This window comes from Sinohyriopsis cumingii, chromosome 13 (assembly GCF_028554795.1).
Source record: "Sinohyriopsis cumingii isolate HCF-2022 chromosome 13, ASM2855479v2, whole genome shotgun sequence".
NCBI classification, from domain to species: Eukaryota; Metazoa; Mollusca; class Bivalvia; order Unionida; family Unionidae; genus Sinohyriopsis; species Sinohyriopsis cumingii.
Genome location: NC_142973.1, coordinates 34,580,315 through 35,138,954, shown reverse-complemented (window position 1 = coordinate 35,138,954; position 558,640 = coordinate 34,580,315). Strand labels below are relative to the sequence as shown.

The window sequence follows — 558,640 nt, the reverse complement described above, 5'->3', positions numbered from 1 at the left end:
TCGTTGTATTGGTATATGGTTTTCTGGTAATCGCAATAACGGGTATCATGGCAGTTGTTCGAGTAATTTTATTATTTAACGCAGCTATCACACTTGGTAATTTTGCAACCCATTCGCGAGATCTCGTATATTTCAGAAATATTTCCTTCGCATATTGATATCCAAATAACCGCTCAGCAATTGTCCGATTAAATCGCTCAACAATTGCCTGCTCACAATGAATTGCAGTATGTCCTCGTCTGATTTTGATGTTGTTTTTTTCATCAACGACGATACTGCACCTAGAAATTCCTTGCCAGGATTAACCTATAGTAAATGTGGCCATCGTAGACCACATTGTGGTGCAGATTCTCGTTGATAAATTCGTTCAAAAGCAGAAGAAACTTCAGTTGCTGTTTTAGTTGATAACGGTTCTGCTTCATTATATTTACTTGCAACGTCAACGACAGTTATTGCGTTTTGTATGTTAATTGAAGTCTTCCAATTTTAATAGTATCATGTGGTAAAAATAAAATATCTGCTTGATGAACTTCATTAGGAGTGCTGACATCAAAGTGTGCATGTGGAATTTGTTTAGGTGGTGATAGATAAAATTTGCCATATTGCCTGTCGTGCTAAACATTTTGCAGCAACAGAATGTGTAACATTTGCTGCATCAGCGAGTTTACTAATCGCTGCTCTACTTTCCAATATCCTCTTGGGCTAGAATAAATTGATTCCATTACTAGTTTACCTTTCATCGCAGATCTCATCAACCACTTAGATAATGATGCTTTGAAAGATTTAATTTTTTATGGAATTTAATGCATGAATCAGCTTCACATCTGCAATATGTCTTTGTTGCAGATCTGGATATTTATAAGCTACATCATGAACATGACACACTTTATCAATCACGTTTATTGGATATTCACCAGATCTTGGTTGTTCTCGCTCGTCAAGTCGAATATCAAGTCGAGTTCATGGACCGCAGTACTTATATCCTGAAAGATGTTTTTCTCCTGTGTATTTAGCCCATGGAGCTCCTGGTAATTTTCCTAATGAAACAGCAATATCACCACCAGACACTTTGTGTCCTGATTGTGTTAGGGAGTTACATTTATATTTTTTGTACCACATTTTACACATTTGCATGTAAGTGCACGCTTTTTATTTTTTGTTATTAATGTTGTTAATCAACTTGTGAAATTGGGTGCTCTACATCGAAAACAATATATATCTATATTATTTATTATATTTGTACAACATGGATGTCATTGATTTCTCAGCGACACGAAAACAAGAACCAGTCAAACATCGTCCAGCGCTACCAAATTCTATCAGAATGATAATAACAGGTCCTCCTGGGTCTGGTAAAATGCAATTATTACTTAATTTGATGATGAGATGGCTCAGATGGCATAAGTTGTAGTTAGTATCTCCATCCGTAAATGATCAGAGATGCTACGAGTTACTTAAAGATTTTAATGAAAATGCAAAATTGTTGGACGAAGATGATAATGATATTATTAATTTTATCACCGATATTGATGAAGCCCCATCTATAGACCTTAACGCTCCGGTGGCCTAGTGGTTATAGCGTCCGCCTCAGATGCGGGAGGTCGTGGGTTCGATCCCCGGCTGAGTCATATCAAAGACTTACAAAAATGGTACTAACAGCTGCCTCGCTTGGCGCTCAGCATTAAGAGGTTAGTGTTAGGACTGGTCGGCCTGGTGTCAGGATAATGTGACTGGGTGGGACATTATGCTACATGTCTACGGCATGATGCCCCAGTGCTAGACATCACTATAAACTGCAGTAAATATGCTGAATAACATGATGAAAGTAATTTCACAAGATAAAATTTTTATCTTGCTTTGTATTTCAGATTGTATCATTTTATAATTTTATTTAAATTTCCAGAACAGAAATATGTAGTCAAAGTTTTGATAGTAGAAATAACGGTTGATGACGTCATCAACCGTCATAAATTTCCCTAATATTCAAAGATAACACAGATTCTGTGCCGTGTTCGGTACAATTATTAGACCCTAACGTACATTTACTGCAGGGTAGAAACTGGTAGAATGTGCTACTTTCGTCTTGCCGATTTTGCTAGAAAGGGATTTTGACCGTAGTGGTGAAAATAAAGGTTAATTCGCCGGATTGGATTCAGGACATGGTCATTTAAGAGATATGCGTTGGTACGTTACTGTCTTTTGAATGTATATGTGTAGTTTTTCAGTCTTCTTGCGATTCTGAAGCGATAAAAGACGCGTGAGAAAAAGTCGTATCGAGCGAAGGGTTGTGGTCACGCTTGCACTCCTTGTGTTTATTTATATTACCGATAAGGGGATTTCATATTGTCAGAGATTTCGCCGTACTTTATTGATAAAACGTCAGACTCCTGTGTTTTATTCTTGCGCACGTTTATTAGATAGTATGCACACTTTGAGTAAATAGACACAGACTCCTCGCTTTAGTGCACTTTCGAACAAAGACAAGGTCCTTTAAAAATTGTGGACCCCCTGCCCCCCCCCCCCACAATTGATCTGATCCGGCCCTGATGTAAGCCTAAGATAAACTATTGATTCAAGAAACAGGGATTTTCAACATTGTTATATAAATAGCACAGCAAAATTTCCGACCAGGGATCCCAATAAGAGTTGTTTTATTTAGAGACGACGTCACAAAGGCGGTTATTAATTGGCCAGAGATGAAAATTTCCCACCTTAGTGAATTTAAAACAGGCCTTGTTTCATAACGTCCTTGCAGACAAGAAATGAACTGTCACGACGGTAAAACTGCTCGATTCTTGACCAGATTTCCAAACGACGAGAGTTTGGAATCTTTTTTTAAACCACTTCCAGGACAGGTGGAGAAAAAGACGATATCGGAATATCGTGAATTTTTGAAGAGGTTTAGAAACTCTTTAGAAGCTACTAATATCCCTATTGAAAATCAAATTCGTGAGTATACATGTAGAATTTTTTCACATTTCCTTAATGTTATTTATAACAGAAATGAAGAGTGTGATGTTAACGAGGAAAGTATAGATGATGGTGATACTGATATAAGAAATATTAATGAAAATGATGGAATTAGCTTGATGCCTGATTTTGATCTCAGGGTAGAGGACGTTGATATGTGTTATTTTTACGAAAATAATGGCAATAACATGATGCCTAAGTTTGGTATCGGGGTGGGTGAAAATAATGGAATTAGGATATCCGCTTTCGGTATCAGGGCAGATTACGTTGATTTAAGTAATTTTGTTGAAAATAACAGTTTTAGCAGGAGACCTGATTTAGGTGTCATAGTGGAGGAGGCTGGTATATGTAAGCTTGATGAAAGTAACGTTATTAGCAGAAGACCTGTTTTTGATGTCAGTGTAGATGACACTTTTACGTATAGTTTTAATGAAAATAATAGAACAAGCAGTATGCTTCATTTTGTAGATGATTTTGGCGTATCTAATTGTGATACAAATAATGGAATTATCAGGACATCTGACTTTGATGTCAAGGTAGATGATAATGATAAATGTGATTTTAATGAAAATAATGAGGTTCGCGTGGTACGTGATTTTGATTCCGGGAAGGATGACGCTGATATGTGTAATTTTAATGAAAATATTGCAAATAACATGATACCTAATTGTGATAGCATGGTAGATTATAATGATATGTGTAATTTTGATGAACATTGTGGAATTCGCAAGGTTCATAATTTTGGTGTCACGCTAAAAACTCAGTTTAGTAATAAGGTTGGAGGAAACAAGTCTAATTTATTGAAATGTGATAAATTAACATTCTGCTATGAGAATGACTACGAGGCAATATTTGATTATAGATTAGATGTTGAGAAACAAACGTGCACTCTCATCATGAGGCAATCTAGGAATAAGTTTGATTCAAATTCGTGTATGTCCAATAAGGACTTTGTGAAACATGATGATAAGGATTCTAATAAGATTAAAACATTACGAAGGGCACTTGTTGATAGATTTGGATATCTGTCGCGGGCGATTTTCTTTCAGTTACGTCAGGCAAACGAAAAGATATTTACTGTAGATAGTTGCTATCCAAATTGTGCGTTTCAGTTTGAACGTGTGAAAAATCGTAATGAAAAATATACGTATGATTTCGTGATAAGATCAGAGCAGCCAAACTTTATTTTAGGAGGCAATTATGTAAAATGCAACGTTTTGACTATCCATCATCAGCAGTTCCAAATAGCGGAGGAGTGTATTATTTCGTTTGACAGTTTTGATTCCTATCTAAAGGAAGTTTACTGTAGAGGTTTAATTGGAAGTAAGAAAGGTCATGATCTATTACGTTTTGGTAAATTGGTTTATAAGGTGTCCTGGGAAGATTTCTATGTAAAATTTCATGGTATTATTGGAACGGAGAGTAAAGATTGGTTGTGGTTTTCAGAGAACAATCACCCTATAGTTCCAAAAGCGGCTGAAACTCTAAAATACAGAAGACATAAAACTGATCATGATCATACAGAGTTCTTGATCGACCCTGAAAAAAATAAATTTTTCTTTAAATTATCGAAATCCTTCATTTTTGGAGATCATGATAAGATTGAAAAACTCACGCCTTCGGTAAATGAAGCAACGTGCGTCATTGCAATTAATTTTTCAGAATGCATTCGAAACTATTACACTGTTTTAATAAATGTCATAGGTATAGTTCTAAATAAGCGCATCGGTCTTTCGCACAAGGTATTTCTGGAATACCATCCCATGGCTTGTGGTGGTTCATGGGAAAATAAACCTAAAACAGGTTATGAAGGAATAAGATCGTTTGCAGGCGACAAACTTGGTATGGTCGATAAAAAGCAACTAAAGTTTATACAACTTTGGAATGAGTACAAAGGAGATACAATTAATGGGAATGGAAACCAAAATGATAAATACTATGATTCGCAATTGTACGAGTTTCTGGAAATGATATAATGAGTCTTGGATTAACGAGAAGTTGTTATAAAGTTCAATGTTTAAGTTTGAATGGCAAACATATAAACATAAACCGTCCGAATAGCAATAATAATAAACTACTTCATAATAACTTTTATTCATCGATGGTACATAATTAAAGGAGAGCTAGTTTATAGTATTGCCCTACAATTACAAGTTATGCATATAATTGCTAAAAGTTTGCAATGTTAGCATGTACTGCATACATGAATATAAAAATAACGAAGTTAATATAAATTATACATGATTAGCATTATTGTAAATAAATGTGGATATGATGTGCTACATTATAGGAGATAAAAGGAAAATATCATAATGTTTGTTAAAATGTATACAAAAAGATGAAGTGAAAAATTAAAAAAGTTCTTAAAGTATATAAGAGATATATAAATTGTATAAGATGCATTTTCTGCAAGATTTTCGGGGTTTGTAGAACATTATAATATTTCTTGATTATAATGTTGCAATAGAGGGTCCATTTACTAGAACTTACAATAACAAAAAGAAACCCTAAATTGGGTTTGCCAACCCTGCTTCATAAATGGGAGATTAAAGTCATTAATTCTAATGCCAATGTAGATTTTCCGAACTCGAGCATGTACTATTTGATCCAATAAAATTGCACTTTAAACAATATTCTGTTTTCAAAATAAGGTACCTAGAGGTATTTGTCCTGTCCTGCTTCTAAAAGTTTCCCTACCATGAATATCAACTTCGTAATTTATCTACGAATCCTTTCTCGAGAAAGGAACGACTAACAGTATATTTTCTTCAGATAAGCAAATGCAACTAGAGTCGCTACAGATAGGTTCGATTCAGTTAGTCAGTCTAATTATGTCTTATTTAAGCATTATTCTTGAATGACATAACCAATAAAAATTGAGCGAAATTGTAACGTGTCAGTTGTGTTAATAGTTCCGTTTAGTTACTTTATAACGAGGGGTCTCATAGAGAGACAGCATCCTATTTATCATGCCAGCGGAATTTATGTATTATATATATATATATATATATATATATATATATATATATATATATATATATATATATATATATATATACAATTCTTTGAAACTAAAGTACGTTGATCAGTCTAATGAGAGAGAATGACTTACATCTCGCTTCAACTACGGCTGTTGGGGAACTGTCCATTTCATCTCATGACAATATAAAATCGTTAGACCTTTATATAAAATCTCCTTGTAATTTCTTCTTAGGGAGAATGCTTTGTGCATCACTTCAGCAGTTGTTGTATAGGGAACTTGTTATTCCAACTAGGGGATCATATAGCAACATGTGGGATCAATATAAAACCATTTTGTAGCTGATCATTATTTTAAAGGTCCACAGAGTTAGAATGACCTATGTCTCACTTCAGCGGTAGTCGTCGGAAAACCGGCTATTTAAACGTCTGAAAAATATATTGATATAATAAAATGTGGCAGGCATATCGAGCCACTTTGCAGCCGTTGCTCACAGAAAGGGCCTGTAGAGAAAGAATGGCCTATGTCTCACTTCAGCGGTGGTTGTCGGAGAACTGGCCATTCAAAATTCTTGAAAATAAAGCAACGTGTGACATGCATATAAAATCGCTTCGATACCTGCTTTTCACTGATAAGGACCACACAGTGAGAGTGGCCTATGTCTCACTTCAGCGGTGGTTGTCGGAGAACTGGCCTTTCATACGTCTGAAAAATATATTGATATAATAAATTATGGCATGCATATCAAATCGCTTTGCAGCTGCTGTCGATATAAAGGTCCCGAAGAGGGAGAATGGCCTATGTCTCACTTCAGCGGTGGTTGTCGGAGAACTGGCTATTCGAACTCAGTGGAATAAAGCAACACTGGCGTACATACAAAGTCGCTTTTATACCTGCTCTTCACTGAGAAGGGCCACATGGAGAGAGTGGCCTATGTCTCACTTCAGCGGTGGTTGTCGGAGAACTGGCCATTCAAAATCCTTACAAATATAGTAACGTATATAATGTATATAAAAGCCACTTTTCAGCTGCTCATCATTTAAAGAGCTCCTAGAGGAAGAGTGGCCCATGTCTCACTTCAGCGTTGGCTGTCGGAGAACTGGCCATTCTAACTCAATAGGAATATAGCATGCATATAAAGTAAGGTTTTAGTTGCTCTTCATTTAGAAGGCCACACGGTGAGAGTGGCCTATGTCTCACTTCAGCGGTGGTTGTTGGAGAACTGGCCATTCAAATTATTTGAAAATATAGGAACATGTGGTAATCATATAAAATCGCTTAGTACTTCCTCTTCAGTGTAAAAAGCCATGGGAAGAGTGGCCTATGTCCCACTTCACTCGTGGTTGTCGGAGAACTGGTCATTCAAACTCAGTGAAAATTTAGCATTCAAACTTTGAGAAAATACTTCATTATCCCACATGTTTATAACCCCTTTTTTTATACATTTCACTGGAAAATATATAGATAGATAATAGTCTTAAGCGATTGTTGATAAGGATCTTGGAATTTAAGCTGCTGTAAAAATATTTCATATATGTTGCATGATTGGCAAAATGTACATACAGATACTACAGAATTAAAATATAATGTAGGTAGAGTTACCTATGTCTTATGATAACATGCTTTAATTCCCCTGTAAATTATCAGTTAAGGCCGCATGAGTCCCTCCCTAGCTTTTGCTGAGAAATATGACGTGGTACAAAGACTTTACAAGTTTCACAATAGCAATAGTGTGGCGAGATATAAGTACTCATCTGCATGGATAAAAGCAATCATTGACGTGTAATATTCATTAAATTTGCTTGTATCCTACTGGGTATTTGATACAGTAAGGTGTACGTTTCGAGACTCTTCAGGACTTTTATGTTACTTGGTACATGAAACAAGCATAGAGCAATGTACTTACAATGTTTTATAACACTAATTTATATGCTTAATTAGTCCGAAGTAAACATACCTGTCCTCATTTTGTTAAACTTAAGTGACCTAAACATTAATCATTTTGTTCGTTTCTACTTTGATTACACTTATAAAGCAAAATCTTTATTATGACATGTGATTACAAGCAGTATAAACTTTCTTTCAGATAGCCAACTTCTTTATTAGTATGGAACAATGTTTATATTGTACGGAGTTATGTTCTCGACTAGTATTTTATTTCATTTATTTTGACGCTTATATGCGAAATGTATTTGCAGTCAGATTACAGAACATGTAATATTTAGCAAAGCAATGAAATCCTATATGATTCAGCTTGATCTAGATTAAAGTTTTGATCTGAAATATTAAACACGAAATTAAACTGAAAGTTAGTATTATTTGAATGATGACAACAATCTCCCATTGATGAATAGCAACCAAACAGGGGGCAGTAACATTGTGCAAATCAACTTAGGGAAGGGTCTTTGGCTTTCTTTTAGGGGTGGGTGGCTCTTGTGTGAGGAGGCCTCCACGTGGCAAGAGCTGGGTAACAGTATTAACTGCCAAGTAGCAAATGCAGCAAACACAGAGATTAGTGAATTTTTAACTAATCTGTAAGCATTAACGAATTTATTGACAAAAAGTTAAACATTCCTAAAGTATTTTTGAAATCTCTGTAACGATATCTGCTATATTGCAGTTCGAATACTGGCTAACATCCTCACAAACAGAAATATATCATAATATAATACGTTTACAGTGTACACACACACATTGTGTGTATGGTTTTATATTTCAATATCTCAGACGTTATCATGAAAAATACCTTGAAAGCATAGTCCTAAGCTGAAACATTGAGAGGTTAGAAAAATCGAAAAGCTAGAACGAGTTGCACCCACTGACAGTCGTATATTTATTCCTACTCTCTGACTCCCCTAATAAGTGGAGTCAAGGACTATTAAATAATTCTTTATTTATTTAATTTCCTAAACCTGATTTTTAATTCATCCTTGCGTTTTCTTTGTGTTATATGATAATGGCAAAGCAAGATAGTTCGGAAAGTTTAAGAAGTTTTTAGCCCAAGCTTCACGTTGTATACCCTCCAGTCGTGTTCTGTTTGTCCCAAAGCAATATGGCACTGTAAGGTAAACGACATACATTCCATTTATAGCAACAAGGTGAATTCCTAAGTTGCTCTATTATTGGACTCGCACCTGCAACCTACAAACTTTCCGATGACTCAATATTTAATCACTATTTGTCGCTATGCAATTTCCCTCCTGTGCTCTTTTGCCTGTTAAAATAGTGTTACGTAATCTTCAGGTCAACTATTAACTAGCTATAGATTAAAGAGACCGGGTTTTGTTCACTATTGTTATAAAAATAGCACTGAAAATTTTCCAATCTGGGATCCTACTGAAAATATAGCTTGCTTTATTTAGAGATTATGCCACAGAGGTGGGTATTTATTGACTAGAAAATGAATTCTAACCTTAGTGAAACTGAAGCAGGCCTTGCTTCTATAATGTCCTTAAAGAAAAAATGAACTGTCACGACTGTACGACTGCTACATTCTAGACCAGCATTCCACACTAAAAACGTTTAAATCCTTTTCTAAGCCAAAAAGACAAAATCAGAATATTGTGAAGTTTTCAAGAGAGTTAATGACACGTGTAACTGTAAGCAGTGCAAATACTATATTTAGCAGGATACCTGACTTTGGTGTCAATGTAGATGATGATGATGATAATGATGATGATGATGATGATGTTGATGATGATGATACATGTAATTGTAATCAAAATAATGTAGTTCGCAGGACATGTAATTTTTTTTTATTTCAGGCTAGGTGATACTGATATATGTGATTATGATGAACATTTTCAAATTTGAAAGGTACCTGAATTTTGTTCCTCGATAAAAACGCAGTTTAGTAACTAGGAAGAAGGAAACAAGTCTAATGTATTCCAGTGTGAATACTGCACTATGAGGGGTGACTACGAGGGCGATATTTTATTATAGTTTAGATGTTCAGAAACAAAAGTGCACTCTCAACTTGAGGCATTCAAGCAATAAGTTTTATTCAAATTCGTCTATGTTCAATAAATATTTTGTTAGACATGAGGAGAATGATTTTAATAAGATTAAAACATTCAGAAGGACACTTGTTGATAGATTTTGGATATCTGTCACGGGGGAATTTTCTTTCCGTTGCGTCAGGCAAACGAAAATATAGTTACTTTCACTTTTGGCTAGACATAAGTACTCAACTGCATGGATAAAAGCAAACAATAACGTACAATATTGTCCGTACTATACTGGGTATTTGATACAGTAAGGTGTGCGTTTCGAGACTCTTCAGGACTTTTATGTGACTTGGTACATGAAACAAACATAGAGTAATGTACTTACAATGTTTTATAACACTAATTTATATGCTTAATTAGTCCGAATTAAACATACCTGTCCTCACTTTGTTAGCCTTAAGTGACCTAAACATTAATCATTTTGTTCGTTTCTACTTTGATTACACTTATAAAGCAAAATCTTTATTATCACAAGTAGTGATGGGGGCTGTTTAGCGACATTGGAAAAATACATTACAAACCCCTTGGTCACGTTTAGCGACAACAATTTTTAGCACACCCTGGGGAATTTGACATGGGGAATATTGGGCCTGTATAGCGACAAGGGAATGTTGGGATGTTGTAGAGGGACAATAGGAATGGAACAGGTGGACATTGGTAACAATGTGGCAAGGGTTTGACCTGAATACGCGCTACTCTTGGGGACACAAATACAGTAGGTGTATAGATATATACATAGAAATATACAACTCATAGACATAAATTGATGAACATCAGTCTATCAGACCTAAACTATAAAATCGACTAAAAATATTTAGGCAAGAGAATATGTATATATCTTTTCGAGGCAATGGAGTAACCCTTAGAATGGCCTTTGGGTTACTTCTTCTTCTTCTTGTTTTTCTTGTTTCTTATTTTCCTCCACCATCGTCTTAGTTATGTTGTCTTCGTCTTTTCTCATTTTTTCCTCCTCCTGGTTTTCCTTCTCCTCTTCCTAATTCTTCCTCTTCTCATTATCCTCTTTCTTTTTCATTTTTCATTCCATTCCCTCATTCTTATTCTATCATCTTCATCCTCCATCTCCTCCTTTTCTTCTTTAATCGACCCACTTAAGATATCCTTAAAAAGGGGTCGCGGGCCACTATAGAATCAAGGGGTATTTAACATGGGGAAATAGAATGGGCCACTATAGCGTCAAAGGGAATCGAACATGGGAATATTGGGGTTGTAGAGTCATTATGTGTTAGCTTAAAATGTTAGAGAAGGAGATACAATATCACAAAACAGACTAACTCTTACACTGCCAAAGTTCTATGTGGAAAAACGCTAGAATCTATTCATAGTCACCAAAAAACTTAGTATTTATTTTTAGCTAAAAATTTTGGGAAATTCCTTAAAAAATCTCACTATCTATTTATAGCCTCAACTTGTGTGACGTTCCTGTTAAAAAACCATAGTATCTACTTATAGCTACAACCTGTGGAAAAACCCAAGTTTATATTTATAGTCTCAAAATTTCCAGCTTAAATGACGTCCCTGTACTGGACACTAGGGGAATAATGGCAACAGTGTTACAAGTGGCTGACCTGAATACGCGCTACTGTAGGTCGGTAGGCAGGTGAAATGAATTTGATAAAGGGTTTTTTATAGAAACAAATAAAGACCAATACATACACACACACAAAAAAAACGTACGCGTGCACACATGCACACAAACACACAAACCAAACGAACGCATGCAAGCATACACATACACACACAAACGTATAAGTGCGCAAAATATGCTATCCACAAACTGGAAAAGGAAAAAACAAACTTACACGAATGCTTACCAAAACAATATCTATTATCAACACAAACGTACGCGAACAAATACAAACCCCAAATATACTATCCACACACGGGAAGGAGAAAAGCAAACCCAGTATCTACTATCCACATAAACGTACGCGAGCGCATACAGACACAATATCTGCTTTCCACACAAACGAACGCGAACGCATACAAACCCCAAATATACTATCCACACACGGGAAGGAGAAAAAATAACCCAAAAAATACTATCCACACACGGGAAAAGAAAAAAACAAACCCCAAATATACTATCCACACACGGAAGGAGAAAAAACAAACCCAATATCTACTTATCCACACAAACGCGCGCGAATGCATACAAACACAATATCTAGTACGGACACAAACGTTCGCGAACACATACAAACACAATATCTACTATCCACATAAGCTTATGCGAACACATACACACACTCTACTATCAACACACGGGAAGAAGAAAAAAACCCTAATATACTAATCACACAGAGGGAAGAAGAAAACCATTATATACTGTCAACACAGAGGGAAGAAATAGCCCATTACATATGCTATTAACACAGAGTGAAGAAAATAACCCATTATATACTATCAACATAGAGTGAAGAAGAAAAAGGTTTTTCGAAAGCACCAATGCCCTCAGCTACAATGACCAACTCTACCAAACACCCACACCTACACAAACGCTCCAAAAACCAATTTAACCCGTTATTCTTTGGCGTCTGTGTGTGATTTTAGAAATAATCAAGACAAAAAATGATGGATGACCATACTGACTATTTTAGATGGTTACCAAAATCTTTTACACAAATGTAAACTTAATTCAAGAGGAAACTTTTGAACGGAGTGTGATGTGCAAGTTAGTGACTAAACCATTTAGATTTGCCACTGAAGTACGACCATCTCTGTGCAGAAAGTACGCTTATTGCATCCGACAAAAAGAGTTATAAAACGGGCTACTATGTCACGGCTTTTATCAGTGGTGATAAAACAAATTCCGTGGAAGGAAATCAATGACAGTATTCAGATGGTGGAGGATTACCAATACTTATTACATGAACTGTGTCCATTGAATTGGGGTCGTCGTGTGGTGTGTGTCTTAGTGACATTCTTTCTAGGATTTCGTTTACCAGCCAATTCTTTGTGGGCTCTTTACGAACAGTACGGGCCACCAAATAAAACGTGAAAGCAGTATCTTTAAATGTCTATGAGAGACTCATTCTGTTAAAATCATTGCGCTTTCATGTCGATACGTATCGACTTCTACTGGAAAAATCGTCAAATTTTAGGTGTGTGTAGCTTGTGACCTACACCCTCACTGGACAGAAGTACGTGACTGGAAAAGTTGGGGTTTCGAGGCTTGGACCAAAGAAGTTATCACTTATGCCAAGAGTTGTGATCCTAAATTCCAACATTCAGTGAAAATAGTAGCTTTCAAAACTGTTTTGTGACAGGCCTGAGAAGTACCCGACACCGAGGAAAACCACTCCCTTCAGGACAGGAGTGCCATGGACATTCTCGAAAGACCATTCCGGGAGGACACCTGTGTGACTGTACCCCACGTAGAGACTGTTAGAACATTACACACTGTCCCTGGGACAACTTAGTTATCAAAACTATGTTGTACAGTGACTTCTTTATATTCCACTTTGATCGTTGTCATGTGTATTTTATTGCTGTACTTAACCATTTGGCTTTTATGTATTTTGTCTTTCATGTTGTTCCATTTTCAACATGTGTTGAAATGAACGTGTCCTGAAAAAGTATAAAAACTCTTGTCTTCTCTGTCTTCGTGTCAGGAGTGACATTCAATGCACTATGGCTACCTCTGCTGTTTCTTCTACCTCTTCCTCTACTTTCAAAGTCATCGACGAACACTTAGATCGTGCTAGTTGGGAGACCATGTATCTTCGCCATCCCTTTAACATGTTAATTGCTGAACCCAGCGGTTCAGGCAAAACCGAATTTATCAAACGTTTGGTTGAACATAAACATCATTTGGTCGATCGTCCACCTGAACGAATCGTGTAGTGTTACAAAAGAATGGCAGTCGGCGTACAGTTCCATGCGAGAAAATCAAGGCGATTCCTCAATTAAACCCATTTGGTCATCTTCGACGACATGTTAGGAGAAGACGAAGAAGAAATTAAACTTTGGTTTACGCGCAAAGAACATCATCGTAATGCCAGTATCATTTACATCACTCAAAATGTGTTTTAATAAAGTAAAGCCCATCGCAACATCAATCTCAATGCTCATTACGTGGTCTTGTTTAAAAGATTTAGAGATTAATCGCAAGTGCATGTCTTAGCCAACAGTTAGGAACGCCTTGGCTGACTCATGCGAACAACGATGCCACTCAAACCCCACACGCCTATCTAATCGTGGATTTAAAACCGTCCACCACAGATTATTTCCGATTTCGTATCCATCTGTTTCACCACTGGTGCCAAGATGGAGGGCTTGTCATGTACACGTCTCCGTCGTCGAGTTAACAACAACAACAAATCTATTAAAACCTCGGTCACTTAGGGTCTGTTTCACACATCGTCAACATGACGTCCCTTCAGTCTCATCTTCGTACCTTGTCCGGTATGAGTCGCAAAAAAAAATCCACAAATACGTGCTCGTGTCTTAGATGTAAATTACTGCAAGACATCATTCACATTCCACATCAAACCAAAGGCTGTTTTTGAGGAAATAAAGTAGCTTTGACGCAACTCACCGATCCTCGCATCGACGCTCAAACCAGAAAGCAAATCATTTATTTTGAAATCTGGAGGTAGCGGTTCTCTTGGAGGTGTTATCATTCGCTCCCTCTTAAATGGGGTCCCAATGCCCCAAAGTTATCCCCACAAAATAGCCACTCCCAAAAAAACAAAACGGACCCAAAAGAAAAATGGCAGTGGTGTGAAGACCAGGTCACAGCAACAGAAAAAGAAAAGCCCACAGAAAAAGAAAAAGAAAAGCCCACAGAAAAGACCCTAGAAAACAGCTTCTTGCAGCAAGAGGCCACGACCTACAGCGTCGGTGACAGCGTCTCCAGTAGCCTCGTGTTCTTCCACTTCTCCGTTGCTAAGTATGCCAACCAAACTAACGTCTTCCTCATTTGATGAAACAATAGAAACCAGCGTCTCCAAGAACTTATCCTCCTCTTTATAGCTGAAGTAGCAGCTGTTCACAAAGTACCTTCCTCCAAAATCAAAGTCCAAGAGAGATCGGGCATGTTACGGAGTTTACTGGATTTGTCCAAGCAGGAACCTTCCCGATTAAGTACGTTGCGAACCCCTCCACGCCTATCATCAAGTTGATACGACGTAACGACAATCAGTGGCTACGCATTCCAGGATAAAAAAGATATGCGGTAAAGGATGGGGATCAGTGCTTTTTTTAGCTCCTGGTCCAAAAAGATGTCCCCTAAAAGAAGTGTACACCACTCTCTGGCTAAAAAAGAAGAAAAAAGTAAAGGACTGTCTCCTCGTTAAGTCAAACATTGGGACATAGTCCCTGTCCTGTCCAAAGCTCTTTCACCCATGCGAAAACAACTCATTCAAACAGCCTCCAAAGATGTCATTGATACCGTGAGTGAATGTTTTTCTGAATGTCTTGAAAGGAACGATATCTTTGTCTAAGCACCAGAAAGAATGCTTAGCGAAACATCAACACTTTCTTCGTCAAATGTTCCAAAAGAAAATCCCCATCCGCCAAAAGAAAAAGATGATGGTGCAAAGCGGATGATTTTTTTTTGTATACTTCTTGTCAAAAGAATAGCGGGAACCATGATGGGAGGACTGTTGGGAAGTGTTTTACACATGGGTTCAAGATAAAAGGACCAAGAAAATAAAAGGGACCTCTTGAATCAAAAGATCTCAGACGTTACCTTTGGAACAGAATGGAAGGACGAAAGCTGGCTTTAGTGCCTTACAAACGATGGATGGAATACCATAGTTGGCAAGAACGACGGATCCCGCTTTTGTCTCCCAATCCTCATTTGACTGAGATGTTCCAGTTACAACACGAATTACAATCGTCGATGGATCGCAACGATTTGTCCAAGACATAAAAGTCGCAAAGATACGGTCAACTATTGCAACGACTGCAACTCTTTCACCAGAAGGCTGTAGACGAACAGCACAGCCAACTCTGAAAGATTTTAAAACCCTGATGAAAAGTCCATCACCACAACTACCCACAGTGACCAAGACGGAAAAAGGAGAAGAAGAAGAGTTTCAAACTTCAGCAGAAAAAGTACGCAAGTTAACAACACCACCAGAGAAAGTACGCAAGTAGGAAAACGACGTGTCAAAGAAGTCAAAGTACGATGGAAAGGAGTTCCTCCCAGTTTCGATTCTTGGATAGACGCTTTGCAAGTGATCGACTATAAAAAAAAGAAGTGAACAGCATGCCCTTCAACACAGCCTCAGCTGCCACTACAACCATGACCACTCCTTCACACTGTTCTTCTCTGCAAAATATACAAAAGCAACCCTTGTGGGGGTGGTGTGGAGACCGTGTGCCCAAAACGCAAAATGCGTTCGCGTACGTTTGTGTGGATAGTAGAGTGTGTATTTGTATGCGTTCGCGTACGTTTGTGTGGATAGTATTTTTGGAGTTTGTATACGCTCGCTTACGTTTGTGTGAATAGTAGAGTGTGTGTTTGTATGCGTTCGCATACGTTTGTGTGGATAGTATATTTGGAGTTTGCATGCTTACGCGTACGTTTGTGTGGATAGTACATATTGTGTGAAGAAGAACAACAACAAAAACATGGTTTGGAACTAAATTCCAAAAAGAATTTACTCAGAAAATATCACTATGCCAAAAATATTCACGACAACAAGAAAAGAAACGAATATGACAAATTTTACCCATCTTCATTAAAGTTAATACAGTACAGACAGTCATTTACAACCTTCAATGCCATATATCGTTTGCATAAAGCGAGCACGCTATTCATTTAGCAGTACCTTTGCATCATATTTGTACACGCTTAATTGTGACGTCATAGATATCCCCGATGATCTATATTGATATACCGCCAAGGCTCGCAAAAGCTGGAGAATATTCAACGAGTTTCGTAAATTTAATATCAGATCATTACCCATTTGAGATTATTCTTATCACATGGATTTTTATTTCAGTGGAAATTATTTAGATAGCAAGAAGAACGAATGATTTCGTTCATTCTGACAAACGTTGAACTTTTCATTTGTTGTGCGTAAAAAATAGACCCAAACAAAGCTGAACTAGTATTAACGTTTAAAAGTGGATTATACTTTTCTTACAAACTTTTAAGTCGAAGAACAAGCGTCCCTCCTTGCACACTCAAAATCATTTTTCAAAACAGAATGTCCAATGCGCGTGATGTCGCTTTATTTGATACCGTATCCCGTTAGAGTGCAGTACACGATTCATATTTTTGTAATGTATTTGTGACATAAAATTTGCAGTACTTGTCTTGGAACAGCAGACTACAAAACATGTAAACAAATTTCATTTTGACTCGAATTACATCACATATTTACCGCGTAAATATGCAGTGGTTGGATAAACTTCGGTCAGTTTGGAGACCGGTTTATGTCCACATTCTTCTGTGAACAGAGGTGAGTTTTTTAATTATGTAAGTTAATATATAAACCGCGCTTGGATTCCGTGCTACAGGTTTACCCCCTCCCCCCTTCAACCCCACTCTACATACTCTCTATGAACTGAGCAATACCCTTAGTATTACTTCTTGTTGTTGTTCTTGTCTTGGAGTTTTTCTTATGATGATATTATTATACATGACATAACAAACCCCTGTAGGAGTAAATTGTCCATATTCAGACAGCCGAAATAATTTTTCTTCAATATCTTTCGCGAGTCGAGTTGAAAAATCGCCGCTAAAGTGTTAATTGAAAACAAAACATTCCAGAAGACAGGGTTAAAAAAGTTTTCCCACGATCGAATCCAATCAGTAAAGAGAATACTGCACAATAATTCATGGGCATATTTGGATCAATAAGAATCACAAAAAGTGATATGTTCACACGGTATAATATAGTACTAATATTAGTACCCTTACTCGTACCTCGTGGACAGGGTACTAACATGAGCATATACGTGTTAATGGAGCAAGCCGGGTGTGAATCACACCCTGCGCTCTTTTAACCTAATAATAACATTTTAAACATATTCCTTGCATATAATCCAATAAATTGAGTAGCCCTCTTATTTAATACCGGAAGTATCGAAAATCATTGTAGAAATAGTTGTAAAATCTCGTTTACTTTTTTCAGCCGATATTTTCGTTTAGATCGTCCGCCATGTTATTTCAAATAATGATTACTTCCGTTCTCAGCCTCGTTTGTTTGTGTGCCATATTAGGACATTGACGCCTTATTTGGAAATGTAAACAAATCGTAGTAAAAATTTGGCGCCGTTTGGGTTAGATAATCTGCGCGTTAAAAGTAAATACGGTTTATCGGCAACTTTGAAATTCAACCAAGAAGCGATTATTCGCACTTGATTGATAATAATATAGCGTAGAATATCCAAAATATGTTCTGGCAAGCCTTACGTAGAAAAGGGGTCACGGCGAGAGTCTCGAGTTATCTGTCATGGTGGACAGGATAAGGTTAGAGTAACCATGCCAATTTATTTTATCGTGTAAGGGCTTAATAAAGTCAAAATAAGCCAAACTTCTTTCACAACATGATTATACTTATGTAGTTGATTTCTACACTATTTATTTTTCTGACTTTAGTGATGTTTTTTTTTTTGCTCCATTAAATGATATGGGATCAGTTCGTAGCCTCAACCACAACAAATCAAGTTGAGGCTACGACATCGTAGCTAGGTATAATATAAAAAATATGAAACTGCACACACTATAGGCAATGAAACTGCACACACTATAGGCAATGTGTACCGACCATGTGATAATACTGCACAATAATTTCATGGGTTTATTTGGACCAATTAGAATCACATATAGTGATACGTTCACATGGCATAATACCAAAAATATGAGACTGCACACACTAAGGGCAAAGTGTTCCAGCTATGTGATAAAATATGTTATTTTTAATTCTGTACATCAGAGCAAGAACATTTTTATTCAAAGTATTTGAGACCTAGGTTTCATTTTTATTTTGATGACTTCTAATTCTTTAAGAGGCCTTAATGAAGTTGATGAAATAATGGTGGGACGGGGAATGGGTGGGGTTCACACTGGAACAAAACATTTGGAATAATCTATCTTATGTCTGATTTTTATTTTCCTTCCCTTCGTTCTGGAGGCACATATCATATGCACACATAAAAACGGGTGCCTGTCCACTCATCGTTTTCACAATGAATATTTCAAAATTGATACGCTCGGTCAGTGACAAAACCGTTCAATACTGAAAACACAAGTGCGCCGCGTGCCGTATGCTTTAAAGCTATACTCTGTCTCTCATTAAAAAATATTCTTTAAAAAGTTTCTAACTTTGTGATCGTTGATTGGTATAGGGAACAATTTTATAGAATTGGTAATAAAATAAAGTATAAAGAAAACTTTCCCCCGCCCATGATAAATTAAATGCTGTTTTTGATCACTGATGCTCTGAACCAGGGATCGGCAACTGTGGTTTTCGCATAACTGTGCGGAACAAAACTCTTTTTGTTTCAAAATAGTACACTATCAGTTACCAAATTTATTTGTTTTGTGGGAAACTAAAATTCTCAACGTATAGTCTCCTCTAGTCGATTTGGATTTTTTTAATAGATTCAAGACTATTCTTGATCCAAGAAATTATTTTATTTGAAGAATTGTACGATTTTCTATAGAGTTAAAAGTCCGGACTGGATGTGAACTGTTGCTTTTTTGTTATTTCGTGTTTATATCCCAAAAAAGTTGATTTTAGGTTGATTTAGAGGCTTTAGTCGTTCGATGATCAGTTTAGACATATGATAAGTAGGGAATTGAAAGTAAATTTGTTTTTATGTAATAAAATTGATAATTATTTACAACTTGATATGCATTCTCTCTTGTATGCTGAGACAAAAGTATACGTCCTTTACAAGGCATTCCTAGCCACTTTCGTGTTGGATCTCAAAATAAATATGCCAAAAAATGGCTGAGAAGAAACTTTAGGTTTAGCAGGGTCTAATCTACCGAAATATATTAATTTACTTTCTTAATTATCAGATACGGCTTGAGAATAATAGACAAAACATGTTAGATCGGAATGCTGACAGGAAACTTGATTGTTATATCAGTGACATGGGAATAAGGGAAGGAAATTTAATTTTTTTAAAATTTGTACTTACCATTCCTAAACTTTAGGACCGTAATCTATAAAATGTAAGTTGAAAATGGTCAATGTAATAAAAACTACATATAAAGGAATAAAATGTACCGAATGTCAGAACGACTAACATGATAAAAAGTATTAGCTGAAAATTTCACAACCTGACCAATTGTAATCTTAAGATACTTTATTAACGGCCAATACTTTTGGTTGGATCTGCTTCTCTTAAGACATCTTTATGTTCTCTGTCTGTTTGTTACACATTTCAACTTCCATTTTCGCCGATTCTATTTTTAATTTGAAAACCTATACATGATGTCTTAATTCTCACTCTTTTTGCATAGTAAATAATCTATGCGCTGTGTGGGGAAAGTTCCCCACTTTGAATACTTTTTACACAAATCATCTATAAATGTTACTGCTTACATTACATAGCATGCGAATGGCATTGGGTGAATATCATTGAATTACATAGCATGCAAATGGCAGTAGGCAAATGGCAGTAGGTGAATATCATTGAATTACATAGCATGCAAATGGCACAGGTGAATATCATTGAATTACATAGCATGCAAATGGTAGTAGGTGAATATCATTGAATTACATAGCATGCAAATGGTAGTAGGTGAATATCATTGAATTACATAGCATGCAAATGGCACAGGTGAATATCATTGAATTACATAGCATGCAAATGGCAGTAGGTGAATATCATTGAATTACATAGCATGCAAATGGCAGTAGGTGAATATCATTGAATTACATAGCATGCAAATGGTAGTAGGTGAATATCATTGAATTACATAGCGTACAAATGGCAGTAGGTGAATATCACTGAATTACATAGCATGGGAATGGTAGTAGGTGAATATCATTGAATTACATAGCATGCAAATGGCAGTAGGTGAATATCATTGAATTACATAGCATGCAAATGGTAGTAGGTGAATATCATTGAATTACATAGCGTACAAATGGTAGTAGGTGAATATCATTGAATTACATAGCATGCAAATGGTAGTAGGTGAATATTATTGAATTACATAGCATGCAAATGGCAGTAGGTGAATATCATTGAATTACATAGCATGCAAATGGTAGTAGGTGAATATCATTGAATTACATAGCATGCAAATGGCAGTAGGTGAATATCATTGAATTACATAGCATGCAAATGGCAGTAGGTGAATATCATTGAATTACATAGCATGCAAATGGTAGTAGGTGAATATCATTGAATTACATAGCATGCAAATGGCAGTAGGTGAATATCATTGAATTACATAGCATGCAAATGGCAGTAGGTGAATATCATTGAATTACATAGCATGCAAATGGCAGTAGGTGAATATCACTGAATTACATAGCATGGGAATGGTAGTAGGTGAATATCATTGAATTACATAGCATGTAAATGGCAGTTGGTGAATATCATTGAATTACATAGCATGCAAATGGTAGTAGGTGAATATCATTGAATTACATAGCGTACAAATGGTAGTAGGTGAATATCATTGAATTACATAGCATGCAAATGGCAGTAGGTGAATATCATTGAATTACATAGCATGCAAATGGTAGTAGGTGAATATCATTGAATTACATAGCGTACAAATGGTAGTAGGTGAATATCATTGAATTACATAGCATGCAAATGGTAGTAGGTGAATATTATTGAATTACATAGCATGCAAATGGCAGTAGGTGAATATCATTGAATTACATAGCATGCAAATAGTAGTAGGTGAATATCATTGAATTACATAGCATGCAAATGGCAGTAGGTGAATATCATTGAATTACATAGCATGCAAATGGCAGTAGGTGAATATCATTGAATTACATAGCATGCAAATGGTAGTAGGTGAATATCATTGAATTACATAGCATGCAAATGGCAGTAGGTGAATATCATTGAATTACATAGCATGCAAATGGCAGTAGGTGAATATCATTGAATTACATAGCATGCAAATGGCAGTAGGTGAATATCACTGAATTACATAGCATGGGAATGGTAGTAGGTGAATATCATTGAATTACATAGCGTACAAATGGTAGTAGGTGAATATCATTGAATTACATAGCATGCAAATGGCAGTAGGTGAATATCATTGAATTACATAGCATGCAAATGGTAGTAGGTGAATATCATTGAATTACATAGCGTACAAATGGTAGTAGGTGAATATCATTGAATTACATAGCATGCAAATGGTAGTAGGTGAATATTATTGAATTACATAGCATGCAAATGGCAGTAGGTGAATATCATTGAATTACATAGCATGCAAATGGTAGTAGGTGAATATCATTGAATTACATAGCATGCAAATGGCAGTAGGTGAATATCATTGAATTACATAGCATGCAAATGGCAGTAGGTGAATATCATTGAATTACATAGCATGCAAATGGTAGTAGGTGAATATCATTGAATTACATAGCATGCAAATGGCAGTAGGTGAATATCATTGAATTACATAGCATGCAAATGGCAGTAGGTGAATATCATTGAATTACATAGCATGCAAATGGCAGTAGGTGAATATCACTGAATTACATAGCATGGGAATGGTAGTAGGTGAATATCATTGAATTACATGGCAAATGGTAGTAGGTGAATATTACATAGCGTGTTAATGGAAGTAGGTGAATATTATCGAATTACATAGGGTGTAAATGGCAAACGATATTTCTACCTTATGGTAGGCCAGGGAATTACTATGGCCCATGCTGCATTACTATCATCATATGCAGGGTTCTCACGTGGTCTTTTGTTCATACATTCATAATACCTTCTTCACTCCATTCTTGTACGAAACTAGAACTTCAACTTTGTTATGCATTAAGCTGATTTCTTAATACTCCTTTCTGCCTATCTGTGGAATAGGTACAAATTTGGGTCTAGAGCTTCCGTTGTATTACAGGACACTATTAAGTATATCTATATATTTTATCACTCTTGCAATATGACTGCATCTATATTGTGTGTAATTTTTTTTATGATTGTAAATTGTAGTGATCATTTATAATCAACATATTTGTGTTATTCTTTACACGTGTATAAAATTCTATATTAGAATATTAAGAGTGTAGACTTCGTACGATCTATAAATAGTTGTTGACGTAGATGTTTACGACCATTAATAACAATATTAAGAATAAAGCATGTTGACAACTTTGGGGTAATTTCTCATTGGCTGGAAGGATCGGGTGGGTTACTAGAAGAATTACGTTTTTTTCCTATTGGTTGGGTTAGGTCAAGTGGCTTCTTTCACGATGTGGGATATTTTCAAAAAGTCACGTACTTAGCAGTAGCAACATGCGCTTTCAAACCCGTATTCTTGCATGTAAATACGTGGAACTGGACAGTTTTGTTCGGTCTTATTTGTTATGTTTTTGTTGTAACATCAGTCTTCAGACGTATTTAATGCTGTGTTCAGATATTTTTTAGAGGAAACGTTTGTTTAGAATATACATTGGAACTACGAAGTTCTAACTAGACTAAAATAGTATTCTAGGACTATTCTGAACTATTCAAAGGAGTTTTCGACAATGCCATTTTGACACATCAGGACTGCTAACAGACTAGTGCATTCGAGGATCTGAAATTAATTCGAAATGTTCCATTCTTTTGGACTTGAAAAGAATTTTATGATTTTGGATTCATTTGATAATAATGTAAGTCCCTCTTACATTTTCATTTATAATTATATTTAAATTATTTGTACTGTTTTTCAAAACTTGTTGGTTTTACTTCAATCTGTTACTTAGTTTATTTAGATAGAGTAGTAACAATCCGATTTTCACCGTCTCTATAGCTGAATGTACTTGTATCGTATTTGCTGATATATTCATCACTGGCATTGTATGTGTTAATATTGCTAAGCATCTCCTAATATTTCTACGAACACTTTAATATGTATGTCTAGACTGCTGAGGAATCGTAAATCCCATCTATTGAAAGGGCACGTTCATTGAAATATAGCTCAATGGTTTGAAGCAATTAAATGTGTCACTATATTTAATACCTTCCTCATATATTTCTCCATAGAGTGTACACCTACTGCAATTTCAGTGATATTCACCTAGTGCCTTTTACACGCTATGAAAATGAAACAAGATATGGATCACAATAGAAAAATAAACTTACACAGGAATTGCTGTTAAAACTTTTATTGACAATGAGTCGGAGACAATGTATCCAATCTTTGTCAGTGCATGACCAGCTAAAATCTCCCAGTTGTTTTAAAGTTCATCTTACCAGCAATATCTTTGATGAATACAGTTATACCCATTGATAAGCTGAATGAATTATCCAATATATTGACGCTTACAAGGGTCAATTGTATAGTATAGAATGAGCGGCATAGCTAGAGTAAATATATTTGTCATAACCACGGATATGACATTTACTGTTGTGAATATGACTCGTCTCATTCAAGTGTATAAAAAAGTGATAAATTAAACACTGAATTTGACTCAATTACAATAAAGAATAAACGCATCGAATGTTGAATGACATAGCGAATCGATGAGAAAATAGGTATGTTACCGAGCGAATACAATTAGTTGTAGGCTGATATGACTGCCTCGGCATGATGTCTATGTACGACAAAGATTATAGCATGATATGTACCATAAGCTATTTAGTTATAAAATATTGAAATATAATATCATATCGATAATGGTGTATTTGTGCTGTACTCAAATATCCGGGCACTGCAGCGAAGTATGAGTCATATCCACGGATATGACATTACTTTTACAAATACGACAAGTCTAATTTAAATTTATAATAAATTGCAAATTCTAAATTAAACACTGAATTTGACTAAATAAAAAAGGAACGCATCGAATGATGAGTGACAATTAACAATAGGCCAAAATTAGTCGTATACAGATAATGCCGGTAATATTAGCAAATTCATAGAGGATAACAGGGCGTGATTTAAATAATAATGCTAGAATCATTTTCCAAAATAAATGAAGATACATATTTTTGTAATCATTGTTTATCCCGTTCTTAAATTAAAAAGAAGCAAATTATGTATGCAATTTTGCTATATAACAAAAAGCAATGCCATATCCGCAAACATATCATATCAAAGAATATGAGTCAAATACGTACTTTAACTATACCCTAGAAAGAGTCCTCTCCAGCTGAGGGTTAGGTGTCTACCATAGAAAGAGTTTTCTCCATTTAATGGTTAGGTGTCTAACACAGAATGAGTTCGCTCCAGTTTCGGGTTAGGTATCTACCATGGAAAGAGTTCTCTCTGATTTCGGGTTAGGTGTCTACCGTATAAAGACTTCTCTCCAGTTAAGGGTTTGGTGTCCACCATAAATAGAGTTCTCACCAGTTTAGGGTTCGGTCTTTACCATAGAAAGAGTTATATCTGGTTTCGGGTTAGGTGTCTACCGTATACAGAGTTCTCTCCAGTTGAGGGTTTGGTGTCGACCATAAAATGAGTTCTCGCCAGTTTAGGGTTCGGTGTTTACCATAGAAAGAGTTCTCTCCAGCTAAGACTTAGGTGTCTACCGTAGAAAGATTTCTTTCCAGTTTCGGGTTAGGTGTCTATCGTAGAAAGTATTCTCTCCATTTGAGGGTTAGGGGCCAACCATAAAAGGAGTTCTCACAAGTTTAGGGTTCGGTGTTTACAATATAAAGAGCTCTCTCCAGCTAAAGGTTAGTTGTCTGCCGTAGAAAGAGTTCTCTCCAGTTCTGGGTTAGGTGTCTACCTTTATAAGAGTTCTCTCCAACTGAGGGTTAGGTGTCTAGCGTATAATTTAATCACTTTAACACTCCTGACAATTCAAGTATTCACAAGTTCGTCATCAATGAATTTCTTGAATCAGATCATATTACCGAAAATAAAATGCCCACAACTCTTTGCAAATGACTGAATATAAAATACTAGTTCTTTATAGTGTACATGTAACACATTGGCAAATTTGATTCTATTATTTATCTGCCTGAATTCATAAGTAGATTAATTCTACCCTATTCCAGGCAATGGTATTAATATACCAACTCTTCACGACCAAACCATCTCCTTTAAATAATAATATAATAATTACACGTAACTGTTATGGCGGTCAGGTGGTTTCCCTTGTCTTGTCGATCTCATTAAGTTGCTAAGGGTTTTCTCGTCCTACGTGTCTCTTTGGCTAGTAGGAGTTACATCAACATCCGTATTCTCTCGATCTGGCATGGTTTCTTTTCAATCTTCTGTAAAACGTTGAATGCCAGATAACTAATTGATCTTCATATGTTGCTGTGTTCCCTTTGTGCTGACCATATTGATTGGTTTGGATAATAAGATTTATCTATAAAAAATTCTATCTTGCCTGTATCTATACTGTCCCCAGGTATGATTTTAATATAATTGGTTAATTCCATCTCCCACCCTACATCGGTCTTTATTTCTCTTATATATCACTATAGGAATTAATATATTGAGAAATCAACATCATCGATACCACACGTAAGGGGGCTCCGAGTGGCCATGTGGTCTACAGCGCTCACCGTTACGGATCACTGCCATCTCACCTCTGTCTGCGTGGGTTCGAGTCTCGGGTTTGGCCAATGTGGGTATGTGAGAAAGCTAGCCAGTAGCTTCCCGTGGGTCAGTGGTTCTTTCCGGGGTTTTCCCGAGTTCTTCCTCCACCATTTATACTGGCAGCCAAGTATAGCCTATCTTGCACTGAAAAAAAAAGGAGTTACACCTTACAACGACAACCACACCTAAGCAGTTATAACGCGTCACGTGCCGTAACAAAGCAAACATAATTATCGTGATCTTTATCACTTATAATGACATCTGTCTGCTCCAAAAACCCTGCCTTAAACGTCACACCATACACGTACTGATTGCGGACAATAACTTTATTTCACTTTAAATTCTTTTGTCAAGGCTTGCGAGGTATCATCAGTGCACGTCGGTACTTTGACTTTAAACTAAAGATGACTACTTGGAACAGGAGAAAGATTTACTTCAAGATACAGTCCAGATACACTCATTTATTCAACATACAGGTATAGAACACTAGGTAAAAGAATATTTCTAAAACAATTTGTCAAAAAGTACAAAACAAAGCATGTGTTGTCATGCTTGACTTGCATTGAATAAAACCTACGATTCTAAATTGCCATTTATAAATGAGATGCGATATCACGCCTTTCTTACCTGGCACCTTGGTAATTTTCACAACCATCGTTGCCTACCTAGCTTTTAGCGCGTTTGGTGATAAACACCTTATAAACAAGCTAATATTCTCTGAAAAACAGCAATCTTACTTTAATTTACTCTTTATATATTAGAGGTGCGCGGTATGGCCAGTTAAACGCAGTATCTTTTTCCCCGGTGGTACGTAGGAAAGTATTTTTTCACTGTGCCGCTAGTTTGGTAGTTTTCTTATGTAAGGAATCTACGGATATTCCTATGTAATCTTGTCACGAATTAAATGGTATTAACATCACGTTTTCATTTCACTGGACACAATAAATAACAAAAATATTAACTTATTGTTTAAGAAAACTAGTTTATTGATCACAAATTATTACAGTTATAATTACCTATATTCTCCTTTAATCACATGTTTTGCACGTGTCACGTATGCCTACGTCGTGACCAAATGGGATGATGTGCAACATATTCGGACCAAATCTAAATTTTTGGAAAACTTTCTGATTTAAACAAAAATGGCAACGTTAATTTTAGTTCTTATTTTGCGTATGCTAATGTGTCAAATACATGTTTTCCATTGTAAGACTCAGAATCATCCTTAGATTGTCAGGACAGCCATTCTTTTCTGTTGGAAGTTTACTTAATTTCTCTAGTTCACTAATATTTTCTCGTTTGTTGAGTCATTGTGCTTTATATTTACTTGTCCTCAATGATAAATATTTTTTCCGGATGTTGACTTCCCACTCAAAGTTTCCCTGCCTATTATATAAATGGTGTAGAAAGTAAAATGCATGCTTCAGTGTGAACACTTCCTATTTGCTCTCGTCAATACAATGTCTTTCTCAGATTTTCAGCTAAGTTGTAAGCCTAAACATCCAAATTAAGTTAGTTTTAGACTACAACTTATGCGATAATTGACATGTACATAAAAAATTCATCTACTTTAATGTACTTGTCTTTATCTTCCTAGACCATCAAGCAGGTGCATGTAAATGCATTATGCTTTTCTTTTCAAATTTTTCAGTGATATAAAGCAAATTATTTGTAAATTATTCACAACATGACGTAAACACTCACACAACGTAGTACCCGACTCTAACTTATCAAATGAAAATTTAACAGAAACTTACAGTATTGTGAATTAAATCACAAATAATCCTGAAAATGTTTTTAAACACTGTTAAAATATTTGTGACGTCAGCAAGACAAGTGCAGTATAGGGTATGTGAACAATAACCACCTCCCACTGACAACAAGCAATTCTGTAAAAATTTATGCTTTGTGTCTTTTAGCACGGGGAAGAACATAAAGATCAAGTTTGGATAAAGTACCACACATGCGATATAGTGTTCGACACTATGCAGCAAACGTGGTCTAACTCTTACCTACAATAATATTAAACATCAATAAACAGTGTTCGCACAGTGGAAAACTAACTTGCTACAACAAAAACCAACAAGATAACATGCAAAGCATTAAATAGCCCAGAACAAAGTGACTAAATATATGTTACAATTACACTGAGTGGGAAAAAATCAGTCGTGAAATTAAATTTCTGACTAATTATTATTACGACTATTTTTTAAACATGGCAATTTAATTTTACAGATCTGTCACTAATATTTTTTTATTACAGTTGAAGGCGTCTTGTAAAGCTCCCATGCGTGGCAGTCTTATTAAAATAACACACCCTTCCAAAATCCACCCGAGTAGGAAGAAATTATTTCGTTCAAACGTCATATCAAATCGTGCAATTTAAATTGTGTATTTATATCATTAATAGTATTTATCAACTATGACAAATGTTTTCTTAATTGATACATAACTAAAAAGATTATGACAGTAAAAGCCGTGTTTTAATGCTTATATATTTGACAGTTGTATTAAATAATTGCTTATCTTTCCCAATTCATTATAAGCAACTTTCAAAATTATCACAAAAAGAAACAAACGAACACAAAAATCTTCATAATGACGCTCAGGGCCCATTATGATTTCTAATTCATATGAATGAGCAGTCGGTCTTAAAATGGAACTAACTTCAAGACTATATTTCCAGGAAACCGAGAATGAATGTAGACTGTTTTTGTATAATGCACAGTGTTTCTCTTGTAGATATCTTTACAATTATTCAGCATTCATACGTGAATTAAAAAATAAAATAAAATAAAATAAAAATTACAATTAAAAAGGAAGTCAGAGGGCACTGATTAGAAAAGAAAAATATAACATCTTTAAATGTATATCGACCAATTGTATCATATCATTTGGGTCATAACATTTTCGGAAATCAGTCTGAGTTTATCAAGTAGGTCTACAAGATAAAATACGAAGCAAAACAACGCCATGTTTCGTGGGAGGCGAGGTCGACGGGGCGGAAGAAGAGGCTCAACACAAGGTAGACGAAGATACGGTTTCTTCCAATGTAACAAGTGCAACGCCCATTGGGAGAGTTCTCATGTGTACAGAAAAGGCGGATATGTAAGTTCGTGTAGCTGTGTTCGTGTGTCGGTCGTATGAAAAATTCTTGCTTCCTTCTTTTTCTCTCTCAACTTTTTCTTTGGAGGGACCTTCCGTCTACTTGTCTTCCGTTGCAACTAGAGAAGCTGACACTCTTTAAAAGTCCATCTGATAACACATATATATTTAACATTAATCTTGCCCAGACAATATCCAAAACATTTTACATATTGCATACCCACAACCTTTCCTCTAACTAATGCGTTTAAGAGAAAGATACAGAGTATGCCCATTCATAAAAGAAACCTAAGAATTTCATGCCGATGACAGTGGTTTCTGGTTCCCCAGAAAGCTTGTCATTTCTTTGGCATGGCATGCAGCCCTGCAGTTTAATGTGATAATCAGGTGGCCTATACAAAGAGCTCTTGTATGGCGAGAGCGGTTAAGCGTAAAGGTTCATTTGATTGAATTCCCGAGCCCATTTGGCATAGTGGACTATTTCAAACATACAATGATATGAATATACAGAATGGCCTAGCATGGGTTTGCTTAGTTTTGAAGGGGCTAAATAAGATTGACATCAAGATAGTTTCTTATTCCTCATTCCAGACTGAATAAAGAATAAGTAACTACTTACCCATCGAATTAGGAATAAGTAACCAGTTGCTACAATAAATCTCAAATTTCACACATGTATGTTTTATGTGGTTTCCCTTTTACTCAAGTCATTTGCAAGCTTTTCGAACCCAAATATTAATACTGCACGCCATGCATCACAAGACACGACCCAAATGCCTAACACAACTAAGTAATCCTATGTCAAATTACTACATAGGTATACATATCAATATCTTAAACCATTCCTACATATAGTTCGCGATATGTCTGTATTTAGCTGTATATAGCTGGTATTTCACTAATTGGATTAGAATTACACCAATGCATGTCCTAAAGAGCTTTCATCTGCATTTACTGAGTGGTAACTGTTGCGAGTCTATGCTCTTAAAATAAGTAAGTGGAAAGAGTGAAGACAACATGCTCTGTAAAATGTAAAAAATATTGTATTTCTCTAGAATACAAAGTGAAAAATGGGAAGAAACATAAAAATTATACGGCTTTGCCAATTAAATCCAAAAATAATCCAAGAAATAAAGACACAAGTCCTAGTAATAAAAAGTCCTGAATGAAACTCAGTTCAAGTCCCGAAGAGATCCAAAATTAAAGGTGATGACGTGCGTGTTATAGCCTAAAATGTACTGATATGCCGTCAGTCTCTTCTTGAATCACAGAAATAATAATCCAGGTTTGAATTCAGTATAAATTCCAATGAATGTCTTTATCCAAAAATTTTATCACAGCACTTTTGTATTTCCAGAGAAAATAATCATTTGAATTTAATAATTTGAAAAAAATAAAATTCAGCCCAACTGGTCACAACTTAATACAACTTGTTTGATGTTAAAGCACGACTAGTAAAATTTTCACAGTCACATAATTCATATAGTTCTCTGTTTCACCGCAGGTCACAATTAGCATTTTTTTTAAACAACCATTACTTAATGAAAAATAACATTCCAGAATAATCTAAAGAACCTGGTTTATTTACAACACAATAGCCTTTACAATTCTCTTAGGAATCTCCAAAAACCCTGACACTAATCAACATATTTACTCCTTCTTTGTTTACCTGAATAATAATCCTGATAATAAGCTCATACACATAGAGAATAATAAAGCTATTATTAGTTGTTTACATAAATAAAATAAAATTTTTAAAAAAGTCAATCAGGTCAAACAGACATGAACTCAGTTTTGGACAAGGTCAAGTCCAGTAAACAATGTAATGAAATAATAAAATAAAAACTAACAAACAGACAAAATTAAATTAAATATACATAACGGTAACCAATTACATACTGAATTGGGAATAATAAATAAATAGAAAACGCGGTATGAATAAGGAATTAGTATTCAATGTATGTGAAAATAGTTGAATCGGGAATAAGTAACATGTTGCTTGGCACTCGGCATTAAAATGTTAGTGTTACGACTGGTGGACCTGGTGGCACGATAATGTGACTGGGTGGGACATGATGCTACATGTATGCATAATGATGCCTCAGTGCTAGACATCATTATAAACTGTCACACTGCAGACATCGGAGCGATACGACTGGAAAATTGTTAAAGCTACGTTTAAAACAATCCAAATCTGACACACACACACACACACGCTTACACACACACTGAGATTCCCACCCTACACACACCCAAAATAGTGTACACCCACCAGTCAGAATTAAAGCCATTGATTTTAACCTGGAAACTATTGAGATTCACACCTAACCCAGTGGAATTAGCCCATGATTCAGATCTTCGACACCCTGTAATCTCACCCTGTAATCATACATGATTGTCGGATTTAAAACGCTGAATATGATCGAAAAAGAGAAATCGCAAAAGTAACAGTAAAATTTTAAATCTCCCTAACTGTGATGTTCATTTGCATTACATTAACTTAAACAAATGGATCCAACCAAAAAAATCTGGAGGTGACATCCGCTCCTGTATCCTTTCTTACCTGCAGAAACATAGACTTACTGTTATCGTTTTATTATTATTATTATTATTATTATTATAAACGTCGTCGTCGTTGTTTTTCTTATCTAAGGTTTGTGTTTAATGTTATAATACTTAGGATTACTACCAACAAGAATGTAAAAGTTGCCGGATAGCAGTCAGTCCCTACAAGGTAGAACCCATCAAATGCAAGATGTGTGGAGAAGAAAATTGCATATGCTCGGATGAGGACAGAGAGGAACGCCATAATGATTCGAGCAGACCTCACCGTAGCGACCTGTGTGAGAGGTGCAAGAAGGGGCTCCAATGCGGCAGATAATGAACAACAAAATTTAATCTTCATCCCCTGTCCCACCACTGTGAACGACAAAATACCCACGAAGATTAGAAGGAAGAAAAATGTTTCAGATCACCGGTGTATAAGTCGTCAAACAGGGTATTGAGGAAGTTAATTTGTCTGTTGATCATAAGTGAATAGATACTGATTCAGTTTTATTTTAAATATATCTATATACAAATGATTGCAGTTTTACAATTTAAATGTATGTGTCTGTGATCAAATTGTTGTATGTCTCATTGGCTGCTTCAATTATATAAGGTATTATTTCTTGAAACGGATTTTATATTTATTTCCCAAACACAATTTTTATCGTTGTAGATCATTTTTCCAGACTAGATTTTTTGATGGGATGGTTAATTTACGTTATTTTCGATTACCCTTTGATATATTGTTAATTCTTTACATTTTATTAAACAGAATTAAATGAATAGTTGTTGTATTTACTTGTCATTTGTATATTTCACAAAAAATACGTTTCACTTTTGTGGAATGCAACGAGAGTTCATCTACGTTCACTTCAATAAACAAATTGAATTGACAGTTTATCTTTAAGATTTACGGTTTATCAGATTTACTACGAATACTACAAACCTGGATACAGTTTTGCAAACCATAGCAAAAGATAAATTTGCCAGATAACCTCCTTGGTTACTTGACTGCTTTTATTTTGATGTCAAAAGAATATTTTGTATTAAATCAGTAGTGTCATGGATTAGAAATATCCTCCATCGTACTACTTACCATCCTAGTATGATAAATTAACGAAAACTGTCATGACGGAACACAATTTACAGCAACTGTGAGTTTAGTTTCATTTAAACATTAAAAAATAATGCTATGATGTGGAAAGGTTTGTTGCAAACACGGATTACATATACGATACCGCAAAGCATCGTACAACTATCAGACACAAGTATATAATAAAGAAAGATGTAAAAGTCTGATGAGATTAGTTGCTTTTTCGAGGTTGCATGATTACATACGAAAATTAAATTTTCCCTACGAATTGTTATCATTTTGTCACTTTACGTTGGTAACAACAAAAACTTGATAAAGTTGTCCGATAATTTTAGACTAGAACTGATGTGGTAAAAATATAATTTCAGCAGTTGATGAACTAGAACAATTCGTCAAAAATAGATAACAAGCTAAAACAAAAGAAGGTGAATAAGAACTTTGTAGACAAGGACCAAAATGCTGACAGTCTTTTAACTGGGTCTTCACATAATTTAGAAAATAGTGATATGATTGACGTTAATTTGTATTGATGCTAAAGGTTGGAGGAACTGGCTTATTTTACTTTTTAAAATATGTTGTATATTTGTAATCCTTTTTTGTGATGTATGTACACATTTTGTTAAAACGGCAAATAGCTAGCAAACTAATTCTAGTGGTACGAATCTATAGTCTTAAACTAAATTTTAAAAAAAGAGCGGACAGCAACAAATTTCGTAAAATTAAAATTTAATTTATTTCTCTAAATTACAAAAGTGAAAAATGAAAAACAGCTTACAGCAGAGTGAATGAAATGCTAAATAGACCTAAGTTCTATCGAGTCCAAAAGTATCGGGTAATCTCAATATGTTATATTGGTATTCCAAATGATTTTATTATCGTACTGGTGTGATAAATGAATAATACTGATATAATCCCAAATACCTTGAAATGAATTCGCAGTAATCCAGAATATAATTCCAAATATGTTGAGTACTTTGTAATTCCAATTAATGACTGAAATAAATGAATTCTCTCAAGTAAATGCAACCAAATGACCCCTCTGAGACCTATGGTTATTACTAGTAAATCCCAATTCTCCGTATTCTGTTATATAGGTAACTAAAATGTAATAAAGAGATTCGTATTTAGATTCTAGAATAATCTCAACTCGTAATCGAAATCAGCTGCTTTAAAACTGGCCAATCAGGAATCATGTCAGCTTGACTTTTCAAAAACTCTTTCAATCAGATCACGTGATGTTTACATGGACAAAAGTCCAAATTAACCTTGGAACTTATGTAAGAATTCGAGAATGGCCCATCTTTAATGTGCAAACTTACGGTCAAAGAGGAAATTAGTTTTGAAAATATTATTAACTAAATGATCCTTAGAAATTATGATAATGAAAATAATAAACATAATATAGATATACATAACAGAAGAAAAAACAAAAAGATTTAATAAAAATACACGATGACCTGAAAATTTCCCAACTTGACAAATTGTACTCATGAAGTATTAGTAAACTGCCAATAACTTTTGGTTGAATCTGTTTCTCTGAAAACATTTTTTCATTTGGTTTTCTGTTTCTTTTGTCACATATTTCAAGGTCCAATTTAATTGGTGCTATATTTTTATTTGAGAACTTATTCAACAATTACATGACCTCCTAGTTCTCTATATTCTTGCACAGTACGTGAAGGTTCTCCACTTTTTAATTGTTTTGTCGTAAATCCCCTATTACAGTTTCAGATTATCTTACCTGTTGATAAAAAGGTTCGTGTATGTTTATTGCTAGTATATTTATATCAATGTAAACTTGTCTTGTCTGTCTTTCTGAAATGCTGACATGTAAATATTCTGTAGTTTTTTCTGGGTCCTGAACCGCTTCTACCAATTTTTTAAAGGTAGGAAACACATCGCCTTTATTAACATCTCAGCACCGGAGATATCCACATACTACCTATATGCCCCCATGCTTGACAGAATATCCATTTTACTTATGACGACCTAAGCATTCAGTCGTGTAATATAGTGGGCTTAGTAAAATCACAAACACCATAACTCCTTTCTTCATTATTCATGAAATTTGACATTATTGGTTATATGAAACTTCATAAAAATCATCAGAGGACTTTGATACTTTTTACGAAGATTATGACCCGTATAGTTGTGTTCGTAAAAATGTGGGTAAAATAGAAGTACTAACCTTCCTGTGCTTAAATCTGTAGTAATGAAAGATTTTGTGAAAAGAATATTCGACAGGTTTCGTAATAAATTATTGTAGTCATCAATGCGTAACGTTATTAGTGGTAAAACAGTAAATATTTAAATAGATATATATAGGAAGGTGAAAAGCTCTTTCCGAATACGAAAGGCAATAGCACGTATTTCGAAAGAACACTAGGTACAAGGTACGGTTGTGTTTTGAACCCTATCCCATTTAATTAACGATTTGATTATACAGCAGTATGTGCATATTTATCTCAGAAAGGAGAAGGGAGATATCAGGTAAAGGGATGTTTGGTTTTTCAAAGATCGACTTACTGAATGTGTCCCTTACTATAAGTATATGGGTTTATTTTTCACCTAAAGTGTTGGTTTGGACAAATGCTTAGTGAAGAAGATGTTCTTAAAACGTTTGATTCTGTGATTAAAAAAAACATGGCTTGCTATGGATCAGAAATTTGGAGATATGATTTTAGTAGAGATATTGAAATTGTGCAATACAACTTTTGCAAAGAGTACCTTAAAACTACCAATAATGTAGTTGTGTTAGTGGATTGCGAGAAATACTAACTTTGTAATTCTTATTTTTCACGATCTATTAAATAATGGCTAAAGTTTCTAAGAATGCTTTCCACATGCAACCCTAACTGACGTTATTTAATTTTGAAAAGATTGGATGAAGCCAACCGTGTCAAGTGGGATACCAAAGTTAAAAACATGTTATTTCGCTACGGTTTGGTTATCTCTGGCTAAATCAAGATAATGGAAACAAAAACGATTTTCTCTCCATGTTCGCAAAGAATTCCAAAACTGACAAAGCGATAATAAAGTTCATGTAAATGTTTCTAGTTTAGTATCTATAATACATTTAGAACCTGGAAAAATATCTATCATGTGGATTATCATACTTATTTAGGAAGTTACATTCTAAATTCAGGTGCTCGGCGAAGATGCTGAAAATAGAGATAGTAAGCAGGACTGAGAATAATAATAGGTACTGTACATTATAAAAACCCAGATTTTATTTTATAGAAGATGAATACTATCTCGTTTGTATTTGTCCATCTTACTGTAATTTAAGAAAGAAACACTTTAATGAAGTTTATTATCTCTATCCGTCTGTAGAAAAATTGGTATCCCTCATGAGACACAATAATGCATTAATTATAAGAAATCTTGCGTACTATATAAATTGTGGTTTTTGTCTGAGACAATATTTGGTAACACATACGAATGGTGAATGATATATTTTATTTGTAGTAACACATTTATAACATCATACAGTGATTATTTGTACGAAATTTGTCTACTCATGTTGCACGCCACATTTTATCACACGACGACACACACTATATTTACTTGAATTTTAAAATACTGCCTGGTGTCCTAAATTACTGAATTTATTATTATTAATATTAATAGCAGTAGTAGTAGTAGTAGTAGTAGTAGCAGCTTCACTGTTGTACTGAACTGACTTCTCTAATTGTGCCAATTTCAAGGGATTTCTCTGACTGTGTCAATTTCAAGGGATTTCTTTAATTGTGCTAATATTCACTGTTATCACTATCATTTCTGTCTATGTAATCATCACTATCAGTGCCGTCTTCGTTGTCATCATCACTACCTTCGCTGTCATCACTATCTGTGTTATCTTCGTTTGGTATACTATGTGTACTGGGTACGTCATTCAACATCAACAATGTCATACAATGACTTTTCATGCGTTTTATTACATGCCTCTCCGACTTTTCGACGTTTAAATTCTAACGCCATTCCTAATTTGGTTATTTTTCTAGAAGTTGCGGACACGTATTTGAAAAATCACACAATCATTTAATACATTACCAAAGTCATCTCCAACAGTACGACCGGAGATGGCTTGGCCGAAATAAATTTCAAACTGTCGTGGTGTAAAAAAGAGAACAAAGCAATAAAAGAAATATATTCAGTGAAAGACAAACCAAGCTGGAACATGCCAAGTTGATTAACTTTATTGCATATTTATGTCGCACGTTTATTTGAAGGAAATTTTATACCTAAGTACATACGCTTGTAGCACGTAACATTACAAACAGCGAAGATGCACAACGAATGAATAAAATCCAGATAACAAAAACTGAGCGAACTGATATATATATATATATATATATATATATATATATATATATATATATATATATATATATATATATATATATATATATATATATATAAAGAATAAACTAAGTATGTCCATTTTTGGTGGGATAGTGGAATCCAGTACTGTTTCATACACGGAATAGCGCTTTATTAATTGTATGACAAATTACCTTTAACACGAACACAGGCTGGATAGCAAAGTGCTATAACATATTTGCTTCCTTCCTCTGCGATCCCGGTTTCTTTCACAGGATCCAGCATGCACAAGGGTAAAGTTGTAGTCCAGCCAATGGATGTGGTCTCCTCCAGATTTTCCGGTTTACTTAGCACAAAAGACCATATGTTGCCAACATCTGTGTCGTCGAAAGTACTTAGTATGCTTCGTGAGAATAAACCGTCAGAAAGATAAATATAATTTAAACTTTAAACGTGGCCATATTTTTGTGATTTGGCCACTATATCCATGTCTTGACTTATTTCTTATATATACATGTGGTGCAAATTTACAAACAAAGTACCAGTTTGCTTATGTGTTACCTCAAGACTTGTTTGGAATGTATGTACCGTGGTGTACGTTTGATACACGAAAACGTCAATATCTGTTCGCCACTAGTCAGCCATGAATCTATTATATACATAGATCCTTTTGTAGATGATTATTTACTCACTTCCATTTATAACATGCATATACACTGTTCGGTTAACCATTTTTTTAAAATCAGCATATTTTATTTTATTTTGTTCCATTTAATTCGCTTCCACAAATGATTGATGGTAAGTTATACTTTCAGAGCCCAAGTAATGGTGTCATATATATATATATATATATATATATATATATATATATATATATATATATATATATATATATATACAAAGAATACTGGACACGTATTTATTTGATCTAGCAAGAAGCCAACAAAACATCCTTCTACAACTGGTACTTTATTTCAATAAATTTGCAAGATGATCTGTGTTCATATTTGCAAAAGTATCAACTAGAAGTTAGGCTTTGCCATGCCAATGGTTGATTCAAAACATCAAAACAACTACTTCATTCGAATGTTGAATGACATAGCGAATCGATGGAAAAATAGGTATGTTGCCGAGCCAATACAAGTCGTTGTAGACTGATATGACTGCCTCGGCATGATGTCTATGTACGACAAAGATTATAGCATTATACGTACCGTAAGCTATTTAGTTATAAAATATTGAAACATAATATCATATCGATAATGGTGTATTTGTGCTGTGCGCAAATATCCGGGCACTGCAGCAAAGTATATGAGTCATATCCACTGATATGACATTACTTTTACAAATATGACAAGTCTAATTTAAATTTATAATAAATTACAAATTCTAAATTAAACACTGAATTTGACTAAATAAAAAGGAATGCATAGAATGATGAGTGACAATTAACAATTGGCCAAAATTAGTCGTATACAAATAATGCCGGTAATATTCGCAAATTCATACAGGATAACATGGCGTGATTTAAATAATAATGATATAATCATCTTCAAAAATAAATAAAGACATATTTTTGTAATCATTGCCTATCCCGTTCTTAAATTAAAAAAGGAGCAAATTATGAATGCAATTTTGATATATAACAAACAGCATTGTCATATCCGCAAACATATCATATCAAAGAATATGAGTCAAATACGCACTTTAACTATACCCTAGAAAGAGTCCTCTCCAGCTGAGGGTTAGGTGTCTACCATAGAAAGAGTTCTCTCCATTTAATGGTTAGGTGTCTAACTCAGAATGAGTTCTCTCCAGCTTCGGGACAGGTATCTACCACAGAAAGAGTTCTCTCTGGTGTCGGGTTAGGTGGCTACCGTAAAAAGAGTTCTCTCCAGTTTCGGGTTAGGTGTCTACCATAGAAAGAGTTCTCTACACCTAAGGGTTAGGTGTCTACCGTATACAGAGTTCTCTCCAGTTTTGGGTTTTTTGTCGACCGTAAAACGAGTTCTCACCAGTTTAGGGTTCGGTGTTTACGACAGAAAGAGTTCTCTCCAGCTAAGAGGTGTCTACCGTACAAAGATTTCTCTCCAGTTTCTTTTTTTTTGGGGGGGGGGGGAGTGGGTGGCACCAGACAGATGCCCCCCCCCCCCCCACTTAACCAAAGAGAAAGTTTGTTTATGTGTTTGTGTTTCCTCCAATGATCTGTTGTGTCTGTTGTTTTTATTAAAAAGAATTTTACAAAACAAGTTTTATTTAGAATTTTGTCGGGGTATTCCAAAGACCCTAGTGTATCTGAAAGGGTTGTTCTTCCGAAACAGATTTCTATCACCTAATTTCGGGTTTCCTTCCCTTTGTTCTTTTTTAGTGACCTTGCTAGTGGTCTCCTATGTCCCGTGTGTGTTATCTGTTGGTGCTATTTGTTTTGTTTGCTATATACTGTTTCTATGTTGGGACTTCAGCTGTGTTCAAATTTCAACCCAGTTGTCCTATCACCTCTCTACTGGGAGGCTATATAATTTTGAATTTAGACGAGATAGCGTTGCGCTGTTGTGAAATTGAAACCCTAGTGGTTTATATGTTTGTTATATGGTGTCGCTCTCGTATTTTCCAATTAAGACAACTGTGCTCGAGGTGGGGTCTGTACTTTTTTTATTTGATTGTACTTCTCTCCTCTTGAGCAGATTGTCTTTTAGTTATTTATTTCCAAATTTCCGAAAGGTTTTAAATTTTTTAAGAAATTAGAAGGGTTAGAAGAAAGCAGGAAGGAGAAGTTGGACCTAGGTGTTAAGAGTTTCTGTTTTTTGTGTTATGTTGTATTTATTTTCCCTTTATGAATTTTTTCCATTCTCTTCCACAGGCCTGCTGACTTCGCGTGGCGCCTTGTGATATAGCCCTGTGGTTCATTGATAGTACTTGCTCCATAAAGGGCCCTGTCCCTCCCCCTACTCCCCCCTAAATGGGAGGTTTGCGTTGTGCATAGGGTCGTCCGTTAGTCTCTTCCAATTTTTATAATTTGTCTACATTTTAACATGGTGTCTACTATGTAGTTTGTAACTGCGTATAAGGTTTTTTTGTCAAAATTTCCGTCAAGATATAACAGGTTCTGTGTCTTGTATGTAGTATTCTCTTTAATTTCGTTAATTATCTTCTGTCTTAGAGTCTGTCTTTTTTTCACACTGTATTGTAGTATGTATTTTAGTAAAATTATATTTTTTGCACAGTGGGCATTTTGGCGATACTCTGATCATATGCCGCCTCACTGCGACTTCTCTGGTCAACCATGCATTATGCATGTATTTGAAACAGAGGCTTTGCTTTTTTAAGGAACCTAGTTTAACCCAGTTTCCCCATGCTTTATCCCAGTTCACATGTATATTTTCTATCTCTACTTTACTCTTAGTTTTCCTTGTTATGTCTTCCCTGATCCAATTATATGTCTTGTCTTTTTCTAATTTCCACTGTTCTGTCCTGTCTCTATATTTCATCAGTATTTCTCTAATTTCCCTGAAATTTTTGGGTGTTTCCAGTAGTCTGCTTAGTTTGTTATTATTATATATGTCTTTCCTCTGCCTCAGTAATAGACCAAACCATTAGATGTAAAGTCCTTCCCATGCCATTTCTGGCATGGGTTTTAAATCTTTAAACCTATTTATTATATTTGTCTGTTTTAGTATGGTTGGACTAGTAAGTGCTAAGCCCCCCTTTTCCCTTGCTTTGTAAAGTGTCTCTTTTTTATGTAGTGAGTTTTGAAATCCCAGATATAGTCGATAATTTGGTCATCTAATAGTTTTAGCCTATCATTTTGAGATCAATTGACTTGGTTATATAGTTGATATTTGAATACATATATGTCTTTGTTACTTGTGCCCGTTCCATAAAACATAATGGCGTAAGAGCCCAGATGTTCACGCTTTTGGTTACTTTGTTCTATAGAAGGTTATAATTTTCTTTATCTTCATTATGGCCAAAGTATATTCCTAATGCTTTGACCTTCCCTTTATTAGCTCGGGGTAATCCAGAGTGATCTCCCCTCAGTTGCCTATTTTTAGAATTTCAGTCTTTCCGTGGTTAATTTGGGATCCTGAGGCTTTACCGAATTTACCATATTCATTCATAAGGTACTTGAATGAATTGGCATCCCTTATAAAGTTAGTGCAATCATCTGCGTGTTGGAGCATTTTAATTTCTTCTTTTATGTTCGGGACTTGAATTCCTTTAATCTGGTTGTTCTCTCGTATTTTTATACTTAGTATTTCTATTGCTATCACGTATAATAGCATCGACAGGGGGCATCCTTGCCTCACCGATCTTTATATGTCAAATTTATCTGTGCTTGCTCCGTTAACCTGTACTGTTGAGGTGATTCCATTGTACAGGATTTCAGTCCAATTTCGGAAATTTTTTCCAAAGCCGAATTTCTTTAAAACTTTCTGTAAATAGTTTTGCTCTAATCTGTCGAAGGCTTTCTCCTGGTCGAGTAGTACCATAGCACCCCTCTGACCCGAAGTATTTATATAGTCAATGATAGTTCTGATATTTAAAATGTTATTTTGTATGTCTCGTCCTTTGGCTCCGCATGTTTGATTTTTATTTAGTATCTTCCCCATGTCTTTTTTAACCCGCTCGGCTAATATTCTACTTAGAATTTTATAGTCTGTGTTAAGGAGGGAGATGGGCCTCCAGTTTGTAATATCTTCCCTTTCACCCTTTCCCTTATAAATAAGTGTAATCGTGCCCTCCCTCATACTTTCAGTCATTTTATCATTTCTTAAGAGTACATTGTTACACAACCAGTCTAAGATGGGCGACAACTCACTACTGAATTTCTTACAGAATTCTGCAGTGAGTCCATCTCTCCCTGGTGCTTTCCCTAGTGATAGATTTTGTATTGCTGTCTTAATTTCATTTAGCGAAACGAAATCGTCACATAAGTTTTAATGTTCTGACGTTATCGTTTCGCATTTTACTCCTTCCAAATATTCGTCAATGATTTTCCCTTCTATTACTTGGGAGTTGTACAGATCGCTATAGTAATTATGTATGTGGGTTAGTATTTCATTTTTATCTGAAGTTATTTTATTTCCTATTTTAATTCTGTCTAAAATTTTCTCACCCCCTCTCCTTATTTCCTCTCTCTTGAATAGTCCCACCGCTTTTTTATACATATGTGTGTATTTGCCCGCCCGTATTTCTCTCCCTTTAATTTTTTCTTCCTTTATTTTATTGAGTTTATTGGTTAGAATTTCTTGTTTCTTTCGTGACATTATTTTTTAGTTTATCTAAAATGGATTCCTTTTCATTTTTGTTCCTATATGATCTTATTTGTGAATGTTTTATTGCAATTTTTTTAAAGGGTTTTTTTTTTGTTCTTCCCATTCCTTGATAATATCATTGTTCCCCTTGTTTTTTAAATTTAGTATTTCCTCTTGAATTTCTTTTATTAGGTCTTGCGAATCCAAAATTCGACAATTCAGTTTCCATGTTCCTGTGCCCCATCTGGATGTATTTTTTATTTTTATTTCTAAATATATTAGTTTGTGGTCCGAAATTTTAAAGTTTTCAATCCCTGCTTCTTTGTATATGTTTTTATTAAAGGGTTCCATAAAATTTATCTATCCTACTACCTTCACTTGTTTTGTATTCGTATGTATATTCAGTTTTTAAAATATTTAAGTGTCTATATACATGTATATCTATAAGTTTGTGGTTATTTAAAGGGGTTTCTATTTCCGGTTTGAATCTTATATCTTTAGTTGTTAGAATTCCACTCTCTCTATCTATTACGTCTCCCACCCAGTTAAAATCACCTCCTATTATAAGTTTTTCCATGTTATATTTTTTAATGTATTTATTTAAATTTTCCAAAAATTCTTGTTTTTTATATTCATTTGCTGGTACATATATATTGACTACATGTAGTTGTAATTCTCCAATAGTTATGTCTTCCTTTAAAAAAATTTCCTTCCTCCTTCCTTTCCCATTGTATCCCCTTTTTATTTTTTATTATTACTGCCACTCCTCCTCTAGTATCATTTCCTACATAGTTGTTTAAAATTAAAATCCCATCCATTTGTTCTTCACATAATTTGATTAATTCTTTAGTGAAACCATTGTGCGTCTCTTGTATAAACAATATATCATAATTTGTTATTGTACTCAATTTAGTAATTTTTTTCCTTGTTAATCCCATTTGTATTAATAGACAAAATCCGGAAGTTCTTTTCCTCCATTTTTGTCCATATTCCAGGTTGCCGCCGGTTGTAATTACCTATTGATATTTAATTTATGTGCGAGTTGTAATACTAATAATAATGATAATAGTTGTGTTAATAATAATATTAATAGTACTAATAATAATTCACAATAAGATATTTAAAATAAATTACTGTTATGTGGGGGAAACTGAGCCCCCCCCCCCCAGCTATTCTCAATTATTGTTTGTGACTTTTCCGTATAGTCTGACCCATTTGTCGTGCTTTCAGTTTCCATGCTTTCCGTCGTGTTCTGGTCTATCCGTGTTTCCGTATTTGTCTCTGTATCAGTGTCTTTTGTCGAGTCTCCGTCATTCTCGTCTTCACTGTCCCTTCCGCTCACGCTCTCCTCTTCCTTCCCTCGTTTCATTTGGTCCCTCTTTTTTTTTATTGTTTTCACCGGTGTTGTATATAAATATGTTCTCTCTTCTTGTGAAGGCGGTGTGGGCGTCCTTGCCTTCCTTTTATGTATTCTTCTATGTGCCAGGGATGTCGAACAGTCGAAGGGGGCCATTCCGGATACATTGGTATCTTCTTCCTCCCTACTTGTTATTTCTTCTCCTTCCTCCTCTTCTATTTCTTGCAGAACGCCATATTTATTGGTAAGAGTTATCCCCTCCTTTACTGGTGTTTTAGATGTCCCAGTTTTATATGGGCTTAGAAATTTGTCCCACAGGCGATTTGTCTCTTCTGCTTGCGCTACTTCAGGGTTCGGGACAGTCTCTTTTTATATTTGCATTCCTTCCGTATTCCCCCTTTCCCTTTCTATCATTTGTTCTATTTCTTTATCTGTCGGTATTGGTGTCGTAACTTTATTCGAGGCCACTTTACTTGCATATGTGCCAGTGTTTTCAGATCTCATGTTTCCATTTTTGTAGTCTTTTGGTACATGTCCCACTTGATTGCACATGGGGCACTTCCTGTCCATCTCGCTCCCTCTATACCATGTTTTGATTCTGAACCCCATAACGTACAAGAATGGTGGTACCTTCTTTGCCTCTTCTTTATCCATAGTCAAAATTCTAGTACCCGATTTTATGGGTCCAAATCCCCAGATAGTAGCCATTTTGTGTGCTTTTACTTTCACCTGGAATTTCCTGGCTATCTTGTTTATTATCTCCTTTGTTTCTATCTCCATGGGGAGTCCCATTGCATGCATTTCTACTACGCGTTGCTCTATTTGTCTTGTAAAGGGTGGGGCGTCTTCTATCATTGCCACTATCCCCCTTACTTCTAGGGTTCCAACTTCTAATAATTTCGTTCCACTTTGTTTTGGATACAGACAGAATTTATTGAATCCCGCATTCTGCAGGGCATCAATTTTCCCAGTATCGATGGTGTTGTTCAAGGCTGCAAGTATCTCTCCTTGTCTTGGGATTTCCGTCGCCATTCCAAATTTAATTATTTGGCACCCTTCCGCATGTAAAGCGTACAATTGTCCCTCTTGTGTATATGTGTTAAAGTAAACACTAAGTTTGGTGCCCTGAGGCTCACTAACAATTCTTTCTCCGATTGCGGCCATTCTAATCCTTTGGTTTGAATTGTGTTCACTTTGCAGGTCTCACACCACTAAATATCCAATGTACATGTAATGTGTCACTGTATAGTCTAACTATACCGGTCAAGTTATTTTATACACAGTCACAAACAATAGCAATAATCATTATCTCACACATATAAGTAAGAACAGTATATAGCTATTGCGTCACCGTATTTAAGCAGGGAAGTCCATTTGTGATGCAGTGTTACTAATAATTGTTCTCCCCTTTGAAACAAGGAAGGTACAAAAATGGTAAAGAGAGAAGTTGGAGTTCGAAAGAAAGGAAAGATAGAAATGTAGAAAGATAAGGAAAAAGGAAGAAAGGTGAAAAAGGGTGAGGAAAAGACAGAGAAAGTATACAATACAATACGAGTTATGAAAGTTGTGGCTTACGAAACAATGACTAGTGAAATCCACATGTTGATTGCGAGTGCGAAGCGATACCTTCTACAGTTCAATGCAAAATCTTCCTCTCCACGGTAATCTTTAGTAAAAGGCGAAAGATTAATACGATGTGAAGAGAAACCAGAGTCTCTCTTCAGTTTCGGGTTATGTGTCTATCTAAGAAAGAGTTCTCTCCATTTGAGGGTTAGGGGCCTACCATAAAAGGAGTTCTCACAAGTTTAGGATTCGGTGTTTACAATACAAAGAGCTCTGTCCAGCTAAAGGTTAGTTGTCTGCCGTAGAAAGAGTTCTCTCCAGTTCATGGTTAGGTGTCAACCATAATAAGAGTTCTCTCCAAATGAGGGTTACGTGTCTAGCGTATAATTTAATCACTTTATCACTCCTGACAATTCAAGTATTCACAAGTTCGTCATCAATGAATTTCTTGAATCAGATCATATTACCGAAAATAGAATGCCCACAACTCTTTGCAAATGACTGAAAATAAAATAATAGTTCTTTATCATGTACTCTTAACACATTGGCAAATTTGATTCTATTATTTATCTGCCTGAATTCATAAGTAGATTAATTCTACGCTATTATAGGCAATGGTATTAGTATGCCAACTCTTCACGACCAAACCATCTCCTTTAAATAATAATATAATAATTACACGTAACTGTTATGGTAGGCAGGTGGTTTCCCCTGTTTTGTCGATCTCATTAAATTACTAAGGGTTTTCTCGTCCTACGTGTCTCTTTTGCTCGTAGGGGTTATATCAACATTAGTATTCTTTCGATCTGGCATGGTTACTTTTCAATCTTCCTGTAAAACGTTGAATTCCATACAACTAATTGATCTTCATATGTTGCTGTGTTCGCTTTGTGCTGACCATATTGATTGGTTTGGATCATAAGATTTATCTATTAAAAAAAATTCTATCTTGCCTATATCTATACTGTTCCCATGTATGATTTTAATATACTTGGTCCGTCCTTTCTCCCACTCTACCTAGGTCTTTATTTCTCTTATATATCACTATAGGAATTAACATATTGAGAAATCAACATCATCGATACCACACGTAAGGGGGCCCCGAGTGGCCGAGTGGTCTAAAGCGCTCACCGTTATGGATCACTGCCATCTTACCTCTGTCTGCGTGGGTTCGAGTCTCGGGTTTGGCCAATGTGGGTATGTGAGAAAGCTAGCCAGTAGCTTCCCGTGGGTCAGTGGTTCTTTCTGGGGTTTTCCCGGGTTCTTCCTCCACCATTTATACTGGCCGCCAAGTATAGCCTATCTTGCGCTGAAAAAAGGAGTTAAACCTTACAACAACAACAACCACACCTAAGCAGATATAACGCGTCACGTGCCGTAACAAAGCAAACATAATTATCGTGATCTTTATCACTTATAATGACATCTGTCTGCTCCAAAAACCCTGCATTAAACGTCACACCATACACGGTAAATGATACTGATTGCGGACAATAACTTTATTTCACTCTAAATTCTTTTGCGGGGTATAATCAGTGCACGTCGGTACTTTGACTTCAAATTAAAGATCACTACTTGGAACACGAGAAAGAGTTGCTTCAAGATGCACTCATTTATTCAACATACAGGCATAGAACACTAGGTAAAAGATATTTCTAAAACAAGTTGTAAAAAAGTACAAAACAAACCATATGTTGTCATGCTTGACTTGCATGGAATAAAACCTACGATTCTAAATTGCCAATTATAAATGATATGCGATATCATGCCTTTCTTACCTGGCACCTTGGTAATTTTCACAACCATTGTTGCTTACCTGGCTTTAGACGCGTTTGGTGATAAACACCTTATGAACAAGCTAATATTCTCTGAAAAACAGCAATTTTACTTTAATTTACTCTTTATATATTAGAGGTACGCAGTATTGCCAGTTAAACGTGATATTTTTTCCGGTGGTACGTAGGAAGGTATTTTTTAACTGTGCCTCTAGTTTGGTAGTTTCCTTATGTAAGGAATCTACGGATATTCCTATGTAATCTTGTCACGAATTGAATGGTATTAACATCACGTTTTCATTTCACTGGACACAATAAATAACAAAAATATTAACTTATTGTTTAAGAAAACTAGTTTATTGATCACAAATTATTACAGTTATAATTACCTATATTCTCCTTTAATCACATGTTTTGCACGTGTCACGTATGCCTACGTCGTGACCAAATGGGATGATGTGCAATATATTCGGACCAAATCTAAACTGTTTGAAAAGTTTCTGATTTAAATGAAAATAGCAACGTTAATTTTAGTTATTTTTTTCCGTATGCTAATGTGTCAAATACATGTTTTCCATTGTAAGACTCAGAATCATCCTTAGATTGTCAGGACTGCCCTTGTTTTCTGTTGGAATTTTACTTAATTTCTCTAGTTCACTAATATTTTCTCGTTTGTTGAGTCATTGTGCTTTATATTTACTTGTCCTCAATGATAAATATATTTTCCGAATGTTGACTTCCTACTCAAAGTTCCCTACCTATTATATAAATGGTGTAGAAAGTAAATTGTATGCTTCAGTGTGAACACTTCCTATTTGCTCTCTTCAATACAATGTCTTTCTCAGAGTGCCAGCTAAGTTGTAAGCCTAAACATCCAAATTAAGTTAGTTTTAGACTGCAACTTATGCGATAATTGATATGTACATGCAAAATTATTCATCTACTTTAATGTACTTGTCTTTATCTTCCTAGACCATCAAGCAGGTGTATGTAAAAGCATTGTGCTTTTCTTTTCAAATTTGTCAGTGAAATAAAACATATTATTTGTAAATTATTCACAGCACGACGTAAACACTCACACAACGTAGTACCCGGCTCTAAGTTATGAAATGAAAATTTAAGAGGAACTTACAGGATTGTGAATTAAATCACAAATAATCCTAAAAATTCTCTCACAAGTCAAAAACAGTAGTGTTCCGAATGAATTCCAGGTCTGGAATGCGATGATAGCCTTGAACATATCGATATGCCAACAGTCTTGCTGTGTCACAATGATGTTATCTAGAATGTCTTTGAATGAATTCACAATAATCTCAAACTCGTGTTTTAGTTTAAACCGTGAATGAGCACTTTGTATTTCAATTCCAGCAAACTATTTAAATAAATGATTTCTCTTAAACTATTTCTAAACACAACATCAAATGCTTCTGCAGACTGAAAATATTGGAATAGGAATGAATTATTGTTACTTCTTCCTCATTATATGCATCCCCACGACTCTATGTCTTAATAAATCACTATTTGATATATGCATCCCCTTGACTCTATGTCTTAATAAATCACTATTTGATTTATGTCGCAATGCATCCCCACCTGACATAATGTCCCAATACTCAGTCATACCAACGAAAATTTACCCCAAAGTGTAAACAGGTTCGTTATCTAGAATTTTGTAAGTTCATAAATCAAGGCTGGGTTTAGAATTCTTATCCCAGTAAACAACCTATTTATAGCTTATGAAAAACAAATTTGTACTCTCCACGGCATCCATGGTCTATTTCGCAGTAATGAGATCCTGTGCCTTTCTTTCACTACCCTAATCTCTCCAGCATCATTCCACGCCTGTTTCCCACTTCCCCTATCACTGAAGCGTTATCAACATGAGGACTCCCGGTACTAATTCAATTTTCATAGTAAACCAGTGGAAACACCAAGATATTAAAAACTCAGTAACTTTAAATTTTCTGAATGATCATGATTAAACCGGTATTTCTCGGTATGGACTCATTCCTGGTGAAATCCCATCCATAATGCATTGCCTATCTTTTTCAGATTCAGAAATGATAAGCTCTTAAAACAATGCTTTTACTAAATTGTACTTTTACATTATCAGATAATATCCCTCGAAACCCACGCATATTATTTAAACCCGTTTCTAGAGTGGTTCGCATTTTTTCATATATTAGGTATCTCTAATCCTATAAAGGTTTTTAAACACTGATAAAATAGTTGTGACGTCACCAAGACAAGTGAAGTATATGGTATCATAACAACACCCACCCACCCACTGACAACAAGTAATTCTGTACAAATTTACGCTTTGTGTCTTTTAGCACTGGAAGAAGCTAAAGATCAAGTTTGGATAAAGTACCTCACATGCGATATATTTTTCGACACTATGCAGCAAACGTGGTCTAACTCTTACCTAGAATAATATTAAACATCAACAAACAGTATTCGCACAGTGGAAAACTAACTTGCTACAACAATAACCAACAAGATAACATGCAAAGCATTAAATAGCCCAGAACAAAGTGACTAAATATATGTTGCAATAAAACTGAGTGGCAAAAAAATCAGTAGTGAAATTAAATTTCTGACTAATTATTATTACGTGTATTTTTCAACCATGGCAATTTAATTTTACCGATCTGTCACAAATATTTTTTATTATAGCTGAAGCCGTCTTGTAAAGCTCTCATGCGTGGCAATCTTATTAAAATAACACACCCTTCCAAAATCCACCCGAGTAGGAAGAAATTATTTCGTTAAAACGTCAGATCAAAAGTAGTGAAGGGGGCCACCATAGGGACACTGGGAATTAGCATTACAGACCTCCCCTGGGCCACTATAGGGACTATGTAAATTTAACATGGTAAAAATTGCTGGGCCACTATAGGGACAATGGAATTTAACATGGGAATAGATTTTGGGCTTGTTTAGGGACAAGGGGAATGTAACATGGGAGAAAAAAACTACTTTAGGGACAAGGGGAATTTAACATGGGATTTTTTTATTTTTTTAAAAAAAAAAAAATTAAAAAGGGGTAGGCAATGGAAAGTCATTCTCTTTTCGAGACCTATGAGTGGCCCTGAAAAGGGCCTTTGGGTTTCTTCTGCTTCTAATTTCTTCTATTTCTCCACCAACTTCTTATTTTCTGTCCTACACTCTTTCTCTTCTTTTCTTTCTTTTCTTCCTTTTTTCTCTTCTTTCTTCTTCTCCTCCTCTTCTTTCTTCCTCTTCTCATTTTCTTCTTCTTTTTCAATTTTTTTCATTCCATGCTCTTATCCTTATCCTTTCCTCTTCATCCTCCTTCTCCTCCTTTATTTCTTTCATCACAGCACTTATCATTTCCGTTACTTTTCTTAAGTTGTTAATCTCCATCTTCACTCGATGGAGGCTATAAGAATAGTGATCCTCGTTTAACCTCACTAACATTTGCTCCATCATACCCAAATTGTCCAGGACGTCTTGCAATGTTTTCATTTTATCAAGCTGGTTCGAAGCCATCTTCTTTTTTATTCTTTGTAGAATGGTCTGAACGACGAATACTGTGGGTTCTTATAGTGAAAGCGCGGACGTGATGGAAAACATCCCCCTAAAACATAAAATTGATATTACCTAGATCATAACCGAACAACGCACGGACGTGAAGGAAAACATCCCCTACTTTTCTCATTTCATATGATCTACTATCCACATACGTGAAGCATCAATAAACAAACCCCTAATCTACTATTTACACACGCAAAGCATTAAAATGAAACCCAAATCTACCATCCACACAAACCTACGTCAGCGCTTACAAACACAAACACAAACACTATAAAAAAAGAGTCAGTGTTTATATTCACACTACTCTACCTACACACATTGGCAAATCGATTGTTATTTCTTTTCTAAAGGTTTTGGTAGCCCTGGAAAGGGCTGTTTGTTTGTTTTTTAACTCCATGACACCTGGTTAATGATGGCACCTTCCAGGCCTGGCACCACACACACATCTTCTTCCCCAGTCTCTTTTCACTTTTTTGGGGGGAAGAGCAGAGGCGGGATAAGTGGCTTCAGAATCCCAATTTTCTGTCTCTGGGATTCTGAAATTTCCTCTCTGCTCTTCTTTATTTCATCTCTCCTCCTCTTCTTTGTTTCTTCTCTCCTCCTCTTCTTTGTTTCTTCTCTCCTCCTCTTTCATCCTTCCCTCTTCTACTAGGGCCTCTGCAGCCAGCTCATTCACTATACGCCTGGCATATTCCAGGTGTACATGAAGTTCAAGCAGTTTTGCTAGTCTGGTGTTCATTCTCTTGATCAATCAACAAGGGTAGCTAGACTGCCGAACGAGTTTCAATTTATACTAAAAGCGCGGACGTGATGGAAAACATCCCCTTAAAACATAAAATTGATATTACCGCGATCATAACCTAACAAACGCGCGGACCTAAAAGAAACACTCACTCACTTTTTTATACTGCCCATCACTATTCTAAAAATTTTCATTAATCACTTCAATATACTATTCACATACGCAAAGCAATCCAATCAAACCCCAAATCTGCTCTCCCCACACCTCAAACAGCCAAAAACATGATCTTAATCTACTATCCACACAAACGTACGTGAGCACTTACAAACACACAATCATATACACAAACACATACACTCACACTATAAAAAAGAGTCAGTGTTTATATTCACACTACTCTACATACACACATTGGCAAATCGATTGTTATTTCTTTTCTAGAGCATTGGGTAGCCCTGAAAAGGGCTGTTTTTTTGTTTGCTATGGCAATCTTTTAGTTTCTAAGAATGCGACGTCCTCTGAGGATAGACTTTCTGACGATAGGTCTGCTTCTTCGGAAAGAGAAGAAGAACTCTTTGGTTTCGATACGACAATCGACAAAGCCTCTGTCAGGTTCAGGTTGCTGCTGCTGCTGCTGTTGTTGTTGCTGTTGCTGCTGTCTCTGAAGTCTGTACTTCTCTGTCCATTCTTCTTTCTCCCTGTTCACTTCTTCTCTGAAGAGCTCTTCTATCAGGTCTTCAGTGACTTTTAACATTCTCACATTCTCTATCTCTTTTGGCTTCGGTATCAGACTGTGTCTGACCCTATGCAAATTCACTTAGGCTTCGTTTAGCTTAGCTAGTTTGGAGCACATCTTCGTAGGAGGATGAGTCGACAATGGATGGTTAGACTGTAAACTACCCCGGCTTTAAAGTCAAAGCACGGACGTGAAGGAAAACATCCCTCTACGGTCTTTGCGCCGGAACATTCAATGAGTGTCATGAGAGAGATAGAGAGAAGCCAAAGAGCATGAATCAAAATTCTTATAGCCAAACAAACCACAAAGGCATTTTTTTTTTCAAAACACAACATTTTTTATTCAAAATCACTTAACACTAACCAACAACAACTCTAACATTTTTTAACAATAATCCAACAATATAACATCAAACATTTTTTTCAAATGACAAATATTTTTTTCAATTAACACTCTACTTTAAACAGGGCTGACAACGTTGTGAATGAAATTGTGATTTCCATTGTTGGAAGTCATTAGGCCATTGGTGGACACTACGTTTCCTAGCTTGAGACAAAAGATAAGCATAATGGTCACAAAACCATTGATCTACTTTCACATCGTTTCTAGAAGAAAAACGAGGATCAAAATGAGTCACTAAATGTTCTAAGGAATAGCCCAGGCTGCGATGATGCAGAAAATACACAAAATATTGTCCACACACCAAGGAATCTGTGCCTTGTAATTTCACATTATTGAATCGGGTGGTCTGGGCATTTCTTCTCATAAAGTCGATGATATCGTTTTCTAAAGGAGGCAATCCGTACGAATCGAAATATTCCACACATCCTTCTTAAGGAAAGTAAACGGCTACCCAGTGGGTTCCTGGGAGATGACTGTCGTCCGTGTTGATGACATAAGCTAGATGGTCTTGAGGTTTGCGATGAGGGAGTTCATCTTTAGCACAGACGACAGGATTCCAAGAAGCCGTATACGAACTGTGGTTCAAAAGGTAATAAAGTTCCCAGGTATCCATTTTTTGTGTGGTTTTTTTCTTCTTCACAGGTAATAATAAGTCATCAATTCGATCCTGACTTTTTGCTTGAAAATGTCTGACAAATAACCGTTTCTTCGTTTCGTCTCCTCACTCTGATTCAGGACAGCTTCGATACGATGGATCTCTTGAGTGGTTAATGGTGGACAAGAATGTTCACGCAAGTCTTTATACCACTGGTGCAACACGACTTCGTCCGAGATGAGACTCCAAGCTTCGTCCAGACACTCGTCCAATTTTTCTTCTTGACTCAGCATCAGATATTTATCGTGTTGAATTTGACTGGGATGATCGTTTTGACATCCATAGCAATTTTTCTTGATCAATTCCGTCATTTTTTCGACCAAGTGTTTGGCAAAACAGGAGACTAAATGGGCTTCTTGTTCTGGCCATCTCGACTTCATCATGACAACTTCTTCGTCTTTGTCTTGGGATTCTCCTTCCACGGTCTCCTCACATTCCATGTCCAAAGTTTCTCCACTAGGTAAAGAGGGATAACAGTCTTCCATAGCTTCTAATAGTCTAGAATGACTTCTCTCAAACTGTTGATTTCTATCGTATTATCGAATTCTGCATACAGGATGACGTTCACTGTCTCTTTCACTTCTTCAGCAAACTGAAGTTCCACACGAATCTGGCCGGATTCTATAGGGTGGAAATGTCCCTCATCACTGCCTTGGTCTGGAGTGAAATCGAAAGCCCACAAAGAATAGCCTCCTGCGTAATCGTCGTACGTAATGCCGTGACTGGTGTTGGTCCCTAACTGACCGGTGGCTTCGTACAGGGACAAGTACGATCTCAAGTAATTCATCTTCGTGTCACTAAAGACAGGTTCGAAAGGTCTGGTACACAAGGTCTTGCCATCGCGACTGACTTCGATTTTCTTCACCTTAAAGTGTTTAAACTTAAAAGGATTTTTAGTGAAGTCTCCGTTGAAGGCTGAATTCTTGACCATACCAAGGATTAAACGTTTGGGTAACTGTCCTTGAAACAGATGATCTTCGATCATGGAATGATGTCCAGTGGGAATGGTGAAGGTTTTCACTTCCACGCGTCGTATGGGATATTTGGCGGTCGTTCTGCTCAATGTCTGACTAATGTCGTTTCCCACTTTGGGTAACACTTCCACGCGTCGTACGTAGAGTTTGACCTCCTCGATTTTGCTTTTAGGATTGCTACCAGTAGTAGCATCAGCATCAGCCAACAAATGGAAAGCAGCACTGCTACGATTCAGTCTCAAGCGAACATTTACACCGTTCAGCAAATGTTTCTCTTGCAACCACATGTCCAAATGCAAACGATCCATCAGTTCTAAACCCTTTCCATTTAATATTTTGTTTCTTCGTTCTACAAATCCCTCATTGGTGTCTGCTTTTTTTTTGGTCATCACTAATACCTGTTTTATCAAAATCGCCCGCTTCGTCAGGTTCCCATAGCACGCAAGCATTGAGATGGGTGTTCTTGGCATCTATTCCATACGTCAAGAGATTTTCCAGGTAGGCACGGTAAGGGTAAGTATCCATGCTACTACTGACCAGTTTGTTATTCAAGTACAAGTCCACTGAGCTGAACAAGGAATGCATGAAATTGTTGACGGGAGCTACTGTCTCTTCGCCGCTTATAGAATCTCCTCCTTTATCTAGAACTTTGACTTTCAAGTACAAGTAACTACTATTCAGATCGATGTAATCTTCGGGCTGTCCCTTGATTTCAAACTCGATGGGAGCGGAATCCGTCAGTGAGGAGACGGGATGAAATTCCACCCACTGGGATTCTTTCATCGTCATCATGGTGGGGGGCATGGCAAACAGATCCAGTTCCGACTTGGAACAGGCGCAAGACTCTCGGTGCATCATTTTTTTTCTTGCTGTTTCTCAATAATCGAAAACGTCTAAGTCTCGAACGGTTCTTCTTATCTTTGCCTTTCTAGCTTTAGACGTGTGAAGTCTGGTGAAAGGGTGTTTTCTTCGTCGTCTCTTTCTGCCTTGTCCTTGCTGAATGCCTGACTCGGTAGCGTGCAGGGCATTTATAGGTGTGTCTCGTCGGCCCAAAAGGTCTTTACCCGTTTGTAGCAAGATATTTTTGCCTGCCTTCATGAAGGCTTCTTTTGGGGTTTTGTTTTGTCGATGATGACATTTTGGAGAAATTCTGTGCCTTGCGTCAGTGCCGCATCTTTCAAGGCGTGCAATCCGCGTGTCACCATCGGTTTCAACACCGGGGCCACCGAACGAAAGGCCGATTTTAACATATCTCCTAAACCGTGTCCTCGCTGTCGAGCAACCCCTCGGTACACTGGATACATGACTTACGAATCGTGAGAGAACCGTTTTCGAAAATGGAGTTTCACCGTGACTTTTCCTTTGGTGAATGGAATAGTTTGTCCCAAATCTCCTTTTATAGCAATGTTGACCGTGTCCAAATACGACTTGCTGACAGGCAAATAGTGAGGATGTACAAATTCGCGGTGGACGTGATAAGTGTTTCCACCTTCCTCGTCAGTGACCGTGGCAGAATCCACTTTGAAAGGAATGACACGCAGTAACGGCACGGAGGTGTGTCCCACCACGTTGTACTCCACCACATCGGAGTACACAAACATCAAATTCAGTCCCTGGTTCAGTTCTACCGGGAAACGAAAATACCTTGCAAAATGCCCGTTGTTGTCAATGTCTGCTTTCTCAATTTTTTTGGAGTGCTTATCCGTGAAGAAATTGAGGTCTCCACCCAAAATGTCATACAATTCAGGGCAAAATTTAATACGTATACTTTTTTCCTCACTTTCAAATTTGATGAGTAGACGGTGAGACAGTTTGTGGTACTCAATGGTGACACGTTTTTTTAGTCCGGTCAGAACTTTGTCAAATGTTGCATAGAATTTGTCAGCGAAGGCCTCCACCAGATGTTGACCACTAAAATAATGGCCTGAGTTAATTTTAAAGTGATAAACGTAAAAAGGAGGAGAAGTGTCACTGCTGCTGCGGGGTACTGGGGTCTTGGGAAGTGATTTATGTTGAGAAGTGGTCGTCATGGTTTGCTGCACTGTTGGGTCCAGAATTTCGACGTCAAAAGTGTTTTGAGTTTCAGTGATGTTTTTGATTTGTGTTGGGTAAATCATTTCTACCAAAGCCACTTCCCAATGGGCTTCGTGATCTAATGGGATGGCCTGAGGTAATTTGGCCGTGTAACAGCACAACGTGTTGTGGGGAAACACCTCCATGGAACTGTCACTGGGTAAGGTTAAGTAAAATTGGTTTTGGTGACTCATAATTCCAGAGTTCTGTGGCTGTCCGAGGGGTTACTAGACGTCAGAGGCGTGTCTCCGCCCAAAATGGGGTTCTGGTTGTGGTTGTTGTTGGAGTGGTGACTGGCACTGGCACTGGACACAAGGTTTCCGTGGTTCCCGTTCGAAGAGAATTTCAGGGATGGATTGGGAAGCAGGTAACCGATGCAACTGCTCAATAAAATGGTCCACAATTGTTTGTCTCCTTGTTGCAAACTCAAATTGGCAATGGCTGCCCCGATGACACAATACACCACAAAGATTTGGCAGAAAAAGACGATTTGCGTTTTAGGCACACGTTCTCCACACCACACCCACAAGGGTTGTTTTTGTAAATCTTGCAGAGAAGAACTGGGTGAAGGAGTGGTCGACGTAGCTGCGTCTGTGTGAAAGGGCATGATGGTCACTTCTTTTTATATTCGATGACTTGCGAAGCGTCGATCCAAGAATCAAAACTGGGTGGATATCCTTTCCAACGTACTTTGACTTCTTTGACACGTCGTTTGCCCACTTTACGGGTTCTGAGTTCGAGAATGCTTTCGATGTCGTACACGTCGTCTTCTTTTTTGGTGACACGTTGTAACTCGGGCAAATAAAACGTTCCTTTGAGCACTTCTCCGTTCATGTCTTCCAATTTATAGACGGCAGGATGACGGCCATGCACTCGTCCAGTGACACGAAACAATTCGGTCGTCCAGTTAGGTAAGTAACCTTTGTCGAAAGTGCGTTTGGTTTTGCCAATGCGCACCCAATCTCCTACGGTCAACTCTCCACTTTTCTTGGGGACAGCCCTCGTCGGGGATGTACCAAACAGGCGCTCAAACATCAACACTTCGTTGTCGGGAGTCACTTCTTACGGGACACGTCCAATGCTTCGATGGTAAGATTGGTTGTACGCTTGCACCAGGTGCGGTAAGATGTCGATGTACTTCAGAGTGTGGTGATGCGTAAAATATTCCACATGCGTTCTTTCAAAGTGCGTTGAAAACGTTCCACGATGCTGGCTTTGGTTTCGGGATTCTCGGTGGTAAAAAAAATGAATGTCACGTTTCTTTAATTCTTTTTGGAAAGCTTGGTTCAGAAATTCGGTACCTTTGTCCGTTTGCCATCGAAAAGGGTGACGACCGCTTTGTTTCAACACCCGTTGCAGTGCTCGCACTAACTCGCTGCTCGATTTGGAAGTCAAGGGCTCGACCCAGGTAAATTTGGAAAAGACGTCGATGACACAAAACAAATATTTGTAGCCACGATTGTAGCTGGCCAAATGAGAGACATCGGCTAAGTCGGCTTGCCATTGATGATCGATGCCTTCCACTCGGGTGCGACTTCTGGAAAACTTGCGTCGAATGGGTTTGTGTAAAGTGTAGGTATCTTGTTCTTGTAATCATCGTTGCACTTGAGGTAAACGGAGACTTTTCAGTCGCGTTTTGGCAGCACGATAATTTTTGAACTCCTGCGTAACCTGCAGGATGGGAGGGATCGTAGTAAATGCTGGCTAAGACTTTTTCCATTTTTTTGTGTTTGTTTGTGTGTTAATAGGTCACCCACTCTTCGGTGATGCTACTTTGGGTGGGTCGAAAGGGTGGTTTAGAAACGGATTTACGTGTCCGATGGGCTACGGGAGTAGAAGTCGAAGGTAGTGGTGGTGGAGGTGGCAATGGAATGGCTTTGGTCTTCTTTTCTTTTTTCACTTCTGGTTTCCCTTCTTTCTTTTTCACTTCTGTCCAAGGAGGAGTGGACATCATCTTTTTAACCCAAGCTTTCATTTCTTCTCGTTGGGGTGTGGGGGACGGGGTCAACAAGGATGCTGCAATCTTACTCGAAATGGGAGCTGCTGACGGTGTTTGAAACACTTCTCGCATCTCTTCTTCCTCAGGTCCTCGTGGGGTAGCATCTCTGGTGACCCGTGGGGATGGCAATAGTGGTGGTGGTAGTGATGATGGTGCTGGACTTTTCATCAAGGTCTTAAAATCTTTCAGAGTGGGTAGAGCTGTTTCTTATAAAGCTTTCTGGTGAAAGAGTTGCAGTCGTTGCAAGAGTTGACCGTACTTTTGCGATTTTTCTGTTTCGGACAAATCTTCGCGATCCATCAAGGACTGCAATTCGTGTTGTAACTGGGACATATCGCTCAAATTGGGATTGGGAGGTAAATGCAGGGTGCGTTGTTCTTGCCAACGATGGTATTCCATCCATCGTTTGTAAGGCACTAAAGCCAGTTTTCGTCCTTCCATGGGGTTGTCAGGATTCGATTCTGAGATCTTGGGACTTCCGAGGGCCTTTTTATCTTGCTCCCACCAGTCCTCCCAACATGGTTCCCAAGACTCCTTTCAGTAAGGGGCCTAACAAGAGGGGTAAAATGCCTCCACGTTGGACCAACATCTTCTTCTTTTGACGAATGGGAATTTTCTTTTGAACCATTTGGCGAAGAACGTGACGATGTTTGCTTAAGCATTGTTTCTGGTGTTTGGACAAAGGGATCGTGCCTTTCAAGACGTTCAAACAACATTCGCACACGGTATCGATGACCTCTTTGGAGGCTGATTGAATGAGTTTTTTCGCAGAAGTGGAGAAGCTTTGGACAGGACAGATAACATGTCCCCATGTTTGACTAAACGAGGAGGCAGTCCTTTTCTTTTCTTTCCTTGGGGTTTTTTAGAAAAGGGATGTTTTCTGGAGGGTGACATCTTCAGGAGCACCAAAACACTGATACCCCCGACTTGGTCACAGGCCTTTTTTATACTGGAACGCGTCGCTACTGATTGTCTTTACGTCGTATCAACTTCAGGACAGGCATGACACGTCGTGCAGAGGTATGCAACAGACTAAATTGAGCCATTTCTTGCTTGGACAAATCCAGTAAACTTTGTAACATGCCCGATCTTTCTTGGACTTTGATTTTGGGAGAAGGTACTTTGTGAGCAGCAGCCACTGCCACTAAATTGGAGGGTCCTGCCACTGGGGAAGTTCTTGGGGTCATCAACGGAGAAGTTCTTGGTGTGATCAACGTCTCCAAGTACTCTTCAGTTCTTGGTGTCATCAACGGAGAAGTGGATGAACGTGAGGCTGCCGGAGACGAAGTCACTGCCGTGGCAGGTCGTGGTTTGCGAGTGTAAGGTTGCGTCCTGGCCGAAGTGCCTCTCTTGCGACTAGTTTTCTTCTGTGGGCTTTTCTTTTTCTGGGGACTTTTTCTCTGTTTCTTTTTCTGGGGGCTTCTTTTCTTTTTCCGGGGTGGTGTCTGGTAAGAGGAGGGTCCCGCCACTGGAGAAGTTCTCCTTGGGGACCTGGTCTTTTTCCTCTTCTTGGGGCTTCGTTTGACTTTTTTCTTGGGGAGAAGTTTGGGGGCATTAGGATCCCATCTTAAGAGAGAGCGAATGATGACCCCTCCTAGAGTACCGCTCCTTACAGGTTTCAAAATGATTTGTTTTTTGGTCTGAGTGTCGATGCGGGGATCGGCCAGTTGGGTCAAAGCGACTTTGTTTCGATCAAAAAAGCGTTTGGTTTGATGAGGAATCTGAATGATTCCTTGGAGTAATTGACGTGCCGTCACCGTGAACCATCGTAAGACTTCTTTGAGACTAGCTTCTAAGACACGAGCTCGTATTTGTGGATTTTTTTCTCGACTGATGCCATACAAGGCACGAATCAATTTGACGGGAAGATGCGACTGAAGGAACGTCATGTTCAAAATGTGTGTGAGACAGACGAAAAAAGTCTGAGGTTTTTATAGATTTTTTTGTGGAGTGAAATTAAGTCGAGGACGGAGACGTGTACAGGACAGGCCCTCTGTCTTGGCACCAGTGGTGAAACAAGTGGGTACGAAATCGCAAATCATCGGGGGTCGTAGGTTTCAAATCGACGAGTAAATAGGCGTGTGGAGTTTGAGTGGCATCGTCGTACACCTGTGTCAGCCAAGGCGTTCCTAACTGTTTGGCTAAGACTTGCACTTGCGATTTATCTCGAGGGCTTTTAAACAAGACCACGTAATGCGCATTGAGGCTGATGGTGCGATGGGCTTTACTTTGTTGAGACAAATTTTGGGTGATGTAAACGACACTGGCATTACGGTGATGCCCTTTGCGCGTGAACCACAGTTTAATTTCTTCTTCGTCTTCTCCTAACATGTCGTCAAAAATGACCAAATGGGTTTGACGGGAGTCAGAGACGATGCCGTCGTCTTCTTTAGGAATGCCTTCCACAAACACGATGGAATCGCCTTGATTTTCTCGCAAGAGGTTGTACGCCGATTGCCACTCTTTGTAACACCACACGATGCGTTGAGGTGGACGATCGATCAAATGATGTTTATGTTCGATCAAACGTTTGACGAATTCGGTTTTGCCTGAACCGCTAGGTCCTGCAATGAGCATGTTAAAGGGATGGTGAAGATACAAAGCCTCCCAAATGGCACGATCTAAGTGTTCGTCGATGACTTTGACAGTGGAGGAAGAGGGACCAGAGACAGCAGAAGTAGTCATAGTGTCAGGAATGTCACTTGTGACACGAAAACAAACAAGACGAGATTTTATATACTTTTTTTCAGAACACGTTTATTGAATGTTTTAAACATGAATACGAAAGACAAAGATACATAAAAGCCAAAGGCTTAAGTACAACGATAAAAGGCACATGAAAATCATTAACGTGGAATAAAAACAAGTGTCTGTACAACATATTTTGGGTAAAGTTCTGACCAGTTCTATAGGGGGTAAAGTCACACAAGTGTCCTCCCGAAAGGGTCTTTCAGGCCTGTCCACGACAGTCCTGTCCTGGGTGACGGGTTCTTCTGGCACCGTCACTAACACTGGTTGAAAAGTAACTTTTTTCCTTGAACAACTCTCGTGCATACTGGGCCACTTCTTGGGTCCAAGCCTCAAAATCCCATTTTCTCCAGGCACGGACATCTGTCCAATGGGGGTGTAAGTCACGAGCTACACACACATCGTCATACACGTCTTGGGTAGCTAAAAGTTGACGAATCTTTTTTTCCCGTAGAGGTCGAGAAGTATCCAGATGAAAACGTAAGGCTTTGAGCAAAAGGAGTCTCTCGTGAACATTTAAAGGCACCACTTTCATGTTGAATGGGTGGTAAGTACTGTTCGTAAAGAGTCCACAAGGAATCGGCTGGTAAACGAAATCCCAGAAAACAAGTCACTAAGACACACACCACTTGTCGACCCAAATTGAATGGATACAGTTCTTGTAATAATCGATGGTAATGATCCACGATTTGAATATGGTCATTGAGTTCCTTCCACGGAATCTGTTCAATTACATGCGATAAAAGTCCTGGCATGGCAGCCTGTTTTTATAGTCTCTTTGTTTCGGAAACAATACACGTACTTTCTAGCCAGAGATCTTCGTTCTCCAGTGGGGAATTTAAATGTTGCATACTGTAACCGAAACGTCAGAGTTCGTTTAGAAGTTTCCTCTTCCGCTAAGTAGATTCCACGTAAAATATGTCGGTAATCCTTTACCTTGTCTTCCTCAATGCGTTGCACTAAGTGAATCTCGAAGTAACCAAAATGATCAACACGTGGATCATCGGGGGCCTGGAAGTATTGAACAAGGTCTGGCCACTGAAACAATTTCTGACGAATCAGTTCTCTTATACCATTCAGGTACCAGTGGTTAAAAATCTGGTGACGTAACGGATGCAACAGTTCCTTACGTTTCACTTGTATTTTGACCAGCTCTCGGTAAATGCGTTCTCTCAACTCCACAGGCAAAGCACGAATGTTCTCTTGTAAAGTATCCATGAATAGGTCAGTCCGTACAATTCACAATCTTCTCCTAGAGCAAAAGTAATCCACATAGTGAGTAATTTCTGACCACTGCCATTCAGGGTAACGTCCAAGAATGTCACTGAACTCTTTTGATGTAAACGGTCTAGAGTAATACAATAGGACGAATGCACACTTGACCCAAAGAAATCTAACACACTGGTTGACTTTTTTCACTTTCCTCTTGTGAATTTCTCGGCACAAAAGTTCTACAGTGACCCATTGAGATTTCACTCTGGCAAACCCCTGCCAAACTTCCTTGTAAATCTTCTCTTGTAGTTCTTTAGGTAATGATTCAATATCGTTTTTGAAATGAAGTTTAAATACTGGTCTCGGTGATGTCCAACATTTGACTCCTAGCCAAACTGGTTTCTTCTTCGTCAACGACATGGTAAGTTACTTTAATGTCTCGGTCCCACTAAGGGTAAGTAATGACAATTCGGTGACCATCGAGCATGTTCTACGTAGGCCGAATCTTGCGGTTCCCAGTGGTGAAGTGACACACCGCAACTGAAGCACTTGACTTTATCTCCTTCGCCCAAGTAGAACAATCCGGCTCTGGCTAATTCTTCGGGGGTCGGTCCTCCCAGATACTTAGGCCATTTTCCTTTGAACGATTGAAGACGATTTTCAAAGTCGCAGTATTCCGAAAAACGCACAGGAAACGAATATTCGTCTTTCACAGGTTCGTTTCGATGAGGGTTGGGTGACATGGACAGGAGTTTTCTCAGAGCTGGATGACATCCGTAGGGGGGTAGACGTGAAGGTGAACATCTACCTTTAAAACGAAACCCAGTAAAATGTCCAAGAGGACGAGCGGCATCGCTTTCGCATCCCTCAGGTTTGGCACACACAGCATCACTTTCCATGATAGGGGTAGTGAGAACAAAGTTCCCATGATGCTTTACGGCATCGCTAAAGTCACAACGTACAGCATCGTACCCATCGCAAGGCTCACAATCGCATTCCACTTCAGAAGCCCCACACTTGAATTGTGCCTTTCTAAACTTTTATTTTTTTTACACAGTAAATGTAATGATATTTAATTGTGATAGAACATAAAATACATAATGTAACACAGTTATGTCATGCTTTGGTGACAACTTAACTGAAGTATTATTCATATTTGACAGTGTTGAACAATTTCAATCACATACACAAACAGTATAGAGAAAGCTAACCTGAAGCTTTTGTCCTCACTCTAAGGATTTCATCGGCAGACTGATTTAATCTCTACTGAATGTTAACATCACTAGTTGGAATGGTGAGTGATGTTAACAAATATCATTATTCTTCCTGCTGATAAGGGTTGGTGTACGGTTGTAATGGACAAATCCATTTACAAAGAAACATATGTGAACATGCTTCAGGACTCCAACACATACAAGATGTGACCCCACTACCAAGTACAAGAAAGAACTTTTGGATTACATCAGAGATTTACGTGAGAAAGAGAAGGTAATTGATTGGTCACTTAGTAGACTATTATATCCTATTAACGAAACACCTCTAAAATTCTATGGGTTACCAAACATCCCTAAGCAGAATATATAGGCCGTTGTGACCAATAGTCAGTAGAGTGGGTTCTATTACCTACAGTTGTGACCAATAGTCAGTAGAGTGGGTTCTATTACCTACAGTTGTGACCAATAGTCAGTGGAGTGGGTTCTGTTACCTACAGTTGTGCAAAATATTTGGCCAAGATTTTGGCACCATTAGTTGGAAATACTGAACATCAAGAATTCAAAACAATTTGCCAGCCTGATTAAGGATAAGAGTGTGTTGGAGGATGAAGTGTTGGTTTCATATTGACTATGTGCCTTATTTACTAGTGCACTGGTTGGTAAAGTGCACTGGTTGGTAAAGTACACCGGTTGGTAATGCTTTGTCAGTTATTCATGACATATTATCATCTGACAGTATCCTTACATATCGGACACAACTGTCACCACAACAAGTAACAAAACTGTTGGAGTTGAGATTGAAGTGCACATACTTTGTGAATGATGGAACTGTCTACTTTCAGATACATGGAGCTGCTATGGGGTCACCTGTTTCCCCTTTTGAGTCACTAGCAGTCACCTGTTTCCCCTTCTGAGTCACTAGCAGTCACCTGTTTCCCCTTTTGAGTCACTAGCAGTCATCACTGCTCCTGACATCCCCATGTTGGTGGTACAGACATTTTTTTTTTTTTTTTTTTTTTTTTTTTTTAACTTGTTTTGTGTTTCTCTGAAAGTATTCATCTTGTTCGCTTGGTCTTGGTAGTCACAATGAACTATCGATCTTGACCATAGTCCCTTTTTATACTAGTCGCAATGCAGTCTCAAGCTTGTACATCGTTCCTTTTTTATGTTTTTTATGTCTAGTTTTGTAAGGTACCGTCTCTAAGGTGCCGTCGTCATTGTACCGTAGTGTCATGGGTGGAAAGGCCATAGAAAGGTAAGGACAGTGCGGAGACCATCGAGTATGTTCCAGAATAGCTGAATCTTTGTAGATACATAGATCCATTCGTAACTTCAGTCCGCACGCGAAACACTGTACTTCGTATCCCAATCCTGACTCAGGTCCCAAGTAGACAAATCCTGTTCTAGCTAAAATATGCGAAGAAGGTAATCCTTTCCTATCCGTAGGCCATGCTTGAAACGTGTCCAATCGACGGGCACAATCACAATAGTCAGGCAAGAAAACCGGAAAATGGTAGGCTTTGAACTTGGAGTTCTCATCGGGTTTCTCACTCGATTCTTGCTGTGGCGCAGTCATCCTTCTGGTGAGTGGCTATCCGCTTACAACCAATGTTTTATACCAACATGTCCATAAGCCAAAGTAAAGTGGTTGGGCAGTCGCACTCGCTTCTGGTACATGATTTGATAGACTTTTTCCAAGGGTCGACTGACAATGTGGTGAGTGGGTAAACGTACAATCTTGTTCGGTTGATAGGTGGTCACTTTAAAGTGTTCATCCTTTCCAGATTGCAAGGCTTCTTTCAATACCCCAAAGTTGACCACACGACTGGTACGATAATTCAGAGTCAGTCCTTTCACTTTGCACTTCGTGTGCACTTCTCCTTGTTTGTCCCGGTATTCGTAGCCGTAATTTTTTGGACCGCCACTGACGAAACTTAGAATCTTGTCGTCAGGATGCTCGTCTGTCCAGGCTCCTAAACGGTCTCCTTCGATGTCAGGGTGCTGTTGACTCGGGTGATGGATGTAAATGCAACTGTCCGTGTCAAAGTACAGGACGCGTTCCCCTAACAGTTCTAAAGCTTCCTACAATTTTAAGCGAGCATGGGCTGTCACGTAAGCCGCAATAATGACATTTCCGAAAGGGTCGTCTTGTACAAAGTCCAGATCTTCTTCGTAATTGACCAAGATCAAATCCTCACGTACGACGTCCACGTGTTTCATGTATTTGGATTTGTCATGAATCATCTGGAAGTAGCGGGAAGGTTCTGTCAAATATTCCGTCTTGGGTAAACACGGGCGTTGTGCCATTTTACCCCACAAGCAATTTAACATCACTTTGGCAAACGATCGCCTGCCTTCGTTTTTCTCGATGTGGTCTAAAGAGATGCCTTCTTGTTCATAGTATTTCTCTTTGAATGTCTTTTGGTCTTCGGGAGTGTGACACCAGGACGGATAGCCGCTGGCTTCTTGCTTCAGTTTCAAAAAGGCATCCACGTAGTCGGCGAAAGGGCCTTTCTGACTGGGGTCACCCTTGTGGTATTGTTGTGTCTTGGGAAAGTGACAAATTTCGTACACTTCTAACACTTGGTATCCCATGTCCAGAGCTTTGAACAATTCCACGCTGAACCAGGTTCCCGTCAAAGCCCGTTCTTCCTGGGTGTGCTGACAAGGCTGATCTTGGTTGCACGTTTCGGCACAAGTACGGCACAAAGGAAACATCAGTTTGCCTTGGCAATGGTGAGGTAACACGGGATGGTACAACTTAGTGGGAGGCAAGACTTTGCACTTGATCAGACCTTCGTATTGTCGAATGTTTTTCAGGTCGATGTGTTCCGTGAACAATTGTGGGTGTCCTGCAGGAAAGCGACAATATTTGCACACGTAGGGATACAGCAAACACACGTCCAAGTATTTCATTTCTTCTCCTTTCCCTTCGTCGGCTTGGTACAGCAAACAGGTGGCATTGGTCCTTCCTCCGTACAAACTATCCCTCGGGTTCAGCGGGTCCATGAACTGGTAACTTTCCACGAGGCGTTTAAACTCGGGATCGGTTTTTAAACGGTGATCGTACTCGTGTTCCCACATTTCCACCACTTGGTATCCTTCCTGTTCTAACTTTAGGCGTCACTGACAAGTGGCCTGGTAGAAGTCTTCCATGGTTCGTTGTAAAAACTGATTTTTAGTGCCACGGTCAGGGTAAAAGACGGGACATCCGTGAAATAAGCAACCGTTAAACTCGTACACGATCATGGGGTTTTCTAAGTCCCAGCCATCGACCGAATGCGTTCCGATGGTCTTTTCGCCTCCTCCGTTGCGGGCATGCTGAATCCATTTGTCTTCCTTGTCGCACAAGTAATGTAACCAGCGTAGGGCTTTGACCGAGTATTGACGTTTCACATAGTTGGTCGTTTGAGGACTGATGACAGCCACGGTGTTTTCAGGCATGAATCGTTGCCGGTACACTAAGGAACACGCTTTGGCAATGGTGCAACGTCGTAAAATGTCCACGTCGGAACGACAATACTTTAACATTTCTTCCTGAAAGTCGAAAGGGTACGAGGCGCCTGGTACCAAGCGTAGAAAGCTTCTCGTTGTTCGGTACGCATGTTGTCGGGGTCGTAATAGTGAGCCTCAGGCAAATGAGGTAGAACGACGTGTTGATTGGCTTCCGTATTGAAAAAGTGTGGAAAGTACCCTTTAGCCATTTCTGTCATTCCAAATGTTTTAGGCATTCGACTCAAAGGCATGGCCAAATAGCTCATCGAATCTTTAAACTGTACTTGTCCCACTTGCAAGAAAATGATTTTGGCTCCGTTCAAAGTCACTTTAGGACGCTCAGTGCCTTGTTCCGTATAGTATCTCAAAAGAAACTGTCCATCGTATCCGGAGAAATTGTGAGCCATCACCGTGGCATGACGATGACAATCTCCGTAACGTTCGATGTCCTCTTGGCTCCATGTCTTGTCGATGGGGTCTAAGACCCATTGGGCGAAATCAGCTAGCGTGTTCGGTCCCCGAAAGATTTTTTCACGTCCTCCAGGAATCTTGCTGCAGTGAGGGCAATGACTGAAGATAGGTTCTTGAATGCACTTCTCGCACGCTCGATGAGCCACGCAGAAATTAGGAATGTGAATGCCGGTCTCTTGCATGCATTCGAAATCGAAAAAGATGAAATTGCCTTTCTTCTTGTGTCCATCCTCTTTCTCTGGTGGGGGTTGGTATTTTTGCACGTAGCATTCGTGTTCCAAGTCCACGATGTGGTGACAAATGTGACATTTTTTCTTTCCTGAACATATGTGTGCCTTGGCATTATTGGTACGTAGGCCTTGTCCACACGTGGGGCACAATCTCAGCAGTTGACAAGCACATTTCTGCTGTGAACCTTGCGTCTTCAAATGTTGTTGGTAACAGGTAGGACTGACAGACGTGCGCAGACAAGTTGAACAATGCACTGGCCCTTCGCTCAGACAGGGTGGAGAGGCCAAACATCCTGAGCATTTCAATCCGCAATGCTTGTGTTGCTCTCGATTATTATAACCATGGTCACATTTCTCACAGTAATATCTGTATCCCAGGAATCCGGTGATACTGGTAATGGTACCGAAATGGTCATCGTGATAATAGACATGAATGTATTTTCCATCCTTAAAGTCTTTCCCTCGAAACAACAGAGGCCCACGCACTTATTGAGGGTACACTTTCAAGGTGTAGCGTGGAGCTAGGACATCTTGCAATTTTTGCATCTCAGGAATGCCACAGGGTTTGTCTTTGGACAGTCCGGCTTGTTGTAACAGGAGTTCTGCTTCATTTCGTTGTTTGGCTCGGTCCGATTTTCGAATATTCTCCCAGGCTCTTTTCCATTCTACCATGTCGTTTTTGTTGGCATAGGTTCGTCCCACCACGATAGCCCTGACTAAACATATCTGGTCTTGAGGGTTGTAAATTTGGACGAGGCTACGCTTAATGCTGCGAAGCTCGTTCACCAATAACATCTTTTTGCGTCCAGTCCCTTGAGGAGGAGAGACGTGGGTCATGTCCAGTGTGGCTTTTCCATCGGTGATGTCAAACTGGTCATTGGACTGTTGTACGTGTTGAATTTTGTCCATGACTTTGGAAGCGGTCAGTTCTGCAGGGGTGCTAAACTCAATCCAAACAGGGGATTTCAAACCGTCGTGTTGTATGAAGAGTCTCAAGCGATCGTCTTCTTTGGGTTGACATTGTCGCTTGAGTGTGGTGAGCAAAGAATCCCACACTCCGGTGATGAACCCTTCTGCTTTCTCTAACGGTACTTCAGCCTTGAAATCTTTAAACTTCACTGTGTATTTGTAAGCCGTGGTTCTAAATTTTCTAGAGGAGCGCTTTTCCGTCTCTCGAATGGAATAGTACTTTTCAGGGTTGACTAAGTGTGGCGAACTTTGTTTAGAGGGTTCGGATTCTGGTTCACTCATGTCCTCTTCAAAATCACTGGCATGAATTTGTGCCAAGACTTCAGCTCTGGTACGAGGCGATAGATCACGTTTCTGCCTCTTACTTTCTTCTTCTTCTTTCTTCTCAAATGAATGCGATCGTTTCATCTTGAGTGCAAAACGTCAAATGACTAAAGTTTAAACACCATAGACTAATTTATAGTCATGGCAGACCAGCGTATATAAAAGGGTGTGTGTCTTGTCCTTTCACTATTCATTTCACTCTCAAACCCAGCACAACGATGGAAGAGACTAGCCAAATTGAACGTTTCATCAGAGCTTTGCGAGGGGTCATTAGAAAATTCTCTTCAAACCAGCCGACGGACTACTCTCCTTCCTTTCGAGATAAAAGTCAAGATACTTGCTATATCTGTCAAAAGAAAGGGCATTGGTCTTCAGAGTGTCCAGACCGTCAAAAAAGAAAAACAGGGGCTAGAAAAGACAAAAGTCAAGATACCTGTTATTATTGTCAAGAAAAAGGACATTGGTCTCCAGATTGCCCAAAAAAGAAACAAGAGGAGTCAGAAGAAAAGAGGGATTATTCAGAAGAAGAGAGGGATTCTTCAGAGGAAGAGAGGGATTCTTCAGAGGAAGAAAGCAGCCAGGTAAAGAAAAAGAAACAGGAGAAGAAAAGAAGAAGGAAAGAAAGTGAAGAGGAAGAGGAGGAAAAGACTGTGACGGTGAAGAAATTTAAAAAACAGAGAGACTAAAAAATGAGACAGAAGGAGTGTAAGAACTTTTTTAAAGTGCCCTGTTGTGAATTGTGAATTGGATTGTAACTATTGATAAAAGAATAAATTAATTATATAAGGTAAGTGTCTTTGTGTTTTGATTTAAATAAGAAGCTACACTTACGCACTCATATATACGTACTATAGAGGTAAAATGGGGTTTTTTGTTGATTTTTGAGTTATTGGCAATTGAAAGTCTATCTTTTTTCGAGAGACGTGGGTGGCCCTGAAAAGGGCATTTGGTTTTTGGTGTAGGGGTGAGTGTAAGCAATCAACTTTAACTGCCTTAAGCCTTTGCCACGGCCAAGGCCTACTTCTGGACTGCGTACTGTTGATGATGATGATTGGGTTGAAATCACTAAGGGTGGTACGGTAGGCTTAGTCACAGGGTTGGAGTGTTTAGCTCGGGAAGGTCGTATTCTCTTCGGTCGTAAAAAAGAAGTCTGATACATTTGTTTCAGACTTCTTAAGTCCGCTAAAATGTCCAACAGTACCGTGACCGTTTGATTTTCACCCTCTTGTTTCTTTGCTGCTACTTCTTCTTCTTGTTGTTTTTTTTTTCTTACCTCTTCTTCTTGGTACTGTTGCTGTAGGAAAAAAGCTTGTTCCGCTTCCTTTTGTCGTTGTATAAATTTCTCCAATTCTTCTTTCAGTCTCTGTCTAAAATTCTCCAATTGCGGTAATGAAGGTGACGAAGGTTCCGGAACAAATTCTTGCGAGGTAAGAAATCCACAAAATCCCAATTTACCTCTTCTGAAAGTAAGTCCGGGTTCCCTTGGGCGGTCTCCACTGCTGGTGCACCCCAATGGATCGTTTTCTGAGTTTCCGTCATGCTGAATCACTGTCGCATAGATTGACTGCACACAGGCGCTAGCGAATCTATATCGACCACGTGACGTCACAGACTGCTCTCTTCGGATTGGATGCGGGCTGACTGAATTTTGTAACGCGTGTTTGGATTGGTCAACAAACTCAATCCGTTTCAATCCTACCTCTACCTATAAATAAGTGCAGTTCACTGCATTGATTCACCTGTTCTCGGTGCCTCAAGATGTGGACCGATGTGCAATCTTCTACGCTTGTGTCTTCCATGATGTTCCGGACGGACATACCCATGTATGTCCGATCCAAGTGGACAGTTGTCCACAGGACAGACACCAGTCTGTGGATACGTAGGATCTAAGTAGAAAGACAAGGATGCCTCAAAAGAGTCCTGATTTACGGTCCTACAGTGAGACGCAGCCTAAGGACAAGAAGAAGACCAATGCGGTGCCCTTTATGTTAATGGATACATTAACATAAACCCAAAGGCCCTTTTCAGGGCCACTCATAGGTCCCGAAAAGAGATTGACTTTCCATTGCCTACCCCTTTTTTAAAAAATTTTTTTAAAAAAATCCCATGTTAAATTCCCCTTGTCCCTAAAGTAGTTTTTTTCTCCCATGTTAAATTCCCCTTGTCCCTAAACAAGCCCAAAATCTATTCCCATGTTAAATTCCATTATCCCTACAGTGGCCCAGCAATTTTTACCATGTTAAATTTACATAGTCCCTATAGTGGCCCGGGGGTGTGTGTCTGTAATGCTAATTCCCATTGTCCCTATAGTGGCCCCCTTCACTACTATCAAATCGTGCAATTAAAATTGTGTATTTATATCATTAATATTATTTATCAACTATGACAAATGTTTTCTTAATTGATACATAACTAAAAAGATTATGATAGTAAAAGCCGTGTTTTAAAGCTTATATATTTGACAGTTTTATTAAAATAATTGCTTATCTTTCCCAATTCATTATAAGTAGCTTTCAAAATTATCACAAAAAGAAGCGAACGAACAGAAAAATCTTCATAATGACGCTCAGGGCCCATTATGATTTCTAATTCATATTAATGAGCAGTCGTTCTTAAAATGGAACTAATTTCAAGATCATATTTCCAGGAAACCGAGAATGAAAGTAGACTGTTTTTGTATAATGCACACTGTTTCTCTTGTAGATATCTTTACAATTATTCAGCATTCTTACGTTAATTAAAAGATAAAATAAAATTTAATAAAAATTACAATTAAAAAGAAAGCCAGAGGGCACTGATTAGAAAAGAAAAATATAATATCTTTAAATTTATATCGACCAATTATATCATATCATTTGGGTCATAGCATTTTCGGAAATCGCTCTGAGTTTATCAAGTAGGTCTACAAGATAAAATACGAAGCAAAACAACGCCATGTTTCGTGGGAGGCGAGGTCGACGGGGCGGAAGAAGAGGCTCAACACAAGGTAGACGAAGATACGGTTTCTTCCAATGTAACAAGTGCAACGCCCATTGGGAGAGTTCTCACGTGTACAGAAAAGGCGGCTATGTAAGTTGATGTAGCTGTGTTCGTGTGTCGGTCGTATGAAAAATTCTTGCTTCTTTCTTTTTCTCTCTCAACTTTTTCTTTGGAGGGACCTTCCGTCTACTGTACTTGTCTTCCGTTGGAACTAGAGAAGCTGACACTCTTTAAAAGTCAATCTGATAACACATATGTATTAGCATTAATCGTGCCCAGACAATATCCAAAACATTTTACATATTGCATACCCACAACCTTTCCTCTAACCAATCCGTTTAAGAGAAAGATACAGAGTATGCCCATTCATAAAAGAAACCTACGAATTTCATGCCGATGACAGTGATTTCTGGTTCCCCAGAAAGCTTGTCATTTCTTTGGCATGGCATGCAGCCCTGCAGTTTAATGTGATAATCAAGTGGTCTATACAAAGAGCTCTTGTATGGCGAGAGCCGTTAAGCTTAAAGGTTCATTTGATTGAATTCCCGAGCCCATTTGGCATAGTAGACTATTTCAACCATACAATGTTATGAATATAGAGAATGGCCTAGCATGGGTTTGCTTAGTTTTGAAGGGGCTAAATAAGACTGACATCAAGTTAGTTCCTTATTCCTTATTCCAGACTGAATAAAGAATAAGTAACCAATTACCGATTGAACATGGAATAAGTAACCAGTTGCTACGTTAAATCTCCAATTTCACACATGTATGTTTTTACTCAAGTCATTTGCAAGCTTTTCGAACACAAATACTAATACTGCACGCCATGCATCACAAAACACGACCCAAATGCCTAACACAACTAAATAATCCTATATCAAATTACTACATAGGTATACATATCAATATCTTAAACCATTCCTACATATAGTACGCGATATGTCTGTATTTAGCTGTATATAGCTGGTACCAAAATGAACACTCGTATTTCACCAATTGGATTAGAATTACGCCAATGCATGCCCTAAAGAGCTTTCATCTGCATTTACTAAGTGGTAACTGTTGCGAGTCTATGCTCTTAAAATAAGTAAGAGGAAAGAGTGAAGACAACATGCTGTGTAAAATGTAAAAAATATTGTATTTCCCTAGAATACAAAGTGAAAAATGGGAAGAAAAAGAAGTAAAAAAATCATACGGTATTGCCAATTAAATCCAAAAATAATCCAAAAAAAAGACACAAGTCCTAATAATAAAAAGTCCTGAATGAAACTCAGTTCAAGTCCTGAAGAGATCCAGAATTAAAAGGGGATGACGTGCCTGTTATAGCCTAAAATGTACTGATGTGTCGTCAGTCTCTTGTTGAATCACAGAAATATTAGTCCAGGTTTGAATTCAGTATAAATTCCAATGAATGTCTTTATCCAAGAATTTTATCAGAGCACCTTTGTATTTCCAGAGACAATAATCACTTGAATTCAATAATTTGAAAAAAATAAAATTCAGCCGAACTGGTCACAACTTAATACAACTTGCTAGATGTTAAAGCACGACTAGTAACATCTTCACAGTCACAAGATAATATTGTTTTCCGTTTCACCGCAGGTCACAATTAGTATTTTTTTTTTTAAATCCATTACCTAATGGAAAATAACCTTCTAGAATGATTTAAAGAGCCTGGTTTATTTACAACACGATATCCTATAAAATTCACTTAGGAATCTCCAAAACCCTGACACTGATCAACATTTTTACTCCTTTGTTTACCTGAATAATAATCCTGATAATAAGCTCATACACATAGAGAATAATGAAGCTATTATAGCTGTTTATATAAATGAAATAAAAAAATTAAAAACTCAATCAGGTCAAGCAGACATGAACTCAGTTTTGGACAAGGTCAAGTCCAGTAAACAATGTAATGAAATAATAAAATAAAAACTAACAAATAGACAATTAAATTAAATATACATAACGGTAACCAATTACATACTGAATTGGGAATAATAAATAATAGAAAAATAAGGAATTAGTATTCAATGTATGTGAAAATAGTTGAATCGGTAATAAGTAACCTGTCGCTTGGCACTCGGCATTAAGACGTTAGTGTTACGTCTGGTGGATCTGGTGTCACGATAATGTGACTAGGTGGGGCTTGATGTTACATGTCTGCGGCATGATGAGTCAGTGCTAGATATCATTACAAATTGCCACACTGCAGACATCGGAGCGATACGACTGGAAAATTGTTAAAGCTACGTTAAAAAAAATCGAAATCTGACACACACACTTACACACACACACTGAGATTCCCACCCTATACACATCTAAATATTGTACACCCACCAGTCAGAAGTAAGGCCCTTGATTTTAACCTGGAAACTATTGAGATTCACACCTAACCCAGTGGAATTAGCCCATGATTCAGATCTTCGACACCCTGTAATCTCACCCTGTAATCATACATAATTGTCCGATTTAAAACGTTGAATAAGATCGAAAAAGAGCAATCGCAAAAATTAACAGTAGAATTTTAAATGTCCCTAATTGTGATGTTAATTTGCATTACATTAACATAAACAAATGGATCCGACAAAAAAAATCTGGAGGTGACATCCGCTCCTGTATCCTTTCTTACCTGCAGAAACATAGACTTACTGTTATCGTTATTTTTATTATTATTATTATTATTATTTTTATTATTATAAACGTCGTCGCCGTTGTTTTTCTTATCTAAGGTTTGTGTTTAATGTTATAATACTTAGGATTACTACCAACAAGAATGTAAAAGTTGCCGGATTGCAGTCAGTCCCTACAAGGTAGAACCCATCAAATGCTCGATGTGCGGAGAAGAAAATTGCATATGCTCGGATGAGGACAGAGAGGAACGCCATAATGATTCGAACAGACCTCACCGTAGCGACCTGTGTGAGAGGTGCAAGAAGGGGCTCAAATGCGGCAGATAATGAACAACAAAATTTAATCTTCATCCCCTGTCCCACCACTGTGAACAAAAAAAAACCCACGAAGATTGAAGGATAAGGCTATAGATGGCAGGTGTATAGGTTGTCAAACAGGGTCTTGAGGAAATTAATTTGTCAGTTGATCATAAGTGAATAGATAATGATTCAGTTTTATTTTATATATAATATATCTATATACAAATGATTGCAGTTTTACAATTTAAATGTATGTGTCTGTGATCAAATTGTTGTATGTCTCATTGGCTGCTTCAATTATATAAAGTATTTTTTCTTGAAACGAATTTTATATTTATTTCCCAAACACAATTTTTGTCGTTGTACATCATTTTTCCAGACTAGATTTTTTATGGGATGGATAATTTACGTTATTTTCGATTACCCTTTGATATATTGTTAATCCTTTACATTTTATTAAACAGAATTAAATGAATATTTGTATTTACTTGTCATTTATGTATTTCACAAAAAATACGTTTCACTTTTGTGGAATGCAACGAGAGTTCATCTACGTTCACTTCAATAAACAAATTGAACTGACAGTTTATCTTGAAGATTTACGGTTTATCAGATTTCCTACGAATGCTACAATCCTGGATACAGTTTTGCAAAACATAGTAAAAGATAAATTTGTCTGAAACCTAGCTGGACATTATCTACCACTAACATTATTAAGATCCATTATATTTCCCAGCTAACCTCTTTGGTTACTTGACTGCTATTTATTTTGATGTCAAAAGAATCTTTAGTATTAAATCAGTAATGTCATAGATTGGAAATATCTTCCATCATACTACTTACCATCCTAGTCTGATAAATGAACGAAAACTGTCATGACGGAACACAATTTTCAGCTACTGTAAATTTAGTTTCATTTAAACATAATAAAAAATAATGATATGATGTGGAAAAGTTTGTTGCAAACATATATACGATATCGCAAAGCATCATAGAAATATCAGACACAAGTATATGATAAAGAAAGATGCAAAAGTCTGATGAGATTAGTTGCTTTTCGAGTTTGTTTGACTACATACGAAAATTAAACTTCTCCTACGGATTGTTATTATTTTGTTACTTTACGTTGGTAACAACAAAAACTTGATAAAGTTGTCCGATAATTTTAAACTAGAACTGACGTGGTAAAAATATTATTCCAGCAGCTGATAAACTAGAACAATTCGTCAAAAATAGACAACAAGCTAAAACAAAAGAAAGTGGATAAGAACTTTGTAGACAAGGACCAAAATGGTGACAGTCTTTTAGCTGGATCTTCACATAATTTAGAAAATAGTGATATGATTGACGGTAATTTATATTGATGCTAATGGTTCGAGGAACTGGCTTATTTTACTTTTTAAAATATGTTGTATATTTGTAATCCTTTTTTGTGGTGTATGTACACATTTTGTTAAAACGGCAAATAGCAAGCCAACTAATTTTAGTGGTACGACTCTATAGTCTTAAACTAAATTTTTTTAAAAAGACCGAAAAGCAACAAATTTTGTAAAATTAAAATTTAATTTATTTCTCTAAATTACAAAGTGAAAAATGAGAAATAACTTACAGTAGGGTGAACGAAATCCTAAATAGACCTAAGTTATATCGAGTTCAAAAGTATCGGGTAATCCAAATATGTTATATTGGTATTCGGAATGATTTTATTATTGTACTGGTGTGATAAATGAATCACACTGATATAATCCCAAAATGCCTTGAAATGAATTCGCAGTAATCCAGAATATAATTCCAAGTATGTTGAGCACTTTGTAATTCCAATTAATGACTGAATTAAATAAATGAATTTTCTCAAGTAAATGCAACTAAATGACACCTCTGAGACCTATGATTATTACTAGGAAATCCCAATTCTCTATATTCTGTTATATAGGTAACTAAGATGTAATACAGAGAGTCGCGTTTAGATTCTAGAATAATCTCAACTCGTAAGCAAAATCAGCTGCTTTAAAACTAGCCAGTCAGGAATTATGTCAGCTTGACCTTTCAAAAACGCTCTGAGTCAAATCACGTGATGTTTACTTGGACAAAAGTCCAAATTAACCTTGGAACTTATGTAAGAATTCGGGAATGACCCATCTTTAATGTGCGAACTTACGATCAAAGAGAAAATTAGTGTTGAAAATATTTTTAAATACATGATCCTTAGAAACTATGATAATGAAAATAATAAACATAATATAGATATACATAACAGTAAAATAAACAAAATGATTTAATAATCAGAAATTTAGAGATATGATTTGAGTAGAGATATTGAAATTGTGCAATACAACTTTCGCAAAGAGTATCCTATAACTACCAATAATGCAGTTGTGTTAGTGGATTGCGGAAGATACTAACTTTGTAATTCGTATTTTTCACGATCTATTAAATAATGGCTGAGTTTGTAAGAATGCCTTCCGCGTGCAACCCAAATCGATGTTATTTAATTTTAAAAACATTGGATGAAGCCAACCGTGTCAAGTGGGCTACCAAAGTTAAAAACATGTTATTTAATTTTGAAAAGATTGGATGAAGCCAACCGTGTCAAGTGGGCTAACAAAGTTAAAAACATTTTATTTAATTTTGAAAAGATTGAATAAAGCCAAGCGTTTCAAGTGGGCTACCAAAGTTAAAAACATGTTACACTGTATTTCATTTTGAAAAGATTGAATGAAACCAACCGTGTCAAGTGGGCTACCAAAGTTAAAAACATGTTATTTAATTTTGAACATATTGGATGAATCCAACCATTTCCATTGGGATACCAAAGTTCAAAACGTTATTTCTCTACGGTTTGGTTATCTCTGGCTAAATCAAGATAATGGAAACGAAAAACGATTTTTCTCTCCATGTTATCAAAGAATTCCAAAAACTGGCAAAGCGATAATAAAGTTCACGTAAATGTGTATAGTTTACTATGTATAAATCATTTAGAACCGGAAAAATATCTATCATGTGGATTATCATACTTATTTAGGAAGTTACATTCTAAATTCAGGTGCTCGGCGAAGATGCTGAAAATAGAGATAGTAAGCAGGACTGAGAATAATAATAGGTACTGTACATTATAAAAACCCAGATTTTATTTTATAGAAGATGAATACTATCTCGTTTGTATTTGTCCATCTTACTGTAATTTAAGAAAGAAACACTTTAATGAAGTTTATTATCTCTATCCGTCTGTAGAAAAATTGTTATCCCTCATGAGACACAATAATACATTAATTATAAGAAATCTTGCATATTATATAAATTCTGGTTTTTTTTGTCTGAAACAATATTTGGAAACGCATACGAATGGTGAATGATATATTTTAGTGGTAGTAACACATTTATAAGATCATACACTGATTATTTATAGGAAATTGTGTCTACTCATGTTACACGCAACATTTTATCACACCACGACATACACTATATTTACTTGAATTTTAAAATACTGGCCGGTGTACTAAATTACTGCATTTATTATTCTTAGTATTAATAGTAGTAGTAGTAGTAGCAGCTTCACTGTTGTACTGAACTGACTTCTCTAATTGTTTCAATTTCAAGGAATTTCTCTAACTGTGTCAGTTTCAAAGGGTTTCTCTAATTGTGCTAATATTCACTGTTATCACTATCATTTCTGTCTGTGTAATCATCACTACCCGTGCCGTCTTAGTTGTCATCATCACTATCTTCGCTGTCATAACTATATGTGTCATCTTCGTTTGATATACTATGTGTACTGAGTACGTCATTTAACATCAACAATGTCATACAATGATCTTTCATGCGTTTTATTACATGCCTCTCCGACTTTTCGCCGTTTAAAATTCTAACGCCATTCCTAATTTGGTTATTTTTCTAGAAGTTGCGGACGCGTATTTGACAAATCACACAATCATTTAATCCATTACCAAAGTCATCCCCAACAGTACGACAGGAGATGGCTTAGCCGTCATAAATTTCAAACTGTCGTAGTGTAAAAAAGGGAATAAAGCAACAAAAGAAATATATTCAATTGAAAGATAAACCAAGTTTTAACATACCTCCCGCCGAGTTGATTAACTTTATTACATATTTACGTCGTACGTTTATTTGAAGGAAATTTTATACCCAAGTACATCCGTTTGTAGCACTTAACATTACAACCAGCGAAGATGCACAACGAATGAATAAAATCAAGATATCAATAACTGAACGAACTTATATATATATATATATATATATATATATATATATATATATATATATATATATATATATATATATATATATATATACATATACATATAGATATATATATACATATATATATATATATATATATATATATATATATATATATATATATATATATATAGACATATACATATATATATACATAGACATATATATATATATATATATATATATATATATATATATATATATATATATATATATATATATATATATATATATATATATATATATATATATACATATATATATATATATAGATATATACATATATATATACATATATATATATATAGATACATACATACATACATACATACATACATATTGGATGTGGTCTCTTCTAGATTTTCCGGTTTCCTTAGCACAGAAGACCATATTTTGCCAACATCTGTGCCGTCAAAAGTTTGCTTTATGAGAATAAATCGTCAGAAATATAAATATAATTTAAACTTTAAACGTGGCCATATTTTTGTGATTTGGCCACTACATCCATGTCTTGAATTATTTCTTATATCTACACGTGGTGCAAATTTACAAACAAAGTACCAGTTTGCTTGTGTGTTACCTCAAGACTTGTTTGGAATGTATGTACCGTGGTGTATGTTTAATACTCGCGAATGTCAATAATGTCTTCCATTTGTAACATGTATATAGATTGTTCGGGTAACCATTTTTTTTTAAATCAGCATATTTTAGTTTTATTTTGTTCCATTTAATTCGCTCCCACAAATGATTGATGGTAAGTTATAATTTCAGAGCCTAAGTAATGGTGTCATATATATATATATATATATATATATATATATATATATATATATATATATATATATATATATATATATATATATATAAAGAATACTTGACACGTATTTATTTGATCTATCAAGAAGCCAGCAAAACATCCATCTACAACTGGTACTTTATTTCAACAAATTTGCAAGATGATCTGTGTAATATTTGCAAAAGTGTCAGCTAGAAGTTAAGCTTTGCCATCCCAGTGGTTGATTGAAAGCATCAAAACAGCTACTTCATTTGTTAAAATTCTTCCGTATCAAATACGTGATTTAATCCAGATTCATAATGCATAGTTTTGGATCGCCGTGCTATATGGATTGATGATGGCTGCTATGTTTTCGTTTCTGAATACCGTCTGCAAATCGTTGTCTTTCTTAAAGCATTAGAATGCATCATTTTGAAATTTTAAAAGAGGCAAGTCAATATTAGTATTATCTTGAATGTTGTTTGTATGCATTGCAGCTAAATATGATTACACTTTAATACCACGCAGAAAAGAAAAGCACATTATTTTTATACTGATATTGTTGCTTTTATGTTAAACTCATTGAATCACCTCTCTAAAGACTGCTGAATTTATCATAATGTCGCTTTGCTCCATCATTGATATTGTGCAATCAGTTTCCAATTATTTTGTCTTGGATTTTTCAGCACCACAATTATAACATTTTATCATCTGCATTTATTATGTTCTTAATGTTTGAATAACAAGATAGCAGGTGGTTTAGTGCCCTTATAGGTCATATTTGAGAAATTAATTAATTGTTTTCACCGATTTTGCGACGGTATCTTCCCCATCTAATATTTCCAACATAACTTATGACATCAGATAATTGATTTTAATTGAACTGATACCTAGCTACAACAATAAAGGCATAATTAATCAATCAATCCTGTTTGTTCCTTTTTGGCGTTGACGCAAAAAGAAAATCGTACTATTAATTAACTTACAAGTGTCATACTCATAAGGAGAGTGGGCGTATAGAGTAAACAGACAATGACACGCTTGGTATTTGAGTTTTTCTTATTTTATTTGTCGTGCTATAATGACAAGACCAAAACGTTGCTAGTTGAAATATCACAACTTTGCCGGCTCTCAAAACATAGTGTGTACTTAGATTGTTGATAACTATTGACTTATTATTCAACCGTATGAAATGAGTAAATACCAGAATCGGTCAGCATGCAGATCATAGATTTCTGTACATTTCTGAAAGTTGTTCAAAAATCATAAAAGATAAGATGTAATTTTTTTTTTACCGTGAACGACATAAAAATTACTATAAAGTCATTGTTTAAGATTTTATATTTGCAAGTGTACATAAGGCAGGAACTAATTCTTCAAACGGATCTACTAAACATTTGAAATATATTCCTTGAAAATACTTGCATTATTCATCACATCATACCGTAACAAATTATAGGTAACAAACTTTAATGACACATAACAATACACTTAAAAAAAAACTAGTATAAATTTAGACAAAAAGTGTTTGTCACGCAGAAACCGGAAAAGGAAGTGATTACCTGTATGTACCTTTCAATATATTAGCTCCATTTACATAATATCTGCGTTCTCTCCTACAATATATATTTAACGCATCATGATTCAGCTAAATGTTAACCTAGAAGGTTTTTACTGTCTCGTGTATCGTTTACTGGTTTATTTTCCCACTTCCAATCATTGGCATGGGTACTCTTCTTTCATCTATTTATTTATCCCTTTGCTTGTGATTTCAGTTTTCTTTCGATTTTTTTTTTATAGTTTTCTTCCATATACTTTTGACATACATTAGTTTTCAATGCAAATACATGGTTCTAAATGTCATGTCATTTTGCGTTTAAATTTAAATCTACGGTTGTCGACAATTTTCGCTTCTTAATAGGATGCCATAGAGAATCCATTTTCAGATCTTAATTTGTATAATCAATCTTTAAATCATTTGTATTTGTGCCACGTCTATATCGTCTATTTCTCTGTAGTGCAGCCATTATCTATTTATATTGTATTTTACGGTTTTATTCAGTAGATACAAACACTACCATAGTAGTAGTGAATGGGGTCACCCTACGTACAATGGGAATTAGCATTACAGGGACCCCTGGGTCACTCTACGTACAATGGAAATTTAACATGGCGAAAAATCGTGGGTCACTCTACGTACAAGGGGAATTTAACATGGGAATAAATCGTGGGTCACTCTACGTACAAGGGGAATTTAACATGGGATTTTTTTTAAATTTTAAAAAAATTTTTTTTAAAAAAGGGGTAGGCAATGGAAAGGCTATCTCTTTTCGAGAAATATGGCTGGCCCTGAAAAGGGCCTTTGGGTTTTATGTTAATGTATTCATTAACATAAATGGCACCGCATTGGTCTTCTTCTTGTCCTTAGGCTGCGTCTTACTGTTGGTCCGTACATCAGCACTCTTTTCAGGCATCCTTGTCTTTCGACGTAGATCCTACGTATCCACAGGCTGGTGTTTGTCCTGTGGACAACGGTCCACTTCGATCGGACATACATGAGCAAGTCTGTCCGAAACATCATGGAAGACACAAGGGTGGATGACTCAACTGTAGTCCACATCTTGAAGCGACGAGAACAGGTGAATCAATGCATTGAACGGCGCTTATTTATAGGCGGAGGAAGGATTGAAACGGATTGAGTTCATTTACCAATCCGAACACGCGTTACAGAATTCAGTCAGCTCGCATCCAATCCGAAGAGAGCAGTCTGTGACGTCACGTAGTCAATATAGATTCGCTAGCGCTTGTGTGCAGTCAATCTATGCGACAGTGATTCAACATGACGGAAACTCAGAAAACGATCCAGTGGGGTGCACCAGCAGGGGAGACTGCCCAAGGGAACCCGGACTTACTTTCAGAAGAGGTGAATTGGGATTTTGTGGATTTTCTCTCCTCGCAAGAATTTGTTCCGGAACCTTCGTTACTTTCTTCATTACCGCAAGTGGAGAATTTTAGACAGAGACAGAAAGAAGAATTGGAGAAATTTATACAACGACAAAAGGAAGCGGAACAGACTTTTCTCCTACAGCAACAGCAACAAGAAGAAGAGGTAAGAAAAAAACAACAGCAACAACAGCAAGAAGAAGTAGCAGCAAAGAAACAAGAGGGTGAAAATCAAACGGTCACGGTACTGTTGGACATTTTAGCGGAGTTAAGAAGTCTGAAACAAATGTATCAGACTTCTTTATCACGACCGAAGAGAATACGGCCTTCCCGAGCCAAACATGTCAACCCTGTGACTAAGCCTACCGTACCACCCTTAGTGATTTCAACCCAATCATTATCATCATCAACATTACGCAGTCCAGAAGTAGGCCTTGGCCGTGGCAAAGGCTTAAGGCAGTTAAAATTGATTGCTTAAACTCACCCCTACACCATGAAGAAAAAAAGGCCCTTTTCAGGGCCACCCACATTTCTCGAAAAGAAATACAATTTCAATTTGCCAATAACTCAAAAAAAAACTCACCCATGTTACCCTTTTAATACGTGTCTGTGTATGAGTGCGTGAGTGTAGCTTCTTATTTTAAAATCACAACTCAAAGACACTTACCTTATATCATTCATTTATTCTTTTCTCCATTTTTTTACAATCCAATTCACAATTTATAACACAACACTTTAATAAAAAGTTCATTAATTTCTTCTTTTCTCCTTGTTTAGTCTCTCTGTTTTTTGAATTTCTTCACCGTCACACTCTTTTCCTCTTCTTCCTCCTCGCTTTCTTCCCTTCTTCTTTTTTTCTCCTGTTTCTTTTTCTTCACCTGTCTTCTTTCTTCCTCAGAAGAATCCCTCTCTTCCTCTGAAGAATCCCTCTCTTCTTCTGAAGAATTCCTCTCTTCTTCTGACTCCTCTTGTTTCTTTTTTGGGCAATCTGGAGACCAATGTCCTTTTGCTTTACAATAATAACAGGTATCTTGACTTTTGTCTCTTTTATCCCCTGTTTTTTTTCTTTTTTGACGGTCTGGACACTCTGAAGACCAATGCCCTTTCTTCTGACAGATATAGCAAGTATCTTGACTTTTATCTCTAAAGGAAGGAGAGTAGTCCGTAGGCTGGTCTGAAGAGAATTTTCTAATGACCCCTCGCAAAGCTCTGACGAAACGTTCCATCTGGTCAGTCTCTTCCATCGTTGTGCTCGGCTCGAGAGTGAAATGAATAGTGAAAGGACAAGACACACACCCTTTTATATACGCTGGTCTGCTATGACTATAAAGTAGTTTATGGTGTTTGAACTTGAGTCATTTGACTTTTTGCTTTCAAGATGAAACGATCCCATTCATTCGAGAAGAAAGAAGAAGAAAGTAAGAGGCAGAAACGTGATCTATCGCCTCGTACCAGGGCTGAGATCTTGGCACAAATTCATGCCAGTGATTTTGAAGAGGACATGAGTGAACCAGAATCCGAACCCTCTAAACCAAGTTCATCACCCTTAGTTAACCCTGAAAATTACTATTCCATTCGAGAGACGGAAAAGCGCTCCTCTAGAAAATTTAGAACCACGGCTTACAAATACACGGTGAAGTTTAAAGATTTCAAGGCTGAAGTGCCGTTAGAGAAAGCAGAAGGGTTCATCACTGAGGTGTGGGATTCTTTGCTCACTGCACTCAAGCGACAATGTCAACCCAAAGAAGACGATCGCTTGAGACTTTCCATACAACACGACGGTTTGAAATCCCCTGTTTGGATCGAGTTTAGCACCCCTGCAGAATTAACTGCTTCCAAAGTCATGGACAAGATTCAACACGTACAACAATCTAATGATCAGTTTGACATCACCGATGGTAAAGCCACACTGGACATGACCCACGTCTCTCCTCCTCAAGGGACTGGACGCAAAAAGATGTTATTGGTGGACGACCTTCGCAACACCAAAACAAGTCTCGTCCGAATTAACAACCCTCATGACCAGATGTGTTTAGCCCGTGCCATCGTGGTGGGACGAACCTATGCCAACAAGAACGACACGGTAGAATGGAAAAGAACCTGGAACACTATTCAACGTTCCGACCGAGCCAAACAACGAAACGAAGCAGAACTCCTGTTACAACAAGCCGGACTGCCCAAAGACACACCCTGTGGCATTCCTGAGATGCAAAAATTGCAAGATGTCCTAGCTCCACGATACACCTTGAAAGTGCACCCTCAAGAAATGCGCGGGCCTCTGTTGTTTCGAGGCCAAGATTTTAAGGACGGAAAATACATTCACCTTTATCATCACGATGACCATTTCGATACGATTACCAGTATCACTGGATTCCTGAGATATGTTTATTATTGTGAGAAATGTGACTATGGTTATAATAATCGAGAGCAACACAAACATTGTGGATGGAAATGCTCAGGATGTTTGGCCTCTCCACCCTGTCTGAGCGAAGAACCAGTGCCTTGTTCCACTTGTCTGCGCACGTTTGTCAGCCCTACCTGTTACCAACAACATCTGAAGACGCAAGGTTCACAGAAGAAATGCGCTTGTCAACTGCTGAGATTGTGCCCTACGTGTGGACAAGGCATACGTACCAATAGTACCAAGGCACACGTATGTCGAGGAAAGAAAAAATGTCACATTTGTCACCACATCGTGGACTTGGAACACGAATGCTACGTGCAAAAATACCAACCCCCACCAGAGAAAGAGGACGGTCACAAGAAGAAAGGCAATTTCATCTTTTTCGATTTCGAATGCATGCAAGAGACTGGCATTCACATTCCTAATTTCTGCGTGGCTCATCGAGCGTGCGAGAAGTGCATTCAAGAACCTATCTTCAGTCATTGCCCTCACTGCAGCAAGATTCCTGGAGGACGTGAAAAAATCTTTCGGGGACCAAACACGTTAGCCGATTTTGCACAATGGGTCTTAGACCCCATCGACAAGACGTGGAGCCAAGAGGACATCGAACGTTACGGAGATTGTCATCGTCATGCCACGGTGATGGCTCACAATTTCTCCGGATACGATGGACAGTTTCTTTTGAGGTACTATACGGAACAAGGCACCGAGCGTCCTAAAGTGACTTTGAACGGAGCCAAAATCATTTTCATGCAAGTGGGACAAGTACAGTTTAAAGATTCGATGAGTTACTTGGCCATGCCTTTGAGTCGAATGCCTAAAACGTTTGGAATGACAGAAATGGCTAAAGGGTACTTTCCACACTTTTTCAATACGGAAGCCAATCAACATGCCGTTCTACCCCATTTACCTGAGGCTCACTATTACGACCCCGACAACATGCGTACCGAACAACGAGAAGCTTTCTACGCTTGGTACCAGGCTCATGCCTCTGACCCCTTCGACTTTCAGGAAGAAATGTTAAAGTATTGTCGTTCCGACGTGGACATTTTACGACGTTGCTGTGGAAAATTTCGAGAACTGTTCATGGAACACGGAGGGGTCGATCCTTTGAAAGAAGCTTGCACCATTGCCAAAGCGTGTTCCTTAGTGTACCGCCAACGATTCATGCCTGAAAAGACCGTGGCTGTCATCAGTCCTCAAACGACCCACTATGTCAAGCGTCAATACTCGGTCAAAGCCCTACGTTGGTTACATTACTTGTGCGACAAGGAAGACAAGTGGATTCAGCATGCCCGCAACGGAGGGGGCGAAAAGACCATCGGAACGTATTCGGTAGATGGCTGGGACTTAGAAAACCCCAAGATCGTGTACGAGTTTAACGGTTGCTTATTTCACGGATGTCCCGTCTGTTACCCTGACCGTGGTACTAAAAATCAGTTTTTGCAACGAACCATGGAAGACTTGTACCAGGACACTTGTCAGCGACGCCTAAAGTTAGAACAGGAAGGATACCAAGTGGTGGAAATGTGGGAACACGAGTACGATCACCGTATGAAAACCGATCCCGAGTTTAAACGTCTCGTGGAAAGTTACCAGTTCATGGACCCGCTGAACCCGAGGGATAGTTTGTACGGAGGAAGGACCAATGCCACCTGTTTGCTGTACCAAGCCGACGAAGAGAAAGGAGAAGAAATCAAATACTTGGACGTGTGTTCGCTGTATCCCTACGTGTGCAAATATTGTCGCTTTCCTGTAGGGCACCCGCAATTGCTGACGGAACACATCGACCTGAAAAACATTCGACAATACGAAGGCTTGATCAAGTGCAAAGTTTTGCCTCCCACGAACCTCTACCATCCCGTCTTACCTCACCATTGTCAAGGCAAACTGATGTTTCCCTTGTGCCGTACTTGTGCCGAAACGTGCAACCAAGACCAACCTTGTCAGCACACCCAGGAAGAACGGGCCTTGACGGGAACCTGGGTCAGCGTAGAATTGTTCAAAGCTCTGGACATGGGATACCAACTGTTAGAAGTGTACGAAATTTGCCACTTTCCCAAGACACAACAATACCGCAAGGGTGACCCTACTCAGAAAGGCATTTTCGCCGACTACGTGGATGCCTTTTTGAAACTGAAGCAAGAAGCCAGCGGCTATCCTTCCTGGTGTCACACTCCCGAAGACCAAATACAATTCAAAGAGAAATACCGGGAACAAGAAGGCATCACTTTAGACCACATCGAGAAAAACGAAGGCAGGCGATCGTTTGCCAAAGTGATGTTAAATTGCTTGTGGGGTAAAATGGCACAACGACCGTGTTTACCCAAGACGGAATATTTGACAGAACCTTCCCGCTACTTCCAGATGATTCACGATAAAACCAAATACATGAAACACGTGGACGTCGTTCGAGAGAATTTGATCTTGGTCAATTACGAAGAAGATCTGGACTTTGTACAAGACGACCCTTTTGGAAATGTCATCATTGCGGCTTACGTGACAGCCCATGCTCGCTTAAAATTGTACGAAGCTTTAGAACTGTTAGAAGAACGCGTCCTGTACTTTGACACGGACAGTTGCATTTACATCCATCACCCGATTCAACATCACCCTAGCATCGAAGGAGACCGTTTAGGAGCCTGGACAGACGAGCATCCCGACGACAAGATTCTAAGTTTTGTCAGTGGCGGTCCCAAAAATTACGGCTACCAATACCGTGACAAACAAGGAGAAGTGCACACGACGTGCAAAGTGAAAGGACTGACTCTGAATTATCGTACCAGTCGAGTGGTCAACTTTGGGGTATTGAAAGAAGCCTTGCAATCGGGAGAGGATGGAAACTTTAAAGTGACCACCTTTCAACCGAACAAGATTGTACGTTTACCCACTCACCACATCGTCAGTCGACCCTTGGAAAAAGTCTATCAAATCGTGTACCAGAAGCGAGTTCGACTTCCCAATCATTTCACCTTACCGTATGGACACGTTGGTATAAAACATTGGTTGTAAGATAGTTACCCACCAGAAAGATGACTTCGCCACAGCAAGAATCGAGTGAGAAACCCGATGAGAACTCCAAGTTCAAACCCTACCATTTTCCAGTCTTCTTACCTGACTATTGTGATTGTGCCCGTCGATTGGACACGTTTCAGAAATGGCCTACGGATAGGGAAGGATTACCTTCTTCGCATGTTTTAGCTAGAACAGGATTTGTCTACTTGGGACCTGAGTCAGGATTGGGATACGAGGTACAGTGTTTTGCTTGCGGACTGAAGTTACGAATGGATCTATGTATCTATAAAGATTCAGCTATTCTGGAACATACTCGATGGTCTCCGCACTGCCCTTACCTTTCTATGGCCTTTCCACCCATCACACTACGGTACAATGTTGACGGTACCTTAGAGACGGTACCTTCCGAAACAAGACATAAAAAACGTAAAAAAGGAAAGATGTACAAGCTGGAGACTGCATTGCGACTAGTATAAAAAGGGGGCTATGGTCAAGATCGATAGTTCATTGTGACTACCAAGACCGAGCGAACAAGATGAATACTTTGAAAAAGACATCGTTTCAGTTTGGGGATTGTAAAAAAGTTGTATCTTCCTCTAGTGTGACTAATATTGGATGGATAAGACCCATGCATTGCGACGGAAAATGTCCGGAAGGAAACTGCGATTGTCCATGTGGTTACCATTGTAATTGCGTAACGGAGTTTGCAGACGAGTGCGATTGTGAGCCTTGCGATGGGACCGATGCTGTACCTTGTGACCTGAGCGATGCCGTAAAGCATCATGGGAACTTTAGTGCCCCTACCCCTGTCATGGAAAGTGATGCTGTGCGTGTCAAACCTGTGGGATGCGAAAGCGATGCTGCTCGTCCTCTTGGACATTTTACTGGGTTTCGTTTTAAAGGGGAATGTCCACCTTCACGTTTACCTCCCTACGGATGTCATCCAGCCCTGAGCAAACTCCTGCCCATGTCACTCAACCCTCATCGAAACGAACCTGTGAAAAACGAATATTCGTTTCCTGTGCGTTTGTCGGAATACTGCGACTTTGAAAATCGTCTTCAATCGTTCAAAGGAAAATGGCCAAAGTATCTGGGAGGACCGACCCCCGAAGAATTAGCCAGAGCCGGATTTTTCTACTTGGGCGAAGGAGATAAAGTCAAGTGCTTCAGTTGCGGTGTGTCACTTCACCACTGGGAACCGCAAGATTCGGCCTACGTAGAACATGCTCGATGGTCACCGAATTGTCATTACTTACCTTTAGTGGGACCGAGACATTGAAGTAACTTCTTACCATAATCATCTGTTCATGGATACTTTACAAGAGAACATTTGTGCTTTGCCTGTGGAGTTGAGAGAACGCATTTACCGAGAACTGGTCAAAATACAAGTGAAACGTAAAGAACAATTGCATCCGATACGTCACCGGTGTTTGAACCACTGGTACCTGAAGGCTATACAAGGACTGATTCAATTGAAAGTGTTCCATTGGACAGACATTGATCAACGACCTCCTGGTTATAAAAAGGAATGGTTTGGTATTGACGATTCTATCTACTACATTGTAAACGTATTGCATCGAATTCCAGAGGAAGAGTTAACGAATTACCAACATCTTTCACACAATGTCAACTTGGTGAAAGAGGAAACTTCTGAACGAATTGTAATGTGTAGATTAGTGACTCAACGATTTAAATTCGACACTGAAGTGAAACCATGTTTGTGCAAGAGTACATTTCTTGTGTCAGACCAAAGAGGATTTAGTATGACCTATTCATGGATACTTTACAAGAGAACATTCGTGCTTTGCCTGTGGAGTTGAGAGAACGCATTTACCGAGAGCTGGTGAAAATACAAGTGAAACGTAAAGAACAATTGCATCCGATACGTCACCAGATCTTTAACCACTGGTACTTGAATGGTATAAGAGAACTGATTCGTCAGAAATTCTTTCAATGGTCAGACATTGTTCAACACTTTGAGGTCGCTAATGATCGACATGTTCATAATTATGGTTACTTCGAGATTCACCTACAGCAATACATTGAGGAAGACAAGTTAAAGGATTACCAACATATTTTACGTGGAATCTACTTAGAGGAAGAGGAAACACCTAAACGAACTCTGACGTTTCGGTTACAGTATGCAAGATTTAGATTCCCTACTGGAGAACGAAGATCTCTGGCTAGAAAGTACGTCTATTGCATCCGAAAAAAAGAGAATATAAAAAGAGGCTGCCATGCCACGGTTTATGTCACATGTCATCCAACAGATTCCGTGGAAGGAACTCAATGACCATATTCAAACCGTGGATCATTACCATCAATTATTACAAGAACTGTATCCATTCAATTTTGGACGACAAGTGGTGTGTGTCTTAGTGACTTGTTTTCTGGGATTTCGTTTACCAGCCGATTCTTTGTGGACTCTTTACGATCAGTACTTACCACCTCCATGGCCTTAAATGGTCACGAAAAACTCCTTTTGCTCAAAGCCTTGCGTTTTCATCTGGATACTTCTCGACCTCAACAGGAAAAAAAGATTCGTCAACTTTTAGCGACCCAAGACGTGTATGACGATGTGTGTGTAGCTTGTGACTTACACCCTCATTGGACAGATGTTCGTGATTGGAAAAAGGGGGGTTTTGAGGCTTGGACCCAAGAAGTGGCCCAGTATGCACAAGAGTTGTTCAAGGAAAAAAGTTACTTTTCAACCTGTGTTAGTGACGGTGCCAGAAGAACCCGTCACCGAGAACAACCACTCGCTTCAGGACAGGACTGTCATGGACATGCCTGAAAGGTCATTCCGGGAGGACACTTGTGTGACAATACCTCATGTAGAGACTGTAAGAACATTACACACTGTCCCTAGGACATCTTGGTTAACCAAAACATGTTGTACAGACACTTGTTTATATTTCACTTTGATCGCTTTGCTGTGTTTTATATTCCTGTACATCACTATTTGGGTTGTATGTATTTTTGTCTTTCGTGTTCATATTTGAAAAAAACATTCAATAAACGTGTTCTGAAAAAGTATATAAACTCTTGTCTTGTTTGTTTTTTGTGTCACAAGTGACATTTCTCATACCATGGCTACCTCTGCTGTCTCTGCTCCCTCTTCCTCTACTGTCAAAGTCATCGACGAACACTTAGATCGTGCCAGTTGGGAGGCTTTGTATCTTCACCATCCCTTTAACATGCTCATTGCTGGACCTAGCGGTTCAGGCAAAACCGAATTCGTCAAACGTTTGATCGAACATAAACATCATTTGATCGATCGGCCCCCTCAACGGATCGTGTGGTGTTACAAAGAGTGGCAATCGGCGTACAGCCTCTTGCGAGAAAGTCAAGGCGATTCCATCGTGTTTGTGGAAGGCATTCCTAAAGAAGACGACGGCATCGTCTCTGACTCCCGTCTAACCCATTTGGTCATTTTCGACGACATGTTAGGAGAAGACGAAGAAGAAATTAAATTGTGGTTTACGCGCAAAGGGCATCACCGTAATGCCAGTGTCGTTTACATCACCCAAAATTTGTTTCAACAAAGTAAAGCCCATCGCACCATCAGTCTCAATGCGCATTACGTGGTCTTGTTTAAAAGCCCTCGAGATAAATCGCAAGTGCAAGTCTTAGCCAAACAGTTAGGAACGCCTTGGCTGACTCAGGCGTACGACGATGCCACTCAAACGCCACACGCCTATTTACTCGTCGATTTGAAACCTACGACCCCCGAGGATTTGCGATTTCGTACCCACTTGTTTCACCACTGGTGCCAAGACGGAGGGCCTGTCCTGTACACGTCTCCGTCCTCGACTTCATTTCACTCCCCATGAAAAAAATCTATAAAAACCTCAGACCCTTTTTCGTCTGTCTCACACAGTGTGAACATGACATCCCTTCAGTCGCATCTTCCCGTCAAATTGATTCGTGCCTTGTATGGCATCAGCCGAGAAAAAGATCCACAAACACGAGCCCGTGTCTTAGAAGCTAGTCTCAAAGAAGTCTTACGATGGTTCACGGTGACGGCACGTCAATTACTCCAAGGAATCATTCAGATTCCTCATCAAACCAAACGCTTTTTCGATCGAAACAAAGTCGCTTTGGTCCAACTGGCCGATCCCCGCATCGACACTCAAACCAAAAAACAAATCATTTTGAAACCTGGAGGGAGCGGTACTCTAGGAGGGGTCATCATTCGCTCACTCTTAAGATGGGATCCTAATGCCCCCAAAGTTATCCCCAAGACAAAAGTCCAACGAAGCCCCAAGAAGAAAAAGAAAAAGACCAGGTCCCCAAGAAGAATAACTTCTCCAGTGGCAGGACCCTCCTCTTACCAGACACCACCACCATCACCCCGGAAAAAGAAAAGAAGCCCCCAGAAAAAGAAACAGAGAAAAAGTCCCCAGAAAAAGAAAAGTCCACAGAAGAAGAAGAAAACTAGTCGCAAGAGAGGCACTTCGGCCAGGACGCAACCTTACACTCGCAAGCCACGACCTGCCACAGCGTCTCCGGCAGCCTCACGTTTGTCCACTTCTCCGTTGATGTCACCAGGAACTGAAGAGTACTTGGAGACGTTGATCACACCAAGAACTTCTCCGTTGATGACCCCCAAAAGAACTTCCCCAGTGGCAGGACCTTCCAATTTAGCGGCAGTGGCTGCTGCTCACAAAGTACCTTCTCCCAAAATCAAAGTCCATGAAAGATCGGGCATGTTACAAAGTTTACTGGATTTGTCCAAGCAAGAACTGGCTCGATTTAGTCCGTTACGTACCCCTGCACGACGTGTCATGCCTGTCCTCAAACTGATAAAACGTAAAGACAATCAGTGGCGACGAGTTCCAGTATAAAAAGACCTGTGACCAAGTCGGGGGTATCAGTGAACTTGTAAAAGATGTCACCTCCAAGAAGCCACAAAAGAAAGAGACAAAGGCAGACGCGTCATCCGACAAAGCGCTTAGCCAAGCATCGACGTTACCCTAAAAAAAGACACAGTCGTTCCAAGAAAAAGAGGCGTCAACAAAGGGGAGGATTCCTTGGCGATTTTCGGAAAAACATTGTCACCTTTATGACAAAGCGATAGTCCCAGAAAAAAAAGATAAAAGGGTGTGCGTTAAGTCATCGACGTTAGTGTCTGTTCGGTGAATGTCCCGGAACCCACAAGCAAAAATGTCACCCTCCAGAAAACCCCAAGGAAAAAAAAGGAAAGGACTGCCACCACGTTTAGCCAAACATGGGGACCTGTTATCTGTCCTGTCCAAAGCTTCTCCACCCCTACGAAAAAAACTCATTCAAACGGCCTCCAAAGAGGTCATCGATACCGTGTGCGAATGTTGTTTGAACGTTTTGAAAGGCACGATCCCTTTGTCCAAACACCAGAAACAATGCTTAGGCAAACATCGTCACGTTCTTCGGAAAATGGTTCAAAAGAAAATTCCCATTCGTCAAAAAAAGAAGATGTTGGTCCAACGTGGAGGCATTTTACCTCTCTTGTTAGGCCCCATACTAAAAGGAGTCTTGGGAACCATGTTGGGAGGACTGATGGGAGCAAGATAAAAAGGCCTTCGGAAGTCCCAAGATCTCAGAATTCATCCCTGACAACCCCATGGAAGGACGAAAACTGGCTTTAGTGCCTTACAAACGATGGATGGAATACCATCGGTGGCAAGAACAACGCACCCCGCATTTACCTCCCAATCCCAATTTGAGCGAAATGTCCCAGTTACAACACGAATTGCAGTCCTTGATGGATCGCCAAGATTTGTCCGAAACAGAAAAATCGCAAAAGTATGGTCAACTCTTGCAACGATTGCAACTCTTTCACCAGAAAGCTTTAGACGAAACAGCTCTACCCACTCTGAAAGATTTTAAGACCTTGATGAAAAGTCCAGCACCATCACCAGTACCAGTACCAGTACCAGTACCAGTGGTCAAGACAGAAAAAGGAGAAGAAGAAGAGGAAGGGTTTCTAACTCCACCAGAAAAAGTACGCAAGTTAACAACACCACCTACCTCCAGAATTGGATGGATTAAAAAGATGATGGCCACCCCTTCTTCCTCACAAGAGAAAAAGAAAGTGAAGACAGAAGTGAAACAAGAACAGATATCCCCTGCACAGACATCCTCCTCCTCTTCGACACCTATTGCTGGTCGCACACGCAAAGCCTTGCAATCCAAGAAAATACCCCAAGAGAAAAAGAGTAGCCTCTTCCAAGAGTGGGTGCCTTATTAACACATCAACCAACACAAAAAATGGAAAAAGTCTTAGCCAGCATTTACTACGATCCCTCCCATCCTGCAGGTTACGCAGGAGTTCAAAAATTGTATCGTGCTGCCAAAACTCGACTGAAAAGTCTCCGTTTACCTCAAGTGCAACGATGGTTACAAGAACAAGCTACCTACACTTTACACAAACCCATTCGACGCAAGTTTGCCAGAAGTCGCACCCGAGTGGAAGGCATCGATCATCAATGGCAAGCCGATTTAGCCGATGTCTCTCATTTGGCCAGCTACAATCGCGGCTACAAATATTTGTTTTGTGTCATCGACGTCTTTTCCAAATTTGCCTGGGTCGTGCCCTTGACTTCCAAATCGAGCAGCGAGTTAGTGCGAGCCCTGCAACGGGTGTTGAAACAAAGCGGTCGTCGCCCTCTTCGATGGCAAACGGACAAAGGCACCGAATTTCTGAACCAAGCTTTCCAAAAAGAATTAAAGAAACGTGACATTCATTTTTTTACCACCGAGAATCCCGAAACCAAAGCCAGTATCGTGGAACGTTTTCAACGTACTTTGAAAGAACGCATGTGGAAATATTTTACGCATCACCACACTCTGAAGTACATCGACATCTTACCGCACCTGGTGCAAGCGTACAACCAATCTTACCATCGAAGCATCGGACGTGCCCCGCAAGACGTGACTCCCGACAACGAAGTGCTGGTGTTCGAGCGCCTGTTCGGTACGTCCCCGACGAGGGCTGTCCCCAAGAAAAGTGGAGAGTTGACCGTGGGAGATTGGGTGCGCATTGGCAAAACCAAACGCACTTTCGACAAAGGTTACTTACCTAACTGGACGACCGAACTGTTTCGCGTCACTGGACGAGTACATGGCCGTCATCCTGCCGTCTATAAATTGGAAGACATGAACGGAGAAGTACTCAAAGGAACGTTTTATTTGCCCGAGTTACAACGTGTCACCAAAAAAGAAGACGACGTGTACGACATCGAAAGCATTCTCGAACGCAGAACCCGTAAAGTGGGCAAACGACGTGTCAAAGAAGTCAAAGTACGTTGGAAAGGATATCCACCCAGTTTCGATTCTTGGATCGACGCTTCGCAAGTCATCGACTATAAAAAGAAGAAGTGACCATCATGCCCTTTCACACAGCAGCAGACGCAGCTACGTCGACCAGTCCTTCTTCCCCTAGTTCTTCTGTGCAAGATTTACAAAAACAACCCTTGTGGGTGTGGTGTGGAGAACGTGTGCCTAAAACGCAAATCGTCTTTTTCTGCCAAATCTTCGTGGTGTATTGTGTCATCGGGGCAGCCATCGCCAATTTGAGTTTGCAACAAGGAGACAAACAATTGTGGACCATTTTATTGAGCAGTTGCATCGGTTACCTGCTTCCCAATCCCTCCCTGAAATTCTCCTCGAACGGGAACGTTGTGTCCAGTGCCAGTGCCAGTCACCACTCCAACAACCACAACCAGAACCCCATTTTGGGCGGAGACACACCTCTGACATCCACTAATATTCCCTCGGACAGCCACAGAACTCTGGAATTATGAGTCACCAAAACCAATTTTACTTAACCTTACCCAGTGACAGTTCCATGGAGGTGTTTCCCCACAACACGTTGTGCTGTTACACGGCCAAATTACCTCAGGCCATCCCCTTAGATCACGAAGCCCATTGGGAAGTGGCTTTAGTGGAAATCATTCACCCGACCCAAGTCCTCAATGTCATTCCCAATCAAAATTTTTTTAATGTGGAAGTTCATGACGAGTCATTGCAACAGGAGTTGAATAAGAAAGTCACGTATGACAATAAAATCTATAATGAGAAAACTCAAAAATGGACCTACCACTTTTTAATTCCCCCAGGTTATTATTTCAGTGGTCAACATTTGGTCAACGTCATAGCTGCCAAGTTTAATGGCGTGTTTGGGAAAGCTTTGGAGCATGCCAAAATAAGTGTCACCATGGAGTACCACAAAGTAGCTCGTCGCTTCTCGATGAGATTTGAGCGGAGTAAAATCATGTCCATTTTATTTTGTCCTGAATTGTTTGACATGTTGGGCGGAGACATGAACCTGAGAATGAGCATACTCAAGAACAACGAATTACCCATCGTTTACGACAACGAGTCTTTTAGCAAGTTATTTCGTACCCCAGTAGAACTGAACCAAGGACTGAATTTGATGTTCGTGTACTCCGATGTGGTGGAATACAACGTGGTGGGACACACCTCCGTGCCGTTACTGCGTGTCATTCCTTTCAAAGTGGATTCTGCCGCAAACGCTGACGAGGAAGGTGGAAACACTTACCACGTTCACCGCGAATTTGTCCATCCTCATTATTTGCCGGTCAGCAAGTCGTATTTGGACACGGTCAACATTACTATAAAAGGAGATTTGGGACAAAATATTCCATTCACCAAAGGAAAAGTCACGGTGAAACTCCATTTTCGAAAACGGTTCTCTCACGATTCGTAAGCAAGTCATGTATCCAGTGTACCAAGGGGTTGCACGACAGCGAGGACACGGTTTAGGAGATATGTTAAAATCGGCCTTTCGTTCGGTGGCCCCGGTGTTGAAACCGATGGTGACACGCGGATTGCACGCCTTGAAAGATGCGGCACTGACGCAAGGCAAAGAATTTCTCCAAAATGTCATCATCGACAAACAAAACCCTAAAGAAGCCTTCATGAGGGCAGGCAAAAATGTCCTGCTGCAAACGGGTAAAGACATTTTAGGCCGACGAGACACACCTATAAATGCCCTGCATGCTACCGAGTCAGGCATTCAGCAAGGACAAGGCAGAAAGAGACGACGAAGAAAACACCCTTTCACCAGACTTCAAGCTAGAAAAGCCAAGAAAAGAAGAACCGTTCGAGACTTAGACGTTTTCGATTATTGAGACACAGAAAAAATGATGCACCGAGAGTCATGTGCTTGTTCCAAGACGGAACTGGATATGTTTGCCATGCCCCCCACCATGATGACGATGCAAGAATCCCAGTGGGTGGAATTTCATCCCGTCTCCTCTTTGACGGATTCCGCTCCCATCGAGTTCGAAATCAAAGGACAACCCGAAGATTACATCGATCTGAATAGCAGTTACCTGTATTTGAAAGTCAAAGTGATCAAAACTGACAACACCAATCCTGGAGCCAATGATAGGGTAGCGCCCGTCAACAATTTCATGCATTCCTTGTTCAGCGAAGTGGACTTGTACTTGAATAACAAACTGGTCAGCAGCAGCATGGATACTTACCCATATCGTGCCTACTTGGAAAATCTCTTGACGTACGGAAAAGAAGCCAAGAATACTCATCTGGATGCTTGCGTGGTATGGAAACCTGACACGATAGGCATGTTTAGCGACACAGCCCTGACAGAAGATGACAATCCTCACAATGTGGGGTTTAACACACGTAGAACTAAAATTTTGCAAGGACGTAGTTTAGAACTGATGGATCGTTTGCATTTGGACATGTGGTTACAAGAAAAGTATTTACTGAACGGAGTGGATATTCGCCTGAGACTGAATCGTAGCACTGCCGCTTTCCATTTGATGGCCCATGCCAACGAATACAAAACTGTTATCCAAGAAGCCAGACTTTACGTACGCCGTGTGGAAGTGTTACCTAAAGTGGGAAACGACATCAGTCAGACGTTGAGCAGAACGACCGCCAAGTATCCCATAAGACGTGTGGAAGTGAAAACGTTCACCATTCCTGTTGGACAGCGATCCATGATCGAAGATCATCTGTTCCAAGGACAGTTACCCAAGCGTTTGATCGTTGGTATCGTCAGGAATTCAGCTTTCAATGGACTTCATAACGAAAATCCTTTTGAGTTTCGACACTCTAGCGTGTCCAAAATCGAAGTCAGTCGTGACGGCAAGACCTTGTGTACACGACCCTTTGAGCCTAACTTTGCCCAGAACAATTACTTGAGATCGTACTTGTCCCTGTACGAAGCCACCGGACAGTTAGGAACCAATACCAGTCACGGTATTACGTACGAAGATTATGCAGGAGGCTATGCTTTGTGGGCCTTTGATTTCACTCCAGACCAAGGCAGCGACGAGGGACATTTCCACCCTATAAAATCTGGCCAGATTCGTGTGGAAATTCAGTTTGCAAATCGAGACCCTGCTGATCCAACGTTGAACGTGATCCTGTATGCAGAATTTGACAATACGATAGAAATCAACAGTTTGAGAGAAGTCATTCTAGATTACTAGAAGCCATGGAAGACTGTTATCCCTCTTTACCTAGTGAAGAAACTTTGGACATGAAATGTGAGGAGACCGTGGAAGGAGAATCCCAAGACAAAGACGAAGAAATTGTCATGATGAAGTCGAGATGGCCAGAACAAGAAGCCCATTTAGTCTCCTGTTTTGCCAAACACTTGGTCGACAAAATGACGGAATTGATCAAGAAAAATTGTTATGGATGTCAAAACGATCATCCCAGTCAAATTCAACACGATAAATGCCTGATGTTGAGTCAAGAAGAAAAATTGGACGAGTATCTGGACGAAGCTTGGAGTCTCATCTCAAACGAAGACGTGTTGCACCAGTGGTATAAAGACTTGCGTGAACATTCTTGTCCACCATTAACCACTCAAGAGATCCATCGTATCGAAGCTCTCCTGAATCAGAGTGAGGAAACAGAACGAATAACCGTTTATTCGTCAGACATTTTCAAGCAAAAAGTCAGGATCGAATTGACGACTTATTATTACCTGTGAAGAAGAAAAAAACACAAATCAATGGATACCTGGGAACTTTATTACCTTTTGAACCATAGTTCGTATACGGCTTCTTGGAATCCTGTCGTCTGTGCTAAAGATGAACTCCCTCATCGCAAACCTAAAGACCATCAAGCTTACGTGATCAACACGGACGAAAGTCATCTCCCAGGAACCCACTGGGTAGCCGTCTACTTTCCTCAAGAAGGATGTGTGGAATATTTCGATTCGTACGGATTGCCCCCTTTGGAAGACGATATCATCGACTTTATGAGAAGAAATGCTCAAACCACCCGATTCAATAACGTGAAATTACAAGGCACAGATTCCTTGGTGTGTGGACAGTACTGTGTGTATTTTCTGCATCATCGCAGCCTGGGCTATTCCTTAGAACATTTAGTGACTCATTTCGATCCTCGTTCTTCTGCTAGAAATGATGTGAAAGTAGATCGATGGTTTTGTGACCATTATGCTTATCTTTTGTCTCAAGCTAGGAAACGTAGTGTCCATCAATGGCCTAATGATTTCCAACAGTGGAAATCACAATTTCATTCACAACGTTGTCAGCCCTGTTTAAAGTAGATCGTTCATTGAGAAAAAAAGTTTGTGATTTGAAAAAATTATTTGATGTTATAGTGTTGGATTATTGTTAAAAATGTTAGAGTTGTTGTTTAGTGTTAAGTGATTTTTGAATAAAAAATGTTGTGTTTTGAAAAAATGCTTTTGTCTTTTGTTTAGCTATAAGAATGTTGAATTGATGCTCTTTCATTTCTTACTATCCCTCTCATGACAATCACTGAACGTTGCGACTCGAAAACCGTGTGGGGGATGTTTTCCTTCACGTCCGCGCTTTCACTTTAAGAACCGGGGTTGTTTCCAGTCTAACCATCCATTGTCGACTCATCCTCCTACGAAGATGTGCTCCAAACTAGCTAAGCTCAACGAAGCCTACGTGAATTTGCATAGGGTCAGACACAGTCTGATACCGAAGCCAGAAGAAATAGAGAATGTGAGAATGTTAAAAATCACTGAAGACCTGATAGAAGAGCTCTTCAGAGAAGAAGTGAACAGGGAGAAAGAAGAATGGACGGAGAAGTACAGACTTCAAAAACAGCAACAACAACAACAACAACAACAACAGCAGCAGCAACCTGAACCTGACAGAGGCTTTGTCGATTGTCGTATCGACACCAAAGAGTTCTTCTTCTCTTTCCGAAGAAGCAGACCTATCGCCAGAAAGTCTATCCTCAGAGGACATCGCATTCTTAGAAACTAAAAAAGAATGCCATAGCAAACAAAAACAACAAAAAAACAGCCCTTTTCAGGGCTACCCCAATACTCTAGAAAAGAAGTAACGATCGATTTGCCAATGTGTGTGTAGGTAGAGTAGTGTGAAAATAAACACTAACTCTTTCTTAAAAATTTTGAGGGTATGTGTTGGTGTGTTTGTGTTTGTAAGTGATAAAGTAGGTTGGTGTGGATAGTAGATTAAAATGATGTTAGTTTGTTTTTTTGGGCTGCTTGAGGTGTATATTTGGGGTTAGATTGGATTGCTTTGAGTATGTGGATAGTCTATTGAAGTGATGGGTAGCATAAAAAAGTGAGCGAGTGTTTCTTTTAGGTCCGCGCGTTGTTGTTGTTTTTTTTGGTCATGATCTAGGTAAGATGAATTTTATGTTTTTAGGGGGATGTTTTCCTTCACGTACGCGCTTTCAGTATAAATTGAAACTCGTTCGGCAGTCCAGCTACCCTTGTTGATTGATCAACACAGCCAGAAGAATGACTAGCAGAATAGTGAAACTGTTAGAACTCCAGATGCACCTGGAATATGCCAGGCGGATAGTAAACGAACTATCAGCGGAGGCTATAGTAGAAGAAGCAAGAATAAAGAAGGAAGAAGAGGAGAGAAGACAGAGGGAAGAGGAGGAAAAGAAAAGAGAAGAGATGATGTCGTTTAATATTCCTGAAACAGAGGATTGGGGTGCTGAAGCGAATCATCCTCCCTCTGCGCTCCCCAGAAGAAAGGTGAAAGAAGACTGGGGAAGAAGATGCGTGTGCGGCGCCAGGCCAGGAAGGTGCAACCATTAGATAGGTGCATCTGGAGTTTAAAAAAACAGCCCTTTTCAGGGCTACCCAATACTCTAGAAAAGAAATAACGATATATTTGCCAATGTGTGTAGGTAGAGTAGTGTGTATATAAACACTAACTCTTTTTTAAGATAGTGTGAGGGTATGAGTTTGTGTGTTTGTGTGTTTGTGTTTGTAAGAGCTCAGGTATGACTGTGTGAATAGTAGATTATGGGTTTCTTTATTGTTTCTTAGAGTATGTGGAGAGTATAGTTTGGGCTTGATTATATGAAATGAGAAAAGTGGGGATGTTTTCCTTCACGTACGCACGTTGTTGGTCATGATCTAGGTAAGATCAATTTTATGTTTTTAGGGGATGTTTTCCATCACGTCCGCGCTTTTTGTATAAGAACCCACAGTATTCGTGGTTCAAACCATTCTGCAAAGAATAAAAAAAGAAGATGGCTTCAAACCACCTTAACAAAATGGAAAAATTGCAAAACGTCATGGACAATTTAGGAATGTTTGAGCAAATGTTGGTTAACCTAAACGAGGATCACTACTCATATAGTCCCCATAGAGTGAAAATGGAGATAAACAATTTACGAAAAATGAAGGTAATCATTAGTGATCTGTTGAAAGAAATAAAGGAGGAAAAGGAGGATGAAGAGGAAAGGATAAGGATGAGAGAATGGAATGAAAAAATTGAAAAAGAAGAAGAAAATGAAAAGAGGAAGAAAGAAGAGGAGGAAGAGAAGAAGAAAGAAGAGGAGAAGAAAAAAAAGAAAGAGAAGAAGAGTGTAGGAGATAAAATAAGAACTTGGTGGAGGAAAAGAAGAAATTAGAAGAAGAAGAAAACCCAAAGGCCCTTTTCAGGGCCAGCCATATTTCTCGAAAAGAGATAGCCTTTCCATTGCCTACCCCTTTTTTAAAAAAAATTTTTTTAAAATTTAAAAAAAATCCCATGTTAAATTCCCCTTGTACGTAGAGTGACCCACGATTTATTCCCATGTTAAATTCCCCTTGTACGTAGAGTGACCCACGATTTTTCGCCATGTTAAATTTCCATTGTACGTAGAGTGACCCAGGGGTCCCTGTAATGCTAATTCCCATTGTACGTAGGGTGACCCCATTCACTACTCATAGTTCAATTTGAAACTGATGGTCTCTCGTGCTTCTATTTGTCTGCACCCATTTCTGTATTCAAGTAGTTTCTAAAATGAACTGTTGTCAAGTTTCAAACAATTTTCAAACTAATGATATTAACTGCTTACGTTTGATTTATTTGACAATATTTAATTTTCCCCCGTAGCTATCAAACTGGTTGCGTATCATTCTACCAAAGCTACCGGTCTGCCTCATACTTCATTTACAGATAATGTATATTTCTCACACACTTTTAGTTTGGGTTTTGAAACTTGATGAAGGAATCTATTTAAGTGAGAAGCAACACACTTGTTTATTGGGTACTATGACCCATATTTCAGATTTCATAACTTTATTCCAGTTTTGAATATGAATTTGTATAATTCATTTATCCTGACAGTTTTGAATATGAATTTGTATAATTCATTATTCTGACTTATTTTCTGCTGCTGGTTATATCTGATAAGCCTGAAAATCTGTAAAAGCGCCAAATCTTGTAGAAACTGACCGGATTTTGGTGCAACTTTGAAGAGATAATGGTACGGTCTTAACACACTAAAGGTCTCCTTTGACAGTTCCTATAATCGGAGGACTTTACTCATGTTCGTTGTTTTTCATATCCGGCACACAGGTTGGGACCGAACGTGATCGCAACATACATTCATAGACGGAGAATTAGTAGAAAAAAATGAGCGTTACAGACCATCCCCTGGCACTGGGTTTGTGTAATCAAGGCACTTTTGAAGTGCACCTTTAAAGAGTAACAGCAACTTGCCCTTTTGCCAGGTTCACTGGCGTTCTATTATTTGACCTTACCATTATTTGATGATAGGTCGCGATGTTTTTGGAGGGGGGAAGTTCATTACAACACTCGATAATACATAAAAAACCGTAACATGTTACTCCTGCAAGTTTTAGACTTTTCATGGCACATGATACACCTATCTACTGATCTTTTCCATACAAATGAACCTGACATTTGCATATTGAAATGGGTTATTGGACAATTCGGCTCATAGTCCTACATGTAATACATTGACGCTGATATTTATGTAGTCCTACATGTAAGACCTTGACGCTGTTATTTATGTTGTGGGCGTCAAGGTCTTACAGCCTAACTAACGGCGCTGTGTAGCGTGTTTTTATGTCGACTAACATCGTTACGAAAGTCAAATTTTCAGGAATATTTCACACAACTGACAAATAACGACGCTTTTCTACAAAGTAATGTCATAATGTTTTAGTCAAACTTTAATTACTCTGATGTCTTTTCGCTAATAAATTCAAATTCTCGCAAAAGAAATGGACCTGTTTTCAAGTTTCGTTGGTCTACATTTCACTTGGCTGGAAAGCGATGAAAGCTGGAAGTGCTGAAATCGGGTTAAGTTGAAATATTATTCTTTAACAAAATGAATAAAAATATATTATGCCTATTGGAACTGTAAGCAACAGTTCATTTCGTTCAAGAAACATATCCCCAACATGAACCTACTTGAACTTACTTCGGCATACATTGATTACCGTCACATTGCAACAAATTCAAATGTATGTCAACAGAATGTGAAAATGCATCCATTTGCTAGTATCATATTTTCATTCTGCCAGGATAAAAACAGCACAGTAAGTATAGTAATTACACATAAATTAGTGGATGAATGTTGATGTAGGCTGCCAAGTGTGTGCGATGTTCCTGAAACTTTGAATACTCATTCCGATGTCAACGACATCGGAACACGCTATACAAGGCCTTTGTTTGGATAGTAAGACATAACACTAAAACAAAACCAACATGTGCTATGTTTTACATTGTAGGAATATTCAGCTCAAAGATAATTTGGCCCAACTTTGACTGAAAATAAGACAATTTGTCCCAACTTGAACGACAATTCGGCCCAACTTAACAAATTAAACAATACAACTGAAAATAGTTTTAACAAGTATTTACTTTGCTGTCGGATGATGACAAGACAGGCAGTGACTTGTTGCAGATGCTTCAATGCCATTCTGTAGTTTCTTTGTTCTGTCTCATTTCCGTATATGTATAACCATCACTAGCAACGAGTTTTCTCTTGCCTTTATCTTTTCCCATGTTGACAGCGAGTCGTCACCTCTGTAGTACACTGAATAAATGAATAGTGTATTGTTGAAATATACAAGATACAGACGCACAGAATAACACTATAAATTGACAACATTGTAATTCATAAATAATAAATGTGCATTTGGTTGGTTCTAGATGTATATTATATAGGCCTATGCTAAACACACATTACTAAAAGAAACCGAATATATATATATGTATGTTGTTGTTGTTGTTTTAGGGTTTAATGCCATTTTTCAGCACATGATAGGCTATACATGGCGGCCAGTATTAATGGTGGAGGAAGAACCAAGGAAAACCCCGGAAAGAACCACCGACCAATGAGAAGCTACTGGCAAGCTTTCTCACATACCCACACTGGCTGAATCTGAGACTTGAACCCATGCAGACAGAGGTGAGATGGCAGTGATCCGTAATGGAGAGTACTTTAGACCACTTGGCTATATATAAATGTAACAAAGTATGATTATTTTCTTTTGAAGAATATTAAGGTAGATTAGTTTGTTAAAATTTGTTAATATTTTTTTTCCTAAAACCTATTCTATTTTACAAGCTGTAAAAATTGTCAAAAACATTTTATCCTACTTAAATTATATATATCTTACACAGTATCTACTTGTTGTTTGAAGAAAAAAGCTTGTTAAAACTATCACAATGTTTGGTAGAATTGTATTTCAAGTGTGGATGAATTATCTTAATTTTGCCCTACGTTGGGTCAAATTGTCTATAAGCAGTTGAAATGATTTACTTGATCATGTTAGAACAGTCACTCAAATAGAGCCATACAATAAAATGCAGCCTAACTAAGGTACAAGTCATTCAGGTCATGTTGACACTTGGTACTGGTTGTTTCTGCTATAATTGTCATTTTTAAGAATTTTGTTACACATACCATGGGGGCCCCGAGTGGCCGAGTGGTCTAAAGCGCTCTTCGTTACGGATCACTGCCATCTCACCTCTGTCTGCGGCGGTTCGAGTCAAAGATTCAGCCAATGTGGGCATGTGAGAAAGCTTGCCAGTAGCTTCTCGTGGGTCGGTGGTTCTTTCCGGGGTTTTCCGGGTTCTTCCTCCACCATTAATACTGGCCGCCATGTATAGTCTATCGTGCTGAAAAATGGCGTTAAACCCCACAACAACAACAACAACACATACCATGAAATAGCAATTATTTATTTAACTTCTGAATGATCAGTATTAGTTGGAATTTCGCTGTGTAAACCATTTAAGCAGAGATGCTCCAAGATATGTGATTGCTTGATTTGCACAAAATAATTATGAATTCACACACTTGGAAAGTAGTGATGTTTGAGAACTCCAACAAATTAGTCGCATATATGAAAATGTACTCGGCACAGTATAATTTTTTTCAGCCATTTACCCTTAAAGTGCTTACAATGGAATAGGTTGCTTCCTTGCTCTGGATAATTTATTATCATTAGTAATTTCCCACACTTAGAGCATAAATATCTTAAGAGTTTGAAATTTTTGGCAATATCACACTGCCTTTACCAGCATCTAATGTTGTTCACATGATCTGTAATGGTCTAAAAAGATCAAGGACCTAGTAGTACCACCATGTAGAAAACTGGTCTCTTATGATGTATCAGCATGTTTCACCAGCATTCCAGTAGATAAAGCTATGAGTATGATATGAGAAATTAGAGGCAGACAGTACTCTGAAAAAAGGGGTGTAAAATTGAGGGTAAAAAAAAAACAACCTTGGTGTCAGAAGTGGGGGTCAAATAAAAATAGTGGGGGTCAAAAATGTACTGACAAATTTTCATCTGACCTGTACTTTTCCAGCTTGAAACATGATATTGAAACTTGCACAACAGTCTTTTTCTCTCTCTCTCTAAACAGACAAATAAACCAACATGCACAATTAACAAACAAATCCATCGTCCATTCAAAGATTAATTATATTAGTTCATTTTTCTTTCATAGTCATACTTTTAACAGTTCCCTTATAATCTTGTTGAAGCAATATTATAGACCAACACATTACATATAAGCTAATACAAAAAGCCAAGTAAATCTTTTTAATGAAATTAATTTACTGCCTGTCATAAAATGTGTACTATCATCGGTTTCATTGTACTTCATCCTAGAGCACATTTATCCAAAAATCAAGGAGGCTAATGATTATCTTCTTTCTAATAAGTTACACTTGAACTTTAAGATCTTTCTTTTATTGCAGCAAAGTTAAAAACCAATAAAATCTGTAATGACCCCCTGACTTTGTTATCCAAATAATGCATTTGACTCGGCTGATTTCTTTGTTGGGAAAGAATGTCTTGGGTTATAATGTGTTCTCCAGATATATTGTGGTAAATGAGGGCAGGTTTTGTTTTAAAATTCTCAAACCCTGTCACGAATTGAGACCTGGCATCTTGCAGAAATCGATGGAAATCGCGTGAGAGCTCACGAGAATAGGGGAAGCTCCTCAGTCATAACATTGCCTAATACTAGTCTGGTTCCCTGTTTCCTATGCTCCCTCGCTGCACTCCACTATACGAATAGAGGAGTGTAACGCAGGGAGCAAGAAAAGCAGGGAACCAGTCAATGCCTATGCGCGAAGTATAAACGATGCCATCCCTCGTCCAAAGCATTGGATATTAAATAAATCCTGATTGCATTATGCGAATCCTTTGCATCAAAAAATCCCACAGCAATAAAATGTGTCAATTTTCTCCAGCTTGCATCCCTGATGCACAAATGTGCATAAAGGGAAACACTGCTCTGAAATCTCGATGTGACCTCCCTACTGAACATATCTGTGCCTTATTGAAACTGTTTGGACAGCACATTCTTCATCTATATTGGGCAATATTACCAACAGAAATAGGAAGCAGCAATGGGGTCAGTGTCACCAATAGTTGCCAATCTATACATGGAATCTTTTGAGAAAAAGGCCCTGGAATTGGCCCAGAATCCACCATCATTGTGGTTCAGATATGTTGATGATCCCTTGACCGAACTACATGAGTACCATGTGCTGAAGTTCTCTGATCATCTTGACTCCATTGATCCACATATCCATTTCATTTCAGAACAAAAAGAAAATGGCAAGCTACCATTCTTGGACATGTGTATACATGTAAATGATGTTGGATTAATCAAAGCCACTGTGTATAGAAAACCAACCCACACTGACCAGTACTTGAACTTTTTTCCAATCACCTTCCGGAACACAAGTGGTCAGTAGCAAGATCTTTAATGCATCGAGCTAACTCCCTAGTCACTGATGCGACAGATCGACTTGAGGAAGTGGAGCATGTGAAATCAGCACTAAAGGTAAATGGCTATCCAGAGTGGATTTTCAAACTTCCAGAAAAGCAGGAAAAAAACCACACAAAACCAGGAGTAGCCTAAATAGTACCAACATTGGCATGCCATATATCTGCAATACATCAAAAATCCTAGTCAGAGTATTCTGACAACATGGTATCAATGTATATCACAAACCATACAATATTTTAAGACAACAACATACACATGTGAAAGACAAAACTGAAAATTTTGAAAAAATGTGTGGTTTATTATATTAAATGTTATGATTGTGAGAAAGATTACATCGGGGAAACAGACAGAGTGTTAGAAACGAGGATTAAGGAGCACATAAATAGAGAGTCATCGGTGATATATGAACATTGTAGCAGTATGGGACATCACAGAGAAAGGGAAGGTGAAGGAGGCGGTTGAAATACGACAGCTGAGGCCAACACTAAATAGGGACAAGGGCTTGAATTACCATCCATCTACACCAAACTCCTCATATCACATGACCATTTTAGGTCACATGATCAGCATTAGTCGCTGATGATGGCAATGTGATTTTGCTGAAATTTTTTAACTCTTAAGATATTTATCCTCTGAGTATGGGAAATTACTAATGACCTTAAAGTGCATATTGTGACAAGAGTCAAGTTGGTAGAATTACTGTAGGTCTTATCGTCACATGTATTTTTTCGTAACTGTTTGTACATTTAGTTTCTTAAGCTTGACATGAATGGTTGTTAAACAAAATTTGATTGGCACATTACATTCTGTCATAGTTTGAACCTTGCATCAAGGAAGTTTTACAAATATGCATTTATAATACAATCGATCTAGAAGATCCAAAAATGGCTGATTTGCAGTGTGGTTCAACTTAAGCTGATAATTTCATTTGGCAAATACTGGCTGATCATAGTGATGAAAGCAAATTATTTTTAAAGTTAGGAAGTACGGGTATATCAGATTATTTGAGCTGGGAAAGTGTCAGTGGAGATACCAGTGAATGATTTTGAACCTGAAAGTGGTGTTAAATACAAGTCCACTGTACATGTTTGATGGACAAAAACAGATGGCATGTCAGTTAAACCCTTATTTCAGCCGTATTTTGAAATTAAGTGTAGAAAAGGCAGACAAACAAGCCAGATTAAAATATAGACAATTTAAAAGTAGAGTGTACTTTTCGTTTCTTTTCTTGTCACAATTTAGCCCTCCAGGATCATGTGCTACAAAACTGTATAGCCCAGCATAAATCTATTAAATAAGAATCCTAATATGAAATTAAGAAATAAAGGTATTTATTTGATCAAAATTCCTGTATGAAAAGTACACTATGGCATAAATTGACTTAAAGTCCTGATACAGTGTCATGGAAACATAAATCTGGCATAGTAGTCAACAGAATGCTAGTTTAAGAAAGTTAAACTATGGCAAAGCTCGTGTTAGTGAAAAATCCTATCTGGATCAGAAGTATCCAAAAGACAATACCTGTGAGCTCTGGAAAATTGTACACACCAACCACAAAGAGTAGTTTTCAGACTTGTTCCAGCTAATAAAAGTAGCTATGAATATGCCCCATCAGGCAGCAGATCGTAAGGGGGTTCTCAATACAGAATATTCATACACAGATAAGGAGCAGATTAAGTTCAGAAACAATTAACAGATTAATGATTATACAACTAGAGGCAACATTTTTAAGATTTTAATTTCAGTAGGGATCTTCCAATGTGGAGCAGAAAGGAAGAGAGATGGATTTTGAAGTGCTATGTAAATATTGAACTATGGCCATTTCCTCCTCCCCCTTGATTTGTTCTAAACCCCAACCCCATGCTTTTGTGACAAGGGGGAAAATCACCCCTTATTATAAAATCCTGGGAGCATCTCTGCTTAAGAAATCGCATTAAAAGTGACACACATTGGAAATCTTTTTATCACATTTTCTCCCAAACAGATGGTCATACCAACATTGGTTTTTCACTAAATAACTTCCTGTGAGTTCTAATTGTCCTAAACGAAAATAGTGCCAATCTGACCTCCACTGTGGTTGGCACAGCAGCCAGCTTGAAAATCTTTCTATAATTAGTCCTTATCATAGGAAAGTGTATATGCATGGCATTTTTCACTAGAAGAATTCTTGTGATGTAAAGCTGGTCCAAAATAAAAATGGTGCCACCTGGACATCTAATATGGTCTTCACGGCAACCAGCAAATAGATGGTCCAATCAACATAGGGTTTTCATTAAAAGACTTATGATATCTTGTAGGACCTAAATGAAAATAAAACTCAGAGGTCTCGGAAATGCTTAATCATGCAAATTTGGATGCAATTTTTTTATCTGGGATGCTGAAAAAATACTTAAGCCGGAGTCTTTTGTATGCATGTAATAGGTAGGCAGTTAAATTCAAAGACTTGACAGTCCTATTTCAGCCACCTGCTTAGTGGTAAAATGTGTTGATCAGTTAGTTGTGCTGATATTTACAATGACAGAATTCAGTGGCTGAAAGACACCCTAATGTACATGTTGCCATTATAAGAGTACATCAAAAGAACATGATGCAATAGTTGGGCGAAAAGTTCAGATACTTTGGTTGCTGGGTTGGAAAATGTGCTGATATTTACAGTGATTGAATTCAGAGGCAGAAAGACCCAGAGATGCACATGTCATTTATAAGACTATATCAAATCAACAACTTCAGCTTTTGTTATTGTGTTAATTTCTGAGTGTAGCTGAATCAAGACATGTTAATACTTAGACGAAATCCCATTTGCAAATTTGGATAAGTATTTTGGGATTAACTAAACTGCAAATTGATGAAGATTTTGATGAGATTCAGAAAAGTGCTATAGTTGCTATGACTGAGAGTTTGGATGGAACAGTAGCCAGATGTAAGAAAGTGTGTCATGACAGGTTTAGTTTTTGGAATAGGACCATTCCTTGGATTGGCAAAATTCAGCTTCATCCTGATTGACAAACAAGAGCTATATGTCAGTCTTATTAAGAATGTAGAAATTAAATTCAGTGGCAACTGATAGTTCTAATCTGCAAAGTTTTCTGGGAGCAGACTGAAACTTTTGCTGGTGGGACTCGTATTTTTACCAAAACGGGAGTCCAGGACTGCTAGTTTTAAAACCCTAGCGAGACCTCTGAAAGCTGATCAGTTAACCAGTCTGGTTGCCATGACATTCCTTTTGAAAAAAATCTTGTTATTGCTACTTCTCCTGAACATATCAGTCCAGAAGACTTTTTGTGATATCCTAATAAATCAAAATGATACAGCCTGGATATCCCATGTTGAGACCTCAGCATCCATCCTGAACATCTTGTTATTGCTACTGCACTTAAAAATATGGTCATATCAAACTGGGATTTCACTAAAAGACTTATTATGATGTCTAGTTGGTCCTAAATTAAGATTTTTGTCAGTCTGACATCTAATATGGCTACTACAGCAGCCATCTTGAGAATCTTGTTCATATTAGAATGGGTCTTCACTGGAAGAATTCTTATGGTGTCTAGTTATTCTTAAATAACAAAATTGACCCTGTCTAATTTCCAATATGGCTACCTCAGCTGCCATCTTGGAAATCTTACCATTACTCATAGATGGAAATAATATCAAATCATGTTTTCACTAAAAGACTTCTTATGATGCTTGGTTTGTTAAAAATGAAGATAGTGCTAATCTGACATCCAGTATAGCCACAATGGCAACCATCTTGAAAATTTTGTTATCATTGGGGAGCCATGTTGACAAAGGGTTTCAACAGCAAATGAATTGTGATCTAGTGCTGCCTTGTTATGACTGCCTCAGTGAACATGTTGAAAATCTTGTCTCTAATTTACCTGAATGGAATGTCATATCAACATTGGGTTTTTACCAAAATGTTCCTAATAGTGTCTAGTTTGTCCTAAATGAAAATGGTGCTGATTTTTTGTTCAACATTACAAACATTATGTATAATTTTATCACTCAGGAATATCAGACTACAACACTCCTCAGTTTAAAAGAAGTGGTCTTATTTTGAACTGCTGGAAATTTTTTTCAGGCAGAGGAGCCTTAGCCCCTTTGAGAATCACCATCTGAAGTATTTGACTGCCTTGGCAGTTTGGTTAATGTTAGCACCAACGCAGATTGATACTCATGAGTCATTTAAAGGATGTCAAAAAGTTTACAGTAGGCAAACATTCTAATTTTTGTTTTCCACATACATTTTAAATCATGAAAATATCATAATTAAGAGTTTTTAACATAATTTTTAGAGGGTTTTTAAAATTATTTTGAGAAGGTGGGGATTTTTGTGCATAAAATTGCCATCTTCCTTTGTTTCTCTGTGAAAAGTATACTATTTTATTTGAATTCAGTTAAAGTGGTTCACCTGAAACCCTTAAACTACTTAATTCTGCCAATGTTTCTGTTTTAACTTGAAATTAGTTCAAGCTATTTCCAATTTTCAGACTTTGCCATACTTTTTATTTACTTTGTCACCACATGTAGCAAGTTGATTCTTCATTTTAGAACCTGAGCTGCTGTAGCAAACAAGACAATTCATTAATGGATCAAGGCAAGGATTTGACATCCTTTCCCATGCCTTATAAGCATGGCAGTATGACAGCTCATGAATAATAATATTTATTTTGTTATAAACAAGAGGATTTATTGTTTCATTTTGTCCAAACAGTGAGACATGGGCATCACTTTTCCATTGGCAATGCTAACATTATTGCAAGTCGGATGGAGGGGGAATAATCAATGCATGAATACAGGCAAAGATGAATTTATTTGATTTTAAAATCAAAACTCTACTGAAGAGACAAATGTGGGACATCTCAAATCATTTTGAGTCAGAACCACAGCATCCCATCAACATTTCTTTTGTTGTCCAGACTAAAGGTCAGTCCATTTTTTTTACTACAGCAGTGACTAGAAACAAGTGGAAAGTAACAAACTGTGACACCCCAAAATTGTAGTGCATTATTAAGTTAAGGGGGAACTTTAAAAGTACATAATGTAATGGACCAAAAGAAATGTGATCATTGGTTTTGAAATGAATATGGTGATTAGTTCAGAGTAATATAATCTCATTGGTTGAAATCACTTCACAGATTTATATATTTGGGAATACTAATTGTAATTTCTAGGGTACATTTTACATTGGTTGAAATGAGTTCACAGATAGATTTATATATTAGGGAGTACTAATTGTAATTTCTAGGGTACATTTTACATTGGTTGAAATGAGTTCACAGATAGATTTATATATTAGGGAGTACTAATTGTAATTTCTAGGGTACATTTTACATTGGTTGAAATGAGTTCACAGATAGATTTATATATTAGGGAGTACTAATTGTAATTTCTAGGGTACATTTTACATTGGTTGAAATGAGTTCACAGATAGATTTATATATTAGGGAGTACTAATTGTAATTTCTAGGGTACATTTTACATTGGTTGAAATGAGTTCACAGATAGATTTATATATTAGGGAGTACTAATTGTAATTTCTAGGGTACATTTTACATTGGTTGAAATCAGTTCACAGATAGATTTATATATTAGGGAGTACTAATTGTAATTTCTAGGGTACATTTTACATTGTTTGGACATTCAGATTGAATTTGCCATTAGCTGATGGAAGTGTTTGATCAGAATTGTTTTTGATTGCATTCCAGCCAGACGTTTATTTTTCCTTCTGGTTCCAGAATTATTTTTTATATTCTTATTGTAATTTTTGTGTAGGATTAACAACTTTAAGACAATTTATAATTCAATTCTCACATTTTACAGGGAGAAGGCACTCAAAGCGCCAGATGAGTTATGATGACATTGGGAACCAGGGAAGAGTGCTGCTGAATGAATTCATCAGTGAGCGCATGAAAAATGAAGGGCTACAATCTGTACCAGCAGTGGAGGAACTAACTGAGCCAGGGACACCTGGAGGTTAGATAAATACCCAGATTACATGGATCAGATCCTTTGGATACACCCATCTTAATTCTGGCACTTTGTGTCATGACACTGTCCATCCATTAACATTTGCTCATAACTGTCCTACTGCAGGAGTGATTCTGATGAAACTTTGTCCAGGTATTTATCCCAACTAGAGTATGTGTTGCATCCCATAGACATTTCTCCTGCCTCAAGGTTATCGTCATGTCAAGGAAAAAATTTAGCTGTTATCCTTGATGGATTATAACTTTTGAGCTAATAAAGATATTTTTATAATGATTAAGAGTGTATTACAAGATCAAAGTCACAGCAGAAAATAAAATAAATCAATGACCTTGGTCTACGTTTGGGTGTAACTTTTGAACCAGTGAAGATTAAACTTGAGATTTTTATATATATTGACCTGACAGCCAAGCGTAATCACATCCATATCTTCTGCCTCAAGGTCAAGATCACAACAAAGAAAAAATGTAAATCACTTGTGTATTTCCTAAACCAGGTTGTCACCTTTTAACCCCTTATGACTCTTCACATGGGTTCACACTTTGTCATGCAACAGTGAGATTGCAGGCTCAGAGGTCAAGGTCCTTAGTGGGGAATAGGTCACTAGTCAGGTGTATCATGTGCCATCTGCATAATCTTGTTATCCCTCTGTCAGGTTAATCTGGCAGTTTGAATGGGTATGCTTTGCATTTATCAAACATTTCTAATTCCATATATTAAGTACTAATAAGATGTGGTATTATGTCATTTACACAAAGGACACTTGACCCATGCATTACATTCTGAGTAGTGACCATTAACGAGACTGCAAACATTGTCACCATTTAACAAATTTGTGTCAAATTCGATAGGGTGATGTGGTCTGCCTTCCCAACAGACATAGTCCAGGACCTATGATACTATCTAACATCCAGCCATACCACTTCCAGCCAATGCTTGAAGATTACTGTCTTCAGCATATATTGAAGATTACTATTTTCCAGCATTGGTGGACGGTCCACCCTCATTTACCGTTCTAGTCAATTTGTGTTTCCCCAGTTCAGTATATACTACCAGTGCAGGAGGCTTCTTTATCATGCCATTCTCTGATATCAGAGATCCATGGGTTATTACAACTCTCTTTTTCTCTGCTTGATTTGATGATTTTCAGAGAATACTCCATCTTCCATGCCTCCACTGAATAAGTCTTATCAATATTGCCCTTGAGTTTGGTCCTTCTAGATCTGTTTACATTTCAGCCAAGAAAGACCAGCCTTCTTTCGAACAGAAATTATAGTCTGGTTCATCATTGATATCTTGCACTACTTTAAGAGGCAACTACAAGACCAAAGCTTCTGCTGGTCTTTCTTTTCACAACAACAACTGTCTACTTTATTTTGGCCTTAATACAGTTTATATGCTGGTTTTCCAATACAATTTATATGCTGGTTTTCCATGCAGATTCCCAGATGTTGACAGAGATATAGCAGGTCTGAGAATGTTGAAGCCATCTTCTATACGTATGGACCAGAAACCTTTCCAAGATGAGCAACAACAGTGTAATAGCAATTGGTTCCATGCTTAGTCTTGTCTCTGTGGCTGTATTTCAAGAAACTGATTATAGCTTAGATCCTGCTATTGAGACAATGGCAGACATGCAGATGAGTTCATCTTGTGCATTGCTGATGTATTGAAGATGTCATCTCCTCACTCACTTGCCAGTTTTGTAACTGCTTCCTTTAACCTAGAGCTTGCAGAGAGAGAGAGAGATAGATATGCCTTCCTATTCATGTACATGCAGGTAAAAGATGCCTCAAGGCAGTCATCAGATCTGAGCCTTTATCTTCCAGATGGGAAGGATAATATATAACTAACTACCTGTATCAAATGGTGGAGATTCCAAGGAAAGTCCTGTCATCTCAATGCTTGCTGAAATAATCATGCAGGTTTTCCATTCCAAACCAGAAATGCACCTTCACACGCATTGATGTCAACTATGCCTTAAGGGAATTTTTTCTTCTGTGAACAGGTGTTGAGACACGGTTGCTAGGGCAGAAAGATCCACCACATGCATACCAACCATTATGCTTGTGACATAATCATTACACCTTTTTCACCTAATTTTGTCTTATATGGATTATGTTTTTGTGGTGTATTAAAAAACGAAATAAAATCCCTTTCATCATTCAAATAGGAGAATATTCTTTAAAAAAGTAATGCTGTGTAAGAATAGGGTAAAGAGTATATTGTTCCGTCCTAGATGTACTTATGCTTTCCTTATTTTATATCAGTAGCAACTGTATCTGACACATTTCCAAGAAAACAGACAGGTTTTGTCAGTTTGAAACTTTGCCTTACAAATTCATCATATTGACAATATAATATATTAGTGGACCAGTCTGTACTTTTAAAGAAAATGGCACAAGTTGTTAAGTGAAATAGGCATTAAGGATGTGACTTGTGGCTGTTTTGTGACCGAAATTGTTGGATATTTTCAAACTTAAAGACATGTTGGCTCAGAAAAAGGTTGAGTCAGCACCATATTATAGTTTTGAAAAGAAGAATATGATTGATGCAGTACAGCACTCGGATTGAACACATCATCATGCTCAATGCAGACTTTGTGAACTTAAGTGATCGTTCAGTGAATTTCGGCATGTAGAGTAGTTAAAGTGAGTGTTGAATATAAATAATTTGTCAGTATGTTTTGTATTTATATTTGGTTCTAACCTACATGGATTTGCTCAACTGGATCAAGAATTTTGATCAGCTGCAGAACCAGGTTAGTAAAAAAAATGTTCATTGTTTTCATGTAATGTACTGTAATTAAAGCATTGAATATATAGGTTACATTTTTATGCTTTGATTACACATTTTTTGCCACTTATATTATCAATAATTACACTTACACCACTCTTTGGGGCTGGCATATACGCCACCACTTGTAAAACCTATGAAGGGAAATGGAGTCTTCTTCCAATGGTGCTAACAGAAATTTAACTATATTAAAACTCTTGCTGCATTAAATTGCTTTTTTCTGGTGACTTTTCAAAGAGAAGAAATTAAACTGATTCTCTCAAGGGTTACTGATCCATTCTTTCCAGTAGGATTTGCCATCTTGCAAGACCAAGGCCAAAACAAAGACCTGTCCATGGCAGTGAGGTCAAAGGCCAAAGCAAAGATCTCCCCATGGAAGTGAGGTCAAAGGCCAAAATAAAGACCTCTCCATGGAAGTGAGGTCAAAGGTCAAAATAAAGAGCTCTGCATGGAGGTGAGGTCTAATTTTGACTTGTGCTGCCTGAAGACATTGTCCTGGTGTTATGATGATCTATACTTGAATTCTGAACAAGTCACCCTTCAAACCACTTTTTTTTATAGCCTGGCTGACTCAGATCACATATAAGACATGTTTCCTTGTAACCCAAGTCTTAGAAGGCAGAATCAGTTAATTTCATGCCTTATGGATTAACCTGAATTACATCAAGTTATGCCATGATGGTTTGGTTTCTTTATTGATATCCCCAGATTTTATATATGTCTGGCTTCTTTTCATAGGGAATTGGTCTTCCTTTTTTAAACTGCTGTCTTAATTTGAGGAGGTCCTGAGTGGCCGAATGGTTTAAAGAGCTCACTTTTACGGATCATTGCCATCTCACCTCTGTCTGTGTGGGTTCAAGTCTCCGGTTCGGTCAATGTGGTTATGTGAGAAAGCTTGCCAGTAGCTTGTCATAGGTTGGTAGTTCTTTCTGGGGTTTTCCCAGGTTCTTCCGCCACCATTTATACTGGCCTCCATGTATAGCCTATCTTGTGCTGAAAAATGGCATTAAACCCTACAACAACAACAACAACAACTGTCTTCATTTGACTATTCTTGTTGTTGCACCCACAGGATTCAATCAGCGCTTTGAAGTTGCACCTAAAATATACAGAGAGACTAATATGAGGAAGATATCGCTTATTTATACTCGAGTAACAAAAGTAAAATATTTCCACTTAAGCTTTTTGGTCAGCAGGGATTTCTTCAGTTCAGCCAGCCAGGATTTAACTCAAGACTATATTAATTTCTTAAGAATATTGACACAAGAGGTTGGAGTGGACCCTAACCGGTTAGCATTCATGTGATTGTGTCTATTTGATAATACTTAATTGATCATAACACAAACACTCCTTATGAAGCCTTCGAACCAGAGTTACATACAGAGCACATGTTTCCACTCGGGTAGTAACTTACAAGTGTAGCAAATTGGCATGCACTTTGGAAAAACTCTCTATTCAAACCCTTGAAATCAAATACAGATAAAACCCGTAATAACGTGATTCATTACAATGTGATTCTGATTATAATGAAATGGCAGCATTATTCCCACTTTTTAAACTTAAGGTGATCTGTCTTTTTAACATCCTAAATACATACTCTCAGAAATACCGATTATTTGTATCCCTAGCAGACTTTCAATCTTAGCACTGCATTTTATGTTGCATTAACTTCAGAAAATGATATATGCTCAGGAGGTTAGTTCATACTGATGGACCGCTCCGGTGGCCTAGTGGTTAGAGCGTCCGCCTCAGATGCGGGAGGTCATGGGTTCGATTCCCGGCCGAGTCATACCAGAGACTTAAAAAATGGTACTCACAGCTGCCTCGCTTGGCGTTCAGCATTTAGAGGTTAGTGTTAGGACTGGTCGGCCTGGTGTCAGGATATTGTGACTGGGTGGGACATCATGCTACATGTCTGCGGCATGATGCCTCAGTGCTAGACATCACTATAAACTGCCACATTGCAGACATCGTAGCGATATGACTGAAAAATCGTTAAAGCTACGTTAAAAATAAAAATCACATCACATCAAACTGATGGCATTGAAATTTCAATGTACATTTTCTATGTGGAAGTTTTTTGAAAAAAGTTTTAACATGATCCCGTATATATCACGATGTTTTTGTTTGGACCCCAATCATCGCATTATAACAGGTTTTACCTGTATGTTGCATACTGATTTATATCAAAGCACCAGGGAAAATTAAAACTTATTTGATAAAACAGAATTATATCAAAGGGAACAAAGAAATAAATTATACTTGCTTATTTACTGAAATAAGCATTTAATTATTCTTGAATGTTTGCTAAATACAAGTTCATTCTGAATGTGTTTAAGTGCATTTATGAAAGAAAGTTTTTGCTAAAAGTCTATTAATTTGATCATTAACACAGAAGCCAATTAAGTGTTGTATTTCCTGCTTTCAGGCCCGCCTTTGGGAGCTGTCCATGATATAGGCAGGGCCCTTAGATTTATAGCCGATGAGCTGGATCAGGACCAGAAACTTCAGAGGTTTGTTTACTTGTTACCTGCCTCCTTTACCGTTTTAGTATTTTGGTCATGAATTTATATTACAGCCAGCTTGATCTGTTTTAGGTATGTCTGAAATTTATGTCATTCCAGCAAAGCATTTGCAAGACATGTAGGTGTCACTTCTTTGAAGCCTTGTCATAGTAGTTTTTGTCAACGACTTAAATGTTTTGTCTTTTTAGTTTGGCTCCTCTCAGGTACTGTTGAATGTAAAGTTATTTTAGTTCATATTGTTTTAGCGATATGACTGAAAAATTGTTAAAGCTTCATTAAAAATCCAAATCACACTTAGTTCCTTTTGTTATAGGTGCTGTTCAGTGTGTACAGGATAGCTATGTTACTTTAATTAGATACAAGGAAATGTTTCATGCATGAAGTGGAAACATTGTTTTGCAAACCAGTGTTAGGTTCGAACATTGACTGAGTCATACCAATGACTTACAAAAATGGTACTAACAGCTGCCTCGCTAGACGCTCAGCAATAAGAGGTTAGTGTTAGGACTGGTCAGCCTAGTTTCAGGATAATGTAACTGGGTGGGACATCATGCAGCATGATGTCCCAGTGCTAGACATCACCAGACATTGTAGCGATATGACTGAAAAATTGTTAAAGCTATGTTAAAAATACTAATCACACACACACACACACCATTGTAATATTTTATTTCTATATATGTTATAGAAAAACTAGATTTTTATGGTATATTTTTTAAGACAAAATATAGCGTATATGCTGATAGTTAATGTTATTTATTTAAAAATATATATGTAAATAATGCACATAGATATGTAGATTACAAGAGTTAGAATGCTGATATAATTGAAAGAGCAAAAGCAGACATGTTGATGTATGCAGACAGATAAAGGGATAGGTAGAATAGATTTTGGAAATAGCTATATTTAGAAGTGAGAGAGAGAGAATTAAGGCAAGACTATTTCTTATGATTTATTTATACTCACAACTCAGCATATTTTGAATATTTATTTTATCCATTATCTTCATAATTATCATCTAATCACCTTCAAATTGGCGGCATGCATCAAAATGTTTGAGAATTGGACTTCTGAGAATCATTTGAGAACAGCTAATTATTGTTCATTTCATTGTTTGCCAAGCAGTTTCTATTGAGTCTCCCATAATTATTATGTAAAAACATAAGTGCAGCCTGTGTTTGCTACAATTTCCTAACATCAATCATGCTTTGTAAACAAAATCCTTCTGGTAGTTAAACACCAAAGACTAGTGCCTTTTATTTTCAAACACACACCTGAAAAAGAAATCTCACAAATTGTATTTTAAGCAATTAGCATCTATTTGCCATAAAATTGGTGACATGCATAAAAACATCCCTTTGAAAAGTCTATGGTTCATAGTTGGCAATCTGACAAACTGACCGAGGCTCACTTAGGATAGGGAAGTCAGTGAATCCCTGATACATACAAATATTATGATTACAATGTAACATAGGTTTAAATATTTAAATTATAAATATTTATTCCTAATTTGTCAAAACTTGCTTTAAATATTAAATATTCTTATTATCATATTCTGTGCAAGAAAATGAGAAATTGGTCTTGAACTTGACTGCTGTATGAAAATGATGCATACAGTAGATGATGTTGTTGTTGTTGTTGTGGGGTTTAACGCCATTTTTCAGCACGATAGGCTATACATGGCGGCCAGTATTAATGGTGGAGGAAGAACCCGGAAAGAACCACCGACCCATGAAAAGCTACTGGCAAGCTTTCTCACATGCCCGCATTGGCTGAATCTTAGACTCGAACCGCCACAGACAGAGGTGAGATGGCAGTGATCCGTAATGAAGAGCGCCTTAGACCACTCGGCCACTCGGGGCCCCCATACAGTAGATGAAAGAAACTGCAGAATATAAAGCATTAGGACTGAACATGACACCTTGTTGGTAAATTAGCTTGCACATAGTTACTGCATTTTACCCAGACCACAGATCTTCAATGAAATTTCTTGTATTTTGTATCCCTCACTTAATTTTGTGGACTTGCCCATGGGATAGTGCCTTGCAAATATGAGATTGCCTGAAAAGAATCTGAGCTTGTCCCAGGAGTGGGGAAAGTGGATTTACAAATTCCTGCTACTTTTTATTTAGTCAAGAGATTTCCTTAGTAACAGTTACTATATTAGTGACACTGAATATCAAATAGAAACAGCTTATGCAAGTTCATTACTGACAATTTATGCGATTGATATGGAAAACCTTTTATATTAGAGGCCTAATTTTAAGTCTTTCTGGTATAGATTAGGAGAGCATATGGGATGGCCTATCTATCCGTTAGCACCAGTTTGTTGTTACTTCTCTTGAATCCTACTAAACTACTTGGAGGATTGCCCTAAAATTTTATACACATTCATCACGTGGTCTAGCTGGTCGTAAATGAAATTGGCGCAGCTTGCACATCCAGTATAGCCACCATAGTGGCCATTTTGAGTCTTGTTGTTGCAACTCCTCTTGAATGGATGACTATATTAACATAGGGTTTTCACTTATTAATAGACTTCTTATGATGTTTAGTTGGTCCTAATTGAAAATGGTTCCAATCTGATGTCCAGTATGGTAGTCAGAGTGACCATATTGAAAATCTTAATATCATTACTACTCCATAATGGATGACCATATCAACATGGGGTTTTCACCAGTCAACTTCTTATGATACCTAGTTGATCCTAAGTGGAAAAAATGCCATTTGTATGGCTGCTATGATGGCCTCTTGAAAATCATGTCTTACCACCATGAATGGATGGTCATATTGACATGGTGTTTTCACTTGGTCCTGAATGAAAATGGTACCAATCTGACATCCATTATGGCCACAACCACAGCTAATTTGAAAATATTTTTATCACTTAGGAATCAAAGATACTTTCAACACTTGGCAGTTGAAAGAAAGAAATAGTCTTATGATGAATTCCTGGAAATTCTTTTTAGCCAGTAGAGTTTCCGTCCCTTTGAAGGGTTCCTGTTATTGCTTTGAGTTCAATTTATGTCATCTTTTGAAAGCATCTCCTCATTGTTTACATAAATGTATATTTCTTTACACTTTTTAAGATCTATTCATCTTGATGGAGAATGAGGAAGGGTAGGAGAAAGAGAAAATAATACAAGAAAAAGAAAAATGAAATAGGCAAATAAAAGTTTGAATAACATAAATGTAATCAATTTAATGTGATTCATGTGCAAGCCTCGATTATGAAAGCAGTGCACTGGGGGTGGGGGGCTTTGTAGTGAGGGACTTCTGAAATATCTCCTTTTCTCAGCACATGCATAATCTTATAGTTTAAATAAGTTGATGCATCTTTAGTGGGAGGAGGCACTACAAAAATTAGGTTACAACTATCACTCTTTTTTAAAAGCAAAGCAGCATTTATCAGGTAGACAAGATCAAGCATCCATAAAATTCTTTTGTTAAAAGGTTTCTTGTATATTACGTGTGAGATGATCTTATGCGATATCATTAGAAAAGGTAAAATGTAAAATATGAACAGTTATACGTGTAATTGTGGTAAAAGGTTTAGTTCAGTACATATATTTGGAAACTTGAAATTTTTCTTCTTTGATATACCCATAGAAAATTAATAGTAATTTTATGATTTGTGGGGTTTGTTTTCAGAATGATGAACCAGGTGTCCCCAGATGCTTCTCATGATACATTTCTGAAGGTTGCCAATGAAATATTTTCTGATGGTCTTATAAGCTGGGGCCGCATCGTCACGTTGTTTTACTTTGGATACAAAATGGCAGTAAAGGTGAGTTTATTATTAAACTTGATTTATTTTACTGTCCAATTCATTTATCTGATATAAATTTTGAAACTAATAGTTAGATAAAAGTGATATTCAGATAAACAAATTTTGTCTGTGAATGACTTTGTTAGAAATTATTCCCATTTGTGGCATTAGACTATGAATGACTTTTTAAAATTATTTCGATTTGTGGCATTAGTCTACAAATGACTTTTTAGAAATTATTTTCCATTTGTGGTATTATTAACAAACTGTTTGTTTGTAGTAAGTGAAAGTTGTGAAATATTATTTTTTTAAAGTGTACTATATTGGCAAGCCTTGATTTGCAACCTAGTTTACATAGACCACTCCCAACCAGCATTGAACTTGCAAGGTGTATCAATACACCGACAATAAATATGTTAGTTTTACATACAAAATATTTGGTTTTATGTCTTGTTGAAAGACGTTCTGGTGTATATATCAATAGAGATTATACGCATAATTGCTGTCATGTTTTACAAGAGAATAACTGAGTCGATTGTTTGGATTAATGCAGATATCAAGTCTATTTCTTATTAAAATGGCCTCTTGTTCAGTCAGGCAGAAAGGTGACAAAATTTGTATGTGTAAATGGTAATTACTTTCAATAAAGTGGTTTGTTTCCAGGTGTGTCAGAGTAAAATATGCTTAGCCTAGGCTCAGCTTAAGAAAAAAAATTTTCTGGCAACAACAGGTAACTTTTTATTACCATCCTCCAACCAGATCAGATAAAACTTTCATATCCAACTTCACTGGAAATTTGGTGTTATGTATTTTTGAGGTAGTAATTCAGCCTTTTGTCAATTAATAATTTTTAAAAACAGTAGAGTGGAATCAAGTACTATTGTTGTATGAAATTATTTCGAATAGTTTTCTGAAAGAAAAAATTACTTTTATAAATAATTAGGTTGAGAGAGTTTCATGGAAGTATAATGTTTACCAAAGCAGCAGCAAATCTGGAATAAGAAGTGACACATTGGATACATGATTATATGAAAGAAATTTATGTATAATTAAACCAATATAATCTGACAGGTTAGAGAGTTATAGTTTGTCCTAGGCATCACTCAAATCCATGCAACAAGAAATGGCAACTATTGCTTAGCTCTTGTGTACCGGGGCCCAAACTCACATGGCCATGTGCTCTTCCCAAAAAAGGATGGAACAAGGCTGTTAAGGACTTGAGGGGCTTGAGAACTCGCCTGCTTGGCAAACAGAATTTAACACTCAGCTACATGTTTTTGTTTTGTTCTTGTTTCTGGAATAATTTAGCTTTTCAAGTAAGTCTAGCAGAATCAAGATGGGATCAATGTGCTCATTTTAATAATATAAAATTTCTTTTAAATGTGTAACACAAACAAATAAAATTGATACAAGAAAGTATGTTTATAGAAAGATTCTGTACCTTTTTGTCATAGAAAGAGGGGTTGTTTAAAGCATTAATTTGACTTGAAAAAAATTACTCTCCTCATTCCACATTATGGAGATGTCCATAATTCATAGATAACTTTCAGCCAGGACTTTCTTGAGAAATTTCAGGTGGGCGGAGGTCTATATATGCTGTTGTCCTTTTACAACAAATGGCATACATTTCTTTTATACTTGCTATAGGCAAGCTATCATACATAACTTATAGCAAGGACTTTGTGGACAGAGATCTTGATATACTGTTGTCCTTGAAGACAAATTTGATCATTTCACTTGCTCTGGACAAGCTACCACAGATAACTTATAATAATGACTTTGTGGACAGAGATCTTTATAATATATTGTTGTTCTTTAATAAAGGCTATAGATAAGACACCATAGATAACTTATAGTAAAGACTTTGTGGACAGAGATCTTCATAACATACTTTTCTTATTTGTAAAGGCTATAGACAAGCTACCATTAATAAGAGCCATTATTAATTGGGTCATCAACTTCATTGTCGACAAAGTTGCGCCTTGGATTATAGATAAAGGAGGTTGGGTGAGTAAAATGTATCATGTAAACATAATCTACTAAAATAAGCAGTCTGACATAATGTTTCTTATCTTTTGTAATCATTGATTTTTATTCCCCCCTTTGTAGTCATTGATTTTTATCCCCCCACTTGAGATTTGTTATCATTTGTGACAGGTGATTTATTTTCCCCTACCACACCAGAGATTTTGTATCTTGTGTTTTTTATCATTTATTTTTATTCCCCCACAATACCATACATCTTTTATGTTTTCTTTTTTTATTTTTGGCTTTTATATCCCCATCATACCTGAGATATTTTATCTTGTCATTTGTCATAATTAATTTGTATGCCCCTACCATGCCAGAGATCTTGTATCTTGTCATTTGTGATTTCAAATTTATACAAATGGTACTGATCTGCCATATGATTTGACAGATTCTGTTCATGAAATGATTCCATATTGGTACCAGTGGTGCTGATCTGTCATTAAATTTGGATGCCCTTACTAATAAAAGATTAACCTTTTATCTACCTTTTTGTCAAATAATGCCCAACAAAGTTTGACTAAATTTAACGGAAATTTGCTGGCTTTAGGATTTATACATTTGTTGCCAGTCTGCCATCTGATATGGCCACCTAAATTAATACCAAAATTTAAAGCATGAAAGGTTTTCAGCTTTTTACAAAGGATGGTTTTTTATCATCTGTTAATAAAAATAAACAGACTTTTACATTACTACTTTCAAAAACTGCTCTTCTAAATTTAACAGTGTCCTGGCATAAAAGCCATAGATTATAATGTTCAGTACAAATTGGATTGCATTATACCCCAAATTAGTCATTTTATTTGACAGACATGTGTCTAGCAGCATGAGATTCAGCTTGGGCAAATACAGGTTTCAAAAATTGCGAATCAGAAATTTGTTTATATGAGTGATAAACTGATTTTTGGGCTTTTTCCTTTTCCAGATCAGCTTGTTCTCTTTGAATCTTGCTTTCCTAGCACACAGATTATCTTGTTTTCTTTAAATCATGTTATTATAGCACACAGATCAGCTTGTTCTCTTTAAATCTTGCTATTATAGCACACAGATCAGCTTGTTTTCTTTAAATCATGTTATTAAAGTACACAGATCAGCTTGTTTTCTTTAAATCATGTTATTACAGTACACAGATCAGCTTGTTTTCTTTAAATCATGTTATTATAGCGCACAGATCCGGTTGTTTTCTTTAAATCTTGCTATTATAGCACAGATCAGCTTGAGCAGCAGAGAGGGTGAACAGACCTTTTGCTGGAATGTCATTTGTGAAAAATAAAGCTTCCTACGAAAATGAAAATATAAAGTCAGTAACAAAACCGTAGCCTCTAACTTACTGAGCATTTCTCTAATTGGGTTAGGTCTTTTTTTGTTACTTTACTGCTGTCATTCATGTGTTTTAAAAGGTAGGCACGTTTTGTTTACCGCAGGATGTTTTACTGAGGTCGCACCCTCTCTGCTGCTATAATTATCAGTCTTTCATCCAAATATTTTATCAGGACCAATATGTTATCATGTTTGGGGATCATGTAAATTCATTGTTATAAATCTGTGTAGAGTAGATTGTGCTTTTGAAAAGAAGATTTTGAACCTAATCATGCCCACATCCCCACTACACCAAAAGTCTGATGAATATTTCGCAGAGTATGTATATCAACTCCATTAAACACAACTAATGTATTACAGTTATCTCTGATCACTTTTGGAATTTGTGTATATCGCTGAGTAATGTAAATCACATCAGTGTTTTTATGTCGCCCTCTCTGCTGCTGATTGTTCTCTTTAAATCATGTTATTATTGCACACAGATCAGCTTGTTCTCTTTAAATCTTGCTATAATAGCACACAGATCAAAATAGACACTTAGTATTTGCCCAGTATGACATGGAAATGACTTTCCAACATAGCTGCCAAGTGTCCAGTTTTTCATGTATTTGCCCTGTATTTTCTACCTGAATATGTGTACAGTTCTTAAAATTAAAAATCTTTTTTTTTTTTTAAACAATTTTTTAAAGTAAATTTCTTTGCAATTTTCTCTTTAGAATGGGCATCTGATTCCATTCTAAGAGTAAATGTATTGCATGTATATAGGGATATAGAATTCTAAAATATGATTGGTTCATTCAAAGTCGAGGCTACCATCCATATTTGATTGCACAAAGTGGTTGTCTCATCACTGTATCTCATCTTCATAGTATCAACTTCTAGTCAAGTCGAAAAGGAAAGAAGAAGATTCAGAATGGCAACATGTGTATATTTGTGAATCCATCTAGTAGAGGAGAAAACTTTGTGTTTTGCAAATTGGGTAATTGTTATTTCTCTATTGGGCATGGAGGCTCCCATGTTATAAAACAGCATGAAAAAGCTAATAAACATCATCTTGCTGATTCATCATCATCAACGACACAGCCTGAATTTACAATGTTTATAAATACCATAGAGAACCTTAATGAAATTCAATCAGAAGTTCATTTCACTAAATTTCCTTTAGAAATGAACCTTCTTTTTCAGTTACAGGCAATTTATTTCTCACTCTTTCCTGACAATGGATTTCTCATGTGCTAGAATGAAAACAGTTCAGTAAACAAAATTGCATAGATTTCAGATCATCAATGATAAATAGTACATCCGATAAAGTGCACCTTGTGAATGGGCACCCGAATGGAACAGGGTGCCTCTTCAGAAGGTGCAAGAGTGTAACATGAGCAACTTTGATATTAAATAATTAAGTTGCTTCCTACTTTATTAATATTTGTTGATGTAGTAAATAGTTACATTTGCATTAAAGTTTTAAAAATCAGTATTTGTTCCTGAAAATAAGTATTTTTGTCATGAACAGTCAGTATTTTTGTGCTCTTGGTTTGGGAGCTATGTTCCAAACTTGATGAAAGAACTATTCAGGCTCCAAATGACATTATTTATCAGGATGGGAATAAAATGATTGTTACTCTTAGATATAGATAAATCTTCCAATTATTATCAACATTATTTTTTTCAGGATGGGAATAAAATTATTGTTCCTCTAATGTAGATAAGTCTACCAATTATTATGAACATTATTTTTATCAGGATGGGAATAAAATGATTGTTCCTCTTAAATATAGATAAATCTATCAATTATTATCAACATTATTTTTATCAGGATGGGAATAAAATGATTGTTCCTCTTAAATATAGATAAATCTACCAATTATTATCAACATTATTTTTATCAGGATGGGAATAAAATGATTGTTCCTCTTAGATATAGATAAATCTACCAATTATTATCAACATTATTTTTATCAGGATGGGAATAAAATGATTGTTCCTCTTAGATATAGATAAATCTACCAATTATGATCAACATTATTTTTATCAAGATGGGAATAAAATGATTGTTCCTCTTAAATATAGATAAATCTACCAATTATTATCAACATTATTTTTATCAGGATGGGAATAAAATGATTGTTCCTCTTAAATATAGATAAAACTACCAATATTATTGATGCATATCCAGGTTCAGGTTCTTCCAGTTGCAGGTAATATAACAGGTTGGTAATCAGTTGCTTCATTCAAAGTAGCAGGAGACTTGATCTTACAGATCTCTTTTGTCAATTTAATTATTTCTTCACAAATTTAATCAACACATTAAAAACCATTCATGCATTTCATCAATCAAAAATATTAGTTTTTGTAAAGATTGATGTGTGCAGTTGCTTTATAGTATTACATGTACTAGGATATTATATACAAAAGTACAAAGTTGCATTGTCCGCACCAAGTGTAGGGGTCTCAGACATTCTCAAATTCATTTAGACAGATTTTGAAAAGTAAATTTAAAGCAGATTCCTAACAGATTATGAAATCGATTTTATAAATAATGGAAAAGAAGACTAGCATAGGACATTAAACACAAGAAACTTAATTTTGTGTTGGATAATTTAAATATTAAATATTAGCTATTTACTTTAACAAACAGGCAAATGTAAAATAAACAGATATAGCCATTTGTAACTAGAACTTGTATGTAATATATACCTCACAAAACATCACACTTAATGTATAAACATAAACACATTACAGGATATAAACAAGGGCCTAATGGTTAGTAACTTATATTACACTGTCCATTCTAGAAATTGAAAAACGGGGACTTGATGGCCCATACCAAGATGAAGAGTGGGATTGTTTAGAAACAATCAGGGGTTGCCAACACAGGGGCTCGTATCGTTGCTTAAAATTGACCTGTCATACATGTACTATGTAATAACTACAATGGAGGACACTTCTCTCCTTGCTTGCATGACCTATTTAAGAATAAATGCTGATATTTCAAGCTACACTTTGCGTAGCTTAATAAATATGGTACCGATATGGATTAATATGCAAGAACAAAGTGCTGAATGGAATATTGTCCTCTCATGGTTAAATGAAAATGACATCCTGTATTTATTTATAACTTATTTTCAGTTGGCCATTGAGAAGGTAGTATTCCATTCAGGGCATTGTTTTTGCATATTAAGTGGGCGCGATCAGGGCCATGTCGAGCAGTACTGTGGGAATAAGATTTGGCATTTCTTAAAGGTATGATATCAAGTCAAATTTTTTAAAGGGATGTGCAGTCGAGTGCCCGAGCTAAATATCGGTACCAAATTTATTAAGCAATTCAAAGCATAGCTTGAAATATCAGTGTTTGTTCTTAGTCATACGAGCAAGGAGAGAAGTGTCCTCCCTTGTTGTTATTTTATAGTACATGTATGACAGGTCAATTATAAGCAACAATATGAGCCCCTGTGGTTGCCAATACCTTTTTCTGTTTCTTGTTTACTGAAGAAAATCAAAAACATATCATTAATACCTTCTCTAGCATCATGGATTTGTTAAATTTCTGAAATGAATATTAAATTTTCCAGCATTATATGCTTTGAATCAATTATTGAGTCAGAATGCATCACAGTTCTCTACAATTTCATTTTTTCTGCAAAATTAACCATCTCCAGTGGTTTAGTTGACAAGAAAACTGTAGTAAAACTGTACCAAAATTTTACAAAGCGACATAAACCCTTTAACTTAGAATTTGCCCTTTCAGTTTCATTTCTGCTTATTTTAAAGGACTTCATAGATGAAATCAAACTTGATAAGAAGCTTTATATTAAGATGACCATTTCACCATTTTCTGGCATAGTTTTAATGAGTTATAGCCTCTTTTTGACTTGTAACTTTTCTCTTTCATGCATTGAAACTTAATTTGGTTTGAAGCTTTTTATAAAGAATCCCTAGGTCAAGTCAGATTTTGGAGTTGTGGCCAATGATTGACTTTGACCCTCTCATTTCATCTTATTGGAAGGGCATCAGTAGCATATGGAGACATTTCTAGTTTTGATATATTATTAACTAATAAGTGAATGTGCAAAAAAAAGTTTCATAAAATTTTCTAAAACATTTTAGTAATGCAAAACAGACTCAGATACAAAAAATTGAAGTATGTGAATGTTGTTCATTTGCAATAAAGCAACACATTATGATCAATTACTCATGCCTCTCCATACACACGCATGTATTAGTGTGTATTTAATATTGCACAGCACCCACTGAATGGCTTGAAATATAGAATTCCAACTGTGGTAAATGATTGGGATGATTTGTATTTAATCAAGTCTCTGCATAAAAATAACCACATGTACAAAGGTGAAGTAAAATAGTTTGCATTTTTAACTAAATCATTACATATATACCAGTTGTACATTACGACATTACATACATTTTTTATCTCGATCAGTACAATACATTTTTATCTCAGTCAGTACATATTTACCACTTGTACATTGCATCCATTTTTATCTAAATTAGTACATATTTACCACTTGTATATTGCATCCATTTTTATCTAAATTAGTACATATTTACCACTTGTATATTGCATCCATTTTTATCTAAATTAGTACATATTTACCACTTGTATATTCAGGGATGGTCCTGGCTTTTAAAAAGCTGTCGCCAAAAATATCGCCAACCTCAATATTTTGTCGCCAATTTTCAAAAAGTGTCACCAGAACAAGTAGTGTACATTTTTTCAAGTGTTAATTTAGTCTATTAATGTAACAGCAATGAAAATTACAAAAGATGGGTTAGTTAATACTCTAATTACAACAAGCATTAACAAAATGTTACAAAGTGTTATATGAAGATCCATTGCGATTTGAGGGCTGCCAACTTGTTGAATGCAGTTTCAAAGTCTAATTTTTCACATCTGTACATGCTGATTCTCATTAAATTCTCGAGAGATGAGATGCAGAGTTTATTTCTGATGCCAGTTTTTATGAGGTTCATCTTACTGAATCCACGTTCACAGTCTACAGTGCTGACAGGTGACACCAGTAGTCTCTCAGCCGATTTTAGGGCTGCCAACTTGTTGAATGCAGTTTCAAAGTCTAATTTTTCACATCTGTACATGCTGATTCTCATTAAATTCTCGAGAGATGAGATGCAGAGTTTATTTCTGATGCCAGTTTTTATGAGGTTCATCTTACTGAATCCACGTTCACAGTCTACAGTGCTGACAGGTGACACCAGTAGTCTCTCAGCAGCCCCCCCTTATGGTTAGCTGCACAAAGCTTGTAGTGAATTGGTTCCTAAATCCCAAGAATGATCACTGAATGCTGTATAAATTTTCTCGACAAGCAAAGTAGGATCTCCATTCCCACGAATGAAACTTACATGAGTCAACACCTGGCAATATTGGACCGTATATATAAGCATAAATTCACACCCAATTTAGGGATTCTTTCACTCCTGTATTTTGAGAAATAAATAATTATTATTAATTATGCAAAACTGTTTTTTTTTGCTATTTCTTGTTGCAGAGTTTAAGTCTCTAAAGCCGTAACACGGATTGATGGCAAAAGGAAAAGATCAATGAGTAAAATGCTGCACTGGCGACAGATATAATTGTGATTGAGATTTTTTCCATTTGCTTTGTATTTATACGCAGTAGTCGGTACTTCAGATGTTATCAGTTTTCTATGAAGGTTCAGCAAAACTATTGTATTGGTATATGTAAAAAAAAAAAAATAAATCAACAGAAGGATTAGCCATTCAATTAATTGTATCTGTTCTATTCACGTCTTCAGAAGTCGGTCAGTTGTAGGTATAGTTCGGTAGCATGATTGACTGTATCACAGCATACAGTACTCAGCCCAGATGTCAGCATAAGCAGATTATGATGTAACAATGCACTGTAAAGATGGGGTTGTCAATACGAACAAAGGATCGTTTGTGTAACAGATTGCTTCCAATGCATTGCTTAGTCAAGTTTGTGGCTTCCTTTCATTCTCCCTTTTAATTTATCCAGTCCAGATCCATGATTGTATGTACAAATTAAATAACCAAAAAGTCTGTCGCCAAAAGAATCGCCAGATAGGATATTTTTGTCACCAATAAGGAAAAAATATCGCAATTTGTGACATTGGCGAAGCCCAGGACGATCCCTGTATATTGCATCCATTTTTACCAGGTCCCACAAACATTCACTGTACTTCATAAATGACTAATCAGAGGTGTTTATTTAAAGATACAAGTCACGTTGTGAATGGTTGTACATGTATATCAATAATAATGTAATTGTTGAATAGCTGTTTTTATTCATGTAAGCAACCTTGTCCATGTGCACTATGCAAGTAATGCAAAGATCATTTCCTGGCATTTTTCTCTCAAGAAGATGAAATACATTTGGACTAAAGTAGTTGGGTATAGCATCTGGCATCAGCTAATTGCTGTCCATTTGCTCTCAGTATGTCAGATGTATGCTTAGCAGAACAGGAAACCTGTTCTTTACTCAGCCAGTGGATAGACCTTTCCAGCCAACACCATATGTTGTCCATTTGTTCATTCATCCTGATTATATCCATGTAAACAAAGTATGAGGCAGTTAGCTTGTCTCTCTATCCATCACAATTTTGTTTACTTACTATACCCAAGAACCCTCAGAGACATCTTCATGAAACTTGTTTGCTTTTGTGCCATCATTAAACAATGTGTTCTGTAAAATATGGAATCTGATTTAGCATTTTAAATTATCCCCATCTTTATTTCAAGTTCAGCCATTACACATTTATTTCATCAATATCTTCAAGAAAACTGGTATGAAAATTGTATCATTACATCAGCTTGTATTCCATAAAAAATTCTTCTTTGTCTGATCAGTACTTTTTGAGTTATCTCCCCATTATGTCCTCATTGTATTGTTACATGTCTAAGCTCTTACAAAAAGTAACAAGAAAAGAGTGAAGACAAGAAACTTTGTAAAATTTAACAATTAATTTATTTCCCTAGAAAAACAAGGTAAAAATGAGAAAAAGAACTTACGGTTTTTGAATCAAATCCAAAATTAATCCAAGAATTAAAAAATAGAAGACCTATTATTAAACAGTCCTAAATTGAGTTCAAAACCCAATCAAATCCAAAATGGAAGACAATGACGTCTTTTGTAACCTGTGAAGTGCTGCAGTGTCAACGGTCTCTTGTGGAATCACAGAAAACATTATTCCAGTTTTGAATTCTGTATAAAAAGTTTGATAAATGTCTTTGTCCAAGAACTAATTTAGAGCACTAGTATTTCCAGGGAAAACAATTTATTGAAATCCAAAAAATTTGAAAAAATATAAAATAGTTAGCCCAAACGAGATTCAACATAAAATACCTTGATGTCTCAAGTATTAAGGAACAAATGACAGTTCTTTCTCAAAACATTAGTAATAAGTCTAAGATGCAAAACAGAATCCCAGATGAGGGTCACATGGTCATCTTTCCAGAACAAAATATAAGCTTTTTACGTGCCTAACATCATGTACTCCCAGTATGGCCTTGGCTGAAATCAATGGTTTTTACTCTGGGAAAGAATCAATTTTTTTTTAAAAAGGTTGTTTACCAGAACTTTCACTGTTTCTGAATCAAGGTCAGGAACTAGGTCAGCATTAGGTACAATGTCTCTATAAAGTTGTTTATATCAAAAATATTTTTAAAAATCTGTCAGAACTGAACTCTATTCTGGACAATATCAAATCCAGTAAACAAAGTGACATTACAATAGCATGCAATAGAATTTTTAAAAATGTAAAAACTAACAAACAAATAATTAAATCAAATATACATAACAGTATGTACACTTCATATCTTGCAATGACTATTTGATAAGCACTTGCTTCCTGAAAAATCCAGAACCAGTTAAGGATTAGTGGTTATTAAAAGGGTTAATTAACTAGTCGTGCCAGATGAACAAAGAAACCAAGCACATGGAAGAAGCTCAAAGTTGAGTACAAGTGTCCCCAAATATTTTCATCAGGAAGAAAAAGTGAACTTAAATGACCACCCAAAACTTAGTCCAATAAAAAATGTATTACAAGAAATTATTTAGGCTATCCAAACTTACAATGTCCTAACATCTACGGTAAATAAGTTATTTCAGATTTTGAAATATTTTGATTGGATTTAGCTCAGATGTGATAAATTTGGATTTAAATCCAGTGAAATTATTTTTTTACAAACTACAAGCTAAAATATGTTCTTTGCTTTACAAGCTAAAATATGTTCTTTGCTTTACAAGCTAAAGTATGTTCTTTGCTTTTTGGTATATTTTGTGGGATCTTTTCAGGTTGTACTTTACCAAGCTAACATGTTTTATGACATTAATCAATCATTCATGGCTAGTGGTCCCACTGTTTGTTCAAGTTAAAGGAATATGCAGGTGCTTAGTAGGTAGATGATATGGTGGAACTATTAATCGGCAAAAAAAGCATTAAAACAAAGTTTTTCAATTAGTGAAGTGGTCCCTCAGTATACAGATGTTCCTGTTATAACAGGGGCATTGTCGTTAAACCCATGAAAATGGTCAGACTTTATTTTATTATTGCTATCATTCATATTGATATATTTCTCTTTATTCTATTTCATAGCCTTTTGAGAACGATTTACATTGTAATTTCACCTTAAATACTTTATTTGTGTTGTTTAATTGTTATGTATATTTATTCTATGTACCTAACCTTTGTTTATCATTTTAAGTTGTAAATAGGGTGTTTACATAGCATGTGAGTTTGGAACATTCAAGGCTCAGTCCTGTTTACAATTAGATTGGAACTTTCCATTGGAGTGATTCACATCTGGGTCAAGTGAAATTATGTACAAATAAGGATTTGATAAATAATTCATTGCTATTTTCTATCAGTTAGTGGGAATCTATGACCAGAGTTTGCAGTTGTGTTGTTGATATCACATATTATTCAAGAGGAATTATTTATTTAGATTATTTAGTATAATATTACTAAAGTGCTCATCCTTATGCACTACTTTGGTATTATTGCAAACTCATTCAGAGACTTCGACTAGCTGCGGAGTGTTGGGAAAATGTGCTGATATTTACAGTGAAAGAACTCAGAGGCAGAAAGAAACAGAGCTATACATATGGTCATTATGAATGTACATAAAAAATGAATAAATTTAGCTTTCATTATTGTGTTCATTTCCTAGTGTAGCAGAATAAGTTGTGCATGTGACCTCGAAATCAAGATACATTGAGACCTAGACAAAATGACATTTGCAAATTTGAATAAATATTTTGGAGTTAAATAGCAAGTTGATGAAGATTGTAATGAGATTCAGAAGAGTGCTGAAGCTGCTAGAACTGATAGTTCAGATGGAACAGTAGCCAAGTGTAAGAAAGTGTTTGATGCCTGGCTTAATGTTTGGAATAAGACCTTTCCTTGGATTGGCAAAATTCAGTCTCATTCTAATGGATAGACAAGAGCTTTATTTCAGTGGTGTAAAGACTTTGGAAAATTAAATTCAACGACAACCACTGGTTCTTCTGATTTGGACATTTGGCCACTTCAGGTATGCCCAATATGCTTATGGGACTGCTGGTGGGACTCTTACTTTTACCAGAATAGGAGCCCAGGACTCCAAGTTTTAAAATTCTGGTGAGACCTCGGTTGCTTAAGTTGTCGGTTTCACTTCTTTTCTATAACATATGTGAAGATCTAGAGTTGTAACATAAGGAGACTGACTTGTTGGAGCATCCCTTGGTATAAGATCCCTCATTTATAAAGTAAGTCACTTTTATGGATCTCATATGCAGTGTTATAAAGTGGGAGAACAACATTCTATTAATATTTCATGTTTTTCAGGAAGCCATCAGGGAATATTTTGGGACACCAGGAGGTCAGGTCATAGCCATTTTAACTACAGGTGTCCTTGTGTGCGTGGGAATTTATCTGTACCATTCAACAGCATAGTGGACCATTATGTTATATAGTTAAGCAGTCCTTCACAAATTACTTGTATAGAAGTTGTTATCTTTGGATTTAGGACACTTTTTCTGGTGTTTCAGTAGATAAACTCAGATTTTGCAATGATAAGACTTCAACAAATTGCTGCTGTTTTATGGGATGTACCATGACTGAAATGACATCTATTACTATTATTTTGTCAGGAAACAAAGAATGGTTTCAAAATTGTGCATTATCATGTAATATGTGCTGGACACAGGAATAGTTATTTGTGAGAAACAATTTTATTCTAGTTAACTTTCATCTAGATTTTATTATAGGTTATGGTAACCAGTAGGTGGGTCATGACTCAGCATTCCATGAGTGATCATTTCGTGTATATCACTTATCCATCTATTCAACTTATCTTAATTATTATAGTCATCTGTGCATTGAAACCATGTACATGTAGTACCAATCCTTCAGGATTCATAGGGTTGTTTTACCTGTGTAAAGATCATTGCCTGTAGTTCCATACCTTTATTGAGCAATTTTTGTTTTATTTGTTTAATGTTACAGCTGCAGGGATTTTTCTAGGGTTGGGGCCAGGGTCTATTATTCTGGGGAACAATAAATCAGTTTGGAATGAAATTTCCAGAAGTAAATTACTTAAATTTACAATTGTGCATGATTTTGAAAAGTTGTTTTTCTTTTGTGAAATGGCCAGTAATAATTGGCCCCTGAGATGACCCTATGATAATGATGGGCAGGGACTATATTTTATACAATTTGTGTATGGATAGATATTACATATACATTTGTAGTGCAATTTTGAGTTAATTGTATTAGAGATTATGTGTAAAATATATTTGCAATTACTGTCAGGTACTGTAATTAATATTCCATTTTTAATATCTTGCTAAAAATGTTGATTGTATAAAATATACATCAACTTCCACATTTTCTACCAATATGTGAATTGAATACACACTTGTAGTAATATTGTTGTTGTAGATGTTTTTAGTATAAAGTCAGTTTTCAGAGCTTGGTAGGCTGTATATGGTGGCCAGTATAACTGGTGGAGGAAGTAGTGGGGAAAACCCTAGTAAGAACCACTGACCCAGTGAATGCTACTAGCAAGCTTTCTCACATACCAACATTGGTTTAGCCTGAGACTCGAACCCACGTAGACAGATTTGAGATGACAGTGATCAGTGAAGTCAAACACTTTAAACCACCTGGCCACCCATGTATCCAGTAGTAATATTGTAAACTACAAATAAAAAAGGTATACAGTCAGAATAAGGCTGTAACATTTACCAAATTTCCAAATATGTACATTGCATACAATAACTGAACTGATGATGTTTAATCACAATGATTTGAAACTCAACCTTAGCCCTAGTCTACACATCAGTCAGTTTAGGTAAAATATCCCTAGGATACTGTGATATTGTTTCAGACTGATACATATGTGCACATAATGAAGAAAGCAATTTAAAACTTAATCTTATAGATCAAAGGTTCTGTTAAAATGTTTTTCAAAGGCAAATGGAGGTTAAAGGAAAATCATTTAATCAACCAAATGTGTAATATGCAATACAACCGGTTTTCATCAGTTTTGTGTGAAAATCATCCATACTTTAAGAAAAGAATTTACAGAAAAACTACTAGCTTCTCTCAAGCATATGTATGCAAATATATTATTTAATTGGGACAGTTAGTTCCTGCGTAGCTGATAGCCACATAGATAATTGTTTACATGCAAATATTTACAGTCAGTAAACTAAACTCAGATGTAAATATTGCAGGAAGAACCAATGAAAACCCAGGAAAGAACCACTGGGTTCTATGTAAATGTTGCATATTTATCCATCAAAGAAAAAAAAGTTCCTTACTAAATCTCCTTACTACCGATGACTTACTACCCATAACTTGCAAGGATGCTAACTGCTAAGCACAATCAACAGAGGTCTTTATGGTCTGCATATTTTAAGTATCTTCTAGAGTCTCAACAGTATTTTCTTCATTTTTCTGATTGATCACAACTGTGAGTTTGGGAGTGTGCTTCTAATAAGAATTAGTGTTCACCTTTTACCTGGTTATATAAGGTACAAACAGGGGCCCTGAGTGACCGAGTAGTCTAAAGTACTCGCTGTTACGGATCACTGCCATCTATCCTCTGTCAGCTTGGGCTCGAATCTCGGGCTACGCCTATGTGGATACGTGAGAAAGATTGCCTGTAGCTTCTTGTGGGCCAATGGATCTTTCCTGGATTTTTCCAGGTTCTTCCTCCACCATTTATACTGGCCACCTTGTATAGCCTATCTTGTGCTGAAAAATGGTGCTAAACCCTATAAAAAGAACCACAAAAGTTACAAACAATTAGCTGTCTGACTTAGTGCAAACCTTTGACACGATTATATAAGGTACAAACAATTAGCCATCAGAATTAGTGATAAAATTTTACTTGGTTATATAAGGTACAAACATTTAGCTGAGCGGACATCTCAACTTTTCTGGTGAGATCAGAGTCTAAGACTGAGTCTAAGATGTACACAACAAAATGTCAGCATATAGCACTTCCAAAAAGGGGTTATCTCCCCCTTATTAGGAGCTGTTCCAAAGCAAAAGGCATATACATAGGACTAGAGACTAAAACTCTGGGTAGTACTGACTGTGGAGAAATAAATTAATTATAACATTATGATTTATTGATGTTAATCTGATGATATTTACCATGCCATCATGTCCATGACAGTATGTTGTTCCTGCTTCTGTAAATTGCAGAACATTTATTCCAGTTTTATAAGAAAAGGGTGCAGATGCCTTTTTTTTTGACTGGAATGGAACAATAAATTACACAATTCTGTTAAACTGTTTCTATATAAACATTAAGACCAAGTTTAGCCCCGAAGATCATTTCAATTCTTGTGTCAACATAAACACATCTCAGCTTTGACAAAACTTTGAGTGCCTTTTCCTACATTGATAATTGAAAATGAAAGATTTAGAAAGAATAAAATCATTAGATAGTGTATGCTGTGTGATAACCATGATATTGTAGATGTTTATCATTTGTATTTAATATATTCAGTATATACCAGTATGTAAACTTTTTTAAACAGTACTTCTTTAAAAAACCATCTATGTACAACTACATTTTACTGTTAACTTAGAGTAATAAGAAAAGATTATGTACGTTAGCTAAATTTATTTTTGAAACATTTGAAATAGGAGATATTTCAAAGAAATGATGGTGGCAGAAAAATTTACAACAAAAAAAAACTAAGTTTATAGATTTTATAACAAATTAGGGCAGTAGTGAACTTTCCAGAGAATCCAAATCCCCAAAAAATCAAATGTTATGAAGACTCTAAAAATAGGGATTTATTTAATAATGACTTTGTCCTTAAACAAATGTGGCTGGAATATTGCTGCAAAGTTGAAATGTGTGTGTGTGGATTTTTAACATGTTTCCCATCATATCACTACAATGTCTTCAGTGTGGCAGTTTATAGTAATGTTGTGCACTGTGGCTTGATGCCACAGACATGTAGCATCATGTCCCACCTAATCAAATTATCCTGACAACTGGCCAACCAGTCTTAACACCAGCTGAAATGATTTGATGGTTACAGGCTTCTTTCTTGCATATTTGATTTAGAAAAAACAAATAAGATCAAAATGGCCAATTGTTAAAAATCCTATAATTCTAAAGTTGAAGTGTGAGTTTGTTTGGTAAAATTTTAATAAGTAATGTTTGCTGTCATGTGTCATTAATAGTATCTTACTAAACACAATTGTTCTTAGGTTTAATAAACATAATCTGGCCATTCATCTTGTCTGTACTGTTTACTCCTGGTTATCTTAATTGTTATTTCCTTAAGACACTGTTTCAGAAATACTGATAGATAATTTTGTCTGTTGACATGAAACACGTTCATGCAGCAAAATTATGGTGGTAAAAAGTGATTTATGTCAAAGTAGTTATCGACAGTTTAATATGAACTCATTATGTTTAGGTCATGCTACTGATGTATTTTAACTGTTTTTTTATTGTAATATGTACAAAAGAGACACAAGGGTTAAAAAGCTCCATAAGTGGCAGAATAAATAAAACAACAAATGTTGTAGACTACTTAAAACTGAAGACTTGTTTTGTTGTCTCAACTTCTCTAGTTAGCAGCTTGTCAGCAGTGTTCAAAGTTTATTGTGTACAGCTGAATGTGACAATCTACTATAACTCTTGTATTAATCTCTTTAATGAAAACACTAAATTCCATTTCCAAACTAGCAGAGCTGTGATTGGTCAGGTAGGTGGACCTTGATCATCTACTGGGCACGAAGTGTAAGAAAACTAATGTACAGTAAAGATCACATGGTTTATCAATTCTCCCTGCATCATGGAGGTGTGGGGATAGAGAGGATTAGAGAAAAGAGAGATTGTACTCTTACCAGTCCAACTTGATGGATTACAAACTCTACCTTTAATATGTTTTCTTCTTTTAGTTTCATTGTTGTGATGATAGTTTTAAAATTGTTTCAACAAAAGATTTACTGACTGATGGCAGTTATTCATCAATGTATTTCAGCATATTACATTCATATGTGTGAAACAGAAAATTATTGACGAATTTTGTTTAATGTTTTTTCAGTCCAGTATTTAACAAGTGAAAAATAAATGGAGAATATATTTGTTTTAGTACATGTACAGATATTTTACAAGTAGCTTAATGTTTCCACTTCACAAGTGAAATATATCCCAATATCTCTTTAAAAAATGGAGATTTTCTTTTTATCATAAAAGCTGTTGATTTGTATGGGTTTTCTCTATTATGTGCCAACTTGATTAACAGCAGCATTACTTCATCTATAAAAAGTAGTTGCAAATTTTAAAATAATTTTGGGACAGTTACGTTTACAAAAATTTAGGTAGTACACATCATCAGTCATGCATAAAATTGTATATTTTGTCTAAATATTTACTGTATTCATTTGAAATTGTAGACGTTTTTATTTGTGGTATCTTGAAAATACAGCGGTTGTGTCTGACAGACTTCAGAGCTTAACTTCTTTAAATAAAAGATTTTGATGATTGTGAGTTTACCTGTAAGGTTTTTTGGTTCTTCACTTTGTTTCTACATTCAAGTGTAAATTTGTATGTGGCCTTGTCAATCTTACAGTCTGACTCGGCAGTGGACACTGTATCCAATTTTTTATTGTCACTTAATTTTGTTTTCCAATCAACACTAATCAGTATCTCACGTATTCATCAATTTCAAACATTAGTGTAATACGAGTTAAAATTGCTACTTAAAAATTTGTATTACTATATTTAATCACAACTTTGTTTTGGGTTTTTTTTTCTAAACACTATTATACCATGTCATATGTAGAGTATTACAGGTATACCTACAATACTCTGTGGGTCACACATAGCAACAGGTCATGAAAATTCAGTCACTGAAAGTTTCCATGGTTCATTTAGAAAACTAATTAATACTTGAAGTCTACTTTTACTGTTTGGAGTTTGTTGTTCTGCATTTATTGGTTGTACCTCGTTGATTGCATAAACATACATTTTAGGGTCTGTAGTTGTCACATTTTAAGATCTCTACATCCTGATGTGGAATGAGAGAGAGAAGGAGCAGATGAATAAAAATGAAATAAATATGGAAAAATGGGTCTGAATAAAACACATAATGGTAGATATACTTTCTAAATGGAAAAAAGTAGATTCAGAAGTTATATCACCACTGTGGCAATAAAAGAAGTATCACCACTGTGGTGATATAATTTTTCTCTGACTGATATATTTCAGTATCTCACTTTGAAATATGTAATAAATCCTTATAATTTCACCTGTGATAATACAGTTTCCTATATGCCATGTGACACTTGATTGTGTGTGCCTTTAGAAATTATACTTGCAGCAAGGAAAAGAAGCATAGAATGAGCTTGAAAATTTATTACCTTTCAGGCATGGAAATTATTTTTTGCTAAAGATATTTTACTTGCCACTTTTGGCTTCTTTAAATCTTCACAGATATTTAAAAATCTTGTGTACCTATAGATCCGCAGTCTTCGATAAATGCCTTCAATCATTGCAGACATTGTTGATAATAGGTGAATATGTTCATAACTATTCAGTCATGCTCCATTGAGTTTTACCAGTTATACCTATTCAGTCATGCTCCAGTGAGTTTTATTACCAATTAAATCTATTCGGCTATGCTCCAGTGAGTTTCCCAGTTATACCTATTCAGTCATGCTGCAATGATTTGTACCAGTTATACCTATTTAGTCATGCTCCAGTGAGTTATTTCCAAGTTATACCATTTTCTTTGGTGTTAAATGCATGTACTTTACATTCCTGTCTGTACAAAAAGTCCCACAGCTTTTGATGAACTGTTCAGAAACTTGGCAAACACTATTGGCATCAGGTGAACCTGAGCATATCCATCTGGATTTTATCTCTCATGAATGTTTTTTTATATGTTCAGTCATTCATGCATGCATTATTCCAGCAATTGCTTTATTAGGCTTGCACAACTCGTTCAAGGGGCTGGGGCATCCATGTCTCATGGATACAGATCATCCCTACACTTCCACCAACCTAGATTAGAGAAACCTGTCCACAAAAGACAAAACTTTGTGACCCTTTTAGTTGTCAGGTTTCAGTATAATTGCTAATATGGCTGATGATTGAGGTTTTCAGGGATACCAGTTGTTTCTTTTACTGTGTTATATAGAAGAGCTATTTATGATTTATTATCTGAAATTAGTTGGAACTTCTTTGCTGCCATTTTATGTGTGCTTGATTGTTGTACTTTACCAGCCTTCTTTTGCTTAACATCAAACCACTTGTAGTAAACTGTGACATGTGATTAGACAAATGCATGCAAATGTTAAAAGAAATAAAATTATCCTGACTAAAATAATTGTATTTTCATTCCTTATTCATGGAAAATAAAATGTTAGCCAAGGTTTAAGCTTAGGACTTATGTTTTTGAAATGAATTTTATTAACATACATGTCACAAATTTTCTTCAGTTTGTAAAAAATCAGTAAATCATGTTTACATCAATTAATGTAATCAAGATTAGAGTTGAATAGGTTTATTGGAATTATATGTGTAATAAACTACCAAAGCTTGTAGTTGTGTCCTTTAGTTTTGTGGGCATCATGATGGGCACGTTAAAGGATTAATAATTTTTTAGACAGTTTATGGCTTGGTACTTAATAGAATAGTTGACCATGTTGAATTGTTTTCACTTTGCTTTAGTAGTTTATATACTGAATTATTTTTTATTTGTACTCAGAAAAATATACATTATGGACAAGTGCAAAAGATGACTGTATGCTTTCTTTGAAGTTATTGCTTCATCACTGCTTTTACTAATTATTTCAATAGCTTTGTAAGGGGATAGCTTACTACCATTGTATTACTGTTTTAGCTTATTGTCTTGCAATATGGCCAAAAATTTGCTTTGTAGCTTTTAATAATGCTTTGTGTCTGTGTAGTTATAAGTTTGCCGATTAGATTCACTCAAAGTGATCTCACAGTATATGTCCATGTTTTGCAAAGAAAAATAAATGTGCTGAATACAGTTTTCTGTATATCATATTTTTTGTTTATTTGTTTTGTCCACAATTATCATCAAGAGGAGAGGAAGAAAGGGTAGCCTTGTATATGTAATGGTTTGTGCTAAAGAATCGCCTGCATGTTGTTACATGCCGCTAGCTTCTCGTGGGTATTCTTTCCAGGGTTCTTCCTCCACCATTAAAACTGGCTGCCATGTATAGCCTATCTTGTGCTGAAAAATGGCGTTAAACCCCATTACAACAACAACAACAACAAACATGTTGTTACTTATTTAGGCTCTAATAAATAGTAACAAGAAAAGAGTGAAGACAACAAGCTTTATAAAATTTAACAAATAATTTATTTCCCTAGAAAAACAAGGTACAAATCGAAAAAGAACTTAGTTTTAAGAATGAAATCCAAAAATAATCCAAGTTTTAAAAATTATTAGTCCAAGCAATATAATGTTCTAATGAATTTGAGTTCGAGTTCAAATGAAAATCCAAAATGGAAGATGATGACATATGCTATAGCCAGCATAGTACTGATGTGTCTACAGTTCTTTATTGTACCACAGAAAATATTACGGTATTTGAATTCCGAATAAAATTTCAATAAATGTCTTTGTCCAAGAATTCTGTATGAGCACTTAAATATTCCAGGGGAAAAGAATTAATCTTTTAGAATCCAAATAATTTGAAGAAAAATTAAAATATAACTTCAACTGGTCACAACAGAAAAAAACATCTTTCAATGTCAAAGGTAAAATGCCCAACTGGCTGGTTCATTCAAGAAAACAACTATACAGTCTAAGTAAGACACAAAATAGATGCCCATTTGAGGGTCACTTGATCACTTTCTAGAAGCTATTTACATGTCTAAGGTCACATACTCCCAGTCAGCCTCAATTTCACTCTTATCAATCCCACATTACAAATGAAAAATAAAAAAAAGTTGTTTACTTGATTCTCAATCAAGGCCAGGAACTAGGTCAGGTTTTAGATACAAAGTTCTGTTTTTAGGTGTTTACGGCAAAACAGTCAGGTCAAACTAATTTCTGAAAAATGTAAAATTCCACTAAACAAAATTACATTACTCTATCAAAAATGGGAATTGTCATTAGGCTATATTTGAAACATGAGACATGGCAGGTCAATTCCATGTGAGACCTGTCATTTCGGTACCATGTACGACAAGGCAGGTTGACTAAATATGATTGGTTTGATTTTGTAGGCTTAACACCATTTTTCAGCACATGATGGGCTGTACATGGTGAACAGTATATTTGGTGGGGGAAGAACACAGGGAAACCCGAGGAAGAACTAACAACCCATGGAAAGCTGCTTGCAAGTTTTGAGACTTTAAACCACATGTACAAGGGTGAGATGCCAATTACCTGTAAAAGCAAGTGCCTTAGTCCACTCAGACCACCGGGGCCCCCCAACTGTAAATGAAACATAGATCAGTTGCACATGAAACTAATCAAATCCATCATACTTCCTGATGTGGTGTAGGAAATCAACAAGAACAAGGCTCTGTTGTGCTTTTTAGAAAAAAAATTGATCCCAAAGGGATTTCTCTATCCCACATAAATGCATGGGTGGATTATTTCTTTTATTTATTAACGAGAATGATCGAGTACAAGATAGCTAATCAGTAATATGGATGTAACATAGAAATACTGCATGCTGAAAGATCTTAAAATGTTGGGTTTAAAGCAAGGTAAAACCATTTGAAAATGACATATTCATGACATTATAAAAAGCAAAATGATGTCATGCACAATGTTGCTGAGTGAAGGCATGTGGAATATAACTATGCCAAATGTTTGTTTCATCTGGGCAAACTGTATCGTACATATGTAGATATGAGAAGAATAACATGTTAAATACATGAAAAATGTCATTAGACATATTGTATAGACTGGAATGTCATATACATCTGGTTACATTGAGACATATCACTGAGTGTACTTTATAGATGGTGGACTGTCATGTACACATAGTGAAATTTAGACATATCACTAAATGTACTGTATAGTTGGTGGAATGTCGTACACCTAGCAAAATTCAGACATATCACTAAATGTACTGTATAGATGGTGGAATGTCATACACACCTAGTGACATTGAGACATATCACTAGATGTGTGAGTGTGATTTAGATTTTTGATGTAGCTTCAACAACTTTTCAGTCATATCGCTACAATGTCTGCACTGTGACAGTTTAAAGTTATGTCTTAGCACAGGGGCATCATGTTGATGACATGTAGCATGATGTCCCACCCAGTAACATTATCCTGACACCAGGCCGACCAGTCCTAACACATACCTCTTAATGCTGAGCGCCAAGCGAGGCAACTGTTAGTACCATTTTTAGAAGTCTTTGATATGACTTGGTTTGAACCAACGACCTCCCGCATCCGGGGTGGATGCTCTTACCACTACGCCACCAGAGCGGTCCACTAGCTGTACTGTATAGTGGTGGAATGTCATGTACACCAATGAAATTTAGTCATATCACTAAATGTACTATATAGATGGTGGAATGTCATGCTTATTAGTGACACTGAGACATATCACTGTGTGTACTTTACAGATGGTGGAATGTCATGTACACCAAATGAAATTTATTCATATTACTAAATGTACTGTATAGATGGTGGAATGTCATGTACACCTATTGACATTGAGACACATCACTAGATGTACTGCAGGCCGGGCCCAAAGTCAAAACGAACAAGGCAACTGCCTCGGACCCTGCGCTGCTGATGGAAATCAATTTGGCAAGGCAATTGTTTTGCTTGGGGCCCTGCTCATCACTTGCTGCCTTGGGCCCTGCACATCCTTGGGCTGGGCCTGATGTACTGTATGAATGTTGGAATGTCACGTACACCGAGTGATACTGAGACATATTACTAGATCTACTTTACAGACAAGGTAATGTTCTGTGAGTTCTGTTAGTGAGGGTCATCTTTCTATTGCCTGCCCCACTTGAACTTTACATGCTATAACTATCTATCTCTTGAAGCTACAAGATGTCATATAAACTGCCTAAAGGAAACTAACTTGTTTCAACTGCTTAAACATAATACTTGTCACATCTTTCACAAATAGCATTGGTCTTCCAAAATCAGGAAAGCAAACTACATACTCATACATCATCATCGCCTACTGAGTATGAATCACACATCATAGCCTACGGAGTATGAATCACACATCATCACCTACTGAGTAGGAGTCACACATCATAGCCTACTGAGTATGAATCACACATCAATGCCTACTGAGTATGAGTCACACATCATAGCCTACTTAGTATAAATCACACATCAATGCCTACTGAATATGACTCACTCATCATATCCTATGGAGTACGAGTCAAACATCACAGCCTACTGAGTATGAATCACTCATCATATCCTACTGAGTATGAATCACACATCATAGCCTACTGAGTATAAATCACACACATCATAGCCTAATGAGTATGAATCACACATCATAGCCTACTGAATAGGAGTCACACATCATAGTCTACTGAGTAGGAGTCACACATTATAGCCTACTGAGTAGGATTCACACAAAAGCAGAGCCTACTGAGTATGAGTCACACATCATCATAGCCTACTGAGTACAAGTCACACATTATCATAGCTTACTGAGTATGAATCCCACATCATAGCCTACTGAGTATGAATCACACATCATAGCCTACTGAGTATGAGTCACACATCATAGCCTACTGAGTATAAATCACACACATCATAGCCTACTGAGTATGAATCACACATCATAGCCTACTGAATAGGAGTCACACATTATAGCCTACTGAGTAGGAGTCACACATTATAGCCTACTGAGTAGGATTCACACAAAAGCAGAGCCTACTGAGTATGAGTCACACATCATCATAGCCTACTGAGTACAAGTCAAACATCATCATAGCTTACTGAGTATGAATCCCACATCATAGCCTAATGAGTATGAATCACACATCATAGCCTACTGGGTATGAGTCACACATCATAGCCTACTGAGTATGAATCACACATCATAGCCTACTGAGTATGAGTCACACATCATAGCCTACTTAGTATAAATCACACATCAATGCCTACTGAATATGACTCACTCATCATATCCTATGGAGTACGAGTCAAACATCACAGCCTACTGAGTATGAATCACTCATCATATCCTACTGAGTATGAATCACACATCATAGCCTACTGAGTATGAATCACACATCATAGCCTACTGAGTATAAATCACACACATCATAGCCTACTGAGTATGAATCACACATCATAGCCTACTGAATAGGAGTCACACATCATAGTCTACTGAGTAGGAGTCACACATTATAACCTACTGAGTAGGATTCACACAAAAGCAGAGCCTACTGAGTATGAGTCACACATCATCATAGCCTACTGAGTACAAGTCACACATCATCATAGCTTACTGAGTATGAATCCCACATTATAGCCTAATGAGTATGAATCACACATCATAGCCTACTGGGTATGAGTCACACATCATAGCCTACTGAGTATGAATCACACATCATAGCCTACTGAGTATGAATGACACATTATAGCCTACTGAATATGAATCACACATCATAGCCTACTGAGTAGGTGTCACACATCATAGCCTACTGAGTATGAGTCACACATCATAGCCTACTGAGTATGAATCACACATCAAAGCCTACTGAGTATGAGTCACACCTCATAGCCTACTGAGTAGGAGTCACACATTATAGCCTACTGAGTACGAGTCACACAGCATCATAGCTACTGAGTATGAGTCACACAGCATCATAGCTTACTGAATATGAGTCACACAGCATCATAGTTTACTGAGTATGAGTCACACAGCATCATAGCTTACAGAGTATGAGTCACACAGCATCATAGCTTACTGAGTAGGAGTCACACAGCATCATATCTTACAGAGTATGAATCACACAGCATCATAGCTTACTGAGTAGGAGTCACAATGCATCATAGCTTATTGAGTATGAGTCACACAGCATCATAGCTTACTGAGTATGAGTCACACAGCATTATAGCTGACTGGGTATGAGTCAGACAGCATCATATAGCCTACTGAGTACAAGTCATGCATCATCAGAACCTACTAAGTTGAGTCAATGTCAGAGCCTTCTGATTATGATGGTATTCATAAATCGCTATCTAGAAGCAGAGATTATTATTGTTTGGCCTTTGGAATTTATAGCTTCTTCTCATTAGTAAAATGAACCACTTTCTAGTAAATAACAAGCGGAAATTAAATTCAGTCTTTAGGGGCTTTATTAACTTCTAGCTTCTTATATGTGATATCTTATAGTGGACCCCCACTATATTGACAATGCATGTCTGTTGTATTTTCAATACGTTATGCAGGCTACAGTGTTCAGATCAACTAGGTCATTACAAGGGTTTTGTGAAAAACTGTTAGTGTTCACATGACTGTTAAAGTGTTTATATCAACCATATATTTGCCTAATGGGTCATTATAAGTTTTTTTTTAAATCTGTTAAAGTGTTGATATCAACCAGCTATTTGCCTAACGGGCCATTACAATGTTTGTTTTTTTTTTAAATAACTGCTACAGTGCTCACATGAACAAGATGTTTGTCTAAAAGGTCATTACAAGGGTTTTATGAAAAACTTACTGTTTTCATATCAACCAGAAGTTTGCCTGTTAGATCATTACAAGGGTTTTGAGAAAACAACTTTCACCTACAGATATGAACTGTTGTATTTAAATTGTCAAAGTTTAAAAATTACAGAGATAAGGTGTTACTGCTGCTGAAAAAATGTTTTACACAGGTCTTAGTTTATGTTTTTATACCCAAACTAAGAGACCCATCAAGAATGCAGCATGCCCTTGATTCCCTTTATCAGGCAAGAAAATAAAATATACTCAGATTTCTGGAACAGTGATGTAAAAATAAAACATCTAATTTTTCTCTTCCATTCATGCCCTTTGTTCATTATTTGCACTTATGGTTGAAGGGCTTGTGTCATGGCCTGCCATCTGTCATACATCCATTGTTATTGCTTCTGAATTGCTGGAAAGACTGCCGTTATACACACATTCATTGCAAGGTCTACACTGGTCCTGAATAAATATAGTGACCCAGAGACATCCAGTATGGCTACCAAAATCATATCATTGCTACTCCTCCTGAATGGATGATCACAAAATGAGGTTTTCACTAAAGAATTCGTGTAATATCCTGGTGCAGCTATAAAAATGAAAAATTTACAGAAGTGCTGAAAGCTTACAAATATGCAGCCTAACAAGAATATGAAAATGTATTGCTTTGCAAGGTTCAATTAAATAGCAGCATCATCAATATAATAGTTTTACTCATCATTTAACAATTTAAACATATCAAAAAATAAATATAAATGCATAAATGATGTAACTGAACATATGAGCTTTGAAACATGAGGTAACTTTCATGGTTATTACTGCTGCATTTTTGAAAGTTTGATAATATTTGAATGAAAAGTATAAATTATGACCTGCTCATTATTATAATGTTCCTGGATTAAATCATATTGCATCATTTAGTTAACAAGTATGGAACTTAAACTGTTGACAATAACATATTGGATCATTAAGTTATCAGGTATAGAATATTTGTTGACTGACATATTGCATCATTTAGTTATCAGGTATAGAACACAAACTGTTGACAATGACATACTGCATCATTAGGTTATCAGGTATAGAATATTTGTTGACTGACATTTCATCATTTAGTCATCAGGTATAGAATACAAACTGTTGACAGACAGTGACATATTGCATCATTAAGTTATCAGGTAGAGAACATAATCTATTGACAGACACTGAAACACTGCATCATTTAGTTATCAGGTATAGAATACAAACTATTGACAAGTGACATATTGCATCATTAGGTTATCAGGTATAGAATATTTATTGACTGACATATTGCATCATTAGGTTATCAGGTATAGAATATTTATTGACTGACATATTGCATCATTAAGTTATCAGGTATAGAACATAAATTTTGACAGACAATGACATTGCATCATTAAAGTATCAGCTATAGAACATAAACTGTTGACAGACTCTTATATTCAAAAAGAGCAGAAGAAGGTGGTGATGATTTTAAAGAGTATGTCTTGAAGATTGCATGTGACATGACTACAATTGCATGTGAGATGACTGACTGCACGCGAGATGACTAAGATTGTATGTGAGATGACTGACTGCATGTGAGATGACTAAGATTGTATGTGAGATGACTGACTGCATGTGAGATGACTAAGACTGTATGTGAGTTAACTACTATTGCATCAAAATGTGAATCATATTTAATTCAATCAATAAACAGACTGATTTTCACCTTCTCAACAAAATCTTCAAGCAGAAATAAACTGGATACAGGACAGACATTCCTGTATATATGTTTCAAAGAGATGAACAGCATTATCAGTTGATGTTAAATAATTTTATAATGGAAGACAGTGCATTATGTTTGTAGACATAGATGGAAACGGAGTGAGCATATAACAGAAACAAACCAATAAATATTTGGGCTGAAATACAATAAAAGCTGAAGCTTCAGATAAAAAGTAAAAAGGTAATCATTTGTAAAAATCTGAAATAGCAGTGCTACCTTTATTCTAAGCTACTGGTTGAAAAGCATTTTTAACCTTGAATATTCAGGAGATTATTTCCTATTTTACAAGAAACAAAACAAAAATATCCATTAGAACTCACATTTAGCATCAGAAAGATAATATATTTCCTTGACGATATCGAGATATCCACTACAGACACAATGAACCTCTTGTTCATCATGTGTTGGAAGTTAAAAGTATTTTAGATTTTTGAAGTAAGAAATGCTTCAAAATGGAAACCTTCCACATGCTGTGAAAGTCTTATTCATTACACATGAGAAAAGAGAATTAAATTATCTACATGTTTTAAAAAATTGTCAAACCAAAACTGTAATCCATATTAAGACCTTGACATATATTAAAATGTTTAAGAGTTTCAAAAGGGCATGAGTAAAGAAAGATATCCAAAGAAAACAATATTATAATGAAAAGTGACGAAATCATGACATTTTATTTAATTCTGTTGGAGACATTTTGAAGAATACAGAAAGTCTGAATACATAATTTTGTGTGGAAAAAATACCATTAACTGTAAAACTAAACTGTTTAAAGAAAATAGTATTACAATATCTGCAATAACTACAGTGAGAGCCAAGATTATATCTATATTGATAGAAATGATTATATCTGTATTAATAACAATGATTATATCTGGATCAACAGCAATGATTATATCTGTATCAATAGCAATGATTATATCTGGTTCAATAGAATGATTATATCTGGATCAATAGCAATGATTATATCTGGATCAACAGCAATGATTATATCTGTGTCAATAGCATTATTATATCTGTATCAATAGCAATGATTATATCTATATTGATAGCAATGAATATATCTGGATCAATAGCAATGATTATATCTGGATCAATAGCAATGTTTATATCTGGATCAATAGCAATGATTATATCTGTATCAATAGCATTATTATATCTGTATCAACAGCAATGATTATATCTGTATCAATAGCATTATTATATCTGTATCAATAGCAATGATTATATCTATATTGATATCAATGATTATATATGTATCAATAGCAATGATTATATCTGGACAAATAGCAATGATTATATCTGGATCAATAGCATTATTATATATGTATCAACATCAATGATTATATCTGTATCAATAGCATTATTATATCTGTATCAATAGCAATGATTATATCTATATTGATATCAATGATTATATATGTATCAATAGCAATGATTATATCTGGACAAATAGCAATGATTATATCTGGACCAATAGCAATGATTATACCTGTATCAACAGCAATGATTATATCTGGATCAATAGCAATGATTATATCTGGACCAATAGCAATGATTATATCTGTATCAATAGCAATGATTATATCTGTATCAATAGCATTATTATATCTGTATCAACAGCAAAGATTATATCTATATTGATATCAATGATTATATATGCATCAATAGTGATGATTATATCTGTATCGATAGCAATGATTATATCTGGATCAATAGCAATGATTATAACTGTATCGATAGCAATGATTATATCTGGATCAATAGCAATGATTATAACTGTATCGATAGCAATGATTATATCTGGATCAACAGCAATGATTATAGCTGTATCAATAGCAATGATTACAGCAGCTGTTGCTCCAACTATGGTTGACAATAGTTTATGTATTGTAACTGTCTGTAAAAGAGGTGATGCTCCATCTAGCCATCCTACTCCATGTCTTCCAGATCATCATTCTCAGACTACAACTACTGCTGCTCCTGACGATTCAGTTATATAGGCCTATTCGATAAGGGTTTGTTACCGCCCCTAACAATAGACTCCCTTGAAGAGCTCTTTGGTACAATGAAATCAGAAACCATGTGTGTGAATTTACAATCCCTATTTCCGGCAAGCAATACTCCCGCTATGGGTCTCACTGGATAGTTTATCTAGTAATTTTCATCCGACAATGACCTATTGCAGAAAAATGAGAATAATTTTACACTGAAGATACAAATAAAAACAAGATACAAATAAAAACAAGATACAAATAAAAACAAACTATAGTCTGACTCTACATCCCAGTTTGTTTGTACCCCCCTTCCGATTTCAAAAACGAGAACGTTTAATGTGATAAATAGTGCACAGAACTAAGTCAAATGAATCACTGATTTATAATTTCTAACCTGACTGTGACCAGAATGGCACTAATGTTGGTATCCCTTGCACCATTTCATGCTTAACGGACTTTCCACACTAACACGGCGCCATATTGCGTAAACTAGGCTAGTTTATTTCCATCAGGCAACATAATGACGTAGTTCGTCCTGTTCGGCAACTGCTGAATAATTGCGTAAATTACATAACGTTGAGAGTTTGGAATTATATCCCTCTGCATACATGAACATAGAAATTAAACCGCTTGTTAAATCCACATGAAAAGCAAATTTGTAGTTGTCATTATTTTCCTTTGCTTGATTCGACATTATACATATCGGAAGCAGACGACTTGTGTATGTACATCTGTAGTCATGATACACCCCTTTGATGAAAATGGACTTGTCCAGAAACTGGAAACGGATCCGAGCATGTCCGTCTATTGCACTGAAAACTTCCGTTAAGCATGAAACTCGAGCAGCAGGGAGGGCGAACAACCTCTAATTGGTTCACCCGTATTTTCGCAAAATACGACTACCTGGGGATCACAAAAATCGTTAAAAAAATGCGATATTCAGCGTAAAACGACTTCGTCAACGACAAATTGGTTTACCTATTATCGCTGATGGTTTTTTCTTCTTCTATGCAACTTAAGTAAATACGCGCGATTGTCGGTGACGCGTTGAGAGCGTCGCCCTCCCTGCTGCTCAGTTAAAAATTTTATCTAACCCGATTCGATACTGTGTTCGAGGATCATGTAAATTTATTGTTATAAACCCGTACGGGGTTATTTTAGCACAACTAAAGAAATTTTTTAATTTATTTATGTCCATATCACCACTACACCAGGTCTGATGAATATTTCGTAACGTGTGAGTATCAACTCCGTTAAAGACAGTAAGAATATTACAGTTATCCCTGATCACTTTAGGGATCTGTGTATGCCGCTAGGTTACATAAATTACGTCTGTGTTTTTGTGTCTACCTCTGGAAAATATCCTAGCTGGATTTGATTGTTTATCCAACATTACGTCATCGTAAACAACTAAATTGTTAATTGACCCATCAATATCATCAATACTTGGCGCTTCATTGATGTCAGTTATAAATTCAACAACATCGTCTCCGCTTAACGATTTTGCGCTTTCATTATAATCTTTTAACACTTCATAGCATCGTTGATCGTCTACAGATGGAGCTACCAAATATAATTTATCCCACCTCATCCACTTCATTATTAAATTAAGTAACAACTGCGTCTTGCCACTTCCAGATGGACTATAATAATCATACGAACAGAATTTGGTAGCGCTGCATGATGCTTAACTGGTTCTCGTTTCCTTGTTGCAGAAAAGTCGGTGATTTCTATTAGAAAATGTATAAAAAGAATATGGATTTATAGTGTGTTAAATGCAGGGCGCGCACATCGACAAGTGATCTAACAACCATTACAACAAAAAATAGATCTGCGGTTACGGGCAAGTGTGAACGATGCGGTACAAAGAAATTTAAATTTGTCTCCACTGACAAGTCAGGTGAAAAAGCAAAACCAAAGTCAAAGTCAAAGCCAGCGTCAAGTAAAACAAAACAAGCAACACGGGGGTGACATCGCAGCAAAATTAGGAAAACTACCTGGGACTCCGTGGGCTAAATACCCAGGAGATAAACATCTTCCAGGATATAGTTACTGCGGCCCTGGAACCCGACTTCATATCAGACTTGATGACCAAGATCAACTAAAACCAGGTGAGTATCCGATAAACGCTGTTGATAAGGCGTGTCATGCTCATGATGTAGCTTATAAAAGTAAAGATCTGCAGCATAGACATCTCGCAGATGTGAAATTAATTCACGCGTTAAATTCCATCACTGATAAATCTCTCAAGGAAAAATTAGCTAGCTGGTTAATAAAATCCGCGATGAAAGGTAAATTAGCGCTAGGTGCTGGTAATTAATTATAATGGAGTCGATTTATTATTCCCCAAAAGGATATTGGAGGGGTAGCGCAGCAATTAGTAAACTCGCTGAAGCAGCAAAAGTTACGCGCGATACTGCTAAAAATTGGTTATCCAAACAGGCAATATGGCAAATTTACCAACCACCGCCTAAACAAATTCACTTTGCGCATTTCAATGTTAGTGTCCCTAATGAAGTTCACCAAGCTGATATATTATTTCTGCCACACGATACCATTAAAATCCGAAGACGTCAAATAACATATAAATACGCGTTAATTGTAGTTGATGTTGCAACTAGATACAAAGATGCGGAACCGTTAACGACTAAAACAGCATCTGAAGTAGCCAATGCTTTTGAACGAATTTATCAACGAGGTGGTCTACGATGGTCACATCTATTATAAGTTGATCCTGGCAAAGAATTTCAGGGTGCAGTATCATCGCTGATGAAGCAACATAACGTCACCATCAGACGACGACATACTGAGATTCACCGTGATCAGGCAATTGTTGAGGATTTAATCGAACTCTTGCTGAGCGGTTATTTGGATATCAATACGCGAAGGAATTCATTCAGGACAAGAGATCACGCGAATGGGTTGCAAGATTACCAAATGTGATAGCTGCATTAAATAATGAAATTACTCGAACAACCAATATGAAACCTACTAACGCAATATCCAAAAAACATATACCACAACGACGTGATTTTTCAACACAGCCGATACTGGGTGATGTTACTGTGAGATATTTATATGAACCAGGTGAACTTGAAAAGGGTAAAATAAGAGCGACTGATCCTATCTGGAGTATCACTACACACAAGATATCTAACATAACTAGATCTACTGGTAGACCAGCAATCTACAGGTTGGATTCAACTGCTCCTCAACGTGGGTTTACGCGTGAACAATTACAAGTAATTAAAAAGGACACACAATTACCGCCTACATCACTTAACTAGCGCTTCTACGCCGGTTGCACTCAAAAGAGGTCAGCATCACATTTTCGCGTGTATGGCCAAGACGATTATCTTTTCTATCTACGGTGAATTGTCTTGAATGTTTATCCGAATACTGCCACAACATTATACAATTACAGCTTGCACAGTGATTATTCTGCTGTTGCTTCAGTGTCATGATAAATTCAACATTAATGTCAAATTCTCGATTATTTTTTTTTTATCACTTTGTTTATAACCAGCTAATTTTTTTCTTATTATATCACTGTTGTTTTCATTATTAATTTCATCAGCCATTGACTCATCCAAGATAATCCTTCGCAGTTGAGATATTCTTCTGACTCTGGACACAGCCAAGTAAACTAAGTTTGACCACTCGATTCGATCATCAACGATCCAAACAACTGTATCAGAGATAGTCAGTCCTTGAGATGAATATATCGTCATTGCGTATCCTAGCGTCCACGGGGATTTATCGGCGCGCAGTGCATCCTCAACAACATTGATATCAACTGCGACAATATCATTTTATACTAAATTCTGCTTCCTCCCTGACTGTCCTGGTATATCAACGTCAATATTCTGTAACCGCGTATCACCTGGTCTATAACACAATGGCACTGGCAGTGTTGGAAATTTTTTCTTGTGTAATTGAAATAACTGTTGTTGAAGTGTGTCTCTGACTATCTTTCTACTTGCCACTATCAAATCGTTTGGTCTCCACGTTTTCCAAAAGTCGTTCAAAGCAGTTTCTGAAATCACCTTGCGCATTATTTCATATTGAATTTTATTCGGTTGTAGTCTGATTAATGTTTTAAATTCCTTTAATTCTGCATCGAGAGATCTATGATCATCAGTTATCTCCTCGTAATAATCAACAAAATTCTTCAACCAATCGTGTGGAGATGGTCCAACAAACGGAGGTGGCTGACCGTGATCGCCGCACGTTATCACAGCTGTATTTTTTGTTAATAACCAATCGAGAAATGTTTTTAATGTTTCTAACGGTACTGTACATATTTCATCCCAGATAATAACCTTTGGAATATATTTCTCTCCCATTCGGTCCGAAGTCCACACACCACCGCTGTGTTAAAAAAGCTGTGATAAGTACAAGAATTAACTCCTGGTTCTTTCATCTCCCTGGCGAGTCTGTGTGTTGGTGTTAGCACAGTCATATCAGAATTCTGTCGAAATAATTCGATCACTCGAGTTGTCTTACCAGAACCACCCGCCCCTTTCAAATAAACGGTTTTGTGTCTGGATACTGGATCATACACAGATGGTGCATTCGACGTTTCTGATAATTCTGATTTACAATAACTATCTTTGATCTCAACATCAGAGGATTCACAATAGCAATGTAACATTTCCTTTTTTATTCTCCATGAACTCCATGATTCATCATTGCTTGTGAAACGATCTAGTAATTCTGAATATCTTTTATCGATATAAAATGAATCCGTTGCAACTCTAACTGCAGTGTCAGGAAATCTATTTATCATCGACAGCAAATTTATAGAAACATAAGCGAGCATCGAAGATCTTAAATGGGTGTACTGAGCCGATTCTCCATTAATGTAACTAACAATTGTGCCCAACCGTGTTCCGTCAGACAAGTAAGCGTCCTCCCGATTACAAAGTATATTTCTCGCAGTGGCATCATTAATTATAAAATCTAATTCAACATCATCCATAATCAGTCGTGAGTGATGTCGTTTATCATCATATGCACCACCCTGAGTAAATTTAACGATTATTCTTCTACCGAGATCTTTTGCTGTTTTTTCACTGTTGCTGAGTTTAATCTTAAGAATATTAGAAGCATCATTAACAATGACATCCGTGGACAGGTCTGGATATTCCTGTTTGCTTTCTTCTATAACTTCATCGAGACTGATACGCTCCGGTGTTGGTAACCAAACCGAAATCTGCGGCTGATATGATATAATTGCTTCACTGAAAACCAACGATATCAATATTTTACTGTCAAGCATATATCGTAATAACACTATTGGCGCTCAACGTTTCTCCGAGAAGTGTCTGCCAAACCAAACATAACAAATCGGATGAAGATTCATAGTGAATTCAAACGACACTACACGAGCAAATCCTGTCAGATCAAAATCGGGTAATGGACCATTAATTGATACTCTTACCATCTCATGACAAGGATGACCAAATTTTTTAAAATATCCAGCACACTCACCCATCCCAAGAAAACTTCCAGGATAACACGCGGTCATGTCCACGGAAATCATCTCGCCGATATTATACCTGGTGTTCCACAAACCGCCGAGTCCATATTCGATACAACTATCCTGGACATCTTCAAGGAACTCAGCGTGTGTTGGTCTCCATGAATTTCTCTCTCTCACGGCATGGGCAGCAACTGACGGGACTGTAAAACAATTAGTTAATAATTGCTCAGTATTTTCTGAGTATCTCAGTGCGAGCTTTTTCATTTCTTCGTGGAGAGATTCTTTACGATATAATTCGCCGTTAGGTCTTACAAGTTGATCATACTCGCCATCTTCGGAACTTTTAAACAACCACACTGACACAGGGTCGTTTCTGCTTATTCGGTTAATAGCATCAAATATTCCACTCCATAAGCTCTCTGACGAGTAATATCTCACAATACGATTTCGTGGAAATATTGTTACCGCGAAGGTCCAAGCGTGAGCGTTGTGGTCAATAATTTCAATTGGCGCTCCTTTTCCTTTATTCGCTGATTCATATAAAACCTCCCCCGTTAACGTTTTTACTATCATTGGAAATTTTAATTTACTGGATAACTCAGCGACATCGTTTATTGACGCTCCTGTATCCTTAACCGATTCAGCCCATTTGTTTATTTTTTCACGTCGCAAATCAGTTAAACCGTTTCCACGCTTCGCATTTGTAAAATATTCCATTACTCGCTCGGCTACACAATTCAACCTTGAGAATCTCATCGGGGCAAGATCATTAATGTTGGGTCTATCATTTAGCTGATAGATTCAATAAATGACCGCGGTCACAGGATACGCTCGAGCGTAATATGGTCTGTCAATCCCAGTCAGCATTCCTGGTTTGGAATCTTTACTTAACAGAGCAGTTTTTCCATTAGTAAGGACAGGGTCACGTTTGTCACGAATAATCCACGTATCGGAATCCGCCTGCACAATAAACTTTATTTTGAAATGATATTTCTGATTGAAGTAATCGATAATTGTTTTCGCTCGTGTGTCACTCATTGTAGCGTCCTTGACTTCGTCGTCGTGTATACTTTTGAATGTAGACCACACGTGAGATGCCCCATCATCACGAAATTCTTTTTTGGCATCTCTGATAATATCAAACAGATCAGTCAGGGCTTGCCTCCGCGAATCAGGGGTTAGTCTGTCAAGATCAAATCTACAAGCTTTCCGGGGCTTGATTGCAGGTAATCTCTCAAACTCTTCCATATTATATTTAAGACAAACATTTAAATAAGAAATAATATATATATATAATGTCTCAAACCAATCAGTGCAAGTGGCTCAAGGTAGGATCTGTAACTCCTTGTAACAAATCCTGCAGAAAAGAATTCTGCGGCAAACATTCCCAAAGTGTTCGGAAAGGGAGTTTGGGACCAATACCGTGTCTGCAATGTGGTATTGGGGTCAGGGGTATAACATAATTGTGCGCAAGTTGCGGCGATAAGCGATATCGTGAACTTAAGCGATATTATAACAAAAAAAAATAACAATCATGTGCTGAAATGTGAGCGCGATTATATAACTAAGTTTTCAGACAAATTATAAATTAAGCAAATTATAAATTAGACAAATAACATTATTACATAAAATGAACCAGGAATTTGTCCTACACCCTGTCATCAAGAATTACGAAACATCACGTAATGGTGATATTAGAAACTGTAGGTCGAAAAAAACAGTTGGTTTTGTTACTAATTCTGGTTATCTAATGTTTAGTGTTTGGGGCAAGAAAAATTATTACTGTCATCGTTTCGTGTACAAGTGTTTCATTGGAGAGATCAAAGACGGTCTTGTGATCGATCATATTGACGGAAATAAACTCAATAATAATGTATCTAACCTGCAAGCTATTACACAAAGCCAAAATGTTGCACGTGGGTGTGCTGGTGGGAAGAGAAAACCTAAGGCAGTTAAATCCTTCAATGAAGAGACCGGCAAAGAGATGGTTTTTCAGTCAATGGGCGCGGCTGGTAAATATTTCGGTATTAACACCGCTGGATTTCGTTTTCTTATATTCCACTGGTGTTAGATAACTCCACATCGATTGTGTAAAAGTCAATGATGGAATTACCCTCCTTGATTTTATCAAGGTGATTGCACAACAGCCGTTCATCATTTTATTTTTGGGTTTTTTCTTCTTTTAAATATATAATTATATAAATAATGAATTACGAAAATATCAATGATGTAATTTCTGCTATTAAAAAATTAGAAGAAAACAGAATTAATATATCTAATGAATTAAATCCTTAAAAAATTGTGTCTGATTTTGAAGCACTATATGAGGCTAAATTGGAAGGTCGGTATATTTTGCCTGCTCAGTATAAATTTATAAAGAAAATCCAGACAGAGTTATATAAATCACTAGCTACAATAGAAGAACAGAAAATAGATGAATTTGTCCCTCTCTGCCGTGCAATCGAAAAAATTAGGTCAGCATTGTCTGAAGAATACGAATTTAAAAAAAATTAATACTCGTGGAAGACAGTTGAGAAAAAAGATCGAGAGTTAGATCCCCTTGATTTCTTGGAAATGAAGTCAGGTACGTGGAAATGAAATTGAAGGTAGAATGTCAGTCTCGCTGCACTGACAGAAAAAAAATATTTTTTACCTGCATCAATCTGACCTGCATGATTTTTTTACCTACATCAATCTGACCTGCATAAATTTTTTTTACCTACATCAATCTGACCTACATCAATCAGTCTGATGAGTTATTTTCACTTGTATTATCTGCATCTGTATCAATCTGATCTGCATCTGCAGAGTTAAATAATATTTCCTTAAGCCGATCAAATGTAATGCAGGAATGCGCGTAATTTAAAATCTGGTCTCTGTCACATGTGATCACACAAATACGTTTTTGCCGCAGTTCATCTAACTGTTCCTGAGTTAATAAAAAGTCTTCATTACCGAATACATCAATAACTAAATCAACTGTGCTGACCGGGGACTGCATAAACACCGCTTTGATGTAGTTTTCAAATGTTTCCTTGTCGTGAATAAAAACCTTCATATGGTGGTACATTATATAATACTCGTTTGATTAATTAGGAGTCAGGGTCTGTCAGGAAAAATTAATTCTGAGCGACAGTAAAAAAAAAATATCCACGCTGACTGTCAGGATTTTTGAATAAGATTTTGAAGATTGAAAATCTTTACAATGGAAATCTTTAGCATTTCACAAGTAGATTAATATGCAGTGTTTCATGTCTTAAATCAAGAAGGTGGCCAGATTGGTCTGTTAGTTTGAAATTTATTCTTGATAACAGTGGATTATAACACTGCAAATAAACCTGATTGATCGGCTCTTGCACAATCAGATATCCAGGTGGTTCTTTCGGGGTGAACGAATAAAGAACAAATCCTTGCTGAGCTTGATTTGATACTGTCGTGTCCGTACTACTGTAGCTGCCATCGATTACATCACACACAAGATTGACCGCAACCACAGGGGTTATATTTACGATTTCCGGGGATACATGTCGGCCTGTCCCTTCCGAGTCATTATTGTGCCGGAGAATAGTTGCTGGTGGTAGTGTTTTTCTCCACGCAGCGAGTATGTCAGGAAAGAATTCATCAATGAGATCGCTGACTGATTTTTTTAGTTCGTCTGCGTTATACCCGGGAAATTTAAAATTTGGCAGATCTGCTTCTGTTATTTTATATGCAGTTAAAAACTGTTGTTTATTCCATCCCACTGCTGTTTAGCTTGATGAACGGTTTCCATGTCGAATACAAGCTGATTTAATATTTCAATTCGGTAAATAATTGACGTAATTTTTTTTGTTGCCTCTCATACTCGCGGCTAATATCCTCGAGAGTAATTTTGATATCTTGCTCGAGATACGGTCGCTGCGGTGATCCATAATACCACCCCCAACGTTGAGTATCACCCGAAGTCATATGAAATCTGCTATTATCCGGTTTAGTATTTACACCTTTCCATAACGAATTATTTTCATATTTTGGGATATAACCATGATACGATCTTTTATCAGTGACATAGTCAGACCTTTTCGGTTCTGGTGGTATCGATGGTGCTTCAGGTGGAATTTCAGGCCATCCTAACACTGTTCTGATCGAACTCTGATATATATCTACGGCGTAGTCTGGAGTGCTTATTTCAATCGCAGGAGGCAGGGTTGGTTCATGAACAGTTATTGCTATCTTGGATTCTTTTCCTGTGATATTTTTTATTCGACGTTGTAATTCCTCATTGATTTCTTCGATTTGATAAGACCCGGTTGGTATCCCAATGACGTTCCAGTCGGGTGTACCATCTTCTTTATTTTTATTTGCAAACACGGACGAATTATTCGCTGGTAATCCACCGAACGATTTTGATCTGATATTGGGCCAACTGGGGTATACTCGTAATTGTGCTAGTGCGATTTCTTTCACGGGAATTGCAGTTGGAAAATTAATACTAAATTCAGGGTTAGTCGAACTTACCGTTATCATTGAAACTCTCTTGGGGCTTGTATTTTCGACTATCTGCTGAAGTAATTCCGTCATTATTTATCTTTGTTGTTTTTAAATGGCAGGTGCAGTCTTCGTATATCTTAACCATTACGCGAATTCAGAATCTGATATTGTTGTGTCGTCGATGCTTGATGATATCAACGACGATAATTTTGAGTATGCGACTGTGGCTGTGTTTAGTTGTATGACATAATCGTGCAATTTTGTGCTCGTGCACGAGGATATTTTTTTCGCGATTATATTAAAAACCCTGAGATTGCAGTTGATGAGACGATTGTTACTGCGATTGTTACTGGCGTTAGTGCTGATAATACTACTCCGGTGGATGCAACTAACGCGGATACTGAGTATACTAACGCATCCAGGATGACTACTCGTCGTTTATATTTTTTTACTTTTAAGTTGTATTTGTCGATGAGGGTTTTTAACTCTGATTGCCATTCGCGTACTTGATCGTATCTATATTGTTGCGCATCTAATGTTGTCGTTGATGCTGTCGTCGTTGACTTCGTCAAGGGCGCCATTTATTATCTTACTCAGTAACCAATTCAGGTGTTTCAGCTACGGATTCCAAACACCACCAGTAAGATGTTGCTTCTAATGTCTTATCGGCTGCTTCCAGTATAAACTCTTCTTCGGTTCCGCTATTTATTATTACAGTCACAACCCCGGAAAACTTATCGGTGGAATGTCGCCAGGGATATTTTGTGCAAATCTCAAATTTTGCAGTAAGAACACAGACAGTCTATACACACCAGTAACTGTTGCGGCGTGTTTGATAGTATTATTTTGTTTTGACCATGTTGCAAATCCAGATGATACCGTGTACACTATGTTGTTAAAATGCCCGGGAGTAACTCCAGGTGGAATTTTAATCAAACTGGTTTTGCTAACGATCTCAGGAATCCCACTTACGATATCCTGCTGTCTTTGTTTGATCGTGTCAATGTTGGTTTTAATATCAGAAAGATTTATGTCAACGGTGAGCGGAATGCCGAAAAACCTTCTGCGGTTTCATTAATTTTTTGAAAGTTTCTGCGAAGCCTAGAAAACGCGTTTACGTGAACGTCATACTCGGCCCGCAGCGTGAATAATTTGCTGTCTACAGTGTCGACGTATAATTTGTTTGCGGCGTCATTGTCAAATTTTGGAGTTGTTACAGCTACTATTTTGTTCCCGTTCATGTTGAGTTCACCTGTGATTGTGTCGCCAGTGTTTTTTAAACGATTTGATAATAACGCTTCTAGGGTTGCGAAATGCGCGTCAACATATTGTTTGTTTGCGGCATCTTCCGGGGATGTTGGATTTCTTAACACTGTTATCTTGTTTCCGTTCATGCTGAGTTCACCTGTCATTGTGTCACCGGTATTTTTTAAGCGATTCGCTACAACTTTTTTATCTCGTCTCTGATGGTTGTGAGCGATACACTTGAATCCCTGATTTTTCCTATGTTAGTAAACACAGGGATTTTATCCGGGGTAGCTCTGAGAACCCTGAGAACTATGTCATTCCATCCGATATTGCTGGTTTTTAGCTTACCATGTCGGTCCTGAAAAATAACAACCTCACGTGGGTCTATCCCGGATAATGATAAAAGATTGTAGATTTCATCTTTGGTCGCATATTTTGATAAATCTATATCACCGCATTTCTTTTATCTCTGCTTCAATGAGAGATCTTTCGTAAATATCTACCATTATTCTCTTAAGGATTGTTTAAATCGACCCGCGGTGTACTCGTGCACGACTTTGTGAGGCGGTTTGGTTGATTTTGATAACGCGTCAAGCGCATTTAATACTTCACGGCCACATATTGGCGGATCGGTTAGTGTTTGTGTTGGTAGCGTTGATTACCAGACTGGAGTGTTTTGCACTCTACGTGCGTACTTGAGGAATTCAACTAGCGGTGCTAACCCATACGAATCGAAATAGATAATTCCACGTGGATCGATCGCGTAAGCAACCCAGTGAGTTCCTGGACCGTCACTGTTATCAAGATTAATAATTCCGGTTTCTGGATTATTCGGTTGTTGTGGTAATTGATCTCGCATAAAAACACCTTTGAATTTTTTTGTATCTAATTGTTTAGCAGCATCGAGCAAATCAAAATTTGACATCGGTGTGTGCAATACTTCGTATTGTGTTAAAACCGTTTTGGGTACCATGAAGGCGGAGTTCCTGGAAGTCTTAGACCCGCTCCTTTTTTTGTATCCTTTTCCAGTTGCTTTCTTTAATGCCATCGCAGCAGCTGTTCCAACAGCTCCTAACGCGGCTGCTTTTGCGACAGCTGGGGCAGTATCAGCTATCAGCGCTGGTATTGCTGCGAGAAGTGGAAATATACCACCTGTTTTAACCATATCCTTGACAGCTTTTGGAGCGAAATCAAGTTGAACTCCGGTTTCTGCTTGCTTTGCTTTATTGAAATGTTTTAGTTGGGTTTTATTCAGTGATAACTTGTTTGGGCCACCATTAGTGATTTGATGGTTTTTTAGTGTTATCGTTGCCCCACATGCGCTCGCGTTTTTTGATTTTAATTTTTTTTATCTGACCAGGAGTCAGAGTAACATTAACGTGACTGTATGACATTTTATAATAAACGCGATTGATCTAATTGTCTACATGGTTTTGAAAACTACATGTTTTCCACTGGTGCATCAACGACTCTCATTCGGCCACCAACACCTTCAAGCATCATTGATTTATCACTGAGTATGACAGCAATTGCTCTGTAATTTTCAGCTGAATTTACCATGGCTCTGAAGTGTACATCAACGACAGATTGCTTAACTAAATCAAGATGCTCCAACGAAAAGTAATAAATCGGGTACAACATTGTAAAATCTAGTTGTGATATTTGTAAACCAGTGTCTATGTTTTGATCACGTCCCATGAATGTCATCAAGCGATGATATGCACGTGCTACTTGATTACTATCAAAATCCAATTTTATATCCTCGGATGGTTATTGATGCCCATTTATTCTTAAGGATACTTCAGTGACACCAAGTCTGTCAAATACCATTGGATTGTGTTCTTGATTGATTAATCGATCAGCCCTTTGAAAGGCAACATGTCTTGGTGCAGAAACACCTTGCTGTGATGATATATGCCAGGTGAATAAACCGTTAACAAAATTTTGATTACTGACGGTAGTCACCGTTAACCACGACAATATTGATTTACCACCTTGATCCATAAAAGAAAGTAGACACTGTTCCTCAGTGATTGATGGAGTCATTACCGGCATCCATAACGCGAGTTTAGATAGTACTACTTTACCCTCAGCAGAAGGGGCTCCTCGCCAGATAGCATCATTATCCTCTCTTCGATAAAGAACAGTTGTGTGTTTGGCTCCAAAAATAACTTTTCTGACATTTCTACAAAATCCAAAGATGTGGGATAGTGGAATTGCACATGAAAACTCTTTACTAACACCTTTTAACATTAAATTACGTGTTTTAAAACCAAAGTTGTAATTTGGATTTCATTAATAATCATGTCTTCCACGTCAATATCAGCAGGATTAGGAGCAGCACGGATTTTTGGTCGTCTTACAATAAATTGTGCTCCATCAGGATTGTCAGAATTTTCCTTAGTAAACATCATAGTCGGACCAGCTGATCTGATATAATCATCTGAATACCTTGCTAGGCCTATAATCGTTGTAGCAACATCAACATTATCCTGGATTGTCTCAATTTCTCTTCCATCAATCATATAGGCGGCATTTTTAAATAACGTCATGATGCCATTATTAACAAATCCAACGTTAATGTTAGCATCGTATGGTGTATTAGCGACGACGTTTGTTATATGTTCACCTATGACCTCAGTAAACGCTTCAGCGGGCAAGAAATACCTACTTGTATCCTGAACTCGTAATTCAATTCGTCCACGTTGATTTGGTGATATTGCTTCATAAGAATAATACTGATAATCACGCACAGATTCATCCTTGAGTACTGGTGCATCCATGTCAAACACTGGGTCAGATACACGTTTAAACATTTTATTATAATTTGTTATCTTCTAAAATGAAGACCACTTCTTGATATAAAACTTGTATTTTGTTCAACCCCTTGATTTATCAACTCTGCTAGTTTTTGATTTGCAGCTTGATTTATTACTTTGCTGACACCTGCAGGCATCACTTCGGTGCTTGGTAATTTGACTGGCGGTGGCTGGACCGCTTTTGGCCTGCGTATTAATCGTGCTAGTCTATCCTTGATTGCCAAGAACGCTTTACTGGCAATATTACCAATAGCGCCAGGAGCTTTATCACGAACAATGTCAATAGCTTTCATTGATAATTGTTTTGCGATTGGTACTGCTTTGGGAGCTATCCTTCTGAATAAACCCTGAACAACATCACCAAACCCGTCTCCGTAAGTTGCTTTATAGGTTGGTAATCGCGAGTTTACCACATAGACTGGTACAGGTCTACGATGAGAAGTGTGTACGATCATTTTATTTAATTATTCATTTATCTAACAGCTAGTCACTATGATAGTCATCAACGAGCTCATTAATAAGTTCTCGGTAGATATCAATATCCATGATACCACCTTGAAATAATCGTCGACAAATATCAGCTGCTTCATTAATTATTTCTGGTGAATTGTTTCCAGCTCGTTTTCCTCCTATGAGAACTTCTAGCCGTTGCACATCATTGATTATATTGTTAGGACAGTCAATAAAACCACTTCCTGAAAACCCATCACCGGATTTTTCACCCAGGTCGGGCGATGATTGTCGCCGTCTCCGCGACCGAGGTTTTTTCGCTGGCGGTGTTTCAACCCCCTTTATTTTATTAACTTGACTAACAAACTCATCATAAGCTTGCTTAGTTTCTTTACCGATGATTTTTGGAATATCTTTAAGCTCACGAAATACTCTTGCGTTCCCCTCGTGTTCTGGAGTATTATGAAATTGTGGCTTCAGTAATTAGTTTTTTAGTTCATATCTCGTCACCGCAAACCTAACAGGATCCTTTAATATTTCCCCGTAACCTTCCTGAGTAAAATATCTAGTTTTTATTTCTGATTTAGGTAGTTTATCGACAATATTTTTAACATCATCGATTTCGGCGCATGTTTGATTAGCAGCTTCTACAGCTTCAGCAATTTGGGTTGGCAGGGTTTTGATAACATCTTGCGACGCCACTATAGACTCCGCAGTTTGTTTTTTTTTTGATAATTGAAGAATACCTTCTTTACCAGCCTCGATACCCCCTACGATACCCGTCACAATTTTACTAGTATCTTTTGTAATGGGTTTAAATAATTGTTCTGCACCTTCTGTAAACTCAACTTGCGCTTCTTGTCTTGCTCGAAGTTTTTCTTTGACAGAATCCCTCACAGGAAGACATTTTTAATTGCTTCTAGCCGCTCTCGAGCTAATCTAGTAGTATAGGCTTCTCCAATATTGGCCATTATTTGTTATAACAATTTTATAATTCAGAGTAGCAGTGAGGGTGACGCTCGAAGTTACATCGAAGAAAAAAAAACCATCAGCGATAACAGGTAAACCAATTTGTCGTTGATGAAGTCGTTTTACGCTGAATATCGCATTTTCTTTTTTACGATTTTTGTGATCCCCCAGGAAGTCGTATTTTGCGAAAATACGGGTGAACCAATTAGAGGTTGTTCGCCCTCCCTGCTGTTACTCGCATAAGATGACGGTGTTAGGGCCACTATACTCCGAGTCAGGTTAGAAACTATAAATCAATGAATGAATTGACTCAGCTCCTTGCACTTTTTATCACATCAAAGATTTCCATTATTTAAATCGGTAGGGGGGTAGAAACAAACGGGTTTGTATTATCAGACTAATTATTTTTGTAGAAAGCATACATGTGAGATTTTGACTGCGGAAATCAGGTTAATTCCAGATGCAACTGGTGGGTTTTATACTGAACCAACCCCTAATTTTTACATTCATTTTTGACAGCAAAGAGCTATTTTGAATATTTTCCTGTGACAAGGCAGCTAAAAGAATCATTATGTGCCTTATGCATGAATAAAGTTCACTAGTACTATAACAAATTATCATACTTTTCATCACCCTCAACCATCTAAATTTTTTTATATTTACCACTGTAGCAGACACACGTAAATACGTAAAAGTCGGCTGCTCATTTGCAGCCCGAGTTACACATTTGATCTCCAATTCTCGTCTAACTGTGACAGGCAGTCACCAACAAGCCAACCCATTTCCAAGCCTAACTCAACGTAAATCCAAACCACATTACAGATTTAGCTTCTGTTTGAATTTATAAATGCTAGGCTTGTGATAATTAGGTACATGCCTTCAACATTAAAAATTAGGTGTCAAAATACGAAACTACCCAGTGAGACTATGGATGCATCAATTAGATAGTCGCTAACCCTAAGCACAGGGGCTCGTTACAAAGAAAATTTGGAGTATCCGTCCTTGAATCAAGGGATGGGGGTTCTAACCTATAACAATTTGGAGTATTGCTCCTTGGATCAAGGGATGGAGGTTCTAACCTGTAACAACACATTGTTACAGGTTAGAACCCCCATCCCTTGATTCAAGGACGGATACTCCACCAAATTTTCTTTGTAACGAGCCCCTGTGCCCTAAGCTATAGGGGCTTTTCACGGTTAGTATTTCCCCTTGAAAACACCAGAGGGCATATCGGTGCAACTCACTTCCGGATAGTTCAATCAATTAAGATGGCAGATGTAGATCAAGAAAATGTGACAGACCGCTCACATTATGCAAGCAGGATCGATATCTCACTATCTTAAAAATAAATTCTATCAATATTTAATCAATTATTTTTACATCTTTTAATTTTTTCACTAACTTGCGCTGCTCCCAGCTTTCAAATAAATATTATCTGCCCATTTGAGAACTTTATTATCTTTACATTACTACCTTATGCTCTAGTTTGTATTATTTGATTGTGCGCAAGTGTATCGCTGTGTAAAAAGTTTTGCAATTTATCCCGCTTGAAGAATAATGAAAATATGTTTATTTTGTACAGCTTCAATCATAGCAGTTAATGGAGGTTGAACACAGACAGGCGCACGTACGAGTTTTCTTGATGATTATTTTAATTTTATTTCCTTGAACGGTTGGAAATTTTAGAGTATACAATTTGGAGAAATATCGATGTTAGACACGCTATGCATGTATAGCACATTTGTGGCTCTCACCTATCTGTCTGTCTGTATGTATGTCTGTCTTCTTTCATCTGGTGCATGGGTATGTATATCCTCGAATGAATGTGTGTTCGCATACGTATATTACATAAACATACTTCTGGTTAAAAACGAGTATAAAATGATGCTAAGTTGGAAAGAGTGACTGATAGATAAAGACAACAAATATGAATATTTGTGAGTATTCATTTATTATTGACTTGTAGAGTATGTTCTTACAAGCAGTCTCTTTTTTAAATCATATAGTTTGCAATTTTACATCCGGTCACGTGGATCAATATTGATTTAAAAGGTGAACCAAATTAATATGACGGAATCTGTGAAATAATTGGATCTTTAAAACTTACATACTTGATGCAAGGAAAGTTAAACAGAATAAAACTAATTTTAAGAAGGCTGTTCTAGATGAATTTGCTGGCGGCAATCAGAAATGTTGTTAAAGACCCCAGCAAATTTGAGAGTTATTACGTGTCAGCATAAGCAAAGAAAAATCATGCTGAAAGTTATTGCATGAACCGTCCGATATTTGATGTTTCAAAAGTCAACAAGAAAATGAAACAAAAAAACATCATTGGGCATGTTATTTAATCTGAATATTGTACGATATTTACACCCAAATATGAATTAATTACACTCATTTATCGTTATGATAGCTAATGTAATTATTGCTTTGTTAAGTTCCTCTGAATAAATTAAAATACTGTATTCCTCTTTTTTTTAAAAAGAAATTTTCTGGTTGAAAATATTCAACATTACAAATCAGCTGACGTATTGAATTCGTGTTATAATTTTCTTATCGAACTTGTGTTATAACTTTCTTAACTCGTATTATAAACGAACTATTAGCCTTGCGAAAATAACTGAGAAAGAAGGATATATCAACATATGAAAAATGCAAATTGTTGAGAATGTTTTCGTTAAGGTTATATAACCAAAAATGTGCAATAAATGTTTAAAATCGGAGAGCAGAGTAAAATGTTCCTACAAATGTATCTGAAATTATGGATAATGAATTTATATTATCAGGTATGGACAGTGTATTTAATTTAATTATTTGATATCATTTAAGTATGGAAAGTAAATATTATTTAATTATCTGATATAATTTAAGTATGGACACTGAATCTAATTATCTGATTTAATGTCTATAATTATTCTCCTAGTATGAACAAAAGATGTTTGACATATATAATTGATTCATTGGTTTAACCATAATGATCTGTAGTACAGCTAAGATACCTTCCTTTGTTGACTTTATGTTTCGCTAACCAAGTGTTGAAGGGATATACAAGATGGCCACTATCGCTTAACCGGCCGGAAGCAGCTGTTCCATTTTTTAGTGCCGTTTTCATGATACTTGTGCTTGTTGCCTGTTTTCATCTTTGTTATTGTGTTCATTATGTATTGGCTGTTAAATTCGTGTGTGTTTCTTCATCTCCTTGCTTTGGAAACGAGAATAATTAGACTTTTTCTCAGCTGTCTTGCTCCACTGTTTTTGAACCGCAATCACGTGATACTCGCCTGTCAACCCGTTTATGTTACGATGGACCCTCATTAATTGCTTTAAATGTTCACTCCTTGGCTCTCCACACTACATTGTGCTCTAGACTAAACTAAATGGGACTACATTCATCATTACCTAAATGTAAACAGAAGCGAAAAAAGAAACGTTGTTTCAAAGCTGGCCGGCGTAGAACAGGAAGAAGAATTCCAGTTATCTTGCTTATTTCGACACAACCATTTAAAAAAATTTCGACCGTTAATTTAGATAACCTAATTCAAATCCCAATTAATTCGTCAACCTTTATGTCAACTATTCAAGAAATACCTCTGCGCATTGCATTATTCAATGGCCAGTCAGTAGGACCACCGGCAAAACGCACAGAAATAGTTAATGTTATCAACGACGAAAATGTTGACATATTATTCTTGACAGAAACATGGCTAAAAACATCAGGCGATGGGCCCAAGTGTGCGGATCTAACACCCACTGGTTACTCCATCAAGTCGTTCCCCCGTAATTCTCGCGGAAGTGGAATTGCTGTCATCACAAAGAACGCCATGATAAAACGTACGAACTACACCACAACATTCAATTTCGAGCACACATCGTTTGAACTAGTCCAAACCACACTCACACTGGAGCAAAGGTCAGTCCATTTTTTCTGCCTATAACGCCCTCCTCCTAGTAGAAAAAACAAGCTGGCTGACTCTCTCTTTTTGGAGCAGTTTCCGAATCTCCTGGACTATGGAAATTCGATAGGTGGCAACCTGATTGTTCTTGGAGATTTCAACTTTCACTTTGACTGTCCCGGAAACTCAAATACATCAAAACTCCTAGATTCCATTAATGTTTTCAACCTCAAACAGTCAGTTGACCAACCCACCCATAAACATGGTCACATTTTAGACTGGATTCTTCATAGACCTGATGATAACATTCTACAGTCCTCCCTGGTATCCCATGACCTTGCATCAGATCACCTCTGCATTATCTTGACGTATCAGTCCCTAACCCTCCACCTTTATCTGCTACTAAGAGAAACCTCCGTATGATAAATAGAACCAAATTAATGCACAACATCCAAGCTAACCTAACAACTTGCTTACCTCCTACCGCAGAACAACTCGATAACTGTCTGCGTTCATTACTTGACAAACATGCCCCAGCTACCAAGTGCAGAGTATCAATTAAAAAGTGTTCTCCATGGTATAGCAGTGTTAGGGACCAGCTTCGTACTGCTAAAAAAGACCGCCGTAAAGCTGAGAGGCTATGGCTTTCCACCAGACTCACTATTCATAAGCAAATCTATGAAGTCGCTAAGAAGAACGTCACAATATAGTCCATGCAGCGAAATCAGCCCACTACAATACTAAGATCATGGAAAGTTCCAGCTGCAAAGAGCTCTTCGAGATTACTAACAAGCTAATGTCAAGGAACAAATCAACACCACTTCCAACTACCTTCTCTCCAGTCGACCTTCCGGACATGTTTGCAAATTTTTTCCGTGACAAAGTACAAACCATTAGAGATAAGCTTGACACCACAATTTCAATTGACTCGTCGTCACCATACAGTTGGGATACAGAATTTGAGCGGCAACCATTAGCAGCATTTGAACCTGTCTCTATGGATTTCGTACGTACAATCGTGATGAAGAAGTCATGTGAACTTGATCCAATTCCAACATCACTGCTGCTTGAGTGCTTAGATCCAGTATTGCCTTCACTAACTGATGTTATTAATACCTCTCTCACATCTGGGGAATTCCCATCATTTTTCAAAACTGCCATTGTAAAGCCTCTGCTGAAGAAACCAACATTAGACCATAACGATTTAAAGAACTACCGCCCAGTTTCTAATCTCTCATTCATTTCAAAAATCTTAGAAAAGGTTGTTCTATCCCCGCTTGTATCACATCTAAATTCAAACAGTCTTTTAAGCAGTGTACAATCTACATATCGTCTTGCCACAGTACTGAAACTACTCTTTTAAAAGTAGTTAAAGACATTCTCTCTGCTTTGGATAGTGGAAAGATTACAGTCCTCACCCTCCTTGATTTGTCTGCAGCATTTGACACAGTAGACCATGATATATTACTTCACCGTCTCCAGCATGTATTTGGCATTCATGATACAGCCTTACTGTGGTTCAAGTCCTACTTGGTCAACAGGACACAAATTGTATCTGCAAATGGAATACACTCCAACCCAGTTGATGTATGTTGTGGTGTTCCACAGGGGTCTGTTCTTGGACCTGTTCTCTTCATTCTGTACACTCAGTCGCTCTCAAGTGTCATAGATCATCATCCAGTGTCTCATCAATTGTACGCTGATGACACCCAAATATACAAATCTAGCCACCCAACTGAAGTTGATGGTACCATCCAAGGTGTAGAGAGGTGCATTTCTGATGTGAAATCATGGATGACTTGTAACAAGCTGCAGATGAATGATGATAAAACTGAGGCCATTCTGATCACAAAACAAAGACTTTCTCATTCACATCCTTTACCTAAAACAATAAATATCAGCAACGCCAACATTAAATTCACACAATCAGTACGAAACCTAGGTGTTACTCTGGACAGTACTCTCACATTGCACCAACATGTCATGAACATATGCAAGGCTGCATATCTTGAGCTGAGACGCATCAGCTCAATTCGCAAATATCTTTCAGTTGATGCAACTAAAACACTTGTGTGTTCATTAGTACTTTCAAGACTGGACTATTGTAACTCAGTTCTCTCTGGTTCATCTCAATATCTACTCCAGAAACTTCAAAAAGTTCAAAACACAGCTGCTCGGATCATAGTGAGAGTACCACGATCAGAGCACACCTCCCCGCTGCTCTGTACCCTACACTAGCTATCCGTTCGATCCAGAATCAAACACAAAATTTGTTCTCTGTGATACGTTTCACTGTCGGACTCTAGTCCAACATACCTATCTGACCTCACCCATGTGTACACACCAGCAAGATACTTACGCTCCTCTTCTGACAATCGTATACTCATTATTCCAAGTATGAAAACAAAGTCATATGGACAGCGTTCTTTTGCATACCAGGGCCCAGCAACGTGGAATGAATTGCCAAATGAACTTAGACACAAATACACAGTGATCACATTCAAGAGGGCTCTCAAAACTCACTTATTTCGACAGCAAGAACAAACTTAAAGACCTAATAATGTTTCCTACCTGAAATATTCTCAGCATGTTTTTTTTTTATTGAATGTTTTTCTAATTTCATGTTGTTTGTTTTTGTAATAATATTATTATGTTTCTTATCTTATAGGTGTTGTCTAAAGTTGTAAAACGCTTAGAGCTTCGAAAGATTAGGCGCTATACAAAGTCCTCATATTATTATTATTATTATTATTAGAACGGTGAACTATCCGGAACTGGAAAATTTATGTGGGCATGTGCATTGGAGCTAGGGGAGGTAATTTTAGGCGCTACGATCAGTAACTCCGTTGTAACCGTGAAACCCCCTATACTGAGTAAAAAATACCAACATTTTTATTTTGCAGTTTTACACATTTGTATTGTCATAGATCGATATAGAGTGACGAGGAACATATAAATTGATATCAAATTTGTCATAGTCGGTGGTTGTATAGATCATTTTCAGATACTATTTTTAGCTGGCTAAACCTATCCCATAGCCGCATCCGGTAGGGTCATGAGCATTTGACGTAGGGCAACTCGAGTGGCCTACACTTCTTACATGAATGGAACATGTGTCATTATTATAGATCTCCGCAGATAGCAGTATACAATAATATGTCAGCCCACAAGTACATGAGTTGAACTGCACGTTTTCATCAAGTATTTTTAACAATAAATGATTATCTGTTGCTTTATGTTATTGCATCGTGACTCTCAAGTATAATACGCCCCGCCTCCCCCCCCCCCACTTTATGACTGCATGGTAATGAATAAACCGAAAATAAACAAGTTAACTTGTCTAATTAGCAGCAAACAATGAACACCAAAGGCGGCACATCACATATTAAGCAGATTCCTCAAAGATTTACAATTTAGTTAATAAATTAAATGGAAATGAATGTGAATCCCAAAACTGCTTACGATACATTGGATTGGCTAAGGAATTTACTCTCTCTCTCTCTCTCTCTCTCTCTTTCTCTCTCTCTCTCCTTAGTTTTCTAATTCCTTGAACAAATATGGATACTAATGATGTGTTAACTCATCCTGCTATACATTTGCAATGGTCAGTTGCAACAGTACTATCAGCTATGTGTAATCCGTGTTGCTTCTTGGATTGGGCTTGGGATCTGATTACGCTGGCATTGATAATGCTGTGTTCACCTGTACGCATCCATCCACTATGATATTAATTATATGCAACAAAGGGATTTGTAAGTCATCCGGGTTTTCGCGGGTATATAGTGTTGAAGAGTCATCTAAATACACGTAGATTTGTACAAATTTTAATTCTGGTCACACAGGAAAATCGTCCACCCACCCCTCTCCTTTCAGAAACGGATCATCCAACTTTGTAAGTCCTATCCAGGACCGCGGACAGGGTAGAACAAATTACGGGGTACCACAACGGTTAGGGGATCCACCGTGGTTTCAATTTGTGATTCATTGGGGCCTACTGGATAATTTTTCCTAGGGCCTACAAATCCTGTCCGCTGTTCTGGTCCTCTCTGATGCTTTTTGTGCTCATATCTACATTTCTTTTTTAGGCAGATTACTGAACTATTCACTCGTGATTTTTAAACACACTATTTCTGTGTACAGCTATCAACCCTTTACAAATTTGGTTTAAGCTTTCTTCACGAACATACGCTATGTTAATGACAATCGCTTAAAAGTTGCCCTACGTTGATTGCGCTTGCGTTAAATATTGGAGTGGAAAAAACCAAATTCGACTTCCTGAAAAGGTCTATACGATTGGTATGACTTTTTTGCCTATACGAAAACGTTTGTACAGGAAATCATTAGGTGCGCGGACGGAGAAATTAAGACGTATTTAATAAGACAATACACACGCTATATGCTGTTGGATTTCTTGAATTCTATGCTTGAAATCTATAGTATTAGCATCGAAATATGTGGCACCATCGCAAAACGGCAAAGGTAGAGGCACAGGTGCTCGACGCGAGCATGATGTTGAGAAGAAGAAAAAACAATAATCTGAAGAAAAAAATCATACAGAGGGATAAAAACATTTAGATTACCCCCATGACCTTTTCTGACATAGGACCCTCTCTATCATAATATATAAGAGAGAAGGTACGTAACTTCCAAATTCTTCGTTCCACCCATGACCCTCGATTTCTTTCTGATATTTCCGTGTTTAAATTCACACGACCATACTATATGGCTTGTTTTACTTCTGAGATAGTTTTATATTCATCAAGCTATCATTGGCTTTTCTGCGTTGTACAAACTGAAGTTACGGGCTCCGAGACGTGCGATTTTCGCGAATTTTTACTGCTGAGACAAGTCCGAGCTCATGTGACTACGTATAACTTTTTGAGCCAGTCATATTTCGGCGTTGACGTGTGTGCCGCATAGTTCACCTGTTTTGAAAATAGAGTCGCTTGTATACGATGCATGTGAAGTGAAGAAGACAATGTCTAATTCTTCCATGAAACAGGATTCCTAAATTTGAATGGAGTTAGTGGTAAGTAAAATCTTACTTTTGTATCTACCACTGTTCTGTAAGAAAAGAAGGGATGTATCGTAGAGTCGCAAATATGATACATTTAATTCTTTTTACCGGTTGTCACGGACGGATAAATGAAGACGTACTTAATACGATACATACACATATTATATACTGTTGGATAGCTTGAATTATATGCTTCAAATCTATAGTATTAGTATCGATAGCATTGTGGCAGCATCGAAAAGAGGCAAGGGTAGAGGCACATAGCATGGATAAATAGATGGGTAAAGTTGCTCAACATAAGCGATACTGAGTATAAAAAAAAACTGGAAAGCATTAGGCGAACGGACAAACAAATGAAGAAGTAATTAATAACATATCTACACATATTATATAATGTTGTACAGCTTGAATTATATGCTTTACATCTATTGTATTAGCATCGAAATATGTGATACCATCGCAAAACGTCGTGGGTAGAGGCACGTTGCAACGATATGAAAATATGTAAATTCGCATAGGATACTGATTAAAAATAATATTTAAAAAAAAAAACTATTTTGCATTTTAACACATTTGTATTGGCATATATCGATTTAGACTGATGAGAACCTTATAAATTGATATCAAATGAAGACTTGATTAATAAGATACATGCACACAGTATATACTGTTGTATAGCTTTAATTCTTTGCTTTGTTGGCCTCCATCACAGCATATAGATTTGCTCGCCGGAAGAGCGTTGCATCACGGTCTCCCTAAACACAGCAATGTATAGTAATGGACAGTAATGTAGACAAAAATACTGTAATGTAAGAGAAGTTGTAGGAATGGAGTACATTCAATAAAGTAGTTTTAAATAAGATTTATATACAGACATTTACTATTAACAGAAAAAGATTCAGAAACATATTCACGTTTAAATGCTGCATTCACACCTGTCGCAAGTGTCTTTGATGTCCAATTTAGCTGCACATAGAATCTAGTAAGTTGAGCAGGCAGTGTCATATATGGCCTAACATAACATAATGATCGTTTAACGACATAATGTGAGATGTAACGGTCAATGAACATTAATATAATTGAATAGAGGTATCAATAATATTATTACCTACAGATTTGAATTGATAAAATTATATATGAACAATAGTGCTTGTTACCAACTTTCGCTAATGTTTAAACAGTGATCTTTAATGTAAATAATTGGCCTCAAGATGAAAAGAATGAGAAGGCTGCAATAGACATATATTCCTTATATGTATAAGAAGGTTGTATTGAAACCAAAAAATAATTTTCTATTCACTGTTAAAATTCTCAATTTTGTGGACGTTTGTGATATCAGAATGGTAAAAGGAAAGAGCAAGAAACAGTTTCCTTGCCGTGACTGTAAGAAAGCTTGTGAGTCGGGCTTTCTTTTATGTCAGGTATGTCTTCTTTTGGATTGCTTATACATTGTTAAGTTTCTATTTAACGATCGTTAATGTACATCATTATTATATTCTCCCTGCAAATTCTTTGAGCTGTCAGTGCAATCATTCGTTTAAATATGCAAACCTCCTGTTATCTGTGTTTGACATTAAACAGCACCTACATGAAATTAATAAATGCCAATAAAATGTATCAGTTGTTGCCATTTATAATAAACACGCTCCTTCAAAAATATGCTATAAAATGTGAAAAGGAAAGATGAAAGAAGCAATTAGAGTAATAAATAAATATCATGTCCCCAAGCGTATATATGTCCTGTTTGTGTAATGTTAACAACATCACATGTAAGAAATAATTAATAACAGTACCTTTCTTAAATTGAATTACAATTGGCAATATTAATTGCATTTTATCATTAATTTATTATCGGATTGATTAATGTATGTAACTGATCGCAAAATGATGATTTTTAGTCTTTAAATAAGCATTCTATCTTTCTCTCTTATAATTGAATCTTTGATAAGAAAATTTTACCAATTCGACGTTATTTGTTGCCGATTGCATACCGGTATGTATTCTTGAAAATGGTCAATGTAATGTAGTAAAATCAATTTAAAGGAAGAAAATGTACTGAATGTCATAATAATATTTCGGGTGATGAATTTCATTACCTCAATACTACATGTTCTCTCCACCCCACCCCCCTTTCTCTCTCTCTCTCTCTCTCTCTCTCTCTCTCTCGTCAGATGATACATGATAAGCATTAGGTGTTTAACTGTATTAATGTATTATGCTGTGTCTGTATTTTACTGTATTACTGCATTTTACTGTATTAATGTATTATGCTGTGTCTGTATTTTACTGTATTAATGTATTATGCTGTGTCTGCATATTATGTCTGTATTTTACTGTATTAATGCATTATGCTGTGTCTGTATTAATGTATTATGCTGTGTCTGTATTTTACTGTATTAATGCATTATGCTGTGTCTGTATTTTACTGTATTAATGCATTATGCTGTGTCTGTTTTACTGTACTAATTCATTATGCTGTGTCTGTATTTTACTGTATTAATGCATTATGCTGTGTCTGTATTTTACTGTATCAATGCATTATGCTGTGTCTGTATTTTGCTGTATTAATGCATTATGCTGTGTCTATATTTCACTGTATTGATGCATTATGCTGTGTCTGTATTTCACTGTATTGATGCATTATGCTGTGTCTGTATTTCACTGTATTGATGCATTATGCTGTGTTTGTATTTTACTGTATTAATGCATTATGTTGTGTCTGTATTTTACTGTATTAATGCATTATGCTGTGTCTGTATTTTACTGTATTAATGTATTATGCTGTGTCTTTATTTTACTGTATTAATGTATTATGCTGTGTCTGTATCTTACTGTATCAATGCATTATGCTGTGTCTGTATTTTACTGTATTAATGCATTATGCTGTGTCTGTATTTTACTGTATTAATGTATTTTGCTGTGTCTGTATTTTACTGTATCAATGCATTATGCTGTGTTTGTATTTTACTATATTAATGCATTATGATGTGTCTGTATTAATGTATTATGCTGTGTCTGTATTTTACTGTATTAATACATTATGCTGTGTCTGTATTTTACTGTATTAATGCATTATGATGTGTCTGTATTTTACTGTGTCAATGCATTATGCTGTGTCTGTATTTTACTGTGTTAATGCATTATGCTGTGTCTGCATTAATGTATTATGCTGTGTATGTATTTTACTGCATTAATGCATTATGTGTCTGTATTTTACTGTGTTGATGCATTATGCTGTGTCTGTATTTTACTGTATCAATGCATTATGCTGTGTCTGTATTTTACTATATTAATGCATTATGCTGTGTCTATATTAATGTATTATGCTGTGTCTGTATTTTACTGTATTAATACATTATGCTGTGTCTGTATTTTACTGTATTAATGCATTATGATGTGTCTGTATTTTACTGTGTCAATGCATTATGCTGTGTCTGTATTTTATTGTGTTAATGCATTATGATGTGTCTGTATAAATGTATTATGCTGTGTCTGTATTAATATATTATGCTGTGTCTGTATTTTACTGTATTAATGCATTATGCTGTGTCTGTATTTTACTGTATTAATGCATTATGCTGTGTCTGTATTAATATATTATGCTGTGTCTGTATTTTACTGTATTAATGTATTATGCTGTGTCTGTATGTTTTGCAAATCATCCATGTTGTAATGACTCAAGTTTTTTAAATAAATGATGTCGGTAATAAGCTCCCTTGAACTAGTGTTGAATTGTTGATGTTTAGTCAACAAAAGCCAGATTTACGATAGCTTTTCGTAACGGAATGGAATAATTTTGTTGCGAAAGTTAATGTAAAGGTAAGCGCTATTTCATCTTGGAATAACCGGATCAAATCAAACTCAAGTTTTGACACTTTATTAATTCTTATGTATATTGGTTTTATCAAAGTCGGATGAAGCAGTAGGCTATTCTCATCTTAACGAGGTCATCTATTTTTGGAGTTCATCAGTTAACAAAGGATTTAGGTCAGCCTATCGACCCTTGACTACGTTGTGCGCAAAGTAGCCAAGTTTGAACAGCGCAAATTACCGTATATACGCTACTAACTACTAGTCTATATCATCTATATTGTATATTCTGTGCAAAGCTTCTTTAAGTGCATTCAGGTGCAACTTAACTACAAACCCTAAATAGTGAATCTGCGACCTTCACTCTGTAACAGCTAAAATGGATCCAAATCTTGCAAAAGTTGACACGGAATTACGAGAAAAATACACATCCTTGATCAGTGATCTCTCTCTTGAAGAATTATGCTGCTTCAACAAAATTCAGTACAGAGATATGATCTGTGCCGACTTGTGTATTCATTTACCCAATCATAACAAGACGTCTCTTGAAAGCGCAGCACAGTACATCAGTAACATGCTCAACAATGAGGTACAGCGTTTAAAAGCTCGAAAACGGAGGCAACAATCAACCAAATCAATACGCCAGAAAGAAAAAGAATCAATCCCAGCCAAAAATCCTTCTTGCACATTCAAAGAAAGTGATAACCCTAATTTAGAACAGGAAGAAGACGAACCAGATGATAATAGCATTGTTGCATATTGCTATACCCTGAACGAAGAACAGAACGAACCAAGCACTGGAGACGACAGTATAACACATTTGAAACAGACATATAAAACCTCAAGCAGTGTCTTGACGAACCCGGACGAAAAAAACACAGAAGCTGTGGCTGATAATGAGTATAATTGTAGTTCTGACTGTAAAGCAATAGGCAAGTGAAAAACAAAATTTAAAAATATGACAAGGTGTAACATTTGCATGTCTTGGTATCATGATACTTGTTTTGGTATTAGCAGAACAGACCCAATAGGATTCTGGCTCTCTACTCTGTGTAGAAAAATGTCTAAAGACCTTAGAACGATTCAGGTTTCGGTAAATGAAATGCATGCTTGTACAACGGTCATTTTAAACCAAACACAAATTCTGTCAAACAGAATGGAATCAAAATTTGCAAACATAAACGACCAAATATCCAGCATCACAAAACGCATGGCTGTGTTCGACAAAATCAACCTCACTACAACTTGAAGAAATCAAACAGCAAACACTAGATGCCAAACTTGAAACAAATAAGAAGACAGCTTTATTGTTGAACAAAACACAAAATGTAATCGAATTGATAAAAACTAATACAAAATACCCAAAGTCAGGTAATAAAACGGCCAATAGCCAGACGGGCAGGAGTCAACCAAGAAATGATAAACCAACACGAGCTAATGAAAGATACGAACACCCTCAAACAGATCAAAATCGACTTAGTCGTTCTCTTCCAAAACCGAACAAAGACACTGATTGTAGGATCATCTCTCCTGAAAGGTATCAACACCAGAGGACTTTCACGTGAGGTACATGTGAAGCCATACCCTGGAGCCACCAATGACAGTCTCAAAAGAGAACTGAACAAACTTGACCTAGATAATTACCATACGATTATTGTACAAGTAGGTGAAAATGACGCCGATAGAGATCTGGAAATAAACCAGTTTGAAGTCAAATACATGTCCCTCATCAACCAGTTGCTAGCCCAGGTAGACAATGTCGTTATATCTGGCCTTATTCCAAGATGTGACGTGGATATGACGCAACATGATTACATGCTCATAAATATTAGCAGATCCTTCAACCTGCCATACGTATCAAACCATGACAGCGTTTTGCTAGCGTCGGTTCAGCTACCATCTAATTTCGTTCACCCTGACCTGATCCACCTGAAAGATGCGGGCATAGCAAACCTATTGAAAAATATACATAGTGTTACTCCTGTACTCAAAACAACACCTACCAACGTGAGTAAGCACTACCAAACCGCGCAATACCAACATAGGCAACAGAAAAGCCACAGACTTGCAATGCAAGCCCGTAATGGGTGGGAACAGAAACATCATCATAACACACAGAGTACATGGCATGGTTATCGAAGAAGACTCGAACGTTATACAAGGCCTTGAAAAAGTGACACTTCGATCATACAACAGTACGCACATGACAGACGTGGCGTACCTAACTATAATTATAACCATTAGGTATGTCCATCTAGGTACAATGATTATTATACATATACCTCAATCAATAATAATTATCATGTTTTTGGAGATATTTGTTCCGACTGTCTCTCTGTCCAAAGTACAAATTCTAATTGTACATGCCAAGGTTACGAGGTCTCTCCCTCGGATTCGGGAATAACTAATAAATCTGTCTTCATTCCTATAACGACTGAGAAAAATATAAACTGTACATCCTTTGGTCTGAAAAAGAAAGGTTTGCAACTTATCAATATCAATGTTAGACACATCTTACCAAACAAAGATCGGTGAACTAAGACTAATGATACAAAATGAACCCAACCTTGCAGTATTGGACTATGCGAAACGTTTCTAGATTGCAATGTACCTGACAGTGCCATCTCTATTAGCAACTTTTCTTTGGAAAGACGAGATCGACCACAAGGCATAGGAGGAGGGATAGTCATGTACGTTTCAAATAACTTAACATACAAGAGAAGAACAGACTTTGAAAATTCTACTATTGAATCAATATGGATCGAGTTACGTTTCCTCAATAGTAAATCAATCTATATCTGCTCAGCATTCCGACCCACAAACTCCCTCTCCTCATGGACTGACCAATTTGAACATGAGTTAGAGGCTGCTTTATCTTCCAACAATGAAGTAATTATCATGGGAGACTTTAATATTGACCTCCTCTCTGATACTAAAACTAAATGGCTACATGTGATACAACTACACGACCTTACACAGGTAATAAATGCTCCGACAAGAGTAACAACCTGTACTTCTACTCTGATCGACCACATCTATACTACCCATCCAACCAATATCTACGAGATAAACGTACCATGTTTCCCTATTAGTGATCACTATCCTATACGTGCAACTCGTAAGCAGCAGAACGCAAAGAAAAACAACATACACTTTTACATGCAATACAGATGTTTCAAAAACTTTGCTGAAAATGAATTTCTCACCGAACTATCACAAAACATTAACACAGTATATTTCCGTAACATAGACCCAGATTATGACTTGTCTATCTGGAACCACTGTTTTCTTACTATCCTAAATAAACACGCCCCAATACGCATCAAAAGAATTAAACGATCAAAACAACCAGAATGGTATACTAATGAAATCGCAGAGGCACAACGCAAACGAAACTACTACCATAAATATAAAGACTTTACAAACTATCGTTTGTGGCGGAACAAAGTCAAATCAATCATTGTAAAACACAAACGCTCCTTTTTCAAAGAAGCCATCGCATCAAACTCCGATAACAGATCCATCTGGAATCACTTACGAAATCTAACTTCAACGAAACCTGCGCCTCTAGCTCCATGTGAAATTATAATTGATGGCACTAATTATACTGATGAGCTCGATATTGCAAAACAGCTGAACCATTTTTTTTACTAATATCTCCCAACGCTTGACAGGTCTAATAATACACAGCCTAATTTAGACAAACTTACTTAATTCGTGCATGAAAGGGTACCCGATCATGTTAGTTTCAACATTCCCTTAATAACAATAAATGACACTCTTGATATTCTAAATAAACGTTACACAAACAAATCAGATGGTCTAGATGGAATTCACCCCAAAACTCTGAAAATGTCGGCTTTATCAATCTCAGAGTCGTAGAAAGAAATAATTAACTGTAGTATCACTTCCTGTAAATTCCCGGAGTCATTGAAGTTAGCAGAAGTATTCGCAATTTATAAGGGAAATGAAAAGAATGACCCATCCAACTATCGACCCATATCTGTTCAAACCGTGCTTTCAAAAATTATTGAAAAACATGTCAGCAAGCATATTTTCAGATATCTTGACAAGTACCAACTCCTCCATAGATCTCAGTCAGGTTTTCGAAAGAATCATTAATGTCAAACTGCAATGACAAAACTTATAGACCAATGGCTACTAGTAGTAGAATCAGGCGAACTTACTGGCGCAATCTTCATTGATTTTAAAAAAGCATTCGATTTGGTTGACCATTCGATGCTCATTAAAAAACTTTCAGCCTACAAGTTTTCTCCAAACTCAGTTGCCTGGTTCATGTCGTATCTCACAAACAGACACCAGGTTGTTTGAACGGGTAAATATATATCCGAACCAAATCATATCTTAAGTGGTGTTCCTCAAGGATCTATATTAGGGCCTCTTCTTTTTTAACTATTTATCAATGACTTAGCCTCGTATCCAGCGCACACTAACACATATATTTTCGCTGACGATTCTGCATTGCATTTATCTGGTAAATCTCTAGACTCCATTAAAAATAAACTTCAAATCGACCTCAACAATATATCAGTTTGGTGTCATCAAAACAAAATGCATATTAACATCTCTAAAACGAAATGTATGACAAGTGGAACAAGGCAGCGTCTATCTACTAACATGGATTTACTTCTAACTCAAAATGGCTTAGACGTATCTATTGTCAAAAATCAAAATCTTCTTGGTATCTACATTGATGAACACCTCAGCTGGAATGCGCATTTCAATCAACTATGTGCAGTGGTAGTCAAAAGAATAACTGTTAAAATTGCTTTCGAAATTTCTACCCCCACAATCACTTGAAATTTATTTTTCGGGTTATATACTACCACTGATAGATTACGGCTGTACCATATGGGGAAACACATCAAATTATAATCTGTCCAGAATTGACAGACTCCAGAAAAGGGCAGCCCGAATAATACTGAAACTTCCTGTTATGACTCCCTCAAATGTTTTGTTTTCACGTCTGCAATGGTTACCTATACAAAAACGTATTCTTTATTTTAAAGGAATCATGACATACAAGTCTTTAAACGTTCTTTGTCCAGATTATATCTCTAACATAATTGAACTAAGATCATTGGGGGAGCGAGGGAGGAATGTATTTAAGAAAGCACTGTCATACCAGCATGGTCTACTAAAATAAAGACCACACTCTTTCCTTTCTCCTTGTTGCTCAACACATCCATCCATCCATCCATCCTTCCTTCCATGCCAGACATAAATTGATATGGATATGGGTGGGTGTAAAGGATATATCATGATACCTGAATTTATTTCATATTACAATTTCAACTTTAACATGCAGTCTGGATAGTCACCATGGCCAATGCAATTACCATAACCTTTGCAATACTGCCTATTATTGTTAACGGATTGACGGTCTAGAATCAGATGATCCACATTCACACACAAACTATTATGGCATAAATAGGATGCATCTAGCTCCTTTGGTATAGTCAGACTTCTCAACTTCACCATCAGTGCCAGTCTGTGAACATGTTTTTTCTTCCAAGTGTTTGTGACAGGATCCTAATATGACAATAGGCCATATAATCCACTGGCTGTTACATTTCCTGTCCATATTTTATAAACACTATTATGTGCTATTACAGAATGTAATGAGATTTTCGCTGACAAGCTTTGAAAAAAAATCCTCCATTGCAACTTCTATATGGTGTAGGAATACATTGCAGCTAATAATAATGAGTGTCATCTCCAACAGATACAATTTCTGTGAATTTATAGGGAAAAATTTATTTTTAAATTTTTAAATTTTTGAAATTAATTTGTTTATAAAAATAATTAATTTTTTTTATTTTAATTATATTTTCTGATTGCTAAAGTCAATATACACATGGTGTGAAATCTCATGTGTCTATCATTAATAATAAAAAATTTATAGCGATTTAAAGTTGAATCAATGCTGCCCTGACAGGACATAGAACACAATTAATTTTACTATATGTTCTCTACATTTGTTTCTCAGTACTGACCTTTCCACTGTGTGACAATCAATACAAATCATATGTTAATCTAAAATACCTTTAAAGATGACTTCACGGTGAAGTTCTCGTCAAAGGTTGACCTGCTCTTTTTTGAGATGCTGGACTGTCAACATAGCAGCATGTAAACAGAACACAGATTTCACTTCCGGATCATCACCAAGGCATTATAACTCACTGTGCACTGTCGCCGAAATAGACACAGACAACAACACCCTGAGCTCTTATTCTCAAGAATAAACAATTACCTTTAAATCCCTACCAAAAAAGCATAAATAAATTTCTTCTATCACCGCCAAAATGAGAGAGGGAAAAATGTTCTAAAAATAGACTAGAACAACATTCGTGGGTACTGAGCTGGAAGTATTAATTGTGACCCGATTCCTACTGTGTTTAGGGAGACCCATTGCATCATGGGTAAATTAGGGGAATTAATAATTCAAGGGACATAACAAATGTTATCGAACAGGCCTATACTGGTAAAATGAGAAAAGATTGCAAAGATAGAGTCTTTAGTCTGACTTGGCAGTATCAGCACCTATATTATTGGCAGTTTGTTAATTTGATTATTTAGATCACGTTGTTTTGCTTGTTTTGGCATTATTGGGTCTATTATTTGTACTTTTTATCAAAAGGTGTAAAAAAAAATAGCATCTGACAAAACGAGAGGTTACTGTGCTCGCTTGAGCTTGGTACTGACTTTACCTGCAGTGCAGGTTGCCTTTGAATCGATTCCGTCCTTCACAAAACAGTTCTGCTAATATTATGTTACTTATATATATAAAAAAAATATAGCAGATCCTGCATCCATTTCATTCAATATAAATGACTGTATATTTCATAGCGAAAACGGGCATTTCTTACGTGTTTAAATCAGACCTTGTAAGCACTTCCTGATTGCCTCATGTCTTCTAACAGAGTATCGGTTCGTGTCTAGTCCTACATGTAAGACCTTGATGCTGATATTTATGTTTTTGACGCCCAAAACATAAACATCAGCGTCAATGTCTTACATGTAGGACTAGACTTGATTTGAATTACACGAGCCGTTGGATTTCTGTAAAGTGTTGTTGTATTCAGCAATATTAGCCATTTCATAATCATGTAACTTGGTAATATAAACACTGCCTCCACGAAGAGCGCAATCCAATTTTACTTTATAATCCGATTTTGTTTAACAAAATTTAAAACAGTATGGTCAGAACGTTTAATCTGAGCCATAAATATGCAACCCAAACATTAATAGCGCCATTTGTTTTTTAGCAGTGTCTGGTACTAACCTATGGCCCAAAAATATATGTCACGTAACTCCTGATACGTTGGTTAAATATTTCCATTCCGTCTTGTGTAGAACCGTAATCTATTTGGCAAGAAAAGGTCTGCTGAATATGTCGGCTTATCATTGTCTAAAAATTTCTTTTCCTTTCCTCTATGTTCTTCAGTGTTCAACAGCATCTGATTCATAGTCACAATGCAATCTATTAGCATCTAACACAGCATCAGCTGTATACTCCCCAAAAGCATGGCATTCAGTGGCATATTTTCTGGTTTATTATCTACCAAGTATTTGTTTTGGTCTACTATTTTTTGGTGGGTGTGGGTTTCCTTCAAATATTTTCATAATGCTGTTTACAATTGTTGCCGATCAAAATAAATTCTTTTAAGATAATGTAACTGTTAATCGCCATATACGGGATTAGAACATTTTTTTTTCAAAACACTCTCATATTTGTAAATTGACGCGAAATATGAAAAAAAAGATTTTACTAGCTCTTCAACACATTAACCAATTGTTTTTTTTTAAATACAAAATTGAATTGAATGACAAGAGGAAGGTTTCGTATTATTTTTCGGTTTGTGCTTTAATCTGAAGTTCATGACATTAGAAGTGGATAGTACTTTTCAACTAGATCCTGTTACTTTGGTCTAGATCCTGTTATTTTGGACTAGATCCTGTTATTTTGGACTAGATCCTACTACCTTAAGACTTGAGTCTCGCAATTTTGTAGCTACATGTCATAGCTCTACAATTATTTTAAAGTGTACAGATGTAATAGCAGCTCTGTCTGTATATAATGTTCATTTTTAAAGTCAAAAGTGTTTGATAAATTGGCTTTTCTAGGACAAATGCATTGAACCTACCTTTACAATTTGTCCAGATCCACGTGTAATTTGGTGTTGATTTATCTCCATAATTTTCTAATTTCCCCAACAGTAATACCATACTACTACTGTTTTTTTTTTGTTTACATTTTTGTTTTCTCGTCTTCTGTAAGGTTTCCTTTTTCTCAATTGTATTTGTAACCTTTTAAATCTGACTGTGCTTTTCGCACATGCATTCTGCTTGATTATATCTCCAATGATAAGTATACCATTTTATTTTCTACTATAGGTCAAATGAAAGTTCCTTGAAAATTTCATCTTCTAATTGCTATTGTGGAAGATGTACTGGATTTTACATTGTCAAGATGCTTGACCAATTCTTCTCACATTAACCGATTTTGATAGAGTTTTAGGTAATATGTTTAATAAAAATTTTTACTGTGAGAACAGGATTTTAAAAAATGGACAGGAAAAATGCATAGTTTCTGGTGTAATTGCGCAAGGCGGGAGTGCAACATGCACGGGTACTATACTTTTTGTAAAAAAAATTAAGAAAAGCTTAAAAGCTTACATGTTTGCATCCAAAATTATGTGATTGTCATTCTCCTTTATTTTATTGTACATATTGTACTATTTTGCAGTGTTATTGTTAAATTTGCATTGTTCGTTAGTTTGTTTTTTTACTTTTATGCTATGGATTATGTAAAATTGTATTTGGTAGCCGAACTTGTCCAAATTCAAGTCCAGCTTCTTTCTGACCAGAATCATTGATCTATTTCATTTTGTAAACAACTAATACCTTGTTGATATTTCTCTGTGAGTGTAAGGTAAATATTATGATATCTATCTTGGTCTTTGTCAAGGACATTATGTTTACCATGTTCTTTAATATAATTGTATTAACAGACCATGTCTAATTATAGCATGGACTGTTTTGGAAACGAACTTTTGTCTTATATCCTGGCTTTATTATGTGTCTTATTTTTTATTTTAAATATACTCTTGTTTATCAGGAAATTATTTATTCGTTCTATAAGTTCTTGAGGTAGAATCATTTGCTGTCTTCAGTGTTTGATTCGGGCTGAAATTATTTAATTCGCAATATTTTGGGGAAATACAAAGGGCTCTATAATATTTTAGGAAAGAGACATTAACTGGGAATTATAATGAATTAAAACAATGAAACATTTGATAATATTACTGTATTTCAACAAAATACTTTTGGCACGTCATTACAACTAAGACCATTGGTACATAATTACATTGAAACTACTGGTCAGTACAGGCACATCAGCACCTTCAGCATTGGAAATTATTTGGAATACCACTAAAGTATGTTCAGAATTTGCGGTAGTAATTATATGATTATTCTGGATTTAATTCTAAATACCGTAAGTTATTTTTACATTTTTACATTATATTCTACTGAAAAAAATTGCTTCTTGAATTTTTTTTAAAAGCTTGTTGCTTCACCGCCTTTTCTATATTATTTTATTTTAAAACCATGTAGTCGTAATTACACTTTGTAGTTTTATATTTTTTATTTATTTTTCAGCATTTTTAAAGGTAAATAGAATCAAATTATTTTGAATGTTTTCTCTTTTGTTTCTTTATTAGTTTCAGTCATGCGTTTTTTCCTGTGACACATTCTAGAACCTCTTGTAAATCCTAAATGTTATGTGTCTCTTAACACTTCTCCATATCCTTTTTCTTCAAGTCTACCTATTTCTAAACGACAAGGGAACTAATATGTACTCGTTTACATCAGGAAACTATCCCATTTCAGTAATTGTTTCTAATTTTTAATTCAAACAATGCACATGCAGTGACCAACACTGGCCAGGAGCGGTGGAGAGTTGTTTATCCAAAAAGCAAGAAAGGGATGGAGGCTGTTGTAAAGCCCTGCAAAGTAGACCCAACCTTTGGTAAGAATTTTACTAAATATGTTGGTGGCATATCTGTTATGTGCTTTATCCTCCTTTTTTATACCAGAGTCATTGTGAATAAGCTGCTGTCACAATTTCTCGGGGATGATTGATGCCAACTGTAGATTGACAATAGCCAATTTTAATGTATTAATGTAATGTCCAGTGTAAACAGGTGATCATTGCTGGATTAAGGCATTGTAAGCACTGAAAATAGTATGTTACCCACCGCCTACAAAATGTGAAACTAAAAAAAAAAACACTATTAAAAGCTAAAAAGAAAATTAAATCAAAATACATGGAGATCAAAATGGTCATATATAATTCATTAATTCCATCATCAACACTTAATTTGAATTTTTTCTGGAGCCACTGTTGGGCTGGTGCCTTAAGCATGTGCTTAGTGTGCTTAATGGGTAATTCGGCACTGCAAGTAATTAGAAGAAATAAAGTAATCTCTAGTAAAATCTGAAATATAAATAAAATAATTAAATACATTTATAGTTCATGGAATAAATTTTATTCAAGTGCATTATGCTGGGACACGGGTTATTCTATCATTCGGAATAAATAATAGCTCAAAATTAAAGAAGTTTATTGATTTCATATCTTGGTACATTTTTATTCTTTAAGGTTACATTGCACTCCTGAAGCAGGCATTGCTGGGCTTGAGGCAGGACTTGCCTACATACACAGAAGCATACATGTTCATGAAAGGGGCATCTCAGTATCCACCACCACTCACAGCATCATATAAACAATTTTCAAAAGATGAACTCATCAAAAAGCACAAATCGCGCTTTTGGAAATCCTAGAATTTTTATGGTGTAGTATATATGAAGCCAACATATTCTTCTGAAGGAAAAGATTCTCTGATTTTTAAACAACACATGATGGAAGAACTTTACGGCTGTGTCTGCCTAGCCGATGCCAAATCCATGTGACAAAACTCCGATAAGCTATATGTCTGTATGTTCTGATAATAAATATAGAATGCACGTAAGAGTAAATTCATACAAGAGTTAGATAGTTCTTCTTTGGTAAATCATGCTGAATTGTACTTTTAGTCCTTAGGGTGAATTTCTTTTGATATGTTTATTTTATATAATTATTAATCTTCATTGAATACATACAGATTTGATACAAATCATCCTACATGTGAAATGACCCATATCATTATAAAATTGATCTATTTATTTGTTGTTTATTTACTGTGTTCTTGAAGACTCATTAAAGATTAAAGCTAGTTGATAAGCAAAATACATGTTTTTGTCATGATTGCAACACACACACACACACACACACACACACATATATATATATAAACACGATTTACGATGTATCCACGAGACCAAATAAGAACATACGTTTCGCTGACTTTTCACCTTAGGTTCGATCAAAATTCAACTTTTTCGGTGGGGGGGGGGGACTTGATGGGGGGGGGGGGACTTGACGGGCTTGTTTGTTTTCGTATATAGGCTACAGCAATTTTACAGCACATGCAAATTCGGGTGGGGTGATTTGCCCCCTCCCCCAATGACGTCCATGGTTGCTGCCTGAAAACATGTCTAATCATATTAATGATTAGACAGGTTTAAAATGTTGGTAGATTATGACATTATACAATTTTAGAGACCCTGCATGTGAATTAAGTGGAGGTAGGGTGGAACAGATTTTTCCTCTTTTTTAGCGTATTACAGCTGAAAGAATTAGTGTCAACGATTCTTGGGAAGATGAGAATCTCTCCCACCTCGAAAGGGAGAATGAGTGACTAGTCGATTGTATTAACTGGTAGCATGTGTAAGTTTTTTGGCTTCGATTCATATTGTGATATGATGTGATGTGATGTGATTTTGATTTTTAACGTAGCTTGAACAATTTTTCAGTCATATCGTTACGATGTCTGCAGTGTGGCAGTTTATAGTGATGTCTAGCACTGGGGCATCATGCCGCAGACATGTAGCATGATGTCCCACCCAGTCACATTATCCTGACACCAGGCCGACCAGTCCTAACACTAACCTCTTAATGCTGAACGCCAAGCGAGGCAGCTGTAAGTACCATTGTTGTAAGTCTTTGGTATGACTCGGCCGGGGATCGAACCCACGGCCTCCCGCATCCGAGGCGGACGCTCTAACCACTAGGCCACCGATTCATATTGAAGATCCCCCAAAATAATATGGCTACGATTCCTTTTGAATATTTTGCTAAATTTAGTTAAAGATAAGATGTGATTCTAGACGCAAGCAAGAAGTCTAACTGAGCTTTATACGGCTCTTCAATCTTAAAATGACAATAGCTTTAGCACGTTCTATGAACGGCTCAGATCGTAGCGTAAGGCGGTCGCTGAGGTGGGCAACCAAAGACTTCCACATGCCGGAACAATTAATCGACCCTGGAACAACGGCAGTTTTAAGCAATCTCGTTAGCGGTTTGCACTCCAGACCCTGTTATTTAAAAGAGAAACTCGGAGGAAGCGGTGAAAGATCCAGGTTGTTTGTTTGTTTTTTATATTCAATTTTTGAAGTTAATTTTTTGACCGTTTTTGAACCTTTTTGTACTTAAGTTTTTTGAAATTTTTATTTCAGACTTTAAGTCATAGCATTCCTTGCACTGTTATCCTACGAATATGTTAAATTTTACCGCACTGTTATCTTATGAATATGTTAGCTTTTACTTCCTCCTTTCCATGTAATTCAATTGTTTGTTTGTTAGTTTTAATTTTTTATTCCATTACATACTATTATAATGTAACTTTGTTTACTGGATTTGACATTTTCCAGAAATTCAGTTCAGTTCTGTTTGACCTGTTATAATAATAGAAACACTGTATATAGTTTCTTACCTTGATTCAGAAACTGCCGCAGATCTGGTAAACAACTTTATATAGAGTAAGAACCGCTGATTTCAGTTAAGACCATACTGGTAGTACGTAATAATTTTCATGTAACAAGCTTCCATTTCTTCTGGAACGTTGAACTCTTGACCTCCATCCGGGAATCTGTTTTGCGTCTTTAGTTAGCCTTATACCTCATGTTTTGTATAGATGTAGTCAGTGAACTTTAAACTTTTGACACGTTAAGTTATGTTGTTGTGACTAGTTTGGGCTGAGATTTTATTTTCTTCAAATCATTGGATTTCTTCAAATCATTGGATTTCAAGTGATTATTTTCCCTGGAAATACCAGTGCTCTAAATTAACTCTTGGACAAGGACATTTATCGAAATTTATACAGAATTAAAAAATTAGAATAATATTTTCTGTGACTCTGCAGGAAACTTGACACTGCAGCACTTCGCTGACTATTAATGACGTCATAGTCTTCCATTTTGGATTTCATCGGGATTCGATCTCAGTTTCATTCAGGACTTTTTATCACTAGGACTTCTATTTTTTAATTCTTGGATCATTTTTGGATTTGATTTGTAAAACCGTAAGTTGTTTTTTTTTCTCATTTTTTTCACTTTTATTCCTGGGAAATAAAGTATTTGTTAAATTTTACAAAGCTTGTTGTCTTCATTTTTTTTCCAGTTACTTTTTGTAAGAGCCTGGCCTGGTAAAAGCATGTACATACATGTCCCCCTGCCATGAATGCATATATATAGTTTGTTTTAATACATTTGTAAAATTTTCTTTTAATTGCTATTTGTATATGTGACCTTTGATCCCTTCCTGGGAAGCGCCGTGGGGCGGCCCGAGGGTCATACCCCTCCCACAGTTTTTTTTAGCACACGGGCAAACTAACAACTGAATTTAGTGACTATAGAATGAAGGATTTAGGAAGTGAGGCGTTACGAACAGACGGACCGCCAGGCATATGGAGCGTATTTCCTATTTATGGGTGTTATGGGTTCATCCGCTCTTCTTCGTCGAAAGCGCACAAACACAAACATATCTGTTTTGGGAATTCCTTATGTTATCAACTAGAATAAGGTCCAGTTTAATATCTGTCTTGGAAAGTACTGAAAATAGACAAACATACAGATGGAAACAAATGGTGACAGTTTTTTGTTTGTTTTTGTCTTAAACCCATAATGCCTTATCACACAATATTTCTAATATATCAGGCTTAGCATTTTAAAAGTTTTTATCTTCTCTCGCCTAAGTGAAGTTATTCATGCAGAGTAAATAAAGATGTGAAAGTTGACATCAATAGCCAAAAATATTCTAAAATAACGCAACGATTGCTTAAATTAGTACGAAAAACAAATTCATCTTGAAAAAAAAATTGCGAACTTCAATGGACTAAAATACATTGTAGACCATATATCGTTATGCCAAATCCAGATTCATCTTGTATTTGTCGTCATTACTTATTCAAATTCGTAAAAATGTGTCATATAACTGTTAAAGTAAAAATCAAAGTGTTTGTTTGAAATATTTTTAGAAAACTTGGATTTTTAATTTTGAACATTTTGCAATTACTGGTTGCAAATGTTGAGATCGATCTTCAATATATGATATTCTATAACGATACGATATCAAAGACGGAAATACTGCATTCAGTAAGTAGAAAGGTAATCAAACGACGATAAATATCAAAACATACCTAAATTTAAGATCGGCTTAAAAAAATATCCACTATCTCGAAATCGGATAATCTGCATTTGATTATGCAAACGAAGTCCAGGCCTACGAATTAGTATTGTTCGTCGAAGAATTTTGCCTGGAAACGCCACTTTATAGATTTATATCATGCAACGTAGTATGTAACATTTTTCCATTGCCCCTTAATAATCAGAGAAGTTTTATCACGCAAGCATGATTTAATTAAAATCGCAAACTTTAAGTGGGCCAAGGTATTCACGGTAAGTACATACATACATACATACATACATACATACATACATAGCCCCACAATGAGACAGAGCAATGTCAACGTCTCGGTTTATAAAAGAAATGCCTTGGTCCTAAAAGGACCTTCGTCCGGACCTGCATAGCCCATCTGGACCTATTCCAGACTGAATGTATGTACGGATTGTTTTCTCAGTATGCTGATTGTTGCGGATATGCAGATGGATAATTCTAAAGTATAGATTTTATTTCATTGGGGAAAAAAAACATAGTAATTAGAGATCTGCTATTTCGAAACATTGTACATCTCTGCTCAGTTTTATTTACCTAGTAATATTTGAAAAAGAAATGCTCTCTGATGAACGAAAAACGGGAAAATAAAATAATTGATTAAACAATTAATTAATTAATTAATTTAATTAACATGTATCTCCATATGCTCTGCTATTTATGTCAATTTCCATATATTTTTTGTCTAAATCAGATTGTCTTAATTATCTCTATATAAAATTATATATTTTTTAAAATGTGGTGTCCCCCAACATCTCAAGTAAAAGGGAGTCGCTGAGGCACTAAAAAAATAATTAAAAAAATGATATTGATTTCAACAAGTGGGTCCTTGCTTTTAGTTCCCTTCACGAATCCAAACACAGCGCGATAAGAGCAAATTGAAATAATCTCTTTCAGATTGTTTCTGCACATTTCGCGTGCGGTGCTGTCAGTGGTAGTCAGGTGACAAGATGGCAGTGCTTGATATCATCATTATTTGAATTAGATGATCGATTAAATGACATTGTATAGTCTTGGCAAGGCCGTACATTACCGTAATGGAAAAGCAATCGGCTCTAAGGCCGTGGAAAATTAAAAAATAATGTATTGCTTTCTTCAATCATGATCATGATCATCGACGTTGTCGTCGTCCTCCTCCGCCTCTTCTTTTTGTCGTTTTCTTCGTTCCGATTTTTCAGTATAACTGGCACGTAGAGAATGATTTGGCTGTATATATATACGCAAGTAAGTGTTAGACACAAATTTAAAATGGAGATGATGTGGATTGGTGAAGATACATAATTAATGTTCATAAGCCTGGTTTATAACAACAGTAACGAAACGAACACCGCTGTGTACAATAAAGCTCGAAGCAAACAATCATTGCGCAGTGCTCCAGTTACTTATGGCCCAGACTTACAATCATTATGCAGGGCTCCAGTCACCTATGGCCCAGACTTACAATCATTACGCAGGGCTCCAGTTACATATGGCCCAGACATACAATCATTAAGCAGAGCTCCAGTTACCTGTGGCCCAGACACACACTCATTACGCAGGGCTCCAGTTACCTATGGCCCAGACTTAGAATCATTACGCAGGGCTCCAGTTACCTGGCATAGACTTACAATCATTACGCAGGGCTCTAGTTACCTATGTCCCAGAAATACAATTATTACGCAGGGTTCTAGTTACCTGGCCCAGACTTACAATCATTACGCAGTCTCCAGTTACCTGGACCAGACGTACAATCTTTACGCAGGGCTCCAGTTACCTATGGACCAGACTTACAATCATTACACAAGGTTCCAGTTACCTATGGCCCAGACTTACGGTATAGACATCAGTGACAGTATCGATAGCACGTCAATGTGTCATATGGTTTCAATAAAATGGAGATATTTTTGGAGAAAATGGCTTATTAAACTATGAATATGAGCTTTAAATGTGACTGTCATTGCATGAGAGTAGAAAACAAGTAATTAAAGCGTAACAAATATGGACAGATAAAAGGATCGAATGATCGTATTCGATGGAATATCAAACGTTTTACATCGACAAATGCACAAACGCGCGTGCGCACATACACAAACAAGATCATCTTCTTTTAAAAGAGATAATTACTAGTATATTTTTTTTACTCTAAGACATACTGTACAAGTTAAAAATACAATGTTGCTAGTATATAAGTTACCATTAAAAATATAGACTTGCGATATATTGTTCTCAGTGAATCAGTGGTAAACTTCATGCGGGAAGGAAACTACAAATTTGGCATTTTAGAGACCAATATTATTGCATTATTAATCGCACAACACAATAATTTATCATCTGGTTCAATAAAAATACAGAACTATCTCCCGAACTAATTAACCAATATTTTAAGTGATGAAAAGTTCACAGAAACACTGAACATGTTTACCAATATGTAGTCTAAATAATAGCTTAAATAGATGGCATTAAACAATTGAACGAAACAGCTACGCTACCGAAATAAACGTTTAACTCGTCAATCAATGTGTCACAAAAAAAATACCCAACAATCATTAACAGTCAGTACATGATATGAAAACAATGTTAGTCTTCCAACATTTTTAGATCTACAGATTTGTTACATACAGAAATATAAGGTGCCATAGTATGTTATTTTTTTTACAGAAATAAGTTGACGATTATCTGCATTAAGAATTACGAACTAAACCATGCTTATTATGACAGTGCACCAGAACTAGGTCGTTGTGCAAGTTTAAACACATACATAAGCACTAACAGACTACGATATGTTCCTAATAACTTAGAGTGAAACATGAGGGGGAATTAGCACGATGCATAACACATACGTCAAGGCAAAATATGAGTATTACCTGGAAAAGATGGATCGACAAAGTCTGATCTGGAGTACGAAAAATCAAGGTCAAAATAATTCATTATGCACTTAGATACGAAACATCTTAGCTAAAATACAATCAACGAAACCATGCCAGGAAATAAAACCTTACGTGCGGCAACCAATTGTCAACTTAGTTGGACATAAGAAAATAATCAGACGACAATTAACGCTGATTACACGACCATTTCATGGACTACTAGATATTTCCAGGAAAAAAATTCGACACGAAAATAATTTATCTCAACAGTAAAAGAAGTTGATGGATGATTATAAGAGTAGAGATATCAACCAGTAACTCATACTACCTACCGTGATAGATATCAACCAGTAACTCCAACTACTTACAGTGATAGATACCAACTAGTAACTGCAACTATTTACCGTGATAGATACCAACCAGCAACTCCAAAAACTTATCGTGATAGATACCAACCATTAACTCAAATTACTTACCGTGATAGATATCAACCAGTGACTTCAGTTACTTACCGTGATAGTAACAAACCAGTAGCTGCATCTACTTACCGTGATATATACCAACCAGCAGCTCCAACTGCTTACCGCGATATATATCAACCAGTAACTCCAACTACTTGCCGTGATATATACCAACCAGTAACTGCAACTAATTGTCGTGATAGATACCAACCAGTTACTCCTATTACTTACCGTGATAGATACCAACCACTAATTCTGATTACTTACTGTGATAGATACCAACCAGTAACTCCATCTACTTACCGTGATATATATCAACCAGCAGCTCCATCTCCTTACCGTGATAGATACCAACCAGTAACTCCAATTACTTACCGTGATAGATACCAACCAGTAACGCCATCTACTTACTGTGATAGATACCAACCAACAACTTCAACTGCTTACAATGATACACATCAACCAGTAACTCCAACTACTTATCGTGACAGATACCAACCAGTAACTCCAATTACTTACCGTGATAGATACCAACCAGTAACTCCAGTTACTGACTGTGATAGGTATCAACCAGTAACTCCAGTTACTTACCTAATTTATCTTCATGAACATAAAAGTTGGACAAGATGATAACGATTTAGCTAGAACTTGTATGCATGCATTCTGTTAGAGTTGTTATAAACATAACCTTTCTACAGTTAGTCACTCTTCACCTAAACATTAGGGACTTTTCTTTCGCATGTTTACCTGAGCATCGCATACAAAATAATATGTATTTTTCTAGTAGTCATACTTTCTTTTTTGTTGATTTTCAGGGTGAACACACATTTTGTTTCTACTAGCTACATGACTTTTTACAAATATCCCACATCGTAGGCCTAAAAGAACCCACCTGACCTAGCCCACCCATTGTAAATTAACTTAATTCTTCTAGGAACCCACCTGACCCTACCAGCCAATAAGGAATTGCCCCAGATTTGTGAACAGATTATTATTATTATTATTATTATTATCAACAATTGTAAACACCAGCGTCAACAACTATTTATAGATCCTAGGCAGTCTACACTCTTAATATCTGAAATTTGAAAGGTATTCCCGCGTGCAAAGATTAACTATCTAATGTCTTGATTATAGATGATCATTACAATTTACAGTCATGAACAAAATTTACACATAATAAAGAGTACAGTCGTGTACCAAGAGTTACAAGAAATATATAGACATACATAATAGAATGATAATTTGTATTTCTTTCTAACACTTCTGTATGTTCGATTTCTCATCCAAGTCAGTTTTAATTTCGTAATTTTTCAAAATATTTTGTCGGTCTAAATATTCGATCCTTTATTAGTTTTGACGAAAGATGTTGCGCTGTTGCATCTAATCTCTCGTATACACTGCCAACATCGCGGAGGGCAAGAAGCATTTTCGCTGTATTGTCATGATTTATAATTTCATATTGTATTATTGGCTTGCTTTTTCAGGACAGATATTTAAGCATCCTTTGTACCGAGTGGACTCATTAGTAGTGAAGGGGGGGGGGGGGCACTTTACGTACAATGGGAATTAGCATTACAGACCCCCTCTGGGTCAGATTACGTACAATGGAAATTTAACATGGCGAAAAATCGTGGGTCAGATTACGTACAATGGGAATTAACATGGGAATAAATCGTGGGTCAGATTACGTACAAGGGGAATTAACATGGGAATAAATCGTGCGTCACTTTACGTACAAGGGAAATTTAACATGGGGAATAGATCGTGGGACTGTCTAGGGACAATGGGAAATTTAACATTACGGAAACCCCTGGGGATATAGCCTCAAGGGAATTTAACATATGGAAATTGAACATGGTGGATCTGTATAGCGTCAAGGGGAATTGAACATGGTGGGACTATCTAGGGACAATGATGGTAGAGGGTCAACACAACAGAGACAGAAACACTAGTACAAGCGTGGGATTTATATATAAAGCATTACCAAGACCTGAAATCTTGCTGGGGTGTTCAAAAAATTTGCATAATTGTAATGATGCTATAAATAGCTATAATCAAGGAAATGCTCAACGACAAAATGGATGTGACTAAAAGTAACGTTAAAATGACGAAATTGTCCCAGAATTTAAAGGAAAATAAACATATCCCCGAAAATTAAGTTACAGTGGTTTAGACTAAAATGGATAAAATTAGTAACTACTTACAATATCAACTTCTGTGACGATCGTGGATAAATACCTATGTATCTATAATCAGCTGAAATTCCTATGAAATCCCACTATCTATTTATAGCTCCAACTTGTGGGTTTTTCCTTTGGAAAATCCCACTATCTTTTTATAGCCTCAGCTTGAGTGACGTTCCTGTTTATGAATTCTAGTATATATGTATAGCTACAAAATGTGGAAATCCCCAAGTCGATATTTATAGTCTCAAAATGTCCAGCGTCAGTGACGTCACTGTACTGAACACTAGGGGATAAATAGCAACAGTGTTGCAAGTGGCTGACCTGAATACGCGCTATTGTAGGTAGGTAGGTAGAGTGTATCTGATAGGGATAAAGTGAGTTTTATAGGGACAAACAGAGACCAATACACACACACACACACACACAACATACGCGCGCAGACACACTCACACACACACACACACACACACACACACAGAGGGAAGAGGAAAAAACAAACCCCAAATATACTATCCACACTCGGGAGGAAGAAAAAAAAACAACCAAATATACGATCTACACAACGTACGCTAACACACACACACACACACACACACACACACGCGCGCGCGCCCACACCACAGAGGGAAGAAGAAGAAAACCATTATACACTATCCACACGGAGTGAAGAAATAACCCTTTATATATACTATCAACAGAGAGTGAAGAAAATAACCCATTATATTCCATCAACACAGAGTGAAGAAGAAAAAGTTTTTTGAAAGCACCTAAGCCCTCACCTGCAATGACCAACTCTGCCAAACACCTATACCCCACCCCACCGCCACTCCCAACACTACAAAACCCATTTAACCCGTTATTTTATGGCATCAGTGTGTGCTTTAGGAAACATCAAGACACAAAAATGATGGATGAATAGACTGACTATTGTTTACGGACTTGCATGCCTAAAGAGCGTGCGTGAAGGAAAACATCCTTCCATTTCAATTCTAACTAAAACATGATCCAGAGGGATAGAGAGAGGTGAAAGAGCACAATTTCATAAGTGTGAGTAAAAACAAAACACGCCATCCTTATTATACAATGTCAAGACCAAGAGACACTTAGTTTTCTTTCTGGTCTATTCTCTTTTAGAAGGTAGTATGAAATTTCACATCAGGGCCAACGCATCGGCTCACATTGTCAATTTTTCCATTTCCATGTCTTTACTGGCACAAGTTCTTCATCATCTTCAATTTCTTCTTCTTCTTCTGAATCCCTCTTCTCTGTTTCGTCTTGTTTTTTGTTTCTTCTCTTTTCTCGTAGGGCACTCTGAATTCCAGTGTCCTTTCCCCTGACAACGATATTAGGTATCTTGACTTTTGTCTCTCTTTCTTAGACGAAGCAGGTATTTTGGAGACAAATACCCATTTACCTTTGCAGATATAGCAAACTTCATTAGCACACACTTTCGTATGACTCTCATCAAATTCAACGACCAAAAGAGCAAGTTTTGTTGCCACTTTCGCCTGTGAATTATGCTTTCGTATGACTTTTAGCAAATATTTGACCAGCAGGTCGATCTGTGCTGACTCTTCCATCTTCGTGATCGTTTGAGAGCGGAATGAATACTCTGACGCTAAGACACTCTCCTTATATACAGGGACCTGCTGCGTATGAAACCTAGTCAAATGTAATTTTGCAATAAGATGAAACGATTTCATTGAGGAAGTAAAAGGCAATGATGTACCGTATCGCCTCACCAAAACCTGAAGTGTTAGCTCAGATCCGTGTCAGCAATTTCGAAGACGACATAACTGAGCTTTCATCAATGCTCTCCAATTATGCCACAAAACCACGAGTCCTGATTCACGCCAAAAGAAATTTCGTTCGGTCCATAAAAAATAGTATCACATCTGAGAAACGCAAAAACGAACTTCCAGAAAACTGAGAACGACGGCTTACACCTACAACGTAAATGTATGAGTTCAAGTAGTGCGTAAAACTTAGTGAAATTATATTTTTATAGTCAAGACGAAACGATCTCTTTTCGAACAAGAAAGCAGACACCAAGCGACAATGGCAATCCGTGTCACACAACACTTTTCAAAATGTATATTATCAGAGGTTTGTTCTAGCGATCTGCACGGTTAAATTAAATGTTGATGTATTTTGCAATAAGACGGACACAATTTCCATGGGATCGCCCATGGTACGATTGTTCGTGCATTAGTTTAATTTTTAAAAATATTTTTTATATAAATCGCCTATAGGATAGACCCAGTAAAACATGGCCATTCTCGTCACTGTCTGAATAGCTACTCAAGTCAATTCGAAGTGAACGCGGTAAGAAAATAAGTATAGCCAATGAAATGGCTTACAACGGGTGATGCATTGTTTTGTTCTAGGACTGTGTGGCATAATAATCCCTATGTTCTTGCGTTGTTACCATTACAGTGCAGACAGACTGAAATGTGAACTTACAAGCCCTCTTTGTCTGTGTTGTACCATTTCTTCTTACCACATCAAAATACTGAGCGTCACAGTATTGGTTCGCGTTTTCAAGCTGACCATTTTTTTTTATATCTCACTTAAACATTTTAACATAAACACTCACACTCACATCGGTAGAGTCAGTACAGATGTGTTACAGTATTGAGGGGCATGTTATCTTTTTTTTCAAACTAATAAATTTGGGGTTTGTATGAAGTAAAGAACCGAAAGTACAGTGAAACTCAAGGATGATGACCCAATCTGTCTGTCTATTGATGTGTGTATTTACTTAAGAAGAAATATGACCTCTAAAACACAAAGAGATACGGCAAGCATGATTAGAATGAACATAACGATGTTTTCCTTCACGCCCGTGTAATTTAGAGCTTCAGTCCTCTTTGAAGACAAACTTGGTCTCCTTTTGTAGGGCTTGAAATAATAAAAAACCTGAAAAAATCTTAAGCACTTTGCTATAGATAATTTCATCAACAGACTAAACAACATAAATACCGTTACAACACTAGAAAGCCTTAAATCTTCTATCAAAAAGAAATGCATCAAAAAATTAAAGATTAACGATAACTAACCAATGAAACCGAATTTAACAAAGGCAGTGACATGTGAAGAAATGGCTCTCACTTTGGAAAGGTAGGCGAATGTACTCTGTCATGCACCATCAACTTGAAAAAAAAATATAAACAGAGAGAAACCTGAATTAAAAATTCAGTTGTTTTTTCTTCAAAATTGTTTCGTTTCTTTTATCTTTTTTGGAAAAAATCTAAGCACTAATATAGAGTGGAAAAGGGAAAATGCACATACAAGCTTTGATATTTCTGAAAAAATGAGGGGATATTCCTAACGTTCATAACCACCTATATATGCTTGGACTTGTCTGTGACTTATCCACAAAACAAGATGTACATATTTCTGGTCAAGCTGCAAGTGTGTGCGTGTTTTTGAAAATGGTAAAAATTGGATATACAATTTTCTTGTGACACTTATAAAGTGAAGAGTCTGTGCAAGTGTCAAAAGCCAAAGTCATATAAGTTTTGTATTTTGTACGGCTTGTAAAGATTTCCACTTTAGAAAATGTGAAGTATCACAAGTTATTATCACAAACAGAAGTGGAACATAGGGGCTTGCAAGAAAGAAAATAACCCAGACAGTTGGTGTCATCAAGAGTGCTAGAGACGGTACCCGAACTTGCTTGCTTGCTTACTTGAATTAAAGTGATTTTCGCTCTAATGGAGCATATATCACTGGTTTAATAACGCACCGCGTGATTTTTAATTACTCCTGGGGAAGGAAAGAGAGCCTCATCCCCCAGGCTTTTATGTACTCACACACTACTTTTAAATTTAGCCACTCAGGTGTAGGACTAACTAGTCCTTAACAACCTGACTGAAAGGCTTTAAACATGAGTGGGAATAGTCTCACCACACACTCATTTTGCTGTCCGAGCGTGGTAAAGGAGGTAAAAGGTGCTCAGCAAGACAGCCATGGGTGTTAAGTACTCAACAAAACGCTAGCCCGTACTTATTTCAAATCAAGTCGTGTCACCAAAAAAGACGACGTGTACGACATCAAAGGCATTGTCAAACGCAGAAACCGTAAAGTGGGCAAACGACGTGTCAAAGAAGTCAAAGTACGTTGGAAAGGATATCCACCCAGTTTTGATTCTTGCATCGACGCTTCGCACTATAAAAAGAAGTGACCATCATTCCCTTTCACAAAGATTCAGCTACTGCGATCACTCCTTCACCCAATTCTTCTCTGCAAGATTTACAAACACAACCCTTGTGGGTGTGGTATGGAAAACGTGTGCCTAAAACGCAAATCGTCTTTTTCTGCCAAACCTTCGTAGTGTATTGTGTCATCGGTGCATCCATTGCCAATTTGAGTTTGCAACAAGGAGACAAACACTTGTGGACCATTGTATTGAGCAGTTACATCGGTTACCTGCTTCCCAATCTCTCCCTGAAATTCTCCTCGAACGGGAACCACGGGAACCTAGTGTCCAGTGCCAGTGCCAGTCACCAGTCGAACAACAACAACCACAACAACAACAACAACCCCATTTTGGGTGGAGACACTCCTCTAACTTCCAGTATCGCCTCGGAGAGCCACAAAACTCTGGAATTATGAGCAATAACAACCAATTTTACTTAACCTTACCCAGTGACAGTTCCATGGAGGTGTTTCCCAAGAACACGTTGTGTTGTTACACGGTCAAATTAACTCAGACCATCCAGTTAGATCACGAAGCCCATTGGGAAGTGGCTTTAGTGGAAATCATTCACCCAACACAAATCAAAAACATCACCGAAAAGCAAAACACTTTCGAGGTGGAAATCCTGAATGCCCAATTGGAGGAAGAAATCAACAAAATCGGGTTTTTAGGAGACACAAGACCAGCCAGCAATCCAGCCTTCATTATCTACACCTTGAAAATTCCTTCAGGTTATTATTTTAGTGGTGAACATTTGGTGGACACTATTGCGGACAGGTTCAACTTAGCCTTTGGCAAAGCACTGAACAGAGCCAAAAAAAGTGTGAAGATTGAGTACCATAAAGTGGCTCATCGTCTCGTGATCAAATTTCAAGATACGGACACATTGTCCCTCAGGTTCAATGGTAGTTTGTTTGAAATTTTGGGTGGACATGCAGAAATGGTCGCAAACAATATGAGCCCCAAGATCAAAAGTAATATGGATTTTTACAGAGCTTTTGGAAACCCGGTAGAACTGAACCAAGGACTTAATTTGATCTTTGTGTATTCCGATGTGGTGGAGTACAACGTGGTGGGACACACCTCTATTCCGTTACTACGTGTCATTCCTTTCAAAGTGGATAGTACCACAAACAATGACCAGAAAGGTGCAAACACCTATCACGTACACCGTGAATTTCTACATCCTCACTATTTGCCCGTCAGTAAGTCGTATTTAGACACTGTCAACATTGCTATAAAAGGAGATCTGGGACAAAATATTCCATTCTCCAAAGGGAAAGTTACAGTGAAACTCCATTTTCGAAAACTGTTCTCTAACGAATTGTAAGTCAAGACAGCGAAGAGGGAAATTTTCACCCTATAAAATCCGGCCAGATGCGTGTGGAATTTCAATTTGCAGAAAATCTACGCGCAGATAATACGGTGAACGTCATCCTGTATGCTGAATTGGACAATACGATATAAACCAACAGTTTGAGAGAAGTCATTCCAGACTATTAGAAGTCATGGAAGACTTTTATCAATGTTTGTATAGTAGGGATTCTTTGGACATGGAATGTGAAGATCCTGAGGAAGGAGAACCCCATGACAAAGACGAAGAAGTCATCATGATGAAGTCTAGATGGCCAGAACAAGAATCACATTTAGTTTCCTGTTATGCTATAGTCTTGACAGAAAAAAAATTAAGGAATTGATTAAGAAAGATTGCTATGGATGTCATAACGATCATCCCAGTGAAATTCAACACGATAAATGCCTGATGCTGAGTCAAGAAGAAAAATTGGACGAATATCTGGACGGAGCTTGGAGTCTCATCTCGGAAGAAGACGTGTTACAACAGTGGTATAAAGGCTTGCGTGAACATTATTGTCCTCCATTAACAACTCAAGAGATCCATCGCATCGAAGCTCTGTTGGATCAGAGTGAGGAGACAAGGTGAAGAAACGGTTACTTGTCAGACATTTTCAAGCAAAAAGTCAGGATCGAATTGATGACTTATCATTACCTGTGAAGAAGAAAAAAACAAAAAATGGATACCTGAGAACTTTATTACCTTTTGAACCACAGTTTGTACACTGCTTCTTGGAATCCTGTCGTCTGTGCTAAAGATGAACTCCCTCATTGCACACCTCAAAACCATCAAGCTTATGTGATCAACACGGACGACAGTCATCTCCCAGGAACCCACTGGGTAGCCGTTTACTTTCCTCAAGAAGGATGTGTGGAATATTTTGATTCCTATGGACTGCCCCCTTTGGAAGACGATATCATTGACTTTATGAGAAGAAATGCTCAGACCACACGATTCAGTAATGTGAAATAACAAGGCACATATTCCTTGGTGTGTGGACAGTACTGTGTGTATTTTCTGCATCATTGCAGCCTGGGCTATTCTTTAGAACATTTAGTGACTCATTTTGATCCTCGTCATTCTTCTAGAAACGATGTGAAAGTAGATCGATGGTTTTGTGACCAGTATGCTTATCTTTTGTCTCTAACTAGGAAACGTAGTGTCCATCAATGGCCTAATGACTTCCAACAGTGGAAATCACAATTTCATTCACAACGTTGTCAGCCCTGTTTAAAGTAGACTGTGAATTGAAAAAAAAATGTTTGGTATTTGAAAAAAATGTTTGATGTTATAGTGTTGGATTATTGTTAAAAAATGTTAGAGTTGTTTGTTAGTATGAATAAAAAAATGTTGTGTTTTGAAGAAAAAAATGCCTTTGTGGTTTGTTTGGCTATAGGAATGTTGATTCATGCTCTTTGACTTCTCTCTATCCCTCCCATAACACTATTTGAACGTTCCGGCTAGAAAACCGTGTAGTAATGTTTTCCTTCACGTCCGCGCTTTGACTTTAAGAACCGGGGAAGTTTCCAGTCTGCCCATCCATTGTTAACTCATCCTCCTACGAAGATGTGCTCCAAACTAGCTAAGGTAAACGAAGCCTACGTGAATTTGCATAGGGTCAGACACAGTCTGATACCGAAGCCAGAAGAGATAGAAAATGTGAGAATGCTAAAAGTCACTGAAGACCTGAAAGAAGAGCTCTTCAAGGAGGAATTCAAGAAGGAGAAAGAAGAATGGATAGAGAAGTACAGACTTCATAAACAGCAGAGAGAGCAGCAACATCAGCAGCATGAACCTGACAGAGGCTTTGTCAACAATTGTATCGACACCAAAGAGTTCTTCTTCTCTTTTCCGAAGAAGCAGACCTTATCCTGTGAGAAAGCCTGTCGTCAGAGGAGGTCGCCATCTTATAACCTAAGCGACCACCATAGCTTCAAGTTCCAAAAAAAATATTCAGGGCTACCCCATACTCTCGAAAAGAAATAACATTCCATTGCCTATGATATGTTAGTCAGTTAGAAGAAAAAATACAGAAGTGAGTCTATCAGCACATGATTTCTTTATCTTGGTTAGAAAGTGCGACTCTAAGTCCTTCGTTTCCGTCGCTTATCAAAATTTTAAAAATAGTAATGTTCTGTAAAAAAGTGAGTGAGTGTTTCTTTTAGGTTTGTGCGTTTTTTTGTTGTTGGTGATAATATGGATAATGTAAGTTCGGGTACAACGAAATTAAAAGAATTAGGCCCAGAACTCGGTGTGGAGGGAAGAAATATACGCAACAGTAACGGGAGCAAGAAATGCAGACCTAGCCAATTAGCACTCCACCCACCTCGAGAACACAAATAACATCTAGTCAACATCCGACTATACCTAACAAACAACCTGCCCCGGAAAGAGTGGTGGCAAAACAAAGGGCCAATTATGTTAGACAAACGGTATGGCAAACTCAAATGTAATTATCGGAGGCACTACGTTCTTTTCTGGGGCCCCGAGTGGCCGAGTGGTCTAAAGCGCTCTCCGTTACGGATCACTGTCATCTCACCTTTGTCTGCGTGGGTTCGAGTCTCGGATTCGGCTAATGTGGGTATGTGAGAAAGCTTGCCAGTAGCTTCTCGTGGGTCGGTGGTTCTTTCCGGGTTTTTCCCGGGTTCTTCCTCCACCATTAATACTGGCCGCCATGTATAGCCTATCGCATTCTGAAAATGGCGTTAAACCCTACAACAACAACAACGTTCTTTTCTCACTCCGATACTACAGGCAATCTCAGCTGAAAGAACAACCACAGCAACAATAACAGCGACAGACACCAAAACAGCGGATTTGAAACTATCTACCTCAACTAAAGAATTAGTATCAGAACCAGAAGAGGAAATTGAGGCGGTTGAGGAGGAGGAGGAGGGGGACGCTGACACTCGTTGAGAAGTACACCGAAATGGGACTAGATCAAGCATTGTATGACGTCAACAAAGCAGGGTAGTTTATTAGAGCCATACAATACGTTGCCTACAAATCTCTAGACACCTTTAAACCAAGACCTTCTCAATGGGGATTAGGGTCAGAGTTCTTCCCCAATTCTACAGACAAACCTACACTGGATACCCCCTCAGTCAACTGGTAGAAGCCGCTGCTTACATTGCCGCCCATCATGGCCACGCATTTCCTGATATCAAGAATCATGAGACTAGGAGTGCGGGAAAGAACGTGAAAGCAAAAGAGAGACGTGTTACCTTCTAACAGAAAAAAACAGCCTTTTTTAGGGCTCCAAAAGATTGCTTTTTATTAACTAGGGAACCATATTTGGCTTGGTATCCCTCCTTGACTAAACTATTCTCGAAACAAACTTGACCCATTGGAACACTGCAACAAACTTAACTTTTTAAACCTAACAGTGACCAAACTGGTATATGTCGCTTAGACATAATAATTTAAATAAGATCAGTATGGCTATTATTATGTACACTAAGTACTAATATTAGATAGATATGTTAGGAAGTATGAAATTTAACAGAATCGTTAGATTTGAACTAATTGCACAAGTGGTTAACACATTATTGGTACTTTTTACTGTCCATTAGCAAAAACGGGACTTGATTTGAAATAAGTACGGGCTAGCGTTTTGTTGAGTACTTAACACCCATGGCTGTCTTGCTGAGCACCTTTTACCTCCTTTACCACGCTCGGACAGCAAAATGAGTGTGTGGTGAGACTATTCCCACTCATGTTTAAAGCCTTTCAGTCAGGTTGTTAAGGACTAGTTAGTCCTACACCTGAGTGGCTAAATTTAAAAGTAGTGTGTGAGTACATAAAAGCCTGGGGGATGAGGCTCTCTTTCCTTCCCCAGGAGTAATTAAAAATCACGCGGTGCGTTATTAAACCAGTGATATATGCTCCATTAGAGCGAAAATCACTTTAATTCAAGTAAGCAAGCAAGCAAGTTCGGGTACCGTCTCTAGCACTCTTGATGACACCAACTGTCTGGGTTATTTTCTTTCTTGCAAGCCCCTATGTTCCACTTCTGTTTGTGATAATAACTTGTGATACTTCACATTTTCTAAAGTGGAAATCTTTACAAGCCGTACAAAATACAAAACTTATATGACTTTGGCTTTTGACACTTGCACAGACTCTTCACTTTATAAGTGTCACGAGAAAATTGTATATCCAATTTTTACCATTTTCAAAAACACGCACACACTTGCAGCTTGACCAGAAATATGTACATCTTGTTTTGTGGATAAGTCACAGACAAGTCCAAGCATATATAGGTGGTTATGAACGTTAGGAATATCCCCTCATTTTTTCAGAAATATCAAAGCTTGTATGTGCATTTTCCCTTTTCCACTCTATATTAGTGCTTAGATTTTTTCCAAAAAAGATAAAAGAAACGAAACAATTTTGAAGAAAAAACAACTGAATTTTTAATTCAGGTTTCTCTCTGTTTATATTTTTTTTTCAAGTTGATGGTGCATGACAGAGTACATTCGCCTACCTTTCCAAAGTGAGAGCCATTTCTTCACATGTCACTGCCTTTGTTAAATTCGGTTTCATTGGTTAGTTATCGTTAATCTTTAATTTTTTGATGCATTTCTTTTTGATAGAAGATTTAAGGCTTTCTAGTGTTGTAACGGTATTTATGTTGTTTAGTCTGTTGATGAAATTATCTATAGCAAAGTGCTTAAGATTTTTTCAGGTTTTTTATTATTTCAAGCCCTACAAAAGGAGACCAAGTTTGTCTTCAAAGAGGACTGAAGCTCTAAATTACACGGGCGTGAAGGAAAACATCGTTATGTTCATTCTAATCATGCTTGCCGTATCTCTTTGTGTTTTAGAGGTCATATTTCTTCTTAAGTAAATACACACATCAATAGACAGACAGATTGGGTCATCATCCTTGAGTTTCACTGTACTTTCGGTTCTTTACTTCATACAAACCCCAAATTTATTAGTTTGAAAAAAAGATAACATGCCCCTCAATACTGTAACACATCTGTACTGACTCTACCGATGTGAGTGTGAGTGTTTATGTTAAAATGTTTAAGTGAGATATAAAAAAAAATGGTCAGCTTGAAAACGCGAACCAATACTGTGACGCTCAGTATTTTGATGTGGTAAGAAGAAATGGTACAACACAGACAAAGAGGGCTTGTAAGTTCACATTTCAGTCTGTCTGCACTGTAATGGTAACAACGCAAGAACATAGGGATTATTATGCCACACAGTCCTAGAACAAAACAATGCATCACCCGTTGTAAGCCATTTCATTGGCTATACTTATTTTCTTACCGCGTTCACTTCGAATTGACTTGAGTAGCTATTCAGACAGTGACGAGAATGGCCATGTTTTACTGGGTCTATCCTATAGGCGATTTATATAAAAAATATTTTTAAAAATTAAACTAATGCACGAACAATCGTACCATGGGCGATCCCATGGAAATTGTGTCCGTCTTATTGCAAAATACATCAACATTTAATTTAACCGTGCAGATCGCTAGAACAAACCTCTGATAATATACATTTTGAAAAGTGTTGTGTGACACGGATTGCCATTGTCGCTTGGTGTCTGCTTTCTTGTTCGAAAAGAGATCGTTTCGTCTTGACTATAAAAATATAATTTCACTAAGTTTTACGCACTACTTGAACTCATACATTTACGTTGTAGGTGTAAGCCGTCGTTCTCAGTTTTCTGGAAGTTCGTTTTTGCGTTTCTCAGATGTGATACTATTTTTTATGGACCGAACGAAATTTCTTTTGGCGTGAATCAGGACTCGTGGTTTTGTGGCATAATTGGAGAGCATTGATGAAAGCTCAGTTATGTCGTCTTCGAAATTGCTGACACGGATCTGAGCTAACACTTCAGGTTTTGTGTGAGGCGATACGGTACATCATTGCCTTTTACTTCCTCAATGAAATCGTTTCATCTTATTGCAAAATTACATTTGACTAGGTTTCATACGCAGCAGGTCCCTGTATATAAGGAGAGTGTCTTAGCGTCAGAGTATTCATTCCGCTCTCAAACGATCACGAAGATGGAAGAGTCAGCACAGATCGACCTGCTGGTCAAATATTTGCTAAAAGTCATACGAAAGCATAATTCACAGGCGAAAGTGGCAACAAAACTTACTCTTTTGGTCGTTGAATTTGATGAGAGTCATACGAAAGTGTGTGCTAATGAAGTTTGCTATATCTGCAAAGGTAAATGGGTATTTGTCTCCAAAATACCTGCTTCGTCTAAGAAAGAGAGACAAAAGTCAAGATACCTAATATCGTTGTCAGGGGAAAGGACACTGGAATTCAGAGTGCCCTACGAGAAAAGAGAAGAAACAAAAAACAAGACGAAACAGAGAAGAGGGATTCAGAAGAAGAAGAAGAAATTGAAGATGATGAAGAACTTGTGCCAGTAAAGACATGGAAATGGAAAAATTGACAATGTGAGCCGATGCGTTGGCCCTGATGTGAAATTTCATACTACCTTCTAAAAGAGAATAGACCAGAAAGAAAACGTAAGTGTCTCTTGGTCTTGACATTGTATAATAAGGATGGCGTGTTTTGTTTTTACTCACACTTATGAAATTGTGCTCTTTCACCTCTCTCTATCCCTCTGGATCATGTTTTAGTTAGAATTGAAATGGAAGGATGTTTTCCTTCACGCACGCTCTTTATGCATGCAAGTCCGTAAACAATAGTCAGTCTATTCATCTATCATTTTTGTGTCTTGATGTTTCCTAAAGCACACACTGATGCCATAAAATAACGGGTTAAATGGGTTTTGTAGTGTTGGGAGTGGGGGTGGGGTGGGGTGTAGGTGTTTGGCAGAGTTGGTCATTGCAGGTGAGGGCTTAGGTGCTTTCAAAAAACTTTTTCTTCTTCACTCTGTGTTGATGGAATATAATGGGTTATTTTCTTCACTCTCTGTTGATAGTATATATAAAGGGTTATTTCTTCACTCCGTGTGGATAGTGTATAATGGTTTTCTTCTTCTTCCCTCTGTGGTGTGGGCGCGCGCGCGTGTGTGTGTGTGTGTGTGTGTGTGTGTGGTGTGTGTGTGTGTGTGTGTGTTAGCGTACGTTGTGTAGATCGTATATTTGGTTGTTTTTTTTTTCTTCCTCCCGAGTGTGGATAGTATATTTGGGGTTTGTTTTTTCCTCTTCCCTCTGTGTGTGTGTGTGTGTGAGTGTGTCTGCGCGCGTATGTTGTGTGTGTGTGTGTGTGTGTATTGGTCTCTGTTTGTCCCTATAAAACTCACTTTATCCCTATCAGATACACTCTACCTACCTATCTACAGTAGCGCGTATTCAGGTCAGCCACTTGCAACACTGTTGCTATTTATCCCCTAGTGTTCAGTACAGTGACGTCACTGACGCTGGACATTTTGAGACTATAAATATCGACTTGGGGATTTCCACATTTTGTAGCTATACATATATACTAGAATTCATAAACAGGAACGTCACTCAAGCTGAGGCTATAAAAAGATAGTGGGATTTTCCAAAGGAAAAACCCACAAGTTGGAGCTATAAATAGATAGTGGGATTTCATAGGAATTTCAGCTGATTATAGATACATAGGTATTTATCCACGATCGTCACAGAAGTTGATATTGTAAGTAGTTACTAATTTTATCCATTTTAGTCTAAACCACTGTAACTTAATTTTCCGGGATATGTTTATTTTCCTTTAAATTCTGGGACAATTTCGTCATTTTAGCGTTACTTTTAGTCACATCCATTTTGTCGTTGAGCATTTCCTTGATTATAGCTATTTATAGCATCATTACAATTATGCAAATTTTTTGAACACCCCAGCAAGATTTCAGGTCTTGGTAATGCTTTATATATAAATCCCACGCTTGTACTAGTGTATGTATGTTTCTGTCTCTGTTGTGTTGACCCTCTACCATCATTGTCCCTAGATAGTCCCACCATAGTCAATTCCCCTTGACGCTATACAGATCCACCATGTTCAATTTCCATATGTTAAATTCCCTTGAGGCTATATCCCCAGGGTTTCCGTAATGTTAAATTTCCCATTGTCCCTAGACAGTCCCACGATCTATTCCCCATGTTAAATTTCCCTTGTACGTAAAGTGACCCACGATTTATTCCCATGTTAATTCCCATTGTACGTAATCTGACCCACGATTTATTCCCATGTTAATTTCCATTGTACGTAATCTGACCCACGATTTATTCCCATGTTAATTCCCATTGTACGTAATCTGACCCACGATTTTTCGCCATGTTAAATTTCCATTGTACGTAGTCTGACCGGGGGGGGGGGTCTGTAATGCTAATTCCCATTGTACGTAAAGTATCCCCCTTCACTACTCTCATTTAGTGTGCAGAAAGCACAATAAAGGTTGCACCTTCTGTGCAATCATTTACCTGGTGAGAAAGGATTCCTATGAAGCAGTCAATATGACCAAAAGTAGAGTAATTCGTTCTACAACTTTTTCAGTATCTATACTTGAAGTCGTACCAACTGTAAATCACACTACCTATTTTATATTTTTGTTGTTGTTGTTGATTTGTTGTTGTTTTTTTGTTAGTCGAAATTTGTCTGCAGGCGAAATTTGTCTTATTTGTTAGCCAAAATGATTAAATCATTTCAGTTATGCGAGTTTGATTTTTACCTTTTCTTGTACAGTATGAACAATTATGTCATGTAAAGGTGCAAGTGTTTTTTATAGTCAAATGTGAACAAGGTTTATTGAAAAGAATGCTGTAGACAAAAGTGAGATCATATCTGAGTGCTGCATTGAAAGCACATTTAATTTTTTTTTCAATCCACATTTTTCTGCAGGTAAAAGCTACGCTATATATTACATGAGTGTTCAATCCAATATCTTTTACAACCAGATCGTGCTATGCGCGTGTTGTGAAGGCACATTATAGAAAACTCAGCGAAGTAAAATCCAGTTTATTTTATACCAAATTAACAAGAGATCTACGACGGTTAAACCACAAATTAAATAATATCACACTGATCAATTAAAAAGCACATGTAATGATGAAAACGTCCCGGTAACGATTTTCCAAGGAACCGGCGACAAAAAAAAAAATATGATAGAAACGAATTTATGTGATCGATTTTTATATTTTATTCACATAAAGATAACAATCCTGCCACTGGAAATAGTCGCATGGAATGCCTGAGACCCCAATTTTGATTTTTGATAATGCGTACCTCGGGACTTTTGGTGTAAACCTGATCACAATTGGGCAATCCAGACCATTACAACTGTCGGATCCACGAATATTTTCATCTTTTGTGATAATTTCAAAACTTCTACGTTCATCGTGACATAATCTTAACTTTTATAATGATGACTTGCATATATTGTTTTATGGTTGTGATTTCATTCCAGTGCAGTATATAGTGATTATCTAATAGCACATGTCCTATGAAGCTCACGCATTTAATTTCATAGTAATGCAATCTTTGAACTTGTCAACGAACCATACTGCATATTTCACAGGGGTACAGATAGTCACTTGTGAGATCTGCCAGGACACATCGTCCTAGAAGCAAAGACAACGAGCCCCTGTGGTGCAGCATAGCATACACTGATACTGTTAGTGACTTGAAGATTGGAAGGTACAGGTCGACTGAATGATAGATGAACGGATTCCCGGGGGAGGTGGGTGATTTTTAAAAGTCCATTGCACAGTATATAAATATAAACCTCTTTTTTTATTATATTATTTTGGCTTTGCCTCCCTCTTCCCTGGAAAAAAAAATTCCGGCGGACCTCCATGGATGGGTCTATGGATGGAATGGAATAGTTAAATCACCACATATGATATGATAATGACAATGTTTCATTTTACATCGTGGATATTTGCTGTTCTTTATGTTTAATTTGAACTGACGAAATAAAAAAAAATGTGTGAGCGAAACATTTTTGCACATACATATGTATTAAGCAATACTCCTATTTTATGTTAAATTCTGGCTTAACAATGTTCGTTGTGTAGTCCTGTTACGGTGATTTTTGTTAAATTGAACGTATGTTAATAAACTGACTCAGTTGTGTTAGGTTGTCACGTTTATCGGTTGAGTCAGTGTAAAAATCTGAGTATTTAGTCATTCATCCCGAACAGGATATTTACATGTATTGGTAATAAGCGGTGAAGAAAGTCCCGGATTCATTCTCAGTTAGTCCATACGATCATTTTATAATTTTTCAGGACTACACTCGAAACTTTGCATTTTAAACAAAGAAAGATTACGAGGAACAAACGATAGTTTCTGTACGCCAATGACAAATACATATCTTCACCCACGTTTGTTTACAAATTCCCACAGAGGGCGCTATCAGATCATCAGACAGTCATGGCGGAAATAGTGGTAAGAGTAGTGTTGTTATTCTAGTTATTGACATACTTAAAGATAAATATAAACGTTTCAGCCTTACTTCCGTATTCTTGATAAATCCTATTTAGGATGTGAAACTAATGGAAACTAACCTTGATTTCAAATTCTTTTTGATAACCATTGTTTATTTACTTCAAGGAAGTATATATTTTGACCGCCCCCTTCCGTGTTACTATACACCGTCACATTTCGTCACGTTTCCCCTCGCTTAGACCTGGCCTGGAGAGGCATATATATATATATATATATATATATATATATATATATATATATATATATAATTTTCCTTGTTCTGTATATACATTCAAAGAGTATTATCGAATACCTGAGAAGCTTTTATACAATTTGTTATAATTACTCGGGTACTGTCATGAAAGGTGGGCGACGTAATTTAGCGAATGTGATTGAAAATGGTCACTACAGGGATAATAATTATTTGTTTGCTTGATTTTATTATTGTGTACTAAGGAACATATCAACTTAGCCAGAAATTGTAAATGTATAGCCTTATAATGTAAACAAACATGGCGACTCAATAACAGACGGTCAGAAGCAGACGATAATTCATTCAGCCAGGATATATTTTCGTGGAGACAAATAATTAAAATTAATAGAATGCTGCGCTCTACAATTCAGAACTGTTTCAAATGATTTAACAAACGGGAGCTGACTGAAAAAGCAAAGTAATTGGGTTTTAAAATTATGCCCCAACTCTGGCAAACCACGAGAAAAAGTTTCAATTAAAGTCAGCATCGACAAATTGTTTCAATGTCAGCTTCTTCCCATGTACATTAGGGACTTGGAACAAATTACAATCAATAATTGCAGAAGGTCCTGAGTTGGTATCTCACAAGCAGGAGCTTTCCAAAATCATATTCCAATGAACTAGTCAGCTACAAGTAAGACCTAGTAATTCTCAGGGCTATGTTGGTTGAGGTTCATTATCTCATTGCCACTGTGGTAGCCAGATTGGTCTGAGTATGAAGGGATGAAAATGTACACTGACACTCATTTACTTATTTCTGCCGTTCCTATAATTACCCTTCTGACTGTCCTATCGCTACCATCTTTACTTTATCTTTGACAACGTACCACTCATTGCTTAATAGCGAAGAGTGACTGCATCAGCATATTTATAGATAGATATAACTGTAGAGTTGACCATATAATTTCTTGTCCTGTTCATCACAATCTTTGATGATCACAGGCAGTTTGTACCATCAGTGCAGATTTTGTAAGAGTCTGTCGTGTTAATATTTCTAAGTTCTCATTCAAAAGATGATTAAAAAGTTTTGGGATGCATCAGATACACTTAGCTCTACAGTGTAACACGTCTCTCCTGATATTTCTATTTTAGGGTGTGATGGTTTACTGCCTAAATAACAGTATTGTGTAGCATGTTCCCCAGTCAATTGATGGGAACAAAAGGCCAAATTTTCAGGAATATCTCTAACACTTGGCAGCACATATTGATACTTATCCACAAAGTCATGTTGCTTTAGTGGGAGTTACTCGCATGTCTTTTTTCTAATAAATTCAAATTCTTACACAAGCAAATGGACATCTATACTGGTTAAAAGATTTTATTTAAACTTTGAAGGCAGTTTATGTTAAGGGTTCAACGATACACTGGAGCTTCGTAACGATATGATTCATTATACACAGCCTGCAATACAACACATATCGATACACATATGAACTTGATAATCTTTGCATCATGGGTAGGTAGGTTGTTCCCCTTTATGTATGTTGACATACTGGTTGTATTTCCAGTATGCATATTATAGATACACCTCTTCCTTGATAGCTCGCACACATCAAGATCCTAAAACAGAGAATGCACTATAAGCAATGGCGTGAATTACAGAGGGACCTAAAAAAAACATCTACTAGACATCCAGGGAACTGAATCCTTGTTTTATAATCGCGTTGAGAATAATTGCCAATAAAGCGCTTTTTTCCATTGAAGTTGTTCGTTATTCTGTATAAATTGCATTTAATTTTCAAAATGTTCAACATCTGAAAGATCGATAACATGATTTCAGCTGGTTTCAACAACAAAACTTGGTATGCAAAAACATTTGTGTATTATGTCACTGTTTTTTTTCTTTGTTGATTAGTCTGTTTTCTGGAATAGTGTATGTAATACTTGGAGAAGCAAGGAGTCTGCGAAGCAGGGTACCAGACTAATTGTGGATACACTACCTAACAAGCCCCCTGCGGGTCCGGGGTTGTAGAATTGGCCCGACGTGCCTCGCTACGTGTCGTAAAAGGCGACTAAGTAGAGGCAACCTGTTTGCCGTGGGTTGCGTCCTGTGTCGGGGGAGGAAAGGATCCTGGTAGTTGAGCAGAGGCTTTCCCTGCAACACACTACTTTGGCCTCTACTTCTCTTAGACGGGTGGTCGGGATGGGCCCGGTTCCGACAAATCGGCTGGTCACGCCGAGCCCTAGGAGGTCTTTATTAACTTTCTCACCTTTTTATCTTTCTCCTTGTATCTCTCTTGATACCACCGTTGCCCCTATATTCTATTTCCCTATCTTTCCCTTTTCCAAGTCTTAGAAGACTTCCTAGAAGGCGGTGGCTTAACGGGTCAATCGGGGGGTAATTTTACCGACCTTAGAAATTGGCAACTTCAAGGTCAATCAAAGGTAATTTTATCAACTGAGTATGGCATCTGTGTATCCCTGGCACTTGAAAAGTGTCCCCTTGTTGGGCTTCTTGGTGGGTGGGGAGCACGGGTGCTGAAATTTTATTCAAGCCATCATGGATAATTCCAAAAATAACCAACACAAACGTACCAAAACTGGATCAGAGTCGGATGATGAGCCATGTAGTGTGGAATCCTTTCCTCGCTTCATGAACACCATGCTAGTTCAAAGGACTGCGACACATGGAAACAGGAGAAGGAAATGCAGAGGGTTAAATACACGTCCAACATCCCCTATCCAGAGGCCAGGAAGCTTGTTCAAGCTAGATTACTCCCCGGCCCATCCTTCTGAACTGTAGTGAAGAGCAGCCAAAAAGCAATGAAAGACACTCAAACTCAAACAAACCCACCTGAATCCCATTCCGACTCGAACATCCCGCACTACAAACCCCAGAAAAACTCAACATCGACACAAACGACATTCAACAATACTCCACCACCAAGATCACCAAATAGCAAGAAAAAGTCACAAACAAATAGGCAGCAAAAGGGGTCTGATGACCCCATAAAGCTGCACAATAGGTTTGGAGACTTGGAGGACATGGATGCAGAAGAATCTGCTCCATGTACTCAAGGTAGCTCCAGACCTAACAACAAAAAATACACCCCCGTACTTCCTCCAGATAAATAACCAAACAGATTGTCTCCGCGAAAGGTCTAACCTAGCTCCAGAATCTTCAATATAAAGTTGTAATGAAGAACACCATTTTACAATGGAACTGTAGAGGACTTAAAACCAACTACCATGATCTTCTCCTGCTTTTAAACGAACATGATCCTGCGGTACTATGCCTTCAAGAAACATTCTTGAAAGATACGGACAATATCACATTTAAAAACTACTCCCTGTTTAACACCTGCTCTCCAAATGTTGATAGGGCATCAGGAGGAGTTTCTGTTATTGTAAACAACAGAGCTCCTCATAGCTTCATTCATTTAAACACCAATTTACAAGCCATTGCTGTAAGCGTCACTCTACATCGAGTGATTACATTTTGCTCTATTTATTTACCACCAAACACTAACCTAGTACCAAACGAACTCGACAATCTTGTTCAACAGCTTCCCGCACCCTTTGTTTTACTCGGGGATTTTAATGCCCATAACATTTTATGGGGATCAAATCATATAAGTGACAGAGGTCACAAAGTTGAAGACTTTATTTCTAGACACGATCTGTGTCTATATAATACCAAAACACCTACATATTTACACCCAGGCACGGGTACATACACAAGCATCGATTTGACAATTTGTTCTCCTTCTCTGCTTTTGGACTATGAATGGAAGGTCGCTGATGACCTTCACAGCAGTGATCACTTCCCAGTCTTTCTTGTAAATCTTAACTCTACAGTCGATGAAGTAATTCCACAATGGAATTTAAAGAAGGCCGACTGGGCCAAGTTCGAAACACTCTGTAAAACTAGGCTGAATGAGGATACAGTTTTCAATGTTGACGACACCATTCAGCATTTTACATCTATTTTAATAGAGATTGCAGAAGAATCCGTTCCCAAGTCCTCGCCATATTGTAAAAGAACCCAAAAACCTTGGGTCACTAAGGAATGTAAGGAAGCCATTAAACTACGCCGAGAAGCATTAAGGAAATTTAATAATCAACCGACGCCCGAAAACTTAAATATATATCGCATTGCCCGGGCCAAAGCTCGCCGCATAATCAAAGAAAGTAAAAGAGCATCATGGAAGAAGTATGTTTCTTCTTTAAACTCTCGTTCCTCTGTTAAAAAAGTTTGGGACACTATACACAAAATAAACGGAAAGAGAAAGCAAAACCCTCTCCGACATCTGACACTGAACAATAACAACTTTAGTTCAAAACGTGACATTGCAAATATTCTTGCTGACAGTTTCTCGAAATATTCCTCATCATCTAATTATTCAGAAGCCTTCCGAAAACTTAAAACTCAAAAAGAAAAGTCACGTTTAAAATTCACATCCAACAACTTGGAAAGTTATAATCAATTGTTCTCACTATCGGAGCTTAGGGAGGCTTTAGATAAGGCCCATGATACATCCGCTGGGCTTGACGAGATACATTACCAGTTTCTGAAACACCTTCCAGAATCATCATTAACATCTCTTTTGAAACTCTTCAATGATTTATGGATTACTGGTAATGTACCAAAAATCTGGAAAGAAGCAACTGTAATACCAGTCCCCAAACCCGGTAAAGATAGCGAAGACCCCAACAGCTATCGACCAATTGCACTCACAAGCTGTGTGTGCAAAACAATGGAACGAATGATCAATTCTCGGCTTGTCTGGTATTTGGAAACTAACAATTTAATATCTCCTTTCCAAAGTGGCTTTCGATATGGCCGGAGCACCAATGATCATCTGGTTAGACTAGAAACATTCATTCGCGATGCATTTATTAAGAAAGAACATTTAGTAGCGGTTTTCTTTGATTTAGAAAAGGCCTATGACACGACATGGAAGTACGGGATACTAAATGACCTGAACGATCTAGGTCTAAAAGGCCGTTCGCCCTATTTCATATCCAACTTTCCGACCGACAGAGAATTTAAAGTACGAGTGGGCTCTACCCTCTCAGATCTGCACGAACAAGAGATGGGTGTGCCCCAGGGCAGTCTTTTATCTGTGATGCTCTTTAACATCAAAATTAATAGCATCACCAAGTGTTTGACTCCTGATGTGGATTGTTCGTTATACGTTGATGATTTTCTAATATGTTATCGGTCAAAGCACATGCATACAATTGAAAGACAACTGCAGCAAAATATAAACAAAATTCAAAATTGGGCCAATGCAAACGGTTTCAAATTCTCGAAATCAAAAACGGTATGCATGCATTTCTGTCAGTTACGAAAACATCATGATGAACCGAACCTCACACTGGATGGAACACCTATTCCAGTTGTTGAGGAAACAAAATTTTTAGGTAAAATCTTTGACAGAAAACTGACCTTTATTCCACACCTAAAGAACTTAAAAGCTAAATGTTTAAAAGCACTTAACCTACTTAAAGTAGTAGCGCACACTGACTGGGGTGCTGATAGAAAAGTCATCCTAAATTTATACAGAACGTTTATTCGCTCCAAACTAGACTATGGTTGCGTTGTGTATGGTTCTGCCAGAAAATCGTATCTTAAAATGCTTGATCCAGTTCATCATCAGGGAATAAGACTGGCTCTGGGAGCATTTAAAACATCCCCGTGTGAAAGCCTTCTAGCTGAGGCGAATGAACCACCGTTATCGCATCGTAGAGAAATGCTTTCCGCACAGTATGCTCTCAAATTAAAATCAAACCCTCTGAATCCTGCTTTTTCGGCTATTTTTAAACCCAAATACAAAACTTTATACGAAAATAAACCAAACGCCATACCTTCCTTTGGCATTAGAATATCATCCAGCCTTGACACTACAAATATAGATCTTTCAAAAATTCAGAAAACTTCCATCTCCGAAACACCACCCTGGCTAATTAAACAACCAAAAGTACGTTTTACGCTACACGATGGGAAAAAGTCCGAAACAAACCCTTCTATCTTCCACAACTCTTACCATGAACTCCTCACCGAATTTAAAAACTACACGAGAATTTACACTGATGGATCAAAGGATGAGGAAAAGGCTGCTGCAGCCTTTCTTTGTGGAAATCACACAACGCAAGTTCGCTTACCAAATGGAGCATCAATTTTTACAGCCGAAATCAGAGCAATAGACCTTGCTCTGCAACATATAGAAAAGAACCGTATTTTAAACAGTATCATCTTCTCCGACTCGCTATCAGTACTCCAGTCGCTACACAATAAAAAACTGGAGAATCCATTATTGAAAAACATACTCATAAAAAATACCGAGCTGAGTGTCTCCCACAATATAATATACTGTTGGTTACCTAGCCACATTGGTATTAAAGGTAACGAAAAAGCAGATCGCGCTGCTAAAATGGCCCTTTCTCAAGAACCATCTGATTTTAAAATACCATATACTGATTTTAAACCTTGTATCAGAAAGTTCTTATGTCAGAAGTGGCAGGCATCATGGAATGATGCTGTAAATAACAAACTTCATGCAATCAAGCCAACTCTAGGAGAATGGACTCCTTCCTACAGAACCATTCGTAGGGAGGAGGTAGTCATTGCAAGAATCCGAATTGGTCATACTTATATCACCCACATACACATACTAAAAGGTGAAGACCCACCAGAGTGCGTTTCTTGCAATGAACCATTCACTGTCAAGCACTTTATGATAAAGTGCTTTGACCTACAACCTACGCGCGATCGTTATTACGTTGTGCATGACATGAAAGAACTTTTTGATAATATAAACATCACTCGTATTATCGAGTTCTTGAAAGCCATAAATATTTACTCTAAACTCTGACTTTTATGCTATCACCTTGTGCAGTTTTATGCAATATATATACCGTCCCATTTTAATACCTATTCATCTTTTTTACATCTCCCATTGATCGGGAAGCTTTATTTTGCACCGTTACCATCTTACCGTTTTTAATTTCAACCATTTGTTCTTTTATATCGCTGGTCGATAGGACCTTTTATAAGTTTTAAAAGATTATACAAATAACACTTTGTTTGGCGCTAAATAGCCTAAAAGTGCTGATGCGCCGTTACAAAATAAACAATCAATCAATCAATCAATCAACTACCTAACAAAATTCCTTTTGCAAAATAAAAATGCAACATTTCGTGAGACAGTTGTCTCCATCAAAACTCAATTGTTTAATTGTGCAATTAGTAATATATTGATGCCGTGATTTCTTTGTAAGTAACAGTGAATCTTATCATCCTTGAGGATATCTCTGTGTGTGAATTCAGGAATCCTCTGAAACTCGTTTTCCCCACATGGTCTCTATCTGTGAAACAGTGCTTTTTATTTTATGAAGTACTCATTTCACTTGGTTGCCTTGCTATCTTTAATCACAGTTTTTGATTGAGTAGATTAATTTAAGGTAGTTTAATTAGATTACATACACAATAACATTTATAACAGGGTTTGATTGATCAACTGAAATGAATTACCTGACCGGGGCCACTGGTTCTTAAACGTGTAGCCTTGTAGAATTTGTTTGCCCTTTGACATTTTTGTTTTTTTTTTCACCTCCTTTATTTGATTCAAAAGACATAATTAACATGATAATAGAAAAGGAGGTTCACTTTTTATTTGGTGCAAAAATACAACAAATGTTTCCACTAGTCCAATATCAAAAGACGGTTGGCACTTAATTAGGTTCTCAGAGAAATGCTTGCAGACATAGATGTTACCTTAGATTGACACATTTTACGTTTAATTACTAGTGGACACATTGCATTTATGATGATTACACTTAAATGGAACTAAAAGAGAGCACATGAACACAAATTTCAATTAATAATTTTTTTATTTCATATGTATTTATTTATTGAAGTACTGCCTCCACTAGGCATAAGTGACATTTTCATTGATCGAAATTTTCTTGAATATCGTTAATTACGGTGTACTAAGATTGTCATTTGACGATAAAGCAAGCGATATATCAAAGTTTCCATTACCACTTTTGATCATGATTTTCTTCAAGTTCAACAAATAGGGATAAATGTTTGGGTATTTTCTGATTTAAAAATGGGATCCATGCCTGACCCCATGTTATAAGCAGGTCTGCGAGTTACTGAGGGAGTGGTGTGTATAGTTATCATATATTTATATGCAGTTCTTGTTGATCACAAGAAAACAAAAAAAACCTTTTAAACAGACTACCTGTTGGATGTCAGCGAGTTTTATTAAATGTTTTTATGTTATTTAATAGCTAAATTGAGTGATACAAAAATTAAAATTGCATTCTGCTTTTAAATTGTCTATTTTAAATATGCACAGTATTCTGCCCTTTCTGCATTTAATTTTGAAATACCGCTGAAAGGGAGATTGACCATTATGTTGTCTGTTTATGTCTATCGAACATGTACAGCTGATTCCTATTTAACACCATTTTCTGGCTCAGAATTACTCACTGGTATCCCCATTAGCAATTTCCCAGCTCCAATAATCCAATATACTTCATAACTTTAATAATTGTTGGCATCATAACTATCACCAGCCAGTATTTGCCGAACGTAAGTATAATGAACCACGCCAGGAATCTGACATTTTGGGTTTACTAGGTAGCCATATTTTAAACACATATTTGTAAAACATACTTCATGGAAGGTTCAAACTATGCCTTTAATGCTTATTCCAGGGCACAATACAGACCTGCCAAAACATACAATTTTGCCATAAGTCGTAAAAAAATTACCCTTAAAATAAGGACTTAATGGCAGGCAAGCAAAAACTACGGAAAGAAATTAGCTGCTGAAAAATTTGGATAATAGGTTCATCCATGTTTGATTTGGATTTGGTTTCATATTAGAATTGACTGCTCTGGTGGCCTAGTGGTTAAAGCATCTGCCTCGGAAGCGGGAGGTTGTGGGTTCAATCCCTGGCCAAGTCATACCAAAGACTTACCAAAGTGGTACTAACAGCTGCCTCGCAAGGCGCTCAGCCTTAAGAGGTCAGTATTAGGACTGGTCAGCCTGGTGTCAAGATAATGTGACTGGGTGGGACATCATGCTGCATGTCTGCAGCATGATGCCCCAGTGCTAGACATCACTATCAACTGCCACACTGCAGACATTGTAGCTATATGACTGAATTTCTTTTAAAGCTATGTTAAAAATCCTAATCACACACACACACACACATTAGAATTAATGAAATTAGTCAGGGAACCTGACTAACTTTACAGCAGCACCCTGGATGCTTTAAACTGCACCTATTTGTTCATGCCAAGCATCTGCATGATCAAACTGTTGATTATAGAATTTTTTTAAAATGGTGTCCAGAAAGCGATGCATGTATAAAATGAAAGGGAAAATAATAGTGTTAATAATCAACACAGAAGAATAAAAAGGAATATTCAGATTCTTGTGAATAGAAGCTGAAAAGGACACAGTTACATTTGTAACGTTTGCATGAATATTGTCGTCATGTGAATTGGAAAAAGTATTTCCAAGAATTATGTCATGTTGAGAGATGTCAACAAGTCATTGAATTGCATAGGGTTTGGAACTAAAGTTTGTCCAACTGTACTAGTGGTAAATAAAGTCTTCTTGTACTTTACAAACTTTTCAGTTGAATATAATGTTTATCGTCACTGAGTTGAACTTTTATTACCTATTCTAGCTTTACAATTATAGCAGTTATTGATATTTTGTTACACCTTACTGAAAACTGGTAAATCTTATGGAAAAAATTCAACTTCCTTACTGAGACAGACTCATCAGGGTTGGCAGGTCTGACAGTGTGCCAATCAAATTTAGTTTAACGACCATTCATGACATGCTTGAAGAACCCAGATGTGTAAACAGTAGCCAACCCTAAAAACAGATGTGATAAAAATGGTTAAATACAAATTGTAGGCCTATACTTGCCGATTACATTTTCATATGCGGGACTTTCAACAAATTTGTGGGAGTTCTTGCACATCACTGTTCTCCAAGTGTGCGAATTCGTGCAAATTTTGCATGATTTGCATAATCACACACCCTGATAGCATCTTTAAGTACTACATATATATGATCTTTTGTATGGAATTTGTTGCGTTGCTAGTATTTCCTGTTTGTCATGCAGAGAATAAGCTACACTGATTTCTGGTTGGTAGTTATTATTTAACCTGGACCAGTGCAAGCAATGAGATTTCACTATAACATATTTCACCATGTGACACATTGGTAGTGTAGCTTTCAGATCGACCAAAGTAGATGAGATGAAATTAAGCATAGAAACTTTGCGTAAAAGTGGTTATTAAATGATTAGTAAAGTCCTTCATTATAGATGTGGAACACGCTTGGATTGTATCCTATATGCTGAACATGCTGCAGGGTTAAGCTAATTAGCATGGATTGGGGAGGTTGGATTACTATACAATCCACTGAGTTAATTTGCAGATGGCGAGTGACTATTCTCAAAATTCTTTTTCGTTTTTAGTAATAAAAATGAGTGCTTAGGACTGCAAATGCTGTTTCAGATGAATTCTATATTTAAAGAATAATAAGAGAAAATAATAATTATTCATGGCTGCTGAAGACTAAATGACATTTACTTTAAGTATTGTTTTGTATTGATTCTCCATCTCTTGTATCGATATGTGTATCGTTACAGTAAAAGTACTGATGCATCAATATATCAATGAATTGTTTCATCCCTGGTATATGTGATTTTCTTTGGCCCAATTTTGGGCACATTTCTTATCAATTCAATGCTTGCAGTGAAACTGTAGGCAAGATATATGGTGGATGTATTCTGTTTAAGCAATGCCTAACATTACATCAAGTATGTAGACTAATAATAAGACCTTATATTTGCAATCCTTTCAATGGGCAGTTGCAAGGAAGCTATAAAGTGAGTGGTTGTATTAAGAAAGCACCTCTTTCTATAAATAGATGCACTGGAATGTTGGCTGCATTGATTTGGTTGGAAAAAAGAGCTTAGTTCATTCATATACGGATTTTAATTCTTCATTGTGTTATCTTTGGACAGATTAGTAATGTTTTATTGGCAACAAAGAAATTAGAATGAACAGTATGATCTGAAAGACGTGCATTTGCTTTCATGTAGATGGTACAGGGGTTGTTTCAAACAAGTTTAGAAATCTTTTCAATTGCCTGTTTTTACTAAACTTTCAGAAAGTAAAAAGAAAAACAATTCTTGATTAAGGGCAGTTGATTAAGCATTTTTACTAACTTGCAATCTAGCTACTCACTTAAAATTCATTACAGTGTATAGCTTCTGTTCTTTTCTTAAGTCATATTGCCAAAATACACTACATGTGAATAGGATAATTTTTAAACATGCGACAAATGTGTTTATAATATAGATACAGCACTCAGAAAATTTTGTATTTGAAAATAAAGTATTGCTTAAAACCAATGCTAAATGCAGATATGCATGCTGGGAAAATAGAGGGCATAAAAGTAAAAGTTAATTTTAAATGTTATTTTTTTACATTCATTATTTAAATAGTATAGGTAGAAATCGTTTAAAAAAATAAAATATATGGGCGAAATATTTGTCCATCAAAATGTAACTTAGATCCTTTGAGAATATCAAGGATTAGTGACCCCACATCTCTGCATCTGAGAGTGAACCATGCTTCTGGTGAGGCACCTCACAGTCTTGGGATGAAATCATATTAATGGCTTGAACCTTTTAAACGAATGGATTGGGCTCATACCAAGCAGTTAATTCAAGTTTAAATTGAACAATAGGAAACTTTGAAAACAAATACTTTTAAAGACTTGACATGTTCTTTAAAAAATCCATAAATTTAATTTGGTGATATATTATCACTTAACGTAAGCTGAAAGAAGGGCCATTCTTGGGAATTGTATACATCAGCCATATGCACTTGTATTATAGTTTATTTAATACTGATAATGAATTACAAGGGCCTGTGTGGTATGTAGTCTGTACCTCAATAAGCTTGGGCAATACATGATCACTTCTAGTTGCTCTTGCACAACAGCAAATGATACTAAGGAGCTGCAGATAAGTGAGTAAGGTTTTAGCCGTTTCATGTTGGTGTACATCATGGACTGTGAGATTAAATTTTTACAGCATTTTCTTAATTCCCAAACTATACCTGTGCATTATAACTGACATACATTATACATGTACGTAGCATTATTATGATACTTCCTGGTCTTGATTATGGGCTGAATTGACTAGTTCATATAAGTATTTGCATGAATAGTCCTTAATATTGCCCATACCTTTGGACAGATTACAGTACACCTAATTCTTGATGTTCACAGATTTGTATCCATCTAAAAAAGTGTGTAGCCACTCAGGTTGTCACTCATGGGAGGAAAACTAATCTCATTGCTGTAAACAGTCTGCTGACAAAGCTAAGAAAGAAAATGGTACATACACATCTAATACTTTTCAAATGATCCCTTGGCTCTTGTCACAGCTTGCAGAATTAATGGCACCATAGATGCCCATACCTTGATGTCAGAGCAGTTCAGAAGTCGTAGGGTATAACCTAACATTTTCTGCTCATGAGTAGTCGAGCAAAAAGAATGAGGGTGGGGCATATTCTCTCCCACCAGATGATTGAGGATGGAAGCAATGTGTTCCCATCCCCATAACACATCTGCGAATAATGGTTGATCCTACGATTTCTTGTGAGAAGTTGTAGGATGCGGATGCCACAGTACGAGGGACAAAAGGTATTGCAACTGGACCTGGTCTTGCCTTTCAGTGAAGATATTGGAGAGTAAAGCTCATACACCTGCAATCATAGCCTTGCAAGCCGATCTTTATTAGGTAGGAGGAGGAATTCTTGTCTCCAGCAGCACTTGCCAGAGCTGATTGCCAAAGTCTTGCATGTTTTATCTGTGTCCACATTGCTAGAGAAGCTGCTCCACCTCTGCAGGGGCATTGCTGTAGAAATCTTGAAAATTGTATTGGATCACAGTAAAAACACTTCTTAGAGCTGCTTCATGTGAGGTGGAGACTCTTCAGAGGTCTCATTTTTGACATGGTGTCCTGGGACATGAGGGACCAGCAGCACCAGTTCCTCACAGCTACTCCTGTTCCATCAAAACTGGCCAGTAAGCATCCTTATCTTGACAGCTCCGTGGAGTCTTCCTCAGGGTTCCTTAAAAGGATGTAGCCTAAAGACTCGGCAGCAACATCAGTTCAGGCCTTCCTATTGTGTGTCTTTAGCTAGTTAAGATGGTTGAAAGGTTCATTAGAAGTAGTTCATGGACTCTTCCTTCCCCAGTAGAATGAGGGCGGTCCATAGGAACTCCACCCTTCTTCAGCCATATATCCCTCTTCCCAGTATTGCCATAGGTGCTCAGCTAGCCCCTCTTTTCAGAAGTTTGGTTGAACTTAACAGGAGAAAGGTAAGATATTTCTATAAAGAAAGGATACTAGCTTCATAGGAACAACCTCATGTAAGGACCCCAGTCTCATTTAATGATAGAGGTGTGGAATGATGCAGTAGCGAGGGTGGCAAATGACAGTTTCTGGCTTTCTACTGGTACTTCCAGATTTTCCAGTTCCCTGCACCCCCTCCCAAAAAAAAGGTGCAAAATTTAGGCTTATCATTATTTGAAATAGCTTAGGTTTTACCTTGATCAGAAGGTTTTCCAGTTTTGAGCTGTGCCATTTGGCTTAACCTCTGCTTCCAGAACATTTACCTAGATGATGGGAGTATTTATTGCCCACCTGAGAGCTCTGGGGATTCCCTTCCTCTAGTATATTGACAACTAGTTGATGCCGAGTGTCCTCAAAGAGTCCTTCTTTTACTATCTTCCTTTGGTCCTCATAAACACCTAGAACTCATTCCAGATCTAGAGAAATTTGAGTTAATCCCTTTTCAGGATTTCATTTACTCTCCAGCTTTGTCCATGTTGCACTGGACAGGATGGAATCCTGGCTCATTTGTCAGTGTTTCAGACCAAGACTTTGGATTGCCTGTTGTTATGTATATTTGATTTAATTTAATTGTTTGTAAGTTTTAAATTTTAGTTATTATTCCATTATATGCTATTGTAATGTAACTTTATTTACTGGAATTGATATTGTTCATTTCTGACTTTTTTTTAAAAAAATTTGACGTGAACAACTTTATAGAGACATTGTATCTAATGCTGACCTAGTTCCTGACCTTGATTCAGAACCAGTGATAGTTTTTGGTAAACAATTTTTTTTATTCTTTATCAGAGTAAGTGACATAAAGTGCAGTTGAGGCCATACTGGGAGTTCATTACAAATAACGTGTTTAATGTTACAAATGTTTGGTTTTCCCGGAAGAATGAACTCTTGACCTTCATCTGGGAATTTGTTTTGCATTGTAGTTAGACTTATTACTAATGTTTGTGCCTTAACACTTAAGATGTCCATGTGTTTTATGTTGTGACCAGTTTTGGGCTAATTATTATTATTTTATTCAAATTATTTTAAGAAAAGTGATTCTTTTTCTGGGAAATACTACTGCTCTAAATTAATTCTTGGACAAAGACATTTATCAAAATGTATACAGAATTAAAAAACTGGAATAGTATTTTCTGTGATTCAGCAAGAGACTGTTGATACTGCAGCACTTCACAGGTTACAACAGACATCATTGTCTTCCATTTGGATTTCATTGGGATTCGAACTCAGTTTCATTTAGGACTTTTTATTCCTAGGACTTCTATTTTTTAATTCATGGATTAATTTTGGATTTAATTTGTAAAACCATAAGTTCTCTTTCTCATTTTTACCTTGTTTTTCAAAGGGAAGTAAATTATCTGTAAAGTTTTACAAAGCTTGTTTTCACTTTTTTCTTGCTATGTTTTGTAAGAGCCTAGACTTGTAACAATATACCTATTCATTCTAGGGATGTTGCTACATATATTATCACCTAGAAGTAAGTAATTCCTTTATACCATCTTGGTTTCTTGATTTGATATGTATTTTAAAATTTGTTAATTATATTGTCTTGTAGATGTACATTTCACAAATTAATGTGGCTTTATTGTGATGCATTTCACCTTGGATAAGGACATATAAGCCAACTTTACATGACCTTGACAAATTTAAGAAATTATTATATGCCCTCATTTAGATTTGACAGTACATGTTTTGTTTTTCTTTTCAGGCCAAAGCCCTATATAACTTTGATGGAGATGTTTCTGCTGGAGAACTTAATTTCAGCGCTGGAGACACGCTAATAATTATCAATCAGGTAACAGTTGGGGGCCATTGTTCTGTGTTCCAGATTTGTATTCTAGCACATATAAGGAAATTTAACACTGCAGATTTGACAAAGTTGATGCAGGATATACTCTCATTGTGCATATTTTTGATGTATCAATCAAACCAAACTAAAAAAAAGTTTCATGGGTTTTAAGTATTACCTTGCTTTGCTCATTCCTTTATTCATTTGCCGTTATCCTTTTAAGCAAGTATTGAACAAACTACCATGTGTTAGAAATATTTTTAGTTACCCAACTCCACTTTGTGATTGTCAGTTGTCATGTCGTGCAGGATGTGTATTGGAGAATGCAGGTATCTCTTGGTTATATTCAGCTAACATAGCTGCAGACATGGTACATACTGGTGCATGATGCACTTGCAGATCAGGCTGTGTCCTGTGTTTAGCTTCACTGGTCATAGACCAGAAGAGTATGGGATGGTCTGTTGTCTGTCATACATCATCATTCCATTACTCCTAAGGTACATTGATGACTGCCATGGAACTTGCACACACATTCATTCTTAGGTCTAGATCATCCTAATGAAAGGGTGATGCATATACATCCAGTATGGCCACTGTGGCAGCCATCTTGAAAATATTGGCAAATGGTTTTCACCAGAAGACTTTTTATGTCAAGTTGGTCCTCAATGAAATTGGTTCCACATGGAGATTTAATATGGCCATTACAATGCAGGGATCGTCCTGGGCTTCGCCAGTGTCGCAAATTGCGATTTTTTTTTCCTTATTGGCGACAAAAATATCCCATCTGGCGATTTTTTGGCGACAGACTTTTTGGTTATTTAATTTGTACATACAATCATAGATTTGGACTGGATAAATTAAAAGGGAGAACGAAAGAAAGCCACAAACTTGACTAAGCAATGCATTGGAATCAATCTGTTACACAAACAATCCTTTGTTCGTATTGACAACCCCATCTTTACAGTGCATTGTTACATCATAATCTGCTTATGCTGACATCTGGGCTGAGTATGCTGTGATACAGTCAATCATGCTACCGAACTATACCTACAACTGACCAACTTCTGAAGACACGAATAGAACAGATACAATTAATTGAATGGCTAAATCTTCTGTTTTTTTTTTTTTTTTTTTTTTTTTTTTTTTTTTTTTACATATACCAGTACAAGAGTTTTGCTGAACCTTCATAGAAAACTGATAACCTTTGAAGTACCGACTACTGTGTATAAATACAAAGCAAATGGAAAAATCTCAATCACAATTATGTCTGTCGCCAGTGCAGCATTTTACTCATTGATCTTTTCCTTTTGCCATCAATCCGTGTTACGGCTGCTGAGACTTAAACTCCGAAACAAGAAATAGCACAAAACAAAAACAACAACCAGTTTTGCATAATTAATAATAATTATTTATTTCTCAAAATACAAGAGTGAAAGAATCTCTAAATTGGGTGTGAATTTATGCTTATATATACGGTCCAATATTGCCAGGTGTTGATTCGTGTAAGTTTCATTCGTGGGAATGTAGATCCTATTTTGTTTGTCGAGAAAATTTATACAGCATTCAGTGATCATTCTTGGGATTTAGGAAGCAATTCACTACAAGCTTTGTTAAGCTAGCCATAAGGGGGAGTGGGGGGGGGCTGCTGATAGACTACCGGTGTCACCTGTCAGTGCTGTGGACTGTGAACGTGGATTCAGTAAGATGAACCTCATAAAAACTGACATCAGAAATAAACTCTGCATCTCATCTCTCGAGAACTTCATGAGAATCAGCATGTACGGATGTGAAAAATTAGACTTTGAAACTGCATTCAACAAGTGGGCAGCCCTAAAATTGTGACGGATCATCATGTAACACTTTGTAACATTTTGTTAATGCTTGTTGTAATTAAAGAATTAAGTAACCCATCTTTTGTAATTTTCATTGCCTGTTACATTAATAGACTAAATTAACACTTGGAAAAATGTACACTACTTGTTCTGGTGACACTTTTTGAAAATTGGCGACAAAATATTGAGGTTGGCGATTTTTTTGGCGACAGCTTTTTAAAAGCCAGGACCATCCCTGACAATGGCCATCTTAAAATGTGTTATAGCTACTCCTGATGAATAATTTTGTGTACAGCCATCATTTACACATGTGTACAACTGGAAAAATAATTAATGGAAGTAGATGGTCACTCAGGACAATTTGTGGATTTTGGTTGATTTGGTATGAAATGACAGCAAAATTAGGATCTTTGTCACTAGATTTTGACAATTACTGTCATACACTCCAAATTGTCTTTGTTTCTTGCATGAGCGTGAATTGGGTTAACATTTAAGTTGGTTGTCCCACAGTAATTGGTGCTTGAACTATTAGCTAAATCAGGGAACTTGAAACCAGTTAAAGACAATGCTTTTCCAATCTCCCCATTTTATTTGACTCGAGACCGACTGTTTTAAGTATTCTTTAAATGTACATAGATGATGCTCATCACACTTTGCAGCTCTGTTTGGCTTATTCTTTTTTTGTTGGTGGTGTTCCAGTTTTTTCAATTTTTTTTGGTTCTTGTGGCTTTTGACATTTGCTGCTGGATGAAAAGCCAAAGTTCAGTAAACTTGTGTCTCCTTGATTGTCTGTGATGCTTGACATTGGATTTATGTGTTCAGGTCACTCAGTATTTTAATGTTTTAGTTGGTTGTTAATTCAGCCTCATTGTACAAGACCAGTCACAATAAGCGTGAACACATCTTTAGCCATCCATTACACCAGGCATTTCGGGTTTTGTTGAACAAGGCTTCAGGTGGAAGAAGTTCGAATTTTCTGTTTCCAAGTAATAGACAATTAAATGAGGTTAGACTTTAAGTTTTGTGGCTTTGATGTGGATTGGTACTCAGCTTCAGAGGTAGAAATAACACTAACTACTACACTGTTCTGTGCATGTTGTCCCAGTCAGACAGTCATATACACAATGAAATAGCATTTGAACAACATTGAGTGGAATGAATTTGACATATATCTTGACATTTTACACTTTTACACTATACAGTTTAAAAAAAAGAAATAGTTTTGTATCGGATTCCTGGAAATTTATCAGCCAATAGAGCATCAATCCTTTCAAAGGACTCTTGTTTTGGGATAAATTTTGTTAAGTGTTGTCTGAAGGGATTATATCTTTGAATTCCATACATGTCTTGTTTCAGTTTTGTAACATGTTGGCAAAGAAATGGAGCCCTGTTTAAAAGGTCAATATCGCAGGTTGTTTAATCATTTGATACTATTGCTGTATTAATTCATCACAGGCAAGATTATACATTTACAGATTTTTTGCTGGATATACTTGAGGAAGTCCTGAGTGATGCCTATTCTAAAACCAGGAATGTTTTTATTTTTTGAAAATATTTATTACAGATTTACTGAAGCTTGGCATGTGGGTATAATATGACAGTATCTGAGACAAAATCTGTGCTCTCCTATCCAAGATGTTATGTACAAAGTCAAAGGTCATGATAAAATTTTTGTACAATACCCGTCTTTTGAACACGTTAACTTATCATGTAAGAAAATATTTTGTGATCAAATTTGGCATTTTGGAGTTTCTTAAGAATATCTAATATAATTTCTGTATTACTAATTAAAGAAGATGAAAGAAACAGACTTCTTGTGAATTTCCTACATATTTTATTAAGCTATTAGAGATTGGTGCCATTGAAGGACGCTTCTTATTGAAATAAATCTGTCAGCTTTGTGATTAGAATAATTTGGCATGTATTGGAATAATTTTGTGAAGGACTTGTCAGATAGTCAGGACGATTTTCGTGTCATCTATGTTTTATGGGTGAATGTTTATTTTCATTTGATCAGAGGTCCATGTAAAAAAATATTTAACTTCATCATGTTCCTTGACACTCTGTACATGAAGACTGCATCTGGTTGAGTACAGCATATATTTTGTCATAGAATAACCAAATAATTGCGTGTCAAACATTAGACTTGGAATAAGTATGTTTTTGTTTTTTCACACTATGTAATATTGTAATTTGTCTGTCTTAGGATATTGGGGATGGCTGGTGGGAAGCCAGGGATGGCAGACACAATATTGGACTCATTCCACAGGCTTATGTACAGGTAAGTTACTATGTGCACACCCATGCAGACAGAGAGATGTCGTCAGTAAGGTTAATTTTCTGAGCACATGAAGCTTTAAAGATCAAAACTGTATTTCCATTCCTTGATGTGACTGCAGAGAGTACATCTCTTTCCCAGAATAGCATGCCAGTTCGAGGTTAAGCTGTCAGTGGTTTGTGCTTGTGCCCATTCACTGTTGAATTGACTTTGGCAAGCAAGGTCAGAAGCACTCAAGATATTAACGATATATCTCAAGTCCCTCCTCCTACCCCCAGCAGTTGGTCAGGCAGCTTTTATTCAGAATTTCAATGGACTGTCGGCAAAAACTGGTTGGATTACATTTGATTTATTATGTAACCGCATCTGGCATGATAAGCTTTTATTTCAATGGACTGTCGGCAAAAACTGGTTGGATTACATTTGATTTATTGTGTAACCGCATCTGGCATGATAAGCTTTTCTGGATTTGATTCTTATTGAAGCAGGTCATCTGTCATATTTTCTGCATGTTTTCAGTTGGTAAAAATGACTTTTTCCTGTCCCAAAACAACTGATTGAACAAAATTACAAGTCTAAGCAACTCAGCCTTCACATGTAATAGTAGGCAGTCCCTCCAGTCATGCAACAAAGTAATCAAAGTTACGTGTACCTTAACAATTAAAAACTCATATTACTTACCTGGTTTCATCTACCTTATTTCAGGTATTGTTTTGTACCCTTTAATGTTTTGCACACAATCCAGTTATCAAACTAATACTTTTTTAAATGTATATTTTGCGTACATATTACTTTGTATTTTTTTTTAAAATCCTTTAAATTATCAGACATAACGTTTCTACTAAGAAGATTTACGTTTGCAAAAAAGATTGAAGATGCCATGTAGCCATTTTGTTTTTACAAAAATTAATAATGAATTGATGGTGAGAAAATATAATGATTGATGCATAAGCTGTCTTATTGTCATTACAATATCTACTGGTGTTTATTAACAATTGAACTAGACTTATTGTTTCATTATAGTCATACAAAAATAAATGATCATAACCTTGTAATTTTCTATCATCAATAAAGTCATGGACTCCGTTAAATCGATTTGCACATATACAATCTTTTAAGTGCTTGTTCTGTTTTGACTTGGATATAATTAACATTTTATTACCAATCTATTCTTCGATATACTCTATTGTTATCTTTATTGGCAAGTTTGAATAAAAAGTAATGTGTATGGTTGCTGGTCTTTACAACATCTGCAGTATGGACAGTGGCCTTGATAGCACATTGACAGATTTTCATTTTCCTAAAAAGAGCCTCATTTCCCCACTGACAACCTCACTGATTTGACCTCTTCTATCGAATCTTGCCCTCTATCTGGTTTCAACTGGAATAACCAAAGCTCTCAGTACGTTTAATTAGCGTGTAAATAACACTGCATAGCCATGTGGTTATTGTAACAATGTATCATAATTAGAACAAGAATGAATTGTTGATTTAGAGGTGTTAGTTGATAATGGAATATAGTAATGTTCCAAAACATGTGGATTATCACAATTGTCTGGTAAAAATAGTCTTTTTTTCTCTTTGCAAAAGCTACAAATAAAAACTGCCCTGAATAAATATTGTACATTGACAAAATTTTGTTTCATATCTATCACACACACACACGTGACCATTAACTAAAAAATATTTTTATTTTTTTTTATATTTTTTTAATTATAATTTGAAAATGAGATTGTTGTTGCTGTAATAATACAAATTGCAATTATTTTCTTGACAACATGGACTCATACCCATACATGTTCAGGCCATCTTAATCATTTTGCCAACATTACACAACATAACAGCTACAAAGAAGTATGCTCTAAATGCAAATGAGATTGCACACTGAGATATTGTGCTCTCTCTCTCTCTCTCTCTCTTTTGTTCACTAAAAACAACAAAAATCTTTTTGATTACATTTTTTTTTAGTTCAGAACTGTATGAGACAGAAAATATATGTTTATTTTGTACGTTTGTATCGTTAGGTTGTTGAGTAGTGTGTGTTCCATAGAACGTGTTCTTGTATGATCCCTTTATTTTTTGTACACAGTCAGTACCACAAAATGATAATTATTTATTTTATGTATAATTTTTCATACACTGAAATTAATAATTATTTTTTCATGTACAAAATATTGCATAAAATACAGTAGTTTATTTTAGACCATAAGAAAATACAAGCATATATTAAAAAACACAATTTGCCCTTCAGACAAAAGAATCCAAATAGTTTTGATCTCTTGCCATCATCTGTTCATAATCTACTTAAATATAATTTGATTGGTTGCAGAGTTTGTCATTAAATACAAAAATGCAATGAAAAAGATACAGTAGGATTGTAATTTTCTAGAGAGTTCAAGAAGTAGCACAGTTTGGTAGCAGGTGGGAGAGTAGAAGGTTGGTTCTTAATATTACTAATTTAACCAATGAACTTGTCACAGTTTGTGTGTTCTGATACCAAAAGTCATATAAGACTAATAGCAAACTAAATTGTATTCTAACACTTATAAATTAATAACAGTGTATAAAACACATAAAATAAGAAGCTGATTTTGGTACTAGATTTTTTCCAGTATTATCCAATTAAACCTATTCTGATGTTCATGACTGGTATGAGATCGAATGCAGGTTTAGTATTGTCCACAATGGAAATTTGTGGGTGAAGACTTTGATATTAACAGTTTTCTTTTGTAATAAATGGCGACATCTTCTAATGCTTTTACAATTGAGCTTTTTTTACTTTCTTCTCCAGAGTATTGTCTATACATGCAATCAAGTCCAACTGCAACCTGTACAGACTCAGATTTGCCATGCACATGTTGTGCAGGTTGATCTTTTTTCAGTGCAGTTTGTTAGTAAAACAAAATGGATCCTGATTTGCCATTGTGCAATGGAAGATCAGGGTCTGTGTCTTTTTGCAGTTGATCTTGATTAATAAGAGAGTAAATGTGGTAATGCTATTTATTATATTAGTGTTACCAAATCTAATGACATAATATTAGTGTCACCAAATCTAATGACATAATATTAGTGTCACCAAATCTAATGACATAATATTAGTTTCACCAAATCTGATGACATATTGTCACAAGTTCTAATGACATTATATGAGTGTTACCAAATCTAATGAATAGGGAAACATGAATCTCAAAATTTTTGAAAATTTTGATTCCATCATTTAACCTTTTGAGGCTATTTTTGATGGCAACAAAGCAATTCCTTCACTTTCAAGAAGGGGTATTAGTATAGAAGTCTCTGTCTTGTCTTCTCATTGTAGAACTCCACTTGTGTATGAAAACAAACTTCAATGCATAAATAAGATGCTTTTAAAATATCTAAAAATCACAAGGAATGGAAACAGAGTGTCCTAAAAGCAATATTGTGTTCAAAAACTCAAAATACATGGAAAATATGTGTAGCTATCTCTGATTTGTATATTCCTCATTTGCCAGGGCAAAACTTAAAACATGACTTGAGCCAAATTCATAACCCAGACATTGATGTATTTTCACAAGATGTGAATCCACATGCTGAGTCTGTGACTGCCTGACCTGCCAATGATGATAAAGAAGTTTTTCCCATCATCAGGATTACTACTTTAAAACTAGTAGTAATAAACAGAACTGTATGAAATTATATAGATGATTCTGAAATGCATCTGTATTCTGTACAAATATTTTTCATTAAAATTAACTAATTTCTTAAGGGCCCATAGTGGTCGAGTGGTCTAAACCACTTGCCATTACAGATCAGTGACAGCTCACTTCTGCCTGTACGGTTTGAGTTTTGGGATCAGCCAATGTAGATGTGTGAGAAAGCTTGTCAGTAGCTTCCTGTTGGTTGGTGGTTCTTATAGGGTTTTCCACCATAAACAGTGTGACTACGGGGCTCCGAGTGGCCGAGTGGTCTAAAGCGCTCTCCATTACGGATCACTGCCAGCTCACCTCTGTGTAGGTTCGATTCTCAGATTCAGCCAGTGTGGGTATGTGAGAAAGCTTGCCAGTAGCTTCTCGTGGGTCGGTGGTTCTTTCCGGTATTTTCCCGGGTTCTAACTCCACAATAATACTGGCCTCCATGTATAGCCTATCTTGTGCTGAAAAATGGCGTTAAACCCAACAACAACAACAACAGTGTGACCACATTATAGCACAGTAGTTTGGGTCCATATAACAAGACCGTGTTATAGAACAAACCATGTTATAACCAAGTCAGTTAGCTGAAGCATAAATAAGTGCTTTTGATTAAATGAAGACAAGTCTGAAAAACACTTGTATATTGACATCTTACATTTGTGTGGTATAATCCATAATCCATTAAGTACTGCACTTGCATCATCAAATAAATGTAAAATGTTGATTGAGGCTGATTTTTTTCATCTGTTTAGTATTTATACAGAACAATTGGTGCTTCAGAGGTGATCAGTTTTCTTTGAAGTTTCATCAAAACTTTTTTCCTCTGGGTACATTTTAAAAACAAAAGGAATTTACCGTTGCTTGGTTGATTGTTGCAGTTACTTTTCCTGCCTTCATAAAGTTGGTTTATTGTATCTAGTCCTGGTAGCATAAGTATACCAACAAGTAGACCTCCTTTTTTGTGTTTTGCTTTTGTTTGGGTTTTTTGTGACATTTCTGGTGGCGAAGGGATGCTGCCTTCCATGCATGCATCAGAATTTTTTTTGAAAAAGGGTCAACAGATGATAAATAGAGAGGTGTTCTGTTTTGACAGGGGTTACTACAGAAAATGAGTGTTTTGAAAAATATTATTCTGTGAGTGAAAAGAAGAGGAACTGTAGTTACCATCCACATAAGTAAATATATTAATTGCTAGTGAGTGGCTGATAATTTGATACTATTTCTTCCGAAAGATCCATTATGAGATGAGGCCTCATCCAGTTGATCTCTGCCACCAGTGTGTTATAGCAGGGTCACACTGTATATTGGTTGCCATGTATAGCCTATCATGTGCTGTAAAAATGGCATGAAATTCATAACAACAAAAACAGATTTCTTATGGTTGCCCTGGCAACCAAAAGATTAAAATTTAAAAATAGTGACTTCTTTAAACAAATTCATGTTGAAAGCATTTTTGCACATTTTTTTCAAACCATCGTATATTTTTTCTCAACTTTATTGTCATAATAGGTTACTTATTTAATTAACTCCAGACTGCATACAAGGAATCCATTGGAAAGAAATTTCATAAAGCTTTCAGGGGTTTTCCAGTGAATTTTAAAGTTTTATTATAGCCACTAAGAGCTAAAATTAAACATTATGTCATGGTTGAATTATTTTGTGACAGTTGTCATTTCTTGAATGTTTAACAATAAAGTATTAATTTTTAAAGCAGCAACAGTGGTCTTGCAAATTGAAAATGTGAAAATACATAAATGGTCTCTTGGATGTATCCAAAATTATTTTTCATCATCCACTTTTTGAAACCAATATTGAATGCTTGGATCATAATCTGTTTGATATTGAAGATTGGGCCTTCATGGTATGTTTGTAATAGAAAGGAATAATATTACCTGCTTGAAATATAATCATAAGAGAGTTGAAACCGTAACATATTTAGATTTGCCGAATGTTCCATGTTAGAAACATATGAAATAAGAATAAAATAACAACAAGACAAAATGTGTGATGGTAACTATTAAAGAATTTAAATGCTGGTAATCCACATGAAAATACATAATAAATAACATAATGAATATGTCAGTATTTAAGTGTTGATAAACTGGGTAAAATTTCTTACTTCACCTCTGAATACCTTTTACAGTAATACTTACCTGATCACATTACAGATAAATTCCTCCCATTTTCCACCGCAGTCTGAACAGCTTGTTAGGTTTCAGTTAAAATACTGGTTTTGACTGTGTATAACAGTAACCTCCTGTTGGGTGGAAGGAGAGTTAATTTGTAAGAGTTGTTTGCCTTGGTCTCTGTAACTATATAGAGAGGGGTGGATTTAGAGATGGCAGAAAAAGTTATCCTAATGTAATGTGATGAGGCAAATTTTATTGGAACAACATAATTTATTAAAAATTTCCTTTTAAAATCAGTAATAATTTTACATAGTACAACAAAGTTATTGACAAGCAGTTTTTTTTAAACACATTAACCTCTGGAGGTTTTTGTCGTTTCCGTCTGAAATTCAAGTAGGAAACACATTTTGAAAGCTATTTCTGAATACATCCTAAAACACAAACTTACATGTGGTCTTCCAATAACATACTGCCTAGTTGTGTTAGAAACATCGTTTTTCATTGGCTATTTGGCTTTTGCATGAGCAGAAGGGTTAAAGTTAAAGGAAAAAAATGGAGTCCAAAAAATGAGGTTTTTTCTTCTACATTTTGTAGTGCAACTAGAAATTCCAGATTTTTTTGTATCATGGTAGGGCTACATCTGTCTACCTTTCTATAATACCACCCACTTTAGTGTATCATACATGACCTTGACTCTACAGAGCTCGGCAATAGGCTACTACGTCCTGCCATGTAAACTCGTCACCAGGGGTTAATGTGTTAAAGATGACAAAACAATTAAATAATTCAGGTTGGAACATGAACTGAAAAATGTTTTTCACTTCTTTGTGATAAATCAGTCAACATCACTGACATGCAAGTTGAAGTCTCAATTGTATTGATTGGCATGTTTCCCCATGATAACCTCATTTTAGATGCAGTCTTTTTGGTCTTCTTATATGTAATCAGAGTAAAAAGAAATAATGCTATCCCATAGTTTAAGTTCTGAACCAGTCTTGGTAATTTGGTTCCACTGATTATTTAAGGCATTGGTTACCATATTTGCAGTTTCATTGTTCAGGTTGCTTCAAGCATTATTGAGGAAAGTAATTATTATCTTTCATATTTTCAGAGGCAAGATAATATAAATAGATGGATATTATTTTGATGATAATATTCTATTGTCAAAAACCATCTTTACTTTATGAAACAATATCGATATTAGAACCGGGTCATGTTGTAGACAAGTTTCTAGTAAGCCTTATCACTAATGATGAAGCATATCCACAATGAAGAACTATCATAGCTGAACAATCAAAAAGAAAAACAAACACCACAAATGCAAGTACAATTCTTTATTTATAAAATAAGACTGCACCATTATCATGCAATTTGCTGTATGCTGGCAAGCAAGGATATGATTTAAAAAATATGCTTTTTTAGACTTCTTTCAAATAGCATTGTATTTTTCTAGGTGCATTGATTCATACCTGTGACATTGATATAATTTTGTAGACAAAATATTTAAGAAAATTATTATTTTCATTATTACTCAAATTACCTGGATGGGGAGAAAAGTAATTACTTTTTAATGTCCAGATTTGTAGGTCTGTGATAGTGGTTAACTTATGTGTGGTTGATTTCCTTGCCCGATATACAGTATTCTCACCCATGCAACAGAGAAATCTAGCTGTTTTGCTAACCTTACTTTTCTTACCTCAGTCTTGTCATCTCAGTCAAGTTTTCACACACTCAGAACTACTTTTAAAAAAAGAAACCCTTGTTGTTCTAAAATCAAGCACCAACAACAAATATATAACAAAAACTTAGTAACTTAAGTTCAGTCAGTCTTTGAGAACAAACCATACAAACCATTTCAAGAGAGACAAACACACACACAAGCTCACGATGTCAAGCTATTTGGTATTATGCTAGTTTATGTCACACAGCATAGTCAGTTTTATCATACATGCAGGCCTAACTCAGTACATTTTCAGCTCAGCATCATTAAATGTAGCTAAAGCTTCCTGACTAGTTTTAAATACTTCATGTGAAACAAATTATATACTGTTAGCTACATTTAATGACGCTGACCTGAAAATTGACTGTGCTACAGATAGGATAAAATTCTCAATGCTATGTGGAATGAACTTTGACAGAAAACACTAATCCAACACAAGTATGTCACAAAACAGTTTCACCTCCTCCAAAGAAATGGAGAGTTATATACCATAGTGACACAGATCTCTAATTACCCATGAATAATCTAATGCAACATGTTGCTCATCATTACAGCATGTACTAAGTATAACTACAGTAGAGCTGTGTACCTAATATCATTTCATTATTTACACTATAACTTTTCAGAATTGGAACAGATGAAAATGAAACAATTTCTTGTCATAAATATTGATTATTTATTGTTAATTTCATTTAACATCCATATATTAAATATGATAATACCTCATTACTATGCAAGTTTTATGTTGTTATTTTTCTTTGCTCATGCATATAGACTGTACTTAGATTCTATGGCCAAACCACAGCCCTCATTGACATATTTGTATTAATGAGCCACATGTACACATTTGGACTTGAACTATATTGCCCTAGTGAAGGGTTCTTTTTACTTTCAAGGAAAATATTAGGTGAGAAATATAGTCTACATTGGGATTTGGACCGAGACAAGTAAATTCCGGTTGGGGGGTTACATTATATGTCTCCCTACTCGGTAAGCCTCATGTGGAGACAAATAATGTAACCCCTTGACTGGGATTTCCTTGTTTCTGTCCAAACCCCAACATAGATTCTATTATTCTTTGATTTTGATTGTGTACTGCACCTATGATATAGTTTGATATTCAGCCATATGGAATTGATAATCTATTTTTAAACTATATGATTTTACATAGTGATTTGTATGTTTTTCTCTCAGCTTGTTGACCCACCTGAGCCTTCCTTTCCTCCCCCTCCCCCTCCCATGCGATCATCAGTCCCTTCCATGGAAAATTACCCATATAACGGTTATGACTATCGAGACTCTGGAGGGGGGAAGCCTGGGGGTCTTCAACATCAGCAACAGAGTGCAGAAGAGTGGGACGATGACTGGGATGATGATGATGATGATGGGTCTAGTGCTAGTACAGGAGCAGGCAGTTCAGGTGCTGGCAGCATACAACAGGTTTGTTTTCATTGAAACATAAAATACAGTAATACCGTTTTGCTAAAAACTAGGTTCAATAAGGGCTGATTTGAACCTTGATCAGATTCTGATGAAACTCATAAGATAAATGAGGTTCATCTCTCTTCCTTAAATATTTTTGCAATTCTTACTAAGAAATAATTTGTGAAAAAAGAAAATATGCCACCTATTTTCATGAGTAATAGAAATTATGGCTATTTTGCCTCCATTTTTGCCAAAACCCCTATCCCTTCAAAACATGAAAAGAAAAAGAGTACAATCCCCCATACAAAAAAGCAGTTGAGATTTTAATCTCATATTTACTTAAAGAAACGGGGTTCCTTTACTGATAGGTAAATGGGAGAAAGAATAGGTTGGTTCCCAATAGGGAAAAGCCCTTTAGTTTTGAAAATAATGATGACAGTACAAAAACAGGTAATTTTCAACTGACACTTGGTCACAATAAAATATGTAATGGAGTTGTAATTGAATAGACTGAGTTAAACTTATTGAGTTCTTCCCAGCATATTTGGAGGTTGCAAAAGTCATCAGTCAGTTGAGATACAGTTGCTGTATGGATCATATGGGTTTCTGCCCTAAATATATTTGCATAGTCATTCCAAGTGCTCAGGAGATTTGACTGGTTAAGTAGACTGGTTGCATCATTGTTTTGCTATACTGGTACCATATTGTTCACTATGTAGAAGTTATGAAGACCATTCTAGCATCAGACTATGTCAACATGGCTTCATTGTGTAATTGTGGTGAGTGCAGAAGAAATATAATAAAGCTTTTCTTTCCCAGTTCCACTTTTTGTATGTAAAGTTAACAAAAATGTATTGTGATAAATCTAAGCCTGATACTTGGTAATTCACATTGGGAACATGGAGGAAAGCATTGTCATTAATATCAATCTTTGCCCTCTCTCACCTCACTGTTGCATTGAGTTTTACTTTCAGGCTTTGCTAAATACTTAATTCCAACAATGCGATTTTGGCCACCCAAGATATAGAATTAGGAATTTTGTATTGTTTAATGAGTATTTTGTGGAATTTTTATGGTTTCTAACATCCTATCCCTCTTCACTTATAATTCTTGTTGCGGTTTATGTTCAGAGGCTCCATTAAAGCAGGTTAAAAAAATACTTTAAAGGTTTGTGTACAGTAGATTTACTTACATAATTTTGTTCTTGTTTTTATAGAGCAGTTGCCATTTTAAATAGCAGGGGTAGTAGAAGCTGTTTTCTTTCTTAGCATAAAAATAGTTTTAATGAGTTCTTTATATGAAACAAATTTATCTCTTCATTCATGTATCATAAAAAAAATTTAGGCTGCATTAAGATAATTTTACTTGCAGCATATAGCTATTACAGGAATAAAGGTGCCCTATGATAATATGGCACCAGTAGTTTCACATCATATTAAAAAGTTCTGTTCCTTTTTAAAGGATAGGGATCCTTGCAGCCTATTTACCAAGCAGACACAAGTCAAGGAACTTGAATACTGAGCACTCTTAAAAACTATATTTCCTAAATAATACAGAAAGCATGAAATAGAATTTAATTTTAAAAAAAACATGAATTTAAATAATTCAAAGCACTTACCATTTGTATTATCATTACCATTATGTATTGTCAACTGTTAAAATTGCTAATCCAAAAATATGTATAATTAAGGAAGGAACACCTGTCTGTCAATGTGAAAATGGAGGAGTTGTCTACATGCTTGTTAGCATGCATACATATATTGGAAAATATTAATACTTACATGTTCCACTTTGTGGGGTGATTTGGGAGAAATAGTCACCTTAGTGTCTGTCATTTCACCTAAACAGACTTAAAAGTGAAGTTCATTTTGCCTTGTATTCATTTCAAGACATATCCCCTACTCCTTTTTGTTTTAAAACAAAACATTAATAATCAAAGTTAAATGTTGATGTTTAAATTTTCCCATCAAAGAGGAAGGTGGAAATGTAGAAAAAGAAGCTTTGTGTTCTATAGTCAATTTTGGTGCTAATTTTATGATCATAAGTACCAAAAATTACATTGCTTTCTATTGAATTCCTGCTCAGAATTAACACAATCCATGAAAAACAAGTGAATATAGAATTTGTACAGCCCAGTCTAAAGCAAATTAGGACTAAGTGGACAAATCTTAGTACTTAAATATAATCACTGTATCCAATATTTCAACATCCAGACATATGAAAAGAAGCTTTCTGGTATGAAAACAGTTTCAAGGCTGTTATTTTATTATACAACAACTGTAGTGAAATAATATTGGAAAGATGTTACTATTTTTTATAAACTTCTAATAGTATTTCATTAACATTTAAATTATTTCACATGAAAATATGCAACATGACTATTTGGAACTTTGTATACCAGTTTTCCCATTTTTGCCAACATTGCCTTATTTTGGCTGGAGAGATGTACTTGCACACAAATATTGGAATCCAGCTTGGACCCTGAGTTATGATGATCAAATGCACTTAAAACCAGTTCCAAGCTGAATGGAATGAGGTAAAGATTGTGGCAAGCCAGACTTATTAACACTGAGTTTGGATATTTTTCAAAATAAAAATTTTGCGGCTGCCAGTTGGCCCCAATTAATCATTCTTATTGGTCACCTTTACTCAGCAGTCACTTTTTCACATTGGTCACTCTAAACCCCTCTCCCCTGCAAATTTCCTTTATAAATTATAAAGATCATGTATGTAACATTGTAACTTGCACAGGTCCTGTGTGATCATAGGTCAGTTTTTTTCTAACCAAACAAAGGTTTTCTTCTGCATTAAGCAGTTTCTGGCATATACTTACATCATTGACTGCTCAGTCTTTTGCTTCATGAGAAAGACATTGTTTAGATAAAGGAATATTCTGTATCAATGTGCAAACATTTGTTACCTCACTTCACTCACCATACTCTAGTCACGTTGATGTTGTAGCTCAGAGGTGTCACTATGTCAAATTCAAAAGCTAGACAGTTTTTGTTGTAACTTACATGGTTGAAGGCAATTCATTTCTGATAGGGAGGATAGGTAGCTGTGTATCAAATTCGAAATGTAAGTCACATTTTGTGCCAGTTTGACTGGTATAGTTAGATACCTTCATCTATTTGCCTGTGAATTCAGGCTATCTCTTAAGAAGAAAAAAATTTGAGAAGAGATACAAGTCCCTTTTGTTAGGGTAAGGGGTCATTCAGTATTCAAAACTTGTCTGTAAATGCAGGTAAGTTTTGATGCCTGGGTCAGGAAGAATAGCGTTATGTGGGCTTTTTTAAATTTACTTTTGAACACAGGAATGTAATCCAACTGTCTTTTGATTGCAGCAAGTTGATCAATTTACTAATCCAGATACTGTTATTATTGCTTGAATAAGCTAAGATTTTAAGCTAGTGTTGATTTAATTTTTATAATGGATTAATGATTGCATGATATAGTAATCTTGTTGAACATAAATTTGGAGGAAAACTGAGCATGGCTTCATGTCCAAATTTAATACAACCCTTACCTAAAAGATGTTTTCATACCAACATATGCAGTTAAGCAAAGCTTTCACTTTTATTGTGTTAATTAGCTAGATTTGACAAAAAGCGTCCTGGCATTCAAGTTTTTACAAAATGATGCGAATCATTTTTCAGATAAAACCAGAGTTACTATAACAGACCTATACATGATTTCACAAGTATCTCTCAGAAGATTTGACCAAATTTGAGGAAGTGTCCTAAAATAAAGGACTTTGAAATTTGTTACAAATGATGCTTATTCACTACATAATGCCATACAAAAAATAGTACATTTAAAAAACTTAAATTCAGAAAGTTGTTCAACATTATTTGACCAACTTTGACAGAAAACATTGCATAAAAACCTTTAAATAGAATAACATCAAAAAAATATTTTCTAAGAAAAGGCCTTTCAAATATGGCCAAATGATGCTGTCTTGCCATCATGCATGAATGAAGATACAATAATAGAGAAATCTTTAAACGGTTGTTTTCATGACATATTCGATTAGCAGCGTTGAATTTCTACAGAAAGCATCATCTTGTTCTTGGCCACCTGCAGTTGCGTGCAGTTATTAGGTCGATGTCAGCCAGATGAATAAGTGATCTTAGGTCCTACATGGGCCTTATGTTTATTTTTCTGTTACTTATTACTCGCATTGCAAAGTATTTTCTCTAGTTAGGATTTTTAAAGTCATTTTCTTGAATTCTTTGTTCTCAGGATTTTTTATTTATATATATGCTCTCCATAAGGGGTATTATGTTTCAATATTGTGTCTCTGGCCAGCCATCTGTCTGTTACCCATTGTGTTTCTGTACAATAACTCAAGCTGTCCATGATGTACATGTACCAAGCATTTTTGATGGCTTGCATTTGGGCCAAGGAAGATGCTTACCAATTTTGGTTGAAAGAAGAAACATTTTTTGCTTACAAAAACTAGTTTTGCATCACATACCTTGACCAAACTGTGTGCATGGCCTGCATGTGGAGTAGGCAGAAAGCCAATTGATTTGAGTGCTAAAAAGAACAATGGTAAAGGTCACTGAATGAAAGAAGGAAAATGTTTTTTGGCAAAATAAACATTTGTCCTAGACTACATACCTTCATCAGATTTTGGTGGGGTGGGGTGAAAGGCTTGTTCTTAAATTATAGAAGAGGAATGTCAATATCAGAATAACTTCTGATCTTGAGAAAGTTCCTTAAACAACATTTCCATATGTCTTTTACTTTGGGTAATAAATAAATCTGTTGATTCTGGGATCTAGAGGTCAAAGATCATGATCATAGTAAGTTTCGTAAAAAAAAATGCTGTCTGTTTGTTTGGTTGAGACTGCATAACCTACTTGAACTTACACATGATGGTGAAACACTGGACAGGCATATAATATGCAGTAAATGGTACACTTGTTCATTTCTAATCAAGATGTCATGTTTTCCATCAATATTTAGTTCGTTCTACTTCATTATGTCAACTACCTAGTAAGGTTTTTATAATTGGGTTGGCTCATTTTATCTTGTCTGTCTCTTGTTCATATTTACTGTTTCATTGTGATCACAAGAGAATGACCAGATGTTCATACAATTTTTAATTTATATTTGTAGTGATATTATCTGTAAAGTTTGTAACTTTTAAAGACTTTACATCTTTGAAGAAAATTTATGCATATTTAATCTTTGTGTAGAAAATATTGTAAAAGTTTCAGATTTGTTCATATTTTGATGGAGCATGTAGCCATTGTTGACTTTTGATCTTTTGTTTTGTCACTGAAGGTACAGGTTTATTTATTCAGATAAAGTAATTTTCTTTAAACATAAATGTTTAACCACATATGCACATCTCTTTCATACCATGAAGGACCTACAAGGTGGTGGAAATTTTGGATTGTCCCAGCCAAACAGAGATTCCAAAGCCTCACACTCACCACCCTCAGATGTATCCAAGTATGGCACTGTGAAAAAAAGCTTCAGTAGGTTAGTGACTCATTATGATGGAATATTCAACAATTTAAAGTTTAATTATTTGTATAATTGATGAAAGTTCAAAATATTTTAATTCCTTGTGCATCAGTTGTACAATGGGATTTTCAAAATTTCCTTTTTTTTTAGAAGACCTGTATAGCACAGTTTTAGCACACTAGCTTTGCACATCTGTGGTCCTAGATTCAGTTTCGGGCCCATCATGTAAAAGGGTGATGTGGTCATTAATTTGATGTCCTTCACCACAAAAGACCATATTGTGCTAACATCTGAGCCATTGAAAGCGCTTAATGCTGGTCACCCATTCAAGATCACTTCTTTCCCCTACCTTAAAGATTACAATACACTAACTGAGCCATCAAGAATGCTCAGTATAAGTTGCATGAACTTGTATAATGTAAATTAAATAAGATATAATGGTATTTTAATAGCCTAGATGTTAGCATAAGATGATTTATGGGGTCAAGGTATGAAGACAAGCAGATAGCCAATCATTTTGGATAGGTAGTAATCAATGTATAATTCTCAGACACAGGGCTGCAGAGGTCCAAAGCAAGTGTGACAGTTCAGTGCTTCTCTGACAGTGCATATTGCATAGTAAAGACCTGTTAAGTCTAAACAAAAAGACAGTAGCCTTTCAAACAGCTCACCATATTTGCATTTATAAATGATCACCACCAAACCATTCTGAGATCACAGTGACTATTGTCCAGGCATTACTTTCATTGGCTGGTAAAGTCAAGAAACAAGTCACCAAAGAGGTAACCTTTATGTGGGTGCGGCAATCTAACAGCTAGCCCTCATTTCCAAGTAGATATAAGTAAACTGAGAAGGATGCTGCACCTTAGGGCACTGCAAATGGGCCTCCAAGCCATTTCCCTTGAGGAGAACTCAGTTTCCAAGGGCTATAGATGACAAAACATGGGGAGACAACCCAGTTTCTCTCTTCATGAGCCTTTATCTCACAGGAAATATTGCTATGCTCATACTGCTTTTTTTTTTACATCCTGGTATGGGGAAGACTTCAAAACTTGCAATGGAATGAGAAAGGTTCTACCCTTTTGAACCAAGTGAATAACATCAGTCGAAGCTGATGCAGCCAACAACACTAAAACAATACTTCCATCTCTCTTAGCACAAATAAAACACCTGTCAAGATTAATCACTTTGACATATTTTCATTTGAGTGCTCAACATCAAAGGAAGCCAATGCAGCCAACAACACTAGGCCATTCAGTTATTAAAGTACATATGAACGATCTCTTACTTAAACCACTGTCCATCAAGTTGCACCATCAGTACTTTATGATGCTCATGGCTTTAGCACAGTGAATGGTAAAATTCAACTTAGACCACCCTTGGTTCCTGGACTTCCTAACCCATCAGAAGCTGCAAACATGGTTCATGCGCTTGCTTACCAGGCAGCTAATGTTTGTGCCTGCCTCTTATACAGACTGACTTCAACCACAAGACTTGACAGTAAGTAAAGAGTACAAAGAAGAATTAAAGTCACACTTCCTTGAGTGGTATGCCAAACAGGCCATGGACACCATTATGAAAAAAGATGTTACTGGTGGCGATCAGTGCACAATATTAGTAAACCTTGCAACCTATCAAGCCAATTCACGCTGAATGGATAATTGCAGCTCATGTGACAGTGAGTAAAAGATTGGACCTAATTATCAGTGCTTTTGAGAAAGCTGGACTTGTTTATTCAGCAGTTAGGGAATTATTTAAAACCTGAGAAGCATTTGTGAGTACCATGAGATTTGATTGACACTATGTTGATACATTGGCTTTGTCCAAAAATCGGTGTGACGTGTGAGCTTTAATATTCTGCTGTAATTAGTGTATATACATAGTGTTTCATTAATAATAGTGTTTCAAGAAATAGTTATAGTATTTTACAGGATTTTTGTTCTTTTGGATTAAAAATGCATAGATAAAATGATATGTGCTTTCAGAAGGATTTAAACGTTTCAGCAACAGTTGTGCTCGAATGAATGATCAATTTTAATAAGTATTAAATTTTATTTTCATATACTATTATTTTGTATATTTGTATTTTATTTTATTTCATTTTCAGTATTACAATTGTTTGAATACCTTATGCTTTTTCTCTGTTTTCTCTCCATCCTTACCTCACATATCGGTTTAAGTCATGAGTGTAAAATTACAGCTGTCAGATACCTTATCGAACGTGTGTTTTGAAACAGTATAAAACGATTAATAATCCTTGTTTCAAAGGTTAAAATAAAAAAATAAAACACATGTAAAAGCTAATATTTAATTGCCAGATTACATTATTGACCTTGATTTATCAAATACTAGTACAATTTTAAACTAAGCATAAATGAGCAGAAGGAATATTTTTCCTGATACACTCTAATGTTCCAAATCTACCCTCCACATGTACTTCCTTGGCTAAGACGCCATCATCTAAAAATGACCAAGTCACCCACAAAGACCACATTCGAGGAATTTTTCTGCTGCATCTGCTCATAAATAGTACCTTCAGTTTCCATTGAGTCATTTCTTCCTCATATAAATATTTGTTTCATGTATCAATATTTTGTTGTTTTTCTGCATAACATTCTATTCTCTTTTTGCAAGCCAAGTTTTGTTCACTACTGATGTACGCGTTCATAGTATTAAAATAGTGTATATTAATACACAGTGTTCAGGTTTCATTCATAAATTTAACAACACATAAAATACGAAATAAAACATAATAATTTTATTGTTTCAGTTATATTATTCCTTAATAGGACAAAACTAATAATATAATTGTTAAAAGTATATAATAAAAAGGTTATTGATTGTGTATTGAGAAATATTGGTCCCTCATTCATGTTATGCTGTATGCCCTCGCAAGATTGGGCGTCCTTTGCCACAGGCCCTTGGGACCAGTATTTTTTATTACTCAGTCAATAACCTATACATATAATATATCCTTGGAATTAAATCATGCTGCAATATCATATATCCTTGGAATTAAGTCCTGCTATAATATCATATATCCTTGGAATAAAGTCATGCTATTGTATCATATATACTTGAATATAGTCATGCTGTGATATCATTTATCCTTAATTTAGCAATGCAATAATATCATATATCCTTGGAATTTAAACATTTAAAGATGCAATTTTTAAGTTTTAAGGTAGTTAATGTTGTTTAGGATGACATCAATATTGTTGATTACATCAGATATAATAAATTGATGTCTTCAAAAAGAATACATTTAAAGCTTTCATTTTGGGTGTGCATATTACCCATAAAAAATTAAACAGAGGAATATACAGAACTAAGGAATGATTGAATTAGTTCTTATTATCTGGAGATATTGATCCACACTAAAGGTATGGTAGTTAAAAAACATCCAAAACAGTATGCTTCGTGTATATGTTATGTCATGTGTAACTTAATGAGGGAACTATATATAGAAGGTTCTTCTTTTTTACCTTGTCAATATTAGAAATACTGAATGTAAATCACTATGATAGTATTTTCGCTTGCTTTCAAGATTCACTTATTCTTTAAGAAATGGTGGTAAGTTTTGCTCTGAGATCAAGGATGTATTTTAACAGATAGCCTAACTGAGTTCAGGAAATACATCCCAAAAGTAGTTTGTGTGGTTGACAGTGCTGTTCCCATATAAAAATGTTTGGGAACAAGTATTTCTTTGAGCAGATTTGTTCCTTAATCATTGTGTTAATTGTACAGGTGGACACTGTTTGCATAAAATGTTTATTAAAGGTGATGAAAAATCGCTCACCAAATGAAAATGCATTTAATGTGGTGTTCATTCTATTTTTTATTTTTATTTTTATTATCAGGTTTTCCACATTTGCCAAAGCTGGTGGTGATGCATTTTTGTCAGGCCAGATGTCAGGAAATGTCCTAGAGAGTGACCAAATACACATCCTGGTTAGTATCAAAGTCGCCAATAGTGATCATTAGATTGATCAGTGATGACTCAGGTATATAGTTGTCTTTGCGTCTTTAATATTGCAGTTCCTGTCAAATATGATACTGGAAAAAAATAGTTCTTGTATAATTTTGATATGAGAAATAGATGCTGTGTTTTTTGTGTTGTCCTTTTTAGTTGCTTATTATTATTATTGCTATGCTCAAGAAAGTTCATGTTCAGATGTCTGTCCATAAGCAGTTTGGTTTGCATAGATAACTTTAATGAGAATTGATTTCTGCTTGTCTTGGTTTTGCGGCTTTAAATCGATGAGACTTCAAAAGTTTGAATTCCTGCATTTTACATCATGGTGTGCGCTTGGGCAAGGTTCTTTCCTGAAGTTGTCTCAGCACGAGCTACTTGTGTTTCATTGCTGTATAATACCAAATCAAACCAGTCATTTATAGGAGTTGATTTCCCTACTACCTGACATTGGTTTGTGTAATATAAATTATCTTAGGATTGTTGCATTTCAAATTATTGAGACCTTGAATGGATACAATTTTTAGAGTTCCACATCAGCACTTACAGGAGTGATGACCCATCTTCTGACTTTGCTTTCGACAACTTAACTTTATTAATGTTTGTTGGTTTTCAATGAAATTTGGTATGCTGCTTATGTTGGTGTATCCTAGAATAATTAAGATTTCTGGTGTTCAGAAACATTGTTTTAGGATTTATGGCCTCTGATTGGCTGCCCTTGTGACTTAAGTTTCTACAGCATAACTGTACTATGGTCTCAGAGGCAAAGGTATCTTAGAATTGCTGTGTCCATCCATCAGACTATTATGTGAACACAGCTAGTCTTTCAGTCCATAATGAATTGTGATAATGCTTTTAGAAAAATAGTCTTTTATTGCCGTCCAGCTGAATGCAATGTATAAAAAAATCATGTGAATGCAACACTTGGAAAGGTTTTGATAAATCACCACTTTGAAACTTGCTACATGTTGTGGTCATCATCTGAAGATGTCTACAAAGTACTGAATGGAATGTCACATTGACAAAGGGTTTTCACCAGAAGACATCTTATAATGTCATGTTGGATCTAATTGAAAATAGTTCCAATCTAACCTTGAATGTAACTGACAGAGCATATATATCTTACAAATTTTGTTATTGCTACTCCTTTGGAATGGATAGGGATATCAGCATGGGGTTTTTACTGCAAGACTAATTTAGTTGTTCTTAAATGGTACCACTTGCATATTCATTATGGCAGTCATGCTGGCAGACTTAAAAATCTTATTATTGCTACTCTTCCTGAATGGATGGTCATGTCAGTATGTTTTTTTATTATTGAAATACTTATTATGATGTCTACTTAGTCATAAATGAAAATGTTACTGATCCCAACTTTAAGATGGGTGCCACAATAACTCTCGTGAATGTCCTGTTAATGCTACTTTTAGATTGCTTGTCATACCAGTATTATTCACCAAAAGACTGCTTATGATGTCTGGTTGATCCTAAATGGAAATGATGCTAGTCTGATACCCAGTTGGTCACAATGGCAGACAGCTTGAAAAGCTTGTAATTGTTACTCAAACAACCTTCCCCTCTCCATTTATAGCAGCAAGGGGTTTTCACCACATTAATTCTTATTATGTCTTCTTTGTCCAAACTGAAAACCTTGTTATGGCTGCTGCAGAACATCAGAGATACTTTTAATACTGCATAGTTAAAAGGAAGAAATAAATGGTCTTTTCTTCAATCCCTGGAAATTCCTGTTGGCTTGTAGAGCATCAGTCCCTTTGAGTGACTCTTGTTTAGAGTTATTGCCTTTTTTGGCTTGCAACTGAATACAATGTGTGAATTTTTTTTGTTAATACAGCTGGTCACATGGTTTTGATGCATCACTGTGAAACTTGGCACTTATTATGGTTATCATCATATGGTATGTAATCGGACCAGTCATTGTAATTGCGTTAGTTTTGGAAAGAGTTATGTCCCTTTTTACTGTAGACTCATCTCCATCATGGTGATAGAGTTGGGATGCAGGAGAGCTGTGGGTATATTTACATGAGCAGCTTTCTCACCATTCCTCTTGTTAGATGGATGTGCTGTTTTATGTTAATAAGACATTGAATGAGTACATTTCCATCTTTCCATGACATATTTTAGAGGATTTATAACCTCTTGAGTTCCCATCATTTCAACTACTTTGGTGTCTTGCCTTATATAGTTAAGGCCTTGTAGGAATTTAATTTGCAGTATTCCATAAAATCATGTACACGAGTTATGGTTTACAGTGCAGACAGGTATCTGGGTACTTGGGTACCAACCTATTGTTAATAACCTGGGTAATAAAATGAGCTGTAGGGTACCCATTTATCATATACATGTTTTCTACCAATGCTTGCAAAGGCAGCATTCACTTTGTTTTAAAACTGACAATCTTTTTGATTAAGCTCCAAATGTACTTTTTCAGTGCCAATCAGAGGTCTGCCTCTTCCATTAAATAATTGACCTTAGTTCAGTAGCTTGTTTTCCCACGTGACAACTTTTTTATTTGAGCTGTGAGAGTGGTATGGTGGCAAGTAACAGTGGGTTGTTATTTGATCTTGCCACACAACTGAAATGTGTTCCGTTGCAGCCTTGAATAGATTTCACAAATTGTATGATCAAAGTGTTACAGAGCTGAAGCTTATTCTCTAAATAAGCATCTGCGAATGACTGAAGCCATAGAAAGTGAGTCAGACAATATTTTTGATTAGACCATGAAGATTTACTAGATGATGATGGAGGGATTTCAGAACTTTACCAGAAAATGAGGATGAATTCTTGGACTTTTTACAACATGACATTAGGTCTTGATATTTTTAGTATTGTGTGTGTGTGATTTGGATTTTCACGTAGCTTTAACAATTGTTCAGTAATATTGCTATGATGTCTGCAGTATGGCAGTTTATAGTGATGTTTAGCACTGGGGCACAACCTCCTGCATCCGAGGCAGATGCTGTAACCACTAGGCCACCGGAGCAGTGTATTTTTTTTTATACTGGAAATTAAACAAATATTGACTTGACTTCAGATTTGTACACATTTAATACAATTTCTCTTTGATCGAGTACCCAGATTGCTGATTGTTAGGATCGAGGGTACATAGTAGACGTTTTCTAAAATGTTGACAGCTGATGCTCTCTGAGTGTCCCTCTGCTTAACTTTGGTTTCTGCATCATTTCTAATAATTGTTGGATTTCAACTAAATTTAGTTTGCACTTTTATATTGATGAAACTTTGAATGAGTTTGATTTCTGTCATTCCATGATGTTGTTTTCAGGACTATATCCCTTCATTGTTTATCCTTCTGACTTGATGCATAGTTTATCAAGGATTGACGAATATCAACCAGATTCAGTTGTCATTTAGAGGAGTTATTGACAGCTGGCTTTATTTTGGCTGGTTTAGTACATTGTCAAAGATCGAAGGATTCAGACAGATTTTCTGTGCTGTTTTATATTGATGAGACCCAAAATGGGTTTTATCCTTTTGACATTGGTTTCCACAGCATAACTTTACAAAGGAATGTTAGGTTTCAAGAAAAAGTTTTAATGTACCTATGCATTGAAGAGACTTTGAAGGAACTTTATTTCCATGTCATCATTTACAAGTTATGACACTGTTCTGGTGGCCTAGTGGTTAGAGTGTCCGCCTCGGATGCGGGAGGTCGTGGGTTTGATCCCTGGCTGAGTCAAACCAAAGACTTACAAAAATGGTACTAACAGCTGTCTCGCTTGGCGCTTCCGCATTAAGAGGTTAGTGTTAGGACTGGTCGGCCTGGTGTTAGGATAATGTGACTGGGTGGGACATCATGCCACATGTCTGCGGCATGATGCCCCAGTGCTAGACATCACTATAAACTGCCACACTGCAGACATCGTATCAATATGACTGAAAAATTGTTAAAGCTACATTAAAAAAAATCAACCAAACCAAACAAGTTATGACCCCTGAATGTTCATCCTGTATGGACTTTAGTTTCTCTCTGTTTAAAGAACAACAAACAGAGCAAATTGTAGTCAGTGGATCCTATTGGAATGCACTTGTTGCCAGTATCTATTATTATCATTATCATTATTATTATTGTTATTATTATTCCTTTCCAGGATTCTGTGGACGGCCCTATCTGGAAACCAACAGATTCACAATATACATGCTCCATTTCATCACCCAAGAAAGAAAGTAAATTGAAGGGACTGAAAAGTTTTATAGCTTACCAGTTAAGGCCTTCTGTAAGTTTCTGAATTTGTGACTAGCATTTTTCAACTATTGACAGACATAGCAAACAAAAAATTAATTTCTTGACACTACAGTAGTGCAATTTGAACTATGGTCCAGAAGATTTCTAGTACAGTGAATGGTGTTATGCGCAGGCATTTATTTCTTTGTAAATAATGGGTTCAGGATGCTAATGTCAAGCTTAACTTGGTGAAAGTGCAGCATAATCAATCACTTTGGCATCCATGATCATGTTGTCTGTCCATTTGTCTTCATGTACATCCTCACCCATGATTAACCTCGGTGTTAAAGATTTGTATTTACCCTTATTATGGAAGTTTGGCTTAACATGCTGGCTATAGCAAGTGCTTGTTTCTGATAAAGTGCTTTTCAATCATGTACATTTAGTCTTATATCCACAAGTATGTATATGTACTTTTAGTGTAGGAACTAGATATTCATTACTGGTACACAGTTGTAATGGCAAGGTTAATACAAATTAGAGCTCTGTATTTATTAAAGCTAATAGAGTTTGAATTTAATGTTTAAAAGTTTAATGAAATTGACATTTTTAAACAAATTTCATTAACATTGCTTTTGTGGTCTTTTTCTTGAAGAGGAATAAAACATGAGTACTGTTGATGAAGTTTCCTCAAGTAAAGAGGTCTAACTAACTAACTGTTCATTTTAGGAATTGTGAAAAGGGAAAGTTAAAAGATTTAATTAATATATCCTGGTGTATATGCTATATACCAATTCAACAGAAGTTAGCACAGTGCAGACACAGTAAATATGCTTCCATATATATACTCTCTTATAAGTTAAGACCAACAGCAAACAACATATATCGCATACTAAGCCATCACATCATGGTCTGTTTTGTTTGTTCTGCTGATTACTCGTAACAAACTGTATAGACCCAGATCTGAAAATGCATTATGTGATGGCAGATCTGTGTCTGTGCAATTTGTAGTTGGACTAAACTTATAAGCCAGTATTCATGGCATATGAAAAATAGTTGTGTTAGTTGTGCAGACTGTGCACATTTTTTAACAATCATCCTTTCAGTTTTGACAATTCTATATATTTGAAATGAATATTGAAAAGCCATATTTCTAATCATCCATTCATAGGAAAAATTAATTGCAAAGTAGTTTTCTCTTGATACCTTCATTTTTTATCTTTCTTCAGTTTACCAATATTCAAGTAAGTCGGAGATATAAACATTTTGACTGGTTGCTATTGAGGCTAGAAGAAAAATTTACATGTATTCCAATACCTCCATTACCTGATAAGGCTATCTCAGGTAAGTGACCTACATTATCTTCATCACTTTTTATCCTTAACCCTCATCCATTCCCACCACCAGCTAGCATCTTTACCCATAGCATGACAGTGGTAAGTAAACATGTTTTTATTACCTCATGCTGGAAGAGAGCATAACTTCACTGATATTTTAATTACACTTTGTCCCAGCTTTTACAGGGGTATAATTTTGTTCATGCTGAAACTGATCATAAACTTGATAAAATTGTGCTGCCAAACACAAGCTGCTTTTATTTCTTTTTATTAAAATCAGATATTAGTTTTCAAAGTTTCATATTACAAGCACTGATTCTGAATAACACACAGCTCTTGAATATTGCCTTTTGAGATGCTAGTTAACAAGCTTGCCTTTTGAGGTGCTCTGGCCCACTTAGTCCAACTATGTTATTCCAGCTTTTGAATGTATGTGAGCTACAGTACACCTGAAGCGCATTGATCATTTTTCACTCAGGCCTTTGTAGCTGCTTTTGAATCATACTCCACTGCACTGCAGATATGAAACTGCCACTGAATTACACTCCATTTCACTGTAGGTACGAAGCTGCCACTGACTCACACTCCGCAATGAGTAATAAACCACTGTTACGGTGTGGTCAGGCCTAAGCAGTATTAAGCTGTATTACATGATAGAATATGACTAATAAAATAACAACTTACTGTGAGCTCTGTATGGATAGAGTCATATACACAAGGCAATCCATGAGGTGGTTAGGTTGAGTCAGTTCATGCCAGTTTATGCCTTGGATGTTAAGTGTACTTGAGCTCTATGTCCTCATCTGTGGAATTTAATGCAGTAAATTATGCCAGAATATGTCACTGAAGTACTTTCATCAGTGCCATAAATCAGCATAAATGATCAAACCACTTTTTGTGTACTAGGTTGTGATCAATGAGAATGAATTAATTATCCCACGTTTTGATTTACTGATTATGGTTTGTGGGTTTAATGCCATTCTTCAGCTTATGAATTGCTTTATATGGCAGTCAGTGTATATGGTGGAGGAAGAACCCAGGAGAAACTCTGAAAGAAACAATCCATGGGAAGCTACCGGTAAGCTTTCTCACAAATTCACATTGGTCAAGTCCAAGACTCAAACCCATGTGGAAAGAGGTGAGATGTCAGTGATCTGCAAAGGCAAGCATATTAGACCACTTGGCCACCCAGTGCCCCACAGATTATAGAGTCTAGACTATAAGTGTGCCTATTACATGCATGCTTTTTGACAGACTCACTACTTGTACTTTAAAGAAAAAAGTCCATAAAATATTCATTTCTTCAAGTTAGCCCTCAGTAATCCAGTTTTCTGGGCAGATATAGTTTTGTTCTAAAATGTATCTTCTTATACTGATTAGACCTCTTTATACTTGACACCACTTTAAAATGGTCAATTTTTTTTTGTCTGCACCAATGTCTGTTTTACTGGGTTCTTCCTGTTGTAAGCTGTTACATTTCTAAACGACCTAGTGGTTAGAGCGTCCACCTTAGAAGCGGGAAGTTGTGGGCTAGAACCCCGGCTGTCACATCAAAGACTTACAGAAATGGTACTAACAGCTGCCTTGCAAGGCACTCAGCATTAAGAGGTTAGTATTAGGACTGGTCAGCCTGGTGTCAGGATAATGTGACTGGGTGGGACATCATCCAGCAAGATGCCTCGATGCTAGACATCACTATAAACTGCCACACTGCAGACATTGTAACGATATGACTGAAAATTGTTAAAGCTGTGTTAAAAATCCTCATCAGGCACACACAATTCTAAATGCTTCCTACATGCATTAATCATGCTTGATTTCCTTTACTGTAATTTTGTTTTGGTCCACACTTAGAAACTGTATCAGCACTTAATCATTATATCACTATGCTTCTCATCTTTGCTGATTCTTCTTTGGTGCTTTGTTAGAAGTTTCACAGAACCCCTGCTTCTTTATGTTATGCATGTAAAGATAAGCCTTCATGCCAACTTAAAGATTGAATCTCTCTAATTAGACATTTGTCATTTTTTGTCTACCTTGTCATAAGCTCAAGTGAGCTTATGGTATGGTCCTTTTTCCATATTGCATTGTACAGTGTTGTTAGGTTTGCATTTGCTATTTCCATTTTCTTCTCAGAAACTGCTCATCAGAATTTAACTGACTTTTCACAGAAAGCATCATGACATAAAGCTGTTCCAAATTTGTTAAAAAAATGTCATTGGCCAAAATAAACATTTTCTCAAAAGCCAATTAAAAGATTTGAATAATATTTGCTGTGTTGTGCGTTAAAATACATTAAAAGTGGCTTAGTCCAAGCAAACTGGGTATTGTTGATTTCTGTTGCACACCAGTAACCTTAAGCAAGATACATTATTCTTATTGACAAACAAAATCTAAACAACTCTATGTATCATTTTAAGATGGTATCACAGTATTGAAGTACATGGAAGATTTGTAGTTTTAGTTTATACATGTACATGTAGTTGTTATGGTATTTCATTTATTCAGTGCCATTAGTGATATATCATCAAAAATTCAGTTTTGTATTTTTTAGCTTTTAATTAAAACAAAAATAATCCAAAAATGCTTTTCCCCGAAATATTTTGAAATTAAATTACCAGGAGCAAAACATTCCATATTGTTAGAAAACATCCTGAGAAATTCGGTAGTCAGTTGGGGTTGATCGAGAGGTGGGAATTGGACCTATAAACGTCAGGTTGCGTTCAAAACCTTAACCACAGAACCACCATGGATACCCTCAGTTGGGATCTCAGTTGTTTCCAAGGAATGGTCCCAGGGGGCATAAAGACAGGTCTAGGTTTTCATGCTAACAACATAAATTAACTCCATTTGTAATACCAAGTAAGTTACATTTACTTTAAGGCTTGGGGCTAGGAATAGTTTCTACATTTTAAATTGGGGGCTAGTTCCCAGAACCACTGCTTGCATAAATAATGGTCTTTTCAGACCAAGAAAGTGTCTGTCATATTTTCTGATGTTTTTGGACAAAAATTATTAAGGGGTGAAGCAATACACCCATGCCGCACATCAGTAGGGTTCACAACATAGAGCTCACAATATGATACATTATAAATACACATATAAACTTGATGTTCATTTTATATTTCAAAGGTCTGTCATCATTAGGGTAGTGCCATTTTATGTTTTGGTTTTATTTCCAGCATGTATATTACAGATGTAGACTTGGCATCTGTTCATGTGCCATTTATGTCCTTGACAGAACAGACTACCTGTTACTTGTCAGTGGTTTTAATTCAGCCTTTTTGGCCATTTCAAGCTCCTCTATTTGATCAAATGCAGGACTTGTCTTGGTCACCTTGCCCTTTGTTTTTTGCTGTTTGAATGCTTAAAAATATCTTATTTCATGTTTCACTTAAATTTGGAATGCATTTTGATATTATTTTTAAAACAGAAGAAATAGTGCAATATTCATGCAAGGAAAATCTCTAGAACAAGTCCGAGTGTAGAGTGGATGCAAGTAACAACCGAAAGTATCGTATTGTACTTACTACATATGCTGAACAACTGCCTCTGACACAGACACCCATTTCTGTTAGTAAAAAAGGAAATTATTAACGTCACCAATGTACCTTCTAGAAATTAACAAGGTGACTATAACTTGTGAGGTTTGCAATTTGCTTTCACCAATTCATTGCTAATGTTGTTTTTTTTAATCCTGTTGGCATGGGTCATTTTCTGACTACATACATCAGTGTAAAATGAGACATTCCAAATTTGTTCCCTAGGTACAACTTAATTACTTAGATCATTTAGTGGACACTTTTTCGAAAAGCTTGTCTGTTGCTTTGTGTCTGTTTGGATTGAGTTTTGATGCAGTGCTTATTGTTTGTCACACAGTGAATAAGCTACAGTTCTGATTGTTACTTATTGTTTAAGCTTAAACAAATATAAACTACCAATCAGAATTGAATGTAACATATTTTACTGCATGACACACTGGAAGTGTAGCCTTCAAATTCAGTACATCCACAAGATACGAAGCAATATGGAAGCTTGTATAAAAGTGGTTACTAAATGATCAGTAAAGTATTTAAATCATAGATGAGGAACAAGTCTGGAATGTCATCTTTATGTTCATATATTTATCAGTGACTGAACATGCTAATGGGATGAAATAATTATCACTGAATTGACGGCAGGGGGAGATTTCAAACCATGGGAGTTCAAACCACCTTGTGTGTATTTGTTAAAGGTAACCAAGTGTGTTGTCAATAGTTTTTTGTTAATCTGATAGAAAAGAGTGTATATGTCAGTGATAACTCTCTTAGATGAATTATCAATTTAAAGAATAAAAAGACAACAACAAATAATTGTTTACGACTGCTGAAGATTAAAGTAACTTGTGTAGAGTAAGTATCATTTTGTATTGACTCTTCACGTCTTGTATTGATATGGAAAGTATTGATGCATCATTATATAAATTATTTCACTGTCTAGAATAATAAGACAATATTGCAATCCATGTCTGACTGAAGACAAATTAGAAAATAATGCAAATTCCCTGGCAAGACCCCCCTAACAATATTAGGTTATCCCATACAGCAGTGTACTCAAACTTCACATGTACATTAATGCATAAAACCAACATTACTTGCATAGTTTCATACTTTTATTCCCACTTAACAAGAGAATGCAAGCATTAAAAAATAACTAAATCCATTAAGCGATAGCATATGCCATGTTTTGAATCCCAGTATGTACATGGTATAAAAAATATCTGCAACCCCACAACATTAATAGACAAAGCAGCAACAAATTGCCTGAAACTTTTCATTCCAAACCACATTTCGGTACAAATTATGAATTTGCATTCACAAAATAATATGTATCATTTACCTAAATAAATCACTCCATTTTAGACTTATCCTATAAGGTATGATAATACAGTCTTAAAGATATTCACAAACTCTCTGCAGTACAATACCTATGATATCTACAGTACAATACCTATGATATCTACAGTACAATACCTATGATATCTACAGTACAATACCTGTGATATATACAGTACAATACCAATGATATCTACAGTACAATACCTATGATATCTACAGTACAATACCAATGATATCTACAGTTCAATACCTATGATATCTACAGTACAGTACCTATGATATCTACAGTACAATACCTATGTTATCTACAGTACAATACCAATGATATCTACAGTACAATACCTGTGATATATACAGTACAGTACCTATGATATTTCTGAGATCAGTAGATCTTGATGTTGGCAGAGGACTAGTAAGGTAACTCAACTCACCAAAAATATTGTATCTTTGTAGCTTTAGTGAGTGTATGACATTTGATCAATAAGACACTTTTCAAATGTTCAAATAACTTGCCAATCTAGAAGAAAGAAAATATACCAAAATGTGAGGATGGTAGTCTCATGACTTATTTTTTTCATTCTTGATGTTGTTTTTGTTAATAAATTTGGACAAAGTAAACTGATCACGAAGTGTTTTCCTGATGAAATGTCATTCACCATGAACGAGTATCTTTATGTTTGTTGTCTCAATTCAGTAGTTTGTTTGACTCCATACTTCTGAACTCCTTGATCATTGCATGGTTTTGTTTGCTTTTAAATTCAGCCAAGCAATATGCTAAGCGTTCAGTGGCTACTGAATATAGTAAGTTTTTCAGCCTTAAAAAAACAAAAAAAAATTTCCATCTTAGGGCATGGTTTATTTTCACTTCTATAAATTTCTTTGTTTTGTTTGTTTGCATGTACCATTTTATTAGCAACAAAGAGTACTGCAAGCAGGTTTCTTATGTAAGTTTGTTTAAAAATATTCATTTATTAACCTTTCCCTACTGCAAACTGCAGAGAACCAGATTTGTCATCATGAAATTTAACATATCACCAGATCAGGGTCATCATTGTTGATTTGAAATAATGTTTAGAATGTATAGTGTGGACCCTGATCAACTGGCATATTATATGGCAGCACAATCCTTTTTGTCTCTAATCCGTTTTAGAGAACCAAAAAATATTGCCTTGTTATAAATGAGGTTGCCTTAATTTTTTGGGACTCTTTCTTGCTTTATACCATAACCATATAGTGACAGTATATATATATATATATATATATATATATATATATATATATATATATATATATATATATATATATATATATATATATATATATACATACATACATATATATATATATACATATATATATATAGACTAGTTTATATGTATACATCTAACCTTGATGGCATGTTTTGACTACTGACATTTCAGCTTCCAACAGTTCCTTTAACCGATCATCTGTTGCTAAAGCAGGTTAGTTCTTGAGAAATGTACACAAAGTGAACATCCAGTTCATTTTAATATCTAGTTCACTTTAATTATCTCATTCATTTTAATATATTAGTTTCTCATTCACTTTAATATCTACAGTATTCTCCTACCATCCCATTTGTTTGTATCACCTTACTGATTTAAAAACTGAAGATATCAAGGTTGTAAACAAATGCACAAAACTTTGTCATTTCATTAATTGATTTATAAGTTTTAATCTGACTCGCCAGGAAGTCCTAAACACTGTCAGCTTGTTGGCATTTTCAATCAGACAGCATTTTTTTTCACCAACATGGTCACTATATGTTTTGTCTGGTCTCCATTTTCAAGCAACAGATGTGATGTAGCTCACTCTCTGAATATGTGTATATGCAAGGTTCCTCCTATTTATTGGTTCAAATTGTTTTGGAAATATTATAACTAGACATTAGAAATTTGGATGCAGACAGCAGTTTTCATTGAGTAGACTGTGTGCTTGTTAAGTAGGAGTTTCCATTTGCATTGAAATGCCAATAAATCAACAGTTTCGGGTATCCTTTGGCGACAGTCAGGTTAGAAATTATAAATCATTGAATGAAATAACTAAGTTTAGTGCATTTTTTATATCTTTGATGCTTTTCGTTTTAATACTGGCAGTAGGGTATAGAAAACACAAGAGGGTGTGGAATTACTATAGTTACCTTCAGTTAAATATGTAATTCATTTTAATATCTAGTTCACTTTAAGTGGTATTTTGCTCTGTTCTTCAGAAGTCAGATTTATGAAACAAGTTTAACAATATAATTTGCTATAAGCCGCTGCAGAGAGTGGCATTTTTATCTATAAATGAGCTTCATTTATTTAATGTCTTGAAAATACAAGTTTATGGTTCTCTTTATCACGCTTTGGCTTAGTGCAGTGGTTCTTTAACATTTTTGTATATGGGTCACTTGAATAATGCTAATTTTTTTGTTATGCAAATAAAGTACACAACTCATATTTTAATATCTGCAGTCTTTCTTTTATAATGTGATGGATGAGCTTGGTTTTTTCCCGGGATTTTTAAAAGCAAAGTTCAGGTTCTTGGTTGTTCTGCAACTTTTCTGAGGACAACCATATCACAGTTTGAGGACATCTGATTTAGTGGCTAGCATGCCAGATACATGATAAAAGAGGTGTGTGTTTGAATCCTACCATTGAATCAACCAAGGTCAGCTACTCTGGTGTGTCCTTTGGCAAGGAAATTGAATTGCCAGTTACATTGCTCTGCCATAAAACACCAATCCAGTCTGGTAACTGCAAAGATTAATTAACATTGTTGTGATATGAACAAGTGTTAAATCACTGTGACATATGTGTTTTATTAACAAATAACAATGTTTTATTATAAAGCAATATATTTCCTCTGTGCAGATTTTGACAGCACTTCTGGGATAGTTTTTCCTGTTTTTTTTTAATATCACCCCACATCCTCCAACATACTTTACGAGATATCGACAGTAGTAGTCAGTCACTAGGATGATGTTATAAAAACATCGGGTTTGTGCTACCTTAATATTTTTTAGGGTACTAACTGCTTTTAGTGTTCAGTGCAGTTTCAGCTGGAATGGGGTGAAGAGTTTTTTAAATTTCTTTCAGTTTTAAGGTGGTGGGTCTGATTTCTAGCTCACCTGGTCATAAGGCCACATGAGTGCATAGTGTGGCCCTGCATCCTTGCACTGTTTGTTGTCCATCAACATTGCTATTTTTAAAATTCATTTAAAACATTGTTGGGTCAATTTGGATCAGACATGGTAGGAATGTTTCTCAGGACATGCTCTACCAAAAGTTTGCTTAGGGTGGTTACCTTAGCAATGGTGTGGCTTCCATAGCAACCACAATGGAAACCTATTATTAACTTCGCAAGATTAGCTACATAACTCTTGATAAAACCTTAACACGTGTTCCATTAAAATTATGTTTTGGGCTTCCCTGCCCTGGATGTGGCTTCCATAGCATGCATTTTAAAAATGTTTTTTTGATTACATCTCTAGAAAAGTTGAGCAAATTATGACATGTAAGTATTACATTACTAAAATTAGTTTTGCCTTCCTCCCCAAACTATAGTTTCAACTTTCTTTGTACAATGGCCAAGTCAGTTGTGATCTTACATAGAACAATATTTAATAGGACATACTGTACCAAAATTGTGTTCTGTATGGCTTCCCATGCATTGGTGTGCAAAACATCTCCAGAACATCTGAGCCATTTGATTTCTACTAACAGCTGCCGCCTTGCTTGGCACTCAGCATTAAGAGTTTAGTGTTAGGACTGGTCGGCCTGGTGTCAGGATAATGTGACTGGGTGGGACATCATACTATATGTCTGCGGCATGATGCCCCAGTGCTAGACATCACTATAAACTGCTACACTGCAGACATCATAGCGATAGGATTGAAAAATTGTTAAAGTTACATTAAAAATCCAAATCACACCCACCCACCATTTGATTTGAAACTTTGTAGGAATGTTTGTTTAGATTTGCTGTACTAAAATCATTTTCAGTGTGGTTCCCCTATCAATGGTTTGGTTTCCACAGGAACCATGTGGAAAACCTATTTATAGCATCATCTTGAAAATGCTGAAACAATTTTGATCAAAAATCAAAGAAATTTTCTTATGATATGCCTTGTCAAAATTGTTTCCAGAGTAGCTTACGTAGCAGTAGTGTGGTTTTTAGGCAGCCATGTGGAAAACTTGTTTTTGTCTTTGCTGAAGCATATGAGCAAGTTGTGATGAGACTTGTTAGGAGTGCTTTTTATTAACTTTCTGATTCAAAATTGTCGGATGTGGCTTCCTTGGTAGTGGTGTGGATTCCATAACAACCAGACTGAAATCTACCATGGATGCTTATCGTCAATCAAGTATGGCTGTTGTTGCAAAGATGTAAAACAAAAACAGGTGGGGTGTGGGAGAGGCAGTGATATATTTATATGATCAAATTTCTCACCATTCTTATTTCGTCATGAATTTATATATCCATTTATGTCTTGTGTATAAAATTGGATAGTAAAAGGATGTAGATCATGTTTTCTTGACTGATTGAAAATCTTTTTTGGGGAATACATAAACTCGCTCAAAGGTTTTAGATGCTAAAATGTGAAAGGGGAGGGGTTTTCTTAATAGACAGAATATGGCATGTAGTTTTAGCAGAGGAAGAATTTAATAATCAGTCTTTGGTATGGGATAAGCATGCCATTGCAAATGGAACAGTAACAGAGTGGGAAAAAAGACATGCATTGGGTAATATTTGAAAATAATTTGAGCTTTTATAGTTGCTCACATGTGATAGACTAAAGTTCTTTACATTTAAAAAGAGAGAACTAGGTGAATATAGTAGCAGGTGCAAGGAAACAGCTTGCATAGACTTTATAGTGGGTTTTTTGTTGTTTGCTATGACTTCATTGAGAGAGCAAGACAACAAGAAATTGTTTAATTTTGGAAGGTTTACATCATTTAATTTACATTTTGTTTGATATCTTGTGTCAGTAGTTTGAATCAGTGTCATGATACTGTCACCAGAGTAAATATTGTGATTCATTGATGCATTAGGGATATACTGTCACCAGAGTAAATATTGTGATTCATTGATGCATTAGGGATATACTGTCACCAGAGTAAATATTGTGATTCATTGATGCATTAGGAATATACTGTCACCAGAGTAAATATTGTGATTCATTGATGCATCAGGGATATACGGTCACCAGAGTAAATATTGTGATTCATTGATGCATCAGGGATATACTGTCACCAGAGTAAATATTGTGATTCATTGATTCATCAGGGATATTAAACACTTATATTGGTCAGTTTCTTCGGTGCTATTGGCCAGTCACAGACATTTGTATGTCAGTATGCCTTGATGGATGCAAGACCTTTCCACAAAGTGGGTCACTATTAACTATATTTGATGCTTCTTTGGCTTAGTGTGAAGATCCTTTTGGGTGATTTTAACCTTTGACCTGTGCAACATAGTGATCACTTTGGCATTGTGTGTGTGTGTGTGTTCTTACGTTTGTTACTCCATACATATCCCTAATTAACACATTAACCCCTGGAGGTTTTTGTTATTATTGCCTGAAAATCGCGTAGGAAACACATTTTGAAAGCTATTTCTGAATAGATCCGAAAACACCAAATCCCAGGTCATCTTTCAATAACATACTGCCTGGTTGTGTTAGAAACATCATTTTTCATTGGCTATTTGACTCGCGCATGAGCAGAAGGGTAAAAGTTGGATTTTTTTATATATATTTTTTTGCTAAACAGAGCCATTATTTTTATATGGAGACCACTCTTTATTCCAAATGCCCATCTATACCTACTTTTTGCAAAGGCTCATCTGTCTGTTTACAGTTCATACTGGTTTGCCTTAGATTTGAGACCAAAAAGTCTAAAATCCGGACACAAAATCGGATTCTGACCACGTGCGAATTTTGGGTACAAAAAAAGTAGGGTCCAAAAAATGAGTTTTTTTTATTTGTATTTTGTAGTGCAGCTAGATATTCCAGATTATTTGGTATCATTGTAGAGCTACATGTCTACCCTTCTATAATACCACCCACATTAGTGTATCATGCATGACCGTGACACTACAGAGCTTGGCAGTAGGCTACTACCTCCTGCCCCGTTAAGTCGTCGCTAGGGGTTAATGTGTTAAATTCAGCTATAAAAGTTTTTTTTCTCACTTTCCTTTTATTTCAGTTCCACTTTATCCCACCCACTTAAGGTTTGGAATTAGGTGCTCATAAACTAACTTCCTCATTTTAAAATTCTTTATATTGCTAAAAGTTTTTTTACTTGTACTTTATAGACAAATTAGTCATAATTAGCAGGTGGTCTTGTGTAAATAATAGGCATGTTTGTTGTCTGATAACACAAGTATGATTATTTGTTAAAAGTTGTTTTGAGGGAGTGGTCTTATTTTGGGGTTGCTCAGAAAATGACAACTATCATCACAGCTATATTTCTTTTGTCAGGTCGGTATGAGGAAGATTTTATAGAACACAGAAGGAAACAGTTACAACGATGGATGAACAGAATGGTGCAGCATCCAGTCATATCTCAGTCAGATGTTTTTATACACTTCCTCACATGTACAGATGACAAGGTAAACCTGATTAATGCATTGTGATTGTTTTAAGTCATTGAGCAACATGTTGAAACCATTGTACACCACTCCCTCGATAATTTGCGCCCTGATAACTTTTGAACCCACTTACAGCGCAGGGTCAGGCGTGGATCCCGTTTTAAATCAGAAAATACCCCAAAACTGATCCCTATTTGTTGACCTTGAAGAAAATCGTAATCAAAATTGATAACGCAAACTTTGATATATTGTTTGTTTTATCTTTGAAAACGATAGATAGGACCTGGAAATTTTAACCAACATTATGAAATATCAACTTTAAAAAGAAGTCATATAATTTGTTACATTTTCTTTCCAAACGACATTCTTAGTACACCATGATTAACGATATTCAAAGAATTTACAATCAGTGAAAATGTCATGCCTATTGGAGGCAGTACTAAATTAATTAATAAATACCAATGAAACATTTTTTTTAATCCACAGAAATTTGTGTTCTAGTTCTATTTTTTAGTTCCTTTTTAGTGTAATTATCATAAGTGCAATGTGTCCTCTTGTAATTAAACGTGAAACATGTCAATCTGCTGTAACAGCTATGTCTGCAAGCATGTCTCTGAAAGCTAACCGTGTTTTGATATCAGACTAGTGGAAGCATTTGTTGTATTGTTACACTAAATAAAAAGTGGGCCTCCTTTTCTGTTATCACATTAATTATGTCTTTTGAATCAAAGCCCAGTCGTATGTCAGGTAACATTTCAGTCAATCAATCAAACACTATTATAAATGTTATTGTGTATGTAATCTAATGAAGTTACCTTAAATTAACCTATTCAGTCATAACTGATTAAAGATAGCAAGGCAAGCAAGTGAAATGAGTACTTCGTAAAATGAAGAGCTTTGTTTCACATATACGGACACTTGTGGGGAAACCAGTTTCAGAGAATTCCTGAATTCACATGTAGAGATATCCTAAAGGATGATATGAAGTTACTTGCAATGAAATCAATATCTTACTAATTGAACAATTAAAAAATTGAGTTTTGACATGGATGATGGTCTCATGAAATGTGTTTTTTTTATAAAAAGGAATCTTGTTTGGTAGTGTTTCAACAGTTAGTCTGGTTTCCTGCTTGGAAGACTCCTGTTTTTGCTACATACTATCAACAATGCTCCTGGAACCAGACTAATAAACAAAAGAAAAAGCTGTGACATAATACATGAATGTTTTTGCCCACCATGTTGGTTGTTGAAACCAGTTGGAATCATATTATGAATCTTTCAAATATTGGACATTTTGAAAATAAAAAAATTTTATACAGAATTACGAACAACTTCATCGGAAAAAAGCACTATATTGACAATTCTCAACATGATTGTAAAACGAGGTATCAGCCATTAAACAGCCCAGTTCCCCCCAAACCCCGTGTTTCTTTACGTGTCTAGCGGATTATTTTTAGGTCCCTTGGTAACTCGTGCCCTCTTTGTAGTGCGTTCTATGTTTTTGGACCCCGATGTGTGCAAGTTATCAAGGGAGATGTATTCTTGTATAAGCTTGTTCACTAAGTTTAAACTTTGCAAATATCTTGTTGTACAGAAGAAAAGAGAAATGCCAATGGTAGATGCCATTCCCTCCAAAGACAATGTTGCATCCTGTATTTTTGACTTGGACTTTTGGTTATACTTTTTTAATTAGGTGGACAAAAATTTAATTTCTTTTACATCTTTTATTTAATTTGTTTTAAATTTTGTGTTCATACCTTGTTGTGTAAAAACAGATGGATCATCTGTGATTACCTATAGCTAAAAGTTGTGATTCAGAGTCACAATTGACATTATCAAAGTAAAAATACAGAATAGAAATTTATGAAAATACAAAATAAAGAAAAGCAAAAGCATATAATGATTAGGATCAGTCTCTTTTCGGTTTTTAGTGGTGATTTCTATCGTTACTGTGACTATACTAGAATCAGCAGCCTTGAATCTTCTAGAATTGCTGTTAGTGTTACATGCTTCATATGGTGAGAAAATGTCTCATTGATCTAAACTTAATTTTTTCTGCAGCTCTTCATACCATATTATAACATGTTTCATGTACATCAATTTATGTAGCTACATCTATTTGTATGCCTCACCAACTATCATTTATACTTGTACTGTTATGCATATGTGTGAATTTCTCTCTGCTTGTATGCATTCATATCAAATTGATTTCAGTTTATAGTATCTCAAGTGATAGAGAAATTTGAAGATGATTTGGAAAAGTGGCATAAAGTAGATGTTTTGACAACTTTTTGTTCTCCAGAAATGGAAACAGGGCAAAAGAAAAGCAGAAAAAGATGAATATTTGGGTATGAAGTTTTTCCTGACTCTGAACACACCACCAAATGCCTTATCAATGGGAGAAGTGTAAGTATTGATTTTAGAGTGCATAGCCAGTAAGATTTTGAGATAAAATACAGGGTTCCCATGCTACCGGGAAATCTGGAAAAAGTCAGGAGAAATGATAAAAAATTCCTGACCATGAAAAGTCCTGGAATTTCACAAATATTGATGAAATTTGGGAAAAACCCAGAAATTTTCCTCCACCAGTTGACGCCAGAAACAACCACGTAACTAAGTCATAACTAAACTGATCACGAGTTAAATTTATTGAGTTCTAACCAGAATATTCAGAGGGTGCAGTATGGATCATTTGGGTGCTTGCAGTAAACATATATGCTGAGTCAATCCAAACGCCCAGTCGATTAGATTCGTCTAGTTGACTTTAATTTTCGAAATCAGCTTGATATCCGTATCTTTTCTTATGTGGAAGCTGAGAAAATCACTCTAGCATCACAAGAGGCAAACGTCGTGTTGGTGAAGCGTAGCCTTCTATGGGATGGCCTAGCAAACTTTAAACATTGTTAGATCAAGTGATACAGGCATGAAATGGATATGAAAATTACTTATTGTCTCAGAAATTGTGAGTATTAAAATCAGAGTTGATGAAATGTGACCTGGTACTCACGATTTGCATTGCTATGCGCATGAGTACACAAATCTAGCAACCCACATTTTCAAATGTTGTCGAGAAAGAAAAAAAAATTAAATGTAAGTTGTATCCTGGTTGTAATCAAAATACAAAATGAAAGAAAAAGTTTTCCATATTTATATATTCCGAGAGCACCTTCTGGAGTTTTGTTGTATCATGGGACTACCATGTTGACATGTGCTCTCTGCTTGATAAACCAGACTGTCCAGATTGCTGGTTTTTACAAAAAGTATCTTACTTTCATTTAATATAATTGAATTTCTCTACAACAACATTAAAATGGAGTTTGTTGTTGATATGACATGACTAATGGACTTTCGATATTGTCATTTGAGATTTGTGAAGTGACTAGTAATGTAAATAGCGAGTACCAGGTCAGGTTTCATCGATGCTGTAGTTTGGTCTAGTCTGTCGAGGAATAAATACATAATGAGAAAATAAATCATTTTTCTATCGATTTCATACAGGTATAAGTCAATATAACATAAGTTTAAATTTTTTCTAGGCCTGCTTGTAAGCAAGTACCATATATCACTACTGTACCATGGCAGAAAATTCCACATTTTCGATATGCAATTGCAATGACCCCACACCCCAACCTAAATATCCAAATATGAAAAAAATGGGGTGAGAATATTCGGAAGAAATGCGGATTAGAAAATGGACTGCTGTTTGTTTTAATCCAAATTTGTTGTCCGAATAGTAGAATCTCAGAGCTGAAATGAGAAATTGTCATCCCTTGTATTACATATTAAAAACTATTCAACACCCTGTATTAATACAGGTTTGAGGACTGGTTTAAGGAATTACAAGACAAGTTGATTTTACAGAAAATTCAGTCCATGTTTATACAACAGTATATAATTTTGAAGGTCTTTTGTCAAAAGTTAATCAACCCTTTTAAAATGTTTTATAAATGATGGATTTTTAACCAGATCTTCTTAAGGAGATTAAGGTGTTTGATAAATCTTGGGATTTTACTGGTACAGATAAATTCAGGGTTAAACTCTCTTTGTTACAAGACAAGATTCTAATTATTTGTGTCTATTGTTTTTTTATACTGTAATAGGAAATGTTTACTTTCTATAATATATATATATATATATATATATATATATATATATATATATATATATATATATATATATATATATATATAATTCTTTTGAGTTAAAGGTTTGAAAGGAAACAAAACTAATGTATGTTCGTTATGTTGGTCCCACTTTGCAACATAATGCAGGTCAGCAAAATAAAGTTAGAATTTTTATTTTGTACATTGAAATGACTTTACATGTCAATTTAAAGGAATATAATCAAACTTGTTTCGTGTGATACATTTTGTGGTTTTGTACGTGATCATCTTTTCTGGCTTAGATGTTTTGGAGAGTCTTGAAAGAGAACCATCTTTAGATTTAGAAAATGCATGTTTTGTAATCAAAAATGTTCTTTAATTCCATTCTGTAATGGTCATATGTGAACCTTGGAAAAATAAATTTTATTTCCCTGGAAATCTAACTTTTAAAAAAAGCATGGGATGCATGAAAATATCATTTTATACTCCTTGTAATGCAACAAGTATGTAAATTCACTCAAGCAACTACAAGTCTTTTCTTATTGACAGGTTTTCATTATAAAAATGTATTGGTTAGGATAGATTTCAGTATGTTAGGGTATCCTTTGTTTTCTTTCCCTGGATTAGAGATTTAGAAACTTGCTATGACTTGTGATTGATGATACACCATGAATTAGCACATGTTGTAAGGTGGGTTATCTCAAGTCCTCTTGGGCCTGGATTAGAGATTTAGAAACTTGCTATGACTTGTGATTGATGATACACCATGAATTAGCACATGTTGTAAGGTGGGTTATCTCAAGTCCTCTTGGGCCTGGATTAGAGATTTAGAAACTTGCTATGACTTGTGATTGATGATACACCATGAATTAGCACATGTTGTAAGGTGGGTTATCTCAAGTCCTCTTGGGCCTGGATTAGAGATTTAGAAACTTGCTATGACTTGTGATTGATGATACACCATGAATTAGCACATGTTGTAAGGTGGGTTATCTCAAGTCCTCTTGGGCCTGGATTAGAGATTTAGAAACTTGCTATGACTTGTGATTGATGATACACCATGAATTAGCACATGTTGTAAGGTGGGTTATCTCAAGTCCTCTTGGGCCTGGATTAGAGATTTAGAAACTTGCTATGACTTGTGATTGATGATACACCATGAATTAGCACATGTTGTAAGGTGGGTTATCTCAAGTCCTCTTGGGCCTGGATTAGAGATTTAGAAACTTGCTATGACTTGTGATTGATGATACACCATGAATTAGCACATGTTGTAAGGTGGGTTATCTCAAGTCCTCTTGGGCCTGGATTAGAGATTTAGAAACTTGCTATGACTTGTGATTGATGATACACCATGAATTAGCACATGTTGTAAGGTGGGTTATCTCAAGTCCTCTTGGGCCTGGATTAGAGATTTAGAAACTTGCTATGACTTGTGATTGATGATACACCATGAATTAGCACATGTTGTAAGGTGGGTTATCTCAAGTCCTCTTGGGCCTGGATTAGAGATTTAGAAACTTGCTATGACTTGTGATTGATGATACACCATGAATTAGCACATGTTGTAAGGTGGGTTATCTCAAGTCCTCTTGGGCCTGGATTAGAGATTTAGAAACTTGCTATGACTTGTGATTGATGATACACCATGAATTAGCACATGTTGTAAGGTGGGTTATCTCAAGTCCTCTTGGGCCTGGATTAGAGATTTAGAAACTTGCTATGACTTGTGATTGATGATACACCATGAATTAGCACATGTTGTAAGGTGGGTTATCTCAAGTCCTCTTGGGCCTGGATTAGAGATTTAGAAACTTGCTATGACTTGTGATTGATGATACACCATGAATTAGCACATGTTGTAAGGTGGGTTATCTCAAGTCCTCTTGGGCCTGGATTAGAGATTTAGAAACTTGCTATGACTTGTGATTGATGATACACCATGAATTAGCACATGTTGTAAGGTGGGTTATCTCAAGTCCTCTTGGGCCTCTTACTCAGAAGACTTTAACTTCATTGTTTCAGCAGAAAAAAGATAGAAGCTAGAAAAAAATAGTACCTTTATCCTTCCCAGTCAAACTTTCCTCTCATTGTTAATGTTTGTGGTATATTCCTTCATCCATTGTGCTTGTCCATCATCTCTTCTGCCTAATTGATGCCAATCCATCAGTCAGTATGACTGCATTACTCAAAATAGAAAACCTTTAAACAGTTTCTAAAAAATACCTTGACAGAATCTTGTCACAATTTGCATATTGGCATAAAGGTCTTTCAGATTTGTTTCAGATGATTCACCACTAAAAAAGACTTGCTATAGCTCAAAATAGAAAAACCATTCAATGACATTTTCTGTTAACACATTAACCCCTGAAGGTTTTTGTCATTTTCACCTGAAAATTGAGTGGGAAACACATTTTGAAAGCTATTTCTGAATAGATCCGAAAATACAAAATCCCATGTGATCTTTCAATAACATATTGATTTTGTTTATTATTTTTTTTATTTGTTTTGTTTTATTTTTTTTATAACTTTCTTTTTGCTAAACGAAGCATTTATTTTTGTATCGAAACCACTCTTTATTCCAAATGCCCATCTTATCCTACTTTTTGCAAAGGTTCATCTGTCTGTTTGTAGTTCATACCGGTTTGCCTTCGATCTGAGACCAAAAAGTCTAAAATCCGGACACAAAATGGGATTCCGACCACGGGCGAATTTTGGGTAGAAAAAAACGGGTCCAAAAAATGAGGTTTTTTATCAGTATTTCGTAGTGCAACTAGATATTCCAGATCATTTGGTATCATTGTAGAGCTACATCTGTCTACCTTTCTATAATACCACCCACTTTAGTGTATCATGCATGACCATGATGCTACAAAGCTTGGCAGTACGCTACTACTTCCTGCCACGTTAACTCATCGCTAGGGGTTAATGTGTTAACAAAACAATAGAATCAGACTAAAATTTGACATAAAGCATGTTAGAATAAAGGCCTTTCATATTTGTACAAATGTGGTGTACTGATCCACTATCAGATGTGGTGGCTTCCATTTCTAGAATTCACTGAAAATAGCCTCCTGGCACAAAGGGGATTCAGATTTGTACAGATGATGCCAGTTGACCTTCAGCTATGGGTGTCATTGCTAAAATTAGAAAAATCTTGAGATAACTTCTAAAAAATTACTCATCAGATTCTGACCAATTTAGGTTCGAGCCTCGGATTCGGCTAATGTGGGTATGTGAGAGAGCTTGCCGGTAGCTTTTTGTGGGTCGGTGGTTCTTTCTGGGGTTTTCCCGGGTTCTTCCTCCACCATTAATACTGGTCGCCATGTAGCCTATCGTGTGCTGAAAAATGGCGTTAAACCCTACAACAACTACAGCTACAACTGACCAATTTAAAAGACCATAATCTTGCTTAAGTTTGTATAAATAGTACAAAATATTCCATCAGATATGACCACCATTACTAAAAGTAACAAACACTTTAAACAACAACTAATCAAAAACTGCTGTCAGAAGAGATTTCAGACAAGTTTGACCAAAAGCATTCTGGTTTAATGGGCTTTCAGTGCTGTTCTGCCATCAAATATGGCAGTCATTGCTAAAGATAGAAAAACCTGTAAACTGCTCCTTCACAAAAACTGCAGAACAAAATAGGACCAAATTTGACAAAGGCACCCTTGCACTACAAACCTTCATTTTTGAACAGATTATATGGATTCATCATTAAATTAAAATTGTGAACTTGTTTCCTCATTTTAATGACAGCTATAAATTGATGGAAAACGACCTTTGTTCTGGAAGACAATTGTCTGTGATTGTAACAAGATAATCGGGTTGGATTTCGGATTTATAACAGAACATTTTTGATGGTGATACAAATGCAATGTTTAATGATGAATGACTTGAATAAGAAAAGAATTTTGATTAATATCTGTGTGTATAAGATCCAAATATTTGACAACTTAACATAATCCGCATGAACCTAATAATGCAATAAATGAAATTACAAATAAATGACCTTACACAGTACTAGGACAGAGGTGAATGATTTACAGTAATTTCATACGATAAAAAGAATGAAATGTTTTACTCAAATAGTGAAAATGAATTCACTCAAATAGTGAAAAATGAGGTATTTTACTCAGATATTAAAATGATGAAAACAAAGGGACAGATATCATAACAATATATCTTTACAATCCCAAAACACTGGATATTACAAACCCCAAAATTATCACATGGCTAAAAGATTACATGTATGGAGTTACACACTCCATCACCAGCACACTTGGCTACAGTCGTACTGGTAAATCAAGCAGTCAGTATTCCAGGTAGTCACCGACTAACATTCAGTTCCTTGATCAATCAAGCAATCAGTGCCCACCAATTGGTCAGCAATGCCTGATCACCTGCTACTCGACCAGCAACACTGTTCACTCAGCTCTGTGGCTGCTACGGTTCAGCTTGACAGCTGCTTTGGTCAGCTTCTTTGGTTAGCTCTACAGCTGGTACCACGTTGAATCTGATAGCTGAAAATACATCTAACACCGTGTACTATGCATGATATGGGCATTTACGATAAAACATAATGACATTATATATGGTAAGCTATACAAATTACATTATCGGCACGACATTACAAACTAATAAACAGGTTCAGAAATGAATCCACCTGGGTCTGATAAGAAGCATATTGTACTAAACATATCTTAATAAAATGCAATTTTATTGCTAATTTAAATCTCTTGCTAAGTCACAAACAAGAATAGAAAATATTTGCATTATACTATGTGAACTGAAGCCTCATAGAAAATTATACAAAAATAAACATAGTAGTACAATAGTTACAACTTTTTGACAAGAAATTAATAAATAACTCATATACCTCTACAGCTGAAGATGTGCAAGTCCTTAAGTAGACTGCTCACTGACAAGGTGTTCCGTAATGTGAAGATTTAGTCTTATGCATTTATACACAGACAATACAGTCATACATCGTCTGTGTGCTGGAAGTATTAGGTTTTTTCCATCGAAAGCACTTTGCACATGTGGCATATGATGAATTGATCTCACTGTTTCAAAATATAGTACAGTATACATAAATCATCCTCGGTTATCGTTGTACACAAAAAACGAAACCTGAGTACATGTATTTAATAAATAAAGGGATTTTTAAATCTAATGACAGTGATTGGTGAGTGAGAAATGGTTGCTGTGAAAGAAGCAGTTGATGCTCATATATAATGAAGAATCTGAAAGGTTTGTACACAGTTGGTCATACATTTTTTTTTAATTGATTGCTGGATCCAAGACAGATAATGCCACATAGCTACTCAACAAATATGTAATAGGTGACCAGAGATGTTTCAGTGAGATTGTCACAGGTGATTAAACATGGATTTAAAATTTGGCTTGGAGAAAAAAGAACACAGACCACAAATCACTGAATATAGTTGTACTGTCAAAAGAGTTTTATATGCAATATTTTACTATAAACAAGGCCGGGTCATCAAGGTACCTGTGCCTGACCGCTAATGTCACTATGCATTTGTATGCCTACAAAGTGTTGCCAAAGACTGGAACACTTCTAAATCACTCATCCATGTATTGGTACTTGAGGTACCCATCTACTCCATGACACTGCACTGGCTCATAAATCTGCCATTCTGACAGACTTCCTGCCACCTGCCAGAGTGTAGCATCCAGACTTTTTCATATCTTCCATACAGTTTTGATATAATGCCAAGTCATTTTTGGATGGATCCTATTATCAGAGATTTGCTAAGTGCGGATGATTTGAAAGCACCATGCAGTTGTGAGTGCAGTTTTCCATTGTGAGCACAACATACCAAAAAAGTGAGTAATAAATGGCATTTTATAATTAGATAATGAGACTGAGAAAGTGTAGAGTTGCATGGGAAATAAGTGGAGGGGTTGCACTGACATATTGTTCACTAGTACGGCACACTAATATTCAGAATGTTTGAAATACCCATCCTCTTGATGGATGATGTGCCATCAGATTTGGATGGAGATAATAAGAAAAGTAGAGCACCTTAAAACACTTGTTTTCATATCATATGTCTACAGAAAGCATCCTGCTGATCCAGATCTTTTGGCTATCTATACTTGCTGTTAGGCTGATGTCAGCCAGGTAAGTGATGAGAAGTCCATGTGTGCCTCTTGTTTAAGGTCTTATTCTCTTAAAATGATGTGCATGGTTATTTTGCCTTTTCTGTTTGCAGAGATGGAAGAATGGAGACATTCTGTAAATTTGTAAAGAATATGGATGATAACGTTCGCAGTCTTCTAAATGTCTGTCAAGATAACAGAAAGAAACAACAAAACCGTATGTAATATTTTTCTAATATATCATTAAATAGCTATAGGTATAGAACATTCAGATTCTTGAGGCAATAAGTCAACATTTATTTTGTGTTAGGGATGATACACAGCTGGAAGGGAACACTGTATGCCCCACCATGACAGTGGTAGGATGTTAGGGCATATAGTGTTCCTTGTCTGTCTAAACACCCACCACACCTAGGTTAGGTTTTGCATTTAGGTCAGCTTGGGCATCCATCCTCTGAACACACTTCTAGTGTTATGCTTTTTCAATAAAATTAATATTCTAAAATAAGTTTTGAATGTAGATTGAGAACATCAATTAATGAAAGTTGCAGACCTTTGTTAGGGGCCCCGAGTGACCGAGTGGTCTAAAGCGCTCTTTGTTACAGATCACTGCCATCTCACCTCTGTCTGCGTGGGTTCGAGTCTCAGATTCGGCTTATGTGGATATGTGAGAAAGCTTGCCAGTAGCTTCTCATGGGTCAGTGGTTCTTTCCGGGGTTTTCCCGGGTTCTTCCTCCACCATTAATACTGGCCGCCATGTATAGCCTATCGCGTGCTGAAAAATGGCATTAAACCCTACAACAACAACAATAACAACAACAAGACCTTTGTTAAGTATATGAACTAGAAATTTATTCATGGAACACATGTTCCCAGCCATAGTGCCTGATTAGCTGGCTAATTAATATATATATATATATATATATATATATATATATATATATATATATATATATATATATATATATATTATAAGTCAAGTCAGACTGCAAACAACAAAGATTCTGATCTGTTGTAGCAAAATTCACCTGCAGATCAGGGTATATGTTTTCTATAAAACTGATTACTCTTAACAAACTGCACAGACCCAGATTTGCTGGCGCATTATGCAACATCAGATTTGGGTCAGTGCAGTTTGCAGTTGGACTCTTAAATAAGTTTATACAGTAGATGAACAGGATTAATATTATAAGCTCCTGTTCATTGAAGGTTATAACTGAGAATTAAATAGAGATTTGTAACCTTTTAAAAGAGTTTTTAAAAGTATTTTTAAATCACCCATATGTTGCTTCAGTCAAGTTTTGCTAAATTTATTCTTGTTCGCAAAGCTTACTTACCAGGTCAGTGGTATTGATGTGGAAGCTGCAGTTGAAAGCTGTATGAGTAGATGCATCTAAATTTCATACTCCTGCAAAAATATAAAGAACTTAAACAGCCAAGAAAGAAACAGAACCATCAGTTTTTAATAGGCAATAATAACGTTTTTATTTTCATAGTTCTGAATCATTGTAACTGTGCTTTTGAATAGAAAAGATACTTACCAAAGTGAGTTAGAATTTCAGGCATTCATTTGTAATACTACATTTGCATTCATTTTTGTTTTCTGTCTTTCAGATTTCAAGAGAGAATATAAAAAATTTGGGGATGGTTTTAAAAGTCTAGCTGCTACGTTTAGTTTGGATCATTCACTTGGTAGGTTGTGTGTGTGTCAGGCATGGAAAGGACACTCATTATGTAGGCTTTTCTTTTCTTTTGTTTTAGCTATTCTAGACATAAGCTGAAGAGCTAATAGTATGGCCTTTTGTCCATCGTTCAACAATTAACTGATACTTCTAAACTACTTGAAGGATTGCCATAAAACTACACATACATTTATCGCAATCACTAAATCTTTAAATAAGGTCATTATTATTATTATTATTATTATTATTATTAAGCTTGCAAACCAGCAAGCCCAGTACCATCTTTACTGGGGCCCCGAGTGGCCGACTGGTCTAAAGCGCTCTCCGTTACAGATCACTGCCATCTCACCTCTGTCTGCATGGGTTCGAGTCTCGGATTCAGCCAATGTGGGTATGTGAGAAAGCTTGCCAGTAGCTTCTCGTGGGTCATTGGTTCTTTCAGGGGATTTTCCCGGGTTCTTCCTCCACCATTAATACTGGCCGCCATGTATAGCCTATCGTATGCTGAAAAATGGCATTAAACCCTACAACAACAACAGCAACAACAACAAGCTCTCTACTTGGTTGCCTGCAAGGTCACTTCAATTTGCATGAAATGGTTTCTTTTAAGTATTAATATTCATATACTGGAATCTTTGATTGGCTCATAGGGTGAAAGGTTAGAGGTCAAGTCCATAGGAATCTTAAAAGATGAAATACAATGTCAGAATGTTTATTTATTTGCATTGATGCTTGCAAACTTTTTGACTGCATTCTTATATATATATATAAATCATATTTTTGCACAGACACCTTCAGGTAACCATGAAACTACAGCGAAAGAATAGTTACATTTGTAGAAGTACAAGGACTGATGGAACACAGAGCCATGCTTGGGAACCATGTTATGATTAACCCTCACATTTTCTGACTTATAAAAACTGGAATAGAAAACTTGAACATAGAATCTTGACATTGTCACAGAGTCCAAAAAGTCATACATACATGTCACCATTCATATTAGAGTCAGAAAAGTCATACCTACATTTCACCATTTGTATGAGAGTCAGAAATGTGATACCTACATGTAACCAGTCATATGAGAGTCAGAAAAATCATACCTACATGTCACCATTCATATGAGAGAAAAAAAAAGTCATACCTAAGTGTCACCATTCATATGAGAGTAAAAGTCATACCTATATGTCACCATTCATACAAGAGTTAAAAAAAGACATACCTACATGTCATATTATCCTCATGATCTCATTGTTTTGTTTATAACTGTTTGATTTTATTATCGCTGTCAATAATAAACCTTTTATCAACTGTAAATAATCTTTCATATAACCTTTTTTTTTCCTATGGCACTAAATAGTCTTTCTGTGCTGGTGCACCATAAAACCGCAATCAATCAATCAATCATAACTACATGTCACTATTTCTGTGAGAGATAATAAAGGAATACTTATTCTTCACAATACTTCATGAATTTAACAAAATTTAAAGTGAACCTAAAAATAGAAACCATTTAATGTCTTAAGCAGCAACAACCAATATCTTTTCAGGATCAAGGGAGTTAACCACTGCAATAGAATTTACAGGTGAAACATACAATGAAATAGGAGATATGTTTGAAAAGCAGGTAGGCCACTCACCTTTGTTCTTTGTTAATATATTTTTACCCCAAAACTTTACAGTTGTGCATCATTGTTAATTTTCACTCATTTATCAGTCTTCCATTTAAGTTTATAGCAATGAACTAATCTGATTAATCCAGTGCAAACCAACTCTGTCAACAAAGTTGAATTAACCCATCCATCCCACAAAGGACCTTCAAACGATTCTTGATAAAATCTTGCTAAATCGGGTTTTCACTACAAGACTTCTTGTGATGTATAAGTGGTCCAAAAATAAATTATGGCCAGTCTAACATCAAATATGGCAGCAGTTGCAGTCATCTTGAACATAATAGCCCTCACTACTTCACCTGAATGGATGACTGTACTGACACAAGGTTTTCACAAAATGACTTTCTGTGCTGTCAGGTTGGTCCTGAATGAAAATGTTGCCACCTGGACATCTGATAAGATGTGTTATAAATGTCTGGCTGGTCCTGAATGAAAATAATGCCACTTGGACATCTGATAAGACTTATTATAAATGTCTGGTTGGTCCTGAAAGAAAATAATGCCACTTGGACATCTGATAAGACTTATTATAAATGTCTGGTTGGTCCTGAATGAAAATAATGCCACTTGGACATCTGATAAGACTTATTATAAATGTCTGGTTGGTCCTGAAAGAAAATAATGCCACTTGGACATCTGATAAGACTTATATAAATGTCTGGTTGGTCCTGAATGAAAATAATGCCGCTTGGACATCTGATAAGACTTATTATAAATGTCTGGTTGGTCCTAAACGAAACTGGTGCTAATGAGACCTCAGATTTCTTGACCTTGGTGGCCATAATGAAAATCTTGTTATTGTTACTTCTCCAGAATTAATTATTAGTGACATTTGGTTTTGTATGATATGCAATTGATTCTGAATGAACATTATGCTGATCAGACTTGCATTATGGCCATCATTGTTAGCCATATTAAAATATTGTTATATTGGCTTTTTCTGTACAGATTGTCCTATAGGGATTTTCACAAAAAAAAGCTTGTCAAAATACCGTTTTGATCCTAAATAAAAATTGTGCTTATTACTGATAGCCTTCTTGAAAGTCTTGAAGGGGTTATTGACTTTGGGTTTTCACTTTTTGTAGTGGGTCCTGAATGAAAATAATGCTAATGTGACCTCCAAAAAAAACCTGAAACATATCTGAAATGCTGGATAGCCATACCTACATATTTTTGATAAAGAAAAAGAAAACAACATTTTTTGCAGCATATAGTTATTTTGGTATTAAAATTAAACAGATTTGACCTCCAAATTGGCTGCCTTGATAGCCATCCTGAAAACCATATTAAATCTACTTCTGAAGGGATGGCCTTGTCAGCATTGGGTTTTCACTAAAGCACATACAATAGCAATATGTTTTGAATAAAAAATGGTGCTCATCTGACTTCCAACATGGCACCATCGTGGACATCTCAAAAGTCTTGTTATCACTCTCTATTACATAAATATTGTCATTGACATGTGTTGTTTTGCTTTATTTGCTTCTGATTGAAATTGGTGCAGATCTGACAATGAACATATCCCAGCTTTTGTAAAGAAATTTTGAGGGTTTTTCATTTTTGTACTAAATTGAGCTTATTAACACAGTTGCTTGTATATGTATAAATGAAGTTTGACCAAGCTTTGTGAAAATGGACAGTAGAAGCAGTCTTGTACTGGGTTCCTGGAAATTCTAGTCAGATAATAGAGTGTCAGTCTCATTTAACCTCCTTACAACAACTGTAATGAGCACTTTGTGTGTCTCAGATTAAAAGTGTTTTAGCAAAGGAGCATGTTATGTTCAGTTTTTACCAAGTTATTTTGATACAGGAATATTATAAAATTTGTATACCCATGTGTAATGCATTTAAAAAGTATAAAACAGTATATCCAACTCAGTATCTGCAATACCAGTAATGCCCATGTCATGCCCTGGTTACATTTTGATTGTATTCATGGAAACATCAAGGAACAATGTACTTGATTATTTAAAATTAAAATTGGGTCCTCTGATTCAGTTGGAAACTGTGATAGATCAGTTGTTGAACATCACACTCATAATCCAAGGGTTGCAGGCTTGAAACCAACTTAGGTTTGTCCAGGTCAGCAGCCTTGAAGTGTCCCTCGGAAAGACACTTGACTCCTATTTCCTGAGCTTGATGTAGTGAAAATGTGTTAAAAAGTGCCGTTAAAACTGCAGAACAAAACAATGCAGTAACTTCAGGTTGTTAATTTAGTCTTTAAAATTTTGTACTTTATATTTTGAACAGCCAGTCAAAGATCTGGAACCTATGATGGATGACTTATACGAATACAAGGGAGTCTTGTCCGCATTTCCAGAAGTACTCCGACTCCATGAGGTAAAAATTTTTTTTTTTTGGTTTATTTCATGTTCATATATGTTGTAGCGAAATTGAATTTATTAAATGGGATATTCATAACATCATAGTCAACTATGGAATATTTGCCATTTTAGTCTTTGTAAGGAAAACATTTTAGAAAAGTTGGTTTCCTCATGAAATTTGCAAAGCACTTTGGCTCTTGAACATTTGGTGATTTTCTAGTAATCTAGATCCAAACCAGTTTGATTATTGACTTTTTTTACTAGCAACAAAAATGTGGAAATTAAGAATATTTATTTGATTAAAAATACCTGTCTAAACAACAGACTGTGGCATTGATGGTCTTGAAACCCTAATACAGCATTATGGAACATATAAGAAATCTAACATAGCAGTCAGTTTAGCACTGATTTAAGAAAGTAAAACTTTGTTGGAGCTCATGTTAGTGAAACATTGTATTTTGGAGTAGAGGTATCCAAGATACAATACCTATGAGCTGTGAAAAAATGTACATAACAACCATAAGGAATGGTTTCTCAACTTGTTCAAGATGGCTAAACTAGCTATGTATATACCCTTTCTGACAGCAGACTGTGAAAGAGGGTTCTCAGCACAGAATAATAGTTATGCACAGATAAGGAATATGTTAAATTCAGAAACAATCAACTAATTAATAGTCATAATTCTAGAGAAGACATCTTCTGAAGATCTTGATTTCAACAGAGTGTCTAGGAATAATGACATTTAAGTGTTAGGTAAATATTGAACTGTGGTGTCCCCCCCCCCCCAATTCTACTCATCTTATTTTCATGACAATGGGGAACTTTTCCTAATTTAGATAAAATCCTGGCAGCATTTATGCATCACAAGAAAAAGAGTTTAAAAATAAAGTTGTTTTAAAACCTTTGATATACATTGATTTCTCATCATATTTTATTATGCAGGGTACCATAGGAAAAGCTAAGGAGTGTCAGAGGTTACAGCAGGAAGGTAAAATGGTTGAGTCAGAAGTACAGTCTCAACTTCAGCGTGCTGATGTTGTTTCTTTTGGAACACTGGCAGAAATAAACCACTTCCAGAAGGAACGAGTACGGGAATTTAAGGCAATGATGCATAACTACCTGACTGAACAAATCAGTTTCTACAGTGAGGTGTGTGTGTGTCCCAAATGAGGGCAATGTTTGCATACTTATTTTACTAATGTACAGTAAAGCCTTCGGTTGCAGCCACCTGTAAAATAAGACACTTCCAATAGCATATGCATTTATTTCCAAGTACCATCTTAGGCCAAACTGCCTTCTAATTTTGATGACTTTTCTCCAGTCTGATTGGTATTCTTAATTGTTCTAAGTTCATGTTGTTAAATATACATACTGTCTTTATTTTCAAGACCATGAGTAAAAAATACAACTTTTTAAGTATATGTGGCAAAAGGTCAACAAACTCATAGCAAGGTCACTTTAGTAGTTAGTTGGGTTGAAACAATACACCTATGCCACAGGTGATATGATACATATCGATACACATATGAACTTGATAATCGTTTTTCCATCTCTGGAAAGTAGGTGGTGTCCTTTTATGTATGTTAACATACTGATTGTATTTCCAGTATGCACATTACAGGTATCATATATTTATATACAATTCTCATCAATGACAAAATAACAAAAATACTTTGAAACAGACTACGCGTTGGTTGTCATTGAGTTTTATTAAACAATTTAGGCCATTTAATGATGACTTCATTTAACTCACTTTAGCCACCAGGTCCATTGTTTTGCATGGCTTGAATGCTTTGAAAACATTATTACTAACTTCATGTCTCACTTAAACTTAGAAGACATTATCTTCAGAACAGAAGAAATAATGCAATTTCCTTGTGCATAGAAAATCTCATCTAGAACAAATCCAGGTAGGGGAATGAGGATGAATACCAAAAAAATGTAACCCATTTTACTTCCTGCAGATACAGATGACTGCTGCAGCCACAGATACTTGTATTTGTTAGTGAAGAAGGAAAACTATTGATGACACCCAGTCCTATTCTTTATTTATTAAAAATTACACAAGGTGATAAACTTGAGCAGTTTGAAATCTGCCTTGCTGATGCTGTGCCTATTTGATTTATTCCACTGGCACCATTATTCACTTGTTAAATATCTCAGCATAAAAAGAGAAATTCCAAATTTGTTCCCCATGTACAATTTAGAGATAGGTGCTTACAGGATTTTGTCTTAATGTGTACCTCCTCCTTTGTCACCAAAATAAGAAGGGAGTAGAAAAGAAGAAGGGGATGAGGAAACAGAGTTCATTATTTACTTAACACTTTAATATCTGTCTCTCTTTCTTACTGTTCCAATTTCTTAGAGCTCTACTGAAATCAAAATCTTTAATAAATGTCACCTCTAGTTTTATAAGCATTAATCTGTTTATTATTTCTGAGCATGCTCTGTTCCATATCAGTGTATGAATATTGTTCTGTGCTTCCTTCTGAAGGGGTATATGCATAGCTAGCTTTGTCAGCTTGATAATGTTGGGAAACTGATCTTTGTGGTCATTATGTACAATTTTCCAAAGCTCACATATATTATCTTCAGGATACATCACTAACATGAACTTACTTTCTTAAATCAGTAGTTTACCAACTACTATGCTGGATTTGTGATCTGTTCCATAATGCTGTATTAGGGTTTATAGTCCATCGGTGCCATTGTTTCCTTGTGCAGACAGATGTATTCAAATTAATACCTTTACTTCTCGATTTCATTTTTTTTCATATTTATTCAGTTTATCTTAGCCATGATGTGAATACATGGTTTTATAGCATATGATCTGCAGGGTTAAATTGATTTTAAAAAATGAAAATGAAAATTGCATTCTATTTTTACATTGTCTGTATTTTAATTAGGCTCAGTATTCTGCACTTTCTGCATTTAATTTTGAAATACCACTAAAAGGGAGATTGACAGTCATGCTATTTTTTTCCATTCAGCATGGACATCTGACATGTATTTATCACCATTTTTGGGGTCAGAATCACATACTGGTATCTCCATTAACACTTTCCCAGCCCGAGTAATCTGAAATAGATCATAATTTTTTTAAAATGTCATCATTATCATCAGGCATTATTTGTCGAATGAAATCGTAATTTGAAGATGAACCACGCCGAGAATCAGGCATTTTGTTGTTGTTGCTGTTGTTGTTATTTAACGCCATTTTTTCAGCACACGATAGGCTATACATGGTGGCCAGTATTAATGGTGGAGGAAGAACCTGTGATATCCCCAGAAAGAACCACTAGGTAGCTTATATTTTAGACACACATTTGTAAAACTTACTTGATGGAAGGTTCAAAATAACTCTATAATGCTTATTCCAGGGCACAGTGTGCCAATCAAATTTAGTTCAACAACCATTCATGTCATGCTCGAAGAACCCAGATGTGTAAACAGTTGCCTACCCAAAAAACAGATGTTGTGACATAAATGGTTAAATACAAATTTTATCCTTCACCATGTACATTTTCATATGCTGGACTTTCAGCTAATTTCATCTGTTTCCCAAGTATGTGAATTCATACAATTTTTGCCTGATTCATGCAATAATACAGCCTGACAGCATCTCTATTTTAGTACTTTAGATATCAGTTAATGTTGTTTGAGCAAAGTTTCTCTTCCTTTACTTCCTGTTTGTCACACAGGGAATGTCCTACATTTATTTCTGATTGGTGGTTATTGTTTAACCTGGACAGGAACAAACAATAACCACCAATGAAAGTACAGTGTAACATATTTCGCTGTTTGACTCTGGTAGTGTAGCTTTCAAATTGACCAAAGTAGATAAGATACAATTCATTGTAGAAACTTTGCGTAAAAGTGGTTATTAAATGATGAGTAAGGTACTTCATTATGAGGAACATGGTTGGAATGCATCCTATATGCTAAACATGCTGCTAGGTTAAGATAACTAGCATGGAATGGGGGAAGGGCATATTATGAACCCTTTTTTAATTTTTACTAGTAAAAATGAGTGTCTCTGACTGCAAATGCTATTTCAAATGAATTCTAAATATTAGAGAATCACAAGGCAAACTAATAATAATTATTCTTGACTGCTGAAGATTAAAATAACTTGCATATGGTAAGTATCATTTTGTATTGATTCTCTATCTCTTGTATCAATATGTGTATCACTGTAGCAAAAGTATCGATGAATTGATACATCAACGAATCATTTCACCCCTAGTAGTTAGACTATTTTTCATGTCTTCTAAGTTCTTTTTGGCATTTGGCACCTACACACTAGGCGAGCATGTTATAATGTTGTCCTTCTGTCTGTTGCCATTCTAATTTCCACACAGTAATTCAAGTTGTCCACCATCTACAGTTACCAAACTCTGTGGATGGCTTATACATGGGGAATGGAAGAATCCAATTGATTTCAGGGTTAAACACTTAAAAGTCTGAGATCACTATGACTGAAAGAAAAAAATCAGTTTCTACACAAAAAGCGCCATTCTCCATCAAGATACCAAACTGGATTTCTTGAACATTGGGTAAGGAAGAATCCTAGTGATTTTGGGCTCAAAAGGTCAGATGTCAAGATCACTGCGACTGAAAGAAGAAAAATGTTTTTGCAGAATAACTTTTATTCTAGTTTAAGTTCCTTAACCCAAATTTGTCTGTAGCTTGCACTGGTGTATAAAGGTCATAGGTGACACTTATGGTAAGTCAAATAAAAAAATTAAGTTTTTGCACATTAAGGCTGCATGCCTTGAGCAGAGTGAATCATACCCAACTAATGCCTACTCAAAGCAGGCGAGAGCTTTTGTACTACCAACACAGGGAGAGGGTATTCTAATATACCAATTCATGGTAATTTAGTTTACACCATGTATTCACGCTGTTATACCTATAATAACATATGGGGATGCACCTTGATAAGTACTTCATCCTCATCACAAAAGTAGTCATTGTGACCTATATTTCATTTTCTCAGTCTTTGGTTCATTTGTTTTTAACAGTTCATCCTTTATACATCATTTAGTACAGTTCAGCCACTGAGCACTACTCCATCATTTAGTACAGTACAGCCACTGAGCACTACCCCATCATTGCAGACGAAGCCTATATTTGTGCTTCACTGACTTACGTTAAATTTTGTGGTCTATGTTAATTTCTCAGGCACCGTTACAATATACTTGTAAAATTGATGATGATATGCTAAACATTCATCACAACTTGCATCATTTACTGGCATTAGAGTATGCATTTAGCTCATGACTATACTGTATTCCTACCCAGAATCATAAGACTTGGTCAGGGGATTCATCCAGCGTTATTGCAGAAAGAAGTCTCTGTGATCTGTATTTCATGCTTAAGTGACTCTTTTCAAATTTTGTTGTTAGATGTCATTGATTTATATGGTTGCTTTTTATGTTAAGAGGATGAAACTTGATAATTGGATGCATCTCTGTTAGTACTACAAACTTTGCAGCTGAAGAAGGCCATTGTGACTCGTTGTTTTGTGCTTTTTTAGTGCAAGTTAAATATTTGTGTTTAACTCGCGACCATAGATTTGTCTCTGTTATATTACACTCCTTACACCAGTGCATTTGGAAACAGGAATTAATATTTTAATCCAGTTTTAGAATTTCCATAATAATGACAGTACATTGTGTATTATGATATTGTTATCCACAACAGGTTAATTGTGTATTGTACACGATTAGATGAGTGGACTAAATCATTTCATGCGAGGATCCTAGCTGTTACTGATGCATGAACTATGCTTAAAACAGTAGTCATACTTGCATTTTATCCCACTTTAAATATAGCCTGTGAGTTTCACCTTGTAAAATTTGTCTCCCTATAGCAGACAGTGATCTTAATTAAAATTAATCTCGGGTTTTTATCAACTCATTGCACGGAGCTCCTTAATGCTATGATTTTACTTTTGTTTCTATAGCGAACTTCTCCAAAAAGTGGGCTATGGGTCAAGGTGTCAGTTTTCATCTGCAAAGATGTTGCTTTTCAGAGTTCAGTGCATTTGTTCATCTTTTCACCTCAATCACTGAAGCACTTGAGACTGCTTTATTGTACTTAATTCAGACAAATGGAACATTATGAGTGATGTCAAGTCTGAGTTTAATGTTGTGAATGGGCTTTTAACAAAGAAAATAAAGCCATGGGATTTATGATCACTCAGAGTAACAGATGGAACAAAAGTATGCACCAAGGGATAATTCAGGAAAACTGATTGGTGTAGTATGGGGGATGGGGCTCAGCTGGTAGCAGATCCTCTGTGGAAAAACCACCACATGTATACTTTGGGTTTGTCAAAATTCTTAAACCATCTGTCCTTTTTTAGGAAGAGGGCTAAAATTACAGAACTTTTGTCAGACATATTTGTCATAGTAAAAAGGTCTGCACTATAGTACTTTGATTTGATTGAAAGTTCTGTTTTGTTATTTTTTGGGTCTTTATAATCTGTCACAGGGGCCAACAGTTTGTTGTAATGGTCACTTTAGTCTGAATTTATTTTTCATATGGTTACTGGAGAATTTTAAAGGCATCACAGACTTGAGCTATGTAATAGACGAGTACACTTTGATTCTGACTGTAGTGATGTCTTCAACAATGTTAAGGTGTATTGTTAAAGTTTGTGAAATGTACACAGCTTCTACATTGTATTTTTTTATCCAGCTGAAACTATAGAATATTACATATCAGAAGTTTAGCCCTGGTTTGCTGTGTTCAGGTCTCACTATGGAGACATTTGCACATGTCAATGTAGTTGACCATACTTTTTGGAGACTTGCATTATGTTCTATACTGCGTTATGTTCAACACTGCTAAATGAGGACAAGACCATGTGAGCGGCCCTATGCCTTCTTTGGCCTCTTGTTTAGGATATCAACAACATAATATGTAATATTTCCTAGAGTGTAAACATACCACTTATAAATCATGCGGATTTAATGTGAAATCTAACAGGGTTTCTTCCATCTTTCAGATTACAAGTAAACTACAGGAGGCGTTGAATAAAGTGAACAAAGCATAGAGCCAGTCTGCATAGCATTGAACATTATTAAGTACTCAAGCCCACAGTACAAATTGGAGGATAATTCCAAGCTGTTTTTACCATTGACTTTCTCAAAGAAGTGATTTAAATATAAATGCAGAAGGAAGTGAATTAAATACAAACACAGAAGACCGGTTGTTCCTCAATATAACAGAATATATAGTTGACCTTGAAGCAAGGTGAAAAAGCCATTGTATGTGAAACGTGTATGATTCAGCAAACAAGACTGAGAGCTTGAGTTACATTTTAAAGATGATGGAATTAAAGTGTCTGGTCAGTTCAGTTAATTCTGTCAATATTTTCAATAATTGGTGCATGAATTTCATATGAGAAAAGATGGAATAAGGGCACTGTAGTATTTTTTATCTTGTTCTAATTTTAGACACAATACTGTATTTTAAGTCTTTCAGATCTTTCTGAATGTAATGATGCAAAATGAGAACCATTATGGTTGGAATGAATATAGTGGGACAAAACAAATGGAGGTTTATATGTCACAAAACTTTCAGTCTTTCAGATCTTATTTGATCTAATCATCATATGTAGGATCCTTTTTTATTTTATTTTTTCATTGTTTTTTTTCTTCCTCAAAAATATTGTCTGTGAACAAACTCTTGTAGAACTCATGAAACATCAAAGTAACAGACTCCATCTTTCTCCAACCAGTTGTCTGTAAATATGTTTTTCATATTTCCAATAAATTACTGTCCTGTCTAAAGTCAAGCCATATATGATTTTGTTATTACACCTAGGCCCAACATTTCAGACAATTCTTGTGTCATGTATGATTTTGTTATTACACCTAGGCCCAACATTTCAGACCATTCTCATGCCATATATGATTTTGTTATTACACATGGGCACAACATTTCAGACAGTTCTCATGCCATATATGATTTTGTTAATATACCTAGGCCCAACATTTCAGACAATTCTCATGCCATATATGATTTTGTTATTACACATGGGCACAACATTTCAGACAATTCTTTTGCCATATATGATTTTTTTTTTATTACACCTGTGTCTGATTTGATGTAACATCAAATTGCTGACCAAGCAAATCACATCAAAATCTTGAGACAGAGTTTGAACATTTTTGTTTGTCAGCTTTGGGCATGAAGCAGCATGATTCACTCATAGTTAGACATCTAGGTAATTTTTACTATATAACACTTACAGATTCAGTTTGCTAAAACTTGAATATGTTTCATCCAGTTTTGTGACATTTTTTGATAACAACAGAAAATTACTGTTTGGGCTGTTCCACTGAAACATGTTTGATAATTGGTATCATGGTTGTTGCAAAATGATGCATCTTTGTTGATAAATTTTATTGTTCTTTGTGACATATGGGTTTTTCCACAGAAGAATCATTATTCTTTGGGTCAGACATCTAAGTTCTTCCATACAAGAATTCATGTTCTTTGGAACAGACATGTATGTTCTTGTGGAAGAGTCACTGTTCTTTGGGACAGACATCTAAGTTCTTCCATAGAAGAATCAGTGTACTTTGGGACAGACATATATTCTTCTGTGGAAGAATAACTGTTCTTTGGAACATATATCTATGTTTTTCCATAGAAGAATCAATGTTCTTTTAGTTCTTAAATTTGTGATTGGGAGTAACCATGAAAATCCATGAAAATTAGTTCCCCTAAAAAATGAGAAATTCACAGCATTCCACTATACATATTTGTTGTAGTAAAAATCCTTTATAATAGTTTTTGTTTTTCATTTTGAAATGTTGTTTAATGTTGTTGTCTCTGTGATTTCTGAACAAAGTCTTATTTAAATTAATTACTGTACATGGGGAAATTTTTTAGTGTTTCTAACACCTCCAGAGGGGATATAAGGTAATCCTTTTGTCTGTCCAATTGTCCTTCCATCCGGCACAAAATATTGTTAGCATAACAAGTCCCCCAGTTTTTTTATGGATTGCCATGAAACTTGGTTAGTATTATGGTTTTCACAGGAAGATGCAAATGACAACAAATCACTTTTCTCCCATCACTTTGTTAGTACTATTGTATTTTTTTGTCTTAGAGCAGTGTATGACACAATCACATTGGCTCAATTAGTTCTGCAGTTCTTGAAGGATTTCCTTGAAACTTGGTTTCTGTTTGGGTTGTCACCTGAAGATATTAATATTGATAAATGACATTGCAGTTTTTGTTGCTGTTATTGCCTTTTTATTCTTGTAGTTTAATGCAGTTATATATTGCGTAATCACACTAGTGCTACTAGTCTCAATGTTTTTGATGGATTGCTATGAAACTGCATTTCTTGAAATTACACTGTTTCTGTAAATTTTGTAAGAGTTATTGCTCTTTTGACATGCAGGTGAATGTTGTCTAGATCTCATGGTACTAATTCAGTTCCCATAGTAAACCTATGCAATCATCATGATATTAAAAAATCAAAAATTTAAAATTTTTGAGGGCTCCTGATCAAACCTATATTTATCAGTATTGATGAAACCTTGATGTCAGCTTCTTTGTAGCGGAAAGGATATAAGCCGTGACATTTTTTGACCTGCCTGTGTTTGAAACATGTGCTTTCAAATCCACATCAAAGAGTCAGGTGAAATACACATCAAAGAGTCAGGTGCTAATTTTAGTAATGGGTGTTCAAAACTCAAGAATGCTAAAGGAATGAAATTCCATCAATAAAACAATGTCTCTATTTTTTTTCTTCTCACTTACAACTAGGATAAGCTCTCAAAAGATTCTTTTTCCTAAAACATAACTTACATTATACACCAATCATGATCAGCCTAACCCATATATACACTATTTTATGTTCACCCATTTCCAGGCTGGTTCCCATTTTTCCATTAGTACCGTTTGTCCTGTATGACAGAATCTTCTACACACTAATCACACAGATTTCAGTGGATTGCAATTAAACTTGAGAAATCTTATGATCATCATCTGACAATGTGTATTTTGGAAAATCACTGTGCTCTTTTAAATTTTTTTTAAAGCTATTGCCCTTTTGTTTTTGGAGTTTGATGTAGTGTAAATTTTGAAGGAATCTTGTAAACACATCTAGTCTCTCAGTTTTCAGTTGATCACCATGAAACTTTGCACATGTTATCATTTAAAGATGTACATATCAACAAAGACTTGAGAAGCCCAAGTGGCCAAGTGGTCTAAAGTGCTCTCCATTACGGATCACTGCCATCTCTCCTCTGTCTGCTTGGGTTTGAGTCTCGGATTCAGCCAATGTTGGTATGTGAGAAAGCTTGCCAGTAGCTTCTCGTGGGTCGGTGGTTGTTTCGGGGGTTTTCTCTCCACCATTAATACTGGCCGCCATGTATAGCCTATCGTGTGCTAAAAAATGGCATTAAACCCTACAACAACAACAACAAAGACTTGACTCTTGTAATTTGTTTTTGGACTTGTTCCCCATTTGTTTTTCAGCAGATGAATATGACACAAATCCAGATTGAAGTTTTGTATGGTCATCATGTACATCTTGACAAATATTTGAGCTCCTGTGACTCTTACAGGAGTTATTGCCCTATTGACTTGCATCTGGAGGCTTGAGATGATGGAATATTATGACAGCAGCGGTTGCAATTTTTAGTTGATTACTGTGAACCTTTGTAAGATATGCTTGTTGACCAGTCATTAAACTCACAATCTGAAGAAGTGTTATGTGCTTTCTTTTAAACTACTGACCCAGCTTAATCATGGGACAGGGTTGTGATGCTCTGGAGGTCAGGGTATGTTTACTTGGGTAAATTGCTCAGTATTCCACAAATGTTTTGTAAATTCAAGAAAATGCAACCTCACAAATCTTGGATGCAAAAAAAGTCCTGCTACCAAGTGTCAGAATCGTGAAACAATTTGAACACCAAAAAATTTCCCCTTATTTTTAAGTGCAAGAATTTGTGAAATCCTGATCTACACATACATTTGTCCTGTACGATTTTTTCATCTGACAAGGATAGGTGGTTCTTTGTATTTTGCTTTTTACGTTGTCAGTGAGAAAGATTACTTTTGCCAGATATGAATGTATTTTAGGTTTTTGTTCTGATATCTTGTCTTTTGATTTTATGACAAAAGCCATGAAATAGTTGTATTTTCATGAATGACATAAATCTTGACAGCTGTATTTTATTGTTTTTTATTGAGTCTGCCTTGCCAGAAGCTGGACTCCTTACTTTCAAGGATGGTGTACTTTTGTGATAGGCATATTGTTTAGTAAAAATATTGTTAGACAATTGGAAAATAAAATGGTTTCTGTTTTTCCAGAATTACTGTTTGTATATGAAAGATTGTAATAAAAATTTTAAATCCATACTATTCAGTGCAACATCAATATACATCATTTAAATTCCGTATTAATTGATACATATTAACAATTAAATTTTGACATTTACCTTTTTTAAAAATGTTTATTTTATGAACATTCAGTTTTTCCACTTTCCAAATTAACTCATAAGGACCTGTCCACCCAATATGTGTGTTTCAGGTCAGCTGACCATCTTTTTATCGTTGCTGACCCTAGTACTCCGAAATTAAAAAAAAATAATCCCAAAATTGATTTGCTCATCTAATTGAGCCAGTTTAGCCCAGTACTTGAATACTTAGTACATTATATAGTAATCATAATATGTTTTTTTTAAAAAACAAAAAAATTATAAACTCTATGTTTAAAACCAGTACATAAGGAAACACGCATATTTTGGGGGGGGGGTCTAAGGCATTCAACAGAATTTGTGGAAGGAAATGGACAAGTTTTCAAGAAAAGAAAATGGTATGCACGATCTTTCTGGTAAAGGTCATACTTTTGTTATAGAAAAATAGTATATAAACATTTACTGATAGTAAACTGGAATAACTTGCTTTGCTTACAGGATAAGCATGAGCCAAAAGCTGCAGGTATTGCTACATGCTTTTTTTCACCTCCAGGCTTTTGAAGAACTCATAATGCAAGATTTTCAGTTAAGGAGTGTCAGAGAAATAAATATCCGACAATGCTAAAATAATGTATTGATGAAAAAGATGATTTAATATGCCTACAACGAAAAAGATATTTTGGAAACATGAATAAAATTAATAGGAGGGAAGGTTGAACTTGAATGGAATGGGACTTTTGGTGAAAATCTGCAAGTAAGTTGGTATGCTAGTTGTGTAGTACCTGATGTTAGAGTTATGCCAGTACACTTCTTTGTGGATAGATAACTCGTAAATATTCAAAAAAAATTTAAACTACTCAGGTAGTGGAAGGTACGACTCCAGAGGTTCTGTCATATCGTTTGGATAGCCATACCTGGTTTCACACCTGTAAATGTTAAACCAAATGATTTCATAACTCCATTTCATGAAGATCTTTTTGTACAAATGATGGGTGTAAAAAGAAGATCTAGGGCTCCGAGATTAGCATCTATATTGGGATCCCAAACCTTCCCTGAAACAAATTGTATCCTCTCTGTTTACAATCCTTCACACAAAATCTAAGAGTCTTTGATTAGTTCATTCTGTACCTGTCACTTCTCTAGTAAACATTTTGTTCATCTCTGTGCCTTTTCTTACAACAGCAACTTGAAGATTACTCAGGGCTTTCCCATTTCATTGTTTAAGCGGATTCATTATTGCAGTGCATAATTTTAGGAAGTGAGAAAATATTTTGAACATCTCTGTCTGTGTTCTTTCAGGAGTTTTTTAATGCACTTGTACAGTTTACATTATAACTGCTATATTGTATACTTGTTATTCTTGTAAAACTAAAGATATGCTTACATACTAAAGCTTGTTAATGCTATCATGGAATAATATATGAATGAATGAATGCACACATGCACATATACAGAGACTGAGAGAGAGAAAGAGAGAGATATACAGTGTTAGTGGTTGACATTTGAATTTATTACAGTGGTCTCCCTCTTGACAGTCCACTCAACAGAGGCTACCCATTTTATAAGACCACCTTGCCTGGCATCCAAATTGTATATTTTAAGTTTTTTGTCCTCTTGAGAGGCCCACCCTTCTTGCAGGTGACATTTTTATTGTAGAAGGGATTGCCTTATAAGAGGGTGATCACAGTATATCCTTTCTTGAATGATTGGCCCAACAGTCTGTTAGTGTTTACCTGAATATTTCAGGGTAACATATTCCTTAGTTCCTATGTATAACAAGTTGCATACAATAATGACTCAGATCTGGCATGAGATAATACAGATCATGGTCAAAGCTGTCAGTTCTATGTAGACATTGATCAGGTACTGCATTATTCAGTGACAGATCTAAGTCAGTGCTGCTAGCTATTGTTTTAGTGTTAGGCATAGATTAATATGGTAAATCTAAAAGTACTAGTGTGATGGAGTATGTATTAACATGCCACTATGAAACATGCATGTAATAATACGTGCATATCAGTTGTGACAGCTAAAAGAAAGGCATATGTCAGATCCTTGGTCCTTAATAATCAATCTTTTCATGATAAAAACTTTTATCTTAGCATGCTTTGGGCATAAAGCCAAGAGAACTTATGGTATGTCCCTGCATATGTCATGTGTTGTCAATCATGCATCTATCTGTCAGCAACCTGGAATATATGGTTATATCTTTAAGATTGTAGAAGAGGTGGATCATGAGCAAAATTCATGCATATTAATTAGGTGATCTTGAATCTGATTGGCTGAGCTTGTTACCCCCATTCCAAATGTAATTCTGATCCAGTTTTGATCAGACTTGTACTTGTATGATTAGGATCTCAGAATAATTCATTAATGAAATCCATGCATTCTAATTAGAGGATCTAGCTGAGTTTGTTACCCATCTGGAAGTCACATTTCTGATCTAATTTTGATCAAACATGCAAGGTGGGTTTATATCATCAAAATCTTAAATAGATTTGATAATGAGTGAGATCCATGCGTAATATTGAGATAACCTTGCATCCAGTGGCTGAGTTTGTTACAACTCTGGCGGCTGTATTTTGGTTCTAGTTCAGTTAAACTTGGAACATATGCTTATCTCATCAAATAAACTACCCATTCACATTAACCATAGGAAATAGATTATGCTACCTCTTAAATCCTGCATCACTGGAAAGACAAGAAAATTCATCTTTCCAGCCTATACATAAAAAAAAGATATTATGTAGACAAAGAAGCTCTTCCAGATTATCTCCCCTTGTAACCCTTGCTATGTCTGTGAACTTTGTGTCCAACTTAGTGGTTGCACATGGTACCATTGATGCTTACTTTTTCTTACAGTCTATTTGTGAACATTGCCTAAATTTCATGTTTATTTTAATAATAAGTTCAGTTGTTGATGTAGTTTGTTCTTACAGGTTGCAATTTTGATTGTCAGTGGCAACTGAATGTTCGTAGTGCAAAAATTTGGGGTTCTGATGAGACACACTACTTCACCAGTAACAAGTGCTCATCAACTTCACCTTGCTGTGTTTGTTCCGCTTGGTCAGAATAGACCTCATCTACTTTTGTATCAAAATGTCAAAAGATCAGAGAGAGAGATGGGTGAAGTCCAAAATCTATGGACAGTAACATCTTCAGCTTTCACCCTGAGGCTGTCTATAGAGTTTACAGTATTATAAATGGAATGGATCAAAATTAAAATTTCATGTTTGATACTTTAAATTTCTGCTTTAATACTTTAAATTCAATAATCTAAAATGAAAGTTAATTTACTCTGCACTTGAAAGAATGTATACAATTTCTGCCTCTTTGGAAGACGTATCATCAGTACTATCACTAATAACTGACAAAAGATGGAGGAAATGATATGGGCCTGTTGTGACCTATGAGTATTGGCAATAGCCCGGATAAATTTCTGACAATATACATGTCCGTCAGATAGGTACTGCCTTTTTCAAACCTTTTGCCTTTTCCAACTCGTATAATTTCACATAGTATTATGGGTGTCCAGGTTTTGCAACAAAATGAGCATTTCTAAACATGATGCCTACGTTTTCAAAGGCTGCTTTATTCAGCAACTTAACATACTTCTCGCCTTTAGAAGAACCAGGGGATGCCTTTTCAGTTTTATCCCTTAAGCTATTCATTTTGTGGTTCTCTGATGAGTCATGGGTTCTGACTCCAAATTTTAAAGTTTTTGCAGCCAGCTACAATATTCCCATCATATCATATGCAGAACAAACTGAACATGTTATCTCATCCTTCTTGTTGTGGCCTAGCCACAGAAATTATTGCATCTAGTTACTTGGAATTTTCGTACTCTTTTAGTTTTATCATACACACATCAAGCTTCTCATCTTTTGTGTTTTGTTTTCTGGGTGGCCAGAGACATTATCAAGAAATCTCCACATTTTTCTAACACATGAGACCACATATCAGTTAGTCACCTAAATGCTTGATGCCCTTACATGAATAACAAAGTAAGCATCCAGATGACAATTTACTGTAAGCACCCAAATGACAATGATAATTTGGTTTAAATGGTGTAGGCATGATCTTTGTTTTTACTTTGTTTTACTTTGATTTTTGCCATGTTTGACTTGTTTATAATTACAATCCTATAACATGGGATAAGTATATTTTTAATATCTACAATTTAAAATAGCAAGCCATTGGACCACCCAGCTTTAGAAAACTGCATTAGTGTCAAACTTTTCCTAGTCAAATGGTTATGGCTTCTGTAAACTCTGAGGATGAAGGTCAACACCTCTCCTTCTGTCTACTACCATAGTTGTTGAGAAGCAAGATTTCCAAGCTTCTGTCAGACTAACTTGGAGACAATACCATCATCCTACCATACCAACTCAGATATATCATGCAAAGGTTTGAGCTTAGATAAAGACTTTGCAGCAGTTAATATGACAACCCCATAGTTTTACAACTGTGATCATACGGTCTTTCACGTGACATCCAGACATGTGCAGATCAAGGTGACCTTTTTCATTGATGCTTCTCTTAACGTCTTTAATGATTTGTCATCTTTGAGAGTCGATTTGTCACATCACCACATTGATTAACAGGGTTGGGCATCATTCTGTGTTTATTCATCTGAAAGCCTCATGTAACCTTGACATAAAGAGATATGATGCCTTTATCTGCTCATCCTAAAAAATGGCACATCACTAATTTTCCATGCACTCACTACCAATTGATTTGCCACCTTTTTCATTGGTCATATTGAACATGTGAGGAAGTAGGCAGCTATGGCAAGATAGATCATGATGATGAGAATAAAGCTGGTACAGTCAGTAATCCCTTCTGTCAAAAGAGATAAGTTTGTGAACAGTCTTGATTTGACTTATTTATCCCTATACATATAATTTGGTATAAGCTCCATCAAATTTAATTCCAGGGAACAATATACCAGTTTTGCATACTCCCATGTGATCCATACCTCTGCCAATAGGCATTTATGATGACCATCAACTGCATCATCACTCTGTTCACATCATCAACAGTCACTGCCACATATCTGGATGATATCCTTCAGAAACATAGTAGGACAGGAGCAGCTTTCTCCCATTTATCCATGCTAGGATTTCTGGTGAAGTAGACGTTCAATTATGCTCCCTCCCTGCACTTTAAGTTTGTATGGAATTTATTTTTACTCATCTCAACTGTGTACACCATCCTCATTGCACAGATTATCATGCAACTCTTTGGTTTATTCACTGTTGGAGAAGACTTGCTCCATCTCTGCTGCCTTTTTGTGTGCTTGCTGCAGGTGGCCATGCTGGTCCTGGGGACCAAAGGAGAGGCCTTCTCACATCAGACCTTCTGGAAATGAAGGCCATAATCAGTGCCTTTCATACCAGGCATGATCAGCATTGCAGAAAGGCAGTCCTTGTAAAGCCTGACGGCTCTGGTGACCTGCCTTGTCAGACTTGAGGAGATCAAATCACCTGACCTCTCTGGTCTGTGGCTTTCTTTTAGGTTGCATACAATTTCTGTGGAGATTGAATACACCCCAGCTGGCTTGTCAAAAAGGGGCTTGACAGAAAACACTGGTTTTTTGGCTTGATCTTTCATCAGATTTGAGCATGTTTTGTGAGCATTCAGTGATTTTTTTTTGGTAATTTGGTTGAACCACAAAGTGCCCCTTTTTCTTCCAGCTTTGCAGATTTTTGCAATTTGAATGCATGGATGATACATCAACACAGAGGCAGGTGAGACACTGGGTTCCACAGAGATCTTGCTTTTGCGTTGTGATAAATTACAGTACTTGTCACCTCTCTTTCATTTTATTATGTACTACTTTTTGTATTCTATTTTTTCAGTATCATGTTTTGTATAAATCGATCAACATTTTAGTTACTGATGCTTCATGCTACCTAAATATCATGGTTTGGTCCCTTTTCTCAAAAACCACACATCATTTGCAGTTTGCTTCTTTTGGCAAAGCAGTTGATGACTTGCATTTTCTTCTAAATACTACCCCCAGTGTATTTGCTCTGCTAAAAAAAGTCATCTAGCCAGACAAGATAGCTATGCACAATGTAAAAGGCTTAACTGGCCTACCTAGCTGTGTATTCGCTCTTCAAAGAAATAAAGTCAACTAGCCTGACAAGATAGTTATGTATGATGTAGAAACTTAACTGGCCTGTCTAGCAGATACATTAATCCCTGCCAACCTTGACATTCCCATACAAAATGTTTTACAGAGACAATTCCACACAAGTGTTTGCTAAATATGAAGTTTACAAAACAATTTCAGCATGCCGTAAGTTTCCTGCAGAGAGTTGCAGATTTTATTTATAAGACACAAATGCATAGACTTCACATTTTTTTAGTGATGTTATTGTGTAACATTATTCTGTATTTGTAATTTTTTGTATTTATGTAATGATATTTATCATGTTAATATAGTTGAATCCTATAAGGCCACGTATATTTATTTCATGCACATGTACCATGTAGGTAAAGGTAATTCAGTCAGAATGAGGATACATTTTTATTTGTTTGTTTTATCATCATTTCAGTTTCTTTCTCAAACAGCTTTGAGAATGCAAAACTCGAAACTTTTGTGAACTTAACATTGAATCAAGTCTAAAGATTAATTTAATTTCAGCGATTCTTATGTTGTTTTTTTTTTAAATTAGATAACTTTCCTATTTTTAAAGATTGTACCTGGTCCAGAATGTGGACATCTTGGCAGAAATATTTGGTAATACCAGATAAAAAGCAAGTTTTATTTAAAACTAGGTAGATACATGTACTGCATATATACATGTATTCTTTTTCCATATAGTACATTTTTCTTTTGGGTACAGTATTAGAACTTAATGCCAACAAATTTACCATTTTTTTTCAGTGTTCAGAAACATCAGCTAAATCTGTACTTTATAACTTCTCAAACAAGATGTGAACTTCTTTTACCCTGGTCATTTATTTTGAAAAGATCAAAATGGATTAAAAGAGATCTTAATAAAACACCTGAGGAGTCTTGTTTGTATTAAAAAGTATATCAGGAGTTGAATCAACATTTGATGTACATGTGATTGAAAAATAGAAGATTTATTTTATTGTTAATTAAAACATTTGATATACTTTTCCAGCTTGCAGTCATTCATCCATTTTTATATGTAAAATGTGTCAGTTTTGTTACTTTTTACTTCTTTAAGTTCTTAATAATAATAATAATAATAATAATAATAATAATAAAGGCTTAATTTAGAGAAGGTAACTCAATTAGTTACAGAACTAATCTACCTTGAGGCCTTCTATCTGTTATGTACAATATATACATATATACAACATGATGTGAAGAGTCTGGCTTGACACAAATAATTAAACGATTTTAAAATTCAAAGTATCAAGTCTGGAACACATACACATGCATCAGTGAAAACATAAACATATATAAAACATAAAATATCATCCTGCATTGAAAAATTCAACTATGAAAATGATGCAAAATTACAGAAAAGCAGGTGGTATTTTTTGTACTAGAACTGTTAAGTTTTCTAAAGATTTCATTTGGTGACAATGTTTTATCAAGGAAACAATGCTGTTTCCAAGGTTACTCTTAAAGATAATATAGAGAAGGCTAACAGCAAAAATATTATGTAAACTTCTCTTTTAGACTTTAGTTATAGTATTTATAAATTTGTAGTAGTAACGCATTTGACAAGATGCAACTTATATGAAACAACTTACTGTGAATGGACCTTTAGGAAATGGATAGAAATGTAATGAACAAAAGCAGTGAGTTGGGCTCATTTAGAAGCTTAAGTTGATAGTTCAGAAACTTTGTTTTGCTTTCAGACTGAAGTTTAACGTCTGCTGCAGTGTCAGAACAAGCAGCTGTTGTTCAACAATACAATCTCGGAGGATTCCAATAAAATTGACAGTGAGAAAGATTTAAAGGTGTCAGGGGGTTGGTTCTAACTAGGGTTATAGGCTGCAGGAGTTTTCTCATTCATTCTTTCTCATAACTGCATGGAAAATGAAAGTTATACCCTGGATCCCAGGAAAGTGCACTGTATTATTTTTTTATACAGTATGAGAAAAACAATTACAGAAATGTATTTAAGTGTGTGATGGATTAATTTTTATGATACTGTTATAGTCTTATCAAGATTCCTTAAAATGATTGAAAATTTTATCTTTTCATCAAAATTTATTTTATATAGTGAATTTAAAATTTGCATATTATTGAATGAAGAAAGTTATTGTTATTTTCATCTCTTGATTACAATATTTGAATCAAGACACTAGTGTGCTGTTCTAATTTTAGATCATCGCTCTAGTAGGTACCCCATCTTAAAACAGCATTTTTTATTTGTAAAATTTGATTTGATCTATATATACCCGTCATTTCGAATCATATGTGAAAAAATGGTAAAAAGTTGTATAATTCAGCCCACCCCTTTGTTTTAAATAATGAATTTTGTTTAGGTTGTACTATGGGTTAGTGTAGATATTTTATTGCATCAAAATTTTCAATTCAAGGCTGTTTTGATTTGCCAAGGTCTGAACAATTCAGACACTAACTATGCTTTTATCTTTCATTTTTGACTGAGTTGTCAGTTTCACATCATACAGAATATGTACATTTCATTAACAAATTTTGGAATGGTTTTCCTCAGTTAAAACTTATTTTTTCATTAGCATGCATATTTATTTCCTCATAAAATTGAGTAACCTCATTAACAAGCTCTTGCTTTTTGAAGTATAGTGTAGTGGGGTCATGTAGGACTTGGATTACATGGCATCCATTTGGATATAGAATACAAGAATTAACATAATTTTTCTGATTCATATTTTTGTACAGACCATTATTATGTTAAAATGTTAAAAATTATCCTTTCATTTTACGAGTAATGTATCTGAAAATAAATTAATTCAAAGTCACAAACTTGTTATTTAACCTAGTCCTTTGGTGCCAGTAAAAGATGTTAATTTTTTTGTTGTTGCTTGTTAGTGCTTGTGTTGAATGATTGTCTTTCCAGCTTGATAATTATGCTGTAATGTGGATTTAAAATGTATTATATCTGTGCCGTCCAGATTTACAATTGTATCCTTTTGAAATTAGTAGGGACCATGTTAATAGTTAAGAAAACGGAGGAAAGTAATGATGTGAAATGGCAAAAAAGGTTAGATAAAGCAACAAATCTTTCTGTAGTTCATAGAAGTGGGAGTTTTGATGTTTAATATTGTTAAGTACCATTAGTTCTATAATGTTCTTTTGTCTGTCAACCAAATTTGCTTCCTCACAGTAACTCAAGTTGTCCAACAACTACATTTACCAGACTTTATGGATCATTTGTACTTGCGATAACAAAGTATCATGTTGAATTTGGGGTCTAAAGCTCAAGGTCACTGACTGAAAGAAGAAGGAAAGTTTCTGCATTTCCTGAACTTGGGGTAATGATGAGTCTTATCAATGTCAGCATCAGAAAGTCAAAATAGCATGGTCGCTATGACTGAAAAAAAGCAAAATGGCTTCCTCATTCTACATAACAGAATTGTAGAGAACTTTGAGGATAGCTTCATTTGGAGTAAGGAAATAGTCTGTAGATTTTAGAGTTTTAAAAGGTCAAGGTACTAGACTGGAACATTAAAAGGTTTTTGCACAATAGCTAATGTTCTCCACAATAGCAGTTATCAAACTTTGTGGATGGCTTGCACATGGGGTAAGGAAGAACTCAGAAACAAAAGGTCAGAGGTCAGGGCCACTGACCAAGAAAGAAAAATGGATTCTGCAGAATAACTTGAATTCTCCATAAACATTTGCTAAGATTTCTGGATAGCCTTCACTTTGGGCAAGGAATAATCTTATTAATGTTGGTGTCAAAATGTGAAAGGTCAGGGTCACTATGACCACACAAAAAATTGCTTTATACTCAACTAGTTCTCTATCATCACTGCCTACCAAACCTTGTGAATGGTTTCCCGTGAGTAAGAACCCTATTGATTTTAGTGTGAAAAGGTCAAGGTAGCTTCAACTTAAGAAAAGCAAAAATGTTCATGCAGAATGACAACATTCTATATCACATATAGACTAAGCTATGTGGATGGCTTATACTTTAGGTAAAGAAGAAGCTGGTCAGTTATGGAGTCAAAAGTGAAAGGTCCATGAAACAGAAAGTGGTTTCTGCACAGAACTTCAGTTATTTGTGCAGAGGACTAATTAACGCGGAGTGGGTGTCTGATATGTCATTCACGGGGTACTGGTTTAAAATTCTTGGGGGTGGGCTGTAATTACATACTAATGTTTAATGTTTTGTTAAATATTCTGCAGTTTAATGAATGTATACATTTGAAGCATAGTTTACTTGTATATAGTAGTGCCAAATGTACCGATTGTTACATATTTATGAATTCTAACTTAGCATGCATCAGCTAAGGACATTTCATTATTTTCATTTTATCAGATTAGCATTTAATAATTTTGCTAATACTTCTAATTCATATATGGAAATAAAGTCTTTCTCTGCTGGCATGAGTCAAGACAAGCTGGTGTCTCTGTTATTGTTTTCCATTTGTGTTCAGTTCTTGTAAAGTCTGGCAAGGCATCATAGTACTGGTCATCTTTGTGTCCATATATAAGCTATTTTCCCTCATCTGGCCATAAAGCCAAGTGAGGTTACGTTATTGCCCTCCATCCATTTTATGATTGGTCAACAATTGTTCGTTACTAGTCCATAGTCCACATTTCTGATTCAATTTTAATTGGTAAATGGGTTTTTATTGTCAGAATCTTGGATGATTTTAATAGTGAGCAAGGTCAGCATATACCAACAAGGTGATCATTTCCAGCTGTTACCACTCTGGATGCTATATTTTAATTACAATGGATTATATTCCTGTATCATTAGGATCTCAGACAAGCTTTGTAATGTGCAAGATCCACACATAGTAATCAGGTGTACTAACATCACTCAGGAAGCCATATTTCTCATCCAAGTTTGACCCACCCCCGCCCGAATGTATGCTTGCATCATTACAGTATGGGACAAATCTGATAATGAGTGATATCCACGCATGCTAAATAGGTGCACTTGCTTCAGACTGAGATTGTTATAACTTGGAAAGCCATATTTCTGCTCAAATCTGAAGCATGTGTTTGTATCGTCAATATCATGGATGGGTTCAATAAGCAAGATCTGCATATTATAACGAGGTAACCATGCATCGAATTGGCTGGCATTGATGCCTCTCAGGAGGCTCTATTTCCTATCTTGGAGTATTTGCCCACATCAAGCTCCAGGACAAATTCAAAACTATGATGAACACATACTAATGAGGTGATCTGCAGATTAGCTAACTTTAATATTCTGGAAGTTAGACTTCTGATCCACTTTTGATCAAGCTGGACATCATGTTTCAGTTTGAGCATGTCTTGTGGCAGGAGATACAATTGCCATTGTCATGTGAACTGGAAAAAAATTTCCAAGAATTATGCCAAGTTGAGAGATAGCAACAAGCCATTGAGCTGCAATAGGGTTTGGAACTAGAGTTTGTGCAAGTGCACTAGTGGTAAATAAAGTCTACTGCATACTTTACAAACTTAAGTTGAACAAAATGTTTATCATCGATGCGTCAAACTTTTAATCACATTTTCCAGCTTTACGATGGCAGTTATTGATATTTTGTTATTTTGAAAACTGGTCAATCTTAAGGGTTGGCAGGTCTGTAATCTAGTTTTTATAAGAATTGGAATGTGTGCTTATATCCTGGACTATTTCAATGCAGAGCAAGATCCATTCATACCAAAACTTAATCAAGTCATTAAATCTTTGTTTAAAACAATATTAGAATATTTCACCTGCATTCAAAAATCACATTTTGTAATCAGAAAAGGTAAACTCTCAAGTTGGCACATTCAGAGGTTCAATCCCCTTTAATTGCAATGTTACATCACATAATTGAGAGGGGCTATAAAAAAAAAAATGGGGCTCTAAATTAGAATAATTATGGTAGTAATTAGAGATCTTGAATCTGATTGGCTGAACTTGCCACTCTAGAAGTCACAATTCTGATTCAACTTGGATGGGATGAGCATGCGACCTTTCTTGATCAAGCAACAATATTTCTCATCTATTTTGTGTGAAACTGGGAAACGGGTTTATATGATTAAGAACTTGTATGACTTTGGTTATGAGAAACATTAATTGTGCCTTTCTCTTTAGAAATATTTTTTCTCAGGATATAGTAAAATAGGTATCAACAATATAATTCTTGGTTGGTGGTTTACATAGGTGCTACTAGACTAATTTGCATAATATTCAAGGGAAGATCTTGCATCCGCGTTTCTCAAATTTGTGTTATCGAAGCCAGTCTATCATCCAGCTTGATCACAGTTAATAAAAATAGACCTTTAAATAACTTAATGGAAACCACATAACAGAATTTGAACTTAAGCTTCCTGAAGGTCTTTCAAAACTGTGCAAATGATGCCAACAGCCATTAAGTATGACCACCATTACTAAAATGTTAAGCACCTTTAAATGATCTCGTCTCAAAAACAGCTCTGCAGAATTTTCCAAATTTGACAATATCCCAACATTGATGCCTTTTACTCTTTGACAAATAATGTTGATGTGCCATTATATATTAAGTTATAAAAACTAGGGAAAACCTTAGAACAGTTGTTTTCATATGCAATCAGCAGAATTAGAAGAAATTTCTACGCAAGGATCCTACAAACCAAGATTTTTGCCAAATGCATTTCATTGTATTGTGGGTGCATGCACAGTGGAGAGATTATTGGCATACCTCTATGCTACTTTCATTTACTGTGGCTGAAACATCTTTACATAATGTACTAGTGTAAAGTGTAGAAGATCTAAGAATACAGCTATCTAAGAATACAGCTAACCAAAATGGCTGCTCCCATGTTCTCCAATAATCAGTTTGAATTAGTTTGAAGTACACTATGTTTAACAATTAATCAAATAGGGAAAACAAATGCCATAGTAAGCAATACCAACATCTGAGAGCGTAATGAATCAATTACAATATACACCGCTCCCTCGATAACTCGCGCACAACAGGGTCCAAAAACATCGACCGCACTATAAGCGAGGGCGCAAGTTACCGAGGGACCTATAAAAAAAACTAATAAAGAGATGGAGATCAACAGAGAGAGACGAAGGGGTGGGGTTTGCATTGTTAAATACTCGCTTTATAATCGTGCTGAAAATAACTGTTAATAAATATTTCTTTATAAAGGTGTTGTTCGTTTTTCTTTATAAATTACCTTTAATTTCTGGATAAAGTATCTTGAAAAGATCGTAAAAACAAACATTATTCCACGAGGTATCAGTACTCTTAACACGTGTATCGCTAAACACATTGTGTATTATGTCACTGCTTTTTGTGTTGATTTGGATACATTCTAGTTTTATTGTTTGTTCAAAATGAATCAAGATTTCTTTTATCAAAAAAGATAACATTCATATCGAAAAACGACAACGTCGAAACTTGTGTTGCTCTAAAAAAAAAAAATCTGCTATCACTAGATAGATAGGTAGATAGAGTAAAATGTAAAAAAATAAATTCACAAAGATAAACCATTACCAACCATGAATTTAATGGGTCTAAACGTCAGACATGTAAAAAGAAAAAAATATATTTAAATACAAATACGCGAGTGAGAATACAACAATATTTGCTGGGCAATTGTCTAATAGCAGTAGAGCTTTCTCCTCTAAGCCCCTGGATCGCAGGTGGTTTCTGACGGCGGGGACAAACATCTTAGAAAACCACTCCGTAAATATTGTTGCAGTCATCCATGCATTTCCACTATTTCTATATACAAATGGAAGGGTGTCCATATTCATGTGATGAAAACAACGGGGAGACTTGTATTTGCCAACACATAATGGTTTCATTTTATGTGTGCCAGTTTTGTTAACACAAAACAAAAGTGTTAATCTCTCTTTGTTCAGCTTGAAACCCTCATTTTTGTGTGTATCATCTCTGGTAGCTAGAGTTTTGTCTGGCATCATCTGATAGCATAGACCAGCCTCATCACAATTATAAACTTGGTCGTCTGTATATCCATCACGGGTCAGTATCTCTCGGAGTTGGTTGGGATAACTAGATGCGGACGCCTGATTTGCTGAGCGTATCTCTCCCGACAACGAATTTTATTTTATTCCATGTCGGCGCTGGAATCTCCAAAGCCATCCATGGCTTGTCATGAAATCTGAATCAGTATCCATAGTTTTGGTCATTTTCTCTGCCTGGGCCTTGAGAATTGTTCCCGAAATCGGAACACCTTGTTCACGTTGCTGTGTAAACCAGGTGTACACAGCATCATCTAATTCTGTGTCGTTTGCAGTGCATGCCCGTTTCCGTTTAAATCCATCATCAGAATCAACTTCATGCAAATAATCCCGAAATTTCTGCTCATCCTTGAGCCAACCTCTGAGTGTCGACTCGGCAAGTTTAAGTTCACTACAAACTTTTGATCTTGATTCACCATTACGAACCCTCTCTATGACAGTAAGCTTTTCATTCACCGAGTACGCCTTTCGCTTGATTCCCTTGCTCTCATGATCACATTTACAAATGATTAGGATAAATTACTGATTAATATATACTTTAATGACAATAAGTACATACCATTTGAAACCATGTTCGATTGGTCCAATTAAATTGATTGATGTTGAGACACAATATTGACCACAAGAGTTTATGCATGTAGGATTTGCATTCCTTTGAACTTCTGTATTTTTGTACATCTTTTACCTGATTTGATACAAAAGACTGACTTAACGTGATAAAATAAAGCAGGTCTATTTTAATTGATTTTTACAATGCAACAAACACAGCCGGCACTTAATTAGGTTCTCACAGATGTGCTCGCGGGCATCGATGTGACGGTCAATTGACTCTTTTCATGTTTGAATAGAAGAGAACATGCAACGATTATACTGCTTACACTGCAACACAATAAAAAGATTAAAACACTAATTTCCCCTGACAAGACATATTTAATTAGTGTTCATTTCATTCAGTGTTGCCACCTGTTAGCATTTACTATAATTCATTGATTGCTGTTTCGCCGTATACATATACAGTATTATTATTTACAGTGAACTGAGAAAATATTTTTTCCGATAAAATCTAACAAGATATGTGATACCTTATTAAAACCTGAAAACTTCACGATGTTGATTCTAACTTTTCGGGCACTAACCACCATTTTCGACGATAAAACGGGCGATATATCAAGGTTTCATTCACCAGTTCTTATCATGATTTTCTTCATTTTTTAAAAATATTTTCTTTAAAAAAAAAAAAACAGGATCCACGCCAGACACCGCGTTATAAGCGGGTTCGCGAGTTATCAGCGCGCGAGATATCGAGGGAGTGGTGTATATAAAAAGTACATAAAAGTAATGGTTTTTTTTTAAAAAACAATTTACTTTTAAAGTCCTGGAAGTGAAAATGACCAAGCAAAGCTAGCAGCTTTTGGATAGATGCACATCTAAGTAAAGCCAAGCTATCTATTCTATAACCCATATTACATACACCAAAATAAAGGGATTTTAACAATACATATGATTACAAGTTCTTTTTTAAATAGCCAGCATGACCAATGAGGAAACCTTGGGGAAATTCTAATTCTTTAAAATCTCACCCTATGCAAATGACTAACTGTAGAGCACCACCATTAGGTACATGTCAGTCAAGTGAGTAATGTCAGACTTACTTGGACTTCTCGTCATGGATTAATTTACCAAGAGGTACATCAATCTCAAATGGTATGCCATGTGGTACTTCATATGTCAACGTCACAGTAAGGTCGAGCTTAATTTTTTAAAACCCATATTTTCATGTAATTTTAAGACATTCCTTGATGAAAATAGCCATATGTGCACAAGGATCATACAACATTTACCGAATTCAAACATTTACTGCTTTACAAGGGAGGAATTTGAATTAAGGGGTTGGCTTTTTTGAGTGCCTTGGCACACAACAAACCATGTAACATTTTTCTTCATCCATGTAATCAGTTACAAATAGTTCCAAGAAGAGATTTTAAACACACACTGTACAATCAAGACTTTATATTAAATAGTGTGTGCAATTCACTGTCGAAATATTGCTGATAATTGTTTACTTCAGACCAATAAATACTTAATACCCAATAAATACATAAACAAAACTATACATGCTTTGTTCAAATTGGGCCGAAAGAACCAGTTTGATATGGTGTAGGAATGTCGAGGCTGTCATGTTCCTATGCATATCAAATGAGTCCCCCCTCCTGGATCAGGAACCAAACATGAGGTATTTTATTTTTTATATATCCCATTTTCATTCACTCATTTTTTTAAAAAAAATTTAATGTATACTTAACAAAAAAGAATGATTGTACAACCCTAAACATATAAATGTATGTGCGCATGCGATTTGGATTTTTTAATGTAGCTTTAACAATTTTTCAGTCATATCGCTACAATGTCTGCAGTGTGGCAGTTTATAGTGATGTCTAGCATTGGGGTATCATGTCGCAGACATGTAGCATGATGTCCCACCCAGTCACATTATCCTGATGCCAGGCCGACCAGTCCTAACACTAACCTCTTAATGCTGAGCGCCAAGCAAGGCAGCTGTCAGTACCATTTTTGTAAGTCTTTTGTATGACTTGGCCGGGGATCGAATCCACGACCTCCTGCATCCTAGGCAGATGCTCTAACCACAAGGATATATATGTATGTAACCATGCTGAGTCTATATATACTGTGCATTTGCGTGATCCATCTCAGCATTTTCAGATGTGAAATTACTGTTTTGCTTTTAATTTTTAATAATGTAAAGGACTCAGGAATGGATTTAATCTGCAATCACAGGTTTTGGACCAGTAACTGACGCCTTTTCTTACATTCTACTTACTGAATAGACACTATACTTCCAAGGAAATTTCTGGGCAAATTTTACAAACAGTAATTAAATTCACTGATTTAAACACTCCCTTTTTATGTGTTCAAGAAATTATTGATGCACTGAACCTATGTGACGATTAAAGCTTACATTTTTAAGAAATAAAAGATTTGGTCCCTTTCTTACATGTGGATTAGATGTTTAATATTCATTTGGATTTATATTAAGAATTCTAAATAATATTGCAGTATTGTTTTCCTTTTCTTCTACTTGAACAGTCACAAGAACTTAAAATGTATATATACATTTCCCTGCACGTGTCACGATGGTCTCAACAGCTTCTACCTATTAAATGTTTTTCAGATTTACTAAACAAATTTGATTACCTCTGTAACTTTAATAGACAAATTGCAAGTCCCTCTACTTTAACTTGCTCCTAAAAAAAATCCAATTCTGCAGAACATATGTTTGAAACTCAAAAGCCGAAGTGGATTTAGCTAATTTTGATATTTTAGGTGATTTACATTGTGGAATGTCTCTTGTGAATTAAACATGAAGCAAAAGTTTCTCCAAATATGGCAGATTTCTAACCATGCCTTAAATCTTGACAGGACTCCCTCAGTCTTTCTTCCATTGGATTTGTAAAAATTTAAATACACTATTTCCGGAGCAAAGTCCTTATCTCTCATGTTGAGGTCATTTTGCACTCCAGCTTCAGCTGAGAATTCGTTGTAAAACATTCTGTACAAGATATTGTTGTCCACCTCAACTTACAATAATTTCTCGACTTGGGTACCATATATGGTGGCCAGTATAAATTGTGGAGGAAGAACCCCAAAAAACCACTGACCGAAGGGAAGTTACTGGCAGCTTTCTCACATACCCACATTGGCCAAGCCGGAGACTTGAACCCACGAGGGGAGAGGTTAGATGACAATGATTGATAAAGGCAAGTGCTTTAGACCATTCCCCTACCTGGGGCCCCACATGTACTCTATTTCATTTACAGAAAATAATGAGTTTGCCAGTTATCAAACTTTGAAAATGGCATGCACCTGGGGTACAAGAAAAGCCTACTGATTTCAGGACCAAAAAGGTCAAGGACTCTGGCTGGAAGATAAACTGGTTTTTGCACAATAACAGCTGTTTTACATACAGCAAACTTTGTGGATGGCGTGCATTTTGGGTAAGGTAAAAGCCTATTGATTTTAGGGTCAAATGTCAAGGTTATTGTGACATAAATCGAAAAATGGTTTTATACTTGAACATAGTTTGTAAAGGGTTTGTAATTTAAGCATGGAAACACTTATTGATTTTGGGGCAAAAGAAGGTCACGGTCATTGTGGTTCAAAGAAAAATGGGTTTCGCCTAATAATTTTGCTCTAAGTTCCTTGACCAAACTGGATTGTACTTACTTCTACTTCAGTTGGGTCAAGTTAAGTATCTCTACCAAACATGCTGTGTATACACAAATGTACATACTGAAAGTGTGTACTCTTTAATTCACCAAAAATCTCTGAAATAAAACGGAAACTTGAGGAAATAAATTCACTTTAAAAACTGTACAGTGCTACTACAATATAACATTAAAATATCCTAAGAACGATCTCAGATGAAAAGATCCAAAATGGCAATAATGACATATGATGAAAACCGACATTCCTCTTCAAATGTTGACAATACATTGTTCCTCTTCCACTCTTGACAATATTGTTCCACAGCCAAACTCCACACACTCACATACACAAGCAAATATATAGTCCCACTGATACATCAATTTCTTGGTATCTTAGCAGGTGGTGGTCCTCCTATCAGTGGTGGTCTACCTCCATAAGCAATACCCATTGGGGGTCCCATGGGAGCTGCCATCAGGGGTCCCATTGGAGGTCTCATACCTAAGAAAAGAATGAGATACAACTGTGAATATAATAAGATGAATTAACTCTATTATAATTAACATATAATAGTGTATTAAAGTAGCCACCTACACCAACTTTCTTATTACCTGCCTCTTTTTTAGGCCAAGTGTGTTGATTATATAATAAAATTTTATTTGGAAAACTTGGAGATGACTTTTGTCTCTTTTGTGTTATCATTAATTTGTTTTCACCCCTTATTTACACACAAGTGTTAAAATAATTAACAATGGTACACCGGAACAATATGTTGGTTTGACCTTCCAATAGAATATTCATAAGGGGACTGGCCCACCCAAGGAAAACTGTACTGCAGTGCATGTATAAAAGCCAGAATTATTAAGCTCATATAAACAAAACACAGTGCAAGCATAATGATATACCAATTTATCAGCTGGTCCAGGCCAAAATGAACATATCGTGTAAGTCAATCCATATTACCACAATAAGCAGACTACATCTAATGATGTGTGGAGCAGTGAACATTTAAGGGGAGCAGTGACACTAAGATTTTTAAGACGATGTGGCAGCTATATTGGATATATGACTGGTACCATTTTCATTTTGGACTAGTTAGATATTATAAAGTCTATTGGTGAAAACCCCATGTTCATATAGCATTCCATTTGGAGAGGAGTAGACAAAATAATATTTTCAAGATATGACTATCCATTCAGATTGTACAGTTATAAGAAGATTTTCAAGATGGCTGCTGTGGCAGTTATACTGGACATTACACTGGCAGTTTTTAAGACTGACTCAACATCATAAGTCTTCTGGTGAAAACCCCAAAACAATATGACTTTCTGATCAAAGCTGTGATAAGATTTCTAAGATCACTGCTGTGGTGGCCATAATGGGTGTCAGATCAACACCATTTTTATTTAGGAACAGCTAGACACCATAAAAAGTCTTTTAGTGCAAACCCCATGTGCATATGACCATCCATTCACAGGGTGTAGAAATCACATTTTCAAAATGGCCAATCAGCACAATTTATTTTCAGGACCAGCAGGACATCATAAGAAGTCTTTAAGTGACAACCCCATGTTCACACCACCATCCATTTAGGAGTAGCAACAACAAGATTTTCAAGATGGCTGCCATGGAGGCCACATTGGACATCAGATTAGCACCTTAGGACCAACTAGACATCAAAAGTCTTTCAGTGAAAAAAAAAACGTGTGTTGATATGACCATCCATTGATGAGTATTAGTGATAAGATTTTCTACAAGACTTTTTTTAGTGACAGCCCTATGTTGAGATGACCACCCAAGTATGAGTATTAGTGATAACATTTTCTACAAGACTTTTTTTAGTGACAGCCCTATGTTGAGATGACCACCCAAGTATGAGTATTAGTGATAAGATTTTCTACAAGATTTTTTTTAGTGACATTCCTATGTTGAGATGACCACCCAAGTATGAGTATTAGTGATAAGATTTTCTACAAGATTTTTTTTAGTGACAGCCTTATGTTGAGATGACCACCCAAGTATGAGTATTAGTGATAAGATTTTCTAGAAGACTTTTTTATGTTGAGATGACCACCCAAGTATGAGGACTAGTGAAAAGATTTTCAAGATAACCATATTGTGACCATATTGGATGTAGACTGGCAACATTTTCATTTAGGACCTACTAAACATTATAAATATTTTACTGAAAATCCCATATTGACACAACCATGAGTCCAATAGTAGTAATAACAAGATTTTCAGATAATTGCAAAGGCAGTCACATCAGATGTCAGACTACCACCAAAGTTTCATTTAGGAACAACTAGACCAAGAGATGAAAGATTAAAGTTTCATGGCTATCCTCCATGTAGTTTTGGAGAAGTACCAATAACAAACTTGTGCTGATGGTCAAACAACTGACAATGGACAAACAACTGACAATGGACAACATACCATTCCATAAGCTCTTCTGGTCCATAACCAGAGGTGCTAATAAATATGCAATGCTAACTACCCAGTAGTAGTAGTAGTAGCAGAATTGCTTATGATGTGAATGCAGATCCGTTTGCTCAGAAAACAGGAAAAAACAAAAATATTTTGGAGGCCATGCAGAAAGTGTTAAAATAATTTTTCTATGACACTTCATTCTTCTTGAACATCAACTTTAAAAAAAATAATAGAAGTTCAATGCCTCTTTAAACTGTTCCAGAATCATGCATGACCAACTGATGCTGGCTCACATGTTACAAATGGCCAACTGATCATGGGCCATGTGTTACAAGTGACAGAAAAGATGATTGGTCGTATGTTCCAAATGACCAACTGATGATGAGATAATAGAAAAGATGATTACACATTTTGTTTTGTTTATACTGTATATCTTTACTTCTAATCAGCACCATACAACCAAAACTGTGATATGCACTGTTAAACCCTAACTTGAATCTAAAAACACGCATACATTGTTATGATCCTATGGTGTGAAACCAAGCAACACAAAAACAGCAAAACTAACAAGTTTAATAAAGGTCAACACATAATTTATTTTCCTAGAATAAAAAGTGTAAATTTTAAAGGAATTTACAGTATTGTAAATTAAATCCCAAACAGTCCTAAAAATTCTATCACAGGCCCGAATGTATAGTGTTCCGAATGAATTCTGTCATGTAAACCGAAAACATGCTGTTAATAGCACTGAACAAAACTGTTGAAGTAACAATACAGTGAAAAAGTACCGTGGTACATAAAACTAGGAAAAATACCATGGTAAACTGGTAATACAGCACACCTCTAATACATACATATATACATACAAACATACATAAAACCTTTATGAAGATGTAACTATCTATGAAACTCTGATTCAACAAGAAAGTTAAAGGTTATTGCAGACTACTGAAATAATTAATATAATGAAATAAAGAGATAGGACACTTTCTAACACATATTATCATAGTCTGTTATGGAGTTGTTTTGTTTGTTTTTTTAAGAAGAAAAGTTATTAAAGGTTGCTTCATTGCAGATTGGCATCATATGAAAAATTTCTGAAGCTTTCATGCCAGAATGCTTTCAGTAAATTCTGGTCAAATTCACTGGTTTCTGAGAAGTTATTCAAAGGATTTTACACTTTCAGTAATGCTGGCCATATTTGAAGACAAATCAGCATAATTCTTATAAATTTGAAAGCCCATTATACTAGCAGTGCTACTATAGCAGATAGCCTGATGCCCAGGGCACACTCTAATTTTAGATTGGTCTCATCCTGTTTCTAAGTGAGATGCATGTTGGGCTTGTCAAACAAAATTATAATTTGCCTGAGGAAACTTGGATTGTGCTCCTTCTATTTTTGCTTAACACTGAAAAATACACTGCTAAGGTAAATAAAAAAAGGGGACCAATTTCTTCAAAAATGGACCTCAATAATGAACATGTAACTTGTATTTGACTTGATGGTAAACAGGAACAAAATACTGTAATATAACAAAATCCATGTCACCTAGATTGTGTGCAATATGCATGTGTGCATGCATGTTTTCTTTTTCTGTAGATTATATTTATTATCCCTAGATTATCTGATAACCAGAAACGTTTGATTATAAGGTGACCTTGGGATGGTTCCTCTACACAGTGGTCGACCTATTACGGGGTTAGTATTTAAAAAAAACATTTGTTTAAAAAAAATTGGATTGTGCTGATGAAATGTGTAAATGTATTTTCATATTTTCAAGATGGTGATGCACAACATTGGTGCAATCTAAATCAGATAACCACTGTCCTATGTGAAACTGAGATCTGATTTTAATTGAATTGTCGTGTCATGCTAAAAATTCAATTTTGTACTCCCAAATCTCCTGACACATTTGTGTTATGAGAAAACACAATTTTTAGTAATCTTCACAAACAAAATGAAAGACCCCCCCCACTTTCAGTATATGCCTGTTACATGTAGGATGTATTAACAGTAAACTGTCACGATTGGAGCAGATGTAAACCTATCCCTTGGGCAGTTTAAATAGCTGCAATTAAAGGCAAGGATGCCAGGTATACACCACCACTTCACAGATTACTTATTAGTCGAACACAGCTTGTGAGATGTGTTTAAAGTTGCAGTGGGTGAGCCCAATGTGCTAACTTGGATAAGTAGGATCAGGAAGTGGAACAACCCATTACAGGTAAGTCAAAGAGATGCTAGATGCGTGTACAAGAACAAATGATATTACATATCATTGCCTTGAATGACATTGTTTAATCCATATGTATTATATTTTTGACAAGTTTGTGAACAGCAGCAATGTTTCTTTGAAGTTGGATTTTACTGCATATATAGAATGCAAAGCATGATCATTTCAGCTGTTGATTTGTGTGTGTGATTTGGATTTTTAACATAGCTTTAACAATTTTTCAGTCATATCGCTACAATGTCTGCAGTGTGACAGTTTATAGTGATGTCTAGCACTGGGGCATCATGCCGCAGACATGTAGCATGATGTCCCACCCAGTCACATTATCCTGACACCAGACCAACCAGTCCTAACACTAACCTCTTAATGCTGAGTGCCAAGCGCGGCAGCTATTTGTACCGTTTTTGCAAGTCTTTGGTAAGACTCGACTGGAGATCGATTGCAATCAGCCGTTGAAATAAAGTTCAAGTGTATTTCATTTTTTAAGCCAATTATGGAAGCAATTAATTATCTGCAAAGCACCCCCATTCTGCAATAAATTTCAGAACTCTTGGTTGATGGCGTTTTGAGCTGTGAAGTACACGAGAAAAAATAAAAGGGGAGGGGGAAGGAATATTAATTCTTTGAACGTATTACAAACAACACATCAACATACATCATCAAGGTTCCGACGAGTATTCACTCAAAGAATCCAGCAAAGATGTTTGAACACCAGGACCACCCAGTCCCTAGTGAGTCTAGTGATGAACACTAATGTCACATGCAATTAACTTCAAACCCATTTGAATCCTAATGAATTTATATTCAAATTGTAGCTATTGCAATGTTGTGTGACAATATTAAAAAGGGTAAAATTTGGGCATGTGGAAATTGGAGACTGGGCTTGTGAGTTTATTTAAGTCACCAGCACTGGGCCTCTGTCTAAAAAAAAGGTTTCTTTGAGTACTGACCAGAATGTCTTTTCTGGAAAATTTATGTGGAGCATTTCTGAGAATAGATTTCCGACCTTTTCCAGGAAAAATAAAAAATCTAGACTTAACCATGTGACAAATTTATTGACCTAATGAGGCTAAAATACTTAAAATTGCAAGTAAAATGTGCGGAGATGAAGAAATTAAGTTTAACCTACAATATTTTATTTACCTTTGCAAAATCTTGCAATCTGTTGTTTACAGTCCACAACATTATAGTAAAAATTATAGTTTCAATGCATGTAACACATGATGCTTTAGTCTAACGTTTGGAAGGCCCTATCCAGGCTTTAAAGTCATCAGATTCTTTCCACAGAGGGTTATAAACACAATGTCCAGGCATTCTTTAAATATCAGGTCCACACAAGCACACAAAAAGTATGGTCCAAGAATGTCAAATCAAATAAAATCCAACAAAATTAAAATGAAAAACTCACTAGCACAACACAAAATGAAATTAATGAAAAAATCCATGAAATAGTAGATTAATCCTCACGGAGTCAGCAAACACTAGTCAAAACAGAGTGGCCTTCTCCCATGCATTTATCAACTATATGTGCCTTAAGATGTTGCATTCTACAGTAATGCCAGAAGAGCTCCAAAAAGAGCAGTCATGTTTCTGGTACAACAAAAAGTATTTTTTTCCTTACTTTTAAGTCATTTTAAATTTTTTCCAGACCTTTTCAAAACCATGAAAAGCAATTTTCAAATTTAAGACTTTCTCCAGACTTCCAGACCCGTGCGGGAATCCTGAGAATCATTTCTGTACAAATCTTAAAGGCCTTTAAGTAAGGAGGATCTGTGCCAAATCAGCACCATTTGGACAAAAATGATAGGTCTGCATGTGATTGATACTTCCCATTAACTCTAGATCAAATTCTGAAAGTACAGGCCTCCTGAATATCTTTTGAAGCAGGTACAAAATGTATTCACATCTGAAAGGGTGTGGATTCTAATCCTATCATAGGGTCAACCTGGTTCAGATACAATGCTTTGTCCTTTGGTAAGACACTTTATTTCAAGGCCTTGACAATAAATAACCTACCTGTGTTGTTTTGCACTGAAACAAACAAAAATCTAGTAAGCAATTTTTGAGAATTTACTCAGTTTTTTCTATTTTGAGTAAAGGCAATCATATTTGATGGTGGACTGACATTATCTGTGCAATTCTGAAAGTCCTTCTTGCCTGAATGACTGGACCCACATTTTGCAAAATTTGTTACAGGCCAGAAAAATTGAAAGTCCTAAATATGCAGACCACTACAGACTGTATGATGAGTAAAACCTGAGAATCTATGAGACATTTAACAACTGACCATTCCAAACATGCCAGTCAACCTCAGTTATCATCTTGATATCTTATTACCTAGGACCAGTGTGAGGGCATGGGAATGGAGTAGCTATAATGTAACTGCAACACTCAGCCACAAGTAGGATGACAATTTACAACAACTCTGAACTTAAATAACTCCAAAACTTACTTTCATTTTAGTACAATTTTCAAGTTACACATGTATTACTTACAGCTGCTTTGACAAATCTGTAACATTGTTTCCATTAGAAAAAAAATGGATCAGATTAAGTGTAGTTTTCAAAACTATCAGTTTACCTGGCATCATTGGTGGCATGGGGCCAGCTGGTGGTGCCCCCATAAGGGGCACTGGCTGTGACATTGGAGCTCCCATGGGGGCAGACATTGGTGGAGCAACTGATACAGGGGCCTTTGGCCTTCCTCCAGCAGCTAAAAAAGAATATAATTGACTGCCATTTAAGTAAGTATAGAAGGAAAACAATCTGATGCAATCACATGGATCCAAAGAGCTTTTGCATTGTAAATTTATACCAAGAGTTTAAAAGAAGAATATACTGGAAATATACGCACTGATTGTGCAGTCTTTTGTCAATGAAAACCTCTCTTAATATTGGTAATTTGTAAACCTATGTCAATATGATAATCCATTCAGGATTATCAATAGGAAGATTCTCAAGATGGCCATCCTAGCAGCCACATGGGATTTAATATCTGCAGTATTTTCATTTAGGACCAACTACATGTCTTACAAATTCTTTTGGTGAAGACCACATGTTGGTAAGATCATCCATTCAGGAAAAATGTCTGCTCAATGACCACTGGAGCTAATCAATTTACTAGAGGAATGATACTGACAATTATACACACATTTCTAAGATCAATTTTTTTTTTGCTGGTATACTCAGGAAGTATATAATACTTGAAAAGCACAGAGTACTATGATACAAAAGTTTTAGGTGAATACAGCAAATTAAGTACAAAATATACGACTTTAAAACATGTTAGCAAAAAATCTTAATGTTGACAGAAACGATACTGCTTTACAGGTATGACAGGAAGCAGTAGTGTATTTTTGATACAAACATCAGGCATAATCAGCTCTAGATATGCAGGGCACCTGTATATCTCATGCCAATGAACTGACAAAAACTGCATAAAATACATATCAATGTATTTGGAAGTATGCAAAACATTTTTTTACTTTACAAATTTACTCCAAAGTTACCGGTCTATCCCTCCTGGTATAAGCATAATTATTATGTTATCACGGCAGATTCAAATTTCATTAGTACAAAGCAATGCGATTGAGGCAAGTTCTGGATGCTTTTTTCATTCCACGAGGAATCAGTTTAATGTACTGATCCATCTTGAGATCATCGTTGATTTTAACAGACTGTTAGCATGAATGAAAATTTAATAATCACATTTAGTCATCGAGATGGAAGCCTGGAATCTGTTAAAAGGATGAAAAGTATCTTGAATGAGATGAAGCGATCTAAATAACTTATTCAATATTAGTATATTTATATTCATTTGCTAACTCGTTAACGTCTGTGGTAGGAGGTAGTAGCCTACTGCCGAGCTCTGTAGTGTCAAGGTCATTTATGATATACTAAAGTGGGTGGTATTATAGAAGGATAGACAGATGTAGCTATACAAGGATAACAAATAATCAGGATGTTCTAGTCACACTACAAAATATAGAGGAAAAACCTAATTTTTTCCCACATAAGATTTGCCTGTGGTCAGAATCCGATGTCGTGTCTGGATTTTAGACATTAAGGCCTCAGATCTAAGGCAGACCAGTCTCAACTGCACAGACAGGTGAACCTTTGCAAAAAGTAGGATAAGATGGGTTTTGGAATAAAGAGTGATCTCAATATGAAAATGATGGGACTGCTAAGCAAAAAAAAAAAAAAAAAAATTAGAAATCCAACTTTCACCCTTCAGCTCATGCACGATCAAAATAGCCAATGAAAAACAATGTTTCTAACTTCTAACGCAACTAGGCATTTTGTTAATGGAAAATCTACTGGAAGTCGATGTATTAGGATGTATTCAGAAACAGCCCCCAAAATGTGTTTCCCACTCGCATTTCAGGCAAACAAAACCCAAAACCTCCAGTGGTTAATGAGTTAAAGAAAGACGTTTCAACTTAATCTGACATCTGCATTCCTGGCTTCCTTCACATTCCAGCCAACTAAACTGTAGGTCACCAGAACTTGAAAACATATTTTGTTTGCTTTTGCCAGAATATGAATTTCTTAGAAAAAAGATATCCGAATAAGTAGAGTCCGACTAAAGCAATATGACTTTGTCGAAGTGTCAATGTAGACTGCCAAGTGTGTGAGATATTCCTGAAAATTTGACTTCTTGTTCCAATGTTAGTCAACTTTGGAACATGCTACACAATGTCATTATTTAGGCAGTAAGATGGCAACCTAAAAAGTACAAATATCAGGGGAGGCATCTTACAGTGTGGGACTATCAAATCAGGTGTTTCAAAATGTGTTATAGACTTTGATGGTGACAGTAAACTGGGTCCAAAATGGTATAGCCAAAAAAAAAAACAATTTAGCAGAAAATCATCCACAGTTTTGCTAACAATTTGGAACTTACTTGGTGCTCTGGATGCCATAAAAAAATGTTTGGTACCCAAGGAAATATTTGGATTCTATTAACTCTCACTAGAATTGTACACATACCATAGTAGGTGCATAGGTATGGCCACAGTATGGCTCTGTCTTGCAAATACAAATTCAACTGCTAACTCTGGCAAATGGTCATTATGCAAGACTCAGATATTACTGACTTGAATCTTTGGACTAATTAATATCAACCCTCAAGCTTTTCTAAGTTCTTAATTAGTACATATTGATGGATGTAAATACAGATATAGATAAGAAGATGAAGTTAATTCCCATCACCATGAAATTCATTCAGATGGAATATTCAAGTTACAATGGAAAAAGTAGGAGAACTACAGCTGAAATCAATACTTTAGAGGAAACAGAATATGATATAATAATTGTTCTTGTAATAATCATTGTTTTTAACTTATTCTTCTCATTTTCACATAACAGTATGACACTAATATGATCAGGTAGTAACTATGACAACAAAATGGCTGGAAACCTAAACTGGTTGTTATATCAAGAGGTGAATTATATCTTCTCCACAAACCAATCAGCTGTATGGACAGCCAAAGATATGGACAAGGGCCATGCAATTATCATCCATCATGGATAGAAGCTTTGTAAAAAAAAATCCCTGACCATATCCTAGCTACAACTTACCAATACCCTGTGGAGGTGGGATCATTGCTCCTATGTTGGGTGGTACCCCATGCTGGAAAGGATTTGTCTCAATCTTACCAGCTTTGAATGCTGCAGCTAAAAATGAAGAAGATATGCCATTAAATACTAAATTCATATGACAGCTTCAAAAGTACTTTGAAAAATTATTATTCTGCTGTAATTTAATACTGCAATCACTCTGTATTAGGGTCAGCCTGAAAATTCATTAAGGTGCTGTATCTGTTACAAAAAGGATGTTCTCTCCATGTAGACATGTACCTGGTCCATGATGCATATATCCTACATCTATATATTTATTATCATGTACTTTTTCTCTGCAAGGGACCAATATGTAAAGATGAAGTATGAACATGTAGGATGCAGCAGTCAGTATATCCAATATTCATTAAACTATCTTTTATCTCTCCAATATAAAAGGAATTTTCGCAATCAAATTAGTAAGGCTTGGGCATTATGAAAGACTTTAATGGAAACAGTGTCTGAAAACTGACCTACAACAACACGAAGCTTAACCAACATTTGACATATGGATGGACAGACAAGTTAAAACTAAATCCCTACCACTGTTGTAACAAGCCATAATAAAATTATCAGTCATCAAAGCTCTACATCATGCAGTTAATCTTTCATTTGAAAGCCCAGTTGGTAGAGCACAGGACTTGCATTTCATTTCTAAGCCCAGTTGGTAGAGCAAAGGACTTGCATTTCATTTCTAAGCCCAGTTGGAACAGCATAGGACTTGTATTTCATTTGGAAGCCCAGTTGGTAAAGCATGGGACTTGCATTTCGTTTGGAAGCCTAGTTGTTAGTACATAGGACTTGCATTTCATTTGTAAGCCCAGTTGGTAAAGCATGGGACTTGCATTTCATTTCTAAGCCCAGTTGGTAAAACATGGGGCTTGCATTTCATTTGTAAGCCCAGTTGACAGAGCATAGGACATGCATTTCATTTCTAAGCCAAGTTGGTAGTACATAGGACTTGCATTTCATTTGTAAGCTCAGTTGGTAAAGCATGGGACTTGCATTTCATTTGTAAGCCCAGTTGGCAGTACATAGGACTTGCATTTCTAAGCCCAGTTGATACAGCATAGGATTTGCATTTCATTTGTAAGCCCAGTTGGTAAAGCATGGGACTTGCATTTCATTTGTAAGCCCAGCTGGTAGAGCATAGGACTTGCATTTCATTTGGAAGCCTAGTTGGTAAAGCATATGACTTGCATTCAGAAGGGCTGCTGTTTTTGATACCCATGGAGGTCAAATGCTTCAGTTTGTCCTTGGAAAAGTAACTTAGCTCACATTTCCTTTGCAAGATATAGCCAATAAAACCATTATTTCATTACGGAAAAAAGTTAATTAAATGTAATACTCTTGTGTATTAAAGGCATTACGAACTTATGAACAGTTTCTTATTTAGTCTTGTTCGGCTATTTGTAGTTTACTTATTTAAGTGCATTGATGCAAGCATGGATACTAGAACAGACTGAAGAAATTTTGAATTTGGCTTTCTTTTGGGGGCACTCTACAGATATTATGAATTTAAAAAGAAACTAACATGCAAATGGTGAAGTTGTTTCCATTTGTAACATGCACAATGGAGAGATATGTTGGTGTATCTCTCCGTTACGTTTTTGTACGGTGCCTGAAATATCTTTGGTTATTGTACTTGTGGAAACTACATGATCTATGCACACAGCAAACTAAAATGATTGCTCCCTTGTGCTCCAAAAATCAGCATGAATTAGTCTAAAGTACACTATCTTTAGCAGTTACTAAAATAGGGAAAATAAATTTTGCCAGACTAGATAATACAAGTTTCTGAAAGTGCAATGAATGAATTACCAAATATATAAAATGTAAAAGAGTTAGTAGCTCCTTATTTTTAATACAATTTACCTCTTAAGTCCTGGAAGTAAAAATGACCAAGCAGAGCAAGCAGTTTCTTTAAAAGGTACACATGTGAACTAAGGCCTAATACTCTACAACCCACACCACTCCAATCGATCAAACACCAAAACAAAGTGAATTAAAAGTTTCTTTACAATATCAATAATAAACCAGTGCTAGAAAAATCTGAATGCCCAACAACCAGAGCTACTCTAATTTTAGATCAGGACCGTCTGGTATTCTAAGCGAGGTGCACATCAGGCTTGTTGACAAATTAAAAAAATTTGCCTGCAGAAACACTGATGACACTGATAAACCGTAAATGTATTTTAAAGATGCTATAATACCTTTTATAACATGGCACAATCTAAATCGGATCACCACTGTCCTAAGTGAAATTGAGATCTGATTTTAATTAAACTGAAGCATGCTGTGTCATGCTAAAAATAAGATTTTGACCTCCCAGACAAGGACATGTTTTTTAAAAAAAAACAAAAACAATTTTCAGTAATCTTCAAAATAAATAAAAAACACACCAAAATCCCCAACATTTTCAGTTTATGTCCTTTACTGTTAAAATTACATATAGCATGTATAAACAGTAAACAGTCATGACTGGAGTTGATGTAAAGCTATCCCATGACCAGTTTAAATCAATGCAATTAAAGGTAAACAGGTTGGGTATAAGCCACCATTTCACATATTACATAACTGGCTGACAATAGCAAGAAATTTGTTTTAAGGCCATATTGGGTTAGCCCACTGTGCTAATATGCATAGGTAAGATCAGGAAGTGGAACAACCCATTATAGGTAAATCAATGAGTATGCGTGTGTGATCTGGATTTTTAATGTAGCTTTAGCAATTTTTCAGTCATATTGCTATGATGTCTGCAGTGTGGCAGTTTATAGTGATGCCTAGCACTGGGGCATCATGCCACACCCAGTTATTGTCCTGACACCAGGCCAACCAGTCCTAACACTAACCTCTTAATGCTGAGAGCTTAGCCAGGCAGCTGTAAGTACCATTTTTAGAAATCTTTGGTATGACTCAGCCAGTGTTCGAACATGCAACCTCTCGCATCCAAGGCAGACACTCTAATCACTAGGTGAACAGAGCAGTTGGTAAATCAAAAATGCTAGATGTATGTACAAGAACAAAAGTTACTGCATATTATTGTCTTGAACCATAATGTTTGAGCCATATGCATTATATTTTTGACAAGTTTGTGAACAGCGGCAATGATTTTTTGAAGCTGGATTTTACTGCATATTTAGAATGCAAAGCATGATCATTTCAGTTGTCAGAATGCTACAATCTGATTGAGCTCAGATCTCAATTTCACGTAGTCACATTGATGATCTGATTTAGATCAAAGGGGCTTGGATCATTGCTTGTAACTGTCACTCATACAGATAGTATAAAATAATATACTGACAGTTAAATTGCAAGCAATTATACAAGCCCCTATGATTTAGATTGCGACATGTCAGGTATGTCAACATGGTTTAAATACATTTACATATTTCATCAGCACAATCAAAGTTTCATCAGGCAAATTAAAAATTAAAAATTTGTTTCGGCAAGACTGATAGGTATCTCTTAGAATACAGGACGAACCCGATCTCAAATTATTGGAGCCCTGGGCATCGGGCTATCAAATTTTTTTAGCACTGTAACAAGAATGTATTCCAACTGCAATGAATAAACTTGGTGTATAGTATATCCGACTTACTTGTGTCATCTACAAGTTTCTGTACTTGTTCTTCCAACCATTTCTGATAATACATTCTCACATTTTCTTTGTGCTTCCTACCACTGCAGTGAGTTTTCCTTACTGAAGGCTGTTGAAACAAAAATACATACAAAAGCATCAAAGTCTGAATTCTGAATGTTTCACATATTAAGCATGAAAATAGTTTTCTGCACTATAAATATGAACCACTGATTAGACCTGTGCTTATTTTGCAGTCTTGCATACATGCATGATTGTTCAGACACTCAACATATGCAGAGCTGCCAACCCTCCAGACTTGCAACTAATGAAAAGAAGGATACAAATTTTTGAATGTTGAACACAATTAGTGAAAAATTACATTATACCATTACACTAGCTCCATCCACTTTGATGGTCAGTTGTTGTTGTAGGGTTTAATGCCATTTTTCAGCACAAAATAGGTTATACATGGCAGCCAGTATAACTGGTGGAGGAAGAACCCTGGAAAACCCCGTGAAGAACCATCGACCCATGAGAAGCTACTGGCAGGCTTTCTCACATAGCCATGTTAGCCAAGTCTGAGACTCGAACCCACGCATACAGAGGTGAGATGGCAGTGATCCAGAACGGTGAGCACTTTAGACCACACAGCCACTCTGGGCCCCTTGGTGGTCAGTACTGCATTATATGAAAATCCCAAAATAAAACTAAATCATTATTTACACTGATTATATGCACAAATTTATTTGCAGCCAAATTTACCTATATACACAACTTCACGCTATTTGTCATGATATGATGCTGTGACAAACTTGAACTTCTTCAAATGGGTTATGGTAAATTTGTTCTCAAAACAGTTCAGGCTTCTTGCCTGATGGTTGATCATGGTGACCAAACTTTTATTGCAAATTTTTAGCACCTAAGGAGGTAATAAGTTGTCTCATTTTTCCTCACAACAGTAATTACCCTCTCACTGTAACTGTTGTTTACCACTAACCAAAAGACAGGTTATATTCAACAGGAAAAGTAACAAACAAAGCTTCAGCATTGGTAGCTTGCAGGACTTCTGCTGGGGGTGCTCTTAATTTTCTGAATATTTATATGCTTTTTGCCAGCAGTGAGCTTTATCACATCATTCTGCCACATGCCCACATGGACTCGCATCACTGTTTACAATCTGTCATACACGTACTGTATAATAATATTACACAGTACATGTGTGACAGGTAAATTGTAAGCATCAGTATGAGCCCCTGTGCACATTCCCAATTATAAAATTTGCGGCACACTACTGTGTGAAAAGCATAATGTACATCGATGTTTCATGGCTTAATGTATGGCCAATTTTTGGTATAATCCAATCTATTCTTCACTTTTTGTGGAATACACATCTCCTTGGAGGTGAAAACATTTTATGTGTAGTATAGCTTAAGCACAAAATGGTATTAATCCAGAAGATGAAACATCAAATGGTCAACGAAGCAGTGCTGGCGCATGCACGGAAAATATAAATTCTAGCAAATTACGATCAGGGATCGTCCTGGACTTCGCCAATGTCGCAAATTGCGATTTTTTTTCCTTATTGGCGACAAAAATATCCCATCTGGCGATTTTTTGGCGACATACTTTTTGGTTAATTTGTACATACAATCATGGATTGGGACTGGATAAATTAAAAGGCAGAACGAAAGGAAGCCACAAACTTGACTAAGCAATGCATTGGAATCAATCTGTTACACAAACGATCCTTTGTTCTTATTGACAACCCCATCTTTACAGTGCATTGTTACATCATAATCTGCTTATGCTGACATCTGGGCTGAGTACTGTATGCTGTGATACAGTCAATCATGCTACTGCACTATAGCTACAACTGACCGACTTCTGAAGACGCGAATAGAACAGATACAATTAATTGTATGGCTAATCCTTCTGGGTTTTTTTATACATATACCAATACAATAGTTTTGCTGAACCTTCATAGAAAACTGATAAGCTTTGAAGTACTGACTACTGTGTATAAATACAAAGCAAATGGAAAAAATCTAAATCACAATTACATCTGTCGCCAGTGCAGCATTTTACTCATTGATCTTTTCCTTTTGCCATCAGTCCTGTGTTACGGCTGCAGAGACTTAAACTCCGCAACAAGAAATAGCAAAAAAAAAAAAAACCGTTTTGCATAATTAATAACAATTATTTATTTTTCAAAATACAGGAGTGAAAGAATCCCTAAATTGGGTGTGAATTTATGCTTATATATACGGTCCAATATTGCCAGGTGTTGACTCGTGTAAGTTTCATTCGTGGGAATGGAGATCCTATTTTTCTTGTTGAGAAAATTTATACAGCATTCAGTGATCATTCTTGGGATTTAGGAAGCAAGTCGCTACAAGCTTTGTGAAGCTAGCCATAAGGGGTGGGGGGGCTGCTGAGAGACTACTGGTGTCACCTGTCAGCACTGAGGACTGTGAACGTGGATTCAGTAAGATGAACCTCATAAAAACTGACATCAGAAATAAGCTCTGCATCTCATCTCTCGAGAATTTAATGAGAATCAGCATGTACAGATGTGAAAAAGTAGACTTTGAAACTGCATTCAACAAGTGGACAGCCTTAAAATCGCGACAGATCTTCATGTAACACTTTGTAACATTTTGTTAATGCTTGTTGTAATTAAAGTATTAACTAATCCATCTTTTGTAATTTTCATTGCCTGTTACATTAATAGACTAAATTAACACTTGGAAAAATGTACACTACTTTTTTTGGCGACGCTTTTTGAAAATTGGCGACAAAATATTGAGGTTGGCGATTTTTCTGGCGACAGCTTTTTAAAAGCCAGGACCATCCCTGACGATATATGCTAATCTTTCAGTATCTCAAAAATTCCTACACTCGAAAAAGCTGTCTTCATTTAGTGTTTGTTTTAAAACAACAGAGTTGCTAGGAGTATGTACATGTGCCATTTAAAAACAAATCAGTTTGGCCCCAGTTTTCGTCACAAGTATTTGTAAAATTTCATTTTAAATATAGATTAAATACTCTACTGTGCTTGCTACAGGGCAAACTGTAACAACTGGACATAGTTCTACCAACATCGCAACTAGACATACAGGACTGTTATTGGCATCAGTCACCAATGCTCTATTTTGACTAGCACTTAACGGGATAAAAGTTCTTTTATTCTAGATTTAAGATAACTGAGAATTCGGAAATTCATTATTTTTTTGCATGCGGCATGAATCCTTATTGAGTGTTGTGAAATTCAAGTGAGGATTGGCAGGTCTGTATATGGTCTATAAAAATACCAGCATGTGAAATGCAGATTATTGTGACCTACATTTCTAATGGTGTTGGAGCTAAAACAGAAGCAATCACATTCTCACTGTGCAGTAAAAACTGCTTTCTGAAAGTTGTTATATTCAAGTCTAAATTTAGAACCCATGAATCAGTTTACAGAATAAAATGTTATATATCGTACTGGACACCTATGAATATGTTGCAGACTCTACATTTCTTTCAGCTATTCCTGTATCACCAAAGATAATCTTTTGTTGTAACTAAAATGGTGCTAGAGAGTGAAAATGTCAGTTAGCAACCAAGTGGTAAATAAGTGGAGAAAATTCTGGCAAGTAAAAACGAGAGTCCTTCAATGAACTAATGCTCTATGGTCTGCAAATAATTTCCAGGAATTCAAGATATGATAATTTCTTCATTTAACAGCCGAGTGTTGAAACCATCATTGATAATTTTGAGTGACAAGGGTGATGGCTATATTGGATACAAGATTGGTATGATTTCCATTTAAGACAAACTATTGGAAGACAAAACCCCACTCCAATATGACCAACCAAGTTAAAGTGATACTTTCAAGCTGGTTATGATGGCAGGCATCCTTTGCATTTAGGACCAACAGACATAATAAATCCAAAATCCAACTGAAGCAGTAAGAAATATTGGCATATCCATGATGACTCATGGAACCAGAAACATTGGCATATCCATGATGACCTTATGTAAAACACAATGGTAATAGTGGTTGATATGTAGCAACAATACCAGGGGAGACAAATGCAGTAAAAATGCTTATCAACAAGCATCTACACTACTGGGAGTGAGTAACAAATACTGCTGACTTACAGATCCACTACCATGAGACAGATGGAATAACAAATACTGTTGGACACATAAATATGTTACACTTGTACCAATGCCAGAATTTTTTTAAATGAAATACAGATGAAAAATGGTTTGAAAATAAATGGCAAAAGAAATATGCAGAAATGGCACCTACAAATTTGAAGTGGCGATCTTGAGAAGGATACCACATGGCAACTAAGTTATAAAAACTACTCTTAGTGCTGTTAAATACATAGCCATGTCTGAAAACTGGAGTCTGTTAAAAGCATTTTCGGCTGCACATATGTACTCTTTACTTACCGAATCATGTGTGAGGAATGTGTCACAATAATCACAATAGTACCTGAAATGAGAATTTTAAAAAAAATTCAAACATTGGTATGGTTGACAATTAATTATTAATAAAACACTGGCCGTGACAATTTAACGTAACTTTAAAAAAATCAGTCATACTTCTACAACGTCTGCATTGTGACAGTTTATAGTGATGTCTAGCTCTGGGGCATCTTGCCGCAGACATGTAGCATCATGTCCCGCTCAGTCATATTATCCTGACACCAGGCCATCCAGTCCTAACAGTAACCTCTTAATGCTCAGCACTTAGCGAGGCAGCTGTTAGTACCATTTTATTAAAAGTCTTTGGTACTACTTGGCTGGAGTTCGAAACCACGACCTCTTACATCCAAGGCAGATGATATAATAACCACTTGCCCACTGGAGTGTTCTGACAGAGATATATGATTTCTGAAGTTAATCATCATAGTACTGACTGTTATGTATCACATAAGATATTTCACAGCCATACACACATTATTCATTGTTGTTGGCACAAGAGTGACTGAACAGACATATAAATTTATATCACTGAACAGATAATTTGTGTTTTACTTTGAGCCCATTTTGGTCTCAAAGGTCTACAACCTCAACTTTGTTACAGATGCATTTTTAAAACAATTTTATTCTTCCAAATTATATTTTATATAACATGAACATTATCAGCTAAATGTTAAATGAAAATAATATCAAATCATAACTGAGAGACTTAGTGGGGATGTATGTACAACAACAGTAAAGTCTGACAAAAACATTATAACTTTACTTTGTAGGAAAGTGCCATTATTGGTTGCCAGTTGTGTGCGATATTTCTGAAAATCTGACTTTCGTTATACCGTTAGTCAACATCAAAACACACTAAACAGCATAGTTATTTAGGCAGTAAGACCCATCACCCCCCCCAGAATAAAAATATTGGGTGATATGTCTTACATTGTAGAACTAGTCATGGGAAAGTGGTCTGGTATTCATTAAAGATATGACAGTAAGCCTAGTCCTACGCTGATATTTATGTTGGGGGCATCAAGGTCTTACAGCCTAACTAACGGTGCTGTGTAGCATGTTTTGACGTCGACTAACATCGTACAAAAGTCAACTTTTCAGAAATATTTCACACAATTGTCAATTAAAATGACGTTTTTCTACAAAGTAAAGTCATAATGTTTTAGTCAGACTTTACTTACCCTGATGTCTTTTCTCTAATAAATTCAAATTCTCACAAAAGAAATGGACCTATTTTCAAGTTTCGTTGGCCTACAATGCTGAAATCAGGTTAAGTTGAAATATTATTCTTTAATGAAATGAATAAAAAATATATTATGCATATTGGAACTGTAAGCAACGGTTAGTTTCGTTCAAGAAACTTATCCCCAACATGTACCTACTTTGGCATATCTGGACTACTGTCACATTGCAACAAGTTCAAATGTATGTCAACGGAACATGAAAATGCGTCCATTTGCTAGTATCGTATTTTTCATTCCGCCAGGAGAAAGACAGCAAAGTATATTAATTTTACATAAATTAGTGGAAGAGTGTTGATATAGGCTGCCAAGTGTGTGAGATGTTCCTGAAACTTTGATTACTCATTCTGATGTCAACATTGGAACACGCTATACAAGGCCGTTATTTGGATAGTAAGACATAGCACCTCAAAAAATTCAACATGTGCTATGTAGGACTAATAGTAAGCCAAACTTTGGATGCGCATTCAAAGTCGAATGCCTGCCCTAAACATCGGTACCAAATTTATTACGCTACGCGAAATGTAGCATGAAGCAGTTATTCTTAAATAGGTCGCGCGAGAAGGAGAGAAGTGTCCTCTCTTGTAGTTATTGTATAGTGCTTGTATGACAGGTAAATTGTATGCAACGATACGAGCCCCCCCCCCCCCGTCCTACAACGTAAGACACATCACCCGATAGTTTTGTTCTGTGGTGTGATAGTGATAGCACTTAAATAACAAAATGTGCTATGTCTTACATTGTAGGACTACCCCCACCCCACCCAATGTTCAGTCTCTCTTATACAGTACACATCTAATCTATATAGCCGACACAAAATTTTGTATATTCAACCTCTAGAACACACACAGTTGCTGACAGTTTTACATGTCTACATAGTGTAAGGGTCTACTTACTTTGGCATATTTATGTGTCCGTTCCTTAGATCTTTATAACTATTGATGTGTAGACCAAAGCACGCCGATAACACTCTTACTTATGAGTTTGCCTTCAAAGCTAGACTGGTTCACGTTTTCTCAACTTTGTCTGTACTGGTATATACTTTGAAAACAAGACGAAACAATTAGGATAAGTGACGAAAAAGAAGCAACGACATGAGGAAATTAGTGCAAAAAAAAAAAAAAAAGAAGAAGAAAAAAAGGAATTTATTGTAAGTAAATAATAAATATATAAATAAATAAGGCAAGGAGATCCCACGTATAATTCACAGGCCGATATACGATGATTTGCTACAAAAAGATAAAATGTATGGATAACCAAGACTTAAAACAATATTTTGTGACTCGGCGTATCACGTTGCCCTATAAGAAATAACTGCACTGTAAGAATGGAAAATGTGGTATAGATCTGAAACGTTTGAAGAAAATCTCAGAAACTAAAAGAACATATTTTAGATATATGTCCCGGTGGGTTGTTGATAACACCTTAAGGCAACTAACCAGTATATAAGACGTCTTTACCATGATTCTGGAAGTTCAGTTCTTAACACAAATGTAGATCAACTATAAAATAAAGAAATTAAATACGCTCAATTGAAAACATATTTAACTGAACAGCAGCAGACATATGAAGTTAATACAGATTACACTTATATATAATTCAGATGATCGTTTTGTTTATAAACTGAGAAATTTGAAGGAGAAAGACAGAGGGCATGCTTTATAAATAAGAATTTTGTCTGTCTACAGGACAAACAAGACCACATATGCGAAGTTAAAAAAAATATAAACAAAACGGACGAACGATAAAAAAAAATTATGTACTGGTGAATATGTACTGGTGAAATTGAAAGGATGCGATAAATCACATGACAGTATTGATTACAACCCGTAATGAAAAATGGAACCTAGATTCTTAAACATCGAAAATAAATATGAAAACGATGCACATGAAAAACGTGATGAGACCATAACAATGTAGACAATTACATTACGGAAGAAATGAAAATAGAAAACATTCAAAAATGTTAAGCTGGTTCAACTATATAAATACTATATATCAAACGCACAAGACTAAATATTTGTTTATGTCTGAATCAACTAAAAAGTAGGAAAAGCACATTAATACAACCATGTGGACATCTCAACTTTTATTGAGTTTCCTTTAAAGAAGGTACAATAACGACGTCATATAGTATGCATTTAACAACATAAAAGCTTATTATAGGCAAAATAAATTAAATTGAAGTCAATTAATACTGAAGTAACTTTGACACCAGGTGAACAAATTAAAATCTAGTACACCTTACACCAGGGGTCTCAAACTCAAACCACCCTGAGGGCCGCATGAGAGCATTTCAATGGGCCAAGGGCCGCACCACCTTTGTTATCTCTCATTACACCTTGTGACGCCAATCAGTTTGCAGGCCGCACTATATCAGTATTTGACCCTATTTTTAAAACAATAGGAAGGGCGGTACCTTTTTCAATCTCGCAGCTCATTTAACACAGCATTACACAAACATTTAATGCGACAAAACATTGCTGGTTATTCACATGCAACCATTTTACATTTTGTAAGAGTAAACACTGGATTTCGACAACAATGAAATACACAGAGCACAAAGTGACATAAAGTTTGACATAATCGGTTAAACTTGGCGTGTGGATGACATCAGCTGGTTTTATGAGTTTGTATTGACATTTAACTGAATCAAATTCACCATGGTTAATTATATATCTTGACAGGTTTCATATGCTTTTCCAAACAAGAAGACACAACATGCCTGGAAAAGACGCCTTGAATCGCAATAAAAACGCTATTGACTTAGAACAATTTAACTTGACCTACAAAATGGTCACATTTCAAAACTTGATAGTTGTAGATACATTAAGGAAAAAACTACTGCAGTCATAGATGATAGGTATCATTGGAAAACAATATCAATGTTGATAAAAATTGCCCGTATTTATGTCCTTTCTAACTTCGGCAATGGATAAACCCTGTTTGCCTCCTGACACATCTCTATCATCACTTGTTCTTCATTCATCCGACATAAAACACTTCACAACATTTGCTCAACGAGAGAGAGAGAGAGAGAGAGAGAGAGAGAGAGAGAATTACATGCCTATTGCGGTGAATATAGCAGCTATTGTAACACCTTTTTCTTTAAATCGTTAGGTCTAACCGTGTTATTTTGCTCCATTTTATTTTTTTAATCTTTAAAAAAATGTTGGATGGTGTTGGTGGCCTTCCTTACCTTCCCCAACCGTTGTCGTCTCTTTTTGGTGCCTTCTCCTCTCTATTAATATTATATTTTTACATGTTTTTTGCTGACCCTGTTCACATACTGTAAACCAGTCAAGGTATTGGTAGTCTCAATTTAAAACTTTTCTTAGTGTTTTAGATAAAATTTATTCATTTTTCTTCTCTTATGTAAACATTTCTATGACTGATTAAAATTAATTAATAATAGAAGCCATCTACTTAACAATTTTTCTTTTAATGTAAACTTATTGATTTTAATAACTTTGAGGTAAAGAGATTAACATTCTCCCAGATCAAATGGCGGAAAACGTGAGAATGGGAAAGTACAGAGAAATATTTTTGGCTGCACCCGTAGGACTGAGGTGGAAGGAAATAACGCTAAACACAGGTGAATATGTTATAACATTAGATATGATATGTATCATTAATTTGTATTGTAATTATATGTATAATTGACGAACGAGGGAACATAACCCTTAAAGTGCATTGCTACTATATTTCGTTTTTAAGAACACCTGTATCGATATATTATTAGACAGACATCCAAATCAAGTATTTCTCTGAGATGCTGGGTAGGGTGATAGGGCATGTGAACTTGATACTCGCTCAGTTTTAAAATCCTCCTATGTACGAGCTCGAATACAGCTTTATGACAAAGTGTTCGTCTTTGATGGTTCGTGGAAACAATTAGTGTTTGCATGGAACGTGTTTAATTTCCAGGTGTTGCTATGATAACTCCTTCTGCTGTAGTTATTGCACATTAATTTTGTAGCTCAAAACTAAATGGTTTCCATTTGGTCATTGTCACTTATTAAGTGTGGTCGGAAATGGTTGAGCTCTATTGCAGAACCAAGCATGTAAGTTTAAAAAAAAAATAAATAAATATGCTGTGTCTTTGAGGTAAATGTCGTTATTTCATCTTTCTCCTGAGGAAACCCATTGTGGTGTTGGCATTGTTTAGAGTTTTATTGATAAATGGTGTACATTATATGAAAATTCTGAGAAGAAGCCATACTATGAATTGCAACCTACAGTGTAGAAGGTTGTTTGGGAGCAGCAGAGCATTGGTTTTCAAGTGTTTCTTTCTCTTTATTTGATCCATTTCTACAAAGCAGGTGTCAGCATCGCCAGTCATGTGGTTTGCAGATTATTGAAACAGAGTTCAAGTGATTTTGTCAGCGAATAATACATATGTTAGACCTTAGCAGACTAGGAGATTAAAACATATTAATCAGTTGCAAGTGCCTCTTGAATGTTTGATCAAAAGACTAATCACACATGTTTGTTCTTTCACACCTGAGAACTTTTCTTTTCCTCGATGACATGTTGATCTTTTTGCAGTAACTTAGTCATGTTGCCAACTACAATACTGATAAAACAATTTTTATGCATGTAAACAAATTGCTGTGTGTTTTTAAAGGAAGTTATCTTGTCACATGATTCGTTAGTCGCAGTCTGGTACCCTTTTGTTTTTATACATTTCTTTACACTAAGTGAGAGAAGCCAAAACGGCTTCATTATGTACCATTAAAATCACGCAGATTTGACCTCGCGGCCATTAGGATTTGTAATTTTGACAATTATTGTCAGTAGTAGTAGCCACTAATTATCAAAGTGAACAAGCTCAACATCTTACTAAGGGAAGCCATAAAGGCTATCAAACCATTTTCCTGCTGACTTGTGTATTGTACATCGATGCTGCCACTTCACAGCTGTTACTAGTGTTAAATAATTGTAATCTTAACAATTATCAGAGTGACTAAACTGGACATCTTATGATAATACAGCAGTAAGGCTAATTGGATTACATGTACTTACACTTTTATATGGATTAAAATTTGAGTCTTTCTCAGCTTTATGGAATAACTGTGGCTTCTCGTGAGGCATAAATGATATAATATTAACCTTAGTGGTGCATGTACTTTAGTCAACACTTCTTTCAGTAACAAAAACTTGACATCGGGAAACAGAAGTCGGATTACTTAACACACAATATGAATAAAATACTGGTTCTAGATACATATTAAAATAAAATGCAGCCGCTTGTGAGGGGTAAATTTTATATTATTGCACTAATATGCATAGTAAATGCAATATATATTAAATTCTTCCAACTCTGTTATTTTAAAGACTGAAGTTTAAATTATGTTCCCTTGGGCAGTTATTTAACCAGAATTCAATATTGTTCTAATTTATAGAACAAAATTAAAACAATCAAAAAGAGATTGAAACAATATCACCATTTTCTTTAATAACATGGTTTATCAATAAATAACAAAATAATTTTGAAGTATAAGATATATACATGTCTATATATTAATGTCAATATTATGCAGATTAATATAAAATTATATAACTTAGGTTACAGTGGAACAAACATATATAATTCTTATTATAATCATAAACACGTGAAGATAAGAAAATCCAAAAGACATTTTGAATTTATTAATGAATATCATACACAATTTGTGAATTTAGACCTTTTGCATATATTGTATCAAGACGGTGAATCCAGTAGGTTTCTTTTAACCTGAATAAACAGTATAAATAGGCTGAAATTAAAAATCTTGTAAATTATGGAAACCATCATTAACATGTACAGTGATGTGAAATCACTGATTAGCCTGTTTAAGTATTTATTTAAAATATACGTTGGTTCATATGTTCAGATACTTGTTGACAGAGTTGATGTGCAATGGCACCTGATTTCCCAGCTAAAAGACCCAATCACTGGAAGATATAAATTTCATCTTCTTTGTCATGCTATGAAAGGAATATTGGTTCTTTGCCATTCTAATGCTGACTATCAGAGATTGTTCAGTATTGTTAAACTGAGTTCAGATCCAGGCCCATTAACGCAGTACTTAGTGCTCTACAGGCGTGCAAAACATTCATTTTCTCAGCTGGTACAAAGTGTTTTGAACTGCAACAAGACAGTGTGTTGCATTCTAAGCTAAAAGTGCTACATATGAAAACTTGAAGTACTATATGATGTTAAAAGACAAGAGGGGTAAATAAGTCATTTCGCATTTATGTTCATTGAATTTTTATCATGTTAGATGTGGATTACTTTTTTCTGCCCAGATTATTGTTTTGTCCAATTAGATTATACTTTTTCTTCTGCAGGGGTAGGCACGTATGATAATGGTCAGCATGCTTTGATTCAGCACTTGTTTTTCAGCAGTCTCCTACAGTTATAAAATGTAAAAAAGCCCAATATCATGTTCCATTTAGGCCTGTCTTGGAGATATTTTTCTTTGCGCCATGAAATTCACCAATTTTAACAATTTGGAACCTCTTTTGAGCATTAGGAACCTTTTCATGCCATGATGTTGGGACTTGGATATATTATATTGGCCCTATTTTTAATCTATATAAACATGACATTAAAACAGCTTTTACACGTTTTTATTACATTTCAAGGCTCAAGAATAATTATTAATAAATATAACAATACCATTATATACATGTGAAGTTCAATGTCTAGCATATGAAAAGCAAGAATGAATAAGAATGTTTCATTAGAACTGATAATACAAAATACTGTAGTCTTTATGAACAATGTCACTGACACTTTCTCAATATCTGCCTCATTTTTTCCCAGACCATTTCTTAAATGCCTTCTGGAAATTTTGTGGGTTCGATCCCCGGCTGAGTCATACCACAGACTTACAAAAATGGTACTAACAGCTGCCTTGCTTGGCGCTCAGCATTAAGAGGTTAGTGTTAGGACTGGTCGGCCTGGTGTCAGGATAATGTGACTGGGTGGGACATCATGCTACATGTCTGCGGCATGATGCCTCAGTGCTAGACATTACTATAAATTGCCACGCTGCAGACATCATATCAATATGACTGAAAAATTGTTAAAGCTACGTTAAAAAATCCAAATCACACACACACATACATGCCTTCCTGAAATCAAAATTCTGACTAATGTGCCCATCAGTAGAAATTCTCGTTAAATTTTTTTAGATTACACATACACATAGAATTTTGTAAGGTTGTTTTGATCAGATGCTGGCGACTGAACCCCACCTCACAGTCTGCAGTAGAAATAGGGATGAGTAACCTGGTAGCTGCCTCAGATACAGCTGGATATAAATCTTTGTTTTTCAGAGCTATATTAGCCATATTATTTGTGCTTGAAAAAGACTTGAGTTTTCTTTGATATGAGCGAAACTGGGCCTTTACAATCTCTGACTGGCATCCTTGTAGTGACATCCTGTGTTACTCAGTTAAGTTCAGACCACAAAAACAGGTTATCTAAGTAAATAATCCTTAAAACACTAAGCAGTCCCAATATCGTCTCACACTCACAGTTTGTAAAAAAAACATAAATTAGCATGTGGAAGTGACACTGAATCTTTTTGCCGACCTGTTCAGCAATAGAGTATATCCCCTGTCATTCCTTATTTGCAGCTAATAACATTTAATTGCTTCTTAAAACTGACTGACAACTTGCAGTTAGCTGCAGTGTTTGAATAACCTCTTATTCGTCATCTACCGACATGATCCACTGACTACTGCTGACAGTGAAAACTTGTATTAAGTGGTCTGAGTCAATTATATCAATGAAAAATTAAGAATTTACTTTTTTTACAATTTATCACCAGCATCTTTCTCCAGTCAGTAAATACTGGCGCCACTTTCAAAATTGCTTTGCATATGGTGACAAATGCGAAGCCTAGCAGAGGCTTTGTTTCCATATTTGCTGTATACTCTGCATTTTCGTTCAAGGAGCTTCAGCAAGTACACTTCAGGACATCAAAGTGCCAGAGAGCTGTGGGGGTTATGCATATAAAGACACAAGTCTGGATCAATGTCCTCTGAGGAATAGATTTATTTACTGGTATGTTGTCTGACTATGTTCCCTTACTGATTGGAATCATTACACTAATTAAGCTTCTATTTTATTTTTTTGCATTTAAACCCAGAAAAAGTCAGCACAAGCTTTTGTTACGTGTTCTGGAAATAGTTTTAATAAAGAAATATAATTTTAATATCACTTTTCCAAATGAACCAAATCCCACCTATTCTTTGCAAATGTTAAATTAAGTGCTATTTTTCTGTTTTGGATTTTGAACACATTTGACATTTTTCAAGTTGTCCTCTCATCCTGACTGCATAAAAACTATCCAGAGTAAAACTTGACAACTAACTCATCCCTTGTGAAGATATGTGAATATTTTTTTTTTACATGCATCTGATGCAGACTTGATACTAAATTGGTTCAGATCATGAATTTGTTATGTTTAGAGTGAAGACTTCATCTTAAAAAGCCTTTCTGCATCATGCATGTGTTGGGTATTTTTTTGTGATAAGTATTATATTTTTTAAAAACAAATTCAGTCCTATTTATGTAAAACAACCCTTCATACATATGCAGTTAAACAGAGTACAGTTAACAGTTTTGTTTTATAAAATGAAATGAGTTATATCCAATTTTAATTTCAGTAGTTATATTGGTTCTAGGGATACATACAAATTGATATTAATTTCAGTTGTTATAATTGCATCTAGTAACACATGCAGATTGATAGAATTTCAATTGTTTCTAATAATACATCCTGTGATTTTGTTCATTGTCACATGACTACTTCAAATGGGAGTCTCAGATTCAAAACAGCTTTTCATTTTAAAAATGCACCTAAGTGCAGTTATTTTAGTTTCTCTGTGTATGAGCAGTAACATTGTTTGTATTTCATGTCAGGAAAGCCTATGGAGATGTTCTTGAGTTAGTAGAACAGAGTCTGGACCAGGAATTGTCTGGGTCACACCTCAAATATCGGTTCCAAGATACACCCATTTTAGGTGGCATCTCTGTACATGAAGTCCATGGAAATGTTATCATCCTCGTTGCTACAGTTGCAAGTGTTCACCGTCTAGTGTTCCCTCATCCAAGCAGGTTAAATGGAAGTGTAAGTCCAGATAGAATGGAGAAATGTGTTTTGTTTTATTAATTTGTATTGTCATAGAACAGTTTGTTGTACCATGGTATACCATGGTTTCCTGTTTTGCCTGCTTATGGATAGGGGTAGAGTTAAGCACACATATTTCTCCTTTCAGTACATTCCCAGTAACAATAACATCAGGGATACAAGTCCATTACCTCCCAAATCCAGTCCTGTTAAAAGACAAAGATTCGTCTTTGCTGTCCATATCATATAGACAAAGAGCAATAACTCTTCCCAATTACATTGCCTTGCCACCACTGTAGGAGAGAAACCAGGATATCACCTCCCAAGCCCAATCTTCATGATTCAGTTTGGATATATGTTTACCTAACTTTGACATCTCAGATGAATGCCTCCTGTGGATTTCAGTGTATGAAATTTGAATGGTTTCACTGAACCTTATGCTCAGCTACAAATTTTTTATCCATTGGTGGGTATGCAATGTCAACCTTCTTGAGTTTGTATCTCTGTGGATTATGCAGAGACCAAACCCGAATCTGGTCGGTCCTGAGGCTGTAGTCTAGACAACCACCATACCTAATTTAACCAACACACTTTGCTTTGCTAGATTTGCCAGTGAATTTTGTTGGTAAGATTTAAAAAATATCTTAACCTGACAGAGCTGTCATGGTTCATGTGACCATAGGTATTAATTAGGAGAGTGGGTTATTATTCATTAGGGAATCCAGTTATTTTTCCCTAGAAGGATGCTCGAGATATAAGCAGGATGCTCAGCATTCGTTCTTTCTGTTACCTATCCTTCTGATGTTGATGTGGTCAGGAATGTATTTGAAGGAGAAAGCAAATGTTTTACTGAGAATACTTATGCAATCACATGACTTAAAGACCTTCCATCCACACCACAATTTGAGCATTCTTGTTGGTAGTTAGCTTAAAACTTAAGACAACTATCGTATTTTCTGTATGTTTTCGGACACCATTTTTTGGAGGGAAATGTAATATTTAAATGCCTTGTACGTTTTAGCACATTGCTCAACAATAATTTTTTCTACAAGTTATGTTTTTGGACACAGTCTAGGAAGATCTGCTGTGTCGTTTCAGTGTAAAATTCACAGTGTGTATGCCGTTAATTTAACTGATACAAAGTTCGCTTCATTTGGTCGCCAATTATTTAATGTGATTGTGAACTTCCATGAATTAATATAATTTATAAAATTTAATCATATGTATGTATTATGTATGTATGCAGATAGATTGATAGATAGATAAACATTTTTATATTAAGCCATACACAGTAAATAGCAATATCAATAAATGAAAAGAAATATGATTTAGTGCTGTAATATATTTAAATATATTATTCAGTATCAAGTAGCTTGTCCATAGCCTTCAAATTCTGTATCACTATCGTCATCCATATTGTTTAATTGTTTGTCATTTCTGATCGGCGAGTTTTCACTGATGCTGCACAGTATCGTTGTGTGCTTCTCCTTCAGTGTGTCCGTGGCATTTACAACCCAGTCCAATACAGTCTGTTTGCTGGCTGTCTTGATCCGTCCATTGCTGCTTTCATCAGATGATTTTAATGCAATCATAGCATCCCTGATGTATTTGGTCCAGCTGCGGTGGAGGTAGCTCTTGACAGGTTTATTGAGGCTCACATTACGAGGTTGCAACTTGGATGTGCAGCCTCCTGGTATTATTGCTGGCACAACATTTGCGTGCCGCAACTGTTTTCTTCACATCATCGGTGATGTGAGCCCGGAACAAGTCCATAACTAATAGTGATCGCTCTCTTCTAGTGAATGGCAAATAAATTTCTTCAATCCATCACAGCATTAATGTTTCGTTCATCCATGCTTTCTCTTGAACTGCGATAATCCACCCTTTTGGTGCCTTCAGATCTAATACGTCACCAGAACCTGCAATGGCTAAAACGACAGTAATGTGTCTCCACTCCAGTTGTATGAATCAGAATGCTTTTCGTTCCTTTCTTTTTCCACCGTTTTCCCTGGCACAAGATCAAAGTACATCAGCGTCTTGTTCATGTTAATAATAAACTTATCATCAAACTCATCCTCCTCATGTCTATCCATCACAAACTTGTGGAACGAAGCAATCATTTGTTCCAAATCCTTGGGTAAATGTTGTGCAAGAGAGGTCCTGCGTCTGAGCACAGACCCATGTCTTTTCATGAAACTCTTTCCCCAAGAACGACTGGCATGGAATTTACTCTATGGAAATTCTGTTGAGACAAGCTCCTTGGCATATATACATATTCCCTTAATACTGACTGGAATTTATAAGTCATGCTGAGTGAGCACCCATTGAGCTATCTTATCATCCATAACTTGTCCATATGAAATGGGTCGTCCACACGTACTCAAATGTCCGTTCAAGTTCAGATCTGCAGAAAAGTCCATTTTCATCCAGGTACTCACCGTGGATTTCGGAATCTTGAATTTTTCGCTGTAGGTCTAATTCCCAGATGTTTTGCATTGTTATTGATATCCTGATTTTGCTTTAATGTATAATGTTTATATTTACCATATACAGGTGTAGCACTCTCGGGTTCAAGATGATCAGACTTGTCATCTAGAGCAGCTTTCTTCGTAGGCGGTTCTTTTTGTGGTGCATCCTCAATCATTAATTCGAGGTTGCTACTGTGGGCAGCCTACTGGCCTCTTTGGAGACAATTTCGGCGAAAGAGAGAGTCCCTCCATGAATTAGTCAGTGCCTCCTTGCTTGTTGCATAGCATATGATAAACGTATCCATCAAAATTATTACAGTATTAACAATATTATGTTTCACAATGACAGCTATCCAGTATATAAACTTTTGATAGTGGGTATTTTATTTATACTTTATGTTTAAAAAGCTTGATTCAGCTATAACAAATATGATTGGTTGTCAGTGTTGACATTGTTACACACGAAACCACTTCATATAGGTGTGACAGTTACGGCTTTGATTGGAAACCATGACCCCTGCTTTATATCATTAAACAGTACATCAGAGAGTCGGTATGGATTAGTAAAATTCATTGGCATTGTGCAACAAAACAAACCCCTTATCCCTGAGCATTACCAAGCTTTAAACATAGTTCCTGTTCAACAGGTAATAAATCTCTTTGTAGATGGTAAATATTGATTGTGGGCGCTAAATGCTTGGTACATCGTGTGCTCTTTTAATGAAATCCAGATGGCTGCATTTTATTTCTGAACACACCTGTCAAAGAAACCCCACAAGTTATATTATTAACATATAGACACCTTGAAATCTCCGACATGCGTCAAAACAATCTTTGAGCAGTTGATTGTTTCGAATCTGGAAGCTCTGCTCATTTTGAAGCTTCCCTCAGCTAGGTGGGGAAAAAAGAGAGAACCACAACAAATAGATCACCTTTATTTTTTACAAATACCAGCATATTAATCATGCCAACTCGTATATTGCAATTTGCTTGTTAGTTTTACCCTTCCTAGTTGTGCATAGTACAGTCACCCTATATGGAGCCTCTCACCCTTTGTGCTCTAAGATTAGCCATCATACATGTACCGGTATTTCTACTCTTGATACTAAAATGTTTCTGTCATAAATATCTTAAGAATTAAATTCCAAAATCTTTTTATTTAGTTTGTATTAATATCTGAATTATACAGAAATAAAGCTTGTGTGCATTTGTAATGTAGATTTTAATGGTCACTGATTAGCAGAGGGTTAAACTATGGATTGCAAGATTACTAATATGGTGGTTCTTTTGGAAAATATGCACACAGTTGTGGCTCTAATACATGTATGTCTGTGTTTTCTGGTGGATGGACATGTATCAAATAGGCTGGTGATGCCTGTTTTTCATTCATTATCTTTTCCGTGGTGCTAGACAAAATACTTGTTTTACTAAATGGCAGCACATCATCATGTGAGCTAATGGTAACTTCGTTATAGACTTGGGGGTGATAAATCTATCTTCACTTGTATGTTTTCAGACACCTAATTAAAGAATTTAATATGTATTTGGATGACAAAAATAGTAATTATTTGTTGCAGTCCAAAATCATACAGTAGATACGGTAGTGGTGGCAGGGGAAGGTAATGAGGCAAGAGTTATTGCCTTTGTCCATATATAAACAGAAGAGACAAATCTTCACATTTTAGTAGCACTGGATTCAGGAGGTAGTAGGCTTATATCACTAAAGCTATTGTGGTTGGGTAAGTATTCTTAGAGAAACATAAATTACAAGAAAAATTTGCTCCCTGTAGACTAGTCTGGGTTTGTGGTTTTGTGCACGTTTGTTTTGTAAAAGAAAAATATGAAGATATCAGCATAGTTTTGGAAATATGTGTACGTTTTGCTTTATTGCATAATTTCATATGCAAACAAGATCTCATATCACACACAAATCTGAACAATCAACTCTGTATAATGTGATGATAGTCAAACATGATTCAGTTAATATTATTGCAAGTGCAACCAGACCGCTCTGGTGGCCCCGTGGTTAGAGCGTCAGCCTCTGATGAGGGAGGTGTGGGTTTGATCCCTGGTCAAGTCTTACCAAAGATGTACAAAAATGGTACTAACACAGAGTTCCCATGCATTCGGGGAAAATGATAATTTTTTTTCTCAACCGTGAAAAGTCCTTGAATTTTGCAAATATTGGCAAAAGTCGATGCAAACCCAGGAATTTTCCTCCACAACTTGACGTCCAAAACAGTAATGTAATTTTAATTGAACTGATCATGAGTTACATTTATCGAGTTCTAACGAGAATATAATGAGGTTGCAGTATGGATCATTTGGGTGCTTGCCATACATATATTTGACAATCCAAACGCCCAGTGGATTAGATTTGTCTCGTATACTTTTTGTTTCACACATAGTTCAGTATCCATATCTTTTTTTTATATGGAAGGTATGAAAACCAGTCTAGCATCACAAGAGGAAAACATGGTGGCGTTAAAGCATAGCCGTGTCGCTGATGTGCTAGCAAACTTAAACGTTGTTAAATTGAGTTATACGTTCATAAAATAGATATGAAAATTATTTATTTTGTCAGAAATTGCTAGGATTGAAATCGTTATGTCTTTTGTCTGCTGAAAGACAATAAAACTAATGTGTTGATGAAATTTGAGCTGGTGCTAGTGATTTCGATTGCTAGTCGCACGAGCACACAGAATCTCACAACCGTCATTTTCAAATATTGTAGAAAAAATATTGACTGAAAGTCACATACTGGTTGTAATAAAAATACAAAAACAAAAGAGCTATAAATTCTCTATATTTATTCCGAGACCTACTTCCAGATTTGTGTTGTATCACGTGACTACCATGTTGACGTGTGCTCTCTTGCGCAGGGAGCATATGAAGCAGGAAACCAGACTACTCTGCGTGATGAATCAGACTGGCCAAATTTCTTGTAGTTGTTCTCGAAATTAATATGTTGACAATTATATGTTCTTTCTGGTTTTTACAAAGGGTATCAGACTTTCATTTAATATAACTGAAATTTTGTACAACGACATTAAAAAGGAGTTTGTTGTTGATATCACATGACTAATGGACTTCCGATGTCGTTGTTTGAGTTGATGTCATGTGACTGTTAATGCAAATGGCGAGTACCGGGTCAGGTTTCAACTGTGCCGAGTTTCGTCTAGTCTGTCAGTGGATTAATGACATAACGAATTATAATACTTCCCATTGTTGAGAAAATAAATAATGTTCCTGTCAATTTTATGCAGGTATAAGTTGATTTAACATAGTTTAAATTTGCTAGGCCTGCTGGTAAGCTATCTTACGGTGGTGGCAGATTCCAAATTTCTGATATATAATTGCTCTGAACCCACACTCCATCCTAAATGTCCAAATATAAAAAATGGGGTTGGTATATTTGGAGGAAACCCGGATTAGAAAAATGCAGAATATCTGAGCTGAACTTTGGTGCGAAACTATTACACAGTGACATGTGGCTTGAAGCATTGGTTTCAGATCTTAAATAGAACGCAGGAGAAATGGGAAATTGTCATCCTTTTTATTATATATTAAAAAATGATAAGAGCCCATGTATCAGTACAGGTTTTGGGACTGGTTTATTGAACATCAAGAAGACAAGTTGACTTTACAGAAAATTCAGTCCTTGTTTATACCACAATATATAATTTTGAAGGTCTTTTGTCAAAATTTAAATCAGTCCTTTTGTAAATATCTTTAAATGATGGTATTTTTAACCAGATTGTCTTAAGGAGTTTAGGTTGGTTGAAAAATCTTGTGTGAGATTTTATTGGCACACATTAAAATTCAGGGTTAAACTTTCTTCGTTACAAGATAAGATTCTAATATTTTGCATTGTTTTTTTTCCATAGTGTGATAGGAAATGTTTACTTTGTATAACATGTGCATATATTGCTGTAGAATTCTTTAGAATTAAAGGTTGAAAGGAAACAAAATAATTTATGCTCCTTATGTTGTTTCCACATAGCAACATAATGCAAGTGAGCAAAGTAAAGTTAGGATTTGTATTCTGTACATTGAAATGGCTTTTTGCTTCGCATTCAGCATTAAGAGGTTATTGTTAGGACTTATCGGTCTGGTGTCAGGATAATGTGACTGGGTGGGACATCATGCTACATGTCTGCGGCATGATGCCCTAATGCTAGACATTACTATAAACTGTCACACTGCAGACATCGTAGTGATTTGACTGAAACATTGTTAAAGCTGCGTTAAAAATCCAAGGCGCACACACACACACACATATATACAAGTGCAACCCCCAAAATGGATTTAAACTATTGTTCATATGGATGTACAGTGATAAATTACCATTTGCTTTCATTGACAGAAGAGTAACAACAAAAGTTCTTAAGTTGAGACCAAGAAATGGTAAGGGCCGATTTTTTAATGTAACTTGTGGACATTAGAGACTGCATAGTATACAAGAGAAATATTTCAAGATTTTAATTAGTAATTTCAATTGTAATTTTTCTTGTCATTGGCCAGGACTTCAGTTTTCAGCAATAAAATACCTTCATTGATGTATTACCAGCCTGTGCATCTTAACAGGATATACGAGTATTGTCTATTTCAAGTTTTATTCAAATGAAAGAACTCTTCAATCGGTAAAATATTTAGGCATTCTCTTCTGATAAAGTTGTTCAATGTGTTATCTGGCATGAGTCAGAGTTGCTATTTTCAACATATATGTCTCACTCACTTGTGATGTATAGAATATTAAGCATTCTCTTCAGAAGTTACTGTTTAATCTTTGGTATTGCAAGGGACAAAAATTTTGTTTTTTAACATTTATATATCTCAATTAGGACACCATCTTCTCAAGAGCTTTCAAGAAAAACCTTAATTCATTGACACTTTTTATTTTTTATTTCAGCAATGTTCCAATTCAGAATTGTTAAAATAAATTTCTTTGGCAGATATATATTCTCTTCTTAGGCAGCAGGCTGTGCAGTAACATGCCATCCAGTCCAGATGCCATACCCTTGTACAATCAGATTTAAAAAAATTATCCTAGTTTTACTGTAGTGTCAACATATGAACTCATAGACAGTTCATTTTGTGTTTGTATGTATTCATCGTTATACAGATTTCTGATTACTAAACTTCATTATGTCTTTTTTTATAATAGCAGGAGTTAGGGTTTGGTCCACATGACACTCCAGTGCCATCTATCTTCTTTGATGCCTCGCTACCTACCATCACTGAGCCACGCAACATGTATATGTTGCATCCAGGGGGGAGTATTACCTCTCAGTTCCACAGTGCTGCCACCTATTTAATGTTGGATGGAGAAGCTGTCTTTGCTCTTGCTAACAGTGATGGCACTATTGTGATCACTGTCATGCCTCCACTTGGAATTCAAGGTTATTCACATAAATATCGACAAAAAAATCCTTAACTTAATTTCATTCATTGTTTCCTTAAATTTTTAATGACTTTTGCAGCATAAAACTACAGAAGCAAATCTCATAATGTGCAGATTGAAAAATATTTCTTTTCCTTATGTTTTTCATTTAGTTGTATAGAATATTTTGGAAACAGTGAACTAAAATGCTTACACTGTTGATATTTTAATATTTTCTATCTTGATTTGACAGATGACATGTTTAAGCTGAAATTCGATCTGATAAAATTTTTACGATACACATAAACCTATTGTTAAACTTTAAGGCAGATCCAGAATTTTTCTGTCAGTTATAAAAATGGATGTTTTGCTCAGAATGAGCTCAGTCTTCATCAGAAAGTGGTTTTCCATGATGGGGAAAGGAAGGGTCAGCTGAGCTCACCAGCTCCACTCATATTTGATAGTTGTTTGCAAAAAACGCAGCTATTCTGGATGAATTATCTTGACAAAATTCAAGAAAAATAATGATTTTATGGATTTTTTTTAAAGTTGTGTGACATACTGGCTACCGCTTCTACCAGTTACAACTTCTTTCATCATTCATTTAATTTATTCTGTTTCCCCCAAAAGAAAAAGTTTGAAAATCCACTTATCTGTATGAAAATGCATATGAAGAATTTCAACCATTGATTGTATTATGTGTAGCAGCTTAAACTAAGCAACAAGACATGGTAAAACCTAATCTTCCAAAATATTAATTTATTTCCCTAAAATATAAAATCAAACAAAGTGAAAGAATTAAAAATAACTTATGGTGTATGAATTCCTAGAATATTATCCTGAATTATACTATTAATTTCATGGGCCCTGAGTGGTCTAAATCGCTCTCCTCTGTCTGCTTGGGGTTCGAGCATTGGATTCGGCCAATGTGGGTATCTGAGAAAGCTTGCTAGTAGCTTCTCATGGTTGGTGTTTCTTTAAGTGGTTTTCCCAGGTTCTTCCTACACCATTTATACTGGCATCCTTGTGTAGCCTATCTTGTGCTGAAAAATGTCGTTAAACCCTACAACAACTATTAATTTCACATTTAACCAGAAACTATCTAAAGGTATTCCAAATGAAGGTTCTAATGCGCTTATATGGTAACATACTAGCATCACTGAAAAATCACGGCTCTAAATCCAAATATGTTTAATGCAAGATAAATTCAGTGAAAGAGGAATTTCACAAAAGTCCTTGAATAATTTCATGTAATTTGTCAGGTACTGTCTGTTTTAGAATAAATGTTTTTCACTTTGCGAGTCCAGCAAACAATATTATAAATAAATCATAATTTCTTCTCTGTCTCTCTCACAAAGCCTTTTATAACTGAAGAATACTAATGTGGTGCTTTTATTTTCTTATATAATCTCTGTGTGTATATCAAGTCAACAAAACTTGAACCACAAAAGATTTTCAAGCATTGGCATCATTAGATTGCAAAATAATTTAAGTGTTCTGTTCTGACCTTTTCAGATCATTGAGCCAATCAACAACTATGGCATGAGAGATTCGTCTCTACAGGACAAATGCTCTCCAAAGTATCATGTGATTTTTTGTGACCTCCATTAAACTAATGAGTTGTGTACTTGACTGAAATAGTTGATTACTTGACCTCAGCAATCAGCCTTGATTTATGAATGAAATTTTACATGTACTTTTATTATTAAAAAAAGCCAGCCACTGAATTTGAAGAATTAAAAAATAAATGTCATAAACCCAAGTGACTTAAATAAAACTATAAATTAATATATAATACAGATGTAATATACATTTGGAAATATTGAAGATAGTTGAGAATGCCAATGGATTTGCATGTTGACATCATTTGAGTTGTTTTTCCACAATTATATAATTTCTTCTTTTCTGTTATAGGAATTGTACAGCATTTCCAGTTGAACCAGTCTGGAATGATGCAAAAGATTTGGAGTGGTCTGGTGCCATCTTATATGAGGTAGGATAAAAAATATTAGGTGTCTCATATTTTGCATTGATCTGGCATTTTTACTTGGCCATAATAACGAGCTTCTGGTGACTATGAAGTAACATAGCTTAGTCTGCTCAGTGAATTTGTCTGCTAGGTACATAGTTTCTGAAATTTGCAAAAGTGTATGTTTACAGACGATAATTTAGGTCCTATTTAGACTTTAGGTGTTAAAACTTGGTGCTTAGAGTTGATAATCAAAGAAGTAAAGCAGTGTATTATCTATATTGGTGTTTGTATTGATCTGGGTTAGCTACCTATGTTTGTATGATAGTAATTATGCAAGTTATCACTTTCTTCGTTTAGCAAGTTGCCATCCCAAAATTTTTGAATACTACATATGCTTGCAAATGTAAATATTATGTAAAATATCTGTATGATGATGAAGATCTAGTGTTGGCATATAGAGAACTTTTTGTTGCCCATCATTGATTTTTAGCAGCTTCCAAAGGAAGAGTAGATTCTACCTAAATCTTGAGATTAGTGAAGCTCTGATGTGAAATTAAATATCACATCAAAGAACTAAAGTGTTATAAATATTCTTTTGTCCTAAAATTTAGGATATCCAATAAAAATGTAGATATTAAACATATGAAAATTTGTGTAAAGTACTTCTTTAATAACTTTTTTTTGTCTCCATTTTATGATGTGCAGTATATAGTATCATGAATTGAAAGCAAATGCAAGTGATTCAGCTGTGGCTTATATCATCCACAAGGGGTCCTAAGTAGCCGTAGGCACTTGCCTTTAGAGATCACTAACATATCATCTTAATGCATGGTTTCAAATCTTAGCTAGACGAAAGTGGGTATGTGAGAAAGCTTGCTAGTAACCACCCATGGGTTGGTGGTTCTTCTTTGTTTACCTCCCCCCCCCCACCGAGTATACTGGCCACCATGTACAGTCTATTATGTGCTGAAAAATGGCAAGAAATCAAATAAACCTGGCCAACCAAACCAGCAAGATTTTTTTTTAATGAAAAATTATGAATTTGCAATAATTGAGAGTGTGATCTGTATATAGCTCCTGTAAGCCTCATGTTATGATTTGATTCACAAGGCTCTTTGTTTTGACACTTGATGGAATCAAAATGTACTTTCAGAAAAGCCCTAACTAGCATGTTGGATGTAAAATAGTTGAATTCATTTATAGCATTTAATGTTTACGCTTTACAGGGGTGGAGGTGAGTCGCCAGAAGCAACAAGCAGTATGGTCCTACATCCTGTTCGTGGGGATCTGTACGTGTTTGCCATCTGTAGAGACTGTAGGCTTAGGGTCTGGTCAGTCAAAGTAAGTTTTTTACCTGTTGAAAAACTCTAGCTATAATTTGTTGCCCTAGAGTAGCTCTGATTTGTTGCCCATGAGAATAATGTTATATAGAGTGCACCAAGAAAGGAAACTATATTAAGTATCCAACATTTTACCTTAGAAAATTTCACTTTTTTACCAGCACTCCCTACCTTTTTGGGCTGCATCGAGGATCAGCAGCCTTCATTTTTCATGTACACTTCCTAGTTCTTATGAAAGATCATATCATATGTGATCTTCTGGGAGTCCACCCTGATACTGTTAATGTTACAAGGGAAAGCAACTGATCAACAGACTTGTGATGGATAACAGTAATTTTTTTGTCTGTCAATTTTCTGCACAAGAATTAACCAGAATTGTAATGTCAGATTCCAAAAGTAGTGAAATTTGGTCATTATCTGATTCCATATTACAATACTCTCAAACAAGGCAGGAACTACTTTTTCAGTGAGTTTTTTTTTGGTTAACAGAACAAGTGTGAATAGCTAACTAGCCTCACTTGACCTACAAATGGAAATGAGTAGCATTCTCTTTTACAAATCTTTGTCATCAGGTTCCAACAGTTCGATCCAGTTGTTGAATAATCCCGTCATTACCATGCCAAGTCCCCATCAGAGCCTCTCACAATGTCCAACCAGAAACAGTATAAATGCTATCAGCCAAACCTTGGATATAAACTTCCGTGATGCAAAATAGCTGTAAAACACATGTATGCCACCTCCCCCTATTATCAAAGAACTTGTGTTACTAACAGTGAAAGTATCGAAAATGAGTGACCGTTTTGTTACACACGTTTCATTCATAAAACTCCTGTTCATACACATATCAGCTATTCAGAAGAATGTGATCTGGTTTATGAGTTCAGAAGTTCATATCAGAAGGTTGAAATCTTAAGCAATTTCATTTCTTTTTTGGTTACATTTTGAGGTTTTATTTATCAAAAATTGATGGATACATAACAAAAGTATGATTCTCATAGTAATTCAATCATGATTACTAGGTAGCATAAGAAAATTGGATCCATGGTTCCCACAGGTTTTGGAAATCTTGACAAGTTTCGGAATTTAATAAAAAAAATTCAAGGGCCTGGAAGAGTCATTGAATTTCTCAAAACTTTGGAAAGTTTTGGAAAAGTCATGGAAATTCTGATATAAAAGTTTTACAAACATTTACTTCATGGAGCAACAAACACGGATTAAAGAAACTTGTTTTGAATATGACAATTATTATCAATAAATGATTGACAATGCAAGTAATTGTGGTCTTTGAGCTTTTTTTAAATCACCCTGGAAATGTTTTGGAAAAGTCATGGGATTTGTTTTTGTTAAGAATGCAGCAACCCTGTGAATCATTTCTCAGTGATCTTGCAATCACAACTGTGATTATTATATATATAAAATACTATCATACAGATTAGAGAATTTTTAATTTGTACAAATTAAAATTCTCTAACCTGTGTGATAGTATTATTTATATTAAAATATTAATTCCGCCTATTATTATCAAGCATTCTATATATATAAAAATGTGTGGATATAATTACTATAAAACTGCCTTGTTTTGTTCATTAATCTAGGGCATAATAGAGTTATTATCATTTTATGTTCAGATGACTAGACCCTTTTTGATAGTTTTGTATTATTTCACTGATAAAAATAAAAATTATTTGACCATTTTCATGAATCTTGTATTTTGTTAATGATTTTAGTTTTTATTAAACGTTGAATTGTTTTGTATGAACTCTTTGTTTGATCTATTTTGAGTTGAAGCTGTGTAACTTGAGACCTTGCTTTCAAAGTCTGATACTTATTTTTAGCATACCACGATCCATACACAAAATTTTGTGTTCCTTTTTATGATTCCCACCATATCTATGGAGGGGCATTCCATATTACCCTTGTTTGTCCTATCACATCAATTGCCATCACATTTGGGAAAAAGGGTGGCTCAGCAGGTATTATGCTGGACTTACTACTAGAGGGCCCAGGTTTGAATCCTATCATCGGACCACCTGGGTCAGCTATAATAGTGTTTCCTTGGGCAAGGCTGTTCGCTTCAGTTGCATTGGCACTAAATAACCTACTGGTGTTGCTGTGCTCTAGAGAACCAAACCAAAACCAATCCATTATATCATTTAAAAATGACATTTTCTATTGATAACTTTTGAATGTTATCATGGATTGAAACTACGGACTTTACATTACTAAGACTTAAGTCAAGTTCCTTTATTTCCCCCCGAAATTTAAGCTGGTTTTTTTCCCTCACATTTTTCAGTCCAGAGATTGTACCCTGGTCAGCAGTTTGTTGAATTACCTGCCGGATGGAAGTCAGCTTCAGGCCACAGGGGGTAAGTGAATGGCAAAATGTTTTTTTCTAATGCTTTTGATTAATATTATATGCCATCTGTAAATTGTATGAGGAACAATGGTGGAAGTATCATATTGTTCTACAAAGCAGCCAGATATGAGATAGTTACACACTCAACAAGCTTTTTGTCTTAGGGCTAGTTTATTTAAATCGACTTAGTCATTGTGGTTTGGCTTGCCAGTTGTTTCTGCACAATAACTCTAGTTCTCCACCATTTACATTTAGCACACTTTGTAAATAGCTTGCATTTGGGGTAAGGAAGAAAAGATCAAATAGTCAGGGTCACTGTGGCTGAAAGACAGAAAAAAAATCAATTGTGAATGATAACATTAGTTCTGCATCACAGACCTGGACCAAACTTTGTGAATGGCTTGCACATGGAGCAAAGTAAAAACCTATTAACTTTGGAGTCAACAGATCAAAGTTAAAGCTCACTAGCTGAAAACTGAATACTTTTTTGGCGAAGTATTTGGCTACTAATGTGCATTTCCTAATAAGTTCATCTTTTAATGACTTTTAAAAGGTCTAAGACCTTTACTCAGAATTCTGCTGAGGTGATGTCAGAAGAGCCAGTAACCATAGAAAAATGGTTTAATAAAAAGCAGAAATGTATTAGGCAATTCCTCATATATAACTTTGAAACACTGGCATCTAATACAAGAATTGTTTATTAGATGATTGTGTTTCATAGTGTTATACTAACAACAGGTAGGGACAGATGACATGCTTGTTTTTTTCAGCATGTTTAAACAGATTTTAAAATCTAAAGCATTTGATTGAGTCATATGTAGTGGCACATCAGTACATGAAAGGATATATCATGCTGGGACAATTGCAGTAAAGTGTTTTGCCTGGAGACCAACCATGTCAGTCAAACTATCCTTATCTAGACAGGATTTGAACCTGTAACCTTCTGGGCATAAGTCTGGTACATGATCACTGAGCCACTGCAGGTACCCAATGAACATAATGACATGTAAAGGCATTTAGGCTTAAGGAGATTTGAATATTGTAATCAAACGTATGAAGCACTTTTCTGAAAATTTAACAATAGGCACAGTATATTCGCAACCTATTGCCAGTAAATAATGTCTGTCGCCATTTTCAAGGAATGCTGAGTCTGTGGCCATTTGCAGAGAGTGCTAATTCTATCTCCAGTTGCAAAGAGTGCTAATTCGTTCCTTGATGTTCGTCAGTAAAGATGGGACCAGTCAGACATGTAGTATGATGTTTTCTTTTACTTTGCAGGCTATCATACCATTAAAGTTCAAAGTGGCACTGACCAGTTTGATGCCAAGTTTGTTGTCCACCTTTCCTTTCCAGAAAGAAATGAGGTATAGTATAGATAATGTGACCTTTTTTATATTTTTAACAACTTGTTTAGTGTTGTTCTAATTCTTATACTGCATCCAAATTTACATAAAAGGGGTGGGGATGCTGTTTTATTTTCTGAAAAGAATTAATGTTATTATGGCCTAACTCTAACCCAGTGCCCCATTATTTTCAGACACCAATTACAGAAAGTAAATAAACTGTAAACCCCCCCCCCCCCCAATTTAAATGGAATGGCACTTGCAGTAATTCTCTCTTAACTAAACATTTTTTGTTAAAGCATGGAGTATCAGGATTGACCTCATTTTGATGAGTGAATACACAGATTAGCATTTGCATCTCTCCAAGCTGTGCTAATTAGAGCACTTTTTTCTCCATCAAATACATTCACCGATCACATTAACATTAAGAAAAAGTACTTTCCTACCTCTCTAAGATAGCCATTCTTGTCTTTTCCAACTATATACCATGCAGGACAAGTGGTGAGGCTTGACTGGCTGTCATTTCAACTTCACGGGGTATCCATTAAGTAGATGCTGTCACATTAGCAAGCAGTACAACATGCTGGCTGTTTTGTGGTATGCAGAGTTGTGTGAGGATCCACTGAGTCATTCTCTCCTTTCACTGCACATTCCATCCACATGGTTTCCAAGTTGACCATCCAGCCACCAGTTCAACACACTTTCTAGCTGCTGTATATTGCTTGCCTTCGCCTTCAGTTTGGCTAGCAGGCCATTTTTTCACAGCATATTCACTGAATAGATACAGAACTGCAGACAGGACCTTGGCCATGCAATTTTTGACTTATGAAGACAACCCACATCGTTGTTTTTGTGGGGTTTAACACCATTTTTAAGCACAAGATAGGCTATACATGGCGACTGAACCCGAGTCTCGAACCCACACAGAGGGGAGATGGCAGTGATCTGTAATGGTGAGCGCTTTAGACCACTTGGACATTTGGGGCCCTTTCCCACATCGTGAGTGAGGGATAACCATAGTCATCATACTCTGACCCCAACATGGAGCATATGGAATTCAGCTTTAAAGTAGCCATAAAGTTAAGGCTTCAGTAGTCTTTGAATGCTTGATCTAGCAATAGACATCTGCATGAAGATCCTAACAAAACCTAGCCTGTTCAAATGGCTGCAGTCACGCCTGCTTCATCCCTGACCAGACAGACTTTTCTTTTGTGTCTGGCTCTTGTCAGAAAAGCATTGCATAGAAAGAATTTGAACTGAAAGTTATTAAGAGATTCCTACAAACAAGAAGGTATTCCACTTTAAAGGCTTATGGAGGAAAGTAGCAGATTTTAGGTGACTGATGCACAAGCTCAGCTGGCTAAAAAAAATTCTCTACCTTATTGAGTGGAAAATATTAGCCCCGATTACTGTCAGGAGGAGGAGATGAGAACTGAATCTGGAGAGTCGAGTAACTGTGGTCCAGACAACCCCAGAACCTAGCTGACATCAGCACAACCGCTTGATAAGCATGGGTTAAGCCCATATGTTGGATTCAACCAGATTTTATTCTCTGTAAGGAAAAGTCATTCTTTCCTCCCAGTCCATTTATTGATTTCACTGGCTGTCATGTTAAGAGATTGGTTTATCCTTCACATACAGACTTCATAGGTTCTTCCCTTGAAGGGTTTTGAAGGTATTGATTGGATATGTATATTTTAGTAAATTATGTTTCTAGGAGAATATTTACCCAATCACATTACTATTAAACCTTCTCATACCTCACATTGATGTATCATAAAACATTAACACTGCTCCGGTGACCTAGTTGTAAAGCATCCGCCTCAGATGCTGGAGGTCGTGGGTTCGATGCCCGGCCAAGTCATACCAAAGACTTAAAAAAATGGTACTAACAGCTGCCTCGCTTGGCGCTCAGCATTAAAAGGTTAAGTGTTAGGACTGGTCGGCCTGGTGTCAGGATAATGTGATAGGGTGGAGACATCATGCTACAAGTCTGCGGCATGATGCCCCAGTGCTAGACATCACTATAAACTGTCACACTGCAGACATTGTTGCAAAATGACTGAAACATTGTTAAAGCTATGTTAAAAATACAAATCACACAAACATCATAAAAAATATGAATTGATAAACATATGGTTGATTGGTATCCAACTAGCATTAGTAATGCACAGTAGTTTTCCTTTATAAGGTGTAATGGGGAGGGCAGGATTTGAGATGGTAGTTGAGTTTATTTCTTAATGTTAATGTGATTTGGTAATTATTCTCAGAGAAACGTATTATTAAAAATAGTTTGGCATGGTCCTGGGAAGGGGAAAAAATGAAAGTGCACAGATTGACTATTGGGGGGTGGGGTGATTTTTAAAATGTCTTGAACTTACATCTATTTATAAAATACAATTTTTGTTTCTTTCAGTTTTGTTTGTTGCAGCCAATAATGAAAGGAGGTCGACTGCAGATTCATCACATTAGTTCTGTATCGGGACCATCAGTATGTTGGTATTCCTTCTTTATCGGCCTTAAACTGAAATATTTTGTTTTGTTCCAGTAGGTCAGGTAACATTGTGCCCTGAAAAATATTAAAAGTCAAATATGCAGGTGTCTGTTTAAACTTGTTTTTGAATCTTTGATGCCTAAAATTCTTGTATTCGGTTTTGTTGCATATTTATGACAAACTAATAGTATGACCCTCACCCGAGTTGGTGTTGGTATTATGTACTCTCCACTTGGATGTGAAAGTGATGCATTGCTAGAACAAGGTACTTGCTAATGTAGAGATTATAGTGTAGGAAATAAGTAATAGATTATGAAATGAATAGTGGTTCTGTGGATTTTAAGAAATTGAAACAACTAATGATATGCTTATTGTCTTTTTTTTGTCACTTATAGATCAAAAGGGAAAGAAAACAAATGATGACAGTTTATTAAAAGAATTAGGAAGTGCAATCTTGATTTATTTTCTAACTTTGATACTCAACAAGACCTCTTTCAAAATAAACATTTCCTTGAAAATGGTTGATGGAGGACCTTAAATCCTTTAACTGTAAGCCTTTTGTCTACTAATATAATTTATTGTCATCTTCTTCTTGATATTTCATCTTAAACTAAAGTATAATAAATATATGTTTTCGCAGGTTACATTATGTGCTGCAAAGGGGATGACTTGTTTTTCAATGTTTTCAATCTCCCTCATTTTTGTCTTGCCTGGTCTTGAGGCCACACGATACTATGGTATGACTGCATCCATAGTTTGTCATCCAGTGTGTGTTGTGCTCCATCTGTCACCAGTTGCCTGTTACTATTCAGCAGTCCATCTTTATAAGTTGGATGATGAGTGAATAATGATTAGTTAACATTGTTACCCTCTTGTGGCCATTTTTCAAGCTTGGAATTGGTGCTTATAGCATTAAGGTCTAAAGTGAGCTTGATAGTGAGATCCTGTATGCTAATGAGGTCATCGTGCATCAGATTGTTTGACGTTGTTACCACTCTCGAAGCCACCTTTCTGATCCGATTTTGAATAAACATGGAATATATGCTAATGGGCAAGAACTACACATACTAATCAGTTGAACTGGTATCTGATTGACTGAACTTGTTATGCCTATGGATGTGTTTGTTAATGAGTGAGATACAATGTGCATTATTGATGTAATCTTGGATGTGTTTGGTAATGAGCGAGATCCACACATATTAATGATGTAAACTTGGAAGAGTTAGTTATTGAGTGTGATCCTTGCATATTAATGATGTATTCCTGGATGAGTTTGTTAATGATTGTAGTCCATGCATATTATTTGTATTTGTTGAGTTAGATGATGAGTGCAGTCCATGCATATTAATGATGTATTCTTTGCTGAGTTCGATAATGAGTGCAGTCCATGCATATTAATGATATATTCTTTGTTGAGTTAGATAACGAGTGCAGTCCATGCATATTAATAATGTTTGGGAGATAATTTACATAGAATGTGTTCTTACAATGTCATATAAGGGGACCCCAGGTAGTCATAGGCTTATAATAAGGCGACAGTGAGTGGCAGAGTAGTCACAGGCTTACAATAAGGGGATACTGAGTGACTGAGTTATCAAATGATTACAGTAAGGGGACACTGAGTGGCAGAGTAGTCATAGGCATTTGCCTTTATAGTTCACTCACATTTCACCCATGCAGATTACTCAACCTGGGTTTCCATGGTAATATAAATATCCTGTTAAAAAATTCATGGAAAATGGAAAGTAAGGGAAAAGTCTTGAAATATGGCCAAAAGTTGGAAATCTTCCTGGATTTGCTTGTTGGCCTGTACATTGTGACCCAAAAGTTGATTATTTGGTTGTCTTTATTGTCATGATGTGTATCTGTAATATGTGTCTTAATTTTTATGATTATAAATTGGAATTTTAAACGCATTACATAGGTGGTGGATTGTACTGTCGATTGGAGATTGGAAGGGTAATTTTAAACGCATTACATAGGTGGTGGATTGTACTGTCGATTGGAGATTGGAAGGGTAATTTTAAACGCATTACATAAGTGGTGGATTGTACTGTCGATTGGAGATTGGAAGGGTAATTTTAAACGCATTACATAAGTGGTGGATTGTACTGTCGATTGGAGATTGGAAGGGTAATTTTAAACGCATTACATAGGTGGTGGATTGTACTGTCGATTGGAGTAAACATGTTATTGTAGCCTGGAAGGTGTAGATGAAATCTTGTTGATGAATTTGATGGGATTTGAGTTCAGGTAATGGGTCATAATGAATCAGTTAGATAATGTTAATTTGAGTTTGTGAGATTTTATTTAAAATCAGATGGGTTATGAACACCAGCTTGACCAGTTTCACTTGTTCAAGCAGTAAGATTCCACTATACATGATGGACTAAGTACAGAGGCTTGTTAAATCACATGGTAAACATTTAACCCTCATGTTTTTTACATCCATCTTGCAGGAAGACTTGATTGATTTCTGTTTCACTTCGACCCTCCTTGTTACATTATGGACAAACTCGGCTGGCCATGCTGTAGTCAGGACTTTCATTGTTGGGTATGTACATCTATTTTTTTATGAATCATGCTTTTCAGTCATAATTGGGTATGTTTCACTATATCTGATAAAATCCCGCCTTAATTGTGCTTGTTACACACAACCACTAGCCTATAAAAACCTAATCTTAATTTGTATGTTTCTCTGCCACTGCCTAATAAAAATCAACCTTGTGCTTGTTTCACTGCCACTACCCTATAAAATCCAACTTTAATTGGACATGTTTCTATGCTAATACTGTTTGAAGTCCAGTATTAATTGGAAACTTCCATCAAATTCGTAAACAAGATCAGGTCTGTTTACTTAAATTTTAACAAGCAACATGACAAAAATCAGGTAGACCATAGAATTTCCAAGGGGAAAGCCAGTGCCCAGAACTCAATTCCAAGTAAACATGTTGCTTAAAAATGATTGTTATCTTAAAGTATGATCTGCAATAATGGACAAATGTAATGCGTCGTTTACAAATGACACAATCTTCAATCATGGATAAAAGTTAAACACACAGTGTTAGATATACATAACAGAATGTTTCGCTTATACTACCCTCTGAAATCCAATCTTGATTGGCCTTGTTTCATTTACACTACCCTATGAAATCCAGTCTTAATTCGGCATATTTCACTGTCCCTACCCTATGAAAACCAATCTTAATTGGGCATGTTTCATTTACACTACCCAATGAAATCCAGTCTTTATTCAGCATATTTCACTGTTCCTACCCTATGAAAACCAATCTTAATTCGGCATGTTTCACTGCCCCTATCCTATGAAATGCAGCCTTTCTGTGTTTCAATGAAATTTTAGTTGCTTTCTTCCCTTAAACAGTCACAGTACATCTGGATTTACCTAACCATTAGAAATAATTAATAATGCACACATTGAACAAAGATTTGAAAAAGAAAGTTGTCATACCCCTGGAGTGTAGCATTGTATGGGTCAGAAAGTTTGACTATTATAAAGGAAGAAAGGTGAAGGTTAGAAGCTTTTGAGCTGTCAATTTGCAGATGCATGGAGAAGGTCAGCTGGAAAATAAATAAAGAGGTACCAAGTTTAGTAGGTGAAAAGAGAAGATTGTTGCAAGTGATTTTAGAGGTGAGAAAGAAAAGATGGATTGGACATATCTTGAGAAGTAAAAACCTGTTGAGAGAAGTAATAGTTGGAAGCATGGATGGAAAGCTACAAAGAGGGATATCGGGAATTATGCATCTGGATAACCTTAAAGATGGATAATCATATGAAGTGATGAAGCCTAGAGCAGTGTCAAGAGAATAATGGAAAAGATGGATACCTCAAATCTGCAGTACTGCAGAAAACTAATGAATGGATGAACCTTTAGCCAAATTCAGTTTTACACTTTGTCCATGTTGTTTTTTTTTAAATACCTTTCGTCAGTATGACCAAGTGTGATTCATGTTTGTAAGCATATTTTCTGCATTTCTCATCATTTTGTTTTACATGGAGCCTAACATGGAGAGAAAAATGATTATCCAGAGGGTAGAGTTAATTAGTTACTTTAGTGAGTGCATAATTATTGCTTTTAGAAAAATGTAAACTTGTATTAATACGTTTTTCTCCTGCCTATAATGAATATTGCACATTTAGAAACAGCTTTTTTGTATTTGATATAAAATTTTACATTGAAAATCTGTCAGTTGCATGAACATATCTTAATTTTGTGTCCTTAGATTATCAGATGTTGCATATTGTTTCCTAGGAAACATTGAGAATCAAAGATGTTTGTCAAAAGACTTACGGTCATGTTCACAAGGATGGGGGTTGAGGGGGCCAAAATGGTGGAGTTTGTTATTTGTATGTGTGTGTGTGTAGAAGAGAAGTCAAGGTGTGTATTTTATGGAAGCCTTGCCTTACATTTTCTCATTATGTCCATTGTTGTGGAAAATTGAAAACCTCGTGGGTAGGAATCCACAAAGCCTCATTCCTGTCCACAAATTTTGACCCTTGTGAGGGATTTTCCCAATTTTTCCTAATGGTGCACATGATGGATTTTATTGGTTCCATGCAGTAGCAAGGTTCCAATGGTGATGTTGTTTTTAGATATTAGGAGTCTATGTTAAAAGTTTCTGCAAGTCACATAATGAATGGTTATCTCATAACACAGTTTGCAGGCAAGACGCAAAACTCGGTGCTCTTGTATGTGTTTTCATGGTGAGACGTATCTTTTTACCTACAGCAATGGTTGTGGCATTGTCAACAATGTGTATTGAAGTCAGATACTGGGAGGTACATCATAATATAGTTTGTAGCCAAGACATGGCACTTAGTGTTATTGCTGATGTTGTGAGACGGAGGTGTCATATTTCCAAAAGCAATTTAAGTGGTGTTGTCAACAGTGAAAGTTTTGTGTTGAAGTCATAAGACAGTTTGCGGCAAGACACAAACATCAGTGCTTTTGCCTGTGTTATCATGGTTAGATATGGGTGTTGCTTCTCTGACAGCAACAACAGTGGTGGTGTCGACAATGAAAGTTTTGTGAAGTCCAATGCAAGGGATACATCAGTGCATGGATACAGGTGAGGCATTGTTGTGTTTAAGTTAGATGTAGGGGGATACATCAGTGCATGGATACAGTAGTGTGTTAGATGCAGATAAGACACTGTTATGTTGAACTTAGATAATGGAGGATACATCAGTGCATGGATACAGGTGAAGTCAGATATGAGTGATTGATTAATGCACAGATGCAGGTGAGACACTTGTCTTAAAGTCATACTGCAAGACGTGTTGAAATCAGAGATGAAGGAACATGTTTATCATGACATCATTACTAGTGTTGCAGAGCTGCCTATAGTTACAATATTAGCGTAAGCCACATGATTTTCAGCAGCAGCTTATTGTCATTATGATTTTCCTTCTGTTCCTTATGAGTAAATATCACAAATTCCATCCTGAAATAGTTGTTTTCGTTCGGATCCAATATTACTATCAGAACATCACTTGGCCACTTCTCTGGCATTGTGAAGTAACCTCAGAAGACATTGTAGGAATACACATCAGTTTGATGTTTGGTGATTTGCACCATATGTTTCAGCAAGAAAGACTGAGATTGTTCTGATTGTGACCTTGTCCTTCCACAGCCATATTGTACCATGATATGAAAAAGGTAGCTCAGAATATAGTACTCTGTGATAATGAGTTACATCGGCATTCTTGTCATGACAATAAAGCCATTTGTTTCTTGATGGAAAAGACCAAGGATTCTGCAACTGCCAGTATTAGTGTAACCAAATAAGGTGAGAAAGAAAAAAATGTGCTATTGAAACTGACTCTGACGATGAGCCACCTAGAAAGAAGTTGAAACCAGAATATATGCAACTTTTTGCTGTTATCCAGAGACTGGCAAAAAATGAAATGAAACCATGCCTTTTGTAATACTTTTCAGCATTTCAGCGTAGCACATTGAGGGAAGGACAGTTGTAAAAAAACACATTTCCATGAAGAAACACAATGATTTAGCTGCCTTGCAAAAAATCAAAAGAACATTTAATCATTCATTGATCTGAAAAAGAAATATCTGACTTAGATGTTGCCATTATGAATGTAGAAACTCTCTTGAGTGAATGTTTTGTGGAGCCTAATCTACAAATAAGTGTGGCAGAAGTTGCGAACAAGTTGTTTGTTAGAATGTTCCCTGAATCTAAAATAGCCACCAAATATAGCTGTGCAAGGAGTAAAACGTCAGCAATTGTAAATGAACTTTCTTTAATAAAGATGGAAACCTTTGTTGACAGTATAAAATGCAAAGCCTTTTCTGTTGCCACAGATGGAAGTAGTGACTTGGGTTTGAAGCAGTATCCAGTTATGTTAAGATATTTTTACAATAAGGAAGGGCAAGTTATTTCTAGGATATTTTCAATACATATTTGTTATTAGTGGGTCACTGGAGAAAATATATTTAAATTAATAGATTCCGAATGAAAATGTGGTCTATTCCATATAATAATATAATTTCACTTGGGTATGATAATGCTAATGTGATGGTTGGAAAAAACAAAAGAGCATTTCGATATTTCTTACATAAACAAGCAAATTTTGTTGCTTTGGTTGCCTATGTCATTTGATTCACCTGGCAACAGAAAAGGCTTCAGCCAAACTTGATGCCAAAGTGGAGGAGTGTATTATTGACACTTTTTACTACTTAGAAAAAAGTTCCATTAGGAAAGATTCCCTAAAAATTCTGTCAAGAACTTCACAGCAAAGAAAAAAAAAAAGGTTCAAACATTCATGTAGTTGTTGGTTATCACTAGACAAGTGTTTGAATTGTCTCCCCTTGGATCCCCTTGAAGAGAAATTGTTTACAATTAAACTCAAAGTTATTGTATAGCCAGAAGAATGCAACATTGATTCAAGAGTGGACATCTTATCTATTAATAAATAAGGTTTGTTTATAGTTTTTAGCCTTTATAATTGCCTTACTATCTAAAGCAGCTACCTTATTATGTTTCTTGCCCAACCTTAATATTTTTCATTGGAAGGGGTAGGTAACTCTGGTGTTCCATCAGTTGGAAACCACTGTTAGAATTCACTCTTTCATTGAAATTTATTTCAGAAAATGAAAATTTCTTAAGAGTGAGCAATGAGAGCCAAGTAAACCAAAATGGTTTTTACACACTGTCTAGGGTGTAGTTTTATTATTTTAAATTTTTATGTACATCTTTTTTTTCTTCTCAGGGATGCAGGGGATTCTTCCAGGTTCCAGGATGTTATCCTTCAACCTGCAAAAACTGCAGAACTTCACATTACACCACACAAGGATCCTCGTGAGGTTTACTTAAACACAATGTTCCAACCAGGTCATATCAGCTTTCAGGATGTCCGCAAGGCTCTTAATGTAAGAATTCATGGACAGTGATAGGTATCTATTTTTTGTCAGACATGGTGAAACAGGTATAACATTTTCAGTGGCATCATCTGCAACATTATGATCTTTATAATTCTTTTCAAAATTAGGGGCCCTGAGTGGCCGAGTGGTCTAAAGCGCTTACCGTTACGGATCACTGCCATCTTTCCTCTGTCTGCGTGGGTTCAAGTCTCTGGTTCGGCTTATGTGGGTATGTGAGGAAGCTTGCCAGTAGCTTCACGTGGGTCGGTATATCTTTCCGGGGTTTTCCCGGGTTCTTCCTTCACATTAATACTGGCCGCCATGTATGGCCTATCTTGTGCTGAAAAATGGCGTTAAACCCCATAACAACAACAACAACAACTTTTAAAAAATTGTTTGCCATTAAGTTTTGCTTATTGGATGCAGTATATAGTACCATGATGTGCACAAAGATGCTATCAGTTTTGATTTCACTATTTTTAACAGCTATCAGATTATAGTTTTACATGTAGATAAAATTTGATATCTTCAGGCGAATGACAGCTTGAACCAACAATATAACTAGATCACTGAAATGTTTGTAATGCTTGATGATGATTCATTAGTGAAAGCTTACCAAAATGCACATGTCACAAAAGCAGTAGTGAGAGAAAGGTGTCCATCTGTCATAAAACTTGCTCCACATCTTGCAAATATTCTGATGAATCAAAAGACCACGATTGCACATATTGAGTAAAATGCCTGGAGTCTCATTTGTTACTTGATGAAATATGGAGTAGAGTTTCATGATGAAGGGCCTGGCTCATCAGGATCCTCACATATTTTGGTATATGTTATGTGTCGGTATGCTTTTTGCAAAGTGTGGAGGAGACATTCAGGGTTCTCAGTGCTCTTGGGATTTTCATATGCAACTCTCTTTATTCTGGACTTTTTGTTTTTTACAGTAACCAACCTATAGTTTAAAAAAATTGGATAATTAATGCCCTGGGGCTTAGTATGTGTACTTGGGATTAATCCACATGTTCATTACTTCATAGTCAAAGTGCATCTCAGTTGTGCAATTTGATAATTACAGTACCTTCCTATGTGTAATTTAGATTTTCATAATGCATTCCCACGAGTAATTGGATAAATACAGAGTTTCCATGTGTAGGTGCATATTTGGTGTTACCAAGTAAGTGGCACTTTAATCACCTGAGATTAGTTTTAGAGAGGTTTTTATGATGTAATATGAGGAAATTGTTTGAGGGGCAAATCTGTGATAATATACATTGTTCCTGAATTATAATAAGACCACAGTACTTATTATCAGTATGAACCTAATTACTGTAAAACCTGTTATGAGCAACCACCCGTCATTTCTGACCACAATCGTAATACATGGATCAGTTTTATTATATAACACTCTGTTGTGAGCGACAACCTGCTGAACGCAACCAGCAACCACGAAGTCTTAGCAAAAAATTCATTTTGCCACTGCCACGAACCATCACATCGCAAAAACAGGGATAAACTATGCATTTATTTAATCCCTGAAACAATGACTGCTTACATCATTGTCAAATTTAAAAAAATTAGACTGGCTACCAATATCTGAAATAAAACTAGATAATTTGAAATTAAGTATTCTTTGCTCTTATGTAAAGAAAATAACATCTTTATTAAGGACTGTTCCATGCAAGATCTCCTGCAAATTAGTTTAAAGGCAAACATAAAAATGTACTCTGTACAGTATACAGTTTTATTTAATTGTTCAGACAAGTTGAATAAAACGGAATCTAAACAGTAAGGATATTTCTTTGATCAAATATGTGTCTGAACAAGCTCTGGCGTTGATGGACCCTAATACATCATTATGGAACACATACAAAATATGTCATAATAGTCAACAAAAACATTGATTAAAGAAAGTGAAACTTTGGCAGCTCTCATTTTAATGAAAAATCCTATTCTGGTGGAGAAATATACGTGAGACAATACTTATGAGCTGTGCAAAATTGTACATCACAACCATAAAGTATGGTTTCCAACCTTTTCGAGCTGGTTATTTAAGCTAACTATGTATATGCCCCTTCAGACAACACACTGAAAGGGGATTCTCGGCACAGAATAATATGCATAGACAAATAAGGAACAGGTTAAGCAAGAAAACAAGTTGTTAATGCATATAAAACTAGATGAGAATTTTGATTTTAGTATAGCTCTAACATAATGGAGCAGGAAGAAAGAGAGATGGATATTTAAGTGTTAGGTAAATATTGAGCTATGGCTGTTTCCACCTCCCCCTTTTTCCTACTCCCCACCCTACTTATTTTGGTGGCTAAATGGGAAACTCGCTACTTCAGATAAAAGCCTGGCAGCATATCTGATTCTGATAAGGAAATGAATGCAATGATTCTAGTTTATATTTGTTACATAAGGGTCATTGTTGCTGGCTTTAATAAACCAGATAATTTGAAATTAAGTATTATTTGCTCTTATGTAAGGAAAATACCATCTTTATTAAGGGCTGTTCCATTAAAACATACATGGGACCCAGGGAAGGCACTTTTAAAGTGAGGTACTCAACCATAGATGCAGTTTAGAATTTTCTTATCATTTTAATTTGAACTCGGTGAATCTAAGTACCCTGGCATATCTTTTTAAAAACTGACTTCCCTGGGTACCATGTGTTTTTAATGGAACAGCCTTAAAGTATAATACTGTTTGAATATTTATTAGTGAGACTTCTAATTTTTAATTTGGATTCCCTATTGTTTGTAAGCTAGAACTTCCAACTTTTTCCAGATCTCATCTTTTTAAATTCATATCATTTGAACCAAACTTACATTTACTGAATACATTTGATAGAGGTGCCTTTGATACTTAGAATTTTATGCATTTAATATTTTTGTTACCATAGGAACAAACTGTAGCAGAAGCATATAAATTGAGGGTGCTAGACTTGGGTGGAGAGGGGACTGGTGTGATACATGTCATCTATGATGTCTTTGTCACTTTTGATATCAAATGGTGTCATATGAAAACATTGGTAATACATGTCTTGCTGTAAAGATATCTTATAGCTTTTGATCGTGTTACAAATTTAAATAACAAATTGGTTTCAAGGTTGTTGCTGATGTGTGCTTAACGGCATATTTCAGGACATGATAGGCCATACATGACAACTAGTATATCTGGTGGAGGAAGAACCTGGCCAAACCCCAGGAAGAACCACTGATCCATGGGAAGTTGCTAGCAAGCTTTCTCACCCTTGATGGCTTAGCCCAGGGGTGGGCAAACTATGGCCCACGGGCCGCATGCAGCCCGCCAAGGGCTTTCATGCAGCCCGTCAAGGGTTTTCATGTGGCCTAGGAACAAGTTATCATTTGCACTGACTCTGTTTATGTTCCTCTGTTTATCAAATAAATGTGCTTCTTTTGAAGTTTAAGTTTTCAAATATTAACAACTAAAAATTAATTATGATGTTTAGAAAAACCTTTTGTTTTTGCTATTTCAGATATTAATTATTTTACTTAATGAACTATGCGGCCCACGACAAGGTGTAAATTTGTGTATGTGGCACTTGCACTGGAAAGTTTGCCCACCTCTGACTTAGCCTGAGTCCCAAATTCTTTCAGACAGAAGTGAAGTGTCAGTGGTGTATAAAGACTTTGACCACTTGGCCACACAGTTTCTTAGTGTATTGGTAGGATTATGTATGGAAATAGAAGGTACTTGTATGTTGCTGTTGTTTTACTTGTGATTTCATTTGAACATTCTAGACCCAGATTTATCAATATTGGTCAGCAGATAATACGAGATCTATTTTATCTGTCAGTACATCATACAAGAGCAGATAATCTGAGACCATATTATCTGCCATTAGACAATGCAACACATTTTGGTGCATGTTCTTGCTAAAATTTATAAAATTTAGATGATGTTTCTTTTGTTTCTATAGTTGCAGGTGTACAGTCAATCCATAGATCCTGTTCTCCTCAATGATGCAAACCTCAGTGCCAGCACTCTTAAGCAACAGGTGACAGTGGCAGTTGAAACAGAGGTATGTCTCCCTCTTTTATGTCCTACTGCTAGCAGTCATAACATCTTGATTTTTTTGTCCTTATGTCTGTCTGTTTTGCTGGGGAGGCTTTACTGCATTACTTAATGTGCTTAATGTAGGCATGTGAAATTTGGTTGGCATATTTATACAGTAAAGATTGAATATTATGTTCTTGGGTACAATGTTTTCTCTACTGGAACATTTGTGTTTAGTTCCTTTGGCCAAATTCCTTAATTGTTGTGTATTCCAAAGGTTTTATATTTCTTTGTTGCAATTTTTAATTGGTGATAATGTTTGGTGTGGTCTGCCTTAGACAATTAGAGGAATTATAATGCTTTTATCACCAGATATGCCGAAGCCAGATAAGTAATGGTGTTGTTTAAATAACAAAGTTATAAAAACAATGACACTGGGTAACAAAGTGTGATAATTGCATGTCATTCATAATTGGTAAATAACAATGGTGCCAAATAATAAAGGCATGATAATTACACCTCATTCATAATCACTACTTTACAATCCTGGGTTGCTGGTTGAATACAATTAAAGCATGACAAAAAATTGTGTTTTTGACTGAATAATTCAAAAATATTTGTTAGCTGTTGATCTGTACCTGTATGTTGGTTAGTGAATTCACCAACTGATGAATTAAGGAGTCATCTTTTGTTTCAAGTCCAAAGTTACCTCTTAAACCTGGAAGAAAACAATTGAGTGAAATAACTGTTTTTTCTGTAATCAGTATGCTTTATTGTGTGTGGCATGTTGATTCAGTACCAGCCATTGTGCCTATAGACCACAAGGTTCTAGTTAGCATAGCAGACATTAGATTGTACCTGCAAACTCAGATTTGGTTTTGTGGGGTTTGACACAATTTTTAAGCACATGATAGACTACTATACATGGCAGCTAGTATATTTGATGGTGAAATAACATAGAAAGACCGACCGACTCGCAGGAAACTACTAGCAAGCTTTCTCACTTACCCTGGTTGGCGTAACCAAGACTTGAACCCACACAGACAAGGGTGAGCAGCAGGGGGGGCGAATCCGACATTTTGTCCAATCGTTATTTTGCTTAATTATTACTTCTGCACTCAGCGGATCTGGTGTAGTCAGCGCTGGTAAAAAAAAAACGACGTCGGTCCATCCTACACGATGGTGACGTCATTTGGTTTAATGCGAGCCGATCCCAGTTTTGTCAGCGTCCGGTAAACACAGCGACGACCGCGTCGATGTCATTTCCCCCCGTGCTGCTAAGTAGTTATTTACAATGAAAATTATTTACAACTAACCGAATATTTGGTCAAGTCCGATACGATATCGTGTCCGAGGATCATGTAAATTTATCGTTACAAATCCATGTGGGGTCGACTGAGCATGACTAAAAAAGTTTCGAAAACCATTAAAGTCCATGTCACCGCCACACCAAGTTTGCCAAATATTTCGTAGCGTGTGTGTATCAACGCCGTTGAATACAGCAAGAATATTACAGTTGTCTCTGATTACTTTTGGAATCTGAGTGTATCGTTGAGTGACATATATCACGTCGGTGTTTTTATGCCTGCCTCTGGAAAATATCCTAGCTGGGTTTTTTTGATTGTCTAACATAACATCATCGTACACGACTAGATTGTTAACGTCGCCATCAATATCATCAATACCTGGTGCATCATTGATATCTGTAATAAACTCAATAACATTTTTTTCAGCGATCGCTGATGCATTCTCGTTAAAATCTTTCAACACCTCGTAGCATCGTTGATCATCTACGCTAGGGGCGATTAAATACAACTTATCCCACTTCATCCATCTCATTATTAAATTAAGTAATAATTGCGTCTTGCCGGATCCAGATGGTCCGATGATAATCATCCGGATCGAGTTTGGTAACGCTGCAACATGCTTAACTGGTTCTCTCGTTTTAGTCGCTGAAAAATCAATTATATTCATATCTCTATACATAAATTATGGATCTATATTGTGTGAAGTGTAGAGTGCGTACTGGCACAAATGATATGACAACCGTTATAACAAGAAATAACAGATCGGCGCTTACTGTTAAGTGTGTACAATGCGGTACAAAGAAATTTAGATTTATTTCTGCTAGACCCGGGGATGCTTTAAAAAAAAGCGAGGAGGTGATATTGCAGCCAAGTTATCAAAACTCCCCGGAACACCGTGGGCAAAGTATCCAGGAGAAAAGCACCTCCCAGGATATAGCTACTGTGGCCCCGGAACACGATTAGATATCAGACTCGATGATCAAAATCAGCCCAAACCCGGTGAGTATCCAATAAACGCTATCGATAAGGCGTGTCATGCTCATGATGTTGCTTACTACAAAAGTAGCGATCTGCAACAGCGTCATATTGCGGATGTAAAATTAATTCACGTGTTAAATGCTATTCCTGATAAATCATTCAAAGAAAAATTGGCTTCATGCTTGGTAAAATCGGCTATGAAAGGTAAATTAATGATTGGAAGCGGAGCTTCTCGCGCTGGTAATTGAAAACGCTAGCGTTTTTAATAACAACATGGAATCCATCTATTATTCTTCGAGAGGATACTGGAAGGGGAAGGCCGCAATTGGTAAACTCGCAAGCGCTGCAAAGGTAACAAAGGCCGTTGCGGCTAATTGGTTATCCAAACAGGCTATATGGCAAATTTATCTACCACCGCCTAAACAAATCAACTTTTCGCGCTTTGATGTCAGCGTACCTAATGAAGTTCATCAGGCTGATATACTATTTCTGCCGCATGACAACGGTTACAAATACGCGCTAACCGTAGTTGATGTTGCGAGTCGATACAAACAAGCGGAGCCGTTAAAAACAAAGTCAGCTACTGAAGTAGCCGATGCGTTTGAGCGGATTTACCGAAGGGGTCCTCTGCGCTGGCCAAATCTATTACAAGTTGATCCTGGCAATGAATTTCGCGGCGCTGTTTTATCAACGCTGAAACATCATAGCGTCGCGATACGACGAGGTCATACTGCGCTACATCGTGATCAGGCAATTGTTGAACGATTCAATCGGACTCTTGCTGAACGGTTATTTGGGTATCAATACGCGAAAGAATTCATCCAGGAAAAACGATCTCGTGAATGGGTCAAAAGGTTGCCAGGCGTAATTGCAGCGTTAAATAACGAGATTACCCGAGCAATCAACATGAAGCCCAGCGACGCGATTAAATACGAGTACATACCCGGAAGATCAAAAATAGATAGCGTTTCCAAGCCGATTCTCGGCGATGTCACTGTTAGATATCTGTATGAACCAGGAGAGCTTGAAGGCGGTAAAAAAAGAGCTACTGATCCTATTTGGAGTGTTACCACGCATAACATATCAACGATAACACGATCAACTGGTAGACCACCGATCTATAGACTGGATTCAACTGCCCCACAGCGGGGGTTTACATGCGAGCAACTACAAGTGATACCTGATGATACTCAATTACCCCCACGTGGCCTTAACTAGCGCCGTTGCGTCTATTGCACTCAAGACAAGTTAACCTCACATTGTTTTTGACATGACCGAGACTGTTATCGATCCTATCCACGGTAAATTGGCGAGCGTCTTTATCCGAATAACGCCAGCGCATTACACAATTGCAACTCGCGCAGTGATTATTCTGTTGTTGTCGTAACACAATTATTAATTCGGCATCAATATCAAAACCCCGCTGTTTTTTTTATCCTGTTGGCGGTAACCTGAGAGTTTTCTATCAATGACGCTAGCATCGATGATGTCATCGTTGTCACTGGCTTCGTCAATAACAATTCTTCGAAGCTGATTTATCCTCCGTACTCGGGACACTGCAAGATAGACTAGATTCGACCATTCGATGTGATTATCAACCATCCAAACAATTGTATCCGTGATAGTCAATCCCTGCGAGGAATGTATTGTCGTTGCGTATCCTAGCGTCCACGGGGATTTATCAGCACGTAGCGCGTCCTCGACGACGCTGATATCAACGAGCACAATATCATTCAGCACAAGAATTTGTTTTTTTGTCCCTGACGCTGTCGGGCCCGGGATTTCAACTTCAATGTTCTGCCGCCGTGTGTCCGCGGGTCTATAACATAACGGCACTGGACGCGTTGGAAACTTTTCCTTATGCAACGCAAACAACTTCCGCTGAAGTGTGTCTCTGACTATCTTTCTACTCGCTACAATCAAATCGTTTGGTCTCCATGTTTCCCAGAATTCATTTAACGGCGTTTCCGGAATCACCTCGCGGATTATTTCACATTGAACTCTATCCGGCTGTAATCTAATTAATTTTTTAACCTCGCGCAGTTGTTCATCAAGTGCTCGGTAATCAGTATCGGTTTCTTCATAATAGTCCACAAAACCCTTTAACCAATCATGTGGACCCTCGCCGACAAATGGTGGTGGTTGGCCATTGTCGCCACACATGATTACCGCTGTATTCGCGCGCAGCAACCACTCAAGAAACATTTGTAAAACATCTAATGAAACAGTACATATCTCATCCCAGATGATAACCTCAGGAATAAATTTTTCCCCCATTCGATCAGGAGTCCACTCACCGCCGCTGTATCGAAAAAAGCTGTGATAAGTAACGGCGTCAACATTTCGTTGTTTTATCTCTCGCGCTAGTCTATGGGTCGGTGTAAGCACGATTATACTTGCCCGCGTTCGAAATAATTCAATTGCCCGAGTCGTTTTTCCCGACCCGCCACAGCCGCTTAAATAAACTGTTTTATATCTACAAATTGGATCAGAACACGGTGGTGCATTAGACCATTCTGACAATTTATCACCGCGTAAGTAATTATTTTCAACGGTGACATTTGCTGACGGGGAATAATCGCGTCGTATTTCATTTTTAATTCTCCATATACCCCAACTCTCATCCGGACTAGTAAACTCGGCTATGTTTCCCTTGTACTTTACGTCTATGTAAAATGAATCAATCGCAACTCTAACCGCGGTGTCGGGAAATCTATTTATCATCCAGAATAAATTGATAGCGGCGTAACCCAGCATAGACGCCCTCAAATGTGGATAGGCCGGGCTGTCTCCATCGGCGTAAGTAACAACTGTACCCAACTTTGTTCCATTGGACAAGAAAGCTGTTTTGCAGTTCAAGTATCTATTTTTTGCCACTGCATCCTTGATTACGAAATCATATTCAGCGTCATCTATAATCAGCCGTGAGCAATATCGTTTGTAGTCATAGTTTTTTTCCACCTTGTGTGAACTTACCGATTATTCTTCTACCGAGATCTTTTGCCTCGCGGTTTCGTTGGTTGAATATCTTTTTGGACCATTCGATGATATATTCCTCGTCGGCATCAATGTGTTTTCTGGACTCGTCAATTATGCTATCTAGATGCTCTGGTTCTGGTAACCAGACTTCAGTCTGCGCCCGATATGATATAATCACGTCACTGACAATCAACGATACAAGCATGCTACAATCAATCATATACCGTAGCAGCGCTATTGGCAGCCACTTCTTTTCAGCCATGTGTCTACCGATCCAAATATAACAACAGCGATGAAGTCCTGCCGCGAATTCAAATGATACTATGCGAGCGAATCCGGTTAAATCAAAATCAGGCAGTGGTCCATTAATAGCAACACGAGTCATTTCATGTCTGGGGTGTCCAAATCGTTTGAAATACTCAGCGGCGGATCCATACCCGAGAAAACTCGCTGGATAACAGGCAACCATATCAACGGAAATCATAGCGTCGTGGTTGTATTCAGTGTTCCATAGTCCACCGTGATAATATTCCAAACAACTGGATTGTACATCCGGTAGAAATTCCTTGCGCGTTGGTCTCCACGCATTTTTCCTTGCTGCAACATGAGCCGCAACCGATGGAATCGTAAAACAATTTGTTAGCAGTTGTTCATCATGCTCTTCAAATTCCATGGCGGTTTTTTTCATCTTGTTGTGAAACGCTTCAGTGCGATATAATTCACCGTTTGGTCTTACAAACTGATCAAAGGTATCCATGTCGTTTTCAGCGCTGCGAAGTAACCACACTGATACAGGGTCGTTTTTACACAAGCAGGCAATAGCATCAAATAGTTTCCTCTCCGCGAGAAAACCATCCTCTCCCAGGAATTCCCCGGGGATATACTTTACTGTTCTATCCCGTGGAAATATTGTGACCGCGGGCGTCCACGCGTGTTCGTTATGATCAATAATTTTGATTGGGGCTCCATTTGATTTATACTTTGATTCGTATAACACTTTACCGGTTATCGTTGTAACGGTTATTGGAAATCTCAGCGACGTTTCTAATTTCGCTATGTCGCTGATGGTTGCTCCTCGCTCGCGCACTGTCTTCTCCCATTGGTTTATTTTGCTACGTCGTAAATCGGTCAGTTTATTTCCTCGACACGCATTTGTAAAATGCTCTATTACTCGTTCTGCTACACAATTTATCCCCGTTGACTGTTTCATCGGCGCTAGTTTTCCGATATCAGGTTTCTTATTTAACGGGTATATTCCATAAACAACTGCTGTTTCAGGATACGCTCGTTCATAGTATGGTCTGTCAATTCCGGTTAACAGCCCCGGCTTGGAGTCGCGGCTAACAATGACTGTTTTCTTATCGCTGAGAACCGGTTCAAATTTATCACGTATGATCCAATTACCTGATTCCACCCGGACAATGAATTTTACTCTGAAGAAATACCTTTTACCGTCAAGTTGTGATATTATCGTTGCTGCGCGGTTGTCGTTCATGGTAGCATCAACAACACCATCAATTCGAAATGTTGACCAACTATGAGATGCACCATCGCGCTTGAATTCATTGATACAGTCGCGTATTTTATTCAACAGGGTTCTATCGTTTATTAACGCTTTTGGTGCGTCCTTGAGGACTCTATCGAGATTGAACTTAATATTTTTCCAGGGCTTAATTGCTGCTAATCTCTCAAACTCTTCCATATAATTAAAACAAGTATTTAAATGAAAGAATATAGTATAATGAATCACTGCAAATGGTTGATGATTGGGTCGACAACCCCGTGCAATAAATCATGTAGAGGTGAATTCTGCGGGTATCATTTACAAAGCGTTCGTAATGGTTCTCTTGGCCCCCTACCGTGCTTGGTTTGCCACGTTGGTGTAAGAGGAAAATCGCAATTATGTATCAATTGTGGCGGAAAGCGATACAGAGAGTTAAAACGCTATTATGATAAACGAATAAAAAATGCCGTCATTGACCCCACCGCAGACTTCGTCATCAAAACTCCTCAGGACTACATTGCAAGGTTTATAATTAAACCAAATAATGAATTAGACAAGTAGTATTATTATACAAATGAACCAAGAATTTCAGCCGCATCCCGTCCTCGTTAATTACGAGGCATCTCGCGATGGCGTTGTTAGAAATTATAGACTGAAGAAGCCGGTTGGATGGAAAAATAATCACGGATACTTGATGTTTGGTGCCGGAAAGAAGAAGTATTATGTTCATAGGGTGGTATTTGAAGCATTCAACGGATTAATCGAGGACGGTCTCGTTATTGATCATATTGATGGATGTCCTCAAAATAATTCTCTTATAAACCTGCAAGCTATCTCTCAGAGTGAAAATAGTAAAAAAGGCCAAACTGGTAAACGCTCAAAAAAAGCAAAAAGCGTAAAGTCATTTGATACAACAACTCACGAGGAAAAAATATTTCAGTCGATGAATGAGGCAGGAAAATATTTCGATATTTGTAGAGCCTCAATACAATTTGTTGCAGAACGAGTATATCAAACAGCGATCTCAAAAAAGACGGGTCACAGAATTCGATTTTCATATATAACAGAAATCAGCGAGTGACAAGGTCACCGTGACAAGGTCACCGTGACAGTGCGAACGCTACAATAAATTGTCTCTTCCGGAAGAAAACGAATTATCCTACGGTTTCATCGAATGTTAACACACCTCGGGATTGATACGCGGGGTTCATTTTGTAAAATAATTTTTTTTTTTTATTTAAAAATAAGATGTTTTATAAGAATATGAATATCGAAGACATCAATAATATATTAACCGAGATTTTAAAATTAAAAAATCAAGGAATTGAATTATCTGATAAGCTTGATAACCAAAAAATATTGTCCGATTATGAAATTATTAACGAGCAATCAAAGAAAGGTCGATATACCTTGCCACGCGAGTATTCTTTTATAAAGCGATTACAATATACGATCAATGAAAACTTGTATGGCAATGACGTAAATGCATTTATTGGACTATTTACTGCCGTTGAGACAGTACGAAAAAAACTCGGACAGGCTTTTGAACGACATCGAGAAATCTCTAATAAAATTAAAAACATTAGAAGGATTATAGACGAAAACTCCCTGGAGCCCCTGGGACATATCCCCGCCACACTCGGCGGGAAATTAGAAATTACGGAGCAATTGCAATAATGGTAGGCGAATCACTTACTACTCGGCTAGCCAGAGAGCGGCTAGTAGCGCTTAAAAAGTTCATACCGTTACGAGACAGGGTCCGAAAACAACTTCAAACGCGGCAACAACTACAAACTGATTTTGCTGTTGGAAGCGAACAGCTCTTTGCTCCGGTAACTAAAGCGACCAAAGATGTTACGGCGGCAACTGTGCCCGTCCTCGGTGCGCTTGAAAAGATAGCGGCTCAGACCGAGCAAACAAAAAAGTCTCTGGAAACACTCCCTGCGAAAATAGCGGTTGCTACAACACGGAGGCCGCCACCACTCGCTATAACGGACCCACAAGAACCATATGTTACAATGGCCGACGAGGAAGAACTAGGCGCCACCGCAAGAGAACCAGAAGAAGAAATACCGGAAGAAAAAGAAAGAGGGGAGAATATACCCCGTAATGTTCTTAAAAAGAGCACAATAGATAAAATTAGAAATCTCGGCTACGAAGAATTAGTCGATTTTACTGTTACAAATTTTGCTAAGGACACACGAGATGAGCATATCAATAGCGGCTACGAGAAAAATATAAGGTCGTTAAAGGACTGGACAAGAATAGTGTATTTAGCAAATAAACATAAAAATGAATTACCACCGCGTGATAATAATTATATAATATTCCACAATAAAGTAAAAAGTGAAAGACCAAAACACGGAAAAGGATACTCTGTTGGTAAAGACGTTACTTGTCCTGGTAGTGTTCTCAGTGATATATCACGGCTAGAAATACTAATCGGAGGAAAACGAGCCGGAAATAACTCTCCGGAAATAATCAATGAGGCCGCTGATATTTGCAGGCGGTTATTTGCCGGTGGTATCATGGACATTAATATATATCGAACGCTCATAGACGAACTCGTGGATGATTAAAAAAATTATAAAATTATAAAATTGTCGTTTTTTACGGGTGAAAACCCCAGGAAATCATTTAGAGAAAATCGATGTTTTTTACCAAAAACCGGCAAAAACCAACCAAAATCGACAAAAAACGACAAAAATTGACAAAAACCGTGGATTTTTACCGCCGATGAAAACCCCAGGAAATCATTTAGAGAAAATCGATGTTTTTGACAAAATTTATGATTCGGTAGTGGGGAGGGAGGTGATCAATCACTGGTGATCAATCACTAATTGGAAGACACTGGTGTTTTTTATAATAAAGATGATTATACACTACAGCCATGATAGACCAGTCAGCGTCTACGTGGTAAACTCACGATTGCCCGTATACCGCGCGTGGTACGGAGACGGTCTCGGTAGCACCATTGCGGGGTTATTTACAAGAATGGCTCCAAAAGTGGCGCCGTTAGCCAAACAATTAGGAATGAAGGCCATTTGTTATTCGTGATAAGGGTATTAGTGCTATTGGAGATGTCGCCGGAAGGGCGTTTTCTGCAGCACGAGATAAACTAATGTCGTTGGTAAAATCCAAAGGATTTTCACAAAAAAGAAAACAGAAACCACCGGTGATGCCATCAACGACAGTGATGCCTGCAAATGTCAGTAAAGTAATAAATAACGCCGTGGAAGAAAAACTAGCGTCGTTGGTAAACAATAATCAAGATGACATCGCAAACATAATAGCGGGAAGTGGTTTAAAACGACGACGATGATTTAGATGCATCAGCGTATTATTAAATAAAATGTTTAAACGAACAGCTGACCCGGCGTTTGATATGGACGCACCAGTGCACAAGGATGATTCCGTCCGTAATTATCAATTTTATTCCTATCATGCAGTACAACCCAACATACGATCGCGAATTGAACTTCAAGTCCATGATACCAGTAAATATTTTTTACCGTGTGAAGCGTTTATTGAAATCGAAGGAGAACTTGTAACAGAGGCCGATACTCCTGCTGTACCAGCACCGTATCCAGATGGTACCAAAGTTGGCTTAGTCAATAACGGCGTAATGGCGCTATTTGAGAGCGCAAAATATCTCATTGACGGGCGAGAAATTGAATCAATAGAACGTGATGTTGATGTTGCTACAACAATAATCGGGTTAGCAAGATATTCCGACGATTATACAAGATCAGCGGGTCCATCTATGATGTTTGCAAAGGATACTAAAAACACTGCTGGAAACTCGCAATTTGTGGTAAGACGACCAAGAAATAATGCTAATAACGCTGATGCTGATGTTGAGAATATGATTATAAACAGCGATCCTAATTTTAACATCGGAGCTGCAACACGCATATCAATGTTAACAGGGCCGCGTAGATCTTTCTCATGCGCGATTCCACTGCATCATATATTTGGATTTTGTAGGAACGTGCGAAAAGTTATCTACGGAGCAAAGCATACCGTGGTGCTTGTGCGAAAAGGTGATGATAGAAATGCAATTTGGAGAATTCCAGCGGATCTTGCGAATCCAAATAATGACTCTGGTAAAGTCGTTTTAACTAAAATATTATTGTGGATGCCAGTAATGACTCCATCCATTACCACAGAGGCACGATTGCTATCCTTTATGGAGCAAGGAGGAAAATCATTACTAAGTTGGCTAACAACAACAACAGATACTAAGCAATCAAATATCAATGGTATATTTACATGGAACCTGGCATCACAACAAGGCATTTCGGCTCCGCGTCATATATTTGTTGCGTTGCAGGATATGACGAGAGTTGATAATCAACTATCCAGCCATATGATATTTGATCGATTAGGTGTTACTGACGTCTCGCTGAGAATAAACGGACAGCAGGAACCATCTGAGGATATACAACTTAATTACGGTCAAAACCATATTGCACGCGTGTACCATCGGTTGCTGTCGTATATGAGTCGTGATCAAAACGTCGACACTGGTTTGCAAATATCACAACATGATTTCAAAGAACTATATCCGATCTATTACTTTTCACTGGAACATCTTGATTTAACAAGACAATCCGTCGTTGATATACACTTCCGAGCTAATGTAACTCGCGGCGTTATTGCCGATTATAGAGCGGTTGCTGTCATTCTCAGCGATAAATCAATGCTGTTGGAAGGTGTTGGTGGACGAATGAGAATCGTTGATGCGCCAGTGGAAAACATGTAATTGAAAACATAAACGCGTTTACAATAAAAATGTCGTATAATGTTGTCGGTGTTGAGTTGACCGATGGTCAAGTCAAGAAATTACGATCAGAGTCGGCTAAACAATGTGGAACCACAATAACATTAAAGCCGTCACAGATGGCAGGTGGTAATCATAAGATATCGTTGACGGCGCGTCAAATAAAACATTTCAATGATGCGATGAAGAATAAAAAGGGTGTTCAAATAGATTTTTCAGCCGCAGCGATTAAAAACATGGAAAAGACCGGTGGGATATTTCCGTTGTTAGCTGCGATTCCAGCGTTGATTGCCGCGGCGGCCCCAGCAGTGGCGAAGGCGGCGGCGTTAGGAGCCGTTGGTACCGCGGCGGGAATGGCATTGAAGAAGGCAACCGGGAAAGGCTATAAAAAAAAACGACCCGTAGCCGGAAAGGGTCTAAGACTACCGGGAACCCCATATTCATGGTACTCGGGGAAGGGTCTAAGACTACCGGGAACCGTTTATTAACTCAAGAGTCAATGACTCCAATGTCTAATTTTGATTTAATAGATGCCGCAAACGCGTTAGCGATAAAAAACTTCAGAGGTGTTTTTATGAGGGATCAATTACCGACAAAACCAAGGAATATTGAAACCGGTATAATTAACCTCGATAAATCCTCCGGAGCGGGGACTCATTGGGTTGCATACGCAATTGATCCGCGTGCGATCGTCTATTTTGATTCATACGGGTTAGCCCCGCCAAACGAGTTCATGCGGTATATCCGGGCGTGTTCAGCCCCGGTTTTTTATTCCACGCTGCCAACACAGCAATTAAGTGATCCACCGATATGCGGCCGTGAGGTATTGAACGTACTCGCGGCGATTTCATCATCGCGGAAACCACCTCATGTGGTTGTAAACGAATACACTAGTGGGGTCGTAGAGGCCCGGCGGGTTAATTAAAAACACTGTTTTTTTTTACAATAATAATGATTGATATCTGGGGACGACCGGTTTCGGCGCTGAAAAAACCCACGGAAACGCTCGCCACCGATGACATAAAAAAACTAATCGAGGATGAAATCGCTGATACGTTAAATTTAACCAGTGTTGACCCGGGCGAAATAGTTGTATTTCAAGACCGCCAGGGTAAACTGAAATCCAGTAATGTGTCGCTGAATGATGTTTTAACACGAAATAATGATGCCGCCGAGAACACCATCGCGTTGTATACCGATGACGGACGACTTAAATCAGGTGAATCCATCTTGACGATAAATGGAAAAATAAGTACACTTGGCGACAATTATATAACCATGTCGGATTCGTTAAAAAATTTGTATGATAAATTTAACGCGCAAGCAAATCAGTTCAAGGGGATACAAAAGTCTGTCACTGGTATACAACTCACTACTGCTAGTTTTTTTGGAACCCTGACGGTAACCGAACCGAATCTTGTGGGGATAAAAAATACTATTTCGGAGTTTACAACGCTGTCGGGCCAATTTTACACGTTGCGAAAAAATTTTAACAGGGTTGATAACACCATTGATAAATTCTTTGGTAAAAAAAATACCAGACCAGAAGAAATTACAATAACTATAAATGATATCACTGCGTATGGACAGGAAATAGAAACAATCAAAACTGATGTTGCAACGATCATAAATAATATAGACGCGCATAAACTGATAATAGAAAAAATCAACTCAAATGTGGCAACGAACATAAATAATATAGACGCGCATACACAGGAAATAAGAACAATCAAAATTAATATACACGCGAATCGGCAGGAAATAGAAACAATCAAACTTAATGTTGATCGCTGTATAAATAGTATAGACGTGTATACACTGAAAACAGAAACAGTCAAAAATGATATTGAAGCGATTAAAGACAGACTACCGGAAATTACAAAAATAAAAATCTCTCATGAGAACACCATCAACACAGTATACACGATTCGGCATGAATCATTCAATTGGACTCCTATGAATGATACAGTAAATATCACCGCAATTGTTAAGGGCATTTATCAATTGACATTGATTTCAGCGATGCAGTTTAATATATCATCGTCGAGTTCATCTGGGTTTAACAATACATTATCAACAATCATTGACAAGAATGCAACCGAACGGTTTATAATTAAAGCCGTTGATAGCAGTCTATTTAGGGCAAACATCACATGGTATGTGGAATTTGTGACGGATCTAAGTAATTGAAAACACTAGCTCTTTTAAAATAAAATGCCCACCAGGGTAATTGAATCAGAGGTATCACCGACGTCACATCAATATCGATTTGATACCGCAAAAGAATTCTCCGCGAGCTTAAAAACGCTTTCCGAACAATACCGTATAAAAATAAAAAAATACCGTCGAAAAATAACCACCATCGACGCGGTCGTGTACTCGGTGTCAGGTATAGTAGCCGGCACCGGTGTTATTTTATCCACGGTAACCATGATAGCCCCGATCGCTGTTCCAATCGCTATCTCCGCGGCGACAACAATTGCTGGAGTCGCCAACGCAATCACTAGAAAGATATCATCGTGTGCTCAGAAAAAACTCAGCGAGTATACAGTTCGCCACCAAATAATATCCGACGCGTACTCGAAATTATCCGGGTTGATCTTGTTGGCGATAGATAATTCGTTTATATCCGATGATGAATTCTCCACGATGGTCCAGTTGTATGACTCCGCGATGTTGAAATTAGAAATTGAAAATAACTTTAGTAATAACAATAATGTCACTCGAACTGCTTCAACGGATCGCGGAGAACACAACTCCGATACAAACAAACATGATATCGATAACATCAACGAAGCCAGAATTCAGTGTAAACTTCCCCTCTCCGATTCCAGTGAATGAAATAGCGCTGGCAAAATTGCGAATATATCACAGTTGGCCTAATATCCGAGCAGAAGCATTTAACGGACAACAACCTAATAACTCGCTGGTTTTTGCATGGACAAATAAACCCGATGGGACCCCAGACTGGAATGAGGTTACAATACCAACTGGGTCATACCAAGTAGAACAAATCAATAAAGAATTTCAACGCAGGATAAAATCGATCACAGGAAAAGAATCAAAAATCGATATTACGGTTCATGAACCGACGTTATCATCGACGATTGAAATAAGCACACCGGGGTATATGGTTGATATTTATAACAGTTCAATAAGAACCATACTAGGTTGGCCCGAGAATCCACCTAATGGAATCCCCGCGAATTTGCACACGAATGCGCAGTCGTATCATGAAATTAATCCCAGTTATCAAGATGAATTGTCTATTATAAGAAACACGTTATTACCCAGCGGGTTTATATTTCAAGACAGGAATACCATGCAATGGTATTTTCCGTATAAGCAAACTCCTGAATCGTCCGCCAAGGTCACAGTTCGTTTAAATGATATCACTGGTGCATTTGCCGAGATTAATCATAATTACCAATTGCAACTAGAACAGCTACGGAAAACAAAAGCACGAAAACACGTTGAGGTGTTAAATCAACTTATATCAGACATGGAATATATCAATGAACGAATCGTTAAGACAACATCTGCTAACAACGATGATAATAAACAAAAATTCCTAACCGAGTATAATATCACAGAAGCCGATTTACCCGATTTCAAGTTTCCAGGATACAACGCGCCAGAACTAAGAAAGTCTCTTAATGATTTTCTCGGTCCATTAATTATCCTCAAACACGATAACGGAGATGGTGGTAGGCATATTGCTCCATACAACGTAAATATCGCATCGGTGATAGCAATCAATCTAGTGTGTGATGTTATCGAAGGGAGTTACCAGGTAGATACCAAGCAATCAAATCAAGCTCAACAGGGGTATATCCTTTATTCATTTTCACCAACAGCCCCTCCCGGATTCTTAATCGTTGAGAGCCCGATTAATCCGGTCTATATGCGATGCCATAATCGGTTTTTAACGAGAATTAATTTCAGACTTACTGATCAGTCAAATAACCTAATTGATCTACAAGAGGAGGAGTTAGTAATCACTCTGTTTATAAGATCATTGTAAATAACTTCTTAGCAGCAGGGGGGGAAATGACATCGACGCGGTCGTCGCTGTGTTTACCGGACGCTGACAAAACTGGGATCGGCTCGCATTAAACCAAATGACGTCACCATCGTGTAGGATGGACCGACGTCGTTTTTTTTTTTACCAGCGCTGACTACACCGGATCCGCTGAGTGCAGAAGTAATAATTAAGCAAAATAACGATTGGACAAAATGTCGGATTCGCCCCCCCCTGCTGCTGGGTGAGATTTGTTTGATCTGTAAAGGCAAGTGCCATAGACAACTCTGCCACCCTGTGCACCCATCTACATGCTCAGTGTAACACACCTGATTTTCTTTATAAGCATTTGCCTGTCATTGAAAAAACCTAACAGTGCAAATGCAATTTCTTTCCATCCAAGTAAATAAAGGACCAGTTATTTAGTTATTGAACAAAGACATTTCCACATAAAAGTGATTTTTATGATTCACCAGCTAGTACATGTACAGATCACTTTCATTGGTGGTAAAATTTGCAGGTTGATCATTTTTGGTTTTCACTGTAACATGGACAGTGTTTAAAAATCATATTCAAACAGTAATCTTACCAGCATACATTGTTTAAATAATGAATGTCTAACATTATCATGATGGACAAGCACATATAAAACATTGTAAATGATGAATTCGGATATAATGTTGAGCGGTTACCATCATGGACAAGCACATATAAAACATTATAAATGATGAATTTGGATAGAATGTTGAGTGGTTTTAATGTTCTAAAGATTCCAATCTTCTGTGAAACACTACATGCAATCTTTACTGTATATAGGAATTTTTTTCTTTAGTTTTTAAAAATGTTGGACCTTTTTATTTGACTTTGGGTTGCAGTGAGGGATTATGTTCTGTACAACACACAAATCTCTTATTTTCTGTCTTTCAAAGTTTTAGCTCACCTGTCCAAAATTCCAAGTCAGCTGTTGTCTTTTGTGCATCATCCATTGTAAATTCAGATCTTCTAAAAAAAAACATCTTGTGAAAAAATTTAAATTTACATCTTCTAAAAAGACATAACACAGAAATTGACAAAGTTTAAAAGGCAGCATCCTAGGGCTTTAAAATTCTGTTACAATACTGCCAATATTCAGTCAAATTTGACTTGACATTACTATGCAAGGGGCCCTGAGTGGCCAATCTGTTACAGATCACTGCAATCTCACCTTTGTCTGCGTGGGTTCGAGTCTAGGATTTGGCCAATATGGGTATGTGAGAAAGCTTGCCAGTAGCTTCTCGTGGGTCGGTGGTTTTTCCCGGGTTCTTCCTCCGCCATTAATACTGGCCGCCATGCATAGCCTATCGCGTGCTGAAAAATGGCGTTAAACCCCACAACAACAAGAACAATTTGTTCAAATGATTCCATTCCAAAATCAAATATTGTTCATTTAGAAAAGAAATTAAATGATCTATAAAAAAAACCCCAGTCAGTGGTTTTTGACAAAATGTTACATAATGATTTTTCATATTTGTTCAGAGGATATTGATCTTCAGTAATCTCTTGTTTAAAACCACTCAACAAAATTTGGCCAGTTTTGAAAGAATGCACTTTGGCATGATGGCTTTAAATTCTGTAGATACGATGCTGATTCACCGTAAAATATGGCTGTCATTACACAAACCTCTTGAGCAAACACTCTCCAGAATCTGACAAAATTTGACATGATTGGGGCATAAGGGCATTTCCAAATTTTAGAAATGATGCCAATCTATTATCAGATATAATTTGGTGTATTAAGAGCAATGTAAGTAGTTCATTTAATGCTGAGACAATTGGAACAAAGTGCCTGGCCATTAGTCATGTTATGGTAACTGAACTGTTCCGATCTGATGGTAGAATTTGAACTGGCAAACTCTCATTCTGGAGTCCATCACATGAACACCTGCGACACATTGGCTTCTTATATATATGGCTGCCATTACAAAACAAAACATTGAACAACTTTTCAGTTCCTAAGCAGATATAGATTATTCGACGGAAAGCATTCTGGCAGTGAAGGCTTTCAGCTCAACACCTTTCATATTCCTGTGGCTGCCATCAGTAAAAGTAGAAAAACATGTACAAAACGTTTTTTTTTAAAGAACTGCTGAACAGAATTTGAACAACTTTGAAGTAGGAAGTGTTCAGTTAAGTGTGGAACAATATACCAAATTAAAATGCAATTTACAATTTAAATTGCAGTACTTGATACAGTATATCGCAGTATGAGTATAATAATACAGGTGTACCAGAAGGCATTCAGAACTGATTTTCAGCACACTTCTGTCTTCTGTATGGCCTGGTTTACCAGTTTATGCCATTGATGCATTCCTGAGGTTATGGCATAAATCGAAAGTAATTTCCCCATACGATACTTTTAAACTAAGGAAGTTCTTGGGCAAATTATACCTCTGAGTTTTCAAGTAATGATTATTTATGAATAATTTTCAAACATTAATAGATATATTACGTACATGACCTGCATACGAGTTAAACACAAGGTTTCTGCGATGGCATAAAAACAAGCACAATGGTACAAATTGAAGGTTATTTCTTAATTGTAAATGGTGTTACAATGAAAGTGCATAAACTGAATTACATAAAGTTAGCATCTCCAGTATTTTGTGAATATTTTGTGAGGAAAGAGATATTTTTGGAATAATTTTTATCTCAATTGGGGAGTAGGGACTAATGAAATTGACATACTTGTAATTTCTTAAACCTAAATAGTTCAGGCAGGTATTACAGTAAAATCAGAGTCGCTTCACTGTCCATCAGTATTACATTCCAGCCAAGTGACACAACCCATGGCACAAGTGCAGAAAAAATGCCAAAGGTTCTAGCAAAAGAACAAGTTTGCTAAAAGCTTCAGGTCAGCTACCCCTTTGAGTGATATAAGACCCATCTAAGCTTCTCATTTGAATGATTTTTTTGTGTGTTTTTTTCACATTCATGTATCTTTGAACTTCTGCAGTACAACGTGACTGGCAGGCCATGTGAAGGAAACATGAACTTCTGCAAATAAAATTATGAGTGAGTAATCTAAGTGAATCCAGTCGTGTTTTGCTTCGTAAAAGGTTATTTGCTTTAGTCTTAATTACCAAGGTGGTTTTTTAGTTCACCTCAATCAAGTAGAGATAAGCTATTGTATTGCCCCTGGATAAAACATATGTGTACACTCACACTGTCAACTGTCCTTTCTACTTAGGTTATAGCATCTACCTCCTGGATATGGTGCTGAGGGGGCTAAGTTTGTATATGTACATAAGTTTTGTGTTTAGTTAGGTGTTTTGCACACTATAAATACTGTTATACCTGAATCATGAAAGTTGTGTAGGGTTTCACCTTGATGAGTATTTCAGCCTCATCACAAATGTAGCTTACAGGCACCTATATCTTGTGATTACTGAATTGTTAAATGTTGTGGTTTAAGTTTATTTCTTAAACTCTGTTTATGACAGAGTCATCAAATCCTGTGCTTGTCTCTATTAGTGTCACACCCTTATATCAAAGGAAGGTCACTGACCTATATTTTGCATTTAGCTCATGACAGCTAGGTTTTTGTAATGCCCTGTATATATTGTTATACCTAGATCCCTAAAAGTTGGTGAGGGGATGCATGTAGATGAGCACTAATCATTGCAAAAGCTTGTCAGTGACCTGTATTTCATGCTTGATTGTCTTTGTTTAAATTGTGTTTATGTTTATTTCTCAAGCTCTGTTAAGGCTAGCATCGTCAAATTAAATGGTTGAATACCATATCTTTACCACAAAGAGCATGTCACTGTGACCAGTATTTAAAAAATTTCTTGCTTAGGTCAAGTTTTATGTTTGCCTGGAGACCAAATAGATTTTATCACCAATGCATCTTGCACACTTACCACAAAAGAATGTCACTCTGACTTAAATTTTACATTTTACTACCTTAGGTTAGGTTTTAGGGTTTATCTTTACCATACTCAACAGATTTTATTGGCAGCCACTATACCTACTGTTATACCAGAATTCATGAAATTTAGTTGTACAACATATCTTGAAGAGTAAACCTCATCACACAAGTTTGTCACTGTGACCTGTAATTCACACTTCCCTGTCTTGGTTTCTGTCTCAAGCACTGTGTCATATATTTCACATTGTTCATACTTGGGTTAAGTTTATTTCACGACTGTTTTTTGGCATGTTCTATGCAGACTATCTGACATAGAACCATGAAACTTGTGGATACATCTTAATAAGCACAATTCCATAGCAGGTCAGTCTCGACCATATTTTATGCTTCATTGATTTGGTTTAAATATTTTGCTTGATGTTCAGTTCTCAGGCACTATTCATAGTGATAAAAGGAAACTGATGGTTAAATTTTATTAAATATTTCACTGATTTGCTGCCTGACTAATTTATGAAATGACTGCTGAGTCATAGCAGGGTTACTGTTCACAGAGGTGACATAGGTATATGGTGAGAGAAACTAAAATATGTCTTGGGTTGTTAACATCCATACTTGGTCAACCATGTCCATCAGTCATTGTGTTGCAATGTCCATGTGTTCATGTGAGAGAAACTAAACTGTCTCGGGTTGTTAACAACGCCACTTGGTCAACCATGTCCGTCAATCTATGTGTCTCAGTGTCCATGTCTCAGTTGCTTTTCCTTGTAACCTGAGCTATTTTTGCTGAATGAGAGTGCAGATATTTAAAATGAAGACCATAAAGGATTTGAATCCTTGATGCAACAATGTGTTCAGACTGGGAATGAAAGGGGGATGGTGTATTTAAACTTGTAATCTGAATTCTGTCAGCACAGATTTCCAGAGGATGATCATATTTCATGAAGAGGAAAATTTGAAATTAACATTTTCAGATTCTGGATGCAGCCATTGGTCAAGGAATCCAAGGTCAGCATTTCATTGATAATATAAAGGTTAGATATTTTGCATGATTGTAGTATTGTCATGCAGTCTGATTTTTTTGCTTTTCTTTTTTCTGCAGATCCATAATCTGGCAGTTGACTATGAACTTGAAGAAGAAGACTACTACCAGCTACAGCTGGACCAGTGGACCAAGTTCTATTCCTGCTGTATACAGTACCATGAGGTCAGCCTGAATCATCATATTTACTTCAACAAATTTTGTATTCATTTTCAGGCCAGCTTAGACTTCTAACATTTGGCTGTTTAGTCCGATTCTAGCTAATTGACCATTCTCAGGCCAGCTTGGACCTCTAACATTTGGCTGTTTAGTCCGATTCTAGCTAATTGACCATTCTCAGGCCAGCTTGGACCTCTAACATTTGGCTGTTTAGTCCGATTCTAGCTAATGAACATTCTCAGGCCAGCTTGGACGTCTTGTTTCAGAAAAATTTTCACATGCAAACATTGTTTGGCCAAATGCAAGTACTTTATGATCTCAAGTATATCAAAACAGTTAGCCTTACTTTCAACAGATGGAGCTCTGTTAGAGTACAGACATGATTTTTTTCCGTTTTAAAGCAGAATTCCGCTTTTCTCTCGACTTGAATATAGTTTTTCTTGATATAGTCTTGGGGGTTTTTTTTCATCTCCGGTCCAGTTTTTTTAAGACGATCTGTTCTGTCCCATTCTGCAACGACCCTTGTAATGTATTCATTCTATATATTAGTTAGCCCAGGACTATCGTAAACACTATTCTGATTGGTCAAAAGTTTAAATTCATCCAGTGAATCTTCGTGTAATGGAAACTGATGGCAATGAAACGAAGCATGCTTGCAGCAAAACAAATGGCATCCTGAGTTGTTGAGAGAGACCATGACACGAGAAGTTTAGATAAAGGTTTTAAAAAATGTATGGGAACGGCTGAAGTGAAAAGTCGATGGAAATTTAGTTGGTCAGTTTATAAGAAAACTGAATGCTAGAGGACTGGCATTTTTTGATTTTGCTCTACTTCAGTTGTGGTTGGAAGATTTTGGAACAGCACCTACAAAAAGAAGCTGCATATGGAAAAATTGAAGCTTAGAAGTCATCTAGAAAAAGTGCAGTTAATTACTATAAGAAGAAAGATTTCTTGCACGAGAGAACAGATGTAGCTCTGTCAGAATATGCGCACTGAATGTCGCCAATACAGGCACCAGCTTGAAAGGAAAAAAGGCTCTCATTGAGAAGGAAATGAAACGATTGCTCTACTGGAATGTCAACAGGTTGTGTCCATTGGAGAAAAAGACAAGTGAATGTATGTGATTATTTGTGTGTAGTTGATGTCCTTGGGTGTTTATTTTACAGATTTGTTATGAAAAGAGAGAAGTATAATATATTTACTGCAAAATTTGAGAAGTTTTTATGACTTAATTACAATGTGAACACTGACATGCACATGAAATAACTTAATCACCAATAGTATTGGAGAACAAATCATGTGACAATAAATATTGTGAAATTAATCAAGTCAAGTTTAAATTTTTTGGTTATTAGTTTTTCAAATGATTATTTTGTTATATATTATGATCATAAGTTGCACCAGGAGCAGTTTTTTACTATTGTAAAATGCATTTTTGGAACCCCAGATTGGGGACACTGACCCTCGAGACCCCGTTAGGGGAGGACCCCCAAACCTCCCTTTCAGATTTTCAGCTTTTGGGGGGAATACCAAAATCATATGAGAGTAGACATGCTTGACAGATAGAACACTGTTACACTAACCTTTCTTTCAACAGATGGTAAGACTTTTAGACTAGCCTTACTGTAACATTAAAAGATGGACCTCTCTTAGACTGTCCTTTTTTCACATTAACAGATGGAGCTTTGTTAGACTTGCCATACTTTCAGCAGATGAAATTCTGTTAGATTTGCCTTTCTTTAACATTAACAGATGGAACTTTTATGTCAGATACAGTGAGGGTACATAATAGCATGTTGCAAAGGTGAAATATTGTGTTCACAGTTATTGATTCAAATAAATTGCTCTACAGCAAGTGCCCATTTCTTGATTATTCCAATCAGGTAGGGAAATATTAATCATAGGCCTTAAATGATGTCAAGCCAGAGAAGAAACATACTGCTTCCACGTGTTGGTGTGTTTAGAAAAGATGAACATTCACAAGTATTGATTTGAGTGGTTCTCCCCAAGGGGCTGGTAGTGTGGACTGTTATTACTTAATCAAATGATTAGTAGTTGTTACTCGTGGATTAGTGTGACCTCTTATCGATTGCAATCACCCAGCTCTTAAATACAGAATTACAAAGAAACAATTCATGCTCCCTGCCATATGTACCCTGAGAGACAATTTATTGATCAGTTTTTGTTGCTGGAAAATATATAAATTCCATTATAATTTTTAACATGATCAGTTTGAAAAAAATGGTTACCTGGCATTAATATTTAGTTGTCTAGGGTGCCTAGTTAAGGAATTTTTCTACAACACCAGTATTCCAAAAGTTTTGGGGTGAGCTCAGCGTGCTGACAGAAGTCTGTTTCTTGTGTAATAGATAGCAATTGTTGGATGGACAAGGGTAAAATAATCAAGTCTTGACTGTATATTAGTAATCCACGATCTTCTCCTTCAGGTGAGTTTCAAGCTGAAGGGTGTGTTTTCTGACAGCTCCACAGGGATGATTGCCTTAATCAGGAAGGTAATATATTTCTTTTTCAGTTGTCTGTGATCATGCCTTCTATGCTGAATGTTTGTAATAAATGGTGTGACGACAAAGATGAAGACATGATTCTAATTTAATGTTTAGCAACTGTCCCATCTCTGCAAGATTAAATTATTGAAGTTTTTCTCCTTTTATATAACAAGTATAAATGATAAATACTTTTTGCAGCATCCTAAAACACATTTATGCTTCAAAAAATTTATTTATATATATCTAGGGCCCATATGGCTAAGTGGTCTGTTACTCTCACCTTTATGGCTTATTCATCTCACCTCAGTCTGCTTGAGTTGAAGTGTTGGCTTGACCAGTGTGAGTATGTAGCAAGCTTGCCAGTAGTTTCCTATGGAATAGTGGTTCTTTCGAGGATCTTCCCCCCACCAAATATACTGGTTGCCATGTATCATGTGGTGAAAAGTGACATTCAAACCAGAAAAGCAAACCAATTATTAGTACCCTTTGTTGTCTAAACTGTTCACTTGAGTTATAGGATTGAATCCACAAATTTAAAACGTTTTATTTTTTCCCGTACACCTTATTGAGCTGTTAATTCCAAGGTTCAAAAGAAGAAAAAGAAATTCTTTTGTTTTTCACTGCCCTGTGTAGCTGCAGGTCAGAATGTCTTCAAATTCTGTGGAACAGATGGGTTAGAAAACAGGTGACATTAAATAGTCTTTATTAAATACGATCTGAGCATGAAAAGAAAATAGTTACTGTGAAACACTCTTAATTTGTGGGGTTCCAATTTTTGTGGTTTTGTGGGTGAGCCAGACTACAAATTTAAAGTCACAAGGAAATATCAACTTAATTCAAAAGCAGATTTCATGAAAACTCTTCTAAGATTGTAATGACTTGACCTGATTTATGATATAAGTAATAAAAACAAAGATATGCACTGTCTGTGTTCTTTTTTCCCCAAAGCAGATAATAGTCCAATTTATTAATACATGTTTGCAGGACTAACTGCTACCTAACAATCAGTAGATTAATCCTGCTCTTGCAAAGCCCATTTCATTAAAGTCTCTCCAAAGTGCTACTCAGTCATGTGTGCAGATAATCCACTTTGAATGAATTCGCTTAAAGGTAGATGTTTTCAGATCAACTGAGACCTGATTTGAATGTAGATGGACACTGTCTTCCAGTTCATTTAACTGTGTGAACAGTTTTCTCACATGGAAATGAATGTCTTTATACTAGTCACGTTATACAGAGACATATACATCTCTTTTGTTGTAAATTGGAGATCCATGAAATTAGGTATCCCCATATATATTATTACCCAAACCAGTAAATTTGATGCTTATGAAAATAAAGTCATTTACACTATCTGCTGATTGGATTTTACTTTATACCATTGTTGTAGTGATGGCATGTATGTTTAAGGGGAGGTAACTCTGTGAGGAGTATGCCAGAATGGGATATATTGAGAAATTTCATTGATACTATTATTATTCCCATTTTAAATAATCAAACTTCTTTTGAGTTAAATTCACCATTGGCCAAAGATGATCTTTTACAAAATTATATTTGGTGTAAAATCGAAAAGTAACATTTAACATCTGTTTCTGCAGTTCTTTAAATAATGGTGTCCCTCTTACATTGACACCTGCACATATAAAAGCATACACAGCCTCCTTGTATTTCAACCATTCTTTCTACCTCAGTCCTAAGCAACCGTTTTGGAGTGAGTTTCTTAGCACCTACCCACTGGGGACAGGGTTAAGGGGCTCAACCTTGTACATTCTTGTTTAGGTTTTGCATTTGGCTTAGCTTTTTTGCACTCTTTTTTGTTGTATCTGGAATAATGAAACTTTGTGACGGAATGTATCTTTACAAGTACTCAGCCCTCATCACAAAACTAGGTAATTGTGACTCTTATTTCATGCTTAATTGATGATTATGCATCTTTGTTAGTTTATAACCTTTACAACAAAAGGACCAATCTGGTGGCCTAAGTGGTTAGAGCAGACTCCTTGAATGCAGGTTTGAGCCCTGGCTGAGTCATGCCAAAGATTTATGAAAAATTATTAAAGCTGTGTTAAAAATCCAAATCACACACACTTATAACAAATGGTCCCTGTAATTTTACTAGCTTAAGTAAAGTTGTTGCAGTTAACTTCTGACCAAATAGGTGTTTTACTCCCTGTATACCTATTGTTATGCCTGGAATTTTGAAACTTCATGAGAGGATGCATCTTGCAGGGTACTGCATCGTCATAACAATAGTTGGTCATGGTGACCAATATTTCATACTTTACTGACCTTGGTTAAATTTTGAGGTTTTGTTTGGAAAATATAATGTATATGTATCTTTGTTGTTATCGCTCTTAAAACAAATGCAGATAGCAACGACCAATACTTCATCTTTTACTGACTTTGAATAAATGTTTGTTTGGCTCATGGCCAATCAGATTTTGGACATGCCATTTGCATATCATCCTAGTTAGGATCATGAAACGTGGTAAGGGGATGCATCATGATAATTACCATAACCTAATTGAAGAAGACAGGTATTTGTGACCTATGTTTCAGAATTGCAGCTTTAAATTCAAAGTTTGATTTGCATATGAAATCTGGCACCCCATGAACTTAAAGTGATTAAGAGTTACATCTTAAAAGAATTATCATTTTTTAAAATATTTTTTGTTGCTTATTAAATAATATGCATCTCTCTGCCAGGGTTGCTTAACTTTCCTCAGGCCTTGTGATGCTATTGAGCAACTTTATTATGGAGATGTCAGAAATGTGGACCCTGGAAGCCTTCTTGACCAACAAATTGATGGTAAGCACACTGCCATCCTGATATGTTTCATTCTTTTAGCAGATCTCAGCAACATTTATCTTGATTTCACCTTGACACTTGTTGCTATCGTTATTATTTTTATATTATATATTAAGCCTTTTGACTCCATGCATGACATAGGTCACTGATGGCTCCTGTCCATTTCACTCTGTTTTGCCATTTTCTCAGCCTCACTCCATTTGTAGCCCCTTCTCCATCTCCTGCTTCAGTTTTCAAGACCAGGTGTTTTGGGGCTTTTCTATGTTCCTTTTGCCATAAGGGTTCCATATCAGATATTGTCACATGATGTTGTTTATCAGTTTTCTTATTGTATGTCCTACCCATGTCCATTTTCGTTTGCAATTCTGGACTTCCATCATTTCCTGCATTGTTCTTTTCCAGAGCTTTTCACTGCTGGTTGTCTCAGGCAACCATTTGCAGAGTATTTCCAGAGACATCTGCTAGTGAAACTTCGTGCCTTTCCTATCAAGCTCTTCATGCATCATATTTCTGAATCATACTGCAGCACTGCCTTGATGTTAAAGTTAAATATAAATAGCTTGGTTGTAGTTCTGATTTTCTAGCTTTCACAGCTTTATTTAACAGTACAAAAACAGCTCTAGCTTTCCATATTCTGATCTTGATATGTGTGCCTCCCATTGTACTCGTCATGCTCCCCAATCAAGAAAACTTGTGTGCTTCTGTTTCCTCGCATTTTAGCCTGCTATGATGATTTGATCGGCAGTTTATCTTCATTACCCTGGTCTTCTGTACATTAATTAGGACAACTATTCCCTATTCTGTTTCCTCTCATTTTAGTCTGATATGATGATTTGATCAGCAGTTTATCTTCATTACCTTAGTCTTCTGAACATTAATTAGGAAAACTATTCCCTATTCTACTTTCTCTTGACAATTATACCTTGTATTTTTATATTTTTGTTTTAATGTATGCTATATTTGATGCAATCAAAATTCTGATTTGATGTTTTTGCTTTTTTTGTAAGCCAGATCTTATTCCAAAGTAATGTTTCCTTAGTCATCTGCCAGTGCAAAGTGAAAAATTCAGCAGTGCAATAGTAGTAGTTGGTTGCAAATTAGATTTTAGGGCTGGTGATTACAGATTTTCATCCTGAAAATGAGTGTTGGTTGCAAATTAGATTCTAGGGCTGATGATTACAGATTTTCATCCTGAAAATGAGAGAGAGTTGGTTGCAAATTAGATTTTAGGGCTGGTGATTACAGATTTTCATCTTGAAAATGAGAGAGAGTTGGTTGCAAATTAGATTTTAGGGCTGGCGATTACAGATTTTCATCCTGAAAATGAGTGTTGGTTGCAGATTAGATTTTAGGGCTGGTGATTACAGATTTTCATCTTGAAAATGAGAGAGAATTGGTTGCAAATTAGATTTTAGGGCTGATGATTACAGATTTTCATCTTGAAAATGAGAGAGAGTTGGTTGCAAATTAGATTTTAGGGCTGATGATTACAGATTTTCATCTTGAAAATGAGAGAGAGTTGGTTGCAGATTAGATTTTAGGGCTGGTGATTACAGATTTTCATCTTGAAAATGAGAGAGAATTGGTTGCAAATTAGATTTTAGGGCTGATGATTACAGATTTTCATCTTGAAATGAGAGAGAGTTGGTTGCAAATTAGATTTTAGGGCTGGTGATTACAGATTTTCATCTTGAAAATGAGAGTGTTGGTTGCAAATTAGATTTTAGGGCTGATGATTACAGATTTTCATGATTAAAGGGTTCACATCACTGTCAACAAATCTTGTATTCTAATAAAATATTAAATAGGATATGGAAATGTTGGAGCTCTACAAATTTTTAAAACGTGTTTTAGATTTGTACAATTTGTTGTTTTTTTTTATTACTATAGATCCCAATGTTAATCGTGATTTATCACAACTATGGAGCATTGTACAGATGATAGCCTTGGAGGTTTCCGATGATATGGCTCTGCAATTGGAACAGGAAGCATTCAGTAACGACACCCTGAACCCACTGTGTGAACAGATAATTGAAAGCATCATCCTGAACACCGAGTAAGCTATAATAACCAGTATTTGCTGTATAAACAGTAACTCAGGGAATCACACTTAATACTGTTTAGAGTATAATGCCTAATGTTCACTGTGTGAACAGATAAATTAGAGCATCACACTGAATTTAGGTTAATGAAAATATATGATGTTCAGTGAAGAGGGAATCATACTTGACACTGTTTAGGCTGCAATACTCTAATGTTCATTGTGTAAGCAAATGATTAGAAATGCTTGTATAAGTTAGAAATAATCATATTAACTCTGACAAACAATTGAGAGGTAAATTCAGAACATTGAATAAGTTCTGTTGGAACACTTTTTCTTGATGCAAATGCTGTGACTATCCAATGGACACACTGTAATAATTCATCTTTAGACGGCTGAATGGTTCTACTTTATGGTAGCAGTTACTCTTGGCTTCACTATAATGTCTGCAATGTTTTAGATAACACCTCTGTTCACATCTATGCATTTGTGTGCATGGTTAGAAGAAAGAAAATGCAGATGGTGAGACATTAGGATAACTTTTGTAGCGATAGATAAATGACAGTTGTTGTGCATGTTCGTATGCATATGTAGCTGTTCCAGTTAGATTTCCACACAGCTCCAAAGGCCTAGTGGTTAGAGCATCCGCCTCGGATGCGGGGGAGGTCGTGGGTTTGATCCCCGGCCGAGTCATACCAAAGACTTTAAAAAATGATACTAACAGCTGCTTGCTTGGCATTCAGCAATAAGAGGTTAGTGTTAGGACTGGTTGGCCTGGTGTCAGAATAATGTGACTGGGTGGGACATCATACTACCTGTCTGTGGCATGATGCCTCAGTGCTAGACATCACTATAAACTGTCACACTGCAGACATTGTAGTGATATGACTGAAAAATTGTTAAAGCTGCGTTAAAAATCCAAAATACACACAGACACACACAATTAGATTTCCAGGTTATTTTAGTAGTTTTGTTTTTTTTTAAATTGTAAATGTTTCTTCATTCAACCATTTTGGTGTGCAGTGCAGTCTAATAAAAATATAATGTTGGTTTTACACAACACAATTTCTGTTTTGTTTTTTATTTTATTTTTTATCCCCTTATTAATCAGGTTTGCAGACAATCCTATTCTACAGTTAATGGATCTAGTTCATAGTTTCCCCCAGGCTATAGATGTAGTGTTGAGAGAGCTGGACCTTACACATGCACCTGATGACGAACTCTACATGGATCAAGGTATGAAGTACTCTGTTTCTGTGACTGGCATGAGACCTTTCTTTGTTAGCATGGAATTCATGTCTGGTCTGTGCATTCCAATAACCATGGGAAAAACTTGCAAAATTATTTCTTCTCCCAGTCTATACAAATATAGTGCTACAGGGGTGTAAAATCATGACAAAATGCACTACTACAACACAGATAAAACTTAGGTCTTTCTCTCACTTGCACCTTAGAACACATTTGAGTTGATATGTTGAGTCTGCCTTGGCAGAAGTATGATATAGTAGTAATCACCAGTGTATGTGTGCTTGTCTGTCTGTTCAGTTTATATTGATCTCGGTATTAAACACTTTTATTTAGTTTGTTTCTCAGAAATAGCTGGTCAGTCGTATTACTTGGTATGTGCATATATCTTGATGCATGCAACACGTTTACCAAACATTGAGGGGCTTCTTTAATATGAAGGCAATGGCTGACTTTGTTTTTTTTGTTTATTGTTTGTATGTGCAAAAATCAAAAATGTTCTCACTCTCTTTGTGATTATGCAGGTTACAAATTAGACTTAATGGGAGATAAAAGAGTTTTGATAAAGATATGAACATAAAAAGATAGAACAAATTTGTATTCTTTACTGTTTTGAAGTTTTCTAATTATAGTGGTTCAAAGATGGCAAGTTTGCTGTTTTATTTGTGTCTATATCAGGGAGTTGACATGAATGTTTTCATTGCATTTTCACATGTTGATCATGTAATGAAACAGCTAAGGACTGTTCCAGTAAAATATACATGGGACCCAAGGAAGGCACTTTTTATATAAAATATTCACCCATAGATGCATCTAGAAATTTTTATCATTTTCATGAGAATTCTTTGGGTAATCTGAGTACTTTAGTATCTATTTTTTTTAAAGTGCCTTTCCTGCGTACCATGTATATTTAGATGGAATAACCCTAACTGATATTAAAGTTTACATTGCAACTTTACATAAATATTGCCTTGTAAAACATCTAGCTGACATGAAAATTTACATTGCAATTTCTCACAATGATTTTGTCATGAAACAGCTAGTTGTCAGTCTTGTTTTTCCGAGCTGTGATTTTCATGCTTTGCCACAAATTTATAGTAACATAGAATGTTACCCATGTCTATTGATCAAGTTGTTTTAAAACATTTTGTGTAGATGTCTCAGTGGCTGGGCATTTGGAATACATTTCTGGCTCAAGCTTTTTTCTTTTCTTGTTTGAACAGTTATTATTTTCTGTCAGATCTGTAGTTGATAAAGAAAGGTTGTATGGTTTTGTTTGCAGCATCAGATCCCCAGGATATGGCCTACAATTGCTTGTTTACCAGTGCAACAGGAACAGGTGTGATGTCATGTAGTGTGCGCCAATTTGCAGAGACACGCTGTCATGTTCTAAGGGACCTCATTCTACTACAGATGCTTGTGCTGAGGTTAACAGAAAGGGTCCGTGAAATTTTTGTTTCTACAAATTCTTGCTTAGATTAATACAAAATGACAAAACCTTGTCCTTCTTTCAAAGCACTTCTAGGATTTAAGTGCAAACTTTTTGTACACTGATTAAACTGTAGTAGAATCATAAAGCCACAAACATAGGTTTCTGGTTGCCTGACCATCCTTGTTTCTCATTACAGATCCTAGTACTTTTTCCCCCCATTGTAAAATAAATACATTTTAATAAATAAAATTTAAAATAAAAAGAAGAAAAATATGATTTTTTTTCTTCCTGAAGTTGATTTTTGTTCCTAATTGAACAGGTTTTGCATATTACCTGGAAGCACTCAATAGTTTATATATACTTATTATATATATTGTAATCAAGTCCATCTATATATCTGCCCATCTATATGGCAACTATTTCATTTCTGTAAGCTAACTTTACTTTGAATTGTTGGATTTTAATTAAATTTTGGTGTGCAGCTTTATATTCCGTGAGACCTTCAAAGACAATGAATGATGGCTCATAGTCTTAAAAATCCTTGAATTTGATTGAAAAGGACCTGAATTTTGAATTTGAAAAGGACCTAAATTTTTAGTTTGATTAAAAAGGACCTAAATTTTGAATTTGATTGAAAAGGACCTAAACTTTGAATTTGATTGAAAAAGACCTGAATTGTGAATTTGAAAAGGACCTAAATTTTGAATTTGATTGAAAAGGACCTGAATTTTGAATTTGATTGAAAAATGACCTGAATTTTGAAAAAGTTTGTTTTATCCTTGAAAAGTTTTTCAGTTGGTTGAAAAACTCTTTGAATTTACCATGATGCAGTGTATGTCTCAAATATAACTTAAGAAATATTTAAATGCATGTGTTTGCAACTTTACAAAGTAGTACATGATATTCTGTTTCACTTTACTGAAAACTGGTCAAAGATAAAGAAAGAAATTGACTGCCTTACTTGGATGGTCTTGGTAGGGTTCCGAGATCTGAATACTCAGTGTCATTAGAATTTAGATGCAAGTCAAAACTTAAACGCTTTTCACTTCTGTTCCAAATAATTACCTTCAGTTAATAATTTGAGACATTTTGCTTTTCAGAATATGCAGTTGAGGAAGCTTGAAGTTGATCTACTTCCAATGTCAATAAACCTCTTCAGGGCTTACCTAATAGTAAAGTGGGCCACACAGGCAGTAGCAGTCCCCACTCAGAGTAGCATTATGTAAGTTCATGAGCTTTTCCCTTATGTACAATCATTATATAAATTGTGTGGCTTTCCTCTGTTCTTCAAAGCATGTCAAGTCCCCCTTCAGATTAGCTTTATGTAACTAATGTTTCCCCATTTGTTGAAACACTATAAGTTCTGAATAACTTTTGTGGCACTCTTCAGGGTCTAGCAACCTATAGCTGTCCCTGCTCACAGTAGCATTATGTAAGTATTATGACACCTTTAAGGTCTCAGAAGACTGTAGCTGTCTGTACTAAATACAACTATACTGCTAGATATAACTGTAAACTGTCACACTGCAGACAACATAGCGATATGACTGAAAAATTGTTTAAGTTATAAAAAAAGTGCTGTCTTGAGTGTATATGGGTACAGCAAAGTGATAAATAAAATGCTTTGTCTTGAGTATATGGGTACAGCAAAGTGATAAATAAAATGCATCTTGCATGTATATGGGTACAGCAAAGTGATAAAATGCGTCTTGCGTGTATATGGGTACAGCAAAGTGATAAATAAAATGTGTCTTGCATGTATATGGGTACAGCAAAGTGATAAATAAAATGTGTCTTGTGTGTATTTGGGTACATCAAAGTGATAAATAAAATGCATCTTGCATGTATATGGGTATAGCAAAGTGATAAATAAAATGTGTCTTGCGTGTATATGGGTACAGCAAAGTGATAAATAAAATGTGTCTTGCGTGTATATGGGTACAGCAAAGTGATAAATAAAATGCGTCTTGCGTGTATATGGGTACAGCAAAGTGATAAATAAAACGCATCTTGAGTATATGGGTACAGCAAGTGATAAATAAAATGCGTCTTGTGTGTATATGGGTACAGCAAAAGTGATAAATAAAATGCATCTTGAGTGTATATGGGTACAGCAAAGTGATAAATAATTTGCTGTACCTTATGTTTGTCAAAAGACGCTGAGTTACTTTAGCTCTGTTAGTCCCGACAACATAATGACTAGCACATCAGACAGAAAAGTCTCAAAATAGTATTTTTCCGGCCCTATTAAACCTAAAATTGCACAAAACATGTAGAAAATTGGCCTTAGTTCTTAAGTACTTACCATCGTTAACTAGGAACTTACAGAGATTTGGTAACCTCAGCTAGATCATTGCTCTGAAGTTCCATAGCAAGAATAAAAGAATGAAATATTGACAATAGGAATTTTTTGCTTCGGCTTGAAAAACTCTAGGAGTCTTAAACCGACACTGTTGCCTCCCAGACTGATGTTTTCTAGTGTGTACAGTTGTGGAATTTGCACATGATGCTTGTTATCTTTAATAGGATAGCAGTGTGGTGATGTAGCAGGTTCCTTATCCAAAAACAAAGGGGGTGGGGTGAAAACTGTACTTGGGATATTTCAGACTTTTTAGCACAAGATATAACTTATTGAACTTAGAAAACTGATTGAGATGCCCAGTTATCTGTTGCTTTAGGGCATATAAATGCCAGAAAAAAGTAAACAGTTGTCTTTTATACATACACATGAGATGTCCATACTTTCCTGATGTCCAAGGTTACTCATTTTGCCCCTATACATTTTGTAACATTTTTTTTGGAGTTTGATAGTATATTCCAATGAGAGATTTTAATATTCATTTTTAATTATTATTTAATTTCAGGGAACTGAATTTAAGGCATTTGTCATCTCTAGAGTTGTCCGAAGGTAGTGCCAAAGAATTGTCCAAAATAGGTAGATATTTCACTCCAAATGCACTATAGTTTCCTCTGTGTGTGGTATACATTTGGCATACATGCCAACCATTACGCTTTTGGCGTAATCGTTACGCTTTTTTTCTCACCAAATTACGCCTTACGTATAACTGTATTCGGATTACGTATTTTCGGTATTTCCCACTTCCAAAAAAAAATTAATAATTCGTTTTCTCATTTTGATTTACATCCCATTAAACCCACAGACTGTATTCTAGAAAAGACGGCTTCTGTGTAACTATGACATAAGAGTACATTTGTCCGAAGTCTTGCATGCACTGTCCTAACAGTATTATGTTCTATTTATAGCAGTTGTGCTATTTCCAAAAAAGCATGCTGGTTTCTACTTTCGACCTCTGTTTCTATTTATAGCAGGTGTATGGCTTAGTTAGGAGAGAACAGACTGGATTTCTAACTTTTAATCTTTGCTTGCAGATTCTTTGTTTTAATTATATCTGGTACAGAACCAGTCTGTAGGTATTTGGTGCCAAAATTCATGTCCAATTTATTCTAGTCGATTCGTTTGTTAGAGCAAAAATATTTTTCAAATAATTTCACAGATGGATTAGGAAAAGACGAAAAATCGATTTAGAGGTGAATCGATTCCTCAATACAGTGTTCCATTCTAGGGCAGCTTCACGCCCCTTGCAGGCTACGTGGTAAGGACTTTAATATTGGTTATGGTGGTAAAACAAAAAAAACTTGAATTAGCTCATTTTACTAACTCCAGTACTAAGGTAACTTCTTTTTTACTGCAGAACTTAATTGTGGACACAAATTTTATAAATGCAGAGAAGTTATCTACAGAGTTCTTAATAGAACATGGACTACCCCTAGCGGTAGAAGACTACATTGGTCCTTTGTTCAAACGGATGTTTCCTGATTTCAAAAATTGCAGAAATATGCATGTGCAAGAACAAAATCATCTAATATTGTTAGGTGTTTAGCAGAAGATACTTAAAGTTGCAGAAGCCATGAAAATTGGGCCATTTAATATTGCAACAGACAGGAGTAGTGATTAGGACAAAAAGTTGTACCCAGTCTGTGTAAGAGACTTGGACATCGAAAATGGCAAAGTCAGAGTGCTCTTCTTTCATTACCAGAATTAACAGTAGATTCAACTGGAGAAAACTTTTTTTTTTTATTTGCTTGATAATGCTTTGAATAAACATAAGTTGGCAGAACTGTATGGGGTTTTCAGCTGATACTGCATCAGTGATGACTGGAATTCATAAAGGTGGCGCTATACAGTTTCGCATTTTGCATAGGGTTAGGATTTTAAAGAAAAAGAATTTCCCCGGCTTCCCTTACTGGTTACACTGGCTATTTAAAAAAGACCTTGTATATCTTAGGTATAATGCAAAGAACCTTTAATTCCCTTTATTTTGGTGTATGATTGATGGGTGTAATATGGGTTATAGAGTATACAGCTTGGCGTTACTTCAGATGTGCACCTTTCAAAAAAGTGCTAGCTCTACTTGGTCATTTTCACTTCCTGAAATTCAGAGGTAAATTGTATAAAAAAGAGCCGATAACTTTTTTACATTTTATATATTTGGTAATTCATTCATTGCACTTTCAGAAGCTGGTATTGTCTAGTCTGGCAAAATTCCTTTTCCCTATTTTAATAGCTGCTATGTATAGTGTACTTTAGACTAATTCAGGCTGATTTTTTAACACAAGGGAGCAGTCATTTTAGGTAGCAGTGTGCTTAAATCATGTAAAATTTCCAAAAGTACAATATCCAAAAGAAATATCATCCACATTACATTAATGTAGCATAGAGGTATGCCAACATTCTCTCCATTGTGCATGTTTTAAATGTGAACTACTTCATCTTACATACGTCACTCTCTCAAAAGTTCATATTATCTGAGCGTCCCCAAAGGAGTTGCATTCTGTAATTTGAAAAATGTCTGCATCATTGTACATATCAGGTTGTCTCTGTCACATAGCTGCCAACCCTCACGAATTTGGTGTGAATTTCACGACTTTTTCAGCGATTCACGAATTCACGCCGTAAGACAAAAATTCACGAATTTTCCGATCCTCAATTATTTTAAATCTTTAATAAAATAACCGATTTCCCGTTAAGCGCTAGTCGTGATATTCGCAGTTGCCGAAATGGTCCGGTACCGCTGGTCACGATATTAGTAGATCTACAGCCGATTAGTACAGTTGGCCCGGTCGCAAGCATTTTAGCCTATTTTAATCTATATGTATAAGAGTAGTTTTACAAATGCTTTTGAGAGAAACTGGGGCCTAACCGGAAATTTGCTCCGCGCATGCGTCAAAACACCGATTCGAGTTAACGTTCAGCATCGCATGTAAGATTTTGAAAATGTCTTCCCCGCCAAGGAAAAAGAAATGTATTACTCAAAAAGTGAAGTTTAATTTGGAATATATCAAAAATTGGCCGTACATTCTGCCGTTAAACATTGATATTCATTCATGCTTTTTGCACTCAGTGTGCCATCGCAGAGACGATGTGAGGAAGAATGTCGGTTGCAAAAACACGTAGAAGTTGGGAAAATTAAGAATTCGCAGATTTCAGCTCTGGAATATTTTAAACCATTTGTGGAAGACCCACAGGCTACCAACGCTTAAGCTTTATTTGTGAGTTTTCTTGTATCGAACACAATCTACCTTTATCAGCTGGAGACCATGCTAAACATTTGTTCTGACATATGTTCCCGGACTCGAAAATCGCTTCCAAATTTTCCTGTGGAAGAACGAAAAATGCTGCAGCTCCTGTGCATTCCTCACAGCAACAGTGACAGCGAAAGAGTATTTTCTTTAGTGAGGAAAAATAAGACAGACTTTAAGGCCTCCTTAGCTGCAGAAAATTTGTCAGCAATTTTAGTCCCCAAGATCAACCAGCAGGCAAGAAGTCGGAACTGTTTAGAAAACAAATTTACGATCAAGCAGTTGAGGAAGTTCAAGTCTGCCACAGTATCATGTCTTGATAAATAAATATTTCTGCATATATGTAGTGTTTTATTTTTATTTTGCGAACTTGATATAGTGTAGTATTGACGGTCGGAGTAGTCAGAGTGGACGGAGTTATTGTCATGGTATTATTCACGAATTCGTGTCCAAATTCACGACTTTTTATCCCTATTTTCACTAATTGTGAGCCTGGAAGGTTGGCAGCTATGCTGTCATATGATGCACTATGCTGCAGGAAAGGCTGCTGATAAATTAGAAGGAGAACTCCTGAAGTATCAAGTTTGCACTTGACCTGACAATGTACTTCTTGCGGACAGAGTTGATTTTTTTCATCTTATTTCCCAGCTAAAAGACACAATAACTGTTGGGTTATGAAAGGAATATCAGTTCTTTACCATTCTAATGCTGACTGTGAGAGATTGTTCAGCATTGTTAACAAAAATAAAACTGAATTCAGATCCAGGCTCTGTAACCCAGCACTTAGTGCTCTACTGGTGTGCAAAATATTCATTGTCTCAGCTGGTGCAAATTGTTTTGAAATGCAGTATGAAAGTCTGTTGATTTTTAAAGCTCAGAGTGTTATATACAAATACTTGAAGCAGTAATTGATGTTAAAAGACCAGAAGGGGTAAATAAATCATTTTGTACATGTGCTCATTGAATTTTATTATGTTATATGTGGATTTCTCTTTCTCTGCTTGGATTACTCATTTTGTCCACTTGGATTACACTTTTTCCTCACCAGGGGTTGGCATGTATGCGCTTGGTCACAGAACAAAAACTAAACCTGCGTTGACTTAGTTCCAAACAAAAATATATATTTTTACATTGGTGGAAGCCTTCAGAATGGTCTAATTGAATTGGTTGAAATAACTGGATGTCCGAAATGTGGAACAGAAAGGATGATCTTCATTTGAAGATCCCAAAAACAAGAAGTTAACATGGGACAGGTTGATCCTAAATGAAAATAGTGCACCACTGATATCGTTTATGAACACCACACCTGCTTTTGAAAATCATGTAATTCCATCTGCTCTCAAGCAGATGGTCATCTCAGAATGGATCTTTCACTAAAAGACTTCTTGTGATGTCTGGTTATTCCTATATGAAAATGGTACCAAGCTGACATCCAGTATGGCTACAATGGTAACCAGCTTGAAAATCTTTCTGTCACTACTTCTGAATGGATGGGCATATTGGCATTGGTTTCTGTGCTTAAAGAATTCCTGAGATTTCTAGTCATAGTGGCCATATTGAAATTCTTAATACTACTCATCCTGAAATGGATGGTCAGTTTGACACGAGTTTTTTACTAAAAGACTTAAAACAGCTAGTTGGTTTTACGGTCAAACCCACTTATCTTGACCTAGTTTATCTCGAGAACCCATCTATGTCGAGCATTTTGGTCTGGTCCTGAAAAAAATCCTTTGTTATACTAAGTTTCCCCACTTATCTCAACCCTTAATAAGTCGATAACCGTGTTATGCTGGGCATAAGTTTCAGTCTGAAGAAACATGCACCAGCTTAATTTGATGAAGTGCAACTTTTAATGTTGTTCTCGGAGAAATTTTACATCAAATGTTTCGGTGTCTCTGATACTACTGGTAGCTCATCTAGCATTGAGGAAAAAAGTCGGTATAAATTTACTCGCACAAATGCTAATCAATGAATCCCATCATTGCATGGTTTATCACTTGCATAGAGCGGAGAAAATTATGTTGTGAACAATACTTTAGAGTGAGGAAATTGAATGAATGCGTATCTGACCTTTACAGAAGCTGCATTCATAATGAACACGGTTACATGTCAACACCACGATAATACAGTTTGTTCCACAGCATTGCAAATTTTATCCTATCTTAACTCAGTACATTATCAGGTCATCATTAAATGTAGCTAAAAATACCAATTAGTTTTACATTATATATTTAAAATGATTTAGGTACTTTTAGCTACATTTAATGACACTAACCTGAAAATTTACAGAATTACAGATAGCATAAAATTCACGATGCTTTGTGGAATGAACTATAGTGTAATCCATTCCAATATTGTCAGGGTCTTTCACCAACTGAATCCATACACAATTAACAACTTTGGTTCAGAGTTTACTTATAAAGTATATAGTTAAAATATTTCCATGCTTTGTGTGAGTGTAAGCTTTCAGCTTCAGTATGGCTAGATCACATGACTTAGAATCATCTATTACAGGAACTGGTAAAATTCCAAACCAACCTGGTACCCCCCCCCCCACAAACACCTGGTTATTAATTTGTTTTTTACAAGTGAAAATAAAAGCACAAATGGTATTTTTTAAAATCCATAGTGCCCAGTATTTCTTTAAACGAAGTTCAAGCATTGCTGTGTCTTGATTACGCAAATGGAATGAAGCAGAAAATGACTGATAGGAGTAATATCTCTGGAACAGAAAGAGTAGTGCTTTCATTTGCACTATTTTATCTTTAGTATCAAAACCTTGCATCTGTCAAAGTGATATGCTGACTCTATCTCATTCCGGTCCTGTGTTGTTGCTGACAGTCACTGATCACAGTCGGGAGGGATATGGGGCTATAACTGTATGAATAGAATGAGTCGGCTTCTTACAGAATTTGATGTCAAGACAGTTAACTTTAAAGACTTTATACACATTTTACAATTTGTTGGTACATGAATATTGACAGCCTCATCTTTTTTCCCAGTACAGATGCAAATTTTATCTGTAAAAACCGGCATACCGTGTACAGGAACCTCTAATTATCAAGAAGAGTGATCAATTTTCACAAACAAATTTGGTCAGTTACATTTTGCTACTAGATAAAAAGTCATCACTAACGTTTGGTCAGTGTGAGAAAACTATTGCCTTGCTGAGGCTACGAATGGGATGAGGCTATTCACAGGGAAATAAAAACAATTTTAAACCACTGACATTGTTACAGTAACTTAAGTGTTGTAAAGATGTGTCAGTTGTTACTTTGTCTCATTTAAAAGACACTCGGTCTTTTTTTCTGCAGACTGGCATGACTGAATTATTATTTTTATTGTGCATTAGAGATGCCATTTGTTTTTAGAAACAAAACTCATTTCTGGTGCTTCAGATGCATAATCGTTGTTCTGCAATAGATTTATCAACTAAACCCTGATATCTCAGGACCCGGTTATGTCGATGAGTTATTTACACCCGCAATATAATCAAAGTAACTGGTTTTGACTGTATATAAAAATAATGCAAGTCAGTCTTCCAACATGATCGTCAGCATGATGGTCATGGTCACCAGTTTGAAAATCATAGCTAGTCAGTCCTTCAGCATGATGGTCATGGTGGCCATGTTGAATATATCGTTAAGACAGTCTTGTTAACATGCAGTTTTCAAACATGCACTGTATGGCTGGTTGTAAATTAAACTTCGTCTAATGCTAATATAACCTCCCCATATTTGCAAATTTTTTAAAAGTTACTTCTCAAGAATGGATGATCTTTATGATATTGTTTGTGTTGCAGTAATGTACTTGTTTCCACATTAACATTATGCTGATAAAACCTCCAAAATGGCTGTCTTGATGACCATCCTGACAATCCCTTTTGTTCTTCTGAAAGGATGGTGATATCTGTATTGGATATTGACTAAGACATAGCATTATGTAGCTAGTTCAGTTGAAAATGGTGTTTTTCTGACTTATAACATGGCACCATAGCCATCTTGAAAATCTTATCACTACCCCTTTGTATGAACGATGCATTAATGTGGGGATTTCATTCAGACATTTTTGGAAAAATATTTAATTCATTCTGAATGAAAATGGTGCATCTTAAATCACTAACATAACCATCTTTTGTGAAAAGGTTTGGAAACTAGACCTAATTGACCTTGGGGCCTAGCAATTTGTACCACACTCATTGTATGAAAACAGTGACATGGAGATACATAAGCAAATTTGGACCTGATTTTGTCTTTGCATTTTCATGAACATTGCTGTTAATCAGCACTTGATTTTGATATTAAGGTCGGCCCTCTTGACTTGAGTATTCAGAAAAAGGATGATAACTTAGGCACATATGAATGGAGTTTTGTAATTTAAGCTGGATAATCTAAACAATAACATGAATGTCATTACATGGAGATTTAACCAAACATAGCATGAGGCTATATCTTGTCAGTGTTGGAAACAAATTCTTTGATCATCTGTGATATAAATTTAAAGGTTAAAGACTAATAAAGAATTTTGTTCAACAAATAAATCTATCATGTGAACAAGATCACCGAAACATGAGAAATTAACTTTGTTACCAAATTTGATATGTTGGAGTTTTTCTGGAATATCAGAAATGGCTCCAGTATTGAGAGCTGAAATTAAAAAGACTTCTTATGGATTCCAGGAAATTCATCCTGGCCAATAGAGTGTCTGTCTCTTAAGAGATTCTTGTTAATTGTTCCTTTCTTTCATTAAACTGCCAAGTTGTGTCACGTAAAAATACAGCTGCTGTGTCACATGAAAAACATGACTTTAAGCTGCTATGTCACATGAAAGACATGAGTTTAAGCTGCTATGTCACCTGAAAAACATGACTTTAAAAACTGCCCAATACTGCCAAGAGTAAGATTGATAAAGACCTGGATTCCTAAATATGCATCTTTGACAAATGGAGGAAGGGGCCATTATTAAACAATACTAAGTCATTTTGAGAAAATATTCTGATTTGGGAAAGCATTTTGGAGCTTATTAATGACTTCAGGAAGGTCTCACGAAAGTAGTTAACATTTTTTATTGCAAACCATACCAAATCAAGTATAACACACAGTGTCTGCTGTTGAAAGCATATTTTATTGGAAACAGGTGCAGCTTACAAGGGAAATAACTGTAGTTTATAGTTTAGAACAGTTGGAATTCTTGATCCAGACAAAGGAACAATGTTGAAAAATGTTTTCTCTTTGTTTTAAAATTAAGTAAAATAGACAATAAAAAGGTTTATTTATAAAGGAATAGTGATATTGAATAAAAGCAATTGAGAAACAGAAAGTAAACAAAACCCTAAGAGATTGCATTGATTGTCATAGGTTCTTGTTGTCACACCTTTGATTGAGAGGCCAGAATAGTTTTGTCTCAGTGTATCAGTTGATTTTTATTATGGTAATTTTACCATACTTTTTAAACTGCTGTTAATAAAGCAGCTGCTGGAGCCAAATAATGTGTTATTTAAATAATTTATAATTGCTTATGACCTGTCATTTACATAGGCTGTGCCCCACACACACACTTTCAACCTTAACCTTCCCAGACAAGTGAGAAACTACCCAACAACTGGCTAGAAAGTTGTCAATTATGTTTCATGCCTGAATGTCCCAGCAGGTCAATTTCTATATTGATAAAAATAAGTGGAATGAACAAGAGTCCTTGATTTGCTGGTACATTGAATGATGACAGTGTATCCCTAATCAATGTATGATGACAGTGTAGACCTAATCTGTCTTTGTATGATGAGTGTATTGACAATCTATCTTTGTAAGATGACAGTGTAGACCTAATCTATGTATAATGAGTCTGTTGACAATCTGTCTTTGTATGATGACAGTATAGACCTAATCTATCTATGTATGATGAGTGTGTTGACAATCTATCTTTGTATGATGACAGTGTAGACCTAATCTATATATAATGAGTCTGTTGACAATCTATCTTTGTATGATGACAGTGTAGACCTAATCTATGTATGATGAGTGTGTTGACAATCTATCTTTGTATGATGACAGTGTAGACCTAATCTTTGTATGATGAGTGTGTTGACAATCTATCTTTGTATGATGACAGTGTAGACCTAATCTATCTATGTATGATGAGTGTGTTGACAATCTATCTTTGTATGGTGACAGTGTAGACCTAATCTATCTATGTATGATGAGTGTGTTGACAATCTATCTTTGTATGATGACAGTGAAGACCTAATCTATCTATGTATGATGAGTGTGTTGACAATCTATCTTTGTATGGTGACAGTGTAGACCTAATCTATCTATGTATGATGAGTGTGTTGACAATCTATCTTTGTATGATGACAGTGTAGACCTAATCTATCTATGTATGATGAGTGTGTTGACAATCTATCTTTGTATGATGACAGTGTAGACCTAATCTATGTATGATGAGTCTGTTGACAATCTATCTTTGTATGATGACAGTGTAGACCTAATCTTTGTATGATGAGTGTGTTGACAATCTATCTTTGTATGATGACAGTGTAGACCTAATCTATCTATGTATGATGAGTGTGTTGACAATCTATCTTTGTATGGTGACAGTGTAGACCTAATCTATGTATGATGAGTGTGTTGACAATCTATCTTTGTATGATGACAGTGTAGACCTAATCTATCTATGTATGATGAGTCTGTTGACAATCTATCTTTGTATGATGACAGTGTAGACCTAATCTTTGTATGATGAGTGTGTTGACAATCGATCTTTGTATGATGACAGTGTAGACCTAATCTATGTATGATGAGTGTGTTGACAATCTATGTTTGTATGATGACAGTGTAGACCTAATCTATCTATGTATGATGAGTGTGTTGACAATCTATCTTTGTATGATGACAGTGTAGACCTAATCTATCTTTGTATGATGAGTGTGTTGACAATCTATCTTTGTATGATGACAGTGTAGACCTAATCTTTGTATGATGAGTGTGTTGACAATCTATCTTTGTATGATGACAGTGTAGACCTAATCTATGTATGATGAGTGTGTTGACAATCTATCTTTGTAAGATGACAGTGTAGACCTAATCTATCTATGCATGCTGACAGTGTAGACAATCTATCTTCGTATGAACACAGTGTAGTCCTAATCTATATTTGTATGATGTTGTCCTAATCTATCTTTGTATGATGACAGTGTAGACCTAATTTATCTTTGTATGATGACAGTGTAGACCTAATTTATCTTTGTATGATGACAGTCTTGACTTAATCTATGTATGATAACAGTGTAGACAATCTATCTTCGTATGAACACAGTGTAGTCCTAATCTATATTTGTATGATGTTGTCCTAATCTATCTTTGTATGATGACAGTGTAGACATAATTATTTTTCTATGATGACAGTGTAGACCTACTTTATCTTTGTATGATGACAGTCTTGACTTTATGTATGATAACAGTGTAGACAATCTATCAGTGTATGATGCAGTGTAGACCTCATCTATATTTGTATAATGAAAGTATAGACCTAATTTATTTTTATATGATGACAGTGTAGACCTAATCTATCTTGTTATGTTGACAGTAGACCTACTTTATCTTTGTATGATGACAGTAGACCTACTTTATCTTTGTATGTTGACAGTAGACCTACTTTATCTTTGTATGTTGACAGTAGACCTACTTTATCTTTGTATGTTGACAGTAGACCTACTTTATCTTTGTATGTTGACAGTAGACCTACTTTATCTTTGTATGTTGACAGTTTAGACCTAATCTGTGTTTGTATTTTCGTTACTATTCATAGCTAGCACAATCAGTTACGATATTTGAAGAAAATCATATTTTAGTTTTCAAATGCTTGTTATAAGGCAGAGTTTATAATATTACAATGTCTAGTGTATAATATTACAGTGTTTAGTTTATAATATTTGCTTGTCCATTCCTGTGCCCTGGTTTGCGTGCTATACCTTGGATTGTACAGGGCCTCAGTGGCTCAGTGATTAGTGTGCCAGACTCACAGCTGAATATAATAAACCTTCAGCACACTTTCTGTGTAAAAAAAAAAAAAAAGGGACTGCTGAACACATCTTAACTAAACTATGTAGTTGGGTTGCGCTGTAAGATATAAAGAAGCCTACTGATTGGAGATCCAACCAATGAATCACATGAAATATTTTTATTTGCAGCAGACATTTTAGTTCTGTAGCTTTTTAAAAACTATCTATTTGTGGAGCATATAAAAAGTAGAATGTTAAAAAGTTAGGTTCATATTACAAGTTGTAATTTGGATAATTGCTTTTGTCAGCGAATTTTTGACTATGATCTCCTGTTTGTTTCGGAGCATAGTTTATCATTTTTCAGGCCTTAAGAGACAAATATATCTTTGTATGGTGACTTTGCAATCTGGATTTTAAAAAAAAACTTTTATATTTCAGACTCATCCAATACAAGTATGCTAGAGTTGCTCATCTGTGGTGTAGGTGGAGAGCAGGTTCGAGCACAGCTTGCCAACAATACACAACTTGATGATGATCCCAAAAGAGTCTGGACTATTGGTCTCAATGTGCTGAATCAGCTTATATCTCGTTTACTGTATCCTTTACTTCTGGCTTCAGTCATGGTGTCTCATTTACTAAATGTTTACTTCTGGTTTTATGCATGATAGATTTCTGGATGAATTCAGAATTAAGGTATCAGTGTTTTTTAGCCATGAGCCCAAATGGTCTTTTGTGTGTCATCCATTATTCTTCCATTCACAGTTGCTATTGACATCTTAAAAATCACTCAACTGAACTGTATCAAATGTGCCAGGAAGCATATCAGCATAAAGCTCCTTCCAGTTTGTTCAAAGGATGTTAACCTGCAATCAAATATAGCCACAGTTACTAAAAATAAAAAAACAATTTGAAATTCATGATTAAGGACCAGTCAATACCAGTTTTCAGTATGTATCCTGATAGAGGGCTTTCAAGTTGTACAAAGACAGTACCAGTTTACAGTACGTATCCTGATAGAGGGCTTTCATGTTGTACAAAGTCAATACCAGTTAATAGTACGTATCCTGATAGAGGGCTTTCATGTTGTACAAAGTCAGGACCAGTTTACAATACGTATCCTGGTAAAGGGCTTTCATGTTGTACAAAGATAGTACCAGTTTACAGTACGTATCCTGATAGAGGGCTTTCATGTTGTACAAAGTCACTACCAGTTTACAGGATGTATCCTGATAGAGGGCTTTCATGTTGTACAAAGACAGTACCAGTTTACAGTATGTATCCTGATAGAGGGCTTTCATGTTGTACAAAGTCACTACCAGTTTACAGTACGTATCCTGATAGAGGGCTTTCATGTTGTACAAAGACAGTACCAGTTTACAGTATGTATCCTGATAGAGGGCTTTCATGTTGTACAAAGACAGTACCAGTTTACAGTACATATCCTGATAGAGGGCTTTCATGTTGTACAAACAGTTTGATCCACCATCAGATATGGCCACTGTTAAATAGAAAATTACTGTACCAGGAAATTTACCTGTTAAAGCAAAAGAAATTATTGAATGCCATTAATTACGTTATTTGTAAGTTTTATTTTCCATTTAAAATAAAAAGAACTTATTATGCTTGACTCATGAAATCGTTCCAAAATTTAAGTACCATCAGGGATCCGATTATCCAAACGTTCAAATTTTCCAGATGCCAGCCCTACATATTTTTCAGCCATAAAAATGGAAACAAAACCCCAAACAAAAGACTTAGGTATAAAATCTATATACTGTTTTGATTTGTAGATCAGTAGTTTTCATGTTAAGGTCACTGTTGCTAAATTACATTTTGCCTATGCATTTTTTTTCCAGATGATAACCTGGTTCTAGATAGCAGAATTCATTGAAATTTAGCAACTTTATTGATTTAAGGGCTAGTAGCTCAAAGGTCACTGTTGCTGTCACTTAAAATAGATCTGACCACTGCATTTCATTTCTGGACGGAAACTTAAGCACTATACTTTGTACATACTTCCTTCAAAGTCAAGGCCACTGTCAATAAAATAGGCCTTTTGATTTGATTCCTTAAGTTCTAGTCAGCTGATATCATTGAAACTTGACACATTTTGTTGTATTTTTTTCTCTATAAAAGATGGGCCAGTTGATTTGGGAGTCATTAGCTTGATATATACGGTCAGAGTATTTAAAAAAATAATTTTACCCATGCATTTCATTTCTGGACTGTAACTTGGGCCCGGTGCAGCTGAGTGGCTTAAGTTACATGCTTTGCAGATCACTGAGATCTCACCTCTGTCTGTGTAGGTTTGAATTTTGGGCTTGGCCATTGTGGATATGTGAAAAAGCTTGCCTGTAGCTTCGTATGGGTTGGTGGTTCTTTCCAGGGTTCTCCCAGAATCTTCCTTTACCAGATATACTGGCTATCATTTATGGCCTATTATGTGCTGAAACCCACAACAAGAGTAACTGCAAATTTACCTTTGCATTTTATTTCTGGACAGTAACTTCATGCCTCTATAGCTGATATTAGGGAAGTTTGTCAGTGTTTTCAATTGAACGATGAGGACTAACTTCATGCCTCTATAGCTGATATTAGGGAAGTTTGTCAGTGTTTTCAATTGAACGGTGAGGACTAACTTCATGCCTCTATAGCTGATATTAGGGAAGTTTGTCAGTGTTTTCAACTGAACAGTGAGGACTAACTTCATGCCTCTATAGCTGATATTAGGGAAGTTTGTCAGTGTTTTCAATTGAACGGTGAGGACTAACTTCATGCCTCTATAGCTGATATTAGGGAAGTTTGTCAGTGTTTTCAATTGAACGGTGAGGACTAACTTCATGCCTCTATAGCTGATATTAGGGAAGTTTGTCAGTGTTTTCAATTGAACGGTGAGGACTAACTTCATGCCTCTATAGCTGATATTAGGGAAGTTTGTCAGTGTTTTCAATTGAACGGTGAGGACTAACTTCATGCCTCTATAGCTGATATTAGGGAAGTTTGTCAGTGTTTTCAACTGAACAGTGAGGACTAACTTCATGCCTCTATAGCTGATTTCAGGGAAGTTTGTCAGTGTTTTCAACTGAACAGTGTGGATTGCAACTTCATGCCTCTATAGCTGATTTCAGGGAAAGTTGGCTGTGTTTTCAGCTATATAAATCCCCATTCAGCTTAATAAATCCTCTCTTACAAATCTGCAAGCGTGTGAAAATCGCTCAGTTGACTTGTCGTGAACATAACAGAACATGTTACTTTCATTAATATTAACAAAACTTATTCTGATCATGTAAGCATTTTACGTTTAGATCAGTCACTCAAATCAATTGCATATAAAGTTACATTTTGTAGTCAAGCAATGAGACACCATTGATTGGAAAATGTTTTTCCAGTTGCATTTGGTGAGGTTGTACAATGGTGGACATACAGTGTTTGATGTTTGGTGGAAATGTCTCTGCCATTACATGCAGTTTTCAATATTTAGTGGTATCGTCTCTGCTATTACATGCAGTTTTTTATATTCTGTGATAATGTCTGCAGTTACATGCCATTCTAATGCCTACAACATAGTACTATTTTCATGACACAAGTTGATAGCTTGAAGGTCAGGGTCACCATTACTAAAATCAGATTTGGTCCATGCATTTTTGGAGGAGGGTAGTACATGCATTCACCTTATGTTGGTGAAGTTTCATGTGCCATTTTATATGGCATAGTTTCATCTTATGGTCTAGTTGACCAAAATTGAAACTGGTGTCTCTCAAATATCCAATATGGCCGCCATGGAGGACAAGTTGAAAATCTTGTTTTTGCTGCTAAAAGTAGAAAAATCATTAAACAGTTGTGAATGGAATTAGAGCACTTGATGTAAAACAAACTGGCTTAAAGATTTTTATTTTGATGCAAATAATTCTAATCGGCCATAAAATGTGCCATTGCTAAAGATAGAAAATTTGTACATGATTTTTTCTTGAAAACTGCTTAACAGAATTTGATCAAATTTGACAGAAAGCATTCTGTCATGGAGGGCTTTCAGTTTTAAGCAGTTGGTGCTGATCCTCTATCAGATATGGTCCCATTGCTAGAAATAGAAAAACATTACTTGAAAAACTGCTCAACAGAATTTGAATTGAAAAGAAGTATCCTGGCATAAAGGGCTTTCGGATTTTTAAAAATCATGCCAAAATGCCAACAAATATGGCAATCATTACAGAAATATCAATTATCATCACCATTACTAAAACTGGCAAGTCCTTTCTACAACTTCTCAATGACTATGCATCAGAATTTTACCAGGTTTTTACCAAGTGCAAATTGGCATGAATGACTTTATAAAAAATGTAAAAATAATAGAAATACCGTTAATAACATTTGGAAACACACAACTTAACAGACTTGTGTTGAATTTGACAGAGTATTCAGCATGACTGTGTGTCAGATTTATATAAGTGGTGGTTTTGTTATTAAATAAGGCTGCCATTACCAAATTTTCATCTTAAAAAAAATCTTAAGAGAATTTGAGTGTAATGGACACTATGCATTCTGGCATAGGACCCTTAGACAAATGATGCTGATGTGCCATTTAAAATGTTACATAAACTAGGGAAACCTGGAAATTGTTTTCATATACTGTCAACAACATTCAGATAAATTGTATTAGAAAGCAACCTACTGACTCAGATGTCTATGCCAACCACTCATATTAGGCAGATGTCAGCCAGGTGAACAATCTCAGACCCACATGGATCTATTGTTTGTAAATGATGCCAATCCACATCAGTTATGGCCACTTTTACTGAAAATAGAAACACTGTTAAATGATTTACTCTCAAAAACAACTCTACATAATTTGAGCAGATTTGAAGGCCTTAAAATGTTGGCAGTGTGGTAAAAAGCACATGCCCTTAGCAGTCACTGCCATTTCACCTCAGCCAACTTGGGTTTGAGTTTCAGGCTTGGTGTTTGTGGGTATGTGAGAAAGTTTACAAGTAGGTTTCCATGGGTTGGTGGTTCTTATTGGGACTTTCCCAGGTTCTTCTCCCACCAGTTATGCTGGCTATGATTTATGGCTTATCCTTTGCTGAAAATTGGCATTAAATTCGTAACAACAATAAATGATGCTTATTCATCTTTGATGATGGCTGCCATTCAAAGATAGAATAACATTTATAAAGCTTCTCCAAAACTGCTCAACAGAGTTTGACCAAGTGTGTCAGCATTCTGTCATAGAATTCTTTTAATTTTATACAAATACTGCTGATTTGCTACGATTATGGAAAAATGGAAAATTCTTTAAATGACTTTTCAAAAACCACTCTTCAGAATTTGACCCAATTTTTCAAAAAGCATCCTTGCTTGAAGAACTTTGAAATGATGCAGTCCACCATCAAATGTGGTTGTTATTACTATAAATAGAAAGCCTTAAGAAACTTCTCAAACACTTGGAACAGAATTTGACAAAATCTGAAATGAAGCGTCTGAAAGAGAGCATCTCACTTCTAAGCCTCTTAGAAAGAACGCATCTCAGTTTTAGGCCTCTTAGAAAGAAAGCTAGGCCTCTTAGAAAGAAAGCATCTCCACTCTATGCCTCTTAGAAAGAAAGCATCTCAGTTCTAGGTCTTTTAGAAAGAGAGCATCTCAGTTCTGGGCCTTTTAGAAAAAGAGTATCTTAGTTCAAGGCCTCTTTGAGAACATCTCAGTTCTAGGCCTTTAGAAAGAGAGCATCTCAGTTCAAGACCTCTTTGAGAGCATCTCAGTTCTAGGCCTTTAGAGAGATAGCATCTCAGTTCTAGGCATTTTAAGTTTACACATTTGATGCCAATCTGCCATCAAATGTGACTTCCATTACTACAGGTCAAAAATCTGTTCAATAGCTTTCTCTTGAAAACAAAGTTTAGCAATTTTGACAATGTATCCATTCCTAAAGACCTTTGGATAAATAATGCAGACATGCCATCAAATATGGATGCAGAATGTAAAGAAACATTGGTGCAATCACTAGCATCAGAAGAAGCCTGTTTTTCTTGCATATGACTACTAGGTAGTTGTGATCCAAGTAAGTGACTTTTGGCCGATTCGTTTTATTGTCAAGCCCAACTTGCAAATTAGACATAGGATATTTGCACATTACTTTAGAATTTTTGCTCTTCACTTTTGTCTGGCCTGAATTAGATGTGACTTTTTGACAGTGATATTGTTGTGTTCAGTTTTAACTTTGAGAGGATTTATTTATTTTTATTAGTATTTTGGGATTATTGTGAATTCATTCAAGGACATTTTGGATCATATAATTGTGATACTTCAAGATTTTTGTGACATTAGTACATTCGAGTCTAATGGCACAATGGCACATTCAGAATTGGAATCTATTCAGAACATTTCTGTAATTCACTCAGAATACTCAATGCTTTTGGACTAGACAGAACTCTCAGGACTATGTGTGATTTAAACTACAATACTGTCAGTTCTTTTTAAATTTTAATTTTTTTATTCTTGGGAAATAAATTATTTGTTGAATTTTACAGAACTTGTTGGTTTTTGCTCTTTTCTGTTACATAGTTTTAGACCATACAGTCATAACAGTGGCTACATGACATTATGACTTTTTCTTCTTCATCGTAAAGTTCCTTAGAGGTAAATATTGAGTTCATAAACTTGCAAGGGTGAATGTTGAGTGCATACATTTGAAACCTATGAGGCAGAAGTTGTTTTATATGAACACAATTAGGCACTTTTTGGTGTAGTGCCTCTAAACAAAATCTTATGTGTTTTGAGGGAATTCAGTAGATATAATAAATCATAACCCTATATTCTAAGGATTTTATAATATTTGTTCTTGTATCTTTCATTTGACAGATGTATAACATATTTACCATTAATCTTTTATCATTTCATGTTCACATTTATTTGGAAGGATTTATATTTTCAAAGATTTTTGTGGAAATCTTTATATTTACAATTTTAGCATTTATTATTATGCCAATGTGCATGTGAATGCCATACATTTATTATTATGCCAATGTGCATGCGAATGCCATACATTTATTATTATGCCAATGTGCATGTGAATGCCATACATTTATTATTATGCCAATGTGCATGTGAATGCCATACATTTGTTATTATGCCAATGTGCATTTGAATGCCATAAATTTATTATGCCAATGTGCATGTGAATGCCATACATTTGTTATTATGCCAATGTGCATTTGAATGCCATACATTTATTATGCCAATGTGCATGTGAATGCCATACATTTATTATTATGCCAATGTGCATGTGAATGCCATACATTTATTATTATGCCAATGTGCATTTGAATGCCATACATTTATTATTATGCCAATGTGCATGTGAATGCCATACATTTATTATTATGCCAATGTGCATGTGAATGCCATACATTTATTATTATGCCAATGTGCATGTGAATGCCATACATTTGTTATTATGCCAATGTGCATTTGAATGCCATACATTTATTATTATGCCAATGTGCATGTGAATGCCATACATTTATTGTTATTATTATTCTTATGTGCATTTGAATGTCATACATTTATTATTATGCCAATGTGTACTTCATTGCTATAGATTTACATTATGCCAGTGTGCAATTGAATGCCATACATTTTCCCACAAAATAAGTACAATCATTCTTTACACATTAAGACTTAAAAAAGAAGAAAAAATATTGAAATGGTTTCTTAAGGCCACATAAACCAATCTAGGCAGCCATGTTTTGCTTTTTATTTAGTGATCCACATTTATAGCATCTGATTTTAAAATTGTTCGACCCTGATAGTTTTCCATGTAGTTTATAGATTATGCTCCTTGACTAATGTCAGCTGGCCACTGAGTGAGCGTTTCACATTTGGAGAGTTTCTGATCGGCTGTTGCCAGTATTTGCCTCTTCAGGAGTACCTGTGCTACTTAAATTTGTGGTGCGATTGGATTCCAGCTTCTAGGCAGTTTGCTCTGGGCCTCTGCTACCTCCATTTTGAGTGAATACTTGTTTTTTATTCAGTGAGGCAGGATGGCCTTGTTTACTTGCTTAAAGTAAAATTTTGCTTGAAAGTATGAAGAAAATAAATAGTAATCCAAACATAAGCTAAGAGTGAGAAGGTACTAGGATCAAAGGACATGTGGGATTCATGTCCAGCTCTGGCTGTTGCTGTTTTAACAGCTTCATTTGCACCATTTGACTTTGCAGCATTTACACTTTGGATAATACTGGTTACTTCAAGATTTAATCTGCTAGTAACTTGTAGGAATTCTTTTTATTTAACCTTGCTTTAGAAAGAATTTTCCAGAAGTTACAGATAAAATAGAATATATAACATTTAAGCTTCTGTCCAAGTTAATTTATAGAACTTTTCTTGAAATATTCATTATTTAAAACAAAAACACAAACCAATTATGTTTGGAAACAAGGTTGATACTGGCTTGTGTAGGCAGTGTTATGATGTCCTCTTGGAAATAGTTTGGAACTGGTGCCAGTTGAGAGGAGTCATGTGATCTCAGTGGAAATCAGAATAAGTATTGACCCTACGAATGAGGCTTGGGAAGGCTTGAACCACTAGTAAGTTTGGGAAGACAAGAAACACTAGTAGGTGTGGGAAGACCAGAACCACTAGCAGGCATGGGAAGACATAAACCATAAATAGGCTTGGGAACACTTGGATTATTTGTAGGCATGAAAGACACAAGCCACTAGCAGCTTTGGGTAGACATGAATAACTAGCAGGCTTGGGATGACCTGAAACACTAGTACGCATGGGAGGCCTGAACCACAGGTTGCTTTGGAAGACATGAACCACTAGTAACTTTAGAAGACATGAACCACTAGCAGGCTTGGGAGGACATGAACCACTAGTTGCTTTAGAAGATATGAACCACTAGTAACTTTGGAAGACATGAACCACTGGCAGGCTTGGGAGGACATGAACCACTAGTTGCTTTAGAAGATATGAACCACTAGCAGGCTTGGGAGGACATGAACCACTTTTAGCTTGGGAAGACATGAACCATATATTAATTGGGAAAACTTGAACCACTTGTAGGCATGGCTAGATATGAATCCTAACGTATAATTCAAAGACATCTTGAAGACACAGTGGTAACTGTATGATTCTCCCTATTGAGAGGCGCATACTTGTGTGTATAATGTTTTGCAAATTCCTCTACACCATTTAAGTTAGAAACTACAAACTTCGAGACATGATGTGTAAAGTCTGCAGATGGCCATCACAATGTTTAGAATTTCTGCCAGTTGGTGGAGGTTTATAATTTTAAAGAAATATTTAGAAATCTTGGTCATGTGGAGACACCACAGATATTATGAACTTCTGGGAGAGTGACAGGTGTAAGATGAAGTTTTTGCATTTGCAAAATGCATAACATAAAGAATATTGACATACCTCTATGTTACTTCCATGTACTGTGACTGAAATATTGTAATTGAGGAAATTGTACATGATCTGAGCACACAGTTAACTGAATGGCTGCTTCCATGCGATCAAAATTTTTTAGCCAGAATTAGTACACTAACTTTAGCTGTTACTAAAATAGGGAACATGAATTTTGCTTGACTTGACAATACCAGCTTATGAAAGTGCAATGAATGAATTACCAAATCTATTAAACATATAAAAAAAAGTCATCATCTCTTGTTTTTACAATTTACCTCTGAAGTCCAGAAAGTGAGCAGTTTTTTGATAGGTCTAACAAGCTTTGTATACTCTATTACCCTTGTCACACCCATCAATGAGACACACTAAATAAAGGAAATTAAAAGTTCCTTTAACAATAGCCAGTATATACAAGGTCTTTTTTTTAATAGCCAGTATAACCAGTGAGAAAAGCCAAGGAAATTCTTTTTCTTTAAAAATCTGTGCTTTTTGGATTTGTGTGTGTGTGTGTGATTTGGAATTTTAATGTAGCTTTAACAAAATTTCTGTCATGTCGCTACGATGTCTGCAGTGTGACAGTTTATAGTGGTGTTTAGTACTGGGGCATCATGCCACAGACATGTAGCATGATGTCCCACCCAGTCATATTATCCTGATACCAGGCCAACCAGTCCTAACACTAACCTCTTAATGCTGAGCGCCAAGTGAGTTGGCTGTTAGTACCATTTTTATAAGTCTTTTGTATGACTCCGCCAGGGATCGAACCCACAACTTCCTGCATCCGAGTCAGCTACTTGTACCATTCTTAGGAGACTTTGTTATGTCTCGACCCGGGGTTCAGACCTGTGATTCTCTTATCCGAGTCAGTGCACTAACCACTTTGACCACTGGAGCAGTTTAAAAGCTGACCCTGAGCAAAATATGAAATTGTAGAGTGCCACCATATATTTAGAAATCTTTAGAATATCATCTTGGTCATGTGATGGCTTATAGTTTGAAGACATATTTATAAGTCTTTACAATGTCATCTTGATAATGAGGATGCTTGTAGTTTTAAAGACAAATAGATTTAAAAGTCAATAGAGTATTATCGTGGTCTCTAAATCTGTTTCAGTGAGCCCCATAAAGCAGCAGAGTGTTTTAATGAAGCACGTGAAGGAGTGGCAATGGAACCATTTTTGAGGGACAATCTCCTTCAGGCACAGGAGGAAGATGATGACAGGCTTCAAGTCATCTACTATTTGAAGGTAGGCTTTCAGTTTAGTTTGGTAAACTTTATTTTAAGCCATTTGTTTCTGTAAATTCTTAAACGTCAGATACACTTCTTTGTTTGTGTGACATTTTAGGTTCCTGTTTGATACACTTAGCTACAGTTAGTCGAGTTTTTTAGAAATGTAAAGTTTTCTTAGTTCTAGTTTTGCATGAATGCAGAGTTTAACTAATGTTAAGGTGCCTCTTGTTTAGTTCTTTTAAGCTTGGGGTTTAAATCTGAATTAAACTTTTTGAGGCAAAATGAGGAAAGTATTGACCAATTAAGCTTGCTGCACACAGTGACCAATTAAACTTGCTGTACAAACACAAGGACCAAGGAAACATGCTTAAGAAACACAAAGACCAAGTAAACATGCTTTACAGACACAGTGACCAGTTAAACTTGCTGTACAAATTCAAGGAGTGTCAAAGATGTATAACAGTATTTATGATATTTGCCCACTTTTAAGTTGAGTCAAGTTGCTAACAACAGAGATCCTGATCTGCCATGTCATATCTGTGCCTGCATATTAGTGTCTGTGTTGTTCCACTGATTGCTCCTAACAAACTACACAGATTCAGATCTGATACCACATTATGTGATGGCAGATCTGAGTCTGTTCAGTTGGACTTGTCTTATAAGCAAGTACAGACGGTAGTAATTTCACCAGAGAAAATGAACACATCCATATTTTTTTGCAAGAACTTTTTTTTATGGTTTCTTAGCTTCCAGTAATGGGTCCCAGTCCCAATGAAAAATATTTGAAAAATTGTATTATTTTCAGTTTTAGCGTTTAAGAAAATCCAAGTATGAATTGTTCCTAGATAATACATTTTTCCCCCAAATGATGGGCCCATTACAAAAATAGAAAATTTAACATTACAGCATGTAAATTGTTGTATTAATGATGATTGAGTGAGTATCTTTTGGTTTTTCTTCTGTAGGTTATCAAACAATTTGAGGAGTTTTCAGCCCCAGATGTTGTAATTTCTCTTGCCAAAAAAGCCATAGAAACTGCTGGGGATGATGAAAATGTTGTAAGTTTCCTATCTTGACATTGATGTGTTTTCAAGACCACGCATGTTGTCATTGAAGTTAGCACTAAGTGAAATTCTGTGTATTACAGATGTTTACTTTTACAAGCATAAGATTAAGGTCTTGCTTTTACAAAGCTGCCTCTGGTATTGAGTGTGTGCTCAAACTTTATGATTGCCTACATTATATATTAAGTTTTTCTAAGATAAACTATACAAGATGCTGTATGTGTATTTCTAGATTTTATTACCATTCAAAAGCTTTTAATTTGACTTTTATTATAGATAAAAATGAAACAGTTTATTTGGGGCTGTGCATTCAGATTGAGAAATTTCATTATTCTCAGTCACCTGGTTATATTATTGTTTAAATGCACCAGATGGAAATTATACTTAACATCAAAGAATTCGATGAGTGACAGAGCCTAAGAAATTTCAAAATCAAGCAACTAGCCCAAGAAAAGAACGTTGAAATCTAGCTTTCCATGTTTTGAGTTGATAATAATTATGCTTCTTTGTAGAATATTTTTATAATTGTTTGTGCTGTTTTTATTTTTTTTTTAATGTTGAAAAATCACTATCATTAAATAAACCACTGGGCTACCTGAATTCAACATAGGGAAACCCAAATCAAGTATGCGGATGACTAGTGCTCCATGCCCAAGATTTGTCAGACACAAACACTGAGTTACAGTTACAAATTTATTAAATACTCAGTTACAAATATTATCAATGACTGAGTTACAAATATTATTAAACACTGAGTTACAATTACAGATATCAAACACTAGTTAATATTACAAATATTATCCATCTGAGTTACAAATGTTATCAAACACCGAGTTAAAAATAATATCAAACACTAAGTTACAATTACAAATAGTATCAAACACTACTAAGCTACAATCACAAATATTATAATTTGTATCAATCTCTGGTATTATGGCAACTGATTGATCTACTGCAGGTTGTATGCCATATTTTACAATTTCCACCAATTTTAAGTGATTTTATCACCTTTTGGGACTTCGTCGTTTAAGACCTCCACCTAACCACGCTATCGTCGACCTATACAAGGTCATTATGAGTTAGTGTGACTGATTTTTTTTTCGCTTATTCCATCCATTATGGAGCTCTTATTAGTGAAATTCTAAAGTGCTGCTTGATATTTATGCTTAGTTTATTGGTGTTTCATGCTGTTTTGATAGAACTGTGGTTTAATTATTAACTTAAAATTCTTCGTAAGTTTATAACAGGGCCATAGGTTTCAGATACAACATGTTCACTACTCTTGTATTTACAACAGTGTTTTAGCCACTTAGTAATTTCAAATACATTACTAGTTTTTGTGTTAAGTTTTATTGTGGTGTTATTTCAGTGGAATGTCTTCCAAATGTTTGAAGTGCAAGAAATTTAAGGCAAGGGAGGATAGTCATGACCCTTACATTGTATGTATGAAATGTACTTTGACCTCACCTTGCAACATATTCTGCATCTGGTCAGAGAACACCAGGAAAGCAGTGCTTGAAGCAGCCAAGAGGGAAGAAAGGATGTTGAAAACAGCTTCAGTGTTCTCAGCCTTCGCCCCAAGTCACTTCCATCACAAGCCTTGTGGGGTGTGATGGGGTTCCCATCCTGCAATATTTATTGGGTGCAACCTATAGCTACAGTGGCAACAGGGGACAGAGAGGATACAGGAAGGGTTCTGCCATCATTAGAAGAAATGTGTCGTCTCGTACAGGAGACAACAATGCAGCTCCTTACATCTGGGAACATTTTGCCTCTTTACCATTGCGTTAATCGCTTGCTTCTACAGAAACATTGGGGGAGTATTCTCCCAATTTTAGGCAGCCCAGTGGGCTCAAGTGCCTGTAAGTTAGGGCACATGGGGTTCATGTCGGATCCGTTGGGCCCAACTCATGATACTGCCACACCATTACCAGCCGTCCTGACATCACCAGCCTTCTAGATGACACAGGCAGTCCAGCCATCACAGCATGGGGACCTTCTCGTTGAAATGGTCCAGTGAAATAGTTCATGTAGGGATTTTAGTGTTAGATCCATCTGTCTAGCTGAGCCGTTGGTATCTTATCAATACTATACCAGAGATTTCAGTGAGAAATCTGTCTGTTGTAGTGGCTGGTACAGGTGATTGCCGGACCTTTTTTATATACCACCATTATCCATGGCTGACCATGTGCCGTTCACACCAGCCAGCAGTGCTGGCTATAGCAACAGGGGATGATTTTTTCATAATTATAGAATATATAAAAATGGAATGTTTTGTGCATAATTTGAGTGTGCAGATTTAAAAAATGAACCCATCTTTATGATATTTTTTCAAATAAATTCACAGGAAGCATTCAAACACATGTACCGTCCACCATTTTTAATATTGGTCTTTGGCAATTTTTAAAAATTCTTAACCTCATGTTATTTCAAGCTGAAATTTGCATATTTCTTACATATATTTTATATAGAAATGTTTTGTGAACATTCAGCATTAAGAATAAATTTGACTTTTTATATGTTCCAGGTAATTCAGGAGCCCCCCTGTGCCTTTTTATCATCACCCCCCAACATTTTAGCATGAAATACTATATTTTTAAGTCATACACAAGTTGAAATTATATGTTGTTTTTAAAATGGAATATTTTCTGCTTAATTTGAGTGTGCAGATTTCAACAATGAGACCATCTTTATGATAGCTTTTCAAATAAATTCACAGGAAGCATTCAAACACATGTACCATCCACCAGTTCTAATATTGGTCTTTGGTCACTTGTTCAGAATTTTTGACCTCATGTTACTTCATGCTGAAAGTTGCATATTTTTTACAAATGGTTATATATAAATGTGTTGTGAACATTCAGCTTCAAGAATAAATTCACTTTTTCTATGTTCCAGGTACTTCTGAAGACTTTCTGTGCCTTTTTATCACATGCCCCCTAACATTTTTGCATGAAACAGCATAATCATGAGTCATACCAAGTTGAAATTGCATGTTACTCTTAAAACCAATAGTGCATATTCATTACAGTGTTCTTGTACATATACACATTTATCTGAAATCACAATTTAGTAAATAACAATTGCTATTTTAGAATTTACTTATCATAAGATATATTTGGTCAGTTTTCATATCTATAAAATAAAATCAATGACAAAAGGTTTTCCATTAAGTTTTCATTACAGTAAGTCAGGATTTCTACAGTGTCAGCTTAGGATGGTGCAACATTAAATTTTGGATGTCCTAACTTTGCGATGTTTTCTTAATAATTCTGACCATTGTTTTGAGCAATATTACATAGTTCATGAAGTAAATACAACTGTGGTATCAGAGATAGAGAAGAAACTGTCTCTGAGTTGGTTCAGAAATATTTATGATTATGTATTTGTTTAAATGGAGAAATACTACAGATCAATTCTCTATTCCTTGGCTTATGATGACAATATTCATATTGATATTCACAAAAAAGTGGCATGACAATTTTAAACTTTTACCTCTTTTCCGTCCCTACTAAACATGAACATTTTAATTTTAATACCAGTGTCTCTAGATAAGAATCGTACGTAGGACAGATGACCTGACATTGATAATATCTCAGTGATCACAATCACATAGATATTATCAATACGTCTAGTATCACTGAGTCGGTGAGTGATACTCCCGTCGAGTCTTTAACCTCGAAAATATATTACACAACAAAAGTTGTACAAATATTTTGTAATACGTTTGATATAATGAATGACAGTAAGTCTATATAATCCGATTCCTTGCTATAAACGTCTGCCTTTTCATACAATCAAGTTTTCGTGTGTTTTTGAACCCAAATTATGTCATATTGTTGTCATTGTTTACATTTTGTACGTACCCATGTGCCGGGAAGAGTTAACGTTCTTGCTGGCATGGGTGACCTTTGAAAAAGACATATTTTGTGGGTTTTCCGCAAATATTCGCTCACATTTTAGCATTATTCTCTTAAAAAGAACTCCAAAGTAATTAAAAAGTAGACGTAGGTGAGCGTATATTCGCTTATTTAGTTTTTCAGCATTTTGAAAAATGCGGTTTTCGTTTTTTCCCACTGAATAAGTTGTAGAAATGGCCCAGTATCATATACACTAAATATAGACATTTGACCTTTCAACCATGAATACATTCGGATGTAATAATGCTGGCTTTTTACATATTAAAGCGGAGAAAGTAACGGATGTAATGAGGTTGACATTTTGAGAAAACGTTAATCTTGATTGCCAGTGGCCCCCATCGCTATCAAAGACTACCGATCTATGATTTCGGACATATTTTGTCATCATGACAAATGACATTGGGCATGATAAAGTCCTTTCATATCTTTTAGCTAATTTTGATCCCAATCGACCCAAATCCTCACCTGGTTTCCAGAATGAAATCTGCCCTGTTTTTAACATGGCTCAGTTTGAGTAAATTTGAGCCACTAGCCCACACTTTGGTAAAATTTCTATCATACAAGACATGTTTCCTGATAGGTTTAGCATCCCCTTGGAGGGTATGCAAGCAAATGCCTATTTCTCCCAGTGGGAGCTGAGAAACAGGATATCACATCTCAAGCCCTTGTTTTGTGGCTGAAGTGGGTTATACGCCTAGCATACTCTGAGGTTTACAAGACCAGAGCAGCCTCATGAAGATTACAGCTTATGAGATTCGAGGCTTCTCTGCAATCCTCATATTCAAATGTAACATTTTAATACAAGATATACTTGAAGCTGTTGGCTGGCATGCAGAGTCAACCTTCTCGAGTTCACAGACAACCTTAGGAACATCACACCCATCATTGGAGAATGTCATCCCTCTTGTTGAACAAACCACATAGATGAGGTTTTATTGTGCCATTCCTGTGCATACCTGCTTCATCATACCTCAAGAAGGTGATCTTGGAATGCATTCCAGCCATTGTTCACTAACATTTGAACTCATTTTTGTTTAGTTTATCAACTTCACTTTGCAAGACACATTTATTATGTGAACTCGATTAAGAAACTTTATGATGATGTACCATTGGAGAAAGACTTTGAATTATTTTTTTATATAAAAAGGATTTATTTATGTAACAAACTGAAGCATGATTTTAAAGATTTTGTATTTTTTACTTTTATCTTTTATTTGCAATATCTATAAAGTATTTTATCATCTTTACCTTTTATCTTGTAGGATCACATACATTGTGTTTATTTAGAGCAGTTTGTGTTCCTAAGGTTTGAATGCTGCAGGATAGCAATTTTATTATCTTTAGTGTTTTCAAGCTTAACTTTGATTGGTTAGCCAGTATTGTGCTGACTTGCTGTTAAACCCTGTAGATATATACATACCTGCATACATGGACTTTGTAGGAGGGAGATGCAGTAGCTTAATTGTAGAATGCTGGACTAAAGAAAACCCAAAGGCCCAGGTTTTAGTCCTACCCAGACAAACCTAGGTTGTTGTTGATTTGGGTCCCTAGCCAAGGCATTTTGCATCCATCGCCTTGAGACTAAATAGCTTGTTGAGATGAGTACCTAGCCAAGGCATTACTCCCATTGCCTTGTTACTATAAAGCTTGTTGAGGTGAGACCTTGGTCAAGGCAGTGTTAAGCTGAGACACTGGCCAGAGAATTTTACTCTCATTTCCTCAGCACTAAATAGCTTGTTAAACTGAGACCCTGGCCAAGGAATTTTACTCCCATTTCCTCAGCACTAAATAACTTGTTAAATTGAGACCTTGGCCAAGGCATTATACTTCCATTGCCTCTGGCTTGTTAAACTGAGACCCTGGCCAAGGCATTATGTTCCCATTTCCTCAGCACTAAATAGCTTGTTATGTTGAGACTCTGGCCAAGGCATTATACTCCCATTGCCTCAGTAAAATTAATAGCTTTGATGCGCTGTTCTGCCATTGAACATCATCCAAACAAGCAACCAGTTAGAGTTTCTAGATTCACATTGTATTGAACATATTTTCAGCTTTAACAAAAATCTTAAGGGTGCTATTGTAAACAGAAATTCAGTACATGATACATGTACATGTAATGGAGACTGTTTTGTTGTGATTTCCATAAGCTACACAGGTTAATTAATAGAATCTCTATGTACAGAATTGTGAAATTAATGGAAATTTTTATTTGCAGCCTACACTTTGGTCTAAAGTCTTTAAGTATGAGCTAGAACTGGGACACAATACTGAGGCATACCAGGCCATGATGTCCAATCCAGACCCTACACGGTGAGTTCAGTTATATAAGCAGTCTGTTTGTGTGCTTTATTTTGGTGGAGTTTCTCCTCTAAAATATTTTGCAGCTATAATAGTATTTATAATGGAGTATTTCAGATGTATCACAATAAAATCACTTTGGAAATTAATTGGGCTTTTCATGATCGCTAATTAAAAAGAACAAGGGTTTTCCATTAAAATGGGTATATATATATATATATATATATATATATATATATATATATATATATATATATATATTTGTTTACTTCAGAACTGTTTATTGATTTACTGAATATAGGCATGTACCAGACTTGCCAACTCTTACGATTTCGCCACAAGTCTTATGAAAATTACCCTTCAAATATGGGGTTATGGCAAGCAAAACCTGCGGAAAAATGATCGTTGCTGAAAAGTCCAGATAATTGGTTTGTCCATGTTTTATTTGGATCTGGGCTTCATCTTAGAATTAGTGAAATTAGTCAGGGAACCAGACTAATTTTACAGCAGCACCCCAGACCAGGGTTCCCACACCATCCTGATATTGGGAAAAAGTTGGGAGAAATGATCATTTTGTTGCCGACCATGAAAAGTCTTTGAATTTTGCAAATATTGATGAAAGTCAGGAAAAACCAGGGAATTTTCTGCCACCACTTGATGCCCGAAACAAATACGTAATTGAGTCGTAACTAAACTGATTGAGAGTTAAATTTATCGAATTCTAACCGGAATATTCGCAGAGTGTAGTATGGATCATTTGGGTGCTTGCAATAAACATATATGCTGAGTCAATCCAAACCCTCATTAGATTAGGTTCATTTTATTTTCAGAGTCAGCTCAATATATCTGTATCTTTTATTGCATAGAAGGTATGAAAACCAGTCTAGCATCACAAGAGGCCAATATGGTGGTGGCATAGTGTCGCCGCTTATCAGATGACCTAGCAAACTTTAAATGTTGTTAGATCAAGTGATACATGCATGAAATCAATAGGAAAATTACTTATTTTCTCAGAAATTGTGAGTATTAAAATCGTTATGTCTTGAATCTGCATCGTTATGTCTTTAATCTGCAGGAAGACAAGAGAAAACTACGGCATTGATGAAATGTGACCTGGTACTAACGATTTGCATTGCAAGTTGCATGAGTACACAGATCTAACAACCTACATTTTCACATGTTGTAGAGAAAATAATATTAAATGAAAGTCGTATACTGGTTGTAATAAAAATACAAAAACGAAAGAACACAAAATTTTCCATGTTTATTTATTCCAAGAACAACTTCTGAAGTTTTGTGGAATCATGTGACTACCATGTTGACATGTGCTCTCTGCTTGATATATCAGACTGGCCAGATTGCTGATTTTTACAAAAACTATGTGACTTTTCATTTAATTTAATTGAATTTCTGTATAACAACATTAAAAAGGAGTTTGTTGTTATCTTGTCACTATTGGACTTTCGATGTTGTCATTTGAGATTTGTGAAGTTATGTGACTAGTAATTCAGATGGCAAGTACCAGATTAGGTTTCATCTGTGCTGTAGTTTCGTCTAGTTTGTCAGCAGATTAAAGGCATAACGATTATAATACTTGCCATTTCTGAGAAAATAAATGATTTTCCTATTGCTTTCATGCAGGTATAAGTTGGTATCCAAATATGAAAAATGGAGTGGGAATATTCGGAGGAAACTCGGATTAGAAAACTGACTGCTATTAGTTTTAAGCCAAATTTGTAGTATAAATTGTTGAATCTCAAAGCTGAAATGAGAAATTGTCGTCCCTTTTAATATATATTTTAAAAAAACGATACAAGCTCTTGTATCAATACAGGTTTGGGGACTGGTTTAACGAATTACAAGAAGACATGTTGATTTTACAGAAAATTCAGTCCTTGTTTATACAACAGTATATAAGTTTGAAGGTCTTTTGTTAAAATTTAAATCAACCCTTTTGAAAATGTTTTTAAATGATGGATTTTTAACCAGATCGTCTTAAGGAGATTAGGTTGTTTAACAAATCATGTTTTGGGATTTTAATGGCACAGATAAATTCAGGGTTAAAGACAAGATTCTAATTATTTTCATTTTTTTTAATTTTTTATTATACTGTAATAGGGAATGTTACTTTCTATGAGATGCACACAAACACACACACATATATTGCTATAGAATTCTTTAGAATTAAAGGTTTGAAAGGAAACAAAACATAATTTACATTCATTATGTTCCCACTTAGCAACATTATGCAGGGCAGCAAAATAAAGGTAGAATTTTTATTCTGTACATTGAAATGACTTTACATGCCAATTTATAGGAATATAATCAAACTTGTTTCGTGTGATACCTTTTGTGGTTTTGTACATTATCATCTTTTATTACTTTTGGAGAGTCTTGAAAGAGAAACATCTTTATATTTATAAAATGCACGTTTTATAATCTAAAATATTCTTTAATTCCATTCAGTAATGGTCATATGTGAACCTTGAGAAAATTAATTTCCTGGAAATGACCTGGAAATTTATCTTTAGAAAAGTGTGGTAACCATGCCAGGCGCTTTAAACTGCACCTATTTGTTTATGCGAAAAATGGCATCCAGAAAGCAATGCATCTATAAGACGAAAGGGAAAATAAGCTTTTAGAAAAGTGTTAATAATCAACACAAAAGAATAAAAAGGAGTATTCCTATTCTTGTGAATAAAAGCTGGAAAGGACACAATTACGTTTATTGGATATCACATGCCAATTTGAGTATGTCTCGTGGCAGGAGATACGATTGCCATCGCCATGTGAAATGGAAAAGAATTTCCAAGAATTATGTCAAGTTGAGAGATATCAGCAAGCAATTGAGTTGCATAGGGTTTGGAACTAAAGTTTGTGCAATAGTACTAGTGGTAAATAAAGTCTACATGTACTTTACAAACTTTTCAGTTGAACATGATGTTTATTGTTGATGCGTCAAACTTTTAATTATGTTTTCCAGCTTTACAATTGCAGTTATTGATATTTTGTTACTCCTTACCGAAAACTGGTCAATCTTGTGGAAAAAAATCAACTGCCTTACTGAGATGGACATGTCAGGGTTGGCAGGTCTGATGTACTAGTGGCAAAGTTGAATGGGGTGTAAATCCCCTGACCCTGGAAAAAATTATGCCACTGAAAGAAGAACCATAGTTGTCACAAATAAAAAAAAATGAGTAATGGAATTTATTTGGATCCAGTAATAAAATAAGATCAGCAGTAATTAAATCATAATATTTATTCATTTATTTGGATGAGTTTTTTCTGCCTTGAGATTTATATATCCGTTTTTAAAACTATAATCAACATCTTGTGAGCAGTATTGTGCTGATGTGTTGCTAAACACACACACACACACACACACACACACACAGAGCTGCCTCACTTGGCGCTCAGCATTAAAAGGTTAGTGTTAGGACTGGTCAGCCTGGTGTTCAGGATAATGTGACTGGGTGGGACATCATGCTACGTCTGCGGCATGATGCACCAATGCTAGACATCACTATAAACTGCCACAATGCAGACATCGTAGCAACATGACTGAAAAATTGTTAAAGCTACATTAAAAATCCAAATCACACACACATACATACTTTGCAGCAAGAAAGAGCCAATAAATAAGTTTATAGGTTATTTTAAAAATTCACAGATAAAATGTTTTCTCAAAGAAAAAGAATGCTTCACATTATCAAAATACTGACTTAATAAAACAATGTTTTGTTCTTTTTTTTCATTTTTATTTTGTTTCCATTTTAAATATTATGAGAGGTAACAAAGGCATTACATCATTGTTGTAATCCATGAGTGATTTTTGCATTAAAGAAGTGGTTAGTGTGGGGATGACATGAATATATGAAATCAGATTCACAGAACATGTTAAACACAGTATATTTTATTGTAGGAGGAAGGACTGTTTACGGCAGCTACTTGTGAGACTCTGTGAGAGGGGGGATCTCCAGTCACTGGTTGATTTTGAATATACGAATCTACAGGATGAGGTAACAATTTTGTATCGCCTGTGAATGGCAAGACATGTATGACTTTTTCAGGGAGTGATGATGCAGGATATATTCTTGGACATGCAATATTGTGATTCATGTGATTGATAGACAGTTAATCAGATACAGGAAAGTCATTAATAACTTTTTCAAGCAATGGCTTGTCAGCTTCATTAAATCTTTAAATTTTAAAAAAAATAGAAAATTGAAATTCCCCTCTGCCCTGAAAATTTTAATTTCTAGAATAAGCTCTGGATGCTGGAAGAAGCATAAGTGTTGGTATTTTGTATTGTAGTTTCATCAGAGTTATATATTTTTCAAGATGAACTGAAGCTTGGATTAATGTAACTGTATGCCTGAAGTTTTTAAAATAATAAGCCTGAGTTTCCTGCCTCAATGGCAGCATGGCATCAATGGCATCAGTCCATGTTAAAGTTTCAGAAAGCTATAAATCTAGTTGCTACATTTAGCTGAAAATTTTAGTTTAATAACACTGTATGAAAGGTTGTTCCCAGCAGTGCCAGGATGGCTTTCTTGTCTTGTATGCTTAAGCAGAAAAGCTGAATTATCAGTACCCCATTCACAGGTGAAATGACATGTTCTGTAGAATTCTTGTTCCTACAAAATTTCACTTTGGTTACATTTTGCAGAAGAGGAATGGCAAGGCATTTTGATAAACAAATGAATATTTTTCACATAAGTGTATTTTTCCCACTGAGACAGACAGAATTGTTCCTTGCAAAACGTCAGGTCATAGTTAAATTGTAAGATGATTGATTCAGAAGGCCTTTCAGATTTTTTTATTTGATACATCTACATTCTCTTTTCTTTTAGGTGGAATCAATACTAGAGAGTCGGGCTCGCTCTGTAGACTTGACCACACACAATTACTATGACCTTCTTTATGCCTACTATATCTTTAGAGATAATTTCAGGAAAGGTGAGTATTCATTACTTTTGTAGTTGTAAGTCTGTATTAGGGAAAATTAGTTCATTCCTTATGTGAAAATGACATCATGCCATACAAATATGTCCGACTGTTACTTATCGTTTAGCAATACCATATTGATGTAGATATTTTTAGCAGTATGTAATAAACAAGATACAGTTCTTAATAATATGTACTGTGTATACTAGCTTAAGTCATATTCACTTACAGATCACTGTCTGTGTTGTTTGCTGACAATGTTACTCCTAACAATTAACATAGACCCATAAATGCCTATGCATTATGCAGACCTGCCAACCCGTATGATCCGACATTGAGTCTTACAAATATAACCCTTAATATATAGGGAATAAAAGCAAAACTTGTTGAAATATGATTGTTGAAGTAAAATCTGGATACTGGCTTTTCCATGTTTGGATCCAGGTTTCATATTAGATATAGTGGAGTTGGTCAGGAAACCAGACAAACTTTTCAGGAGTACCTCAGATGCTTTAAACTGTTATTTTGTTTTATGCAAAACATCTGCATGATCAAGCTGTTGTTTATAGAATTTTCAAAAAATGGTGCCCATAAATCAGTATATGTTCAAGATGAAAGGGGAAAGATGCCTTTTAAAAAAGTGTTAATAATCGGTATAGAAGAATAATTGTTTCATGTACATGTAAGTTTATTGATTATTTATTTCAAATCATAGAGATGTGTATTGATATGCATGAAATATAAAACGGAGCATATTGATGTATATTAATATATTCCCAAGATAAAAATAGTTATTGTGAACAGGGATGGTCCTGGCTTTTAGAAAGTTGTTGCCAAACAAATCTCCAACCTCATTTTGTCACCAATTTTCAAAATTTGTCACCAGAACAAGTAGTGAATATTTTTTCAAGTCTATTAATGTTATAGATGATGAAAATTGAAAAAGATGGGATAGTTATTACTTTTTTGACAACAAGCAATACAGCCATAATATTACAAAATAAATCATTACTTGACTGTTTTGCACTACTTCCATGGTCTTTGCATTGCGCATCACCGTTAGTGCATAGGTATGACTGTTGTTACCTGAAATAAATGCATTATCAGATGTGTAATATCGACTTTCCTACAGTATCTCCTTTTTTAATAGAAACATCAGGTATTAAGCAGATCTATATTATGTATATTATTTTCCAAATAATAGTTTTGTAAGACACTTTATTTAGATAATGACATTTTAATACTAAAACCATATGATCGTACTTTGGAATGTAAGATAAGTGACATATAATGCGACCGTCAATTTCATGCATTCAAGAATTAAATGCCACCCCTTATGGCTAGCTTCACAAAGTACATCTCCTTCAACCAGGAGTTCAGAAATTTATTTTTGCCGTGCTTTACATGCTTTGCTTGTAGTGAATTGCTTCCTAAATCCCAAAAATGATCAATGAATGCAGTAGATTTTTTCTTGACAAGCAAACTAGGATCTCCATTCCCACCAATGAAACTTACACGATTCAACACCTGGCATTAATGTACCGTATATATAAGCATTAATTACCATCATTAAATTAGAAGAAGGAATGAAGAAACATATCACAGGGCATATGCACCCCCCAAAAAAGCTAATTCAGAATAAATATGTTATTTTGTATGTAGTGTTATATGCATATATGAGTTAACAATAAGGAAATAAGGTGGGATATAAAATATGGGAAATAGTTATCACATGTATGGTAGCTTGAGACCACATTTGAACTGTTGACATAAATTCACACCCATTTTAGGCATTGCTAGTTATAACAAAAAAGGGCATTGTTTATCTTTCAATCAATTGCTAGTGCTTTATCTCACTGTAGAACAGGTGCTGTCTTTGAAGTATGTCGAAGAGGCTTGAGTCTAACCTTTAGCTATTGTGCAGTTTGGGTACAGCTGACCAGAAGATGAAATGGGGGCATGGGGGCGGGTAATAATTCATTCCACAGGGAGAAACAGTGTCCTTTGAGAATTTCATGTGTATTGGACCCGAAAAATAGGTGAATATTTAGTGAAACCATGCTTCACTATGCTGCAGAAAAGTTCCCAATGGTAGGTCCCAATCTGCCTGTTTTCAGATTCAATGGTTTTTGAAATGATTTATGTTTTGCTCTAGAATAACTGATCGGTATTAACTAAATTTATTCAACGACTATTTGAATTCTTTGGAAATCTTTCTGTACATTTGAAACTTCAACACAGAAGGGGCATTTTTTGTTGGAATGTTTTTGGATTTCTTGGAACTATTGGAATTGGAAGGACTTTTAGGAAATAGGAATTCATTCACCATGCTCTAAGTTAATTTGATTCTTTCACTCCTGTATTTTGAGAAATAAATTATTTTTAATTATGCAAAACTCGTTTGTTTCGCTATTTCTTGTTGCATCGTTTAAGTACCTGAAGTTGTAACACAGGATTGATGGCAAAAGTAAAACATCAATGAGTAAAATTAACTTATATTACTTACTCTGCCTGGATTCATGTTTGGTGAAACACTCGTTAAAAATAACATAACCAGTTGTAAATGAATTGATGACTTGTGCCTTGATACATGTATCACAGAACATCTGCTTTAACTTTGTATCATATCTCAGCCACGGACACCCAAGTTTCCAGCTGTCAAGAAATTTTCAGTAACTTTTGACCCATTCACCATGATGTGGTGTTGCACTTGAAGCATTACTACCATCACTACATGTAGATGATGTTGGAATGTAAGGTATATCATCAGGTTCAGTGACTGTGTTGTCTGATGAATTTGCACTAAATCCAAATGCTGTTAATTTTGTTAACTTACTTTTACGATGAGACGATGAACACGCAACGTCTAACTTTTGATAAATTTGCGCTCTTGACAGTATATAATTCTGATTGAGATTTATTTCCATTTGCTTTGTATTTATACACAGCAATCGGTACTTCAAAGGTAATCAGTTTTCTCTGAAGTTTCAGCAAAACTATTTTATTGGTACATTTAAAAAAGCAACAGAAGGATTAGCCATCGTTCAGTTAATTGTAGCTGTTTCTATTTGCGTCTTCAGTGGTCGGTTGCTTGTAGGTATAGTCCAGTAGCATGACTGAGTATATCAGCATACAGTACTCAGGCCAGATGTCAGCATAAGTGGATTATGATGTAACAATGCATTGTAAAGATGGGTTTGTCAGTAGGAACAGAGGATTTGTTTATGTAACAGATAGATTCCAGTGCATTGTGTATGCAAGTTTATGGTGTCCTTTTGTGTTCCTTTAAATGTCTCCACTCCAGATCCATTATCGTATGTACAAATTAAACAGCCAAAAAGGTTGTCACCAAAAAAATAGCCAGATGGTATATTTTGTCGCCAACAAGGAAATAAAATCACAATTTGTGACATTGGTGAAACTCAGGACGATCCCTGGTGAGATTTGCTGAGCATTAGGATATCAGTAGCTTTTCTTACATAGTACGTAATAGTTCCTTGCATTGTCAAAATGAATTTTTTAATGTAAAACTTTCTTCTGTATCTTATAAACTAATCTGTTTAATTGGGATCCAAAATAAAGAGTGTATCGATTTTTTTAGGGGTTTGCTTTTGTTGGTTTTATTTGCACTTTTAAAACATTATTGGCTTTATCATAATGAGAAAATGGATGGTAAGTGCCTTTCCAAAGGACAAGGCAGTTAATTAAAGCTGGCCTGAGTAGGTTTGGAAACATGCAACCCCTAAATTATGACTCCGACAATCAATCAGCTAAGTTATTGCAGCTCCTGTATTGCATATTGAAAAAATTTTAATACTGAGGTTATAACAGAGGACTGTAGTTTCCATGTTTTATTCTATTGGCCATGTACTTGACAGCTGGTCGTGTGATGTATGAACATGGTTGGAGACTGGGTCGTGAAGTACCAGGGCAGCAGGGATTACAGAGACAGGCCCAGTGTTATCTGGCAGCCCTGAATGCACTGCGACTGGCACAACCAGAGTATGCCTGGATCATTAAACCACCACAGGTCATGCAGCAACCAGTAAGTAATCCATCCCAAAACCATTAACTTTGCACAGAGTTTTCTTATTGGTTTCATTGGCTTGCCTGTGATAGCAGACAAAGATACATAGTTGACACTTTTAAGATGATTGCAGCATCAAATTAAGATCTTTTAACACTAAAGCTTACAAATTCAGCATCTTAAAAATTTTTCTGATGTAGCACCTTTTTAACCTTTGCAATGTGATGCATTCTTTACAGAATCTTGACATGTATCGAAAGAAGCAACATGAACAGTCAACACAGTGCTGATGTCAGCTCTTTTTGGTTTGGAAAAAATAATTGAAATTTACTTATTGTAGCACAAAAGTGGGGGAAATGGCTGTTTTTAAAAAAAATGTCCCCCATTTAGTTTTGTTTTTCTCACTTCCATGAGCAGTTAATTTAGTTTCATTGTGTACATGGGTTTGTGGAACTTTAATATTTTTGAAAAGACCTATAGTGATTCTCTTAATTGTTTAAACTGCAGTTGTTGGTTATATGCCTGCTAATCATTTTGCTGTTGTTTTAATCTTATTTGTGTATGAATTACCTCATCCGTATATGAATTGCCACTTTTTTTTTAAACATTAAAAGAAATTTTAGAGCTATAAAAGTAACATTGAATCAGTTGTCATCATTTTGATCCCACACATTAAAAAAAAAGACTTCTGCATGAGAATAGTGTATGAATACATTTGTCCATCATAGACATACTTTTCTTTATTTTCTGTTTCTAGCACCTGTCTGTGTGTGTGTATGTGTGTGTGTGTGTGTGTGTGTATGTGTGTGTGTGTGTATGTATATATATATATATATATATATATATATATATATATATATCAGTATGTTTTGTGTTTATATTTTGGTACTAATCCACATGGATATTCGCCCATTTGTGACCTAAACTTGAACCAGCTACAGATCTCTTCAAATGGCACTGGACATGGGTAGTTTGCCAAATGGAGTAGCATCCTTTTCCTGTTATAGTGCAGTGTTTATTGGGGGTGGCTGCTGCTTTTTACCTATTCAGGGTTCGCACAGATTTGAAAAGTACTTGAATTTTCAACTGCTGGATGAAAAGTGCTTATTTTTTTAAACTCCTTGAAAAGTGCCTATTTTTTATGTCAGTGGGGAAAAAGTCCTTAAAGTGATTGAAACAGAACAATAAATCTTAAAAAGTGCTTGAATATTTAAGAAAATAAAAGACCAGATTTTTTTATAAAAAAGAAACCTCAGTGGAAAAATTGCAGAAAATGTCCGATCAGCTATATGTCTTTTACTTTCTTTGGCTTGGTCGGTAATTAAGGAAAAGAGAGATTACTCAAAATTTCCATTTTGCAGCATTGTGGGAATGACGATATGGTGACTTTCTATTTCTTACGTTGCACCTCGAGGCCCTGGTTTCTGCATGAAAATGTTGCCAGGGAAGTGTGTTTTTAATTGTGAATGGAAAGGCTCTTATAAGTGGGTCGAGGAGACCCAGGACGGATATAAAGCTTTTGTTGTGTGTGCAACAAAGTTATAGACATCAGGGCTATGGGTGAGAGTGCCCTTAAATCACACCATAAAGCTGCAAAACACCGGAAAAGTAAAGCGTCAGTGTCAGCAATAAGTTTGGACTATTTTGGAATAAAAACAGACAAAATCAAGACATGTGCCAGAGACACTGACATTATAAGACAGAGTCGTATTCCGATAAATTAATGACGGGATTGATGTTACCCCCACCCCTATCTGATGCAGCTTCAACCACACAGTCAACATCCGCAAATATTTCCAACTTCCTTTCCAAGAACGACGTTCTGAAGTCAGAAATTTATGGACATTGCATACTGTGGTCACACGTGCATCCTACAAATCAAATAAACATATTGCTGACATTTTTTCATGCTATGTTCCCAGACAGTGCTCTGGCTGCAAAGTTTTCATGTGCAGAAAGGAAAACATCTTTCTTATGTATTTTTTGGCATTGCAGAACACCTTAAAAAATTAAGAAAAAAGCAGGCCAGATTAGATTATGAAATACTTATGAAGAAAGCAGATGAACTGTCTTTAAATGTAGGAAAGACACTAATGTGGCAACTTCTTGCACAGGCCAATGCTAATAGAAAAGGGGCTGAGGAGAAACTTGGAATTTATGAATGTCTTTGCAATAAGCTGGATGCTAAGATCAAGAAGTTGAAGAGAAATTAAGTAAAGAGGAAGAACTTGTTAATAAACTTTTTGTTTGACTTTTTGTTTATTGTACATATGTTAGTGAACTTTATTGGGAGAGGAAAATGTAGTTACATGAACCACAAGTTAGTCTGAAGGTTGTTCCAAATATAGACATAGCTGGTGAGTTCAGATATAAGACTCCTTAAAAATCAAAATAAAGTCCTTGAAAAGTCCTTGAATGTTGTCATATTTTTCCTCTATGAACCCTGCTATTTATGCAGTTATAAACATAATTACATTTTTTCAAAATCCTTGAAAAATTCTGCAAGTCCTTGAAATAACCTTGAACAAAACATCTCCAGATCTGTAGTAAACATGTTTCAATATTGTTTTTGACCCATGTTTTCATGTCAGCTTTCAGCCAAGCATGCTCTCTCTGGTGAGGAAGTGAAAGATCAAAGAGGTGAGTGTTAGAAGAAAAAAAATGAAAACGTTTCCTTTTTTGTTCTTAGTCATACACCTGTAAGAAAACAATGCATATATTACATGTTATCTATCTGCCAGTCTGTTTCTAATTCTTTTTGAACACAATAACTTGAGTTGTCCACCAATTACCAAAGTATTGCTATCTTGCACATTAAATAAGAACAGTATTGATTTTGAGGTCAGAGGTCAAGGTCATGGACTGAAAGAAGATATGGTTTCTGCACAGTAACTGGAGTTTTCAAACATCTGCAATTTTCATACTTTGTGGATGGCTTGCACTTGGCTTGTACAGATGCCTATTGTTCTGAGTCAAGTTGGTTTCCACTCATTTAGTTAAACATCAGGTACCTGGACCAAACTTTATGGTTTGTACTTGAGGTCAGGAAAATGCCTATCATTGATGGGGTCTAAGAACAAAGATCAAAGCACTCTAATTGAAAGAAAATGGTTTCTGCACAAAAGTTTCAGGTATCAAACATTAACCTTCACTGAAGTTTGTGGATGACTGACACATTCGGTTAGAAGAAGTCTGTTGATTTTGGTGATCACTTTGGATAAAAAATAAACCTTTAGATTCTGGGATCTAAAGGTTAAAGATCATGAATGCAGCACATCTTTTAAGAAAATAATAGTTTCTTCACAGTAAATTCGGTAAAAGACTGCACACCATGACCAAAAGATAAGGCATCTGAGATCCATAGGTTAATTATCTCTGGAGTTGGCCGACATCTATCGGTGCCCTCGTAAAGGACTGTTAAACTTAGGGCAGGCATTAATGTACCATTCACAGTACTCATGTTTACACATTATTTAGATTTGAATTTTTGCAGTATATTGTTGTGCTTTTTTTTGTACAGTGTTGCTCATATATCTATTTCCAAACCTATATATGCACATAATCTTTCCTTAATGGACAATTTTGGACAGAATACCTATTAATAAGCCTCAGTGATTTTTTTCAGTACCACTTTAAAAATACAACTGTTCCTTCTAAATAGACTAAAGTGTATCATGGACAGAGGATTTGTTCCATTTTGCTGGTTAAATGACACGCTTTTGTCACATAGTTGACATATTGGCAAATTTCACATGCATTTAGTCACTCTTTATTTAAAATTCAAACTTGTTTCCATTTCTAATCATATGATACTTGAAGCATATTTTAATTATGTTTGGAGTGTAACAGTTTTTACTGTGAAAAGCCACATTAAGTTGAAATTGTATACGACTCTACACATTTTCTTTCAGTTTTTGTGTAATTTTTACCACAACAAAAGCTTGAAATCAGTTAAAATTTTGGGAAAATGTCGAGCTGACTTTATGGGATATTTTAAAGTGTAAGTGTGGCCTTTTGAAGTTGTATGTTGTAGATTTCTCCATAAACTAGTTCACGTTTTAGTTATAACTTTAAATAAAGATTTTATTCAAATTAATGTGTAGAAATTGTATGTGTTACACATAAACTAAAAAGCACATTGATACATGTATATTCTAAAGGGTTTGTTTTAATATGCAAAAATTTTGGTTTTCTTAAGAATACATGTATCATTGATAGTACTTATTTTTTTTTTTCATTAGCTTCCCGTAAGCCAGAAATTCTGGAGATGCAAGACATTGAGAAGGAATATCTACTGGTTGATGCTCGGCTGCGGTTAATACAAAATGATCCCGATCCAGCTCTTGCTTCAGGTTAGATATTGGAATTTAGAAATCACTTCCTCCATTGCATACATTCTGCACTCATATTAAGGATAGAGACTGGAATTTGGAACTGGATGCCTCCATTGGATTTTAGAACTCAGTTTCACCATTGCATTCCACAATCATATCAAGGATAGATATTGGAATTTGGAATTCAGTTCCTCCATTGTATACACTCACCAATCATATTAAGGTTAGATATTGGAATTTGAAACTGGGTTCCTCCATTGCATACATTCCACAATCATTCAGGTTAGGTATTGGAACTTGGAACTCAGTTCCTCCATCACAAACATTCTCCAATCACATTAATGTTAGGAAACAGATTCTGCTTCCTCTTGAATCAGTAATCATGGAAAGACAAAAATTCCATCTTACATGGCGTTATGAGAGAAGGGAGAAAACCCATGCTTATTACCTCCCCTTGCTAGTGCTTGGCAGCTAGATATTTCCCATTTCAGCTTTTATTTATTACAGTCCACAATATCCCACTGGGGCCCCGAGTGGCCAAGTGGTCTAAAGCGCTCTTCGTTACGGATCACTGCCATCTCACCTCTGTCTGCGGCGGTTCGAGTCTAAGATTCAGCCAATGTGGGCATGTGAGAAAGCTTGCCAGTAGCTTCTCGTGGGTCGGTGGTTCTTTCCGGGGTTTTCCGGGTTCTTCCTCCACCATTAATACTGGCCGCCATGTATAGCCTATCGTACTGAAAAATGGCGTTAAACCCCACAACAACAACAACAACAACAATATCCCACTTGACCTACCATAGTCCAGGATTGATTTTCAACCATCTGTCAACAACATTTGTATAGTATTTTGTAAAGAGGCATTTGCTATATGTTGTAATTATGTGAATTTTAGATAGTAGCTAATGTTTTACATCTGTGAACTTAAGTATTCTGACATTGTGCTCCACCTTGGTATTGTTGGTGCTTATTGTTGGTTATTTAATGATGCATATTCCTGGAATGTTTTTGCTGTTTTTAGTGGCAGCCTAATGGACAGAAGTGCCCCTGCATGTCAGAGCATGACCTTTGGGTCTATAAGTCTGATTGCTGGGCCACTTGTCAGATTTTGATGATCCAAATGGCCATCCATACACACCATATGTTGCCACTCTGGTTTTCAAGCACCCCATCTAGCCAATTAGATGATCATACTGGGTGATGACTCATTCAGGTAATTGTCTTTTTGGCAAGTTTGGCCATATACTGGCTGGCGACTCATGGTATGCAGTTATATGGAGATCCGGTTAGACTGCCACCAGGGCTTGGAGTTTTTTTTACCAGTCTTGACCTTGTTTGCCTCCCTCATGCATGCATGGTGCAGATTATTGAGCACAAGGAGTCGATTCCCAGAGAATGGATTACACTAAGAGAGCTTTTTTAACTCCTTCATCTGCTCAGTAGGGAAGCAAATTTGATCCTTGTCTGCCTTTTCATGTGCCCACTGCAGATGGTCCACATGGCTCTTTTCCAATCGGTTTTGATCAACAAATTATGATCCCAACTGAAATAGTATTATTCATGCATCATGTATCAGTGGTACAACAAAATAGCTCACAGCAGGAATTCCTGAGGAAAAGTCTCAACGGTAAGTTACGATCTGTCCCTTTCACCCATCTTCATCATGATTATTAGTAAATGGCAGCCAGAGAAGTTACCACTTCACATAAGCCTTCTAGAAAATAAGGTCATAATAAACACATTTCATTTCTAAAGAATCATCTTTGTGGGAAAATAGTTCTTATTATGTTGGGCAACATTGTGATGACAGCCTACATCGGCAAATTGGAAGAACAAGTGAACCGAGCAACACATTCTGGTTTGGGTCTTTCTGTGCCAATGTGTCCAGCTGAAGATAATGGTCCAGGTCAGGTATATCTCCAACAAATTCAGTGTCCTGGCAGACTTGCTGCTTGGATGGTCCAGACCCTTCTCACTGTGTGACCTGTCCATCCATAAGTCTTTTTATTGAATGTGTGCCCTTTGATGGCATCCAATGATGGACCTTTTTGCAGTGGGATGGAATTGCAAACTGCCTTCCAGCCCAGGTCCTGGAAGCCAGAGCCATGGATACACTTTCAGTTAGTTGGGAGGGACATGTGTCAAAAGGAGCTTCAGACTTCTTTTGTGGAGATAATCTTATGAGCTGTAAGTCCCTCCACTTCAAAGGTTTGGGGGGGGCAGGTTTTCAGAGACTGGTGCAGCTTCAGTAGCATCAACCCACTGAGTGCTTCATTGTTGCAGCTGGTCGATGTTTTCTCTGGCTTTTTAAGGCTAAATGTTAGTCCCGATTATGATCACCACTCTATGATGTCCAACACATTCAGGCATCATAGTAGAGGGAATATTGGGCACAATAAGGATTTGTCAGGTCTATCCAGTTTTTGACCAACTAGATCTAAGTCTCTCACCCTGTTTCCTAAATGTCATCTGTCCTGTTTTCTAACATAGTTCAGTTCAGATCAGTTTGAATACTTAGTCAGGATGTTGCTGAAGCTGTTGTAATACAAAACCGGTTTTATCATAGCCCTAGCGTCAGCTTGCAGGTAAGTAAGTTGTAAGTTGCATACTCTTTCAGTGGATCTGAACTATCTCGAGTTCATTTAAATCAGATGATTCTGTGATCTTAAGGATGCAAATGGGCCTTGTAAACTTGAGTAGGTAGCTGTCGGCAGGCAGTGAGAGAGTGGTCATCTTTTCCCTCTCCTCAGTTGATATGTCAGAGAATGGCAGGGAGTCAAAATTTGGTCCATGCTTTCACTCAATACCTGAAGTGCACAGAAAAGGGTCATGGGGCAAGACATTTATTTCTTTGCGTCGAGGCCAGGATGACATAACCCTTCAAGCCCAAACCTTTTAGCTTATTTGGGTAATGTGCTCTGGATACTTTACAGATCTCGAAAGATAGATATATCTCTTCATGATCTGTGCCAGCCTCGCATTGAAATGGAACATTTCAATCCAGGATATAAAAGAAGCCATTGGTTGGCATGCACAATCAACCTTCTAAAGCTTTCATCTGCATGATCTAGTTTCAGAGACAGTAATTGTATCTGGTGGGTCTGGTGGCTTCAGCCTAGATGACCACTAGACCAATTTGTCATCAGCAGAACCTCATGGGTGTGAGTTCAGTGATTTTGCTGCATTTACTGCGATTATTATGAATAGAAAGTAAAGTTACTCATTTTCCTTATCCATATATATTCATGGGTTGTGCGACAGTTGTACTGTCCTTATTTTAAGAAAGTGGTTTATCATTTTTATCATTCAGCCATTCTTCCCTCAAGGGAGGCCATGGTACAGATGGGATGTTCATGCCTTCTTCCTTGTACCTATTCTCCTAATGTTAATATGATCAGGGAATTTATTTGAGGGAAAATATTTTTGCATGTTTCTCCAAGAATATCAAGCTTCTCAACACTATCAACTTGTTGGCATTTTCAATCAAACGGGATTCTTTTTACCAATTTGGTCACCATAATTTGCTCGCTTGGCACTCTGCATTAAGAGGCTAGTGTTAGGACTGGTCGGCCTGGTGTCAGGATAATGTGACTGGGTGGGACATCATGCTACATGCCTGCGGCATGATGCCTCAGTGCTAGACATCACCTTAAACTGTCACACTGCGGACATCGTAGCAATATGACTGAAAATTTGTTAAAGCTATGTTAAAAATCTAAATCACACAAACACCAACTTTCCAACCTATTCAGCAAAGGCAAGCATCCTTAATGTACTGCTAATTGGTTACCATCTATTGGTAGCAATGGAAGCCAGCGAGTATGGGTTCATTCTTGTTAGTTTTTATTTTATATCACTGGGAAAGATATATTTTTCAACTTTCCCAGATTGCTTGATTCATGGTATTGGAGTTTAGTTCCAACATTAATGTGATTGAGTAAATATTCTTGGAGAAACATAATTGACTAAATATGTTGATGTTTTGTCACATTAACAAATCTCATCAGCTGAGTAACTGAGCACAAGGTAGCTCCTTTTTAAACCAATATGGAGATGGGGTGGGGAGAAGGGTGGAACAATTCCAATTTTGACCTGCTAGCTTTGTGGATGGTATAGGAAAAATGGTCTCAAAATGAGAATTTTTGTTCTTTTTCTTTTCTTTTTTTCTGTGTAAAATTATAATAATATGGAATTTATTTTGCACAACAGTGATTATTAGCTCTTTTGGTGTACGAACAGAAAAGTATTGCAATGACCTGTTATCCAGTTGCTGTCCTTTAGTTTGTTATTGCTACTACTCCAAAACTCCTGGGAGATTATCATCAAACTTGACACATATATTCATTTCAGGGTCTAGTTCATTTTAAATGAAAATGGTACCCCTTGAACAGCTTGAAAATTCTGTTATCAGTACTCATTGTGATCAGTCATATCACCATGCTGTTTTCAAAAAACCTTTCTATGTCATATAGATGAACCGAAATGAAAATGTTGCCATTTTTATGTCCATTGTTGTAGCCATGGTGGCTATGTTGAAAATATGTATTTACTTTTCTGCCTGGAAGGGTAGTTATATGAACACATGATTTTGACTCGAGGTTTTAGGAAAATCGTGCACTTTGACATATAAATGTGACCATTATATTTGTTTTTAAAGTGCCTTCCCTGGGTACTTTGTTTAAATGGAACAGTCCAAAATGAAAATGGCACCCTGCAGGCTCAGGGATGCAGGATAGGCCTACAAAAAATGAGAATTTAGTGCAACATATTTGAACTTGTTTGGGCATAATCATACAGAGATAAAGACTGGGCACAAATGTCATGAATTATACAGGTTTTACTTCCCAAAAATGTAGAAATGGCCTATTTTGTTCCCCTATAGTGTTGTTATTGTGGACCGCCATTTCAGATTATTGAAGAGTGAGGACATCAATGGAACGCAGAATTTAGTTAAACTAACATTTAAGTTTCTTTAACAAAACAAGTATGTCTAATCACATTCATCTGAAATGAGTCAGAAATTTTTTTTTTGCCCCAAAGATCCATTTTTATTTCACATGATGGACATTATATGGTGTATCCTGATAAACCTGTGTTGAATGAATGGTTGAAATGAGGATGTTTGTGCTGTATTGGCTTGTGTACAAGGTTCCTGCCACTATACACAGTACAGTCCCAGGTTTGACACCATATAATGCTTATTGTTGTACATAAGGATGCATGCTTTTAGAAAATCAATGAAAGTGACATGATCATTATATTGTGACATCAGTGTTACATGACATTTTACCTAGGTATCAAAATCATCAGACCAAGTTTTGAGTATACAGATATAGTATGGCATGGGTGTAAGGAAACCAGTTCTAACCGACTTGAAAATATATTTAAAAAAACCAACAAGAATTGTAACAGGGCATACCAGAATTGTAAGGTCAGAGATTTTAATTAGAGAATGTGGTTGGCTACCTTAGAAGAGCATAGTTGACAAAGTTATTACATTTTATGAAATAGTAAATCATATGACACCAGTTTTAAATGAAAATTTTCCATCACTGGTTGTTCAAATCGGCCTCCAAAGACTTTTTAAAAAAACAGTTTAAATTTTGAAGCACCATTTTGTCATTATGCAGTGAACAAGTATATCTTTGTTTACAATCAATTGCCAGATCTGGTTATCTCTTTTGTGAAGATTTGTCAGTTCTAGTATCTCAGTAACATATGTGGTTATCTCATTTGTGAAGATCTGTCAGTTCTAGTAAGGAATTTCATTTACAGGTCCTACTCCTGGTCCAGATGAGTTGGTGGGCCTACTGGCAAAAGCTGGATTGTATGACAGAGCTGTGATTGTTTGCAGAGCTTTTAACCTTGATCTGTACACAGTGTTTGAAAGCTTGGCATTAAGGTGAGTCATTCTTCAGGTCTGAATACACTGCCTATACAAATAGATCAATACAGATGGATAGTTAGACCATATGTCCAGATGGATAGGTAGGTCATACATACAGACCAATACAGATGGATAGGTAGATCATACATACAGATGGATAGGTAGATCATACATTCAGATCAATACAGATGGATAGGTAAATCATACATACAGATCAATACAGATGAATAGGTAGATCATACATACAGATGGATAGGTAGATCATACATACAGATAATTGCAGATGGATAGGTAGATCATACACACAGATCAATACAGATGGATAGGTAGCTCAAACATACAGATGGATAGGTAGATCATACATACAAATAATTACAGATGGATAGGTAGATCATACATACAGATCAATACAGATGGATAGGTAAATCATACATACAGATCAATACAGATGGATAGTTAGATCATACATACAGATCAATACAGATGGATAGGTAGATCATACATACAGACCAATACAGATGGATAGGTAGATCATACATACAGATGGATAGGTAGATCATACATTCAGATCAATACAGATGGATAGGTAAATCATACATACAGATCAATACAGATGAATAGGTAGATCATACATACAGATAATTGCAGATGGATAGGTAGATCATACACACAGATCAATACAGATGGATAGGTAGGTCAAACATACAGATCAATACAGATGGACAGGTAAATCATACATACAGATCAATACAGATGGATAGGTAGATCATACATACAGATCAATACAGATGGATAGGTAGATCATACATACAGATCAATACAGATGGATAGGTAGATCATACATACAGATCAATACAGATGGATAGGTAGATCATACATGCTGATAATTACAGATGGATAGGTAGATCATACATACAGATCAATACAGATGGATAGGTAGATCATACATACAGATCAGTACAGATGGATAGGTAGATCATACATGCTGATAATTACAGATGGATAGGTAGATCATACATACAGATCAATACAGATGGATAGGTAGATCATACATACAGATAATTATAGATGGATAGGTAGATCATTCATACAAATCAATACAGATGGATAGGTAAATCATACATACAGATCAATACAGATGGATCAGTAGACCATACATACAGATCAATACAGATGGATAGGTAGACCATACATATAGATCAATACAGATGGATAGGTAGATCATACATACAGATCAATACAGATGGATCAGTAGACCATACATATAGATCAGTGTCCACAATCGTTTTCACTGTATCATCATCCACTTCAAGATTCTGAAATATTTTGACATGAACTGTACCTAAGGAAATCATGGACTTTTTGAGGAAATGCAATTTTTGTAACAAATTTTGACCATGTATTTTAAGGGTTTTATATCTATTTTTTTATTTTATGTATATTTTACAGAGTTTGATTATATCTTGTACTTTGTATTTACACTTAATTGTGAAGAATTTATTTATCTTCCTGAATATTTGTGCAATCTACTTTTACATTTGTTAAACTTTACCTTTAATTGGTACCACATAACTGCTATTGTGCTGAGGTGCTGCTAAATGCTACCTACCTACCTACCTAAATACATACCCAGTGTTATGGTGTGTGAACACATTAGTATTGTATTTCAGGTGTGTAAATTTGTCCAGTCACAGTACATATCACATGAAAGGAGATAATGATTACACAGCCAAGGCTTGGAGCTGGTTGAAGGAAAACCATCTTACACTTACCAACATTGCCAAAGAAAACAGGTTAATAAAATTGTTAACTTCATTTGTTACTTGTTTGGTTCTTTAGATTGAAAAACTTGTGCAAAATGCATATGTTTAGCTATTTGTGAGCTGTGGTCTTTGGTGTTGAGAAAAATTTAACAACAGGGATAGCACTGATTTTTCAGGTGACAACACTTATGCTTTTGCTGAATTGAAAAATATTATTCAGGATGAGATTGTTCTGGACCATCTTTTTTTTAAACTTAATCTTTGGTAGAAGTTTATGTATCTCATTTCATGTAAGTTTTTGTACATGGAGAAGTAAATATTTTAAGTGCAGAAAAAATGTGTAAAAATGAATTATATGGAAGAGATTGTATACAGAAAAGAAAAGGGCCAGACATTGGGGACTCCAAAATATGTACATAATTGTCAAAATTATTCAGGTGCTTTGGATTTAATAGTACTAAACCTTTAATCATTTGTACAGTATGTTCTTTGAATTTACTTTATGTGTATATTGCAGAATAGGTAAGTTCAAAAATGGATAGTAGTAGCTATGTCATGGACATATGTATTCCATCATCACATTTATACTTTGATCCAAATAAAATTGTTACAAGATGAAAGAAATGTCTGCCTTTCATCATGCCATTTTGCTCGGTGTACCTTGCATTTGAGATGTATTTGTCAAAGAGAAAGCAGTAACATATTGGTAAATAGAATGATACAAAATAAATATCGTACTCCAGTTTCAAAGATATATAATTTATATTTAAACTTTCACAATATTTATATCCAGATAAACACCATTTAATTTAAATCCCAAGAATGATCATTTGCAATGAAGTTTTGTTTTCTGTGCAAGTAAAATGATTTATTCATTTCCATCAAGGAAGATTACCCATCATCAGCAAGTGCATACTTATTTCCTCTTTTGGGAAGCACATTTATCTGATCTTTTCAATGTAAACCTAGGCATGCGAAATTGAGAGTCAAAAATAACCCTGGTGTCCGAACTGGGGGTCAAACTGAGTAAAAAAACAAACTTTGGTAACAAATATGGGGGTTAAATTACAAATTTGGGGGTCTCTGAAGCACACATGAGGGTTGTTGTTGTTGTTGTTGTAGGGCTTAACGCCATTCTTCAGCACAAGATAGGCTATACATGGCGGCCAGTATTAATGGTAGAGGAAGAACCCGGAAAACCCCCGGAAAGAACCACTGACCCACGAGAAGCTACTGGCAAGCTTTCTCACATAACCACATTAGCCGAATCCGAGACTCCAACCGACGCAGACACATGATGGTAAAGGGAAACACTGTTTTTGTCCTGCAAAGCTTAGTTTGTGATTTTGGTTTAAAAGATTTTACACTTATAGGAGCAAGTACAAAACTGTCACTGCTTAAGAAATTTGCACACCTGGTATTACACTGTACTGAATATATTAAGATAGATAACTCTGTTAAAGAAAGATTCAAAATATATGCCATGCATCCAAAAGACTAATTGAGAATAAATATGTTGATTAGTAAACTGTTAATCACCTTAAGAATTAGACCGGGAAAAAAGGTGGGATATATTATATAGAATAAGGGCTGTCTGTAGATAACTTAATCTTTGGACATGGGCAGTATTTTAAGCTAGAATCGTGAGATTGCAGATGTGAACTGTTTGTAAAGATGAATTCACACAAGATATACCAATACATTCTCAAACATCACTACTCAGATTGAACATACAGTTCATTGAGGCCTCATTATATTCACTTGGACAAAGCACATTGTTACAGAATGATCATATTGTGTAAAAGCAGGTTTGGACTATATAATAATTGAGACTATTTCATTATGATTTGTATAAAGAAGACATGAAGTGCTGTAAATAATTTTGAACACTTCATGCAAATTTAGCTCTTTAAAGGTCACTGGTATGTATTTTGATAGAATGCTCTTCACCTGATGACTTTGATGTGCAAAGATAATGTAGTATTTCAGTTTACATTCTATTCACAATATCTAGTACCTTATTATTTACACACTGTTATTGGAGACAAAATCTGAAATATACCTAAAAATGTATCAAGAAATAAATGATGCATAGAACAGATTTTCATTAAGGATGTGCTTTATTTTAGCCTTTTTTTTGTACAATTATCGTATGTATACTTCAATTATCAAAGACATTGATCTTTAGATTGTAGACTTCATTTGTATAAAAAATGATAAATTTTCAAAACTTTCATGTACACAACAATTTAGTTTATGACTTTTATGAATCAGCTGTGTATGAAAAATTGAAGGGTATAGAAATTCCATGAATTATATAATAATGTACTTTAATGATGGGCACTTCTGAAAAGTAACAAAATGTTTAAAAATTCTTCATTATAATGCATATTTAAAATTCTAACCTTTTTTGTTGCAAGAGTATTAATGTAGAGGCAGTCCCAAAAGCAAACAACAAAAATTAAAATAGGAATTTATTTGGTTTATCATAAGAATGGAATTTACAAATTATGTGTATTAATGCAATTAACCACTTTCAGAAGCAGTTCAAGCCATATAATGTATAATTTCCACACATCTATATGACATGATGCCAAGTCACAAGCATATAATCATGTGAATAGGAGATAATAGAATTTACAAATTGGAAAATGGTGAAAATTATACAAACTTTTCAGATTCTTAAAAATCTAACATTTTCTGTAATACTGTATTGTATAATTTGCTTCACAGATTTCCAGTATGATGAAACTAAACACAGTTATGTTAAGACCCTATGTACACAGTTTTCCTTCGTTACAGTTCTGTGGATCAAGCATGGCAGTTGTTACAACAGTACCTTGACAGATACGAGGACCATCAGAGTGGCTCAGCGAAATACCATCGCTCTGTAGCCAACAAACTCCTGTCACATGGGTTCTCACTCCCTACATGGTTTGTCAACACGTATAAGGTAAATTTTTCTACGAAATTGTAATGCTCTTGTGTTTTTATAATTCTGTCAACTCAGAAGAATCAACACGTATGCAGTGAATTTTGCATATTAATGAAGAATAATCTCCTAATTGTTTTATGCATATTATCTTATGTATCTTGGGACTATTCAAGTTAAACTTACTTGGTAACAATGAAAGGTACATTCACTGTGTAGTAGTCTTAATTATTTTGTACATATTTTATTGTGTTTCTTGGGAGTATTCGGGTTAAACATACTTGGTACCAGTGGAAGGTATATTTAGTATGTAGTAATCCACATATACAATTACAGTTGAGTGATCAGAGTACCCTGACATATATTTTTTAAACTTCTTTCCCTTGGTAGCATACATTTTTAACAACCCCATAATGGAAAGTCAAGAAACAACCTTTATTAGACCAATACTATGGATGGGGTGGAAGGAGCTTATTTAGATATTTGAATTTACAGTTGAGATCAGTTATCCTTAAGATCATTTCTTCAAAACTCTTTAGTGTAGTCATTGACTTTAATTCTTTCTTATCAAATTTCCACTTTTAAAGATAGAAATAAAACTTCCACTAGTATACCTGCCAACCATTAAGATTTTGATGGAAATAAAACTTCCTTTAGCATATTTGCAAACCATTAGGATTTTGATGTAAGCATTATGATTTCGTACACTGAATTAAGTCTTATGCTTACCTGTGGATGGATTACACTTTTAGATAACATTAAAATAAGGCGGTAAAAAGCTTTGTCCTGTTTAACTATACTGATCAGAGACCAGGATAGCTTTTCGGATGACCTGTTGTTTGTCATCCATCATTGATGTGTTCTTTAGGATGAGTATTTTATTGCTACTGCTAAACTACTAGGAGAATCGCCATTCAGTTTTACACAGGCACATTCTTATCAAACTCAAGCTTGTCCTGGATGAAAATGGTGCAGCCCAGATGTCCAATATGGCTGCCACAGCAGACATTTTGTATTTCTTGTTGCTTTTGTAAATCTGAACACTTTCTGCCTGAATGGATGGTTATATTAGCATAGAGTTTCACTAAAAAATCTTCCTATGATGCCAAGTTGATCCAAAGTCATAATGGTGACTGAAAAATTGTAGAGGAGAGAATTCAGTTTGAACCTTAAAACATGTTGGATCAGAAAAAGTACAAATCAAGAAATTTCAGAACTTAAAAAGAAGAATACATAAGCAGTATATTACAGCACTCGGGTTTATGATATACCCTGCTTATGCAAGATTTGAGAAGTCAGCTTTACAATAATGTATAGTGGAAAGTTTGGTAGTGTTGCAACGTTCCCTCTAAGCGAATGGTCGATGTGCACGCTATGCGTGCTGCATTGTGCAAGCATTACGGTGACTTGAGCAAAAGTTTTAGATCATCATAAAACAGCCATATAAATTGCAAAAGTTAATGCATAATACACTATAATTATTACGAGTCAACGCGTAGTAGAAAAATTAAATCAACAATTTTTTATGATAAATTTATCCAATTTTCGTTGTTCGTACTTACTCGGTATTATGTACTTTAAAAAGAAATTGAGTAAGAACAAGCTCTCCTATAATGTCTATATAGTGTGCTCTCTTCTGTTCTTTTTTACCTTTCCAAAATTTATGTACCTGATCAAGATCTATGGTTTGTCCACTTGTTAGATAAAATTTAATTTGCATAATCATGTCCAAAAGGTCAACCTCAGGTGTGTTACGCAGTTTTATTTTGATATTGTTCATCAGTCTAAAACCACGTTCATCATCAGTACTCAAAGCTTGAAATGTACTACATATATCCACAAATGTCGCCATGGTTGAAAATGTCTCCTCTGTTAGCACGAAGCCAGTAACATCTGCAAAAGTTTTTAAACTTCCAGATTAAATTTTAGATCATTATATTCTGATTGAAGCTTTGCATGTGTCGTTTCTCCAGCTAGGCCTAGTAAATGTTCATATTTTGTCACTAATTTGCTTAGTTCAGCTTTCCAATAAGTTTGTTTGATTCTGAATCGCCTGAGTATCAAACGCTGCCCACTCTCATAATTTGCCATCTGAGAATCTTTCTTGTAAATGCAGGCAGACACACTTTATAAACCTTAAGATCACAGCTGTATCTGTGTCTTCATAACCAGTTGTTGACAACAGCATCTTCACAGCGTCGCTACAGTGAACTTCATTTGTTTCCAAATATTGTGATTTCAATTTAGAAATTTTTGCTTTGGCCATCTATGGTTGATATACTGCTTCTCTTCAAAACTGTACACAAATCTGTTAATTCAGCTAAAACTTCATTCAAGACAGTTAAAGCAACGTGAACTTGAAGGTTTTGAAGTTCTTTTAAACAATGATTTGCAGTAGGATCATTATCTTCCTTGACCTGCTTCTGAAAATATTCTATTAGAATTGTGTAGTTTTTCATCAAAGCTTTAACAGCAAAATGGTGAGACATCCATCTCACCTCATTCAGTGGCCTAAAAGAGACATCTTCATCGGAGACATTAGCGAGCTCTTTAAAGGCAGCTTTTTTGACACTCGATCGGCTATAAACAGTTTAGAGACAGTTCAGAGTAATGTCTCAATATTTTTCGTAAGAGAAACTTTTCCCCATGCATTACCAATTTCTAGATCTTCTCTGTGTGCCACGCAGTGCTGCTCAGTCAGATGAGGAACCTCGGCACGGATCACTGCAGCCACACCATTTCTTTTTCCTAGCATAATGGATGCGCCCCATCTGATGCAAACATGACCATCCTTTGAAAATCAAGATTGTTCGCCATATAAAACTCCTTGATTGCAGAAAAAAATAGACCCACTGTCGCAGCCTGTCAATTTTACCATGCCAGCAAAAACTGTTCGGTGACACTTCGTTCCTGCAGGAAGATATTTAATGTGTACGATTAGCATCTTGGTTACAGATATGTCTGTGCTTTCTTCTACAATAAGTGTATGGAATTTAGACTCTTGAATTTCCTGCATACATGTCTCTTTGACAACCGAGTAGATACATTCCCCAAACTCAAATGCATAATTTTTACTTCCCCAGCTATCAGGAAGTTTAAAATATTTAGCCATGTGATCATGAATATGTTACTGATAGCATCAAAGTGTTCACTGAGAGGGCCAACAAGACATTATCAGTAGGAATCTACACTTGCTCACCGTTGCTTCGTTGGCGATCATTCATTTTGATTCACATCTGTTGATCATCCTTGGACTAGTCCAAGTGCAGCAGCCATCATCTTTTTTCATTTTTTTTGTTTGTTTCTTTTTATGGGGATGTTAATTGTATTAGCTCTTTAAATGCTCTTCAAAATTTGTTGTCTTCAGCTTATTTCTAAAACTTGCATCAGACATGTAAGTAAGGTTGTTCATTGTTTTAGATTGTTATACCCTTGATCCATTTGTACAGTTTATTACATTAGCTCTTTATCCACTGCATTTAGTTCATTTAGCTTTGTTCAGACTTTATAGGTAATTGTTGTTACAATTTTCAGCAATGCACTTTAAATGCCATCCCTGCCCTGTTGTTTGAGTTTCTCATGTTATATATTTCTTATTCTAGACTCTTGGGTAGGTATTCTCTCCCACGTGTTCCTGGAACTGATTGTGACCTGCCTTACAGTTGTTTTTATTTTCATAAAAATTCAGAGATGAAAATGATGAATCTTTGATTACCTTATGTTGTATGTGGAGTGTTAGACTTGCATAAGGGGGTCACAACAACATATGCATCATCTTCTGTGTTTAGGTGGTAACACACTATTCTTTCAGTTATAGTGAGTCAGGATATCACTCCACTCATTTTATTCCTTATTATCATATTATATTTTGATGCCACTATTGGGTTAGGTATTGCTGTGTCAGCAGATTGTACATTACTAGAGATAACACACATCCATTATCATAACTTGAGTGAATTGGACTTCACACTGTCTTTTTTTGTTTATATTTGTGATTTATCTTCCATATTCATGTAGTGATCTCAGTAGACATGAAAATTCTCATGCAGAGAGATTCTCAGAGCTATTTCTCATCCAAATTTCATGTTGCTCCTCCACTTGGTCTGGGTCAGGGAGCTTTCTCAAAGGTTTAGTAAGAGCCAGAAGGTTGCTAGGCAGCTACCCACTCTACTTATTGACCTTTGATCTTGGCAGCCAGATCAGTGTACACACTCCTGACTGGTCCCATAACTTTTCTGCCTTGGACAATGGTGAGTTACAGGTGGGCATGTCGATGAAGTGTTAAAAGCAACATCCCTGCATAGATGGAGCAGTACCACTGTTATCCCCCATGGGACATCAGTAAAATATTTTAAAACTAGGTATCCCCAGTGCTTGAAGGAACCCCATTTTAAGCCTGCCTTGTGACCATCAGACAGTAGACATGGTCACTGGAGAGGATTTAGGAAGGAGGTTTGCTGGCCCTTCTGAATTTCCTGATTGTGGGGTGGCAGAGTCTTAGGGACTTGCTTGTCTTTGGTTCATCCCTTTGGTTGAGCATAATGGATGATGGGTGGCTCTTCTTTATTATAAATGGAGGATACTGGGGTCAGTTCCAAGAACATCCTTCTCTGGCATGTACCCCCATGAGGTACTACAATTCAGATTTGGTGTAGTAAAGGGAAAGGTGCACTCTCTTGCAGAAGAGTGCAGTAAAGAGAGTGTTAAACAATCGATCTCCAGCCGTTTACTCCCAAATTTTTCTTGTACCAAAACAAGGTGGAAAGTTTTGCCTAATTATCATTCTTTCCACCTAAAGTTTCTGTTTGATGACCCATTAAAGATGGAGACCAGAGCCTCAGGAAGGCCCAGTCCAATGACTGTGCAGTTTCCATCGACCTCCATCATGTGCACTTTCGCATACCAATTATTTTTCTCAGAAAGTACCTTGGGTTTTTGTTTGGGACTGCTCCAGTGGCCTAAGTGGTTAGAGTGTCAGCCTCAGATGCAGGAGGTTTATACCTTTTGTATTTGAGGCCATGAGCCTCTCTCTCCAGATTGGCAAATTCAGCTATGCAGTAGTGACAGGTAACATCTTATTGATATGGAGGTGGTGTAAAGCTAATTTAATTGATACAATGCTTACCTGATTTCCTCATCCCACCCCACTCTGTTGTCTTCAGGGTATTCTTGTCCAGGAGAAAGATGATGGTTACTTTGCATGGGCCAGTGACATGGGGAAGCAGACTGGGTCTGTATTCTATATTCTGAAACTTTTTAGAAATCAGATATGGTTCATTTATGGGAGGATGAACTCTTTATACACACAAGGATAGTTTCATCCCAGAAAGGTAAACTATGCAATGTAAGTATTACATAATTAAAATTAACTCCCACATCACCACTTCCAAGCTAAAGTTTTAATGAACATATTCATTCTGGACGGGCTGCCATTGGTTCCAAAAATGCCAGGATTCCTGATAATCATTTCCTAGAATCAGAATGTCAACATTGAATTATTTCAGAGTTTGAATGTGGCTGAGCTGTTACGGTTGTACATAGACTATGACCTTATGTATGAGGGGGTGGACTTGGTGATGGAATATATTGATGCTGTGATGGATACATTCAAAGGACAGGACTGCTCCATGTTTAAATTAAGGGTATGTAGAATCTTACATTAATGCTCATTATTTACTTATTCTGTGTTGTTGTGTTGGAGTTTTTATCAGTTTATTGTTTGTCTATGAGATCTCTCTTGTCCTCATTCACTAGATCTTGTTTATTAATTGTAAAAAAAATTATCATTGAGATGCATGCTTATTGATTGATTTCCAGCTTTTACCATCAAGGCTTCAGGACTTTTCAGATTTGGTTTTATACTGCTGAATCCCATTGTTCACTGCATTTAGGTTTTTTGTTAGACACAACCATAATATAATCATGATGATTGCAGTATCTGTAAGCTACATTTTGATTGGTCCATCCAAACAGTGATTGTTGTTTTGGCTGGTTGCAACCAATGAAAAGCAGTGCAGTAAATAACTTGTAACATATATGTGTCAGAATATATATAGGACAAACCAGATGCAAATGGGCATTTTTGACGAGTTAGATCAGCATGCAGACATCAGGTCACTTGAATTGATGTGTTAAATCAGTGTGCAGACATCTTAAGGGGGATTTTCTATCAAAAGGGTTTATCAGTCTCTCATTGAGAGAGCTCTTTTCATGAGAATCAAAGCCCATTAGGTTAGAGCTATTTCTGTTGTTTGGGCCTTAATCATTCTTCTCTGAATGATCAAATGAAAGCTACCTTATGGTAGTCTGCACCTCCTCTTCCCTCTATCATCACTGTCACACCTGAATGAAAGCATTTTACACTTTAGGCCAGATTTTGTCTGCCTAGCAAGTTGTCAAATCATCCTCCAGTGCACCTGAAACACATCCTATAAAAATGCCCAGTAAGTTGTCAGATCATCCTCCAGTGCACTTGAAACACATCCCACAGCAATGAGATTTAGTAGTGATATTTAAATTATCATATTCTATTCCGAATTTTTGACATTTTATGACAGGCACAAATAAAAGAGCTTTTTTTTAAACAACATATATTTCATAACATTTCAGTCAGATTGTTTACATGCCATTTTCATGTGAGATCTATACTGTTTTGATGCACACAATAATCTTTCTTGAATACTTTCATCTTCTTTCTTTTATTTTTAAGTCTACTTTTGAAAATATTGAAATTTCTGACTTTCAGGAGACGAAATATGGTACTAATTGTCAGATACTTTCATTATCAGGGTTGTCTGAGGCACCTGCCCCAATCCGTCTGGTTGCCATACACAAGTATAGACCAGTTACTACAGGCACTCCGGGACCTTCGCATGCAGGATGTGGCTTTAGGAGAGGTAAGATGGTAAACAACCAGCCTTTTTGAAGGGAAAAAAGTAGATATAATGAAACTTGTTACAGCAGACTGTTTGGTACAGATAATAGAATTTGTTAAAATATGGGGCATCTGTATTGTAGAGGGCAGAGTTAACGATGATCATCTTAAGTTTTAGCCAGTTGTGCAAGTGGTGTTGTGCATGCACCTGCACATGTGCCAAATTTTTTAATGTAAAATGAATATTAAATTTATCTTTAGAATGGAAGTTGTTTGGATCAAATGACATTTTAAGATAAATATATCATTCATTTAACATTTTTTTAAAAATTGGGTTGGGGAATGCCCCAGAACCAGTTTTAAAAAATTATCCTGGATTTACCAAATGGTTTTGGGGCCCCGAGTGGCCAAGTGGTCTAAAGTACTCTCCGTTACGGATCACTGCCATCTCACCTCTGTCTGCATGGGTTCGAGTCTCGGATTCGGCTAATGTGGGTATGTGAGAAAGCTTGCCAGTAGCTTCTCATGGGTCGGTGGTTCTTTCCGGGGTTTTCCCCCACCATTAATATTGGCCACCATGTATAGCCTATCGCATGCTGAAAAATGGCGTTACACCCTACAACAACAACAACAACAACAATCAAACGGTTTTATCTTTTGAAAATTAATGGTGAATGTTACAGATATGTATTTATGATCCTTCAGTCACTTTTGATGTGCATCATATATGCTGACTTACAACTTGTACAGCAATACACATAGCAAATTCAGCTATTACAATGTAATGGCCATTTATTTTTCGAGGGGGGGTGGGCGCTGTGATTTTCAATGAGCTGAATATTTTATCTCAAGGTGTTATTAATATTTTTCCAAATAATATCATATTTTGCTATAAATCCAAGCCAAATGTTTTTTCCACGTATTGACAGATGGAAATTAAAGATGTGTCAGGCCCCTGCCCAAGAACATTGAATATAATTGTGGTATACCATGGTACTTGCAGTTCATTCATTAATGCCATAGTATAAAATTTGTCATGGTACCCACCTCATCATTTACCATTGGAAATTCCTACCATGAGGAGGAGAGTATCATGTGATAATGTCCATTTGTCTTGGGTTTTTCATTAATTTTGTTTTTGCGCAGCAACTCAAATTCTTGTCTACAGTTACAGTTGTGAATGGCTTGCATTTTGCAGAAAGGAAGAAGAATATTGGTTGGACAATCAAAGGTCAAGTTCACTGTGACTGAAAGAAGAAAAATAGTTTCAGCACAGTACCATTAGTTTTACATTACAGACATGGACCAAACTTCATGGATGGCTTGCTCATGGGGTAGAGACAAAATCTATTGATTTTGGGGTCCAGTGGTCAAAGGTTAAGGTCATTGACTGAATAAAGAAAAATGGTTTTTGCATAATACATTTAGTTTTAGACAAAAATGTTGATATTATTGAAGAGGCCTGTTGATTTGGGGGAAAAGGTAAAAGGTAAAGGTCACTTATGTCCCTAAGAATAATGAGGTTTGCAGAATAACTTGGTTCTGTTGTACGTTCTTGTACCAAACTTAATGGATGGCTTGTACTTGGGATAATAAAAACACCTTCACATTATGTAGTCTAAAGGTCAGAGGTCATGGTAATTCTAGTAAGAAAGAAAATAATGGTTTCTGCAGGTTAGGTTTATCCCAAAATTGCATACCTTGTCCAGGATCGAGGTCATTGAGACGTCTTGGTCAATAAATATAATCAGAGTCAAGCATACCCAACTTAATGTCAAAATAGATTACTATTAAACACAGGGTGTATAATGTGGCATTCCCTCTATTCTTGTTGCTCTTTCAAATGCAATAAATACATGGCCCAAATTAATATGAAGACTTTCCTTAGGATAAATGTTTGGATTGATGAGCTAAAGTTTGATGCCTCTGCTAATACTGTATCTAAAACACTTAAGGGAGAATCAATAATGTTTACTTTTTTTTTCTTTTTTTCACACCCGCAGTAGCTGCTTTTTGGGACCCCAAATAAGATTATACGTATAGTATTTAATGCTATGTCCAAAATTAGAACTTGATTAATTTCTAACAAAACCTTCTTACCAGAAGATAATGCTATCAGAGAGGTTTCTTTACAGGACAGTGTTTAATATTCCTTTTTTTTCCTTTTGTATTTTCAGTTATTTGAAACCCTACAGTCAAAGTTATCAATGTATCAGAGAGGAATACAGACATTCTCAGAACAAGTACTTCACCAGTATTGATAGTGGAGTTGTCATTATTAAAGGATATCTGTCAAGTCTTATGCTGTTAATGACAAAAAGTTGACAAATATCCATAGTGATTTTTCAGAAATCGCAAGATCTGCAGCTGTGCCTCCATTATGTACTGTATAATTGAAAGATTACAGTTTTGTGAAAATTAATTAAAGCCAACTCAATTTGAGAAACAAACAGACCAACACATGAAGAAAGTTTCAGTATTGGAAATTAACCCTTAAAACTGAAATGTTGCATGGAAATCTGGAATTGTTGGCAAGAGTTCAGACCTTAAGATTTCAACAAAATTCTCATTTAAACTCCAACTCGGCTTGATATTCTGACATTTGATTAGTCTCGATTTGGTGTTAGCCAATCAGACATAACAATTCTTACACCTGACTAGTCTGGATATGGTGTTAGCCAATCAGACATCACACTTCTTAATCTTACTAGTCTGGATTTGGTGGTCAATCAGACATCACCATTCAGATATCTTATTTGTCAGTTGTTTGGTGTTAATTAATCGGACATCACTATAATAGGAAGAAAACTTGATAATGTTATTGAAAATGTGGCTTGTACTTTAAATAGATTCTGTGTATGTGTATGGAAGAAGGATTACATTTAGGGGGGGGTCCACAACTGATCCAAAACTATTTTATTTTTAATTAGTTGATTGGTTTAGTTTTGTTAGATTTAATGGCAATTTTTACTAAGTATTGGCCATATTATGCCAAGAAAATGGGTACTATATGCCTTTTCCAAGGACATAATGAGGCAGCCAACTTGGGCAGGGTTGAGTATGTACTGAACCCATGACAATTGGATTACAAGCCTGACAGTCAACCAGCTGAGCTATAATTGCTTCTAACCCTGTAGAAGCTTATACAGTTATAAAGATTGCATACATAAAATGTTGTATCCATTTCCATCTCAAGTTAAAGTGATAGAAGCACGGTTCTTTCTCAAGATAGCAACACATATTGAAGCATAGTTAGATGCAGTAGTCACTTTTGCAGACAGTATAAGCTACAGTGTAATTAAAATGTTAAAGTGTTGTGATACAAGTTTAACAGTCTCATATCTTCTTGTCTAGCAAGCTATAAGATATTCAGTTTGATAATGAAAGTTATATAGTTGCTATAACTTAAATGAAAATGTAGGATAATAATACTGTAGGTCTAAAGTTTTTACTCTGGTACGTGAGGAATCCCTCTCTTGCTAGACTCATCTACTCGAGCATCATGGTTAACTGTGGGAAAGATTTTATGTTAAAATTGTTGAAAGTCAGGGCAACACTAATTGGTACAGATGAAGCACCTGGTTCTACAGAAGACTTGGTAATTATTCTAACAAACTTTCTTCCATCTTTTTTTAAAAAAGATTTTGTTACTGGCATCAAAATGGAATCAAAGGACCTCAACTTCTGGAATCTTCTGCATTCAGAGATAAATCACATTTGTGTCCAAACAGTCCTTTTGTCAATAATGAACATTTCTAATTTTTTTCCATGCATGAAACGTCATTAAAGGGATTTAACATAATCGTTTGTTGTCCTGTTCTTATCATAATCATTTTATATCAAAGCTTAGCAAATTTTATTTTATTGCTGAGCTTATCTTGGGAGAAGCACAACATACCAATCCACTGTCCATCTGTACATCCATACCCTAAAAAAATACTTTTATCCCAGCTTTTCTTAGAGCTACCAAACTTCTTAATCAGTGGCATTTTAGCTGCTGCTGCTGCCAAGAGAACTTCACTGGTTGGATTTTGCTTTGAAATGAGAGGGTTAAGAAGGTTAAATCTTTTTTCTTCTTTTTTTTTTTGGTGTAGAAAATTCAGATTAGGATGTAACTAAACTAAGTCTGTTATTTTTTATTAACATGGAATAGAGAGATTAGATAAATTCCTTTGATATTGGTCTCTGAATGAACTTACAATACAACAATGAATTTGCTTCTTGTAGAATTTGTGGGATTTTAGAATAATGGAATAGGGAACTCAAAAAGTAATTTCAAACAGATCGAAAGCTTGAGCAGAAAGACATTAGTTTTGTCTGTGCAATCAGGATATACCATTTCTGCATTAGGCATCAAAGAATTTGGTTAGTGAATCTAAATTTTGGGAGAAGTGGGGAACTAATTTAAGTACCATATGTACCATTTTTTCCTGTTCCATAACTTGTGATTAAACTATATTTCAATAAGATCACGTTCCAAATTGTAGGAAATGAAATTAATTTGTGTTCCATGTGACTACCCCCTACATACAAACAGACAAATAAAATGCTTGTTTCTTAATAAACTGAATGAAACTAACATTGTACTGTTCTCATTTATTCCTCCTTTTTTCTTGGCAATTTTTGTTTAAAAGATGCAAATGTATCCACTATCCAAACTGTGCATGGTCCTGTAATGTAGTTAGTGTTTATGACAGATAACAACATTGACATATTATTCACTGACATAAATATAGATAAACAAATTGTGTTTGGTTGGTATCACAGGTTTGAATATGTTGTCAAACTGAAAATTGGATCCCAAAAAAATCAAAAAAGAGAAAATCCAGACTGATTGCTTGAAGACACCATTAATTCACTCATGACAGTGTATGGTGCAAAATAACCATGAGTGAATTACAACCAGGTTAACAATATAACAATATTTTGCTAATAAGAAACATTAGAAGGAAATAAATTCAGTGTGCTAGTATAAATGGCAATATTTTGCTAGCATGGGTTACACAAAGTATTCTTAAGACAATGCAGTGTATGCTGTTGCTCTGCAGACATCAATGAATGTTTTTATCAATCATGATGGCAGGTGGCAAACAATAAAGCATGTGCGGTGAATAAGCACTTTGTGGATAGTAATAAACCGATTGTTTTAACTTGGGCTGTGAAATAGAAAAATTATTTTATTGCAGAAGAAGCCAGCATTAGAAGTGGTGTTAGGGAACTGGGCTGTTTAATGACTGAATCCTCATTTTACAATCACGTCGATAATAATTTTTAATATTGAGCTTTTTCTAATGAAGTTGTTCGTTATTCAGTTTAAATAATATTTTTTCTCTCAAAATATCCAACATATGAAAGATAGGTGTACGTGAAAAATCTGTGTATGATGTCACTGCTTTTTGTTTTCTTGACGAGTCTGGTTCCCGTAGTGGTTTTTAATAGTATCTTGCCAAATCAGTAGTCCATAATTTGGGAACTAGACTAACTGTTAATACACCACCAAACAAGATTCCTTTGTTTTCAAAAACACACGACATTTATTTCGTGACACGTCTACGTCGAAATTCAATTTTTTTTTGTGTTCAATTAGTACAATGTTAATGTCGTGACTTCAGTGGAAGTAATAATCAAATTTCTTATCATCCCAGAGGATATCTCTAAATGCCAGTTCAAGAATTCTCTGAACCTCGCTTGCCCACAATTGTCCGTATCTGTGAAATCAAGCTTGATATTTTACGAAGTATTCATTTCGCTTGGCTGCCTTGTTATCTTTGATCACAGTTATGAAAGAGTCGGTTAATTTAAGGTAGTTTCTGTTACATACACCATAACATTTATTAGTGTTCGATTGATCAAATGAAGTGAGTTCACCCGACATACGACCGAGGCCGCTAGATTTTAAGTTAGTCCGATTTTTGTGCCTTTTACCTTTTTTTTTAATTCCACCTCCATTTTTTATATTCAGAAGTCATAATTAACATGATAATACAAAGGTGGCCAGCTTTAATTAAGTGCAACAATACAACAAATACTTCCACAATTCAGTTATCAAAACACAGTTGGCACTTAATTAGGTTCTCACAGAAACACTCACGGACATAGCTGTTATTATAGATTGATGCATTTTACGTTTAATTACAAGAGGACACATTGCATTTATGATGATTGCACTTAAAAGGAACTAAAAGATGGAACTAGAACACAAATTTCAATTAATAAAAAAATTATTTAATTTGTATTTATTTATTAAAGTACTGCCTCCACTTGGTGTAAGTGACATTTTCATTGATCAAAATTTCCTTACATATCATTAATTGCGGTGTACTAGGAATATCGTTTGGAATGAAAATGTAAAAAGTTGTATGAGCTATTTTAAAATTTGATATTTCATAGTGTTGATTAAAATTTCCAGGTCTTATCTACCGTTTTCAACGATGAAACGAGTGATACATCAAAGTTTCTGTTACCAATTTTGATCGCAATTTATCTTCAAGTTCAGCAAATAAAAAAATTTTCAGGTTTAAAAAATGGGATCCACGCCTGACACCACATAAGCGGGTTTGCGAGTTATCAAGGGAGTGGTGTATTATAATGAAGAAGTATTTTATTATTACTAGATAAACGTTTGTTGCACAGAGTTCATCTGTTTAAGGCCCCCAAATTAATAAACTGCAGCAAGCAGGGTGCAATTGTTCTGGGATATTTAAAAACTACTGCTCCTTGTTAAGTTCATTATACATTCAGAGATATACTCATCACTGTACTGACAACTGTTATAAAACATGCCAGAAATAATAACCTCTGTTGGAACCATTTGGTTTTCAATGCACAGCCAGATGTGATGTTCAAGTGATTTGGAAGAGGGTATGTAAACCCAAACAAATTTTACTAAAACTCCTTAGAAATGCTCACAGAATATACTTAAAAATTTTTAAAGGCTTCCCATAAAAGAAATCTGTTAAAAGCTGAATAAAAAATTCATGTATACCAAAGGACACGTGCATACATCAAATTTGTGTTCAAGGCATTTTCCCATGCAACTTTTGAAAAAATAATTCTTTGCTTGAGGCAAAGAGCTGCAGTTGTTTTCAACTGCAATTTATACTTGGATATGAGAAAAAAAATGTACCGTTGAAGAATCCCCACCATTAATGGGTGGGAAATGTTCTTAAATATTGACATTAATGTAGCATAATTCTTCATCTGACAAAACATTTTTTGTTTCTAAACAGTTCTACTTGTGGGTGTTCAAAGTTTTTCATTAAAAAATTAAGGTCTATTGCCCCATTCCATCCTGCAACAACCTCACTTCCATCCATCTAGCTGATACCAACCACTCATAATTTGTTTTGTTAGTTTTCATGCAAAAACAAAAAGCAGTGATGTTTGTACTATGAATTACTATATTTGAAAAGTAAAAGCGGCATTTAACAACTCATTTGATAAAATATTAATAAAACAAGTTCATGAATATAAAATAAATTGAAGAAATGTGTTACACTACACATATTTTACTGTACACTCAAAATAAAATACTTGAGTATTTACATGTCACATACATCACTGTAATAAGAATGACATATTTTGATGTTTGTGGGAAATTGTGGGAAATCATGTTAACAACAGAAATTAATCACATTTTTGTAGTTATTCAAGGATCCAGTGTCCATTAAAAAACAGCAAGTAATTCCTGTGAATAGCACAGCTAGTATGGACTGTACTTCATCAAGAAGTCCTGGAAATGAAATAATACACATAATTATAAGCAATAAGATTTGTTTTATGCATAAAATACTATTTGGGTAATAAATTATACCAGGTACAGTTTATATGGTTACACAATAGTATACTCAGAATAATGATGCTGTCCCAATTTCTTGTTCCAAAAAGCTTGTTTGCAGAAATAAAATTATGCAATTTTATTTTACTTAAATGTCAATTTTTCAGCTATATTCTGTTGATATCTTCTAATACTGACATACCAAACTAAATCAAAAGAAAAAAAATACCTTTACTAAACTTTGTCACTGATGTAGTTTCAATATAGTTTGGGGCTTTTAAGTCCGACACAAAAAAATTACTTTACTTCAAACCAAAAGCTTTTTCTATTGATATATTTTTGACAAACATTAAAGTGAATATGTTTATAACATTATTAATTTTGTACATTTACATACCTTCACTAATTTTAATAGGAAAAAGAAATGTACTGAATTTTTAAAAGAACATATGCCCCCCAACCCCAAGTATTAAAGAAATGTTAATTTAGACAAATTTGAACAACACATAATATCTTGAATTTTGAATTGGGTCATCTGCATATGTATGCAAATATGACTACTAAATTAAATTAGCTTACTTAATGTGGTTGTAGTATAGTGAAGCTAACAAGGTGTTTGTCCAAAAACAGACCATACATTTGCAGGTAAAATTTTTTTTTTTTTTAAATTGCTGCAAAATCTGGAAAATCTCTTCAGCTTATCCACACACACACATACATACATACATACACACACATAATATCTACATACCAAATTTCATGCCTGTTTTACTTAATCATACCAACATACTTTGTCACAAAAACTCAAATGTTCAGAAAATGTAGTTTACAAAAAGATATAACACAAAAAAGATATACACTAGTCTTCTGCATACAGAATGAGATATTCCTAACAAGTTTGTCTGCTGTGTGACAGTTTATAATGATCATCTAGCACCAGGGCATCATGCCACATATATGTAGCATTAAGTCCCACTCACATTATCCTGACATTAGGCTCAGGGTGTCACTTCTAAGTTCTAACCAGCTATATATGCTGGGATGGAGCTAAGATGTGTCAACAATAGGCTCACCAGTCTTAACACTAAGCTCTTAATGCTGAGCACTAAGAGAGGCAGCTGCTAGTACCAATTTTATAAGTCTTTGGTATGACTCAGCCAGGGTTTGAACCCACGATCTACATCTGAGGCAAATGCTCTGTCCACCAAAACAGTCAATATCCCCAACAAATCTAATTGTCTACAGTGAGTGATTTTTGTGCAACCTTGCAAGCAAGTTTCTCTGGACTAAAAGAGAGAGAGTATCAGGACTACATCTTCATGACTCACACTAAATAAAAAGCTTTCACATTTATTATCCATATGTTTGTAAAGTCACATAAGTAGAAAAAGACGGCAGTCACAACAACAACTGTGTCAAATGTGTAAGGGCTAAAAAAAATTTCATCTGCATATATTTCCTTAATCCCATGATAGATTTTGTTTTTACTGGAATGAATCATGTATGATGCAAAGAAAATTCATTCTGTGACACCCATGCCTCTTGGAGCTTAGGTCAAGGTCAGTTGTAGAAGATTTGTTTCATTGTTTTTGTTAAATTTTTCCTCATGGTCCTAACCCTTGGATATATATGTTCACATTGTGGCATCTTATTATGAGCAGCAAAAGTTCATTCTGTTACACACTTGCCCCTCAGACCTTGGTGTATAGGTTTAGGTCTTTAGTTGAATTATTCCATCTTTTTATTTTCCTATATCCTTTCATGGATCGTGTCAATACTTGAGATGAATTATTATCAAGCAAAGTACAATCACTTGCCACTTTTAGCTGGCATCAAGGTAACAGTCATGGAATGTCGGCAGGAAGATATTTTAAGAGCAAACATCAATGAAAAAGTGAACTACATCAGGCATTTTTCTGACAGCAATGACATCAACTGATGAGATCTGTCCACATTTGATCATCGCATTCAAATTCGTTAGACGGACAATGTTTCCAAAAACTTCATCTGAATAGAATATTTGAAAATATTCCAAAGCTTTCCTGGAGCCATCTAACACTCAGGTGGGTCCAACTCTCTCATAAAACTAAAACAAATCTCTGGTTTTCCAACTTTGTCCAAACAAAATTACGTGGAGTGTACACTTCCTCCAGTTCAAAACCTTCAAAGTCCTCTTCATCGTCATCACTGTTGCCCACAAACGCATTCCATTGCCTCTCCAGACGCCTCCTCTCATTTTACTTTACCAGGTCGAAAGTGGTAAAATCCCCTGATAATTCGAAATCTGACACTTCACTCTCATCTGATCTTTCTTCGAACTCCGCCATTTTGGATACAAATTTCACCATTCGGAAAACTTAAAAGTGCCTACTTTGTTCAATATTTCTAGTTGAATACAAGCTAAGCTCATGAGATAATCCAAATATAATATCTACATTACAAGTAGGAAGTTATTAGAGGTACCCCAAAATTTATATAGTCGGGTACTGTAACGTTAGAGAAGAACACTGCCCCAGACCGGTAAAGCGGTCCATAGTGTTTACGAACTTACTTCCCCTGGACCAGAAAACTGGTCCATAGCGATGAAAGGGTTAAGAAGAAAAATCTATTTTTTGTGTATGAGAAAAATATATATGAAATTTAAGGAGCGACACCGTAATTGTTTTGTATTATTCATACATGATCTCTTCCCCAAAATGATAATAAACATTGTTTTTTTATCATACTTTCAAGAAAGAATTTTTTTGTATGTATGAGAAAAATACATGTACATGAAATTTTGAAAGCCATGCCACAACCATGTTATATCCAAATTCGTGTTATAACAGTGTGTGCTATAGTGGGGTCACACTGTATTGGCTTGTAAATTTTTTTAAAAGGAAAAGAATGCTTCCATCTTTAGGAAGATATGATTATTTTTTACACTGGTATTACTCCTTTACTGACGATTTTTATCAAAAAGTTTCTTCAAATCAGTTTATTTATACCAAATATGGACAATGCAAATATTAGCAGTCCGGTAAATCTCCAGTACTCTGTCGATGCACTATTTTATGCCTGATGATGCCTGAAAATGTGCGATACTTTGTTACTTTTTTAATATAATGTAAGGAGTTATCATGCAGTTTGTGATATTCTGAACAACTATATTTGAACTATCATGAAATGTTGTTTGACTTGCATTTAATAAATGTTCATCATTCTGTTTGTGAAACACTGCTGATCTCTGGATAATGCTCTTTTGTGACAAGATATCAAGCTAATCAAACATGCCTTTGTGAATTGGACCGCTTTGGTGGCCTAGTGGTTAGAGCGTCCGCCTCGGATGTGGGAGTTTGTGGGTTTGATCCCCGTCCGAGTCATACCAAAGACTAACAAAACTGGTACTAACAGCTGCCTCGCTTGGTGCCCAGCATTAAGAGGTTAGTGTTAGGACTGGTCGGCCTGGTGTCAGGATAATGTGACTGGGTGGGACATCATGTTACATGTCTGTGGCATGATGCCCCAGTGCTAGACATCACTATAAACAGTCACACTGCAGACTTCGTAGTGATATGACTGAAAAATTGTTAAAACTACGTTAAAAATCCAAATCACAAACACACATACCTTTGTTAATTGTCTCCTTTGTGAAATCTGAATAGTTAGCAGCTACAATAAATTACAAACGGCAGCAACCAGCTGTGTTATCAACCCCATGTAAGTTTTTAAAAATGCAAAATTTATGTCTATTAAACTTGTATTATGAACTGTGCTTAAATAACTGCACTTCAAAAGTTCCTAAACAAATACAGATCTAACTGTCACACAGAAACAAACTGACTTGTCTAAAGTAGATCTCTCATGAAGACATTGTAAAATTTAAGGCCCATATTTGCCCTCATACAGCATTACTACTACTGTGACAAAGATGGGGCTTTTTGCTCCCCCAAAAAAGTTACAAAACTGATTCATGCAGTCCGTACATTGGAGCAGTATTATCACCAAAAGATTATGGTGACCCCCTCCAAGCAATGCCCTGAGTGCAGGATTATCATGCAGTGTTAAGAGTTTTACTACATTATATGACGCAAAAGTAAGGTTAATACTTTTGGTTAATACTAATTTCTGTTAAATGAAGGAAAATTTCATGACTGGATAGTCAAGAGCATTTTAATGTGGCACATTCTCCTCAATTATACACTGAGAGCCCATTATACACATAATTTTTTTTATTCATTGCTTCTAATCTTCTGAGCAAATTAATATTTTAAGGAAAACAAATGACAACAATTTCTAATGAAAATACTACACTGCAAACTTAACATAATCTACAGGCATGCAGCTATAAAAATGAAATAATTATTATTGAAGTTTTCATCTACCTTATCATGTTGACTTCCAACAAAGGTTTTGAGGTAGTGTATATATCTTGCTGCGAATTCGAACACTGTGGCCTTGTCTGTCTTCACAGACATTCCAGGAACCAACTGTCGCATCAGGTCACATGCATCCTTAATTCTGGCTCTAAAAAGAAAACTATATTTTTTAAATGTTTCAGTTGTGAACCAGGCTTTATGAAAATGCATAATGGTATTCTAGTTTAGTTTTTGCCTGCAACCTGTTGCAAAGGAGTACTCAAAACTGTATGTTATATGTCCATCCCACGCTTAGGAGTCCGCTATGTGGCTGGATAACTAAAAATTTATCACAGAAACCATTTTCTTCTTTCTCTTTCACTGACCATTTACAGTAAAGCTCACTGGCTTTGAGGCTTTTTCCTTATCCAAAGTACAAACCATCCACAAAGTTTGATCCAGGTATGTGACATAAAACTAATATTATTTTGCAGAAACTTTTTTAAAATAGTCACAGTGACCTTGACCTTTCATCTTTTGACCAATTATCAATTGGGTCCTTCCTTCCCAACCGCTCCAGTGGCTTAGTAGTTAGAGCGTCTGCCTCGGATGCGGGAAGTCGTGGGTTCAAATTTCGTCCGAGTCATACTAAAGACTTGCAAAAGTGGTACTAACAGCTGCCTTGCTGAGCATTCAGCATTAAAAGGTTAGTGTTAGGACTGGTCGGCGTGGTGTCAGGATAATATGACTGGGTGGGACATAATGCTGCATGTCTGCAGCATGATGCCCCAGTAATAGACAACACTATAAACTGCCACACTGCAGACATCACAACGATATGACTGAAAAATTGTTAAAGCTACGTTAAAAATCCAAAATCACATCCTTCCTTCCCAAACAGCAAGTCATATACAAAGGTTCTTACTTGATAATGATACAATTTTAGCTGTTATATATAAGCAAAATAGGAGCTTACAGGTGGACAAAAACATAATAGGCTCCACTTTAAGGCTGGTATATAAAAAGTAAAACACAGCAGTCACATGGTCCATCTGTTGTCCAATTTACTTCAGCATTTGGCTCAGGAATTTTATTTTAATGGCCACAGCCTTTGAGATGTGAATTATTGTTTGTAACAAATCTGAACCAAAGTACATTTCAAACAATTCACTTTAAATTGAGAACTAAAGCAACTTTATAAGCACACAGAGTAACTTTATAAACATTCAAACTACAGCTATTACAATAGAAACCGATGACAGCATGTAAATATGACTGCGATTAAGATCTCTATCCAAGAAGAAATGTTTTATGTGGAAAAACATACTGTACAGATGGAAATGAATCATTCAAGCAGATGCAGAAATAAGAAATATCCAATAATACATAAGGTACAATGGAAATACACTCCAAAATTACCAAAAACGGCTACAAGCTGACATGACAGACAGCTGACTCATTAATGATCTATTTGATGTTTTCTAAATGCAATTTTCTATTGATGTTTGCAATTACTTTCAATCAATGACATTTTCACATGCATAATGTGAAATATTACAAACTTATCATTAATGAAAAACAACATTAAGAGCAAATAGGGAGCCCTAGAATATCTTCATCAATTCTCACTATTATAAGTTTTTTCTGAGTTCATGCTTAGACATGATCTACATAACCAGAAACTGCATTTGAATGTCACTGATATTTGATTCAGAATACAAGTATATAATCTTTCACTCTGTCTGGATATACTGAATACATGATGCATTTATCTGTCAATTTTACCTGAACTACAAATAAATCAGTCAAGTATTTTTAATATCATAGACTTAATATTTAACACAAATGTTTTTATACCAATAGTCTGGTGTGTATATGTGCGAGAAAAAGAAAGTTGTTTTGGTTTTAATACAGTTTTTCAGCATATGATAGGATATGCATGGTTGAAGAACCCGAAAAATCACATGAAGAACCACCAACCCATGGGAACCTACTGGCAAGCATTCTCACATACCCACACTGGCTGAGCCAGAGAATTAAATCCACACAGACAGAGGTGAGATGTCGGTCAAGGCAAGCACCTTAGACCACTCAACCACCCTTGGCCCCTGTGTGTGTCACAGAGGTGACAGAGAAAAAGAGAGAAAGAGAGAGGTGCAGTTATCAAGACTGGAATTTGCTGTACATGTATTAAGCTTTTCATACAGAATAATTTAAGATTCCGATAACTTAAACCTAACAAAACCCTACTAGCTTGGTGAAACATTTTATGAAAAAAATAAACCAGTTTAGGACATGCATTATATGAACATTTATTTTTCTGCAACTACAAAAAACATTCTTAGGTGACATTGTAAGAAAAGATGATGTTAGTAATAATAATTTGTATTATTAGTTCTGACGGTCACATACGAGAAGTGCCATTTGTTTATTGTTAGCAAGAGTTATCATTACTTCCAAACTAATGGGAGGATTGCCACCAAATTAACTTTTATCTCAGGGTTTAGCTGGCCCTAAATGAAAATTGCATCCCTCTCATATCCAATAAAGCAACCATTTTAAAAATCTTTTTATTACTACTAGTCATAATGGATGGTCATACTACCATAGTTTTCACTAAAAGACTTATTATCTGGTCCAGCTGGTCCTAATTGGAAAATATGCCAATCTGACAAACAATATGGCTGCTACGGTGGCGATTTTAAAAGTCTTGTTATCACTTCTTTTGAATGGATGGAGTGCTGACTTCGGATTTTAAATAAATGAGCTCTTATGGTGTCTCATTGGACCTAAACAAGAATGGTGCCCATCTGACAACCCATATGGCCACCATATTGGCCATTCTGAAAACTGCTATTCCTTCTAAATGTATAGTTGTGGCAACATGGGGTTCTCATTAAAAGATTTTGTAAAATACCTAGTTGGTGCTAATATGGCTACCATAGTGGCCATTTTGAAACTCTTATTATTGCTACTTTTCCCAAATGGATGACTGTACTGATATCAGGTCTTCACAAAAGAACCCTGAGTCCTAAATGAAATTAATACCAACGTGACTTTAGATTTGGTCACCATGATAAACAACTTGAAAATCTTCACATCTCTACTCCTCCTGAGCAAATGTTGGCATGGACATAATGTTTTCAAAAGAAGTCTTCTTACAACATCTAGCTGATCAAAAATGAATATTGCATACTGCTTCACTGGTAACTTGCACCCTGATAATTTGCAAACACACTTATGATGTGGTGTCCAATATGGATCCCATTTTCAAAAAAAAGAAAATATCCCAGAAATTGTCCCCTAAGTGTTGAATGTCAAGAAAGACGGTCAGAATTGGTAAATAAAACCTTGACAGAACACTCATTTTATCATTGAAAATGGTGGCTACTGCCTGAAAATCAATGTCATGAAATTTGGAAAGTTTTAATAAGAAATTAGATTTTTTTATATAGGTTTATTGGAAAAATATTTTCTCAATACACTGTAAATAATATGGCAATGAAAATTTATGGTAAATGCCAACAGGTGGCAGCATTGAAAAAAATAAACACTAAATAAATATATGTTGTCATGTAAAATTCATGTTTCAATCTTTTTTCTGTTTAAGTGTAAACAGTATAATTGTGTGTGTAATATATAAGTAAATTATCCTAATCACTTGTAAATGGAGAGCAAAGGAATCAAGCAAAAGGCATACCTGGGGAATGAAAAGCTTTGTATTATATATAGGGTTCATAATAGTGTTGTCAGATCGAATAGTTTGTATTGAACTCAAAATTACCAAGTTTACACTCAGAGGTTGGCTCAAGGATGAGCAAAATTTCTGGAATACTTGGAACATGTTGATTACAATGATGGGATCAAACAAAATAAGACCCGGACTGGGGTGCATCTTTTCACCACAAAACACTGCAGAAACCACAGAACACAATCATATGAAATATCAGCTACAAAATCAGTGTTGCTGGTCAGGTAGAACATGAACTTGATTATGGACAAGGTCAAGTCAAATATACAATTATACAGAGCATATAAACATGGAGAAAACAAAATAAAATACACATAACACTTCCAATCATAAATAATAAAAAATTTGACATTAAAGCCTTCTTTTAACTATTAGTCAAATATACATATGATTAAAACTATATAAGATGAAGTTTAATGAATGACACAAAATACATATGAAACAATATAATTTTATACATGTGAAAGTGCATCTGCGATTAGATTATCTTTTCCCTTGATGTGCCTGATGACAATATTTTATTCCTGCAACACGAAACTCCACCTTATTAATCTCTCATTTTTGTTTTTCATCTTGTTAATGAAAGCAGGAAGACACTGATCTAATATATATGGGGTGAAACAATACAACTGTGCTGCATATCGATATGATTCATGATACATAGCCTGAGATATGATACATATCGATACACATATGAACTTGAAAGTCTTTCCATCTTTGGAAGGTAACTGGTGCTTCTTTATGTATGTTGATATACTGGTTGTATTTCCAGTATGCAGATCATAGATAGAGATATAGTTATCATATATCTATATGCAATTCTCATCAATGACAAGAAAACTAAAAAAACTTTCAAACAGACAACCTGTTGGTTGTCAGTGAGTTTTATTCAATGTTTTAGGCCAACTGATGGTGGCTCCAATTAACTCATTTTAGCCACCAGGCCCTTTGTTTTGCATGGCATGAATGCTTTGAAAGCATCTTATTACCAATTTCATGTCTCACTTAAACTTCGAAGACAATACGATGTTATCTTCAAAACAAGAAATAAAACAATTTCCTTGTTGGAATGAGGATGAATACCAGCAAAATCTATCACACTGTACTTCCTGCTCATATAAAAGACTGCTGCAGCCATAGATACTTGTATCTGTTAGTGAAGAATGAAAACTACTGATAAAACCCAGTCTTATTCTATATTTTTTAATTTTTTTTTAAACAAGGTGATGAACTGAGTGTTTCAAAATCTGCCCCCTTGTTAATTCTGTGCTACTTTCATTTATTCCATTAGCACCTTCATTCACTGGTTAAATATCTCTGCATAAACGGAGAAATTCCACATTTGTTCCCTATGTACAATTTAAGGAGAGAAGCTGCCAGGATTTTTATCTTGAGGGTGACTTCATCCTTTGTCACCAAAAGAAGGCGAAAGTATAAAACATGGAAGAGAAGGAGGAAACATCAATAGTTCAATATTTACCTAAATTTTCAATATCAGTCTCTCTTTCTTCCTGCTCCACTCTTTTAAATCTCTACTGAAATCAAAATCTTTAAAAGATGTCACCTCTAGTTCTATAAGTATTAATCTGTCAATTATCTCTGTGCATACTCTGTTCTTTATATGTGTACAAATATTTTTCTGCACTTCCTTCTGAAAGGCATATGCATTGCCAGCTTTGTCAGCTTAAAGATGTTGGGGAACTGATATTTGTGGCTGTTATTTATAATTTTGCAGAGCTCAAAGATTAACTAACACAAAATTACTTTCTTGAATCAGTAGTTTACTGAGTACCATGCCAGATTTCTTATCTGTTCCATAATTCTGTATTAGAATTTTTAGTCCATAAATGCCATTGTCTGCTTGTGCAGATAGAGGTATATTCAAAGAAATATATTTACTTCTTAATTTCATTTTTTTTCATCCTTATTTGTTCAGTTTATCTTAACCCTGATATGTATATATGGTTTTGTAGCTAAGATCCACAGGGCTAAATTCATTGATTAAAAAAAAGAGAAAAAAGAAAACTGCACAATAATCTTTATTTGTCTGTATTTTAAATGTTCTCAGCATTCTGCCGTTACTACATTTAATTTTGAAATACCGCTGAAATGAAGATTGACTGTCATGCTGTTGTTACGTATATATGATTTAATATATATATATATATATATATATATATATATATATATATATATATATATATATATATATATATATTTTAATTTAATTGCTTGTTTGTCAGTTTTAAATTTATATTTTTCTTACATGCTATTATAATGTAAATTTATTCACTTGAGATGATACTTTTTCAGAAAATTGTTTGACCTTGACTGTTAGTTTATAAACAACAGGTGTTGATCTAAATTCTGACCTGGATTCAAAATTAGTAAACAAAGTTCTATTTTATTTTAAAATGATTGGTTGTTGTCAAGATCATGATGGGACTATGTGGGTTAAGAAGTAAACACTTTTTAAAATTTTTATTCTGGGAATAAAAGCGTTGGTCTAATCAAGGCCATATTCTGTGTATGTGATATAAACATGATCATGTGACCCCCCTCTGATTTCGCAACTTGGGGGATTTCAAAACTGCGTCTTATGATACAATATAATCTTTGTTTTGAGAGAGATTTCTCAGTTTTGGGCTTTTCATACTGATGTCAAGTTAATTTGTTGTAGCCAGATTTGAGCTATAATAATTCTTAAGATCAGTTGGATTTCGAAAGGATTAATTCTTTATTCTCTGGAAACATTTTGAGGAGTGCTCACACAGAAATTCTGGAAAGACATTGCTTACAATTTTAATTTGGATTTCCAACGCCGGAGTGCCATTATTTGTATTTCTACAAGGAAATGTAGATAAGCACAGTACTGACTACAGCATACATCATCGTCATCCATTTTGGAATTTACATCAGGATTCGAATTTGAAATTATTAAAACATTTATTACTAGGACTTTTGTAATTTAATTCGTGGATTATTCTCAGATTATTTTTGGATTTGATTCTTGAAACCGTAAGTTCTCCTTTTTTCATTTTTACAGAATTTTCCAGGAAAATAAATTATCTCTTAAATTAATTTTTAAAAAGCTTGTTGTTTTCACTCTTTCTGTGTTACTGTTTATTCGAGCCTAAACATGTAACACTGTCTATTTTGTCTATCGAACAGTACAGCTGACTCATATTTAACACCATTTGTGGGCTCAAAATCACTCACTGGTATCCCCATTGGCAATTTCCCACTTCCAAGAATCCAATATACTTCCTAACTTTAAAAATTGTTGGCACCATCACTATCACCAGCCAGTATTTGGTGAACAAGAACATAATGAACCATGTCGGGAATCAGACATTTTGGGTTTACTAGGTAGCCTGTATTTTAAACATGGATCAGTAAAACATCCTTCATGGAAGGTTCAAACTACACCATAACACTTTTTTTCAGGGCAAATGTGCCAAATTTAGTTTAACAATCAGTCATGTTATGTTTGAAGAACCGAGATGTGTAAACAATAGCCTACCTGAAAAATAGATGTCACGACAAAAATGATTAAAAAAATTGTTTCCTTTGCCAAGCACATTTTCATCTGTGGGACTTAAAACAAATTTAAGGGAATTCTAGTGCATCACTGTTCTCCAAGTGTGTGAATTCATACAAACTTTGCATAATTTGCGCAATTGCACACCCTGACAGCATCTTTGTTTGAGCACTACATATCAATGACTTTTGCATGAAATTTGTTGCTTTTCTAGTACCTCCTGTTTGTCACACATGGAAAAGGCTACAGTAATTTCTGATTGGTAGTTATTAACCTTGGACCAGAACAAGCAATAACCACCAATGAGATTTCAATGAAAAATGGCATTAAACCCTAGAACAACAACAACATCAAAAGCCTCCTGACATTAACTAGACCAAAGAAAACTTTCTTTACTCAACAAAATTGGCCAGGGGTTCAGCAATTATGGAAAATCTGGAACAAAATTTCCGATAATATCCAGCCATACCCAAAAAATCCACCAACAGTTTTTTTCTTTCTGATTGGCACAGGGAATTCAGAGATAACTTTGACCTTAACTTCAATAGGTTTAACTGGTCCATGTCCCAAAATATGTCCTAGAAATGCAAACAAGCATGACAAAACTCACTTTTGTTTAAATGAATTGTCAACTTTGGATCATGAGTCTACAAAAGAATTTCTGGATGGTCTCCAAGTGATCTTTCCAGGTGTCATTGTAGATGATGATGTCGTTGATGTAAGTGTCACAATTATCTAGACCAGATATAATCATGTTCATTAAACAATGAAAAGTAAAAGGCAAACCTTTCATTCTAAATGAGATGACTGATAAAGTCCTGCCAGAGTCACTAATGCCAACATTTCCTTTGCACTTTCCGTGAGTGGAATTTGCAGAATTCTTTCAAAAGGTCAAAATTGGTGAAATATTTTGTATTTGTCAATGCAATCTTTAATTCTTGGCAATGGAAATGAATCTGTTTTGGTCAACTTTTTCTGTTGATGCACATGTGGAAAGTATCTGGTTTCAGCAATAAGAATATATGGTGAGCTCCGGCCACTTTTATGAAATCATTTTCCAGAAATATTGAATTTCTTTTTTCAAATATTCTTTGTTTGAGAGGGTATCTTTAAAAAGATGGTAATTTATAAAAAACTTCAGTAGAAAAAGCTCTTTAATGACAAGTAGTCCAAACACAATTAAAACATGAGTATTCAGCCATTAAACAGTTGTTAGTCTCTCCCCAACCAGTTTTTCAATGTCCAGTGGGATCTGTTTTTGGACCGCACTGTGCACAAGTTATCAAGGGAGAGGTGCATGTGATAAGGAGTATTTTGTCTTCTTTTATATTGTTAAACATATCTATATCCCACTGGATGGTGGGTTCTTTTATGATGTGGGGTATTTTAAAAATGTCATGTAGTAAGAAGGAGAAAATTGTGGTTTTTGCTTATACACACACACACACACACACACACATATATATATATATATATATATATATATATATATATATATATATATATATATATATATATATCTGGAGAGAATTGAGCAATTAATTTCATTCCTATTTCTGATTCGTATTTCCTATGTTTCTGTTGTTACAGTCTGCAGATGTATTTAATGTTGTGTTTAGATAATTTGGTAGGAGATATTTGCTAGAATTATTCTTTGGAACTACATAGGTGGACTAAAATATTATTCAGGGACTACTGTGAATTTATTCGAAGGAGTTCTAGATAATGCCATTGTGATACATTAGGACTGTTGGCAGACAGTATGTTCAAGGATCTGAAATTCATTCGAACATTCAAATCTTTAGGACTTGTGATACAGCTTTTGGAATTATTTTGGATTTAATTCATAATTCTCTAAGTTCCTCTTACCTTTCATAATTAATATATTTATTAAGTTTTACAAAACTTGTTGGTTCTGTTTCTTTCTGTTACTGTTTATGACCTAAGAGTTGTAACAATATGCAAAACCCTCTTTTATCCTCTTGGATACTCAACAGATGTCTTCCTTGTTCTAAATACAAGCCATCCGCAATTTTTTTTTCACGGAAAAGGCACAGAAAAGAAGTTATTTTGCTTAAACCATATTTCTTCTTTCCGTCTCTGCAATTCTTACCTTTGACCTACTGACCTAAAAGTTGACAGATGCCTTTTTTGTCTCTAACACAAACCATCCACAAACTTTTATCATGGTTTGTTGCAGAGGATTATAGCTATTTTATGGAAATAGTTTTCCTTCTTGGAGTCTCTCTGACCTGTATCTTTGAACCCCTAAAACAAACAATGTCTTTCTTGTCTCAAATGCAAGCTATCTACAACTTCAGTCAAGATCTGTGGGACAGAAGTTAAGTAGTTTTGTGAAATTATTTTTCTCCTTTTGGCTAGTAATCTTGACCTTTCAATTTCTTACCCCAAAATGAATAAGTGTCTTCCTTGCTCCAAACGCAAACCATCTACAAAGGATGGTCAAAGTAAAACAAACCCTGAAGATATCGTGCAGAAACCATTTTTATTCACAGAGTCCATATGACCATGACCTTATGACACCAAAATCAATAGGTGTCACCAGAATAAACTGATATCTTTCTCATATCAAATGATTCCATTTACAAAGTTTGTTCAAGGTATGACACAAAAGTCAAATTACTGTGTGACCTATATGTATCTGTGATCTTGACCTATGACCTTTTGGTGGAGAACTCAAGTTATCGTACAAAAGCAACAGACGGACATATCGACGACAACATTGTAACATGGCAAGCATAAAAACACCTTTCCAAACATGGAAATGAAAAACATATCAATGGTAAGATTTTTAATACTGTTTGAGACCTTTGTAATTTGAAGATTTGTGTCTTGATAAAAATGTGTTAACATTTTTCAATAAAATGCTGCAGTTGAAACAATGTGTTTATTGTATTGTTATTACCTTCTCCTTCTCTCCTTTTGGTTGTGTTGATGCCTACTCTGATCATCCTCAGGCTTGAAAAATGGGATGTTAATACATGTACTATCTACCACAGTAGAAACCCTCCTACTCTTCCCTCTTCCACTCTGTGGAGTAGTTTCGGTAGTCTTTGTGGGGACATCTGCTGTCCCTTTTGAGTTCAATTCATTGCTTGACTCTAAGGGATCTGGAATGGATGATGCCTCTTCTCCACTGCTGTTCAAATTTAGGATTGGCACTGGACCAAAGATTCTGTCTTTATTCTGAAAAGAAAAAGAATATTTTGGATAAAGGGGACATACTATAAGGAGCATAAATAGCCCAATTCAGAATCCTTTCATTTTATAATCTAATTAGTTACATAAACAAATGTCATAATTGGATCAAGGCTCTTTTATGGAAAATATATGAGTCAAAGGTCATCACCATTACAAAAGTTTTGTATGATCTGTCTGCCAAGAAAATGGTTCTACTACATATTAAAGCCTACCATTTGCATAGCAATAACCAAAATATGGCAGGGCCCCGAGTGGCCGAGTGGTGTAAAGCGCTCTCCATTATGGATCACTACCATCTCACCTCTGACTGTGTGGGTTCGAGTCTCAGATTCAGCTAATGTGGGTATGTGAGAAAGCTTGCCAGTAGTTTCTCGTGGGTTGGTGGTTCTTTCCGGGGTTTTTCCAGGTTCTTCCTCCACCATTAATGCTGGTCACCATGTATAGCCTATCGTGTGCTGAAAAATGGTGTTAAACCCAACAACAACAACAACAACCAAAATATGGCAAATATGGACCCCATCCTACAGTTAATTCTCCTGATATGTATTGCCTCAAAAAATCCTTCCATTTTCATAATTTTTGGATGAAATGGGAACTTTTCATTCATTGCTGGTATTCTGGAGTAAAAATCCCAGAAATCTAGGAATTCTCTAAGATTCTCATGCCTGTAAGTTAGAACTTGTAACAATAAAATACGCACAGCTTTGTCAGTAAAATAATTTACATGAATGAAGCTAACATATTTGTGGCATACAGACTTCTGTGAATTCATCCTGGCACAGTCTAACTGTTGTAGCACTTGATTCATTTTTCAGACTAAGTGTATGGTTGTGGTACACTTGTGACAAAAAATGCTATTTTCTAGTAGAGTTTGCATGCATTTCTGACAGTTGCTGCAAACGTTTCATTTCTGTAAGGTCTATTAATGAAAGCTCTATATGTTCAAAATTTGGACAAAACAAACATTTTGCTATTCTGTGTATTTGTGTTCCTTCATCATCTTATATGTCTTAAAGTTCAAACTTTCCTCTACAAAATAATGTCAGAATTATGCATGATGAAAAACTAACATGCCATATAGTTTGGAGGCCCTTTTCAGCCCATTTCATCTCTGAAGCAGTAAATTTTAAGTAAATTTGGCAACAGAAACCATTTCTGAGGTGGAAAAGAAATAATTACAATGACAACTGCATATATGATTTTGATCTTAGAAAATAATAACAAACAAACAAGCACCAAAATACTGACTGAAGCTGATTTGGTGTTTCCACATATCCATCAACTTAATGCTTATGTTCAATGTAATCCAAACAAATGCCTCCAATTTTTCCTATCACCAACTTATCAACAGAGTACCTCTTGACACTTTACTAATTGCTGAATAACTTTGACAAAGATTATTTCTGAAGGATAACAAGCAACTTCAGTGAATTTTGTTGTGCCCAGTCTACTGTGGTGAGGTGTGTGTATGTGTGTGATTTAGATTTTTAACATAGCTTTAACAATTTTCCAGTTATACTGCTATGATGTCTGCAGAGTGGCAGTTTAAAGTGATGTTTAGCAACATGGCATCATGCCACAGACATGTTGCATGATGTCCCCCCAGTCACATTATCCTGACACCAGACTGTTCAGTCCTAATACTAACCTCTTAATGCTGAGCGCCTAGCAAGGCAGCTGTTAGTACCATTTTTTTTTAGAAGTCTTTGGTATGACTTGGCCAGGGTTAGAATCCACGACCAACCAAATCCAGGGTGGATGCTCTAACCACTAGGCCACCAGAGTGGTCTACTGTGGTGAGGTAAAACAGTATGCAATGATGAAACCTGGCAATGCTCCTTTTGGCAAAGCTGTAAAGTTACTAGGGGAACATGGAAACAACCACTGATTTCAAGTCTCTATCTCAAAAGGCATTAGAGCAAAAGTACAGAAATGGGGAAGAAATTGATTGGTGACCTTGACCTTGAAGATAAAACCATGATTGTTATACAAGACATTATCATCAAATAGAGATACAAAAAGTGTAATATGTTTCATCCCTGAACCTCAAACAATGTTTAAGATATAATGCAGAAACAAAAGCAATAATTAAATATGAACAGATGACCTTGACCTTCATGATAGGATCCCTAATGAGGAAAGCAACACATCTTCTAGTGAAACTACTTAAGTATTCCAAATTTAATTCATTTACTTTAAACAGGCCAGAACTTACAGTCAGCAGAATTCAAAATTCTACTTCAACCTAAACTATTGGGCTGTTAAATTGATCTTGAAGATAAAGATAGGACCCTTCCTCTTATAGTAGTATGACTAATATAAGAAGCTTCATCCCTTAATCCCACATAGTTCAAATGTTACACTATAAAGGAAAGTATGAATGAAAACTGAAAATTCTGACATTGAAGACAGGATCCCTGAAGTGCTATGTGACACCTGTCAATATACTAAGTGTAATTTCTTTTCCTGAAAATTTAAATATTGACCCATTATCATAATCTTGAACATATGACCCCCAGTGTTACTACACAACATACTTTCTACTTTATGCAATTATCTCCCACTGCATCCTGCTCAATGCAATGACTTCATTTGCAGATGACACAATTATTCATACCCCTGGTTAATCAAATAATAATACTGAAACTAAACTGCAGAATTGGGCCTGGTCTGCGTTCTGAACGATATTAATCTAATCACATTATACTTTAATCAGTTTGTGAAAAACTACATGCATGACAAATTTTACGTGACAATGATTGGCTGACACACCAAACCTAAAAATAAACAGTTCTAACAACAAAAAAACATCGTGGTGTATTTACAGATGGAAATTTTAATTTGGATCATTAATATTGATTATATTTGTTCAATAATTCAAATAAAATTATCATACAAACTAATATTAGGGTTCCTGTCACAAATTAAACAAAGATTCCTGACTTTTTCCAGACCAAAAAATAAAAATTTCCAGACCTAACAATGTGACATGTTTATTGACATAATGAGGCTAAAATAAGTAAAAATGTGAGATGAAAAAATATAATCTGAACTAAATGATTTGATCTGCACACTAAAACTACTCCCAAATGCAAAAGAGCAGTCATGTTACCTGCTTCATAATCATAAAAATTTATGAATATTTCAAGAATTATTTAGTCATTTTCTAATTTTCCAGACATTTTCAAGACCTAGAAAAGCAATTAAAAATTCTGAGACCTTTTTGCTTGCCTACATTAACCCCTTTTTGACTGTAGGTGCATCATTTGGGGCAACAAATCAAAATCTGACAATTAATAAATAACCCAACTCCAAAATCAAGCACCCGGATTGAAATTAATTGCTTACTTTACAACCCTTCAAGTGAAATGTTCTGGAAACTAGACTGGCCTCTGCTCATGATAGAATGATCAATATCATAAGTCTAGTGTTATGTATATCTATATTTTTTGTAACTCCTGGTACATGATTTTATTTAATTTTCAGTTTTATTCATAGTTGTAAACTTTATAGAATATTTTTTGTGTTTAATTGTGTATGTGATTTGAATCTGTTAAGTTAGTTCATCAAAATTCAAAAGTGTAAGTTGTCACATGGGGTCTATTGCAGAGTAAAGTCACAATATACAGTGTATATAAAGAAAAAATTAAGCAATCAGTTTCACTCCGATTTCTAGAGTCATTCAAACTTTTAGTGTTCATGATGTAAGTTTGCAGACGTGTTTTATGTTGCACTTATATTTTTTGAAGGAAAACATTTGTTTGGACTGTTCAGTGGTGATAAAGTGCTCATTATTTGGACATTATTATAATTCTGGAACTGTTATAAATTATTTAAAGGAATTCTGGACAACACCATTTTGACAATGACATGGTTCTTGGAGGACCACTACATTTCCAGTATTGAAATTTATAAGGGACTTTTCATTCATTTGGGACTTTCATAGACCTTTATAAGGACTAACTTAGATTTACTTCATAATACTGTAAGGTCCTCTCATGCTTTTCATTTTTAACTTTGATAATTAAATTGTTAAGTTTTACAAAACTAATTAATCGTTCCTTTTTTTCTATTACTTAAGTTTGTGACCATCAAGTTGTACCTCTAGATAAAAATATAAAACTGTAAATAACTTTACACCTAAATACATATCTAACCACCTTATCACAGTATTTCTAGCATTTATGGATGCTGTGGTTTCACATGGGAAATTACTTCCCCATGTCCATACAAACTTGAGTCACATGCTAGCTGCAATTACTTTTCAGCATCATATAGTGCAATAAAATATCACTCTTGACAACTAGTCTTTCTTTTCTCAAATGCTTGCATTCATTTATCCAGGACCTTCTGCCATCCTTTCTCAATAGTTCGTGCAATGGATACAACAGAGTAGGGCAGAAAGGCTCCATAATAGTTTATAAACTTTAAGTATTACCTCAATTCATTGACATTGCTTGGATTAGGTGCTTTGAGCATAGCCTCCACCTTTTTTTGTTGTGTGTATTCCATCCCTATCAACTACATGTCCCATCTACACAACTTTCTACGCCATGAAAACACATTTGTCTTGTTTTAGTCAAATATTGTGTTTTCATGGGGTGAGAAGACTTCACTCAAGCTTTCCATTTAACTTTGATTATATCTTGCTGTCATTAGTATGTCCTGGAAGTCCTGTAAGAGTATGATCCATGACCAACTGGACACATGCTGGTGCAGAGCTAAGACCCAATAAGCTAATCTTATGAATCTGAATAATCCTATGTGGATGTTAATAGTTAGATACTGTTTGGAACTGTCATCTAGTTCTAGTTGTGTGTAGGCTTGTGGCTAGTCTAATTTTTTAAATTTATCTCCTGCTAACACTGCAAACATGCTCTCTGTATTGGCAAAGGTCATTTTTCATCACTTATTACACAATTAATTGTAAGTTCATAGTCCCCACTTAGTCTCAATGATTTGTCCCCTTTAATGGAGTAGCCCAAACGCCATGTTCCACTTTCACACTCGCCCCATTTGACATTTTTTTAGCTCATCTGTTACTTTCTCTTTTAAAGCATATGGAACTAGTCTAGCTTTGCAAATGACAGGGTTAGCATTTTCTTTCAGCACTATTTTTGCCTTGAAGCCTTTGATTTGTTATGAGTTTATGCTCTTAAAAAAGTAACAGAAAAGAGTGAAAGAGAACAAGCTTTGTAAAATTTAACAAATAATTTATTTCCCTGGAATACAAAGTGAAAATGAGAAAAAGAACTTGTGCTATTGCAAATTAAATCCAAAAACAATCCAACAATTACAGACACAAGTTTTGCTGAATCATAGTAATATAATTCCAGGATTGAATTCAATATAAATTCCAGCAAATGCCTTTATCCAAGAATTTTGTCAGAGCACTTTTGTATATCCTGAGAAAATAATAATTTGAACAAAAAAGATTCCAGCCCAAAACAAATGATCACAACATATAATATACAACTTGAAAATGCTAGATGTTAAAGCATGAATGACCAAGTCCTTGCAATTACAAGATTATTTAGTTCCCTACTTGACCTCAGGTCACAATTAGCATTTTCTAAAAAAAAACATTACCTAATGGAAAATAATCTTCTGAGAATGATTTGGATGTTTACAAAATCAAAACCATAACCTGGATTACACTCAGGATATTCCAAAACTTAGACCCAAATAAACATATTTACTTCTTCTATTAATAATGATCCTGATATTAAGCCCATACACAGAGAGAATAATTTGGCTATGTATTAGTTGTTTACACAAAATAAAATTTAAAAAATGTTAATCTGTTCAAGCAGAAATGAACTCAATTTTGGACAAAGTCAAGTCCAGCAAACAATGTTACATTACAATTGCATGCAAAGAAAAATAATTTTTCTTTAAAAACTAACAAACAAACAATTAAACTAAATATACATAACAGATTGCATTTTCATTTCGTTCAAACTGATGTACACACTGAGCTTTTAAAGTTCCCCATTCATTATTTGAACTTGAAATATATTTCTTCAATCAAGTTTGATGTTCTAGAACTAATCTCTCCCCCAGCAAACTTGATTTTAGCTCCTTCAGCTACAACCAGTTTCATTTCTCCAACCAAGTTCTTCCCATATTTCATTGGAACATAAAATTTCTCCTAATAATTTAATACTGTCCCCTGAGTATGCTTTCAGTGAGATTGTTGGTTCTTTCAAAGGGGATTTACTGAGATGAGTATTGTATATATCTTCTTTGACAATGGTATGTACTGCCTGTATCAACTATCATACAGATGCCTTTCCTCCAATGTTCATTGTTGCTCTGTATTATTAAATGCTTTATCTGCAGCAATCATGAATATGGAATAAATGTCCAGTTCTTCATCTCTCTTGATCCTGTTCTTCCTCTTCAACATATCTTATATGATCTTGCTTAGGACATTTGTGATCTACATGACCTATACGCAAACATTTATAGCACTCTGCACTCTTAAACCAGCACCTGTCGTGATGGTGATTGTCTCAACAACGATAACAGGTTTGTTTTGACACAGTGGTCATATTAAAGTTTGACTTTGGTTTGTCACTTGTTCACTCCTCTGCTTCTGTACCTTTCTTCCATGAAGGCTATATCTTTTACAGTACTGTTAAATGATTGTTTATCCTTATCTGCTGTTTCCATAACCACTGCGATCTTAATAGCCTCATCAAATGACAAATATTTTGTTGACAACAGTTTCTTTTGAATAGTTTCTGATGTCAAATCACACATTAACCTGTCTCTAAGTGCTTTTGACATAAAAGTTCTGAATTCACAGTAGGTAGAGAGTTTCTTTAGTTCCACTACCACTACATATGCTGACACAGTATCACCCTCCTTTTGATTTCTTTTATTAAACTTAATAATGTCTGAAACCACTAATGGTTTGGCATGTAGTGAGGTTTTTTAACATTGCAAAAAGGTCCTCATACTCTTTGTCCTTTGGTAGATCTGGTGATACCAGCTTTTTCAGGATCCAGTATGCTGAGGGACCGATGACTAACAAAAACACTGTCACCACCTTCTCATTCTTGCCCTCATTTGCAATGAAAAACCACTCCATGCATTCTACATAGTTTGCAAAACTCTCCTTTTCCTAACAAACCCCTCCAATTTACTGACTCAGATGTGGGCCATTATGGTTGACTACTGATAATTCCTTTACTTAATTCACCTCACCCAGTGTCCACAATCCTCATCACCAATGTGATAACTCAATTCGAGGAGACCACCAACATTCTTTATTCACTCTTTTAACACAAGAGTTCATACACAGAAAAATCCATACTATCCTAATGTTACTAAGTTACTTCAAATTGTTCCCTTTGGGTATTTAAAGCTACTAGTCAGAAGAATATATAACTATTCCCAAAATGCATGCATATCAAATTTCGTTCCTTATGAACTCAAATGTTATCAAGGGGAATGGAAAATGTGATAGAACACTTAAAATAATAAGTTGTGATTTTGACCTTGAGTAAACAGGACCTATTATTGATGTACCTTCTTCTAATCATGATGCATAACATGTTTCATCCATAATCTCATATGGGTTGAAAGTTTTAGACTTAAAAGGAAAGTGTGAAAGAAAACTTTAAATACTGAACTCTGACCTTGATCTTGAAGATAGGACCCCCAATATGGTACACAACAAAACTAATACCAATGATGTATAAGTGTACCAAGTTTCAATCCTTAAGCTGCAATGACTTAAAAGTTAGAGAGCAAAAATAAAATTGTTATGAAAATCTTAAAAAATATTAAGCTGTGACCTTGATCTTGAATATAGAACCCCCACCTCCAGTGAGATACACTACACAACTTCTGATGGTAATGTACAAGCATCTCTTAATCTCAAATGGTTTGAAACTCATAGATTTAGAGATGAAAGTGTGATGATTGAAAGGATGGAAGGGTTGAGGTATAAATATTATGATCTCTACTGATCAGAAAAAAAGTAAATGAAAATTAAAATCCTTTTATATTTTTATGTGTCATGGCTACTTTCTATCATCTGAGGAGGTTTACCTTCTGTGCACAGAAAGCAATTCAGTGAAAGTACAAAACCACATTTTCAGTCAGTCTAAATCATGGTTTGTATATACTAATTAATCCTAAGTTGAGCTGGTTGGACAGAATACTGTATCAAACAAATTGTATAGACATATCTCAATACTTCTGACTATAAGATAATTTAAAACAAATATAAAATCTTTGTCTGTTTCAAACTAAAATAAATAAAGATTCAAGTTAGAAGAGTCCTGTGAATGACACATTATACACCTGCCCTGTGTTTAATTAGTAGTAATTGACTGACTCTGGAGAGTACTAACCATCAGGACTCAGTGACCTGGATATTTGGTAAAATTGTGTAGTCTTGACCTAAACTTTCCATGCAAAAACTATTTTCATATGAAACTTACTATGACTATGACCTCTAACCTTTTAGCCCCAGAATCTATAGGTTTCCTTATTACCCAAGGTGCAAGCCATCCACAAAGTTTGTTTAAAGAACTTGCTCTGGAACAAATTTTCCATTGCATCCATTTTACTTTGAATCATGATATTTGACCTTTTTCACACCAAAATCAATGGGTTTGTTCCATACTTTAAGTGCAATCCCTCAACAAACTGTGGCTTAGAACTTAAGTTATTATGCAAAATAATTGTTCTTCTTTCAATCAGTGACCCTAACCTTGACCTTTTTCTCCCCAAATCAGTTAGTTATTACCCAATATGTAACTTAACCTATAAAATCAACAGGCTTCTTCCTCTGTTGGAGTATAAACCACTCATAAAGTTTGGTCCAAATTTGTGATATAGAACTAATGCTATTGTGCAAGAACCATTTTTCTGTCAGTCACAAAGACCCTGATGTTTGATCTTTTGACCCTTCAATTGATAGGCCTCTTCAGTACTCCAAGTGCAAGCCATCAACAAAAATTGGTAACCACATATGCTAGAAAAATCAAGAGACTGTGCAAACAAAATCATAAAGATGCTCCGACTTAATCGGTTGGTCTATAAAATCTTATTATTTTAAGTAATCCAGTTTCATATGTCCACAACCAGTGTATAACCAGATTCAATGCTTCTGAAGGTTCAAAATTACTACAAAACTGTGCATTGGCTTACAAACTTGAAGCAATTCTTCTTTGAAGCAAAATGTTGCTGATTGCACATTCTCATTACAATCATGTTATTTTAAGGTATACAAGTTCATAGAAAATTATGTTTGCATTATCTATTAATCAATCCAATGTTCTATGTAATGTGTGTATCATTCATATCAGATCAGTTAACATTGATTTCTGACATCAGTTTTGTGCTCACATGTCCATTGCCATGGTTACAGGGTGTCAAAACACTATAAAAAAAAGACATGAAAAGTAGTAATCTTTTCCTTTTACTTCTCATAGATACTGCTTTACCACTTAGTTTCAATTTGCAATATGCATTTTTATTATTTTAGGGGTTATAAAGCTCTATATATAAAGTTTAGTTTCTAAAACTATTTCAAAATGGTCCATCGTAGATAAAAATAGAATATCAAACTTATATGTCAACTGAAAACTTTTTCTAAAATACGTTGACAAAAAGGTACTTAATTATAAAATACAAAAAAATTTCCTCAATAAAATATTATTTAATATTATTGAATATGTTTAATATTATTGAATTATTTAAATGATTGTCTGCTATTATTGAATATAACTGTAAAGGAGGCGTTAACAGGGGCCTGTACATTCACTTCTTTCCTGAATACATGGGTTTGTCACCTTCACTGGAAATGATAAATGTTCTTTATGTTTTATGTACTTTTATCCTTATATTTTCATGGCTATATAACACACACATGACTGTGTTTATATCCTTAGAAGAAAAGAAAAGAAATTGTCTTCGACACCCCTTAAGGTAGCCTACAGTCAAACTATAATCTATTTATAAACTATATATTCATCCGTAAAGATTTAATATGGACATTTAAAAAAAAGAAAACACTATTTGGGTTCAGCACTTTTAATAAACTTCTGAAAAATGTGAAATATGTTTTAGAAGTAATGGCATTTGACAATACAGGAAAGAAATAGACTACAGGTATTGTACTCTCTAGACCTTTTGCATCTATTTTTAAACCAGCATGGGAATACTGCATTACATTGACTGCATACAGCTGAATGTGAAATGAGAGGATGTACACGTTTATACAGAACACATACCTATAATGAACAAATGGAAACACAATCATTTTATTATTCATTTTGCAAATGCTATTTACCACCACTTAGAGTCAGCAAAGATGGTGATTTACATCATGCAAGATTTGGAGATTTATAGAATGAATGCAACTTTCAATGAATTTTTGGGAACAGGTTTGCACATAAACTTAGATGAAAAACGAGTCAAAGTAAGTATTTTTCTACCTTTTCATTGTTTAAAATAACTATATGTGACTATATTCTCTCTCTGTGCACATGTAGCCCTATAATCAATTCTTTATAGCAACTCAAAACTGGGGCCCTTGATGCAGGCAATGAAAAAATTCAAAAACATATAGAAAATTTTTAAAGAATAAAATAATGTTATATGAATATGTGTTCTTATATACCATTAAAGTAAAGCTAGTCACATTATTACATTGACTATTATAATTTGACAACGGTTTCAAAGGCAAATTTTGTGCATAAATATTTTAAGTACTGTATACTATACATGTAGACTGACATGCTTGTCCATATTCCTAAGCACAAATAATGCAAATATCTCACTGTAAGGCTTTCTATATAACTGGAGGTTATGGGAAGTGTTAAAATGAAAATCTATGCAAGCAAGAGACGATGAAGCATCAGATAAAAGAAATACACTCACTAAATACATATTACCTAAGGGTAGCAGTTAACCAAAACCAATAGCAAATCCTGATGATTGTGACATCCCCACTCATCCACCCACAGCATGACCCAGGGATGATGCACTTCTGCCATCTGTACAGTTGAGATGAGCAACTGTTAATGTAATAGCCATTTTTTGTTTATGTATTTAACCTTGGACCCCTCTTAGATTCACTGGGAGGTGACCAGACAGAATTTGCAATGACTGCACAGTCATCAGAGAGAATAAAAAGCATTAGAAATAAACTATTCAGGCCAGCATGGACATAAAAAGTCAAATCATTAATGAGTATGTCTTAAAAATAAACCTTTTGCTTTCATTGAATGTGGTATGTACACTGCCAGATTACCCATTAAGCATACCATGCACATGCTTTAGGGCACCAGCCCAACAGGGGCACCAGAAAAATTTATAATTATTTGCTGATGATAAAAATGAATGAATTATATATGACCATTTCGATCTGCATGTACAAGTATTTGATTTGGAATGGTGGCAGCACTGGTATTTTTCAGCCTATTTTAGCTTCTGATATTTGTTTCTTTTTTATATTTCACATTTAGTAGTGGGGTGGGATACTATGCTATTTTCAGTTGTAAGGGCCCTGGAAGGTCATAATCTAGCAATTGTTATGTATTATCATTTCCTCTTCATCAATATCACACAAATAAGATGCCATAGTAATGAAGTCCCATGATATGGAGGACAATTATACAAAATTATCATTTGTCATATAAACATAAAAAGAACCAAATGACTACTGATGAAAGTAGGGGTCAGTGTAGAAAATCAACTCCACATTTGATTCCCTGTTGTCATATTCACATTCTGGAATAGATACAACCTTAAGATGATTAGTTAGTGATGCTTTATTTGTCAACTCATCATTTACCCATCTTTTTCAGCCAATAAACCATAGGAAACTTGATACATGGGCACAACACCCAACAACACGAGCACCAATCTTGCAGATACAATACCATCCTTTGACTCAGTCCATGGAATATTTTGGCTTGTACTGGATCCACAGCAAATGGATTCTATTTTTGGAGTGTTGAGACTGGAATTTTACATGTAACAGACCTGGAAAATCCATATCATACGATAACCTCTTAGTGCCCCTCCTCTGTGAGATGCTCATTTGTATACTTTGGAGCCTGTTTGACTGGATAAATGCCCACAGTGATGTCACGCAGGTAATCAACTTATATCCTGGGGAATTCATTCAGTTTCCAAGTGGATGTTGTGTAATGATGAATCTGTGCTTGTGTATTTAGTTTGGAATACTGCATACATTCATTTACTTTGTTTCTTATAGTGTATTTTGTTTATATAAATAAGCCTTAGGTAATTTGTTTTCAAATTTTATCATTATACATGCTCTTTGACTTCTCTCTATCCCTCACCCTAAAATCAACTATCATAGCATTCCAACCCAACAAAAAAATCATAGGGATGTTTTTCTATCACATCCATGCTTGAACCATATAAAGCAAGGCAGTCTCCAGTCTGACCAACCATTGTTGACTCATCCTCCTATGAAGATGTGTTCAAGACTTATAACCAAGCTGAACGAAGCTCACATGAATTAACATCGTGTCAGGCAAAACCTGATACCAAAACCTGAAGAGACAGAGAATGTCAGAATGTTATAAGTGATAATGTCAGAATGTTGAAAGTGACCCAAGACCTGATAGAAGAGCTCTTCAGAGAGCAAATTAAGAAAGAACAAGAAGAATGGACGGAGAAGTACAGACTTCAGAAGCTAAGAGAGCAGAGAGAACAGCAGCAGCAGCAGCAGAGGAACCAGACATGAAAGAGTTCTCCTTCTCTTTCCGAAGAAGCAGGCCCTATCCTGTGGGAAAGCCTGCTGCCAGACAGGGATGCAATCTTAGACAATAAAAGATTGCCGTAACTCCACAGCCACAAAAACAGCCCTTTTCAGGCCTACCCCAATACTAGTCCAATTGCCAAAAGTTTTGCATTTGTGTTTGTCTGAATGTTAAAAAGAAATAGAAGTGTGCCTATAAACACTTCATTTCCATAGCTTGTAAAATAGTCTGTGTGGTTTGAGCTGACCAGAGGCAGTATACAGGAGGAAGCCAAGCTTGAGGAAGAGGAGAAGAAGAGAAAGAAGATAGAGAAGGAAGAAAGGATCCTGCCTCACCTCATGCTTAGACCTCTGTGGGGTCAAGCCTGAGGGGAGGATGCCTCCATAGCCAGTTCCAGCACCACAACCATGTCTACCACAGCCAAAACCTCTGCCACCAGTACAAAGACCAGTGGTTTGCCAGACTGAAAACTGGGAAGAGGAAATAAGGAGACCTCATTATTCCCAACTGAACAATTTAAAAAAGGCTAAGGAACTGAGACAAATGATTAAAGAAGAAAAAGAGAAGGAGGATGAAGAGGACATACAGAGGACGAAAGAGTGGAACAACAAAATAGAAAAGAAGAAAATGAAAGGAAGAAAGAGGAAGAGGAGAAAGAAAAACAGGAGGAAAAAAGAAGAATAAAAGAAGACAACAGCAATAACAAAACTAAGAAGATGGTGAGGAAGAGAGGAAACTAAAAGAAGACAAAAAACCCAAAGGCCCTTTTCAAGGCCACTCCATTGCCTCAAAAAGATCTGCATTCTCTTTGGCTAAAAATATTTTAGTCAATTTTATAGTTTAGGTGTAATGGATTGATGTTCATCAATCTATGTCTATGTGTTGTATATGTCTATGTCTATATCTCTACTGACATTTGTCTCTACCTAGAGTAGCACATATTCAGGTTTAACCCTTGCCACATTGTTACCAATGTCCAGTACTGTAATGAAACCTCACCTGTTCCATTCCTAATGTCCCTCCACAACAACCCAACTTTCCCTTGTAGCGACACAGGACCAATATTCCCCATGTTCAATTCCCCATATCACTAAACATGCCTGGGGCGTGCTAAAAAGTGTTGTCACTAAAAGCACCCAAGGGGGGGGGCATGTGGTGTATGTAATGTATTTTCCCTTCCCATTGTCACTAAACAGCCCCCCTTAAGTACTAATGATTCTTAAATATAGACAAATATGATTCTCTATTCCAATACAACATAAATTTAAATGCAAGACCATGAAAACTGATACTCATGAACATAAAAGAATTCACAGTAATACTGAATAAATTGTGAAATGTTTGAAGTTCTCATGAAAAAGCCCTATACCCACCCCTGTTCTGCCTTCAACTGGAGAATCATCCCTGTCTTTCTCATCTGGTGTGTTCAAAGGACTCTCCAGTGGATCTCCTGGACTTTGCTGGACTTCCTCCCCACTACTGTTCAAATTTACCCTACTGTTGCTGGACTAGATTCAGATAAAGAAAGGATATTAGAGACAACAGAAGGAAATTGAACTTGTACTTGTGGATCATGACTAATTTCACTTTAAATCTACCTGGAAGGAATGTTGCTTTTTGGGATGAGTAGATAACCCCACTTGAAAATAAAAAAAATCAAAGAAAATCATACAGAAACAAGAGGCCCCTGTGGGCCTGACATTGCTTACCAGGCATACACTAGTCATTGGAAATGCAGGAGGGCAAGTGCATCAGGTTGGAAGATGCCCATGCCAGGATAATTTCCAGCTATTTGATGGAAATTGATGGTATTTGACAACTGTGCTGGTCAACTGTCTTACAGCTTGGAGTAACTTCAGTCAGACTCGATGCTACACAGGCATCTTTGGATATCAGAGCTGTTTCAGCACACCAATATATCTGCACAGATTGACACTAAAATTTGATACAATAACCAATAATCATTCTTAATTGTATTGTTTCAAAAAGACATTTTAAAATTCCAGTAAAACAGGATGAGTAAATAAAATCAATATGTCCAATATCAAACCCTTCACATCTCTCTGCACAACTAACGGTGCAGCTAGTACTGTTGTCAATACAAAATACGAATAATATTTGGTTCAAGGCAAAAGCAACAGCCATTTACAAATAAACATGCTTCAGTAACAATGAATTTATATTGTCAATATATACTTTTATATGTATTTAATTTGCATCATTTGTTAAGGGTTTTTTAAAAAAAATATTTTATTAAATACTACTGTAATGTAACATTGTATGTTGGACTTAACCTTGTCCAAAATCAAGTTTATTTTCTACTTTACCTGAATTATTGATTTAAAAAAAAATATTATTCTGTAAACAACTAATACATTGCTAAAATATTCTCTATGTGTATTGGTTTATTATCAGGATAGCTATTAATAGAAGTAACTATTTATTTGGGTCTGGGTCTAGGTTATTGGGATTCACCTTCAACTTACCTGGTGTACCTTACATTGTCCAGGTTATATACTACAATAAGCAACATACTTTCTAATAATAACTAACATTTTAATTTGTAAACATTAAGAACTTTCTAGAAGTTTATTTTCCATTAGGTGACATTTTTTAAAAATTGAAAATGTTAATTGGAACCTGAGGTCAAGTAGAGAACTAAATAATCTTGTCACTGGAAAGATTACTCATTCATGCTTAAGATCTAGCAGAATCAATTCATATTTGTTGTGACCCATGCCAGCTGGAATTGATTTCTTCAATTTATTTTATTCAAGTGATTATTTTCTCTGGAAATAAAGAGTGCTCTTAAAATGTAATATTCTTAGGCACAGACATTCATTGGGATTTATAATAAATTCAATCCTGGAATTATTACTATTGGGTACATCAGCATTATACAGACATGTCAACACTTCAGCTTTGGACTTAATTTGGATTTATACTAAAATTTATTCACAACTTTAAATTATTAGGACTTGTGTCTGTAATTCAAGGATTATTTTGAGATTTAATTCACAATAGTTTTTTTTCTCATTCATTATTACAATGTATTCTAGGGAAATAAACTATTTCTTGAATTTTACAAAGCTTGCTGCTCTCCACTCTTTTCTGTTACTTATTTTAAGAGCTTTGACTCATAACAGAAAACTGGAGTGGGGAAATTCAAAGGTACCATGAAAGGAAGCCACAAAGTTGATAAAAAAATGTACTGGAGTCTATCTATTATTACATAAACAAATTCTTTGATCATATTGACAAACCTACTTAACAGTGCATTGTTATATAATAATCTGCTTATCTGGACATCTGGCCTGAGTAACTACTGTACGATGTGATACACTCCAATAGTCATGCTACTGGGACCAGCTAATATCAACGAACCTTTAGAGACAGGAACAGTAACTACTACAATGGACAAAACAAGGGCTAATTATTTTAAAATATACCCAGAAAAAATAGTTCTGCTGAAACTTCCAAGCAGGCATATTGTATAAATACAAAGCAAAAGAAAACAAAATTAGTCTCAATCAAGGTTCTACAATTATTTTATGTCGCCGATGCAAACACATGCACCCTTCATCAAAGAAAGCTGACTACAATCTTTAAAAAAAACCAAAGAACCATTCAAAAAAGAAGTCAGCAACAAACTTAAATAAAAGCAATGGAATCTGATGGATAGTTGCATTTTCCAATGAACTGAAACATGTTTATTGTGCCATGAATGTTTCCTTTTTGCAGGAAAAAAGTTTATGCTTACAGTCACTACTAGCGGCAGCATAAATGTAAATTAAATTTCCAATCATTTGGAACTAAAGATATCTGACTGTCAAGTCAATTGAAGATGAGGTATCTCGCAAAGATCTTTGTGAAACGTTTTAATTTGTTCACGTTTTCATTTCCCGATGAAAAACCTCATCCCCTGGGTAGCCTTTACAAGATGACAGCTGTCTCCAGCTGACAAAATCTAGGTCAATTTATGTACTTGTACATGTAAACAACTTTATCCTAATGCTACTGGTGACAATATCGTAGTGAACTGTCAATCAGATATAGGTCAAATTAGGACTACCATTTTTTTATATGTGTATATGGACCCCAACCACTGTGTTATAGCAGCATCACACTGTATAAATAACCTTAATGTCAACTCATTAACAACACTGCACTATCTGTAATTTTCCATTCCCTTTCTTCTGCACCATCCTTTTTGTAAAGACACCTGAAAGTAGGGGCATGGATTATAAAAAATTGGCACATTTTTGTACTCCAGAATAAACAAGGAAAAAATTCTTTAATTAACAGTATACCCAAAATATCATTCAAAGAAAGTGTACAAAAGATCATAGGCAACACGGTAAATTATATGACAGTAATGACATGACTGCAAAACATACTTGTCCAAGAAGGGTGCTACTTGTAACCACTTTTGATTTTGCAGCTGGTTTCCCCGGCATTTTGACATTCTTCTGTCCAGTGTCTGTGTCTGCATCTGTAGCATGTGTCACAAAGAACATGTAGCTACCACTCTTAGGATGTGGAGTGCAAACCAGTTTTCCACCAACACTTGCTTGCTGTGCTGCATTTGTAGAGTAAACTTGTGGTATAAACTAAAGGAGAAAAAAAGTACACTCAAAGAATTTTTTTATCAGAAGTCTTCTGAGAATTGAACCCAATCCAAGGTAAAATATTTCAAAATCAAGCAAGAAATGTCCATTCAGCAATTTATCTTACAAACCTATCAATTTATTTCCTGAGATATGGGCACAGGTTAAGACCCCATTCACAATAGTCTGAGAAAACATCCTTAAAAATCAAAGAAACACAAAATTTACTTAAAACTTCTATGTATTTTTTAATAGTTTTTTTTATATATACTGATCTAAAATGATCTGCCTCATCCTCCTGGTCCTATTAACAATGCTGGAGCATGTAGCATTAGTCTTGTCTGTCTGTCCTATATTTAGCACTCCACATGTTTCAGGAATCTCAGGAAACATGTGGAGCACCGTATATGGGACGATTGTGAATGGGGTCTTAGCCAAAAAATTGTGTGCATCTACCCCCACCCCCATATACCCACGACTTTTAAACTTGGTTGAAATTATTTACAGGGGGCAAATATACTTATATCATTCCTTGATCATACTGACAAATTTTCAACAGTTATGCTCTATTTGGTGTTTAATGCACACGTACTATATAATTCAAATCTAAGCAATGAACCTCACAACTTTGAAAAACTGCCATGAAACTATATGCAGACATTACTGACACAAGAGGAACACATGCGTGCCATTCTGTCAGTTTGCTCCAGAACTGTGTTCCTTTCCATACGTAATAATTTTCTGAGTGCAACTTTTCACACACCCTATGATGAACTGGTCACACTTTTTTAATGAACTTCTCTTGAACTTAGCAAACAGTACTGACATGAAATGAGCATGTTCATATCTTTGTGTCTTCAAGGTCCAATGCATTTTGAATAGTTATGCCTCTTTTTGGTGTTAAATATACCTTTGATAATTCCTGTATGCAAGCCAATATATTGAAGAATGAATGCCCTGAAACTCTGCAGACATTATCAACATATGTGGAACATTTGTAGAATCCCTTGGCTGTCATTCTCCAAAGAGTATTTAAGTGTAATGCCCTTATCTAATGTTGAGTTTGTATAGCAAATAAGATAACACAACAAGTCCCACAAGCTACTGATGAACTGCCCTATAAGCTGACACACATTCTTAATGTGAAATCAACATGTGAATATCTTATTCAATACATTCTATTCTTTTTTTTAGTTATGCCCTTTCTTTTACATACATGCATACATTTTGCCAGAAATATTCCTCTTTTCAACTTGTACTGCTCATTCAAAATAGAGAAAGGGTGGGGCTATACATCTCCTAAGCAAGCATATTTAGTTCATCTAAGAAATACAGTGTAACTGATCCATTATTCTACAAATTTGTTCTGAAGCAATTTAGCTGCGAGCTCAATGTATAGCCAAGATTTAAACTATCTTGGCGCAAACATAATACATCTTGCAACATGTTTTCTTTCTGCATGTAAAAGAAATTCAGTCAAGGTGTAGCAAAATCAATATACCTGTTAAGTTACCAATGATTAGAAAGCTGATGCACAGGTATACCATAGTAAAGTAACTTTCAAACGTAGCCTTATTTACCAAGAATTCCCCTTCCTACTCTTATTCACAGAACTGCCATGAAAGTGCTAATTTTTACTACTGCTTGAACATTCAAAAAGTAAATTCCAATTAAGAGAACTTGTTTTTTTCTTCAAAGTACTGCTATTTTTTGGCCATGCAAAACAGAATTTTTGCTGGTAGTTCAGGTTGTGGGTTTATGCCTCTGCAAAAATGGCATTCATTACAATTATTATTTTGCTGCATTTTCAACTAAATTTAGGTGTTTGGTATGTATCCACACATTTCTTCAAAAGTTATATGTAACCCCATACAGAGCAATTCAAATTAATCTACCTGATCATGCTGAGAGTGGTTGGAAACCATGGGTGACAATAAAGGTTGTCCATGATGTTGCTCAATGATGCTGTTATAGACCATCGAGGGGGCAAACTGGCTCATGGTCTGAACAAAATTTGACTGAATTGCAGAAGCAGGGGTTGGCATCGCATATAAAGATGGAGCTGCCCCTGCACTGTTCATAGCAAGAGTTGATGTGGTGAAAAGGCAGTCAAACCTGAAATGTAAAAAAAAAAGATTAAATCAGGCTCAAATGTTAACTATATTGAGTCTTTTCATATTAGAACATAACTTATTTTAAAATGGTAAAATTTGTTTGTTATACTGAAAAAATATCTAAATCATATTAAATTATATTACCACTTAAAACTGGTTAAAGATATGTTTAAAGTTAAACTGATGGTTAAGAATAGCAAACCTGTTACTTGAATAAGAAACTGCCAATTACAGCCAATATAAAGGGCAACTTTTAACATCAGATATTGAACTCAACTCATAATTAACTGCCTTATCTAAGTTTCTCTCTAAGATACATACAAAAAGTTTATTTCCCTCAAATTTATAACTAAATCAGGCTAATCAACATTCCTGGCAATATTTTATATTTTGGTAAAAAGATAAAGATGCACAAAGAACAAAAATCTAAGGATATTTTAAAGCATGTTCTTCATTGTGAAATTATTTATAAACAGATACAAGTCTGCATCACGTATTTCATATTACATTTTAAAATTCTGTTGCACTGCACATCATTTTGAAATTTTAAGAAATCAAAATATATACTATTTGTGACAAGGGCTGCATGTCAGAAGAAAGAATAATTATTGTTTCTGGACAGTCTGTATAGCCAGTGTACTTGAAGGCGATTCGGAATATGAGTTCTTGTATTCATGCATTCTTTTTATTTTTTTCAAGCATGTTGGAAATAGTAGCTACTGCAATTACCAAGGGTTTTCCTGATTTGTGCTCTGTGGTGTTGTGGTAGGTAGTCTTCCATTATGATCATTAACATATCGAATATCTGAACCTGCAAGCAGGGTCTGAAGGTCAACAACAGGGTTACTTCCCTTGTCCTCTTCTGGAAATGAGCATCTCTCACCATTATTGCCGACATAATTATCTGTCCGTTTCTCAGCTCTGCTGGGTCTGAGGGTGGAAAAACCTAATCACTTCAAACACTTAGTTTAAAGTACACAAATTATTCATATCAATATATTATCTTATCCTTTGTCCATTGTAAGTATTTGAATGGAATTTACTTTCATTGATTACAAAAACTAAGGATTCAAGTACTGGGCTAAACCAGCTAAATTAGATACACAAATCATTTTCTGGATTTTTGTTGTTTTAATTGTATTCACCCTTGCAGGATAAACGGCTAGGGTCAGCAACAAAAAAAGTGATGGTTGCCAGACTGGGAACACACATATTATTTTGGTTCTAAATAGGTTGGACTGTTTCAAGCCAAGTAACAACTCTCTTTATTTACAGGATTTTGTTTATGTTTTACCATTTTAATACAATATTTGGCTTTTTCAAACATGCACTACGTGTGGACTCTCAGAGACTATTTATTCAATGAATTTTTAAGCCATTTCATAGAAATGATGCCATAATCATGTTTCATTCTTATATTAATGTCTCATTCTTTCATTCTTATATTAATGTCTCTGATATCAACATATAATCCATGTTGTATAATATGTTATGATAACAACCGTAATAATAATAATAAGTAAAACCATACACTGATGACTGATTATGTTAATGATAGTACTGAAACCTATAAAATGAGCAATAAAATTTGCAGTTTCAGTAAGTTGTTGATTTAGCCATAAACAGACTCTTACTATTCTCCTAATAAGGATGGTTTTGGCTTGCTTTACTTTTTGCCCAAATAACAAATGTTTTAAAGGGATGCTTTTTAGTCATCTGAACATAAACAGATGTTCATTAATAAAGACTTTAATCAATTTATTATATAGTCTGCATTGTACTAATTAAGAATCATACCATGTACCTTTAACTGCAGAAGGTAATTACCTATATAATTGCAATCTGGCTCAGAATTGTTTGATCCCTATCATAACTGCAATTTGGTTCAGAATTGCTTGATCCCTTTATAAGTTACAAATTCCAAACTATGTTTCTATCCCCATAAGCTTGTGCACTGCTACAATGGTTATAAAAACAAAGACTGAAATTTAAGCAACAGTGACAGAATTGTTTAATCTTTGAAATACCTTGCAAGCTTTATCCTTCATTCCTTTACTATTTATTTTTAACTGTAAGTTCAAATCATGTCACTGCACCTCATCATGTATATCTGGCTGCTCCATCTCACAAAAATAGCTTGGATTTAATATTGCAAGACTACAATGGTGCCTGGTGATTGCTTTCTAAGGTTGAAGGTGGAGTATGATTCAGAATGGGTTGGATGCAGACCAGAAGATTTACCCATGTGTGTTGTTTAAACATATTTTATTGCAGCTTTGCCGTAATAGGTTATAATGGAATTGGGCACAAGTTTAAATAACTTAAATTAGCCATCTCATTACATGATATAAGTATTGCAATATATTCAATATGACAACATAAAAATGAATAATGATAGAGAGAGAGAGAGAGACACACACAATGACAGTAATCATGATTTGAGTAAGTTTTTGAAATCTCCCATTAGCAGTTATATATTTGCAAAATTCTAAGGTTTTCAACTACATCACCCTTTCCCAAAGGCAGATAATCTAAGCTAATAGTTGCTTATGACATTGAACATAAATTTTTCATCAACTCAGCTCTTCCTCCACTGTACTTCAGATAGAACATGAAAAAGTTATGGTGGTTTTGATCCCACACATGAACAAAAAAAAACAAAAATGTGCATTACAAGAGAAACCCTCAAATGCATAAATGATGTGAAAGTCAAGTAGTTATCTTCACAATCATTTGTTGGTAATCACAATTAAATAAAGTTCTGCAACGAATAACATTTGAGAGGTAAATCAAAAATATGCCTCCTTCATTCTTCTTCCTTCTCTAGTGCTTTGGGCGAGGAGTGGAGGTGTGGGCGGAAGACATTTTTAGTTGTGGCATCATAAACGCACCACCTATCACTTACATATCATTTGCTTTTGAAGAGTCTGTGACCTGACTATTACAAGCTGTGGAACTTTCTTGTTCAGAAACCATGTCTTTTTGGGAAGAATTATTTTCGTCGGCGGTCGACTCTATTGGTGTCCTTTTACTCTCTTGACTGTATATTTCGTCATATATTTCCGAACAAGTTGTAGTTTCTGAATCCTCCTCATACACATGCAGTTGTACTGTGCCCTCGACATCTGTCCCTTCTAAAATCTCGCATGATACAAACTGCAAGTCTGAAACCTTTAAACTCTTTGGTGCTGATGAATTTTCATACGTAAAACATTTTGGCTTTCGCTTCTGAGAGGATTTTGAATGATTTATTTGATCCACGTCAAATTCGCGTTCTTCATTAAAACCAGGAGCTGATAGCAGAGGAGACGAACTGTCCTCTTTTTCTGAATCCGTCTGTATCATCCTTGTGTTCATTTCTTCTGCAAAAGTTCCCCTTGATTTCAATATTTGCAGACTTACGGTAACTTCTTGCACAAGTCTTATCGAATTCGAATGTTAAAGCATCCAATTTAAACCTGGTTACAAATTGTTATTCATTACCGGATCAACGTGGAGACTACCCAACAACAGCCAAAGTATGCTAATAAAATGATCTGAAAAATGTGCTGCTGAAGTTGTGCGTGCAATTAACGTGCCGTCTTCTTATTTTTGAGCGTCTCGAGCAGTTTTACGTCGTCTGCAGTGTGACGTCAGAGAGATAATTAGACTGGTACTATAACATTATACATCTAACACCTTAAATTAAGGTAGGAATTTTGAGAGCGTATCACATTGCAGAACATCACCTATCACTGAGAAAATAAAGAAAAATTTCCGGGCTTCTCGTAGCTCGTAGCTATAGTGTTAAATTATATCACTAGATTAAGACTGTATTTGATTCCCAATATATCTTAACCTTAACGTATCGTCTCGGTGCATTTGTACCTTCAGGTTCATTTCATTCTGACGTCATCAGTACACTATGACGTGTCCCTTGTTACTTTCGACTAAAATTTTAAAATCACTATACAAATTTAGTACTTTTTGTGAATAACTTAGAACACAAAGTAAAAAGGCGATAGTTTCAGCTAAAAAGCTGCTGAAAACAACTTGTGCTGGTAATACCAGAGGATAGTCTGTGGGGTGAAAGACTTCAACTTAGATCAATACTAAACCAAAACGCTAGCAGCAGAGAGACTGGGCCCACCAACTATTTCGTCCAACAGGACCATCTATCGAAAACTTTTCTGATAGAAGTTCTTATTTCACAAAAATAACCCTTCTATCCAGAAACTATGATGACTAAATCCTCTTTTCTGGATAGAAGGGTTATTTCGACAAAGATAACTCACTATAAAAAATGTTTCTTCACGTGGTGACGTCGACGACGACGTTGGCGGCCCAGTCTCTCTGCTGCTATCATCTAAAATATTTTAGGATTTTTAGTTAAAAAATGTATCTAACCCAACTCGGTATCGTGTCCTAGGATCATGTAAATTTATTGTTACAAACCCGTGTGGTTTTCGCTGTGCATGACTGAAGAAATTTCTGAATCTATTTATGTCCATGTCACCACTGCACCAAGTCTGATGAATATTTCTCAGCGTGTGTGCGTCAACTCCGTTAAACACTGCAAGAACGATACAATTATTTCTGATCACTTTTGGAATTTGTGTATACCGTTGAATCACATAAATGACATCAGTGTTTTTGTGTCGACCACGGGAGAATATTCTGGCTGGATTTTTTTGTTTATCCAACATTACATCATCGTACACAACTAAGTTGTTAATTGATCCATCAATGTCGTCGACGGATGGAGCTTCTTCGATGTCAGTTATAAAATCAATAACATCTTCGTCGTTTATCGATTTTGCACTTTCGATAAAATCTTTTAGCACTTGATAACACCGCTGATCGTCCACAGACGGGGCTATCAAATATAATTTATCCCACTTCATCCACTTCATTATCAAATTAAGTAACAACTGTGTCTTACCCGACCCAGATGGACCTATGATAATCATTCGGATAGAATTTGGTAGCGCTGAGTTATGCTTGATTGGTTCTCGTCGCTTTGTCGCGGAAAAGTCAGTGATTTCCATTTAATATATCATAAAATAAATATGGATTTATATTGTGTGAAATGCCGAGCACGTACCCCAACTACGGATACAACAACAATTACAACAAAAAATATTCGACAAGCGCTTACAGGCAAGTGTGAACGATGTGGCACAAAAAAATTTAGATTTATTTAAAAAAAAGCGGAGGTGATATCGCAGCCAAGTTAGGAAAATTACCAGGAGCTCCGTGGGCTAAATACCCAGGAGAAAAACATCTTCCAGGATATAATTACTGTGGTCCAGGAACCCGACTTGATATCAGACTTGATGCTCAGGATCAACCAAAACCCGGTGAGTATCCGATAAACGCTATTGATAGCGCGTGCCATGCTCATGATGTAGCTTACCGAAGCAAGGATTTGCAACAGCGCCATCTCGCGGACGTGAAATTAATTCACGCGTTAAATGCCATCCCTGATAAATCTTTCAAAGAAAAGTTAACATCCTGGTTGATAAAATCCGCAATGAAAGGTAAATTAGCGTTAGGTACTGGTATATAATGGAGTCGATTTATTATTCCCCAAGCGGATACTGGAGAGGTAACGCGGCAATTAGCAAACTCGCTGAAGCAGCAAAAGTTACGGCGATTAATGCCAAAAATTGGTTATCCCGACAGGCAATATGGCAAATTTATCTACCGCGCCCTAAACAAATTCACTTCGCGCATTTCGATGTTAGTGTACCAAATGAGGTTCATCAAGCTGATATATTATTTCTGCCACATGATACTATCCGAAGACGCACATACAAGTACGCGTTAACCATAGTTGATGTTGTCAGTAGATACAAAGATGCGGAACCGTTAACAACTAAAACAGCATCTGAGGTTGCTTCTGCGTTTGAAAGAATTTATCGGCGAGGACCTCTGCGATGGCCAAATTTATTACAAGTTGATCCTGGCAAAGAATTTCAAGGTGCAGTATCATCGTTGATGAAACAACATAACGTCACCATACGACGAGGACACACTGAAATTCACCGTGATCAGGCAATTGTTGAGCGATTCAATATGAGCGGTTATTTGGATATCAATACGCGAAGGAATTCATTCAAGATACGAGATCGCGCGAATGGGTTGCAAGATTACCAAGCGTGATAACTGCGCTAAATAATGAAATAACTCGAACAACCAACATGAAACCTTCCATCGCGATCACGAAAAAAATATTCCCGTACGACGTGATTCTTCAGCACAGCCGATACTGGGTAATGTTACTGTAAGATATTTATATGAACCAGGTGAACTTGAAGGTGGTAAACGAAGAGCGACTGATCCCATTTGGAGTGTTACCACACATAAGATATCCACCGTGACAAGATCCACTGGCAGACCAGCAATCTACAGGTTGGATTCAACTGCTCCTCAACGCGGATTCACCCGTGAGCAACTTCAGGTAATTCCCGAGGACACACAATTGCCGCCAAAATCACTGAAGTGACTTAACTAGCGCTGGGACCCCGACGTCGATTACACTCAAGACAGGTCAACATGACATTATCACGTGTATGACCGCGATTGTTATCTTTTCTGTCTACGGTAAATTGTCTTGAATTTTTATTCGAATACTGCCATAGCATTATACAATTACAGCTCGCACAGTGATTATTCTGCTGTTGTTTCAGCGAAACAACGAAGTCAACATCAACATCAAAATCGCGATTATTTTTTTTGTCACTCTGTTTGTAACCGGCGAGTTTTTTTCTTATTACATCACCATCGGTGTTGTTTTTATCAGCTATTGACTCAAAATCGAAGGATTCATTCAAGACAATTCTTCGCAATTGAGATATTCTTCTGACTCTGGACACCGCTAAGTAAACTAAGTTTGACCATTCGATTCGATCGTCAATGATCCAGACAGTTGTATCTGAAATAGTCAGTCCTTGATAACAATGAATGGTCATTGCGTATCCTAGCGTCCACGGGGATTTATTCATCGCTAGTGCATCCTCGACAGCATCGATGTCAACTAACACAATATCATTCAATACTAAATTCTGTTTCTCTGTCTTTCCTGGAATATTAACATCTATATTTTGTAACCGCGTATCAGCTGGTGTATAACATAACGGCGTTGGCAGCATTGGAAACATTTTTTGTTGCAACCGAAATAGCTGTTGTTGAAGTGTGTCTCTGACTATCTTTCTACTTGCCACTATCAAATTGTCTGGTTTCCACACTCGTAAAAAGTCACTCATCGAAGTTTCAGGAATCATCTCGCGCATGATTTCACATTGAATTTTATTCGGTTGTAGCCTGATTAGTGTTTTAAATTCTTTCAGCGTTGCATCAAGTGCTCGGTAATCATCAGACACTTCTTCGTGATAATCAACAAAATTCCTCAGCCAATCATGAGGAGATGTGCCGACAAACGGAGGTGGTTGACCGTGATCACCGCACATAATCACTGCAGTATTTTTCGTTAACAGCCAATCAAGAAATGTTTTTAACGTTTCCAGCGGCACCGTACATATCTCATCCCAAATTATTATATCATTGATATATTTTGTTCCCATTCGATCTGGCGTCCACACACCGCCGCTGTATTTGAAAAAGCTGTGATAAGTACAAGAATTGACTCCTCGCTGTTTCATCTCTCTGGCAAGTCTGTGTGTAGGTGTTGGCACAATCATATCTGAATTCCTAAATAATTCAATCGCTCGAGTTGTTTTACCAGACCCGCCCGGCCCGTTCAAATAAACAGTTTTATGTCTGGTGATTGGATCATCCACAGACGGTGCGGAAGATATTTCTGGCATTGTTGATTTATAATAATCATCCTCGATTGCTTTTATTCTCCACGAACCCCATTCATCTCCGCCGCAGAATTTCATTTTATCGGTCAGTGATTCTGAATATTTCTTGTCGATGTAAAATGAATCCGTGGCAGCTCTAACTGCCATACCAGGAAATCGATTTACCATCGATAACAAATTTATAGAAACATAAGCCAGCATTGAAGATCTCAAATGTGTGTATTGAGAAGATTCTCCGTCGATATAACTTACAACTGTACCCAACTTTTTCCCGTCGGACAAGAACACATCCTCCCTGTTACAAAATATGTCTCTGGCAACCGCGTCGGCGATTATAAAATCCAATTCAGCTTCATCGATAATCAACCGCGAGTGATGCATTTTATGGTCAAATGCTGCACCCTGAGTAAATTTACCGATCATTCTTCGTCCAAGATCTTTCGCTGTGCTTTCACTGTTTTTGAGTTTGATCTTAAGAATTTTAGGAGCCTCATTGACGATGACATCCATCGGGGTATTTGGACTCTCTCGTGCATACTCGCCGATAACTTCATCTACACTGACACGCTCCGGTGTTGGTAACCAAACTGAGGTCTGCGGTCGATAACATATGATTGCTTCACTGACAGTCAACGATACCAGTATGCCGCTGTCAAGCATATATCGCAATAACACTATTGGTACCCAGCGCTTTTCGACGAAGTGTCTGCCAAACCAAACATAACAAATCGGATGAAGTCCCGTGGCGAACACAAACGAAGTCACACGAGCAAATCCTGTCAGGTCAGCGTCGGGTAAAACGCCGTTTACGGCGACTCGTGTCATCGAGTTCGTGGGATGTCCAAACCGCGCAAAGTATTCGCGGCACTCGCCGTTCCCGAGAAAGCTTCCTGGGTAGCAGGCAATCATATCCACGGAAATCATATCCTGGTAGTCATACTGGGTATTCCATAACCCGCCATGACCATACTCGACACAACTTAATTGTATATCCGAAAGAAACTGACTTCGGGTTGGTCTCCACGAATTTCTTTCTCTGGCGGCGTGAACGGCAACACTTGGAACTGTAAAACAATTAACCAATAACTGCTCATCGCTAGCATTTCTCATATACCTTTTTGCGAGTTTTTTCATTTGTTGTTGCAACGATTCTGTTCTGTATAATTCTCCGTTGGGTCTCACAAATTGATCATACTCGGAATCTTCAGAGCTCCTAAATAACCACACCGACACAGGGTCGGTTTTACTCAGCGCGTAAATAACCTCGTATATGTTTCCGCGATAAAACTTGACAACACGGTCTCGTGGAAATATTGTAACCGCATCAGTCCACGCGTGCGAATTATGATCAATAATTTCAATCGGTGTTCCTGACTTTTAATAATGCTTCGAATTATATAATATCTCTCCGGTTAGTGTTTTTACTGTTATTGAGCATTTTAATTTACTTGATAGTGCAGCAACATCATTTATTGTTGCCCCGGTATTCTTAACCGATTCACCCCATGATGTTATTTTTTCACGTCGCAGATCGGTTAAACCGTTTCCTCGTTTTGCGTTTTTAAAATGTTCCATTACTCGCTCGGCTACACAATTCAGCGTTGAAAATTGCATCGGAGCGAGTTTATCAATTTTTGTTTTTTTTACAGGATATATTCCATAAATGACTGTGGTTACAGGATACGCTCGAGCGTAATATGGTATATCAATCCCGGTCAGCATTCCTGGTTTGGAATTGCTGCTTAACAGAGCGGTCTTTCCGTTAGCAAGAACAGGGTCAAGTTTGTCACTCATAATCCACGTATCGTCTTCAACGTTGACGATACATTTTATTCTGAAAAAGTATTTCTTTTCACCCTGATGAAAATCAATATAATCAATAATTGTTTTTGCTCGGGCATCAGTCATTGTAGCATCGATGATGACCTCATCACTGACATCGTCAACGTCGCGGATAATTTTAAATGACGACCATGCATGAGATGCGCCGTCGTCGCGAAATTCTTTTTTACCCTCGCTGATAATATTAAACAGATCAGTTAGATGCCGTCGTCGTGGATCCGGGTTTAGCCTGTCAAGATCGAATCTCTCAGCGCCAACTGCGGATAATTTCGAAAACACTGTCATATTATATTTAAGACAAATATTTAAATAAGAAAATATTATATATACAAATGAACAACTGCAAATGGTTAAAAGTTGGATCCGTAACAGTCTGTGGTAAGTCCTGCAGAAAGGAATTCTGCGGTGAACACATACAGAGCATCAAACGAGGAAGCACAGGACCTATTCGTTGCCTGCGATGTGGCATTGGTATCAGGGGTAAAACACAATTATGTGCGGGGTGTGGGGGGAAACGATACCGTGAACTCAAGCGATATTACAATAAAAAAAAATAACGGAGACGCGCTAAAATCCGAAAGTGATGATATAACTAGGTTTTCAGACAAATTATAAATTAGACAAATATATTATTATATAAATGAATCAAGAATTTGTCTCACATCCCACAATCAAGAAATACGAAGCATCACGACAGGGAATAGTCAGAAATAGCAGGTTGAAAAAACCAGTTGGTGTTGTTGATAATGCTGTTTATCTTAGATTTACTGTTGGGAGAAAGAAGTATCTTAATCACAAGTTTGTGTTCGAGTGTTTCCGTGGAAAAATCAAAGACGGTCTTGTGATCGATCACAAGGATAATAATAAGCTTAATGACTCTCTTCAGAATTTGCAAGCCATTACTCAGAGCGAGAATTCTGCACGAGGTAACGCTGGTAAATTTAAGAGCGTTGCAAGAAGAGCTGTAAGATCTCTCAACAAAATTACTAATAAAGAAAATATATTTCGCTCAATGAACTCAGCTGCGAAGTATTTTGGTATTAACTCCTGTTCGGTTCAACGTGTCGCAGAAAATGTTATCAAATCAACTTTTTCAAATAGGTTTGATAGCTGGATTATATTTTATTATGTAGATAACTCTGCAGCGACTGCGTGAAAAGTCAATGATACAATTATTTCCCCGTTGTTACCAGCGCGCTATAACACTCTACAGGTACGAGCAGACGATTTTCTGCACAAGGAAGTAAATAACTTCCCTTGTTTTTCCCCTTGACAAGTCAAGGTGACAGCGCAAGAATGATTTTAACTTCCGGATTTTATCAGGCAAACGTGTATTTATCTTTTTTTTCACAGACAATATCACTATTTTATTACACTTGTTCGGGTTTATGGCTCATCTGTGGTTTCCACATGATCATATTTAAGAAAATACGTTTTAAACAAATCACGCTGAGCTATTTCTGAACTTTCGGGTATCAGTCGGTTTATATACAATATCGTCCTGATATCATATTGGGGTTTCAAAACCCAACGAAGTTGCACAACTTTCTCCGTTATCGCCCCGTTTCGGGGTAACCTTTTACCCCAAAACAGGGTTGATTTCAGGGGTGGGTGTGCAACTTGTTGGATGTAGAATTATAACCCCGCATTGTGTTTGTACCGTCCCTAAGTTAGAATTAAGTTATATGTTTGTGCCGTCTTAAGATAACTTAGAATTAAGTTATATGTTTGTACCGTCCTAGGATAAGTCATATATACAATTGTAAAATACAACTGCTGTAAATAGCTTCTACTGTAAATATTGTAAATATTATGTGTTTGTGCCGTCTTAAGATAAGTTATATGTTATGTGTTGTCCCCATATGAGCCTTGCTAGCATATCAAATGGTAAGCTAGGAGGTTCACAAATGGGGAATGTCTCGTCGTTTCGCAAACACACCCTCTGGGCTTTCTAGACTGTTATTTGGCAGTTTAGGAGCTCATATGGGGGTAGTGTTTCCGCCCCCTCCTGAGTTTGGTAGGTTATCATATGATAAGCTAGAGACTCAAAGGAGATGTGATGTTTTTTTATTTTAAATATTTAAATATTTAAAGATATAAAAATATGTATAAATATGAATCAAGAAAATATCAATAATGTGATTGATGCTATTAAAAAATTAGAAAAACAAGGATTTAAAATATTACTAAATGTTGAAACTATTCTGTCAGATTTTGAATCATTATACGAAGCTAAATGCGCAGGGCGTTATATTCTTCCTGCTCAATATCGATTCATAAAGATGATTCAAAATAATTTATATAAATCGCTGGCCAGCGTAGCGGAGACACAAATAAATGAATTTGTTCCACTGTCTCGTGCAATCGAAAAGATCAGGCTGGCACTGGCAGCTGAGTATGAAACAAAGAAGATAATTAACAATCGGGTCAGAAAATTAAAGCATTGTATGTCCGCTGACTTCGTCAAGGATGAAAGCAATGATAGCTTCGTCACGGATGACGAAGTCATTCACGAAAATCCTTAGGATTTTCAGAAGTAAATACCTCACCTTGATTTCCTTGACGAAGTCAAGGAAGTGAAATCGGGTACTGGAAGTGAAATCGAAAGTAAAAAAAAAGTAATTTTTTTTTACTGTGTAAATTATGCAACTGTCCGATTTCACTGATTGTTACTAGCAAATACCCTGTCAGGATCAGTGAAATGGTCAATGTTAAAAAAATATATATAATAAAATTATGCAACTGTCCGATTTTGTTAATTTTTACTAGCAAATACCCCATCAAATCCGTGACTTTGGTCTGTTTTGTTAATTTTTACTAGCAAATACCCCATCAAATCCGTGACTTTGGTCTGTTTTGTTAACTTTTACTAGCAAATACCCCATCAAATCCGTGACTTTGGTCAGTGGTAAAAAAATATATATAAAGTAAAATATTTTCAAAGGATGGAAATGTCTTCGACATTTTTAAAAATCCTAAAGGATGGAAATATCTTCGATATTTCTACTGCAGTATCTTATCGAGATGATCCCGTGAAATGCAAGAGTGAACAACGTTGAGGATTTGGTCTGCGTCACAAGTAATCATCGTGATATTGTTTTCGCGGAATTGCTTCAGCTGAAATTCTGTCAGTAAAAAATCATCATTGCCGTACTTATCGATGATTATTTTAACAACGCCCGGGAAATGATTTCCGGTAAATATTTTTCGGATGAATTCTTCAAGCGCGCGCTTGTCAACGATGGAACATTTCACGTGCTGATACATACTATTATTTTCGCGTTCATTTAATATAATTTATTACGACAGTGCTGTCATTGATGGTGATGTCGTTAGCGTTTCCCACAGTGCTATCATCGTCGTCGTCGTCGTTGTCAGCGAAATCGCTGTCATTGGAAATGTTGGAGACATTTTCATCTTCGTCATCACTGACAACAAAATCACTGTCAGAATCACTTTGTGATTCACAAACATATTGTGTTTCCACGCTAGCGTCAGAACTGTCAGAGAGATTTTCATCATCATCATCATCATCATCATACTTCTGGTAATTCGAAGATTTTTTGGACATTATTATGATAATGATATCGCTAATTGAAAGTCTTAAAATCGTTTCTGAAATTCCCTGAATTTCCATTGAAAATCCTTTAGGATGGAAATCGTTTCACGATTTTATCAGCAAATTAATACTAACAGTCTCGCCACGTAGGTCCAAAAGTCTACCCTGCTGGTCAGTGACTTTAAAATTTATCCTTGTCAGCGTAGGGTTATGACACCGCAGAAATACAGGATTGATTGGCTCTTGCACAATCAAAAATCCAGGTGGTTCTTTAGGAGTAAATGAGTATAGTATAAACCCTTGTTGGGCTTGATTTGATATTGTTGTGTCTATGTTGTAGCTGCCATCGATTACGTCACATACAAGATTGACCGCGACGACATCAGTGATATTTACTATGCCTGGAGAAATATGTCGGTCATCGCTCGCTGTGGAATTATTGTGTGCTAAGATAGTTGGCGGTGGCAATATTCGCTTGTACGCGTCAAGAATATCCGGGATGTATTCATCGACGATATCAGTGACGTGTTTTCGTAGCGTGGCCGGGGGGACGTATCCTGGTAATTTAAAATTCGGTAGTTCAGCTTCGGTCAGCGAGTACTTATTCAGAAATTTTTGTTTACTGGGTTTACTGCCAATTACTGTTTGAATTATTCGCTGGTTATAATATTCCATATCTGCAGCAATCTGATTTAATATCTCAATTCGTTTAATAATTTCTTCACGTGAACCTGTTACATCGGAAAGATGTTCTTGGAATCGGTACCGTAGATGCGCTAGTTGTGCTCGGTGCAACACATTAACAATTTTAAAATATTCAGTAATTTCGCTTAGACGAATTCTAGCCCCCCTATCCGCCCCAATCACTATCTGTAAAAAACTCAAATCAATATCGCGGTCGCCTTCATGTGGAATCCAGCTAAACAACTTTGATCCTTTTAGATCATCCAGTTGTTTTTTGTATGACGGTGTAATTCCATGATATGACTGCGCGTCAGTTACGTAATCAGACTTCGTTGGTGTTGGTGGTGTCGGTGGTGTCGGTGGTGGATTTTCTGGCCACCCTAGCACGGTTCTGATTGAACTATTATAGATATCAACGGAGTAACCCGGTGTTGAGATTTCGATGATCGTGGACAGCGTTGGCTCATGTGCAGTGATTGATATTTTTGCTTCTTTTCCGGTGATACGTTTTATTTGACTCTGTATTTCTCTGTTGATTTCTTCTATCTGATAAGACCCTGTTGGTAACAAAACGACGTTCCAATCTGGTGTGCCATCAGCGCTATTCTGATATGAAAATACAAATGAATTATCTGGCAACTGTCCGTGAAATGATGTCGACCTGATGTTGGGCCAACTGTGATATACTCGTAATTGTGCCAGCGCTTTTTCGGTAACTGGAATTGCAGTTGGAAAATTAACATTAAATTCTGGTTGCGTCGAGGATATTGATATCATTGTGGTCCTTACCGGAGTTGTATATCTCCTGAAGTATCTCCGTCATTATTTATCTTCATCGTTTTCAAATTAAAATTCTTTGCACGCTCGTAATCGTTGTATATGCCAGACATCAACGTGAATTCGGAATCTGATATTGCTGTATCGTCAAGGCTGGATGATATCAACGAGGACAATTTCGAGTAGGCGCTGTTGGCCGCGCTGTTTAGCCGCTCATATTCGTGTAATTTTGTTATCGCGCACGAGGATATTTTTTTCGCGATAATATTAGCAACTCCTGCGATCGTCATTGATGCGAATTTACCACTCTCTCTCGTCGGGTCATATGATGAGAGTCATGTATGATCATTTTATTTAATTAGTTATTTCTCTAATCGACTTTCAATCGCTGTCCACGAGTTCATCAATAAGTTCTCGATAGATGTGAGAATCCATGATGCCGCCGCGAAATAGTCGCTGACAGATATCAGCCGCTTCATTAATTATTTCCGGAGAGTTATTTCCGGCACGTTTTCCTCCTATGAGAACTTCTAGTCGTGATACATCATTGATGATATTATCAGGGCAGGGGATAAAACCAGACCCTAAACCTTCCCCGGATGTTTCTTTAGGTTCATCGAAAAATTCCTCTGGAATGATTTCCTCCTTGGGGGGTGATTGTTCTCGTTGTTGTATCTCTGCTAACTCTGCCAATCTCTCATTAAATCTTATATAACCAGGATCGCTTGGATCAACGGGTAAATCTTGTCTACCAAAATATACCGCTTCTGCCCATTCCCTGAAGGTGTCAATTTTTTGTTTACGTTTTTTTTCTTAAAATTTTTCTCTGTCATCAAAATTATTTAAAGCAAAAGCGGGAAGAGACATAGTCATAGTATTTTCTATTTTATCAATACCGAATTTCGTAAACAAACCCCGAGGAGTTTCTTGCTGGGTCTGCTGCAACGGAGAAGGAAGTCGATATAATTCTTTTGATTCTTTTTCTGTTGGATCTATGACGACTTGCGGTTTAGCTATTTTTTTCGGAGTTGGTTTTTTATGTCGCTTTGTCTGTCGCATTTGGACATCAAATCGATCTGATCCTGACATATACTCTCGATAAAATGCATCACTGGTAACTAACCGTTCAACACCCCGTTTTATTTTATAAATTCCATCGAGAAATTGTTGTTTAGATACCTTTTGATTAGGATCTTTAATAAACTTTTCTCGAGAGTTATAAGCCCTAGCAGCGTCAACGCCAAAAGTAATTATTTCATCTCTGTTTCCGACTGGATATTTTTTTATTTCATCCACAAAACCTTCTTCAAAGTCTGTTTTATAATTAAATCCTTTAATCGGTTTCGGTTGAGCCTTCTTAAGTTCTTCTATTGCCTGAAGAAGACTTTGTTGCGGTTTATCAGGATCAGGTTTTCCTATGATAGCGGTTTTTATTGTTTCAGTAGCTGATGTAATGGGTTTAAATAATTCTGTCGTACCTTCCATGAATTCAACTTTTGCTTGCTGTTGCGCTTGTAATTTTTCTCTGACACTATCACGGACAGGAAGAAATTTTTTTATGCTTCTAGTCGCTCTCGAGCTAGTCTAGCGGAATGTGCTTCTCCAATGTTAGCCATTATTGTTAACTTAAATTTTTAATTCACAACAGAAATCCTAAAATATTTTACATGATAGCAGCAGAGAGACTGGGCCGCCAACGTCGTCGTCGACGTCACCACGTGAAGAAACATTTTTTATAGTGAGTTATCTTTGTCGAAATAACCCTTCTATCCAGAAAAGAGGATTTAGTCATCATAGTTTCTGGATAGAAGGGTTATTTTTGTGAAATAAGAACTTCTTTCAGAAAAGTTTTCGATAGATGGCCCTGTTGGACGAAATAGTTGGTGGGCCCAGTCTCTCTGCTGCTGAGCTAATTTTATTCAATTGTATATACATGTCTCTGAGATTGTTTGTCGACATGACAAATACAAATACAAACACAAGTACATACACAAGATATGAGCGGAAAAAAAGAAGAAAAAAGAGACCAAAGTGAAGGTATACGCGAATATACAAGTAGTAATGTGGTCACTATAAGGACAATGAGAAATACCATTGCACCCCACATACCCGGGTCGCTATACGGACAAGAGTTATACGGACAATGGGAATTACCATTGCAAAACCCCATGGGTCGCAATATGGACAATGGGAATTGTCATTACAAATACCCCTGGGCCACTATATGGACAAGGGGAAATTTAACATGGGTGGGACTACAGATGGACAATGGGAATTTAATATGGTTGGGATACTCTACGGGCAAGGGAAGTTGAACATATGGAATGTATAGCGACAATGGATTGGGACTGTCTATGGAAAAGGTGAAATTGAACAGGAGTGTGATACTTTATTGACTGGGAATTGTCATTACAAAAACCCCATGGGCCATTTTGCGGACAAGATTTATACCGACTAAAGGTTGGGCCTGTATATGGACAAGGGGATGTTGAACATAGGTTGGGTTTGTATAGGGACAATATGAATGATGACGTCACGGTACTGGACATTGGCAACGATGTCCGCCAAGCGTTATATAAAGTTATATGTGCCGCTCCGCCAGGCGTTATATGAAGTTATATGTGCCGCTCCGCCATGCGTTATATAAAGGTATATGTCCCGCCCCTCCAAGCGTTATAGGTTTTCACGGCGATTCACGGAAAATGGAAATCTCAGTCAAAAAGGTCGTGGGCAACTTTAGGGACAAAGGGAATTTAACATGGGAAATACAGCACTGGCACTTTAGGGATAATGGGACTTTAACATGGGAATATTGGGCCTGTATAGGGAAAAAAAAATATTGTGTCTGTATAGGGACAATATAAATGGAACAGGTGGGGTGACGTCACGGCACTGGACATTGGTAACAATGTTGTAAGGGCTGACCTCAATCGGGCAAAACGGGGACAGCGGGAAAAAAGCTATAACGCTTGGTGGGACGGGAACGAACTACCTCGCGGTAATGACCAACAAAAACAAACATCGCCTGTCGCCAACACGTTAACTCATTATATAGGTTTCTTTCCTTAATGCATATCTTTATGCTATATCGATATACGTCTATCATTCCAAAAAAAAAAATCAATGTAAACAATAAATAAAGATTGGGTCTGAAAATATCGCAACCTAAATGGTGTATGTAAATACCTACGTCACTGTCGCTAGTGTAATTAGGTGCCAATTCTGTCAGATAAAGATGAAAAATAAACCTGAAGTTTGAATTAAAAAGTCTCTGAATCAATCGTGTATACTCTTTGAGAAATCTAAAAGCAAATTTTGAATAATTATACCACGAACATTCACTCCCGAGACTTCAGAATGTAGGTCGCTAAAGTCATGATTCATATGTAACCCTTTTTTATGCACGGCATTTTTTTGGTGTAAAACGAGGGTTTAGGGGAGTATAAAAGGCGCTCAAAATTCACTTGTACGTTTTATTATATAAAACACCCAAATAAATGGTTATTGTTCATGCATATCATTTTTTACGTGCCATATGTTGTGATGTTCATTGGTTATAAAATATGGGATACTTACGTTACTTGGTCCAAATAATATAAAATCAAAATCAAAGGATTGAATAAACCCGTCGAAAATGTAATCATGTTTCATATGTGTCTGAAAATATAATCTTGATAAATTTATCAAGTAATATTTTGACAAATGTTAGCATAAATAATGCTTAATAATACGTACGTTACCGATACATACGTGACAAAGATATACTAAACAACGGAACACGTGATGATAGCCGGCCAACTTTGCATGCTGAAAGGTGTCATACCGCTATCTTTCAATTCTCAGTTTAAACAAAACAAAACAAACAAAAAACACAATTAAAAAAAAAATCAAGTACAAAGAAGACAAGCCAGTAAAACTGTGTTATGCTCTATGTACTAAAGCCCACCTATAGGTAAGCGATTCCAATTAATGCTTTTCATTGATACTTACGTTTTTATTGGACAGGGATCATTTAAAAAGAAAGAGTAGATATCATACATTAAAATATAGTGGCCTCTTTGTTTATAGGCGATGTAATCACTATGTATAAAGTACCGATACATGCGTTACAGAGCGTAACGTATGTATTTGGACTTAATCCTGCACAAAAATGATTATCAGTGTAAAATATGATTACAATTTATTTATTCAATTTAGCTCTACCATACAATTATTCTTAATAAATATATTAATATTGGATAAATTTTTAAAAGTGACTATGAATGACATGAGTAGATTCGGTAACTAATGGTTGAAGGACTAGCATGAAAAAAGAACAAATCTTTAGTGCGAAGGTAAATTATAAACAAACTATAAAAAAAATTAAATGCAAAGGTAAATTATAAACAATCCATGAGTGTAAATATTTGTATAAAAAAATTAATTTAAGCTATGCTCAATACTTCACATGATAATTTCGCAACGTATTATCGATACCTACGTTATTAGTACCCTACCGGTGAAACCGGGGGGAATCTAGGTTTGCACTGACTCGTTCTTGTCTTATGTTGCTTGTTTAGGCTCTAATAAACAGTAACTAGAAAAAAGTGAAGACAACAAGCTTTGTAAAATTTAACAAATAATTTATTTCCCTGTAGAATAAAAACAAGGTAAAAATGAAAAAATGGAACTTAGGGTTGTAAGAATCAAATCCAAAAATAATCCAAGAATAATCCAAGAATTAAAAATTAGAAGTCCTAATAATATAATGTTCTAAAGAAATTTGAGTTCGAGTACCGACGAAAATCCAAAATGGAAGGCGATGACGTATACTATAGCTAGTATAGTGCTGTTCTACAGTTCTTTGTTATTCCACAGACAATAATATTCCGGTGTTTAAATTCCGAATAAAATTTAAAGAAATGTCTTTGTCCAAGAATTCTGTATGAGCAATAAAATATTTACAGGAAAACGAATTAATATTTTTGAATCCAAATAATTTTAATAAAAATTAAAATGTAACTCCAAACTGGTCACGACAAAACAAACACCTTGACATCAAGTGTTTTCAAGCCCAAACTGAATAAATTCTCTGCAAACATCGGTATTAAACATGACTACAGCGCAATTCAGGTAAAACCAGAATTTCTAAATAAAGGCTGTTCACATCTAAAGTCACGTATTCTCAGTGTAACCTTAACAAAAACCAATTATTTTATTCTAAGAATAAGATAAAAATAGAAAGTTGTTTATTTGACTCATTGATTTCTAAATCAAGGTCGGGAACTAGGTCAGCTTTAGGTGTTTACGACAAAACATTTAGGTCTAACTAATTTCTGGAAAATACCAAATTCCAGTAAACAAAATTACATTACATTAACGTAATATTTAAAAAAACAAACAAACTTAGAGACAATTCAATTAAATCAAATATATATAACACTTGTTTATTTTCGAATGGCCAAAAGGAAATACAAAAGGCCTACATGGAACAGCAGAAGGCTAAAGGTCCGGAGTTCCTCCAAAAGGAGAGAGAGCTAGGTAAAGGCAATATTATGTGCCATCGTCACAAGTAAGCAAGAAGAAAAGAGAGGAGAGAAACATGAACAATAAATTAAGAAACAGACTTTCGCGGTTAAGAAAAAAGAAAGAGATGAAAGCAACAAAAGCATAAGTGAACAGACCAGTGGATATGACAGTGATATTGTACCAAGAAAAGAAGAGCAGAATGATCACCTGATAGTAAGGATACCATTTATTACTAAGAATAACAAAGGAAAAGGTTTGTAGATAACCAGGCGTAGGGCTCTTGCGCGTTCGCACAAAAATATAGGTATTCTGAAATCTGACGTTTCAAACCTGAGACGTAAGATAAAGACAAAATGTAAGATAATTGAGCTACTAAATAAAAAATAAACTCAGACTGTTGACTGCACCTAAGGAATTAACACCAAGGAAACGAGCCGATGCAGATGTTGAAAGTTTATATCTGACCCCAAGAAGACGGAAGTAGTATATGGGGACACCCTAGGGACAATGGGACTTACCATTAAAAAACACCTTGGGACACTCTGGGGACAATGGAAATTTAACATGGGAGAAATTGCTGGGACACTCTAGGGACAAGGGGAATTAACATGGGAATCTATTTTGGGTCAGTCTAGGGACAAGGGAAATTTAACATGGGAGAAAAAAGCAATTCTAGGGACAAAGGGAATTGAACATGGGATTTTTTTTAAACAAATAAAAAAAAATAATAAAATAAAATAAAAATAAAAAAAATATAAAAAGGGGTAGGCAATTGAAAGTCTATCTCTTTTCGAGAAATTGGAGTGACCCTGAAAAGGGCCTTTGGGTTTCTTCTTCTTCTTCTAACTCCTTAACTTCTTTATCCATCCCCTTTTTTCCATCATTCCTTTCTTCTTCTTCTTTTCTGTTTCCGGTATCCAGTCCGGGTGACCCAGCGCTCTGAATTTCTCCTGTATTCTTATCCAGTTATGGTTGAGTTTGTCGAAGTTTTCTTTTCTCTTTCTATTTTCTTCTTCATTTCTTTCCTTAGACCACTTTTCTTTGATGTTCTTGACCTCTTCGGTCAGCACTTTCCTCATTACTTCTTCCGCTTTCTTAAGCTTCTCTAAGCCCCACTTCACAAAAGACCAATCTATCCATTCTACAATGTCTTCTAAAAAACACCTTACACTCGTCACATAGACTATGGCTTCTTTCAACTTGCCCACTTTCACATACGGTGGGTTAATGAAACCTCTGATTCTCTTCTCCTCATCCTCTATCATTTCGTTCACAATATCGATGGCTAAGTGGAGGCTGGTTACTTGTCTTGAGATGAAGTCTTTTGTCACTGCATGCCTCCATTCCTGTTCAAGCCTTTCTGCTACATTCAATCCATCCACCATCCAATACCAACTTCCCATGAGATTGTTATACAAAGCTGAAGCTGCTGGCATCTTCTTGTTTGCTTATTCCGTGGAATGGGCTCCAATGGCAAACACTGTTAGTTTTATAGTGAAAGTGCGGACGTGAAGGAAAACATCCCCCTAAGACATAAAATTGATATTACCTAGATCATTACTTAAAACGCACGGACGTGAAGGAAAACATCCCCTACTTTTCTCATTTCATATGATCTACTATTCACATACGTGAAGCAGCAATAAACTAACCCCAAATCTACTATCCACACACGCAAAGCATTATAATGAAACCCAATAATCTACTATCCACACAAACGTACGTGAGCGTTTACAAACACACACACACACACACACACACACACACACACAAGGAAAAAAAGAGTCAGTGTTTATATTCACACTACTCTACATACACACATTGGCAAATCGATTACTATTTCTTTTCTAAAGGTTTGGGTAGCCCTGAAAAGCGCTGTTTGTTTTTAACTCCAGATGCACCTATCTAATGCTGGCACCTTCCTGGCCTGGCACCACACACACATCTTCTTCTCCAGTCTCTTTTCACTCTTTTTTGGGGGAGAGCTTAGGCGGGATAAGTGGCTTCAGAACCCCAATCTTCTGTCTCTGGGATTCTGAAATTTCCTCTCTCCTTTTCTTCCTCTTCTTTGTTTCTTCTCTCCTCCTCTTCTTTGTTTCTTCTCTCCTCCTCTTTCATCCTTCCCTCTTCTACGATGGCCTCTGCAGCCAGCTCATTCACTATACGCCTGGCATATTCCAGGTGTACATGAAGTTCAAGCAGTTTAGCTAGTCTGGTGTTCATTCTGGTGGTGTTGATCAATCAACAAATGTAGCTAGACTGCCCAACGATGTTTAATTTATAATGAAAGCGCGGACGTGATGGAAAACATCCCCCTAAAACAAAATTGATCTTACCTAGATCATAACCAAACAACGCGCGGACCTAAAAGAAACACTCACTCACTTTTTATACTGCCCATCACTATTCTAAAAAATTTTATTAAACAAATAATATACTATCCACATACGCAAAGCAACCCAATCAAACCCCAAATCTACTCTCCCCATACATCAAACAGCAAAAAAAAACATCATCACAATCTACTATCCACACATACGTACGTGAGCACTTACAAACACACAATCATATACACAAACACATACACTCACACTATAAAAAAATAGTCAGTGTTTATATTCACACTACTCTACCTACACACATTGGCAAATGGATTACTATTTCTTTTCTAGAGTATTGGGTAGCCCTGAAAAGGGCTGTTCTATTTGTTTGCCATGGCAATCTTTTAGTTTCTAAGAATGCGATGTCCTCTGACGATAGACTTTCTGACGATAGGTCTGCTTCTTCGGAAAGAGAAGAAGAACTCTTTGGTGCCGATACGACAATCGACAAAGCCTCTGTCAGGTTCAGGTTGCTGCTGCTGCTGTTGCTGCTGTTGCTGTTGCTGCTGTTGCTGTTGTTGCTGCTCTCTCTGCTGTTTCTGAAGTCTGTACTACTCTGTCCATTCTTCTTTCTCCCTGTTCACTTCTTCTCTGAAGAGCTCTTCTATCAGGTCTTCAGTGACTTTTAGCATTCTCACATTCTCTATCTCTTCTGGCTTCGGTATCAGACTGTGTCTGACCCTGTGCAAATTCACGTAGGCTTCGTTTAGCTTAGCTAGTTTGGAGCACATTTTCGTAGGAGGATGAGTCGACAATGGATGGTTAGACTGGAGGCTACCCGGCTTTAAAGTCAAAGCGCGGACATGAAGGAAAACATCTCTCCACTGTTTTCGAGCCGGAACGTTCAATGAGTGTCATGAGAGGGATAGTAAGAAGTCAAAGAGCATGAATCAAGATTTCTATAGTCAAACAAACCACAAAGGCATTTTTTTAAAAACACAACAGTTTTTATTCAAAATCACTAACAAACAACTCTAACATTTTTAACAATAATCCAACAATATAACATCAAACATTTTGTTTCAAATGACAAACATTTTTTTTCCAACTCACACATTATTTTGGACAGGGCTGACAACGTTGTGAATGAAATTGTGATTTCCACTGTTGGAAGTCATTAGGCCATTGATGGACACTACGTTTCCTAGCTTGAGACAAAAGATAAGCATAATGGTCACAAAACCATTGATCTACTTTCACATCGTTTCTAGAAGAAGAACGAGGATCAAAATGAGTCACTAAATGTTCTAAGGAATAACCCAGACTGCGATGATGCAGAAAAAACACACAATATTGTTCACACACCAAGGAATCTGTGCCTTGTAATTTCACATTATTGAATCGGGTGGTCTGAGCATTTCTTCTCATAAAGTCAGTGATATCGTCTTCCAAAGGGGGCAATCCATACGAATCAAAATATTCCACACATCCTTCTTGAGGAAAGTAGACGGCTACCCAGTGGGTTCCTGGGAGATGACTGTCGTCCGTGTTGATGACATAAGCTAGATAGTCTTGAGGTTTGCGATGAGGGAGTTCATCTTTAGCACATACGACAGGATTCCAAGAAGCCGTGTACGAGCTGAGGTTCAAAAGGTAATAAAGTTCCCAGGTATCCATGTTTTGTGTGGGTTTTTTTTCTTCTTCTTCACAGGTAATAATAAGTCATCAATTCGATCCTGACCTTTTGCTTGAAAATGTCTGACAAATAACCGTTTTTTCGCTTCGTCTCCCCACTCTGATTCAGAAGAGCTTCGATACGATAGATCTCTTGAGTGGTTAATGGTGGACAAGAATGTTAACGCAAGTCTTTATACCACTGATGCAAAACGACTTCGTCCGAGATGAGACTCCAAGCTTCGTCCAGATACTCGTTCAATTTTTCTTCTTGACTCAGCATTAGGCATTTATCGTGTTGAATTTGACCGGGATGATCGTTTTGACATCCATAGCAATCTTTCTTGATCAATTCCGTCATTTTTTCGACCAAGTGTTTGGCAAAACAGGAGACTAAATGGGCTTCTTGTTCTGGCCATCTTGACTTCATCATGATAACTTCTTCGTCTTTGTCTTGAGATTCTTCTTCCCCGGTCTCCTCACATTCCATCTTCAAAGTTTCTCCACTAGGTAAAGAGGGATAACAGTCTTCCATGGCTTCTAATAGTCTAGAATGACTTCTCTCAAACTGTTGATTTCTATGGTATTGTCAAATTCTGCATACAGGAGGACGTTCACTGTGTGATCTGGAGGTGGATTTGCAAACTGAAGTTCCACACGAATCTGACCCGATTTTATAGGGTGGAAGTGTCCTTCGTCGCTGCCTTGGTCTGGAGTGAAATCAAAACCCCACAAAGCGTAGCCTCCTGCATAATCGTCGTACGAAATACGGTGACTGGTGTTGGTTCCTAACTGTCCGGTGGCTTCGTACAGGGACAAGTACGATCTCAAATAATTCTTCGCGACACCAAAGTTGGGCTCAAAGGGTCGGGTACACAAGGTCTTGCCGTTACGACTGACTTAGATCTTGGACACATTGTAATGTTGAAACTCTAAAGGATTTTGATCGTGAGTTCCGTTGAAGGCTGAATTCCTGACGATACCAACAATCAAATGCTTAGGTAACTGTCCTTGGAACAGATGATCTTCGATCATAGATCGCTGTCCAGCGGGAATGGTGAACGTTTTCACTTCTACGCGTCGTATCGGATACTTGGCGGTCGTTCTGCTCAACGTCTGACTGACGTCGTTTCCCACTTTAGGTAACACTTCCACACGACGCACGTAAAGTCGGGCTTCTTGAATGATAGTTTTGTATTCATTGGCATGGGCCATCAAATGGAAAGCAGCACTGCTACGATTCAGTCTCAGACGGATATCCACCCCGTTCAGCAAATACTTTTCTAGTAACCACATGTCCAAATGCAAACGATCCATCAGTTCTAAACTTCGCCCTTGAAGAATTTTCTTACGACGGTCGTTAAACCCCACATTGTGAGGATTTTCATTTTCTGTTAGGACTGTGTCGTTAAACGTGCCTACACCTGCCGTGTCAGGTTTCCATATCACGCAAGCATCCAGATGAGTATTCTTGGCTTCTTTTCCGTACGTCAAGAGATTTTCCAGGTAGGCACGATATGGGTAAGTATCCATGCTGCTGCTGACCAGTTTGTTATTCAAGTACAAGTCCACTTCGCTGAACAAGGAATGCATGAAATTGTTGACAGGAGCTACTCTAGCATCGCCTCCTGGATTGGTGTTGTCCGTTTTGATCACTTTGACTTTCAAGTACAGGTAACTGCTATTCAGATCGATGTAATCTTCGGGTTGTCCTTTGATTTCAAACTCGATGGGAGCGGAATCCGTCAAAGAGGAGATGGGATGAAATTCCACCCACTGGGATTCTTGCATGGTCATCATGGTGGGGGGCATGGCAAACAGATCCAGTTCCGACTTGGAACAGGCGCAAGGCTCTCGGTGCATCATTTTTGTCTGGTTTTTCAATAATCGAAAACGTCTAAGTCTCGAACGGTTCTTCTTTTCTTTGCCTTTCTAGCTTTAGAAGTGTGAAGTCTGGTGAAAGGGTGTTTTTTTCGTCGTCTCTTTCTGCCTTGTCATTGCTGAATGCTTGACTCGGTAGCGTGCAGGGCATTTATAGGTGTGTCTCGTCGGCCCAAAAGGTCTTTGCCCGTTTGCAGCAAGACATTTTTGCCTGCCCTCATGAAGGCTTCTTTAGGATTTTGTTTGTCGATGATGACATTTTGGAGAAATTCTTTGCCTTGTGTCAGTACCGCATCTTTCAAGGCGTGCAATCCGCGTGTCACCATCGGTTTCAACACCGGGGCCACCGAACGAAAGGCCGATTTTAACATATCTCCTAAACCGTGTCTTCGCTGTCAAGCAACCCCTCGGTACACTGGATACATGACTTACGAATCGTGAGAGAACCGTTTTCGAAAATGGAGTTTCACCGTGACTTTTCCTTTGGTGAATGGAATATTTTGTCCCAGATCTCCTTTTATAGCAATGTTGACCGTGTCCAAATACGACTTGCTGACGGGCAAATAGTGAGGATGTACAAATTCGCGGTGAACGTGGTAAGTGTTTCCACCTTCCTCGTCAGTGACCGTGGCAGAATCCACTTCGAAAGGAATGACACGCAGTAACGGCACAGAGGTGTGTCCCACCACGTTATACTCCACCACATCGGAATACACAAACATCAAATTCGGTCCTTGGTTCAGTTCTACCGGGGCACGAAATAACTTGCTAAAAGACTCGTTGTCGTAAATGATTGGTAATTCGTTTTTCTTGAGCATGGCCTTTCTCATGTCCATGTCTCCGCCCAACATGTCAAACAATTCAGGACAAAATAAAATGGACACGATTTTACCCCCGTCAAATTTCATCAAGAAGCGACGAGCTGCTTTGTGACACTTTTTTTGACACTTTCCAAAGCTTTCAAAAACACGACATTAAACCTGGAGGTTATGGTGCTCACCAAATGTTGACCACTAAAATAACAGCCTGGGGGAACGAACAAGTGATAGGTGGTGTACTTTTGATTTTTTGTGCCAAGGGTTTTCTTGTCATATTTGCCATATGTATCCAAGTACTGTTGCAATTGTTCGTCATAAACTTCCACATCAAAAAAATTTTGATTGGGAAGGACATTGAGGACTTGAGTCGGGTTAATGATTTCTATTAAAGCTTCTTCCCAATGGGCTTCGTGGTCTAAGGGGATGGTCTGAGGTAATTTGGCCGTGTAACAGCACAACGTGTTCTTGGGAAACACCTCCATGGAAGTGTCACTAGGTAAGGTTAAGTAAAATTGGTTTTGGTGACTCATAATTCCAGAGTTCTGTGGCTGTCCGAGGGGTTACTGGACGTCAGAGGCGTGTCTCCGCCCAAAATAGGGGTTGTTGTTGTTGTGATTGGAGTGGTGACTGACACTGGTACTGGAAACAAGGTTCCCGTGGTTCCCGTTGGAAGAGAATTTCAGGGAGGGATTGGGAAGTTGTTGTTGTTATTGTTGTGGGGGTTAACGCCATTTTTCAGCACATGAAAGGCTATGCATGGCGGCCAGTATTAATGGTGGAGGAAGAACCAGGGAAAACCCAGGGAAGAACCACCGACCCACGAGGGGATTGGGAAGCAGGTAACCGATGCAACTGCTCAATAAAATGGTCCACAATTGTTTGTCTCCTTGTTGCAAACTCAAATTGGCGATGGCTGCCCCGATGACACAATACACCACGAAGATTTGGCAGAAAAAGACGATTTGTGTTTTAGGCACACGTTCTCCACACCACACCCACAAGGGTTGTTTTTGCAAATCTTGCAGAGAAGAACTGGGTGAAGGAGTGGTAGCAGTAGTAGCTGCGTCTGTGTGAAAGGGCATGATGGTCACTTCTTTTTATAGTCGATGACTTGCGAAGCGTCGATCCAAGAATCAAAACTGGGTGGATATCCTTTCCAACGTACTTTGACTTCTTTGACACGTCGTTTGCCCACTTTACGGGTTCTGCGTTCGAGAATGCTTTCGATGTCGTACACGTCTTCTTTTTTGGTGACACGTTGTAACTCGGGTAAGTAAAACGTTCCTTTGAGCACTTCTACGTTCATGTCTTCCAATTTATAGACGGCAGGATGACGGCCATGCACTCGTTCAGTGACACGAAACAATTCGGTCGTCCAGTTAGGTAAGTAACCTTTGTCGAAAGTGCGTTTGGTTTTGCCAATGCGCACCCAATCTCCTATCGTCAACACTCCACTTTTCTTGGTGGCAGCTCTCGTCGGGGACGTACCAAACAGGCGCTCAAACACCAACACTTCGTTTTCGGGAGTCACCTCTTGTGGGGCACGTCCGATGCTTCGATGGTAAGATTGGTTGTACGCTTGCACCAGGTGCGGTAAGATGTCGATGTACTTCGGAGTGGGGTGATGCGTAAAATATTTCCACATGCGTTCTTTCAAAGTGCGTTGAAAACGTTCCACGATGCTGGCTTTGGTTTCGGGATTCTCGGTGGTAAAATAATGAATGTCACATTTCTTTAATTCTTTTTGGAAAGCTTGGTTCAGAAATTCGGTGCCTTTGTCCGTTTGCCATCGAAGAGGGTGACGACCGCTTTGTTTCAACACTCGTTGCAGGGCTCGCACTAACTCGCTGCTCGATTTGGAAGTCAAGGGTACGACCCAGGCAAATTTGGAAAAGACGTCGATGACACAAAACAAATATTTGTAGCCACGATTGTAGTTGGCCAAATGAGAGACATCGGCTAAATCGGCTTGCCATTGATGATCGATGCCTTCCACGCGGGTGCGACTTCTGGAAAACTTGCGTCGAATGGGTTTGTGGAAAGTGTAGGTAGCTTGTTCTTGTAACCATCGTTGCACTTGAGGTAAATGGAGACTTTTCAGTCGCGTTTTGGCAGCACGATACAATTTTTGAACTTCTGCGTAACCTGCAGGATGGGACGGATCGTAGTAAATGCTGGCTAAGACTTTTTCCATTTGTTGGTTTGTGTGTCAATAAGGCACCCACTCTTGGAGGATGCTGCTCTTTTTCTCTTGGGGTACATTCTTGGATTGCAATGCTTTGCGTGTGCGACCGGCAATAGGTGTCGCAGAGGAGGATGTCTGAACAGGGGATATCGGTTCTTGTTTCACTTCTGTCTTCACCTTCTTTTTCTCTTGTGATGAAGAAGGGGTGGTCATCATCTTTTTAATCCATCCAATTCTGGAGGTAGGTGGTGTTGTTAACTTGCGTACTTTTTCTGGTGGAGTTTGAAACCCTTCTTCTTCTTTTTCTGTCTTGGTCACTGGTAGTGGTGGTACTGGTGATGGTGCTGGACTTTTCATCAAGGTCTTAAAATCTTTCAGAGTGGGTAGAGCTGTTTCGTCTAAAGCTTTCTGGTGAAAGAGTTGCAGTCGTTGCAAGAGTTGACGTACTTGTGCGATTTTTCTGTTTCGGACAAATCTTGGCGATCCATCAAGGACTGCAATTCGTGTTGTAACTGGGACATCTCGCTCAAATGGGGATTGGGAGGTAAATGCGGGGTGCGTTGTTCTTGCCAACGATGGTATTCCATCCATCGTTTGTAAGGCACTAAAGCTAGTTTTCGTCCTTCCATGGGGTTGTCAAGGGTCGATTCTGAGATCTTGGGACTTCAGAGGGCCTTTTTATCTTGCTCCCACCAGTCCTCCCAACATGGTTCCCAGGACTCCTTTCAGCAATGGGCCTAACAAGAGGGGTAAAATGCCTCCACGTTGGACCAACATCTTCTTCTTTTGACGAAGGGGAATTTTCTTTTGAACCATTTGGCGAAGAACGTGACGATGTTTGCTTAAGGATTGTTTCTGGTGTTTGGACAAAGGGATCGTACCTTTCAAGATGTTCAAACAACATTCGCACACGGTATCGATGACCTCTTTGGAAGCTGATTGAATGAGTTTTTTTTCGTAGGGGTGGAGAAGCTTTGGACAGGACAGATAACATGTACCCATGTTTGACTAAACGTGGTGGCAGTCCTTTCCTTTTCTTTCCTTAGGGTTGTTTAGAAGAGGGATGTTTTCTCTAGGGTGACATCTTCAGGAGCACCAATACACTGATACCCTACTTGGTCACACACCTTTTTTATACTGGAACGCGTCGCCACTGATTGTCTTTACGTCGTATCAACTTGAGGACAGGCATGACACGTCGTGCAGGGGTACGTAATGGACTAAATCGAGCCAGTTCTTGCTTGGACAAATCCAGTAAAATTTGTAACATGCCCGATCTTTCTTGGACTTTGATTTTGGGAGAAGGTACTTTGTGAGCAGCAGCCACTGCCACTAATTTGGAGGGTCCTGCCACTGGGGAAGTTCTTGAGGTCATCAACGGAGAAGTTCTTGGTGTGATCAACGTCTCCAAGTACGCTTCAGTTCTTGATGTCATCAACGGAGACGTGGATGAACTTGAGGCTGCCGGAGACGCAGTTACGGCCGTGGCAGGTCGTGGTTTGCGAGTGTAAGGTTGCGTCCTGGCCGAAGTGCCTCTCTTGCGACTAGTTTTCTTCTGTGGACTTTTATTTTTCTGGGGGCTTTTTCTCTGTTTCTTTTTCTAGGGGCTTCTTTTCTTATTCCGGGGTGGTGTCTGGTAAGAGGAGGGTCCCGCCACTGGAGAAGTTCTTGCAGACACGGGTCTCCTTGGGGACCTGGTCTTTTTCTTCTTCTTGGAGCTTCGTTTGACTTTTTTCTTGGGGAGAAGTTTGGGGGTATTAGGATCCCATCTTAAGAGAGAGCGAATGATGACCCCTCCTAGAGTACCGCTCCCTCCAGGTTTCAAAATGATTTGTTTTTTGGTTGGGTCAAAGCGACTTTGTTTCGATCAAAAAAGCGTTTGGTTTGATGAGGAATCTGAATGATCCCTTGGAGTAATTGACGTGCCGTCACCGTGAACCATCGTAAGACTTCTTTGAGACTAGCTTCTAAGACACGAGCTCGTGTTTGTGGATTTTTTTCTCGACTGATGCCATAGAAGGCACGAATCAATTTGACGGGAAGATGCGGCTGAAGGGACGTCATGTTCAAAATGTGTGTGAGACAGACGAAAAGGGTCTGAGGATTTTATAGATTTCTTTTTTGGAATGAAGTTAAGTCGAGGACGGAGACGTGTACAGGACAGGCCCTCCGTCTTGGCACCAGTGGTGAAACAAGTGGGTACGAAATCGCAAATCATCGGGGGTCGTAGGTTTGAAATCGACAAGTAAATAGGCGTGTGGAGTTTGAGTGGCATCGTCGTACGCCTGAGTCAACCAAGGTGTCCTTAACTATTGGGTTAAGACTTGCACTTGCGATTTATCTCGAGGGCTTTTAAACAAGACCACGTAATGCGCATTGAGACTAATGATACGATGGGCTTTACTTTGTTGAAACAAATTTTGAGTGATGTAAACGACACTGGCATTACGATGATGCCCTTTGCGCGTGAATCACAGTTTAATTTCTTCTTCGTTTCTCCTAACATGTCGTCAAAAATGACCAAATGGGTTTGACGGGAGTCAGAGACGATGCCGTCGTCTTCTTTAGGAATGCCTTCCACAAACACGATGGAATCGCCTTGACTTCCTCGCAAGAGGCTGTACGCCGATTGCCACTCTTTGTAACACCACACGATGCGTTGAGGTGGACGATCGACCAAATGATGTTTATGTTCGATCAAACGTTTGACGAATTCAGTTTTGCCTGAACCGCTAGGTCCAGCAATGAGCATGTTAAAGGGATGGCGAAGAGACAAAGCCTCCCAACTGGCACGATCTAAGTGTTCGTCGATGACGTTGACAGTGGAGGAAGAGGGAGAAGAGACATCAGAGGTAGCCATAGTGTGAGGAATGTCACTTGTGCCACGAAAACAAACAAGACGAGAGTTTATATACTTTTTTCAGGACACGTTTATTGAATGTTTTAAACATGAATACGAAAGACAAAAATACATAAAAGCCAAAGGCTTAAGTACAACGATTAAAGGCACATGATAACCATCAACGTGGAATAAAAACAAGTGTCTGTACAACATGTTTTGGGTAATGTTCTGACCAGTTCTATAGGGGGTAAGGTCACACAAGTATCCTCCCGAAAGGGTCTTTCAGGGATGTCCAGGACAGTCATGTCCTGGGTGACGGGTTCTTCTGGTACTGTCACTAACACAGGTTGAAAAGTCGCAAGGCTCACAATCGTATTCCACTTCAGAAACCCCACACTTGAATTGTGCCTTTCTAAACTTGTTTTGTGTTTCTCTGCAAGCATTCATCTTGTTCGCTTGGTCTTGGTAGTCACAATGAACTATCGATCTTGCCTAGGGTTCCTTTTTATATACAGACCAATACCGACGTGTTCATACGGTAAGGTGAAATAATTGGGAAGTCGCACTCGCTTCTGGTACACGATTTGATAGACTTTTTCCAAGGGTCGACTGACGATGTGGTGAGTGGGTAAACGTACAATCTTGTTGGGTTGATAGGTGGTCACTTTAAAGTGTTCATCCTCTCCAGATTGCAAGGCTTCTTTCAATACCCCAAAGTACACCACTCGACTGGTACGATAATTCAGAGTCAATCCTTTCACTTTACACTTCGTGTGGACTTCTCCTTGTTTGTCCCGGTATTCGTAACCGTAATTTTTTGGACCATCACTGACGAAACTTAGAATCTTGTGGTTGGGATGCTCGTCTGTCCAGGCTCCTAAACGGTCTCCTTTGATGTCAGGGTGCTGTTGACTCGGGTGATGGATGTAAATGCAACTGTCCATGTCAAAGTACAGGACGCGTTCCCCTACCAGTTCTAAAGCTTCGTACAATTTTAAGCGAGCATGGGCTGTCACGTAATCCGCAATGATGACATTTCCAAAAGGGTCGTCTTGTACAAAGTCCAGATCTTCTTCGTAATTGAGCAAGATCAAATCCTCACGAACGTCGTCCACGTGTTTCATGTATTTGTTTTTGTCGTGAATCATCTGAAAGTAGCGGGAAGGTTCTGTCAAATATTCCGTCTTGGGTAAAGACGGTCGTTGTGCCATTTTACCCCACAAGCAATTTAACATCACTTTGGCAAACGATCGCCTGCCTTCGTTTTTCTCGATGTGATCTAAAGTAATGCCTTCTTGTGCCCAGTATTTCTCTTTGAAATGTGTTTGGTCTTCGGGAGTGTGACACCAGCAAGGATAGCCGCTGGCTTCTTGCTTCAGTTTCAAAAAGGCATCCACGTAGTCGGCGAAAATGCCTTTCTGAGTGGGGTCACCTTTGTGATATTGTTGTGTCTTGGGAAAGTGATAAATTTCGTACACTTCTAACAGTTGGTATCCCATGTCCAGAGCTTTGAACAATTCTACGCTGACCCAGGTTCCAGTCAAAGCCCGTTCTTCCTGGGTGTGCTGACAAGGTTGGTCTTGGTTGCACGTTTCGGCACAAAGGAAACATCAGTTTGCCTTGGCAATGTTGAGGTAAGACGGGATGGTACAAGTCCGCGGGAGGCAAAACTTTGCACTTGATCAAGCCTTCGTATTGTCGAATGTTTTTCAGGTCGATGTGTTCCGTCAACAATTGTGGGTGCCCTGCAGGAAAGCGACAATATTTGCATACGTAGGGATACAGCGAACACACGTCCAAGTATTTGATTTCTTCTCCTTTCTCTTCGTCGGCTTGGTACAGCAAACAGGTGGCATTGGTCCTTCCTCCGTACAAACTATCTATCGGGTTCAGGGGGTCCATGAACTGGTAACTTTCCACGAGGCGTTTAAACTCGGGATCAGTTTTCAAACGGTGATCGTATTCGTGTTCCCACATTTCCACCACTTGGTATCCTTCCTGTTCTAACCTTAGGCGTCGCTGACAAGTGGCCTGGTACAAGTCTTCCATGGTTCGTTGTAAAAACTGATTTTTAGTGTCACGGTCAGGGTAACAGACAGGAAATCCGTGAAATAAGCAACAGTTAAACTCGTACACGATCTTGGGGTTTTCTAAGTCCCAGCCATCGACCGAATGCGTTCCAATGGTCTTTTCGCCCCGTCTGTTGCGGCCATGCTGAATCCATTTGTCTTCCTTGTTGTACAAGTAATGTAACCAGCGTAGGGCTTTGACCGAGTATTGACGTTTGACATAGTTGGTCGTTTGAGTACTGATGACAGCTACGGTGTTTTCAGGCATGAATCGTTGCCGGTACACTAAGGAACACCCTTTGGCAATGGTGCAAGCTTCTTTCAAAGGATCGACCCCTCCGTGTTCCATGAACAGTTCTCGAAATTTTCCACAGCAACGTCGTAAAATGTCCACGTCGGAACGACAATACTTTAGCATTTCTTCCTGAAAGTTGAAAGGGTCGGAGGCGTGAGCCTGGTACCAAGCGTAGAAAGCGTCTCGTTGTTCGGTATGCATGTTGTCAGGGTCGTAATAGTGAGCCTCAGGCAAATGGGGTAGAACGGCGTGTTGATTGGCTTCCGTATTGAAAAAGTGTGGAAAGTACCCTTTAGCCATTTCTGTCATTCCAAATGTTTTAGGCATTCGACTCAAAGGCATGGCCAAATAGCTCATCGAATCTTTAAACTGTACTTGTCCCACTTGCATGGAAATGATTTTGGCTCCGTTCAAAATCACTTTAGGACACTCGATACCATGTTCCGTATAGTACCTCAAAAGAAACTGTCCTTCGTATCCGGAGAAATTGTGAGGCATCACTGTGGCATGACGATGACAATCTCCGTAACGTTCGATGTCCTCTTGGCTCCACGTCTTGTCGATGGGGTCTAAGACCCATTGTGCATAATCCGCCTACGTGTTCGGTCCTCGAAAGATTTTTTCACGCCCTCCGGGAATCTTACTGCAGTGAGGGCAATGACTGAAGATAGGTTCCTGAATGCACTTCTCGCACGCTCGATGAGCCACGCAGAAATTAGGAATGTGAATACCGGTCTCTTGCATGCATTCAAAATCGAAAAAGATGAAATTCCCTTTCTTCTTGTGTCCATCCTCTTTCTCTGGTGGGGGTTGGTATTTTTGCACGTAGCATTGGTGTTCCAAGTCCACGATGTGGTGACAAATGTGAGATTTTTTCTTTCCTGAACATACGTGTGCCTTGATACTATTGGTACGTAGACCTTGTCCACACGTAGGGCACAATCTCAGCAGTTGACAAGCACATTTCTGCTGTGAACCTTGCGTCTTCAGATGTTGTTGGTAACAGGTAGGACTGACAAACGTGCGCTGACAAGCTGGACAATGCACTGGTTTTTGCCCTTCGCTCAGACAGGGTGGAGAGGTCAAACATCCTGAGCATTTCGATCCGCAATGTTTGTGTTGCTCTCGATTTTTATAGCCATAGTCACATTTCTCACAATAATAACCGTATCCCAGGAATCCGGTGATACTGGTAACGGTATCAAAATGGTCATCATGATGATAGACGTGAATGTATTTTCCATCCTTAAAGTCTTTCCCTCGAAACAACAGAGGCCCACGCATTTCTTGAGGGTGCACTTTCAAGGTGTAGCGTGGAGCTAGGACATCTTGCAATTTTTGCATTTCAGGAATGCCGCAGGGTGTGTCTTTGGGCAAGTCGGCTTGTTGCAACAGGAGTTCTGCTTCACTTCGTTGTTTGGCTCGGTCCGATTTTCGAATATTCTCCCAGGCTCTTTTCCATTCTACCGTGTCGTTTTTGTTGGCATAGGTTCGTCCCACCACGATAGCCCTGGCTAAACATATCTGGTCTTGATAGTTGTGAATTCGGACGAGACTTGTTTTGGTGCTGCGAGGCTCGTCCACCAATAACATCTTTTTGCGTCCAGTCCCTTGAGGAATGAGAGACGTGGGTCATGTCCAGTGTGGCTTTTCCATCGGTGATGTCAAACTGGTCATTGGATTGTTGTACGTGTTGAATTTTGTCCATGACTTTGGAAGTGGTCAATTCTGCAGGGCTGCTAAACTCGATCCAAACAAGGGATTTCAAGCCGTCGTGTTGTATGGAAAGTCTCAAGCGATCGTCTTCTTTGGGTTGACATTGTCGCTTGAGTGTGGTGAGTAAAGAATCCCACACCCCGGTGATAAACCCTTCTGCTTTCTCCAACGGTACTTCGGACTTGAAATCTTTAAACTTCACCGTGTATTTGTAAGCCGTGGTTCTAAATTTTCTAGAGGAGCGCTTTTCGGTCTCTCGAATGGAATAGTATTTTTCAGGGTTAACTAAGGGTGGTGAACTTTGTTTAGAGGGTTTGGATTCTGGTTCACTCATGTCCTCTTCAAAATCACTGGCATGAATTTGTGCCAAGACTTCAGCTCTGGTACGAGGCGATATATCACGTTTCTGCCTCTTACTTTCTTCTTCTTTCTTCTCAAATGAATTGGATCGTTTAATCTTGAGTGAAAAACGTCAAATGACTCAAGTTTAAACACCATGGACTAATTTATAGTCATGGCAGACCAGCGTATATAAAAGGGTGTTTGTCTTGTCCTTTCACTATTCATTTCACTCTCAAACCGAGCACAACGATGGAAGAGGCTACCCAGATGGAACGTTTCATCGGAGCTTTGCGAGGGGTCATTAGAAAATTCTCTTCAGACCAGCCGACGGACTACTCTCCTTCCTTTCGAGATAAAAGTGAAGATACTTGCTATATCTGTCAGAAGAAAGGGCATTGGTCTTCAGAGTGTCCAGAACGTCAAAATAGAAAAAAGGGGTTAGAAAAGACAAAAGTCAAGATACCTGTTATTATTGTCAAGAAAAAGGACATTGGTCTCCAGATTGCCCTAAGAAACAAGAGGAGCAAGAAGAGAGGGATTCTGGAGAGGAAGAAGAAGAGGAAGAAAGTAGACAATTCTATTTACAAGAGGCAAAGAAAAAGAAATAGGAGAAGAAAAGAAGAAGGGAAGAAAGTGAGGAGAAAGAGGAGGAAAAGATTGTGACGGTGAAGAAATTTAAAAAACAGAGAGTAAACAGTGAGACAGAAGAAGTGAATGTACTTTTTAAAGTGCTCTATTGTGAATTGTGAATTGGATTGTAACTATTGATAAAAGAATAAATTAGGTATAAAATGGTAAGTGTCTTTGAGTTTTGATTTTAAATAAGAAGGTACACTCACGCACTCATATACACGTACTATAGGGGTAAAATGTTTTTTTTTTTTTTTTTTTTTTTTAGTTATTGGCAATTGAAAGTCTATCTCTTTTCGAGAGAAGTGGGTGGCCCTGAAAAGGGCCTTTGGTTTTTGGTGTAGGGGTGAGTTTAAGCAATCAACTTTAACTGCCTTAAGCCTTTGCCACGGCCGAGGCCTACTTGTGATGATGATGATTTGGTTGAAATCACTAAGGGTGGTACGGTAGGCTTAGTCACAGGGTTGGCGTGTTTAGCTCAGGAAGGTGGTATTCTCTTCGGTCGTGATAAAGAAGTCTGATACATTTGTTTCAGACTTCTTAACTCCGCTAAAATGTCTAACAGTACCGTGACCGTTTGATTTTCACCCTCTTGTTTCTTTGCTGCTGCTTCTTGTTGTTGTTGTTGTTTTTTTCTTACCTCTTCTTGCTGTTGTTGCTGTAAAAGAAAAGCTTGTTCCGCTCCCTTTTGTCGTTGTATAAATTTCTCCAATTCTTCTTTCTGTCTCTGTCTAAAATTCTCCACGTGTGGTAATGAAGGTGACGAATGTTCCGGAACAAATTCTTGCGAGGTAAGAAAATCCACAAAATCCCAATTTACCTCTTCTGAAAGTAAGTCCGGGTTCCCTTGTGTAGTCTCCACTGCTGGTGCACCCCAATGGATCGTTTTCTGAGTTTCCGTCATGTTGAATCACTGTCTCGCATCGATTGACTGCACACAGGCGGTAGCGAATCAATATAGACCACGTGACGTCACAGACTGTTCTCTTCGGATTGGATGCGAGCTGACTGAATTTTGTAACGCGTGTTTGGATTGGTCAATGAACTCAATCCGTTTCAATCCTTCCTCTACCTATAAATAAACGCAGTTCACTGCATTGATTTACCTGTTCTCGACGCCTCAAGATGTGGACCACAGTCGAATCATCAACCCTTGTGTCTTCGATGATGTTCAGGACGGACATACCGAGTTATGTCCGATCCGAACGGACAGTTGTCCATAGGACCGCCAGCAACCTATGGATACGTAGGATTTACGTGGAGAGGCAAGGATGCCTCAAAAGAGTCCTGATTTACGGTCCTACAGTGAGACGAAGCCTAAGGACAAGAAGAAGTCACAGATGCCCTTTATGTTAAGGGCATATATAAACCCAAAGGCCCTTTTCAGGGCCACCCACATTTCTCGAAAAGAGATAGACTTTCAATTGCCTACCCCTTTTTATATTTTTTTTATTTTTATTTTATTTTATTTTATTTATTTATTTTTATTTTTTAAAACAAAAATCCTATGTTCAATTCCTCTTGTCCCTAGAATTGCTTTTTTCTCCCATGTTAAATTTCCCTTGTCCCTAGACTGACCCAAAATAGATTCCCATGTTAATTCCCCTTGTCCCTAGAGTGTCCCAGCAATTTCTCCCATGTTAAATTTCCATTGTCCCCAGAGTGTCCCAAGGTGTTTTTTAATGGTAAGTACCATTGTCCCTAGGGTGTCCCCATATACTACTGACGGAATCTTGTAAGAAGAAAACTCCTTGTATGCAATGCAGTTTTGTCTGAAATAAAGGCGTCAAAACAGTTGTTTGAACTTTAAAATGTTTCCGTGTTTTACACTACGACACATACGTCACCATTCTACGTTACAAATACATTTTATGAAATACATTAGGTATTTTGTTTTATTTTAACAATGTCGTGAATTTACTTAATTAAGCATAACATTTTTAATCATTTTGTCTTCCTCAAAAATATAAAATAAGTCATAATGATTATATCAGATCAATGATCATGTGAATAATGATGATGTTCAACTGTCACATACAGGAGAAAAATACTAAAATGAAGAATGTACGTGTTTAATAGGGTTAGTCAAACATTTGTAATAATTTCATGCCATATTTTCATGACCAAAAGTTAACCAAGAAAAAATAGTGAAAACAATTATAGATTTAATGAACAGTCTCTTGTCGTTTGTATCTCATACATGCGTCATATTTTTGGAATGATTGGAAAGGCATACACATTTTAAACTTTAGTGCTTATATTTTGAATCAGAAACTATTATGATTAGAATGGTATTAATTTGACAACTTAAAATGTTTTTGATGTTTTGAATATTCGGTATTATCAATTTAAATGAAATTTAAAATCCGAGAAATTTTGGTAAAGATGCATTTTACATTACGCACATTTATCTGTCTCTTTTCATAACTCGTAATAGCAAAACGCAATAATGTTTTGAATTAAATTTATGTGAAATTATCGCAAAATACCTAACTATATAATTTTCAACCATGTTCCCGGTATAATTTTATTTGTAAATCATAAAAATACTTTCAAATACAAGAAGATCTCTTGTAACTTATGTATTTTGCTTGAGAATTAAGGTTTTGAGACCATATTTGTGAGTAAATATAAACAAAATATGGGTCAATTGGTGTTGTTGAAATTTTTACAGATTAAATTTCAGATATTTCTCTGTACATGTGCAAAAAAAAGTTGTTGTTTCTGCATCATATTTTTTCTTCCATTTTTATACGTATAACTGTGCCTCATTGGTGAATTTTGGTCCCACAAAAAACAAAAAAATCGCCTGGCGGGGTTGGACATAAAACTTCATAGACATATAATCACCTACTAAACATTCGACAATGATGAGAGTGCTAATCTAAAATAAATATTTATACAAAACAACTCACTCGTACTAACAAAATTCACGTTATTTACTATCAACAAATTATGGAGAAGGAATTTTTTAAATCTACGAACACACCATTACCTACAATCACCTCAGCAAAAGCGTTAGTGATTATAGTCACACTATTTCACATTCACACAAAACAATCACATTGGGCAGGGACAAGGTTTTTTGTTAAGGGAAAACAAATACACAGACACATACAAACATAACCGCGCATACAAACAAAATACATTCATGCATCCAAATGAACGCGTGCATACAAACACACGCACACACACACACACACACACACACACACTATTTTTTGTAGTTTAGGGATAAGTGTTTATTTTTAAGATAAAAAACACTCAAACCTACGTGCGCACAGATACACACACATACATATGCACACAAACGTATGCGCACACACAAACACACACATACACACAAACGTACGCACGCACACATACACATACACACGCAAACGTACGCACACACACACACAAACAAAAATACACACACACAGACACTATGTTTTGTAGTTTAGGGACAAGTATTTTTTGTTAAGGGAAGAAAACAAACACACATACACACAACGTACGTGTGCATACATACACACACACAAACGAACGCGTGAATACAAATACATATACATACACTTTTTTAAGGGATAAGTTGTTGCTAAGGGAAGAAAACACGTACACACAAACAAACACACACACACACACACACACACAGATATACTATCTTACAAAGCCAGAGAAACGAAGTGTTTATAGGCACACTTCTATCTTTTAGAATACACACACAAAGACGGAGACATACTTTGGCAATTTGACTAGTATGTCTTTTCTAGATGGTTGGGGGTAGCCCTGAAAAAGGCAGTTTTGTTCGGGGAGTTATGCCAATCTCTTAACGTTTAAGATTGCGTCCCGTCTGGCGGTAGGCTTTCTCACAGGATAAGGTCTGCTTCTGCGGAAAGAGAAGGAGAACTCTTTCGTATCCACACGGTAGTCTACAAAACCTCTGTCTGGCTCCTGCGACTGTTGCTGCTGCTGATGCTGCTCTCTCTGCTTCTGAAGTCTATACTTCTGCGTCCATTCTTCTTGCTCCTTGATTTTCTCCTTTAACACATCTTCTGTTAGGTCTTGGGCCAAGTTCAGCATCCTGACATTCTCTCTCTCTTCAGGCTTGGGTACCAGGTTTTGCCTGACACGGTGTAAATTCACATTGGCTTCGTTCAGCCTTGCTCGTCTTGAACACATCTTCATCGATGGACGAGTCAATAATGGATGATCAGACTGACCGACTGACTGATTGAATTAAGGTAGTTTATCGCCCTTTCAGGCCATACGACCGGTTTATTTCCCATTTGGGAATGACAGAATTTTGCGAGGGGGAGGGAACAGTGCTACCTCCCCCAACGCATTACTGCACTCTTCGAGTGCTGATTGATTAGCCGACATGTCGTGGGACAATACGTCCCTTTCGACCTGTATGTAAGGCTAACTCGAGTGGGATTGGACCCAAAATTCACTCAAGTTAAATAAATAAATTTCTGTATTAGAAGATATAACAGGATAAAACGTCTCACAGGATTGGGCACTGATCTTCTGACGTCACCCAGGTTTCTTGCTTACACGCTCATCGGGGCACCTGATTATAAACGAGTGGGAATCGGCCCACACACTTGTCTTTAAATGTCCGAGCAGGCAGAGAGGAAAGGGACTCGGAGGAGAGTTTCTAATATCCTGTGATTGTTTAATGTGTTCCCTCTACATGCACTCTTTACAGATGACGGTATGATCTCAATGGCGTCCCTATTACAGGATCAGCGTAACGAGTGAGACAGTAATCGCAGGTACCTGTGGTTGAAGACTCCATCTGTTAATCGACTTCGAAACAGCGACCTGTTGGGGCTGGAGGACACAGAATCTCCACATAAATATCTTGGAGTTGAAAGCTACAACCAAAGTTTTCTATTTTGGAGCGACTATTTTCAAAATAAGATAGGACTTGTCATGTCAGACAACTCGACGATGGAAACGTACCTCCTCAAACAGAGTGATTACAAATCACCCCACCTTTACATTTTGGTCTGGGCATTCCACCGTTGGTGCCCACAAAGCGACAATGACATACAGATCAGATATATTCCCGGCTGACTCGGTGTCTTGGCGTATTCTGTCAAGGAGGGAACATATTCTCCATATAGAATTGTCAATCCATCCATCGGTCTTTCATCAGATTTGCCAGCTTGTGATTGATCTTTTTATAACCAGATGGGATCATAAACTGTACAACTTCGTTTTACCAGTAACGGCTCCAGAGACCTGGTCCATCGAAATTCTTTCTCAAGGGCTGTGACCTTTTGCCTACTCTCTCCACGATGTTAGTTCCTACAATTGTACAGAAATTGAGGGACCAGAAATACAACATGATTACCCTCTTCGCTGGGACAAATCCTTAATCAACGATTTTCACGATCTAGCGAGAGATATCTCGAAGAAGATTATAGGCCGAATTTTCTCAGACATGCCTCGGATTCCGGTGTTCCATCCTTGGCCGAAAAGTCTTCTCCGTCATGCTTAGCTCTTGTCCGTACAGCCTTTCAGCAGAAACACATCGTCCCATGAAAATGGTTATCAGTTTCACGCTTTTTCCCGGTATTGAACATAAGTCCATGGATACCTTTCAGCAGATGTACACCAGCCCTTCAGTCATGGACAGAACCCCAATAGCTACAAGGCCCTCCACTTGAAAGGTTTACGAAGGGAAGTGACGCGTTTTCCTGAACTAGTGCAAAGTCATTAAACATCGTTCCTTTGCATGTCTCTGTCCCACAAGTAGCTAACTTTATCTTTGCCTGTTCGAGGGATACGATTGGCTCTGATTAACATTAGGGGTATGTTCTGTGATCATGGTAGGGAGGATCTCGATCATATCAACACCTCTCTGAGTTGTGGAATCTTGCCTTTATAGGCTTAAATAACATCGATTCCTTCAGTAATATCCTTCTTTGGTTCTGATTTGGATCAATTCAAGCAAATTCGATCCTTTAGTCAGGAGCTCGCTTAAGTTAATTTCATACAAAACATGGTTTCTCATAGCATTCGCTAATTATCTAAGTAAAATAAGAATTCATGCGGTACTTAATATCTTGCATGGATAATGATGATCACTTGATAATGCAAGGAGTCTCAACAGCATCACAGGCGTCAATAAGCATAATCCTTCCGTAAAATAGAATATTACATGTCTTTTTGGCTGTGACAAATGTATCTGATCGATTGCTGAAGTTTCTAACTTCCCCCTAGACAAACTCGCTATAAACCTTGTAGTGAATAGTAATGACCGATTCATAGTCACCAGTCGATGTGGTACCAATAACCGTAATAAGTTAAAGTTGATAACTATAAAAGAGTGTACCCATACCAATTCATGAACAGATGGGACATGTTTGCTGAAAGTCAGTTCTCAACCACTGAGCCATTTCATTTTTCGTTGTATCGCGAATGTATTTTTGCCAACGATTATTAACACGTCAACAAAATTTGGACCGCATTCGAATGCAAAACATGGGTTACTATTATGTTTTATATCTGCGTACGGATGTGTTACGGATGCCTTTGAGACGTTTCTTGAGCCAGTCATGCGTACGTACCCCGCGCATTACTTCTCGTCACCAGGAATTTATATAATTATACGAAGTGGATTTAAAGTAACATCTCTGTTAATGTCGTCCTTGTAATGTCTATATCCTCGGGGTTGACTCATATTAAACTGCCAACAGGAATGGGCTGCTTCATTGCCCATTCATTCAAGTTGTTTGTGTATCTTTTGGAGATGTAGGATAGTATATGCGTATGCCTGGATGTTAGTTCTCGGATAGAGATGGCTTATTATCCACTAACACCATTTGCAATAAACATATGCTGATCAATATCAATCATTAGCGCCAATTCAATTTTTGTTTTTGATAACAATGCGTCCCAGGCCATTCTTCATAACTTGGATATTTGTATGCAGTCGACTAAGAGTTTACGGGTGAATTTAAAAAAGTCATTACGATTATATGTTATTGGATGGGCTTGTATCGTTGCATTAACGCGTGTTCCCGCTAGACGCCAAGCGGTGGGTATTTTCTAACGGCTTGATTAACTAGCGTTAGGGCACGTACAGATCCCAAAATAAATCTTGGCAGTACTTTCGTATCTGCAGGAACGACCTGCAGTTCCTCTAATACAAATTTTCTACTCTTTGTACTTTTTCCCGCCAAATAGTACCGTGTTTAAGAATCTTGATTAGTTAATGGAAGTTGTATTACCCTCTTGCGAGATCACTCTGCGTTCCGACAACGAGACTAAATTCACAATTGTTGCCTGTACTGATATCCAAATAATTGTTCAGCAAACGTACGGTTCAATCGTTTCACAATATCCTGGTCGGGATGTATATTGACTTATCAAACACTAACCCACACCTCCTCCTTTTTTAAACGGAGCCCAGGCTCCAAGACATTGTTTGCTCGGGTCCACCTGCAACAGCCGTGGCCATGTTAGCGATGAACATGCCAAACGACGTTTAAGCGTATCAAGCACACTTGTTGAATCTTTGGTCGTCAATGGGAACACTCAGTTGTATCTACTGGCAACATACACAAAGCATTCGTGTATTGTTAAGTAAATATATATTGCGTGTTTAATTAATTGCATACTTTCATGAACATCTACTGGCGTCCTTATCTTGAGGCAAAAAGGAGGTACACATGTATTAATGAAGCTGCGAAGTCTTGAAAATATTGGTGATATGGACCAAGCATAATAATGTCTGACAAGACGAGAATCATAAAATGTTGACATTCTCTATCTCGTAACGTTTCCCATATATAACTCATAGAGCTTTGTTATAGCTCGTAGGGAATAAAAATTATGACACATAGATTATTGAAGATTTCAGGCAAACGCGAATACCGCGACGAAATCAAGAGCTATTCATGCACATGCAATTTCTTGAGTTAAAAATGTCATGTCCTATCATATATTTATTAATCGGAGAAACCATAAATTAGAACATAATGCTGCCATGGCTTGTCTCATTTTAGTATCGAGTTTCCACGTGGTTCTTAAATCAAAGCGTGAGCAGTGTAATTGAGAAATAAACTGTGTTGAGTATACTGAGGACAGCGACAATTAACCGTTGCTATTCACTCGTCCTAGGGGACGAGTCATGAGCTCTCTTTGAAAAGATTATTGTAGACTTCCAGGAACTGGGTTGCGCTATAATCGCTGTATGTCGATATGGGACCTACAGTGTTTCAGTGTTGTTCATATTGTTAGAGAACGTAAAAGAAAATTCCATGTAGGGTACGACACTCAGCGCAAACGCTTTCTAGTAGCAGACGAAATATTGTATGTCACGTATCGTAGTCAACAATCTGCATATAAACATCCTTTGGTATCGGATTAGACAGGTAACTTTAGTTGGGAAAAAACAATTACTTTCGTCTTGAGTTCGATGATCTTTCACATTTTTTCAGGTATCAAGGTAGAATGTGCAAACATTACAGTATAAACCTCAGCAGCAGAGTGGGTAAATATACCAGAATATCAGACCGAACTAAAGCTTCCTACGGAGGGTAACAAAATACAGGCGTCAACAACGCTAAACTAGGGAGGGAAATAGACCAGAATCTGAGACCGAAATAAAGCCTTCCTACGACGAGTGAAAAAATACAAGCGTCTCTGAAACCTTTAACCGGTTATTTTTTTTGTGCGTCAAATATATTTACCCCGGTCGTCACCGTATATATGACCTGACAGAGCGAAGGGTGTAAAAAAAAGTGACAGGTCTCTCAACCAAATATTGTATCGAGACCTATGCGATATTGCGACCGAGGATCATGTAAATGTATCGTGATAAATCCAAAAGGAATCGCTTGCGCGTGCGAGACGTTTTTAAACTTAATGATATCCATGTCTCTTGAACACTAAGTCTGATGGATATTTCGTAGCGTGTGTGTATCAACACCATTATAAATAACCAGAAGATTTCAATTATCTCTAATCACTTTAGGTATTTGTATATATCGCTGAGTAACATCTGTGTATATCGCTGTATTTTTGTGCCTGCCCCTAGACAATATCCGAGCTGGATTTAATAGTTTGTCTAGCATCACATCATCTTATACAAAAAGATTATTAATACATCCATCGAGATTATCTACGGATGGTACATAGATAACGTCGGTGATAAAATCAATAATTTCATTACCGTCCTCGTCCAACAATCTTGCATTTTCGTTAAAGTATTTTAAGCACGTCGTAGCATCTCTGATCATCCACAGATGTTGCTACTAAATATAAGTTATCCCACTTGAGCCATCTCATTGTCAGGTTAAGCAGCCATTACGTTTTTCAAGAACCAGATGGAACTATGATTATAGCTCTGAAAGAATTTGGTAGCGCTGGATGATGCTTGAATGGCTCTTGCTTTCGTGCCACTGAGAAATCAATGATATCCATGTTGTACAAATATAATAAATAATATCAATTTATATTGTGTACGATGCAGAGCGCCCCCACCCCCCATGATTAAAAACAATAACGACGAGGAATAAAAAACGTGCACTTATAGGCAAGTGTGTGAAATATGGTACAAAACAATATAAATTTATCTCTTACCTGACGGATGTCAAGGGTGGTGATATCGCTGCTTCACTCTGCAAATTGCCAGAGGCTCCGGCGGCTAAATATCCTGGCGAAAAGCATCTTCCTGGATATACTTATTGTGGTCCTTAAACCCGACTTGATATCCTATTTGACGAGAAAGTTCAACCAAGACATGGAGAGAATCCAATAAATGAGATTGATCAAGCGTGACAAGTTCATGATGAAGCGTATAAAAATAAAGATTTATAACAACAACATATTGCCCTAGTGAAGTTGATAAACACGTTAATGTCTGTAAAAATAGATCTCTCAGAGAATCGCTTGCTAATTGGCTGTTAAGATCTGCGATGAAATGTAAACTAGTGCTAGAGGCCGGTAATTAATCAACCGATTATTATTATAATAACTGAATTGATTTATTATAGCCCAAGAGGATATTGAATGGGTACAGCAGCGATTAGTAAAGTTGCTGATGTGGCAGGTGTCGCACGTACTGTTGTTGTAGATGGGTTAGCACGACAGGCAATATGGCAAATTTCCTACCACCACCTAAAATAAATGAGCACACACATTTTGATGTCAGTACTTCCAATGAAGTTCATCAGGCAGATATTTTGTTTTTACCACATGATACTATTAAAACTGGTAGACGTAATTCACGCACATACAAATACGCGTTAACTGTCGTTGACGCTGTAAGGAGATATAAAGTAGCAGAGCCGTTATCAACATAGACACCAACTGAAGTTTCAGCTGCGTTTGAACCAATTTATCAACGTGGACCCGGACCTCAAAGTGGTCTACGATGGCCACAGTTGCTACAGGTTGATCATGGCAAAGAATTTCTTGATGCAGTAACATCTCTGATGAAACCACATAACGTCAGAATCAGTCGAGGACACATTGGAATTTATCGCGATCAAGCAATCGTTGAACGATTTAATCGAACAGTTGCTGAGTGATTCTTTGGATATCAA

General features: G+C 36.4%; 5 protein-coding genes, 4 long non-coding RNA genes, 1 other non-coding gene and 1 pseudogene across 14 annotated transcripts; 6 read left to right on the top strand and 5 right to left on the bottom strand.

The window, feature by feature from the left end:
• Nucleotides 1-23,415: 23,415 nt before the first annotated feature.
• Nucleotides 23,416-33,067, top strand: LOC149785194 (uncharacterized). Its single transcript, XR_016425371.1, has 3 exons — nt 23,416-23,750; nt 28,896-29,740; nt 32,418-33,067. It is a non-coding gene; the product is annotated as an uncharacterized LOC149785194 (long non-coding RNA).
• Nucleotides 33,068-45,954: 12,887 nt separating this feature from the next.
• Nucleotides 45,955-46,022, bottom strand: LOC149785193 (U5 spliceosomal RNA; annotated as a pseudogene).
• A 26,145-nt stretch (nt 46,023-72,167) lies between these two features.
• On the top strand, nt 72,168-75,839 carry LOC149785192 (uncharacterized). The gene is made up of 2 exons (XR_016425370.1): nt 72,168-72,518; nt 75,191-75,839. It is a non-coding gene; the product is annotated as an uncharacterized LOC149785192 (long non-coding RNA).
• A 27,725-nt stretch (nt 75,840-103,564) lies between these two features.
• Nucleotides 103,565-144,256, top strand: LOC149785191 (apoptosis regulator BAX-like). Of its 3 annotated transcripts, none has more exons than XM_089978993.1 (6): nt 103,565-103,665; nt 114,111-114,263; nt 119,500-119,584; nt 123,248-123,383; nt 125,274-125,372; nt 136,553-144,256. In XM_089978993.1, exons 1-6 carry the CDS (start codon nt 103,635-103,637, stop codon nt 136,658-136,660), a joined length of 612 nt encoding a protein of 203 aa, XP_089835119.1. In that variant the 5' UTR covers nt 103,565-103,634; the 3' UTR covers nt 136,661-144,256. The 3 variants fall into 3 exon arrangements, with proteins under 3 accessions (XP_089835119.1, XP_089835121.1, XP_089835120.1); XM_089978994.1 differs by having other exon boundaries at nt 103,622-103,706; XM_089978995.1 differs by lacking the exon at nt 125,274-125,372.
• A 5,267-nt stretch (nt 144,257-149,523) lies between these two features.
• On the bottom strand, nt 149,524-154,584 carry LOC149785190 (uncharacterized). The gene is made up of 2 exons (XR_016425369.1): nt 154,068-154,584; nt 149,524-153,855 (listed from the first exon to the last, which is right to left on the bottom strand). It is a non-coding gene; the product is annotated as an uncharacterized LOC149785190 (long non-coding RNA).
• Nucleotides 154,585-177,934: 23,350 nt separating this feature from the next.
• LOC149785189 (uncharacterized) lies at nt 177,935-193,081 on the top strand. Its single transcript, XR_016413493.1, has 4 exons — nt 177,935-178,036; nt 179,364-179,445; nt 191,790-191,888; nt 192,522-193,081. It is a non-coding gene; the product is annotated as an uncharacterized LOC149785189 (long non-coding RNA).
• Nucleotides 193,082-193,970: 889 nt separating this feature from the next.
• Trnap-cgg (transfer RNA proline (anticodon CGG)) lies at nt 193,971-194,043 on the bottom strand. Its single transcript has one exon. It is a non-coding gene; the product is annotated as a tRNA-Pro (tRNA).
• A 23,548-nt stretch (nt 194,044-217,591) lies between these two features.
• LOC149785187 (sorting nexin-33-like) lies at nt 217,592-310,783 on the top strand. 2 transcript variants are annotated; one of them, XM_089978990.1, is made up of 17 exons: nt 217,592-217,870; nt 233,286-233,372; nt 237,405-237,479; nt 246,191-246,436; nt 251,799-251,914; nt 255,760-255,850; nt 260,000-260,125; nt 261,303-261,417; nt 267,709-267,750; nt 272,769-272,899; nt 275,181-275,284; nt 283,227-283,330; nt 284,728-284,805; nt 286,343-286,419; nt 288,716-288,805; nt 289,732-289,938; nt 295,805-310,783. In XM_089978990.1, the coding sequence occupies exons 1-17, from the start codon at nt 217,856-217,858 to the stop codon at nt 295,850-295,852; spliced, it is 1,752 nt and encodes a 583-aa protein (XP_089835116.1). In that variant the 5' UTR covers nt 217,592-217,855; the 3' UTR covers nt 295,853-310,783. The 2 variants fall into 2 exon arrangements, with proteins under 2 accessions (XP_089835116.1, XP_089835117.1); XM_089978991.1 differs by lacking the exon at nt 267,709-267,750 and having other exon boundaries at nt 217,593-217,870.
• Nucleotides 310,784-318,650: 7,867 nt separating this feature from the next.
• On the bottom strand, nt 318,651-339,168 carry LOC149785186 (U1 small nuclear ribonucleoprotein C-like). Its single transcript, XM_089978992.1, has 6 exons — nt 339,044-339,168; nt 336,871-336,913; nt 332,446-332,554; nt 328,806-328,901; nt 325,807-325,938; nt 318,651-319,063 (listed from the first exon to the last, which is right to left on the bottom strand). The coding sequence occupies exons 1-6, from the start codon at nt 339,049-339,051 to the stop codon at nt 318,942-318,944; spliced, it is 510 nt and encodes a 169-aa protein (XP_089835118.1). The 5' UTR covers nt 339,052-339,168; the 3' UTR covers nt 318,651-318,941.
• Nucleotides 339,169-341,622: 2,454 nt separating this feature from the next.
• LOC149785185 (nuclear pore complex protein Nup160-like) lies at nt 341,623-472,843 on the top strand. 2 transcript variants are annotated; one of them, XM_089978989.1, is made up of 36 exons: nt 341,623-341,742; nt 346,095-346,206; nt 347,068-347,275; nt 354,914-355,145; nt 357,041-357,119; nt 358,325-358,439; nt 360,732-360,804; nt 362,073-362,158; nt 364,554-364,628; nt 367,091-367,185; nt 371,878-372,037; nt 375,972-376,073; nt 396,627-396,731; nt 399,173-399,238; nt 401,939-402,041; nt 403,932-404,097; nt 405,194-405,318; nt 406,610-406,767; nt 407,860-407,981; nt 409,624-409,694; nt 420,798-420,954; nt 428,205-428,360; nt 430,882-431,014; nt 431,964-432,056; nt 438,198-438,292; nt 442,203-442,299; nt 443,134-443,239; nt 447,106-447,272; nt 449,846-449,894; nt 451,496-451,606; nt 457,361-457,487; nt 459,143-459,265; nt 462,038-462,188; nt 467,672-467,809; nt 468,956-469,063; nt 471,219-472,843. In XM_089978989.1, the coding sequence occupies exons 1-36, from the start codon at nt 341,652-341,654 to the stop codon at nt 471,300-471,302; spliced, it is 4,239 nt and encodes a 1,412-aa protein (XP_089835115.1). In that variant the 5' UTR covers nt 341,623-341,651; the 3' UTR covers nt 471,303-472,843. The 2 variants fall into 2 exon arrangements, with proteins under 2 accessions (XP_089835115.1, XP_089835114.1); XM_089978988.1 differs by having other exon boundaries at nt 354,911-355,145.
• Nucleotides 472,844-476,141: 3,298 nt separating this feature from the next.
• Nucleotides 476,142-514,721, bottom strand: LOC149785184 (uncharacterized). The gene is made up of 8 exons (XM_089931189.1): nt 514,054-514,721; nt 511,878-512,078; nt 510,930-511,149; nt 508,825-509,037; nt 505,801-505,935; nt 491,374-491,654; nt 481,183-481,324; nt 476,142-476,773 (listed from the first exon to the last, which is right to left on the bottom strand). The coding sequence occupies exons 1-8, from the start codon at nt 514,503-514,505 to the stop codon at nt 476,744-476,746; spliced, it is 1,674 nt and encodes a 557-aa protein (XP_089787315.1). The 5' UTR covers nt 514,506-514,721; the 3' UTR covers nt 476,142-476,743.
• Between the last annotated feature and the right edge of the window lie 43,919 nt (nt 514,722-558,640).

Bases quoted from the DNA above. Each gene is read 5' to 3' on its own strand.
- LOC149785191 (XM_089978993.1), top strand. From the start codon at position 103,635: ATGAGCGTTACAGACCATCCCCTGGCACTGG. The intron at 103,666-114,110 runs GTTTGTGTAATC...CACATTTTACAG, and splicing joins AGACCATCCCCTGGCACTGG to GGAGAAGGCACTCAAAGCGC. The intron at 123,384-125,273 runs GTGAGTTTATTA...TTATTTGTAAAG, and splicing joins GATACAAAATGGCAGTAAAG to GCTATAGACAAGCTACCATT.
- LOC149785187 (XM_089978990.1), top strand. The intron at 233,373-237,404 runs GTAACAGTTGGG...TGTCTGTCTTAG, and splicing joins CGCTAATAATTATCAATCAG to GATATTGGGGATGGCTGGTG. The intron at 272,900-275,180 runs GTAAACCTGATT...TTTGTTCTCCAG, and splicing joins TCACATGTACAGATGACAAG to AAATGGAAACAGGGCAAAAG.
- LOC149785186 (XM_089978992.1), bottom strand. The intron at 332,555-336,870 runs GTAAGTAAAGAG...TTGTTTCAACAG, and splicing joins CATTCCTCACACATGATTCG to CCTTCAGTAAGGAAAACTCA. The intron at 328,902-332,445 runs GTAAGTCGGATA...CTTCATTTTTAG, and splicing joins GAAACTTGTAGATGACACAA to CTGCAGCATTCAAAGCTGGT.
- LOC149785185 (XM_089978988.1), top strand. From the start codon at position 341,652: ATGGCGGAAAACGTGAGAATGGGAAAGTACAGAGAAATATTTTTGGCT. The intron at 376,074-396,626 runs GTATGTCTCCCT...TTTTTTCTGCAG, and splicing joins CAGTGGCAGTTGAAACAGAG to ATCCATAATCTGGCAGTTGA. The intron at 457,488-459,142 runs GTGAGTCATTCT...ATTGTATTTCAG, and splicing joins TTTGAAAGCTTGGCATTAAG to GTGTGTAAATTTGTCCAGTC.
- LOC149785184 (XM_089931189.1), bottom strand. From the start codon at position 514,505: ATGAACACAAGGATGATACAGACGGATTCAGAAAAAGAGGACAGTTCG. The intron at 509,038-510,929 runs GTAGATTAATTT...TTTCTCCTTTAG, and splicing joins ACCACTCTCAGCATGATCAG to TTTATACCACAAGTTTACTC. The intron at 505,936-508,824 runs GTATGTTTTGCA...ATCTGAATCTAG, and splicing joins GTAGCACCCTTCTTGGACAA to TCCAGCAACAGTAGGGTAAA.